General features: G+C 45.3%; 12 protein-coding genes across 28 annotated transcripts; 5 read left to right on the forward strand and 7 right to left on the reverse strand.

Annotated features, from left to right (window-relative positions):
* Window positions 1-46,922: 46,922 nt before the first annotated feature.
* On the forward strand, window positions 46,923-74,371 carry AIF1 (allograft inflammatory factor 1). 2 transcript variants are annotated; one of them, XM_081322015.1, is made up of 6 exons: window positions 46,923-47,126; window positions 51,403-51,464; window positions 58,123-58,189; window positions 60,736-60,777; window positions 70,703-70,865; window positions 73,759-74,371. In XM_081322015.1, the coding sequence occupies exons 1-6, from the start codon at window positions 47,114-47,116 to the stop codon at window positions 73,841-73,843; spliced, it is 432 nt and encodes a 143-aa protein (XP_081178141.1). In that variant the 5' UTR covers window positions 46,923-47,113; the 3' UTR covers window positions 73,844-74,371. The 2 variants fall into 2 exon arrangements, with proteins under 2 accessions (XP_081178141.1, XP_081178140.1); XM_081322014.1 differs by lacking the exon at window positions 46,923-47,126 and adding an exon at window positions 47,555-47,821.
* Window positions 74,372-80,073: 5,702 nt separating this feature from the next.
* Window positions 80,074-138,626, forward strand: PRRC2A (proline rich coiled-coil 2A). Of its 4 annotated transcripts, none has more exons than XM_081321984.1 (33): window positions 80,074-80,254; window positions 99,902-100,068; window positions 100,322-100,499; window positions 100,621-100,720; window positions 105,421-105,493; window positions 105,628-105,771; window positions 105,911-106,047; window positions 106,166-106,245; window positions 107,190-107,329; window positions 107,449-107,539; window positions 110,228-110,456; window positions 112,727-113,141; window positions 116,204-116,427; window positions 117,051-117,417; window positions 118,709-118,919; window positions 119,550-121,635; window positions 122,143-122,204; window positions 123,287-123,537; window positions 125,018-125,145; window positions 125,260-125,389; window positions 125,806-125,891; window positions 126,737-126,982; window positions 129,583-129,771; window positions 130,065-130,139; window positions 131,106-131,289; window positions 131,377-131,429; window positions 131,626-131,714; window positions 131,861-132,119; window positions 134,735-134,833; window positions 134,937-135,167; window positions 135,255-135,343; window positions 137,607-137,700; window positions 137,821-138,626. In XM_081321984.1, the coding sequence occupies exons 2-33, from the start codon at window positions 99,957-99,959 to the stop codon at window positions 137,956-137,958; spliced, it is 6,990 nt and encodes a 2,329-aa protein (XP_081178110.1). In that variant the 5' UTR covers window positions 80,074-80,254; window positions 99,902-99,956; the 3' UTR covers window positions 137,959-138,626. The 4 variants fall into 4 exon arrangements, with proteins under 4 accessions (XP_081178110.1, XP_081178109.1, XP_081178112.1 ...); XM_081321983.1 differs by having other exon boundaries at window positions 137,825-138,626; XM_081321986.1 differs by lacking the exon at window positions 122,143-122,204 and having other exon boundaries at window positions 119,550-121,631.
* A 5,327-nt stretch (window positions 138,627-143,953) lies between these two features.
* On the reverse strand, window positions 143,954-191,557 carry BAG6 (BAG cochaperone 6). Of its 7 annotated transcripts, none has more exons than XM_081321990.1 (26): window positions 191,539-191,557; window positions 183,317-183,412; window positions 180,815-180,932; window positions 179,262-179,485; window positions 176,750-176,803; window positions 174,870-174,944; window positions 174,576-174,751; window positions 174,169-174,298; window positions 173,239-173,436; window positions 172,802-173,069; window positions 171,765-171,851; window positions 171,549-171,656; window positions 170,878-170,990; window positions 170,704-170,788; window positions 167,884-168,233; window positions 165,991-166,336; window positions 160,047-160,216; window positions 159,873-159,926; window positions 156,989-157,091; window positions 156,768-156,892; window positions 152,538-152,684; window positions 150,444-150,503; window positions 147,275-147,418; window positions 146,331-146,438; window positions 145,460-145,606; window positions 143,954-144,316 (listed from the first exon to the last, which is right to left on the reverse strand). In XM_081321990.1, the coding sequence occupies exons 2-26, from the start codon at window positions 183,392-183,394 to the stop codon at window positions 144,218-144,220; spliced, it is 3,567 nt and encodes a 1,188-aa protein (XP_081178116.1). In that variant the 5' UTR covers window positions 183,395-183,412; window positions 191,539-191,557; the 3' UTR covers window positions 143,954-144,217. The 7 variants fall into 7 exon arrangements, with proteins under 7 accessions (XP_081178116.1, XP_081178117.1, XP_081178120.1 ...); XM_081321991.1 differs by lacking the exon at window positions 191,539-191,557 and adding an exon at window positions 191,109-191,210 and having other exon boundaries at window positions 179,295-179,485; XM_081321994.1 differs by lacking the exon at window positions 191,539-191,557 and adding an exon at window positions 191,109-191,210 and having other exon boundaries at window positions 172,802-172,886.
* A 5,116-nt stretch (window positions 191,558-196,673) lies between these two features.
* Window positions 196,674-213,813, forward strand: APOM (apolipoprotein M; the record flags this gene model as incomplete). The annotated part of the gene is made up of 6 exons (XM_081319119.1): window positions 196,674-196,784; window positions 202,039-202,181; window positions 207,904-207,977; window positions 210,801-210,899; window positions 211,475-211,573; window positions 213,788-213,813. 6 exons carry the CDS (start codon window positions 196,674-196,676, stop codon window positions 213,811-213,813), a joined length of 552 nt encoding a protein of 183 aa, XP_081175245.1.
* A 27,875-nt stretch (window positions 213,814-241,688) lies between these two features.
* On the reverse strand, window positions 241,689-257,216 carry DDX39B (DExD-box helicase 39B). Of its 2 annotated transcripts, none has more exons than XM_081318341.1 (11): window positions 257,074-257,216; window positions 253,426-253,659; window positions 253,208-253,335; window positions 252,788-252,880; window positions 251,207-251,390; window positions 250,495-250,613; window positions 248,286-248,417; window positions 245,472-245,581; window positions 244,076-244,220; window positions 243,655-243,802; window positions 241,689-242,591 (listed from the first exon to the last, which is right to left on the reverse strand). In XM_081318341.1, the coding sequence occupies exons 2-11, from the start codon at window positions 253,634-253,636 to the stop codon at window positions 242,575-242,577; spliced, it is 1,287 nt and encodes a 428-aa protein (XP_081174467.1). In that variant the 5' UTR covers window positions 253,637-253,659; window positions 257,074-257,216; the 3' UTR covers window positions 241,689-242,574. The 2 variants fall into 2 exon arrangements, with proteins under 2 accessions (XP_081174467.1, XP_081174468.1); XM_081318342.1 differs by lacking the exon at window positions 257,074-257,216 and adding an exon at window positions 257,012-257,068.
* A 6,075-nt stretch (window positions 257,217-263,291) lies between these two features.
* ATP6V1G2 (ATPase H+ transporting V1 subunit G2) lies at window positions 263,292-269,165 on the reverse strand. The gene is made up of 3 exons (XM_081316805.1): window positions 268,967-269,165; window positions 268,661-268,761; window positions 263,292-263,920 (listed from the first exon to the last, which is right to left on the reverse strand). Exons 1-3 carry the CDS (start codon window positions 269,046-269,048, stop codon window positions 263,747-263,749), a joined length of 357 nt encoding a protein of 118 aa, XP_081172931.1. The 5' UTR covers window positions 269,049-269,165; the 3' UTR covers window positions 263,292-263,746.
* Window positions 269,166-271,460: 2,295 nt separating this feature from the next.
* NEU1 (neuraminidase 1) lies at window positions 271,461-303,179 on the reverse strand. The gene is made up of 6 exons (XM_081321026.1): window positions 302,945-303,179; window positions 289,825-290,017; window positions 287,915-288,177; window positions 281,405-281,590; window positions 276,793-277,012; window positions 271,461-274,351 (listed from the first exon to the last, which is right to left on the reverse strand). Exons 1-6 carry the CDS (start codon window positions 303,083-303,085, stop codon window positions 274,131-274,133), a joined length of 1,224 nt encoding a protein of 407 aa, XP_081177152.1. The 5' UTR covers window positions 303,086-303,179; the 3' UTR covers window positions 271,461-274,130.
* A 10,927-nt stretch (window positions 303,180-314,106) lies between these two features.
* On the reverse strand, window positions 314,107-329,661 carry WHR1 (winged helix repair factor 1). 2 transcript variants are annotated; one of them, XM_081322012.1, is made up of 8 exons: window positions 329,521-329,661; window positions 325,871-325,959; window positions 324,816-324,961; window positions 320,989-321,084; window positions 320,763-320,902; window positions 319,563-319,660; window positions 317,442-317,589; window positions 314,107-314,826 (listed from the first exon to the last, which is right to left on the reverse strand). In XM_081322012.1, the coding sequence occupies exons 2-8, from the start codon at window positions 325,953-325,955 to the stop codon at window positions 314,781-314,783; spliced, it is 759 nt and encodes a 252-aa protein (XP_081178138.1). In that variant the 5' UTR covers window positions 325,956-325,959; window positions 329,521-329,661; the 3' UTR covers window positions 314,107-314,780. The 2 variants fall into 2 exon arrangements, with proteins under 2 accessions (XP_081178138.1, XP_081178139.1); XM_081322013.1 differs by having other exon boundaries at window positions 329,510-329,552.
* Window positions 329,662-332,535: 2,874 nt separating this feature from the next.
* On the forward strand, window positions 332,536-347,247 carry DXO (decapping exoribonuclease). 2 transcript variants are annotated; one of them, XM_081322004.1, is made up of 7 exons: window positions 332,536-332,701; window positions 337,442-337,836; window positions 339,519-339,748; window positions 341,650-341,869; window positions 342,062-342,197; window positions 344,478-344,572; window positions 346,421-347,226. In XM_081322004.1, the coding sequence occupies exons 2-7, from the start codon at window positions 337,454-337,456 to the stop codon at window positions 346,548-346,550; spliced, it is 1,194 nt and encodes a 397-aa protein (XP_081178130.1). In that variant the 5' UTR covers window positions 332,536-332,701; window positions 337,442-337,453; the 3' UTR covers window positions 346,551-347,226. The 2 variants fall into 2 exon arrangements, with proteins under 2 accessions (XP_081178130.1, XP_081178131.1); XM_081322005.1 differs by lacking the exon at window positions 344,478-344,572 and having other exon boundaries at window positions 346,421-347,247.
* A 1,528-nt stretch (window positions 347,248-348,775) lies between these two features.
* SKIC2 (SKI2 subunit of superkiller complex) lies at window positions 348,776-400,689 on the reverse strand. The gene is made up of 29 exons (XM_081321987.1): window positions 400,645-400,689; window positions 397,334-397,452; window positions 394,351-394,460; window positions 392,827-392,944; window positions 390,881-390,995; window positions 390,239-390,313; window positions 389,409-389,462; window positions 388,054-388,277; window positions 386,911-387,060; window positions 385,081-385,226; window positions 382,646-382,792; window positions 380,336-380,420; window positions 378,896-379,002; window positions 376,930-377,076; window positions 375,927-376,026; window positions 375,459-375,671; window positions 373,929-374,039; window positions 371,884-371,995; window positions 370,375-370,493; window positions 364,569-364,706; window positions 362,806-362,943; window positions 361,515-361,619; window positions 359,754-359,916; window positions 358,801-358,927; window positions 356,012-356,222; window positions 353,882-353,992; window positions 353,181-353,399; window positions 351,810-351,950; window positions 348,776-351,000 (listed from the first exon to the last, which is right to left on the reverse strand). Exons 1-29 carry the CDS (start codon window positions 400,661-400,663, stop codon window positions 350,800-350,802), a joined length of 3,825 nt encoding a protein of 1,274 aa, XP_081178113.1. The 5' UTR covers window positions 400,664-400,689; the 3' UTR covers window positions 348,776-350,799.
* Window positions 400,690-401,257: 568 nt separating this feature from the next.
* Window positions 401,258-419,726, forward strand: NELFE (negative elongation factor complex member E). 4 transcript variants are annotated; one of them, XM_081322006.1, is made up of 11 exons: window positions 401,258-401,346; window positions 407,541-407,636; window positions 408,384-408,456; window positions 408,563-408,708; window positions 408,948-409,022; window positions 411,757-411,791; window positions 413,677-413,906; window positions 415,261-415,405; window positions 416,341-416,395; window positions 418,192-418,294; window positions 419,453-419,726. In XM_081322006.1, exons 2-11 carry the CDS (start codon window positions 407,562-407,564, stop codon window positions 419,524-419,526), a joined length of 1,011 nt encoding a protein of 336 aa, XP_081178132.1. In that variant the 5' UTR covers window positions 401,258-401,346; window positions 407,541-407,561; the 3' UTR covers window positions 419,527-419,726. The 4 variants fall into 4 exon arrangements, with proteins under 4 accessions (XP_081178132.1, XP_081178133.1, XP_081178134.1 ...); XM_081322007.1 differs by lacking the exon at window positions 401,258-401,346 and adding an exon at window positions 401,508-401,624; XM_081322008.1 differs by lacking the exon at window positions 401,258-401,346 and adding an exon at window positions 401,728-401,746.
* Window positions 419,727-426,881: 7,155 nt separating this feature from the next.
* Window positions 426,882-470,072, reverse strand: LOC308662976 (complement factor B-like). Its single transcript, XM_081319120.1, has 17 exons — window positions 469,427-470,072; window positions 466,506-466,691; window positions 463,755-463,928; window positions 463,473-463,556; window positions 461,538-461,659; window positions 444,333-444,471; window positions 441,261-441,413; window positions 439,814-439,915; window positions 438,757-438,894; window positions 436,755-436,852; window positions 434,900-435,011; window positions 434,068-434,209; window positions 433,131-433,210; window positions 430,420-430,538; window positions 429,413-429,545; window positions 428,833-428,882; window positions 426,882-428,419 (listed from the first exon to the last, which is right to left on the reverse strand). The coding sequence occupies exons 1-17, from the start codon at window positions 469,809-469,811 to the stop codon at window positions 428,246-428,248; spliced, it is 2,391 nt and encodes a 796-aa protein (XP_081175246.1). The 5' UTR covers window positions 469,812-470,072; the 3' UTR covers window positions 426,882-428,245.
* Between the last annotated feature and the right edge of the window lie 30,205 nt (window positions 470,073-500,277).

A 500,277-nucleotide genomic window follows, 5' to 3' on the forward strand; every position in this document is an offset into this window, starting at 1 on the left:
TTGTGTTAGGTCATAAAATGCTTTATAAAATTTGCCAAATTTCAATTCTATGGGAATCAGGGGTCCCAGACTTTATAGCCCAAAGTATTGACTCCAGTTAGAACAGACATGTCAAACACAAATACAAGGCCCGGGGACCGGATCCGGCCCGTGAAGTGGTTTCATGTGGTCCGCGAAGCCATCCTGGAAACAGTGAGGGAACGGCCCCCACTGCCTTGGCCCTGGCCCAGAGACCCTCCTCCTGCCAGAGACCCTCAGATCTGTCCCACTCCTGCCCAGGCCCCCCATAGGCACCCTTGATGGGAACGATGTAGAGCTGGCCACGCCCACCCAGTAGGCCATACACACTCTAGCCACGCCCACCCAGTAGGCCACACCCACCCAGCCCCCTGAGGGCAACCGCAATGCTGATGCGGCCCTCAGTGAAATTGAGTTTGACATCCCTGAGTTAGAACTATTTGGAACACTGTGTAAATAACAACAGCAATTTTAAAAATAAAACATAAAAAAAATGTCAGCTATGAATCTGGAAGGTGTATCTATCAGGCCCTTAAGGTAAGTCCAGGTTAAGGAATAGATTGCATCAGAAATCCTGGAGCCTACTTTATTGATATAGAGCAATGTTTTTCAACCTCAGCAACTTTAAGGTATGTGGATATCAATTCCCAGAATTCCCCCATGCATCTTAAAGTTGCTGAGGCTGAGCAAAACTAGTGCAGGATATGGTAAGTAAGGAATCTTGAAAGCCTGATGGCATTTTCCCTCTGTGCCTCCCTCCCTCCTGTTTATATCAAAGATAGTTAAGATGGATCCAGGGGACAGTGGGAGAATAACACAAGCAGTGCAACAACATCACAACAAAAGCACTGCTCATTTCCTACGCACTTTGCAATATCACATGGAGAAATGTGTAGATCTATCCGAATAGACTTTGTGAGCTCTCCTAAGGGGAATACAACACAATTTTAAGGGACATCTCCAACCACCTTATAGATTTTGTTTGCTGTAGCGCTGGTCCACCAAGGACAGCGTTACTGAGGACAAAGGATTAAGAGCCCAGAAAGCAATAGATTTTCTTTTGAACAGCTTGTGGCCAATATAAATTCAAGAAATGCATCTTCTCCCATTGGCCCTTCTCGGCACTAGCATTCAAAGTGCACCTGCTGAATTTCAGCCTTATGTTTCTCAATCATAGAAATTTTAAGACCTATGAACTTCAACTCCCGGAATTCCCCAGGTCTACTAATTTTTCAGATACACGTATGGATAAGATTTGAGGAACGGAGATGCTGAAAAATAACTTGCATCTCTCCGGCAGATTCCTTTGTTCACTTTCACTCCAGAAATGATGTACATTGAAGAAATGTCCTGATGCAAAATGGATCTTATTTCTGGTCCCTGGGCTCCCCTTACATTGAGACCATAATCAGCCAAATTGAAGTACTTTTGCCCCATCTCCACGGCTGATCCAAACAAAACTAACCTCAGAAGTAACTATGTCTGTTGAGAGTATGTATGTACGTACGTACGTATGTATGTATGTATTTATTTATTTATAGAAAATCTATACAGTCGTCCATCTTAAACAAGCAACATCTTAAACATTGCACCTTTCAAATGTTCTTTAAAGTCAGCCCCATATAGATTACCTTGCAGTAACCCCAATCAGGAAGTGATAGTGCGTAGAGCAGAAACAGTTACAGCTAGTGCAAAAGATGAATCTGTGCAATGCCCTCTTGACTACATTGGCCACTTTCTTTTTGAGCATCAGCCAGGAGTCCAGGAGGATCCCCAGACTGCACACCAGCTCTGTCTGGGGGGATGTTATCCCATAAAGAGGTAAAGATGAAAAAAAATCACCAGATCCGGGGGACCCAAAGACCCAGTGTTACTTCATCTTGCCAGGGTGAGATGTAACCTGCTCCCTCCCATCCAGACCCTCACAGACTCCAGTTTGAGGGCAAGAATAGCGTTCCATATGTCCTAATGGGAAAATGGTGGCCCATCTTAATACCCATCCAGTATTTGAGAGAGGTTGCCACCAAGAAGAGGGAGTCAATTTATTTTCCAGAGCACCAGAGGGCAGGACAAGAAACAATGGATGGAAACTAATCAAGGAGAGAAGCAACCTGGAATTAAGGAGAACAATTAATCATTGGAATGACTTGCTTCCAGACGTTGTAGGTGCTCCATCACTAGAGATTTTTTAAGAAGAGATTGGCCAGCCATTTGTCTGAAATGGTTTGAGGTTTTCTTCTAGAACAGGGAGATGGACTAAAAACAGACGTCCCCAACCTTTTGGGCACCAGGAACTGGTTCTGTGGAGAAAGGTTTTTCCACGGACCGGAGAGTGTGTGGTTTTGTGTGCTGCCTGTAATCCTACAAATGGGCCTTTGTTTGTTTGTGGCATGCCACGGACCGGTACTGGTCCACGGACTGGGGGTTGGGGACCCCTGGACTAGAAGACCTCCAAGGTCCCTTCCGACTCTGTTATTCTACTATTCTGTTATCAGAAGGCTGCATTGTGCTCTTGTGCCGGAAAAACATAGAAAGTGACAAAGGTCTCTAAAGCACAATGCTTTCAAAGCAAAAACACAGTGAAAGGTTTTTAATGTCAAAGTTGAAGTATGCACATCTTTAAAGTTGCCAAGGTTGCAAAACACTGATCTAAACAAACAGGACTCACATACTCCCCCACTTCAACCCACGGGGCTTCAGCAAATACCAGTCTGGCAACTGGTCAAAAACTCAATTTGTAACGTTCCTCCTTGCAGCTGGAGGGTATGATCCCGATTTCATTAGAAAGGCAATTTCAATATGAAAAAAAACAAGAAGATGAACAATTGGCAAGCAGCTCCTTTTCCCACCCACCACCCACCCCCGTATCACTTCAGCTATTTAACTCCCACAGCCAAGACAGGCAGGCAGAGGTTGTGAGGCAGACCTGGGGGAAAACTGGTTTAGTTTTGTCCTGCCTACCCAAGTCGAGCCGCAAACTATGCTGTTGTCCAGGGAACTTCCTTTGCTTCTCTGCGTGGGACTTGTGAGTGGGTTTTATCGCAACCACGAATTGGAGGGCTTTGCTTCAAGTGACTCCACCGATGCCAATATCACAGAAAAGAGGATGATGCAGGCGATCATGGAGAAAAACCCTTTGCCTGGAAAACAACTCAAGAAAGGTGGAACACTTAAAAAGAAGAATGCCACTGAACCGTTGAAAGCCTGTTTTGAAGGTAACCGGTGGGTGGGAAGGTCTTCCTATGATGTGTCCTGCTTTCCTCCAGGTACAAATAGATCCTCCATTTTTCCTACGGTGAAATCCTGAAAAAACAGGAAGCTTCATATAACCCCCAGAAGGTCCATTCTTTCCATCTGCCATGGTGTGACTCGGTTCTTTTTATGATTGGAGGTGTGGGTTAAGGTTACGAGGATGGTAACCAACATAGGGAACCAAGTTGGTGGATCTTATGGATCTTCTGTACTGTACATAGCAAAACTATTTACAGTGGATATTAACAACAGAATCCTGGCTTCTACAAAGGTCAGGTTTCTTCTTAGGCCTCTCACCGAGAGTCTATTGCCCTCTAACGCTCCTCCTGAATGCTTCATTTCCTCCCCATACTTCACTACATCTTCTTCTCCCATTTCCAGGATTGTGAAGAAAGCGTAGAAGGGGGGAATGTGCTGGATTCACAAATGAATGTGCTCAGCACTGCTCATCTCTTTTCCTTGGATCCCCTTTTGTGTCTTCTCTGTTGGGAGAAGGACCTCTCTTGGGAGTCTTCTGCCAGTTCTTCCCCAGAGACTAGGGCTTTATTAAAGACCTTCTGCCCACAGCCACCTTCTCCCTCTTTCCTCTCTTGGTTGAAGATACCTTTCCAGGACTTTGGTTCTCTCCCTTCAGAGAAGCTACCATAGATTTTTCTTCTCCAACTGAGAAACAGCTGAGAACTTCTTCCAACTCTATTATTCAACTGCTCTTCACACTCATATCAACTTTACTCTCCAGTTTTTCTCCCTTTTCTCTCCAGCTCTTCCCTTCTAAAACAATCTGTGCAGCTCTTATTTTCTTTCCGTGTTTTCCCATCTTTTTCTCTCTTCTCCTCTCTTTCTCCAGTTCTGGGTCAGACCAGCAGCACGTGCTCTACAAAAACAAAAGAAAACATTGCTTAATGATTACGTTTCAGCAGACCGTGCAAGTCACATATAACTAAACCAGTTTTTCTGAGGTAAAAAAGTTCTCCCTCCTAGTTTTTAACTGCTAAATTTCAGCGACATTGTGTTTATTATATTTTTCCTCCAAAAAGTAAGCAAAATCAAAAGGTAGTCAGCCTGTACAAGGCATCAGGGACACATTTTGTTTCATATGGTGCCCATTCAGGGGAATGTCACCAAATTTTCGTTACCAATTTGTCTTCACAAACATGGCTGACTGACAAAAAATCATCATTTTCTTCCCTATTCATGAATAAACAGAACTGAGGCTAGGAACCCTGGGGAAGGCGGGAACGCACATTCCAAGCAAAATATATGAACTTCTGCCAAGTTCTAACTTTTGCCACTTCCGATCAAGACCAAAAGCTAATATTCAGTATTGGGAGTCTCCCCAAAAGTCCCTTCTAGAAAAATCAAAACATTCACATGTAGACCAGCCAGTTAGAGATAGTTCTAAGTCCAGACTGAAGTAGGCATGTTTAGTTCAGCCAGGAACATGTTACCGCAAAAGTGTTTTGGTCAGAGTGAAAAAAGAAAGAAAGAAAGAAAAAAGAGATGGAAATGAGAAGAATTCGATGGGGGTGGTAATTAGCAATTTAATTTAATTTTATTAAATTTATATACCGCCCTTTCCTGAAGGACTCAGGGCGGTTTACAGGGTATTTAAAATCAAACAGTACAAAATACAAAAGTTAAAAAACAATGTAAAAAGATTAAATTATCCCTTAAATAAAAACCCCAGTTAAAAATTCTCAGCCTGGGCCGGAGAGCTCAAAGAGCCAGGTCTTCAGGTCCCGGCGGAATGAACGAAGGTCAGGGGCAGTCCTAAGCTCCACGGGCAGCTGGTTCCAGAGGGCAGGCGCACCCACAGAGAAGGCCCTCCCCCTGGGTGTTATCCGCCGGCAATCTTTTACCGGCGGCACCCTGAGAAGACCCTCCCTGTGTGAGCGCACTGGACGAAGGGAGTTTAATGCTGGCAGGAGGTGTTCCCTCAAATATCCCGGACCCAAGCCATTTAGGGCTTTATAGGTCATCACCAGCACCTTGAATCTCACCCGAAGGGCAACCGGAAGCCAATGCAACTCGCGGAGTAGAGGTGTTACATGGGAGTATCGGGAGGCCCCCATCACAACTCACACGGCCGCATTCTGCACCAGTTGAAGCCTCCGGGTGGTCCTCAAGGGCAGCCCCATGTAGAGAGCGTTGCAGTAGTCTAAACGGGAAGTCACGAGCGCATGAGTGACTGTGCGTAGGGCATCTCGGTCCAGGTAGGGTCGCAACTGGCGCACCAGGCGAACCTGGGCAAAAGCCCCCCTGGTCATGGCAATGGCAGTGATGGAAGTAAAGTGCTGGTAAAGTGGCAAGAGAATAAGTAAGTTGTTTCAATAAAGGAGAATATTTTTTGGCTCTGGCTTGAAATGATGGGTCCTTGGTGCTCTCTGAGCTTGGTTGCTTTCTTGCACACATTTCATTATCCAAACTAGGTAACATCTTCAGTGCTAGTCCATTAGCCCTGATGTTATCTAATTTGGATAATGAAACACCTCCAAGAAAGCAACTGAGCTCAGGTAAGATGTTTAGACCTGTCACAGGTGCCTTGCGCTTCCACCCTTGAATGCAGGGAGGGCACATCCAAGGGGCCAATCTGCCCTACTGTTGATCTTCCAGCATCTTCCTTTCCATACCTCTCTCTAGCCAACATAGCTATGATTAAGTGAGATTGGGGAATAGATGGATGGGTGGTGTCAGGATTCCGAATGACAAACCCAACCAAGTAAACACCTTCGAGGCTTTCTGAACTCTTAATGTAAAACTTTACTGAGTAAAGTTTTTTCAGCATGCATTTGCAAAAAGCATACAATTCCCCCTCCTCCTCCTTGGTCAGGTCATGTTGCCCAATTAGGTGGAAAGATATTGGTATGAGAAAGTGTCTCTGGGTCTGGCCAGACACCTGGTGAATTGTCCTTGGGTCTCATGGTCTGCTTTCTTCATCTTTTGAAGTCTGCATTTCAATCCCTTTCCCTCCCCCTAAGTTCGTTGGCAAGCTAAGAAGCAATAATTGTCAGACCAGCAACAATGCGCTCAGGACTTGACAGGTGGTTGGCTGTGTTATATAAGTAGTCCTCGACTTACAGCCATTCATTTAGCGACTGTTCGAAGTTACAATGGCACTGAAAAAAATGACTTATGACCATTTTTCACTTATGACCGTTGCAACATCTCCCATGGTCGTGTGATCAAAATTCAGACTCTTGACAATGGACTCAAATGTATGACAATTGCAGGGTCACGTGATAACTTTTTGCAAAGTCAGTTGGGAAGCCAGATTCTCTTAACAACCATGTTACTAACTTAACAACTGCAGTGATTCACTTAACAATGGTGGCAAGAAAGGTTGCGGCATGGGGGCAAATCTCACTTAGCAAATATCTTAACAACCCAACTTTTGCACTCCTTTGTAGTTGTGAGTTGAGAACTACTGTACCTGACTTAGAATGCAGTGACAGCATTTAGATCAATGTTTCTCAACTTTGGCAACTTGAAGAGAGGTGCATTTCAGCTCCCAAAATTCCCCAGTAACACATCTTGAAATTGCCAAGATCACAAAATGCTAGTTTAGAGGAAACTGAGGTATCTTCAGAGTTGAGATTTCATGATACGCTTCTGTGTTAAGGGAAAGCATAAGGTTTGCCCTTATTGGTCAGGGATTTAAGATTTTCTACAGCTTCTGGGTTGCTGGGATTTAAATGTCTCTTAGCAACAGCTATTTCAGCTGCAATATTTGAAGTTCTTTTGTCTGTAATATCTGGCCAGGAACAATGGCGGCTTTATGACCATTTACTTGGTCTATAATTTTTTGTTCCCTTTGCCTCCATGGCAATCATCTGCTCACAAACATTCTCTGGAGCTGCACCTCTAGAAAAAGAAATCAGTAATTTTTCATTGTTTTTGTCAGGACCCACCTCAATCCACATCTTAGGAAATAAGAACTCTTGGATGCAAGTTTAGTCCAAAAGGAAAATGTTTACTAGGATGGAATCGATTGTGGGAATACAAGACGGAATCTGACAAAAGTTACACTTCAATCCTATATAAACCATTCCCATTTCAGCCCCTCCCCTCATCCATTTGGTCAGGCTGTCGTCAGTTGCTAGGTGTCAGGTCCTTCCATGGGAAAGGGAACTCTCCTTGGTTTTATGGTTATTGCTTTCCTTTTCAGTTGTAAATGAAGATGCAATCCAGACCTGTCTGTCCCCCTCCCTTCCCCAGAAAAACATCCCCTGTTGTTTGAAAATCGCTTTAGTAACCAACCTCTCCCCCCCCTCGGAGAGATGGCAGAATCCCCAGAAATAGCACGTTGTTCTACCTATACAATTATGAAATGTGATATAAATGGATTCTGACAGTTTTTGAGACTTGATGTACACATTTGATGTACATTTTGGCTAGAGAACATAAAGCAGTGCTTTCTGTTTGTAACCAACTCAAAGAAGATCTGCTGTCTACATGCCTTCTATTGATCCTAGGATCTCAGCCAGGCTAAGAATAATTCAAAACATTAATAAGAATATATTAACTTACATGCCACCTGATTCTCAACAATTCCAGGCAGATTGCAACAATCAAACAAAGAAATGAAACATTAAAAAAAAAATGAAGTAAAAATATGGTAAGCGCAAACATGTGAGGGATCCATTTCTTTGTTTTTCTACATTCATGACAACTTTAACAGAGATATTGATGCACTGGCTGCTAAAACAAAGCAAACAGGAGACAGGAGACAGGAAAGCCTGTAATTGTGAGTCTGTCTGGCAAGAACAAAGAATGCTTATTCACACGTATAAAGCTTATGCACGTGTAAAAGCTTGTAACAATTCTGGGTTGTAAGAAATCTGATAAATGTAACAAAGAATTAGGCAGTGCTTTTTTCGTAAAAGAAAAAGGTGCCGGAACTCACACATGTCATACAACCCGCCTTGCCTACCCTACAAGGTTCCATCCAAAAAAGGTGCCGGAACTCCATTCTGAGCGTTCTATGAGAAAAAAGCCATCTATCTATCTATCTATCTATCTATCTATCTATCTATCTATCTATCTATCTATCTATCTATCTATCTATCTATCCAGTGCTTTTTTTGTAAAAGAAAAAGGTGCCGGAACTCACACATGTCATACAACCCGCCTTGCCTACCCTACAAGGTTCCATCCAAAAAAGGTGCCGGAACTCCGTTCTGAGCGTTCTATGAGAAAAAAGCCATCTATCTATCTATCTATCTATCTATCTATCTATCTATCTATCTATCTATCTATCTATCCAGTGCTTTTTTCGTAAAAGAAAAAGGTGCCGGAACTCACACACGTCATACAACCCGCCTTGCCTACCCTACAAGGTTCCATCCAAAAAAGGTGCCGGAACTCCGTTCTGAGCGTTCTATGAGAAAAAAAGCCCTGGAGTTAGGCATCTTGCATAGCTCAGCAAGAAGCTAGGAATAGGGATGGCCTGGAGCAAAATAGAACGTGTATTAGATAACTCCTGAAGCATTCATTAACCAAGGTTTGGAATAATTGTTAGATCATTATCAAAATGTTTATTAGACGATATTTAGTTTTACAATACATTTTGAATACAGAAAGCCCCCTCCTCCCCCTCCCCTCTCCCCAACCCCCCCCAACCCTCCCCTCCCCTCCCCTCTCCCCGACTTCCCAGAGCTGAATACAGGGTATAATAATACAAACAAGCATAATCTAAAATAAGCTAACAACAATAATAAAACATTAAATTCTATCACACTTTAACTCTCCATAGTCAAAATATTAATAAAGTAACTACTAACTACTTATACGTCATAAAAATCCGCTACTTATTCAAATGCTAAATGATACTTTTTAGTCCCATATTTATTCTGGATATATTCAATCCATCTTCTCCATTCCACAATGTATCTCTGTTGGGATTGATCTTTCAAATATGCTGAAATCTTTGCCATTTCCGCCAAGTTAGAAACTTTCAAAGTCCACTCTTCTATAGTCGGCAGTTCTTCCTTCTTCCAGTATTGCCCTACTAAACGTCTCGCTGCCGTAATTAAATTCAAGATCAACTTAGTGTCCACAACAGTAGTATCCGTAATAATGCCCAGTAAAAACAGTTGCGGACAAAACTTTATCCTTTTCTTAAATATCTTTTGCATATTCCACCAAATTTTAATCCAAAAAGCTTTAACCTTTTTACAAGTCCACCATATATGAAAATACGTTGCATCCTCACAGCCACACCTCCAACATTTGGGCTGGCAGTTCGGATACATACTTGCTAATTTTTTAGGGTCTAGATGCCACCTATAAAACATTTTATAAAAATTCTCTCTTAAGTTTTGGGCCTGTGTAAATTTCACATTTCTAGATATTTCTTATCTATCCCACCTTATCCCCTCCTTCTGCTTTAGTGAAAATGTATAAACCTTTCTTAATTCTATGGTTCAGGGTTCCTAGGCATTTTCTGACCAGGGCCCCTTTTCTTGGAGCGCTTCAATTAAAGGAAACAAAACCTGCACCTCATGCCTGTTGTTCTTCATCGGCTTTGGCACCAGGTTCAGACCTGAATTGGGGACAACAATGTAGAGAGTACTAAGGGACGCGGTGGCTCAGTGGGTTAGGACGCTGAGCTTGTCGATCAGAAGGTCGGCAGTTTGGCGGGTCGAATCCCGAGTGCCGCGTAGCAGAGTGAGCGCCTGTTACTCGTCCCAGCTTCTGCCAACCTAGCAGTTCGAAAGCACGTAAAAAATGCAAGTAGGAAAATAGGGACCACTACGGTGGGAAGGTAACAGCGTTCCGTGTGCCTTTGGCGTCTAGTCATGCCGGCCACATGACCACGGAGACGTCCTCAGACAAACGCTGGCTCTTCGGCTTTGAAACGGAGATGAGCACTGGCCCCTAGAGTTGGAAACGACTAGCACGCATGTGCGGGGGAACCTTTACCTTTACCTTTACCTATGTAGAGAGTAAAAAAGATGACTTTGAGGGAGATACACAAACTCCATTATCAAAAAGAAGAGGGGGAAAAATATCTCAAGTCCACAATAGACAGATAACATTCAGCAGAGGCCCAGACAGACACCTCCCTGAGTACATAAGAGAGGAGAATGGTACAGATCAATGAGGCTTGCAAGACACTATTATTATACTCAATCTCAATAAAAAAATAATTTTAGCCTTCCTCTGGAGTTGATTTCCTGATCTGGTCTACCAGCTGTGCTAACAGCACTGGAATATCTCTATATAGAAAGTTTGTCCTGTTAGGGAAAAGTGAGACAGTTTTCCAAATTAAAAGAATCTAAATAATTTGAATAGTTGTACTGTTTGAAAAGTTTAAACTCTCAACCAAGTCTCCAGAATTATAAGAAAAGTACGTAATTTGTAGAATTGAATGTAATGGGTTACAGGATGCCGTAACCAGTTGTAACTGCAGCCACATGACTGCAGGAGTGAAGCTGTATGGTCATAAGTGCAAGGACAAGTCATAAATCACTTTTTCTGAGGCTGTCGTAACTTGAGGACTACCTGTATCTGTAATGATTTGGGAGAAGGCAGCTAAGTAAAAAAGCAGTTATTCCCAAAACGTGACCTGTGATTGACTTGATACTAATTCAACAGCACTTGAATTCTGATCACGTGACCAGGGGGATGCTGCAATGGTTGTAAGTATGAAAAACGGTCATAAGTCACCTTTTCCAGTGCCGTTGTAACTTCGATGGGTCGCTAAATGAAATGTTGTGAGTCGAGGACTACCCGTAATTTTAAGTGTCTTTTAATTTTTGATTGGGAGCCAATGGAATTGGTTGAAAGATGGATGCCTCCGTAAGTATTTTAAAAAGTAAAAAAAAAAACAGCCACCGCAACTACGCAGTCAAAACCCTCCCCTTTTTTAATGTGCATTTTTATTATGGGTTTTTTTCCCATGCAGACAAATGTGGACACGGTGGGAAATATGAGGTGACCCAAGACCCCTCCGCTCCTGGGGGAAACAATAAAGAGGCGACTGATGCCCTGCTCTCCTCTCACTCCTATTTGCACAAGGAAGCTCCTGAAATGGCCACTGAAGCCGCAAAGAAAATTTTTGTACGAGATGGTAAGACACAATCCCTGGGGATCTGAAACATCCTGAAGAAAAGCCTTGCTATCTTTCTGATATCTATGGTCACTGAAGAAAACCACGCTAACAGCCATGAGTATTAGTGGGGAGAAGCAGGAAGGGCAAACGTGGAAGGGCGCATCATGAGGTCAAGATTCAAACTCCGCCCCTTTTATACCTCATTGGATGGTGCTGAGGGCATGGCGCCCTGAGTGACATTTCCATGGGCTCTCAGGAAGATGCAGATGTCCCCAGCCACAGGCGTATTTCATTGATCAGGGAACCGTATACAAGTAGTCCTCAACTTAAAACCACAATTGAGCCCAAAATTTTCTGTTGTTAAATGGGACAGTTGTTAAGTGAATGTTGACCCCTTTTACAATCTCTCAGGCCATAGTTGTTGTTTTTTTTTTATTGAAAAGTTTTAAAATACAGTTTTCCTTTAAAAAACCCCCCTTCCCCCTCCCTGCTCCCCCCCTACCTCCCCCCAACCTCCCTCCCTCCCCCCCTCCCTCCACCCCCCCCTCCCCCCCGACTTCCCAGAGCTAAATACAAGGTATATATATATAAAAAGGCAATCATAAACAACCATATACTAACAACTATAAATTCTAAAATCCATCACTCTCTAGCTTATATAGGATAAGACACACCTTAACAATATTAAATATATATAAAAAACTAGAATAGAAAAAGAAAAAAACAACGAAAGAAGACTTATTCGAATGCTACATAAAACTTCTTAACCCTATACTTGTTCTGGATAAACTCAATCCATTTTCTCCATTCCATAATATAACGTTCTTGCGAATGATCTTTCAAATAGGCCGAAATCTTCGCCATCTCTGCCAGGTCGGAAACCTTTAAAGTCCACTCTTCTATGGTTGGCAGTTCCTCTTTCTTCCAATATTGGCTTATCAAAAGTCTTGCCGCCGTAATTAAGTTCAACATCAGCTTGGTGTCCACAACTGTAGCGTCTGCAATTATTCCCAACAAAAAAAGTTGCGGACAAAACTTTATCCTCTGTTTAAAAATCTTCTGCATATTCCACCAGACTTTTATCCAAAAAGCCTTAACCTTCTTGCATGTCCACCATATGTGAAAATATGTTGCATCTTCATCACCACACCTCCAACATTTAGGCTGATAATTCGGATACATACTTGCAAGCTTTTTAGGATCTAGATGCCATCTATAAAACATTTTGTAAAAGTTCTCTCTTAGATTTTGAGCTTGAGTAAATTTTACGTTCCTCACCCAAATCTTTTCCCACGTGTCCATTGTAATAACTTCCTGGATATTTTGGGCCCATTTTATCATACAATCCTTAACAAGCTCTGTTTCCGAGTCAATCTCTATCAATGCAAGATATATCCGTTTAATATGTGCTGATCCCTGATTTCTAATCTGCTTTATCAAATTTCCATCAGTCATTGTAAATCCATTTTTCTGGTCTTCTTTCCACCTGGCCCATAATTGGATATATTGAAACCAAGTTTGAACAACCTTCTCTTCTCGCAAGAGGCTATATGATTTCAAACACCAAACATTCCTTTCCAGGCTTAAAATTTCCTTGTAGGTAGTCACATCATGTTTGAAACCAGCATGTATATTTTCTATTGCGTGTTTTGGAATTGCCCACAATGGTATCTTGCTGCTTAGCTTATGTCTATACTTCTTCCAAACTCTCAGCAATGCCTGTCTTAAAATATGCATCCTAAACACAGTATCTACCTTCTTATCATACAACAAATCAGGCCAGAGTTGTTAAGAGAACCACTACAGTGGTTAAGTTAGTAACAATGTTTTGTTAAGTGAATCTGGCTTCCTCACTGACTTTGCTTGTCAGAAGGTTGCAAAAGGGGATCACATGGCCCCGGGACACTGCAACTGTCATAAATATGAGTCAGTTGCCAAACATCTGAATTTGGACACGTGATGTTGCAATGGTCGTAAATGTGAAAAATGGCCATAAGTCACTTTTTTCAGTGCCATTGTAACTTTGAACCATCACTAAATGAACGGTTGTAAGTCGAGGACTATCTGTATAAAAAGAGGTACGTCTTCTGAGAAGGACAGGAGAGATGGGGATGATGCATTGCAGTGAGGTCACCAGAAGGACAGGCTGAGATATGTTTTTGGAGGAGGCTCAAGTAGTGTTTCTCAACCTTGATAACTTGAAGAGGGATGGACTTCAACTCCCAGAATTCACCAGCCAGCAAAGTTCAAATTCTGGGACTAGAAGTTCCCGTCTCTTCCAATTCCCAAGGTAAAGAAATATTGTGTTTAGAAAAAGAAATCTGTTGACATTGTTTGAGTTCAAAAACTAAGTAAAGTTGGGCTTAGATATTATTTAGATGGGAGACAACTATGGAATTCCAGGACTATAAACTACATTTTGGAGGCCGTCACAGAGGCCAGTGGGATAGCCAGGTTTTAACCACTTTCTGGAAAAATGGTTAGAGTGAAATCCAGATCTCAGAGGGAGCTTAGTCCAGAGGGCTGAGGAAGCGATGGAGGTACATTGCTTCTGGACCTCAGCTCATTTTATTTCCCATGTTGAAGGTACCCAAAGCATATCCTTCTAGACCAGGGGTCTTCAAACTTGGCCCTTTTATGACGTGGACTTCAACTCCCAGAATTCCTCAGCCAGGATGCCTGGCTGAGGAATTCTGGGAGTTGAAGTCCACAAGTCATAAAAGGGCCAAGTTTGATGACCCCTGTTCTAGACAGAATGAGCAGGCCAGCTGAAATTTGTTTATTAATTCATTAATTCATTAATTGTGTTTCTAGGCTGCCAATCTCCCTCATTTCACCCTGGGCAGTGAAATCTGCTTACAAAAAATGGTTCTATGGGCCTTCCTTCCTTCCTTCCTTCCTTCCTTCCTTCCTTCCTTCCCTCCCTCCCTCCCTCCCTCCCTCCCTTCCTTCCTTCTTTCTTTCCAAATTCAGATGCTTGGCTTATATTCATGATGGTTTGCAGTGTCCCAAGATCTTGTGATTGCCTTCCTTTTATGACCACCTGACAAGCAACTTCAGTGGGGAAGCCAGATTCCTTTAACAACAGTGTTAGTAACTTAGCAGCTGCAGGGATTCATTTACATGTGGCAAGAAGGGTTGTAAAAATGGGGCAAAACTTACTCAATAACGGTCTCGCTTAGAGTCGGCTTCAGCTAGCATGTCATATAAGCCCTGGTCCCAATGTATAAAACCACATTCAATAAAAATGATAAATAGCAGGTGCAGGTAATCCTCGATTTACAACAGTGAACATTCAAAGTTACAACGGCACTGAAAAAAAGTGAGTTATGATTGTTTTCCACACTTATGACCACTGCAGAATCCCTATGGTCATGTGATCAAAATTCAGAGGCTTGACAACTGGTTCATATTTATGACGGTTGCAGTGTCCCGGGGATCCCCTTTTGTGACTTTCTGACAAGCAAAGTCAATGGGGAAACCAGATTCACTTAACAACCGTGTTACTAATTTAACAACTGCAGCGATTCACTTCATAACTGTGGCAGGAAAAGTCGTAAAAGGGGGCCAAACTCCCTTAACAAATTTCTCCCTTAGCAACATAAATTCTGGGCTCAATTGTGGTCGTAAGTCAAGGACTACCTTTAGAGCAGGGCTTTTGAACCAGTGGTACGGGTACCACCTGTGGTACATTGGCATCTGGCAGGTGGTACACGACCATCCTAGAAAAGTAGTAGCAGGGGAGGAGAATGAGCTGAACTGGTGGCAGCACCGCACAAGCCTGAGCGAGAGACAGCTGGAGCTGCAGGGCTGTCAGGGCTCAGCGGAAGCACCAGGATCAGCGCCAGGCTCCAGCTGGAGCTCGGTGCTGATCCTGGCGCTTCTGAGCCCAGAAGAAGTGCTGATCAGCTGGAATGTTGCAGCATCTCCAGGGTCTTGTGATTTACATTCAGATGCTTGGCAACTGATTCATATTTATGACGGTCACAGTGTCCCAGGGTCATGTGAAGTGACCCAAACCTGCTGCAACCACTCAGCAGATGGGGGGAATAAAAACCAAACACCCCACCCCCCCAACCAACCCTGCTGCCAATCCTCAACAGAAATGCTCACAACAATGAAAACCTCGGACAGGAGGAAGAGCGCCACCGGGCGGGCAGGCAGGTGTCTTGCTCAGCTGTGGCTTGGGGGGGGGACTTTTTTCAGTGCCATTGTAACTTCGAACAGTCACTAAGCAAACTGTTGTAGGTCGAGGATTACCTGTACTTCATCATTTTTTCCTTTTTTGGGGGGGGTCATCAAGTTTTTAACACCTTGCTAGGCGACTGGTGGTACTCGGATGTTGCCATATCCTAAAAGTGGCACAATGGGTGAAAAGGCTGAAAAGCCCTGCTTTAGAGGGACAAAAGGGCACTTTCCTAAAACCATGTGCCTCTCTTTGGTAAACTCTGGAGGAGCCCCTTGAAGGAAGAAATGTGTTTTTAATTTTGGCAGAGCCTGTTAAGAGGAAACCTAGAGCCTCTCAAAGAGCTTACGGCAACGTCTATGAAGAATTGGCATCCTTTTCTGGTGGCTACTCTGTAAACGTGAAGAAAAAAAAACTTTCTAAGGCTCTTGGCCTACTGGAAATGTCCCTGAATGCCGCTCCGGTTAAAATAGCCCATAATCGTGTGGATGGATCTCAGTTCTCCTTCCCTGTGGATGAATCTCTCTCCGAAATATCAGTCTCAGTCAAGACTTTAAGGCATGAGAGGTTCAACTTTAATGTCTTGCAACCTTCAGGTAATTGAAGAGAGGAGAAATGTGAGTATACAAAAGGTCACAAAGGGCTGCAAGCTGTGCAAGCAAACACTTTCCCTTGTCTGCTGTGGGACGCATGTAAAAAAAAAGGGGGCGGGGCTTCAATTGCACGATCACGGATGCCCTGACTTGGAGGAAGCCATAATACTGGGCATTTTAACCTCTGTGAGTACAGGTAGTCCTCGACTCACAACAGTTCGTTTAGTGACCATTCAAAGCTACGACATCACTAAAAAAGTGACTCAGGGCGGTTTTTAACACTTACGGCCATTGCAGCCTCCCCACGGTCACATGATCAAAATTCAGACACTTGGCAGCCGACTCACATTTATGACGGTTGCATAAATGTCATGTCCAGGGCTTTTTTTTGTCATAGAACGCTCAGAACGGAGTTCCGGCACCTTTTTTGGATGGAACCTTGTAGGGTAGGCAAGGTGGGTTGTATGGCATGTGTGAGTTCTGGCACCTTTTTCTTTTTTACAAAAAAAGCACTGGTCATGTCATTCCCCTTTCGTGACCTTCTGAACAAGCAAAGTCAGTGGGGACACCACTGACTGACAGTGGGACTGACTGACTTCCCTTAAAGACCGTGTTACTAATTTACCAACTGCAGTGATTCACTTAACAACTGTGGCAAGAAAAGTCATAAAACAGGGCAAAAGTCACTTAGCAAATGTTTCACTTAGCAACAGAAATGGTGGAGTCGATTGTGGTCGTAAGGCGAGGACCCCCTGTAACGCAATTCATTCCTTTTTGTGACATTCCGCAATAGGTGACCCATTCACAAAACCTCGAATGTTGATTGACACAAGCAATCACAAAGTCGTGAAGATATCTCCTATCCCTCAGCAAGGTCGGTGGGCCGTCTCTGTGACTCCCAGGGGCTCTTACGAGGTAGAGATTAGAGGCAAGAGTTTGCTTGACTTTACCTACCGGATAATGGAAAAGCAGAATGGCTACATGCTTCCAATCCAAGGACAGCCTACGAAAGGTAAGTTTTCAGTGTGCAGCAGCAGCCAAAACAGCTAATGCAATCCTGGTTGTATAAACAGAGGCATAGAATCAAGATCATGTGAAGTATTAGTACCACTTTATAAAACCCTAGTGAGACCAAACCTTGGAATACTGCAACCAATTTTGGTCACCATACTAGAAAAAAGATGTTGAGACCTTGGAAAAAGTTCAGAGGAGAGCAACTAAGATGATCCAAGGCCTGGAGACTAAAACATATGAAGAACGGTTGCAGGACTTGGGTTTGGCTAGTCTAAAGAAAAAAAGAAACAGGGGCGAATTGATAGCAGTATTCCAGTATTGGAGGGGCTGCCACAAGAAGAAGTGTCAAACTATTCTCCAAAGCACCAGAAGGCAAGACAAGAAATAATGGCTGGAAACTAATCAAAAAGAGAAGCAACCTGGAATTAAGGAGAAACTTCCTAACAGAGAGGACAATTAACCGGTGGAACAATTTGCCTTCAGAAATTGTGGGCATTCCATCAAGGGAGATTTTTAAAAAGAGACAAGACAGTCACGTATCTGAAATGGTATAGGGGGCTGGACTAGAAGACCTCCAAGGTCCCTTCCAGCTCTATTCTATTCTAGTCAATTGTCAATAGAATTCTTTATTGGAACAAGTGTGATTGGACACAAGGAATTTGTCTCCAGTGCATAAGCTCTCAGTATACATACAAACAACCAGGTGATAGGTCTGTATCTGCGAGTGTCTGTCACTGATAACAAAACAGAAGTTTATTTCCGAATTGCCCTCATACATCCATATATAAGTACCTACACTCATACATACACACACACACACAGACAGACACAGAGACATAGACACAGACACACAGAGACACACAGAGACACAGACAGACAGACAGACAGACAGACACACACACACACACACACACAGTATTAATCACTGTCCATTTGAATACATACAGTAGTGGAAAGAGGAAGCTTGAGAGTTCACAAGGTTGATGCTATATGGAACAAAATTGTGACAGAATCTGGATGTTCTGCTGCAGATACCTTTGTATCTAGTTGTTTTGGCATGCAATGCCCTATAGCGGCATCCTGAGGGGTGAGGTTGAAACACTTTGTCCAGCATGTGTTGTTGTTGTTAGCTGCAAAGTCGTGTCCGACCCATCGCGACCCTATGGACAACGTTCCTCCAGGCCTTCCTGTCCTCTACCATCTTCCGGAGTCCATTTAAGCTCACGCCTCCTGCTTCAGTGACTCCATCCAGCCACCTCATTCTCTGTCGTCCCCTTCTTCTATTGCCCTCAACCTTTCCCAGCATTAGGCTCTTCTCCAGTGAGTCCTTCCTCCTCATTAGGTGGCCAAAGTATTTGAGTTTTAGCTTCAGGATCTGGCCTTCTAAAGAGCAGTCAGGGTTGATGTCCTCTAGGACTGACCGGTTTGATCGCCTTGCAGTCCGAGGGACTCGCAGGAGTCTTCTCCAGCACCACAGTTCAAAGGCCTCAATTCTAAAATGGGGCTTGTGAGGAGCCTGTAAATATTTTCTCAGCCCTCTTTCTGATTCGCGCAGTATAAAAGTCCTCAATGGAAAGCAGGCTGGTTGCAATGGTTTTTTTCTGCAGTCCAAACTATCGGTTGAAATCTGTACCTGTCCTGTTTGGTTGCCGTGCCAAACCCGACAGTTCCTGAGATACAAATGACAGACTCAACCATTCCTCTGTAGAACTGTATCAGCAGATCCTCGGGCAATCCCAGCTTTCTGAGTTGATGAAGGAAGAACATTCTTTGTTGTGCCTTTTTAAGGATGGTTCTAATATTAATGGGTCCTGGAAGATAATAGACACTGAAGGTCTCTACTGTTGATACTGTGTTGTCTAATAATAATAATAATAATAATAATAATAATAATAATAATAATAATAATAATAATAATAATAATAATAATAATAATAAGAAGAAGAAGAAGAAGAAGAAGAAGAAGAAGAAGAAGAAGAAGAAGAAGAAGAAGAAGAAGAAGAAGAAGAAGAAGAAGAAGAAGAAGAAGAAGAAGAAGAAGAAGAAGAAGAAGAAGAAGAAGAAGAAGAAGAAGTTGGAAGGGACCTTGGAGGTCATCTAGTCCAAACCCCTGCTCAGGCAGGAAACCCTATACCATTTCAGGCAAATGGCTGTCCAGTCTCTTCTTAAAAACTTCCAGTGTTGGAGCATTCACCACTTCTGGAGGCAGGTTGTTCCACTGGTTAGTTGTTCTAACTGTCAGGAAGTTTCTCCTTAGTTCTAGGTTGCTTCTCTCCTTGACTAGTTTCCATCCATTGTAAGAGGTGGTGGAATATCCTGTTGCAACCCTGGGGTTAAATCCCCCATTACCAACATCCGTGCTAAAAAAAAAAGTCAGGAAAGGGTTTTAAGTGCCAAGAAAAATCCATTTCAGAAGAAAGGAGTATTGAGGATGAGAGAGGATTCTGGAGGAGTGCTCTGCTAACTTTCTTCATCTTTCTCAGGATCAAACTATACCATCTCTTTAAAGATGCTGGGGCCAGTCGGAGGTGCCCAGATGCAGCGTCTGATCATTTCTGATGGACTAGAAGGTCCTATTCACTCCATCGTTTTAAACCAAACTTCTGACGCCCTTGGCAATAGCTTGGCCCTTGCTCCGATTCATCTGGATTCATTGGTATGAACCACGGTTATTTTTTTGATCTGACTCCAAGTTGCATGGTTGGTTACAACTCCCATGGTAACCAGGAGAATGTTCTTTCTAATGCCTATATATATTAACCCTATAATGTGACTGTAATATTCGTATTTATCCTTCTTATTATCATCTTTACTTCCCTCTTTTATGGGTACAAGTAGTCCTTGATTTACAACAATTCCTTTAGTGACACTGATAAAAATGACTTACGACCGATTTTCCACCCTTACGATCCCCCTTGTCACATGATCAAAATTTAGATGTTTGGCAATTGACTCATATTTAAGATGGGCTGTGGTGTTTTGCGAATTTCTGACAAGCAAAGTTAATGGGGAAGGCAGATTCACTTAACAACCGCAGGGATTCGCTTAGCAAACATAGCAAGAAAGGTTGTAAAATGGGGCAAAACTCACTTAGCAACATAAATTTGGGGCTCTGTTGGGGTTGTAAATCGAGGACTACCTGTATTGCTATTATTCTCTGTTGCTTTGCGTGTACAGAAGACTGCTTCTGTACCAAAGACAAATTCTTTGTGTGTCTAATCAGACTTAGCCAAGTAAGGTATTCAGTTCAGTTCAATCCAAATCTGCAAGCTTCTCAGTGGGAGCCATTTTGGACATCCACAGCTTGTTCCGCAAATGCCAAACATACCCACTGAACCGTAAAGTGAGCTTAGCGTTCAATGTCTAGCTTTATCAAGTTAAAGGAATCCTACTTTTGAAGATCTAATTGCTCAGTCACTCAGCTGCTCTTCACAGCCAATCTGGGGAGTCACAGAGTAGGAAAACCTTTTGGTCTGTACCTCAAGTTCATCCAGAGGAAGAGGGTGCCGATATTCAGGGCTTTTTTTGTCACAGAACACCCAGAATGGAGTTCCGGCACCTTTTTTGGATGGAGCCTTGTAGGATAGGCAAGGCGGGTTGTATGACATGTGTGAGTTCCGGCACCTTTTTAAAAAAAAAAGAAAAAGAGAAGCACTGCCAATATTTATTAATATCCTCATTTCTACTAGCCTTTACCAGCTTTCCATTGAAAGTAATGCCCAAATGGGGTACAATAAATCAAAACCAGCAGAACTATACAGGTGGTCCTTGACTTATTCATATAGTGACCGTTCAAAGTTACAACAGCACTAGAAAAAAGTGACTTATGACTGTTTTTCAGACTTACAACCATTGCAGCATCCCCGTGGTCATGTGATCAAAATTTGGACTCTTGGCAACATGGCTCATATTTATGACGGTTGCAGTGTCCCGGGGTCATGTGATCCCTTTTTGCGACTTTCTGACAAGCAAAGTCAATAGGGGAGCCAGATTCATTGAACAACCATATTACTAACTTAGCAACTGCAGCAATTCGCTTAACAACTGCGGCAAGAATTGTCACAAAATGGGGCAAAACTCATTTAACAAGTGTCTCGCTTAGCAACAGAAATTTTGGGCTCAATTGCGATCATAGGTCGAGGACTTCCTGTATCTGTACTAAGTTACAAACTTTACAAGCATCAGATTGGACCTAAAGTATCAAAAAGGACCAAATTACCTTTAACATGAGTATAATAAATAAGAAGCCATTCCTGATTATCATAATATCCTTTAATAATTAATAATAATAATAATAATAATAATAATAATAATAATAATAATAATAATAATCTAATTTGTATACCGCCCTTCGCCTGAAGGACTCAGGGCGGTGAACAGGGCAATAAATACTAAAATACAAAGATACAAAAATTAAGAAAAGATTAAACATAATGCCCTATGCAATACAACAATAAATTACAATACATTAAAAACAATAATAAAACTCAAACCCATCAGACCAGGCCGGCTTGTTCAAACAGATAGGTCTTTAGATCACGTCGGAAGGAGCGGAGGTCGGGAGCCATCCGGAGCTCAACCGGTAAACAGTTCCACAAATCCGGCGCACCCACAGAGAAGGCCCTCCCCTTGGGGGTCACCAGTCGGCATTCTCTGACCGGTGGCACCCTGAGGAGGCCCTCTCTGTGGGAGCACACTGGGCAGAGGGAAGTTGATGCCGCCCACAGGTGCTCCCTAAGGTACTCCGGACCCATGCCATGTAGGGCTTTAAAGGTCATTACCAGCACCTTGAATCTCACCCGGAAGACAACTGGAAGCCAATGCAGCTCACGGAGCAAAGGTGTAACATGGGAGTATTGGGAGACTCCCAACATGACTCTCACGGCTGCATTCTGCACCAGTTGGAGCCTCCGAGTGGTCCTCAAGGGCAGCCCCATGTAGAGAGCGTTGCAGTAGTCCAACCGAGAGGTCACGAGCGCATGAGTGACTGTACGCAAGGCATCCCGGCCTAGATAGGGCCGCAACTGGTGCACCAGGCGAACCTGGGTGAAGGCCCCCCTAGTCACAGTTACTAAATGATCTTCTAAAGAAAGCTGTGAGTCTAGGAGGACTCCCAAGTTGCAGGCCCTATCTACGGGGGGTAATGACTCACCCCCCATAGAAAGAGATGGAATACTCTGGGTTTCCCGAGATGCCGGTATGCACAGCCACTCAGTCTTGTCAGGGTTGAGCCGAAGCCTGTTCCTCCCCATCCAGACCCGAACCGCCTCCAGGCAATGGGACATCACGTCAAGGGCATCACTGGGGTGGTTTGGGGTCAAAATAAAATGATGACACCCAACTCCAAAACCACGAATGATCTCACCCAGCGGCTTCATGTAGATGTTGAACAGGAGAGGCAAGAGGACCGACCCCTGAGGAACTCCGCAAACGAGAGGCCTCGAGGCCGATCTCTGCCCCCCTGCCAACTCCGACTGCGAACGTCCCAGGAGATAGGAGGAGAACCACTGAAGAACCGTGCCTCCCACTCCCAATCCCCTGAGACGCCGCAGCAGGATACCATGGTCGATGGTATCAAAAGCCGCTGAGAGGTCTAATAGGACTAGGACAGAAGAATATCCCCTGTCCTGAGCCCTCCAGAGATCATTCACCAGAGCAACCAATGCCGTCTCCGTGCTGTACCCGGGCCTGAAACCCGATTGGTACGGGTCTAGATAATCAGCTTCATCCAGGACCAGAGGGAGCTGATGTGCCACCACGCTCTCAACAAGTGTCCATATCAATGTTAACATTTCTTATTTTAATATTGTAATGTTATCCTGTTGTTTTTACTGGGTTACAAGCCATCTTGACGAGATGGGTGGCATATAAATTTAATAAATAAATAAATACTGTAACATATTGGGACTTTCACTTGAACTGTTTTCACGTGTCTTTGAATGCTGCTTGAGATTGCTTAATCAGGGGGTCTGTGTAACGGTCGCTGGCTGCCCAGACATGCAGTCTCCAGGAGGATCATTGGTTGGCTCTGGGGCGGGAATGGGTTCCTTTAAACCTATTGGCCACTGCCTAGTGGCCAACTGTATAAGTAGCTGCGTAGAAGCCTCTGTTCTCAGTTCTGTTCCTGTTACTACAATAAAGCAGTGTTCCTGTTTGAACCCTCTCGTCTTGCCTCCTGCTTCCAAGAAACCCACTACACAACAAATACCTCCTGTGTTATGAGAATATGAGCTGGTATAGCGCAGTGGTGCTCAACTAGAAGCCGAGGGAACCCAGGTTATAGTCCCCTTTCACAAAAATTCCCCTGGGCAAGGGAGTTAAACATAATAAATACATAATCAACCAAAGAAATGCAATCACAGTATAAAACAGCAGCATTAAAAACAAAATCCAGATTGCTCCAGTTAGAACTATTCATACAAAGGATTAAGACAAATACCCAAAGCGAAAAGAAAAGAACAAAAAAGCAGAGTCAAGGTTTTCTTCTGTAGCCAGCTATTACTGTTACTGCAAAAATGACGATAGCTATAATTTCTTAAGCTTTTAAGAACTTTGCTCATCTTTATTTAAAAGGCACCTTCTCGGCATCTAAGTACAGTAGCTGCCCGGAACAGCAGATAGATTGGAATAATCTCTTCTCTATTCAAGATGCAAGAGACAGACAATGTAAAATCCATTAATTCCCTTTTTACCTTCCAGTCTCCGATGCTGAAATTAGAAGGTCTGTCTCCCGGCAACCTGCCCTTCTCACGTCTCAACATCAATCCTATCCATGTGGCGTCAGTGAGGATTCTACCCCTGGCAGACCAAGATGGTAAGTCCCTGGCAGCGGTGTGAAAACTTCCTTTGCCATTTTGATCCATCTAAGACAGCAGTCCCCAACCCCCGGTCCGTGGACCGGTACCAGGCTACGGCATGCCAACAACCGGTCCGCACAAACAAGCAAAGCCCCATCTGTGGGATGCAAGCAGCACACAAAACCACACACTGTCCGGTCTGTGGGGAAAAAAACCTTTCTCAACAGAACCAGTCCTTGGTGCCCAAAAGGTTGGGACCTCTGATCTAAGACTACCAGATCTGTGAGCAAAAAAGCAAATGTCCACCTGATGGCAGCAAAGGGACAGAGAAACCAATATATAAGAGTTTGCTGCCACTTACTGGTCATTTGAATTTTTGCAAGTCAGATCTAGTAGACCCAAAGGTGGGTTTTCCAAAAGACAACTTTCTTGATTTTATCCTTAACATTTTGCTTCTCATCCAAGAAGCTTCTTCAGTTGTTCTTCACTTCAGAACTGAAGTCCCAAAGATGCTTTTTCACGAGGCAACAGGAAACTTCTCATCCAAGAAGCTTCTTCAGCTCTGACTGTATGGTGGGAAATGAATCCAGACAGAGCTGAAGAAGCTTCTTGGATGAGAAGTGAAACATCTTCAAAGGAAAAAACAAGAAATCCAGTTGCCTCATGAAAAAGCATCTTTGGGACAAGTATGACCTGGATGACTAAGAATCTCCATAGGGGTGTCAAACTCAATTTCACTGAGGGCCGCATCAGCATTGCGGTTGCCCTCAGGGGGCCAGGTGGGTATGGCCAGGGTGGGTGTGGCCTACTGGGTGGGCGTGGCTAGAGTGCGTATGGCCTACTGGGTGGGTGTGGCCAGCTCTCCATCGTTCACATCAAGGGTGCCTATGGGGGCCTGGGCAGGAGTGGGACAGATCTGAGGGTCTCTGGCAGAAGGAGGGTCTCTGGGCCAGGGCCAAGGCAGTGGGGGCCGTTCCCTCACTGTTTCCAGGATGGCTTCGCGGGCCGCATGAAACCACTTCGCGGGCCGGATCTGGCCCCCGGGCCTTGTGTTTGACATGTCTGCCATAGATATTCAGAACTGAAGAAGCTTCTTGGATGAGAAGCAAAACATTAAGGAAAAAATCCAAGAAAGTCCAGTTGTCTTTTGGAAAAAGCAGCTTTGGGACAACCATGATCTAGACCAGGGGTAGGCAACCTCGGCTCTTTTATGACTCGTGGACTTCAACTCCCAGAATTCCTGAACCAGCTATGCTATGCTGGCTCAGGAATTCTGGAAGTTGAAGTCCACGAGTCATAAAAGAGCCGAGGTTGCCTACCCCTGATCTAGACGATTAAGAATCTCTATAGACAGATCTAACGGACCTATACAGTAACTACCTATGGAACCCTTGGTTCTCTCTGAACTTGGTTGTTTGCTGGCAGACATTTTTTTCCCAGTTAGATAAGAGATGTTACAACTAAGTAATTAGATCTTACTTAATCAGGGACCAAAACTTCTGCAAGCAAACAACCAAGCACAGAAAGCTTCAAGGACTCCACAATTCAACCCATAAGCTACATAGATTCTCTTCTCTTAGTACTACATCTACCTAACTTCCCTTCAGAATCCATAGATACCACTAAGAAGAACGTTGAAAGTCTACGGAGATTCTCAGTCATCCAGGTCATGGTTGTCCCAAAAGTGATTTTTCAAAAGGCAATTGGACTTTCTTTGTTATTGCTTGAAGATGTTTTACTTCTCATCCAAGAGGCTTCTTCAGTTCTAACTGAATGGTGCAGAATGGAAAGATTTTTATTCTCTTTGCAGTCATCTGCTCGTTAGCACTCTCTCTGAGAGGCGTTGAAGCCGCTTGGAGGTTTATCAGTTCTGACTTCAGTCAGAACCGAAGAAGCTTCTTGGATGAGAAGCAAAACATCTTCAAGCAAAACAAAGGAAGTCGAGTTGCCTTTTGAAAAAGCACCTTTGGGACATGAATGTTGAAAGAAACTGTAGAACCACATTTTTCAAACTTTAAGACATGTGGACTTCAACCCCCAGAATTCCCTATCCAGCCACCCCTGAAGATTCCCATTAATTCTCATCCCAGAAAAAAAAATGGAGTAGTCTTTAAACAATATTTTTTTAAAAAAAAAACCAGGAATATTCTCCATTTTACTATTCAAAGCAGGCAAAACTGCTAATATAAATGCAGTGCCTGAAGACACCTGGACATCCACATCTGTTTGCTATTCAGGAACCAAAAAGCTCGCTTTCTTTTTCCTTTTCCTTTCTTAGCAGTTATTGAAACAGAACGAAAAAGGAAGTCAGCATGCTGTAAAACATGTTCCCAGCCTCTAATATCTGCTTTGTTTCCGACAGTATTTCAGCTCCATGAAAACCTGCAAGTCAGTCTTAGAAAATAAAATATTATGAATGCCGGGTAAAATGTGACCCGTCTTCTCAGAAAAACAAAAAAAAAGTACAGTAATCCTTGACTTATGACTGAAAATGGAACCTGGAACTGCAGGTGTAAGTCGTGGTGGTTGTTAAGCAGGCCACCACGTGACTATGCCTGATTTCACAACCTTTTTTATTTATTTATTTATTTTATTTTATTTCCATTTATATCCCGCCCTTCTCCGAAGACTCAGGGCGGCTTACAAGCTTAGCAGTAGCCTTCATTCTATGTATATGCCTGCTTATTAGGGCTTTCACACACACCCCAAGCGGCATTATTACAAAGTCAGCTTATTGCCCCCAACAATCTGGGTCCTCATTTTACCTACCTGGGAAGGATGGAAGGCTGAGTCAACCTTGAGCCTGGTGGGACTCGAACCTGCACTAATTGCAGGCAGCTGGTGTTACTTAAGTAGGCATTAGCCCACTGCTCCACCAAGGCTCTTTTTTTTTGTAGCGGTCGATAAGCAAACACGGCAATCATTAAACAAGCCCATTTCTCAAATGGGCACTTTTTTTTGCTGGAAACCAGAAATGCTGGAAACTGCCCCCCAAAAAGCTGCCAAAAAAACACGGTCATGTGACTGCAGGATGCTGCAAATGGCCATAAACGTGAGCTGGTTGGCAAGTGCCGCAAATGTGATCATATGACTATCCCGGGGGGGGGGGGGGGGCAGCCATTGGAACTTCAAAATCAGGTCAAAAGCCCTCTGTGGAGATCCATTGTAATATCAAATGGTCACTAAGCAACAGGTTGTTAAGTGAGGACTATAGGCAGTCCTCGACTTACAACCATTCATTTACAATGTTACAATGGCACTGAAAAAAAATGACTTATGACCGCTTTTCACAGTTACGACCTTTGCAGCACCCCCATAATCACGTGATCAAAATTCAGACGCTTGGCAACTGGTTCATACTTATGACCATTGCTGTGTCCCAAGGTCATGTGATCTTCTTTTGCGACCTTCTGACAAAGTCAATGAGGAAAGGGAGTCAAGCTATTCTCCAAAGCCCCTGAAGGCAGGAGAAGAAGCAACGGATGGAAACTAGTCAAGGAGAGAAGCAACCTAGAACTAAGGAGAAACTTCCTGACAGTTAGAACAATTAACCAGTGGAACAACCTGCCTCCAGAAGTGGTGAATGCTCCAACACTGGAAGTTTTTAAGAAGAGACTGGACAGCCATTTGCCTGAAATGGTATAGGGTTTCCTGCCTGAGCAGGGGGTTGGACTAGATGACCTCCAAGGTCGCTTCCAACTTTACTATTATGATTATTATGAAACCAGATTAGCCATGTAACTAAGTTAACCACTGTAATGATTCACTTAACAACTGTGGCAAGAAAGGTCATAAAATGGGGAAAAACTCACTTAACCTATGTCTCACTTAACAATAGAAATTTTGGGCTCCTTTGTGGTCATAAGTCAAGGACCACCTGTCCCTTCTTGGGAAGGCAAACTTTCCCAAGTTCTTCATCCTTTCAGGATTCTCTCCATCCTACCTGTCCTCTGTAAGGGACAGAAGGATGGAGAGAAATCTGAAAGGATGAAGAACTCGGGAAGGGTTGCCTTCTAATAAATGAATCTGGCTTTCAACACATGCCATCCGATAAATGGTAGTTTTGAGACTGATCACTCATTCCCATAGCAGTCATTTGGGTCTAAGGTTATTCTTCCCCCATGATAACCATCGTCTTTCAGCACCTGTAACAGCTCCTCAGGGATGCGGTGGCTCAGTGGGTTAGGACACTGAGCTTGTCGATCAGAAGGTCGGCAGTTTGGCGGGTTGAATCCCGAGTGCCGCGTAACAGAGTGAGTGCCTGTTACTCGTCCCAGCTTCTGCCAACCTAGCAGTTCGAAAGCACATAAAAATGCAGGTAGAAAAATAGGGACCACTACGGTGGGAAGGTAACAGCGTTCCGTGTGCCTTTGGCATCTAGTCATGCCGGCCACATGACCACGGAGACGTCCTCGGACAAGCGTTGGCTCTTCGGCTTTGAAACGGAGATGAGTACCGGCCCCTAGAGTCGGAAACGACTAGCACACATGTGCGGGGGAACCTTTACCTTTTACCTTTAACAGCTCCTCAGCGAGTTCAGCGGAGCCATCGGGACCAAACGGTGGGGACCTCCATTACGTGACAGCTCAAAGTCACCTTTCATTGCAAGTTATCCCCATCTTCAGTGTGCCCTGTTGTATTTCCAAGGTACCTTGTTGCCCGGTGGGAGCACAGAGTTCTCTGTCCAGGTGGTGAATGATGGATCTGCTGCAACATTCACCTTTAATGTCCGCGATGACCTGGGTTTCACACAGACCTTTAGACCTACACAAGGTTTCCTGAGGAAAGGAGAGAGCACCATTCTCACAGCAACTTTTGTGGCACCTGCCAAGAGCTCCAACTTTGCCTCAAGGTAGGATAGCAATGCTAACGTTTTAGAAATCGTGTGTCAGGTCTGCCATCTTCAGCGTCTTCGCTTTGCTGGCATCCTTGCCATAAACTGCAAGGGAGGGGGAGGGGGAATTTGCGGCAGTAATATGTGGGCTTGGGATTGAGAAGACAAACAGGGGGAGGGGTGACATGTTGATGAGAGGTGCCAAACCGGAATAAACCAGCCTCCAAGGAACCTGGCCTGGGAACCAAATGCAAAACTGCAGTGAGAGGCGCCAAAACATCCAAAAGGCATCTTATTGGACACTGATGGACTGGTCAAGTGGGGAGGGCCAGGAAAAGGAGTGAAAGTGTAACCTTTGCATGGGAATATTCAGATCTAGCTTTGCTTTCACTGCAACCACTTAACTTTAGTAAAAGAACCTATCACTTCAATCAAATGGAGTCAAGGGCCTTTTTTTCCTAAATGTCTAAGCTGGAGCAGGTTTGACATCGCATTGCTAACTTAACAACTGCGGTGATTCACTTAACAACTGTGGCAGGAAATGGGGCAAAATTCGCTTAACTGTCTCTCTTAGCAACAGAAAGGTTGGGCTCAATTGTGGTCATAAGTCAAGGACTACCAGTATCGGTATAAAAGTAGCTTTCCCCTCCTTCTACTGAATCCAGTTTGTCTGGGTTTGGGCAGCACACGAAGCCAAAAGCCAAGCAATGGCGTTTTGGTTTAGTGCAATATACAAACCCAGTTGTTAGAAAACCACTTCCTGACTCAAATCATTCATGCCATCTTTAAGCAACCTTCTATTGTACATTTATCTACAACTTTGCTTGGATTAAAAGGAAGGATTCCTTAGAAGGAATCTCAAAGCAGATAGGATTGCAGTTCCAGGACTTAATCTTGGAGAGAGAGAGATAGTCTGAAAGCCACGGTTTGTAATTTTCTAACTTCTTTCAATTACTGTAAATTTGAAATTGGGTCAGAGCCAGTCCTGAATAGTAATGTGAGCACTGGATTGTCTGAAATGTGGGAGGCTTTTCATATCACCTTTCCAAAGAGGAATGGGTCAACTTACCACGGCCAACACGCCGTAGAGCAATTCGCCATGGCTGACTCACCAAGCGGCAACCTGCTGCGGGACAATTCAATAATTTAATTTAATTATTTACAATACTTTAAAAAATATTTTAATTTTTGTCATTGCATTTCATTTTGTCCCTCCTTTGGCGTCCTTTCTTTAATGATTCTATTCCACAAATTTCTCTGATGTTATGTAATTCTTCTCCCACAGCGAGTTGTCCTGCGGCTAGTTGGCCATGGCAAGTTGTCCCAGGGTGAGTTGGCCACAGCAAGTTGGCATAGACCCCTTCCAAAGATATGCCTGCATTATTAACAATCATCATTAACTTCTTTTTCAGTCTTGCAACATTTACAGCAAAAACCAGTTTGTTGCAAAATTACCTGACTCTGCCCGTCACTGTCATTCCCAAAACAGCCTGGGTGAGTCTCATTTACTCAGACGGTTCCCAAATTATTGCTAAACTTCTGAAAATTTGTTCATGTGTTCTATAGTGCAGTCTTTCTCAACCTTAGCAACGTTAAGATATGCGGACTTCAATTCCCAGAATTCCTCAGCCAAGGAGAACATCATAATCTGCAATCTTGTTGTTTGTTTTTCTTGGTTTTGCAGCACCAGTTTTGGTTCTCTGCCTTCTCACGATCCAGACCAATATCTGAGGTGAAACAGCTCTTGCTCCTCCAAAAAACAAGAGAAGATACAAGCACAGACTTAAATGGAGCCACTTTGTTTTTAAGTTAGCTAAATTTAAATCAAAAGATTGGGGTGAAGGCTTCTCAACTTGCAGACAATAGCTCACGGTCCAGGAGCATATTCCTGCTACTTTTGGTTTACTTGATTTAAGGGAAAAGCAGTAAGAGAGCCTTTCTCTAGCCCAGTGTTTCTCAAACTAGGTAACTAGGATGTTTGAACTTCGACTCCCAGAATTCCCCAGCCAACATGGACATCCCCATTTCATTTTTCTTGGCAACAGTGCAGAAGTAACTAGCCCTCACCCTTTTCCAAGATGGGGTTTCAACTTCCAAGTCTAATCACGGTCCTCAGATATCTGGTTGCCTTCACATCTATCTTTGATTTGCTTATTGAGCTCAGCTATATGGGATTAGAATCAGAATCACAATAACAGAGCTGAAAGGGACCTTGTAGGTCAGGCATCTCAAACTGCCTGCCCACGGACCGGATGCGTCATGCTGAAACCGTGTCCACCCCATTGCCAGCAATAGGGAAAAAGTCCCGATATGTTGCGCAATGTCACATGACGTCACAAGCTTGACATGCCTGTTGTAGGTCATCTAGTCCAACCCCCCCCCCCGCCCAAGCAGGAGTCCCTACACCATTTCTGACAAATGGCAGTCCAGTTTTTTCTTGAAAGCTTCCAGTGATGAAACTCCCACAACATCTAAAGGCAAACTATTCCATTGGTTGATTGTTCTCACTGTCAGAAAATTTCTCCTTATTTCTAGGTTGAATCTCTCCTTGCTCAGTTTCCATCCGTTATTCCTTGTCTGGCCTTCAAGTGCTTTGGAAAACAGGTTGACCCCTCCTCTCTGTGACAGCCCCTCAAATATTGGAAGACTGCTATCATGTCATCCCTGGTCCTTCTCTTCACTAGACTAGCCACACCCAGTTCCTGTAACCGTTCTTCATATGTTTTAGTCTCCAGTCCCCTAATCATCTTTGTTGTTCTTCTCTGCACTTTTTCTAGAGTCTCAACATCTTTTTATAGTCTGGAGACCAAAACTGGTTGCAGTATTCTAGGTGTGGTCTTACTAAGGCTTTATAGAGTGGTATTAGTACCCTCACACGATCTTGACTGAATCCCTCTGTTAATGCAACTTAGGATTGCATTAGCTTTTTTGGCTGCTGCCACACACTATTGGCTCATATTTAATTGATTGTCCATTAAGACTCCAAAATCCCTCTCACAGTTGCTGCTATTAAGCCTACTTTCAATCTATATGTGTACTTTTGGTTTTTCTTGCCTAAGTGTAAGACTTTACTTTTCTCTACATTGAATTTCATTTTGTTAGATAGGGCCTGTTGTGTAGTGAGTTCTTTGGAGGCAGGAAGCAAGACGAGAGGTTTCAAACAGGAACATTTCTTTATTGAGGCAAACAGGAACAGAACTGAATCAGAGGCTTCTGCGCAGCTACTTATACGGTTGGCCACTAGGCGGCCAAAAGGTTTAAAGGAACCCATTCCCGCCCCAAATCATCCAATGATCTTCTTGGAGACTGCATGTCTGGCTAGTCAGCGACCGTTACACAGACACCTCAATTGAGCAACCTTAAGCAGCATTCAAAAGACACGTGAACACAGTTCAGGTAAAATCCCAATACATTACAGGGCCCAGTGTTCAAGTCTGTCAAGATCCATCTGGATTAGTGTTGCTATTCAGTCAGGCACAAATGTCTACTCCAGGGGTTCCCAACTGAGGGTGCTCGCACCCCCTGGGGGTGCAAGATGATATTCCAGGAGGTGCGAAAACTTGGGCTTTCAAAATTATAGTGTATATGCATAATTCATTGCCATTATTTTGAACTTTTGTAAGGGGTGCGAGAATATATCAGAAGCATTCCAGGGGCACGGGGTAATGAAAAGGTTGGGAGCCGCTGGTCTACTCACCAGGAGGGTTAATAAATATGTGCTCTTCCTTCAGGAAACTGAAGAAAACCAACCAGTCTATCACCTTCTCCATTTCTACATGCCTTGTGGAGCTGACAACCAGCACAGACCCAACTGCTCTGAACACATCTGGAACATGACATTTTCTGCTGAGGATGCTGAAACTGCTGTTAGTGTCCAGATCAGCCCGGATCCCCGTGCTTTATCTTGTCATTCAGAAGAGGAGGGCAGTGATAAGAAGCTTATCTGTGATTACAAGTTTGTACCTCTGTTTTCTAAACATCTGTGTTACAGAATGTACAGTCATTAACCTGCTGCTCTCCAGATGTACTTGAGCAATATTTATTTTATTTATTTATTTAGAACATTTAGCTCACTCACAGTGACTAGGCCAGGGCTTTTCAACTAGTGGTACGGGTACCACCTGTGGTACATTGGCACCTGGCTGGTGGTACACGACCATCCTAGAAAAGTGGCAGCGGGGGAGGGGAATGAGCTGAACTGGTGGCAGCACTGCACAAGCATGAGCGAGAGATGGCTGGAGATGCAGGGCTGTCAGGGCTCAGTGGAAGCGCCAGGATCAGCGCCAGGCTCCAGCTGGAGCTTGGCGCTGATCCTGGCGCTTCTGCTGAGCCCAGAAGAAGCGCCGATCAGCTGGAATGTTGCAGCATCTCCAGGGTCTTGTGATTTACATTCAGATGCTTGGCAACTGATTCATATTTATGACGGTCACAGTGTCCCAGGGTCATGTGAAGTGACCAAAACCTGCTGCAACCACCCAGCAGAGGGGGGGAAATAAAAACCAAACACCCCCCCCCACCCCAGCCCTGCTGCCAATTCTCAACAGAAATGCTCACAACAATGAAAACCTTGGACAGGAGGAAGAGCGCCACCGGGAGGGCAGGCAGGTGTCTTCCTCGGCTGTAGCTTGGGGGGCACTTTTTTCAGTGCCATTGTAACTTCGGACAGTCACTAAGCGAACTGTTGTAAGTCGAGGACTACCTGTATTTCATCACTTTTTTCCTTTTTTTTTTTGGTCATCAGGTTTTTGACACCTTGCTAGGCGACTGGTGGTACTCGGATGTTGCCATATCCTAAAAGTGGTACAATGGGTGAAAAGGTTGAAAAGCCCTGCTCTAGGCGGCCTACAAACAGTAAAAAAAACACAAAGTAGAAAAAAAATTAAAAAGATAAAAAACAATAATCCACCATCCACACACCCACCCCCAGCCACAGTACACAATTAAATAAGCCATCTGATGGGCTCACTGGCACTCTTGGATCCTCAGGCCGGCTGGCAAAACCACATCTTCAGGGCCTTCTGAAAGACTGCCAAAGTGGAAGCCAGTCTAATTCCTTCATGGATAACGTTCCAGAGAGAGGGAGCCACCACAGAGAAGGCCCTTTTTCTGGGTCCCGACAGATGTATCTCCTTAGGGCAGGGGTCAGCAACCTGAAACAGTGAAAGAGCCACTCGGAACCAGTTCCCTCACAAAAGGAAAAACTGGGAGCTGCAAAAAATGTGTGCGCATGTGCGTACATGCGCACATGCGCAGAACAGGGTTTGACTGAAGAGTGGCGCCAAGGCGAGATATGCACCTACCCTGCATATTTGAATTGATTGGTTGAACTTTTTTACTCCCACTTTTTTTTGGGGGGGGACTGCACGTGGCAGAGGACTGGGAGCCGCAGGAGACGGCTGAAAGAGCCGCATGCGGCCCCGGAGCCGCGGGTTACAGACCTGTGCCTTAGGGGATGGGACCCACAATTTGGTGGGGCAGTGGTTAGAATGCACCAGCTTGCTCTAGTGCTGCATTTTTCAAACTTAGCAACTTTAAATCACCTGGATTTCAACTCCCAGAATGCCCTAGCCCGCATGCTTGTCTTAAACTTGCCAACTTTGAGAAACACCGGTCTAGTGCAGGGGTAGGCAACCTTGGCTCTTTTATGGAATTCAACTCCCAGAATGGCTGGCTCGGGAATTCTGGAAGTTGAAGTCCATGAGTCATAAAAGAGCCAAGGTTGCCTACCCCTGGTCTAGTGAGATGAACATTTTTCAGACAAAGGCTGAAACACATCAATTGCCTGTGAATGGAAACTAATCAAGGAGAAAAGCAACCTAGAACTAAGGAGAAATTTCCCGACAGAACAATAAATCAGTAGAACAACTTGCCTCCAGTAGTTGTGGGTGCTCCAACACTAAGGCTTTTAAGAAGAGGTTGTGCAGCCATCTGTCTGAAATTGTATAAGGTTTTCTCCCTGAGCAGGGGATTGGACTAGAAGACCTCCAAGGTCCCTTCCAACAGAATATTCTGTTATTCTGTCTTGGAGGTAATTTTGAGTTTTATATGCTATTGGTAGAGAGTTGTGAAACTACCGTATTTTCCAGCGTATAAGACGACTTTTTAACCCATGAAAATCATCTCAAAAGTTGGGGGGTCGTCTTATACGCCCAGTCGTCTTATACGCCGGAAATACGGTATTATGGCGGAAGATCCCAGACAGGAGTATTCACCTTTTTTTCCTCTCTTTTTGAAATGTTTCTTTTTCTCTTCCCTGCCCATTCTTCTTCTGCTTCTCCCTTTCCCTTTCCATCCCTTGCTTGAGTTCAAGTTGTTTGCAGAGATCTTCCAAAATTAGATCGAGGGTTGCTGTTTGAATCACCTTGTCATTTACTGTGGCCGTTGTATGGTTTGAAATAAGGGTCTTTCCCAGCTACCTAGATAATGAGATACTAGGGATTTGAGTGGGGAACCTCTGCATGCAACTCCACTGAGCAACATTCTTTCTCTACACTACTACATGAGACCTGCATGGGAGTTCCCTTGAAGACTAGCTGAAAGCTGCAACTGATCCAGTTTGTGGGGACATGAGCAGTTTATGGACACATCACATTATGTTTGTGTTTCACACTCTTTCTGCAAGTTTCACTGGCTTCCATATGCTTCTGGGTGGAATTAAGGTGCTACCACCTTCATGGCGTGGGGCCAATATATCTGAAGGACCATGTTTCTCCACTTGCTTCTGTGTGCTTCATCAGGTCCAACAGGAGGAACAGACTCCAATTCCCAGAATATCAGCTAGGAGGACCCAGAAAAGGAGTTTTTTGGATCACGCTTCTGTGCTTTGGAACACCATGACCCCCTTGTTGTCCCCCAGATGGGTCCTCACCGCCTGGTGCCAAAGCCAATAAAGACCACCAGACATGAGGAATGGCATTTCTTTTATTGGAGTATTCCAGCAAAAGGTTCTCAGCAGCTAAAGGAGCCAAGATCTTGAACAATGCACAAGCCCAAATTTTGTATACTTATGATTAAGGAAGTCAAGCTCCTAAGAATCACTCATTGGTTCCTTGACACATGTTTCTTTTGATTGGATTCTTCTACTTTACCCTCCTTCTTCATACATCGCATGTCTGCATTAATAATCTTTCTTATCAAAAGAGGTGTGTCTTTTACTACCTGTATTTCCCCGAAAATAAGATCGGGTCTTATATTAATTTTTTTTTATTGAAAAGTTTTATAAAAGTTACAATATTATCCCATCCCCAACCCACCCCTAAACCCCCCTCCCCCTCCCCCACTTCCCAAAGCTGATTACAGGGTTACAAATACAAAATAATCATAATCTAACTAACATTAACCAACTATATAAATAACCAAATACATAATGCACTTTAACCCGCCTATAACATAATTACAATCTAAAAGTATCCAACTTACACTAATACAATAATAATACCGTATAATATATATATTATTATAACTAATAATAAAAAAGAAAAAAGAAAAATTTCCAGTATAATAAATTATAACAATCTAAAATTTACTCATAAGCTAAATGGAACTTTTTAGTCCCATATTTTTTCTGAATATAATCTATCCATCTTCTCCAAACCGAAATGTATCTTTCTTGTGAATGATCCTTCAAATAAGCAGAAATCTTGGCCATTTCTGCTAGATTTGACACTTTAAGCGTCCATTCCTCTATAGTAGGCAGGCAATCCTTCTTCCAATATTGCCCTACCAATAACCTTGCAGCTGTTATCAAATTCAACATCAAGTTAATTTCTTTAGTATCACAATCTGTAATAACACCCAATGGGTCTTATATTAATTTTTGTTCCAAAAGACACGTTAGGGCTTATTTTCCAATTAGGTCTTATTTTCAGGGAAATACGGTACTCAATGCATCCCTCTGGCTGACAATCTTAACTGGGGCTTATTTTGGGGGGTGGGGCTTATATGACGAGCATCCTGAAAAATCACGCTAAGGCTTATTTTCAGGTTGGATCTTATTTGCAGGGAAACAGGGGTATTATAATAAGCTAGAGGTTGCCAAGATGTATATATATAAATATCTACATGCCTTAGCTAGCATCCTTCTAGTATGAACTTCTGACTTGTAACTTTCTTGTTGCTAAGCAGCTGTGTCCCCACCAGTTGTTGGGCTCATCGCAGCTGCAACTTTCTGCCTCAGCGATTCCATTAACAAACTTTCCTAATTCCAGCTTCAAGTCCTTCACTCTGACTTTGCCAGTCTTTCGGAAAGCTCTTTTTCTGTTTCCCAGGCCCCTTAACCGTCTCCTGTTTAGCCCTCTCCTTTGTTTATCTCCTCTCTAGGTCAAGCTGCTGTTCTCCTTTAGCCGAGATCCTGATCAGTGATGAGAATGGCAACATGAACTATTTCACCGTGGATTACAACACACAGCCTCCCGCCCCAGCCTTGTGAGTTCTGACACACTTGAGTTTCTTTCTTTTCTTTTTTTTTTCCTACCGCATGTTTTATTAGTTTATCACAATGTGAAATACAAAGAGAAATTCAAAAAAAGTAATAAAAATCTAGGAGGAGGGGGATGCAAAAGGGGGGGGGGGAAACACGATGTAAAGAGGGAAAAGGCACCAACTTCCAATTCTCTTTAGCACAGCAGAAGATAACATTATAACCTCAACTATTTACTTTTACCCAGCTGTATGTACTAGCCATTTCTATAACAACAAATTTATCTAATTAGCAAAGACAACATCAAAGTTTCATGGTTTGTTTGTTTTTTTCATTGCGAGCTCAAAATCCGGAAGCAATTTCCAAAGAGAAACAAAGTATAAACATATGCTCTTCTTTGGATAAAAGACTTGAATTTCTGAAGGTGCCATATTTGGAATAACTGAAGATGCTTAAGGTAGCCTTCACCTGGCACCTTCCAAAATAATTGGGATAAAAGATCCTAAAATTCCCAACCAGCACCAGAAGGTAGGTTGCAGAAGACTGCATTAAAAACTTATCAGTTTTTTTTCTATATCACAACAATTAACAATATGGGATCTGCGGATATCAGGGCATCCACAGCAAACTCCCCCAATTCTTTAATTTAAAAATTAAAAAGGCTCAGAGCCCTAGTCCTCATGCTGTAACACACAGGAAAGATCCTCAACTTTTAGTGTCATCTTTCCTCAAAGCTGAGCATCGCTAGCAACTCCCATTCCCCCTTCTTAAGATTTGGATTCCAGGACCCATCATCCTGTTCCCACGGCCATGAGATCCAAGCTGCAAATGTCTAACCCTCTTACGACACCCTGTGTTCCTCCAGATGTTTGCAGGTAGTCCTCAATTGAAAACAGGTCACTTGGCATTTGGAGTTATGACGGAGTCCCCCCTCCCCACAAAAAGTACTTACCTCCCAGATCTGATGTTCCCATCAGTTGAAGTCCACAAGTCTTAAAGTTGCTAAGGATGGAGACCCCTGCTATAGTAGTTAGGCACCTTTATGTATAAGATGTAAAATTCTGGGTTATCTAGAAAAGATCACTGATAAAACCCAGAATAATTAATTTATCTATTTATTAAATTTATATGTCACCTATCTCACTGTCCAAACTGACTCTGGGCAGCTTACAATGTTAAATATATATAAATAAATATATACATTCCTTCCTTTGGAAAACATTGTTCTAGATATACACTTTAAAATGTTGGTTCCTTGTGGTCGGAATTAACAAAATGGCTGCCATTTTGCCTTATAAACCAGAGCTTTGGATTACTGAGGCAAAACAGCTTGCAGTGGAATTCCCTGGGTTTATTAGTTCAGATGATCACAACCTGCTTGATATTCATTTTCTTATTCTCTGCTGACATTACTGAGTGCCTAATATATTACAGTAACTAGCATATGGTCAATACTGGAGTTATTTATAATTTGGTATTTCAACCATCTGTACTGAAATGTGATCTCTGTTACATTAACTGTGTGGTTTTAGATTAGGGCGAGAAATTAAGATTTGAGTAAAAATTCTGCATCTGGTCTACTCAAGTGTCAAGTTTCTTTGGCATTTTGGAACCACTTTTTATCTCCTTCACGCTACGATTCCCTACCACCCTCTGACAAAAAGACACAAAACTTTGATTAAAGGATATTTCAGGCATGGTGATTTAGCTCCCAAGAATTTGGGAACCATATCTTATTTTGCCCATATTATGGATGCTTTTATATTTTAATGCTGTAAACTGCCCAGAGTCACTCTGGAAGAGAAATGGGAAAGAAAGAAGAAAGAAAGAAAGAAAGAAAGAAAGAAAGAAAGAAAGAAAGAAAGAAAGAAAGAAAGAAAGAAAGAAAGAAAGAAAGAAAGAAAGAAAGAAAGAAAGGAAGGAAGGAAGGAAGGAAGGAAGGAAGGAAGGAAGGAAGGAAGGAAGGAAGGAAGGAAGGAAGGAAGGAAGGAAGGCAGATAGATAGATAGATAGATAGATAGATAGATAGATAGATAGATAGATAGATAGATAGATAGATAGATAGATAGATAGATAGATGAGAGACAGACAGACCGGTCCTTGGTGCTTTCTGAACTTGGTTGTTTTCTTGGCAAACATTTCATTACCCAAAATTAGGCAACATCAGTGCTTGATGGGGTTTGCACTCAATTTATATTGTAGTGGATTGCTCTAATGGCAGAAAGTGAAGAAGAACTAAAGAGCCTCTTGTTGCAGGTGAAGAAGGAGAGTGCAAAACCTGGGTTGAAACTTAACATTAAGAAAACCAAGATCATGGCATCTGGTGCTTTCAATTCCTGGCAAATAGATGGGGGGGAAATGGAGGTAGTGACCGATTTTATTTTCCTGGGCTCCAAGATCACTGCAGATGGAGACTGTAGCCAAGAAATTAAAAGACGCTTGCTCCTGGGGAGGAAAGCCATGGCAAATCTAGACAGCACACTAAAAAGCAGAGACATCACCCTGCCAACAAAAGTGTGTATAGTCAAGGCTATGGTCTTCCCAGTTGCAATGTATGGCAGTGAAAGCTGGACCATAAGAAAGGCTGAGCGCCAAAGAAATGAGGCCTTTGAACTATGGTGCTGGAGAAGACTCCTGCGAGTCCCTTAGACTGCAAGGCAATCAAATTGGTCAGTCCTAGAGGAGATCAACCCGGACTGTTCTTTAGAAGGCCAGATCCTGAAGTTGAAACTCAAATACTTTGGCCACCTAATTAAAGTGGAAACATAATGAGAAGGAAGGACTGACCGGAGAAGAGTCTAATGCTGGGAAAGGTTGAGGGCAAAAGAAGAAGGGGACGACAGAGAATGAGGTGGCTGGATGGAGTCACTGAAGCAGTAGGCGTGAGCTTAAATGGACTCCAGAAGATGGTAGAGGACAGGAAGGCCTGGAGGAACGTTGTCCATGGGGTCGCGATGGGTCAGACACGACTTCTCAACTAACAACAACAGATTGCCCTAGTCTTAGAATGGTCTTAGAGGCTCTTTGGCTGGGCTGTTTCCTGTTAGCTCGTTTGACAATTCCTTGATTAATCAAGGCGAATATTTGAAGCTCAGGGTTGGAATGAGGGGGTCCTTGGTGCTCTCTGACCTTGCTTGTTTTCTTGCAGACATTTCATTACCCAGACTAGGTAACATCGTCAGGGCTAGTAAGGAGTGCAGTTTGCTGTCAGTTTATATTCTCTAGTGGCTTGTTCCTGTCGATGTTGGTGGGGGTGGTCCTGGAGGTTCTTTGGCTGGGCTGTTTGCTGTTGGCTTCTTTGGTTCCTTGATTGGGATATTGTTTATTTCTTGATTGTTGATCTGACATTCATTTATGCTTCTGTGGATGTTGATTGTTGGTGCGAGGTGTTTTGGAATGAGGTGTTCCCCCAAACCCCTCCCCACCAGCAATGAATGGATAGATGGATGGAATAGATCAGACATGTCAAACACAAGGCCCGGGAGCCGGAGCCGGCCTGCGAAGTGGCTTCATGTGGCCCGCGAAGCCATCCTGGAAACAGTGAGGGAACGGCCCCCACTGCCTTGGCCCCGGCCCAGAGACCCTCCTCCTGCCAGAGACCCTCAGATCTGTCCCACTCCTGCCCAGGCCCCCATAGGCACCCTTGATGCGAACGATGTAGAGCTGGCCATGCCCACCCAGTAGGCCATATGCACTCTAGCCACGCCCACCCAGTAGGCCACACCCACCCAGACCACACCCACCCGGCCCCCTGAGGGCAACTGCAATGCTGATGCGGCCCTCAATGAAATTAAGTTTAACACCCCTGGAATAGATAAATAGATACAGATAGATAGGTAGATAGATAGATAGATAGATAGATAGATAGATAGATAGATAGATAGATAGATAGATAGATAGATAGATAGATAGACAGACAGACAGACAGACAGACAGACAGACAGACAGACAGACAGACAGACCAGGGGTACTGTAATGTATTGGGCTTGCTTTGTTAAGAGAACACCACATGGTAATTGCTGGAAGGCTGTTTGAGCAGGGAAGCTAGCTAACGGCTCCCAGCTCCTCAGACAACCCGTCTCCAGTGCTGCTATTGGTTCCCCTTAGGGTGGCAATAGGTTGCTTCAAACCTATTGGCAGCCGCCTAGGGGCCAGGGGTATAAATTACTGCATCTGCAGCCCTGTTCTCCAGTTCAGATCCTGCAAGCAATAAACCATGATCTTTGCTGAACTCACTCTCCTCGTCTTCATTCCTGCGCAACGAACCCAGTACGAAACAGGTACCTTGGCTCTTTTATGACTCGTGGACTTCAGCTCCCAGAATTCTTGAGCCAGGCTAGCTCAGGAATTCTGGGAGTTGAAATCCACGAGTCATAAAAGAGCCAAGGTTGCCTACCCCTGAGATAGACAGACAGACAGACAGACACATTTCTCTTGAATGATTTTCTACATTATAGAATTAGTTCTGTCTTCACACTAAAATTAATCAGGGTTATTCCTGCTTTCTCCATATAATATTAAGTTTCATCAACCTTTTTTTTTCCATTTCATGCTTCCTTTCACGATCCCACTGCAATTCTACCAGCCACTAGATGTCCAGAAGGCTGAATGCATCATGAGCACCATCGGTACTCTGAGAGAACTTCCGATCTTCTTCAATAGCACTTTGAATACTATCCAACCTGAGGGCTGAGACATCCATCCAGCACTATGCCAATAATCGCTTTATCTTGTCTATCCATCTGGTTTTCTTAGTAGACAACGGGAGCAGTTTTATCAGTCCTTCTCCTGAGCGGTGTCAGAGGGTGTCTTTGCCCATTCTCGCACAGGTGATCATCTGCCTCCGGCATCTTCTTATATTGCTGCTGCTGACCTGGAGGTGCCTGCTTACTTTCACTGGACAGCTGAAGTGACCTTCACACCTTACTCTTCGCATCCACCCTCAGGGTTCTTTGCTCATCCTTCCCATCTCCACTCTGCCAGAGTGAAGCAGCATAGCAGGATCTGAGGAGGTTGGGAAATGGCTTTTTTTATCATGCAGAGATGTCTCTGCCCTTTTCTTTCCCTCTCCCCTGGCAATCCTGCTGAACCACGAGTAGATCCCGAAATATGGGGGGGGGTTTCCCCTAGGTTCTTCATACTATTGATTCTAAGAAGATAGTATTGTCCAGAGGCCAAAGGCCTGGATGTAAATACTCTGACCACATAAGCTATTTTTTTACACCCAGAGCCCAATAAAAGAAATGTCAACATATGCATGTTGATAACAGATCTGATAGTAGTATAAATTGATCTGCACATCAGTCGATTCAATGAGCAGAACTCAACCAGTGTTGAGGAACCTAAACTGCTTCAGAAGGGACAGTCTAGCCCCGTGGTGGCAAACCTATGGCACGCGTGCCACAAGTGGCATGCAGAGCCCTCTCTGTGGGCACGCGCGCCATTGCCCCAGTCCTAGGCCTTCAGCTGGGTTTTATAAAACCTTTTTGCTTTAGGCCTCCGACACTGTGTGAAAAAAAAGGTTCAATCAGTCAATTTTAACTTCTCGCAGGGGAAAAAAATGATCTCGCAAAGTTGGAATTGATTGATTGAACTTTTTAGTCCCACCCAGTCTGCCGTTAGCACCGCAGCCACGCCCACCCAATGGGCCACGCCTACCCAATGGGCCACACCCACCCGGCACCCAATGATACATAAGTGGGTTTGGGGTTGCAGTTTGGGCACTCGGTCTCTAAAAGGTTCACCATCACTGGTCTAGCCTATTCCTCCAGAAACTGACGCCAACTTTTAAGTTCTAAAAGTGTGCAGAAATATTTTCAGATATGTGGGTAGTATTTAATTGCTTTACAGTAATTTTAATTTAATTAAATTTCAAATTAAATCAATGATCGTTCTTCTCCTCCTCCTTCTTCTTCTTCCTTCTCCTCCTCTTCTTTCTCATTCTCCTTCCTTTTTCTTCTCCTTCCCCTCCTCCTCCTTCCCCCCGCCTCCTCCCGCTCTTTCTTCATCCCTATTTGTGGGGAAACAACCCTTCTCCATCCATCCAAAGTGCCCAGGTGAACAAAAAAAAATATTTTTATCTTTCTCCTATAGAGAGGAGGCAGCTGTCTCAAGCAAATCTGGTAGAATCAGGCAAATCCCAGAGGACCCCACCCTGCAACATGATGACCAAAGCTCCCACTATAGTTGAAACAACAGAGTTCGGTGACAGTGTTTTCCAAATGGAATTTCTTACCGACTCGGCCTATTTATAATTATTAGCATCAGCGTGCTCTCCACACTGAAGCCATCTCAAATCTATAGAAACATAGAAGTTTCACTTTGCAGGGTTCTTCCTGAATGGAGCCACTATTAAACTCCTGGTAGATGAAAAAGGACGCGGTGGCTCAGATGAAAAAGGACGCTGAGCTTGTCGATCAGAAGGTTGGCAGTTTGGCGGGTCGAATCCCGAGTGCCGCGTAGCAGAGTGAGTGCCTGTTACGTGTCCCAGCTTCTGCCAACCTAGCAGTACGAAAGCACGTAAAAATGCAAGTAGAAAAATAGGGACCACTACGGTGGGAAGGTAACAGCGTTCCGTGCGCCTTATTTATTTATTTATTTATTTAATCCCATTTATATCCCGCCCTTCTCCGAAGACTCAGGGCAGCTTACAATCTAAGAAGCACAAATCAATGTGCTTAGCAATAGCCTTCATTCTATGTATATGCCTGCTTATTAGGGCTTTCGCCCCCCCCCCAAGCGGCATTGTTACAAAGTCAGCTTCTTGCCCCCAACAATCTGGGTCCTCATTTTACCTACCTCGGAAGGATGGAAGGCTGAGTCAACCTTGAGCCTGGTGGGACTCAAACCTGCACTAATTGCAGGCAGCTGGTGTTACTTAAGGAGGCATTAGCCCACTGCTCCACCAAGGCCTTTGGCATCTAGTCATGCCGGCCACATGACCACGGAGATGTCCTCGGACAAACGCTGGCTCTTCGGCTTTGAAACGGAGATGAGCACTGGCCCCTAGAGTTGGAAACGACTAGCACGCATGTGCAGGGGAACCTTTACCTTTACCTTTACCTTCAGATGAAATACAACAGAGACAATTTACCCTAATCTTATCCCTTAGGAAAGAAAAGCCTTCAACTCCATTTGGTTAAAGCAAAGGGTTCTTTTACTCAGGATGTTGGTTGCAGTAAAGCCAAGCCAGCTCTGAAATCTACCACGCTCACTAGATACAAAAAGTAAGGTGTAGGGATCAAGTTCTAGTCCAACCTTCGGCCAGCTGGGTGACCTTGGGCCAATCAGGAGTAAACTGCTTCCAAACTCATCCCAAGAAAACTGCAGGGACTTTTCCAGGCAAGTCACCCAGAGTCAAGACAGCCTCAAAGGCACCAAAAACAGACAAAGCACAGCTGTGCTGCCCAACCTTTAAGCTGAGAACATGTGTTAGTACCCACATACTAACATACTGGGTAACAGCTGCAGATGGGATTACCTCTCCACAGCAGAGGTCAGGGAAGGGGTGGGAATCCCTATGAGAGTTTACAGTTTGTTTACATGTGTGAACTACATTAAGAACAGATTCCCTTCTGCTTCCTGGATGCTGCTGGAAAGGCTATCGCCATCATTAAAGGTAAAGTTTGGCAACAGCAAATGTGGAGCCTTGATTTCTGTAAGCTAGAAATGTAACAAAAGTCCATGGTCCCTAGACAGAGGGCAAAAGTCCACCACACACCCATGGGTCAAAACCTCACTCCCAAGTCTTGAGCTGTGTCAGGCTGTATCCAAATACAGCTAATTCTAGGACAATTTAGTAAGCATACCAAAAATGCCCGGTGTAAAGCTTCATGAGTATCTTGGAGGCCTTTGGAATGGCTTTCAAAATGATTTTTTTAAAAAATCCAATTCTTTTTATTTCTTTTATTGGGCTTCTAAGCTGCTCCAATCAATGCCCACTCTGAGCAGTGTAGACACATATTGCAATAAAACAGTAGCGACCGCGGTTCATAAAAATAACAATACATATAGAAGCATGTAACACTGGGACTCAAATCCATTCAATGGCTACAAAGCCAAAACAACCATCAAGGGAACCGGTCAAATGCTTCCACTCACAAGTCTTGATGAATCAGCCATACTTCGACGGACTTATCAAAACCAGGTCCAGATGCTTGGATAAACACTGTACTGCATGCAACAGCAGGTCTGCTGGGATTCAAATGAGCCTTATCCCTATTTTTGTATTGCTATAATGTTGTTGTTGTTGTTGTTGTGTGTGTGCATGTCTGTGTGTCCCAAAGGGTTGTTTTCTTCATTCCAGCCAAATAAGCAGGAGGAGCCTGCTGACCTCCATGGCTGGTCTTGTTACAAAGGGAGAAATCAAAAAATATATGACTGGATGCTAATAATATGGTTGGTTGTTTAGTTGGTTGGTTGGTTATATGCCAAGTCAGTATTAACTTATAAAAGGTAAAGGTTAAGGTTCCCCCGCACATGCGTGCTAGTCGTTTCCAACTCTAGGGGCCGGTGCTCATCTCCGTTTCAAAGCCGAAGAGCCAGCGTTTGTCCGAGGACGTCTCCATGGTCATGTGGCTGGCATGACTACACGCCAAAGGTGCACGGAATGCTGTTACCTTCCCACCGTAGTGGTCCCTATTTTTCTACTTGCCTTTTTACGTGCTTTCGCACTGCTAGGTTGGCAGAAGCTGGGACAAGTAACAGGCGCTCACTCTGTTACGCGGCACTCGGGATTCGACCCGCCAAACTGCTGATCTTCTGATCGACAAGCTCAGCGCCCTAACCCACTGAGCCACTGCGTCCCTTTAAGGGTGGGGAAGCGAGCAAACTTATAGCTTAACTTATACCTACCCCATAATATAGGTAGTCCTCAACTTACAATTGATCCCAAAATTTCTGTTCCTAAGCAAGACAGTTGCTAAGTGAATTTTGCCCCATTTTACAACCTTTCATGCCACAGTTGTAAACGTGAATCACTGCAGTTGTTAAGTTAGTAACACGGTTGTTGAGTTGAATCTGGCTTGCCCATTGACTTTGCTTGTCAGAAGGTTGGAAAAGGTGATCACATGACCCCGGGACACTGCGCTCATCGTAAATATGAACTCATTGCCAAACGTCCGAATTTTGATCATGTGACCATGGGGATGCTGTCATAAGTGTGAAAACTGTTCACAAGTCACTTTTTTCAGTGCTGTTGTAACTTTGAACAGTCACTAAAGGGACTGTTGTAAGTCGGGGATGACCTGAATCTTGCCACAGTGAGGCCTTAGGCTCCCATTCCCATACTTAGAACTATTCCAACCCACCTTAAAGTGAGTGAAACTCGGAACAGCTGAAAACGCGTCAATTTGTCATCATGTTTTGGCAGTGCCTTGTAGGGCTCCCTGGGCCATGTGGGGTGGGGTGGGGTGAGTGACTGTACTCTTACTTTAAAACATGCAATGCAGTTCTCCCCACACCAAAACAGTGAGTAAGAATGAGCTAATACATATTTCAACAGCACAATAACTTGAGATGCTGCAAATCTGAAAATATCTGTTAAGCTTTGCAGCTGCTAGGAACGTTGCCCCCCCATCCCTCCCTCAACCCTCCTTCACCCCAGCCTTGCCTCGAGTTTCCACCTGCTCCTTCTGCACAAAGGGTGGGCCTGTCATTTCCAGCCTCCTCCCCCCCACACACACACACGGTTCCCTGCAGCACGAGGCTTCCCGAAACATTAAGCCTACTTCTACCCATGCAACGGATGCACGCCAATGAACTGTGGTTTCTCTGAGCAGAAAAAAAGGAAGTGGCCACTTCACACATACATGCATGCAGACCGTGCTGTCTATCCAAAGAGGACAATCGACTAGGAGACAGCAGAGCGGAGTGGCAGTGCTGAGCAGAGCCGTGTGTGGGAATCCAGGGGACCCTTTGGAAGACAAGGCAAAGACACAAGTGAGCCGATGAATCCGCAAGGTAACAGCTGTTTGGGAATGTGTCTGTTTCAACTTAAAAGTTGAGAAAGAGACTAGCGTTGGGAAATTATTAACAGCAAGAGAACCAGAGGGACCAAGGGGAAAGGGAAGGAGTGTAAGACACCGTAAACGGGGCAGAAAGAGGATTTGGATAGGCTTTGCCAGGTAGAACCACGGGAGAAAACAACTTTGGGTTGTGAAAGGAGACTAACAGAATACCCTAAGGGCTGAGGAGGGCAACCAGCTGGCCCGCAGAACTTTAGCTGAGCAAGGGCTGGAGTTTCTTATCAACTCCTTGATCTGATGAACGGATATTTTTGCAAGCATGGGCTTACAAGTTGAAGAGCGGTTGCAAGATTTGGGTATGGCTACTCTCAGGGCTTTTTTTCTCTTAGAACGCTCAGAACGGAGTTCCGGCACCTTTTTTGGATGGAACCTTGTAGGGTAGGCAAGGCAGGTTGTATGACATGTGTGAGTTCTGGCACCTTTTTCTTTTACAAAAAAAGCACTGGCTACTCTAGAGAAAAGAAGGACTAGGAGTGACATGGTAGCAGTGTTCCTGTACTTGAGGGGCTGCCACAAAGAAGAGGGAGCGTCAACTTATTTTCCAAAGCACCAGAGGGCAAGACAAGAAACAATGGATGAAAATTCATCATGGAGAGAAGCAACCTAGAACTGAAGAGAAACTTCCTAACAGTGAGAACAATCATCTAGTGGAAGGGCTTGCCTCCAGAAGTTGTGGGTGCTCCATCAATGGAGGTTTTTAAGAGACTGGACAGCCCCTTATCTCAAATTATATAGGGTCTATTGCTTGAGCAGGGGGTTTGACTAGAAGCCCTCCCTTCCAGGTTTATTATAAATCTTTGGATCTTTCCTGGGAACTCAGCTGATAAGCTGGCAGTGACATCCTCCTAGAAAAATCTACAGCTTGAAGCTTCCCGACTGAGGCACAGCGACAGTTCCAGCTTGAAAAGCAGGAAGCAGGGGGATCTGCAGGATGTGGTCAAAAAAGTCAACATGTCAGTCGACAGAACTTCAATGGCACTGTTGCGGCTGTCAACTTGACTTTTTTGGGTAGTCTTGGAAACAGGAAGCCTTACAATCAGGGGGCTCAAGTATTCCAGCACTGTCTGTTGGGTGGCAGGCCAGCAAGCATGCTCTATCAAAAGGAGAAGGTGGGTCAAGGAGAGGAATGAAGCTTAATTTTGCACATATTGACTTATTTTTAGATATCTTGATTGGGTTGCTCTTTACCGTATTTTCCGGCGTATAAGACGACTTTTTAACCCATGAAAATCACCTCAAAAGTTGGGGGGTCGTCTTATACGCCCAGTCGTCTTATACGCCGGAAAATACGGTATGTGTTTAATCATATCCCACAGAAAGTACAAAATGATAAGGTCTGGCATTGTCCAAAGGAGACACCCCACAACTTTCAGTAGTTACCTGCAGCTTGGAGACTCTGTAATTTCTGTTTCTGCCTTAGCGCAAAACTCTTGTTTCTGACTTCCTAGCTTTTGCCTTCTCTCATTTATTGTTTATATGGGGTGGATAGCCAAGCCATCACCCTAAAGAGGTCGTGGTTTTTTTTCCCCCAAGTTTCCTTCTGGAGGCTCAAAGTTTCCTTTGAACGTATCACCAAATTTCAGTGGGGCAATTGCTGAAAATGAATGTCCTGCCCTAAAGCAGGTGATGATCTGAAATGGGTTTGACACAGTGAAAAGGGAAAAAAAATAACAGCAGTGGCCCCGCTGATGTCACGTGCATCCACAGGTCATCATGCAGATCACACAAACTTGAATTTAAATCATTTTGAATCTAAATGATATTGAGCTAAACTAAAAATAAAACAAATAATCCAATGGTCAGCATTTAAGTTCACATTCAAGTTATAAACCATCAAAGTCAGCACTTCCATAATTTGCTCAGGATGACTTGACATGAGATTACCCTTCCTTGAAGAAGTCCATGCAGAGGGCCTCAGTGGAATGGAGTGGAGTGGAGTGGAGTGGAGTGGAGTGGAGTGGAGTGGAGTGGAGAGGAAGGAAGGAAGGAAGGAAGGAAGGAAGGAAGGAAGGAAGGAAGGAAGGAAGGAAGGAAGGAAGGGCCTCTTTTATTTTGCTTTTCAGCATATCATCTCAAGCCAGGAGTGATAGGTATCGGTAGTCCTTGACATTTGACCACAGTTGAGCCCAAAATTTCTGTTGCTACATGAGACGCTTGCTTAGCAAGTTTTGCACCATTTTATGACTTTTCTGGCCACAGTTGTTAAGTGAATCACTGCAGGTGTTAAGATAGTAACACGGTTGTTAAGTGAACCTGGCTTCCCCATTGACTCTGCTTAACAGAAGGTCAAAGAAGAAGAAGAAGAAGAAGAAGAAGAAGAAGAAGAAGAAGAAGAAGAAGAAGAAGAAGAAGAAGAAGAAGAAGAAGAAGAAGAAGAAGAAGAAGAAGAAGAAGAAGAAGAAGAAGAAGAAGAAGAAGAAGAAGAAGAAGAAGTAGTGCAGACTAGGCAGCAATCAGATAAGAGGCAGCTGAGCCCAGAGAAGCAGCATGGGTGTGGCAAACATTTCAGAAGAGTTCTAGGACAACTCATCACAGCCAACTTGCTATGGCCAACTCGTCTGCAGCCAACTCGTCATAGGACAACTTGCCTTGAGACAACTCAAGAGCCTTGGTGGAGCAGTGGGCTAATGCCTCCTTAAGTAACACCAGCTGCCTGCAATTAGTGCAGGTTCGCATCCCACCAGGCTCAAGGTTGACTCAGCCTTCCATCCTTCTGAGGTAGGTAAAATGAGGACCCAGATTGTTGGGGGCAATAAGCTGACTTTGTAATAATGCCGCTTGGGGGGCGCAAAAGCCCTATTAAGCAGGCATGTACATAGAATGAAGGCTATTGCTAAGCACAATGATTTGTGCTTTAAATTGTAAGCCGCCCTGAGTCTTTGGAGAAGGGCGGGATATGAATGGGATTTTAAAAAAAAACTCACCGCAGGACAAGAGTTACAAAAAAAACTCACCGCAGGACAAGAGTTACACTGATAATGAAGAAATGGTGGAATAGAATAATTAAAGAAAGGATGCAAAAGGAAGGACAAAATTAAATGTGAATGACAGAAGTTAAAATAATTTTTAAAATAATTTTAAATGATTAAGTTGAATTGTCCCACGGCGAATTGTCCTGTGTAGAGTTGGCTGCAGCGAGTTGTCCCATTCTGTTTCAGAAGAAGACTTTCCTTCGTCTCTTGGATTATAAAGATAAAGGGGAAGAAGATGTACTTTCAAACTGGCAAGATTCTGTTAATCTAATCTCACAACGAAGGTAGTGTGAGCACTCACGGTTGGTGCTTCTCCTCTGGGCTACCTCTAAGGACTGACAGACATGCCAGTCACCACTACCTCCTTTCTTATTATGGGCAGATATTTCAAAACAACACAAATTACTTGTGAATGTGGAAGTCTGCCATTCTTACCACACACAAAAAGTCTTTAAGCTGATACATTATTTTTTTGCAAGACCTGAATACCCATCTTTCCTTCCCTGGCCAACTTTGCAATGTCAGATTTCCACCGTAGCCATAGTCTTTTATAGGTAATCCTTGACTTACAACAGCTCGTTTAGTGACCATTCAAAGTTACCATGGCACTGAATAAAGTGACTTATGACTATTTTTCACAGTTAGAACCTTTGCAGCAACCCCATGGTTACGTGATCAAAATTCAGATGCTTGGCAACCGGTTCATATGTATGACGCTTGCTGTGTCCCGGGGTCATGTGATCCCCTTTTGCGATCTTCTGACAAGCAAAGTCAAGGGGGAAGCCAGGTTCACTTAACAACCGAGTTACTAAGAACTACGGTGATTCACTTAACAGCTGTGGCAAGAAATGTCATAAAGTGTGGCAAAACTCACATGACAAATGTCTCCCTTAACAACAAAAGATTTGGGGCTAAATTGTGTTCGTACGTCGAGGACTACCAGTAGCTGCTTTTCATCTTTCGCTTTTCCTCTTTGCCATGGGGGGGGGTGAGGGGGTGGAGAAGAGCGACAGAAAAACACAGAGTCAGAATATTTGGTTTAGTTCCTCTTTTGATTGCCCAAGATTTACAGCAAACCAAAACCCAAGCAAAGGAACTTCTCATCTCCTTTCTCATCAAGAAACTGCAACTAAAAGAGGAACTGTAAATACTGGACAAAGTACAGAGGAACATGAGGGAAGGAAAGGAGAGACACACGGACAACTTTGCATGGCTGTTAATATTTTCTCCCTCCCTTAGGAGGAAAGGCCTTTAGGGCGTTGAAGGTCCAGCAGGAGGAACTGTTAGATTCCATCAACAAGGTAAGACTCAGAGCTGTGTTAACACCACACACTGTCGACCAATCTGTAATGTAGTGGGCCCGACGCAAGGAAGAGACGCCAGCCGGAGTACGTGTTCAGCTCTTTATTGGGGGGGGGGGAAACGTACTTGAGAACAAGGGCTACCTGGCCTCCTTATATACCTGGCCTCCTTATATACCTGGCCAGGTAGGCGGCTAGCCAATGGGGTCGGCCCTAGGTTTCCCGCTGAAACTGGGTTTCCCGCCAAAACCATCCAGGCCAACGCCCCCTGGTGGCTGCTGCTATGCAGATGCCTGCACCTGGATACATAACAAATCATTTTTGAGCAGTGTTTCTCAACCTTGACAACTTTATGATGTGTGGACTTCAACTCCCGGAATTCCTCAGCCAGTATGCCCACACATCTTAAAGGTGCCAAGGTTGAGAAACACCATTTTTGAGCCTCGTGAGAGATGCTTACCTGTATGTGAACCTAGGAAACAAAGTTAACTGAGGAATAGCCTTGGTTAAAGGGATGCAGTGGCTCACTGGGTTAGGACGCTGAGCTCGTCGATCAGAAGGTCGGCAGTTTGGCGTGTTGAGTGCCACGTAGCAGAGTGAGCGCCTGTTACTCGTCCCAGCTTCTGCCAACCTAGCAGTTCGAAAGCACGTAAAAATGCAAGTAGAAAAATAGGGACCACTACGGTGGGAAGGTAACAGCGTTCCATGCGCCTTTGGCATCTAATCATGCCGGCCACATGACCACGGAGACGTCCTTGGACAAGCGCTGGCTCTTCGGTTTTGAAACGGAGATGAGCTCTGGCCCCTAGAGTCGGAAACGACTAGCACGCATGTGCGGGGGAACCTTTACTTTTTACCTTTATCCTTGATTAACAAAGGCTTCAAGTCTATCCTTAGTCATGAAAGTGATTCTTGGCCTGAGACAGGGGACTGGCCCAAGGTCTAGTGGTGAAGGTGTTGAACTAGGAGTAAAAAGACCTGGGTTCTAATCCCCTCAGCCAGCCACTCAAGCTGCCTGGAAGACTTTGGCCCAGTCCAAACAGATTCTGATCTCCAAATAAATACGTATCAGTCTTGATGCAAAATTCATTTTTATTACATTAGTTCTTCCCCACAAATTTAAGATTATTTTCATCTATCTTTTAACACTCTGTTTTATCCAGGTGATACATATTGAACTGTTCTTATCCACTAAACAGGATGATAATTAAGAAGTTCCAATCAATAAACAAAGATTAGTTTTTTGCCTACATCTACCAGTATCAAAAGCTTTTTGCCAATCGGCACTCTATTTGACTTACTCCAATTTATTGTATATCTGAATATTTACCATAAAGCTATATCGCTTCAGCAACCTCAGGTACAGATTCTCATCTCTGTTCTATATTCATTTATTGGCACACAGTCACACATAATATAATCTGGAGATAACCTATTTTCTAAATTTTAGCAAACCAGAGGCTGTGGATTCCATCCAGTTATCTTATGCCAAAAGTTGCAGCATTGGATTAAAACATAGGGGAAACGAAGGTCATCCTTAGGTCTCATGTTGCATTTCAATTACTGGTGAAATAATCCCATTAGTAAATACATGAGCAGAGAGATTCAAATAACAGATTACCAACCAAGAAACTCTGTTGCCAAGGTCTCAATTTCTGCAAACCACAATGATCAGCATATAAAGATCTTTATCATCAACCATCATGTCATTACCCAATTTCATTTTACAGTATGAATACGACTGAAGATTTTCTGTAAGGTTAACAACATTGTAGGAGAAGAGCTGTGTTACAGTAGTCTGTGGGAGCTGAGAATCAGGAGAAATCTGACAACAGCTTTTACAACAAGTCAGAACGATGGAGGATTTAAACTGGGATAAGATGGCGAATAACAAGTTGGTTTTGCCTGTGGAGATTCTCAGTCATCCAGAACGTGGTTGTCCCAAAGGCGATTTTTCAAAAGGCAACTGGACTTTGTTTTTTCCTGGAAGACATTTCGCTTCTCATCCGAGAAGCTTCTTCAGTTCTGACTGAAGCTTCTTGGATGAGAAGCGAAATGTCTTCCAGGAAAAACAAAGTCCAGCTGCCTTTTGAAAAATCATCTTTGGGACAAAGTTGGTTTTGCAGCTACAAATGAGACTAGAGCAGGGGTGTCAAACTCGCAACGTCATGTGACGTGTTGCGACGTATGGCGACTTTTTTCCCCATCACTGGCAATGGGGTGGGTGCAGTTTCACTAAGAGGCATCCAGCCTGCGGGCCAGCAGTTTGGCACCCCTGGACTAGAGCTAACAGATATCTGAACAGGCAAAGGAGGATATGGACAATTGGACAGGAAGACATAGGAGGGAAAGACAGACATACTGTTTAACTTTTTTGGTGACAAAGATTAGAGTGAAAACCTGCAAAAAAAGATGTATTTAGGCCTAGGTGTCTATGAGATGTCTTTCTCCAGCATTAGAAAGACTGGCTCTTCAACTGCAACATTTTTCCATAAAATAAATAAGTAAATTTTTATTTTCGAGGATATATGATAGCAATAAAACCAAATCTCACCACAGAAAGGTATAAGCAATCATGTGAGGCTAGATTGAAGGTGATTGGTGGAGTCAGGAAATAAATTAAATAATGTAATGTAATGTAAATCTAGGTGGTTTTGTCTATTGATCGATGTCTAAGATGGTTATTTTCTGTCTTCCATTCCCACATGAATCTAGTCGCTCCATGTCACCAGGTGAAATGAGTTGTAGATCACAAAAGCTTGCCTTGCAATAAAATTTGTTAGCTGGAAAACTATGAAACTCAGAATAACAGAGTTGGAAGGGATCTTGAAGGTCACCTAATCTAGTCCAACCCCCTGCTCAACCAGGAGACCCTACACCATTTCTGAAAAAATCTCATCTCTTCTTAAAAACCTCCAGTGTTGGAGCGCCCACAACTTCTTTTTCATTAAACTAGACATACTCAATTCCTGCAACCATTCTTAGTGTGTTTTAATCTTCAGTCTCCTAGTCATCTTTGTTGCTCTCCTCTGCAGTCTTTCTAGAATCTCAATGTTTTTTATGTTGTGGCGACCAAAAATGGATGCAATGTTTCAAGTGTGGTCTTACCGAGGCATTATAAAGTGGTACTAACACTTCACATGATCTTGGTTTTATGACTCTGTTAACTCCTCCTGATTGTATAAGGGAGGCAGTTGAGTCTCCCGCTGTACATCTGAATTTTCTGGAAGATATGTTACATTTTTAAAAAGCAGGCTGGGTTTCTTCACCTCAAAGTTGTTATATAAACCATAACTGTATTGTGAAAGCAACCAGCCAACACTGTTGAAATTCTCGTTTGTGTCTGGTCCAAAATACTACCTAACCCTATAGTTTAGCTGCCCCCTACTGGCTAAATTAGATTACATTATCAGACAACCCGTGAGCGGTTGGGTCATCATTTCAGAGAGATTGTCTTATTAGATTCTTTGCTACCTTCAATACTGACAGAACTTCTAATGCAGGGCTTTTCAACCTTTTCACCCATTGTACCACTTTTAGGATATGGCAACATCCGAGTACCACCAGTCGCCTAGCAAGGTGTCTAAAACTTGATGACCCCCCCCACCCCCAAAAAAGGAAAAAAGTGATGAAGTACAGGCAGTCCTCGACTTACAACAGTTCGCTTAGTGACTGTTCGAAGTTACAACGACACTGAAAAAAGTGCCCCCCAAGCCACAGCTGAGCAAAACACTTGCCTGCCCGCCCAGCAGCACTCTTCCTCCTGTCTGAGGTTTTCATTGTTGTGAGCATTTCTGTTGAGGATTGACAGTGGGTGTGGGGTGGGGGGTGTTTGGTTTTTATTCCCCCCATCTGCTGGGTGGTTGCAGCAGGTTTTGGTCATTTCACATGATCCTGGGACACTGTGACCGTCATAAATATGAATCAGTTGCCAAGCATCTGGATGTTAATCACAAGACCCTGGAGATGCTGCAACAATCCAGCTGATCGGCGCTTCTTCTGGGCTCAGAAGCGCCAGGATCAGCGCCAAGCTCCAGCTGGAGCCTGGCGCTGATCCTGGCGCTTCCGCTGAGCCCTGACAGCCCTGCAGCTCCAGCCCTCTCTCGCTCAGGCTTGTGCGGTGCTGCCACCAGTTCAGCTTATTCCCCTCCCCCGCTACCACTTTTCTAGGATGGTTGCGTACCACTGGTTGAAAAGCCCTGTTCTAATGTACTGCCTTCACTGGATGGATGGATGGATGGATGGATGGACGGACAGATGGACAGATGAACAGACAGATAGATAAGAGAAAGAGAGAGAGAGAGATTAAAGTTAAAATACAGTAGAGCAAGATACATCTCAATGTATGTAATAAAGCAATTTTATATTCAAAGGAGTCAAAAATTTAAGATGGCAGCTGTGACCCTGTGATTCAAGCCCCAAGGCTTTCATTATAAGATCACACTGACCATCTTTACTTTTTTGTCCCCAGAGTGGGACAACTTGCTACGGGATAACTCACCGTGGCCAACTCACCGTGGGATAGCATATCTTGAGACAGTTCAAGAATTCAATTCAATTATTTAAAGTAATTAAAAAAATATTTTCACCTTTGTCATTCACATCTCATTTTATCCTTCCTTTCGCATCCTTTTTTTAGCGATTTTATTCCACCATTTCTTCAATATTAGTGTAACTCTTATCCCCTGGTGAGTTGGCCACAGCGAGTTGTCCTACACACACACACATCCCTGTCCCAGATGACCCTCCCCTATACATTTAAACACGACCAAGACCTTTCTTAACACAGTCAGTAATTTCAGCTGCTGGCAATGCAGCTAGCTGCATTTTAATATCAACAATGTTTTATTTTTTATTTTATTTTTATTTTAATTCCATTTATATCCCGCCCTTCTCCGAAGACTCAGGGCGGCTTACAAGCTTAGCAGTAGCCTTCATTCTATGTATATGCCTGCTTATTAGGGCTTTCACACACACCCCAAGCGGCATTATTACAAAGTCAGCTTAATTGCCCCCAACAATCTGGGTCCTCATTTTACCTACCTCGGAAGGATGGAAGGCTGAGTCAACCTTGAGCCTGGTGGGATGCGAACCTGCACTAATTGCAGGCAGCTGGTGTTACTTAAGGAGGCATTAACCCACTGCTCCACCAAGGCTCTTAAATTTAATTTAATTTAATTAATTTTAATTGGACAGATTGCGATTGACAATTTTTAGGCAATCTAAATTCTTTCTGAAGCCTCGCAAAACTTCAAAAGAATTTTTAATGACCAGTTGACTTAAATATTAATTCTTTTTACTGCCTAGGTTCTAACTGAAAAGTCTTTTATCTGCCATTCTTAAATTACTGTACTCACAAAGGATTGGGGTTCTCGTGGGAACCAGGATCAAATTTAAGCCTTAACCCCAAAGTCTTTCCAATATATCTTGCTGCAATTAAATCAAGAAAAGTAACTGATTGAAATTAGAACCAGGCACTTGCTGTATTTTCAACTGAGTCAAATAATAGCTTTCCTAGTTAAAATGTAGTCAAAATGATCCCATTCTGCTTAAAAATAAAATTAAAAATAAAATACATACACCCGATATCATGGAAAATTCGGAAAGTGAATCTTTCTTCTTCATATGAAAGGCTTCAATCTAATGGAAACTTTGATGGGGAGACCATCACTCGGCCTTAATCTGAGTAAAATGAATCTACACCATTTTGAAGCAGAAAAACACATTTAAACCCTCAGGTTACAACTCTACAACCCTCAGCCATGTTCCATTTTTGCTCAGTATTTATTCAACTTCATTCAGAATGCAAAAAGGGTGGTCGTGCCTAAGAAACATAGCCAACCCACCAGCATTTCTCAGTCTTCACAGCTTTAAGCTTTGTGGACATCAGCTCCCAGAATTCTCCCAGCCAGCGTGCTGGGAGTTGAAGTCCGCACAGCTTAAAGCTAGCAAGGTTGGGGAACACTGAATCAGAGTACTATTCAGAGCTCAATCAAAATGACTCCCAACTAAGTATGAATGGAATTGGGTCTTAATGGTCCTAACAGGTTCGATCAATCAGAATAGAGCTGGAAGGGTTCTTGGAGGTCTTCTAATCCAACCCCTGGAGAAAGCAGGAGAACCCATACCATTTCAGACAGGTGGCTGTCTAGGCCAGGGGTATGCAACCTTGGCTCTTTCATGACTCCTGGACTTCAACTCCCAGAATTCCTGAGCCAGCATGGCTGGCTCAGGAATTCTGGGAGTTGAAGTCCACAAGTCATAAAAGAGCCGAGGTTGCCTACCCCTGGTCTAGGCTCTTCTTAAAAACCTCCAGTGATGAAGCACCCACAACATTTGAAGGCAAAGCTTTTTCCACTGGTTAATTGACTTCACTTAGGAAATTTCTCCTTAATTCCAGGTTGCTTCTCTCCTTGATTGGTTTCCATACATTGTTTCTTGCCCTGCCCTCTGGTGCTCTGGAAAATAAGTTGATGATCCCCTCCTCTTTGTGGTGGCCCCTCAAATACTGGATGGGTCTTAAGATGGGCCACCATTTTTCCATTAGGACATTTGGAATGCTATTCTCACCCTCAAACTGCCTGTTTACTTTCTGTTGGGATGTAATCCTTGCTTTTCCCACTCTGAACTCCTCCCCCGTTCCCCCCCCCTTCTACAGGAATTCTTGGAGAGCCCAAAATACAGCACAGATGAAGACCTCGCTGAAAAACTAGAACTATTTAAAAGTGAGTGACCTTGGTGACGGACTTGAAATAATGGAAAGGGTGGAATGGGGCATTGCAGTTTAACAGAGTAGAACAGATCTACTCCAAATTTCTTAAAGTAGGGGTGGCCCTTCAGACCTGGCCCTTTTATGACTTGTGGACTTCAACTCCCAGAATTCCTCAGCCAGGTTGAAGGCCCCTGTCTTAAATGATGAGAGGATTAGAAAGAGGGGTCAAACTACATTTACTTGTGAGACCACCTGCTGCCAATGTCAACCTCCCATCGCCCGGTTCGCTCCCACAGAGTCGGCCTCCTCAGGGTGCTGTCGGCTAGGCAATGCCGGCTGGCAACCCCCAGAGGGAGAGCCTTCTCTGTGGGCGCGCCGACCCTCTGGAATGAACTGCCTCCGGAGCTGCGGACAGCCCCTGACCTTCGGTCCTTCCACCGTGACCTGAAGACCTGGTTGTTCTAACAAGCGGGCCTGGACTGATCATGGTTTTTAAATTTGGTTTTTATTGGTTTAAATTGTCCTTTATTTCCTTATTTATTGTTTAATTCTTTTTTAATCTTTGTATTCTATGTTTTTTAATTTTTTATTGTTGTGAGCCGCCCTGAGTCCTCAGGGAGAAGGGCAGCATATAAATTTAATAAATAATAATAATAATTTATCCATGGTTAGCTACTCCCAAGCCTTAACAGTAATGAATGGCCTACTGCCACTTCCAACCATGCCAATCTCAGCCTTCATTGTTCTGCTTCTTTGCCTGCTTCCTTCTTCCACTGCCAACTGTCTGCCAGGTAGATCCTTCTCTCTTTCTCTGCCCATTATCTCTGGGCTTTTGGAGAACATAGCTTCTCTCATGCAAGGACAACAGCTCCACAATCCTCGTTCTAGAGATAAAATAAGAGGAACCTATGGGGAACCGCAATTTTCAGGCCAGTGTAGCTTCCCTGCCAAAACAGAGGAGGAAATTACCAGGATCTTATCCATATTCAGCCCTGCTGGCTTTGCCCGGCCTTCGGAGGGGGAGATGAAAAGCTGGCAAGCCGACCTGCCCATTAAAGGACCTGCCAGCGCAGCTGATGCTCAGGAACTAGGTTATTTCGAGGGAGAAATGGCCCATCTCCAACTCCCCAGCCTTTCTTCCTCAACCCAGAAGCAATTCCTGGCATCTGATCCTGAAATAAAGCAGCTCAGGTGCTGAAATAATAATAATAAATAATAATCAGGAATGTCAAGCCAATCCAGGTGTTGCATAAACAACTTGAATGGAGATTGTTGCATTCCAACAAGCAGCACTCCATGTCCTGAAAGTTTTTTCAATCTCCATTTGCCTAATTTAGGAGGTGAGGAGAGAACGGTTTTATTTTCTTCATTTGAGGGATTTGGGGGGGAAAGAGGATAATCCCAAGGACCTTTAGTTGTCTGATTTGCACACTGAGTAACAACAAGTACAGGTAGTCCTCAACTTACAACTTTTCTTTTGGTGACCATTCAAAGTTACAGCGGCACTGAAAAAAAGTGATTTATGACCTTTTTTCAACACTTACGACCATTGATCTTGGTCACGTGATCAAAATTCAGACATTTGGCAACTGACTCATAGTTATGACCGTTGCGGTGTCCTGGGGCCATGTTCCCCTGAGAAGCAAAGTCAATGGGAAAGCCAGATTTTATTTATTTATTTATTTATTTATTTATTTAATTAATTTGTATACCGCCCTTCTCCCGAAGGACTCAGGGCGGTGAACAGGGCAATACATATTAAAAAACAAGATACAAAAATTAAAAGCGATTAAACAACAATGCCCATGAATAAGTTAGTACACATTAAAAAAGTTAAAACAAATTTATAAAACCCAACCCCATCCCATCAGGCCAGGCCAGCTTGTTCAAAAAGATAGGTTTTGAGATCGCGCCGGATTCACTTAACAACCGTGCCACTATCTTAACAAAACTGCAGCGATCCACTTAACCAGTGTGGCAAGAAAAGTTGTAAAATGGGGCAAGACCACCTAACAAACGTCTCACTTAGCAACAAAAAATTTGGATTCAATTGTGGTCATAAGTCAAGGACTACCTGTATGCGGTGCATGATTCATATCTGGATGCATTTTTAAAAAGCATCTTTAAGTTAATCAGGAATTCTCAAATCAATTATACGGGTTGTTCCCCTTTTTGTTTGGTATATCAATGGATCTCTTTCCTTATCCTTTACGGCTACTCCTTTCTTTTAACCCTACATCTTCATATAACGCCAAAGTTCCATTTATTCAATATCATGCTGCTGTATTATGGTATTAAGAGGAGTTAAATCATAGATAGAAAGATGGCTGATAGATAGGTAGGATTACATTGATTCGTGATCCCTCTTCCTAGCGCATCCAAACACAGAAGAGTCAAATTAGCACGAGAGAGGATTAAATCTCTAAATATATGTGCGGGTATACAACTAAATCTGAAGACTGGATCTCGGCTTCAGAGGATCATCTGAGCAGTTGCTGTTGGAACTTATGGTGGATTCGATAAACTTAAAATGTTCTGCTAACCTGCTTTCTTTTGCAGAGAAGTACATGGAATTTGATCTCAACGCACAAGGTGATATAGGTAAGTGTTATTGGTAGATGAGATTCCCACAAATGGGCGCAGAAATATTTTTCTATTTTGTTGTTGTTGTTAGTTGCGGTCATGTCCAACCCATTGTGACCCCATGGACAACGTTCCCCCAAGCTTTCCTGTCCAATACCATCTTCTGGAGTCCATTTAAGCTCACGCCTACTGCTTCAGTGACTCCATCCAGCCACCTCATTCTCTGTCGTCCCCTTCTTCTCTTGCCCTCAATCTTTCCCAGCATTAGGCTCTGCTCCTAAGCATCCATAATCTTTCTGCTCCGACAATAATACAGACCATAAATAATCACACAGAAATATGCTAAGATTGTTTTACCTCCTACACTCCCAACAACTCCTCCAGCTCTCAGCCAACATATTTAAAGTTAATCACAGTTTTTAAAATGAAATTGACACATTATCCATAAAAATATGGATTTAGAATTTAGTGTAAAAACGAACTGGTCAATCTTTGCAATTTCCATTCGATATTATTTCTGCATCAATCTGCTGTTTTGTAAAAACAGCCCTTGCATCTTCAGTTTAGAATATTTAAAGCCAAATATATGTGCTCTCAAAGTAAACATTTCTAAGCTCATTAAAAATATACATATGAATAGGCATGTTGGTCTGCTATTTGAATGAGGCCCTTGGTTACTAAATCTGGAGGTGTACAATTAGAAAGGAAACTGTATTCTAATCCAAATCTTTATTCAGGAAATATGGGTTGGATGAAATCCATTTCTATCACAATTTTAAAAGAATGGGTTCTTATATTTATACTTATCTGCTGAAAAAAAATTGAAAGTCATTTTTTTATAATTTTTCCTTTCTTTCATTACTGCATTCTTGTCTTTATTCTTTTTCTTTTTTTCCTCTATTTTCATTCTAAATATTACTTCTTGTTAGTTTTTATTGTTTTCACACTTCCAATAAAGTTTATTTAAAAAATTTAAAAGAATAAAATCATCAATTATCCTGCTTTATTGATTGTTCCAATTACTAATAAAATACCACAGTAAAATAATGCTTCCTCCGTGTGAAGCTTGATTCCTAATACCTTCCATGTTTGTATTCATGACAATTTTTTCTAGCAATATTATACACATTATACACACACACACACACACACACACACGGAGAGTCTGCGAGCATCATACAATTAAAAATAATATCATTCAAGAGAAAAAAACTAAAGAAACAAAACATCTTGCTTTCAAAAGCCAAATTGTTTAAACTACAAAAGTCTGCAAGACAAGTATACAAATGTAACAAAATAAAAGCCAAAGAATTAAAATCAGTAAAAAAAATAATCATATCAGAAGTTAAGACTATTAAGATTAACAAGGCAAAAAAATGGAAAGGCCTGAAAGAAAAATACCATGTCAAAATATTAAGTGTTCATAAATTTGTGCATGAGTGCAGTGCAGTGCAGTGCAGTGCAGTGCTTAAAATGCTGGTTTAAGACTGAGGAGACCCAGATTTAAATCCACCGTCTGTCACCCATGGAAAATTGAATGATTTTGGAGCTAATTTCACAGAGCCATTATTAGAGGGCTAAAATGAAAGGAACACCTCCTATAAGCCCCTTGTAACTTCTGAAGAAAAGGTGAGATTAACAGATTTATCTGAAGTGGAATAATATAGCTATACAAACCAGTTATACGTAGCTATTTGTAGAGAGGCCATTTTTAAAGGACAAGACACAGTGTCACAGATATAATAATAATAATAATAATAATAATAATAATAATAATAATAATAATAATAATAATAATAATAATAATAATAATAATAATAATGTCATCTTGGAGGTCATCTAGTCCAACCCCCTGCTCAGGCAGGAAACCCTATACCATTTCGGACAAATGGCTGTCCTGTCTCTTCTTAAAAACTTCCAGTGTTGGAGCATTCACCGCTTCTGGAGGCAGGTTGTTCCACTGGTTAGTTGTTCTAACTGTCAGGAAGTTTCTCCTTAGTTCTAGGTTGCTTCTCTCCTTGACTAGTTTCCATCCGTTGCTTCTTGTCTTGCCTTCAGGTGCTTTGGAGAATAGGTTGACCTCCTCTTCTTTGTGGCAGCCCCTGAGATATTGGAGCACTGCTATCATGTCACCCCTCACTCTTCTCTTCATTAAACTACACGTACCCAATTCCAGCAACCGTTCCCTATATGTTTTAGCCTCCAGCCCCATAATCATCTTTGTTGCTCTTCTCTGTACCCTTTCTAGAGTCTCGACATCTTTTTTACATCGTGGTGACCAAAACTGGATGCAGTAGTCTAGAAACATACATTCATATCCCTATGTACACACACATACACAGAGAGAGAGAGAGAGAGAGGGAGGGAGAGGGAGAGGGAGAGGGAGAGAGAGAGAGAGAGAGAGAAAGAGGGGGGGGCATGGGGCATTCCTCATGCAGCTATATTTATTTTATTTTATATTATTTTATTATATTATTTTATTATTTTATTTTATTTTATTATTTTATTATATTTATTTTATTTATTTTATTTTATTTTATTTTATTTTATTTTATTTTATTTTATTTTATTTTATTTTATTTTATTTTATTTTATTATTTTATTTTATTTTATTATTTTATTTTATTTTATTTTATTTTATTTTATTTTATTTGCCACCCTTCTCATATCCAACGACTCTGGCCAGGTGTAGAAACAAAGCGAAAGAGCAGCCAGGAATCTACCATATCAACCAATATTATTATGCCATTTTATCATTATAAAAGTCAGAGGGTTACAGGGGGTGACCCTGGGACACTGCAACCATCAGAGGTGCAGGCCAGTTGCCGAATGTTTTAATTTTGATCACGCGAACCCTGGGGATGCTGCAATGGCCGTTAAGTGTGAAAACCAGTCATAAGTCCCTTTTTTCCCCCCAGTGTCATTGTAACTATGGCCACTAAACAAATATATGTTCATTTCACTGACTTCATTCTCCAGTGTGTACTGAATAAATAGCTTCCCTAGTAAGTGTTCACCACCCCGGAAATTAACTAAAGCAGTTCTTCCTTGCCTTCTGGTCTAGTCACCCTTTACCGATTCGTGAGAGTTGAAGCTTAATTTGCCATTTTTTTAAAAAAGATCTCATTTGGATGAAAACGTTTGAAAACACAAGCTGTGCTGGGAAACCAGAGGGCTGCCTTTTGGACTCAATTCATCTAGGTCAGGGGTGTCAAACTCGCCGTGTCCGGCGATGTGTCGTGATGTATCGCGACTTTTTCCCCTTGCCGGAGCTAGGAAGGAGGGGTGGACGCAGCTTCCGTGTGATGTATCTAGCCTATGGGCCAGCAGTTTGACACCCCTGATCTAGGTGGAGCTTGTATATTAGTTCAACCAATTCTTGTAACCTTTACAGGTAATCCTCAGCTAGTTATGACCTAACTGAGCCCAGAATTACAGTGTGAATGAATGTATGTATGAATGAATGAATGAATGAATGAATGAATGAATGAATGAACGAACGAACCTTGTCAAAGTACAACATGTATGCATTGAGATCGGCTGAGCCTCCCTTCCTGCCCACCATCACCCCAACCCACAGTGACAACAAACCCGCCATCTTGTTACACCATGTGAGCTAATTGCACACAACACACCAGCCTCGCAAGTCAATCATACATAAAGTTGTTTCCCATTCAGGAGCCTGAAAGCCCATGGATAAAAGCTGTTGTTATATATTCAGACACAAACAACCCCTCACATTCATAAGGAATCCCCGGCAGCCGTTTGACAGCCGTCAAATGGCTGCCGCGGCATTCCCCCACACACACACACGCGGGGAGCGGCCGATTCTGACAGCTGTCAAACTGCCGCGCATGCGCAGTGCAATGACAGCTGTCAAACCGGCCGAATCTGACAGCTGTCAAACTACCGCGCATGCGCAGTACACTGACAGCTGTCAAACTCAACAGAGCCGCGCATGCGCAGTTCGGCCGGATCTGTCAAAACTGCCAGCTGGCCCCGGCAACAAGCCGCCTCAGCCGCAGCCGGCCCCCTGCTTATTGGGCGTCCTATTCTGGCGGGAGATTCTTGCCTGTTTATTGGTTTTGAGAGTTATTGTTGCCATTCCAGTTTACTATAAATAAGAGAGATTCCCGGCATTGTTTCGCCCGGGACCTCTGCCCAAATAAACGCTGTTGGTTTGAACCTGCCTGCTGTCTCGCTGTCGTCTCTCAAGATAGTACACCTGGCGACGAGGATGGGATACGGGTCTGCTTGTTAGCTGAAGTCACTAGCAGAAGCCACAAGTGAAGGAGGGAAGCCGTCCCACCAGCCGACACCGCTGAAGTCACTTGCTGGTCGGGAGAGCCCTCCACGCACTCCGTCCCAAGCAGACCCGTGGACCTGACAGCATGTCAAACCTGGGGCACGTCCGAGAATTTGATGTCTCCCAGCCCGAGGGCTGGGAATCACATCTCGGGCAAGTGGAGGGGTACCTCCTCGTCAACAACATTGTCGAGGATCGCCCCAAAGCCGCGGCACTCCTTTGCCTCAGCGGCCCGGCGGTCTACGATGTCGCCGTAGGGCTCTGCGACCCTGCTCCGGTGGCTTCTGTGCCCTATGCCGAACTGGTCGACCGCCTTAACCCCCATTTCGCTCCGAGACGGTCCGAGCTGTACTGGCGTTTGTACTTCGCCCGCCAGTATCAGCGACCAGGCGAGTCGGCCAAGGCGTTCATAGCCACGGTCCAACAAGCGGCTCGACGTTGTCGGTTCCCGGCCCTCGAGGACCGCATAAGGGACCAGGTCATCGTCGGTCTGAGGAACCTGAAGCTCCAGAAAAAGCTCGTCACAAAGCCGACGATGGACCTGGCCGAACTAACCATAGAAATTATGGCTTACGAAGACAGCCATCGGGAAGACGCACTGCCACCTGGTAATCCCTTCACGGGGTCAGTCCACCACGACTGCCCTAGAAGTACAGACCTAGAAACAACCGAGCAGAAGACTGATGTGGACGCCATCCGTCCGAGACCCTCCAACCTCCAAACTCGTCGGGAGGGAGAAAAAGGGCCAGACCGTCCGGCCGGAGGCCAAAGGCAGACCACCAACCGCTCCAAGTGTGCCAGCTGCGGTGGCAATCATGCCAGGGCATCTTGCAAGTTTCGTAACACCAAGTGCCATGGCGGTGGCAAAACTGGCCACATTCGCTCCGCCTGCCGCAGCACCGGCCGCGAGACCCTTCACGACCTGGAGGCGGCCCAGGAAGGTAATATGACCTCCCCCAAATTGCCAGGGAAGGCCCTCCGGTCATCCATCATGACCACCAATACGACCCAGGGGACCCTGACTACCAGCTTCATCCGCCCTAAAATTAAAATCCAGGTCCGGATCCAAGGGATCCCCTGCGAAATGGAGGTGGACTCTGGCTCCTCAGTCTCCATTTTGTCCTGGGACACCCTGCAAGGGATCGCACGCCAATGCAGGCGCCGTTTCCCTATTACCCCCTCAAAAATTCTCTTAGCTGACTTCCAGGGCGCCCCTATCAAACTAAAAGGGGAAACAACGCTCTCTATTAGTTATCAGCATTTCCAGGGGGAATTAGCCCAAATTGCAACAGGGAAACGAGCCAGTCTCATTGGGCTCGACTGGTTCGAGCCCCTAGGGATAAAAATTTCGGGCATAAACCACTTCCAACCTCGCCATTTACAGGCCGTCTGCCAACAATTCGCAGACATGTTTGACGGGTCGCTGGGAAAATTCAACGGCCCCCCCATTGATTTAAAATTAAATCCTGAAGTCCTGCCCATTAGGATTAAGGCTAGGAAAGTTCCCTTTGCCCTCAAACCCAAAATTGACGCAGAATTAGACAGACTAATCGGGCTAGGGGTCATAGAACCAACAGACGGGGGCACTTGGGAAACCCCCATAGTCACCCCCGTCAAGCCAAATGGGGAGGTCCGCCTCTGCGCGGACTATAAAGCCACCCTGAATCGGGCTTTAAACCCCCACGCATACCCAGTCCCAGCTGTCAGGGACGTGCTTTCCTCCATTCAGGCAGGAACTATATTTGCCAAACTGGACCTGGCCCATGCATTCTTGCAGCTGCCAGTCTCAGATCAAACCGCCATTGCCCAAACCATAGTCACCCACCGCGGAGCGTTCAAAGTGAACCGCCTGCAGTTCGGAATAGCTGTAGCACCTGGAATATTCCAGGAAACCATGGAGTGGACTCTTAAGGGAATCCCGGGGGTTTGCCCCTATTTCGATGACGTGCTCATCGCAGGGGAATCGGAAGACATACTAGCTGACAGGCTGCGAGAGGTGCTTCAAAGATTTCGCACCGCCGGCCTCAAACTAAAAAAAGAAAAGTGCTCCATCGGAGTTCCTTCTACGGAATTCCTGGGGTACAAAATTGATGCTAATGGAATCCACCCCACGGATTCCAAGGTCAAGGCTATCAGGGCAGCACCACCCCCCAAAAATAAGGCTGAATTACAAGCCTTTTTGGGATTAATAAATTTCTATCATGCTTTCCTCCCCCACAAAGCCTCCATAGCAGAGCTGCTCCACAGGCTCTTAGACAAAGGAGCCCAGTGGCTCTGGACTCAAGCCCACGAAGATAGTTTCAATAAATTAAAACAACTTCTTTCTAGCAAGTCCACCGTCACTCATTACAAAGACAAAATGCCTCTCTGTGTCGCCTGCGACGCTTCCCCCTATGGCATAGGCGCTGTCCTCAGCCATCTCCACAGTGATGGGACTCAGTCGCCCATCGCATATTATTCCAGGACCCTGTCCAAAGCCGAGCGCAATTACGCGCAAATCGACAAGGAAGCCCTAGCACTGGTGGCGAGCGTGAAGAAATTTCACATTACTTATACGGCCGCCACTTTACAATCTTCACGGACCACAAACCCCTGCTAGGGCTCTTCACCTGGGAAAAATTGACCCCACAAATTCTATCCCCTAGAATGCTCCGCTGGACAACATTCCTAGCAGCATACTCCTTCAAAATTGAGCATAAACCAGGCAAGGAAATGGGCCACGCAGACGGCCTCAGCAGGCTGCCCCTGCCCATCCTCGACCCAGACCCTGCACCCGCCGGCCGAATCATGGCCATCCAAGAATTGCCTGACCATCCTATTTCAGCCAAAGAGATAGCTGCAGCAACTTCTAAGGACAAAATCCTAGGCAGGGTTCTGTCCTGGGTCCAAAGCGGCTGGCAATCCACATCCCCAGGGCCAGAATTTCAGCCTTTTTTCCAGAGGCGCCTGGAACTGTCAGCCCACCTCGGCTGCATCCTTTGGGGTAGCAGGGTCATTGTACCCGCCCCACACAGGCAACAAGTCCTAGCCTCCCTTCACGAAGGCCACCCAGGGGTGGTCAAGATGAAATCCCTCGCCCGCAGCTACTTGTGGTGGCCAGGGCTCGATGCAGACATCGAACACTTTGTCGCAACCTGCAACATGTGCCAACAGACCAGGCCACCGCTCCCTCACGCCCCTGTCCATAAGTGGGAGGTGACAAAAAACCCCTGGTCCCGAATACATGTCGATTACGCCGGCCCCTTCCAGGGACAAAATTTCCTAATAATTGTAGATAGTTTTTCAAAATGGCTCGAGGTCATCCCGGTCGCCAGCACAACCTCAGCAGCCACAATTAAGGGTTTGAGGAGGGTATTTGCCACCCACGGGTTGCCTGATGTCATCATATCTGACAACGGCCCCCAATTCACTTCCACTGACTTCCAGGTTTTCATCAAGGCCAACTTGATTAGGCACGCCACCTCCGCGCCTTTTCACCCCTCCTCGAACGGCCTCGCAGAGGCCATGGTAAAGGCGACCAAAGATGCCTTAAGAAAAATCATCTCCGGCGACTGGCACTGCAGACTGGCAAAATACCTCCTGGCCCAGCACTCCACACCTTGTACCACCACCGGCAAGTCTCCGGCAGAACTCCGTTGGGGGCGCCGCCTAGTCACAAAATTGGACCGATTACATCCCGACAGGGCAGCCGCCGAACAACCCATTGCACCGTCCACAAAGGTCTTCCCTCCCGGCCAGCCCATCTGGGCAAAGAACTTCGGGGTCGGCGACAAGTGGCTGCAAGGTGTGATCTCCGACCAAACTGGCCCAGTCTCCTACCTCGTCGACCTAGGAGATGGAAGGCTCATCCGGAGACACGCTGACCAACTGAGGAACCGCACACCGCAGAACCACAGTTCCCGAGCCCAACCGGGCACTTCACTTTTTCCACCGGCACCACCAACGCCACCCAGCCCATCGCCGCCCATCCCTGACGCCGCCGACGACCCCCAGCCTACTGACTCCGAAATTCCCCCCACCGGGGAAAGGGAAGACCAGCCCTGCACAAGTCAGCCCAGCCCAAACCTCCGTCGCTCCACCAGAACACGAAAGGCTCCCTTGTACCTGGCGGACTATGAATGGGCCGGCAGCAGGACTAAAGGAACTGACCCCACATAAACTTCCAGGGGCAAGGGGGGAAGGGGTGTTATATATTCAGACACAAACAACCCCTCACATTCATAAGGAATCCCCGGCAGCCGTTTGACAGCCGTCAAACGGCTGCCGCGGCATTCCCCCCACACACACACACGCGGCGAGCGGCCGATTCTGACAGCTGTCAAACTGCCGCGCATGCGCAGTGCAATGACAGCTGTCAAACCGGCCAAATCTGACAGCTGTCAAACTACCGCGCATGCGCAGTACACTGACAGCTGTCAAACTCAACAGAGCCGCGCATGCGCAGTTCGGCCGGATCTGTCAAAACTGCCAGCTGGCCCCGGCAACAAGCCGCCTCAGCCGCAGCCGGCCCCCTGCTTATTGGGCGTCCTATTCTGGCGGGAGATTCTTGCCTGTTTATTGGTTTTGAGAGTTATTGTTGCCATTCCAGTTTACTATAAATAAGAGAGATTCCCGGCATTGTTTCGCCCGGGACCTCTGCCCAAATAAACGCTGTTGGTTTGAACCTGCCTGCTGTCTCGCTGTCGTCTCTCAAGATAGTACAGCTGTTCTTCAGCCTGTTGGTACAGCTGGCTATACTCCTGTATCTCCTACCTGATGGTAGGAGAGTAAAAAGGTACCGACCAGGGTGTGAGTCATCCCTGGGAATTTTCCTCACCCTTCCAAGTCTTGCTGATGGTTAAGTGGATTGTCACATGTCTGACCCAATTTTATGACTTTCTTTGCTGTGGCCATTAGGTGGATCACCATAGTCATGGACATACTGTAAACCATAGTCCTAGACATAAATTATTTTAACTCCTTCCCTCGGGACACTGCTATATTGCATCCCAAAACAACCAGACACAAGAATAGTTTTTTTTCCCTCTCATGCCCTCACTCTGATGAACACCTAATCCCCACAGTACCGTCTTATGGCTAACTATATTCACCCATGTTGTATGGCTGTAGTATTATTATTATTATTATCCTTTTCATCTTCTCTACTATCTCCTTATTGGTGTCATTGATTATTATTTTTACTCTGTTGCTTTGTATGTACATTGAGAGCTTCTGCACTGGAGAAGTTCCTTGTATGTCTAATCATACTTGGCCAAATAAATTGTACCCTACCCTACCGTACCCTTCCCTTCCCTGCCCTTCCCTTCCCTATCCTCCCCTAATCCTATCCTATCCTACCCAATCCTTCCCTAATACTATCCTACCCTATCCTATCCTAATCGTATCCTAACCTATTCTACCCTACCCTATCCTACCCTAATCCTATCCTATCCTATCCTACCCTAATCCTATCCTCCCCTATCCTATTCTAATCCTATCCTATCCTAACCTATTCTACCCTACCCTATCCCACCCTAATCCTATCCTATCCTACCCTACCCTACCCCTTATCCTATATTCTTAGAAGCTGGTGCATTTTGTATGCCTTTTATCTTTCTTTTTATCGTGGTTCATTCTTGTTCCTCCTGTTCCCTCAAGATATCATGGCTCTGAAGCGGATGTTGGAAAAGTTGGGTGCAGCCAAGACCCACCTAGAACTGAAAAAAATGATCACTGATGCCACAGGAGGGATGAGAGAAACCATCAATTACCGTGACTTTGTCGCTGTGATGCTGGGAAAGCGATCGGCTATCCTTAAAATGCAAGTATTTATTTATTAAATGCATTAACCACTCATTTTATCATAAGGTAACTCTCGGCGATTCACAATATGACATAGGTGAAGCAGAGAAGTGCTGTGGACATAGTGTACTTGGATTTCAGAAAGGAATTTGACAAGGTGGACTGCAAACTTACTTCTTACTAAGTTAGAAAAATGTGAGATAGACAGCATCACCACCAGATGCATTCGTAACTGGCTGACAAACTGAACTCAATGTGTAGTCCTTAATGAACCTACATCAACACAGAGGGAAGTTGTTCTGTACCAGCCTGCTACCGGCCCTGCAGAAAAGGCAGGGACAACCCCTTTTACAAGAAGGCAAGAGGCTGGAACTAAGCCTGCCAAATTTATTAACATAAAAACATAAACAGAGCAAAGAGAGCAAACACAAACCATGAAACAGGAGCTATTCAAACGGTTGCCTTCAGCAAACCAGCCCTCCCACGCATTCCCCTTTTAAACAGTTCAGGGCGTGGCTTCTCTCTGCCTCCTTCCGAGGTGCCCCATTGCCTTCCTCTGTTTACTCCTGATTGACTGCCTCCTGCGTCGGGGGTCCTTGAACAGGGCCAGCTGTGGGTCATCTTCATCCACGCTGTCAGGCTCACACAGCTGGGTCTACGTCGTAACCAGGTGGGAGGGGCCTGGCTGAGGGCTCTCATCAGCAAGCTCTCCAACACCCTCAGCAACCTCTCCAACACCCCCCTCCTCCTCCTCTGAATCGTCCGACCCAACTGCCAAACCCACAGGCTGACCCTGAATCACAACAGAAGTAAGCAGTGGAGTACCCCAATGTTCTGTTTTAGACCGACTACATAAACTATTTAGATGAGAAACTCATCAAATTTGCAGAGCTAGTAGGAATAGCCAACATCCTAGAAGATAGGCTCAAGATCCAGAAGGACCTTGACAGACTTGAATACTGGGTCCTACTCTAACAAAATGAAATTCAGTGGTAAGAAAAGTTAAAGTTCACACTTAGGCAAGAAAAACCAAATGCACAGGTATAGAATAGGTGGTACCTGGCTCAATAGCAGTAACTGTGAGAGGGATCTTGGAATCCTAGTGAAGTCCTTCGGGAGAGGGGCGGTATATAAATCCAAATAATAAACAAATAATAAATAAATATGAGCCAGCAGTGTGCTGCAGCTGCCAAAAAAGCCAACACAATCTTAGGCTGCACTAACAGAGGGACAGAATCAAGATCACATGCAATGTTAATACCGCTCTATAATGCCTTCATAAGGCCACACTTGGAATACTGCATCTACTTTTGATTACCACAATATAAAAAAAATATGTTGGGACTCTGGAAAGAGTACAAAGAGCAACAAAGATTGTGAGGGGGCTAAAACATATAAAGAACAGTTGCAGAAACTGGGTATGATCAGTCTGGTGAAAAGAAGGACTAAGGGTGACATGATAGAAGTGTTCCAATATTTGAGGGGCTGCCACAAAAAATAAGTTATCAACCTATTCTCCAAAGGACCTGAAGGCAGGACAAGAAGCAAGGGATGGAAATCATCAAGGAAAGAAGCAACTTAGAATTAAGGAGAAATTTCCTGACAGTGAGAACAATTAACCAGTGGAACGGCTTGCCTTCATAAGTTGTGGGTGCTACATCACTGAAGGTTTTTACGAAGAGATTAGACATCTATTTGTTTGAAATGGTGTAGGGACTCCTGCTTGAGCAGGGAGTTATACTAGAAGATCTCTAATGTCCCAACGCTGTTATATATATATATATATTGTTAACTATTTAGATTACCTTGCTAGGCCCCAAACATGTGACAAATCTTTATTTCCTGTTTCAGCCTAACCGAAGGCCATTGACAGGCAGTAGTCACAACAGTGACAGCTCATATTTGTGTAAATTTTTTTTTTAGATTGCTAACAAAGAATTATATATATAAAGGTAAAGGTTCCCCCGCACATGCGTGCTAGTCGTTTCCGACTCTAGGGGCCGGTGCTCATCTCCGTTTCAAAGCCGAAGAGCCAGCGCTTGTCCGAGGATGTCTCCATGGTCACGTGGCCGGCATGACTAGACGCCAAAGGCGCACGGAACGCTGTTACCTTCCCACCGTAGTGGTCCCTATTTTTCTACTTGCATTTTTACGTGCTTTCAAACTGCTAGGTTGGCAGAAGCTGGGACGAGTAACAGGGGCTCACTCTGTTATGCGGCACTCGGTATTCGACCCGCCAAACTGCCGACCTTCTGATCGACAAGCTCAGCGTCCTAAACCCACTGAGCCACCACGTTCCTTTACATATATTCATATTCATATACATATACATATACGTATACGTTGGGACATAGAGATCTTGTAGTATACCTCCTCTCCCTCCCTCCCCCCCCTCTCTCTCTCTTTCTCTCTCTCTCTCTCTCTCACACACACACACACACACATTCTCCACACCATGTTGCAAACTTTTCCTAATCCTCTTATATTAGGCCTGAATAAGAATAACCTAGGGATTTCAATTTTTTGTTAAACTACAACTCGCTGCGGATCATGATGGCTAGGACTGATGGGAGTTGTAGTCCAGCAACCTCTAGAGAGACCCAGACCTTTCTCAAGCTGTCCTGATTTTTTACCAGGCTAAGCATTTGGACTGGCAAAAAAAAAGTAGAGCAAGTTTAAAAACAAGTCTCTGCAGAAGTTAGAAATCTGCGTATAGATCTCCAAGTTGAACAGGGTAGCAAGGATTCTCTGATTCTAGCTATTTAACATACACACACACACACACACACCCCAATATTATTCCTTTTGTAATAAAGTTGTAACAACCAGGTTTCGAAGAGGAAAAGACATTAACTCGGGGAAAATGAAGAGGATCTTCTGTAAATTCTTTTTTTTTTCCTGCCTCGCTGCAGAATTCTAATGTACGAGAAAATGAGAGAGAAGGAAGAGCTTCCAACTGGTCCTGCTCCAAAGAAAACAGTGGGAGAGCTTCCTTAACCATCCCCCAAGAAGAGAAGAAAGAAGACTCACATACTATCACACTCACACCCGCACACACACAAGACTATACAGGTAGTCCTTGTCTTCCAACTGTTCATTTAGTGACTGTTCGAAGTTACAATGGCACTGAATGAAACAAGTGGCCTAGGATCGTTTTTCACACTTAACAACAGTTGCAGAATCCCCACGGTCACGTGATCAAAATTCAGAGGCTTGGCAACTGACTCGTATTTATGACGGTTGCAGCGTCCCGGGGTCACGCGATCTCCTTTTGTGACCTTCCGACGAGCAAAGTCAACGGGGAAGCCAGATTCACTTAACAACTATGTTACTAACTGACCAACTGCAGGGATTCAACTGTAAAATGGGGCCAAATTTGCTTAACAAATGTCTCGCATAGCAACAGAAATTTGGGGCTCAGTTGTGGTCATTAAGTTAAGGACTGCCTGTACCAGCAAAGGCCTGGAAGTGGGGGGCGGGGTGTGGAGGCAAATGCAATTATTGCACATTTTAAAAAATAAATAATGTCTCTGACATTGTCTTTTTATTCTCTTCCGCCAAAGCAAAGCTTTGTTCCTTTCTCTCCTAGGAGTCTGATGTTTTCTCTTTTTATTGGGCTAAGTTCCCCATTCGGATGCCAGGGGAATAAACTTTTACTTCCTGGCTAATTCATCAGAGTCTTTCCCAGCCTGGTACCTGTGACACATTTGTTAAACTTTTATTTTCCCCACCCCCCAACACACCGGCAAGTTCCAAGTCCACGTAGACCTTGATTTACGACCAGTTCAAAATTACACCGGACATCTATGGAGACATCTGGATCATGGAGAGAATCAACCTAAAACTAAGGCGACATTTCCTGTCAGTGAGAATAATTAATTGGTGGAACCTCACAAATTTGTGGGTGCTCCTCTGGAGGTTTTTAAGAAGAGATTGGACAGCCACTTTGTCTGGAAGGGTACAGGGCAGCGGCCCCCAACCTTTGGGGACACCAGGGACTGGTTCCGTGGACAGAGGTTTTCCCGTGGACTGGAAGGAAGTGCGGTTTTGCATGCTGCCTGCACCCTGTGGATGGGGCTTCGCTTGTTTGTGTGGCTTGGTTTCTGGCATGCCACAGCCCGCTGCCGGTCCACGGACCCGGGATTGGGGACCCCTGGTATAGGGTTTCCCGACTGAGCAAAGTTTGGAGTAGAAGACCTCTAAGGTCCCTTCCAGCTGTGTTATTCTGTTAGATTCTCAATCACTCAGGTCGTGGCTGTCCCAAAGGTGCTTTTTCCAAAAGACAACTGGACTTTCTTGGTTTTTTTCCTTGAAAACATTTCACTTCTCAGTGGCTTAGTGACTCCGTGGGGACTTGTTTAAAATGGTCATAAAATCAAGTCAGGTCATACGGTGACCTGCTTAAGACACTGGATATGCTGCGCTCGCTTAACGAGCACACAGTTCACTTGGCACCATGTGAATTGCTTAATGACCATGGTGATTTGCTAAAAATGGTCATAAAATCAAGTCAGGTCACCCAGTGACCCACTTAATAATGTCAACAACTTATGGCCAAATTTCAGGTTCAATTGTGGTGGTGGTGGTGGTGGTGGTGGTGGTGGTGGTAATAATAAGAATAAGAATAATAAGAATAATAAGAATAAGAATAATAAGAATAAGAATAAGAATAAGAATAAGAATACCGTAATAATAATAATAATAATAATAATAATAATAATAATAATAATAATAATAATAATAATAATAATAAGAAGAAGAAGAAGAAGAAGAAGAAGAAGAAGAAGAAGAAGAAGAAGAAGAAGAAGAAGAAGAAGAAGAAGAAGAAGAAGAAGTAGTTGTTGGAAGGGACCTTGGAGGTCATCAAGTCTAACCACCTGCTCAGGCAGGAAACCCTATACCATTTCAGACAAATGGCTGTCCAGTCTCTTCTTAAAAACCTCCAATGTTGGAACATTCACCGCTTCTGGAGGCAGGTTGTTCCACTGGTTAATTGTTCTAACTGTCAGGAAATTTCTCCGACTGTAAATCACGGAGTCCCTGTTGTCATGCACCAGGAAAATCCAAAAATCCAGGCAGTTCAAATGCATAAAAGGATTTATTGCAAGCTTAAGCTCCCTACAAGATCCTGAACTACGAAGTGTCAAAGCAAATCGGCAGTAGATAAGAGCCAATGGAATTCAAGGTGGGCTGGACTTGGGGGGCATGAAGGGATTCGAGACTGATGACGCATTTTGACCCCTCCCTCGGGCTCAGCCTGACCATCTCCTACATCTGTATCGAAAGCTAAGACATTGGAGGATGCCAATGCTAAATTCAACAAGAATGCAAAGCACACTATGCCCAGTCCAGTTAATCTATTCCTATTAAATGCACCACTGACCAACCCAATTAACTTTTTGAATTTGCACAATACACCTAGTAACCATGTGGCTGGCTATCAATCAATCAGAATACAGCTGGAAGGGACCTTGGAGGTCTTCTAGTCCAACCCCCTGCTCATGCAGGAGACTAGATGGTTGCCCAGTCTTTTCTTAAAAACCTCTGGTGATGAAGCACCTTACAACTTCTCAAGGCAAAGCTGTTCCACTGATTAATTGCTAGTAAGTTTCTCTTTAATTTCAGGTTGCTTCTCTCCTTAATTAGTTTCCATCCATTGTTTCTTGTCTTGCCTTTTGGTGCTTTGGAAAATAAGTTGACCACCCACCCCCACACCCACCCCGCCGGTCTTCTTTGTGGCAGCCCCTCAAATACTGGAACACTATCACTAGTCGTTTCCTCTAAACTGGCTAGTATGCACTGTGCATAAATACAGCCCAGGTCCTCTAAAAATTGACAGCCAGGAGCATTAGTTGGGGTTCACACATAAAGCAAATCGAGGATTTTAAACTTGGCTCGCACCGAGAAAAAAAGTCACGCTCTACTATGATTTCCAACCATCTTCTCTTCACTTGAGACAACACCGTAACATCTTTATTCAGAATTCAGGGCTTATTGCTGAAGCAACTTGGCAGCAAAATATCCACTTGAGCCCCTTCCACTACCACGGCAGGAGCTGGGCCTGAGCAAACAGAGTTATTGTTGACATTGTTGTCAACATTGCCCAGTGAATAGAAATATATTGGAAACCAAATTATTGAAACACCTCCTTGGGTTGAATATTAACCGTGGAGTCCTTGGTGCTGTCGGAGCTTGCTTGTTTGCTTGTAGAGATGTCTGATTCCTTTCACTGCTTTGGAAGAAACATATTAAGGCGGTGGCTCAGTGGGTTAGGACGCTGAGCTTGTCGATCAGAAGGTCGGCAGTTTGGCGGGTTGAATCCCGAGTGCCGCGTAACAGAGTGAGCGCCTGTTACTTGTCCCAGCTTCTGCCAACCTAGCAGTTCGAAAGCAGGTAAAAATGCAAGTAGAAAAATAGGGACCACTACGGTGGGAAGGTAACAGCGTTCCGTGCGCCTTTGGCGTCTAGTCATGCGGGCCACATGACCACGGAGACGTCCTCAGACAAGCGCTGGCTCTTCGGCTTTGAAACGGAGATGAGCACCGGCCCCTAGAGTCAGAAACGACTAGCACGCATGTGTGGGGGAACCTTTACCTTTACCTTTAACCATTTCAAATATCTAACCATGCCTCGGATGGCCCAAGTCGGATAGGATAGGCTAGGATAGAATAACAACTTTATTGTCACTTTGAATGTACACTAATCGGCATACATTAAAATGAAATTTCATTGTATACGGTTGTCAAAGGGTCACCACCTTTGATATACACTATATATAAATATGACAAAAATAAATAATTGGGCTGCTGCTTTGTTCTCCAAGCTTAGCAATTTGGCTGCAAACATTTTGTCTCTGTTTGGGGGGGGGGATCGTCAGACCACTTTGAATTGTGTCACAATTCAAAGTGCACTGAAAGTGTCCCCGCCAAACAGAGACGAAACGTTTGCAGCCAAATCACCAAGCTCGGAGATCAAACCAACAGCCCAATTGCCATCCAAATATGGGCCAATTGTCATCCCAATAATATTCAAATACATTTCAATCAATCAATCAATCAGTAAAGTTATGCCTATACCCACATATATTATATGACACAGAGAAACAATACCTTTTAGTCTGGATTATGTATACATGTGCATGGCGAGAAAAACGAATCTTGTGAGTTTAGCAGATGGATGGCATAGGGAACAAAGTTGTTACAGGAGGGATCCCCAACCCCCGGTCCATGGACCGGCACTGGGCTACGGCATGCCAGAAACCAGTCTGCGCAAACAAGCAAAGCTCCATCTGTGGGATGCAGGCAATACATGAAACCAAGCCCACTCCAATCTGCAGAAAAAACTCTCTCCACGGAACCGGTCCCTGGTGCTCAAAAGGTTGGGGACCTCTGTGTTACAGAATTGGGTAGTCAGTCCTGCTAGAAATACTTCAAAACCTCCTCCTAGAGGGGGACCAACAGAAACAGACCGTAAAGTGGGTGGGTGTGGGGTCTCTAACAATGCTTTGAGCTCCAAGCACGTAGCACTTAGAAGCATGAAAATACACTTCTTTTAGCATGCAATACACTATTGGCTCAGTGGGTTAGGACGCTGAGCTTGTCGATCAGAAGGTCGGCAGTTTGGCGGGTTGAATCCCGAGTGCCGCATAACAAAGCGAGCGCCTGTTACTCGTCCCAGCTTCTGCCAACCTAGCAGTTTGAAAGCACGTAAAATTGCAAGTAGAAAAATAGGGACCACTACGGTGAGAAGGTAACAGCGTTCCGTGCCCCTTTGGCGTCTAGTCATGCCGGCCACATGACCAACGGAGACGTCCTCGGACAAGCACTGGCTCTTCAGCTTTGAAACGGAGATGAGCACCGGCCCCTAGAGTCGGAAATGACTAGCACGCATGTGCGGGGGAACCTTTACCTTTATCTTTACACTATTAGAAAGTAAGTCCTTCATGAATAAACAAGAGAACATTTTTTTTTGTAAAGGGAATGCTTCCTTGCAGAGTAAATAGTCAGCTCCATATCAAGCGTTAATCATGCTGGAATTGAAGCCATCTCCTGTTAGGTAAAAAAAATCAGGAGTCTGGTAGCAACTTCTCCAACTAACGCCTTCGATTAAAAGACAAGCTTTGGAGAGATGATAAATTTCTACCTTTCAATCAAGTGGTTTACTATACAGGTAGTCCTCAACTTGGCAGTTCATTTAATGACCGTTCAAAATTACAAAAGCCCTGAAAAGTGTGACTTATGACAGTTTTTCACACGACCATTGCAGCATCCCCATGGTCCTGTGATCAAAATTCAGACACTTGGCAACTGGCGGTTGCAGTGTCCTGGGGTCATGTGATCACCTTTTGCACATCTGACCGGCAAAGTCAATTGGGAAGCCAGATTCACTTAGCAACCACGTGACTAAACAACTGCAGCGATTCGCTTTACAACCGTAGCAAGAAAGCTCAGAAAACGGGGCAAAATTCACTTAAGAACTGTCTCACTAAGCAACAGAAATTTTGGGTTCAGTTGTGGTCGCAAGTCAAGGACTAACTTGTTGTTGTTGTTAATTGCGAAGTCGTGTCCGACCCATCGCGACCCTATGGACAACGTTCCTCCAGGCCTTCCTGTCCTCTACCATCTTCTGGAGTCCATTTAAGCTCACGCCTACTGCTTCGGTGACTCCATCCAGCCACCTCATTCTCTGTCGTCCCCTTCTTCTATTGCCCTCAATCTTTCCCAGCATGAGGCTCTTCTCCAGTGAGTCCTTCCTTCTCATTAGGTGGCCAAAGTATTTGAGTTTTAGCTTCAGGATCTGGCCTTCTAAAGAGCAGTCAGGGTTGATCTCCTCTAGGACTGACCGGTTTGATCGCCTTGCAGTACAAGGGACTCGCAGGAGTCTTCTCCAGCACCAGAGTTCAAAGGCTTCAATTCTTTGGCGCTCAGCCTTTCTTATGGTCCAACTTTCACTGCCATACATTGCAACTGGGAAGATGACTAACTTGTAGTAAAAAAAAAAGGTGCTTCTGGATTTCACTCCTGAGCAGTCAAGAAGGAAAAGAACCCTCCGTGCGCCGCAGGCTGTTACGTTCTGACACGGATCCTGCCACGCCATTAACCCACGTCCACGACTTAAAGGCAAACTCCACAATCCGCTTCTCTAATCCATTCCTCCGGGTTTTCTCCCCGTAGCCCCTCCTCTGACACAGCGTAGAGGGGCGTGGCTTCGCGCTGCCGCCGGGGCCTGAGACCCGGATGGCCGTTTAGTCGGTGCTTAGACGCCGAGGCTGCCACATCGGGCCTTGGACAAATTACAAAGCCGGGGGGAGGGGGTTAGCATAATCGGCCTCCATCCTCCGCTTTGGACTCCCTTCCGCCCCCGGGAAGCTCGTATCCGGAAAGAGCGGACCGAGCCCGATCCGACGAGGTGGGTATTTTGGCCTGGTTGGTTCTCAGCAAGCCTGTTTCCCAGTTCCTAGAAAGCGGGACCGGTTGCGAGATGGGAGAATAGGTCAGCTTTGAGCCGGTAGAACGTTCAGGCCTCCGCCATCTTGTCCCCTGCTTCGTATCCCTTCTCGAGAAACTCTTCACCAAACTTGAATCCGCAGCCATCCGCCTCTCGGCCCCGCTCTCTTTTCTCCTGAACCGGCCTTGCCCTTCCCGGAGCTTTGGCCCTTGTTGCTGCGGGTGGGTATTTGGCCTCTCGGAGGGCAGCTGGGCGCGGACTTGGCTCTCCCTAGCGGAGCAGCCTCCTTAAAGGGAGAAGGAAGAAAGGATGCTCGCCAAACCAAACCAAACCAAACCACAACAAAAAAAGGTCTTCTTCCCAACCCCTGAAACGGTCCCCCCCCCTCCCTCCCTCCCTCTGGCGAAAATCCGCGGGTGGGCGCGGGCGTCGCTCAGAAAGGCCGACCGCGGGGCCTTTGACCAGCTTCAGCCTTCGAGGTAGAGAGAGAGGTCGGTTACGACCCGCTTTTAAGACACCCCCCCTCCCCACACACACACCGTGCTCCATTTTACCACACGCCAGGTAATTCGGGGCGGGTGCGGGGGGGGGGCTTTGAAGGGACTTGAGGGGAGGGTGAGAAGGGCCCAGGGGTCTCTTTCCCCGGGGCGGCTGTTGGCGGGGGGGGGACGACCACAGAGGACTGCCTACTCCTCCTTTAATCGTCCAGTTATTTAGTTATTTATTTATTTTAATCCCATTTATATCCCGCCCTTCTCCGAAGACTCAGTTAGCCGTCGTTGTGGGGTCCTGAGGGGCTTCGTTTGGGGGGGGCGGGGCGTGTGTGTGGGGCTGTGGGGAGAAAAAACGACAAGGTCGGCCTGTGGAATCGAGACGGCCGCAGCCCCTTGGCTTGGTTTTAGTTGACCAAAAAAAAAAAGGCTCCTCCTGGCCCTATTAAAAAAAAAAGCCCTGAGAAACCGAGCTTGGCTTTTATTTATTTTTATTTTATTTTTATTTTATTTTTTATTACCTTTATATCCCGCCCTTCTCCGAAGACGGAGGGCTTTAAAAAAAAACGAAAAAGAAAAAAAAACGGGGGGGGGGGTTGGTGTGTTTGGGAGAGAAAAAGAGATAGGGGGGGGGAAAGAAGAAAAAAAGGGGGAAAAAAGGCTTTGCTTTATTTATTTATTTTTTCTTTTGCCTTGCCTTGCTGTTATTTCTCGAGGAAGCAGCCCCCTGGAAGGAAGGAAGGAAGGAAGGAAGGAAGGAAGGAAGGGGGAAATCTGTGCTGCTGGCGGTGGAGGATGATGTGCTTGGGGGCTCCCTTTTGTAACCTTTATTTCCACAACCCTTTTGCAGGGGAGAGTGGGGGGGGGGAAGAAAAAGGGAAAAAAAGGGTGGATTCTTGAAGTCCAAAATGCCGCTGGGGGGGATCCAAAGGAGAGGAATCGCTTCTTATACAACACACCTCTCTCTTCTCTCTCTCTCTCTCTCTCTCCCCTTCCAAAAAAAAGAAAAAGGCATATCTTCAGTGACATTCAGGAGCTGAGATGCTGCTGTAACAGGAGATTGGGATCGGCCGGGGGCCTTTTGCCTGTTTTCTTAAAGAAGCCAAAAAAATAATAAAAAATCAGAAGCTGCTAGAAAATCTAAGACAACCGAATGGGAAGGATAGCTGGATTCGTTTGTTTGTTTTTTGTTTTTAAAAAAACTCCCTTGATTTTTATTTTATTTTATTTTATTTTTAAAAAAAAAAGCTTGATCGTTGCTGTTCCTCTGCAAGGGATGCAGGCTAAATCGTTTTATTATTTTGAATCTTGATATTTCAGATATCTCTACCGTTTAAAATATGGAGGAATGGAAAGGAGGAGGAGGAGGAGGTGTGGCAGGTGTTTTAATAATTATTTAGGCAGGGCTAATATTTGAAGAAGATCAACCGGCCAGCTTTTCCATTGCCTGCTTTAATATCGCTGTAAATAGTGTGTGGGGGGGGAAGGGGGGGGAATGGTGCCTTTTAGTTTGTTCAGAGCCGGTCCCCTTAATTGAAGATAGTCTTGAGATAATCGTGAAGTTACAGCCATGTTAATTGTGAGATGGGCTGCTGGGTTTACATAAAAGCCTGTTTTATTGCAGTTAAAAAATCTGAATGTTTTAAAACCTGGTGCTACAATTCTTCATGCTGTACTGGGGTGACACTAAACAACTGCGTGTTAGTATTGGAATGCAAGTATACATTTCCTTAAATCTATTTAATGAAGAATCTGTTTAAGGAGGATATATATATTACTTTGGGGGTGGGGGGGAGAACTTAAAATGAGGGGTGTGCCTTTGGGGAAAGAGTGGCTAGTTAATCTAAGTCTTCCATTTTTTATTGCATTCTAAACACAAAATCAATTGTTTGAGGGGGAGAATTCCCTTGTCATCTGTGGTTAGTAAATATTAATGGGTCCTTGTGGTATGTGTATTCCATTTGGAGGGTATTTTTTTAGTGCCACAGCCAGAATTAATTTAGCTTAAATGCTAAATTTGAATTTCCCATCAGTGTGGCTAGAGGGGTGGGTGATGGTAATTTGAGGGTGTATTCTGACACAAAAAGAGCTAATATGGCTTCCTTACATTTTTGAACTGTGATTCTCTGAGTGAGGTGTTTTCCAAAATAAAGGGTGTGTTTGTGAAGCAAGCGTGTCTCCAAAATATTGGATCATGGTTAAGCCTAACAGTAGCTTTTTGATTAATGTCTTGACAATCCTTGTTAAGCTTACTGTGCTCAGAAAATTAAAATACATGATTTCAGTGAAATATTTGAAAATGTGAAACATACAAATCTTGTATTTCAGGGCAACTGGGATTTGATATTATTTGCATGTCTGAATTTCAAATCCTTTTAATGCAAATTTTCAAACAGTTTCTCATGCTAAGTTGTGAGGAAGAGTAAGATTGTGGTCGGTTTCTCCCTCCCCTTCCCCCCCCCCCCATAGTCTTGAATTTCAGTATTTACATATTATGTTTTGGAATTAAATGCAAAGGAAGGGTTTAAGATGAGGCGGTGGCTATTTGTTTCTCCTCCGTTTGGTTCATAAGCAAAATGGTTGTTGCAGAAAGACATTTTTATCCAATGCTTTTCTGTTCTGGAAATGGAATTTAGATTATTCCTTCTTTTGTTGAAATTGCATCTACTTTCAGATCAGGGTTTTTTTTTTATTTATTTGTTGTAGAGGAAGGGTACTAATTAAGTATTATTTATCATGATGCTAGTAGTGAATGGTTTCTTTAAAACATATTCCTCTAGTGCAGTTTTGAGATTCTGCAGATAAATTGAATATATTAATAATTAATGATAGCTGATTCGGTATCAGGGTGCCTTTGAAACAATGTTTTTTCTCCTTCCAACAGACAGTTAAACTATTATTAATTTGGGTTTTTATCACTTGAATTATTAAATGTCCAGAATTATAAACTTATCTAAACATGTAGTTTTCTAATAAATGAATATCCAGCTGATTTATGATACATGACTAGCCAATATTCAAAATAACCTTGAATAAAGTTAAATAGTATGGGAATGGATAAAAATTATCAGCTGCTACTAGTAGGAGTGCTATTTTTAAATCTCCATTGGCTTGTTTTCACTCAGGTGCCATTATTATATATCTGGTTGTGCAGTGCTGGGGGAATTGAACATCTTAGCTATGCATTATGTAGTGAAAACACAATGAGGGCTGTGGTGTTAGATATCCTTTCAGAAGATTAAGCAGCATGACACAATCTTGTTGAAACATAAATGTAATATTACCATTAGAATCTGCTAAAAGAAGAAACAATACTTAAATACTTAGTTCATATGGCTGAAATGTAAAATTGTGCTCTTTTGGCATAAAGTAGTGTCTGAAATAATTTCCAGGAGATGCATTTCTTAGTACAAATATTGGGTACTTTGCATAGTGAGTTAATATAATATTAATCTGCATGTTAAATCATTTGCAGATACTTGCCCTGATAGTTTTTGTGCGTATCCCTACAGTCCAGTAGCTGCTCTGCAGCACTTCAAGGTTTAATCCAACTGTGGATAGATATTAGCAATAATGATGATCAATTATATCTCAGGAGGGCTGGCTTTAGATTCCTTTTTTCCCTTTAAATAAGTGCTGTTGACAATTACTTGAGTGCATGATAAAAACTTTGAAGTAACAGAAAATACAGTCTTACATTTTCTGCAGCATTAAATAAGGTAAATGATATTAAACATATGAGTAGAGAGAAATAGACCACCCTTTAAAGCATTTCATTCAACATTTTATCTGTTTTAATATTTGGCTATCATTTTGTTTAGATCTATTTTTCTTGAAGAGCCATGTCTCAAAGTATCTTAAAGTCCTAAATAATATTCATTAATCAATGTGAATGTTGATGACCTAGAGTAGACTATACCACTGGTAACTGACAGTGCTTAGAATGTATCTTGGTCATATAGTATTCTTTAGCTTTAGTTATCACTATAGCAACACTTTAGAAGTATGCTTAAATATATAATTGGGATTTAGATGTTATAGGCCTTGATTGGAACATGTGCCTGATATTGGATTAATCACCACTGAAATATTCTGCTATAAATTAACAAAATGAAATATTTTGTTCTTTTTCTCTCTTCCATCTCACTTTCCAATAATTTAATATTTTCAAGGTTGGCATTTGTAGGGGTGAAATGTATGAAAAATACACTGCCAAATTTCTACCCTGTGAATTTTGATTGAGGAACACATTTCATGTAGTTTACTGTTGCACAGGAAGATGTTATAGGCTGCAGTTTGGATGTTGAAACAATTTGTCAATGATGCCACCAGCATAGTTCATTTTTTGGCAGTAGCTTAGATATATGATGGCCAGTGAAGCTCAGTGTGTGGTCCCATTTAGCTAGCTTTCAATACCTTGCTGCGTGGGAACTCCTTTTGTTTAGTACTGATAAGAAGTACTATACATAATTTTATAGTGCTGCCACATGCAAATTTACATCTTTTTTTCTCCCTGAAGTAGTAGAATTTTCTTTGTGCCTGATTTTGTGTGAAAGACCTATGCAATTGATGTATTTTCTTCTATACTTTGAGTGTTTTTGTACACTGGATACACTTCTACACAAGCAGAGATTCTATCAAAAATCAGATGTTTTTTTTTATTGAAAAGTTTTACAATACATTTTATCTTTAACAATCCCCCCCTCCCTCCACCCACCCCTACCTAACCCTCCCTATCCCTCCCCCCCATTCCCCCCTCCCCCCCACTTCCCAGAGCTAAGTACAAGGTATAAAAACAAAGAACAATCATAAACATCCATATGCTAACAACAATAAACTATTAAGTCTATCGCACTCTAGCTCATATGAAATGACTACAAGCAATACTAATATTACATATAAAAGGAAAGAAAAAAAGAGAAGAAAACTTATTCAAATGCTAAGTGAAACTTTTTAGTCCCATATTTGTTCTGGATATAATCAATCCACTTTTTCCACTCCATAATATAACGTTCTTGCGAATGATCTTTCAAATAAGCCGAAATCTTTGCCATTTCCGCCAGGTCAGAAAAAATCAGATGTTTTATGCCAGCTTCTTAGCCACTCAGAGGCACCTCAAACCACAAGATGGGGGGCAAATAAATTTAATAATACTAATGAAAACTTGGCTAAAATAAATTGATCCAGCAATATAAAAGTTCAGCATTCTTATATTTTGATTCTATGACCAAAACAGAAGTTTTGAAATGTGAGATAAAAATGTGAGTGATTTATATTCATTTTACCTCAGCATCATTTTTAAAAAAAAAGTAGTATGGCACACAAACGCAAACTAGTTGGTACAAAATACAGCAGCAGAATGATTAGCAATGGATGATAAAATGTTATGCCATTGTTTTATGATCTGCAGTGACTTGAGTTTAATTCAGTGGTCTGCACTATGCTGTAATTTAATTTTGCTGTTTTTTAATTGAGAGAAAAAATGCTATTTCTCATTCTGCTAAAAAATCAGTATGCGAGCTTTGAGAATTGATGGGACAGCAATACAGATAGCCCTCATTTAGTGACTGTCTCATTTAACAGCCATTATAGTTACAACAGTGATGAAAAAGCAGCTTTATGACCAATCCTTACATGTAAAACTTGCAGGTCTGGTGGCTCAGTGGGTTAGGACGCTGAGCTTGTCGATCAGAAGGTCCGCAGTTTGGTGGGTCAAATCCCGAGTGCCGCGTAACAGAGTGAGCGCCTGTTACTCGTTCCAGCTTCTGCCAACCTAGCAGTTCGAAAGCACGTAAAAATGCAAGTAGAAAAATAGGGACCACTACGGTGGGAAGGTAACAGCGTTCCGTGCGCCTTTGGTGTCTAGTCGTGCCGGCCACATGACCACGGAGACGTCCTCGGACAAGCGCTGGCTCTTCGGCTTTGAAACGGAGATGAGGACCGGCCCCTAGAGTCGGAAACGACTAGCACGCATGTGCGTGGGAACCTTTACCTTTACCTTTAAAGCAAAGGAAAGCTGAAATAAGACCATAAGCACAGTTGTGTTTTCACTTAGGGACTGTTTCAGTTAATGGCTGAGTTACCATTCCCAGTTGTGTGATTACTAAATGAGGATGAGCTATATCGCAAAGAGCCCCATTTTCCTTAATATAAAGCAGGGGTGTCAAACTGCCGGGCCCATGGGCCGGACGCGTCATCAGGAAACCGCGCCCACCCCATTGCTGGCAATGGAGAAAAAGCTCTGATACGTCGCACGACGTCACATGTCGTTGCGAGTTTGACATATCTGATATAAAGAAAAACCAGACTAGATATAGATGCTTATTCTGTAAGCAATTTATCTTGGCTTTGCTTTTATAAAAAAATTTCGCAGTATTCAGTTATGTAGGACTACGCTTTGGCCTTGGCTTGTGGAGAGACTAGATTAAAAATAAAAACCTGAAGTTTGCTAAATTCTGGCAAGATTTTGCAAACTGAGATTGGAAGTCTCCACTCTCCTTCATTGCTAAGCTTGTAAGCCGCCCTGAGTCTTCGGAGAAGGGCGGGATATAAATGGAATTAAAATAAAAATAAATAAATAAAATTGCATATTAGAGGAGTGCAACATTAGGGAAGTCTTAACTCAGCAGAAACTGAAAGCAAAGGAATGAATGGAGGGGAGTCGTTTTAAGTTTTTAAAAAAAAAATGCTAGCAGATTTATACCTTCAGTATATTTTTTCTGTGGCTTAGGTTCAGTCTGGGATGAGTGTAGGTACATGTTTTCAATTAAAATTTAAAATCTTTAAAGTTTTGATTTAAGAGGTAAAATTAGTAATAATATAAACTATGATTAGAAAATTACATATTCTGTGAAACATTGTACCGGTAATTTTTCCATCTTTCTGGATTGAGTCTAGTTTATATGTTGATGTGTAACCGAACATTGGTACAATTACCTCACCATAATTAAATGTGATTTCCTAGGAAATTATCACATAGGCTGGGTGATCTAGGAAGCGCAGCTTTCAAAATGGTTCTGATAAAGAGTCCCTCACGTGTCTCCTATAAACTCAGCAGATGAAAAACAAAAAGGTGTTTTCTTATGAGCCAGTAATTAGTCAAGGAGGTATAGTCCTTGGCCACCACTGAGCCCAGGTTTTCTGTTGCTAAGCGAGACATTTGTTCAGTGAGTTTTGCCCCATTTTTACAACCTCTCTTGCCACGGTTGTTAAGTGAATCACTGCACTTGTTAAATTAGTGACATGGTTGTTAAGTGAATCTGGCCTCCAATGACATTGCTTATCAAAAGATTGCAAAGGGTGAGTGATCACATGATGACCCCAGGATACTCCAGTTGTCATAAATATGAACCATTTGCCAGGCATCTGAATTTTAATCACATGACCATGGGGATGTGGCAACAGTTGTAAGTGTGAAAACTGGTCATATCTCTTTTTTTCAGTTGCTATTGTAACTTCGAAAGGTCACTAAATGAACAGTTGTCAGTCAAGAACTACCTGTAGAACTAAATAACCAGTTCTTGCAAAGGACTGAGACAAGATGTCTCAAGGAGAGACATTTGTTGAAAACACCAAATAATTCTAGATGGATGGAACCAAACAGATGTGTAATTTTTTTACATTTCTAATTTTCTGTCACCTTTATGAAGAGGTCTATAAATTTTGTTGTGAGAAAAAAATAGATTAAATAAAATAATACAATCTCTGAAATGATAGCTTTAGTTCAGGGGTGTCAAACTCAATTTCATTGAGGGCCGCATCAGCATTGCGGTTGCCCTCAAGGGGCCGGGTGGGTATGGCCTGGGTGGGCGTGGCTAGAGTGGGTATGGCCTATTGGGTGGGCGTGGCCAGCTCTACATCGTTCGCATCAAGGGTGCCTATGGGGGCCTGGGCAGGAATGGGACAGATCTGAGGGTCTCTGGCAGAAGGAGGGTCTCTGGGCTGGGTCCAAGGCAGTGGGGGCCGTTCCCTCACTGTTTCCAGGATGGTTTCACGGGCCACATGAAACCACTTTGCGGGCCAGATGTGGCCCCCGTGCCTTGTGTTTGACATGTCTGCTTTAGTTCAACAAAAGCAAAAGTAAAATACACATTTCTACGCCCCCTCAAAAATCTTTAATGCAGATAATTCTGAAAGGAATCTAAGCTAGCATAGACTGCCTAGGAAGGGAAAGTATTGAAGTTATGACAGATGTCTAGATTGGAAAATAATTAAAGGTATGTGGTGGTTAGGAGAAAAACAAGTTCCAAAATAAAAAGCCTCCAGAAAACAAATGGCAAATAAAGCTGCCAAAGTAATAATGCTTTCAGAGGAAGTAATGGGTACAAGCAAACATAGCTTGAATATTGAAAATAGTACTGATGTCATATCTTAGACAGGATATTATTGAGTTGGGAAAAAATATACTGGGTAGTCCTCAGGTTATGATGACCATTGAACCCAAAATGTATGTTGCTAAGTGAGAAATTTGTTAAGTGAGTTTTCCCTATTTTACGATTTTTCTTGCCACATTTCTTAAGTGAATCACTGCAATTGTTAAATTAGTAACATTGTTAAGTGAATCTGGCTTTCCCATTGACTTTGCTCGTCAGAAGGTCACAAGTGACCCCAAGACACTGCAATTGTCATAAATCAGGGTGGATAAGAATCAATGATTTTTTTTAAAAAAATGTGGATTTTTTTTAATTTAAATCAGATTTTTTTATTTTATCAAATTTATTTTAATAAAATGCTTTTGGAGTAAAAATCTGTCTAAATATAGTTTTCTATTTAAGATACATTAATAATTTAGTTTATTCGGCATGAAATGGAGCTTATGTTATGTGGCATGAGGCTGTATATTCTGCAATATTTACATTTTTGGTAAACTCATTCAATGAATCCAAGCTCTGCAAGCTGAGATAACATGCACTGCGTTGATGCATTCACACAATTTCACAGTAACCATGAGATAAATCATAAAACAAGGTTCAGGAATATTCTTTTATCCCATTGTTTTGCAAATCTATGTACACTACAAACTGTATGATTGCTTGAAGAGAAATGCATCTGTACCAGGCTCTAAGTGTTTTAATTTTTTAAAAAAAGAATTTGAGTAGTTCTCCAACTATGTGTGATTAACCTATTAACCTGAAATCGGTTCTGATATCGCTGTTTTACTAACCTGACAGCTTATTATTCTAATTAGGAAACCTTCATTTTGTTCGCAAATAATATTAAAGATTCTGACCACCAGCAAGAAAGTCCTTACATTGAAAGAGCACCTGTCATTTCAGATTCATCATGGAAGTGCCTGTTAGTGGGCATCCACTCACCTGCTGCCCGCCACGTTCCTCACCTTGTTGTGTCACTGCCGCATCACCAGCCGTCCCATTAATGTGAATGGGACTGTCGGTGAGTCAACAGTGGGTCAGAGGAGGAGCCGCTACGGGACAGAGATGACAGTTGCTTTTTAAAAATTATGATTTAAATCAAGTTGATTTAAATCAAATCCACTGTGTCATAAATATGAACCAGTTGTCAGGCACCCGAATGTAAATCACATGACCATGGGGAATGCTGCAATGATTATGTGACAAATGGTCATAAGTCACTTTTTTAGTGCCATTGTAACTTTGGACGGTCACTAAACAAACTCTTGTAAGTCAAGGACTACTGTATTCTAGAACAGACGTCCCCAACCTTTTGGGCACCAGGGATCAGTTCAGTGGAGAGAGGTTTTTTCCGTGGACCGGAGGGTGCATGGTTTTGTGTGCTGCCTGCATCCCACAGATGGGGCTTTGCTTGTTTGTGCGGACCGGTTGCTGGCATGCCACGGCCCGGGGGTTGGGGACCCCTGCTCTAGAAACCTGGGTCATCCCATGGGGGTAATTGGTAGGAGATTTGGAACAGATGAAAAGGAAGAATTGCTTTCTACATGGTCATAGGAAGAATGAGGGCCACCAACTTGGATAGTTTTCAAAGGGTTATTAAGCAAGATCCTTGAAACTTAACATTAAGAAAACCAAGATCATGGCATCCGGCCCTCTCAATTCCTGGCAAATAGATGGGGAAGAAATGGAGGTAGTGACAGATTTTATTTTCCTGGGCTCCAAGATCACTGCAGATGGGGACTGTAGCCAAGAAATTAAAAGACGCTTGCTCCTGGGGAGGAAAGCCATGGCAAATCTAGACAGCACACTAAAAAGCAGAGACGTCACCCTGTCAACAAAAGTGCTTATAGTCAAGGCTATGGTCTTCCCAGTTGCAATGTATGGCAGTGAAAGCTGGACCATAAGAAAGGCTGAGCGCCAAAGAATTGAAGCCTTTGAACTCTGGGGCTGGAGAAGACTCCTGCGAGTCCCTTAGACTGCAAGGCGATCAAACCAGTCAGTCCTAGAGGAGATCAACCCTGACTGCTCTTTAGAAGGCCAGATCCTGAAGCTGAAACTCAAATACTTTGGCCACCTAATGAGAAGGAAGGACTCACTGGAGAAGAGCCAAATGCTGGGAAAGGTTGAGGGCAAGAGAAGAAGGGGACGACAGAGAATGAGGTGGCTGGATGGAGTCACTGAAGCAGTAGGCGTGAGCTTAAATGGACTCAGAAGATGGTAGAGGACAGGAAGGCCTGGAGGAACATCGATGGGATTGTGATGGGTCGGACATGACTTCGCAGCTAACAACAACAAAGCAAGATCCAGAATGATTGGGCTACAGGTGGTGTTTTTGTACTATCTCCAGTATAAAAAGCAATACAAATCCCATTTAAGTTGCCATAGAGCACGTGAATATTCTTGCACTATTGTGACTGGAGGGCAGTACCAAAACAAATGCTGGATTATATCTAGTTTTCAGTTTTATTCTGATCCAACAGGGCTATGCTTTCATGCTTGTGATGTTCGAATGACAATTAGAAACCCTAGTATTTGAGATGCCATGTAAGAACGTTAAATTATTTTGCTTCCTCTGCCCACCCACACTTATATTTTTCACAGTTGTGCACCTTCAAAACAGTAATCTCATTATACCAGTCACCTATGCTTTTATCTTTCCATTTTTTTTGCAGCAGTGCTTTGCAATATGCTGCCTTTTTTCCCCTAATTCATTTATAACATCATTTTTATTTGCAGAAGATAAGCTAACCCCATCACCACCAAATTAGCAGACGGTAGAAGAATAAAAAGTTAATTTGTGCTATTTACAGGATGCAGTCGTGAGAATTAACATTTCAAACATACACAGTTTGCTTACTATGTAGAATACTTGAGTAAGCCGCCCTGAGTCTTCGGAGAAGGGCGGGATATAAATGGAATAAAAATAAAAAAATAAATAAAAAAAATAAATAAAAATAGAGCAATTTAAAAGAGAATGTAAAGGATCTTGAAAAAGAAGGGAGCTTTGTGAAGCTGGTCATTATTTTCAAATTGTCAAATCACCACGAGTGCTAAGAAGTTACTTAGGTAATGAAGCTTCAGCATTTGGAGAAATCCAGTTTTTAACATGGGAAACCAAAGAGGAAAGATACTCAGCTACAGCAAGAACAATGGCTCTTCTTGAGTTTTATTTGCACTCATGGCAGCTGCCATTCTGTGCGAAATCCTTTGTATCTATCTGCTCAAACCAGAAATTCATAGTCCATAAATGTAAAGCTGAAAATCTAGTTAGAATAGCTGCCGTGGCTAATTTGTCTTGTGACTGCCAAGTGTAGCTGCTAATGTGAGGAGGCTTTCATGTCGATGAACAGTGTATTTCCTTTAGGGGGTAGTTTTGTTTATTTTGCTTTCAGTTGCAAAAATAGAATACGGTCCAATCTTATCAGGTTACATTCCTCTTAAATTTGAAGGAGGTATGTAACTTGATATCGTTTGGAACTGTGTCGGTTGGTCAACTGATTTGGGTCCTACCAACTCTCCCTTGCGTTGTTGCCCCCTTCCTGGTACCCTGGCCTTCTGAAGCGCTCTCCCTCCCCTCATCATCCTTGCAGAAATAGGATAACAGCTCTTAAGAGAAAGAACCTGTCTACCTACCGGTGATCCCTAGTTCAGTCCTAGCTTATCTAAGTAGAGATTTGTAAGCTGAAATAACCTGCCTTTGAGCAGCTTCCGTGGACAGTAATCATCCCTGGGCTAGGGAACTGGTTGCATTCCCCCCCCCCCGCAAAACAATACCTTACATTAGGATTGAAATCCACATGCAGGTAGTCCCCAACTTACAACGGTTCACTTAGTGACCATTCAAAGTTACAACGGCACTGGGGAAAAAGTGACTTACGACCGCATTTCACAGTTTTGACCTTTGCAGCATCCCCATGGTCATGCGGTCCAAATTCAGCCGCTTGGCAACTGGTTCGTACTTACGACCGTTGCTGTGTCCCAAGGTCAGGTGATCACCTATTGCAGCTTTCTGATGAGCAGAAGTCGCTGGGGAAACCAGATTCACTTAACAACCAGGTTACTAACTTATCAACTACAGTGATTCACTGCCACAAGGAAGGTGGTAAAATGGGGCGAAACTCACTTAACAAATATCTCATTTAACGACAGAAATTTTGGTCGTAAGTCGAAGACTACCTGCAGCAAGTTGGAAGGGCCACTGTGAGTTGTATTACTAGTAGTCCTTGTCTTGTGACCACAATTGAGCCCAAAGTTTATGTTGCTAAGCGAGACATTTGTTAAGTGAGTTTTGCCCCATTTTGTGAATTTTCTTGCCAGAGTTGTTAAGTGAATCACTGCACTTGTTAAATTAGTAATATGGTTGTTAAGTGAATCTCGCTTCCTCATTGACTTTGCTTGTCAGAAGATTGCAAAAGGTGATCACATGACCCCAGGACACTGCAAAACCGTCATAAATATGAGTCAGTTGCCAAGCATCTGAGTTTTGATTACATGACCATGGGGATGCTGTAATGGTTGTAAGTGTGAAAAACAATCATAGGTCACTTTTTTCGGTGCCGTTGTAACTTTGAACAGTCACTAAACAAACTTGTATGTCAAGGATTATCTGTAGTTGAATTTCACCAGCTAGATCATCTGACTCTACATAAGCCAGTGTAATACTAGTAAGTCCTCAATTTATGACCAAAATTATGATGGAATTTTTAAAAGCTACTTGCAATCAGTCCTCAAAGTTACGATTGACTCCCCATAGCCATGTGGTTGCATATCAGACAGTTGGCACCTGGCTCACATTTGTAACTGGTTGCGACATTCTACAGTCATGGTTTTTGCCAGTTTCCGGGGGGTGGGGAGAAACCCCATCAATTTGGAAGGATAGATTTATGAAAATGGTTGTAAAATCAAGTCTGATCACATAGTGCCTCAATTTACAACCGAAATTCCAGACTCCATTGTGTTCATAAGTCAAGGACTACCTGAAGGCCAATTATCCCTACCCTTTCTTTCTCACTGAGATTGTTATTGTCCATGCTGAATTTACTGCTGAGTAGTATTGTTGCTGTTGAACTTGTTTTATTGCTGCTTCCTGCCAAGTGAAAGTTCAAATGTTTTGGGTGTCCTGGACAGGCTCCTCTGTCCTTCTCTGCCCTCAAGTCCAGCACCTGTCACTGAGTTCTTCCGCATCAATTCATGTCAAGTCTGCTGATCTTGACTTCAGAGAACTAACCAAGGGTTGCGCCATTAAAATGTGCCACCAAGCAACTTAAGAGATACTTGGACTCAGCTACCTCAAATGCTGTTGGATAGGGTTAGGATAAGTGCAAGTCAGTATTGTTTGTGGGTTGTTTTTTTTTCTTAAATTATGTTTGCATGCAATTGTACAGCACCAATTTAGCTTTGTTGTTAAAAATGAAGATTTGGAATTTGTACAGGTTAATAAAATAGATGTGCCAAATTCTCGGCTGATTTATGATGATGGAGGAGGAAATCATTTGAGGAAATGCAGTATAAATGTCATTGATTCCAGTTTTTTTTCCTTTTTTCCCCCATTTATATTATTGTCCAAAAAAGGAACTGAGCAGCATATAATTTGCAGAAAAATAAATAGTTTTGTGATTCTCAACAGAAATCTAGAATTAAATGAATTTTACAAGGGGATGTATGTACGGATGCAATGCAGACATTGTATAAAGTATACAATTAATCATACATTTTGCCTGTAAGGCAAATTACCTTTATTATAATAAGACAAACTATAGAAAGAGAGATGGATTTAGATATTGTGCTAAACCACTGTGTTATGTAGCATTGTAGGCACAGCAGTGCCTAAGATATTTTCCAATCAAATATGGTATAGAATTTTTACTTGATTGCTTCTCAATTGCTAGATTCTGTGGAATTGATGGGTTGCATGTTTTGTTAAAATTTAATTTTAGATTTTAAAGGTTTAATAATAAATCTAAATGCAAATTTAAATAATTTTGATTGCTTGTAAGTAGAGTTGTTTGTAAAAGCCAGGATTCGCATAACTGGTTTAAAATGAAGAATGAGATTGAGAATATTCTGTGTTAAAAAACTTTATATGTATGAGATGGTAATATTTAATTAGTTACTAAATGTGATATCAATCCTTTCTGTCATATTTTTAGCAATTTGAATTTACATGCATGGAACATGGAACTTCACTTGAATACCGAACCATTGTCTAGTTGGAGAAATACTGATAATTACAATGACCATACAAATGCTATCATATATGATTTGCTGTCTCTCTCATTCAAGAAATTAGATTCTCTGAATATTTTGTGTAAAGGCACCATTGTTAACATGACAGTGTTAAAAGAGGTTTACAGAATGAGAATGTATGGTTTGCAGCCAGGAAAACTGGTTTTGAAATGGCCTTGGGATGCCAGTCAAAGTTTATTTACAAGCTCCTAATCGCTTTAATTAGTTATTAACAAATATTAGCAAATCTAACAATCGCACAGCTGAATATTTCATATTCTTAGGAACTTCCACCATAATGAAAAATATTGTAATAAAATATCAGAAGGCAAGAATGTTACTAGGTGTAATAAACCGTTTAACTTATAAATCATTATTGTTCTTATCTGAATAAAGTAGCTATTTTGAGTAGTAAATGAGCAAATGAACAAAGTTTTATCTGCATATGCATGGGATCTATCTAGGTAGCGTGCAAAACCACCTCTGGTGGTTTTTCCTCTGGTGGAACAATTTTTCCACAGAAATGGTTCCTGATGCCCAAAAGCTTGGGGACCAGTGGCCTATGGAAAAGAGTCCAATGTGGAATGCAAGATAAGGTAATTGGTTAGTTTGCAAACTGGTTTTTCCCACAGAGGTAAATAGAAGTTTCCAATCATGTTCATAGAATACCTTCCAGGCTCCTGTGTAGCCTGTACACATAGGAAAAAATGATGGGTTTGTAGCATTGACAGGTTTGGATTAGATGACTTCCAAAATCAGTTTCAGGTCTGAATCTTCTCAAGAGTTTTATGAGCCAAGTGTCACAGTGGTGCTGAACCGAAAAGGTCTGAATCCATTGCCTTTGTTTGATTAGTGTAGTTCAGGAAAACAGCTAAATAATTAGGTAATAGGTGTTTTGGGAAAAATCGATTCCGTTCATTTCAAACGAGATGGGCAATCCATTGGCTGAATGCAGTCATCTGGCATCCCACAATGATACCACTGAAGTTTTACAGTAAAATGACACATTTTTAGACCCGTTTGTTTGACAGTGGTTTGAAAGCCACAATAGAATGGTTTGTCTTTTGGAGTGAGCCCATTCTCATTGGTATCCTAATCTCAGCCAAAAATATTGGCTGAAGAAATATGTGGTGCCCTTCTTAGTGGCATCACAGCATCACTGGTGGGCTGAGTTGCAGCCCCTAGCTCTTATACCGTGTTTCTCCGAAAACAGGACCTAGCCCGAAAATAAGCCCTAGCCCAATTTTCACACCAGTGCCAATATAAGCCCTACCTCAAAAGTAAGCCCTACTTAAGAGTCTGTGCAGCTGGCCGCCCGCCCACCCATTCTTTCTGCTTCCTGCTGACATGAGGTGGAGGGGGGTTTGAGGATGAAGTGAGGCAGGGGAGTGCGGTGCTGCCCCACACGCCCTGGACCGGCTGACAGAGGGCCCTGCATCAACATGCCGACAACTTCCTGGCCTTGCCACGGCGTCTCCAGCAGCCCAATGCAGGATCACCAGCTCGCTTCTCCTTACCACCGCAACAAAGCAGGACGCTGAGCAGTGCGCCTGTGCCGCGGCCACTAAGCGAGGTGGTGGGGAGGTGGAGGACGAAGCTGATTCTCCTCCTTACTTGCCGTCGCAACAAAGCAGGAGGCTGAGCGATGCACCCATGCTGCGGCCACTAAGTGAGGCTTAGTGTGTTTGGGGGGAATGGAGGACAAAGCCCCAACAGTATCCTTGGCCGCCCGGCCGGAGCAGCCCCTTCCCCATCTCTCCTCGCTTCCCCAAAGAATCCCTTCACCAACCTGCTTTCCGGCTCATTCTCTGCCACTGCATGCAGGGCAGCAACACAAGCCCGTGGGACTACCGGTAAAAAAAAAAAAAGTTCAATCTGACCTTCCAACTTTGAGAGATATTTTTTTTTCACGAGAAGTTGGAAGGTTGGATTGGTTTGGTTTGGTTTGGTTTTAGTCCCACAAACTTCTTTTTGTTGCCCTGCATGCGGAGAACGGAGCCAGAAAGGAGATTAGTGAAGGAATGTGGTTGCCCTGGGGTGGGGTGGGGTTTAGGATTTGGCCACACAACAATGCTTATTTTATTCTTTTAAGTGAAATTTTCTTGACTAGAATTTTCTTTGATAAGGCACATAGGTGGAGGAATGGGATACCAAAGAAATTACCGGTGGTTCCAGGATCTAATCTGGGTCGGTCACCGTGACTGGAAGTTTTGTCTTCCGAGCTTTCGGACTCGTGCTAGAGCCCCCATCCTCAGGGAACATGCCTCTAGCAGAGTGTGTGCCATTCTGTGTGTGGGATTTATACGGTGCCTGTTGAAGTAGTGTGTGCTAGAGGGAAGCTCCCCGAGGATGGGGGCTCCAGCACGAGTCCGAAAGCTCAGAAGACAAAAACTCTCGTCCCAGTGACAGACCCAGATTGGATCTTGCAACCTCGTCCTGGGACATGTCTATTTGCCTTTGTTCATTGACCAGGAAGTGCTGGGGAAGCCAACAGGGAAGGTCACTTGAGCTAAGCCTCCCCTACCCGCATATCCTTCCCCTGCCTCTGCACTTGCACTGGCCATTCACACACACTCCGCACGCACACACACCCGAGGCTCCTCCGACACACCATCCCTCAACCTTGCCAGGCACCCTTGCACTTTCCTTGCCTGGCAGCAGCCTCTTGCCTGCCTGCCTGCCATCCTCTTTCCAAACCACTTGACACAACTTACTACCAGCTTCCCCACTAACATGGTTGTGGGAAGCTGGCAGGAAGTTGCCCCACATGATGACTGTGCTAACAGCAACTGGGACTGCAAGGATTGCCGTCAGTTAAGTAATATGGTCACACTCTATGACTCTGTTGCTTAGTGATGGAAATTCTGGTTCTAATCGACGTTGTACGTTGAGGACTACCTGTGTCTTTCTAGACTTGTGACTCCTGCTCAAGGAGTAGGTGGCAATTCTGACGTTAGGTTGTGTGCCAGTTTTACTCTTTCCTGGACCATGGGGTTCTGCTCACAGTCACTCGCACCCTAGTCACCTCCAAAGTGGATTGCTATAATGCAAACTATTGTGTTTCCCCGAAAATAAGGCCTACACTAACAGTAAGCCCTAGCTTGATTTGGGGGGGGGGGCTAATATAAGCCCTGTCCCAAAAATAAGCCCTAGTTTTGGGGCAAGGCACACACCTAAAAATCAAGCTGGAGTGGGGGTGTGGAGCTGCCCCACCCACCCCACACCCACTTACCTTGCAGCCAGGCCTCTCCTTGCCGGCCCACTTCTTCTGAGGCCTCTTCTGCAGCCAGGCCTGCATTTCTCAGTCACAGGGCTTTCCGAAAGGCCTGTGCAACCAAAAACCGAGGTATGCATTGAATCCATATCTCGGTTCTGCAAGACCTCAGCAGCTGAGCACCAAGCTATGGATTGAATCCATAGCTCGGTACTCGGGTGCTTAGGCTTTCTGGAAAGGCCTGACTGCAAAATGCAGAGCCGAATGCAGCTGCAGAACTTCGGCCCCAGAAGAAGTGGCCCAGCTACGTGAGGCTGTCTGTGCCGGAGGTGAGGTAAGGCCTACCCCAAAAATAAGACCTGGTGCCTCTTTTGGAGGCAAATAATAATAATTTAAGACCCGGTCTTATTTTCAGAGAAACACGATACATGTGGCTGCCATTGAAGAGTATTCAGGAGCTTCAACTGGTACAGAATGTGGCTGCACACTTGTATGCCTTTAGAGACAGCACAAGTCACACCTACGTTCTGTGAGCTACATCGGCTGCCAATATGCTGCTAGGTGCAATTCAAGATGCTGGTTCTGACCTACAGGTCCTCATTACTTAAAGGACCAGCGATCACATCTCCCTGCCTCATCCTCATCAAGTGGAGCAGGAAGAATTTGTTGTGATTCTTGTCTGCTAAGGAGTTCCATCTGGCAAGGCGAGACAATGTACTTTTATTGCTGTGGTTCCCACCTCTCCCTCCCAGGATGAGTTAACCCCATCCCTTTTAGCTTCTCAGATGGCCCTCACAATGTGATTCTTCCAGCAGCCTTGGGGATCCCTTGGGGAACCTACATGACGGCTGTATTGGATCTTCTCCCACCGTCTTGTTTACTTTTGAAGCGTTCCGATAGTTGTGACGTTGTTTTAATTGTTAAATTATATACCACCGAGTCATGTTCAGTGAGATGGGCAATCACGTAAAAGTGTTTTAGTTATATTTCCCTCAAAGGGATATCAAAAATTGGACATTGTAGTGACAAGCCTCAGCGTTGGGTAAGGGAAAGCCTCGTGTCAAGTGCCAGTTCAAGGGATGGTTCTGCCTTTTAGAATGATTTCAGAAGGAAGGGCAGCATTGGTGTCCTTTTTTAAGCTTTGGTGTCCTCAGCCTTTTTTTTTTAATTTGGCCTTAGCCTAAAGCTGGCACTGCTTGTGCCAACCGGCTACTAAATTTAATAGCCGCTGGTTGATGGGGAAAGGTAAAAGCAACCTTGCTGCGTTTTCTTCCTCTCAGTCTCCTTTCTTCCTGGTCCAACCTAGGCACGTTTCGCGGGGAGCCAGGAGGAACCATCGTACTCAATGACCTTACAGCGCAATGTCAGATCGTTTGGGGCAAACAGCAAAGGGGAAGGATGGAAAAAAGTATTCGTCGCTCAACCTGTTTGATACGTACAAGGGCAAGTCCTTAGAGATCCAGAAACCCACAGGTAAAACGGCCAGGGTGTATCTTCTTCCCAGTCCTGCTCTCAACGGAGGAGGCAGCTGCCATGATGAACTTGGTCTTATCTCTGATGCTCTGATGTGGTACTCGCAGCGCCCTGAGCAGCTGTCCCTTACCGTAACCAGTTAACTCTGGGGGATTGACCAAAGTCCGGTTGACAATCGGCGTGAATCAGGACAGTCGGCTGCTCAAAGATGTCTCGGGGCTGCCTTTAACCTTTGAAATCCTCTTCCCTGCAGTAACCCCCCGCCATGGCTTGCAGAGTCTCGGTAAGGTTGCCATTGCCCGACGCATGCCACCCCCTGCGAATCTTCCGAGCTTAAAAGCGGAGAACAAAGGCAATGACCCCAACGTCTCACTAGTACCGAAAGACGGGACAGGATGGGCAAGCAAGCAGGAACAGCCAGACCCAAAGAGGTAAGACAAGACACAAGCCGTTGGGGCGTCTGTACCCATTTTCAAGCTTACACCATTTTAACTTTTTTATTATTATTTGTTTCTGGGCCTCTCTTTTTTTTTAATTTTTCCCCCCCTCTAGTACCGATGCCTCGACAGCTCAGCCGCCGGAATCGCAGTCGCCGCCGGCTACACAGACGTCTGCCTCAAACCAACCGAAACGACCCCCAACAACCCCCGAGGTAAATTTGGGGCAAGAATGGGAGGTTGGAAGCACTCAGCCAGATTCTTTTTTTTTTCCTGGACTGTTATGTCTATCTAAGGTAAAGGTAAAGGTTCCTCCGCACATGCGTGCTAGTCGTTTCCGACTCTAGGGGCCGGTGCTCATCTCCGTTTCAAAGCCGAAGAGCCAGCGCTTGTCCGAGGACGTCTCCGTGGTCATGTGGCCGGCATGACTAGACGCCAAAGGCGCACGGAACGCTGTTACCTTCCCACCGTAGTGGTCCCTATTTTTCTACTTGCATTTTTTACGTGCTTTCGAACTGCTAGGTTGGCAGGAGCTGGGACGAGTAACAGGCGCTCACTCTGCTACATGGCACTTAGGATGTCTGTCGTAAGTTGTAACCTATATTTGGCAAAAAAAAAAAACGGATTTCTAGCTGTAGCCTCTCCTCTCTTACTCATTATTCCTCCCTCTGTCCATCTTTGATATATCCGCTCTCCCTCTTTTTATCGTTCGCTGGTCCACCATGTAAACTACTTTTCCCTTCCTCCCTTGGGTAGCAGTTATTTGTCAGGAAAAAAAAAGACTTGGGCCAAGACTCGATTGAAAACAGTTCCTGCAATTTCTGCCTCCCTAAAGACTGAATATAAATTTGAACAGGCGTGCACATCCACGCTCTACCTAGGTGATCATTTTACACCAGCTCTCTCTTGGGCGTCAATTCTCAGCCAGCCCTCGGGGCCTATAGAAGATTTAGATAGGGGTTAGGTCTTTTTTGTCTCAGAAAACTGGGTCTGCTATAACTGACCGGAGAGGTAATGCAACGCAAGGAATGTGCCAAATTGACCGGTTTAGGAACCTAACCTGGAAAATTAAGATTTCTCCAATATTTGTTTTCCTCCCCTATGGCCTGTGTGATCTCCTCCAGATTATGCTATTCTCTGTGGTGGTGGGGGGGAGGGGAATTTCTGGAAGTAAATTGTCTAAAGTGGAAGCAACTGCTGATCCAACTGACAGGCTTGTTCCCTTCTGAGCACAGTATCAAGCACACCTCAAACTGTATCCAGTTTGAGAGATACTTTTTAGAGCTGCACGGTATTGCTTAGCCCAGAGAGGCAACAGAATGTTCTGGAGTTCTTCTCAACATGTGTTGTTCCCAGTCAGTGAGTTTCCATGTTGCCATGCAGGGGCTATTGCAGGGGTCAGCATCCTGAAACAGTGAAAGAGCCACTTGGAACCGGTTCCCTCACAAAAGGAAAAACTGGGAGCCGCAAAAAATGCGTGCGCATGCATGTACATGCGTGCATGTGCAAAACAGGGTTTGAGTGGAGACAAGGCGAGATATACAACTACCCTGCATATTTGAATTGATTGGTTGAACTTTTTTAGTCCCACTTTTTTTTTTTTTTGGACTGCACATGCAGAGGACTGGGAGCCGCAGAAGACGGCTGAAAGAGCCGCATGTGGCTACGGAGCCGCGGATTGCAGACCTGTGGGCTATTGGAACAATTCATTGTCATTATATGTGTGAACTTAAGAGATCATTTCTTCCCTTGCTCATGGTGCAATTGCAAGGAAGATCAGGGTTGTGTTTTTTTTGTTTTTTGTTTTTTGTTACTTCAATTTTTTTTATTTATTTATTTTTTGCCTCGAGAGGTGCTTTCTCCTCTGTTTTTTACCTGCCAAAAGGTTAAAGGAATCTGGGGAGCTTTGAATGTGAAGGGAATACCTAAAAGTTACTCCAATTTTTGCAAAGAATGTAGCATTCCTAATAAAGCAGCAGGAGCAGAGGTGGAGAAAATTGGCAATTGAAAAAAAAAGTTGGATCAGTAGATTTGCATTTCTTTACCGATGACTAGAATCCCGCAGAACAAGTAGATAGAAAGTCCAGCTGGTCTTGGAAAGCATTTTCCAGGTGTGACTACTACTACTACTACTACTAAGAGGAATAGCAGAGTGCAGGCAGCATAGATTTTGCACTTCTTTTCATGGCCATTATGTATTGGAGCCTAATGCTGGGAAAGGTTGAGGGCAAGAGAAGAACGGGACGACAGAGAATGAGGTGGCTGGATGGAGTCACTGAAGCAGTAGGCGTGAGCTTAGATGGACTCCAGAAGATGGTAGAGGACAGGAAGGCCTGGAGGAACGTTGTCCATGGGGTCGCGATGGGTCGGACACGACTTCGCAACTAACAACGACAAAACGTATTGGAGCTTGATAGAAGGTGGCAATCTTTCAGCAGGACTTCTTTATTGCACCCTGCTCTGATTACAGTGAAAATGTAAGCAAGGCAGGCTGTTCTTCGCTCCATTTGAACTGTACAGGTTGCTTTCTGTGCAGGCTTATTCTTGAATAAATAATTGTATTTAGACTTCAGTGTAGCAGGCAGAATAAACCACCCAATTTTGGGATTTTATGAAAGGGCATTTTATTTATTTTTAATTTGAGGGTGCTGGAACTGTTTTCAGTTGTTACAGGCATCATTTTCAGTTCATTCAAGGGGAGTTTTGAAGGATTGAAAGTCTGATAGAAACTATGATCGTATCAGTTTAAAATTGCTTATTTTCGAGCCTTATTAATTGCAGTAAGGATAACATTAAGTGTGGCTTGGCTTGGCATAGTATAGCATAGCATATTCACCAACACACACATTGTGAATTGCAATATATGGCTATGGCTTAGCGTTGTTCACGAGTCACACTACTACATCAAACTCTTTTTTGAAATAAATGATGGTTTAACTCTGTTTCAAAAAGACAGACAAGGAAAGAGCAGGTAGTAGAGGGTAAGTGAGGGAAGTGACTAATGCTGAAGTTCTTGATTTTAACTGAAGCTAAAGCTATTCCAAAATGTATTCCAAATTTCAGAAAAGTGGGATTTTAATAAATCCAGAGCAATGGTAAGGGGGACTGTGTAGTTTTATGTGCGAAAAGAATCTCGAGATGGGTAAAAATAAACCCTCTTTCCAAAGAACCTTGGCTTCTGGTGACTACATGAATAAGTCCATGTAATTGCTCGGCAGCAATGCAAAAACAGTGGCCACTTAACTCCTGGGAGGCTGTTTTGTGAAGATGATCTTCTCTATGAAGAGAGATGTTTAAAAATGAGAAAGTTTTGCTTTGAACAGACAGGTGAAAAGGGTGTCTAGAGAGTACATTTCAAATACCTGAATGGTATCATGCAGCAAGAAGGTCCATGCTGTTTTCCATTAAGGTCATCAGTTCACGGATTAGTGTTAAATTCATAATCCAAACAACATCATCGTTGTGGTCATGCACACAATAAACAGAGTTAACCCCTCAAAGCTGTCTGAGCTAGCTACGTTACAGCAGCTGTCCAAAAGGTCAGAAGCAAAGGCACTACCTGGGCAGAGATATTTTCCCACAGCCTCTTTCTCTCTCTTGATTCCCAAATCTCCCGCAGGGCATGTACGTAAGCCTCCTGTAAGCTGTAAAATCAAAATCAGTACTTTGGCTTGGGCCTGGAAGCCGGTCGGCAACCAGTAGAGAGAACTGCAGTCCCACTTGGGGTGCATGTAGCAAGTGTTACCTGCCAAAAGATGAGCTGCACCATTTAGTCCCCAACTGCAGCTGCTGAGTACGCTTCAGAGGCAGCCCCACGTAGAACACGTTTCAGTAATTTATACAGGGGGGGCGGGTGTGCGGGGTGACGTGGACAAACCGTAGCAACCTGATTCACCCTGTGTAGTAGTGAGCAATAATGAGCCGGTTTGCACCTCATACAATCAAAAAACATTTTAGTGCCTGGTTGTATATAAACGCATGCCTAGGATTTGCTAAACCAAGGCTTCTGATCTGTGTGTGCCCCAAAGCGCGAGGACTTGCTCATGAGCCTGAATCTTTTGTTAAAGTGAACATAGTTTAGTGTTGTGTCTAAACCACATTCATTCCTCTGAGTTTCTCAGTAGCCATTGCAAGATGCAAGAATGCTTGAGTAATAACTCCTGGACAATTCTAACCTTCACCCTTCTGCTTTCTAAGAACATTTTTTTTAGCACATCAGTTTTACGCTTAACCCTGATGTTAGAAAATTTATTCTCTTGAAGGAAGCAGTGTGATCTACTAGATCAGTCTTTCCCAACCAAATAAATCCTGAACTCTCGAAATCCCATGCTAGCTCCTGTATGTCCATCATTAAATTGACATTTTAATGGAGCAGCGAGCATGCACGCACGCAAGCACGCTGCTAGTGCAAATGGAGCTGCGGGTGTACACAGGCTTGCTGACAGCTCGCTCGGAACCAACCCCTCTTCTTCCCCCCCCCCTCCTTCCGCTAGTTCGCAAAGCCAGAAAGGTTGAGGAACTGATCTACACCCTGGGATTTTTAAAAAAAAATTTAATTCCATTTATATCCCGCCCTTCTCTGAAGACTCAGGGCAGCTTACAAGCTTAGCAGTAGCCTTCATTCTATGTATATGCCTGCTTATTAGGGCTTTCACACACACCCCAAACGGCATTATTACAAAGTCAGCTTAATTGCCCCCAACAATCTGGGTCCTCATTTTACCTACCTGGGAAGGATGGAAGGCTGAGTCAACCTTGAGCCTGGTGGGATGCGAACCTGCACTGATTGCAGGCAGCTGGTGTTACTTAAGGAGGCATCAGCCCACTGCTCTACACTGTTAAGACCCCTGGATAATTGGAAGCCATCAAGATTTTGCTTTCAGTTTGTGTTTCTCATCCTGTCCCCTTCTTTCAGAATTCCCCTACTGTAGCAAGCGGGGTAAAGTCCTGGGCACAGGCCAGCGTTACCCATGGAGCACAAGGCGATGGTAAGTCACGCTCCGACTCATACAAGTAAAGCGTGCACACACACACCCTCCTCCCCCCCCCCCCCGTTTTTTGTGGGATGGAGCTATTTCGCCAAGAGTGTCTCTTACCATCTTTTTCTTTCCCTGGTGTCAAGGTGGAAAGGGATCAAGCCTACTGTCGCGATTCTCTCGCGAGGAATTTCCGACCCTGCAGGCGGCTGGCGACCAGGACAAACCTGGCAAAGAAAAGGACACTACCGATGCGTCGTATGGGCCCGGACCAAACCTCCGCCCCCAGAGTAAGTGACAGCGGCTTCTGAGGTCTGGAGCAAAGGCATCTACTTCCGGGTAAACCCATTGAAAAGGGCTCTTTCTCCCCCCCCCTCCCCCCCCCCGTTCTTCCCATTTACTTCCCCTCCTCTGATAAATCTCTTGCAGATGCAACCAGCTGGCGGGATGGAGGTGGGCGGGGCACCGACGGGGAGCTGGTGCCTGAGGATGGACGGGCTGGTGTCAGCATGCAGCCCAGCATCCCGCCTCAATTCCCTCCCTATCGGGGGATGATGCCGCCATTTGTAAGTATATTGTGGAAGATGAGCCTTTTTGCTTCCATTAGAAAGATTTTTTATTTTTGGGGGGGGGGGTTGTTTGAGGAATTTTCCAGTAATGAATTCCTTCTTTACCCAATTGCAGATGTATCCCCCATATCTCCCGTTCCCAACTCCATATGGGCCACAGGGACCTTACCGCTACCCCACAGCAGAGGCACAGAGGTAAATCAGGGATGTTGGGAGGGTTATGTGTAAAGGGAATTTGGAATGTGGCTTGAAGGGGGACATTTGCTCTCTGGCAGAAGCAAAAGCGAGATGCTTGAAATCTTCGTGGCGTAACCTTACGGTCTAATAAAGGGGGACTCTGAAACTGTTCGGACCATTTGATCAAAGTACTTGTTTTAAATTTCCAGACTAGTTAAGGCAGATGAAGATACTCCGAGAAAGGTTGTATCGTTTAAACAGAAGAAAGCCAGATTGGGTTGTTTAACAGAGAAGTGAAAGGGGTGTGCAGCTATTGAGAGCTGCAATGAAAAGGGGGGGGGCGTTTCAGAGGGCCCCCCCCCCCGAGGCCACTTGTTCGATCTGTGGATGCTTTCTTAAATGAGCTGCCCCTTTTGTGGGCTCATGCGGCAGCCACATAGTTCTAGGAAAAGACATGATTGAGTTAAGGAAACACACTTCTCTAATTGCTTACTTTGCTCCCAGTATTCAGATAAAAGAATTACACAGCTGATTGAGCAACACTTAAATGGGTATCGCAGGTAAATTCTAAATTGGTCGAATTCACAGGTCTATTCACAGTCTGGCTTGAAACGTGAGCTACAATGTGGGGGGGTGGCTCAGGCACTAGCGATAAATAAGGTTGCCTCTCCGCTACATGGGCGGGGAGAACATCTGATACTCAAGATGGTTTTGGACAGGGGTAAGCAACCTCGGCTCTTTTACGACTCGTGGACTTCAACTCCCAGAATTCCTGAGCCAGCCGGGCTGGCTCAGGAATTCTGGGAGTTGAAGTCCACGAGTCGTAAAAGAGCCGAGGTTGCCTACCCCTCCTTTTGGATAACCATCGACTCTTTTGATCTTTCTCCTGGGTTTCAAATGTCTTTTGCTAGCAGAAAGCAGAAGCGGCGCTTAAATTCTCGTGCGGTTTCTTCCCTTCTCAGGTTCCAGCGGCTCCCAGGGCCTCGCCCCGCACAACCTCCGTCGCGTACCCCGGAACCTGTAAACCGGCCCCCCGTCCTCAAGCAGGATGACCTAAAAGAATTTGATGAGTTGGACCAGGAAAACGATGAGGGCTGGGCAGGTAAACTGGAGGGAAGGATCACATAATGGTTGCTGGATTAGGCCTTTTTTTTTGTTTCCAACCCTCCAGGGGCGCGCTGGCATTTCGGTCTCATTCTCTCTCCCCTCCTCTCTCGCCAGGAGCCCACGAAGAAGTGGACTACACTGAGAAGCTAAAATTCAGTGACGAAGAAGACGGGAAAGAGTCCGATGAAGAAATTACTGAAAGCCGGTAAAAATTGGGCAGTGCGGTAACCGATGGCATGGGTTTCCCCATGAACCGGTCCCCTGGGCCATCAGTTCTGTAGGAAAGAAGGTGGTGGCTTGTCTTTTTTTAAGTACCTCTACTCATATTTGACACTGGAGATGCAGCCCTCGGCCGTGTGAGATCCAAGGAAAATCGGTCCAAGGTGGCTGCATCTGAAGATTTACTTGAGTCAAAACTCTTCTTGTATTTATTTATTTATTTATTTATTTATTTTATTATATTTATATACCGCCCTTTCCCGAAGGACTCAGGGCGGTTTACAGGGTGGTTAAAACAAAAAATACAAAAGTTAAAAACAGATTAAAAAAATTATATCCGTCCCTGAACAAATAAAACCCCAGTATAAATTAAAATTAAAATTAAAATTCTCAGCCTGGGCCAGAGAGCTCGAAGAGCCAGGTCTTCAGGTCCCGGCGGAACGAACGGAGGTCAGGGGCAGTCCTAAGCTCCACTGGCAGCTGGTTCCAAAGGGCGGGCGCACCCACTGAGAAGGCCCTATCCCTGGGTGTTGTCCGCCGGCAGTCTCTTACCGGCGGTACCCTGAGAAGACCCTCCCTGTGGGAGCGCACTGGACGAAGGGAGCTTGATGCCAGCAGCAGGTGTTCCCTCAGATAACCCGGACCCAAGCCATTTAGGGCTTTATAGGTCATCACCAGCACCTGGTTGCCCCAGCTGCAAAGAGAATAACAGAATAACGAGAGTGGGGAGGGACCTTGGAGGTCTTCTAGTCCAACCCTCTGCTCAAGCAGGAAACCCTACACCAGTGATGGCGAACCTTTTAGAGACCGAGTGCAACCCAAAACCCTCTTATGTATCGTCAGGTGCCGGGTGGGAGTGGCCCGTTGTGTGGCCCATTGGGTGGACGTGGCTGCGGGGTAATGGCAGACTGGGTGGGACTAAAAAGTTCAATCAATTCCAACTTTGCGAGATCTTTTTTTTTCCCCACGAGAAGTTAAAATTGATTGAACTTTTTTTTTGCACACAGCAGCAGAGGCCTAAAGCGAAAACGTTTTATAAAACCCAGCTGAAGGCCTAGGGGCGCGTGCCCAGAGAGAGGGCTCTGCATGCCACAGGTTTGCCACCATCGCCCTATACCACAGGTCTGCAACCCGTGGCTCCGGAGCCGCATGTGGCTCTTTCAGCTGTCTCCTGCAGCTCCCAGTCCTCTGCCATGTGCAGTCCAAAAAAAAAAGTGGGACTAAAAAAGTTCAACCAATCAATTCAAATATGCAGGGTAGGTGCATATCTCGCCTTGGCTCCACTCTTCAGTCAAACCCTGTTCTGCGCATGTACGCGCATGTGCACACATTTTTTGCGGCTCCCAGTTTTTCCTTTTGTGAGGGAACCGGTTCCGAGTGGCTCTTTCACTGTTTCAGGTTGCTGACCCCTGCCCTATACCAAGGGTCGGAAACCTTAAATACTCAAACCTTAAATACCCACTTGGACCCATGTCTCAGAGGGGGGGGGAACACTGGGAGCCGCAGAACTCACGCGCCCGCACGCGAGGGGGGAAACTTAATTGAAGAGTTTAATTAAAAATAAATAGAGGCTGCTGTGCATGAGTTCTCTCCCTCCCTCTCTTTCTCTTCCCCCTCTCTGCGATCTTCTGCTCACCTGGCAAGCTGGCTTCCCGCTGTTCTCGGACAAGCTGAGACACATTCTTATTGGGCTGGCTCTCCTGCCTTGCTTTCTGCTGCTTCCTGTGGAGACGCAGCAAAGGCAGGAGCCCCACCCAATAACTTGTCAGCTTCTCGGAGAACGGTGTGAGTTAAACACAGAGAGAGAGAGAAGGGAAGTGTAAGCACCCCTCTGTCTCTGCAAATGGCTGGGAGCCACAGGAGAGGACTGAAAGAGCCGCATGTGGCTCCAGAGCTGCAGGTTGCCAACCCGTGCCCTATACAAATTTCAGACAAGTGGTTGTCCAGTCTCTTTTAAAAACCTCCAGTGATGGAGCACCCACAGCTTCTGAAGGCAGGCCATTCCACTGATGAATTGTCCTCACTGTCAGAAAATTTCTCCTCATACAGGCAGTCCTCGTCTTATGACCACAATTGAGCCCAAAATGTACGTTGCTGCGTGAGAAATTGGTTGAGCGTTGCCCCAGCTTACGGCTTTTCTTGCCACATTTTGTTAAGTGAATGACTGCAGCTGCTAAAATTAGTAAAAGACGGTTGTTAAGTGAATCCGGTCAGAAAAGGGGATCACAGGACACCCCCCCCCCCCGGGACACTGCAACCGTCATAAATATGAGTCGGTTGTCAAGCATTTGAATTTTGGATCACGTGACCCTGGGGATGCTGCCACCGGTCGTAAGTGTGAAAAAATGGGTCATACGCCACTTTTTCCAGTGCCGTTTTAACTTCAAATGGTCACTGAGTGCAGTGTTGTAAATCGAGGACTACCTGTATCTAGGTTGTTCCTCTCCTTGATTAGTTTCCCTCCAGTGCTTCTTGTCCTGCCTTCGGACGCTTTGGAGAATAGATCGACAACACCCCCCCCCCCAATTCTTTGCGGCAGCCTCCCGGATATGAACACTGCCATCCCGTCGTGCCCCCCCCCTCCCCTTGCTCCTTCTTTTCACTAAACTGGGCATGCCCGGTGTGCACACCATCTCCAGAGCTCTGTTTTACTGTTCCCTCTATCTCTTTGTAGTCATGATGAAACTTCTGGTCCTGAAACCCAGTCCTCGGGCGCCGAGGCAAAGAAAGCTGGAACTCCAAAAGAGGATCAACCTGTTGTGAAAACAGCCTGGACTGAAAACACGCGTCCTGCGGAGGGCGCCAAAGACTTGCCGCCCCCTTCCCCTGCCGTCCGTCCACCGCCTCCTCCGCCCCCTCCACCCCCAAACAGGGGCAGCTGGGGGCAGCCCAACGATTTCCCGGTGAGTCAGTGGAGGGTCGGCCATTGCCTCTCCAGGGATTAAGAACGTAGACCGGATTGTGCTTCTGTCTTAAACCGAAGGGTGTAATGTGTGGGGGAAGGACTGAGGAGACGAAGCTCTACACCACGGGTGTCAAACTCACCACATCACGTGACGTGCCGCGACTCTTTTTTGCATTGCCGGCAATGGGGCGAGCGCGGCTACGGTATGACGAAACCGGCCCGCGGGCTGGCAGTTGTGACACCCCTTGCTCTACATCAGACATGTCAAACACAAGGCCCGGGGGTCAGATCCGGCCCGCAAAGTGGTTTCATGTGGCCCGTGAAGCCATCCTGGAAACAGTGAGGGAACGGCCCCCACTGCCTTGGCTCCAGCCCAGGCCGGCCAGGAGCCAATGTACAATTTTGTGGTGGTCATCTATGCTGAAACACATTCAGTCTTAGCTCCACAAGGCCATCTGGAAACAGTGAGGGACCGGCCCCTACTGCATCGGCCCCGCCCCCTGGGAGCACGCTGGGGAGGGATCACCCTTTGTGAGGAATGAAGAAATGCACCATCGCCTGGAAGTGGCCAGCACATGGCCCTGCCTACTTCGGGCAGGCTAGGGGCTGGGCAGCGTTGTGCTTCTCTTCAGGCTTGTGCCACTGGCTCAGCCCCTCGGTGCTGTGAGGAGAGGGTCATGTGCTGGCCACTTCCAGGCAATGGTGTATTTCTTCATTCCTCATGAAGGATGACACTTCCCCAGCTGCGTTTCTTTCCTGTTTTTCTCCCTCATCTCAAATATTTTCGCATCACTGTTCTTAGGAAGGAAGGAAGGAGAGGGAAGGTCTGAGGGAAGTCCTGCCTTAGTCCTTCCCTGCTGCCCTTTCACCATCCCCTTGCCCCCTCCTCCTGGCCTAACCTGGGTGGTCTCTCATCCTATTGCTAAGGAAGCTTTGGATACAAAGCCAGGTCTCCTCACATGGAGAGGACCCATCATGAGCAACCTGACTAAGGAGAGCAAGCACAGCAGCTGGGCACCCTCTTGGGGAGGTGGGGGTGGGCTTAGTGCTGCGGGTGCTTGAGGGCTAGGCTGGGCATTTGACCTCCGCATCACCGTCCAGCCTCTCCCCCCCCCCCCCCCGCATGGCCTGAGAGGATCAGTGAGGCTCCTCCAGTGGACCATGCCTCGGCACTTGCCCCAGTCCCATCTCCTTCTGCCAGAGATCCTCAGATCTGTCCCACTCCTGCCCAGCCCCCATAGGCACCCTTGACGCGAACAATGTAGAGCTGGCCATGCCCAACCAGTAGGCCACGCCCACCCTGGCCCCTCAAGGGTAACTGCAATGCTGATGCGGCCCTCAATGAAATTGAGTTTGACACCCCTGCTCTACATAGTCCTCGATTTACAACTGTAATTGAGCCTAGAATTATGCTATTAAGTCGTGCCGTTATTAGGTGTGGTTATCACGTGATCACACCCAATTTTAGAACTTCTTTATCATTAAGTGAACACAATTGTAAAGCAAACCTATTGTTCACAATGGACTTTTTTTTTTTTTGGCTGAAAACTGGATGTAAACCTGTTTCCACCAAACCCCGTAAATTGCAGCCTGATGACCGCAGGATGACTGTTTTCTGAGCACCCAAAATGCAGTCACGTGACCAGAGGGGGGGGCAGCCATCAGAAATTCGAATCCGAGTTTTTGGGGATGCATCATAATTTCAGTCACTAAGTAACCAGGGTCATAGCTGTAGTTTGTTGCTGCTTTATTGTGCAACAAGGCAAGGGCTGCTTTGTCATAAACAGAGGCACAAGGGGCTTAAAGCAGGGCTTTTCAACCTTTTCACCCATTGTGCCAGTTTTAGGATATGGCAACATCCGAGTAGCACCAGTTGCCTAGCAAGGTGTCAAAAACTTGATGACCAAAAAAAAAGGAAAAAAGTGATGAAGTACAGGTAGTCCTCGACTTACAACTGTTTGATTAGTGACTGCTCAGGCTTGTGCGGTGCTGCTGCCGGTTCAGCTCGTTCCCCTCCCCTGCTACCACTTTTCTAGGATGGTCGCGTACCATCTGCCAGGTGCCAATGTACCACATGTACCCGTACCACTGGTTGAAAAGCCGTGGCTTAAGGGACCTGCGCGTCAAAACCTCTCATTTGAATTTCCACTGCGGTGCTTAATCGGGAATGATCCCTTTCCTTCCCCACCCCCCAAACCCCCCCCCCACACACACACAGTTTAATTGAGGGAGCAGCTTTTGAGTCTTAAGGTAGTTTCTTCCCTCCAGGACCGCCCACTGCGGCCGCTTCCTCCTGAGGATGAAGACGAAGCTTGGCGCCAGCGCCGAAAGCAGTCCTCGACGGAGATTTCTGCCGCGGTGGAGCGTGCCCGACGTCGGAGGGAGGAGGAGGAACGGCGCATGCAAGAGGAACGGCGAGCAGCCTGTGCCGAGAAGCTCAAGCGCCTGGATGAGAAATTTGGCACTCCCGACAAGCGTCTGAAGCCGGAGCCTCCCAAAGAGTCTCCTGCTCCTCCGCCCCCTCCCACCCCGGTGCCCCCCAGTCCGCTGGCTGCCCCAGTCTCCCCGGAAGAAAAAAAAGAGGAGCTGGTTCTGGCTAACAAGCCTCACAACGCTGCTGCCGGTTTCAGCGACGGGGCCAGCAACAGCAGCAATGGGATCAACTTGGACTCGGCTGCCCTTGGTAACCTTTTTCTTCCTGTCAGTGTTAGAAAAGCATATCTGAGAGGCTAGGCCAGGGGTCGGCAGCCTTAAACACTCAAAGAGCCACTTGGACCCGTTTCCCACAGGAAGAAAAAAAAACACTGGGAGCCGCAAAGCCCTCTTTCTCTCCCTCCCTCCCTCTCTCTCCCCCCTCCTCCTCTCTGATCTTCTGCTCACCTGGCAAGCTGACACACATTCTTATTGGGCTGGCTCTCTTGCCCTGCTTTCTGCTGCTTCCTGTAGAGACGCAGCAAAGGCAGGAGCCCCACCCAGTAAACTTGTCAGCTTCTCCAAGAACAGCGTGAGGCAACTCTTTTTTACACACACAGAGAGGGAAGGGAAGCGCAAGTTTCTCTCTCTCTCTTTCTCTCTCTCTCTCCCCATGCAAATGGCAGAGGAGGACTGGGAGCCGCAGGGAAAAGGCTGAAAGAGCCGCATGTGGCTCCAGAGCTGAGGGTTGCCGACCTGTGGGCTAGGCCAGGGTTAGGCAACCTTGCCTCTTTTACGACTCGTGGACTTCAACTCCCAGAATTCCTGAGCCAGCATGGCTCAGCTTGGAAACCTCTTCCTTTCCCCTCAGCATGGCTGGCTCAGGAATTCTGGGAGTTGAAGTCCACGAGTCATAAAAGAGCCAAGGTTGCCTACCCCTGGGCTAGGCAAAGGGTCAGTGGAATTGCCATCAAGATGTATACAGTGTGTGGCAAAATGGGGGGGGGGGGGAAGTGATAACAGGGTTTTGGAATTTCTACCCCGTCTTTCTCTTATCACTGTTCACAATTTTTATTGCTTTTATATTTTTTATGTAACAATCTTTGTTATTATTGGGGTTTTTTTCCTGTTAACCACTTAATTAATAATATAGTTTATAGGCTATAACAGATTGTAAATTGTAGATTTAGTAGTTTTAACTGTTTAAAAGTATTTTTGGCCTGTCTGGCAAGGGGTGGGAAAACCAACATGGCTGTATTATACTAATAAGCATTCAACTAGGGAGGATGTTATGTGTATATGTGTTAGGTTTTTTTTTAAAAAAAATACACTTTTGTTTTGTTAATGTCTTTCAGGGGGGGATCATTTTTTAACATATTTTGGTGTTTTGTATTTTAATCTTTGGAGTGGGGGGAAGTGTTCTTTTTTTCCAAATTGGAAACAAGGATCATATTCCAGCAGTCCTGGTTTGAATCAGTAGAAATAAAATTTGGAATATTTGGCTTGTTATAAATTTCAGATTAAGTAAAATCCGGGCAGAGTGAGTAGAGCAGACATGTCAAATACAAGGCCCGGGGGCCGGATCCGGCCCGCGAAGTAGTTTCATGTGGCCCACGAAGCCATCCTGGAAGCAGTGAGGGAACGGCCCCCACTGCCTTGGCCCTGGCACAGAGACCCTCCTTCTGCCAGAGACCCTCAGATCTGTCCCACTCCTGCCCGGGCCCCCATAGGCACCCTTGATGCGAACGATGTAGAGCTGGCCACGCCCACCCAGTAGGCCATATGCACTCTAGCCACGCCCACCCAGTAGGCCACACCCACCCTGGCCATACCCACCCGGCCCCCTGAGGGCAACCGCAATGCTGATGCGGCCCTCAATGAAATTGAGTTTGACACCCCTAGAGTAGAACAAGGATCATTCTCCTTCCTCCTCCTTCAGGGGTTTTCTTTCGCCCCCTTAGTTGCCCACCAATATCGCAGGATCTCGTTGCCTCCCTGACCCCCTTCTTCCCAGCAGCTCCCACTCTTGCCGGAGAGCATTGGCAACAAGCATTTTCCAGAGCAGCCATTCACAAAGTGGCATCTTTTAGTGTGTTAAGACTACAATTCTCCTTCGTTCCCAGCTAGTAAGACTCTGCTTTTGGTTTTTAAATGCGCATAGAGGTTGGCTAAGACTGCTTGTAGAAGAAACCCTCAGAATCTTTTGCAATGCAATGGAGATGCTAGTTAGTAAAGGACATGACAGAAGGCATTATCAATCAGTCTTTTAGTTTTGTGCTCAGAAGCAGAGAAAAGAAATAGGAAAGGTCTCTCAGATTTTGATAGTCGATGCATAGCTGATTTGAGGAGCAAGGTCTTGCTTTTTCTTCCTAATACTCTCACTGACTGCATATGAATTCTCTCCAAAAAATTTTTAAAAAAGACCTCTCCCAAATCCAATGTATGACCTGTTTCTGGCAACGCTGGGCTGGTTCCCTGGTCTGAGGGAACAGGATTATATTTTACTTAGTTTGGACATTTTACTCAATTGGGATATCTCACGAGCCATCCTGCATCACGAGGTTTTGAATTTAAAAAAAGTAACATGAAACGACCAGTTTGCAAACCTCTCGATAATGATCAAGAAAGATTTAAATGAATAACAATGCAGGAGTAGGAAAGCTCACCTTAATACCAATACAGGGGGAAAAATCTTATTTTATTTATTTTTTAACAAGTGAGAAACTTATGTTGAAAAGTTAAGGACCTTATGGATCAGTGGCATTGATTGGAAACATGCGGAAGAGGCCATCATCTTGCAGTGGATAGACTATGGCTAAGATGATGATGATGATGATGATAAATCAGTGACGATGAACCTTTTGAGCTCAGCAATCAAAAACTCAGAAAATGCTTAACTTGAGTCCGCTGGTGTGTCACACACACACACACACCATAAGAGAGCACCAATTCATAACAGAATAGCAACTTGGAATTAAATTATTTAAATTTATTAAATAAATTCTTACATAGCTGTAAAAAAAATTTTTTCAAAATGCCTGTCTAAGGCGTCAGGAGGCCTGGAAGCTGGAGAATGCTGTTGAGTTGACCTTGTAACTCCAAAAGAAGCAGGAAAGCACTTTTTTTGGGGGGGGGGCTCCAGAGGCCACTCAAGAGCAGGGCCCTCTTGCATGGCTTCCAAAGAATCCAGAGGCATGGGTCGTGTCGCCCAAAACGACACGGCGTGATCATCCATGACGCGAGTCATACATTCCCCATCACCAGTTACAGGTCGGTGTGTGTGGGACTCTGCAACCGACTTCTTCCTGTCTTTCCCATCTTGTCCCACCACAGCTGAGCCCCCTGTGACTCCACCCCCTCCTCCCAAGGAAGTTCCAGAAGTGAGGGAAGAGCAGCCAGCCTTACCTGGACCTGTCCTTCCAGCAGTGCCCATTGCTGCCAAGGTGGAGCCCAAGGGAGAGGCGGTTCTCCCAGCGCGCCAGCCCATCCCGGCCCAGACCCTCGGCTACTCGAAATATCAGAAGTCCTTGCCACCTCGATTCCAGCGCCAACAGCAGGTAGAGTGTGAGATGCCGGAGAAGAAACAGCCAGCAGAGCTTGTTAGGTGGAGCTCTGATTAAGGATCTGGTGCCTGCTGATGTCCTCACAGCTACTAGCAGTTGCTTGTCCAAGTAGGAGCTCTATCAGACCTGTCCCAACATGGGCATTTAGGAAGGGGGAAAAAAGAAACCTCACCTCCACTTGTAGCCGAAGATATACTTTTACCAAAGCTGAGCGGTTACAGCCTAGCGAAGCCAGACCTAAAGGAAATCCAGCATAAACCCGGTGATTTTCACTTCTCCCAGGTCCACCACCCCCTCCTCTGCCCCCCCCCCCCGCCCTGGTCATCTTGGTGGTACCCAGTAAAGTTCAGACTAGGTGTTTTGGTAACAATTCCACATTTTGGCACCTCTTTCATGGGCGTTCACATGCCTTTCCCAGGCTGGCATCCTTGGTGTGTCTGGTTGGCACCTCGGGCTCCTGTCATTCCCCCTTCCTGTATCCTCCCAACTCTCCCCACAGTTTATGGGAGACTGCCATCAAAGTGAAGCGAAGCAGTTTGACGGCAGGTCTGACAGGCTCTGGTTAGGAGCAGCTGTTGAGGGCCGTGTATTAAAAGATGCTTTCATTACCCTCCCAGGAGCAGTTGCTGAAACAGCAGCAGCAGTGGCAGCAGCAGCAGCAGCAACAGCAAAGCCAGGTCCAGCCTCCATTGTCTTCCTCTACCCAGCAGCAGGCATCAGGTGTTCCTCTGGCCCCTATGGGCCCCTCGGGCAACGTTCATCCTCAGGCGGGGCCACCTGGACAGCAGCAGCAGCCATCGGCACCCCCTCAGGCACAGCAGGCTCCACCCAAAGGCATCTACCCAGGCTCCATTGGACGGCCTCCGCCAATGCCTCAGATAAACTTTGACCCTCGCTGGATGATGATCCCGCCTTACATGGACCCACGCATGATGCAGGGCCGTCCCCCTATGGATTTTTATCCTCCTGGTGTACACCCCTCTGGTACGTACCAGTGCGACCAAAGTTGATTTGTGGGTAAGCTAAATCCGATGGAAGATAGCACTTATCCTTATATACCGCTTCACAGTGCTTTACGGCCCTCTTTAAGCGGTTTACAGAGTCAGCTTATCGCCCCTCAGCATCCTGGGTCCTCATTTTACCCACCACGGAAGGATGGAAGGCTGAGTCAACCCTGAGCCGGTGAGAATCGGAACTGCCAAGCTGCAGTCAGCCGGCAGTCAGCCGAAGTAGCCCACAGTACTGCATTCTAACCACTGCGCCACACGGATCGTGGTGCAGTGATTGGATTTAAAACGGGGGGGTCCCCAACCCCCAGGCTGCAGCTCGCTATCGGGCTACAGAAGCAACGGGTACGTATACGTACACGTCCACTTGCACATATAGCAGGTGTTCTGTTCCCCCTCCCTCAAGGTACAAACAGACAAGATTCACAAGGGTTAATTATTTATAATACAATATAATTGCTATCCGATAAAGCCTTGGCAGCAAGATACCCATTCAGCCAAAAATAAGCTAGTTATCTCAAACGTTCGCTGAAATTAGATAACTGCCAAACAATTAATCCAAGGAAGTCCAGGCAAGCAAACCAAAAGCAGAAGTGAATAAGCGTTGTCACGAATCCAGACCAGGGTTGCACACAGGTAGAAAAATCCAACTTGAGTTTCAAAGACGTGACCAGAAGCTGTTTGAATTATTGTTTGTCACAAAGTTCTGAGAGCAACCACACACCCTTTTGTACCTTGTGGGGTGTGGCTCAGTGACTCAGCTAATCCCTGGCCCTCCTACTCTTCCTACGCTGCTGTAAACACTTGGCCCTGCGTCTTTCTCGGGGGTCTAGCCATGATTCATCTTCGCTAGTCTGTATCTGCTGCAGCTGTTCGGGCTCATTCCCAGCCTGGCTAATTACAGGCTGCTCCTGTCGGCCTTCAGATGGAGACGGAGGCCTTGCCAGAGAGGAGGGCCCTGGAGAGGGAGGCCTTGCCAGTTCCTCCCCATCATCCTCAGAGTCCTCTTCCTCAGTTAGGACAGGTTCAGGGGTCGGGGCCACAACAGCAGGTGAGCATGCGCACGGGGCTCCATTTGCGTGAGCTGCAGGCACAGGTGCCCGCCACTTGCACAAAAGGAGGTGCACGAGCTCAACCCACCACCCACGTGGAATCCCCCCCGCCCACCAGCTGTCAAAGCCGGAAAGGTTGGAGACCGCTGATTTAGAAGACTACACGGGGAATTAGATCTGACTTGTGTACAGCTGCTGCCCTTTCTCTCCCCTCAGGTCTTCTGCCCCGTGAGCGATCAGACAGCGGGGGCTCCAACTCAGAGCAGTTTGACCGCCATCCTCCCATCCTTCGCGAGCGTGGAACGCCACCTGTTGATCCCAAACTAGCCTGGGCTGGAGATGTCTTCACCAATGCCCCTCCTAGCGTCGACTCACGGTCTCCGGCAGGATCGCTTCGACAACAGGATGAAGAGGAGAAAGGGTTAAGGTGAGGAACCTTGAGAAGATTTTTTTGAGGGGGGCTGCTTGGATGCAGGAATGAGGGAGGCAGATAAATTAATAATCCTGCCTTGTACAGTAACTTCATTTTTTTTTGTTATTGGAACCACATCGGGAAATGAAGGAAATTCACACTTGTATGCCTCATCCCCAAAGACATCAGTTTTTGAATCTCCATTCCTGTTCCTTACACCTCTTGCATGAAACAGGAGAGTTGATGAGGAGACAGAGGAAGGCAGATGGCCCGGCTTGAGGCTGCTCCTTTTTAAAAAAAAAAATTATTTGTCAAAACAGAAATTATAAATTTGAACAAACAAAATAAGAAATTCAAAACGTGACAGAGACAAGAGGCACACTAGTGCGTTTATACACGCCTCCTAAACCTGGAGTGAGGTCCGCAGAAATTAAGCTATAATTGAAACTCTGGAAGTAAATGGCTGGGAAAGCTGACTCAGGCAAGACATTCCAGACTTTGACAATTCAGTGACAAAAAATTGAGTTTTTTTACAATCGAGCTTAGAGCAGTTTCTCGTGTACTACTGAATATACTGCTTTTATTACAGAAATCAACCACTTAATTGACTTCTGTAATAGAACATGTACTTGATGACTTTTTCAGGAGTGAGACACCGCCTGTTCGCCTCCGTGATGCTGTCACCCCTCAGCCATACATGGGGAACTACCAGGGTTTCTCAGAAAATGGCAACCCTACACCATTGCATCGCTTCCCCATGGACGAGTCCCCACGGCCAGGAGGGCCCTGGCAAGCTAGCATGCCTCTGGCATCACCGGCAGAAGTGAACAGAAATGGACGCCCAGAGCCCCAAATCCAGACGCCTCGCAAAAGTGAAGACGAACCACAGTTGCTCCATCGTGACCTCCCAGAAGAGGTCAAATCGGTGGAGCCTCTGGTCATTCGTCCCATAGTAGCAAAAAAGCCTCCTTCTGAACAGCCAAAAGAGGAGACCCCGGTCAAAGAGGAAATCATACGGCGGGTTGAAAGGACCCCGCGGCAGCAGCATGAATTCCATAAGCAGCCACGGCGTGAGCCCAAAACAGAGACACGTTGGGGTCCTCGTCCTGGCAGCAGCCGGAAAATTGAAGACATTTCTGGAGACAAGACTCCACGCCGAGCTGGACCCATTAAGAAACCGCCACCCCCTAAGGAGATAAAAGATGAAGCTGACGATGCGCGTACTGGAGGAAAGGCCAAGGAGAGTGGAGAGGCAGTGAGTAGTAAGCCAGAACCATCTAAAGAGTCTCCAAAACCGGGCAAGGAGAACAAAGCCAAGCCAGTGGTCAACGGTGGAACAGTGATGCCCCCCAAAGAGCAGCAACAGCAGCAGCAACAGGGCACACTGTCGCCAAACCGCCGGCGGCGAGAAGGCCCTTACGAGCGTGGTGGCTATGCTGGCCGTGGCCGGGCAAGGGGGCGAGGAGAGTATTTTGCCCGAGGACGGGGCTTCCGAGGTGCTTACAGTGGCCGTGGTCGAGGCGGCCGGGGAAGAAGCCGAGAGTTTCGTAGCTACCGTGAGCCCTTCTATCGACTTGATGATGGGCCTGGTAAATCTACGGGGCCCGGCTCCAATTTCCGTCCTCGCAACACCAGCGAGACGCGGAGTGAAGGATCTGAATATGAAGAGATCCCGAAACGGCGACGTCAACGGGGGTCTGAGACAGGAAGTGAGACACACGAGAGTGCCAGCGATGTGGCCCATTCAGACAAGGAGATGACCAAAGAACCAGCCCCTAGCCAGCGTAACCGAGGCCCGCCAATGACGCCAACGGCAGCGCCCCCTTCCCAGCCCCCCGGTTTGCCTCGATTTCATGACAAGATGCCCCCACGCCTCTCAGATCCCGGAGCCCGTAGTGGGCGTGTCTTCACTCCTCGGGGCGTACCTTCTCGTCGTGGCCGAGGAGGCGGCCGGGCTCCCCCTGGTGGATGGAGCCCCCCATCTAAGCCCCAACCCAACAAGAAATCAGAAAAGCAACAAGAAGCGGCTCTGGAATCTTCAGTGAAGGAAAAAGCACCCTCGGGACCACCCCCGATGACCCCGGAAGATACCGGCAGCTTTCAAGCCTCCCCTAAACAAACTCCCCTGGGCCCCAACTCCGATCGTGGCTTTGACCGACCACCTCGGCGACGGCGCCACGGCCGTTCTCAGCAACAGGACAAGCCACCTCGATTCCGGAGGCTGAAACAGGAACGGGAGAACGCGGCCCGACTCAACGGTGAGCAGAGGGCGGGTCAGCCTTTCTCCCCGGCACCTTCCGTCTCCGTCCCAGAGGAAACGACTGCCCGTAGAGCGGCTGGCACAAAGTCTCCGGATTTGTCCAACCAGAACTCTGACCAGGCCAATGAGGAGTGGGAGACGGCTTCGGAGAGCAGTGATTTCACAGAGCGCCGTGGCGGCGGGGAGAAAGAGCCGGCGCCCGGCGGGCCTCCCCCCACGGCCTTCCTGAAAGGGGGTTGCTCCACCATGCCTTCCGTCGGGGGGCGTCCCTCTACCAATGAGCTCAGCTTAGCCCAGAAGAAGGAAATGTCCAAACGCAGCTTCTCCAGCCAACGGCCTGGCATGGACCGACAGAACCGGCGCGCCAACCCTGGCCCGGGAGGAGGAGGCAAAGCTGGCCGTGGAGGGAGCGGCAGCGGTCGCAGCGGAGGGGATAAAAGAAGCTGGCCCTCTCCCAAGAATCGCAGGCAAGTCCTGGAGAGGGGGTGGGGGTGGGGTGGTAAAACCTTGTGAGAAGGGTGGGTGGGAGATGAATCCTACATTAGGTGAGGCGGGTGAGAGGAGAGCCCACAGCAAAGCGTGGAATTCAAGTGGGATGTTGTGATTTGAAAGGTTCAGGTTGTCTTAAGGCAGCATAGCCTCCGCCACCATTTCCAGCTAAGCCGCTGTCCTAAAAGCTTTGTTGGGCTACATTTCCCATTCCAGTGGTACCTCAGTACTCATCATTAATTGGTTCCAGGAGGCGCAACGACAACCAAAAACGATGAGTACCGGACAGATTTATTTATTTTTTTCCCCCATAAAAGAATAATGTAGTGAGTCACAAGGCAGCCGACAACAACGAATTCTAGCTTGCGCGTCGAGTATCAAAACGAGCAGTATCGGGACAGAAATTTTGCGTCCAAATTACGTTGGGTACCAAATGTGATGGAGTTTCAAAGCAGTTGAGTACTAAGGTACCATTGTATTTCCAGGCAGCCTGGTTGTCCTGGCCAGGAACGATGGGAGTTGCAGTCCAACCTTACCTGGCTGGTTATCAGGTTGGTGAAAGGATTATCGGCAGCGATCGGTAGTGTGACGCACACTCAGTTAAGCTGCAGTTGCAGTTTTTGTTTGTACTGTTTTTATCTTTCAAAAAATGTTATAGCGTGTAGAAGCATTAAAAACGTTTAAGGCGTAACAAATGTCAGTGCAAAGAAATTAAAAATCAGCAAGGTTGCCACGCTTGGAGAAAGCGTCTCCTCCTATTAGGAGCAAAAAAAAAAAAAAAGAGCGTTCAGATACACGCTCTTCCTCTCACTATTCCACCTGTCTCCCCTAGTCCCACAATAAAATATAAATGTATTCTTCGGTAGACGGCCTTAGTTGCCAGGCCTGGTTATGCCTAGTGACTAAAATACCGCACACCCAATTCACGTCCAGTTCAAGTAGCCACGTTTGAAAGCCTCGGCTCTTGTTTAGGGAATGCTTTGATGGAGGACGGTCCACAATCCTTTTTCCGTATTGATTAAACTCCAGTATAATCTCCTTGACAAAAGCCAGGGCTTTTTTTTCTCATAGAACGCTCAGAACGGAGTTCCGGCACCTTTTTTGGATGGAACCTTGTAGGGTAGGCAAGGCGGGTTGTATGACGTGTGAGTTCCGGCACCTTTTTCTTTTACAAAAAAAGTACTGACAAAAGCTAACTGTAACCAGCTAGTCCTCACCTCATCAGTGCCTTCAACATAAGCACCAAAATGTCTTGTGCTTGAATGTCCCCCTTTCCCCCCCCCCACAAATAAGCCACCCTGAGGCTATCCACTCCCCTTTCAAGGAATTTATCCTAAAATCCGTAGCCGTTTGCCAGTTTGTCATCCTATTTTTGGTGTTCAGAAAAATCCTTTGGCTGACAGGCTCTGGATCAAGAACAAGTCCCTTTCTTGAGAGAAGACCCACGGAGGGAGAAATTGAGAAAGGGGGGGCTCGTCCATCACAGGCATAGAGGGGGGAAAAAAAGTCTTTGGCCCCAAATGGAAGGGAGGATGTTTTGAAGTTGGAGGGTGGCCTAGTGTGGACACTCCTTCCTTTTCTGCCTTCTGTTTTGTAATGTTTCCATCAATCACCATTTTGCTCCCCTCTCTAGCCGAAACACGGACGATCACTCGCCTGGCTTGAGCCTTCCTCCTGCTCCTACTACCAGCACAGTGTATCGTTTGGATCGCGTCATTCACAGCGACCCAGCTGGCATCCAGCAGGCTCTAGCCGAACTGGGCAGCCGCCACACAAAACCCGCCTCCCCTGGCCCGGCTCAGCCATCCTTCCTCGGATCCGGAAGTGGGAGCGCTTCAGGCCTCCCGTTGGGCTGCTTTGAGAATAGGAGTGGTGGCAGCACAGGTAACGTGGGACCCTCTTAAGCCGAAGCTCGGAAAAAGAGGAAGAAAAAAAATCTATAATTTGCTAAATGCCTATGGAGATTCTCAAGTCGTCCCAAAGGTGCTTTTTTCCAAAAGGCAACTGGATTTTCTTGGTTGTTTCCCCCCCCCCCCTTGAAATCGTTTCGCTTCTCATCCAAGAATCTTCTTCAGTGAACTGAAGAAGCTTCTTGGATGAGAAGAAAAGAAATCGAGAAAGTCCAGTTGCCTTTTGGAAAGCTCCTTTGGGACTATATCATTTCCCAGTTGGCAAGAATACCAGTTTGCCCAGGAATTGTGTGCTCAGGCCACGGGATGCGGAGGAAAAGCATTTTCTTTGTTTGCTAGCGTTTCCTGATTATCGTTTTAATAATCCCATTGTAATCGATGAGATTACACCGTGGGGGAAAAACAAACTCGGGATGCTCGTGGTAGCTGTTAAAATTAAGTTCAAAGGTTGCTAATTTTTATTTTATTTTTTTTATTTTATTTTAATTCCATTTATATCCCGCCCTTCTCCGAAGACTCAGGGCGGCTTACAAGCTTAGCAGTAGCCTTCATTCTATGTATATGCCTGCTTATTAGGGCTTTCACACACACACACCCAAGCGGCATTATTACAAAGTCAGCTTAATTGCCCCCAACAATCTGGGTCCTCATTTTACCTACCTGGGAAGGATGGAAGGCTGAGTCAACCTTGAGCCTAGTGGGATGCGAACCTGCACTAATTGCAGGCAGCTGGTGTTACTTAAGGAGGCATTAGCCCACTGCTCCACCAAGCTTTCAAATGGAAGTTGCCAGGAAAACGATAATATTCTGGAGCTCCCATCTCTTTTCCTCTTTTGACAGTACATTTTTTAAAAGCTCATATGGTTTTTTATTTTTAATGGCAGACCTGGTTTCCCCAAGGCACAGAGCAAGCTTGGTTTTGCAGATTACTAATAATGGACGCTAGAATGGCTCATTGCCCTCTGTCTGCTGCCTCAACCACCAAAGTACTTCCATTCTTGGAGAAGTAAAATCTTATCAGCTTCCAGAGAGGGACAGAATTTGTATAAAATTTAAGACATTTCCAGACAATTAGAACAATTAATCGGTGCTCCCGACACTGGAGGTTTTCAAGAAAAGATTAGACAGCCATTTTTCCCAGAATGGTATAGGGCAGGGGTAGGCAACCTCGGCTCTTTTATGACTCATGGACTTCAACTCCCAGAATTCCTGAGTCAGCATAGCTGACTCAGGAATTCTGGGTGTTGAAGTCCATGAGTCATAAAAGAGCCGAGGTTGCCTACCCCTGGTATAGGGTCTCCTGCTTGGGCAAGGGGTTGGACTAGGAAGATCTCCAAGGTCCCTGCCAATTCTGGTGGTTTTAACCACCATCGTCTTTAATGTTGTTGCCTGATTCTCTCAGGTTTTGATTGGAATCCCTGTCTCCCCCCTCCTCCTCCTCCTCCTCCGTTCAGATTCCTGCTTCCTGGACAAGAACCAGCTTCTCCGTTCCGGCGGTGCTTCTCTGAAGGAACCTGGCACGGGAAGTGGCTTTGGTGCAAAACGCCGTGACCGGCCTCGCAAGCAAGATCTTTTGCAGCAGGCAAGCAGGTTTTTCTCACCCTAGCCTAGGACAAAATTGAGGAAGAGAGAGAGAGAGAAGCATTCGGCTTAGACACTTAGGGATAACTCTGATACCATTCCCCACCTCTCACAGGAGCCCCTGAGCTTTCCCAGTGGGCCAGGTTTCGCCCCCTCCAAAGAAGAGACGCCAGGGGAGCCTCTCGGCAGGAGCGTGCCAGTGTCAGAAGGCCTAGCCCCACAGATCTGGAACCGTCTGAATTCTAGTAAGTTCATTTGTTTGGAGGAGAGGATAGGGGAGGATTGAGGTTGGAGCGATGTCTTGGTGGCCAGCGTATACAGGCAGCTCTAGCAGTGATGGACCATCCTTTGGACCAGAACAAACCTGATCATACCAGTTAGAGGTGTGTCTGTATAGGTATGTTGTTGTTGTTGTTTTAAGTCTATTTTGTCAGCTGTTCTTTGGGCAGTCTGGATAGGTATTTGGCAAGGAACAGGCAAGGAGTGTCTATGGCCCTTGGGCATCAGATGTATGGCAACGTTCACGTGGGTTGAAAATAAAACGCTTCTTATGAGCCGGAACAAGTCTGTTAAGTTTGGATAAGGTGAGCCTTCTTGAAGGCTTCTTAAAAGTTGTAGAGAAGCTCCACACACCAATTGCCCTTGTACTTCATTCAATCAGACACTCCCCGGAAAAGCTACCGTCCTGCCTCTGTAGAACCATGGATTGACCCACTGAACGCCTTTGAAGAGGCTGCTAGTACAGAGGTGAGAGCTGGTCTATCTCTGCTGAAGGGGTGGGGAGGCATGTGCATGAGAGAGCAGAACCGATGTTAAGATTAGATTAGATTAGATTAGACTAGATAGAGATAGATAGATAGATAACCTTTATTGCCATTTTTTTTACTGTGGGCACAATGGCACACGTTAAAAAATGAAATTTAGTTGCCCGCTCTCAAAGTGTACACATACATAACACATTTAAACACACTATATACAACATATGTATAGACTTACACAGTGCTTTTTTTTGTAAAAGAAAAAGGTGCCGGAACACACACATGTCATACAACCCGCCTTGTCTACCCTACAAGGTTCCATCCAAAAAAGGTGCCGGAACTCCCGTTCTGAGCGTTCTATGAGAAAAAAAAGCCCTGGACCTACTACACCCTTAGATATAAGTAACATATAAATATTAATCACTGTCCCACCTTGAATACATAACGGAAGGAGGAAGCTTGAGAGTTCACAAGGTTAATGGTGTATAGCACAAAACTGTGACTGAATCTGGATGTTCTGCTTCGGATACCACGGAGCCTCCTCCTCCCGGAAGGTAACAAGGAAAACAGGTCGTGAAGAGGATGCGTCGCGTCCCAGACAATCTTGCAGACCCTGCTCAAGCAACGCTTCTGGGCTATGTCCTGGATGGGAGGGAGGGAACCGCCAATGATCTTTTCGGCCATCCTCACCACTCTGCACCGGCCTTCCTGACTGAAGCAGTGATGCTTCCAAACCAGACTGTGATGCAGTACGACAGGCAGAGTTTGTTCTCGGCTTCCGTTTTAATCCTTAAACCCTCCTATCCCCTCCTGAATCCCATTGGCCTCTTTTAGATGAGCCTGTCTGACAGCGGTGTGGACCTTAGTAGTGACTCACAGGTCTCCTCGGCCACCTGCAGCCAACGCAGCTCTCCGGATGGGGGCCTGAAAGCCACACCGGATGCCGCCACCAAGCAGGGTGGAGCCGTTGGCAAAAGTAAGGATGACACCTTGGCCACTGATCCAGAAGGAACGGACGCAAAGGAACAAAGGAGGAGGCCACCGCCAGCCAGAGACTCCAGTTTGCTCAAGGACAAGAAGGTACAACGTTCATTCTTGGGTAGCTGGGAATTTTTTTTTTGATACTTGACCCTTCGTTCTGCCTCTGCCACAAGGGTGACCTTGATGGCTTCCGACAAGAGTTATATTTGTAAACATTCTGCCATCTAGGTCTTAATTTGTGTTGTTCTTCTGACACGATTAGTTAAGCTATGCTTATTGGACGTGGAAGACACACCCTGCCTCTATTTTTACTCTGTTCTAGTTAACCCCAGGGACGCAGTGGCTCAGTGGGTTAGGACGCTGAGCTTGTTGATCAGAAGGTCGGCAGTTTGGTGGGTCGAATCCTGAGTGCCGCGTAACAGAGTGAGCGCCTGTTACTCGTCCCAGCTTCTGCCAACCTAGCAGTTCGAAAGCACGTAAAAATGCAAGTAGAAAAATAGGGACCACTACGGTGGGAAGGTAACAGCGTTCCGTGCGCCTTTGGCGTCCAGTCATGCTGGCCACATGACCACGGAGATGTCCTCGGACAAGCGCTGGCTCTTCGGCTTTGAAACGGAGATGAGCACTGGCCCCTAGAGTCGGAAACAACTAGCACACATGTGCGGGGGAACCTTTACCTTTTTTTTTTTAGTTAACGCCAGTTAGGCTCAGTCTTTAAGAGTCAGATGTTCTACCTTTGCTGCTTCAGGCACTGTGATAAGACAAGTTGGCCTTGCAACTACCGAGATCCCAAGCTATGTAGGTCCAAGCCAGCACTTTGAATTGCAGCCAGAAACCTCTTTTGATAAACAATACAAGGCCTGAAGCAAGAAGTATCATCAGGCTGCTGCGTTTTTCAGCCATTACGTTATCGGGGGTAGCTTCATTGCAGTAGTCTAGTCAAGTAATGAGGAGACAGTTCATTGCTCGGAGGCCCTTGCAGTCCAGCTAACTAGGACCTTTAACTATGTTGCATCGGCCCCACGCATCCCTCTACCTTCCTCCTAGGAACTATTTTTTTCTAGTTTTGCAAATTGCTGGACATCACCTCGCACCCCTTTGTGCTTGTCTTTGCATCCTCAAGTGTAGAAATATCTCTCTAAATAAAATTCAGTGACCATGATGCTTGGCGTATAGTGGTGGAGGCAGAGCTGTTGCTTTTGCAAAATATTTGCAGCCCTGAAGTAAGATGTCAGATTTACTTGCGGTAAGCATTTCCAAGGGTTACCGTGTTACGTCTGACTCTGAAGCCTGCCACCTCTCCCCTTTTAAGATTCTCCCTTTCTGGGGCTTCAAGAAAGACGATCTTACGAAGCTGGTCTGCCAGAGACAGAGGTGTGATAACTTCTCTGAGCATCAGAAATTTCATGGGATATTCTGAACTTGATCTGGTTGAAGCCAGTTTGCCTCTCCGTCATTTTTTCCAGTGGAGGTGGAGTGGAGATCAGGGTACCTTCATCAGAACTTGTGAGGGGTAGCTGGGTGTGTCTTGGGTAACTTGTGAGGTGAATACAGGTAGTCCTCGAGTTGCAACAGCTCATTGAGTGACCGTTTGAAGTTACGGTGGCATTGGGAAAAAGTGACTTGTGACCCTTTTTCACCCTTAATGACTGTAGCATTCCCCCTGGTCACATGACCAAAATTTGGATGCTTGGCAACTGACTCCTATTTCTATGATGGTTGAAGTGTCCCAGGGTCACGCGATCCCCTTTTGCGACCACCTGACTAAGCAAAGTCAAATTCACTTAACAATCTTGTTACTAACTTAACTACCGTATACTTACTTTCTGTTCCAGCCTGTGACTGGCCCTGTTTGTGTGTCAGGGACAACCCCTTTTTCCTTTTTACAGTCAATAGGCTAGAAAAAACCCAAATTTATTTACAGTTCAAACAAAAAAGCAACAGAATATTTCCTTCAAAAAAATGAATCAAGAGTCAACAAACAAGAGTTAAACAGAAGTAGCAAGAACAGACCAGGATTCCCTTAGAATGTCTCCAAATGGTTGCCTTCAGCAAACAGCCCTGCCCACACCTTCCCCTTTTATCATCAGTCCCAAGGCATGGCTTCTCACTGCCTTCTCCTCCTCTCACTGAGTTGCCTCATTGATTTTTTCTGCTCTGCTGGATTGCCTTCTGCTTCTAGCGTCTCTGAACAGATTCAGTTGTGACTCTTCTGAGTCCGACACCTCGTACTCACACAGCTGAGCCTCATGAGGAACATGACTGGAGGGGCCAGGCTGAGAGTCCTGCAGTGTGTCAGAGCCTCCCTCTGACACTGAAAGCTCTCCAAACCCCTCCTCCTCAGATTCATTGGACTCAGCTGCTGGGAGCACAGGCTGACACTGAAGCACAACAACTTAAGAACTGTGGCAAGGAAGGTCGTAAAATGGGCAAAATTCACAAGTGTCTCTTAGCAAGAGAAATGTTGGGCTCAATAGTGGTCCTAAATCGAGGACTACCTCTACTGGAGCCTTTGTCCAAATTGCAAGCGATTCTCTCCCCCCCCCCATTCAGCGAACAGGTGATGTTTCCAAGCTGCCTAGGTAGCTCTGTGGCGGCTTGAAAACATCAGCTATTCGCCGAACAAGGGGCTAGCTTGCAGTTCGCCTGCCTGCTAAGGTTAGTAAAGGTTTGCCTCATGGCTTTCCTCACTGCAACAGGTGAGCGGCTCCCCCGATCCTGTGCCCCGAGACCACCCTCCCCCTGGCGCTATTGGCACCGAGCGCTCCCAGCGGGCAGAGAAGGTCAAGGAGAGTACAGAGGGCCTGGGTGTTCTGAAGCCTGAACAGAGCCCCCAACTGGAGTCCCCAGGAGCCTGCCCACCCATCCAGTTTGGTGCCAGCGATAAGGTAGGTGTGAAAAGGGGGAGTGCCCGTGTTACCTGCATCCCAAGATTTCCTGTAGGCCAGGGGTCCCCGACCTTTTGGACAGCAAGGATGGGTCCCGTCAAGAGAGGGGGGTTGTTTTTCCCGCAGACCAGAGGGGGCGTGGTTTCACATACAGATGGGGCTTCGCTTGCTGGCGAGGCCCGGTTTCTGCTATGCTGCGGCCCGGTGCTGGTCCACGGCCATAGGCTATTGTTTGAAAACTCTGAGCAAAGAGTCCTTTGCTCAGACCTCAGCTGGGGACTTTGGCCTTTCAGGATGCCGATCTTCGCTTCATTGTGAGTGAAGTCCCGAAAACAGGTGAAGAGCTGCACCAGGCACTCGCCGAAGGGGTAAGTGGGGGTTAGCAGCATACGCTGCAGTCAGGAATAAAGAGGAGAGCTCCACGTGGCTTTCAAGCAGCGGGTACTCCCCGATGCACACAGCTTGAATTTGATTGCTAAAGGTTTGTGTAGACCAGTGGTGGCGAACCTATGGCATGGGTGCCAGAGCCGGCACTCAGAGTCCTCTCCGTGGGCACCCACGCCCTGCTCCAGAGGTGGCAACTGTCCCTCTTCAACCAGCCGCCTGCTAATTTGCCGAGGTCCCACGTGGCTGAATGCATCCCGGCGTGGCTGGTTTCCCTCCCCCCACACCCTGTCCCTCCTGGCCTCGCATGCTCTCCTTTTCCCAGGCACGACCCACTGCATCACCTCCTCAGCTGTTGGCCGACCATCCATCTCGGAGGCGTCTTCTTTGAACTGCTGGCAATGGGCTGCGGAGCCCCAGAGTGAGCCTGTCGAGGGGCTGGCAGGCTGCGGCTACTGACGGACACCGTTGGCCCCCATGCGCTCGCTGGCCTCTGTGTGCGGAGGTCGATGGTGTCAGGCAGCAGCTGCCCTGGCCCTTGCCTTGCCCCATGGCAGACACCCCCACCCTGCCTCGCCTCACCCCACAGGATGAGCCTCCTGCCTACCGCCCCACCTGCCAGAGACCACCTGGAGCTCCCTCGACCCTGCCCACCCCCGACAGGTGTCCCTCCCCATGATCAACATTGAGGTGGCCACACCCACCCAATCTTCCATGACCACCACAGCCACACCCACCCAGTGGGCCATGCCCACCTGGCAGCCAGCAATAAGTGGGTTTTGGGTTGCAGTTTGGGCACTCGGTCTCTAAAAGGTTCGCCACCACTGGTGTAGACATAGCAGTGGAATAAAAAATAAAGGGTGCAGTTGGGTTTGGATCGGAGGGAAGTGGAGAACTCGGCGATGACTCATCCTGTCTCCCAACGGCTTCCCTGTCTGCTCTCTCCACAGCTGGCCTCCGCTCCCCGAGAGTGGGAGCTGCTTCCCCCAGCCCCTCCTGTCCACAGGGCATCCCCCGAGATGCCTCCCAGTCGTTCCTTTGAGCCTCGGTCTTTCCCAGGAGCTCCAGCTGCCGCCACCGCCGCCGCCTCTTCCTGTTTGCACAGCTTCCCAGCAGACGCTCCCATCTTCTCAGGTAGGGGGGAGGGATGGGCTTGAGGACGCCAGGGACCCTCCAGGGGCCTGAATGCAGACTGGCTCCTGATGGTGTTTCTCTCCGCAGGTGAGAGGGGCCAGGGGCCACGTCTCTACCCGGAGCTGTTTTATGGGAACCAGGTAGCTACCTTGGCAGGTGGGGAGGCAGGATAGGAGGGAAGAATGCTTTCCTGGAAGGGAAGTGGGGATTGCGCACTGAGCGCAGACCAGTTAAAATAAAATATAAACCCACGCTGCTGGGGATGGGGGGGGGCATCTGTGCCGGCATCCGGTATCCTTGCCCTCTGACGGCATTTTATTCATCCTCTGGCTACAGCTCCCCAACGCCCAGCTCGAGTCCCAGCTACACAGCGCAAGTGGTGGCAGCAACTTCCGTCCAAGCACCCCGTCTGTGCACTCGTACAGGTACAGGCCGGCGGGAGGGTGGAGGGATAGGTGGATCCGGGGTGGGGATGGAGCAACGGATCCCTCCCGGTCGAGGGCCTGGAGGGTCAGGCCACAAATACGTAGTAGCTCTTTGTGCCAACTGAACCCAGATTCTTGCTCCCTAGGTCTCAGCACCTGTATCTCCAGCCCAGCCCAGCTCCTACTTCTCCAGCCCAGACGGCAGCGGGCGCAGTGCTTCCGAGCTCAGCCTTGCTCTCAGGAGTGGCCTTGAAGGGACAGTATGTGGAAATCGCCGCTCTGCAGGCAGCTGACCTGCCCAAACTTCCGGCTACAGGCTTGTTGTACCAGGCACCGCCTCCCTCCTTTATCTACAGCTCAGCCTTCTGCGGAAGCCAGTTGGCTCCTGAACAGGCCTTGCTTCAGGTAAATGGGGAAGTCATGCGAGACAACGAGCTACAGGTAGCCCTCAACTTAGGACTACAATGGGGATTTGGGGGGGGGGGAAACGGTTGCGAAGTGAGGCATCATGTGACTGCACCCGGTTTTACGACGTTTTTGCTAGGGTTGTTAAGCAAGACATCGCAGGACCAGGACTGCCGTCTCTTCCCTGCCAGCTTCCCCTTTGACTTTTCTTGTCAGAAGCTGGCCGGGAAGGTTGCAAATGGCGATCACGTGACTGCGGAACATAAATGTGCAGCGGTTGCCAAGCACTCGAATTATAAGCATGTGCGCTCTGATTATAACTGCAAGGATTGGATGTAAGTCGCCTACCGCTATGCTAACGTCAAGCTACAAGTTTCTAGAATTATTTTTTTTTAATCCCATTTATATCCCGCCCTTCTCCGAAGACTCAGGGCGGCTTACAATCTAAGAAGCACAAATCAATGTGCTTAGCAATAGCCTTCATTCTATATATATGCCTGCTTATTAGGGCTTTCGGGGGCCCCCAAGCGGCATTTTTACAAAATCAGCTTATTGCCCCCAACAATCTGGGTCCTCGTTTTACCTACCTGGGAAGGATGGAAGGCTGAGTCAACCTTGAGCCTGGTGGGATGCGAACCTGCACTAATTGCAGGCAGCTGGTGTTACTTAAGGAGGCATTAGCCCACTGCTCCACCAAGGCTCTAAAACTAAACAAAATGATTGTAAGTTGAGGACCACCGGTAATGGCAGAGTGGGCAGGAAACGGGGAAGAGCAGTCGTGAAGTTACTGAAGAAAGAGAGTTTACAGTGAGCTAGAATTCCAAACAGGAGACAGATTGGGACAGCGTAGCACTCATAAAACCAAGCAGACCTTTGAGTCACAGGAGAGTTTTGGCCAGCGCTTTCTCAGTGATGTGGTGCTCCTCAAATAACAGTGTCTACAAATGTAGCTTGCCCATTTCTCTTGATCTGAACTTGGTTTTATTTATACATTTAGCCCAACGGTCCCCAACCTTTGTGGGTTGCTGGACTTGCAGGGGGAGGGAGAGGAGATCCCGGCTGCGCGAGTACGGGGGGGGGCAGCGCACAGGTGCATGCACACGCAGCTCGACTCACCATGAGTCCACTTACATGCTTCCTACCCACAAGGAATCTGGGCGGCTTAACAGAAAAGCACTCGGGATAACACTGCAGTGAAGCAGAAATCAGCATTTGAAAGCGCCGTTCCCTGCTTTATAGCTCTGGTGTGAAAATGATTTCCTTTCCAGTCCTGCAGTCAAAGAAAAAGATCCAGCAAACAAAACTTCCAGGAGTTGCAGTCTGATTTTCCTGCTTGCTTTTGCCCCAAAGGGTGCCAATCTTAGTAGGACGACATTGGAGTGATTACTATGTCTTACCAGCATGTTGCCACATTTACCAGAGGAAGAGCTTTCCTTCAGTGGCTGAAAAGATTCCTTTGCCAAGTTTTTGACAACTGCATTTGGGATTCATATCTCGGCCCCCGCCGCCTCCTCCCCCCATTATCTTTTCAAAAGCAATCAGTAATAGGAGACCGGGCAGCACAAGAAATTGAAAGAGGAATTAAATCCTCTGGAAAATATATTGCTCGCTTTTTTTACTGAAGATGTGCAAAAGATTCTGTGCATAAAGCAGGGGTGTCAAATTCAATTTCATTGAGGGCCGCATCAGCATTGAGGCTGCCCTCAGGGGGCCGGGTGGGTGTGGCGTGGCCTACTGGGTGGGCGTGGCTAAAGTGCGTATGGCCTACTGGGTGGGCGTGGCCAGCTCTATATTGTTTGCATCAAGGGCGCCTATGGGGGCCTGGGCAGGAGTGGGACAGATCTGAGAGTCTCTGGCAGGAGGAGGGTCTCTGGGCCAGGGCCAAGACAGTGGGGGCCGTTCCCTCACTGTTTCCAGGATGGCTTCGCGGACCGCATGAAACCACTTGGCGGGGCGCCCCCGGGCCTTGTGTTTGACATGTCTGGCATAAAGCCTTACACATCTGAAATAACCACCTTCAAGTCCATGAATAGACATTTTGGTCCTTGTAAGGCAGCAGCCCCCAACCTTTTGGGCACCAGGGACCAGTTCCATGGAGAGCTTCTCTGTGTGTGTGTTTGTGTGTGTGTGTGTGTGTGTGTGTGGTTTCACGTGCTGCCTCCATCCTGTGGATGGAATTTCACTTGTTTGCGCAGCCCAGTTTCTGGCATGCTACGGAACAGGGCTAGTCTACGGACCGGGGGTTGGGGACTCCTAGCGTAAGGGGTTAAAATGACCCGATTCTTATTGCATGGTATAAAAAATCTTGACTCCATCAACTCTCCCATTTTCTATAGTCTCTCTCTCTCTCTCTCTTCCCCCCCCCCCCGATTCCAACGGGATTCAGTTTCCTGAAACTTGAAGGCCATTTTTATCTGTCCCTCTGAGGTAGAGCTGTGCTTGCTCAGCAGCCCATCATCTCGGTAAGGTTGTGGTCCCGCAAGGCAGTGGTCCCCACACCCAGTTTGGGTGCTTGCCCCAGCACCACTCCAGAAGAGTCTTTCCAAGTCCAGGTTTCTGTGATCTCGCCACCCGAGAAGCAGATGCCCCCTGACCTGCTCTTCTTTTTTCCACAGGTGCGCCAGGAACTCGCCTCCCCCTCCGAGTTCTACCCAGCCACACTGGGGCAAGGCAGCCAGAGCAATTTCCTGACGGCCCCAGGGCCTGCCCAACAGGTGAGGAGGGTGAGCTTTCTCTCGTGGAGATTCCCCCCCCCCCGACTCCCCGGGAAGGGCGTGAATGCAGCCTCCGCCTCTTCTCTTTCTGCTTCCGCCCCAGGTGCTCTTGCCAGTGGTGGAGCCCCCCCAGTTACCACCGGTGGTGAACTTTGGCTCTTTGCAACAAGCGCCCCCAGCTGCCGCTGCACCCCAGCCGCCGCCCCCACCGCCGCCTCCAATGCCTCTGGTTCCTGTGGCTGCCCAGGCACTCCGGCCACCGGGACAGCTGGCTGGGCGACTGGTGTCTCCAGCCATCCGAGCCTTTCCTCCCGGCGGAGTAGGACGGAATGAGGTAACAGGAGGGTTGTCCAAACGGGGCCTGTTGGGAAGGAAGGGATGCCTCCCACTCCCAGCTTCTAACAAGGCTCGTTTTCTTCAGCTTCACGCTCTGGAAATGAAATCGCTGGCAGATTACCGGAAACTTAACGGCCTGGGGTCTGTAGGTGCCCGACCCCCTTCTGGGAACAGGCAAGTACTATCTGTGTGTGTGTGTGTGAAATGATCTGTAGTTGAAGTGATCTGAATTCCCAAGACCACAAACGTATTTGTTCTTCCAGCTGGGTGAAGTTTTGAAAATGTATTGGGATTCCTCTGTCATTGTTCAGTTCCAGCCTACGACCGGCCCTGTTGGAATGTCAGGGACAACCCCCTTTTATAAACAATAGGCTGAAACTAATCCAACCAAATTTATTTGCAAAAGCTAAACGAAAAAGTTCAAACAAAAGTTTAAACAAATACAGACCAAGACTTTATCAGAAGCTCTTCAAACGGTTACCTTCAGCAACCAGCACCTCCCACACATTTCCCTTTTAAACAGCAGACTCAAGGCGTGGCTTCTCATTGCCTTCTCCTGAGTTGCCTCATTGCTTTCCTCTGCTCAGTTCTGCTAGATTGCCTCCTGCTCCTAGCATCCGTGAACAGAGCCAGCTGTGGATCGTCTTCTTCCAATCCTTCATGCTCACACAGCTGAGTCTGAGGAGGAACAAGAAGGAAGGGGCCTGGCTGAGAGTTCTGCAGTGCATCAGAACCTTCCTCTGACACCAAAGGCTCTCCAAACCCCTCCTCCTCCTCCTCCTCTTCAGAATTGTCCGACTCAGCTGCCGAATCCACAGGCTGACACTGAATCACAACAGTCATATCCCTTACTGGCCCAAGAGCCCTCCTGATCAAGGTCTGTTAGCTCTCAAGCGTGGGGGATGATGATGGTGGAAAAGGAGAATTTCAAACAGTAACTGAAGGAAGAAGTGTCACTGCGACTTCTTGCCTCGTTAGTTTTTCCCTGTATTACATCTGGGTGTAGCACAGATGGTTACCGGCGGGGGAATCCCAGTTCACCTGTGCAAATCCTTGCTTTGAAATGGATTGAAAAAGGGGTTCCTGCAAGAGGAGAGGAGCGTTTCTTCCATTAGTTTGAATGAATCCATGTTTCCCAACCTGGCAATTTTAAGAGGTGTGGGCTTCAACTCCCAGAATTCTTCAGCCAGTCACTTCCTCCCACCGCTCTTAGCACGAACAATGCCTGTTGGATTTGGGAGGCGTTATTGTAAAAAAAAAAAAAGATGATGTTTAAGGAAGTTTTCGTGGTAGCATTTCAGTTTTTCATTTACCCATTTTAAATAAAGCATCTACAAGAAGACAGAACATGAGGAAAGAGGCTGTCCTGGACACGGCACCTCTTGACAGCCTCAAGTTTACCTCACAAGCTTCTGAAGGCTAATTTGTGGAGGGATAACTTAGTACAGGTAGTCCTCGACGTACGGCCACAATTGAGCCTACAATTTCTGTTGTCAAGGGAGAGATTGGTTAAGTGAGCTTTGTCCCACTGTACAACCTTTCTTGCCACCGCTGTTAAGTGAATCGCTGCAGTTGTTAACGTTAGTAACCCGGTTCTTAAGTGAATTCGGCTTCCCCGTTGACTTCGCTTGTCAAAAGGTTGCAAAAGCGGGTCACCTGTCCTTGGGATGCGGCAACGGTCCTAAATATGAACCAGTTTCCAGGCGTCTGAATTTTGATCACATACGTGATCACGGGGATGCTGCAAAAGGTCATTAGCGTGAAAAAACGGTCACAGGTCACATTTTTTTCAGTGCCGTTGCAACTTTGAACAATCACTCAACCAAACGTGCAAGTCCAGGATTGTGTGTAAGCTGCTGGGAGCTTCTTGAAGGAAAGATGGGAATCTTAAATTTTAACAATAAGTCCCAATTTTACAAGGGAAGCATTCCAAAGAAGGTTTTAAAGACTTGGCCTAGGCCAGGGGTAGGCAACCTTGGCTCTTTTATGACTCGTGGACTTCAACTCCCAGAATTCCTCAGCCAGCCATGCTCACGGCTGGCTCAGGAATTCTGGGAGTTGAAGTCCACGAGTCATAAAAGAGCCAAGGTTGCCTACCCCTGGCCTAATAAACTATCATTAATGCTTTTGCTTCTCCCTGTAGATAATTTTATTATTATTATTATTATTCTTTTGGAAGAGCAGAACATAAATCCGTTCTTCTTTTTACAACAACCAAACACCTGGCTTTTAGGATTTTCTGTTTAGAAAGAGAAACGGGATGTAAATGTTTTTTTTAAAAAAAATTCCCTGGGGAGGGGAAGGAGGGGAAACACACACAAGAGTTCAAACTGTTTTTCCTTAGAAGCGGAATCCTCAGAGCCCCACCGAGAGCCCAAGGCAAGGCTTGTCTGGGCTGCTTTTCCAAGGCTGAGAGTCTTTTTCCCTTGTCCTGCAGGCCTTTCTCTGGAGGCTTCAGTGCCAGGCTCAAATCTCCCGGGTCTGGCTACAGCGGCCTCTTCCGCGCCCAGCGCTTTGAGGTCTACCAGCAGGTGAGGCCGGCTCCTGGGGGCTAACCGAATGGCAGACGATGGATAAGCTGGCGGGGCCAGACTTTAAAGCCCCCCTCGTTCTCTTTTCCTTCCACTCCTCACCTTGCTCTCCTCTCTCAGCCAGATGTCCTTCGGTGGAACCCCCGCTGCTGGGAACGGGCAGCTCAACCCCGGGATGGAGCTCCCACCCGCCGCCTCGAGCCGGACACCCGTTCCCACACCGACAAGCAAGACCCCAATCTCTCCGGACACCACTAACCCAGAATACTCCTCCCTCCCCTTTGGATTTGGTTGACATCCTCTCCTCAGAATGATATATATATATATTTCTTTCTGTGTGGGTGGGGGTTGGGAGGGCTCTTTGCTGGGGCTCCTCCTTCCTCTCGGTTGATGTATCCTAAAGATGGGGTGGGGGTGTCTCCTTAACTCCTTTTCTGTTTATGTGGGGAGGGGGCACGCGGAATCTGTCCCCTCTGTTTAGGGGTGTTTAGGCTCTTAGTGGGATACTCGGAGTGTAATTTGGCGGGGGGCGGGGGGGGCAAGGATCAGGACTTGAGGAGGCTCCCAGCTGAATGTATTTTTGCTTAATTTCCTTTGGTTTCACCTGAGTTTATTTTTATTTTTTTTCCTGGGAGGGGCCGCGTTGCCTCTTGATCCGAGCGGGGGGGGGGGGAGCTGCTCTAAAGCGTGGAGTGTAAATATATATAAATATGAACATGTGAGGTCTTGCCTCTCCCCTCTTCTATTTATGGGAGTAGGGGGAGGCGTGCCTGGGAGCCTGCCTCCTCTCCTGTCTTATCTGCTCCCCTGAGTTCGAAATAGGAAGCGTTGAGTTTTTAAAAGGTGGTCGAGCTGGTTTGTTTAAATAAATAAAACCAAAAAAAAAGTTGTTTAAAAAAAACCAATAAAATAAAAAGATCAATCTGTTTGAGTTCCCCGGTCGTCAAATGTTTACTGATAAAAGACCCGAGTTTCATTTTTTAAAACCCATTAAGAGCCACCCCCTCTGGTTCAAAGTTCTGCATGATAATGACCTGAGAGGTTTACTCGAGAGTATTGCCTGAAACCAGCCTGACATGCAGTATATTGAGTAGTAAGTAGTCTTAGCGGGTTTGGAGCTGTGATCAGCAGCAATAGCACTTGAGGCTTAAATACCACTTCATGGTGCTTTACAGCCTTCTCTAAGCGATTTACAGAGCCAGCATATTGTGTGTGTCTCTCTCTCTCCCCCCCCCCCTTTCACCGGGAACAATCGGCCTGAGTCGATCTTGAGCCCGTCAGGATTGAACTGCTGGCAGTCAGCAGAATTAGCCTGCAATACTGTATTCTAATGTGGGACACGATGGCTCAGTGGGTTAGGACGCTGAGCTTGTCGATCAGAAGGTCGGCAGTTTGGCAGGTCGAATCCCGAGTGCCGCGTAGCAGAGTGAGCGCCTGTTACTCGTCCCAGCTTCTGCCAACCTAGCAGTCCGAAAGCACGTAAAAAATGCAAGTAGAAAAATAGGGACCACTACAGTGGGAAGGTAACAGCGTTCCGTGCGCCTTTGGCGTCTAGTCACGCCGGCCACATGACCACGGAGACGTCCTCGGACAAGCGCTGGCTCTTCGGCTTTGAAACGGAGATGAGCACCGGCCCCTAGAGTCGGAAACGACTAGCATGCATGTGCGGGGGAACCTTTACTGTATTCTAACCACTGCGCTATTAGCCACTTGTTCAATAAAATTATGACGATGCCTTAGAACAAGTAGGAAGGAAACCTCATAGCAAGTGTTAAGATCTATCCAAGAATCTGAGGGCAGAGTGTCACGTGGCATTTTCCTCCTGTGTGGTCCACAGAAGCTCTCGGGTGGGGCAGGGAGAGAGGACTACAGATGAATGACTAGTGATAGAAAAGGTTTTCTTCGACCGTTCTAAGCTAACTAAACCTTAGGCTGCTGGTGTGAGATTTGTGCACCACCGAAGGAAATGGCAATATTGAAATCAGACCTCTTTAAATTGTGCCATCAACCACACAGATTTTCTTCAGAATTAACCTGTCCCCAGGTTTTCTACTTGGGTTTCTTCAAATTCCAGGTTTGTTTGTTGGTTGGTTTGTTTTCTTCCATACTGTCAGATGGAAAACTATTGCCTGCACCATTATGAATGACATGAGTAGGTGCTGACGCATCAAAAGCCCTTGGAATATATTTTTCTACAACGTGTTTCCGTATTGCTTGTTGACAAGTTGGTTCTAAAAGGCAGAAGCTGTCAATTCCAAGTTTGGTTGCTGTACCCGATATCATTAATTTGGCCTCCTTTATATTTAAGTGGTCCAATTTAACAATAATAAATGCAGACCGACACCCGAGTCCCAGAAATTCTGCAATTCGCAAGTTAAAAATATTTTTTAAATAGCAACACAAGAAGCACAAACAAACATGGCAGAGAAAAGAACCAGGAAAGAAAGAAAGGAAAGAAAAAGAAAGAAAGAAAGAAAGAAGGAAGGAAGGAAAGAAAAAGAAAGGAAAGGAAAGAAAGAAAGAAGGCCTCAATCATCCTTGCCAAAAGGCTGGGCAAAAAGCCACATCCTCGGGGTCCTGCAAAACTCCAGTAGAGTGGAAGCTGTTTTGGGTGGGCGAGAGAATGCTTCATTCCAGAGAGCAGATGCTGCTAACGTGGGTGTACTTTTATTTTATTTTTTTATTTTAATTCCATTTATATCCCGCCCTTCTCCGAAGACTCAGGGCAGCTTACAAGCTTATCAGTAGCCTTCATTCTATGTATATGCCTGCTTATTAGGGCTTTCACACACACACCCAAGCGGCATTATTACAAAGTCAGCTTATTGCCCCCAACAATCTGGGTCCTCATTTTACCTACCTCGGAAGGATGGAAGGCTGAGTCAACCTTGAGCCTGGTGGGATGCGAACCTACTTTGTGGCCCCCACAGATGAAATTGCTCAATCAATGGAACCCAGGGTATACCAACCCTGCCAGGTGAAAAAAATGGCTGGGCTGAAACAATGGGAGACAAGCGATCCCTCTTTGTAGGGTAGTGACCAGCGCTTCGAATCACACCTAAAAGCAAACTGGCAATCACTGCAGCTTGTGATGAGGGCATACTGAGGCGCACCCATAATTGTAAAGTGCCCACTGCATTCTACATTAGCTGAAGCTTCTGAATGGTCTTCAAGAGCAACCCCGTGTAGAGTTCATTTCAGTAGTCAAGCCATGAAGTGATGGGCAGGCCAAGCTCTAGGGGCCTGGGGCCTAAAACATGAAGAACGGTTACAGGAACTGGGCACGGCTAGTCTAGTGAAGAGAAAGACCAGGGGAGACATGATAGCAGACTTCCAATATTTGAGGGGCTGTCACAGGGAGGAGGGGGGGTCAACCTATTTTCCAAGGCACCTGAAGGCCAGACAAGGAATGACGGATGGAAACTGATCCAAGGAGAGATTCAACTTGGAAATAAGGAGAAATTTCCTGACAGAACAATCAACCATTGGAACAGACTGCCTTCAGATTTTGTTGGTGTTTCATCACTGGAGGCTTTCAAGAAGAGACTGGACTGCCGTCTGTCAAATGGTGTAGGGACTCCTGCTTGGGCAGGGGGTTGGACTAGATGACCTACACGGACCCTTCCAAATCCTATTCTATTTGAGGTTGAGATGGAGAAAATTCTCCATACAACGGTCTAATCAAGGAACTACTAAGAACACTCCCACCAACACTGACAGGGGAAGCCATTTCTATATAAACAACAAACCACTCCTAGCGGTGATGTTACCCAGATGGGTAATGAAACGTCTGCAAGAAAAGCACCAAGCTCAGAAAGCAGCAAGGACCTCAAACGTTCCTACGTTTCAGCAGTTTTGCAGACCAACTACAAGTAATCCCCAAGTTACGAGCATTCCCTGGCCTAAGCCAACATTCGAAGTTACGCGATAAGCGCCCCCTAGTGTTTACAAAAGTCCCAAAATTACACATGTTGCCGCACCAAAGCAGTCGTTCATCCTTACGGAACACCGCAGTGGCACTGCAACATTCACCCTGACTATTCCCCCACCCGCCCCCCGGGTCTCCCTGGCCTAGGCACTAGGCCTATGGATACTCACTTTGCAAAGATCGAGAGATCCTTCGCTTTCTTAGTTGTTTCGCTGCTTCCTGCGGTGCATTCACAGAGAATAGAGGCCTAAAGTAATGCAAGATGACGCGAGATCAATGGCACAAGATCTCACACTACTGATCTTGCATGATCTCACAATAGTTTAGGCCTCTGTTCCATGCAACAGAGAATGGAACAAAAGCTGGGGGAGAATGGACCTCCGGAAGCACATGCCTGCTGTCCACAGCCTGTTCTGGGCCTCGGAGGCCCAGAACGGGCCTTCCAAGCCCCACTAAAGCATCCCCTGGCATCATTTCCAGGCGGCAGCAGCCCAGAAAAGGCCTCCGACACCCGGAAATGACACCAGGGGATGCTTCAGCTGGATTCTGAAGGGTTGATCTGGACGTCAGAGGCCTTTTCCAGGTTGCTGCCACCAGGAAATGATGCTGGGGGATGCTTCAGTGGGGCTCCAAAGGTCTGCTCTGGGCCTCGGAGGCCTCCTCTAAACCAGGGCTTTTCAACCTTTTCACCCATTGTACCACTTTTAGGATATGGCAACATCCAAGTACCACCAGTCGCCTAGCAAGGTGTCAAAAACTTGATGACCAAAAAAAGGAAAAAAGTGATGTACAGGTAGTCCTCAACTTACAACAGTTCGCTTGGTGACTGTTTTGAAGTTACAACGGCACTGAAAAAAGTGGCCCACAAGCCACAGCCGAGCAAGACACCTGCCTGCCCGCCTGGTGGCGCTCTTCCTCCTGTCCGAGGATTTCATTGTTGTGAGCATTTCTGTTGAGGATTGGCAGCGGGATTGGGGTGGGGGTATGTTTGGTTTTTATTCCCCCCTCCCATCTGCTGGGTGGTTGCAGCAGGTTCGGGTCACTTCACATGACCCTGGGCCACTGTGACCGTCATAAATATGAATCAGTTGCCAAGCATCTGAATGTAAATCACAAGACCCTGGGGATGCTGCAACATTCCAGCTGATCGGCGCTTCTTTTGGGCGCAGCAGAAGCGCCAGGATCAGCGCCGAGCTCCAGCTGGAGCCTGGCACTGATCCTGGCGCTTCCGCTGAGCCCTGACAGCCGTGCAGCTCCAGCCGTCTGTCGCTCAGGCTTGTGCGGTGCTGCCACTGGTTCAGCTCATTCTCCTCCCCCGCTACCACTTTTCTAGGATAGTTGCGTACCACCTGCCAAGTGCCAATGTACCACAGGTGGTACCCTTACCACTGGTTGAATAGCCCTGCTCTAGGCCTCCAAGGCCCAGAACGGAGACCGTGGGCGGTGACCGTGCTTCCAGAGGTCCATTCTGGGCCTCGGAGACCACCCTCTGCTCTTGCCAGGAGCAGGGAGAGGCTGGAGACAGATCTTCACAAGGTGAGTATCTCGCCACGGCAGGATGGGGGGAGGGGAGCAATTGTGGGCCCCCAGGTGAGGAAGCCTGAGGTATTTCAGTGGGTCAGGGCAGGCCTTGGGTGGTCTGAAGATGGCCTGTTCCATCACTATCCTCACCCCCCATGGCCTTCCCCAACGAGATACTTCATGTTCACTTAACAAGCCGCGCATTCGCCCACGCATTAAACTAGCAAGCGCCTGAGCGAAAGTTGGGAGTGAATCACGTTCAAGGGACGAGATTCACGCCTACGAATCTCCCGAGTTACGAATGGAACGGGCAGCCTTTACATTCGTAACTCGAGGACTATCTGTACGGTGAAAACCTAAGTCCCAAATCCACCTGTTTAGTCAGCTTCTTACTTAAATTCAGTGTCCGAAAACTGAGATTCCCCCGCTCTCCACGTGGAGTCTGTGAAAGCTGCTTCTTGATCTCAGTACACCTTGCATTGTTAAGATGTCTATGGAGATTCTCAAGTCATCCAGGTCATGGTTGTCTCAAGAGATGCTTTTTCAAAAAAAGAACCGGTGAAGCTTCTTGGGTGAGAAGCGAAACCTCTTCTTCCTCAAGGTAAAAACACAGTCCAGTTGCCTTTGGGAGAACACACCATTGAGACGCCTTGCACTGTTAATGCTGCACAGTGTACAATGACTAAACTAAAGCTGAAGCCCGTGTGGTTCCTTTTACGCCTCCCTTCTGGCTGTGTGAGCCAGAAACGACATCAGCTTGGCAAAAATAACTCCAGACAATGAAAGGCGCTACAAAGCATAAAATCCGCAATAGATTTTTATTTTTTTGAGGGGGAGGAAGAAAAAAAACCCCACAACAACTGGATCTAGACATGTGGTTTTATTTATTGATTTTGGCAGCAGCTTGGGGATTGGGGGAGGGGAATAGTCACTGCAACCATGGGGGAAAATAAATGGAATTTAAATATTTGGCCTGAGAAAGGAGTGGGTGTCTGCATCAATCACATATGGAGTGAGGCCAGCCTTGAGGAACAGGCCCTGGCCTCAGGCGCTTCCGGCCAGCCCCTCTTAGGAGTCCTCAGCCACAAAGGCCTGCTGGGCACTGGGAAAGCGCTGAGGATTGAAGCTGGGATCAGCCTGAAGTTTTTCCTGCAGATCAGATTTCAACTGGGGGGGAAAAAGTGGGGGGGAGGAGAAAGCAGAGCATCGATTAGCCAAAGCAATAGCACTTAGAATTATATACCGCTGCATAGTGCTTTAGAGCAGGGCTTTTCAACCTTTTCACCCATTGTACCACTTTTAGGATATGGCAACGTCGCCTAGCAAGGTGTCAAAAACTTGATGACCCCCACAAAAAAGGAAAAAAGTGATGAAGTACAGGTAGTCCTCGACTTACAACAGTTCGCTTAGTGACTGTTCGAAGTTACAATGGCACTGAAAAATGTACCCCCCTCCCCGCAAGCCACAGCCGAGCAAGACACCTGCCAGTCTGCCCGGTGGTGCTCTTCCTCTTGTCCGAGGTTTTCATTGTTGTGAGCGTTTCTGTTGAGGATTGGCAGCGGGGGTGGGGTGGAGTTTGGTTTTTATTCCCTCCCCCCCCCTCTGCTGGGTGGTTGCAGCAGGTTTTGGTCACTTCACGACCCTGGGACACAATGAATCAGTTGCGAAGCATCTGAATGTTAATCACAAGACCCTGGAGATGCTGCAACAATCCAGCTGATCGGCGCTTCTTCTGGGCTCAGCAGAAGCACCAGGATTGGAGATGCTGCAACAATCCAGCTGATCGGCGCTTCTTCTGGGCTCAGCAGAAGCACCAGGATCAGCGCCAAGCTCCAACTGGAGCCTGGCGCTGATCCTGGCGCTTCCGCTGAGCCCTGACAGCCCTGCAGCTCCAGCCATCTTTCGCTCAGGCTTCTGCGGTGCTGCCACCGCTTCAGCTCATTCCCTTCCCCCGCTACCACTTTTCTGCCGGGTGCCAATGTACCACAGGTGGTACCCGTACCACTGGTTGAAAAGCCCTGCTTTAGAGTCCTCTCTAAGTGGTTTACAGAGTCAGCATATTGTCCTCCCACCACCCGCTCCTCTCACCCCATCCCGCCACAATCATTTTGCCCACCTTGAAAGGCCGAGTCAACCTTGAGCCGGTCAAGATTGAACTCCTGGCTGTGAAGCTGAGTCAGCTTGCAATACTGCATTCCAACCACTGCACCACCAGGGCCCTTTATGGCAACTGCCCCTTTCTATTAAGGAAGCCTCTGGGACCTGCCATTGTGCCCTCTGTGTGACCCACAGCCAAGGAACACATCCCACCTGCTGCTGGTAGCCATCTTGCAATGCCGGATCAGCAAGGTCTCGGTTCAGGCTCTCGGCGCTCGTCAAAGGTTTTGCTCCGACTGCTCTCGCAGCTTTGTTGACGGCCTCTGACAGGAGCAATGAGGGGCCATCACCCTGCATTGTCTGCAAAAAAATTTTTTTTAAAAAAAATCTAAGCATCAGTGAAATTTTATACCGCATTTCCCTGAAAGTTAGGCCTACACCAAAACTAAGCCCGACCTTGATTTTTGGGGGTGGGCCTAATATAATCCCTATCCCAAAAATAAGCCCGTTTGGGGACAAGGCACACACCTAAAAATCAAGTTAGGGCAGGGCTGGGGGTGTGGAGCTGCCCCATCCGACCCGCACCCACTTACCATGCAGCCAGGCCTCTTCTTGCCGGCCCACTTCTGAGGCCTCTTCTGCAGCCAGGCCTGCATTTCCCAGTCACAGGGCTTTCTCGGCTGCTGAGGCCTGGAAAGGCCTGACTGCAAAATGCAGGCCCAAATACAGCTGCAGAACTTCAGCCCCAGAAGAAGTGGACTGGCTGGGTGGGGCTGTCAGTGCCGAAGGTGAGGTAAGGCCTAACCTGAAAATAAGACCTGGAGCCTTTTTCGGAGGGAGAAGGAAAAAAAAAGGACCCAGTCTCATTTTCAGGGAGGCAACGTACATAAACGGGGTTTCTCTGAAAATAAGACTGGGTCTTCTAGTCTTTTAGTCCAACCCCCGTTCAAGCAGAAAACCTCATACCATTCTAAACAAATGGCCATCCAATCTCTTCTTTAAAACCACCTTTTTAAAAAAAAAAAACACAACACTCCAGGCAAATGAGTGTTCTTGCCCACCTTGCAAGAGGGCCCGGTCTCACCTTGCGCCGCTTAGCTGGCATGCCACTCAGATAAGCGTCACTGAGGGGAGGCTGTTGCTTGAGCTTGCGCTGGCTCTGGATGTCCTCCCGGATGATGGGCACCCACTCCTGGCAGAGGAGAAGGGGAGAGGAGAGATTCCGGGAACTGGTTAACGCCCTTGGTGCTCTCTGAGCCTGCTTGTTTTCTTACATATGTTTCATTATCCAAACTAGGTAACATCATCATCAGCGCTAGCATCTCAGTGATGATATTAGCAATAGCAATAGCACTTAGACTGATATACCGCTTCATGGTGCTTTCCACCCTTCTATAAGCCAGGGCTCCCGAGCCCTCAGGCCGTGGCCTGTTTGAAACCGCACCACGGGAGAAATGGGCAAGCATGCGCCTGCGAAGCTCCAGTCACATGAGCGGCAGGCACTTTTGTGCAAAGCTCCATTCATGCAAGCAAAGGGGGCTTGTGCTCGCGACGCTCCATTCACGTGAGTGGAGCGTGCGCACGCGTCTCTCAAATAGAGCTGCGCATGCGCACCTGTCACTCACATGACACACACAAGCCCCTTACACATACACCAGGCCGGGCCACCAAGCTGGAAAAGTTGGGGACCGCTGCTCTAAGCGGTTTACAGAATCAGCATATTGCCCCCCCCCCGCCAACAATCTGGCTCCTCATTTTCCGACCTATGATGGAAATCTGAGTCAACCTTGAGCCAGTGAGACTCGAACGGCCAAACTGCTGGGCAGTCAGTAGAATTAGCCTGTAATACTGTACTCTAACCACTGCGCCACCACAGTTCTGTTATCTAGTTTAGGTAATGAAACGTCTGCAAGCAAGCAAACTCAAGAGAGCGCCAAGGACCCCCTCACCCCCCACAATGTGCTCTGCACTAGGCGGGGGTCCTCCTTCCCCCCCCCCCGTCCCTTTTTTCCATCCAAGGGAACTCACAGGGGGCACAGCAGCAGCCCAGGGCTCCACGTCGGAGGCAGGAGGCTCCCCCTGCTGCAATTCCTCACGTTCCGGCTCCCCTCGCTGCTGGGGCATGGCTTCTTCCGCCGTCGTAGCTGGGGCCGGGGAGGCCGCCGTCTCTCGCTGCAAAAGAGAGGAAAGAGCAGGGATGCACTGAGGAGCCTCACAAAGCCAGACCGAGCCGTCACAACATGGTGTCCACGCTGCTAACATCCGTTATTGCTTGGCGAGATGAAGAAGTAGCCGTTTCATATGTTAAACCTGTGTATTGTTTTAAAAGATTAGTTTAAGGTTGGGAGGAGGGATGAGTAGGAATGCACTTTCAAGGCCATCTAACTAAAGAAGATAAGGCCTTGGCGGGTCTTCTAACAGAAGGGAAACTTGATTCTTTAAATTAATTGGAGAATGTGATTAATGACAAAATTAGAAAGGTGGAGAATTGTGTTTTAATATATTGTGCAAGGGGCGGAGATTTCAGATTCCAGCTTCCTTCGAGCAAGCATTTGCCGGTGTATTAGGCTGAATAAAGGACTTTTAAGGTAAACAATGCCTCAGAGTCACTTGAAAAGCCCATACGTCGGACACTTGACACATGGTCTACGGTTGGCTTTGCCTTGAACTCTACTCAGGAGCTGCAGCTGTCCGGAATGTGCTGGCATGGGCAGTCGAGATACCTTGGTATCATCAGCTGCGTTGCCCGACGGTGGGTTTCTGGACGCAATTCAAGGTGCCACTGATCAACCATAAAGCCCTATCCCTCCATATTGGTAGTCCTCAGCCATGGGGGGAGGGGGTCGTGATTGGCGTTGTTACGCAATCGTGGTTGTAAATGCAAAGTCACGTGACCGCAAGATCTATGGATTGGTCAGCAGGAGGCCAGGCACCAAGCGAAGGGAAAGAAGCCGGAGGGACTTTGCAATTTTTCTCCGCTGGTTTCTTCACTGACTTTCCGGGAGGTGAGATGACCAGGAACTCTTTTAAGGACTGGTTGTTCAGCGCCACTGCAACTCTGAACGGTCATAAAGCAAGTGGTCGGCAAACAAGGACTCCACGTAGCTTCTACCCATCTCAGTCTGAGACAGTTGGCATGCTCTGTTTAAATAATGTCATCCAGGGAGACCCAGCAAGCTGACTTTTTTCCCTGTCACCCTGGTGACCGCCCTCTAAAACAGCTTTTCTTTGTTCCATGCTATCCCACCTTGGCTCCGTTTGAACCTGGTTCTATCGCCAAACCTGGATTAGAATGAACCCATCACGGCCGGCTCGTTGTGAACTTTGCAGCCAGACAACAGAAACCAGGGAGGGAGGGAGGAAGGGAGGGGGAGGATTGGAATGTACAAGCGGCTGGGCGGGAACTGAGGAATTTGTGCGTACCCTCTGTGGCCTGAGGAATTTGTGAGTACTGTCTGAGGCCTGGGAGAATCTCGACACCTCAAGGTCGAACGGTGAGAGCATGTGAGCCGAGCAGACTGTTTCCCAAAACAAAGAGATTGCACTGGATTGGTGGAAACTGGACAGTGGGCGGTAGGGGGAGGGGAGGCGGGATTTTAACTATGCAGCTTTTCGCACAAAAAACGTCAGAACTGGCTTTGCTTCTACTGTGCCTATGTGGATCCATCAGTAACGCTATACTCTTGGTAAAATAATGTCCCAGGATTTTCTTTTGCTGCATATGTCAATGGGACGGTTGATACCCTAGGCCAGGGGTCGGCAACCTCAGCTCTTTTATGACTCGTGGACTTCAACTCCCAGAATTCCTGAGCCAGCTATGCTGGGAGTTGAAGTCCACGAGTCATAAAAGAGCCGAGGTTGCCGACCCCTGCCCTAGGCCAAGGGCTCTTTTATGACTCGTGGACTTCAACTCCCAGAATTCCTCAGCCACAGGCCAAGGGTAGGCAACCTTGGCTCTTTTATGACTCGTGGACTTCAACTCCCAGAATTCCTGAGCCAGCCGTGAGCATGGCTGGCTGAGGAATTCTGGGAGTTGAAGTCCACTAGTCATAAAAGAACCAAGGTTGCCTAATCCTGGCCTAGGTTATTGTTTCTCACCCTTGGCAACTTTTAAGATGTATGGATTTCAACTCCCAAAATTCCTCAGCCAGCCATGTTGAAGTGGTCAAGGTTAAGATGTACTACTCTAGGTGATGCTCTGGGGTTGTTGTTGCTGTTTAATGATTGTTGTTGCTTTTTCCAGACTTTTTTGGATTGTCGAGTCTATGTTCTTACTGGTTAACTAAAGGTCAGGTTAACTAAATGGCGAGGGTCCGGGATATTTGAGGGAACACCTGCTGCCAGCATCAAGCTCCCTTCGTCCAGTGCGCTCCCACAGGGAGGGTCTTCTCAGGGTGCCACCGGTTAAAGATTGCCGGCGGGTAACACCCATGGGTAGGGCCTTCTCAGTGGGTGCGCCTGCCCTGTGGAACCAGCTGCCTGCGGAGCTTAGGACTGCCCCCGACCTCCGTTCATTCTGCCGGGACCTGAAGACCTGGCTCTTCGAGCTCTCTGGCCCAGGCTGAGAATTTTTTAATTTTAATTTTAACTGGGTTTTTTATTTTTCTCAGGGTTTTATTTAATCTTTTTTAATTTGTTTTAATGTTTGTATTGACTTTAAACCGCCCTGAGTCCTTCGGGAAAGGGCGGTATATAAATCTAAATAAATAAATAAATAGACCAAGAAGACTGACTGAAAAGTCCTGTTCCTTTTCTTTAATGCAGGATCCAATCTGGGCCAGTCACTGGGACCCGAGATTTTGTCTTGCTGGAGCCCATCCACAAGGAACATCCCCCTAGCAGTGTGTGTGCCTGTTCTGTGTGTGGGATTTATATAATGCCTCTGGTATGTGGCTCTTTAAGATGCTGATTGAGGTTGGTGGTAAATCAGCACTCCTGCCGACTGACAAGAGGCCTTTTATTTAATGTTCCAGAGGAGAAAATTTCATTCTGCATGGTAGAAGCAGCAGCTCACAGCAAGGATCCCCGATCTCGTAATGCGCCCCACATTTGAAGGGAAAAAAAACTGAAGATCTCAACAGACGCAAATCATCACCTACAGCCTCCAAGCACTACAATTACCTCACACTTGTCCATCACAGTCTGCCCGGAAGTGTGCTAAAAAACAAAACAAAAAAACACACCTCCCACTCCATACCTGCATGGTCTCTGGAGCCTGTTCTGCAATCTGGACGTCCATGGGCTCTTCAGGAGCGGGCTGAGAAGGTGGAAGGAAAAAAAGGTATCAAAGCCACGGCAGTGCACTCTGGGTTTTCCACTGCCATCTTTCCTCTTCTGGACCCTGCTCTGCTCACACCCAAAATCTTGGAGGCAAAGCAACACTATAAAGCAGGACGACACTAAATCTTAAACCAGCTTGTAAAGGGTGTATGTGGAAAAGTTGAAAGCTGGTTGTTTAAAAAAAAAGGTAAAAAAGATGCTAATATTTACAGTGATCTCATATCCTTTCACTGTAAATATTAGCATCTTTTTTACCTTTAAAAAAAAACGTGGTGGCTCAGTGGGTTAGGACGCTGAGCTTGTCGATCAGGTCGGCAGTTTGGCGGGTCGAATCTCAAGTGCCGCATAGCAGAGTGAGTGCCTGTTACGCGTCCCAGCTTCTGCCAACCTAGCAGTTCGAAAGCATGTGAAAAATGCAAGTAGAAAAACATGGGCCACTACGGTGGGAAGGTAACAGCGTTCTGTGCGCCTTTGGCATCTAGTCATGCCGGCCACATGACCACGGAGACGTCCTCGGACAAGCGCTGGCTCTTCGGCTTTGAAACGGAGATGAGCACCGGCCCCTAGTCGAAAACGACTAGCACACACGTGCGGGGGAACCTTTACCTTTACCTTCTACATATCCTTTATTATAAAGGACAGTCCCTTATTTCCGAAAGCTATCCTATAGATTTTTATTTTTTAAAAAAAAACCTCACCTTTGATCTTTATTTAGGTCATTCTTAAAATAAATCAACAGATACAGTTTGATTTTAGATATTTTCACTAGAATGTTACTTCTTGTAAAAGTTTTTCGTGGTTTTGCTCTCGATTTTTCCTTTGCAAAGCTAGGTTATAAACAAAAACCCATTAACATTTCTTTATCCTTATCAGCCTCCTTCAAATCTGTCCCTTTTCTGGGTTTGTTCTTTATTTTTATTTTTTTCCCAATAGTCACCCTAGCACTACGCACTAACCACACCTGACCACACATGCCCCATTATCACAACACTCATGCTACTACTGGCTTGCTTACTAATTAGATTTGTATCCCGCCACAATCACAGAAGACCCTTGATTAGTTCACAATCATAAACATAACCATAATAAATCTTATAACTACCTTAAAACATACCAAAGCAGAGACCGCCCCCCTCTGTCAGCTGCCACCTTATGCTTACTTGTGCTTCACTGCTTTGCAGTGATAAGACTGCCTTGAACTGGGGGAGAGGGGAAAGGAAGGGGGGAATGTTTGGGAATACGAAAGTTAGTGCTGTAGCTCCTCGAGATGCTGCCTCAAGGTCACCCAGCTAAGGAGGAGGAGGGAGCCACATACCAAAGTACGCCTGGACCCATCATTATGAAAACATCTTGCCGGAACCTGATTGGACACACCCGAGTGGACAATGTGAGAGAGCGAAGGGAGGGAAAAGTAGAACTTAGGGATTTTGAAAAGAGATTCTCAGTTCTGGCTTTGCAATACTGCAATTTACTTGATCTCTAATAAACGATGCCTTTCTCAATAAATAGAGCCAAGGATCCTTTCTAACTAGAGGTTTAAGTTGTGGCAGGTCTGACACCCTGAAAAAAACCCAAAAACCCCCGGAAAAGCTATTTTCAATTTTTTTTCTGGAAGGAAGGTCATTTGTGTATGTGCTTATTTATTTAGTTACTTAAGTTACAACTCTGGAGAGCTCGCAATTCAATGTCGGAAACGCATGGACCTCCAATGGGAGACTATTCCAAAGGGCCCATCACATCGCCGAAAAAGACTTCCCGGCATTGTCCATCCCAACCTCCCCGCAAATGAAGCACCACCAGCCACTTCCTCTTGCACAGTTGACGTTCTTAGGCCAATTCCAGGGTGGAGATTACCAAAGGACTTGACTGGGTAGTCACCTCTGAGCCCTGAGCTTTATCCTGCCAGCTGAAAACTAGGCTCTGCTTTGGCCACAGCTGCCGGTCCCCACCCAAGCTCTAGGAATTTCCTTTCCCTCCTCTTTTGACCCATTGATTTCACAATGCCCCTTACCTGTGGGAGGTCTCCCACCCTGCGGACATACTGCAGGATCTGTTCCTCTGTGACTGGCATGTGCTCCAGGATGACCTGCAGACGCATGCTCATCATAGTGGTGAGCCAGCTCACCAAGGACGGGTTCATATCTGCTGACATCCGCCTCTGGTGAGAGGAGAGAGGAGAGGAGAGGAAAGGAGAGGGGAGGGGAGGGGAGATGGAGGACGAGGAGAGGGGAGATAGAGGAAGAGAAGGAGGAAGAGGGAAGGAGAGGAGAGGAAGGGAGAGGAGAGAAAAGGAGGAAGAGGGGAGGGGATAGGAGAGAAAGAAGAAGAGGGGAGGGGAGTGGAAAGGAAAGGAAAGGAGGAAGAGGGGAGGAGAGGAAGAGGAGGAAGAGGGGAGGGGAGGGGAAAGGAGGGGAAAGGAAAGGAGGAAGAGAGGAGGAAAGAGGAGAGGAGAGGAAGAGGAGGAAGAAGGGAGGGGAAAGGAAAGGAAAGGAGGAAGAGGAAGAGGGGAGGAAAGAGGAGAGGAGAGGAAGAAGAGGAAGAGGGGAGGGGAAAGGAGGGGAAAGGAGGAAGAGGAAGAGGGGAGGAAAGAGGAGAGGAGAGTAAGAGGAGGAAGAGGGGAGGGGAAAGGAAAGGAAAGGAGGAAGAGGAGGAGGAAGAGGAAAGAAGAGGAGAGGGGAGGGGAGGAGAGAAAAGGAGGAAGAGGGGAGGGGAGGGGAGTGGGGAGGGGAGATGGAGGACGAGGAGAGGGGAGATGGAGGAAGAGGAAGAGGAAGAAGAGGAGGAAGAGGGGAGGGGAAAGGAGGGGAAAGGAAAGGAGGAAGAGGAAGAGGGGAGGAAAGAGAGGAGAGGAAGAAGAGGAAGAGGGGAGGGGAAAGGAAAGGAAAGGAGGAAGAGGAGGAAGAGGGAAGAAGAGGAGAGGGGAGGGGAGGAGAGAAAAGGAGGAAGAGGGGAGGGGAGGGGGGAGATGGAGGACGAGGAGAGGGGAGATGGAGGAAGAGGAAGAGGAAGAAGATGAGGAAGAGGGGAGGGGAAAGGAGGGGAAAGGAAAGGAGGAAGAGGAAGAGGGGAGGAAAGAGGAGAGGAGAGGAAGAAGAGGAAGAGTGGAGGGGAAAGGAAAGGAAAGGAGGAAGAGGAGGAAGAGGGAAGAAGAGGAGGGGAGGGGAGGAGAGAAAAGGAGGAAGAGGGGAGGGGAGGGGAGTGGGGAGATGGAGGACGAGGAGAGGGGAGATGGAGGAAGAGGAAGAGGAAGAAGAGGAGGAAGAGGGGAGGGGAAAGGAAAGGAAAGGAGGAAGAGGAAGAGGGGAGGAAAGAGGAGAGGAGAGGAAGAAGAGGAAGAGGGGAGGGGAAAGGAGGGAAAAGGAAAGGAAAGGAGGAAGAGGAAGAGGGGAGGAAAGAGGAGAGGAGAGGAAGAAGAGGAAGAGGGGAGGGGAAAGGAAAGGAAAGGAGGAAGAGGAGGAAGAGGGAAGAAGAGGAGAGGGGAGGGGAGGAGAGAAAAGGAGGAAGAGGGGAGGGGAGTGGGGAGGGGAGATGGAGGACGAGAGAGGGGAGATGGAGGAAGAGGAAGAGGAAGAAGAGGAGGAAGAGGGGAGGGGAAAGGAAAGGAGGAAGAGGAAGAGGGGAGGAAAGAGGAGAGGAGAGGAAGAAGAGGAAGAGGGGAGGGGAAAGGAAAGGAAAGGAGGAAGAGGAGGAAGAGGAAGAAGAGGAGGAAGAGGGGAGGGGAAAGGAGGGGAAAGGAAAGGAAAGGAGGAAGAGGAAGAGGGGAGGAAAGAGGAGAGGAGAGGAAGAAGAGGAAGAGGGAGGGGAAAGGAGGGGAAAGGAAAGGAAAGGAGGAAGAGGAAGAGGGGAGGAAAGAGGAAAGGAGAGGAAGAAGAGGAAGAAGAGGAAGAGGGGAGGGGAAAGGAGGGGAAAGGAAAGGAGGAAGAGGAAGAGGGGAGGAAAGAGGAGAGGAGAGGATGAAGAGGAAGAGGGGAGGGGAAAGGAGGGGAAAGGAAAGGAAAGGAAAGGAGGAAGAGGAAGAGGGGAGAAAGAGGAAAGGAGAGGAAGAAGAGGAAGAAGAGGAAGAGGGGAGGGGAAAGGAGGGGAAAGGAAAGGAAAGGAGGAAGAGGAAGAGGGGAGGAAAGAGGAGGAAGAGGGGAGGGGAAAGAAAAGGAAAGGAGGAAGAGGAGGAAGAGGGAAGAAGAGGAGAGGGGAGGGGAGGAGAGAAAAGGAGGAAGAGGGGAGGGGAGGGGAGATGGAGGACGAGGAGAGGGGAGATGGAGGAAGAGGAAGAAGAAGAAGAGGAGGAAGAGGGGAGGGGAAAGGAGGGGAAAGGAAAGGAAAGGAGGAAGAGGAAGAGGGGAGGAAAGAGGAGAGGAGAGTAAGAGGAGGAAGAGGGGAGGGGAAAGGAAAGGAAAGGAGGAAGAGGAGGAGGAAGAGGGAAGAAAAGGAGGAAGAGGGGAGGGGAGAGGAGTGGGGAGGGGAGATGCAGGACGAGGAGAGGGGAGATAGAGGAAGAGGAAGAAGAGGAGGAAGAGGGGAGGGGAAAGGAAAGGAAAGGAGGAAGAGGAAGAGGGGAGGAAAGAGGAGAGGAGAGGATGAAGAGGAAGAGGGGAGGGGAAAGGAGGGGAAAGGAAAGGAAAGGAAAGGAGGAAGAGGAAGAGGGGAGGAAAGAGGAAAGGAGAGGAAGAAGAGGAAGAAGAGGAAGAGGGGAGGGGAAAGGAGGGAAAGGAAAGAAAAGGAAAGGAGGAAGAGGAGGAAGAGGGAAGAAGAGGAGAGGGGAGGGGAGGAGAGAAAAGGAGGAAGAGGGGAGGGGAGGGGAGATGGAGGGACGAGGAGAGGGGAGATGGAGGAAGAGGAAGAAGAAGAAGAGGAGGAAGAGGGGAGGGGAAAGGAGGGGAAAGGAAAGGAAAGGAGGAAGAGGAAGAGGGGAGGAAAGAGGAGAGGAGAGTAAGAGGAGGAAGAGGGGAGGGGAAAGGAAAGGAAAGGAGGAAGAGGAGGAGGAAGAGGGAAGAAAAGGAGGAAGAGGGGAGGGGAGAGGAGTGGGGAGGGGAGATGCAGGACGAGGAGAGGGGAGATAGAGGAAGAGGAAGAAGAGGAGGAAGGGAGGGGAGGGAAAGGAAAGGAGGAAGAGGGGAGGAAAGAGGAGAGGAGGAAGAAGAGAAAGGGAAAAAGGTCTCTGTCCGTTCTCAGACAAGTGAGCAAACAGGCAGGCGGTTCTGAGCAAACGATCCAGACCTTACAGAGAACCCCATGCCTGTGACTTGTACCGAACAGCCAGTTTCCTGGCTCATAAAATATTTTCAAACCTGGTGCTATCGGAAAGCTTCTTCGAATTACCAGAATCAGGGACCAAAACTAAGAAACCTATACAGGTAATCCTGGGCTTAAAATCGAGCCCAGATTTTGGCCATAAGTCAAGCTGCCATGTAACCAACCAGACTCCATTTTGTAATTGTTAAGCAAATCGTGTGGCCATTAAGGGAATCGGATGATCTTAAGTCTGAATCCACTCTGGGTTTTGGTGGGGTTTTGTGTTTTTTTTTGCCAGAAACCAACAAAAAAGTCGCAAAACATGATCACAGGACCACAGGATGCTAACTGATCATAAATGCAGATTAGACGCCAAGCGCCTTAAATGCAATCACAGGACCTCAGTGATGCTACTACTGCAGTGGTGACTTTAAGGATGGTTTGTAAATAATTTTTTCCAACTCCATCGTAACTTCAAGCACTCATCAAGGGGACTCTCTACCTGTAGTGGCGATGGCGATATGCGGGTCGTCTCAAATTACGACCCCCTAATGAGCCCAAGATTTCTGTCACTAAGCGAGGCACTCGTTAAATGGGCTGTGCCCCATTTTATGATCTTTCTTGCCACAGTTGTTAAGTGAATCACTCAGACTGTTAAGTTACTACCAAGGTTGGTCCGTGAATCTGGCTTCCCCGTTGACTTCTGAGTGTCAGAAGGTCGCAAAAGGGGATCGCGTCACACACACACACACACACACACACACACACCGGGACGCCGGGACGGTCATAAATATGAACCAGTTGCCAAGCATCCAAATTTCGATCACGTGACCGTGAGGATACTGCAACGGTTGTTAAGTGTGAAAAGCTGTCATAGGTCACTTTTTCCACTGCTGTTGTTAACTTCGAACGGTCACTAAGGCAACTCCATCTCCAGGTTACACCAAAAAAAAGTTCTCAGATCTTCAAGAGGTCCTCCTCCCTCAAAAGAGGCCAACTGTCTGTCACTCACAATCCGGTCGTTGATGACTGTGGTGAGGGCCGCCTGTTCCCCTCGTAAGCAGTAAAGATTCAGCGCCAAGCACTCAAAGAGGCCCTGGTTGCACAGCTCAAGCAGTCGGTATCCAAAGGTGTGATCTAGAAGAAGAAAAAGTGGCAAACGTCAGCAAGGCCAGCTTAACGGGTTTTCTCCCGCAAACCTTCCTTCAAGGCTGCGTCTCGCCTTCTTCTTACCGGTGCAGTGCAAGATATGCGTGGCGATTCGGTTGAACTGCTCCTGCAGGAACTCCAGATTGGTGCGGGTAATGTCAACCCCATCTTGGACTTGGACAGAGGCCTGGTGGGGGGGGAGGTAGGTAGGGAGGAATCCCCCCCAAAAAACAAACAAAGTAACAGACCCAAAAGCCCAGAGCCTTGGTGGAGCAGTGGGCTAATGCCTCCTTAAGTAACACCAGCTGCCTGCAATTAGTGCAGGTTCGAGTCCCACCAGGCTCAAGGTTGACTCAGCCTTCCATCCTTCCCAGGTAGGTAAAATGAGGACCCAGATTGTTGGGGGCAATTAAGCTGACTTTGTAATAATGCCGCTTGGGGTGTGTGTGAAAGCCCTAATAAGCAGGCATATACATAGAATGAAGGCTACTGCTAAGCTTGTAAGCCGCCCTGAGTCTTCGGAGAAGGGCGGGATATAAATGCAATTAAAATAAAAATAAATAAAATAAATAAAAGGAATTCTGGATTATTGCCCTGAAATAGGAGTGAACGGACCCGGGTGCAGGTTTATGAGTGCTTATCCGGAGCGTTGTGATTGCTGTTTGGGACCTCCCAAAAACATAGCACACCTGGAAAATTAGGGCAAGTTTTCATTTGTAGGGAATTGCCAAGCCGCTGCTTTTCAGAGCTGGCCAGGTGTGCAGAATTAAGTGAGGAGGGTGGTGGTGTGGGACTGCACTGAACAGCACTATTTTCTTTTTACAAATGAAAAAAAAAAACCCAACTTCCCTTCGGAACAGAACCTCTGCCTTTTAAAGAGTAAAGGAACCCAGCACGTAGGTCTGAAGCCTGGCTGAGGAATTCTGGGAGATGAAGTCCACAAGTCATAAAAGGGCCACGTTTGAAGACCCCTCCAAAGGTAGTTGTCCCAAAGGTGCTTTTTTTTTTCTTCAGGAGGCAACCAGACTTCCTTGGTTTTTCTTTGAAGGCGTTTCGCTTCTCATCCAAGAAGCTTCTTCGGCTCTGACTGGAGGGTGGGAAGTGGACGGATTCATAAGTCCTTGCAGACAGGCTGGTCATTTGCCTTCTTTTAGAGCAGGGGTGTCAAACTCAATTTCATTGAGGGCCGCATCAGCATTGCGGTTGCCCTCAGGGGGCCGGGTGGGTATGGTCAGGGTGGGCGTGGCCTACTGGGTGGGCGTGGCTAGAGTGTGTATGGCCTACTGGGTGGGCGTGGCCAGCTCTACATCGTTCGCATCAAGGGTGCCTATGGGGGCCTGGGCAGGAGTGGGACAGATCTGGGGGTCTCTGGCAGAAGGAGGGTCTCTGGGCCAGGGCCAAGGCAGTGGGGGCCGTTCCCTCACTGTTTCCAGGATGGCTTCGCGGGCCGCATGAAACCACTTCGCGGGCCGGATCCGGCCCCCGGGCCTTGTGTTTCACATGTCTGTTTTAGAGTGTCATTGAGTTCACCTGGGGGTTTTTGTCTTGTGTCCTCGGGGGGGGGGGAGGTGTCACCCGAGTAGTGCAAACTTTCAGCAGTTCCAAGAAGGCTCCACACCCATTTGCACTTACTCGGGTGACCTTGAGGATACAGTTAAATCTCCAAGTGGCCTCAACGACTCTCTAAAAAAAATGCAAGTGACCAGCTGTCTGCAAGGAGTATAAATCCTTCCATTCCCCACTATCCAGTCAGAGCTGAAGGATGAGATGAGAAATGTCTTCAAAGAAAAAAACACAAAAAAACCCCAAGGCAGTCCACTTGTCTCTTGAAAAAGCACCTTTCGTACAACAATGACCTGGATGACTTGAGAATCTCCACAGGCTTTATAAGTAGTCCTTGACATACAACCGTCATGGAACCTGCCCCTTATGGTCGTATGTCCGGCTGGTCACACGACAAAACCCAATTTTACCACCTTTTCGTGGCAGTTAAGTGAATCACCAGTCTTCAGTCAATCTGCCACCAAACACATAGCACGGTTGTTAAATCACCCAATGGCTTGTTTATTGACGTGGCTTTGCTAAAAACTGAAAGTGCCAGCGTCCAGCAAAAAACCATGGTATGGGACACAGTCACGTAACGTGGGGCGCTGCAAAAGGGCTGTAAACGTTGCCGAGGGTCCGAAGTTCAATCAGCCGACTACGGAGAGGGCCCGGCTGTCAGAACTCTGAATCTGGGTCACAGGTCCCTTTTTCAGGTCAGTCGTAACTATGAATGGTGACTTAGTGACCGGTTGTACGTCAAGCATTCTGCGTACATGCAAAAGGTGATCCAAAGATGTCCCAACAGTCCCAGAGGTCAGAGAGAGAGAGAGCTCTGAAGCGGCCTGCATCCATCTAAACCAGATGTGGGTATTTTACGGCCCTTGGGCAGTGGCCTGCAGCAGTGGCAACAAGGGGCGGAGCAACGGCAGTGTCAGGGGCGGGGTAATGGTGCACATGGAAGTGGCATCGGTGAAGGGCGGGGCAGGGGCAGCGTCAGGGGTGAGGCGGCAGTGCCAGGGGGTGGAGCAAGAGCAGTCCCAGTTTCTCATAGGGCCCCTTGGGAAAAATTAATTGCCCACCCCTGATTTAAAGCCACCGGCCTCACAGTTCAAAGACTGATATTATAGTATGCTGGGTTTTGTTCGGGTGCAACTGACAAGCTGGATGCCAAATTGTGATTGTATATATTTAAATTTTATTTGTTACTTATTATTTTACTCTAGAATTTTTAGATGGATACTCCTTCGAGCGCTTCTACCTTGCTCTGGTCTTTTGACTGTGATGATAAGACACTGACTTGGCTCGACCCAACCCACTGACGCCTTCATCTCCACAAGCTGAGGGGCCAGTTGCGGTTCCCGTTCGCCAGCCCAAACCACACAGCTCCATCAAAGCAGAGAAAGGAAAGCGGACTCAGACTTACAAAACTCTCCTGGACGTATTCCTCCAAGCCATTAATTAAACTGTAGGTGGCCATCTGAAAGAACCCAAAGAGAAGGCTGTGATTAGCCTGTGAAGGCAAAGAGCAGCAAGGGGAAAAAAAAGAAAAAGAAAAAATGGAGAAGGAACATCCAGGGTCAAGAGAGAGTCATCTCACCCGGACGTTGCGGTCGGTGGGCTCCTGACCGTGCAGGTACTCTTCCCGGAAAAAATGGCTGAGCTGGGGCTGAATCCGCTGCAGGGGCTGGAACTGGCCGTGAAGCAGCATCACCATGTCAACCATGGAGAAGTTCTGGCAGATCAAAGATAGCAGGTCTCCAAAGAAGCCTGGAAAAAAAAACCAAGACAGGAGTATAAATAAATAAATAAATAAACAAGGGGTTGTCACCGGTCCCTCAAAAGTCCTGGTCCAGACCAGCAGGACCAATAGGTAAAGGTCAAGGTTCCCCCGCACATGCATGCTAGTTGTTTCCGACTCTAGGGACCGGTGCTCATCTCCGTTTCAAAGCCGAAGAGCGACTTCCGGTGGCGACGCGACACCGAAGACAGCCGTTTTCGGGCTGCCCGCTCCGCAGCTGTGTTTTTCCATCGTAAACAGCGCCGATCAGCTGTTTAGATGGATTTGAAGCCCCCTCCTCGGGAGAAGAGGAGGGGGTGAGGCCCCAGGTAGGGGTTGAGCTCTCCGGGGCCGCCTGAGCTGAGAGTTTGGGCGGCTGAAGGATTGAGCAGCCCCCGAAGCCTGGGTTGCTCCGAGCTGCGCAGCGCCCCTGCTCCGGGATTTATGGAGCAGAGCCAGGCGTTAGCAACCACCCCTGCCAAAAGGAAATACCTTTGATTATCAAGATGCAGGCAGAGCGGTACAGGAGGTCAAGGTGATGTGGACTCTTATCTTTACTCTCTAGCTCAATGGATTTTATAGCTTCAAAGTGAAAGTGCGCAATAAGTGAAAGTGGGGGAAGATGGCGGCTAAAACTTCTAAAGCTCTTCGGAGTGCGGGGTCTTCCCTGGTGCAACAGACCTCATTGCAAGCTTTGCTTCCTCCTGCACCTCCTCCGGCATTGACGCTTAAGGATTTACAAGATGCTCTTGGAAAGCATTCACAATTGATGTCTGACATGATGGATGAAAAGCTGAAAAAGTTGGAGGAGAAACTGGAGAAGAAGATGGAAGAGAAGTTTAGAGCAATGAGGGTGGACATGTTGTCTATGATTGAATCTGTAGCTGAATGTGTGCAACAGCTGGATGAAAAAGTGAAGGATCTCAGTTAAAAGAACTCTATATTAGAAGCAAAAGTATCAGAAAATGAAAATATAAGGGATAAAATGGACGGAGAATTGAGCCTTGCTCAGTATCATCAGATGCAGTATGCTATTAGAATCAGGGGTTTAAAGGAGAACTGTAAAGAAGATTTAAAGCAGCTGATTTCTGAGGCTCTGGAAGAGGTATTGGGCCAGCCAGCATCTGAAATTGAGGGAAATATGGACAAAATTTTTCGTGTAAATTCATGGATTGCAAGACAAAGGAAGTTACCCAGAGATGTGGTGGTCTATTTTACAAAGAGAGTAATTAGAGATGAAGTTATTCAAGCTGCCTATGATACTAAACTGGTAGTGGCTGAGCAAGAAGTCTTGGTTTTAAAAGAGATTCCTCCGAAGATTTTAAGGAGAAGGAAAGATTTTGCATTTTTAGTACAGGAACTTAAGAAATGTGATATTAAGTTTAGATGGGAGATTCCAGTTGGACTGGTGGTGACGCATGAAGGTAAAAGACATCGTCTGGTTACTGTGGCCCAGGCACGTGATTTTTATAGCAATGTGTTAAAAGCAACCCCCCTATCATTTTTGGAAGCTGTTAAGGGATACGGCGAGGGAAAGCTTCAAGATGTTGCAGACAGACAGATAGAGGACAATGGTGTTGGAGGGGATCAAGATACAGTTTCATTGGATGTTGCAGGAGGCCAGAGGAAGACGCATGCCGCCTTAAGAAGAGCGAGACGAGAGCAAGAGCAAGACCAGCAGATAGTTATGGAATCTCCAAAGTGTATTTACAGTGAAGATGTGGGAGGGGCGCGGTCCAAAGAAGTTTTGGGGGTCATGACAGACGTGCTCCAAAAGTTTTGGGGCGTTAAGATTGCTGATTAAATTTTTAAATTAGTATCTTAATGGATTAAATTTATCATAGAGGAGAAAGAAAGTTTTTTTTTAATATGTAACACAATTTAAGATGGATGTTATTTGCTTGTTAGAAAAGTATATTAGGGTTATGGACTAAAAGTGTGTGTTGAACTAAGAATGGGTATGCAAGCTCCTAATTAACAATAAGTTGTCTTACAGACTGCTTAACCCTTTTTTCTTTTTACTCTTTTTATTTGAACTCAAGGATGACTTGGAACGAGACATTTGGTGTGATACATGCAAGAATTATTTTTGATTATGGTTTAGTTTGGTTGGAGATTATTAAGGTTAATAGATAGGCGCTTTTGGCGCGTAACTGAGAATTTGTTTATTTTTTTTTCTTTGAAATTAATATGAATAAGGACTGGGATTAAGAAAATCTATTCTGAGTAAAGCTTTTTTTTTGTTTTTCTCTTTTTCTTTTTTTACTTTATTTGTAATATTAATATTGTTTGTATTCATTTTACATGAGCTAGAGGGAGATAGAACTAATAGTTTATTGCTGATAACATAGGGGTGCTTATGTTTGTTTTTTTGATTTTATACCCTGTATTTAGCTCTGGGAAGTCGGGGGGGGGGAGGAGGGAATGGGGGGAAGGGATAGGGAGGGTTGGGTGGGGGTGGGGGAGGGGGGGATTAAAGTTAAAATGTATTGTAAAACTTTTTAAATAAAAAAAAAAAGCCGAAGAGCCAGCGCTTGTCCGAGGACGTCTCCGTGGTCATGTGGCCGGCATGACTAGACGCCCAAGGCGCACGGAACGCTGTTACCTTCCCACCGTAGTGGTCCCTATTTTTCTACTTGCATTTTTTACGTGCTTTCCAACTGCTAGGTTGGCAGAAGCTGGGACGAGTAACAGGCGCTCAGTCTGTTACGCGGCACTCGGGATTCGACCCACCAAAATGCCGACCTTCTGATCGACAAGCTCAGCGTCCTAATCCACTGAGCCACCCCGTCCCACATTAGAATACAGTATTGCAGGCTAATTCTGCTGACTGCCAGCAGTTCGATCCTGATGGGCTCAAGATCGACTCAGGCCGATTGTTCCCGGTGAAAGGGGGGGGGAGAGAGAGACACACACACACAATATGCTGGCTCTGTAAATCGCTTAGAGAAGGCTGTAAAGCACCATGAAGTGGTATTTAAGCCTCAAGTGCTATCGCTGCTGTTGATCACTGCTCCAAACCCGCTAAGACTACTTACTACTCAATATACTGCATGTCAGGCTGGTTTCAGGCAATACTCTCGAGTAAACCTCTCAGGTCATTATCACGCAGAACTTTTAACCAGAGGGGGTGGCTCTTAATGGGTTTTAAAAAATGAAACTCGGGTCTTTTATCAGTAAACATGAGCCACCGTGTCCCGTTCGCAGGACCAATAGCGCTTTACAAATCCTTAGTAAGACCACACCCGGAATCCTACATCCAGTTTACATTACAAGAAAGGCGTTGAGACTTTGGGGGAAAGTGCAAAGAAGAGCAACCAAGAAGATTAAAGGGCTGGAGACTAAAACACACGAAGAAAGGTGGCAGGATTTGGATTTGGCCAGTCTAGGGGGGGGAAGGGCTAGTGGGGACGTGGCAGCACTATTCCAGTGTTTGGGGGGGATTGTCACAAAGAAGAGGGGGTTGACTTGTTTTGCAAAGCACCAGAGGGGGCAAGACAAGAAAAAAACAGATGGAAACTAAACCAAGGAGAAAAACAACCTGGAATTCCTGGGAATACCTTGGGGAGCACCTGCTGCCGGCGTCAACTTCCCTCCGCCCAGTACGCTCCCACAGAGAGGGCCTCCTCAGGGTGCCACCGGTCAAAGAATGCCGACTGGTGGCCCCCAGGGGGAGGGCGTTCTCTGTGGGTGCGCCGGATTTATGGAACCATCTTCCGGTCGAGCTCCGGATGGCGCCTGATTTCCGCTCCTTCCGGCGCGATCTTAAACCCTACCTTTTTGAACAAGCTGGCCTGGCCTGATGGGATGGGGTTGGGTTTTATAAATTGATTTTAACTTTTTAATCTGTACTAATTTATTACGGGCATTGCTGTTTAATTACTTTTTAATTTTTGTATCTTGTTTTTTATTATGTATTGCCCTGTTCACCGGCCTGAGTCCTTCGGGAGAAGGGCGGTATACAAATTGAATTTAAAAAAAAAATTAAAAGAGAAACTTCCTAACAGCGAGAACAATTAACCAAAGTTGCGGGTGCTCCATCGCTGCAGTTTTTTAAGAAGAGACTGGGCAGTCACTTGTCTGAAATGATAAAGAGGATTGGACTAGAAGACCTTCCAAGGTCCCTCCCAGCTCTATTCTGACGGATTAATTGACCGCTGGATAGATTTAACAGCGGGAGCACAAAGGAAGGAAGGTCGCAAGGGGAAGAGCAACAGGGGAGTCTCTGGAAGAGCCAGTGAAGTAGCTAAACAGGACTATTTTGAATTCCATCTCAGCCCCAGATGAGATGAGATGAGATGAGATGAGATGAGATGCCGGTGGATGAAAATTAACTCTAAACATTAGCTCCTCAACTGCAATACAAAATACGCCTGCACTGGAGGGCTAGAACGGCACGGCGGCAAGCCAAATATTCTGAATATTCAAAAGCAAAACCTTTCTTCCTTTTTCTTTCTTTCTTTTTCTTTTTTTTTCATTTTGGACTACTCAACAAGGTTTTGAGATTGAGGCCACAAGGAGAAAGAAGATAAAGGAAGACACCGGGTCCCGCAGTCAAAGAATGGCCTTGCGCTTAAGCACAAATGGCAAATTAAATCAAATCAACCTTTATTACGGGGGGGGGGGGGGGAAACAGCCCAAGGAGTGGGGAATGAGGACTTTTAAAAGTCGGGGGGGGGGGGGGGAATGCAAAGAAAAATTTGCCATGCTTTTTTTAATGTCCATTTATTGTTTTTTTATTATTATTATTATTATTATTATACCTTAGGGAACACCTGCTGCCGGCATCAACTTCCCTCCGCCCTGTGCGTTCCCACAGAGAGGGCCTCCTCAGGGTGCCACCGGTCAGAGAATGTAGATTGGTGGCCCCCAGGGGGAGGTCCTTCTCTGTGGGCGCCCCAGAATTATGGAACCAGCTACCAGTTGAGCTCCGGACGGCGCCCGATCTCCGCTCCTTCCGCCGCGACCTAAAAACATACTTGTTCGAACAAGCCGGCCTGGCCTGAGGGGGGATTGGGGGGGTTATTATTATTTTATTGGGGTTATTTATTATGTATTAATTGTTCTTTTAACGGGCATATATTTAATTACTTTTAACTTTTGTAATTTTGTATTTTACTCTTGCCCTGTACACCGCCCTGAGTCCTTCGGGAGAAGGGCGGTATAGAAATATTAATAAATTAAATTAAATTAAATTAAATTAAATTAAATTAAATTATTATTATTATTATTATTATTATTTATTAATTATTATTATATTATTATATTATATTATTATTATTATTATTATTATTATTATTATTATTATTATTATTATTATTAATTATCATCTTTAGAATTTTCACATTATTTTAGCTTTTTAGGTCATCTTATTTTTGTATGTTTTTTTTCCCCTGCTTTTAAATTCTTTGCGCCCGTCCTCCTTATGCTGGCCTTTGACCATAATAAAAGATCGGTTTGATTTAAGCACAAAGCGGCAACTGGGCCACCCCAAATAAATCAGCCTGTTTTCCCCTTTGTCGGCATAAAATCACAGACTCCTGAAGAAAGGAAAAAAAAGACCCGAATTGTGAAATCAGCCCCTCTTACACCACAAGCCTCTCCTTTAAAATTCTTCAATGAAGGACCCATTAAGATACGAGGAATCAAGAAGGCAAGTATCGCAGAACTCCAAATGCCTGGTCAAATCCTTCGGACCAGAAATCCAAGTTTTAATCCCACTTCGATCGCTCCCCAAGTGCCGGAGCGGCCGCCTGCGCCTTACCCAGCGCGCCTTCCGTGCCCGGCTCAAAGATGTTGCTGGTGCCGCTGAGGCGCTGGATGAAGTCAGCGATGCTCTCCGTGCTGCCCTGCTGGGCACTGAGGGAACCCATCATGGAGGACAGCACCCCTTGGACCACGCTGGTGAAGAACTCGGGAGGCAAAGGGTCCGCTGAGGGGCCCCCACGACCGCCATGGCCGCCGCTGCCCAGGCCAGCCGAGAACCCTTCCGGTCCTCCTTGGGGGGCCGAGGGAGGAGGAGGAGGAGGAGGCGAAGGAGAGGCTGCTGGCTGCGGAGGCGGCGCCGTCTGCTCGGGAGGGTGTGGAGGGCCTCCTCCCATTTGCGTCGCCTGGGAGAAAAAGAAGGGAAGCGAGAGAGGGGATGCTTGGAAAGAGCGGCAATAATTTTGGGAAGCCTTAAGGCCCGCTGCTTTTTTCCACTTCAAAAGAGCGAGGAAAGACCGAACGAGTAAGGAGTCGTGACAGCACAACTGGGGGATCTGGAGAATTTGGCACTAAGATTTCTAAGGATAGGGTTACCCATGAAGGGATTTCTCTCACAAAGCTGGATCCAGCCCTAGCATCTTCAGACCAATAATGATTTGAAGGCAGAGAAGTGGAAGCAACAAGACACCCCACCCCCCCCAAAAAAGCAGCAATGCCAGATTTGGGATGCCAAATGCAGGCGGCTTTGTAGGCTTAGGGCTGGCTCAGGGATTCTGTTCTGGCTTGGGGCTGATCTAGCAGGCCAGATGGGCTGCTGTCATTCGGACGGTCCTTGTTGAAATGTTTCCTTCTCTAAATTAAAACAAGGAGAGGTGACTATTTGGGAGAGAAGAAGAAAGAGAGAGGGAGAGGGAGAACAAATGAAGGAAAAAGAGAAGGAGAAAGATTGAGAAAGAGAGAAAAAAAGAGAATGAAAAGAGGAGAAAGAGCAGAGAGAGAAAGGAAGAGGGGAGGGGAGGGGAAGGGAAGAGGAGAGGAGAGAGGAAAGCAGAGGAGAAGAGAGAGAAGAGGAGAGGAGAGGAAGAGGGAGAGGAAAGGAGAGGGAGAGGAGAGGGAGAGGAGAGGGGAGAGGAGAGGAAGGGAAAGGAGAGGGAGGGGAGAGGAGAGGAGAAGGGAGAGGAGAGGAGAGGAGAGGAGAGGAGAGGAAGGGAAAGGAGAGGGAGAGGAGAGGAGAAGGGAGAGGAAGAGGGGAGGAGAGGAGAGGAAGAGGGAGAGAGGAGAGGAGAGGAGAGGAGAGGAGAGGAGAGGAGAGGAGAGGAGAGGAGAGGAGAGGAGAGGAGAGGAGAGGAGAGGAGAGGAGAGGAGAGGAAGAGGACAGGAGAGGAGAGGAAGAGGGAGAGAGGAGAGGGGAGGGGAGGGGAGGGGAGGGGAGAGGAGAGGAGAGGAAGAGGGAGAGGAGAGGAGAGGAGAGGAAGGGAAAGGAGAGGGAGAGGAGAGGAGAGGGGAGAGGAAGAGGGGAGGAGAGGAGAGGAAGAGGGAGAGAGGAGAGGAGAGGAGAGGAAGAGGACAGGAGAGGAGAGGAAGAGGGAGAGAGGAGAGGGGAGGGGAGAGGGGAGGGGAGAGGAAGAGGAGAGAGAGGAGAGGAGAGGAGGGAGAGGAGAGGGAGAGGGAGAGGAGAGGGGAGGGGAGAGGAGAGGAGAGGGGAGGGGAGAGGAGAGGAAGAGGAGGGAGAGGAGAGGAAGAGGGAGAGAGGAGAGGAAGAGGGAGACAGGGGAGAGGAGAGGAGAGGAGAGGAGAGGAAGAGGAGAGGAGAGGGGAGGGGAGGGGAAAAGTGAGGAAGAGGAGAGGAAGAGGAGAGAGAGAAGAGAGGAGAGGGAGAGGAGAGGGAGAGGAAGAGGAGAGAGGAGAGGGAGAGAAAGAGGAGAGGAGAGAGGAAGAGGAGAGGACTCACCTGAAGGAAGTCTGTCATGCCTTGCAGAAAAGCAGGCACGCCGGGCATGGCCACAGTGATGGTGGGAGACCCCACCCCGGCCACCCCCGCCATGCTGGAGCCTGCCGCCCCAAGGATGTTCCCCAGCAGTTGAGAGAACTGGAGTTCGGTGGAGGCTGCGGGAGGCTGGCCTGAGGGGATGGGCCCACCTGGGGCCCCAGCCGAGCTGCCCCCCGCGGCGGTCGTGGCCGTGTTGGTGGTGCCGGCGCTGGCTGAGGCTGTGGGAGGGGAGGCGGAGGTGGTGCTGCTGCTGAAAGTGGCTTGGCCGCTGACGGAGGAAGAGGCCGAGGAGGAAGCTCCGCCACCCTGAGCTGGAAAGGCAAGAGGAGAGAGGGCTGCTGGATCGAGCAGAGGTGGCGGGCGACGCTCGGCCCACCCTCCAGCCTTTCAAGATCCCTCCTCCCTTAACTCCGGGGGGGACGTTGCTCTCAACTCCCTTCCCTTCCCTTCCCAAGGGGGGGGGGGAATCAATCTCTAGGTCAGGCCCAGACCCTGTAACTTCCTGTTCCTTTTCTCCCAACCCTCAACGTCCTCCATTCAGAGTAAATCTCTAGGTCGAGAAAATCCGCCCATTTTCGGGTCCAACACAGGTAAGTCCTCGGCTGACGACAGTTCACATAGTGACCATTCGAAGTTACGACAACACTGAAAGTGACATGTTTTTCACACTTTTGACCCTCGTAGCATCCCTGTGGGTCACGGGATGAAAGTTCAGATGCTGGGCCACCGACTCATATTTATGACGGTTTTGCAGCATCCCGGGGGGTCGCAGCATCCGCTTTTGCGACCTTCTGACGAGCAAAGTCAAGGGGGGGGAGGAAGCCAGATTCACTACACAGCCGTTGTCACCCACTTAACAACTGCAGTGATTCACTTAACGACTGTGGCGAGAAAGGTCGTGAAATGGGGCAAAATTTGCTTAACAGAGATTTCACTTAGCAACAAATATTTTGAGCTCCGTTGTGGCCATCAGCGTTTCAGGTCAGTGTTTTTCAACTTGGGCAACTCCCCCTCCTAAAATTCTCAACGGTAGCTGTGCTAGCTGGAGAACCATGGGAGTTGAAGTCCACACATATGAAAATTGCCACAGTCAAGCGACATGGAACTGGACACGCTATTTATTACAGGGAGGCTGCGACTTACAAGCATTCGTTTAGTCACCGTTTGACGTCTTACAACGGCCCTGAAAAAGGAGGCTTACGACTGTTTTTTCACACTTACACAACTGTTACAACATCCCCCCACATGGTCACAGGTTCAAAATTCGGATGCTTGGCAACTGGCTCATATTTATGACGGCTGCAGTGTCCCGGGGTCATGTGATCCCCTTTTGTGAACTTCTGACAAGCAAAGTCAACGGAGAAGCCAGATTCACTTCACTTCCTCAACTTACACCTGTGTTAACAGCCCTGTCTATGGAGGTTCTCAGTCATCCAGGCCATGGTTGTCCCAAAGGTGCTTTTTCAAGAGGCAACTGGAAATTCTTGTTTTTCTCTGAAGACGTTTCGCTTCTCATCCAAGAAGCTTCTTCAGCTCTGACTGGATGGTGGTGGAATGGCAGGATTTATATTCCTTGCAGACAGCTGGTCATTTGCATTCATTAGAGAGTAAAGTGACTAGCTAATACACCTTGTAATGCGGGGGTCCCCAACCCCCCTCCCCAAGTCCATGGACCGGTACAGGGCCGCAGCATGCCAGCAACCGATCCGCACAAAGTGTTGTGATTCAGCATCAACCTGTGATACCAGCAGCTGAGTGATGATTCTGAAGAGGAGGAGGAGGAGGGGTTTGGAGAGCCTTTGGTGTCAGAGGGAGTCTCTGATGCACTGCAGGACTCTCAGCCTGGCCCCTCCAGTCATGTTCCTCATCAGACTCAGCCGTGTGAGCACGAGGTATTGGATGTAGATGATTCACAGCTCTATCTATTCAGGGACGCTAGGAGCAGGAGGCAATCCAGCAGAGCAGAACAGAGAAAGGCCATGAGGCAACTCGGTGAGAGGAGAAGAAGGTAATGAGAAGCCACACCTTGGGACTGCTGATAAAAGGGGAAGGTGTGGGAGGTGCTGGTTGCTGAAGGCAACCGTTTGAAGATCTTCTGCTAGATTCCTGGTCTGTTATTCCAGTTTAACTCTTGTTTGAACTTTTGGTTTAACTCTTGTTTGAACTTTTGATTTATTTGTAAATAAATTTGGTTGGGTTTTTCCAGCCTGTTGACTATAAAAAGGGGTTGTCCCTGACATTCAAACAGGGCTGGTCGTAGGCTGGAACAGAAGCAAAACCCCATCTGCAGGATGCGGGCAGCACACAAAACCACGCCCTCTCCGGTCCGTGGAAAAACCTCTCTCCACGGTGCCCAAAAGGTTGGGGACCTCTGCTCTAATTAATGCAAATGACCGGCTGTCTGCAAGGAATATTAATCCTTCCATTTTCCCACCATCCAGTCAAAAGCTGAAGAAGCTTCTTGGATGAGAAGCAAAATGTCTTCAAAGAAAACCAAGCAAGTCCGGTTGCCTCCTGGAAAAAAAAGCACCTTTTGAGTTAACAACTTAACAACGGCAGGGATTCCCTTAACAGAAAAGTCATAAAGTGGGGCACAACTCACTTAGCAACAGAAAACGTGGGGCTTCACGGTGGTCCTAAGCCGAGGACCACCTGCAGTTTTAAGCTGCCTTTCAACCACTCCTATCTGAAAACGAGTTTCAAATAAACCCAACTCCTACATCTCGAGATCCTCAGGCCGCAACGCTCAGAGACACCCACGCTTCCCGCCTGGTCACTTACCCACGATCACAGGTTGCATGAGAAGCTGTCCCACCAATCCGCTGATCATCTGGGCTAAGGAAGCGTTCCCACCCATGCCTGGGCCCTGGCGTGGAAAGAAGGCAGTTTTTCAAGACAGAAAGCGCCGCACAGACACACCATCACCCCGATCTCCGGTCGTCTTGGCCCTCTCACCCCTTGTCCTGACGGCTGGGGGGACCCAGCGTGGGCGGGCCGCACGGAAGGAGCGGAAGGCCTGGCAATCACGACACGTGTTGGAGCCGACGGGAAGCTGGGGACCTGCTGGCCTAGAACACACAAAAAAAGGAGAGAGAATATTAATGATGGGGGCCTTTGGCGCCCCTAGGAGGCGGCTTAGCTCTTGGGGACCTCGCAGCTCCTCCCTGCTCCCAGTTCCAAAGAGAAACTCCCTTGCTGCGGGTGGTCCTCCACTTACAGCTGCAATTCAGCCCAACATCTCTGTTGCTAAGCAAGACAGTCGTTCAGTGACGTTTTGCCCCATTTTACGACTTTTCTTGCCAGAGTTGTTCAAGCGAACCACTGCAGTTGTTTAGTAACACTGTAGTTACGCGAATCTGGCTTCCCCCACTGTCTTTGCTGGTCAGGAGGCCGCCCAGGGCGATCGCATGACCCTGGGCTATCGCAACCGTCATAAACAGGAGCCAGTGGCCAAGCGTCCGAATTTGGATCACATGATCCTGGGGAATGCTGCAACGGTCGCCAAGTGTGGAGAACGGTCCTAAATCACTTTGTTCAGTGCCACTGTCATTCCGAACGGTCACTACGTGAACTTTTGCTAAGTCGAGGACTGCCTAGATGCATCCCCTCTCCTCCTTTGGTGCTACCTGTAGCCGCCGAGGCTGCCGCCGCCATGGCTTGTTGCGTTATCTGATGGGCCACGGCCTGCATGAACTCTGGCGGGAGGCTGGGAAGAGGCATGTGGGCACCGCTACCTGGAGACAAGCAACAGAACCCAGGGTGAAATCAACGAGGCAGGAAATGAGCAACCCACACCCAAAGCGGGTTGGCTGCCCCGGATGAGGGGGAGCCCTTTTCCTTACCCGTCCCTTGGGGGTGTCCGGTTGGACCAGCTGGTCCCATCGATGGCACTCCGCCAGAACTACCGCCGCCCAACTGGGAGCTGGAGTCTAAAGACGGAGAAAAAGCAAGTAGGCCTCAGAAAAGAGAGGCCCTCCATTTTGTGGGACAATTTCTGCCTTGCCCTTGGTTTCTCTGGATCAGCTGGATTTCATTTTGCATAACCACAAACTCCCCCCCTCCCCCCAAGTAAGACGGCTTTTAACCCAGACACTGAGAAGTGAGGGGGGGCAGAGAATATTATTCTAGTCCAGGGGTGGGGAACCTTGGCTCTTTTATGACCCGTGGACTTCAACTCCCAGAATTCCTGAGCCAGCCATGCTGAGGGGAAAGGGAAAGGTTTCCAAGCTGAGCCATGTTGGCTCAGGAATTCTGGGAGTTGAAGTCTACAAGTCATAAAAGAGCCAAGGTTGCCTACCCCTGTTCTAGTCCCCTCTTCTTCCCCTCACCGCATCCCGTAATGACTTCCACATTTTGGGAGTCAATTGAAATTATTTTGGGAGGGAAAAATACTAAAATAATACCGGGCGGGACATTTTAACTGAATTGGCTAAGGAAGGCTCTCGATCAGTCTGATCACTTTAAACACTGAATCAAAAATTATGTAACTTGGGTCCCACTTTCACTCCTGGGGATTCCAGCACTTGATCCCCACTCGATCCTCCCAACAACCTGCACCCAAGTGGTCAGCAGAATTCGGTCAGGGATGACCTTCGAGGGACACAGTAGTTCAAACATAATTTTTTGAGGCACACTACACATGAATGCTGACGAGGCAAGGCGCTGCACATAAACAAGAGACCCAATGCCACTCCCTTCTGGCACTGATGACGTTACCTAGATGGGTATTGAAACATCTGCGGGAATCACCCCCAAGCTCAGAGACCCACCCACCTACCCAAACCCCACAGTTCAACCCTGAGCCACAAAAATCTTCTCTTCTGCGAGTATAACCTTCAGAAACAGCCCTGATGTCTTATCGGGTCTCCCCCAAACTCACCCTGTATATTCATGTGCATCATAACCACGGGCTCCACCGTCTGATGTGAAATCCGGATGACTCGGGGGTGCCCCGTCTGAGTGGCCTGCGGCGGGATAGGGGTGACCCCCGGGGAGAGAGAAGGAGGCGAACCTTCAGAGGGCTGGGTTGACTCCACAGGGCTGGATGTGCGAGGCTGGGCCGTGGGAGTGGCCTGGGCGGCAGCAGAGCCTTCCAGGTTGGTGCGACCCCCGTTGCCCGTCATGGTGACGGTAGTCCCGACGTTAATCTGAGGCAAGAACGTGGAGGAAGAAGCGGAGCGCCTCTGGGTTCTCCTTTGCTGAACCCTCTCACCCAGCCTCGGGAAGCGGAGCTGGGGGCCTGAGCCATTTCCGGCTGGAAGGGAAAGACACCCCCCCCACCCCCAAACCCGGCTTCTTCCTAGGCCAAGGCCTCACCTGGATGGGAATGGCCGCTTGCTGCAGGACCATGGGAGCTGTGTAGTGGGACATCGGCCGCACCACGTGCAGGTGGCGGGGGGCGCTGCAGGAGAGGTTGCAGCGCAGGTCCGAGAGGGCTACAAAGGTGTTGCCCAGAAGGCGCAGCGACTCCCCCACCAGGTTGATAATGCGCTGGTCCTCTTCACGCCCCTCCGTCTGGCAAAGAAATCGAAAGAAATGAAGCAGGTTTGTTTGTCCCTTACAAAGTCTAAAAAGCAAAGCCTTGCTGGGTCAGATCAAAGAACTACTCAGCCCAAAGGCTCACGTGGTTAGGACGCTGGGTCGGAGGCTGGCAAGGCCGTGTTTGAGACCCGACTGATGCTGAATGTCGGGGTGAGCTCCCGTCATTTGCTCCAGCTCCTTGATGGGGACATGAAAAGAGCCCCCCGTGGACGTTCCCCCCCCCCGGGCAGCGGTGATGTCACCGGCTAATCCTTTCAACCCAGAAGCGCTTTCATTAAACACTGGCTCCGACACAAACGGAATGGGGAACTGAGCCCAGAACCAAGGCCTCTGAAAGCCTACGTCAGGGGGGGGGGGGTCTTCCAACGTGGCCCTTTTACGACTTGTGGACTCCAACTCCCAGAATTCCTCAGCCAGCCTGCCTGGCTGAGGAATTCTGGGCGTTGAAGTCCACTAGTCGTAAAAGGGCCACGTTGGAAGACACAAACACACCCGGCCTACGACTTCAAGCTGAGGGGCTGAAGGCCAGAGCGTAGAAAGAATACTTCTAACGATACACCAAATGCTTCAGATGTTAAAAAAAAAGACACTGCGCAAACTTCAAATACCCAGCAAATGCAGAAATAAGCGAAAGGGTGAAAAGGTAAGCTTCCCAGCTTAGAAATCAGTTTTCGATTTTTTTTTTTAGAACCAGACATCGCTTACGTTGTTGTTGTAGTCGGCGGTGCCAGCAGTTCCCAGGACCTCCTCGTATCTCTGCAGGAAAGGTTGGAGTCTGCTTTCCAACCCACGAAGCTCGCCCAGAACCTCCACATACTCCCCAGGTGATGGGTGGCTATGGTGGACAGAGAAGGAGCCTCGTCGTCTTGCTCAGATGGACTGGCCCGTCTCCTCTGGCAAACAGCCAGTATCCCTCCAGCTCCTCCAGGCTGCCCCTCTACACTTTGGTCCATCCCGCCTCTATGGTTCCCACCCACAGATTCCCACCCACCCTGGTCTGTCAGCAGCACCTGGCTGGTTTTCCTTTTGAAAAGGGGGGGGAGGGGGAGAAGGCCTCCACGCAGCCTGCCCGAGAGAGCTCTTGCTATCTCTTTGGTGGGCAGCCTCCTTACTTGGCGGCGGCTGCTTCAGCCCCGGGGGGCGGCTCGCTCCCCGAGGGTGGCGTTTCCTCCGCTGGCGTGGGCTCCTGGGGAGGCTCAGATTCGGTGCCTGTCATCGGCTCCCTTTCAGTGGGGCTGGCAGACGGCGTATCCTCGGGTCCCGCAGCAGCATGCTCACTGGTGTTGCCCTGAAGGAAAGGGATACGTAACTCCCAAGGCCCGGAAGGGGTTTCCGGGCACCGTTTCTACGTTCCCGCTTCATGGCCCCCCCCCGGGGGAGCGGGGGTGTGTTGGGAATTCGCTCACCTCTAGTCGGTTCAGGATACCTTGAATGTCCCGTAACATATGCTGGGCCATAACAAGACGGACACGAGGTTCACTCTGCAAGGAGGGAAGAAACCCGTCGTTAGCGGAAGGCCTGAGACGACTTCCTTCTTCCCTGCGGGAGAATTCCTCCAGTCCGACAGACCCCCACCCCACCCACCCTCCTTGGGTAAAACCGACTCTTCCCACTTCTTGATTTCCTTAAGGCCTTTCAGTCCTCTCCGAGTGGAATCCACTCACCCCACGCCCACTTTCCAAACCCGTGGTCATCCCACCTACCTTTTAGGTCTTGACCTCACGCTTTTCAACTTACTTGCCCCCCCCCTCGAGCCAAGGTTTGGCTTCCTGTAGCCGTGACGGCTCTTGCTAAGACCTCGGGCAGGAAGAAGCCAATGTGCTCCTAACGCAAAACCTCCATGTCTAACCGAAGAGGCACTTGTGGGGGAGCTCAGATCCTTTAAGTAAGGAGGCCTCAAGCTTTCTAGACCACAGCTTCTCCCATCGAAGGTCCCCCCCAGTGAAGTTCCTCCTTGAAGCTCTTTAGGATGCGAAGAAAAAAAGACTTGGTTTACATCCCTGAAGAAATGCAAATGTTCTCCGCGTCGAGAGTCTTGGTGACTTTGGGTTCCTCTCTCTTTATTTCTCACGCTGAGATTCAGGCACAGGACCCTTCCAGCCTTTGGCTGATATCTGACTGGCTCCGTAGTACACACACTCCATGAAACATCTCCCCCAAGTATGAACACTTCAGAGGAGCTGGACAACAGCCCGCTATCACGTCCATTCAGCGTCGGGTCTGGATGGAGTTCACAGAAGCTGCGTTGGGAGGACACCAGCCTGGAGAAGGCTGGTATCAATAGCCCTCAACTCCCTTTCTTTTAAAAATAAAAATACACTGAAGTTTCTTTGGCATTCTTTCTAAGGAACGGAGAAGACATCCAATGCAAGGACCCCGAATCTGGCACCCGTAGAGTACAATGCTTCGGAATGGTGGCTAAAGAAATGAAACTAGGATTGGAAAGAACTATTTTCTTCATCAAATAGCAGCTGCTGATAAAAAATTGCCTCTGGATAGAATGTTGGGATTGGTTACATTCAGGTGCTTTGGAAAATGGGTTGACCCTGCCCCCTCTTCTTTGTGGCAACCCGAGACATTGGAAGACTGCTGTCACCCTAGTCCTTCTTTTCATTAAATTAAAAAGGTAAAGGTTCCCCCGCACATGCGTGCTAGTTGTTTCTGACTCTAGGGGCTGGTGCTCATCTCCGTTTCAAAGCCGAAGAGCCAGCGCTTGTCCGAGGACGTCTCCGTGGTCATGTGGCCGGCATGACTAGACACCAAAGGCGCACGGAACGCTGTTACCTTCCCACCGGAGTGGTCCCTATTTTTCTACTTGCATTTTTACGTGCTTTCGAACTGCTAGGTTGGCAGAAGCTGGGACGCGTAACAGGCGCTCACTCTGCTACGCGGCACTCGGGATTTGACCCGCCAAACTGCCGACCTTCTGATTGACAAGCTCAGCATCGTAACCCACTGAGCCACCGCCTCCCATTTCATTAAATTAGATATACCCAATTCCAGCAACCATTCTTCGTTCTTCAGGCCCTTAATCATCTTTGTTGCTCTTCTCTGTACTTTCTAGAATCTCAACATCTTTTTTATATGGTGGTGACCAAAACATTTCAATAAACTTTGTAAAAAAAAAAGGGGGGGAGGTTTCTAGAAGTCAAATAACAATCTAAGCAGCCTCTCAATCAACCAGATCTCCTTACATCATGCTACAGTCAAGTCTTGATTATGCCCAGATATTAAATAAATCCTTCAATTTTAACATTCAATTCTAGCCTTCCCAACCCACTTGTACCTGAATAGGAGCCTGGTCCATATTTATATGAACATCCACAGACGATCCATCGTTCTTTGGAAAGCGGGGAGTGAGAAATAGACAGAGAAAAAATTAAAAGGACCAAAAACAAAAAAAAGAGGTGGATGTGCAGGAGAAAAGAACAAAACAGCACAGAAAAGAAGATTTAAAAAAAAACACCCCAGTAGATCAAATTGCCACATCATCCATGCCTGCTCCCCACCCAGTGTGGTAGATTCTTGAAATTACACATCACTTGAAAGATACTTTCTTGAAATAATACCAAATAAAGTTTATTTCTCATGACTTTCTCTCTCGCACAGAACGCGACTACACATCGTTCAAATGTGAGCGCGCACTCTTCGGAACTTGTTTCTGCTCCTGTGAATTCATATGGCCGTATCTCACAATTTCAATGACCTCCCAAATCATACAGGTGTAGGAATAAAAAAAGAAGCAGCAATAACTAAAAAGAAACAAATAATGACTTCCAGGGAGGCATTCTAGAATTCTTCAGCCAATTTTTGTTTCGGGGTTTTATTTATATATATATATATATATATATATATATATATATATATATATATATATATATATATATATATATATATATATATATATATATATATATATATATATATATATATATATATACATTTTATTCCATGCGCACCATAAACTAATAATTTGAAAAGCTGGTGCAGAATTCTTCGGCTGAAATCCAGACACCCTTAATGGAGTGTCTGTGGAGGTTCTCAAGTCGCGCAGGTCGTGGTTTTCCCAAAGGTGCTTTTTCAGGAAGCAACTGGACTTACTTGTTTTTCCTTTTAGACCTTTTGCTTCTCATCCAGGAAGCCTCTTCGGCTCTGACTGGATGGCGGGAAAAGAGCCTTGGTGGATCAGTGGGCTAATGCCTCCTTAAGTAACACCAGCTGCCTGCAATTAGTGCAGGTTCGCATCCCACCAGGCTCAGGGTTGACTCAGCCTTCCATCCTTCCGAGGTAGGTAAAATGAGGACCCAGATTGTTGGGGGCAATAAGCTGACTTTGTAAAAATGCCGCTTGGGGGGCCCCCCGAAAGCCCTAATAAGCAGGCATATACATAGAATGAAGGCTATTGCTAAGCACATTGATTTGTGCTTTAAATTGTAAGCCGCCCTGAGTCTTCGGAGAAGGGCGGGATATAAATGGGATTTTTTTAAAAAAAAATGGAGCTGAAGAAGCTTCTTGGATGAGAAGTGAAAGGTCTTCAAAGGAAAAACAAGAAGGTCCAGCTGCCTCCTTAAAAAAAATGCACCTTTGGGACCCTTATTGGAGGTAAACCGTACCGGACTTCAGAGGGGCTGAATTTTGCACACTCAGAAACGTAAATCCTCAAGTATGTAGCTGATACGATAAACGTCCCTAAGCTTTATTACTCAAAGCATATTTGCAAGCCTGTGTAACTTCAGAAAGGGCTCTCGCAATACCTCCTCGGTTCCTGCTTTGCTGCCACTCTGTTTGCAAATATAAGCCCTCTGCCCAAACTTTGCTTAAGATGATACAGGCTACACCTGGGCGATCGTCAGGTCAGGAATACAGACAAAGATGAGAGAGAGAGAGAGAGAGAGAGAGAGAGAGGAGAGAGGGGGGGGGTTGTTCCCGACCAGCCCCAGGAGGTCCAGCCCCAGAATTGTCATTTCTTAGTCTGGACAAAGACAGGTAGCCCACGACTTACAACGGTTCATTTCGTGACTGTTCAAAATTACAACGGCACTGGGGGAAAAAATAACTATGACCGTTTTTCACACTTAGGACCGTCCCAGCATCCCAATGATCAGAGGATCAAAATTCAGAGGCTTAAAAACTCGTTATTCGTGACGGTCACGGCGTCCCCGGGGGCCACACCATCCTCCTTTGGTGACCTTCCGGCAAGCAAAGTCAAGGGAGAAGCCAGATTCGCTTAACGGCCGTGCGACTAGTTTAACCCCTGCAGCGATTCGCTTAGCAACTGTGGCGGGAAAAAGCCCATAAAACGGGGCAAAGCTCCCTTAGCAAACGTCTCGCCGAGTTGGGCTCCGTCGTGGTGGTAAAGCCGAGGAACCCCCCTGTACGCTTTTAGATCTGCCGAGCGACGGGGAAGAAGTTCACGTGGTGGGATTCAAACCCTCTTCCTCTCTGTCCGTATCGGCTGCACTGCATGCAGGAACCACAAAGAGGGGGAAGCAGAGGGACAGCCAGTCTAGGCTCTGTTCTGGTTGTACCGTGTTGTTCACAACACAATTCCCCCGACGCAGAAATGACAGTTCAGGAACAGCTGGCCTATGGACTCCGCTCCGTGCACAGGTAGAAGGGAGGAAGCCAAAACTGCTAAAAACACCCCACCACCCCCAGCAGCTCCCACTACAAAGCCATAGCCTACAAGCAAGTTCCTCCTCGTTTCTATAATTAACGGGAAGGTGGGCTAAAGCATTAGGGGTGAGCCCGATACTTCCCCTTGCCCCGCAGCGGAGCACTCTCTGGCTAAAACTCACTTGTGTGGGTGGCTGTGGGTCCATAATGCTTACTGGTAAGTTGAAGGTTCCCACCATCACGTAACTGTTGGCGTTGCGGTCATGGACAGTGGAACCCGACCCCCGGGGTCCCGTGTTGTTGTGAGGGGCAGAAGACAAGCCTGCTCCTGACGGTCCCCCCGAGGAGGGCGACTGGGTCTGGGGAGGGGCGCGTTCCACCAGGTGGATGACCTTGCCTCCAACATCTGCCACAAAAAAAAAAACAACACAAAACACACACACACACACACACCAGGATATATGATCAGATTTCCTCAAAGGAGTTTTCATTCCAAGTCTAGCTGCCTTGAAGCCCATCTTAAGAACTGGAAGTTTTTTAAGCAGAGATTGGTCAGCCATTTGTCTGAAACAGTACGGGTGGTCCTTGACTTACAATAGTTTGTTTAGTGACAGGTCGAAGTTACGACGGCACTGAGAAAAGTGACTTGTGACTGCTTTTTCACATTTATGACCGTTGTAGCGTCTCGATAGGCACGTGATTTGCGTTCGGACGCTTGGCACATCTGAGTCATATTTATGACGGTTGCAGTGTCCCCGGAATCATGTGGTCCCCTTTCGCGACCTTCTGACGAGCAAAGTCATCGGGGAAGCCAGATTCACTTTAACAACCGCGTTACCCACTTAACAACTGTGGCGAGAAAGGCTGTAAAATGGGGCTAAGCTCATTTAACAAATGTCACACTTAAAAGTTTGGTCTCAATCGTGGACTACCTTTACGGATATGTACAATATAATGTACATTGTTAACACGTAACATATATTACTATTATTATTATATAGTATATATGTACATTGTACAAGATGTACATAATGTCCAAACGTGGACGTGTGTACATCGAGTAGGAAAAGAATTGGTAGGGGAAAAAAGGCCACCACTTTAGGTCTCAAATCAATTTCAAAGTTTTATTTCAACAATTTTGCACTCCACCAGCGGTTATCAGCCTCTACCAAAAGAACTCAGGAGGAAGCACCTCCTGCAAAATAGGAATTTCATTCTGGGAGTGAAATTATGGAAGCAAAACAGTAACATTTTGGAGGGCTTTTCCCAGCGTGAACTTCCTCCAGGGCTGTTCCCCGGGGTCAGAACCCCTCCCCGTCTCCCGAACCCCACCCCGTCTCCCGAAACCCTCCCCGTCTCCCGAAGCCCTCCCCGTCTCCCGAAACCCTCCCCGTCTCCCGAAACCCTCCCCGTCGCCCGAAACCCTCCCCATCTCCCAAACCCCACCCCGTCTCCCGAAACCCTCCCCGTCTCCCGAAGCCCTCCCCGTCTCCTGAAACCCTCCCCGTATCCCGAAACCCTCCCCGTCTCCCGAAACCCTCCCCGTCTCCCGAACCCCACCCCATCTCCCGAACCGCACCCCGTCTCCCGAACCCCGCCCCGTCTCCCGAACCCCACCCCGTCTCCCGAACCTCTTGTCTCCCGAAACCGGCCCCGTCTCCTGAAGCCCTCCCCGTCTCCTAAAGCCCTCCTCTGTTTACTTCAACCCACAACCTTCTCTTGCTTCCCAACTCACTGTATTCTTTTAACTTCTTGTCATCTTGTAAGACTCTCCCTTGATAGATGAGGCGCTGCTTTTCGGAGGGAATGTTGACTGAGCCTGCTATGTGCTCCTTGAACTCTTTCACTGTGATCTACGGAGCAGAAAGAAAATGGTGGGGGGAAAACCCACGCCAGGAGGTGTTCCTCCTCCTCCTCCTCCTCCCACTATTCCTTCCAACAGAACCTGGCCTCTCTATGGCAGCTGCTGCCTAGGAAAGCCCAAACAAGGAAGGAAGCTCCTCACTGGCTCAAGGTTGACCCATCCTTCCGAGGTCGGCCAAATGAGGACCCAGATTGCTGGGAGGGTCAATATGCTGGTTCTGTAAACCGCTTAGAGAGGGGCTGTAAAGCTCTATGAAGTGGTATATCAGTCTAAGTGCTATTGCTATGTCTGTCTATGTATCTATCTAAAATTTATTGGCCACTCATCTTACTATAAGGTAACTGTCAGAATCCATTTCTATCATATTCATAAATGTATGTTTAAAACGTCGTTCCTGGATTCTGCCATCTCCCGAGGAGGAAGGAACGAATGTGTACTGAGCCTGTATTAGGCATTTCAAAGGAAAAGAGAAGACTTTTGAACTGGGGGAGCAAAAGGGAGGGCTAGGATAGGTAGCATCTGGCTTGTGTCAAGGAAGAGAGCAATAAATACAAAAGATCCTAAGTTCCTTTTCCCCCCCAGAGGGATGATACGAGGTAAATGATGGGGGGCTGACCAAATGGGATTAAGGGGGGGGTTGAACTGGGAACTCTTTATAAGGTTTTAGTTTGTAGAACAATATTAAGTCCTGTCTTGTATTCCTACAACCAAGCATGTCATAGTAAAGATTCCTTTTGGACTAGATTTGGCTCCAAGAGTTTTGTCTTCCTAAGACGTGGTTTGGGGTGGGTTCTGACAGTAACACTGGGCAGCTTACAGTTACATATACAGTTAAAACATAAAAAGTTAAAATCAAGAGATTAAAACCAAGGACACACGGTGAGGGCGGGGGGAGCCCCCGGAGGTGGTAGAATCTGTTATTACTCAATCAGTCACCTCCATTGCGTTATTCCCCCACTGGAGCCCAAAGCCGACTGGCAAAGCCAGGTCTTTAGGCCCTTATGAAAAGACAGGAAGGTTGGGGCCAATTTCACATTGGGGAAGGGGAGAGATGTTCCAGAGGGCAGGAACAACAGCAAAGAAGGCACTCCTCCTGGACCCCACCAGCCGGAATAATCGGACCAACGGGACCCAGAGCACGCCTCTTCTGCCGGCACGAGTGGGAAGGGCCAATCCCAGCAGGGTGAGTTGGTCCCTCAAGAAATCTAAGCCCATCTGGGCATTAGTCCCAGAAATCGGGATGGCATCATACTGCCCCTCCCTTAAAGACTTGATTCGCGGTAAGGGAATCCTCCAGGAATTTTGGCTGCTGCTTCCAATAAAAACCAAGTCATCAGCAACTTGAGACCAGGCCACTTCCAAGAATATGTCTTCTTATTCACCACTCTGCACAAAGGGCATGTTCCTGCCGGCGTTCTTCTGCTTGCCCTGTGAAATTTAACTTGCCTCTGGGACACACAGGGGGGCTCTCCCCCTCCAGTAATCTCAGCTCTTTCAACAGAAATAATAAATTAAAATGTATACGCCACCCGACTCTCAGCAACTTATTGTAAATACTGCATTAGTTTAGTAGTTTTTGAGATTTAGATAAAATGAGCTGAACAGGTAACTTTTCAAAGATGAACAGGTAAGATAAAAATGGCTTGATTTTATTCCATATCCTATGCCGGATGCCAAAAGAAGGGCACGTGGTCCTCCACTTACAACGATTCGTTTAGCGACCAAAGTTAGCAATGGCACCGAAAAAGTGACTTATGACCAGTTTTCACGCTTACAACTGTGGCGACAGCCCCATGGTCAGATCAAAATTTGGACCCTTGGCAACTGTTTCATATTTATGATGGTTGCAGTGTCTTTGGGATCGCCATTTGTGACCTTCCCGGCCATTTTCCCACAAGCGAAGTTAATTTTTTTTTTGGGGGGGAAACAACCAGATTTGCTTAATAACCGCAATATTCACTTAATGGCTGCATAACTGTGGCCAAAAAAGGTCAGAAAAATGGGGCAAAACTCACTTGGCCATTGCTTTGCTTAACAACAGAAATATGGGGCTCAGTTGCAGTCGTAAGTCGAGGACTACCTGTACTATCAGTTCCTCCTGGAGGAATTAAATATTTAACTGCTCCCTTCAGACTTTAGCCTGCAGCTTATTGCATTTGTTCCTCAAACCGGCCCCCTCCTGAATTCTCTTTATTTCTTCCTGACCAGCAAAAAGGCCCAGGGATCTTCTGCTCATAATTCTTGAAATTATTAAAGCAGGTTAAGTGTAAGTTCTGCAAAGCGACACCAATGCGCTGTTGAGATACACCAGGCGTAAAACAGCAACAGTCCTCTCTGCTTGACAGCTGTAATCCAAATTTAGGGGATTTTTACCTCTCCTTCCACCGTGAAGGTTCTTGTCTGAGAGTCCAAGGTCTTGATCATCACCTCAAGGTTCTCCAGCTCCGCCATGGTAACCTACAGATTTTTCTGTAAGAAACAAGAAAATCGGTAAGTTTCATTCACGGAGACTGTAATTCACAAGTTTAGCATTTCCAGAAAAATGGAAGCAATACCTAAGAAAGAAGAGAGCCAATTTTCCAAATGACTCCTTAAGTCTGCATTTTAGGGAAGTTGTTATATAAAACCCACCCATTCACTGTAGGGTATATGAAGGTTTAAAAAAAGTACCATTTCTTCTGTCTAGCATACTGCAAAACATAATACAACATGAATCAGAAAACATTTTACAGACTTTGAATTGTTTCTTTGGAGAAAAATCTATTCGCAACAATCAGGTGTTACCCAGGTTCTCCAGTTGCAGCCCTATCTGGACCGAGATGCCCTACGCACAGTCACTCATGCGCTCGTGACCTCCCGGTTAGACTACTGCAATGCCCTCTACATGGGGCTGCCCTTGAGGACCACTCGGAGGCTTCAACTGGTGCAGAATGCAGCCGCACAAGTTGTGATGGGAGCTTCCCGATACTCCCGTGTAACACCTCTTCTCCGCGAGCTGCATTGGCTTCCGGTTGCCCTCCGGGTGAGATTCAAGGTGCTAAAGCCCTAAATGGCTTGGGTCCGGACTATCTAAGGCAGGGGTCTTCAAACTTGGCCCTTTTATGACTTGTGGACTTCAACTCCCAGAATTCCTCAGCCAGGCACGCTGGCTGAGGAATTCTGGGAGTTGAAGTCCACAAGTCATAAAAGGGCCAAGTTTGAAGACCCCTGATCTAAGGGAACACCTGCTGCCGGCATCACCTTCCCATCGTCCTGTGCGCTCCCACAGGGAGGGCCTTCTCAGGGTACCGACGGTTAATGAATGCCAACGGGTTATTCCCAGGGGAAGGGCATTCTCTGTGGGTGCGCCTGCCCTATGGAACCAACTACCTACGGAACTTAGGACTGCCCCCGACCTTCGCTCATTTTGCCGGGACCTGAAAACTTGGCTCTTCAAGCTGTTTGCCCCAGACTGAGGGGTTTTTAATTTTAATGGGTTTTAGATTTATTTTTGGGGCTTGAATTTAATTAATTGTTTTAATTGATTTTAATTTTTGTATTTCATGGTTTTAACTGCCCTGTAAACCGCCCTGAGTCCTACGGGAATAGGGCGGTATACAAATTAAATAAATAAATAAATAAATAAATAAATAAATAATAAATAAATAAATAAATAAATAAATAAATAAATAAATAAATAAATAAATAAATAAATAAATAAATAATAAAAATCTAGATATCCCAGCAGTATAATTCACTACTGCCAGAAATTTGAATTACTATTATGACAAACCTCTATAACTCTTGACAAAAATCAGCAATGGAGACTTCCTCTTTTCTAGAAAAGAAACACTAGTGCCAATAACCACACAGTGAAAGAAAGACTGCTAGAATTTCTTAAAAACACATTTGTTGAAAAATTCTAAGATTCGAACTTGACTTCCTTAGTTACAATTCATTCCATCTTCTGATGGCCTCATGCCCTTACCAGTAGTATTTATTTTCGTTTATTTGTATTCTGCCATTACTTTTACAAGTTATTCAAGGCAGTGAACACATCCAACACACCAAGGGTCTTCAAACGTGGCCCTTTTATCACTTGTGGACTTCAACTCCCAGCATTCCTCAGCCAGGCAAGCTGGCTGAGGAATTCTGGGAGTTAAAGTCCACAAGTCATAAAAGGGCCGAGTTTGAAGACCCTAGCAATACACCTTCCTCCTATTTTCCCTACAACAATCACCCTTTGAGGTGGGTTGGGTTGAGGGAGAGTGACTGGTCTGAAGTCACCCAGCAGGCTTTCATGTCTAAATCAGGAGTTGAACTCACTGCTTTTTAGCCGGGTGCCTTAACCACTAGACCAAACTGGCTCTGTAAACTGCTTTTAACTTGTTATCTGTTTTGCTTCATGGTGGGGGGAAAAAACAAACCCCATCATCAAAATCCGGCCCATTTCATTTTATACATATTTCCTTAACAGAATTAATCATTATAAAGAAAAGTTATAAAAAAGAGCCTTGCAATATTTCCATACCAGGCATTAATCTCTATCCTTCCCATGTACTTTTTGGTGCTATAGAGAAAACTCACAGATCGTACATCTTGCATTTTACCTCCTTTAGCTTTATGCCCACCTGCAGTGTATGCATCTCTGCTGTTCAAAGAAAATGGGCTTCTACCCACAAAACCTTGTCATAATAAATCGGTTCCTTTTTTTTCTTCCTTTTATTGTTCTGTCCGAACCGCTCCCACTAGTCTACTATAATTAGAGCCTTGGTGGAGCAGTGGGCTAATGCCTCCTTAAGTAACACCAGCTGCCTGCAATCAGTGCAGGTTCACATCCCACCAGGCTCAAGGTTGACTCAGCCTTCCATCCTTCCCAGGTAGGTAAAATGAGGACCCAGATTGTTGGGGGCAATTAAGCTGACTTTGTAATAATGCCGCTTGGGGTGTGTGTGAAAGCCCTAATAAGCAGGCATATACATAGAATGAAGGCTACTGCTAAGCTTGTAAGCCGCCCTGAGTCTTCGGAGAAGGGCGGGATATAAATGGAATTAAAATAAAATAAATAAATAATTACTACATGCAGATAGTCCTCGACTTGCAAGAGCTCATTTAGCGACCGTTCAAAATTCAGATGCTTGCCAACTGGTTCATACTTAATGACCGTTGCTGTGTCCCAGGGGTCACTGGGATTACCTTTTGTGATTTTCTGACAAACAAAGTCAGTGGGGGAAAAGTGATTCACTTTAACAACCGTTAACTTATCAATTGCAGTGATACGCTCAACTGCGGCAAGGTAAGCGTAGTAAATGGAATAAAACTCACTTAATAGACATCTCACTTAACAACAGCTATTTCAGGCTCAATTGTGGTTGTAAGTCAAGGACTACCTGTACTGTATTTCTTGAGCACTGAACACATACTGTGCTTGTTTTTGCCTACAGATTTGCCTACAGCTGGAGTCTGATGCCACAACAGCCATCACAAACATTAGTAAAGGCACACACCTTGAGAGGTTTGAAATGAATGCGGTAGTGCAAACTCTTCTATTATGAGTTCTAAAATTCTATTCAGCCTGGAGACTGAGTCCTAATGAACACTGTAAGGCCTGATAAACAAGATTTGACTAAGCAGACAGTTTCCCTTCTTCAGGGCGGAAAGCCAGTAACTCCGCAAAACTGTCCAGCCACCAGCCTATATACCGTATATACTTGAGTATAAGCCGACTCGAGTATAAGCCGAGACCCCTAATTTTACCCAAAAAAACTGGGAAAAGTTATTGACTCCAGTATAAGCCGAGGCTGGGAAATGCAGCAGCTCACGGTAAATTTCAAAAATAAAAATACAGGTAGATAACAATAAAATTGCTTTAATTGAGGCATGTGGAAAAGAGGGTCAACAAAAACAATATATTATCAGTATATTCTCGTCTCTCTCTCTCTCTTCCTTCCTCCCTCCCTCGGTCTCCCCCTCCCCCTTTTCCGGCTCAGCCCCACGTCACCAGGACACCAAAACGGGGACATCATGGCAGAGCGGAGGAGACACAGGAAGCGGATCCAGGTACCGGGCTGGCTTATCTCCTCCCTCTTTTCGCAACCGCTCTGCGGGATGAGTTTCCCTTTTCCTTCTGGCTCACCCCCCCCTCCCCGCCCGGTCACCCTTCCCTCCCTCCTCCCCCTCCGCCTCCTCCGAGGCCGCCGCCAGTCAGCATCTCTCCTACCGTTTTTGCGGCTTTTCCATCGCCCCCGCCGCCGCTCCCCCTTCCCCGCGGAGCCGGCCGCATCCAGCGCCTTCTTCCTCTGGAGGGAAGCACCGAAGCCTCGGCCACGCGCAAGTCCTCGGTAAATTTTTTTTGTTCACTGGAGTATAAGCCGAAGTGGATTTTTTCAGCCCAAAAAGTGGGCTGAAAAATTCGGCTTATACTCAAGTATATACGGTATGTTTAGGTTAATATTATTTGCGGCCCAAAAGAAAGGTGAAATCAAGTTATACATTGCTTTCATGGGTCTGGGGAAAATTCTAACTGACTTCCAACGACCCGACCAGCAGCAATTTAAAAGATGGTCTAGAAGAACAAGAGGGGGGGGGGGACAGATTATTAACAATATTCATTTGAAGAAAGAAAAAAAAAGGTATTTCTGCAATCCTATTCCTTGGAAGAAAGTCAGTTTTAATAAACGCCCAGCTATCAATAAATAGCGTGAGTAAAGTACCCTTCAGCTTTATAAATAAGACCACAATTAACTATTCGCTTAGCAGCAAAAATACAATTATTAGTAAGGAACCATGGCTAGGATTAGAGCTGTTGAACCTCGTTTCACCCAGCCTAGCACCGATTACAACCTCACATTCCCTTGCAACCATTACTGCCCTTTCCAGAAGGGGTCAGGTTCAAATCCCTTCCCTACCATGCAGCACCCCAGACGGTCCCTCCCATTAAGTCTTCGTGTAGTTTGACCTAGAGCCCACTCTATTCTTTAAAAGCACATTGCAATTTTTTTTAATCAACTTTTTTTTTCTCCAGGGCAAGGAGTTGATTAAGTAAGCCATTAAAGAACTCTAGGATTTCAGTCCATATTAATGTTTCTTAAGTCAGGCATGTCCAACCCGCGGTGTCCACAACCCACGTGGCCCTGGACAGCTAATAATGCGGCCCCACAAGATTGTAAGCTTTTTCACATTATTATGTGTATACCTTAACTATATTACGCATTTTATATGGGGCCCAAGACGTCTTCACTCAGTATGGCCCAGGTAAGCGCAAAGGTTTCACACACCTGATCTAAGCAGTATTTGATCAAGAGAAAATCTAAAAAGAATTCGGAAGGGATTCAACCCATCTCTCCCAAACCGTATGGGACAAGAATAAAACGTACTGGAGGAACTGCCTACTATAGAAGAGTGGACTTTAAAAGTTTCAAACCTGGCGGAAATGGCAAAGATTTCAGCATATTTGAAAGAACAATCGTAACAGAGCCTTGGTTGAGCAGTGGGCTAATGCCTCCTTAAGTAACACCAGCTGCCTGCAATTAGTGCAGGTTCGCATCCCACCAGGCTCAAGGTTGACTCAGCCTTCCATCCTTCCCAGGTAGGTAAAATGAGGACCCAGATTGTTGGGGGCAATTAAGCTGACTTTGTAATAATGCCGCTTGGGGTGTGTGTGAAAGCCCTAATAAGCAGGCATATACATAGAATGAAGGCTACTGCTAAGCTTGTAAGCCGCCCTGAGTCTTCAGAGAAGGGCGGGATATAAATGGAATTAAAATTTAAAAAAAACAACAGAGATATATTTTAGAATGGAGAAGATGGATCGATTATATCCAGAATAAATATGGGACTAAAAAGTTTCATTTAGCATATGAGTGAGCATTAGCATTATATGATGTGTTATTATTATTATTTAGTTATTTAGTTATTTTTAAGGGGAGTTAAAAGTGCGATGAGAATTTAAAGTGTTTTTTTTAGTCAGTTAGCATATTTTAGCTTACGTTTGTAGAAGTTAATACCCTGTATTCAGCTCTGGGAAGTCGGGGGGGGGGAGGGGGAGGGAGGGAGTTTATGTTTTTAAAATGTATTTTAAAGCTTTTCAATAAAAATATATAAAAAAAGAATAAAACGTTCTGTAAACCAAGCAGCAGAATTAGCCCATTGTCTTTTTTCAGTTCAAAACGGGTTTCACCTCTCCAATGTTGTGTGTCATCAGCAGAAATACTATAATGACCTACCTAAAAAGCACATCCCTAAGACTCTCACAGAACGACCCTTTGTCGCTACTGACAAAAAGAAAGAGTATCACCAGACTGTCCCAAAGGTGCTTTTTCCAAAAGGCGACTGGACTTTCTTGATTATTATTTTTTTTTCCCCACTTTGAAAACGTTTCACTTCTCAACCCAGAAGCTGGAATGCATTTTCTGAATTTTTCAGTTCAGAACAACTTTCTCCGCTCCAACTTCTGGTACACCATCAGCAGTAATACTCTTAAGGTCCTACCTAAAACGCACATCTCTTAAGGCTCCTAAAGAACCACCCTTGTGTCACAACTGACCAAAAAAAAAAAAAGAATATCACCAGAATATCCGAAAGGCGTGTGTGGGGTTTTTTTCCCCCACCCCCAAGAAAAGGCAACTGGACTTTGATTTTTTTTCCCCCTTTTGAAAGCAATTTTGCTTCTCATCCAAGAAACTTCTTTAGCTTCTTCTTCCTGGATGAGAAGCAAAATTTTTCATAGGGCCAAAAAATAATAACCTAGAAAGTCCAGTTGCCTTTTTTTGGGGGGTGGGGGGGGGGGAAAAGCACCTTCAGGATAATCAGAACCTGGATGACTTGAGAATCTCAGTAAGGTATCACCAAACTCCCATCCAGCCACTGGAACCTTCTGCGTAGGGGAGATTTTGGGAAACCACCAATTGTCTCCAAATCAGGGCTAATAAGCAAGTCTCATCCTGAATGAGGGCTCAAGTCTCAATAAGCCTCTACCCCAAGTGTGATTTCCCCATCCAAGGATGATGGGACTTGTTCCCCCAACAACATCTGGAGGACTAATCCTTCAGTCCACCCTGCTCTAAAGGCAAAGATTAACACCTGGTGAGCGGGGCAAGCCTTTCTTTCTTTTTTCTTCCATCCCCGGATAACTTTAAATTTTAATTTTTTTTAAATCCCATTTATATCCCGCCCTTCTCCGAAGACTCAGGGCGGCTTACAATCTAAAGCACAATGTGCTTAGCAATAGCCTTCATTCTATGTATATGCCTGCTTATTAGGGCTTTCGCCCCCCCCCCAAGCGGCATTATTACAAAAATCAGCTTAATTGCCCCCAACAATCTGGGTCCTCATTTTACCTACCTGGGAAGGATGGAAGGCTGAGTCAACCTTGAGCCTGGTGGGACTCGAACCTGCACTAATTGCAGGCAGCTGGTGTTACTTAAGGAGGCATTAGCCCACTGCTGCACCAAGGCTCTCGTCTGTTTTAATTGTGGGCTAGTCTTAATTTAATTCTATTTCAATTGCATTGATTTGTATGGTTTTAATTCGCCCTGGAAACCGCCCTGAGTCCTTCGGGAATAGGGCTGGATATAAAATAATAAAATAAAAAAATAAAATAAAATAATAAAATAAAATAATAAATAAAATAAAATAAAATAAAATAAAATAAAATAAAATAAAAAAATAAAATAAGATAAAATAAAATAAAATAATAAAATAAAATTAAAAAAAAATAAAATAAAATAAAATAAAATAAAATAATAAAATAATAAAATAAAATAAATAAAATAATAAAATAAAATAAAATAAAATAAAATAATAAAATAAAATAAATAAAATAATAAAATAATATAATAAAATAAAATAATAAAATAAAATAAAATAATAAATAAAATAAAATAAAAAAATAAAATAAAATAAAATAAATAAAATAAATAAAATAATAAAATAAAATAAAATAAAATCAATCAATCAATCAATCAATAATCAATCATCTTCGCCCCATATACCCACCCACCCACCCGACAATGCTACGATCCCACGCCGTCCTCCCTCTTCTACACCCTACACGTATTTCCCAGGAGGCGATCGTGAGAAGGCAAAGCGATGGGGGCGTTTAGAGCACAAGACGAAACCGCCCCCCCCTTTTTCTTTCTCCTCCACTCCTTTCCCCCCCCCGGATCCCCCCCAGGCAATTTGTTACCCTGAACCCCCCGCGTCCTTTTCACTTCCCGTCCAACAGGAATCGATTTCCAGCACGAAGCTTCTCCTTCCGCTTGCAGAAAAACTTCCTGCCGAAAGAGGGGGAGGGGGGGGCGTTTTAAAAAAAAAATATATATCACACACACAGAAGGGGGGGGGAACCCTCGCTCCATAGAGTTAGCGAACGACAAGAAAACGGGACACACCTCCGGGTTCCCTTCTCAGGCCGAACGTTACACCCAAAGAGGGGTAACGTTATTGTGTGTCTTCGTATCTTAGTTAAGTTACACAGCTTTCCTAGGCGGCCAACCGGACCCTTATGGCGGACTTGAAAAGAAGCGACGACGATCTTTCCACCCGGGATTATAAACGCGAACGTTTTCGATGCCGGAAGTATCGGCCCCGCTTCGTTTTCTGCCCCACTTCTTTACCTCTCTGACCTTACGCTTGCGTCGAAGCGATTCTCCGGACGCTCCAAAATGGCGGTACTTCCGCTTCCCTCCGCGGCCGCGGGGAAAAGGAGAGCCTCCGATTGCCGAATTCTCCCACCGCAGGTCCTTTCCACACGAAATCCTGCTCCGAAACGGAGATCGGGGCTAAACAGCCGCTGGCCTCGCGGCTGGAGCGGCTCCTGCCTCCCGAAGCGCCGCGTTCCCGGGCGTTCGGTCACTACGCATGCGCCTGGAGCCCGCTAAGCCCCTTTACTTGCGACTGTTTCGTTTCCCATTAGTTGTCTAAAGGACTGCCCGACGCTTCTCAATTACAAATTTCGGCAGGAAAAGGGGGAGGAAAAAAATCCCGGGTGCTGATAATAGTTTCCTCGGCTTTGTTTAAAAAAAAATTCTCAGTTCATATACTATTTAAAATAATTCTAAGCATCTGAACTAAGCTAGTACGTCTAAAGGAATGCCTTAGCCGAGCCTCGGACGCGGTGGGTGGGGCCAAATAGCTTTGCCGCTAGAAGACAGTATTTGTAGCTTTACGTCCGCGCGCTATTGAGATGACGTATTACGTATTTCTATGACGTAAGAGGGGCCGTTTAGAAAAAGCGGATTGATGGAACCTTTGTGGTCGCCATGTTATTTAAAATTAGGAGATTATCCGCCTCTGATTTGTTCCCCTCCCCCTCTAATATGAAGACACGGGAGGAGGAGGAGTTATATCAGTCTGTGGTAGAAGCCATCGTTTCGCCGCCATCTTTATTTTCGCTCGTCGCTTAGCAACACTTGGCCAATGGCGCCAGCTGCAAAAGCCTGAACCTCTTGGCATTTAGTTTTCGGATAATTAAATCAGTGTAATTAAGGAAGTTCCAAATAGGGATAGGAAGTATTTGCTTCCAGCCTAACTTCCTTGAGCGACGACTTTTATTTTATGGTGGTTTATAATTCACATTTCCAAAACCACCCGCTTTCTCAGCCTGCAAACCAAAGAATTAGAAAACACGTGTTTGTCAAACTTGGCAATCTGAAGATGCGTGGACTTTTAATTCTTCCAGGACTTCCAGGATATACTCCATATTGTTTAAGTGCAGAAAAGTTTAATGCTTGCATAGCAAAAGAAGAAATGTCTTTGATTAAAAGGAAAACATGATTTCCTGAACTTCATAAAGAGATATGGATACCATGCTAAAATGCTAATATTGTTACCTGGAATTTTAAGCTTTGTTATTAGCATTTTAAAAGGTGATATTAGCATTTTGAACATGGCAATCTAAGCGTCTTTTTTTGACTTCCAGGGGAAACATGTTTTTTTTTCTCTTCGCCAAGGCCATTTCTTTTGGTATGCGAGAACTTGTCACTTCAGTACTAAATAGAGAGTGTATTTTGAAAGTCACTTTCAATACACTTGTATTCAAAGTAAATACATTTGGAAGTTTAAAAAGAAACAAACCCACCTGGGAAGGAGTCATGTAATCCATAAATTTGCCATTATCTAGAAGAATGCTTTCCATTGCTCAAATGTTACATGTAACCAATGTTTTTTTCTTGTCTGATCACTTCATTTTCTGACATATCACATACACCTAATGTATAATTTGATTCTGTACCTTACAAACAGACTTGATCCACCTAATAAATGCTTTTTGCTTTGCCTGCATTCCTTGGTGAATGTTATTTTTGGGTGGGCAACCTATCTCTAGGTTCCCTTCCTGGCCTGGTCTGATGGGTTTAGGGGTATTTTAACGTTTTGTAATCTATTGAATTGGGCTATTGTATTTAATATTTTTTAATTTTTATATATTGTATTTTATTGTATTGCCCTGTACACCGCCCTGAGTCCTTCGGGAGAAGGGCGATATAAAAATTAAATTAAATAAATAAATAAATAAATAAATAAATCTCAAGGAACAATCCATTTTTGCCTCCAGCTCACATTCTTTAGCAATCACTAACATTCAGCTCACAACAGGTGCCATCTTTAAGTTATTCATAGTCAATAAATGATTCCATAGTTTTAACTATGTCTTAACGACTTAACTGATACAGTAATACAAAAAAATAATTTCACTACTCCCTTTCAACAGCTTTCTGGAAGGCTATCACTCAACAGGTAAGAATGTCCAGAAACGAGCAAAAAATAAAGTATCTTCCCCAGAGAGTGTGAGTATAACAGCTATCGTCTCCATATCGTTATTTTGAGAGTCAGTTTGATTTGGTGGTGAAGGCACTAGGTTAGAAAGCAAAAGACAGTGAATACTAGCCATGAAAGCTACCTGGGTGACTTTAGGACAGTCATTCTCTTTCAACCCAACCTGCCTCGCAGGGTTGTTGTGAAGAAAAGAGGAAGAAGAAGGTGGGATATAAATAAATTATTTTGCATAGCACACAAAGGATTGTGTCTTGAACAGCTAGAATTTGTACTGCCTCAAACGAGAAGTTTACAACTGATTTGTTGTAGGAGATGAGCTGGTTGAGCTCGAGGGAAGAATCAAATTCGTCATGAGTCACAAATCCCTGGGCACCTGCAAGAGATTCAAGTCCAACCCACTTTGAATGCCTTATCTCCCAGTCATTTTTGTTGACTGTTAGTTGGTCAGATTCCTGTAGAGAGCTTAAGTTTGCAATAAATCTTTACACTCATTTGAACTGCCTGAATCTTCTGATTTCCTCTGTGATTGACACTTGTTTCTTATTTCAAGCCAGCTTTGGCAGAACACAACCATCCGTCTACTCCTCTTTACCTCAGATCGCCAGGAATAAATTGGAAGCTTCTCCCTCTTGCACATTTTCCTCCTTGCTCTACCTCTCCAGTATTTTTCCTGATAAAGAGATCTTCAAGTTAAAAAGCTTGCAAAAATGTGATAATGCTTCAATCACTTTAATACTGTGCATATTTGAAAGAATTAAAAGTTGATTAGTTCACAGCTCTTCTAAGAGCTCTAGGCAACTTGTAAATATAAAATGAACATGAAAAACATGATAGGCATGAAGCCTACAATAAATATATCTGGATAGCTGGGTTTCGCAGCACAAGTACCAACCTTTGCTCTCTGGATATTTCAGAAAGGCAAAGTATAGCAAATTGTCTTTGAGATGTTCAAACCAATGCTGCTCTGAAAGTCTGAAATGTAAATACAGTAAATACTGTACTGTACTGAAATGTAAATACATTTACATTTACATATGTTGCATATAATGCAACAAAATCAACTTCTCGACCACCTTAACGTCTCCAAGAATGGAACTTTTACAGGCAGAAAAGGTCTTCGTGTTCATTTATCTGCCACAATTTAATCTGAGTGGGTAGCCTTTAGACAGGCCATGATCACTCCTGACATTGCTGGCTGGCACAAAGCCATGAGTTAGACCAGTGACATCACCCATGCCAGTCCAATAGATGTTTGGAAGAAGTCTTGAAGATGCTCTTGGGGGCGGGAGGTGGGGGGAGAGTGGGTTCAGATACAATCTACCCACTTTAGAGCTGATGTTACAGATTGGATCTTTTTCCCCACCAAATAAACAAGAAGCTGTACTTTGGTTAACGGTCAGCAACCATGATCAGGAGATCATCTCTGAGCCACAGAAATGGGACATGTAGTCCACTATCTTGCAATTGGCTGACATGAAGACTGTGATATGGTAGTTAACCACAACAGAAGGGTCTAAAGCAGATATCTTATGTATTAGCTTTCTATCTAGAAAGTAGTTCCAATTAAGGCAGTGCACTATACCTTGAAAAAACATTGGGATTCCAATGTTATGAGATTCTTATAAAACCTTGTTGTTAATCTTGTTGTTATTGCTGTTATTCAGTCACTAAATCCTTTCTCACTCCAGAACCCCATGGACCATAACATGCCAAACCTGCCTGTCCTCCGTTGTCTCCCACAAATTGCCCAAATTCATGCTCATTGTGTCGATGACACTATCTAACCATCTCATCCTCTGCCGTCCCTTTCTCCTTTTGCCTTCAGTCTTTCCCAGCATCAGGGTCTTCTCCAAGAAGTCCTCTCTTCTCATTGGGTGGCTTCAGCTTCACTTTCTGTCCTTCCCAAAATCAGTCAGGGTTGATTTCCTTTAGGATGGACTGATTTGATCCCCTCATGAGCCTTCTCCAACACCACAATTCAAAAGTATCAGTTCTTTGGCGCTCAGCCTTCCTTATAACTTTATAAAACCATACAGTCCCTCCACCGCTGGTAATACAGGTAGTCCTGGACGTATGACAGCAATTGAGCTCAAAATTTCTGTTGTTAAGTGAGACAATTGTTAAGTGAGTTTTTGGCCCATTTTATGACCCTTCTAGCCAGTTGTTCAGTGAATCAGTTGTTAAGCTAGTAACATGGTTGTTCAGTAAATCCGGCTTCCCCGTTGACTTTGCTCCTCAGAAGGTCGCAAAAGGTCATGACATGACCCCTGCACACGGCAACCGTCACAAATGTGAGTCAGTTGCCAAGCCTATGAATATTGATTACGTGACCAATGGGGTTGCAGCAGTGGTCGTAAGTGTGAGAAACTGTTATAAGTGGCTTTTCGCAGTGCCGTGGTAACTTTGAACAGTCACTAAACAAACCGCTGTAAGTTGAGGCGTACCTCTAAATGTCTGCGCAATTTCGTTTGGGAGACGTTATGGGGGATTGGTGCACAGGAGAGATGAACAAAAAGGGGGGGGAAAAACTGACCAAAGGGACGAAAAACTTTAGGAATGGGAAATGGTACGTATTGCTTTAAATTAGTCAATTGCTTGCGGGGGGGGGGGTTGTTTGTTTGTTTTTAATCCTATGACCCAGGAGAAAACCAACATAAAAAAGAGCAAAGCTCGACAAAACCACTTCAGAGGAAAATCCCTTTCTAACCAAATATTACCTTCCTACCTATAAGAGAACATTATAGAATTACAAATGCACCTCCTCGGCTTGTCTGCTTTCCAGTCCCTTCCCCCCCCCCCCCCGGCCTTGCTTGCTAGGATCCTTCTGGATTTCATTTTCCCTCATAGTCTAAAACACACAGCAATGGACTCTAGACCCTGGAGGGCTTAAACATTTAACAAGCTGAGGGCAAAGGTGAACTGAACAAGATGTACCTCCAGATCTGGTTCTCAAAGCAAGCCACCAATAGCGCCAGCAATGGCGGGACTCTGGACTTACCTTCTCTACCTCTATGGACTCTTTGTGGATGCCGTATTCCCATGTGAGAATCTAGTGAAGCTGCACGCTAATGAACTGAACCGGGACCAGGTAACCAAAAATCAAACCAAATCTGGGCAGGTTGCCAGGGTTAATTAACTGCTGTTGTTGAGGAAAAGCACCTAGATCCAACTATTTCCAAATTTCAGGTACATCTGGTTGAGCTCAGGCAGGTAAAGAGATGGAGAAAAAGCATATGAAAATGTACGGTGTGTTATGGTTGTTATTCTTTTTATTACACTTCTATTTTCACCTTTCCTGCAGGTGCTCAAGGCTTATATAGCACTTTCTTCCCCAGCTTTTCCCCCCCACAACAGATCAATGGGGTATATTGGGATGAGAAGAAATAGCTGGCCCACATCACCCTCTAAACTTCCAAGGATAAGAAAAGTCTCAAACCGGAACCTCCCTTTACCAGATTTAACCACCATAGTTGGGTGAACCTAAATTTTATAAATCTCAGTGTTCAAACTAACTAATTCTATGATGAGATCTGCTAATATGTACTGTTTATTTATACAATTGATCTGCTACCTCAGTCCTCAATCCTGAAAATAATCGGGTTGGAAATGCATAGCTTTTGTGGTGGGGGGGAGGAAAGCCCACTTTTTGAGTCCGGTTTCAACCTTGGTTAAAAAAATCCCTTGCAAATGCAATCTAGTATTTTTTTTTATTGAAAAGTTTTACAATGCATTTTTTAAAAAGACAAAACCCCTCCCAACCCCCTCCCCTCTCCCCAACCCTCCCCAACACCTCCCTCCCCTCCCCCCTCCCCGACTTCCCAGAGCTCAATACAGGGTATAAATATACAAACAATCATAGTCTACCTTATGCAAACAACAATAAAATATTAAATCTATCGCACTTTAACTCTTATAAAATAACTACAAGCAATTTAAATATCACATCAATACTTATTCAAATGCTAGATGAAACTTTTTAGTCCCATATTTATTCTGGATATAATCAATCCATCTTCTCCACTCCACAATATATCTCTGTTGCGACTGGTCTTTCAAGTACGCTGAGATCTTTGCCATTTCTGCCAGATTGGAAACTTTTAAAGTCCATTCTTCTATAGTCGGCAGTTCTTCCTTCTTCCAATATTGCGCTACTAAAAGTCTCGCTGCCGTAATTAAGTTCAAAATCAGCTTAGTGTCCACAACAGTAGTATCAGTAATAATGCCCAGTAAAAACAGTTGCGGACAAAACTTTATCCTTTTCTTGAATATCTTTTGCATGTTCCACCAAATTTTAATCCAAAAAGCTTTAACCTTTTTACAGGTCCACCATATATGAAAATACGTTGCATCTTCACTGCCACACCTCCAACATTTGGGCTGACAGTTCGGATACATACTTGTTAATTTTTTAGGATCTAAGTGCCACCTATAAAACATTTTATAAAAGTTCTCTCTTAAGCAAATGCGATCTAGTATTGATATGATTTACATAAAATGTCAAGGGTGGTGTTTCTGGAAAGAGGCAGGGGGAAAAAAAGTTCCCAATTAAAAGCAGTTTTAACTGAAGCAAGAGCAGTCAAGACCGAGATATCTGGCTGCCTGAGGTCAGCATTGCAAATACTGCAGGCTTTTCTACTAACTAACGCGGACCATAATTTATAGGAAAGTTCTTTTGTCATCTGTCTTATTGAAAATAATATGGCCTCAGGCTTTCAGGGGCGGGGGGGAAGGAGACAACCAGAAGTATGTTTTTGCTTTCAGAGTTGCTACGAGAAAAGCAATGAACAAACCAGAGTTTATCCTGAGTTCCACTTCTGGAACCTGGGAACTCCTGTCCATGATTGGAAAGCTTATTTAATCATTCACAGTTTATGGTTTGGTCCAGAAATATCTAGATTCAATCTGGTCACCCCAGACACATTGAGTTTAGTTCGAATTCTCAACTGAGCCATCACATCTAGAAAGCAGAGCTGAATACGGAAATACAGAGAAGAATTCCTTGGGTGTCTAATCACACTCGGCCAAATAAAGTATTCAATTCAATTCAAGCAACAGTTTGGGAAGTTTCTTTAAGTCACAATGAGCGAAGATGGTTTGTGGTTTTGTGTCCACCTCCATTTAAAAAAAAATCAATAGCTGGATTAATCTGTGGGGAGAAAGTTTTAATCAATGGAAGACTGCAGGGGCTTTCAGTTCTTCTGAAGATTTTTGTCAGACAAAAATATTTTTTTAAAAAAACACAAAACAAAAGATAGCAAAACATTTTAAAGAGGGCAACTAGCCGATCGAAGAGGTGGATTGGGAGTGACATGATAGCTGTCTTCCCGTACTTGAGGGGCTGTTGCACAGAAGAGAGAATCAACTTATTCTCTAAAGCAACAAAGAGCAGGGCAAGAAGTAATGGGTGGAAGCTTTATTAAAGACAGATCCAACGTAGAAGTAAGGAGAAATTTTCTGACATTGAGAACAATTCGTCAATACTTTGCCTCCTGAGGTTCTGGGTGCTCCATTGCTGGAGGTTTTCAAGAACAGTGCCCCAGGGCTCTGTTCTGGGCCCAGTGCTCTTCAACATCTTCATCAACGATTTGGATGAGGGGATAGATGGGGAACTCATCAAATTTGCAGATGACACCAAGCTGGCAGGAATAGCCAATATTCCAGAAAATAGGCTTAAAATACAGGAGGATCTGGACAGACTCGAACACTGGGCGCTATCTAACAAAATGAAATTCAGTGGTGAAAAAAGTAAGGTTCTACATTTAGGCAGGAAAAATCAAATGCATAGGTATAGTATAGGTGGTACCTTGCTCAATAGTAGTAACTGTGAGAGGGATCTCGGAGTCCTAGTAGACAATCACTTCAATATGAGCCAGCAGTGTGCTGCAGCTGCCAAAAAAGCCAACACAGTGCTAGGCTGCATTAACAGAGGGATAGAATCAAGATCAAGTGAAGTACTAATACCACTTTACAATGCTTTGGTAAGGCCACACCTGGAATACTGCATCCAGTTTTGGTCACCGTGATATAAAAAAGATGTCGAGACTCTAGAAAGAGTACAGAGAAGAGCAACAAAGATGATTGGGGGACTGGAGGCTAAAACATATAGGGAACGGTTGCTGGAATTGGGTATGTCTAATGAAGAGAAGGACGACGGGGGACATGATAGCCGTGTTCCAATATCTCAGGGGCTGCCACAAAGAAGAGGGAGTCAAGCTATTCTCCAAAGCACCTGAAGGCAGGACAAGAAGCAACAGATGGAAACTAGTCAAGGAGAGAAGCAACCTAGAACTAAGGAGAAACTTCCTGACAGTTAGAACAACTAACCAGTGGAACAACCTGCCTCCAGAAGTGGTGAATGCTCCAACACTGGAAGTTTTTAAGAAGAGACTGGCCAGCCATTTGTCTGAAATGGTACAGGGTTTCCTGCCTGAGCAGGGGGTTGGACAAGATGACCTCCAAGGTCCCTTCCAACTTCTTCTTCTTCTTCTTCTTCTTCTTCTTCTTCTTATTATTATTATTATTATTATTATTATTATTATTATTATTATTATTATTATTATTATTATTATTATTATTATTATTATTATTATTATTATTATTATTATCAGACTTGACCGAGATGGTATATGATCTCCTGTCTTGAGGAAGTGGTTGGACTAGATGACTTCTGATGTCCCTTCCCGCCCTATATTATTCTATCTTCTATGTTCTCTAATACATGCTTGATGTTTATGTATGCTGTGAAGCTACTGTATAACCATGACATTACTAGACAGGAATCTCTTTTAATGACTCCTTCTATATATTCGGTGCATGGGGGAATATCTATTTAAAATAATTGCCCAAGGAGTGAATCTGTAATTAGCAGGTACAGAAGGCCAAACAGGTCATTTTTCCTTGGTAAAGACTATTTTGCTTATTTCTTTCTGTTTCATTGACATGCCATCATTCAATTTGCCAAATTACACGGAAATCTACTTTTAGTAACGAGAAAGCTGTTGAAATGCTTAGTTCTTTACTCACCCACTCTTCTGTTTTTCACTTCCAACCCTGAACTGACAATATTTTGTATTCTGGGGGTTGAAAATGTGTCAGAAGACATGACTGCTGGAGAAAGAACTGTCCTTCTCTAAATACAGGTAGTCCTCGACTTACGACCACAACTGAGCCCAAAATTTATGCCACTAAGAAAGTCATTTGTTAAGTGAGTTTTACCCCATTTTACGACCTTTCCTGCCACGGTTGTTAAGTGAATCATGGCAGTTGTTAAATTAGCTGCTGCACGGTTGTTAAATGAATCTGGTTTACCCTTGTCAGAAGATTGCGGGAGGTGATCACATGATCCTGGGACACTTCAACTAACAGTTGTTAGTTGGCAAGTGTCTGAATTTTGATCATGTGACCCTGTGGATGGTGCAATGGTTGCAAGTGAGAAAAATGGTCATAGGTCACTTTTTTCAGTGATGCAGCTTCAGGCGGACACTAAATGAACTGTTGTAAGTCGAGGACTTACACGGCTCAGTTTAGAAAACCACATAGGTGCCGTGGCCAGGGGAGCTTTTGCCCACGTTCGCCTGGTGCGCCAGTTGCGGCCCTATCTGCACCGAGATGCCCTACGCACAGTCACTCATGCGCTCGTGACCTCTCGGTTAGACTACTGCAACGCTCTCTACATGGGGCTGCCCTTGAAGACCACTCGGAGGCTTCAGCTGGTGCAGAATGCAGCCGCGCGAGTTGTGATGGGAGTCTCCCGATACTCCCGATACTCCCGTGTAATGCCTCTTCTCCGCGAGCTGCATTGGCTTCCAGTTGCCCTCCGGGTGAGATTCAAGGTGCTGGTGATGACCTATAAAGCCCTACATGGCATGGGTCCGGATTATCTTAGGGAGCACCTGCTGCCAGCATCAACCTCCCATCGTCCTGTGCGCTCCCATAGACAGGCCCTCCTTAGGGTGCCGCCGGTTAGGGAGTGCCGGCGGGTGATCCCCAGAGGGAGGGCATTCTCTGTGGGCGCGCCCCCGATCTGCGTTCATTTCGCCGGGACCTGAAAACCTGGCTTTTCGATTTATCAGGCCTGGACTGAAGGGGTTTTAGCTTTTTAAATATTGTTTTAATTGTTGGGCTTAATTAATTTAATTTATTTTAATTTTATATTATCTTTTATATTGTATTTTATGCTGCCCTGTAAACCGCCCTGAGTCCTTCGGGAATAGGGTGGTATAGAAATCTAATAAAATAAATAAAATAAATAAATAATGATTTTGCCTAAGCTTGGGGATTTAGAATCATACTTGCATGTTCTCTTAATTTGACCTGAAGTGACCAAATTCTCATCTTTGTAGTATCTTGGCAGGTGGCTCTTCATTGCGGCTGCAGCATCTTCCTCGTCTTCACTGGAGACATTTGCCTATGTTGACAGCACCCTGTTTAGTATGAATCAGAGCGAGAGCCCAGAACGGTTGCAACTATGGGCTGCCATCCGACTGTGAGTTCAGGCTTCCAATATTTTACATACATAGCCATTTTTCACCCAGGATCTAATCCTTAAGTCTCCAGGATATCTCTCCAGCATCTATACCAGGAGTGGGGAACAGTGGCTCCTTTATGACTTGTGGACTTCAACTCCCAGAATTTGTGAGCCAGCAACCTTTCTCAACCTTGGCCGCTTTAAGATGTATGGACTAACTCCCGAGAATTCCCCAGCATGGCTGGCTGAGGAATTCTGGGAATTGAAGTCCACAAGTCATAAAGCATTCACCGCTCCACTTTCACCACTTCTGGAGGCAGGTTGTTCCACTGGTTAATTGTTCTAACTGTCAGGAAGTTTCTCCTTAGTTCTAGGTTGCTTCTCTCTTGGGTTAGTTTCCATCTGTTGCTTCTTGTCCTGCCTTCAGGTGCTTTGAAGAATAGCTTGACTCCCTCTTCTTTGTGGCAGCCCCTGAGATATTGGAACACTGCTATCATGTCACCCCTCACCCTTCTCTTCGTTAAACTACACATACCCAATTCCAGCAACCGTTACGTATATGTTTTAGCCTCCAGTCCCCCAATCATCTTTGTTGCCCTTCTCTGTACTCTTTCTAGAGGGTACCATCATTCCCCACCTCTAATCTATACTTTATCCAGTGGCGTAGCGTGGGGGGTGCAGGGGGGGCCGGCCGCACCGGGCGCAACATCTGGGGCGGGCGCGCTCGCACTCGCAGCTCTCTGCCCCTGCCTGGCTCCTGCGAATCCGATCCGAGCCGCCGGGTCGCCGCCCACTGTGGAGGAGGGGGGGTGCCAGGCGTGCAGTGCGGTGCGGAGAGAGAGAGAGCTAAAATCCACGGGTTAGGGGGCGCAAATTACTTGCCTTGCCCCGGGTGCTGACAACCCACGCTACGTTACTGACTTTATCCCAGGATAAGGTCTGAACCAAGAATCTCTAGAATATGGATTGCATTATTAATGAAGATATGTGCACAGTGCTTATGTGCACAGTATGCACAGAGCAGTGTTTTTCAGCCTTAGCAACTTTAAGACGTGTGGACTTCAACTCCCAAAATTCCCCATGCTGGGGAATTCTCCATGCTCGGGAATTCTCGGAGTTGAAGTCCATACATCCTAAAGTTGCCAAGGTTGAGAAACACTAGTGTAGAGACTCAATAATTTTGCTATGCAAATCTGTGTCAGTATCTTGAAAGTTTAACTGGTGTTGAGGTAGGATACAGGCAGGATTTTATAGTAATGGTGATGCTCTGTCCTTATGCACCACCTATTCACTCTACAGGTAGTCCTTGACTTACAACAATTTGTTTAGTAACCATTCAAAGTTACAACGGCACTGAAAAAAGGGGACTTGTGACCATTTTTCTCACTTTAAACTGTTGCACCATCCCTAGGGTCACTGGTTCAAAATCTGGATGCTTGGCAACTGACTCACATTTATGACAGTTGCAATGTCCTGGGGTCATGCGATCTGCTTTTCTGACCTTCTGACAAGCAAGGTCAATGGAAAAGCCCGATTCACACTTAACAACCGTGTTACTAACTGGACAATTGGAACGATTCACTTAACAACTGTGGCAAGAAAGGTCATAAAATGGGGCAAAACTCACTTAACAAGTGTTTTGCTCAGCAACAGAAATTTTGGACTCAGTTTTTGATAAGCTGAGGACTACCTATATTAAATTCAGTGAGGCCCCAAGACAGAACGAATATAAACATTGCCGTTGTGCTTAAATGAAACAAAAGGGTGTAGTCACAAGCCCCAAATAGCTAGGATTCCTTCCATGCAGCCCAAGGTCTAATAGGAAGTAAGAAATTAAGTTGCTTTCATTCACAATCTCAGGATGAAAAGGGCATTTGTCGGTGACAGCTTTATTATAGAACTGGGACTTGGGTTTGGCTAGTCTAAAGAAAAGAAGAAATAGGAGTGACTTGATAGCAGTGTTTCAGTATTTGAGGGGCTGCCACAAAGAAGAGGGGGTCAAATTATTCTCCAAAGCACCAGAGAGCAGAACAAGAAACAATGGTTGAAAACTGATCAAAGAGAGAAGCAACCTAGAACTAAGGAGAAATTTCCTGACAGTGAGGAGAATCAACCAGAGGAACAGCTTTGCCTTCAGAATTTGTGGGTGTCCCATCTCTAGAAGCTTTTAAGAAGAGATTGGACAGTCACTTGTCTGAAATGGTATAAGGTCTCCTGCTTGAGTGGGGGGCTGGACTAGAAGATCTCCAAGGACTATATATAAATGGTAAAAACAGGAAGGGATTCTTAAGACATCTGGTCCAACCCACCACCTGAGACAGGAACAAAAAAGAGAGCATCTCCCAAAAGAGGGAAGTTGGTCTTTGCCAACAGAAGAGAATATCTGTAGCTCAGGGTTGAATTGTAGGGTCCCTGGCACTCTCTAAGCTTGGTGGTTTTTCCTGGCAGACATTTCATTACCAAACTAGGTAACATCATCAGTGCTAGGCTTGGTCTTAGCTTTTGAGACCTCCAATGAAGGGGAGAGATCTCCACATTCCCTGGTAATTAGTTGCACTGTCAAATAGATCCTATATTAGGATGGTTTTCCTAGCATTCAGCTGGCTTTGTCCTGGCATAAATATAAATCACTGAAGGTAATAAAAAAGAAACCATTTTTTTTAAAGAAAAACAAAGAAAAGTGTCACTTGAACCAAAGGAAGCTGGGTCTGAGCACATGGAAAAACTCAAATCCCATCAACACAAGGACTTGGGGAGATATAAGAGATCCTGAAGCCAGTCCACTCCAGGATCCTAGATCCAAAATTGGCAGCTTCCATCCTTCTAGCTAGTGCCTGGTAGCCTAGTTTAGGTCTTAAGTCTGGATAAATGTGTGCATGTGCATGTGAGAAAGAGCAAATGTACCTTGTAATCAGCAAAGTTTTGCTGCTACTTCCAATTCACATATTCTCCATGTATTTGGGGGGGAAAAACGGATGTGTCTCGATGTTCGGTTGAAAGTGATTTACGTTTGTGTGACCCTGTTTATTTCTGGGTGGTTGACCAGGAGCTGTGTGTCATGTCTATTCTAGGCACACCTATCTGGAATGAGGTAGAAAAATAGGGAAGTCTACACGATCTGCATGCCTCAACAGGGTGTGTGTGAGTGAGTGACCATAAAAGAACCTGGGAGTGCCTGTAACAATGCTTGCAAGCATTTATCCCGTGAAATATACCTGCCTCGGGGATAAATCATAACAACATCGTTCAATTCTTCATGCTGCTGCTGTTTTCCTCAAAGCAACATGTGTCCTGTGACTTATTATATCATAGGTCTTTTAGGAAGTTACAGTTTGCCAAATTCACTGCTGCATCATAATCAGTTTTGTGTCTTGAACCCTGACAGAGAAAAGTGCGCACTGTAGGTAGTCCTCAATTTATGACCACAACTGAGCCCCAAATGTCTGTTGCTATGCAAAATGGTTGCTAAGTGAGTTTCACCTCATTTTACGACCTTTCCTGCCACAGTTAAGTGATTCACTGCAGTTGTTAATGCAGTGTATGCCTCTCAGCATACACAATGAACAACACAGCAGGAGGCTGATGAGCAGCTCAGCAGGAGGCTGGACAGCTCCGGGCTATAACCGCTCACGCGGGAAAAACCTGAATGGCTCAAGCTGTTGACAGCCCCAGGCATGGTCAGCCCTGGCGGGAAGCCAGCGTTTAAATCCATTGGCCACCTGCACTGGCGGAAAGCCCAGGTTTGAATCGATTGGTTGTGATTCACCTGGGCAGGTATAAATAGACGCCAGGTATTCCCTTTTGCCCCAGCTTCGTTCTGTTCCTGAATAAACGCATCGTTACCCAGCTCTGTGTCCGTCTCTCTGTGAAGCACGCGACTTTACAGTTAAGTTAGTAACATCGTTGTAAAACAGACATGTCAAACACAAAAAAGATTCCCAATACACTGAACTATATGGCGTGGCTACCATGACAGAGAGACAGACAGACAGACAGACAGACAGACAGACAGACAGATAGATATAGAGATATACATACACACACATATACACACAAACACATATACATACACACACACACACGTATAAAACCTTAAGGAAAGTTAAAACTAAGCAAACTAGAATATGCTGCAGTTGTGGTTCCTGGTTTTTTAACTGACCTGGTTTAGTGTGAAATCCACTACTGCAGACATGTCAAACACAAGGCCTGGAGGCCGGATCCAGCCCGCGAAGTGGTTTCATGCGGCCCGCGAAGCCATCCTGGAAACAGTGAGGGAACGGCCCCCATTGCCTTGGCCCTGGCCCAGAGTCCCTCCTTCTGCCAGAGACCCTCAGATCTGTCCCACTCCTGCCCAGGTCCCCATAGGCACCCTTGATGCGAACAATGTAGAGCTGGCCACGCCCACCCAGTAGGCCATGCCCACCCGGCCCCTTGAGGGCAACTGCAATGCTGATGCGGCCCTCAATGAAATTGAGTTTGACACCCCTGTTGTAAAGGGAAGTCGGCTTCCCCATTGACGTTGCTTGCCAGAAGGTCACAAAAGGGGATCACGTGACCCTAAGACACTGCAACCGTCATAAATATAAGTCAGTTGCCAAGCATCTGAATTTTGATCATGCGACCATAGAGATGCTGCAAAGGTTGCTAAGTGTGAAAACAATCATTAGTCATTTTTTTCCCCAGTAGTGTTATAACTTCAAACAATCACTAAATGAATGCTTATAAGTCAAGAATGCCTGCACTTCTATAAGCAGGGAGGGAATTCAATCCAGGTCAGGATTGTGAAATTGAATGGGAAATTTTGAAATGGATTAAACGAGGTTCTTTGATGAGATTAAATGGTGAAATTGTCTACTGAACCAAGAAAGTACAGGCAGTCCTAGACTTACAACAGTTTAGTGACCATTTGAAGTGAGTTAAGTTGAGGTCTACCTGTATCAAGAGAAGGATGAAAGAAGGAGTTGCTTGTTCTCTGCTTCTTTTAAGACCGGGGTCCCCAACCCCCAGTCCGTGGACCAGTACTGGGCCGCGGCATGCCAGCAACCGGTCCGCACAAACAAGCAAAGTCCCATCCATGAGATGCATGCAGCACACAAAACCACATAACCTCCGGTCCGCAGAAAAACGTCTCTCCACGGATCCGGTCCCTGGTGCCCAAAAGGTTGGGGACCTCTGTTTTAAGACATTGGTGCTCAAGAAAAGACTGATTTTTTTTTTAAAAAAAGCCCACTTCCGATATCTAAAAATAGAGGAGCTACAGATCTGTGAACAAATATTAGAATACAATAAAGCAGCCCAATAGAAAAGCAGTTGGATTGCACAACAGCGGTGCTTTCGGTCCCCAGAAACATATATATATAAATATATGTTGAATCTCCTGTATATTTACTCAGCACCTATTGTATTTTTGGAGACAGCGCCATATGTATCAAAATCCCCATCCTACCATTGTTTACAGTCATGGTTTCTAAGTTTAGAATTTCACTTTGTGATTTCTATCACCATCGCACCCTTCTGCTTTGCCACAACCTCAGGGATGCACCCCTCCTACAATAACTAATTTTTTTTAAAAAAGGCAGGAGTCGTTTTAAAAAAGAAACGCATTTTACGCATCAAGTTTCTTCCCCCAACTATCTCAAGTCATAATGATTCTTTCAAACCACATTTGAAACTTGTCTGTCCTTCTGCCCATTTATAGCTAACCCGATTTTTTTTCTTCTCCTGCCTCTTTTCTTTCTAGGAAAACAGGCCAATGCATTCCCAAATCATGGAATTATTTGCTTAAAGAAGAAAGTGCTGATCTGGCTACGGAAGGTAAGGCTTCCGTGTTTCTTTCCTGCCAGCTTTGCTGATTATGTTATCTTCCAAGCTGATCTTAAAAGCAATATATGTCGTATGACCAGATTAAGATCCTGAAGCATAGATGAAAGGAATAATTGCCTGGCAAGGTCAAGAGGAATTCATGGCTTTGGCAGAGCTATCAGTTAATTTCCTATTGAAATCAGTCAGACACGTTTATCTATACTAATATGTCTCATTGGCGTCTGTGGGAACTGAAGAGCTCACCTATAAATTGCATTTTATCTAGTATAGGCAGTTCTCGACTTATGACAATAATTGAGCCAGCATGATGACTGCTAAGTAAGTCTTTCCATGACAGTGACTAATTTTACAAACTTTTTTGTGTACCTGTTAAGCAAACACCATGGTCATTACGCAAACCTATCATTTAATATGGGGATTTTTTTTTTACCGGAAACCAGAAATGCAGAAATGTTGTAAATTGGGGTCACATGACTGCAGAATAACAAAATCAGAGTTGGAAGGGACCTTGGAGGTCATCTAGTCCAACCCCCTGCTCAGGCAGGAAACCCTATACCATTTCGGACAAATGGCTGTCCAATCTCTTCTTAAAAACTTCCAATGTTGGAGCATTCACCACTTCTGGAGGCAGGTTGTTCCACTGATTAATTGTTCTAACTGTCAGGATTTTTTTTCTAGGTTGGTTCTCTTTTTGGTTAGTGTGCTGTAAATAAAGGCACCCAAAATGTGGTCTTATGGCTACGTTGGAGGGCCCAAGTGTCAGAACTTCAGGTTTGGGTCATAAGTACCTTTTCGTGGGGGTGGGGGTGGGTGGGACAGGGTTGTCTAACTTTGAACGGTTGCTAAGCAACAGATCATAACTAGAAGACTACCTGCATTTTGATAACTTCCTTATTTGCTCAATAAAAAGCCCATGTTTGATCCTGCCCTTTTTTTAATTTCTGCTGGCAGCAAAGGATTTGACAAGTGTTTGAAGGTAGAATGTCTGCAGGCTTTTTGCATTATAAGCTATTGCAATGATATATATTAACAGCTGTGGGAAACCATAGAATTAAAAAAAAATATTAGCATTTCTGCAGAGTTGCACTTGCAGAATCTTGCCTTAGGCTGAATCCTTTCCAGCCTCTGGGAAAATCTGGTGCTCTAGAGGTTAAAAAAGCTTAATTCAAAGATAGCAACCAACCAAGAATATTTATTTATTTATTTATTTTTATTTTTTTATTACATTTATATCCTGCCCTTCTCCGAAGACTCAGGGCGGCTTACAAGCTTAGCAATATAAAACCCGGGTGCTGCATCTGTTAGTCCAATATATATATATGGCTCAACAATCACTCCTGCATCGACATAGACCAATTTTTAATAAAAAGATAACAATTTAATTGGCCAGCCATTGTCATTTCAAACATATATTTACGTCACTGATATTTTTCTGGAAGCGCAGAAGACGCAACACAACTACTTGCTCACAGCTATAGCGGATTTTTTTTTTAATGTAAAAGTATTTTAGTTTTAGTAAGTTTTCGACTTACGACCACAATTGAGTCCAAAATGTCTGTTGCTAAGTGAAACAGTTGATGAGTGAACATTGTCCCATTTTACGACCTTGCCGCAGATGTTAAATAAATCACTGTGGATGTTAAGTTAGTAACAGGGTTGTTAAGTGAAACCCATTGAGATTGCTTTCAGAAGGTCTAAAAAGTGGGTCACGTGATCTTGGGACACTGCAACCGTCATAAATACGAGTCAGTTGTACGAGTCAGTTGTCAAGTGTCTGAATTTCAATCACATGACCTTGGGGGATGCTACAAAGGTCGTAAGTCTGAAAAACAGTCATAGGTCACTTTTCCCAGTGCCGTTGTAACTTTGAATGGTCACTAAATGAACTGCTGTAAGTCAAGGAATACTTTACTGTATTCTTCTGTTTCTCTATCAGCTTCATTAAACAAGGAATTGGATTAGAGGTTCTGGATGTTAATGTATACAGGTAGTCCTCAACGTACCACCACAATGGAGCCCAAAATGTCTGTTGTTAAGTGAGACAGTTGTTAAGTGAGTTTTGCCCCCATTTTACAAGCTTTCTTGCTTTCAGTTGTTAAGTGAAACACTCTAGTTGTTACGTTAGTAACCCGGTTGTTAAGTGAATCCGGCTCCCCCATCAATTTCGCTTGTCAGAAGGTTGCAAAAAGGGGATCATATGATCTTGGGACACAGTGATGGTCATAAGTATGAACCAGTGACCAAAGCATCTGAATTTGGATCACAGGATCATGGGGATGCTGCAAAGGCCGTCACTGTGAAAAATGGTCATAAGACACGTTTTTTTTTAGTGCCGCCGTAACTTTGAATGGTCACTAAACGAACTGTTGCAAGTCAAGGACTATCTGTACTGAATTCATCTCTGCATTTAGTTACAGATTCTCGCCTGGTAGCTAATACGGTTTACGTGTGAACCTCACAGACTGAAATGAGGGCGCACTCTGATCGACTAGCTTTCTACCTGCAGGGATGTGTTTTTCTACAGAAAAAAAACCCACTGGGAGGGGTGATTCTCTCACTCACCTTCTGAAGCTGTGCCTATCAAGCACTTTGTTGTCCAGTATTGTTCTCCTCAGTGCTTTTTTTGTAAAAGAAAAAGGTGCCGGAACTCACACATGTCATACAACCTGCCTTGCCTACCCTACAAGGTTCCATCCAAAAAAGGTGCTGGAAATCCGTTCTGAGCGTTCTATGAGAAAAAAAGCCCTGGTTCTCCTGAATATGCATGCCAATCTTCTCTCTGTTGTTCCCCCCCCTCTGGATTCCCTGCCACAGGCCGGCCTCACATGAGGACGGAATTGTTTTCCGCCAATTGTCCAAACACCATCGTTGTCCAGGAGACAGATCAGGATTATCAAAGGATTCTTTTCTACTGTAAGTCTTTTGTTCTGATCCCTAAATCCAGTATTTTTCCTTCTTCTTAGAGTTAAGGCTGTGCAGTCCTCTCCAACTTCATGACATATCTCCAACCGGAGACGTTCACCACAAAACCCTCCTCCTTGCTGAGACAATAGGGTTCTCCTATGCATATGCAGAGGGACGCGGTGGCTCAGTGGGTTAGGACACTGAGCTTGTTGATCAGAAGGTCGGCAGTTTGGCGGGTCGAATCCCGAGGGCCGCGTAACAGAGTGAGCGTCTGTTATGCGTCCCAGCTTCTGCCAACCTAGCAGTTCGAAAGCACGTAAAAAATGCAAGTAGAAAAATAGAGACCACTACGGTGGGAAGGTAACAGCGTTCCGTGCGCCTTTGGCGTCTGGTCATGCCGGCCACATGACCACGGAGACGTCCTCGGACAAGCGCTGGCTCTTCGGCTTTGAAACGGAGATGAGCACCGGCCCCTAGAGTCGGAAACGACTAGCACGCATGTGTGGGGGAACCTTTACCTTTATGCATAGGTTGAGATCCAGATTCTTTCTTGGTCTTGAACTGCTTTTTCCTTCTCTCTCCAGCCCGGATCCTCCATCCTGAAGAACACTGCCTTGCTGATTTCTGGAACAAAGCTTCTTGCCTTGATATGAATGAATACCTCCTTATACCCAGAACTCAAGGTAGTCTCTCTCTATGGACTAGCTTGTCCTCTGTGAGCGTTGTATCCCAGCAGTACTGTAAGACAGTTCCTTTGCCTCCCAGAAGGTTCCCTGACTTGGCATCAATTTAATGAAAACAAAAGTTCAACTTAAGGAAAGTTAGTTTGGCCTAGTGGTTAAGACTTCAGGATACAAACTAGGAGACTGAGAGTTCTAGTTCCATCTTAGTCATGAAAGCTGGCTGGAAGACTTTTGGCCAGTCCGTCTCCCTTAGCCCATGACTTCAGGCTTGGGCAAAAAAACTGGTTAATCAATTCCAGTTGCAACCAGTGAAAATGTCCTGTAGATGACCAGGCTGAGCCGAGGGAAGGGTCAAACACATCATCAGTCTTGAGTCCCATCGTGCCCACAAGAGATCTAAGTCCAACCCACCTTGAATTCCATTTACTCTCAACAGCCACCAATTTGCTTTGACGGTTAGTAGTTCAGATTTTTGTAGATTAAACCTTTAGTCATTTGAACTGTCTGGGCTCCTGAGTTGCTGTGCTTGACACAACCAAATCTTGCACTTGCAGGAAAACACTAGGAAGAAACTGACATATGACAGGACCCGACGCCAATCTCTAGCACTATATTTATTCACAGCAGCAGTTGTAGGCCTCACATAGATCAAAAAAAAATATCTAAAATGGGGAGAGAACTGAAGCCTAGTTTTCCATGTGAAAGAATGCCCCATATCCAGGAAATTAGAGAGAAATAAGATGGTACCTAAGGAAGCATCTTGGACAGTTAGAGAAGGCAGTAGAGAAAAATCTTTTGGTTAAATGTCTGCTTTAATACTAGCTGTATCCACACTAAGGCAGCCATTTTTTGCAAGAGTGCCATTTCCACCATTCCAGATGTATACCTGCTTCCCCAACGGAAGTACTTGCTTGTGCTGGAAGACAATCATTCAAAGTTCTCCAAGCTCTTCCAGAGTACTTTCCCTCTTTCCAACAATGATGGTTGGATACGGCTTAGCTGAACTGGTTGTAATGTATTGGGCTTTGTTTTACTGAGTGTATCACGTGGGTTTGATTGCTGGAAGGTTGCTTAAGCAGGGAGCTGGCTAACGGCTCCCAGCTCCTCAGACAATCCATCTCCAGCGCCGCCATTGGCTGCTTCTAGGGTGGCAATAGGTTGCTTTAAGCCTATTGGCAGCCACCTAGAGGCCAGGGTATAAATAGGTGCAGTTGCAGCCCTGTTCCCCAGTTTGATTTCTGCAAGCAAATAAAGAATGTTCCTGACTGAACTCACTCGCCTTGTCTCTTCTCTCAAACAACGAACCCAGTACACAACACCGGTCTTCTAGGACCTCTTCCCAAAGTACGGCTGATTTCAGTACTAAGGGAACCCTGGGGTCTTCCCTAATACACCATTTTGAAGTCCCACAAAAATAATAATAATGTTCCTTAATAAAACAAAAGCACAATTTTAAGGTCCAAATCATGCTACATTGGATGTATTATGGAGAATTAAAATGGTAGATTCAGTCATGATGTACACAGGTTAGGCAGGAGAGGTAAGGGGTTCTAGGGATCCCATCTGTTGTTGACTTGTCAGGATGATCGAGGGACCCTGGAGCCGATGGTGGCTTTGACCCTCTCTGAAAGCAATAACCCCACCTCACAGTTGTACCCAAAACAACAAGGCACCTCATACTGTGTCGGAAATCTTTCTTGTGGCATTATTTTTGATCTCATGTAATCCAGCAACGGCGGTTGTTCATTTTTACCAGGAATATATTTTCTGCATCAGACGCTATTAATGTTTTCATCCAGTTCTGCACAAATGGTTTAGGACCACCTTAAATTCTATCCTTCGGCCCCAAAGATTAAACCCCAGCACCGTTTATTGTTTGTTAAAGAGGAGTCACTCCTTGTGAATAACTAGATATAGGTAAAAGCTTGCCACAGTATGAACAATTTTAATCACTTCTGGCAATGTAACTGCATTACTGAAAACATACTTCTGGATTCCAAAGGTTAGAATCACAGCTAACAGGAAGGAAGGAAGGAAGGAAGGAAGGAAGGAAGGAAGGAAGGAAGGAAGGAAGGAAGGAAGGAAGGAAGGAAGGAAGGAAGGAAGGAAGGAAGGAAGGAGGGAGGGAGGGAGGGAGGGAGGGAGGGAGGGAAGGGAGGGAGGGAGGGAGACTTTTGTGCAATAGTAACCATTTCTTTCTGTTCTTTGTCTTAGATGCCTGTGAATTGCAGGAAACCTGACCTCTCAGTCTCAGGTAAGATAAATCACCCCATACCACACTCTACTATCCCAGAAAGGAGAATATTTGTAACTCGAGGTTCAAATGAGGGATCCTTGGTGCTCTCTGAGCTTGGTTGTTTTTCTGCAGAAGTTTCATTACCCAAACTACGGTAGGTAACATTATCAGGCCCACTCTATTATCCACCCCAAAGTCAAGCTCACGTCTTGATGATTTGTGACTTTTATCTTCCACATTTACGACAAGGACCCTTCTTTCTACCGTCAACCGGATTTCATGCAGCTTGAAGTTCTTTTTTTTTTTTTTTGGTCTTGTTTTAAGAATTTTGTCTTTTTTTTGTTTTTGCATTTAGTTATTTTTTTAAAAAAATGTTTACAAATTATTCCAGCAAAAGGGGATGGGGTGGGGGTGGGGGGAAGAGATAGATGGTTGGAGTGACAGAAAGAGAAAGCAGATGGGACAGAAAGCAAGCTGGAGTGAGCAACAGGGAGAATGATAAAAGGAGGAGATGAGAGAGAAACACACTAGCACAAAGAGAAAAAAAATATGGTGTAATGGGAGTAAAGTGAATCCTCTGTTCAGCATCATATTTCCACGTACAATGAATCTCATGTTAAGTCTTTGCACATTGCCATCCATATCCCGTTGTACCCCTGGCCCCTGGTGACACATCCTGTGCTTCTGGGAGGGGAAGAAGCACAGTGAACTGGTCACAAAAAAGGGTATTGTCTGAGTGAGAAAGATTGATGAGAACACAGTCAGAGAAATAGGAAAACTCATGCCTGGCTCTGGCCACTCCCAGCTTTTGGAGCCTATAGCCCTGGATAATAATTTTTTTAAAAAAAGTGAGAATTAAAAATATTTAATTTAATTTAATATTTAATTTAATTTATTATCATTTCTATACCGCCCTTCTCCCGAAGGACTCAGGGCGGTGTACAGGGCAAGAATAAAACACAGAAATTTACAAAAATTAAAAGATAATTAAATGCATGCCCGATTAAAATACAATTGATACATAATAAAAACCCCAATAAGAATGATAAAAAACCCCACCAATCCCCCCTCAGGCCAGGCCGGCTTGCTCGAACAAGTATGTTTTCAGATCGCGGCGAAAGGAGCGCAGATCGGGCGCCGTCCGGAGCTCAACCGGTAACTGGTTCCATAGCTCCGGGGCGCCCACAGAGAAGGATCTCCCCCTGGGGGCCACCAATCGACATTCTCTGACCGGTGGCACCCTGAGGAGGCCCTCTCTGTGGGAACGCACAGGGCGCAGGGAGCTTGATGCCGGCAGCAGATGTTCCCTGAGGTACTCCGGCCCCATGCCATGGAGGGCTTTGAACACCATTACTAGCAAAAATATGGCGCAGAAAATAAAGCACCTTCTCAATAGTTCTGCAGGGGGGGAAAAAAGGCCATTTTCTAGCAAGCACGTGAACTCCTCGAAGGATTGAGAACGGCTGCCATGGATGCAATGCACAGGGGAGACACAGGCAAACCTTGACTCTCCTTGGTGTTTGTTGGCTGAGAATACTGCTGAAGGCTAGAAATTTGCCAGTACTTATAACCTGGTTGTCAGAATCCATTTATATCACATTTCATAAATGTATAGGTAGAACAATGTGCTTATTCTGGGGATTCTGCCATCTCTCTGAAGGGGGGGGGGGGGAGAGGATAGACTTATTTATTTATTTATTTTATTACATTTATATACCGCCCTTTCCCGAAGGACTCAGGGCGGTTTACAGGGTAATTAAAAAACCAAGATACAAAAGTTAAAAACAAATTTTAATTGAAGATTTCTGGAATAAAGCTAGTCCCCGATTTACAGCAGTTCGTTTAGAGCAGGGCTTTTCAACCGGTGGTACGCATACCACTGGTGGTACACGAGCACGTGGCTGGTGGTACACGGCGTCGCCTTCCTCCCCCCGCCTCCCCCCTCATGGCGGACGACTCAGCCTTCCTTCCTTCTGAGGTCGGTAAAATGAGGACCCAAGTTGTTGGGGACATTAGGCCGACTCTATAAACCGCTTAGAGAGGGCTGTAAAAGCTCTGTAAAGCGGTAGATAAGGCGAAGGGCTATTGGGATTTGGCGTTCACAGTTACAGTGGCACTGAAAAAGGGAGTCGCGACTGTTTGGTGATCTTTAATTTAATTTAATTTAATTTAATAACATTTATATACCGCCCTTCTCCCTGAGGACTCAGGGCGGTTCACAGGGCAGAATAAAATAGCCCTGTGAAATAAAATCTTCTAACAACAGGGAACATTTGAACTGGGGGAGGGAGGGGGAGAGACAGATCTGGATTGCATCTTCATTTACAACTAAAAAGGAAAGCAATAACCATAAAACCAAGGAGAGTTCCCTTTCCCACGGAAGGGCCTGACCAAATGGATGAGGGGAGGGGCTGAAATGGGAATGCTTTATATAGGATTGAAATGTAACTTTGTTAGATTCCGTCTTGTATTGCCACAATCGATCCCATCCTAGTAAACATTTTCCTTTTGGATTAAACTTGCATCCAAGAGTTCTTATTTCCTAAGATGTGGATTGAGGTGGGTCCTGACAACCTGGTTTGTTTTAAAAGCATTTTCTAGCCCTTAAGGCTTCAAAGCTAAGACTGAGCACGCACAGCAGAGATTGACGAGATCTGAAAAATGAGTTGGGAGCACGTGATTAGCTGCTGTTCTCTTTTTCCTTCATCAGAAATAATTAGGCAAGCTATGCAAAAACTGTACATTTGCGTGTTATATAAATGAACGTATCTCTAAAGGCATTTCTAGATACCGAATATGAGTTCCTTGAGTGTATTTCTGTACTTGCCAAATGTACATAATCCTGAACTTGGTTTCTATAATCCTTTATACACATAGACCTTGTTTACAGTCACAGTAGGCTGAAACCAGCCATGGTTTCTAATAGATTTACTTACCTCCGTCATAGTTTGCCCAGAATTTGAATTTAAATGGTGAAGTATGGGTAGTCCTCTACTTACAACAGTTCATTTAGTGACCATTCAAAGTTATAACAGTATTCAAAAAAGTGACCTATTACAATTTTTCACACTTATGACTGTTGCAGCATCCCTATGGTTACATGATTTACATATGGATGGCAATAGCAATAGCCCTTAAGACTTATATACCGCTTCACAGTGCTTTACAGCCTTCTGTAAGCAGTTTAGAGCATCAGCATATTGCACCCCCAACAATCTAGGTCCTCATTTTACCGACCTTGGAAGGATGGAAGGCTGAGTCCACCTTGAGCCGGTCAGGATCGAACTTCTGGAGTGAGCAGTGAGTTAGCCTGCAGTACTGCATTCTAACCACTGCGCCACCACAGATGCTTGACCATTGACTCACATTTATGATGCAATCCCCCAGGGGTGGGGGGGGTCACGTGATCCTCTTTTGTGACTTTCTGACAAGCAAAGTCAATCGGGAAACCAGATTCGCTTTACAAACATGTTACTAATTTAAGAACTGCAGTGATTCACTTAACACATGTAGCGAGAAAAGTTGTAACGTGGGGCAAAACTCACTTAAGAAATTTCTCACTTAGCAACATAAATTTTGGGCTCAGTTGTGGTCGTAAGTTGAGGACTACCACGTTTTTCTTCCACACTCTAGACATGAAACCAAGAGAAAGGAGCAGATCCCTGGGAAAGGGACTGAAATTGGGCACAAGGAGTAAAAGAAAAAAGATCCATTTTTATTTTATTTTATTTTATTAATCAAATTTATGTAGCCACCCGATTTTTGACATTCTTTGCAAATTTCGGACATTTACTTCTGATTTCCAGCAAAAAACACCCATTGGATATAATGATTTTGCTTAACAACTATGTCATCCACTTAACAACTGCCACAAAAAATATCCTAAATATCCAGTCACGGATAACAAGCAAAATGACTTATGATTGTAATTCTGGAGTCACTTACACTCATAAGTCGAGGACTATCTGTATATAAGGTGTTGACGGAAGCAAGGGTAGTGAATATCAAAGAAAGAAAGAAAGAGGCAAAATGAACATTTGAACAAACCCAGTGTCTCCAAGCTTGGCATTCTACTTTGCCGCTCAGGGACAATTCTAGGGGTACGGGGGAACCCACCTCACAGGGTTGTTGTTATGAGGAAAATAGGAGGAAGGAACATAAGATAAGTTTGCCACCTTAAGTTTATAAAAATAATAAAAGGCAGGATAAAAATAAACAGTCAAAGAGGTCATGAAGGACCTTATCAAGCAGTCCCAGTTGCCACTTTTGATTTTTCTGACACCCCCATGGTGTCTCCATCATTTACAAATTCCAGAGTTTCCAGTTCTCCTCAACTCCCTCCTGATGTCTTCTTTTATTTTTTATTATTGTTCTTTTTCTCCTTCAGCTTCACACCCAGGACACGCAGGAATGGATCACCCCTCGAAGATGATTTGCCTCATCTGCTTGGAGAAGCAATTGCTTGTAGTTTTAAATAAAATTTATTTTCTAATGAGAAAACATTTGCTCTTCCTGATTTAAAAGCAAAGCAACGCCATGAAACTACAGGCAGTCCTCAACTTACAACAGTTCCTTTAAGTGACGGTTCAAAGTTACAACGGCACTGAAAAAAGTGACTTATGACCGTTTTTCACACTTATGACCATTGCAGCATCCCCACGGTCATGTGATCAAAATTCAGATGCTTGGCAACTGACTCATATTTTTATGACCGTTGCAGTGTCCTGGGCTCATATGATTCGCTTTGTGACCTTCTGACAAGCAAAGTCGATGGGGAAGCCAGATTCACTTAACAGCCGTGTTACTACCTTAATAAGTGCAGTGATTTACTTAACTGTGGCAGGAAAGGTCGTAAAATGGAGCAAAACTCATTTAACAAATGTCTCACTTAGCAAAATAAATTTTGGGCTCAATGGTGTTCGTAAGTCAAGGACTACCTGTATAATGTGAAGATCTGAACCACATCTGAAGCCAGGAAAAGTGATCTGAGGCAAGGATGAAAGAGATGGGACATTTGAAAAAAACTTGGTATTTGCAAATTCCAGCATGAAGTGATTAATCCACCCATCTCAGAGGAATGTGCAGATAACAGCTGAGCCCTCTGCTATGTTTCTCCAACTCTTGCAAGGGTGTTGTTCTGGGTGCTTCAATCACCTCAAAATAGGCATTTAAGCATTTTTAAGTGTTTCTTTATAAGGGACGCGGTGGCTCAGTGGGTTAGGACGCTGAGCTTGTCGATCAGAAGGTCGGCAGTTTGGCGGGTCGAATCCCGAGTGCCGCGTAGCAGAGTGAGCGCCTGTTACTCGTCCCAGCTTCTGCCAACCTAGCAGTCCGAAAACACGTAAAAAATGCAAGTAGAAAAATAGGGACCACTATGGTGGGAAGGTAACAGCGTTCCGTGCGCCTTTGGCGTCTAGTCATGCCGGCCACATGACGACGGAGACGTCCTCGGACAAGCGCTGGCTCTTCGGCTATGAAACGGAGATGAGCACCGGCCCCTAGAGTCGGAAACGACTAGCACGCATGTGCGGGGGAACCTTTACCTTTACCTTTACCTAAGTGTTTCTTTAAATGTCACAGAAAAGGGTAGAAACAGACCTCAACAGGAAGTCTTCAACTTACAACCATTTCTTTAACAATGATTCAAAGTTACAACAGCACTGAAAAAAGTGACTTGCAACTAGTCCTTGCATTTATCACCGTTGCAGCATTCTCACGGTCACGGGATCAAATGTTAAGTGCCTGACATCCGAAGTGTATTTATGATGGTTGCAGCTTCATATGATCGCTATTTGTGACCTTCCTAGCCAGCTTTTGACAAAGTCAATGGAGGAAGCCAGATTCGTGTAATGCTCACACGATTCAGAATAAGAGTTGGAAGGGACCTTGGAGGTCTTCTAGTCCAACCCCGTTCAGGCAGGAAACCTATACCATTTCAGACGAATGGCTGTCCACTCTCTTCTTAAAAACCTCCAGTGTTGTAGCATTTACAACTTCTGGAGGCAAATCATCCCACTGATTAATTGTTCTAACTGTCAGGAAATTTCTTCTTAGTTTTAGGTTGCTTCTCTCCTTGATTAGTTTCCAACCGTTGCTTCTTGTCCTGCTTTCTGGTGCTTTGAAGAATAGCTTGACTCCCTCTTCTTTGTGGCAGCCCCTGAGATATTGGAACACTGCTATCATGTCACCCCTCGCCCTTCTCTTCATTAAACTACTAGACAGATCCAATTCCAGCAGCCGTTATTTATATATTTTGGCCTCCAGACCTCTAATCATCTTTGTTGCTCTTCTCTGTACTCTTTCTAGAGTCTCAACATCTTTTTTACATTGTGGTGACCAAAACTGGATGCAGTATTCCAAGTGTGGCCTTACCAAGGCATTGTAAAGTGGTATCAACACTTCACGTGATTTTTTTTTATTGAAAAGTTTTTGTTTTCAATTGTGATTGTTAAAGATAAAATGTACTGTAAAACACTTCACGTGATCTTGATTCTGTCCCTGTTAATGCAGCCTAGCACTGTGTTGGCTTTTTTGGCAGCTGCAGCACACGGCTGGCTCACTGATTCACTTAACAGTTGTAGGGATTCCCTTAACAACTGTGGCAATAAAGGTTGTAATATCGTTAGCAACTCACTTAACAACCACCTTCCTTAGGAATGGAAATTCTGGCCCCTGTTGTGTTCATAAGACGAGGACTACCCATAGCTTGAATGTGGCACCAAAGGCGAGATTCCAAGATCAGCTTCGTAGCAATAAGCTAAAACCAGTCCTTAAAATTGAGCCAGGTGGTGTTTTAAACACTGCCTCAAAAACCTGTCATCCACACTACACCCAGATAATCAGAAAGGCATCATGTTGGGGAAAGTGGTGTAAACAACATCGGACTTGCTGGGCCAGCATTGCAGATTTTGTTACTGGGTTCTCATATTAATCCATAGTTTTTCACTGTGGTTTGGGAAAAAAGAAACCCTCACACATTTGGTTGGATTCAAATTGCCCACTCTATCACAATTCTTCATATATAAACTACAATAGCTGATAACATGGTAGGACAAAAACAGGCCACAGGCTGACTTACATCTGACTTAGATGTATGATTTTAGTCAGTACAGGTCATCCTCGAGTTACAACTATTCATTTAGTCAACATTCAAAGTTACAACAGCACTGAAAAAAGTGACTTACGACCATTTTTCACAATTACAGCCCTTGTAGCATCCCCATGATTATATGATCCAAATTCAGATGCTTGGCAACTGGTTCATACTTATGGCCGTTGCTGGGGCTCAAGGTCATCTGATCATCTTTTGCAACTTTCTGACAAGCAAAGTCAATGGGGAAGCCAGATTCACTTAACTAGATTACTAACTTATCAACTGCAGTGATTCACTCAACAACTGTGGCAAGAAAGATAGTAAAATGGGGCAAAATTCACTTAACAAATGTCTCACTTGACCACCAAAATTTTGGGCCGAATTATGGTTGTAAAGCAAGGACCATCTGTATTGTTAGCTCTGTAACTAGGGCTGGAATTAAGAAGTGAGCACAGAAATATACGGAAAGGACCCTATTATTGTCATTATCTCTTGGTCTTCAAGGAGACCCTGAAACATTGGGGGGGGGGCTTTCCAGGGCAAAACCCAAAGGCAATTAAAAGTTTTCTTTCATTTGCCAATTCTGCACTGCAAAAGCCTCACCTCCCATCTCAACTCTCCTAAAATAATTTGCTTTTCCCAGCTCAAAAGAAATTAAGTCCAAATGGGAGTGAAAATTACCAGGGGGCATTGTGCAAGAGAGAACCAGCAAGAAATCAGAAATTAAATATCACCTTCCTTCTCCCTCAGTTTCTGGAACAATAACAAGACAGATCTTAAGAATTTACACATTTCAACCCCAACAATGAAGGCAGAGATCCTGGCTGCTGAAACCTCCATTCAAATATTTAATAATAATAAGTTGGAAGGGACCTTGGAGGTCATCTAGTCCAACCCCCTGCTCAGGCAGGAAACCCTATACCATTTCAGACAAGTGGCTGGCCAGTCTCTTCTTAAAAACTTCCAGTTATGTTAGAAAGACAATTTAAGCTGTCCATGTGCCAAAGCCTTTATCCAACGGCCACGAGGACTGGCCGCACAGAGTTCATTTATTCATCTGGCTGTAATTAGATATAACTGAATGTGTGCTACTGTACTCATTAAAATTTTCCTTTTATTTAAATATACAGATATATTTTAACATACTGCAAAACATATAACCAGATCCAGAACAGTAGCATTTAATGACAAACAGGGCTTGGAACATACACAGGTTGGTTCATGTACCTCTCTCATCCACACACCTTTATTCCATGCAATTCTTCCCTATTCGTCAAACTTTTCTCCTAAAAAAGCCATTTGTCCCATACCCCGTAAACAATGTTCTCTCTCCAAAAACACCCCATAGAGAACACCTAGACTCCTAGAGTGGTGCAAAAAAAATATTATTATGAACCAGGAAGAGGCATAGTTCAGCTCTGAGTGTATAGAGGTGGCAGATTGGAGGGAACTGGAAGAAAGATTCCCTTTTATCACATGTATTATTTTCCCCCTTTTGCACTTCCACAATTGGCAAACGCTTTTTCACAGTTTTGTTAATAATTGAGCCAGGATTTTATGCGTATAATCCTACTAGCCCATCAATGGTGAGTATAACAGTACAGAGCTGCAAGAGATCTGATACAATGGTATGTTTTGGTGTGAACATCACAGTACCTATTGGCTAATGCCTGGCAAGTCACAAAAAATTGTAACAGCTTCAACACACGCCGTTTGGAGGTGTACCTTATATAAATTTTAAAAAATATGTACTCGGGAGCTTGGCAAAGAGTGAGGATATCATTGTTTTCCCATGTAAATACTCCTATAATTCTATAAAAAAAGATAATTTTTTTAAAAAATATATACTATGTACAGAGGGAGTAATCAAGATAGAAAATAATCTTGTAATTTCCTTCTACAGGTGTGAAATTATGACAAATGTAAGAGAGAATCAGAAGGGCGGGAAAAACAAGTTCCAATTTCTTTTTAACAGGGCTTTGTTTGGGGGGGAGCAATTAATTCTGCTGCTTGAGGGGAACAGTGGGAGAAAGGTGCAAATCTTCTCTCCACCTGCCATCAACACAGGTCACTTCAAATGCCTCTCCAGAAGAGATGGTCTTGGATTGTCTTCATTTAAAAATTGGGGGTGGGGGGTGGGCGGGGAGAGTTTTTTTCCCCAGCCAAAGGAGAAGAGGTTATAGGAAGGAGAGAAAAAAACACACACCAGTAAAAGCCATTTGAACTCTTACGATAAATCTTGCTTAATTCTCTTCCTTCCTTCTTCTAGCTTGACCTGTCGTTGGATTACGAGACCAAGGACCTGCAAACTTGGCAACTTTTAAGATTGGTTGACTTTTAACTCCCCAAATTCCTCAGCCAGCATAGCTGAGGAATTCTGGGAGTTGACACTCACAAGTTTTAAACCAGGGGTAGGCAACCTCGGCTCTTTTATGACTCGTGGACTTCAACTCCCAGAATTCCTGAGCCAGCATAGCTCAGCATGGAAGCCTCTCCCTTTCCCCTCAGCATGGCTGGCTCAGGAATTCTGGGAGTTGAAGTCCACGAGTCATAAAAGAGCCAAGGTTGCCTACCCCTGTCTTAAACGTTGCCAACTTTGGAGACCCCTGGACAACATCCCAGCCATCAGCACATCAAAGGGAGTGATGGAATTGTAGTCCCACTATTTCTGGAGGGGGACTTGGTTGGGGCTGGGAGATGAAACCTTTGTGCTCAACAAAGGAGGAAGATGCTGGTGATTTCGCCCCAGATCCGTAAATACAGTTCCACCCATGCTTCAGTTTGGCTATTTGGGAAAGGAGCTAAGACGTGCTGGTTGAGTGGCTGCCCTGGATTCCAGATGAGCATTGTGGAAGAAAAAGAAAGAGGGAGACGTGAAAGGCTCTTTTGTATTGCACAGTATTGCAAAAGGGATCTTTTTTTTTTTGAGTCATCTGAAGGCATGGCACCAGAGGCTGTATGGATACGACTGTTCTGGCAACCCAATGGGAACAGCCAGCTGTCAAAGCCGGGAGACTGGGAAGTGAGTTTGCTTACTTGTTTTTTCCCCAAGGTTAGCTGACGTGTCAGGTGGCCTCCTCCTCGCTCCCAGCTCTTGCATGCCAAATTTAGTTTGGAAACGGCACACTGTCAGCCGCCACACTCCATGAGGCATCACTGCACTTGAAATAATATCCCCCAGATTCTCGTGGCTTCCCCAGCTGATGTCCTCTGGGGATGCTGCACATGGTAACTGAAGGTTTACACTGAGAAAGACTGGATTCCATTTGCAGAAGGAAGTGGGGAATGATGCCTCTGGGAAAATGAATTTATGAGCATTGCTCAAACGGCACGTTCATTGGAGTCAAGACATTATAGCATCTGGGACTGTGGAAGTGACACATCATGTATCATAAAAAGGATTCGCAGTGGGCTAAGCAAAATTTTCTCTTGGGATGGTTTGCTGATAGAAAAGGAATGCCGAATCCGGACAGCCCTCAGGAATGCCAGGTAACGTGGGCCATGATGAGAATTGTAGTTTATCATCCCCTGGGAGGCCACAAGTTGCCCATCCTGTTTATATAAATCAGGGTCTCCAAGCTTAGCAGCTTTAAGGCTTGTGGACTTCAACTCCCAGAATTCCTCAGCCAGTCATGCTGTCTGAGGAATTCTGAAAGTTGAAGTCTATAAGTCTTAAAAGTTGCCAACTTTGGAGACCCCTGTTCTAGACGAAGGCATGGATTTTGTGCTAGAATCTGGATCAGAAAACCTAATGCCCTCCATCTTGTTTTTTTTCTGGATTTCAAATCCCGTGGAGATCACGGTCATAAATATCTAGGAGGGTTTCCTGTTGTAGGAAGTGAAACATGCCAGCCTTAATTGAAGAACAAACCTCTGCAATTAGGAATCTACACACTTTTACCAGAATCAGCTTCCTTACCATTCTTCCTCAAAACAAAAACACCCCCCCCCACCACCACCACATTCAGATTTTCCCCTAACTTCTCTGTTGGCATCTACCTCCTGCAGCGTCCAACGTCTACTTCCTATTCTTCCCGCTTCTAAGGACAAACTCAGCATGGATAGTTGAAATGATCTATGTGGTAGGGTGACTTGCTTGGAGATAAGGTTAATTCAAGACAGAGGTCTTCAAACTCGGCCCTTTTATGACTCATGGACTTCAACTCCCAGAATTTCTCAGCCAGGCATGCTGGTTGAGGAATTCTGGGAGTTGAAGTCCATGAGTCATAAAAGGGCCGAGTTTGAAGACCCCTGATTCAAGACATCAAAAACAAATCACATTACAAAAACATATCAGTGAGGGTGGACTTTGGTTATCCTGGAGACAGTTTAGCTGTCATTCACTATTTTGTATGCTCGGTGAGACCACCAAAAAACAAAACAAAGGGAAATTACAAGCAAGCCATTGATTTTGCGTGCCCACAAGGACAAGATAAAAATAAAACATCGAGTCTTTGGCTCACAACAGCTCTTTTCCAAAAGGGGGTGTGGACCCTGGTTCAGTGATCTAAATATTGCCAAAGAGAGAGAAAGGAGTCGAGAGAAGGAGGAGAGGAGTCAAGAGTTTGCCAAAACTGGGTGAAAATTTGGTTGCTAGTGAAAGGGGAGCCCTGGGCAATTAGGGGCATTGAAACTGTAGGCTCAGAACTGCTTCTCCCTGAGATATGGAGTGGAAGAAACCGGGAGTATTATTCTAACTATCCCCACCCATCAACATTTCTACTAGAATTAGCTGGGGAAGGCCAACTCGGCCCACAGAAAAAGCAGGAATGGGTCCAGCTCAGGAATGATTTCAGGGTTTTTTTGTTTTTGTTTTTAAACTTCTGCTGGTTGTCTTGCCAAGGGTTGCCCGACATTTCATCTTCCTGGATTCCGTTGCCCACAGATTAGGACCCATGTAGATCGTCTACTCTTCTGCACTAACCGCACTAGCGCCATCTCTCTTTCGGATGTCCGCTTCTCAATCCTCTGGAAGTTAGACCTCTCCTCCCCATCTTCTGGGCTACTTATCTTATATGGCTCAGAGATGGGTAGAACGCTTGTGCCTGCCTTCTCTTACTTCTCCCTGGCAGAAGAGGGCAGATGCTTGGGTAAACTGGATTTTATGCCCAGAAGATTCAACTACTGGCTTTCCCTAGGTTTTTATGGGACCCATGGTTTTCAGTCCTTTCAACCTGTTAAAAGGTATCTGTTTGTTCTTACTGGCTAGACCAGGGGTAGGCAACCTTGGCTCTTTTATGACTTGTGGACTTCAACTCCCAGAATTCCTGAGCCAGCCATGCTGAGGGGAAAGGGAGAGGTTTCCAAGCTGAGCCATGCTGGCTCAGGAATTCTGGGAGTTGAAGTTCACGAGTCATAAAAGAGCCAAGGTTGCCTACCCCTGGGCTAGACCAAGGATCTCTAAATTTGGCAACTTTTAAGACTTGTGGACTTCAACTCCCAAAATTCCTCAGCCAGCCATGGACTTCTGTAGTCCACAAGCCTTAACACTGCCAAGTTTGGTGGCCTCCTGGGCTAGACCATAAACATAGGAACAATACTACTCTTTATTTTCAGCTGCCTTTTCTTGATGGTCTTCACCAGAAAGCAGTAAGAGACCAAACCAGGGAAAAATCATAGGCCAGGGGTAGGCAAACTTGGGTCTTTTATGACTCATGGACTTCAACTCCCAGAATTCCTGAGTCAGCTATGCTGACTCAGGAATTCTGGGAGTTGAAGTCCATGAGTCATAAAAGAGCCGAAGCTGCCTACCCCTGTCATAGGCCCTTGTAAATATGCAGGAGCTGGCTATACTCTGGATGCTTATTTGCTTTCTTTTGAAAATATATTTTACATGGGCACTGCAGCTTTAAACCAGAGGTAAAGATGACTCGCAACAAGGAACCCAAGAAGGGATTTCATAATTGCTGCCTCCCGGTCCCTTCAAAAACTACACTTCCCAGAATCCTCTAGGGGTAGCCATAACACCCAAAGCAGGCTCAGATTGGTTTATGTCTTTAAGGTAGATGAATCTCACTTCTTCCCTCTATGATTTTTGCTGAGCTCCACTAGATGATGATGATAATTCTGGATGGATTACACATCCCATCTGTTAAGTTTCTTTCCTTTCAGCCACTGAAAACTGGAATTTGGAACAACCTATATGGGAAAGTTCTGTGAATATAGTGCTTATTTTGAGTCATTGCTCGTTTTGAGAAATACTGTTTCTCCTTTTTTTTTCCTTCCAATTTCTGTCCAGCCATTTTAAATATAAGATACAAGTTACACCTTTTGATCCTCCAGGGCCTATTTCAGTCAATCTCTTGGGCTTCAATATCCACCTTGACACAAAAGGTGGATCAACACAATCTTCCTCCTCATAGTGGTGATTCTTGTTGATGACTGTTCTTCTGTTCTTCTTCTCGATCTGTATCAAGTCCATCAGCTTGTTTGACCTCTTGAGACACTGAAGATCCAGCCTGGATGCTGACCCACAAAACCAGGGTCTGTAAAAATCCATAAAGACAGGCAAATTGCAACAGATACTCCTGGACTAGCCAAAGAACCAAGTACATCCCATAGGCGCTGACCAAGAAACAGGCAAAACCGTGGAGCCAAACCTTCAAGGGTCCTCCAAATCCCAAGATATCCATAACCAACCGGAAAGCCGGAGAAGATGCACAGAGCAGCGTCACCACGCACAAATCAAAGAGGTGTCGGGTGAAGTTGAAGCAAATTTGGAAGTGCTCTGGAGACTCCACCGATGGCTTGTGAGGAGCAACATGTTGAGGTATTCCAGCAAACAGCGAGTGCCCTCCAGCAGCTGAACTTTGGCCCCATCCAATAATTTCCAAAAGACGGCGGCCACTCCACCATCTTGCCTTGGGAGGCAACATGCATTTCACAGAAACCTCCGGTTTTTCCTTCAAAACCTCCTCCTGGTTGAAGTCCTGTTTTTGTCTCCACCAGGACAGTCTAGGGAGCCACGACTTGGCTCGGCTTAAGAACATTGCACAAATCCTGCTTCTCTCCAAGGAAGGCCTCCAGACCAGGTTGGGTATTTTACCAGCAATGTAGAAAATGAGGACCAAGAGTCAATTTGGCTGAAAATGTTCCCCAAAAAGGACTCCCACTGCAAAGAATGCTGATTATCTTGGTGGCCTTCTCTGTGTCTACTTTCAGTTTGATTTGTCGTATTTCAAATCTTGAGGTTGCTGACTCATTCTTCAACTAAATCACAACTGAGCTGGTCCATAAATTAAGGGTCCTCCAGGCTTACCGTTGTTCCGGACATTGGCGCTCAGGAATATAATTTTCTCTGTTCAGGAAAAATAGAGATGGTGGGTAGCACTTTACTTAAAGGCAAGCAGAACAGATTGCCACATCACACAACTTCTTCTAGCATTTCGCACAAACTGGACAAAACAGGAGACAGTAATTTCTCCTCTGTGTTTTTACAATAAAGAACATTGTTGCTTCAATAGGAAAAAAAACAACCCACAGTATCTCCATCATTCGGGAGCTCCAAAATATCACTCCATGCTAATTCCAGTCAAAAGTGGGCCTTTGACTCCTTCTAACATCAAGAAGGCAGTTTTAAATTGATGAACTAATTGCCTAAAAGAGAACAAGCAAGGGAGGAAGAATTGGGGTGTGGCAAGGACTAAATAACTGTTTCTCAATCTTGGCAACTTGAAAATGGGTGGACTTTGACTCCCAGAATTCAACAACCAGCCCATACTAGCTGGGGAATTCTGGGGGTTGAAGTCCAGCCATTTTTTACGTTTGCCAAGGTTGAGAACCACTGGACTTGACTTTAAGAAACATATAAGAGAAAGCCTTAAATGGGTTTTTGTCATTTTAAAAGTGATAGGATAGTGGGCACAACTGGTTCTCTGAAAGCAGTTAGTGAAAATACAAACATTCACTTAAATTATTGCGACCTATTATTTTACTTTGGGCTAGAACAAGGGGTATAATAATGACTTACTCCAAAAAGTTTGATGTGAGGGCAAATATATTTTATAATATTTTCTATATTGAAAATCAATCCATACATTTTTCACTCATCCCATATCAATTCTTTTCTATCCATATTTATTCAGTCAGCTTTCCATTTTATCTAGTGTTCCCTGAGATGTGTTACAGAATGCAGGTTATGAGTTGAATTTATGAATTCACTGAGATACAGAAAAAGAGACAGGAACACAGACCTTGTAATTCTATAATTATTTAGCCTAATCTCTGAGTAGTAGAAACATTGGGAACGGGGAAGAATGTTCAAATATTCCCACACTTATTCCGCCCCCCCCCCAAAAAAATGAAATTACATTTTCCCTTTACAGAAAAAGGGGAGATTAGGCTAAGTCTGGAATTAAGAATTTGTCTTCCTGCCTTTTTTCTGTATCTTAATGTATTCAGAATTTAACCATTGATTTGCTGATTTTGCATATTTCTTCTCCTTTCCCACTGAATCCTAATGTGATCTCTTGATTTTGATTTAACATAGCCTGTAAATCCATCTATTTTGATTTAGCATTAGAAGCAAATTTGGCTACTATGATTTGCTCAAGAAATTATAGTTTAACAATCCCAATTTAGCCACCTGTGGGAACTCAGCACCAGTTCTAAGTTGTTCCAAAATTGTAGAAACTATTTTATGTCTGCAAAATTTTTCTTCCTTATAATTAAAGGCTGAATTTGGGACAGAATAACTTTTTTGGAATGGCATGAACTCAAAATATGACATGAACATAGAGAGCTAAAAGATTGACGGCACAAAGGAGTATCTCACAGCATAAGAAATCAAGTCAAAACCTGTTTTTTTTAATCTTAGGCATTATCTATCTTGCTGTGCATCACTGGATTGCCACAACCATTGCTTCAATCCTCAAAATACAAGAATGCCATTACCAAAGAGTAGCAACATCTGCTTGTGAAATTTTGAGTGCTCATCATTATTCAAAAGTAACTCCCACTGAGATAAATAGAATTTGCCCTAAAGAAAGCAGTTGTATATTTTAGCTAGCTCTAATTTGGTGGTAGTGAAGAGGAGGAAAATGCATGAAAAGATAATAACAAATGCAGTATTTCTAAGCCAGGGCTTCTTAAGTCTCTGTGGATTTCAATTCCTCAGCCAGTCAGTCAATTTCCCAGAATTCTGAGAGTTGAAGTGTTTAAGTTGGATCTTAAAGTTACCAAAGTTGAGAAACACTGTTCTAAACAGATGCACATTCTTTTCTCCTTCCCAGGGAGAACCTGCAAGTGCATCCTTACGTTAAAATTAGGGGAAAGACTCTTTGGGGTCTCACTGCAAATATTCCCTAAACCAGTGGTTCTCAAATCTTGGCAAGTTTAAGATATGTGGACTTCAACTCCCAAAATTCCCAAGTCAGCATGATGACCGCAGAATTCTGGAGGTTGAAGTGCACACTGGCTAGGGAATTCCGGGAGTTGAAGTCCAAATCTTAAAGTTGCCAAGACTGAGTAATGCTGCCTTAAATATTTATCCAAAGGGACACCTCACATTCATAGAACTCTCTGCTCACATTGAACTCTTTCACTGAGTTTTTGGCTCACCATTTTATAGGTTTTCATACCTATCTCTCTACAAATAGCCACCTCAAAACATCACTTCAATTATCAGATAGCACCGGCATGTTTTGAGAGCCAAGCTAACAAGAGTGATGGCTCTCTGAACTTTGGTCTCTTCCATCTCAGCTCTTTTGGCCAATTTCAGCTGTTCATTTGAGCTTTCCACTTCCTTAACAACAGGGGAAAAGCTTTGCTAGAGCAACCTCACATAGAAAGGAATTTTAGAGCCACTTCAGAGAGAAAGGAATTTCGAAGAGGCCAAATTGGAGAGTTGCTTAGGAGAGCGAGGCAGCTATGTAAATTAAAATAAATAAACTTGAGCGGCAATGCTTTATCATTTTAACATTACCTGAAGGTGCACAAGAGCTGGTCAATGAGATCTGTTCCAAAGCACTCCTTATTTATTTCTATTGTGAGCCTTTCACAAGGAGGGGGGGGGGAAATATCTAGTCTGCAGCAATTGTCTATATATGTCTGTGTTGGATATGCCCAGCTAGGCAACCATCCCTGCAGATTTCTGCAAAGCATTTATTATTATTATTATTATTATTATTATTATTATTATTATTATTATTATTATTATTATTATTATTATTATTATTATTATAAACCGTACCTGCAATTTGCATACCGAACTTCAAGTGCAGAAAATGTTTCAGACAGGCATCCAGCTCAGCAATGAATGAAAAAGGGGGTGGGGGTGGGGGCCGCTGGCGGATTGATTTTATATGGTCTATTTATAGCATCCTGCGCTTGCTGGAACTGCCTTTTCAGGCCTGAATTGCCCATCCCGAGCGAGCTTTGGCGGAGGGGCCGTTTCTGGCCTGCCCTCTCCAATTCCCCCCCCCTTCCCTCTCCCCGCAATTCAAACCTGGAAGGAAAACAGCTTCCCTTTCCCGGTCCACGAATATCGAATCAAACGATCAAGACTCCCGAAGCACCCTCGATCACGTCCACCCACCCCAAATAGGCCGAAAACCCGCCCTCCCAATCCACTACACCAGGGGTCTTCAAACTCGGCCCTTTTATGACTCATGGACTTCAACTCCCAGAATTCCTCAGCCAGGCACACTGGCTGAGGAATTCTGGGAGTTGAAGTCCATGAGTCATAAAAGGGCCGAGTTTGAAGACCCCCTGCACTACACCCACACACGCACACACCCTTACCTAGAAGAGGCCGCACCGTATTGTGACCCACCTGATCGCCACACACAAACACTCACACCCGGGGCCGGAGAGCGCGCACTTGCGCGCAAAGGCTTTCCCCGAGTAACTTTTCTCCTTCGGATCCTGCGTTCGCGGGCGCGCCGGGCTTACTCTGCTTCTCAAGGGGGACGAGGCGTCTCCTCCTCCTCTTTCTTCTCCTCCTCCTCCTCCTTTCTTTCTTTCTTTCTTTCTTTCTAAACTGAGGGTGGGGGAGGAAGCTTTGCAATTTGCAACCTCGTCTCCTTCTCGCCGCTTCCTGGCGCGCCCAGTCGCAGCAGCAGCAGCAAAAACCAAGGGGAAAGCCGGGGAGCCAGTCCCAGGGAATCTTGGGATCCGCCGAAGCCGGGAAGGAAGGCGAGAAAGAGGGAGAGAAAGGAAAGGACAGAAGGCGGCCCAGCCCTCGACGCAGAGGGGGGGTGGGGTGGGGAAGGCGCGAGGAGGAGAGGAAGACGAGAGCTCCCTCCCTCCTTGTTTGGCTTTTCTAGCCGGACCGGATTGGGAGAGGCGCCACCCGAAGAGGGGGAGGTTTTGGGAAGGGCGGGGGGGGGGAGAGAGGCTCTGGGATCTGGCCGGCGCAGGAAGCGGAGAGATCGGGAATCTGGCAGGGCGGGGATCGCAGGTTTCCGACCCAGCGCAGGAGGTCGAAGACACACACACACACTCTCACTCTCTCTCTCTCTCTCTCTCTCTCTCGATTCGGAGAGGCGCAAGAGCCTTTTTTACACACAAACACACACACACACACACACAAAGTCAAAGAGGGAAAGCCCGGGAACGGGAATCTCTGGATTCGGAGAGGCGCAAGAGCCTTTCCCCCCCCCCCACACACACACACACAAACACACACACACAGAGTCAAAGAGGGAAAGCCCGGGAACGGGAATCTCTGGATTCGGAGAGGCGCAAGAGCCTTTTCCACACACACACACACACACACACACACACAGAGTCAAACACACACACACACACACACACACACACACACAGAGTCAAAGAGGGAAAGCCCGGGAACGGGAATCTCTGGATTCGGAGAGCCTTTTACACACACACACACACACACACACACAACCGGGTGATCTCCAAGCGGCTTGCGGATTCCCCTCGCTTGCAGTTGCTTGCAGTTTGGGAAGGCTGCGAAGCCAGAGGCGGGGACGCCCCGGGTGGCCGGCAGGCCGGAGGGAAGGAACAAGCCGGCTGGAATGAGCGGAGGAGGGGATTTTGTGTGTTTGTGGGTTGCGGTAGGAGATTATAGGAATATAGCCAGCCGTACCAACAGGCTGAAAAATAGCTTTTATCCGTGGGCTGTTAGGCTTTTAAATGGGACATAATCTTATGCAGAATTGACTTGGGAGGCCGGTGTGTGGTGTAGTTGGTTCACATAGTGTGGTGGGATGGAGGGTTTGTTGTCACTGTGTGTTGGGGGGAGAGAGCACGGGGGGGGGGAGGCTCAGCTAATCTCAATGTACACATGTTGTACTTTGACAATAAAGGTTTATTAGTATTATTGACGGAGATGCACGATGTACTTCTGCACGATGTATCTACTTCCGAATAGCAAGAACGGAGCATCGCTCTTTTCCGATCCTCTTGCTTTCTCCCTACCCCCCCCCCCCACACCCCTAGCAGGGCTCTCCTTTCGAGGCGGCCTGGGGAAAAATAAAAATTCTGACCCAGCCGAACTTTTCGAGAGTAGCAGAAAAAGATCCTCTTAACCGCCAAACCAATCAAAGGGAGGAGGGAACGAGCGTGGGATCCCCAAGGAAGGGGGAGTTTCTCTCAAGGGTGGAGATGAAAGTGCGTTGTCAAAACAGTTGGAATTGCTTTTCTTTTTTTTTAGGATCAACCCCCCCCTCTCCCCCCCCGTGGTTGCCAAAGTTTCAAATATAGAAGTTGGAAAAAAACTAAAAAAAAAAGCCACGGGCACGTGTTAACTATGAATGATAGCTATCGCTTGCGTAGATTAATAATGCAAATGCAAAGAATGAACAAAAAAAAAGATTAGTTTCTGAGAGAAAAGAGCGAGTGTTTTTCAAACCTGGCGACTTTAAGCTGGGTGGACTTCAACTCCCAGAATTCTCCACCCAACTGGGAAATTCTGAGTTCGGAATCTCAGTTTAAAGTTGCCCAAGTTCGGGAAAAACAATGTTGTCAAAAACTTGGTGACTTTTTAAGCTGGGTCAGGGGTAGGCAATGGCTCTTTTATGACTCATGGACTTCAACTCCCAGAATTCCCGAGTCAGCTATCAACTCCCAGAATTCTCCAGCCAACTGGGGAATTCTGAGTTTGGAATCTCAGTTTAAAGTTGCCCAAGTTTGAAAAACAATGTTGTCAAAGGGCTTCCATCACAGCTGCTGCATGAATGGCTCTCATGTGCAAGAAAACCTTGGAAGTTTACAGTATCTCCAAATGCAAGCAAGTATGGTAACCTGCTTACCAGGCTGAAGTATCTGGTTACCGGATCGGACTCAGACTTTAAAGTATCAATAGGGATGAGAATCAAGTTACATTAGCCTTCTCAACGCCTCTCTGGAGCTCGTCCCCAAGCCCTTAAAAGGGAAAAAAAGCTCTGAAACGTGAACTGCATCAGTTAGAATAGATTGTATGTTTGGGACACAAAAATAATGTACGCTTGTCTATCAGGGATGGATGGGGATGTATATGTGGTGGTTTTCTTCACCGATAAGCTTTATTTCAGCTGGGTGATGATTAATTGCATAATTGTTTCCGTCAGGATGATCCAGGTGAGGCCGGGACATAAATTTTATCCTCATGTGATGGCAGGAAGTGATTTCATTCTCAACAATGACGATCATTTGAGATTTTTTTCCACTCTTAAATGGAGGGGGATTTGCTTCATTAACAAGACAGACTTGTTTTTCTTAAGTCCGTCTCTCCCCTAAGCTTATAAATATGCAAGGAAGCTGGTAGCTAACATAGCAAGGCCGCGTCCTAAGGATTTGCAGATTCCCAGTTTGTTCACTCTTAATTGCAGACTTCCAACTAAGCGTGGCAACATATCAGATTAATAACTTTAGAGCGGTTTAAAGCACCGAGGGAACTTGCAGGCAACTACAAACAAGGGCCTGCATTACAAGGTAGTTACACTTACAACCAACAAGTTCATTTAGTTATAACAGGACTGAAAAACGTGAGGGCAGTTATGACCTTTGTAGCATCTCCATGATCATGTGATCAAAATTCAGATGTTTAGCCACTGGTTCGTATTTATGATCGGTGCCACGTCCCAAGGTCATGCGATCACTTTTTTGTGACCTTCTGGCAAGCAAAGCCAGTGGGGAAGCCAGAGTCAGTTAACTGGGTTACTAACCTATCAACTACAGCGATTCACTTAACAACTGTGGCAGCTCAGGCTGATCTATTTAAATCTATTTAAATGCCAGGTCTGTTGTGAATAAAGCTCCCCTCATCCATGATTTGATCGAGGAGGAAGACACAGACCTGGCATGCATCACGGAAACTTGGTTGGGCCCGGAGGGAGGGGTCCCTCTGATTGATCTATGCCCTCCAGGTTTCCGTGTGCTGCATCAACCTTGGGCTCAGGGTAGGGGAGGTGGCGTGGCGGTCGTTATTAGAGAGACCCTCCGTCCACGGGAGGCCACTGCCCGTCAGATAGACGGATGTGAGTCTCTCCTCTTAAGGTGGGGTCCTGGTGGTCAGTTGGGCCTGCTGCTTGCATACCTCTCTCCAAGCTGCGTAGCAACGGCTCTACCTAGGCTAATTGATGCCCTCTTGGGATTGGTGGTTGAATTTCCCACACTTATGGTTCTGGGAGATTTTAATCTGCCTTCCCTGGGCGGTGCATCGGAGGTGGCCCGAGAGTTCATGGCTTCCATGATGGCCATGGACTTGACCCAAATTATTCAGGACCCGACTCATGAGGGGGGAAACACGCCTGATCTTATTTTTATCTCTGGGCAGTGGCTTAATAGTCTGGGGGGGGGGTTACTCCAACATCTCAACCCCTTTCATGGACAGACCATTATCTCCTGCGGTTGGGCCTCCGTCACGTCACCCCCCGCTGTCAGGAGGCGGAACCGACTAGATGGTTCCGCCCCAGGCGCCTGATGGACCCAGATAAGTTCCAGATGGCGCTTGGATTGATTCCTACCTCCCTCTCCCACAGCCCGGTCGAGTCCTTAGTTAATGCCTGGCAACAGGCTGCTTCGGAGGCTCTCGACCGCGTTGTGCCTTTGCGGCCTCTGACCCGGCGCAGGTCCCGGCTCACTCCTTGGTTCTCCAAGGACCTGCGGGAGATGAAACGCCGGAGAAGGAGCCTAGAGAGCATTTGGAGAACCAGTCGGTCCGAGTCTGACCGAACACAGTTAAGATCCTTTTCTAGATCTTATCTTGTGGCAATGGAGGTGGCAAAACGTGCTTACTTCACCACCCTCATTGCGTCCGCAGATAACTGCCCGGCCGCCCTGTTTAGGGTGGCCCGCTCCCTTTTAAATCAAGGGACGGGAGACTTCCAGATGGCAAGGCGTCGCTGGAGGCAGCCATTCTTAGGCTGTCAGCCCCGCGGCTCCGTAGAGCCGCCGAAAACAGCGCCAATCAGCTGTTTTGGCGGTTCGGAAGCCCCCTCCTTGGGAGAAGAGGAGGGGGTGAGCGCCCAGGTAGGGGTAGAGCTCTCCGGGGCCGCCAGGACTTAAAGTTTTGGCGGCTGAAGGATTGAGCCCCCCCGAAGCCTGGGTATGCTCCGGGCTGCGAGGCGCTTCTGCTCCTGGTTTTTTGGAGCAGAACAAGGCGTCTGCAACCATCCCTGCTAGCAAGAAAGAATTTTGGAGAACTTGGACGCAGGCAGAGCGATGCAGGAGATCCAGGTGAAAGTGGACTTTTGATCTTTAACTCAATGGATTTTGCTGAGCTTGAAAGTGAAAGTGCATAGCAGACAATAGTGGGTGAAAATGGCGGCTACATCTTTTAAAGTTTCTAGAAGTGCTGGGGTTTCTCTGGTGCAGCAGTCTTCGTTGCAAGCTTTATTGCCCCCTGCACCCGTACCTGCAACAGCCCTTACAGTTAAAGATTTGCAGATTGTGATGCAAGAGATTATGGAAAAGCAATTGCAACAATTAGCTGAGATAATGGATGAAAAGTTGGATGAGAAGTTAACAGAAAAACTAGCTGAGGTTATGGATGAAAAGATCACAGAGAAATTCACAGAAATAAGGGCAGACATCTGCCTTTCAAGGCATGGCTATATGTATTGAGCGTTTGGATGAAAGAGTGGAAGATCTCAGTCAAAATAATACTAGATTAGAAGTAAAAATGACAGAAACCAAAAATGTGGTGGAGAAAATTGATTGTGATTTGACCTTGGTACAGTATCATCAGATGGAGTTTGCCATGAGAATCAGAGGCTTAAAAGAAGATCCTAAAGAAAATCTGAAGAAAATAGTTTCTGAGGCTTTGGAAGGGGTGCTGGGGCGATCAGCAGATGAAATAATGGAAGATATAGATAAAATTTTCCGTGTTAATTCGTGGATTGCAAGACAAAGGAAATTACCCAGAGATGTGGTGGTTTATTTTACAAAGAGAGCGATTAGAAATGAGGTTATTCAAGCCTCCTACAATACTGAATTTGCAATTGCTGAGCAAGAAGTCTTGATTTTAAAAGAGATCCCTCCAAGAATTTTAAGTAGAAGGAAGAAATTTGCTTTTTTGGCACAAGAACTAAGACGATGTGATATCAAGTACAGATGGGAGATACCAGTGGGTATGGTGGTGACCTATGAAGGTATGAGACATCGTCTTACTACGGAGATTCAGGCACGTGATTTTTACAGTAATGTTTTAAAAGCAGTCCCCATACCACTTTTGGAATCTACAAAGAAGAAAGGTGAGGGAGAGTCTCAGCGACACAGAGAGAATTTACAAGGTGCTGAAGGAACAATGCAGACAGATGAGAAAGTTACAGGAGTGGATCAAGTTTCAGTATCATTGGAGGCCAGAAATTGGAGGAGGCGTGCTGCTTCTAGACGGATGAGACGAGCTTGAAGACTTAGTTGTAGAACTGAAGGAGATAATAATGTAATAAAGATCATAAAAGGCGGTTTTAGAAGAGTAAACGGGAATTGAAATTGTTAAAAGGGTTAAATATTTGGGGATATATTTTTCACCCTCAAATGTAGAGTTATATAAAATAATTATGTTTTGTAATATTTTATGTTGTTTTAATTTTAAAATAATTATGAAAACTTAATTGGGAAGAATTGTAGTAGTGCTTACTGAAATTTTGAAGGTCATGATTTGTTATTTGGTTGGTATGTATATCTATTGTGTGATAAGAAGGTGGATAATGTGTTTAAGGTATATATTTTAAGACATGCTCTGTTGCGAGTTTGGGAAAAAGCATAGATGCAAGTTAACTTGTAAGCTACTTTCATGGGCAATAATGAAACACGTAATAGAAAATATAAAAATGATGTGATTACATATAAGAAAATTTTAAGTTTGGAAAGGAATGTATGGTATTTGAAGCTGTATAATATCTTAAGAGAAGGAAAGATTGTATAAACTTGGTTTTAGTATGGAAAATTACAGACCAGGTGGAAAGAAGATTAGAAAATTGATTTTTTAATGATTGATGTAAATTTGTTTTGTCTGTAATTGTTCTTATTGGGTATTTTTATTGACACTACTGTCATGGATATCCGGATGGTGAATTTGACTACGGCAGTAAGACTTTTAGTAGGGCAATATGGGAAGAAGGAAGAACTGCCGATTATAGAAGAATGGATTGTAAAAGTTCCCAACTTGGAGGATATGACAAAGATTTTAGCGTATTTGAAAGACTATTTGCAACAGAGAAATACTGTGGAGTAAATATGGGACTAAAGAGTGTTATCCAGCATTTGAATAATTATTGATGTGATATTTATACTGTTTGGAGTTAATTTATAAGAGTTAAAGTACGATAGTTTTAATAGTTTATGATTGTTTGCATAAGGTAGACTATGATTGTTTGTATTCTTATACCCTGTACTTAGCTCTGGGAAGTCGGGGAGGGGGGAGGGGGGAAGGAGGGGTTGGGGAGGGTTGGGGAGTGGGAAGGGGGTGGGGTAGGGTTGTTTTGTTTGTTAAAAATAAAATGTATTGTAAAACTCTTTAATAAAAAAAAATCAAGGGACGGGAGAGGACCCCTTACGAGGACGGGCCGAGGAATTTAGTAAATATCTGGTGGACAAAATTGCTCAGATTCGGGCTGGTCTGGACTCTGACTGGGCAGTATCTGATGAGAGGAAAACGATGAGTTTGGCTGAGAACATTTGGGAAGAGTTTGATCCTGTGACTCCGGATGAAGTGGACAGGATCATGGGGAAATTAAGTGCCGCCACGTGTTTGTTGGACCCGTGTCCCTCCTGGCTGGTCTATGCGTCTCGGGAGGTTACACGAGGCTGGCTCCTAGCAGTTATCAATGCCTCACTGAGTGAAGGGTACTTCCCTGCCGCCTTGAAAGAGGCGGTGGTAAGGCCCCTCCTTAAGAAACCTGCCTTGGATCCAGCTATTTTAAATAACTTCCGTCCTGTCTCCAACCTTCGCTTTCTTGCGAAGGTCGTTGAGAGCGTGGTGGCACGGCAGCTCCCTTTGGTTCTGGAGGAAACTGAGTATCTGGATCCGTACCAATCGGGTTTCAGGCCCGGGTATAGCACGGGGACGGCATTGGTCACGCTGGTGAATGATCTCTGACGGGCCCAAGATAGGGGCTATTCCTCTATCCTGGTCCTATTAGATCTCTCAGCAGCTTTTGATACCATCGACCACGGTATCTTGCTGCGTTGTCTTGAGGAGTTGGGAGTGGGAGGCACCGTTCTGCGGTGGTTCTCCTACCTCTCGGGCCGTTCGCAGACGGTGTTGGCAGGAGGGCAGAGGTCAACCCCCTAGGCCCCTTAGTTGTGAGGTACCTCAGGGGTCGGTACTCTCGCCTCTCCTGTTCAACATCTATATGAAGCCACTGGGAGATCATCCGTGGCTTCGGGGTGAGGTATCATCCATATGCTGATGATACCCAGCTTTTCATCTCCACCCCGAACCAACCCAGTGATGCCCTCGATGTGATGTCCCGTTGCCTGGAAGCGGTACAGATTTGGATGGGAAAGAACAGGCTCCGGCTCAACCCGGCCAAGACTGAGTGGCTTTACGTACCGGCATCTCGTTTAGTCCAAGAGGTTCCATCTTTGGTTATAGGAGGAGAGATGTTACCTCCCGTTGATAGAGCACGCAATCTAGGCATCCTCCTGGATTCACGACTCAGTTTTGAAGATCATATTGGAGTCGTGGCTAGGGGAGCATTTGCCCAGATTCGCCTAGTACGCCAGTTACGCCCCTTTCTGGACCGAGATGCCCTACGTACAGTCACCCACGCACTCGTTACCTCCCGTATAGATTACTGCAATGCTCTCTACATGGGGCTGCCCTTGAAGACCACCCGGAGGCTTCAGCTGGTGCAGAGTGCGGCTGCACGGGTAGTGATGGGAGCACCCCGATACTCCCATATTACACCCCTCCTGCATGAGCTGCATTGGTTACCGGTTGCCCTCCGGGTGAGATTTAAGGTGCTGGTACTTACCTTTATAAAGCCCTACATGGCTTAGGCCCGGGATACTTGCAGGACCATCTGCTGCCGGGAACGAATTCCCATCACCCAGTACGCTCACAGAGAGAAGGCCTCTTCAGGGTACCGTCGGCTAGACAATGTCAGCTGGTGACCCCCAGGGGGAGGGCCTTCTCTGTGGGAGCGCCAGCCCTGTGGAACTAGCTCCCCAGAGCTTCAGATGGCCCCGGATCTCCAGTTCTTTCGCCACAGCCTCAAAACACTCCTTTTCCACCTGGCTGACCTGGACTGACAGGGATTTAATTATGTTTTTAACTTTTTAACTCTAATTTTTAATTTATTTTAATTTTAATTTATTGTACAGGGGCCTTTTTTAATTTTATCTTAACTTCTGTATTTATTGTATGTTATTGTTGTTAGCCGCCCTGAGTCCTTCGGGAGATAGGGCGGCATATAAGTCCCAATAATAAATAAATAAATAATAAACTGGGACAAAGCTTAAACCAATGTCTCACTTAACAGTCAACTGTGGTCACTGACGACTCTAATTGAGCTGCTGTACCGGCACAAAATATTATAGGGAGAAGACACAGTTGTTGCTATTGCAGCTTTCTTCCTGCCTTTTGCAACACTGTGGTGTCTTTCGTTAATCTTTAACTGTACACCAGAATGTTCAACAAAAGGTAGTTCTTAAATGTGGTAGACAAGCTTCAACTGGAAGAGGATCAAGGGTCACCTTTATTAAGATGTTCTCAGCAGAGACAAAGTCCTATCCTGGAAAGAATATTGTAGAGAAGTACCAAATAAAATTGGTCATTCACAAATTCCATTACATTTGGCCTCTCTACAGGGAGTTGATTTATGACTGGTTACTGGAAGTTACAACCACCTACCTTGGGGCTACTTACGACTCAAGTTTTCACAACTGCCCTTCCCCCCCCTGGTCACGTGAACAGATTTCAGGCACTCTGCAACATGGTCATATTTATAATTTCTAGTGTCCTGTGTAGTCCCATGACTATACTTCATGAATGTTTTATTGAAAACTGGCACTTCCAGGTCTTGGTCAAATTGCATCCATAGCAAGCCATTGATTAATGACCCCAGTGTTCATTTAATAACCGGGTTGATTTGCTTAATGACTACTGTAAATACAACCTGTGAAAAACAGGCTCCAATTAAGGTCGTAAGTCAAAGGCTACCTGTACATGGCCCAGATGAATCATGCCATCCAGTCACATCGTCCCATAGCTGTTATTAATCAAGTATTTACCATTACAAGGCCAGTTATAACCCCTCAAGCTTTAGTGTACAAGACCACCCAATTTTGAACTTAAGTCCTCTGTCTTACTACTGGTTTTACATCGACCTGAATAAATACTTCACAGGTACAGTGGAGCACAATCCTAAAAAAAAAAATGACATCAGCAAAAGGTTTATTCACAAGACTAGTTTAATCGGTCACCCTTAAGAGCTGGGCTCCTTTCATTACCAAAAATAATAATAAGAGGGTCTCAAAGGGCGGGAGAGTGAAAGAGAAGAGAGAGAGAACAAGCCACAGCTAAAACATGACTAACTTCACTACTAGTTTACCCGCCAGAAGACACCAGCAGGGATGGAAGTAATGTTAACATGCAGACAAAAGTGGAAAGCCATGAGGAATACGCAGAGGAAGAAGAAGAAGGAAAAAAAAGTGGATTTTAAAATGGTATGAGTGTGTGTACAAAAGGAAGCTTGTTTTAAGTTTCTCCCATTCCGGGAAGTCACCCCATTTGAAACGAAACACAATTTTTGAAGGCCAGACATTTATAAGAGCAACCCCCACCTCAGCTCCCTCCCCCATTTTCCTTTGTGCTTCCTGTCAGAGCAGTGGGGAAGATGAGGTGCTGAGTGGAGAACAACAGAGTGGAGCAATGCAACATGAGGAAATCCCCACCCCCACCCCCCCAAAAAAAACTTGCTGGTAGGCAGGCAGTGAACATCCGTCTGAAAATCGGTCTCTTGTAAAAGCATCATAAAACAGGAGGCTGCTCCTTCCATCTTGGTGCCGGTCAAGCAATGAGACTTTCCACCCCAAGGTGTCTCTCTCTCTCCCCCGATGAGCAATGGAGGCTTGCTGAGATCAGCCTCATTTCCACTACACGGAGTTAAAAGTGACAGATGGTCTTCTGTCCCTGCCGCGGGGACTGGGGTGGGTTTGTATTCCAAGACAGTCAGTCACTTCTTTCTCCATCAGGTGAAATTAAATGTGAAGTTTCAGGAAAGTGGCAGAGGTCAGGAATTAAAACCAAGGTCAACGTGGAGAGAGGCAAGCCCCTTTTTATCGGGTCTGTTCAACTGAAAAGGAAAAAAAGAGAGAGAGAGAGAGAAGAGGCGTCAGGCAGAACGGGGCAAGGGACTGGCTCTTGACTAAATGAAAAAAGGCCCATCATTACAGCAAAGCAAATCCAACTCCCGCTTTCCTACGCCCACTCATTTCGCCATGTCTCCCCCCTTAAAGACATCTCAACTTCCTTGTGTTCACTCAAAACCAAATGCCATTCTGTTGCCCCAGTTTATAAAGTGGATAAAAGCCATAGAAGAACTGTGTTTCTCTGAAGTAGTAACTTGGGTTTTATTTAGTAAATTTACACATCACCCAACCTATCAATCAACTCTGAGAGGCATAATATAAAACATTAAAATAACAAAACATTAAAGATTAAAATTAATAAAAATCGGCTAAAGGAGAACTAACATACAACAGGGCGTCCACCAATCACAGTATTAAACTACTAGAATGTAAGTAAGCCTTACAATTAAACCAAGGTTTGAAGAGACTACGGGTGGTCCTTGACTTTCAAGTTTGTTTAGGGAGCAAAGTTACAACAGCCCCGAAAAAAGTGACTTATGATTATTTTTCACATTTATGACTGTTGAAGCATCCCTACGGTCACATACTCAAAATGCAGACGCTTGGCAACTGACTCATATTTCTGATGGTTGCAGTGTCCCAGAGACACATGTGGTCATCTTTTACGACCTTCTGACAAGCAAAGTCAATGGGGAAGGCAGATTCACTTAACAACCACTGCAATGATTCACTTCACTGTGACAAGATTGTAAAATGAGGCAGAATTCACTTAACTGTCTCACTTAGCAACATACATTTTGCCCTCAATTGTGGTCATAAGTCAAGGACTATCTGAAGGTGGCTCTTCTATATAGACAATGTGGGAATATTTATATTGTATGTATGAACATCAACTTTCCATTTTCATCTGGAAAACATAAAAGTTCCACTCTGCAAAATGTTTAGCAGGCAATACAAATTATTCATCAGCCACATCCTCTTTTGGGCATACTTATTTTTGTGAGGATGGGGTGGGCTGAGCTAAAAAGCACGATAAAGCACACTCACTGTAGGAGGAGATATCAATTTCATCAGGCAGTTCACTGATGTTCACTTCGAAGCGGTCCTGCACTTCATTTAGGATCTTAGCATCATTCTCATCTGACACGAAAGTGATTGCCAGGCCCTTTGTGCCAAAGCGACCAGCACGAGCCACCTGGAATCCAGAAATGGGAAGATGGGTCTGGATTATTGCACAGGAACCCCCAAATAGGATTTCAAACCCTCAAAGGACAGCAGAGGACTTAAAAACAAAGGGCTTTCAACCAAGGGCACTTACTCAGGGCTTGAAGAGACATCAGAAAAAGTCAGAGACTCTAGTCTGAGCAATTCATCATTGCAACTACACCTTGGACTTTTGTCTTCATCCCAATTTGGGCACCCAGTCCTAGGAAATTGGGAGGTTGCATTTTTGTATTGTTCGGCTTACCCGGTGCAAATAGGTGTCTGAATCCTCTGGCATATCATAGTTGAAAGCAATGTTGACCCGCTCAATATCCATGCCACGACCGAACAAATTGGTGGCTACCAAGATACGACGCTGGAAATCCTTGAACTGCTGGTACCGTGATAATCTGCGAGACAGCAAATACATGGTAATGTTCACCACCATGAAACGTCACCCACAGAACGGAGACAGAGGACTTCTGTTGTTGTTGTTTTTAATTTTAATTTTATTCATCAAATTACTTTGAAAGCTATGTTGGTCTCTGGGAGACATTCCAAAGCCTAAGCTGAAAAAGCAAGTGGAACCAGGAGCCTAATTTGATTCACCAGATCTTTTATAAGACGAAATGTTATCTATAACCTCCAGAAGAAAACTATTGGCCTTCTACGCTTCTCCCAACTAAAAAATTAAAATAGGACTTTTTTTGGCCCATCTATTCAACAGCAATAGCAATAGCACTTAAGACTTCTATACCGCTTCACAGCCCCTCTCTAAGCGGTTTACAGAATCAACATATTGCCCACTCCAGCAATCTGGGTCCTCATTTTACTGACCTCGGAAGGATGGAAGGCTGAGTCAACACTGAGCCAGCGAGACTCAAACTGCTGAACTGCTGGCAGATGGCAGTCAGCAGAAGTAGCCTGCAGTACTGCATTCTGGTGATATTGGTGATCTTTCATCCACAGGTTATACTTTTTAAACCCTTGCTTCATAAGATACTCAACTCCCATTACTGTGATCTAACCCACGGAGACTTTTTTTTCTTTCTATACACAGGCAAAATGCAGGGTGTGTAAAAGTCATTAATTTTGAGAGTGGACTATCTCAAATCTCCTCTGGAAAGCTTCAGTATTTAGGAATGTTCTGGAGGTGATCTTCCCAGATATGGCATTCCACACAAAACCCTCGTTTCAGGAGCAGGCTACCTGTGGAACACATCCATCTGCTTCTGGTTCAGGGAATCTCCTTCTGGAAATCATCAAAACCGCCTCCCAAAAAGCGGAAAAATACAACATTCCAGACTTCTCAAAAATGTGGGTTCCAAACCCTGAACGTTCAGGATTTAACACCGCTCGTCTGAACGGCGCACGTGTGAAAAGCAACGTGTCTAAAAAACAGCAAGCTTTCTCTAAACATTTCAGATGAGAAATTGCTTTTCTTTCCCGGGATGCCCATTTCTTTCTCAAAACGTCTCCTCTCGTACAAATCAACTTTTTTGGGCAAGAGAATTTGCAACAGCTTCCGCAGGGGCCATTGCTCAGGGCTTAAAAGCATCGTCACTGAAGAAGTCAGAGACTCTAGTCTGAGCAAAATCATCACAGCAAAAGAACCCCCGGCAAGGAGCTGCGCTCACAACCCCTTCCCGCCACAACCTCACCTCTCTTCCTGGGGCATGCCTCTGTGGATGGCAATGGCTGGGAAGTTCTGCTCCACTAAGAGCTGGGCCAGAGCTATGCAACGCTGCACAGACTTCACAAAGATGACCACCTAGGCAGAGGAAGAGGAAAGTCAACCCCACCAGTCTATAGGGAACAACAGTGAACCTTGCTCAGTTATATGTTGTGGAAGCCCCTCTGACAACTCCGGAGTTTGTCAAAAGTGCCATTTAGCTTTTATTCTTCGGAGCGATATAAGCCAACTTCCTGTCTGACAAGGCTACCTTTTTTTTGCCCAAAATTTTAGCTGCAACAGTTGTAGCAGAAATCAGCCAACTCCCAGTGTTCGATTAAGGTAAAGGTTCCCCCGCACATGTGTGCTAGTCGTTTCCGACTCTAGGGGCCGGTGCTCATCTCCGTTTCAAAGCCGAAGAGCCAGCGCTTGTCCGAGGATGTCTCCGTGGTCATGTGGCCGGCATGACTAGACGCCAAAGGCACACGGAACGCTGTTACCTTCCCACCGTAGTGGTCCCTATTTTTCTACTTGCATTTTTACGTGCTTTCGAACTGCTAGGTTGGCAGAAGCTGGGACGAGTAACAGGCGCTCACTCTGCTACGCGACACTCGGGATTCGACCCGCCAAACTGCCGACCTTCTGATCGACAAGCTCAGCGTCCTAACCCACTGAGCCACCTCAAAATGTCTTTCTTTCAAGATGAACAGAAATTCTTGACTTTTATGACAACCGGGATCAGAACTTTCCTTGCTTAGCAGAACGGCTGTTAAATGAATCAAACCCGCTTTTATGAGCTGTGCCTTGCTTAAACAAATCACTGCCGTTGTTAAGTGAATCATGCCACTGTTCAAGCTACTCCGGTTTCCCCAACTAATTTTGGCTTGTTGGATGCAGGCTGGGAAGTTGACGAATGGATCACACGATACAGGCAATGGTCGCAAATACAGGCAGTCCTTGACTTTCAACAATTAAGCCCAAAGTTTCAATTTTCTAAGTCAGAGGTCCTCAAACATGGCCACTTTTAAGACTTGTGGACTTCAGCTCCCAGAATCCCCCAGCCAGCCTGTGGGCTGAAGTCCACAAGTCTTAAAGCGGCCAAGTTTGAGGACCCCTGTTCTAAGTGAAACATTTAAGTGAATTTCACCTCATTTTACAACCTTTCTTGCTGTAGTTGTTAAGCGAACCACTGCAGTTGTTAAAATTAATAACGCAGTTAAGTGAACCTGGCTTCCCTATGGGCTTTGTCAGAAGGTCGCAAAAGCCGATCACATGGCCCGTGGGAGGCTGCTATCGTCATAAATACGAGTCAGTTGCCAAGAGGGCACATTTTGATCAAGTGACCCTGGGCAACACCACAATGCGTGCAAAGTGCGAAAATAATAATAATCATGTGTCACTTTCTTCGGTGCCGTTTTAACTTTGGACAATCACTAAATGAACTGTCGTTAAGTCGACTACCTGGACAGACTGATTGCCAAGTGCCCGAGTTTTGATCACATGACCGTGGGGATACTGTAATGGTCGTTAAGCATGAGGACCAGATGACAGATGAACGAGAGCTGGAAGGGACCATGGAGGTCTTCTAGTCCAGCCCCCTGCTCAAGCAGGGGAACCTATACCATCAAAGACAGGTGAATGCCTAGTCCAGGGGTAGGCAACCTCGGCTCGTTTATGACTCATGGACTTCAACCCCCAGAATTCCTAAGTCAGCATAATTCCTGACTCAGGAATTCTGGGAGTTGAAGTTGAAGTTCTGAAATGAATCACAGCAGTTAAGTTACTAATGTGGTTGTTAAGTGAATCTGGCTTCCCCATTGATTTTGCTTGTCAGAAGGTTGCAAAACGTGATGACCACATGACCCCAGGACACTGCAAACCGCCATAAATATCAGTCAGTTGCCAAGTGTCTGGATTTTGATCACTCGACCATGGGGATGCTGCAACGGTTTCTAAGTGTGAAAAATGGTCATAAGTCACTTTTTTCAGTGGCTCGGTAACTTCAAGTAGTCACTAGAATAGAATAGAATAGAGCTGGAAGGGACCTTGGAGGTCTTCTAGTCCAGCCCCCTGCTCAAGCAGGGAAACCTATACTGTCACAGACAGGTGAATGTCGTAGTCCAGGGGTAGGCAACCTTGGCTCTTTCGACTTATTACAGTTCCCATGGTGTAATAAGATGGAGGTTTGTTGTCACTGTGAGTTGGGGGGTGGAAGCACGAAGGGAGGCTCAGCTAATCTCAATGTATACATGGTTGTACTTTGACAAGGCTGCCTACCCCTGGGTCTAGTCCAGGGGTGTCAAACTCAATTTCATTGAGGGCCGCATCAGCATTGCGGTTGCCCTCAGGGGGCCGGGTGGGTGTGGCCAGGGTGGGCGTGGCCTACTGGGTGGGCGTGGCTAGAGTGCGTATGGCCTACTGGGTGGGCGTGGCCAGCTCTACATCGTTCGCATCAAGGGTGTCTGTGGGGGCCTGGGCAGGAGTGGGACAGATCTGAGGGTCTCTGGCAGGAGGAGGGTCTCTGGGCCAGGGCCAAGGCAGTGGGGGCCTTTCCCTCACTGTTTCCAGGATGGCTTCACGGGCCATATGAAACCACTTCGCGGGCCGGATCCGGCCCCCGGGCCTTGTGTTTGACATGTCTGGTAGTCTCTTCTTAAAAATCTCCAGTGATGGAACGGCCACAATTTCTGGAGGTAAGCTGTTCCTACAGGGCCACCTGCACTGGATTTAGCCAGCTCTGGTCTCTTCCGCATCTATCACTCCCCCCACCCCCCCCACCACAGGCTCTATTTCCAGAAAGCACCTGGTTGAACTCCAGCACATCAAGCAGGTCAAACAGCTTGCGGTTCTTCTCGTTGTCTTTCAGTTTGACATAATACTGCTGCAGACCGTGCAGCGTCAGCTTGGTCTCGTCATCCACGAAGATCTCCATAGGCTGAGAAGCAAATCCAGGGCCAGTTAGACCAAGGGTAAGACGGACCTGGGCTTGGAGGGGAGGGTGAGGGGGGGGGGAAGGACAAGAAGCGCAGATCTGCACAGGAGCAACTTTTCCCCCTACCACAAAGATGATGGGTCCTGCCCCTTAGAACAGGTCCAGGAAACAAACCCTGGCTAACTCCTTCCAACAAGAACATTCAAAAAAAAAAGCCCAAAAGCATCTAAGCAATGCACACTGGGAAGCAGCATTCTCCTCTCTCAACCAAGCATTTATTATCCTGCAAAACATTCTTTCATATATATATATATATATATAGGCGACATTTCGACGAGGTCCCACTCGTCATCTTCAGGCTGGTGTCTTCGGCTTCGCGCACGAAGGCGAAGATACCAGCCTGAAGATGACGAGTGGGACCTCGTCGAAATGTCGCCAAGACACTATCAATCTTACATGGGAAAAGACCTGAATACACCAAGACCTGCATACCTGTACCCGTGAAAATCTATGTGTGTGTGTGTATACACACACACACACACACACACACACACTCTATGTATACTAATATTGTTGCCCTAAAAGAATTTTTGAGTCAAACTCTGCAGTTTCTTAGTTACGTTTCCCCTTTTCACTACCTGAAATTAAAAAAAAAGGGGGAGAATACCCACGTGTAGGGGGAAAAAGGGATTTACTTACGTACTCCAGCTACCTTAACTAACATGACTACCAATCACTTTCCCAGGACATTTAACCATGCAGAAGCTTAGATCTTAAGTTCCCTGCCATTCTCAAAACCTAACGGGGTAACAAGATCTGGGCAACAAAAGAAAAGGAAGGTGCCATTCCTTTCCTTCCATATAAGAGCAGAAGACATCAATCATTTCTGATCTGCTCGTTATCAAGACCAGCCAATCGCCTGACTTTGAACACAAAGGTCCCTGGCCAACTCATTCCAGAGTTAACTAACATTCTTATTAACAACACTCTAAAAAGCCGAAGTGCGGGTGAAACTATGGCCCTTTTATGTCTTGTGGATTTCAACTCCCAGAATTCCTCAGCTAGAGTTGAAGTCCACAAGTCACAAAAGGGCCAACAGTTCCTCACCCCTTGGCTCTAAAGAGTAACTTTTCTGCCTCGTAATCGGGGAAAATGTCTGAATTATTTGCCCTCCCACTGTGAAGGCTCTCAAAACAAACCCCTTTTCCACATGGCACCGGGGGGGGGGGGAGGAGGAGAATAGAGGGTAACAGAAAATAAAACGGCACAACGCTTTTTTTTTGCCAGTTCCAAAAAAAGGATAAAACTTCTCCTCCGGGTCACCAGGCGTCCGCTCCATTGGGCTGCCTCCGACGGTTCAGATCCCTCGGGGAGTCCTTCGCCGCAGGTCTCCAGAATGCGTGGGCAGGGAGGGGCAGGGCAAGAAGGGCGGGAACAGGAACGTACAGGCCGCGGTTGTGTCTTTGTGTGTAATGTGTGGATCAGGTTAATGCAGGGGGGCAAGGGGGAAGAAGAAAAAAAGAGAGGCTACCACTTGCCTGGGTGTGTGTGGGCCAGGATCTTCTGAACGTGGGTGTGTGTGTGGGCCAGGATCTTCTGCCACGCGGTGGCTGACACAAGCAGGCAAATTCCACGCAGAGGGAGGGAACTAGGACAGCAAGGGAGCGCTGCCAAATGTTGCGCCGCTTGCCAGGTGGGAAAGCATAAAAGAGGATCCTTCCGGGATGGATCCGCCCTGAATAAAATGTAGATGATCTCTAAGACAAGTGTGCCAGAGGGGGCAAAAACAAGAATCATAGCAGAAGTGCTGGTTTTGACCCTAGTGGGAGAAGTGCTGTTGCTCTTGTGTGCAAAGAGGCTCTTAAGAGTAACCCGAATGATCTTCCGGCAAGTATGTCTCCTACAGATGCCTTAGCAGAACTGGCTAGCTGAGGGGCAGCAAGGGTGCAGCCCAGTGAACTGTAGGCAGTGGTCGTGTTCTCCGTGCCGGCCCCCTTCTCCTTCCCTGGACGGGGAGAGGGAGGGAGAGAGGTAGGCTGACCGGCCAGGTGGATAAAGAAGGTAGAAGGGTTTTAATTACGTCTTGCATGAATTTGCGGCACACGGGGCGGATTTCCTTGCCGAGAGTAGCACTGAACATCATGACCTGCTTTTCATGCAGGGTCATGCGGAAGATCTCCTGGACATCTCGACGCATATCTGGGGGGGGGGGAGAGGGATGGGGGGGAGAGGAGGAGAAGGACAAACAGGTTAACAATAGTTACTTGGGTTAAACGTACCGCACATCTCAAAAGCCTCGGGGGGGGGGGGGGAGGAGCTGTGGTGGCACAATGGGTGGAATGCAGTATTGCAGGCTAACTCTGCCCAATGCCGGGAGTTCGATCCTGACCGGCTCAAGGTCGACTCAGCCTTCCATCCTTTAGAGGTCGGTAAAATGAGGACCCAGATTGTTTGGGGGAGGGGACGATATGTTGACTCGGTAAACCACTCAGATTGTTTGTAAAGCATTATGAAACAGTCTACGTCTAATAAGCGCTGCTTGCTATTAAGAATGTATGTTTTAGTTTCTCTACAGATCATATTGACAGTTACAGAATTACCTCAATTTTGAAAGAGAAACAGCCAAAGTCAGAAAATATCCCCATTAAGGGCTAATGGGCTGACAAGAAGGGAGAATCTTCCTACTTCTTCCTTGCCTTCGTACAAACTCAGTCTAGAAAGGGCACAATGTAGATTTTCGGCTCCTATAAAGCTCTATCTTTTTTCTATTCCAGAATACCCACGACACTCACCAAGCTGCTCAAGCATTTTGTCACATTCGTCCAGGATGAAATGCTTGATATGTTTGAGGTTAAGGCTCTTGTTGCGGGCCAAAGCCAGGATGCGGCCCGGGGTCCCCACCACAATATGGGGGCAGTTCTTCTTCAGAACCTCTTCATCCTTCTTGATGGACAGGCCCCCAAAGAACACTGCCACCTATGGGAGGGAAGAATGAAGGAATGTTGTCTGGCATGGTTGCTAGATTTCACTTATCAAACACCTGAGTTTTCAGGGGTGGCAAGCAGCAGAATATCATGCTAAATCTGACACAGCCCAAAGAAACTTTTTCAGTCCTTTCCTACTTGTATATATCTGCTCCAGGCCAAGAAAGAGATGTTTGGTCTTGCCCCGGTGCCTAAAGTAGTGGTTCTCAAACTTTTCTTTACCATAGACCTCTTTTGAATACGTTTTGTGGCTATGGTCCCCCAAAACGTAACTCAATTTAAATAATATTTATTCAAGCCTTTGGAAACCACTTGCGACAACATTGCATCTCCCCCCCCCAAAAAAAAAAACACCCCAGGGCTCCAAAGACAAAAAGTTGAAAACCACTGGCCTAGAGGACAGAGATGGAACAGAGGATGGATCAGAGCAAGAGGGAGGGGTTTATTTAGAATCCATCGGCTTCCAGAATGCTTCTTCAACTCTGGATAGGCTAATACTACCGTTGGAATAGGAGGTTAACAATTTGGGTCCTTTAGGACTTAAGTATTCTGGTGGAACAGCACACGGTAGTTGTGCTAACGGCTTTTTCTAGACCGGGTGAATATGTAACAGCAATGTGTCCTTAATGTGCACTTGGATACCGCAATCTGTTCTGCTGAGGGCTGCTCTTGAAGTCAATCCAGAAGTTACAATAGTTGAGTACAGCTGCTCCCTTGCTGCAGTCAACACCGTATAGAGCAGGGGTAGGCAACCTTGGCTCTTTTATGACTCATGGACTTCAACTCCCAGAATTCCTGAGCCAGCATGGCTGGCTCAGGAATTCTGGGAGTTGAAGTCCATGAGTCATAAAAGAGCCAAGGTTGCCTACCCCTGGTATAGAGTATCATTGGCTTTGCAGGAACTGCACTGACCCAGCTTCAGGCCCAATCTACTATCACCCATTCCTTTTATGGTTCGTGTTTTTTTAATTATCAAACTTCTATACCACCCATCTCACTGAGGCAAGTTTGTTACCTTTTCACCCAGATAAATTCTGCCCTCCTACTCAATGATGGCAAAAGTCCCTAGACTATGAGAAATTAAAAAGGAAGATGCTTCAAAATAAGCCTTTTTAAGAGCAGCCCGAAGCTCAGGTTAGAGGTTAGAATGGCTCTTTCCCCGTTATATTTTTGGAAAGCAGTTAAGGTCACATCACTGTTATTGTTTTTTTTTTAAATTTTTAAGCATATAATAAAATCATGCCGCGTGGCTTTTGTGAGCTGCCTAGGGTCACCTGGGCTGGCATACAAATATACACAAAGAAATAATCCTCTAGACTTCGGTTCTCTCCCATGATGGTAAGAGCATTCTTGATGATTCAAAACAGAAACAGCTTCCTGAACTCTCACCTTGACGCTGGGCATGTACTTGGAGAACCGTTCGTATTCCTTACTAATCTGGAAGGCCAGCTCACGGGTGTGACACATCACCAGCACAGACACCTGTGAAAGAGGGCAAAATAATTTGTAATTTCTCCCATCACCCCTGCTTATTCTTAGCTCACTTGTGTGATCAGGTTTCAAGCATCCATGCCCATCTATCATCTAGGGCAGGGGTAGGCAACCTTGTCTCTTTTATGACTTGTGGACTTCAACTCCCCGAATTCCTGAGCCAGCCATGCTGAGGGGAAAGGGAGAGGTTTCCAAGCTAAGCCATGCTGGCTCAGGAATTCTGGGAGTTGAAGTCCACGAGTCATACAAGAGCCAAGGTTGCCTACCCCTGATCTAAGGGGGGGGGGGGAAGAAAAAGTCTGGATTTCAGTCACATACCTGTCCTGTTATTGGCTCCAACTGCTGAAGTGTAGCAAGAACGAAGACAGCAGTCTTGCCCATGCCCGATTTGGCCTGGCACAGGACATCCATGCCCAAGATTGCTTGTGGAATGCACTCGTGTTGCACTGCATTGAGAATAAGGACAGAATTAACACCTGGTGCCGCGGAGATCGCACAAGCCCAAGCTCTCCACGGGACAAGTCATCTTGACTCACCTTCTGAAGGGTGCTCAAAGCCACAATCAACAATGGCACGCAAGAGTTCTGGTTTTAATAGGAAATCACGGAAGCCAGAACTGTGGATGGAGACATAGGATCCCTTGACGTCTTTTTTAGATGGGACATCCACCCCTTCTCCAGCTGCTTGGTTTTCCACCTCATCATCTTCATAATCCAGCAGCTCGTTGTCAACGTCATTCTCGGTCATGGTGATGTCTCCCTCTCTAAAAACTGAGATAAAGGTTTAAGTGAGCCAAAGCATTTTAGAAAGAAAATCCCCAACACTATCAGTGTACTGCAGAGCACAGACAAACAAAGCATTACAAGCCACAGTGACCTCTAACCCTTCAAAGACAGCAGTCATGTTATATGACCATACAACGAGGCATCTGCAAAACGTAAGACATCTACATTCATAACTTAGTCCAAGTCCCTTTCTATTGCATGGTATTATAACTCTACTCCAAGTTATTATGCCACAAGATTTAAGTTCATTTCACAAGGATTGGGAGCACATTTGGGGCTTCGAGAGCATGTGGTAAGCATACTCACACAACGGCTGTCACAAGAGGCTTGCCTCTTCACAAAATGGCTACCACAGTAAGCCATTCTACCACAAAAATAAATTTAGCCCAAGATGTACCATTGCACAGAGCTTTATTCTGCAAATAAATAATTTTGGCGATTTCAGCAAATGCTGCCATCGTTGCATTATTATAAGAATCTCTTAAAAAGCCAGGTGAGATACAGAATATAGTATCTGAGGGCATAGTAGCCCACCTCAGGAATCCGCCCAATATCCTTGGTTGCAGGAAGTTATATATAGTGGCTCTTACCATTATGTGTAAACATGATATGTCCATCATCTCACAAAGTAGAAAAAAATTCTAGTAGAATTTAATTCATTCTTTAAAAATTCTCTTGAAAAGTCTTCTGGTAAATAATGGTTTATTTTAGGTCAAAGTGTCCTGGAGACACTTTATCAGAATATATATTCTAGCTAATTAAATAGGACAAATACAACAACTCTTACCTTTAATTGAATTTATGCAAACAAGGATTCAATTACATTCTTGCTATTTTGATTTTAATAATTTTCAACAATTTTGAAGAATCCTGATTTAAGTGTAAATAGTACCCGTAAGTTGGAAAACTAGGTCTTGGCTGTAAAAATCGAGCCAGCCACCACAAGGAAGTGAAATCCAGTTTAATTTTACTGCCATCCAGTGACTATCTGACACTCACAATGAAGTCAATATAAAATGCTACAGGTTATCAACCATCCATTTTTATTATGCCAAATGACTGTGTTAGCATAGGTACTACTACTGTACACAGACTTACAGCCATTCATTTAGCTGTTGTCCAGTGTTACAATGGCACTGGGAAAAAAATGACTTATGATCTGTCCTCACGCTTATATGACTGTCACATTATCCCCACAGTCACATGATCAAAATCTGGGCACCTGGCAAATAGCATACGGTTGCAGCTTCCTAGGGTCATGTGATTGCCGAATGCAATCTTTCAGCCTGCTTCCAACAAGCTAAATCACAGGGGGCAAGCCAGATTCACTCAACTGCAGTTATTTGCTTAAAAACAACCAAGTTATTTGCTTAACAACCACTATGGAAAGAAGACTGCAAAGCTGGGCATAACTCACCCAACAATCAACTCAACAATCACCTTGCTTAGCAATGGAAATCTTGGGTCTTAATTAGAGTTATAAGACAATGACTACCTGCATGTTGCTTTGTAGGAAACATCAAAGTGGTCAAATGCATATGAAAATGTAAACTCTGCCCACATAAGATTTAAGCAATGATCGATGCCTGAAGACAGGGATAACCAATAAGTAAACTTTGCCAGTCTAAGAACTACTGAACTGCCAGTATTTGCAGAGAAAGCATGACAAACGAGGAAGATCTTTGGAAGCACAGGTGCTCCTCCACTTACAACAGCTCATTTAGTGACTGTTCAAAGTCACACCACCACTGAAAAAGGTGACTCAGGACCATTTTTTCACACTTTAGGACCCGTTGCAGCACCCCCATGGTCACGTGATCAAAATTCAGATGCTTGGCAACTCGTTCATGCAGCGTGTGTGTGTGTGTGGGGGGGGGTGTCACGTGATCTCCTTTTGCGACCCTTCTGACAAGCAAGGGCAATGGGGAAGCCAAATTCACTTAACCACCTTTTAACAAATGCAGCGATTCTTTAACAAATGCAGCGATTCTTTAACAAACGCAGCGATTCGCTTACCACCCGTGGCAAGAAAAGTCGTAACATGGGGGCAAACTCACTTAGCAAATGAGTTTCATTTAGCAACATAAACTTTGGGACTCAATTGTAACTCCAGGACTACCTGTACCACAGTTCAGCAGCGTCCATCTTTCCCTGAAACAGGCAGATTCAACAACAGCAATCTGCAAATCCCCCCCTTAAACCTCCCTCATTGGTGCTGAAATCAGCTATCAAACCATGATCAGTACGGGGAAAACCCGATCATGCCTTTTCTGCCCACTTCCTGGAGTCGGGAAGAAATCTTGGGAGAAAAGAGAACTTGTGTATTTTACCATTGTGAATTTCTCAGGGAATTTCCAACGGAATTAAGCTCCTTATATCCATTTAACTCTGGGCCACACCAGCATGCATTATTCGCATGATTCCGTTGTTCAGCAGGGCAACACAATTTGATGCACCAGATGATTTCTTTAATCCAACAATAGCGCCTCCAAATAAACAGGAAGCCTACACAGCATGCTGAAGACTAGCAGCCATTTGCCTGAAATGGTATAAGGCAAAGGGGTCTTCAAACGTGGCCCTTTTATGACTTGTGGACTTCAACTCCCAGAATTCCTCAGCCAGGCACGCTGGCTGAGGAATTCTGGGAGTTGAAGTCCACAAGTCATAAAAGGGCCAAGTTTTGAAGACCCCTGGTATAAGGTTTCCTGCCTGAGCAGGGGGTTGGACTAAATGACCTCCAAGGTCCCTTCCAACTTTTTTATTATTATTATTATTATTATTATTATTATTATTATTATTATTATTATATTATTATTATAAAGTAATTCTTAATTACTACAGTAAAAATACGTAATCAAGTATTGCAAAGCCACTTGTGGAGGGGGGGAAAAAAGCAGAAATCATTGCCTTCGCCTCTAAGACAATATAGACCACACTCTAGATTTTTTTTTCTCCTTTACAGATAAGGCCCCATTAAAAAATGGAGGAGGGGGGGGTGTTACAAAAAAAGCATTAGTACATTAGCTGTTAAGACTAGTTTGTCGACTAATTCCTGGCTGGGGTGAAGCCCAAGAGATCTCTCGATCTAACGAGCCAGGCCTAAAAGACGAGAGTCGTAGCGGGTGGCCGATGTTTCTCGATTACGATCGGCCCAAGAAACGAAAACAAGGCTGAAGGAAAGGCGCCATCTTTAATTCCAGGCTTTTACTACAATGACGGGGGAGTACGTCGCACGCTCCCGCTCGCTTCCAGCTATAAATTTGGGCCCGGGGATGAAAAAATGACCAGCCAAAAGAAAAGAATCGGAAAGGCAAATGGCCGAAGAAACTGTACCCACCTCGATATACGACGGATGACTAACCGGAGCGCCGATAAAAGGGCGATTATCAAAGAGCTTACCTTACACCGAAGGGAGGGGGCTCGACGAAGTAACGTCGAGACGCGATCACGACGGAAAGAAAGCAACTTCCGTTAGGTGATGGGCGTAAGCGGAAGCTACTGGAGGGACCTGCGACGAAGACCCCGCGCGGTTTTTTTTTTTTTGCGGCTTTTGTCTAACTGAGTGCCCGATAAATGTAACAAACTTAAAAATCACGATTACATCTATAATGTTTTAAAATAATTTGTAAATGATACCATTCTTCGTGAGTTTTCGTTCAATCCTATTTTAATACAGGATACTTGGATTAGATTTTTGCAGGCGTCTTCCCAATGGGAGTAAATTTGTGCTGGCTCACAATTGGTCAGTAAACCCACGTGGTTGTTCAGCTTTAAATCAATTGCATTTATTTCATTTGAAAAAGGTAGGTTAGGTTGTTCTGGCTCGTTCCCAGAAGGGAATTATAGCTAGTCCTCGATTTACAACAGTTCATTTAGTGACCAAAGTTGCAACATCACTGAAAAAAGTGACATTTTTCACACAACCATTGCAGCATTCCCTTAGTCATGTGATCAAAATTCAGATGCTTCAGTACCTTTTTTAATAATAATAATAATAATAATAATAATAATAATAATAATAATAATAATAATATAATAATAATAATAATAATATAATAGTAGTAGTAATAATAGTAATAGTAATAGTAATAATAATTAATAATAATAATATAATAGTAGTAGTAATAATAGTAATAGTAATAATTAATAATAATAATAATAATAATAATAATAATAATAATAATAATAATAATAATAATAGTTGGAAGGGACCTTGGAGGTCATCCAGTCCAACCCCCTGCTCAGGCAGGAAAGCCTATATCAGGCATTTCAAACTCGTGAGGTCGTGCAATGTATCAAATTTTTCCCCCCATTGCCGGCAATGGGGTCGGCGCGGTTTCAATGTGACATATCTGGCCCACGGGCCAGCAGCTTGTCATGCCTGGCCTATACCATTTCAGACAAATGGTTACAATTTTGGGAATTTTGCAAGCTGGAAGAAAGCAGAGTTTATTGATGATGCTTAATATGTTAATTGGCTGTTCCATTAGGTAGCTGCATGGCACCAAGGCGGCAGTGGAGTTGGCAGAACCAGTTCTTAAACATTTATCAGCACACACAGTAGTAACAAGCATGCCCAATTGCATTTTTATTCCCCTCTTTCTCATAATCCAAGAAATCAGGAAGGTGCTGACCTAGTACTTTTTCTTCTCCTGGGTTCAAGGCATGTTTCTCTGAATTGTGTTTTTCTAATGGTTTCTGAACAAAAGGTTCATCAAGGCCATCTCCATGACTCCCTACCAGAGAGCGCTGAGTTGAGGGAGGTTTTGTTTAAATTAACCATCTGTTATCTATCTCTTCCCATTAATTTGCAGGTGTGTATTTCATCTCATCTCTTAGCAACAAAATCTATTTCTTTCCACCTTTTGTTTTTTTATGTCCTTCCTTCTACCTGACCACACCATCCCAATATTGCCTGCAAATTCTTAAATTCAGCTCATAATTCAGCTGCAAATACACACAAATGTATATCTTGTAGGAATTGGGTATGTCTAGTCTAATGAAAAGAAGGACTAGGGGGTGACACGATAGCAGTGTTCCAATATCTCAGAGACTGCCCCAAAGAAGATTCTCCAAAGCACCTGAAGGTAGGGCAAGAAGCAATAGATGGAAACTAACCAAGGAGAGAAGCAACCTAGAACTAAGGAGAAATGTCCTGACACTGAGAACAATCAGTCAGTGGAACAATTTGCTTCCAGAAGTTGTGGGTTCTGCAACACTGGAGGTTTTTAAGAAGAGATATAATAATAATAATAATAATAATAATAATAATAATAATAATAATAATAATAATAATAATAATAATAATAATAATAATAATAATAATTAGTAGTAGTAGTAGTAGTTGGAAGGGACCTTGGAGGTCATCTAGTCCAACCCCCTGCTCAGGCAGGAAACCCTATACCAGGGGTGTCAAACTCAATTTCATTGAGGGCCGCATCAGCATTGCAGTTGCCCTCAGGGGGCCAGGTGGGTGTGGCCTGGGTGGGCGTGGCCTACTGGGTGGGCATGGCTAGAGTGCGTATGGCCTACTGGGTGGGCGTGGCCACCTCTACATCGTTCGCATCAAGGGTGCCTATGGGGGCCTGGGCAGGAGTGGGACAGATCTGAGGGTCTCTGGCAGGAGGAGGGTCTCTGGGCCAGGGCCAAGGCAGTGGGGGCCGTTCCCTCACTGTTTCCAGGATGGCTTCGCGGGCCGCATGAAACCACTTCGCGGGCCGGATCTGGCCCCCGGGCCTTGTGTTTGACATGTCTGCCCTATACCATTTCAGACAAATGGCTGTCCAGTCTCTTCTTAAAAACTTCCAGTGTTGGAGCATTCACCACTTCTGGAGGCAGGTTGTTCCACTGGTTAGTTGTTCTAACTGTCAGGAAGTTCCTCCTTAGTTCTAGGTTGCTTCTCTCCTTGACTAGTTTCCATCCGTTGCTTCTTGTCCTGCTTTCAGGTGCTTTGGAGAATAGCTTGGCTCCCTCTTCTTTGTGGCAGCCCCTGAGATATTGGAACACTGCTATCATATCACCCCTCACCCTTCTCTTCATTAAACTACACATACCCAATTCCAGCAACCGTTCCCTATATGTTTTAGCCTCCAGTCCCCCAATCATCTTTGTTGCTCTTCTCTGTACTCTTTCTAGAGTCTCGACATCTTTTTTACATCGTGGTGACCAAAACTGGATGCAGTATTCCAGGTGTGGCCTTACCAAGGCATTGTAAAGTGGTATTAGCACTTCACGTGATCTTGATTCTATCCCTCTGTTAATGCAGCCTAGCACTGTGTTGGCTTTTTTGGCAGCTGCAGCACACTGCTGGCTCATATTTAAGTGATTGTCCACTAGGACTCCGAGATCTCTCTCACAGTTACTACTATCGAGCAAGGTACCACCTATACTATACCTGTGCATTTGGTTTTTCCTGCCTAAATGTAGAACCTTACTTTTTTCACAATTGAATTTCATTTTGTTAGATAGTGCCCAGTGTTCGAGTCTGTCCAGATCCTCCTGTATTTTAAGCCTATCTTCTGGAGTATTGGCTATTCCTGCCAGCTTGGTGTCATCTGCAAATTTGATGAGTTCCCCATCTATCCCCTCATCCAAATCGTTGATGAAGATGTTGAAGAGCACTGGGCCCAGAACAGAGCCCTGGGGCACCCCACTACACGCTTCCTGCCATGTAGATGCAGTTCCATTGAGGACCACACGCTGAGTACGGCCTGTCAGCCAGCTACGAATCCATCTGGTGGTGATGCTATCTAACCCACATTTTTCTATCTTATCAAGTAGTAGGTTGTGATCTACTTTATCAAATGCCTTACTGAAGTCCAAGTAAATTATATCTACAGCATTCCTCTGGTCCACTAGCTTTGTCACTTGGACAAAGAATGCAATAAGGTTTGTCTGGCATGATCTGTTTTTGACAAACCCATGTTGGCTTTTAGTGATAACTTTGTTCGCATCAAGGTGTTCGCTGATTTGTTGTTTGATTATCTTTTCCAGAATCTTCCCAGGTATTGAGGTCAGGCTGATAGGTCTGTAGTTTCCTGGATCTATTTTTTTCCCTTTTTTGAAGATGGGAACTGCATCAACTCTCTTCCAGTCCTCTGGTAGTTCCCCAGTGCTCCAGGATCTGAGATCACATCTGCCAGTTCCTTGAGAACTTTGGGGTGTAATCCGTCTGGTCCTGGTGATTTGAACTCATCTAGGCTGGACAGATGCTCACTTACCATTTTCTTGCCTATCTTAACTTGCATTTCTATTCTGTTTTTTATGGCACTGTTTTTGGTAGGTTGGACTGTTTTTTCCCTTTGTGTAAAGACAGATGCAAAAAACAAGTTAAATAGTTCTGCTTTCTCCCTGTTGCTTGTCACCTTCTTGCCACTTTTCCCCACTAATGGACCAATCATTTCCTTAACCTTTTTCTTATTTCTTATATGTTGAAATAAGCTTTTTTGTTATTTTTGACTTTGGTCGCAAGCCTTAGTTCATAGATTAGATTAGACAACCATTCATCTGAAATGGTTTCTTGCTTGAGCAGGGGGTTAGACTAGAAACCTCCAAGGTCCCTTTTAACTCTGTTATTCTGTTATTCTTCCATCCCAGGTGTCTTTCCCTCCTTCTCCAGGATTTCGTTCTATCTGAAGGATTCCTACTAGGCTGAATCATTTTGTGTGTATTAAAAAATCCTGCGTTGTTGTAAGTTCTGGATTGTTTTCTCTGTATTTGGATATGTTGAACCTTTTTTTTCTTTTTCATTTGTCTTATATGGGTTTAAAATCTTTTTAATTGCTTAAAATGTTTTTGCCAGATTTCCCTAATCTAGTGCCCCAAATTGCATTGCCCAGAGAGCAGTCTATACTAGTGGGAGACATTGGGAGATGAATTGCAAAATGTTTGCAAGATGCCCGATTAAGAAAGAGAAATCTTGTTATGTTGGAAGGAGCAGCCAGTTCACACGGTTTAAACTAACAAGACAAATGTCCCTCCTACTGCAGAGCTGGCATGAAAAAAAACCCACCACATTTTTTTTTCCTGGTTTAACTGCCTGCCACTTTTATTGAACTGTTCAGTTACGGATGAACAGGATTTTTGAGATCATAGGAAGGAAACAAATTAATCAGGGTACAACAGAGCAGAAATGGTATCTCTCAGCCTCAGCACACAAATACACGTAGCAGGTAACAACACAATGGTAATCTTGAAACCTTCACATTTCTAGACATACCCTTTCATGCCACAGGGGAGTGCAATATGGAAGGAAAGATTCAGCAATGGGTTGTGAAAGAAAGTGGACCTTTTTTGGCAGATCAGCTCTTCCGACTGTACAGCCCCTTTAAAAATGAAAACTAAGCCAAAAACAAACTACAGGCAGTCCTCTACTTATGTAAAAGGTAAAGGTAAAGGTTCCCCCGCACATGCGTGCTAGTCGTTTCCGACTCTAGGGGCCGGTGCTCATCTCCGTTTCAAAGCCGAAGAGCCAGCGCTTGTCCGAGGATGTCTCCGTGGTCATGTGACTGGCATGACTAGACGCCAAAGGCGCACGGAACGCTGTTACCTTCCCACCGTAGTGGTCCCTATTTTTCTACTTGCATTTTTACGTGCTTTCGAACTGCTAGGTTGGCAGAAGCTGGGACGGGTAACAGGCACTCACTCTGTTACACGTCACTCGGGATTCGACCCGCCAAACTGCCGACCTTCTGATCGACAAGCTCAGCATCCTAAACCACTGAGCTACCACGTCCCTTCCTCTACTTATGACCAGATGCTAAATGACTACTCAAAGTTCCGACTGACCCTGGAAAAGTGACAATCTGGATTCAAAGTTCTGATGGGTGCATAGCAATAGCACTTAGACTTATGTACCATTCTGTAGAGCTTTACAGAACTCTCTGGGCAAATTGTCAGCATATTCCCTCCCCCGCTTCAACAATTTGAGTCCTCATTTTACTGACCTCAGAAGGGTGGCAGGCTAAGTCAACCTTGAGCCATTCAGAATCGAGCTCCAGGCTATGGGCAGAATTAGCCTGCCATTCTGCATTCTAACCATTGTGCCACCAGGGCATATACAGGCACCTGTGGCCATATGATCACATTTTGGGTGCTTGTGACAATTGGCCTGCTAATAGTTTGCAGCAGCATCCTGCAGACATGTAACCGTGAGTTACACCATTTTTGTTGGAAACCAGGGTTTACTTCTAGCAAAAATGGCCACAGCAAACAATAGGTTCACTTTATGACCCATTTGGCATTTGCTTAATGACCATCACAAAAAAAATCATAAAATCAGAAGCGGTTGCATGATGACCATCACATCCTATGATCGTAAATCGAGGACTACCTGCAATCCTGGAGAATACAGAATAATTTATAGATGTTCTTTGAAAATGTCTGCGTGTCTTTCTATGAAGAGTGTCCAGAACAAATGGAAAGGCGATTGCTTTCTTTGGCCCTCTGTTGGGCAGACTAATTATTTTAATACTTAAATAATAATTCAAGGCGACAAACCGTACCTAATACTCCTTCTTCTTGTGAAGTGCAATTCACAGCCTTGATTCAAGATACAATAGAATAGATAATGAATGGGAAGCTTCTGGGAAAAGAAAGATTCAATGAGGCTATAGAATATAGAATATTCTTTATTGGCCGAATGTGATTGGACACACCAGGAATTTATCTCCGGTGCATAAGCTCTCAGTGTACATACAAATGACAAAATAATACAATCACGTGATACCAATAGGAGAAGGCAGGACGGAAGAATGAGAAGGATAATAGTAATATAGCCCTACTACATGGGTAAATATCCTTAGGCGTAAGACAGTGCTGCGGGAATTAGGGGGAAACAGGGAAATCGGCCGCTTGGGGATCTAAAACGTATAGAGTAAGGAGTACATCAGAAGTCTCCCAGACAACTGCCGGCAGGGGCACTAGGCCAGGGGTAGGCAACCTCGGTTCTTTTATGACTCATGGACTTTAACTCCCAGAATTCCTGAGTCAGCTATGCTGACTCAGGAATTCTGGGAGTTGAAGTCCATGAGTCATAAAAGAGCCGAGGTTGCCTACCCCTGCACTAGGCTCTTTAGACAGCCAGACGGAAATTAGGGTGAATTTGAGGCTGCACATTCCACACAGTGGTGAGAAGGTGACGCAAAACCTGGTCCTTGCCACGAGCCTGCCCTCCATGCATAGCTTGCAGCTTTTTGCGAGTCTGAGCTTCCACCTCCGCGGAAAGATTCCCCTGTGAGCCCAGCGCCTGGAGAAGAAGAAGAAAAAAAATCAAGGTTGTTCCAAAATAATGAGAAATGAAGCACTAAGACAGGTAGTCCTCAAATAACAACAGTTCATTTAGTGACCAGTCAAAGTTACAACGGCACTGAAAAAAAAGTGGCATGACCGACTTTCACAGATGAGACCTTTGCAGCATCCCCTTGACCGGGTGATCACAATTCAGACGCTCGGCAACTGGTTCATATATATGACGGTTGCTGCGTCTTGGGGGGGTGGGGTGTGTGTCACATGATCCCCTTTTGCGACCTCCTGACAAGCAAAGTCAAGGAGGAAACCAGATGTCACTTAACAGCCGGGCTTCTAACTTATCAACTGCAGCGATTCACTTGATAACTGTGGCAAGAAAGGTCGCAAAACGGGGCAAAACTCACTTAACAAACGTCTCGCTTAATAACAACAGAAACTTTGGGCTCGATTCTGGCCGTAAGTCCAGGACTACCTGTCAAGGGAAAAGCTCAAATAAGGAATTTTAATCTGAAATGAATCCAGTACTCCAAATAACAACTGAATACGTATCTTCCCTTTCACCTGGATAGGAGAGGTCAGCATGTTCAGACAGGAAACTGTAGAAATTCTCGGCAATTTAATATGGAACAGCGACACAATTTCCCGCTACAAAATCAAAAGTATAGTCAATTCAGCTTCCAATAGGCTTGGTATGCTTATTCTGAAATGGAATGAGCCTAAAAGAATGTCTGAAATTACAGACCTGGCCCTCCGTGGCTTCCTTGTCCTGTTTCCTACAATTCGTGGCTGCCCAATAATAAAGAAAGGTACCAATAAAGGAGCATATTTGTTGAAGTGTGGGGTCCTGGGTGCTCTCTGAGCTTGGTTGTTTTCTTGCAGACGTCTCGGTACCCAACTAGGTAATGTCATCAGTGCTAGTGTGTGCTGTCTAAAGCATTTGAGGCCCATATGTGGTACTAATAAAGGAGCACATTTGTACCTCAGGGTTGACGTGAGGGCTCCTTGGTGCTCTCTGAGCTTGGTTGTTTTCTTGCAGACGTCTCGGTACCCAACTAGGTAATGTCATCAGTGCTAGTGTGTGCTGTCTGAAGCATTTGAGGCCCATATGTGGTACTAATAAAGGAGCACATTTGTACCTCAGGGTTGACGTGAAGGCTCCTTGGTGCTCTCTGAGCTTGGTTGTTTTCTTGCAGACGTCTCGGTACCCAACTAGGTAATGTCATCAGTGCTAGTGTGTGCTGTCTGAAGCATTTGAGGCCCATATGTGGTACTAATAAAGGAGCACATTTGTACCTCAGGGTTGACGTGAAGGCTCCTTGGTGCTCTCTGAGGTTGGTTGTTTTCTTGCAGACGTCTCGGTACCCAACTAGGTAATGTCATCAGTGCTAGTGCGTGCTGTCTGAAGCATTTGAGGCCCATATGTGGTACTAATAAAGGAGCATATTTGTACCTCAGGGTTGAACTGTGGGGTCCTGGGTGCTCTCTGAGCTTGGTTGTTTTCTTGCAGATGTCTCGGTACCCAACTAGGTAATGTCATCAGTGCTAGTGCGTGCTGTCTGAAGCATTTGAGGCCCATATGTGGTACTAATAAAGGAGCATATTTGTACCTCAGGGTTGAAGTGTGGGGTCCTGGGTGCTCTCTGAGCTTGGTTGTTTTCTTGCAGATGTCTCGGTACCCAACTAGGTAATGTCATCAGTGCTAGTGCGTGCTGTCTGAAGCATTTGAGGCCCATATGTGGTACTAATAAAGGAGCATATTTGTACCTCAGGGTTGAACTGTGGGGTCCTGGGTGCTCTCTGAGCTTGGTTGTTTTCTTGCAGACATCTCGGTACCCAACTAGGTAATGTCATCAGTGCTAGTGTGTGCTGTCTGAAGCATTTGAGGCCCATATGTGGTACTAATAAAGGAGCACATTTGTACCTCAGGGTTGACGTGAGGGCTCCTTGGTGCTCTCTGAGCTTGGTTGTTTTCTTGCAGACGTCTCGGTACCCAACTAGGTAATGTCATCAGTGCTAGTGCGTGCTGTCTGAAGCATTTGAGGCCCATATGTGGTACTAATAAAGGAGCATATTTGTACCTCAGGGTTGACATGAGGGCTCCTTGGTGCTCTCTGAGGTTAGTTGTTTTCTTGCAGACGTTTCGGTACCCAACTAGGTAATATCATCAGTGCTAGTGCGTGCTGTCTGAAGCATTTGAGGCCCATATGTGGTACTAATAAAGGAGCACATTTGTACCTCAGGGTTGAAGTGTGGGGTCCTGGGTGCTCTCTGAGCTTGGTTGTTTTCTTGCAGACGTCTCGGTACCCAACTAGGTAATGTCATCAGTGTTAGTGCGTGCTGTCTGAAGCATTTGAGGCCCATATGTGGTACTAATAAAGGAGCATATTTGTACCTCAGGGTTGACATGAGGGCTCCTGGGTGCTCTCTGAGCTTCGTTGTTTTCTTGCAGACATTTCGGTACCCAACTAGGTAATGTCATCAGTGCTAGTGCGTGCTGTCTGAAGCATTTGAGGCCCATATGTGGTACTAATAAAGGAGCACATTTTTACCTCAGGGTTGACGTGAGGGCTCCTTGGTGCTCTCTGAGCTTGGTTGTTTTCTTGCAGACGTTTCGGTACCCAACTAGGTAACGTCATCAGTGCTAGTGCGTGCTGTCTGAAACATTTGAGGCCCATATATGGTACTAATAAAGGAGCATATTTGTAGCTCAGGTTTGAAGTGTGGGGTCCTGGGTTCTCTCTGAGCTTGGTTGTTTTCTTGCAGACGTTTCGGTACCCAACTAGGTAACGTCATCAGTGCTAGTGCGTGCTGTCTAAAGCATTTGAGGCCCATATGTGGTACTAATAAAGGAGCATATTTGTACCTCAGGGTTGAAGTGTGGGGTCCTGGGTGCTCTCTGAGCTTGGTTGTTTTCCTGCAGACGTCTCGGTACCCAACTAGGTAATGTCATCAGTGTTAGTGCGTGCTGTCTGAAGCATTTGAGGCCCATATGTGGTACTAATAAAGGAGCATATTTGTACCTCAGGGTTGAAGTGTGGGGTCCTGGGTGCTCTCTGAGCTTGGTTGTTTTCCTGCAGATGTCTCGGTACCCAACTAGGTAATGTCATCAGTGCTAGTGCGTGCTGTCTGAAGCATTTGAGGCCCATATGTGGTACTAATAAAGGAGCATATTTGTACCTCAGGGTTGATGTGAGGGCTCCTTGGTGCTCTCTGAGCTTGGTTGTTTTCTTGCAGACGTCTCGGTACCCAACTAGGTAATGTCATCAGTGCTAGTGTGTGCTGTCTGAAGCGTTTGAGGCCCATATGTGGTACTAATAAAGGAGCACATTTGTACCTCAGGGTTGACATGAGGGCTCCTTGGTGCTCTCTGAGCTTGTTTTCTTGCAGACGTCTCGGTACCCAACTAGGTAATGTTCATCAGTGCTAGTGCGTGCTGTCTGAAGCGTTTGAGGCCCATATGTGGTACTAATAAAGGAGCATATTTGTACCTCAGGGTTGACATGAGGGCTCCTTGGTGCTCTCTGAGCTTGGTTGTTTTCCTGCAGATCTTTCCTTACTCAAACTAGATAACATCATCAGTGCTAGTAGTCCGACTATCTCGCACCACGACTACTAGCACTGATGATGTTACTTAGTTTGAGTAATGAAACATCTGCAAAAAAAAAACAAGCTCAGAGAGCACGAAACAGCCTTCAAAAAATGTACCCTCTCCTGCCCTTGCTTCCACCGAGTACGCCCAACTGTGAGCTCACACGTGTACCATTAGTCCTCAACTTACAACAGTTCACTTAGTGACCGTTCAAAGTTACAACGGCACCGGAAAAACTGACATGACCATTTTTCACACTTATGACCGTTGCAGCATCCCCACGGTCACGTGATTTACATTCAGATGCTTGGCGACTGGTTCATATTTATGACGGTTGCAGTGTCCCGGAGTCATGTGATCATCTTTTGCGAGCGTCTGACAAGCAAAGTCAAGGGGGAAGACTGATTCACTTAACAACTGTGTTACTAGTTTAACAACTACAGCGTTTCGCTTAACAAATGTGGCAAGAAAAGTCGTAAAAAGGGGACAAAATTCACTTAACAAATTTCTCACTTAGCAACATAAATTCTGGAGGACTACCTGTTATACACTTGGGATCAGAATTTCAGTTATAAGTTATTGTGGTGATAAGTCGAGGTACCCTGTGTGACATGACTCGATTTTATAATTTTTACCATGGTTGCTAAACAAGTCGTCATGATTGTTAAGCAAACCAGGTGGTGATTAACCAAACCAGATGGTTGTAAGGTCACCCACACATTCCATTCCATCTTTAGATGCCTTTCTATTTGGGAAATTATTTGTATTTTGTTTTTGAAATAGCCAGATTAACGGTCTTATGTACCTTGACCTCAGTGGGAAGCAAAACATTTGGGGCTCACCCAAGAGGTCTTAAATCAGAAAGCTTGATCTTGATGCAAAACTCCCTATGCTAAATTGCAATGAAATTTGTAAAGGCTGCCCCAACTCCAGGCTTCCTCTACCCAGACCTCTGTACCCCACCCCCCACCAATTCTCTCTTGCTCCTCGCCTAATTCCCATAATGCATCCTTAGAAGCTCCGACTCCACCATCCCTATCCCCTTCTCATCTTTTATTCTCCTCCCCAGGTCACCCTTTCTCTGTTTTCCATCATCAGTTTTTCATTACTCCAGGGCTAAAAGTAAACCCCCAACCCCTTTTATCTCACCGCCTGTTGTTTTTGCTGGAATTCTCTCTCACGCTCCAAGCGATACTGTTCAATTTCAGCCTGGGCTTCTTCCTTGGCCTGCTTCAGCCGCCTGGCCTTTCCTGGGATGGAGAAAAAGAGGTCCAAGGACAAGGCAGAAATGACCTTTCAAGGCCTGGGATTCTTCAAAAGATCCCTGCCGTTCCTCTCCAGGAGAAGCTGAAAGATGCTGCCGTTCTCCACCTGAGAATGTGAGTACTTTGCTTGTCAGCCTCCACCCCACTTCTCAACCAGCACCTTCCCTAACAACCAGGAGCTCCAACTCACGTTTTCGAGCCTCAGCCACCTTCTCTGCAGCCCTCTTCTCTGCCTGCAGCAGCTGCTGGATTCCTTGAGTCTGGCTGGCCATATTTCTGTGGCAATAGATGCGCAGCAACGATGCTCCAAGCGGCTCTGATGATGCCTTCTGCTTCCAGCAGAGCGGGGACCAATTCTGAGCAAAGTGCTTCAAGGTCCTAGCGCCCAACCTCTTCAGCGTTTCTGCTGCTTAATAGTTGGCAAGGTACAGGCAGTCCTCGACTTATGAACATAATTGCGCCCAAAATTTCTCTTGTCAAGTGAGACATTTGTTAAGTGACTTTTTGCCCCATTTTGCGACCCATTTCTTTTTTGACACAGTTGTTAAGTGAATCACTGCACGGAGCCAGATTCACTTAACAACCGGTTGTTAAGTGAATCTGGCTCCTTCATTGATTTTGCTTGTCGAAAGGTCATACAATGTGATCACACGATCTCGGGACACAGCAACGATCGTTAGTATGAACCAGTTACCAAAGCATCTGAATTTGGATCACGTGATCATGGGGCTGCTGCAAAGGTCTTAAGTGTGAAAAAATGGTCATAAGTCACTTTTTTCCGTGCCGTTGTAACTTTGAACAGTCACTAAATGAACTGTTGTAAGTCGGGGACAGGTTTGCTTTTCTCTAGGGCTTTGAATACTTGTCCTTAGTGTAGCTGTCATCTATTCTCGATAGCAAACAAAGCCAGTTGGGTTAGGACAGGGGTAGGCAACCTCGGCTCTTTTATGACTCATGGACTTCAACTCCCAGAATTCCTGAGCATGGCTGACTCAGGAATTCTGGGAGTTGAAGTCCATGAGTCATAAAAGAGCCGAGGTTGCCTACCCCTGGGTTAGGAGGACATGAGGATGAAAAAAGCAGTGTTACCCTGCTTAAAAGCCAAAGACAACATCATGGTGCTTGGCATTAGTGATGTGGTTATTTTTCTCCTACCATCTTCCAAGAAGCTCAGGATGGCAAGATCCTTCTTTTGTTTCACAACCAACCTGTGAAGTAGTTTAGACAGAAAGATGACACCTGGCCCAAGGTTACATAAGGACTTTAAAGGGGCAGTGGGATTTGATAAGACTCACAGCTTCTAGACCAGAATGTCCTAACCTTGACCATTTTAAGATGTGTGGACTTCAACTCCCAGAGTTCCACAGCCAGCATGCTGGGTAGGGTATTCTGAGAGCTGAAGGCCACAATCTTAAAATTGTTGATGTTGAGAAACTGGTCTAGACCAAATGTTACACTGCATCTCTCCTGGAAAAAGCAAAATGGTCCTATCCTCATAGGAACTAACATGCCTCAGTTCCTATAATCACCATGACTATAAAGAGCTAAGATTATGGGAGGTGCAATCTGAAATATATTGGGAAGAAAAGAGTTCTTGAAAAGTTTGCCAGACCATCTTAACAACTGTATTTAACATTGTTATTAAATAAAATAAATGCAGGGAGACATTTTTTCATAGCCTTCTCATACTTGGAAGCCTTTATCAGTTCTAAAATGTCTATAGAAAATAGGTGGACACATTGCACTTACTAGAGATAAATCACTGGATTAGAAACCTTCGTTGTCAGATTTACTTTCAGACAAACCTGAGTCCTCTCAATTCCTGGCAAATAGATGGGGAAGAAATGGAGGTAGTGATAGATTTTATTTTCCTGGGATCCAAGATCACCGCAGATGAGGACTGCAGCCAAGAAATTAAAAGACGCTTGCTCCTGGGGAGGAAAGCCATGGCAAATCTAGACAGCCCACTAAAAAGCAGAGACATCACCCTGCCAACAAAAGTGCGTATAGTCAAGGCTATGGTTGACAGTTGCAATGTATGGCTGTGAAAGTTGGACCGTAAGAAAGGCTGAGCGCCAAAGAATTGAGGCCTTTGAACTATGGTACTGGCGAAGACTCCTGCGAGTCCCTTAGACTGCAAGGCAATCAGACCGGTCAGTCCTAGAGGAGATCAACCCTGACTGCTCTTTAGAAGGCCAGATCCTGAAGCTGAAACTCAAATACTTTGGCCACCTAATGAGAAGGAAAGACTCACTGGAGAAGAGCCTAATGCTGGGAAAGGTTGAGGGCAAGAGAAGAAGGGGACGAGAGAGAATGAGGTGGCTGGATGGAGTCACTGAAGCAGTAGGCGTGAGCTTAAATGGACTCCAGAAGATGGTAGAGGACAGGAAGGCCTGAAGGAACGTTGTCCATGGGGTCGCAATGGGTCGGACATGACTTAGCAGCTAACAACAACAATAGAGAAAAACCCAAAAGAAAGAAAGGAAGGAAGGAAGGAAGGAAGGAAGGAAGGAAGGAAGGAAGGAAGGAAGGAAGGAAGAAAGAACGAAAGAAAGAAAGAAAGAAAGAAAGAAAGAAAGAAAGAAAGAAAGAAAGAAAGAAAGAAAGAAAGAAAGAAAGAAAGAAACCTCCCAAGTTTCCTTACAATTATTAAGTACACATACAAAATTATCTCATACTTCATGGTTAGAAAAACAAACTTTATTTTTTTCTATTATCTATTTTTCCTAATCATCCAAACCATATAAGGCATGTTCCTTTGTTCCCATTTCACCCAAAAGTCTATAAAGGCCACCCAGTCAGCAATAGAACAATTTTTAAAAAAACACCAAGCCTTTTCCTTAATTTCTCCAAAGGGGTGGGGAAGTGTATATACAGATATATACAATATAAGTTATGGTCCAAGAAGCTGAAGTCTGAGATAAACCTCTGCTGATTGAACAAAAGGAATCACATTTCATTCATTTCATTAACAAGTTTAATATCTTCCAGTAACTGAAGAGGGTTTACTTCCAATGTCTGGATAAAGGCACTCCTCATAAAACTGAAGATTAAAAATGCAAACCACGTAAACATCAAGATTAAAATAAATAAAACTATCACGACAGAAATAATGGTTCCCTCCCCTCTTCCTTTTGAGTTTTCCTTGTTTAGACAATTACGTCTTGTAGTTTCATGGGAGGACATTTTGCAAAGGTTTGCTTTCAATTGGCTGTGGCTCAAGCCCTCCTGAGATCTGGTGGTGTAAGAAGCAGAGCCCATAAATAAATAAAGGTTAGCACCCCTTGATCAAAATAAAGCCATTCCCACCATGTAACTAGCAGCCTTTCAGCACCCTTGCTTAAAATTGTCATGCTCAAAATGGGGGGGGGAAAAAGTCCTCGCTCAATTTATCAATTACTAAAGCTTTTTATTCCATGACGCTTCTGATCAGCCTATGTAAATCTATAGCTTACGTCATGTCCTTGAGCCCAGATATCTTCCAAAAACTAGGTTCATGACATCAATTATGCTACCTGACTGTTGCCTGGAGCTCAAGGTGAATTTGGTGGCTTTATTAACTGTATCCACTCTTGTATGGGTGGTTTTGGTGTCAGAAATTACCATCTTATCGGTTTTTAAACGATGAAAAGAATTTTGGGGAGTGGAATTAAGCTGGCCACCCGCCAGGGTGTTAACATTGTTTGACTCATTGACTGATTATCTGCTATCCAGTTGTTTTCCATTCCTAACGCCCACATCAAAAACTTTGATGGTTTATAACCAATCAATTAATAAAAAAAAATGTTGAAAATAACATGACTATCCCAGTAATTAAAAAAAAATCAATTTCCCAAAACTTGGCCCATCAAATAAGATTGCACATTAAAGGAAACGGGGAAAAATAATTGCCTGGAGGACTAAACTGATTCACACAGCCACGGTATGGACTTCATAGAGGACGTAACTGGAGGACTAAGTTCTCAGTATCGACTCACAAAGAGATGTGCGAATGAAAAGCAAAATGTGTGTAGATTATCCTCTAGCTAGCCCAAAGTGGCCACGACTTTATGGCATAAAGAAACACATCCATGAAGATTCATCATTAAAATATAAGTCAAGGGTAAGCATTCCAACTGGTTAGAGCAGCATTTCTCAAACTTAACAGTTTTAGGTTGGTAAACTTGGAATGTTTAGGGTAGAAAAGGGAACAATATCTATGAGGTACAAACCACTGACAATCCATCCTTAAAAGACAGGCCACCAAAATGCAGCCATTTTGTTGATGTTGAGGTTCTGGAGGAGTAAAAACTAAGGTTTTTTTTATTTTGGAGGTGGGGCCATGGATTTTTCATTCCTGCAATCCATCGGCAGAGAAATAGTAGATGCAAACAGCTCATTTCAGTGAAGAATATTTTTACAACCCAAAGATGCTTGGTCAAAGATGCTAACTGGACTTCAGCCAGAACTGAAGAATCTTCTTGGGTGAGAAGCAAAACGTCTTCAAAGGAAAACAAAACAAGTCTGGCTGCCTCTTGAAAAAGAACCTTGGGGACAAGCACGATCTGGATGACTGAGAATCTCCACAAATATTTTTTACAAATGTACTTCAAAACGGTCACCTCTTTGTTTGCTTCCCTGCCTGCCCCCCCCCCCCACTTTTTTGTGCTCTAAAATTCACGACCTGCCCCATCGGGATAAATGGGGAAACAGGTTTTAAATACATTCATTTGAAATCACAGAAGTCGGCAACGCTGAAGAAAAAACTGATTTTCTTCTCCTGCACACTCTTGCTTCCAAACCCTCAGGCACGTTGATGTAGATTTTAGTGGGTGTGTATGTGTGTGTGTGTGTGGGGGGGGGGGAGTTGGCCGAGCAAGTAACACCTTCTGCTCCCGATTCCATTTTATTTTTTGGAGAAAGTCAGTAGAAAGTGGCATAAATTTAGTCCTCGCAAATCTGATCCGAGTCTGCCTTTTTGTTTCCTTCCGGGGAGCTGCCCATCCCTACCCGATCTACCCACAATTTCTGTAAATCTACACACGTTCGTCAGTGTGAGAAAAGCACAGGAAAACAGGTGCTTCCTCAGGACGCCGGGAAAGAAATAAGAGAGATTCCAGGGGTGTGTTGCTCATTAGGCAGGCACCAAGAGAAGTGCAGGGCACGACTTGAGAATAAATAGGTGGTCTTCTGTCGTCGCTCCGACTTCTGCTGGGACATGCCCAAGTTCTACCCACGTCCTTCAGTTGCATTCTTTAAGACTCCCCCCCCCACCCAACAGCAGTTCGTTTGGTTTCTGCCCAGTCTCAGCACAGATTTTCCTTTCCCTGCAATGACAAGCTTTTGAAAATGTTTTCAATGCCCAGGAAGGATGATCAGAGCTGCCCGTTGAGGCTAATCTTGGCCACGGAGATGCTTTCTGTGTATTCGACCTCACCCTTCTCGTAAATGATAAAGAGACAGTGATCGTCCGGCAGAGAATTACCCTCCAGGGTTGTCATGGAGGAATAGCCGCTGGAGCCTCTCCAGATCAGCAAGGGCTCTTTCCACCAAGAAGACCCGTTGGTGAAGCTCCAGCGTAGAGTCAGGTTGACCCCTGCAATGGAAAGGAAAGCATCCATAAAGCGGTTTACTTCAAAGAGTCTTGGTGGAGCAGTGGGCTAATGCCTCCTTAAGTAACACCAGCTGCCTGCAATTAAGTGCAGGTTCGAGTCCCACCAGGCTCAAGGTTGACTCAGCCTTCCATCCTTCCCAGGTAGGTAAAATGAGGACCCAGATTGTTGGGGGCAATTAAGCTGACTTTGTAATAATGCCGCTTGGGTGTGTGTGTGAAAGCCCTAATAAGCAGGCATATACATAGAATGAAGGCTATTGCTAAGCACATTGATTTGTGCTTTAAATTGTAAGCCGCCCTGAGTCTTTGGAGAAGGGCGGGATATAAATGGGATTTTTTTTTAAAAAAAGGTCACTAAGTGAACGGCTGCAAGTTGAGGACTACCTGTATTTCTCAGCGTTGCCAACGTTCAGGTCTGTGGACGTCAACTCCCAGAATTCCCCAGCCAGCGGGCTGGGAGTTGAAGTCCCCATATCTTAACAGTTGCCAGGGTTGAGAAACACTGGTTTAGCGATATCTGCATATATTAACAAGAGGTTCAATGGGTTAAATATTTCAGGGTCTCATAATTCTCAGGTGTCTCCCCACACCCACTGTTATTCTACATTCCTCTTGAAAAGTCTTCACCGGGATCCAGTCATTTCCAAGAATTTCAGGATCTGTTTACAGATAAAACTGTGAAAGTCAAAAAAACCCTGTCTTCTGATAGCTAATCTGTCCTTGGGGTTTTAAGGTTATTCCTAGACAATTGCCTGAGCTTTTTTTTCTCCAGGTTTCCCTTAAAAATCCTATGACTTGTATCAATTTTGAAATAGTATTCTTACCACCTCATTTTTTCCCATCGAAATAATGATAACATTTTATCATCAAAATAACTCTATACCTTTCTCTATTTTTCTTATCTAATTTATCCAACATATCTACCACCACCACATCTTTATTAAAATGTTTGTTTTCCTTTAGAGAGGAAGACAAATCTGGGCTGGCAATACCAAGGATACCATCATCAAACTTTTCCTTTAACACGGCTCCCAACCCCAGAAGCATTCAGACGTAAAACCAAAGGCAGGTTAAAATTTGACCTGTTTCAGCCAGGTTGACCACATAAAACAGCTTTTAACTCCTGAAAAATGTGTTGAGACCAGCAAACTTTATTACAGTAGGCTCTTTCTTATTTAAGTCCGCAAAAGTGTTTGCTTTGATGAAAAAGCAAAGTGTAAAACAACCAACCCCAATATCCAAGGAAAAATCACACTCTCTGGAACAGCTAATACCTTCTTTTCTTCTGGCTTAATTTCTTGGTGATCAAGGTAATCTAGTTCAGAAAATGCTAGGTGACACCTGGCTGGCTGGCTTGTTAAGCTTGCTGTTTTACGACTGGAAAAATCTTTTAACTGCTGCAGACTGTGCTGTATTTAATGCAGTAGTGTTATAAATAATAATATCACCCAGACAATTTCACAGTACCTCCTAGTTGGATACAATAAATTCTTATCTATCTTTAGATGTTAGTGATATAGTTGATTTCATGTTTTACCTTAGCTATATTTAGTTATCTTCCCGTATTATGCTGCAGATTTACAGAATCTTCTGTTATTATTCTACAGTTTTACCTAAGTTACCGTATTTAAATCTCTATTCACCTTTGCCATTAACAGGCTAATCTTACAATTTTAGTGGTACTGGTAATGATTTTACACGCAGCGCTAGTGACCTGAATTTTAGTCGATTTTTAGAGTTTACAAGTTAAATTATACCCATAATTGGACAGCTGTAATTTTATTCTTCAGTATTAGGTTGTCCATGATGATTTCTTACCTGCCATTTTGGATGTACTGTGATTAATATTATTGTTATGTAATGAACCTTTTTGTTCAGAAGCTCTTTATTATAATGCTCTGACTAAATGTACTATCTTCTGGCATAATTTCACATCTCTGTACTGTGTTTAGTTATAAGTACACAACAAACAAAACTATTACAGCTATTACAGCTATGAAAATTGGTTCTTGACAGTTGCAGACCTTTCATCGTGTATGGGGGAATCAGCAAAAACATTTCCCACCCCACCAGTTTGAGTGAATTTGGCTAATTGTGGTTTAATACACTAAGGCAGCCCCCCCGCCCCCGGGCCGTGGACCAGTACTGGGCTGAGGCATACCAGCAACCGGTCCGCACAAACAAGCAAAGCCCCATTCACGGGATGCAGGCAGGACATGAAACCACGCCCCCTGAGGTCCACGGAAAAACCTCTTTCCACAGAACCGGTCCCTGGTGCCCAAAAGGTTGGGGACCTCTGCATTAAGGTCAAGCACTTGTACACCCAGGTGCAAATACATAAACACAGAGAGAGAGAGAGAGAGAGAGAGAGAGAGAGGGACAATCCCAATATTTAGATCTTTTTTCTTTTTTTTTTTACTCACGTAACTGACGATGGGCTGGATTTGTGAAGAAAACCAGACCAGATTTGACAAGAGCCCCCGCAGCCACTGCAGGATCCACTAAACGCTCGTCAAATCTCACGTTCTCCAGCGGAAGGGTGTCACAGCCATCGTAACTGCGAACCACGATGCGACATCTGCAGTGGTAGAAATTCTCATTTCTGGCGTTCACCACCACGGAGCCATCCGGTAGCTCATAGGGCTGTTAGGAAAGGAGACCGGTGAAGCTGAGAAGATTTGGGATAAGCGATAACGTTCTCTCTTTCCTGTAAATTTGGGGAGAGTCTCACACTTTCTACTGCCACGCTTTGTGAGTCGCAGTGACTAGGCTCACGTTTTTTAAAGCTAAATGATTACTACACAGAACACATGAGCCTGCCAATGAAATAAAGATGATTTGGGATAAAACACCAGTACTCTTTCTCTCCTCATTTGGGTAAGATCTCACACTTTGCGTTGCCAGTTTGTTTAAACCAACCAAGGTCATGCTCCAGAAATCTTAATTGTAATTTAATTACCCAAATGAGCTGCCAAGAGGCGGCCTTGACAAGATGGCCGACATGTAAGTTTAACAAACAAACAAACAAATCTGTCTGGATTACAGGTAGTCCTTGATTTACAACCACAATTTACACGACATGTCTGTTGCTAAGCAAGACAGCTCTTAAGTGAATTTTGCCCCATTTTACAACCTTTCTTTGCCACAGTTGTTAAATGAATCATCGCCGTTGTTAAGTTAGTGACAGGGCTGTAAACTGAATCTGGCTTCCCCATTGACTTCACTTGCACAAAAAGCAAAGTCACATGACCCCAAGAACACTGCAACCGTCATGAATACAGGCCAGTTGGTTAGTCTGAATTTTGATCACATGACCATGGGTATACCGCTAGGTCGTAAGTGTGAAAAACAGCCGTAAGTCATTTTTTTCAGTGCTGAACGGTCACTAAAAAATGATTGTAAGTCGAGGACTACCTGTACATAGGATTCTGGGATGTCTGTGGCTAAAGTTATAAAATACAGTACAGGTAGTCCTCAACATATGACCACAGAAAGCAAAAATTCTGTTGCGAAGTGAGAAATTTGTTAAGTGAGTTTTGCTCCATTTTGCAACTTTCCTTGCCACATTTGTTAAGTGAATCGCTGTGGTTGTTAAATTAGTAACGGGGTTGTAAAGTGAATCTGGCTTCCCCATTGACTTTGCTTGCACAAAAAAATGGTCACATGAACCCAAGGACACTGCAACCGTCATAAATATGAACATCCGAATTTTGCAAGCATCTGAATTTTGATCACATGACCATGGGGATGCTGCAATGGTCTTAAGTGTGAAAAATGGTCATGAGTCACTTTTTTCAATGCTGCTGTAGCTTCGAATGGTCACTAAATGAACGTTGAAAGTCATGGAATACCTGTAGATAGAAAAATTGGCACATGCTGTCAACATGTGTCACTATAGTATTGGCAAGGTCATTAGGACTGAGTCCACGTCTCCAGAGCCATTTGGAAAAAGAAGAGATGCCCGTGTATCAGTCCCATGAAACAGCTGAGGCATCACATCACATCACATCAAAATAAAATAAAATAAAATAAAATAAAATAAAATAAAATAAAATAAAATAAAATAATAAATAAAATAAAATAAAATAAAATAAAATAATAATAATAATAATAATAATAATAATAATAATAATAATAATAATAATAATAATAATAATAATAATGGAAAATGTGCTATATTATCCATGCAATGAGGAAAAATGGGAAAAATAGAAGGAATAGAACTGGGAAATGGAAGTATTATGAAAGCACTACCAAAGGATACCTAGGCATATTGGAAGCAGATAACATCTTGAATGGAAAAGTCAAAGAGTCAACACAAAAGGAATATATCAGAAGAGTCCGCAAAATACTAAAATCAAAGCTGAATGGTGGAAATATAATTAAAGCCATTAATACATGGGCAGTCCCAGTGATACGCTACCCAGCTGGAATTATCAACTGGACATTGGCCGAATTGGAACACCTAGACCGGAAAACGCGTAAACTTTTGAACATGCACCACGCTGTACATCCACGAAGTGACATTGACAGATTGTACCTGCCAAGAAGAATAGGGGGCAGAGGGCTACTGCAAATCCACCAAACTGTAGAAGAAGAAAAACGAAGTTTGAATGACTATGTGAATCAAAGTACAGAATAATTGCTGCAGGCTGTGAAAACAGAGAACATTATCAAAATAACAGAAACAAGGGCAGAATATAAGGAAAAACGGCTGGATGACAGATTAAATAGATGGAAAACCAAAGCTTTGCATGGACAACATTTGTAAAACATTGAAGGAAAATGTGATAACAACTTGACATGGGCATGGCTTAAGATGGGAACCATCAAGAAAGAAACGGAAGGCTTAATACTGGCTGCTCAAGAACAAGCACTACAAACTAATGCCATGAAAGCAAAGATACAAAAATCTACTGACAATCCAAATTGCCGACTTTGCAACAACAAAGTTGAAACTGTTTCACATTTAATATGTGAGTTCAGCAAAATCACGCAAACTGATTACAAAGCTAGACATGACCGAGTTGCTAAACTAATCCACTGGGCATTGTGTAAAAAATACGACTTGCCTGTGTCCGAAAAGTCGTGGGAACATAGGGTGGAAAAAGTTGTCGAGAATGAGAGGGTGAAGATCTTGTGGGACTTCCGAATACAGACAGATCGCCATTTGGAACACAACATGCCAGATATCACAGTTGTAGAGAACCAAAGCATACAGTTGATTGATATCGCTGTACCAGGAGATGCCAGAGTCGAAGAAAAAGAACTGGAAAATATTACGAAATACTGCGCCCTGGCCATCGAAAATGTGCGATTATGGATGAAACGTGTAACAGTGATGATACCCATTGTCATCGGGGCACTGGGAACTATGTCCAAAAACTTGGCAAAACACATCAAGAAATTGCAGCTTCCTGCAATAACTCCAGCAAAGCTACAAAAAACTGCGCTACTTGGAACATCTTACATTTTAAGGAGATACCTGGTTGATACCTAGGATGCTGGCAGCAACCTGTGTCAACCATTAGTGCCAGTCAATGTTTTATGAATAAAAGTTTTATAATAATAATAATAAAGTTGGAAGAGACTTTGGAGGTCATCTAGTCCAACCCCCTGCTGAGGCAGGAAACCCTATACCATTTCAGGCAAATGGCTGTCCAGTCTCTTCTTAAAAACTTCCAGTGTTGGAGCATTCACAGCTTCTGGAGACAAGTCGCTCCACTGATTAATTGTTCTAAGTGTCAGGAAGTTTCTCCTTAGTTCTAGGTTGCTTCTCTCCTTGATTAGTTTCCATCCGTTGCTTCTTGTCTTGCCTTCGGGAGCTTTGGAGAATAACTTGACTCCCTCTTCTTTGTGGCAGCCCCTGAGATATTAGTAGTGCATATGCACTCCACGATTTGGCCTAAGTCCCCAGCCTGCCAAATTCTAGGGACTCTCTTACAGTAATCTCCAATCTATCCTCGTATGGCATCCTTTCTGAGTCCTCCTAAACTCGCTGGGATGAAATTCTGAATGAATTTATACAGGATTACGTTGCCTGGGTTTCATGCTCCTTTTCTGGAAATATGAAGAAGGCTAGTGTCCAGTTTCTCTCTCTCTTTTAAATCCATTTAAAATGTAGAGAACTTACTAACTTTCCATTTAACGGGAATCCTCAGGAATCCTACAACTACAGTATAACCTGAGATAATCTTGTGCAATATTTAGAATACTGCAATTCTAAAAGGAATGTAGAACTGACCCTGGGAAAATGTAAAAGTGCTGATCAGAAAGGAAGGGATTGAGCTGGGAAGGAAGGAAGGAAGGAAGGAAGGAAGGAAGGAAGGAAGGAAGGAAGGAATAACAATAGCACTTAGACATATACCGCTTCACAGTGCTTTACAGCACTCTCTAAGCGATTATATAATACATAGCACCACATAGGAGGAGGGAGGGCGGGAGGGAAGGAAGGAAGGAAGGAAGGAAGGAAGGAAGGAAGGAAGGAAGGAAGGAAGGGATGACACAGTCCACAGATTGAAGGAAGTGTGAGGCAGAAACTCAAAACAACTCACCTTGATTTTATTTCCTAAGAGGGGACACAGAGACATTTGTTTAGGGCTTTCAAGATTACTGACGTATTCCTCACAACAATAAAATAGCATTTCTGAAATTCCTGCAATATCTGTTTCTCGACTAGGGCCTAGCTTGAAGAGCTGAAAACAATCCTGAAAACCTGTCCCAAAGTCTTTGTCCTGTCCCTCCTTATAGCAAGCTTGAAGAACAAGTTATGCAGGTCAGAGTCTGAAGAAAATCACGAGAAACAAACACTAACCCAGCCTTGATTAATGTTTCTGTCACATGATTTTCTTCAATCTCTAATCTGGTAATTTGTTCTCCAAGTTCTTCCTTAATAGCTTGCTCAGTGGTTCTCTCATATTTTCCCCAAAGTTGTGTATAAATGTCCACCATCTACAAATAATGTTCTAAACCAGTGCCGCCTTCTTGAGACATCATACCCAATAGCCAAGTTTCGACCGTCACAGTTATACTGACCTGGCATTCATCAGGATTAAAGTCACTGTAATTCTTCTGCATTCCGTAAGGGATGCCATGCAAGGGCTGTCTCCCGTAATACCAGGTCATGCCGTGGTCATCACTGAGGAGGCAGGAGATCCCGTCCAGCTTTAAAGTCCCATGACCACAAACGATCAAGCGTCCCTTCTTGGGCTCGTAGCGTTTCTGCAAACCAGGACAGATTGGTTAATGGGGTGGAATATAGCGGACTGGATCCCCAAAGTGGGAAGAGGTGCATTTTCAGAGGAATAACAGACAGTCCAGACACGTTGTGTGAGAGAAAAGGGTGAAGAAATCAACTCTCTAACTCTCAGGCATGAACAACCAGATCCACACGTGAGTTCAGTTAGCTACTTTATTGCTCTTCCCTGTAACCCAGGACTCTTCTCTGGATAAGGTTCAACGGCATTCAGGGGGAGAGTCTGACCTTGCCCACTTGTGCCTATGTAGAAATTCCAGACTAATTCCCCACTTGATGCCTTCCCCCTGGCTCAGCCAGTCTCTCTCTCTGACACTAATATTCTCAGAGTAGATGCTTGATGTAGATAGGGGAGTGGTTCAGTTTGACAAGATTCTCTGGGTAGGTATGGAGCAATAAAGAACTCTGCTTGGAAGCAACACCGTCTGTCTTCTCTGGTTTACTGGGCACGACAGCTAGGAATGTGAGCACTTAATTGCTATTTCCTTTAGCACCGCACTGCACTGCACTGCTTCTCCCCTTTCTCAAAAGAGAAAGGGAAGGGCGCACCTCATTCTTTTTTTTTTATTTAAAAAGTTTTACAATACATTTTGACTTTAATCCCCCCCTCCCCCAACCCCACCCAACCCTCCCTATCCCTTCCCCCCATTCCCTCCTCCCCCCCCCGACTTCCCAGAGCTAAATACAGGGTATAAAATCAAAAAAACAAACATAAGCACCCCTATGTTATCAGCAATAAACTATTAGTTCTATCTCCCTCTAGCTCATGTAAAATGAATACAAACAATATTAATATTACAAATAAAGTAAAAAAGAAAAAGAGAAAAACAGAAAGGAGCTTTACTCAGAATAGATTTTCTTAATCCCAGTCCTTATTCATATTAATTTCAAAGAAAAAAAAAACAAATTCTCAGTTACGCGCCAAAAGCGCCTATCTATTAGCCTTAATAATCTCCAACCAAACTAAACCATAATCAAAAATAATTCTTGCATGTATCGCACCAAATGTCTCGCAGTTCCAAGTCATCCTTGAGTTCAAATAAAAAGAGTAAAAAAAAAAAGGGTTTAAGCAGTCTGTAAGACAACTTCTTGTTAATTAGGAGCTTGCATACCCATTCTTAGTTCAACACATACTTTTAGTCAATAACCCTAATATACTTTTCTAACAAGCAAATAACATCCATCTTAAATTGTGTTAAATATTAAAAAAAAACTTTCTTTCTCCTCTATGATAAATTTAATCCATTAAGATACTAATTTAAAATTTTAATCAGCAATCTTAACGCCCCAAAACTTTTGGAGCACGTCTGTCATGACCCCCAAAACTTCTTTGGACCGCGCCCCTCCCACATCTTCACTGTAAATACACTTTGGAGATTCCATAACTATCTGCTGGTCTTGCTCTTGCTCTCGTCTCGCTCCTCTTAGGGCGGCACGCGTCTTCCTCTGGCCTCCTGCAACATCCAATGAAACTGTATCTTGATCCCCTCCAACACCATTGTCCTCTATCTGTCTGTCTGCAACATCTTGAAGCTTTCCCTCACCGTATCCCTTAACAGCTTCCAAAAATGATAGGGGGGTTGCTTTTAACACATTGCTATAAAAATCACGTGCCTGGGCCACAGTAACCAGACGATGTCTTTTACCTTCATGCGTCACCACCAACTGGAATCTCCCATCTAAACTTAATATCACATTTCTTAAGTTCCTGTACTAAAAATGCAAAATCTTTCCTTCTCCTTAAAATCTTCGGAGGAATCTCTTTTAAAACCAAGACTTCTTGCTCAGCCACTACCAGTTTAGTATCATAAGCAGCTTGAATAACTTCATCTCTAATTACTCTCTTTGTAAAATAGACCACCACATCTCTGGGTAACTTCCTTTGTCTTGCAATCCATGAATTTACACGAAAAATTTTGTCCATATTTCCCTCAATTTCAGATGCTGGCTGGCCCAAAACCCCTTCCAGAGCCTCAGAAATCAGCTGCTTTAAATCTTCTTTACAGTTCTCCTTTAAACCCCTGATTCTAATAGCATACTGCATCTGATGACACTGAGCAAGGCTCAATTCTCCGTCCATTTTATCCCTTATATTTTCATTTTCTAATACCTTTGCTTCTAATATAGAGTTCTTTTGACTGAGATCCTTCACTTTTTCATCCAGCTGTTGCACACATTCAGCTACAGATTCAATCATAGACAACATGTCCACCCTCATTGCTCTAAACTTCTCTTCCATCTTCTTCTCCAGTTTCTCCTCCAACTTTTTCAGCTTTTCATCCATCATGTCAGACATCAATTGTGAATGCTTTCCAAAAGCGTCTTGTAAATCCTTAAGCGTCAATGCCAGAGGAGGTGCAGGAGGAAGCAAAGCTTGCAATGAGGTCTGTTGCACCAGGGAAGACCCCGCACTCCGAAGAGCTTTAGAAGTTTTAGCCGCCATCTTCCCCCACTTTCACTTATTGCGCACTTTCACTTTAAAGCTATAAAATCCATTGAGCTAGAGAGTAAAGATAAGAGTCCACATCACCTTGACCTCCTGTACCGCTCTGCCTGCATCTTGATAATCAAAAGTATTTCCTTTTGGCAGGGGTGGTTGCTAACGCCTGGCTCTGCTCCATAAATCCCGGAGCAGGGGCGCTGCGCAGCTCGGAGCAACCCAGGCTTCGGGGGGGGCTCAATCCTTCAGCCGCCCAAACTCTCAGCTCAGGCGGCCCCGGAGAGCTCAACCCCTACCTGGGGCCTCACCCCCTCCTCTTCTCCCGAGGAGGGGGCTTCAAATCCATCTAAACAGCTGATCGGCGCTGTTTACGATGGAAAAACACAGCTGCGGAGCGGGCAGCCCGAAAACGGCTGTCTTCGGCGTCGCGTCGCCACCGGAAGCCCTCGCGCACCTCATTCTTCCATGAAAATGCTGCCTCTGCTTAAGATTGGGGGAAGGCTTTTTTCAACCGCTGATCTGGGATGGCCTTTCCCCCCCCCCACTCCATTGCAACAGATTCTACTTAACTCCAGCTGTTCCTTTGGCAGAAGTTTAACACGGTGCAACTTACTACCAGAGAGTGTTTTTATGTGACATTTTAAAAATATGCCCTTCACCCAGTGAGCTGCGCATTGCAATGGTCTTACAATCACTTTGACAGGTTCTTCTTAGGAATGAAACAGGCCACAGACAAGAAGTAAACTTTATTTTCTTTTTGCTGCAAGGGAGCTTTCGTTGCTCTGCAAAGCAAACTGAAGGTTTATCTCTTTACTTCTAGATTTCTGTAACTGGGCTTCATTTCTTATTTCTACATTATCTCCGGTTTTCCAGCTTTTTAAAATTTCTATACTTGCAGCTTATTTTATTTTTTTTGTATGCTTAATCTATTTAATGCAACATCTGTACCTTATTTCTATAAACTCTCTCTGTGTGTGTGTGTGTGTGTGTGTGTGTGTGTGTGTGTGAGAGAGAGAGAGAGAGAGAGAGGGGTGTATACATATATGAAGGAATAAATCTTATTTCTACATAAATTATACATCAGTGCCTGATTTCTGTAGATGCTCGTGTCCATATCTTATATCTGGAGACTTCTATGGATTCTGTTATCACGCCCACATTTCTTATGAGTATCTTTTTCTCCTCTCCTCCAACAATTAGAACTGGATTATCTATGCCTTATTAATGATTAGTCTTCTTGGAATATGGTTAAACATATTCCGGATATGGATGGATAGCTTTCTACCAGGTATAACATAGTAGTTGGTGCTGGAGAAGACTCTTGAGCAGACATGTCAAACACAAGGCCCAGAGGCCAGATTCAGCCCGCAAAGTGGTTTCATGCGGCCCGCGAAGCCATCCTGGAAACAGTGAGGGAACGGCCCCCGCTGCCTTGGCCCTGGCCCAGAGACCCTCCTTCTGCCAGAGACCCTCAGATCTGTCCCACTCCTGCCCAGGCCCCCATAGGCACCCTTGATGCGAACGATGTAGAGCTGGCCACGCCCACCCAGTAGGCCATACACACTCCAGCCACGCCCACCCAGTAGGCCACGCCCACCCAGGCCACACCCACCCGGCCCCCTGAGGGCAACCGCAATGCTGATGTGGCCCTCAATGAAATTGAGCTTGACACCCCTGCTCTTGAGAGTCCCTTGTACTGTAAGGAGATCAAATCAGTAAATCCTAATGGAAATTAACCCTGACTGTCCTTTGGAAGGACAGCTGCTGAATCTCAAATACTTTGGCCACCAAGTTAGAAGAGAGGACTCACTGGAAAAGACCCTGATGTTAAGAAAGATGGAAGACAAAAGGGGGAGGGGACAGCAGAGGATGAGACGGTTAGAGAGTGTCATTGATGCAATGAACATGAATCTGGACAAGCTCTAGGAGACAGTGGAGGACAGTGGAGCCTCGCATACAATGGTCCATGGGGTTGTGAGCAGTCAGACACAACTTAGCGACTGAACAAAAATAACATAGGGTAGCAGTAGCTTTTCACAGTAGACAAAGCATTAGACTAGCCAGTTTCCAAGACCCTTTCCAAAATGACATTCTACGATTCGTGATTCTATGAGTTCAAGAAATTACGTAATTGACAGACATTTCCATAATATAGATCCGGGATGCCCAACCGGTGGGCTATGGCCCACTATTAGACTGTGAGGGGTTTGCAACCAAGCCACAGAAACGCACGCACATCCTCAATTGCACAAGCAGCGGCTGAGTGCGCATGCGCTTCATTTTAAGTGAAGGGTTGTCCCGCGTGCATGGGGCTTGCGCAAATGGAGCTGCATGAACATGTGTGCGCTTGCCAGCCACTTGCACGAAACCATCCCCTCTGCCTCCCCAGTCTGCAAAGACGGAAATGCTGGAGAACTCTCATATAGATGGCCATGAAGTTAAGCGTTTACTTTTAATCACAGGAGGGGATTAACCCAAGTATTAACTCTGTGTTTTAGAGTTAAGATCAAGCCTGGGTTAAATAAAGAAGATGGAAGTTGTACAGAGTCCTGACAATCCACCCAAACACCCATCCCCAGGCCTGTGTGCTTTTCCATATTGCAACCTGAGGATGGCGTGTGGGGATGACCTTGGGGAAAAATGGGAGGGAGCGCTGCCTAGGAAACAATCGGACAAGAGTGGCCGGGAGCCTCAGTGGCTTAATGGTCAGAGGAAGAAACTTAGCAAGGACCCCCCCTCCCCCAATGAATCAAGCAGTTAAAAATAGTAACGGAAAGTTGATACTTTCAAACTTGAGAGATTTCGCTCATGTAGCCTTACATCCCCTTTTCATTCTTCCCTCTCCTTTTAACCTGAGAATTCCTTGGCCTGGGGCCACGTTTCATGCAGCCGAAGCACTCCCCGAAAGGATGGGTGATGCTTCCTACCACAAACCTGGTAGAATTCAGGTTTCTAGGAGTCCTCCAAGCCAGATTCAGGGAAACACCCTAAGAGTGAAGGAATAAGGTCATGTCTGAGTCTATAAACCAGCCAGAATTGATCTCCTTTTATCTAGAAATCTATTCTTGATTTTCCCTCAGATGTTCTTTTTCAGCAACCTGGTTTAGAAAGGGAAAGCAGCTTAGTTGTTGCTATTAAATGAATGTCAGGAATCCTTGCTAATCTACTGTAGATGTCCCAGAGGTATTTATCTTGATTATGCCCATCGTATCTTACAAAGTATGGGACGCAGTGGCTCAGTGGGTTAGGACGCTGAGCTTGTCGATCAGAAGGTCAGTAGTTTGGCGGGTCGAATCCCGAGTGCCGCGTAACAGAGTGAGCGCCTGTTACTCGTCCCAGCTTCTGCCAACCTAGCAGTTCGAAAGCACGTAAAACTGTAAGTAGAAAAATAGGGACTACTACGGTGGGAAGGTAACAGCGCTCCGTGCGCCTTTGGCATCTAGTCATGCCAGCCACATGACCACGGAGACGTCCTCGGACAAGCGCTGGCTCTTTGGCTTTGAAACAGAGATGACCACCGGCCCCTAGAGTTGGAAACGACTAGCACGCATGTGCGGGGGAACCTTAACCTTCACCTTCAGCCTTACACAATGAAGCAGAGTTAGTTCATCTAGTCCTGTTTGCTCTCTGGTTTACCTGGGGTGGTAGTGGGGTGGTGGTGGTGGCAGAAATTTGTTCTTTTGTAAAATGGCAGTTGATACGGGTCAATCTCAGCACTGATCCCAATGCTACAGGAACTGTTCTGTTCCAGTCCTACACCATCACTGTAACATGCATAAAAAGGGGGTAAGGAAAACAGTGAATAATTCAGCACGTTCTTACCACCTCTGTGTTCGATGTGTAGCCTCACCTGGATGCCATAGCCTGGTCCGGGGGCAAACATGGTAGTGCCAACTTCCTCAGAGAGGTTCCGGGGACGACTCCACGTGATCCCATCATCCAAGCTGCGGATTATCATGACGCTGGCGGTGGAGCATCCGTGGTAGTGTGCACAGAGAGTATATATCAAGAACACCGTGTCCTTTTCCCAATCTACAACCACAGCTCCAAGGTTGAGACCGTCTATGAGGGAACCATCATCAACTATGAATGAAGTTGGACTCCAATTGGCACCTGGAAGGACAGGCAGATCATGGATTACATTTCTCTGCTATACACAGGCCAGGATTTTTCAATCTGATACCGTCTTCCTCTTAGGATTGCAGGTATCCTCGAATTACAACCATTCGTCTAGTCACTGTTCAGAGTTACAATGGAACTGAAGTGACTTATGACCGCATTTCACACTTACAACCATTGCAGCATCTCCCTGGTCACATGATCAGAATTTGGATGCTTGGCAACTGGCATGTATTTATGACGGTTGCAGAGTCCAGGGGTCATGTGATCACCTTTTGTGACCTTCAGACAAACAAAGTCAATGGAGAAGCCAGATTCACTAAACAACCATGTGACTACCTTAAGAACTGTGGTGACTTGCCTTGAGAACTGTGGCAAGAAAGCTTGTAAAATGAGGCAAAACTCACTTAACACCTCTCTTGCTTGGCAATGGAAATTCTGGGCTTATTTGCAGTCATAAGTCGATGATTACCTATATCTACTCAGGGTCTGAATTATACTGGAAAGAGGAACTGGGGGATGGGGGAAAGGGAAGAAATGTTGAACAGACAAATAAGCTCCACCCCAACACCCTACAATTTTATTCAAGTCAAAGTCAGAATAGTTTAATATAATTATAGACAGTCCTTGACTTACAACCATTTGTTTAGCACAGGGGTCTTCAAACTTGGCCCTTTTATGACTTGTGGACTTCAACTCCCAGAATTCCTTAGCCAGCGTGCCTGGCTGAGGAATTCTGGGAGTTGAAGTCCACAAGTCATAAAAGGGCCAAGTTTGAAGACCCCTGATTTGGCAACTAAAAAAGGTTTATGACTTATGACTTAATATAACTATTAAGGCGATCTTCCCAATTTATACCCAGGCTTCTTCCAATAGAGCCACCCAGCTTTAGTAATAATGGGGAGGTGGATGTAACAGGGAGATGTAGTTCTACAACAGTGATGGCGAACATTTTAGAGACCGAGTGCCCAAATTGCAACCCAAAACCCACTTATTTATTGCAAAGTGCCAGGGGTGAATCAGCATTGTGGTGCCCGCGGGGGGGGGAATGTGGTCCACTGGGTGGCCATGGCTGCAGTGGTCACAGCAGACTGGGCGTGGCTGGGGTGGGCGTGGCCACCTCTGGGTGGCGACAGCCTAATGGACCTGTGCGAGCTCCTGGCGGTGATGCGTGTGCCCCCAGAGAGGGGTCTGAGTGCCGCCTGTGGCATGCGTACCATAGGTTTGCCACCACTGTTCTACAACATTCGGAGGCTCCCACATTATGGACTCACGACTGAAAAGTTGGGTTGTAAATTCCATAAACACAGAACATGGTTGGAAACTATGTACGCCAGCATTTCCCAACCTTGTCAGCTTTTAGCTTTCTGGCTGGGAAATACTGGCAGTTGAAGTCCACACAGCTTAAAGTTGACAAGGTTGAGAAACACTGTTTTAAACAAAGCAGGGGGTTGGACCAGAAGACATCCAAGGTCCCTTCCAGCCCTGTGATTCTATGATTCTATATGAAATCAGAATCATCCCAAAGAATTACACCTCTAGTTGCTTCTCTGCAGGCATCTGCCAACACCCCTAGACTTCTACCACCGAGACACAGACCACAGTCTATTCCGTTCCCTCCTGCTTCTTAGCCTCACAAACCTTTGTCTATCGATCTGCGAAGGGCTATGAATTTAGCTCCACTGTCAGAAGCAGAAGTCTTCCTGGCTTCTGAAAAGGCCAACAGGGTGCCGTAAGGCGTCGCAGTGATGAGGGGGATCCTGAACGTGTCCACTTCCCCGATTGCACCACCGTTGACCCAGAGCAATTGCTCCATGACGATGCGGGGTTTCACCTGCCAAGATAAACCAGGGAAGATCATCAGGTCTGGGCTGCAAGGAAGTGGTGGAGAAACAATAAGCACATCTGTTATCTCTGAACCCTGCTCTCCACATAGAATCCCTGCACTTTTTTTAACGGCAGGATGAAATAGAAATCTTTCTAGATGTGAGATCGAATCTGGGTGGGTCACCGAGACCCGTTTCCCAGGCCCCTTGTCGGTGGACAGGAGTGCTGAATTACCAACAGCTTATCAAATACTTAGGAGCCGAAGGCTCGGCAGCACAAGGAAACGACGGCCAATCACCAGCGATCAACACACCAATCAGCCAATAGGAAGGCACCATGTAAACACGACTCGTTGTTGTTGTTGTTAGTTGCGAAGTCATGTCAGACCCATCGCGACCCCATGGACAATGTCCCTCCAGGCCTTCCTGTCCTCTGCCATTTTCTGGAGTCCATTTAAGCTCCCGCCTACTGCTTCAGTGACTCCATCCAGCCACCTCATTCTCTGTTGTCCCCTTCTTCTCTTGCCCTCAACCTTTCCCAGAACGACTCATAGAACAACCCAAAGCACATATTCCAGTACAGAGAAATTCCTTGAATCTCTGGTCCCAGTGACCGACTCAAATTTGATCTCGCATCATTATCCGGGGACACATATATTTGCCTTCGTTCGTGAGAAATGTTTCTGTTCCTGGGATTCATATTCCCCACAGAAAGTACTAACTCCCTGTCTGAAGAGAGAACCAGGATTGGGCCAAGTACTGTTTTTCAATCAAACGTTAATTAAGCAGATACAAGAGACCGAGGCTCCTTTATCTTTAACAGAAGGATTTAGGATAGGATAGGGATAGGAATAGGAATAGAACAGAGTTGGAAGGGACCTTGGAGGTCATCTAGTCCAACCCCCTGCTCAGGCAGGAAACCCTATACCATTGCAGACAAATGGCTGTCCACTCTCTTCTTAAAAACTTCCAATGTTGGAGCATTCACCACTTCTGGAGGCAGGTTGTTCCAATGATTAATTGTTCTAACTGTCAGGAAATTTCTCCTAGTTTGCTTCTCTCTTTGGTCAGTTTCCATATGTTGTTTCTTGTCCTGCCTTCAGGCGCTTTGGAGAATAGCTTGACTCCCTCTTCTTTGTGGCAGCCCCTGAGATATTGGAACACTGCTATCATGTCACCCCTCGTCCTTCTCTTCATTAAATTAGACATACCTAATTCCAGCAACTTTTCTTTATATTTTTTAACTAGTGGTGGGATTCAAATAATTTAACAACCAGTACTCTGCCCCAATGACCGTTCTAAGTATAAAAAAATGATATACCAAAAGGTAGCTTATTGCTTCAGGCATTTAATACTTAAATAAGAACAATAAATGCAGTATTCCAAGTGTGGCCTTACCAAGGCATTATAAAATGGCACTAACACTTCACAATCTTGATTCTATCCCTCTGTTAATGCAGCCTAGCACTGTGTTGGCTTTTTTGGCTCCTGTTGCACACTGCTGGCTCATATTTAAGTGATTGTCCACTAGGACTCCAAGATCCCTCTCACAGTTACTACTATTGAGCAAGGTACCACCTATACCACCTTGCAACCACCTAGTTGCAAGAAAAAGTATGTGAACCCTTTGGGATTACATGGAGTTTTGCATGAATTGGCCATAAAATGCGCTCTAAACGTCATGTAAGTCACAACAATAGAAAAACACAGTCTGCTTAAAATAATACTACACAAACATTAGCTGTTGTCATGTTTTAATTGAACATAAGGTGGAAACATTCACAGTGCAGGGTGGAAAAAGTATGTGAACCTTTGGACTTAATAACTGGTTGACCCGCCTTTGGCAGCAATAACCTCAACCAAACGTTTCCTGTAGTTGCAGATCAGACTTGCACAACGATCTGGAGTAATTTTGGACCACTCCTCTTCACAAAACTGTTTCAGTGTAGCAATATTCTTGGGATATTCTTTTGGACAAAAATTATAAAGTTAGAGTGGTAACAGCCAACTTCTTAACTATTGCTACAAAAATAATCCCTTAGCTAATACTGGTACTTTAATACGTTTTAGTTTTGAAATATTTTACATAATACCTATCAATGTATGTTATCTATTCAATTGTTTTATGCTTAGCCTCTTAGTGTCATGATTCTGACTAATGAAACTTGTTAGGCATATGGTGTTAGCCTACAATGTTGGGTTGAAAATATATTAACCATAATGCTATGTCTTTAAGTTGTTAATTGGCCAATGGGTGTGTAAGTGTTCTCATGGCCATAAGAGGAAGCTAGGAACGTAGCTTCTCTCTCTCTCTGAATTCACTGATCTCTACTGTTACTGTTTTTGCTCTGCTGTTGGTTTACTACTGTTGTAAACCTGAACTGTGTATTGACCTCTGGACCGGTAAGAAGACTTTGTAGTTTGGATTACTCCTTGGACTGTTGCTATTGTGTATGACTTGGACTGTTTATTTTTGACTGTGCATTTTTGTTTTTACACCACCTCAAAGTAAAATACTTTTTGCTTTTAGAACTCAGTGTATTTCTGTGTGTGATTTTTACTGCTCTCAGTGCCCTTCCTTGTCTGTGCAACTCTTTGGTAGCACAAGGAGACCTCTGCACAATAAATTCCATAACAAAACTAATTATAGCTGGACTTTGCTGTTCATATCATTATACAAGAAAGAAAGAAATTAAATGTCAATCATAATGCTGTTGCTTTGACTTGGGGTAAATCCAGGCATTGTGGCTTGTAATTCTGAACTTATAGCTTGTTCAACCACATCAAGCCAACCACAAGTTATCACAACAGATAAATCTGTGGAAAGATTTCCATTACCCAAGTGCCAGTGAATAAAGCCTTTGTCCAAAAGATGGACTACACACCTACACCTTTGCACACCTAATCCCTGATGACTTTGTATTCATATAGACAGCAATATGGGTACAGTTGCAAGAAAAAGTATGTGAACCCTTTGGGATTACGTGGAGTTTTGCATGAATTGGCCATAAAATGCGCTCTAAACGTCATGTAAGTCACAACAATAGAAAAACACAGTCTGCTTAAAATAATACTACACAAACATTAGCTGTTGTCATGTTTTAATTGAACATAAGGTGGAAACATTCACAGTGCAGGGTGGAAAAAGTATGTGAACCTTTGGACTTAATAACTGGTTGACCCTCCTTTGGCAGCAATAACCTCAACCAAACGTTTCCTGTAGTTGCAGATCAGACTTGCACAACGATCTGGAGTAATTTTGGACCACTCCTCTTCACAAAACTGTTTCAGTGTAGCAATATTCTTGGGATGTCTGGTGTGAATCGCTCTCTTAAGGTCATGCCACAGCATTTCAATCGGGTTGAGGTCAGGACTCTGACTGGACCACTCCAGAAGGCGTATTCTGTTCTGTTGAAGCCATTGTTTTGTTGAATTACTCGTATGCTTTGGGTCATTATCCTGTTGCATCACCCATCCTCTGCGGAGCTTCAGTTGGCGGACAGATGGTCGTACATTTTCCTGCAAAATGTCCTGATAAACTCTGGAATTCATTTTCCCATCAATGACAACAATCCATCCAGGCCCTGAGGCAGCAAAGCAGCCCCAAACCATGATGCTCCCTCCGCCATGTTTTACAGTGGGGATGAGGTTTTGATGTTGGTGTGCTGTGCCTTTTTACTCCACACATAGTGTTGTGTGCTTTTCCCAAACAACTCAATTTTGGTTTCATCTGTCCACAGTATATTTTTCCATTAGTGCTGTGAAACATCCAGGTGCTCTTTTGCAAACTTCAAACGTGCTGCAATATTTTTTTTGGACAGCAATGGCTTCCTCCGTGGTGTCCTCCCATGTACTCCATTCTTGTTTAATGTTTTCCTTATTGTAGATGTGTCAACAAAAATGTTAGCATGTGCCAGAGATTTCTGTAGGTCTTTAGCTGACACTCTAGGATTCTTCTTTACCTCATTAAGCATTATGTGCTGTGCTCTTGCAGTCATTTTTACAGGATGACCACACCTAGGGAGAGTAGCAACAGTGCTAAACTTTCTCCATTTGTAGACAGTCTGTCTTACCGTGGACACATGAACATCAAGGCTTTTGGAGATACTTTTGTAACCCTTTCCAGCTTCATGCAAGTCAACAATTCTTGATCGTAGGTCTTCTGAGAGCTCTTTTCTGCGAGGCATGGTTCACATCAGACAGTGCTTCTTGAGACCAGTAAACCCAAAACAGGTGTGTGTTTTTAAAGGGCAGGACGGCTGTCAGCAACACATCCAATATCATCACACTGATTGGAGTCAAGGTTGGCTCACTCCTGGCTCCAATTAGCTCTTGGAGAAGTCATTAAGCTAGGGGTTCACATACTTTTTCCACCCTGCACTGTGAATGTTGCCATCTTATGTTCAATTAAAACATGACAACAGCTAATGTTTGTATTATTTTAAGCAGACTGTGTTTTTCTATTGTTGTGATTTACATGACGTTTAGAGCACATTTTATGGCCAATTCATGCAAAACTCCATGTAATCCCAAAGGGTTCACATACTTTTTCTTGCAACTGTACCTGTGCATTTGGTTTTTCTTACCTAAATGTAGAACCTCACTTTTTTCACCATTGAATTTCATTTTGTTAGATAGCACCCAATGTTCAAGTCTGTCAAAATCTTCCTGTACCTTAAGCCTATTTTCTGGGGTGTTGGCTACTCCTGCCAGCTTGGTGTTGTCTGCAAATTTGATAAGTTCCCCATCTATTCCCTCATCCAAATCATTGATGAAGATATTGAAGAGTACTGGGCCTAAAACAGAGCCTTTGGGTACCCCACTGCATACTTTCCTCTATACAGATGTAGTTCCATTGAAGACTACACGTTGAGTGCAGTTGGTCAGTCAGTTACAAATCCATTTGGTGGTGATGCTGTCTAACCCACATTCTTCTATCTTATCAAGTAGTAGGTTGTGGTCTATTTTATCAAATGCCTTATTGAAGTCCAGGTAAATTATATACACAGCATTCCTCTGGTCCACTAATTTTGTTACCTTGTCAAAGAATGCAATAAGATTTGTCTGGCATGATCTGTTTTTGACAAACTCATGTTGGCTTTTGGTTATGACTTTGTTTGCCTCTAGGTGTTTGCTGATTCATTGCTTATCTTTTCCAGAATCTTCCCAGGTATTGAAGTCAGGCTGATAGGTCTGTAGTTTCCTGGATCCATTCCCCCCCCCTTTTTTTTGAAGATGGGAATTACATCAGTTCTTTTCCTGTCCTCTGGTAGTTCCCTGGTGCTCCAGGATCTTTGAAAGATATAGTTCAATGGTTCTGACATGACATCTGCCAGTTCCTTCAGAACCTTGGGGTGCAATCCATCTGGTCCTGGTGATTTGAACTCATGTAGGGTGGACAGGTGCTCACCATTTTCTTGCCTATCTTAACTTGTGTTTCTAATCTGTTTTTTTACAGTACTGTTTTTGATAGGTTTGACTGTTTTTTCCCTTTGTGTATATGCATAAAACGAGTTTTGCTTTCTCCCTGTTGCTTGTCACCTTCTTGCCACTTTCTCCTACTAATGGACTAATCCTTTGCACCAAATTAAGTCTGTTCACCTTTGGACCCAAATCCTGAAACACAATAAAAACAGGTGAGAAAGAAGCTAACACTCTTCAACTGCATAGCTGTATTCTTAGGGTTATAGTGTGGTTGAATGCAATGAGACTTCCTTAAGAGTGAAAAAGGGATGCGGTGGCTCAGTGGGTTAGGACGCTGAGCTTGTCGATCAGAAGGTCGGCAGTTTGGCGGGTCAGATCCCGAGTGCCGCGTAACAGAGTGAGCGTCTGTTACTTGTCCCAGCTTCTGCCAACCTAGCAGTTCGAAAGCACGTAAAAAATGCAAGTAAAAAAATATTGACCACTATGGTGGGAAGGTAACAGCGTTCCGTGTGCCTTTGGCGTCTAGTCATGCCGGCCACATGACCACAGAGACGTCCTCGGACAAGCGCTGGCTCTTCGGCCTTGAAACGGAGATGAGCACCGGCCCCTAGAGTCGGAAACGACTAGCACGCGTGTGCGAGGGAACCTTTACCTTTACCTTTAAGAGTGAAAAATGGGATAAAAACAGAACGGAAATAGAAACACTGAACACCAAGAGGGAAGTAGTTGTCAGAATCTTGAAGTTGAGGGAACAACTTCACAAAAAATGTGAGAGTAACAACTTAGCCACAAGACAAAAAAAAACCTCCAATAAATGTAATTTTTATTAAGGATTTTAGTTACAATAGTCAAATCTAATACAAATAAGAAGAAAGTAAAAGTGAAAATGCAAAGATATAGAAAAAAGGGGGAAAAAGGAAAAAAAGCGCAGAAAATGAAAAAAAAGAAAGAAAAGCAAAAATATAATTAAGGGAAAGAAAACGCATAAATTACTTCCAACCTTCCTCATAACAAATATAAAAGGTTTTTGTAATGCTTCACCGTCTTTTCTTTAATCTGACCCATTTTTATGTATAGACAAATCGATAACGTATCATCTTTTCAGTTCTAGCAGAAAGTCCAAATAAGGCTAGCCAGAAATGGCAACATATCTTAATTTAAACTTGATCAAAGAAACCAATGTTATATTCCTTCCTTTTGCTTTTAACCGTCTTAATCTTTAGTCCATTCAAACGATGCTATAGAATTTAATTTCTTTTCTTGATTCTTCTCACAAGATTCTAAATTATTTTTTAACAAGCCTCTTTTGTAAATCCAATGAAAAAAAAATATCCAGGTCACTCTTTTGGTTTATTATGTGTATTTCTCTTTTGATTTTTAAAGCATCAGCCAGTTTCTTCAGCTAGTAGGTAGAGAGTCATCCTTTTTCATGTCATTCTTGCAGTTATTTGCAGCTTCACTTTTGATGCCGTCTCTGTCTTGCCAAATAAAAACTTGTTCCTCATTTGCCGTTTTTTTTGTAACATTTTTTGGACCATGTCTAAGCATAGAAGCAAACATTGATATTGACATTGTACTAACTTCTGGATCTATTTCTCCAAATGTCCTTTGGTGTTTTCAATGTTCAAACAGTTTGTGTCATTTTTATATTCCCAGTTAATTAGAGTGTATTTTTAGGTCTCCAATGTCTTAAAAATAGTTAACAAGCAATTTCTAAACGTGATTAAAAAGGGAGGTTCGTGAACATAATGTTGTTGTGATTCAGGGTCAGCCTGTGGGTTCGGCAGTTGGGTCGGATGACTCAGAGGAGGAGGAGGAGGGGGGTGTTGAAGAACTTGCTGATGGCTTTGAGGCTCCGCAGAGCCCCCAGCCAGGCCCCTCCCACCTGGTGGAGACCCAGCTGTGTGAGCCTGACAGCGTGGATGAAGATGACCCACAGCTGGCCCTGTTCAAGGACGCCCGACGCAGGAGGCAGTCAATTAGGAGTAAACAGAGGAAGGCAATGGGGCTCCTCGGAAGGAGGCACAGAGAAGCCACGCCCTGAACTCTATATAAGGGGAATGTGTGGGAGGGCTGGTTTGCTGAAGGCAACTGCTTGGATTGTTCCTGCTTCTTAGCTCGTGTTTTATGGTTGGTGTCTTGTCTTGCTCTGTTTTATGTGAATAAATTTGGCAGGCTTTATTCCAGCCTCTTGCCGTTTGTAAAGGGGTCGTCCCTGCTTTTGCTGCAGGGCCGGTAGCAGGCTGGTACAGAACAAATGTCTTTTAAAAGGTGCCATTGTGGTTGTGAGCAAGACGGTTATTTCCGTTATTTCCCAGTACTCAAAACCCAGTAGGGACAACTGTCTTGTGTAAGCAACAACTGGCTCTTTATTATTCAACACAATCGTTAGTTCTGCTTTTCAGTCTCCCATCTTTTCCTCCGAAAGCCCCAAGGAAAAAAAAAATCCCCATCAGAACTAAGCATATTTAGAAATCACAAAAAAGAAAGAAAAAGAAAGAAAGAAAGAAAGAAAGAAAGAAAGAAAGAAAGAAAGAAAGAAAGAAAGAAAGAAAGAAAGAAAGAAAGAAAGAAACTACTCAAGGTAGTGGAACAGTATATATAACAAAGCAAATCCAATATTCTGATAATTTCAGGTTTCATAAACGAAAAGGGGAATTAAATGCTGAGTTCCGTTGAGAAAAAGCGTGATATGGAATATTATAAAGCTGACAAAACCATCAAACAAATTTCCATTGCTTCTTACATACCCGTGACATTTCCTGTTATCTGCCGGGCATGTGGTCAGAAGCGTAGATGAATCATTTTGCAAACAGCAGAATGTTTCTTGACTCCTTACAGACTCACTGTGACATTAAATCTCATCTAGTTCTACCATGAGTTTGAAGTTAAAAATATAGATTTTTATACACCTCCCCAAACAAACATTAACTATGTGTTTTTTTTAAAGTAAGCTGGGGTGTACGTGGCCTCCGAGGATATTATGCCCTCCAAAGTTTTAGGGGCAGGCAGCAGCTCCTACAAAGTAATAATCAATTTATAACTGTTATTATTAATAGAAGGGAAAATGATTAAATATGTAAATTACAAGTAATCCTTGACTTCCGAACCAGTTGCCTAAAGACCAGTTACAATGGACTCAAAAACAAGTTACTTATGACCTGTCCTTACAGTTATGACTGCCATACCGTCCCTACAGTCATATCATCACATTTCCAGCGCTTGGCAATCTGCTCACATTTACAACAGGTTGTAGAATCTTGAGGTCACATGATCGCATAGAACAGAACAGAACAGAACAGAATAGAATAGTAGGTGTGAGCCTAAATGGACTCCAGAAGATGGTAGAGGACAGGAAGGCCTGGAGGAACGTTGTCCATGGGGTCACAATGGATCGGACATGACTTCGCAGCTAACAACAACAACAGAATAGAATAGAATAGAATAGAATAGAATAGAATAGAATAGAATAGAATAGAATAGAATAGAATAGAATAGAATAGAATAGAATAGAATAGAATAGAATAGAATAGAATAGAATAGAATAGAATAGGAAGGGACCTTGGAGGTCTTCTAGCCCAGCCCTCTGCTCAAGCAGGAGAACCTGTACCATCTCAGACAAGTGACTATCCAGTCTCTTCTTGAAAATTTTCAGTGATTGAGCATCCACAATTTCTGGAGGCAAAGCTGTTCCACTGGTTAATTTTCCTCACTGTCAGGAAGTTTCTCCTTTAATTCCAGGTTGCTTCTCTCTTTGATCAGTTTCCAGCCATTGGTGGAATAATATAATTAGATAAATTATAAATATATAATTAGCTTTCGACAACTCCTTAGATTTTTATCTTACCTTTTCATATACAACCAAAGGTGGCAAACATACTGATATTCCTTCCTCTCCTCTTTTCCCCACAAGAATCCGGTAAGGTGAGTTGGGCTGAATATGTGGGGCAGACCAAAGTCACCCAGCCATTTTCATGTATAGGATGAAATAAAACTCAGAGTTTCCTGGTTTCTGGGCCAGTACGTTAAACACTAAACTGGTTGTTTTAGTATTTTAGCCTAGCTTTCATCTTGAATACGCCACCACTCAAAGACAAGAGGCAGCCCTCTGCCTTAAAACTATCCCATGTGACTATACTTTAATAAAATTATGGTTTACAAAAGAGAGTGATACATGGAGTTGTAAACTTAATTAAACAAATCGCATCTTGGATTAGCACAATCCATGAATCCTATCTTTTCCCATATTATCTAGGCTGAGATCACACTCCCTTTGGCACAAAAGCTGGCTGGGGGACCTTAAGCCAATCCCTCTCTCTCACCAAGATAAAAATCTCACAACATTATTTAAAATTGTCCCTGAATAGTACTACACCCATACCAAAAGGAGGCCTACTATCAGCTGACAGTCAAACTCCCTTTGTAAGCATCCATGCAAGATCTTCACACAAAACCAGTTTTTGGCTGTCTTATTTTCCCCCCCATCTGTTCTATTGTGTCTGATTCTCGGAGACTGCCTAGACCAGGGGTAGGCAACCTTGGCTCTTTTATGACTCCTGGACTTCAACTCCCAGAATTCCTGAGCCAGGAATTCTGGGAGTTGAAGTCCAGGAGTCATAAAAGAGCCAAGGTTGCCTACCCCTGGCCTAGACAAAGCCCTGCAGTTTTCTTGGCAAGGATTTTCAGAATTGGTTTGCCCTTGCCTTCTTTCTAGGGCTCAGAGAGAGGGACTGGCCCAAGGTAAAACCACTGGCTAAATGCCCAAGGCAGACTAGAACTCACAGTCTCCCCACTTTCAGCCTGATGCCTTAACCTACTATATCAAACCGATTCTATTCTGGTGTTACTGGTTCTCCTCCCCCCACTTCTTCTCCCATTAAGAGATAAGATGTTAATGTACAAACACTACATATTACAGTGTCTCATTGATATAATCAGGGTTGAGATCTGATCTCAACCCTGGTATTTTTAAGCCTTAGTGATTGTGCCCCTTTCCTTTGGGCTGTAAGCGTCACTATTCAAAACTATTTTTGGAAGCGGGAGAGTTGAGTTATTTCAAAAAGGGCTCTTCTCCTTCACTTTATCCTGTGTCAAAACTGTGACAGCAGCAGCATCCCAGACAAACCAGGGCCTGATAAAGAGACAGGGAAAAGTATGCCGGTTTATTTTTCTGCCCACCCAAGGATGGGAAACAGGGGCAAAAGGTAGAGAGAACAGAACACAGGGCAAGAAGGAACTTACCAATGAGTAAAAAAAAATTATGGTGGCAAAATAAACAAGCCCAGCAGGAGTTGCAAGGCACAGCACAGGAAAAAAAATAAAAGTAAAATGTTTTGCAAATTACATATAAGCCTAGTCTGGTGAGCTCGAAAAGGGATGTCACTCAGGTAGTTCTTGACTTACGATTTACAATTGCCTCCATAATTTCTGTTGCTAAGCGAGACAGATATGGCCCATTTTATGACCTTTCTGGTCATAGTTGTTAAGTGAATCATCTGGCTTCCCCATTGACTCTGCCTATCAGAAGCCCGCAAAAGGGGATCACATGACTCCAGGACACTGCAACCGTCATAAATATGAGTCAGTTGCCAAGCGGCTGAATTTTGATCGCATGACCATGGGGATGCTGCAGTCACCTAGATGTGTTGGGACTGTAATGTTCATAATTTATTTATTTTTTGAATTGATTTGCCAGTGAAACTTTGCTTTATAATCCTTAACCCTAATAATTCTGAGCATGGCACTCCATCACAAGCTCAGCAGCTGTCAGTCTGAGAACTTCCTGAAACTGTTCTTATACAGGTAAACCCTAGTTATACCCAAAGAGAGTAGGATAGGGCAATAGATAAACACAAGCAAGCACCAGCTCCCTCAGCTACCATCAGCACAGTCTGTACTCATTAGCTTTATTAGTCATTTACAATAGCCTGAGGAAAGAGAGTTGTCTCAAGTCTACAATAGGGGGTTGGGAAACAACAACCCAGAAGGAATCTGATAGGATCTCTTCCTTGAATGCAATTTGTCTCAGATGTAACCAACTTCAGTTCCTTTTATTTCAGGGAGTTGTATTGCTAACCATTTTGAAATGCGAATCTGGGAGCTAGCACCATTTAAAACAATAAAAACAATATTGTTGGTTTTGAAGACCCAGTTTGGCATAGTGGCGAAGGAGCTGGTTTTAGAAACCAGAAGACTTTTTAGTCCCAGATCTTTTTGGTAGGAAAGTCAGCTGGGGAACTTTGAGCCAACCCACCTCACAGGGTTATTGTGGGGAAAACAACAGGCAGGAGTAGTAGATATGCTCACTACCTTGAGTTATATGTAAAAAAAAAATCAGAAAAAAACATCAAATAATCCCTGAATAGTACTACACACATACTCAAAGGAGTCCTGATAATCAGGGTCCCTTTGTAAGCAGCTGAGCACAAAACCACTCTGCTATTCTGGTATCTGATGGGATGGGGTTGGGTTTTATTAATGTGTTTTAACCTACTTTTTTAATGTATTTTAACTTATTGTAAGAAATAATCAGTGGACGTGACATGATAGCAGTGTTCCAGTATTTTGAGGGGCTGCCACAAAGAAAAGGTGTGTGTGTGTTTCAACCTATTTTTCCAAAGCGCCAGAAGGCAAAGACAAGAAACAATGGATGGAAACGTGACCAAGGAGAGAAGCAGCCTAGATGCTAAGGAGAAATTTCCTGGCAGCGAGAACAGTCAACCAGGGGGAACGGCTTGCCTTTCCAAAGCTGTGGGCTCGCCAACATTGCAGTCACATCAGAAGAAGAAGTAGGAGAAGAAGAAGAAGAAGAAGAAGAAGAAGAAGAAGAAGAAGTAGAAGTAGAAGTAGAAGTAGAAGTAGAAGTAGAAGTAGAAGTAGAAGTAGAAGAAGAAGAAGAAGAAGAAGAAGAAGAAGAAGAAGAAGAAGAAGAAGAAGAAGAAGAAGAAGAAGAAGAAGAAGAAGAAGAAGAAGAAGAAGTTGTTGTTGGAAGTCCAACCCCCTGCTAAGGCAGGAAGTGTCCGAAATGAGACGGAGTCTCCCTTCTTGAGCAGGGGTTGGACTAGAAGACCTCCAGGGTCCCTTCCAACTCCGATGAGGTTCTCCCTTCTCAAGTTGCTCCTCCGCCGGTTGGGATGAACACCGGGTCCCGAAGAGAGAGGGGGGGGCGCGTGTGGGCGAACCAACAATCCGAGCAGCGAAGGCAGCCCCGCTGCTGCGAACAGCCTGCTATTGTGAGTTATCATCCGAGTCGTGGGAATCGCTACCCGGGCGACCTCCCAAGACTCCTCCGGCCCGTTTGCAGCTTAGCCAGCAAAGCTACCCGGCTTCTGTGCTCCTCCAGGCAGCCCCTCTCCCCGGTCAGCTCCCGCTGATTCTCCCCGACCCAGGAGGCATCCGGGAAGCGGCTGAAGGAAGACCCTCGCCAGGGGCGTCTTCCTACAGCTGACTCCGGCGGGTGCTCCGGGCGAGAGGAGGCAAGTTGTCCCCGTTAGAACGACTGCCGGCGTTACCTGGTCCGGAGTGGCCATTCCGGAGACCTGCCAGCACCAGAGCCCGAGGCAGAGCAGCGGCCAAAGGAAGAGGCTCCTCCGGGCGGAGCCCGAAGCGTCCCGCGGAAGCGATCCCGGCGCGAAGCCGCGGCCGGCCTTCATCGCCCCTGTGTATCGGGCGGAAGTGACGCCGTGGGAGGGAGCTGCTGCTGCTGCTGCTGTTGCTGCTGTTGTTGTTGTTGTTGCCGTCGTCGCCTCCGCTTCCACTTTGCCCAGTCCTTGCAAGCTGTCGGGAGGTTAAGTGGGTGGACGAGTGCCCGCCCCTTTTTCTGGTTTCCTCTTCATTTCCAATCGCTTTGGTGAATTTGATTGATGCAGGATTGACTTGGGAGGCCGGTGGGTGGTGTAGTTGGTTCACGTGGTGTCCGTTGTTGTTAGCTGCGAAGTCGTGTCCGGCTCATCGCGACCCTATGGACAAGGTTCCTCCTGGCCTTCCTGTCCTCTTACCATCTTCCGGAGTCTGCTTCGGTGACTCCATCCAGCCACCTCATTCTCTGTCGTCCCCTTTTGCCCTCCATCTTTCCCAGCATAAGGCTCTTCTCCAGTGAGTCCTTCCTTCTCATTAGGTGGCCAAAGTATTTGAGTTTTAGCTTCAGGATCTTTAATAATAATAATAATAATAATAATAATAATAATAATAATAATAATAATAATAATAATAATAATAATAATAATAATAATAATAATAATAATAATAATAATAATAATAATAAATAATAATGTTGGAAGGGACCTTGGAGGTCATCTAGTCCAACCCCCTGCTCAGGCAGGAAACCTTATACCATTTCAGGCAAATGGCTGTCCAGTCTCTTCTTAAAAACTTCCAGTGTTGGAGCATTCACCACCTCTGGAGGCAGGTTGTTCCACTGGTTAATTGTTCTAACTGTCAGGAAGTTTCTCCTTAGTTCTAGGTTGCTTCTCTCCTTGACTAGTTTCCATCCATTGCTTCTTGTCCTGCTTTCAGGTGCTTTGGAGAATAGCTTGACTCCCTCTTCTTTGTGGCAGCCCCTGAGATATTGGAACACTGCTATCATGTCACCCCTCACCCTTCTCTTCATTAAACTACACATACCCAATTCCAGCAACCGTTCCCTATATGTTTTAGCCTCCAGCCCCCTAATCATCTTTGTTGCTCTTCTCTGTACCCTTTCTAGAGTCTTGACATCTTTTTTACATCGTGGTGACCAAAACTGGATGCAGTATTCCAGGTGTGGCCTTACCAAAGCATTGTAAAGTGGTATTAGTACTTCACTTGATCTTGATTCTATCCCTCTGTTAATGCAGCCTAGCACTGTGTTGGCTTTTTTGGCAGCTGCAGCACACTGCTGGCTCATATTGAAGTGATTGTCTACTAAGACTCCGAGATCCCTCTCACAGTTACTACTATTGAGCAAGGTACCACCTATACTATACCTATGCATTTGATTTTTCCTGCCTAAATGTAGAACCTTACTTTTTTCACCATTGAATTTCATTTTGTTAGATAGCGCCCAGTGCTCAAGTCTGTCCAGATCCTTCTGTATCTTAAGCCTATCTTCTGGAGTATTGGCTATTCCTGCCAGCTTGGTGTCCTCTGCAAATTTGATGAGTTCCCCATCTATCCCCTCATCCAAATCATTAATGAAGATATTGAAGAGCACTGGGCCCAGAACAGAGCCCTGGGGCACCCCACTACACACTTCCTTCCATGTAGATGCGGTTCCATTGAGGACCACACGCTGAGTACGGCCTGTCAGCCAGCTACGAATCCATCTGGTGGTAATGCTATCTAACCCACATTTTTCTATCTTATCAAGTAGTAGGTTGTGATCTACTTTATCAAATGCCTTACTGAAGTCCAAGTAAATTATATCTACAGCATTCCTCTGGTCCACTAGTTTTGTCACTTGGTCAAAGAATGTAATAAGATTTGTCTGGCATGATCTGTTTTTGACAAACCCATGTTGACTTTTAGTGATGACTTTGTTTGCATCAAGGTGTTCACTGATTTGTTGTTTGATTATCTTTTCCAGAATCTTCCCAGGTATTGAGGTCAGGCTGATAGGTCTGTAGTTTCCGGGATCTATTTTTTTCCCTTTTTTGAAGATGGGAACTACATCAGCTCTCTTCCAGTCCTCTGGTAGTTCCCCAGTGCTCCAGGATCTTTGAAAAATATAGTTCAGTGGTTCTGAGATCGCGTCTGGCAGTTCCTTGAGAACCTTGGGGTGTAATCCATCTGGTCCTGGTGATTTGAACTCGTCTAGGCTGGACAGGTGCTCACTTACCATTTTCTTGCCTATCTTAACTTGCGTTTCTATTCTGTTTTTTATGGCACTGGTTTGGGTAGGTTGGACTGTTTTTTCCCTTTGTGTAAAGACAGATGCAAAAAACGAATTAAATAGTTCTGCTTTCTCCCTATTGCTTGTCACCTTCTTGCCACTTTCCCCCACTAATGGACCAATCATTTCCTTAACTTTTTTCTTGTTTTTTATATGTTGAAAGATGGCCTTCTTCTGGCCTTTTAAAGAGCAGTCAGGGTTGATCTCCTCCAGGACTGACCGGTTTGATCGCCTTGCAGTCCAAGGGACTCGCAGGAGTCTTCTCCAGCACCATAGTTCAAAGGCCTCAATTCTTCAGTGCTCAGCCTTTTTTATGGTCCAGCTTTCACTGCCTTACATTGAAACTGGGAAGACCATAGGCTTGATTATACGCACTTTTGTTGACAGGGTGATGTCTCTGCTTTTTAGTGTGCTGTCTAGATTTGCCATGGCTTTTCTCCCGAGGAGCAGGCGTCTTTTAATTTCTTGGCTACAGTCCCCATCTGCAGTGATCTTGGAGCCCAGGAAAATAAAATCTGTCACTACCTCCATTTCTTCCCCATCTATTTGCCAGGAATTGAGAGGGCCAGATGCCATGATCTTGGTTTTCTTAATGTTAAGTTTCAACCCAAATTTTGCACTCTCCTTCACCCGCAACAAGAGGCTCTTTAGTTCCTCTTCACTTTCTGCCATTATCACATGGTGTAGTAAAAAAAAAAATCTTTATTGTCAAAGTACAACATGTGTGCATTGAGATTAGCTGAGCCTCTCCCCCCCCGTGATCTCTCCCCCCAACATACAGTGACAACAAACCCTCCATTCTACCACACCATGTGAACCAACTACACCACACACCGGCCTCCCAAGTCAATTCTGCATAAGTTCACAGAGATTATGTCCCATTTAAAAGCCTAACAGCCCACGGATAAAAGCTGTTCTTCAGCCTGTTGGTACGGCTGGCTATATTCCTATATCTCCTACCGGATGGTAGGAGAGTAAAGAGATACCGTCCAGGGTGTGAGTCATCCCTGAGAATCTTCCTCACTCTTCCAAGGCAACGAGCCCTGGCGATGTCATCCAGTGGTGTCAGGGAACAGCCCACAATGTCTTGTGCTGTGCTCACTACCCTCTGTAATACTTTCCTGGCTGCGGCTGTCAGACCAGCATACCAAACCACAATACCATATTGTTGTGATTCAGGGTCAGCCTGTGGGTTCGGCAGTTGGGTCGGACGACTCAGAGGAGGAGGAGGGGGGTGTTGAAGAGCTTGCTGAGGGGATTGGACAGCTTGATGAGAGCCCCCAGCCAGGCCCCTCTCATCTGGTCACGACGCAGACCCAGCTGTGTGAGCCTGACAGCGTGGATGAAGATGACCCACAGCTGGCCCTGTTCAAGGACGCCCGACGCAGGAGGCAGTCAATCAGGAGTAAACAGAGGAAGGCAGTGGGGCTCCTCGGAAGGAGGCAGAGAGAAGCCACGCCCTGAACTGTATTTAAGGGGGAATGCGTGGGAGGGCTGGTTTGCTGAAGGCAACCGCTTGAAAAGCTCCTGTTTCTTGGTTTGTGTCTTGTTCTATTTGTTTTTGTAGCAATAAATTTGGCAGGCGTAATTCCAGCCTCTTGCCTTCTTGTAAAAGGGGTTGTCCCTGCCTTTTCTGCAGGGCCGGTAGCAGGCTGGTACAGAACACATACGATAGGACGCTCTCTATAGTAGACCGGTAAAAGAGGGTCATTAGCCGTTGTTCTACCCTGTTCTTCTGCAAGACCCTAAGAAAGTGAAGCCTCTGTTGGGCCTTTCTAGCCACCTGGGTTGTGTTAACTTTCCAGCTCAGATCTTCACAGAGGAAGAGGAAACTCTCTCTACACAGTCCTCCCCGATGTAAAGTGGGGCAGTGTGTTTGGGGGCGAGGGGGCGTGGGAGCACAAAGGGAGGCTCAGCCAATCTCAATGTGCACGTAGTTGCACTTTGACAATAAAGGTTCATTTCAAATCATTTCAGAACACAGGGGGTCCCTCCACTTACCACGGTTCGTTTAGTGACCATGCAAAGTTACAAACGGCATGGAAACATGTGACCGACGACCACTGCTTTTCACACTTACTGCCTTTGCTGCGTCCCCGTGGTCGCGGGATCAAAATTCAGAAGCTGCGCAGCTGGCTCCTATTTATGACTGTTGCTGTGCGCCGAGGTCACGTGATCCTCATTTGCAACCTTCTGACAAGCAAAGTGTGTGTGTGTGTGAAAAGCCAGATTCACTTAACAGCTGTGTTATTAGCTTATCGACCGCAGTGATTCACTTAAGAGCCATGGCAAGAAAGATCGTATGATGCAGCAAAATTCACTTAGCAAATGTCTCACTTAACAGCAGAAATTTTAGGCTCAGTTATGCTCGCAAGTTGAGGACTGCCTGTATCAGAGGTGAAAGGGACCTTGGAGGTCTTCTAGCCGAACCCCCTGCTCAAGCAAGAAACCCTATACCAATTCAGACAAATGGTTGTCCAATCTCTTCTTTAAAAACTCCAGTGTTGCAACAGTCACAACTTCTGGAAGCAAATCTTTCACTAATTAATTGTGTCAGGAAATTTCTCCTTAGTTCTAGTTTGCTTCTCTCCTTGGACAGTTGTCATCCATTGCTTCTTGTTTTACCTTCAAGTGCTCTGGAGAATAACTTGACTCCCCCATTATGACAACCTCTTAGATCAGGGCTTTTCAACCTTTTCACCCATTGTACCACTTTTAGGATATGGCAACATCCGAGTACCACCAGTCGCCTAGCAAGGTGTCCAAAACCTGATGACCAAAAAAAAAAAAGGAAAAAAGTGATGAAGTACACGTAGTCCTCCATTTACAACAATTTGTTTAGTGACTGTTCGAAGTTAAAATGGATGGCACTAAAAAAAATGCCCCCCAAGCCACAGCCGAGCAAGACACCTGCCTGCCCGCCCAGCGCCGCTCTTTCTCCTGTCCGAGGTTTTCATTGTGAGCATTTCTGTTGAGGATTGGCAGTGGGGGTGGGGTGGGGGGGGGTTGGTTTTTATCCCCCCTGTCTGCTGGGTGGTTGCAGCAGGGTTTGGTCACTTCACATGACCCTGGGACACTGTGACCGTCGTAAATATGAATCAGTTGCCAAGCATCTGAATGTAAATCACAAGACCCTGGAGATACTGCAACTTTCCAGCTGATCGGCGCTTCTTCTGGGTTCAGAAGCGCCAGGATCAGTGCCGAGCTCCAGCTGGAGCCTGGTGCTGATCCTGGTGCTTCCGCTGAGCCCTGACAGCCCTGTAGCTCCAACCGTCTCTCGCTCAGGCTTGTGCGGTGCTGCTACCGGTTCAGCTCATTGCCTTCCCCCTCTACCTCTTTTCTTGGATGGTCGCATACCACCTGCCAGGTGCCAATGTACCACAGGTGGTACCCGTACCACTGGTTGAAAAGCCCTGTCTTAGATAATGGAACACTGCTATCATAAATGAATGGAGATAACTGAGTCTATAATCACTGGAAGGGCTTTGCCTCCAAAAATAGTGGGTGCTCCATCACTGGAGGTTTTTAAGAAGAGATTGGACAACCATTTGTCTGAAATGGTATAGGGTTTTACGCCTGAGCAGGGGGGTTGGACTAGAAAACCTCCAAAGTCCCTTGTTCCAAAGATGCTTTTTCACGAGGCAATTGGGCTTTTGTGTTTTTCTTTGAAGACGTTTCGCTTCTCGTCCAAGAAGCAAAACGTTTTCAAAGGACAATAACGAAGTCCAGTTGTCTCATGAAAAAGCATCTTTGGGACAAGGGACTTTGGAGGTTTTCTAGTCCAACCCCCCTAACCCTAACCCTAACCCCCTAACCCTAACCCCTTAACCCTAACCCTCTAACCCCCTAACCCCAACCCTAACCCTAACTGAGAATGGACTCCAAGATTCCTTCCAACTGTTATTCTGTTATAGTCATTTAAGTTTTGTCGTAGCTAAAACATGACTTTGTTTTTTGTTTTTTAATTTGTTTGTGAAATCCCAAAGGAAATTCTTGTTAGTTGTGTAGTCAGGGTGGTGGTAGTTATATTCTCAAAGATTTCAAAGAATCTTTCTTTTAGTCTTCCTGTTTGCCTCCTTGAGGATATAGCTAATAATTAATAACAGTCTGATTAGGCAACAAACATACAGTATATCTCATTTGGGATTACGCTAACAAGTACCCAATAGCATTCTTCTCTCCCAACACTTGAGTACAAGAAAATCCACAAACACACACAGATGAAAGCAAGAAAAAAAGAGACTCATTTGTTAAGCACTATAGCAAATGTCAAATCGAGCCACAACTATTTGTTTTATTTATTTATTTTATTTATAAACTTCTATGCCACCTATCTCACCGAGACAACTCTGGGCACCTTACAACAAAATGCCACGAAAACACTTAAAACAATAAATAAAAACATAAATTTAAAATGTCATTGAAATTCAGTTAAGCAAAAGGGAAGGAGGGAGCAAAGGGCATATGGGGAGGAGGTGGAATGTGTCTCTAATCCATTAACCACCTCCAAGTTGTGGCTCCCCCATTTGGACCCCAAGCCAGCTGGCAGAGTCAGCTCTTTCAAGCCCTTTTGGAAGTCCCAGAAGGATCTCACTTAGAGAGAGGCATGATGTTCCAGAGGGTGGGTGTCAAGGCAGAAAATACCTGTCCCCTGGACCGCACCAGCTGAAATTCCTTGAACAATGGGGTCTACAGCATGCCTCTTCTGGCCTGGGTGGGGCAGGCTAATCCCAGTGGGATGAGATGGTTTGTTGTGATTCAGGGTCAGCCTGTGGGTTCGGCAGTTGGGTCGGACGACTCAGAGGAGGAGGAGGGGGGTGTTGAAGACCTTGCTGAGGGGGTTGAAGATCTTGCTGATGAGAGCCCTCAGCCAGGCCCCTCCCACTTGGTCACCACGGAGACCCAGCTGTGTGAGCCTGACAGCGTGGATGAAGATGACCCACAGCTGGCCCTGTTCAAGGACCCCCGACGCAGGAGGCAGTCAATTAGGAGTAAACAGAGGAAGGCAATGGGGCTTCTCGGAAGGAGGCAGAGAGAAGCCACGCCCTGAACTCTATATAAGGGGAATGTGTGGGGAGGGCTGGTTTGCTGAAGGCAACCGCTGGGATAGTTCATGTTTCTTAAAGCTCCTGTTTCTTGGTTTGTCTTGTTCCGTTTGTTTTTGTTGCAATAAATTTGGTAGGCGTAATTCCAGCCTCTTGCCTTTTTGAAAAAGGGGTTGTCCCTGCCTTTTCTGCAGGGCCGGTAGCAGGCTGGTACAGAACATGGTTTCTCAAATAATGCCATGCTATCAAGTGCTTCAGAATTGATCAACAAAACTGAATTGAACCTGGAAGCAAACTGGCAACCAGTGCAGCTCACGGAGCAGAGCAGAATAACAGAGTTGGAAAGGGACCTTGGAGGTCTTCTAGTCTAACTCTCTGCTCAGGGACCATTTCGGACAAATGGTTGTCCAATCTCTACTTAAAAACTTCCAGTGTTGGAGCATTCACAACTTCGGGAGGCAAGTTGTTCCACTGATTCATTGTTCTGTCAGGAAATTTCTCCTTAGTTCTAGGTTGCTTCTCTCCTTGATTAGTTTCCATCCATTGCATGCGGAATGGCAGTGTAACATGGGCCACCATCGGGGCCTCAAGAATTGCCCACACGGCTGCGTTCTGTACCAGCTGAAGCTTCTGGATAATTCTACAAGGGTAGCCCTGTGCAGAACACATAGTAGTCCAACTGGAGATGACCAGGACTTGAATGAATGAGGTCAGGGACTCCTGATCCAGGAAAGAGCACAACGTGGCACACAACACAAAATTGCACAAAGGCTCTCCTAGCCATTCATTGAGCAGGAGTCACAAGTCCAGACACCCTATTCCACCCCAAGTTGCATACCTGATACATCTGGGGTAGTGCACTCCCATTCATCACTAAAGATGTTAAAAGTCCTGAAACCTGGAGCTCCACATACCCAAAATATGCTCGGTGGCCCCAAAATAAAACATTAAAATATATGGCAGGAACCTCCTACTATTTAAGAGATTTAGAGACCTGTGTGATTTTGGTCAACTATACTGCAAAGGCGGTTTGGTGAGCTCCATTTAGGTGTTTTGAAATGTCTGTAGTCCTGCAGATTGTGCGATACTGAATCCCTATTAGTTAATATGATTAATATGATTCCCTTGGTATTGTTTGTATACCTGGAGTTAGATAATTTTTTAAGTCAATAGGCTGACCCCTGCAGCATTAAAAAGAACTTGCAAGGAAAATAATAATTAACAAAAGGGCTTTTTTGGCTGTCAGTACTAAAAGTTAGGGACGCGGTGGCTCAGTGGGTTAGGACGCTGAGCTTGTCGATCAGAAGGTCGGCAGTTTAGCGGGTCGAATCCCGAGTGCCGCGTAACAGAGTGAGCGCCTGTTACTCGTCCCAGCTTCTGCCAACCTAGCAGTTCGAGAGCACGTAAAAATGCAAGTAGAAAAATAGGGACCACTACGGTGGGAAGGTAACAGCGTTCCGTGTGCCTTTGGCGTCCAGTCATGCCAGCCACATGACCACGGAGACGTCCTCGGACAAGCGCTGGCTCTTCAGCTTTGAAACGGAGATGAGCACCGGCCCCTAGAGTTGGAAACGACTAGCACGCATGTGCGGGGGAACCTTTACCTTTTTTACCTTACTATAAGTTAGGTGGAGGAAGGGGTGGTTCAGCTATTTGGAGAAGGTGGCATGATGGTTATACATGGGCCGAAGGCAGATCCTCTTTTGTGATATTAATATCCTCTTTTGAGAAACACAGATATGTTTGATCAGCATGCAGATTCAAGATAAATTATCTGACTTATGTACGTGGGGATATATCAATAATGAAACTTAGCAGTCCAGCGTATAGACAAAGGTTCCCCCTTATAGTTCACTGAGATTAAAGAGTAAACAATAACACAGCATTAAATAGCAACTTTTAAAGAGTCCTTCCCAAAGGTCTTTCTAAAAAGTGTCATTTTCTAACTATTTCATAAAAACACGGGCTAGGAATTTGCAAAGAGGGTTAAATTTCTAGACTGTAGTAAATCGCTGAGGGTGGGGACAGCTTAAAAACGGCAAAGATTGTTCAAAATGATCTCTCCAGATGGGAAAAAAATGAACATCAACATAATACATGTGACTCAGTGGAAGCACCCATGAAGTGATGGAACAAATGAGCACTAGCAATAACGGTAATTCTTAATTTCGCGCTGATAAAAAGAGAAGAACAAGCATTTACCCTTTAGTGTCTAATATAAGGCAGTTTCCTGTATCACAAAGGGCAAATAAGTGCTTAGATCCTTTTAGAAAGGGAGAATAATCATACTAGAATGGAATGGAATAGAAGCAGGAAGGGACCTTGGAGGTCTTCTAGTCCAGCCCCCTGCTCAAGCAGGAGAACCGTCCTATACCATCTCAAAGAAGTAATTGTCCAGTCTCTTCTTGAAAATCAGCGGAGATGGAGCGCCCACAATTTCTGGAGGCAAGCTGTTCCACTGGTTAATTGTCCTCACTGTTAGGAAGTTATTATTTATTATTATTTATTATTTAAATTTATATACTGTCCTATTCCCGTAGGACTCAGGGCGGTTTACAGGGAGAATTAAAATACATAGCATACAAAAATTAAAACAGTTAAAAATTATGATTAAATTACAGTCCCTGAAGTTAACTAAAACCCAATTAAATTAAATTAGTTGAAACTAATTAGTTAAATTAGTTTCTCCTTAAGAAGCAGAGGGATAGAATCAAGATCACGTGAATTATTAATACTTTATAATGTCTTGGTAAGGCCACACTTGGAATACTGCATCTAGTTTTGGTCACCACGATGTAAAAAAGATGTTGAGACTCTAGTAATAGTACAGAGTAGAGCAATAAAGATGATTGGGGGACTGGAGGCTAAAACATATAAGGAACGGTTGCTGGAATTGGGTATGTGTAGTTTAATGAAGAGAAGGGTGAGGGGAGACATGATAGCAGTGTTTCAATATCTCAGGGGCTGCCACAAAGAAGAGGGAGTCAAGCTATTCTCCAAAGCACCTGAAAGCAGGACAAGAAGCAACGGATGGAAACTAACCAAAGAGAGAAGCAACCTAGAACTAAGGAGGAATTTCCTGACAGTTAGAACAATTAACCAGTGGAACAACCTGCCTCCAGAAGTGGTGAATGCTCCAACACTGGAAGTTTTTAAGAAGAGACTGGACAGCCATTTATCTGAAATGGTATAGGGTTTCCTGCCTCAGCAGAGGGTTGGACTAGATGACCTCCAAGGTCCCTTCCAACTTTACTATTATGATTATGATTATGATTATAAGCTAGAACCAAAGTGCACAGGTAATGCTCGACTTACGACTACAACTGAAGCCCAAATTTTTAGTGAGATAGTTGTTTGGTGAATTTTGCCCCATTTTACGACTTTCCTTGCCATAGTTGTTAAGTGAATCACTGCACTTGTTAAGTTAGTGAATCTGGCTTCCCCATTAACTTTGCTCATCGGGAGGTCACACAAGGGGATCACATGAACTTGGCACACGGCAACGATCATAAATACAATCTGTTTGCCAGGCATCCAAATTTTGACCACGTGACCATGGGGATGTTGCAATGGTCGTGAAGTCACTTTTTTTTCAGCGATGTTGCAACTTTGAACAGTCACTAAATGAACAGTTGTAAGTCGACGATTACCTGTAATCTGAAATGCATCTCTGAATTGGGAAAAAACACCCCCTCCATAAAAATAATCATCCTAAAAAATGAGCGTGAAGGGAACAAAGGACAAGCGCGCACTTTGGGGTTTTAATTCCATTGAAATACACTTTCCAAATTTATTTTTCTATTTTTTTTTGCAACAAGTAACAAAATTCATACCTAGTGCAATTCTCAAGGTATACAGAATAAATACTTGGCACCGTACTCAAGGAATAAATCGACTAGGGCAGAGGTGGGGAACCTTGGCTCTTTTATGACTTGTGGACTTCAACTCCCAGAATTCCTGAGCTAACATGGCTCAGCTGGGAAACCTCTCCCTTTCCCCTCAGCATGGCTGGCTCAGGAATTCTGGGAGTTGAAGTCCACGGGTCATAAAAGAGCCGAGGTTCCCCACCCCTGGACTAGGGAGCATATCTACAGTAGTTATGAGTATTTTCAGCTTTTACTTCAGCCTCTGCAATTTATGGACAAAGACTGTGTCATTTTATTTTACTCTCAGCTCAGTCCCACGCTGGGGACCATTAATTTGGGTATTCCAGATCCATCCGAGATGGTTCTCTACAAGGAGCTCCTATATTAAGTGCAATTTCTAGATCAATTAAGGTTATTTTGCTAGGCAAAAGTTTCTTCTGGTCCCATGAATGTTGGTGTCTCAGGCAGAAGACCCTCAGTCCCAAGGTGAGAAAAAACCAAGGCAGATTTTGGTCTATTTAGTCTATTTGGGGCACAGTTCTCTTCTTGATGGTGAAATGGAACATTTTTAGTCATCTGCTAGTCGCAGGAGGGTCCCGGACGTTGTTGGCACGCTAGAGAGAACAAGAAAGAGCTCATCAAAATTAAAAGCGGGGGGAAAAAAAACATAGCCAAGCTGCATGAAACGGTATGAAAAGAAATGCTGGTAGTCCTCGACTTACGACCACAAAAATGTACGTTGCCAAGTGAGAAATTTGTTAAGTGAGTTTTGCTCTATTTTACGACCTTTTTCCCCCACAGATGGTGAGGGAATCACTGCAGTCAGTAAGTTAAGTGAATCTGGCTTCCCCATGGACTCTTGCTTGTCAGAAGGTTGCGAAAAGTGATCACGTGACCCCGGGGCACTGCAACTGTCATAAATATGAACCATTTGCCAAGCATCCGAATGTACGTCATGTGACCATGGGGATGCTGCACCGGTTGTTGTGTGTGAAAAATGGTCATTAGCCACTTTTTTTTCAGTGCCGTTGTAACATGGAACACTCACTAAACGAACCGTTGCAAATTAACACTTCTGCATACATATTTTCTGCTTCTCAGTATCTACCATTCACCAGGGCTAACCCACAGGCAAGACTTTGGCCTTCGATGGAACAAGGCAATTATTTAATCTTTAAAGCTCTATGGTGAAGTAGTATAATTCCTCTTCCACTCACCCCCACCACCCCCACCCCCAGTACAGTCAGGAAACTGAGGAGTGGTTTGCAACAATGCTCTTCCGTACATAGCAAAGCAACATTTGAAAAGTGAGGCTTCCTAGCTGAAATCTCCACACTTAGGTTACACTGCAACTCTCTAGAACTGAGCTAATTCAACTCTCAGAATTTCTCCATGAGATGATAAGATGGGTGAGTGCTATTTCAAAATTGGTGGAAGACACAGGATATTTAAAGTCAACCTGGTAGGCCAACATCTAGGAGTAATCTTAAGGGCCCAAGGACAGATTAGATATCAGAAGCTGGGGCTTCTGAATTTCACAGCTTTATCTGTAAAGACATTCTCAAATTCTTGGAAAAGACTTTTCAAGAGGAATGTAGAGTAACAATGGTAGAGAGACACGTGAGTGGGCTTTTGAGACTCTGGAATGATTAAGCCATTGATCCTCTTGTTAAAACGTGCAGATATCTCTAAACCAGTATTTCTCAGCCTTGGCAACTTTCAACATATAAGGCTGCTGGAATTGAGTATGCCTAGTTTAACGAAAAGAAGGACTAAGGGGGGACATGATAGCAGTGTTCCAGTATCTCACGGGCTGCCACAAAAGAAGAGGGAGTCAAGCTATTCTCCAAAGCGCTTGAGGGCAGGACAAGAAGCAACGGATGGAAACTAATCAAGGAGAGAAGCAACCTAGAACTAAGGAGAAACATCCTGACAGTGAGAACAACTAATCAGTGGAACAACCTGCCTCCAGAAGCTCTGAATGCTCCAACACTGGTAGTTTTTAAGAAGAGACTGGACAGCCATTTGTCTGAAATGGGGGTTGGACTAGATGACCTCCAAGGTCCCTTCCAACATCACCATCATCATCATTATCTAGACAGCACACTAAAAAGCAGAGACATCACCCTGTCAACAAAAGTGCGTACAGTCAAGGCTATGGTGTTCCCAGTTGCAATGTATGGATGTGAAAGTTGGACCATAAGAAAGGCCGAGCGCCAAAGAATTGAGGCCTTTGAACTATGGTGCTGGAGAAGACTCCTGCGAGTCCCTTGGACTGCAAGGCGATCAAACCGGTCAGTCCTAGAGGAGATCAACCCTGACTGCTCTTTAGAAGGCCAGATCCTGAAGTTGAAACTCAAATACTTTGGCCACCTAATGAGAAGGAAGGACTCACTGGAAAAGAGCCTAATGCTGGGAAAGGTTGAGGGCAAGAGAAGAAGGGGACAACAGAGAATGAGGTGGCTGGATGGAGTCACTGAAGCAGTAGCATGAGCCTAAATGGACTGCAGAAGATGGTAGAGGACAGGAAGGCCTGGAGGAACATTGTCCATGGGGTCGCAATGGGTCGGACACGACTTCGCAGCTAACAACAACAATATGTAGATTTCAACTCCCAGCATGCTGCCTGGGCAATTCTGGGAGCTGAAATCCACACCTCTGAACAAGACCAAGAACACCGTTATACTGGATCAGTATTCCCATTTGGGCTCTTTGGAAGGGAAAGAAGAAACCATTTTAACTGGTTTCTGGGAAGATCAAAAATCCAAAGTGTGTATGTTCCTGGAAGCAGTACAGGTAGTCAATTTACAACAGTTCATTTAGTGACTATTCAAAGTTATGACGGCACTGGACAAAAGTGACTTCTGATTGTTTTTCACACTTACGGCTTTGCAGCATCCCCCTGGTCAATTCAGACGCTTGGCAAACTGACTCATCTTGATGACGGTGGCAGTGTCCTAGGGTCATGCGATCCCCCTTTTGCAACTTACTGACAAGAAAAGTCAATGGGGAAGGCGGTTTCACTTAACAACCGTGCTATTAACTAAACAGCTGCACTGATTCACTTAAGCAACCGGGGCAAGAAAGGTGGTAACATGAGGCAAATGTCTTGAGACTTAACAAATGTCTCACTTTAACAATACCAATTTTGGGCTCAGTGGTGGTCGCAAGTCGAGGACCACCTGTACACATCAGGGAATGGAGACAAGAGAAGAAACAGGGATCTTACCAGTCAACCAGCTGGGCTCCGATGATATCATGAATATGGTAGGGAAGGCCCAGTTTCACAGCACTGGGGGCTTGACGGCTCTGCAAATCGGACAGTAGCACTTCCTTGTATTTGGATTTCTGGATCATACCCAAGACAGCTTTCCTTCCTGGGAAGAAAAGAAAGCTCTTTTTAGAAACACTCCAGTGTTAAGGTTGGAATTTAGCACTGGACATTCTGCACTGCACAAGATAGTGGAGAACAAGGTTTGGGGTTTTGTTTTTCATGGCAGAGTTCATTCCGTTTGCAAAACCTGACCCCGAAATGAAAGAGGTACTCTAAATTATAATGGTCCCTTGTGGCGGCCCCTGAGATATTGGAACACTGCTATCATGTCACCCCTCACCCTTCTCTTCATTAAACTACACATACCCAATTCCAGCAACCGTTCCCTATATGTTTTAGCCTCCAGTCCCCCAATCATCTTTATTGCTCTACTCTGTACTATTACTAGAGTCTCAACATCTTTTTTACATCGTGGTGACCAAAACTAGATGCAGTATTCCAGGTGTGGTATATGTATGTATGTGTGTCTTGAGTGTTTTGAGCACCTCGTCGCCCCAAATATGGGCGAAATCTTTTGCCTGTATCAGCCCAAACTAGGGCCATCCACAGGCGGCAGTTGCAACTGCGACAATTGTTTGTATTAAATAAATCTGGATTGCTGACAAAGAATTAAAGGGAGACTGATATAGCTATTTCAAGCTTCTTTGCTCTCATTAGTCAGCCACACCCTTGTGAGATTAGAACCTGGGCTGCTAGTTTGGGCTGATACAGGCAAAAGATTTCGCCCATATTTGGGGCGACGAGGTGCTCAAAACACTCAAGACATATCTCCTCCCCTCGTCTCTTCCCTCCCTAATGCAGCTGAGAAAGTGAGAAAGAGCCTGTGGCCTAGAGGTTAAAACAAATGCCTAACATGCAAAGCAGCCCAGGTTCGAATCTCAGAAGGGTGTGGCTGACTGATGAGAGCAAAGAAGCTTGAAATAGCTATATCAGTCTCCCTTTAATTCTTTGTCAGCAATCCAAATTTATTTAGAGTGTGTGTGTGTGTGTGTGTGTGTGTGCGTGCGCGCGCGCGCACGCACGCACACAGAGAGAGAGAGAGAGAGAGAGAGAGAGAGAGAGAGAGAGAGAGAGAGAATTGAAGCCTTTGAACTATGGTGCTGGAGAAGATTCCTGTGAGTCTTCTGCAAGGCGATCAAACCGGTCAGTCCTAGAGGAGATCAACCCTGACTGCTCTTTAGAAGGCCAGATCCTGAAGTTGAAACTCAAATATTTATTAATAAACTATTAATAAACTAAATACTTTGGCCACCTAATTATTATTATTATTATTATTATTATTATTATTATTATTATTATTATTATTATTATTATTATTATTATTATTAAAGATCCTGAAGCTAAAACTCAAATACTTTGGCCACCTAATGAGAAGGAAGGACTCACTGGAGAAGAGCCTTATGCTGGGAAAGATGGAGGGCAAGAGAAGAAGGGGACGACAGAGAATGAGGTGGCTGGATGGAGTCACTGAAGCAGTAGCATGAGCCTAAATGGACTGCAGAAGATGGTAGAGGACAGGAAGGCCTGGAGGAACATTGTCCATGGGGTCGCAATGGGTCGGACACGACTTCGCAGCTAACAACAACAACATCAACATATATATATAATTGCTTGGGACTGGGGATGCAAATTCAGGATAGCAATAGCACACAGACTTATATGCCGCCTCACAATGTTTGACAGCAGGGGTCTTCAAACTTGGCCCTTTTATGACTTGTGGACTTCAACTCCCAGAATTCCTTAGCCAGCTTGGCTGAGGGATTCTGGGAGTTGAAGTCCACAAATCATAAAAGGGCCAAGTTTGAAGATCCCTGGTTTACAGAGTCAGCATACTGCACCCCTGACAAATCTGGGTCCCAAATTAAGAATTCGCTTAATCTAGTGAAATCCTGCAGGTTTCAAGAGACACAGGCTCGGAGTGATAATGTGATTGATTCATTTGCCTCTGAGCATCACGTCGGAGTCTACCCAACACGCTACGACTATAGCTTAGCACAATCTGTGAAATGAACGCACCTTTGATGAAGCATTTGATGAAGCGGCCTGCTCCAGGCACGGCCAGCCACCAGCTCCCGGCATCACGAACAGTCAAGACTCCGGCATTCACCAGCTGCCTGGAGAAAAAGAAAAAGGAAAGGCCCATTGGGATTTAACCCATTCCATACAGCTGATTTGTGGACTTAAAAGCTTTCTGTTTTTTCCAGACAAGCAAAGTCAAGGAGGGGGGAGATGGGGGGGGGGGGGAGAAAGCCAGGTTCACTTAGCAACCCTGTTACTAACTTAACAATGCAGCCATCCACTTAACAACTGTAGCAAGAAAGGTTGTAAAATGGGACAAAACTCAATAATTTAGTAACTGTCTGCCTTAGTGTTAGAAATTCTGGGCTCAGTTGTGGCCATTAAATCAAGTCCCTGTGCAGAAGATTACTGTCCTTGTTTGAGTTGTCAACGGGCATCCCAAGGTGTCTAGTGGGAGACAAGACTATGACCTGATGATGATGATAAATTTATTGTCACTTTGAATGTACACCAATCGGCATACATCAAAATGAAATTTCGTTGCATACAGCTCTCAAAGGGTCACCACCTCCGATATATACTCCTTGTTCGGAGCCCGCTCAAATTTCACATTGTCCATTTTAGTCTCTAGGGAGTGAACGATGGCAAACAGGACAGTTGGAAATGGGGATCCATGTGGATTAGCCCTCAAATTCGCTTGTATTCCGACAACCTCGCCTTCTTTCCTTTTTCTGATGCTGACTCTTCCACCCTTTCCTTAAAGAGGCCTTGCTTCTTTTCACCCCTGGAGCACGCTGCTGCCGCCGCCACCAACTCCTCCAAAAGCCTCTCTCTCTTCCTCTGGGCCTGCCGACAGCCTCATCCAGTTCCTTCGCTCCATGATCCCGGGAGATTTACGTTCTTTCAGAGGGTGCCCGTTGTAGCACGCGCGTGCATTCTCAGAAAGCAGGGAGGCTTTACCTGTCTTTAAATCACAAGCAAAACCCAGGTATAGCCGCGTTTCTTAAGCTGGGGAACTTTTAAGATGTGTGGACTTCAACTCCCAAAACTCCCCAGCCAACGAACACACAATTAATGAGTGAGCTTAATTGGGAGAGAAAGCCGGCAGAGCAAACAGTGAAAGGAGGAGGAGGGGGAAAAAAATAGTTATGGGCCAGCAGGCAAACCGGCAGCCCCGGGGACTCCTTGTCCGCTTACGTGATTTCTGTGTCACTGAAGCCAAAGTCTCTCAACATCTTCTTCTTGTCAAAACTGATGTCAGGGCAGGTGGTAAGGACCGAATCTAAAAACTTCCTCACTGTCCTGGCGAAATCCTTCCCCGTTATAAACTGCTGCACCTGAGACAACAAAAATAAATAAATAAATAAATGCTGGCCCTTCTGTTCCTTTGCTCGGTCCACACATCTCTTTGGCGGAAGCCAACCTTAGATATGTAGCTGTCCATAAACGCCACCACAAAAAAATCTGCCTCAAAGCTGTGCTGAAACATTCGGATCCGGCCTTCATTTTTCAGCTGGCTCTAGAGACAGAGAGAGAGAGAGAGAAGTGTTTCTTCAATTCATTTCCAGAAGCAGATACGGCGTGTAAATTTTGAGGAAGAGGCAAAACGGAACGTCAAACGTGTTTTTACAAGAACCCCCTGCGTCGGCTAGCATGGCAGGGAGAAATAGCCATGATTTATATAGTCATCAAAAAGGGACGCGGTGGCTCAGTGGGTTAGGACGCTGAGTTTGTCGATCAGAAGGTTGGCAGTTTGGCAGGTCGAATCCCGAGTGCCGCGTAACAGAGTGAGCGCCTGTTACTCGTCCCAGCTTCTGCCAACCTAGCAGTTCGAAAGCACGTAAAAAATGCAAGTAGAAAAATAGGGACCACGACGGTGGGAAGGTAACAGCGTTCCGTGCGCCTTTGGCATCTAGTCATGCCGGCCACATGACCACGGAGACGTCCTCGGACAAGCGCTGGCTCTTCAGCTTTGAAACGGAGATGAGCACCGGCCCCTAGAGTTGGAAACGACTAGCACACATGTGCGGGGGAACCTTTACCTTTTAATAGTCATCAGAAACTAAATCAAACTAAACCTGTCTTCTAGGGGAGTTCACACAACAAACATGTTGAGTTCTTCCCTTTTTTTAAAAAAAAGATTCCCAATACACTGAACTATATGGCGTGGCTACCATGACAGACAGACAGACAGATAGATAGAGATATACATACACACACATATACACACAAACACATATATACATACACACACACACACACACGTATAAAACCTTAAGGAAAGTTAAAACTAAGCAAACTAGAATATGCTGCAGTTGTGGTTCCTGGTTTTTTAACTGACCTGGTTTAGTGTGAAATCCACTACTGCAGACATGTCAAACACAAGGCCTGGAGGCCGGATCCGGCCCGCGAAGTGGTTTCATGTGGCCCGCGAAGCCATCCTGGAAACAGTGAGGGAACGGCCCCCGCTGCCTTGGCCCTGGCCCAGAGACCCTCCTTCTGCCAGAGACCCTCAGATCTGTCCCACTCCTGCCCAGGCCCCCATAGGCACCCTGGATGCGAACGATGTAGAGCTGGCCACGCCCACCCAGTAGGCCATACGCACTTTAGCCACGCCCACTCAGTAGGCCACGCCCACCCGGGCCATACCCACCCGGCCCCCTGAGGGCAACCGTAATGCTGATGCGGCCCTCAATGAAATTGAGTTTGACACCCTTGCACTACTGTGATAGAAATAGTTTGTGTATCTTTCCTTTTCCTGGAAGAAATAGGCCCCTTCTTGAAGACAAATATCTTCAAAGCTTTATTTCACTGGGATACTGAAAGTGAGTGAGGGAAAGGGCAACTGTCAATTAAAATTAATTTTCCTTCACTATACTAGAAAGCTAAGAACTGCTTATATATATTCAGCCCTGGCTACCCTTTCGATGTAAGTGACCCCCAGATCTTGCAATCAGATATAGCTGAATGAATATTATGACACTGAAACTGAATCTGGATAAGGATTTACTCATTGCAAGGGACAATGGTCAGGGCTTTTTTTCCTCATAGAACGCTCAGAACGGAGTTCCGGCACCTTTTTTGGATGGAACCTTATAGGCTAAGCAAGGCAGGTTGTATAACATGTGTGAGTTCCGGCACCTTTTTCTTTTACAAAAAAAGCACTGACAATGGTAATTCCAGAACTGCCTATCTCGAATGAGATTACACTCTTACAAAACTTTACGTGCAATTTGGATGTAAATCTCTCTGGTCTTATCAGGCTCCCAGTATCAGAACAGACATATTGAGATTTTTTCAAGATCTTTTTATTGTTCCTCACCTAAAGATAAAATATTTCAAAACTAAAATGGGCTACTACCCCCATAAAGTCTGGAAACTACAGGTAGTCCCTGATTTACAACCACAACTGAGCTCCAAAAATTTCTCTGGGTAAGCAAGACAGTTGTTAAGTAAGCCGTGCTCCATTTTACGACCTTTCTTGCTGTGGTTGTCAAGTGAATCACTGCAGCTGTTAAGATGATGATGATGATGATGATGATGATGATGATGATGATGATGATACAGTTGGAAGGGACCTTGGAGGACTTCTAGTCCAACCCCCTGCTCAGGCAGGAAACCCTATACAATTTCAGACAAATGCCTGTCCAATCACTTCTTAAAAAGTGTTACAAGCATTCACAATTTCTGGAGGCAGGTTGCTCTACTGATTAACTGTTCTAACTGTCAGGAAGTTTCTCCTTATTCTAGGTTGCTTCTCTCCTTGACTAGTTTCCATCCGTTGCTTCTTGTCCTGCTTTCAGGTGCTTTGGAGAATAGCTTGACTCCCTCTTCTTTGTGGCGGCCCCTGAGATATTGGAACACTGCTATCGTGTCACCCCTCACCCTTCTCTTCGTTAAACTACACATACCCAATTCCAGCAACCGTTCCTTATATGTTTTAGCCTCCAGTCCCCCAATCATCTTTGTTGCTCTTCTCTGTACTCTTTCTAGAGTCTCGATATCTCTTTTACATCGTGGTGACCAAAACTGGATGCAGTATTCCAAGTGTGGCCTTACGAAGGCTTTGTAAAGTGGTATTAACACTTCATGTGATCTTGATTCTGTCCCTCTGTTAATGCAGCCTAGCACTGTCTTGGCTTTTTTGGCAGCTGCAGCACACTGCTGGCTCACATTGAAGTGATTGTCCACTGGGATTCCGAGATCCCTCTCACAGTTCCTAGTTAACAGTTACATAGTAACACGGTAGTTAAGTGAAATCTGGCTTCTCCATTGACTTTGCTTATTAAAAGAGCGCAAACCTTTTGACCCCGGGAAACTCCAACTGTCCTAAATATGAACCACTTGCCAAACATTGAATTTTGATCATTGGGGGGGGGGGGGGGAGAAACGCAACAGTGGCAAGTGTGAAAAATGGTAAGTCACTTTTTTCAACTTTGAATGGTCATTAAAACGAATGGCTGTAAGTCGAGGACTGCCTATTAGGGAGGAGCCGTCTTCACCCTCTTTCTCTCACACCAACTATCTGAACTGTGTTGTCTCTTGCTTCTCTGGAATGCACTCCCTCCCTCCCTCTTGGGATTCCAGACGCCATTCCATCAGAGATTTCCCCTTACTGAGGTAACTTCTAGAAGCAGGACCACTCAATAACTTTTTAACCGTTTCTATGACTATGGAGGGTTGGAACTGCAGCTGCAGCTAGGCCGAAGTGCTTCCCACCCCCACTTCCCTCATGCATTCATACACCCGGTCGCACCTTTACTCACAAGCGTCCAAACCGGTGTTGCAGCTGCCTGTGCTAATTGAGCCACGCCTTGGTATTTTTCTTTTTAATCCCATTTACTGTATATCCCGCCCTTCTCTGAAGACTCAGGGCGGCTTACAATCTAAGAAGCACAAATCAACGTGCTTAGCAATAGCCTTCATTCTATGTATGTGCCTGCTTATTAGGGCTTTCGCCCCCCCCAAGCGCCATTATTACAAAATCAGCTTATTGCCCCCAACAATCTGGGTCCTCATTTTACCTACCTGGGAAGGATGGAAGGCTGAGTCAACCTTGAGCCTGGTGGGAGGCGAACCTGCACTAATTGCAGGCAGCTGGTGTTACTTAAGGAGGCATTAGCCCACTGCTCCACCAAGGCTCCACCAAGTTGCAGCAATGCAATCAAAATCTCATCACTTTTGTACGTGCATGTGATAGCTACCATCTGCTGATGTTGCTGTATCCCAGAAGGGGACAAGTTTACTTACCAGATACCTATCCACAACCGTACGATCTTTGACAAGACTGTAGATCTGATGCTTCAGAATTAAAGGCGGCAGGGAATCTTCAAATACCTTTCGAGGGAAGAGAGATGCCAAATTCTGAAGAGCGGTTTCGACTGCCGCAGGGCCCTCTATAAGAAAAGGAACCGCAGATAAGAACGGAGAAGTCCCACCGCTTAGCCCAAAGATGCTTTTTTTCACGAGGCAACTGGACTTTCTTGTTTTTCTTTGACGAGGTTTCGCTTCTCATCCAAGAAGCTTCGTCAGCTCTGATTGGGTGGTGGGGAAGGGAAAGATTTATATTCCTGCAGACAGTTGTTTCATTTGCATTCTTTTAGCGAGCTGTTAAAGCTACCTGGAGGCTTATCTGTGTCTCCAGGGTCACCTGAGTAGTGCAAACGGATGTGGAGCCATCTTGGAACTGTTGAAATCCAGTCAGAGCTGAAGAAGCTTCTTGGATGAGAAGCGAAACCTATTCAAAGAAAAACAAGAAAGTCCAGTTGCCTCGTGAAAAAAAGCATCTTTGGGATAACTATGACCTGGATGACTGAGAATCCCTACAGACATCCCGCTGCTTAGCATTTCCATAAAGCAGGGGTGTCAAACTCAATTTCACTGAGGGCCGCATCAGCATTGCGGTTGCCCTCAGGGGGCCGGGTGGGTGTGGCCTGGGTGGGCGTGGCCTACTGTGTGGGCGTGGCTAGAGTGCGTATGGCCTACTGGGTGGGCGTGGCCAGCTCTACATCGTTGGCATCAAGGGTGCCTATGGGGGCCTGGGCAGGAGTGGGACAGATCTGGGGGTCTCTGGCAGAAGGAGGGTCTCTGGGCCAGGGCCAAGGCAGTGGGGGTCGTTCCCTCACTGTTTCCAGGATGGCTTCGCGGGCCACGTGAAACCACTTCACGGGCCGGATCCAGCCCCCGGGCCTTGTGTTTGACATGTCCGCCATAAAGACTCCCTCTGACTCCATTTAGAAACTCCACCCTTTTTCATTAAACTGCCCCATCAGGTGTTTTGTGCAAAGCATTTCACTCTTTCTCACCCTGTTCTGAAGACTCGGATCCGAGAGCCAGCTGTCGCTTCTTGGCCTTGAAAGTATCAGAGAGGAGCTGGTGCTTCCGCTTCATAGGGCTGGAGAGAAAGGATGGAGGCTGTATAAGGCTTAAGGTCGAGTACGTATATAACCGCTCTATTGACTTTTGCTCATTGAGCTAGACTTACAACAGTTTGTTTAGTGACTGTCCAAAGTTACAATGGCACTTGCAGCATCCCCATGCTCACGTGTTCAAAATCCAGATGCTTGGCAACTGACTCATATTGATGATGGTTGCAGTGCCCGGGATCATGTGATCACTCTTTGCAACCTTCTGATGAGCAAAGTCAATGGGGAAGCCGGATTCACTTAACAACCAGGTTATTACCTTAACTGCAGCGGTTCACTTAACAAGTGTGGCAAGAAAGGTCATAAAATGGGGCAAAGCTCACTTTACCACTGTCTCACTTAGCAGCAGAAATTTTGAGCTCAATAGTGGTCGTAACTCGAGGACTACCTCTAATGTTCCCCAAATGTTTTCTTGGTTATTCCCCATTCATTCTATATCATCTCCCCTTTTCAGATTTTTCCTTTTAACTTGTTGCTTTTCTTCCATGAAAACTCTGTGGCTTCTCACAAACTGTATTCCCTCTAATAACACCATCAAAATGGTTCCTTGATTCTCATTCCAGCAACCACTCTGTCATATTTTTTTATATTTAAAATAATCTCTGGTAAATCTTTGGTATTACAAACCCTCATGATTTCCCCATTTGTTTGGCATATTTTTAAAACTGCTGGATTTTATATAATGTCAGATCGCCATGCAGCAATTAAGCAAAGTACTTCTTCCCTTAACTTCACTATCACATCAGGAACAATGTAAGTTCCTTCTTTTCGATTTGTCTCTATTGCAACACATGCAAATATAAGAAAGCTAATACACTGAATTATACTACTGCCCATTTTTTCACATTTATTTGACAGCACTGTATAATATGCTTTATTTTTGGTTCATCTTTTGGCTTTCTATTAAACTGTATACTGCCTTCCCCCATGCCATTTTTGTAAAGCAAAGCCTCAAGAGCAAGAAATTGGAAGACAGGTGGTCTTGGCCGTTAGCAGAATGCAAGGAATGTATGGATCAGTCCACATACAAGATTTGAATTTAATAAAATGTACATTTTAATCTGGGTAGGAAATCCTTATAAAATCCAATAAAGGGAACAAAGTGTTTTTAAAAATTAGCTATATATTTTTATAGCTATATTAAAGCTATATATGCTTTAATAAATATCAGCTTTTTTCTGCATAGGGCCCCGAACCATGGAGACATGTTTCTATGTGCTGCAAACTCTCAGGGTGCAGTCATGAGCCAAGTGGATACAATAGTTCTTTGGGGTCAAATATTTTGGGTGGCAGTCCAAATGTCATCTGGAGGTTGCTAACTCCTGCTTTAAAGTATCACAGCTGCAATTTACTCAGGCTCAAAATTTAAGAGAAATTTTTTATAAAATGTTTTATAGATGGCATTTGGATCCCAAAAAGTTGTCTAACATGTATCCTAACCTACAGTCTAAATGCTGGAGATGTGGTATTTTAGATGCCACCTACTTTCATATGTGGTGGACTTGTAGAAATATAAAAGCTTTTTGGATTAAAATTTGGTGGAACATTCAAAAGATTTTTAAGAGAAAGATAAAGTTTTCTCCACAATTGTTTTTATTGGGTATTGTTGTAGATTGTGATACTAAAGAAACCAATCTGATGTTGAATTTGATAACAGCAGCACGGTTACTGGTGGGACAATACTGGAAGAAGGATAGTTTGCCTACTATAGAAGAATGGGTACTTAAAGTATCGAATCTTGCAGAAATGTCTAAGATTTCTGCTTATTTGAAGGATCATTCACAAGAAAGATATATTTCAGTTTGGAGAAGATGGATAGATTATATTCAGAATAAATATGGGACTAAAAAGTTCCACTTAGCTTATGAGTAGATTTTAGAGGGATATTGTTATTAATTTTAGTTTTAGTATTGATTATATTTTTGTTTAAGTTATTATTATTATGTTTTTAATAATTTGAATGTATCTATGTTAAAGGGGAGTTAAAGCACATTATGAATTTGGTTAATTTTATAATGGATAATTTTAGTTAGAATATGATTATTATATCTATAACCCTGTATTCAGCTCTGGGAAGTGGGGGGGATGGGGGGTGGTTTGGGGTGGTTGGGTTTTGGGGATATGTATTGTAAAAAAATTTTTAAAACTCTTTAATGAAAAAAAAAGTATCACAGCTGCACTTCTACTAATTCAGCAGCCTGTTTACATGTAAAGCAAAGCAAACTGCTAAGCTTGTAAGCCGCCCTGGGTCTTCGGAGAAGGGCGGGATATAAATGGAATTAAAATTAAAAAAAAAATTAAAAAAAACTCTAAACTTAGAACAAAAGCGATATCCTAATGAAGGGAATGGAATTTTCCTCCACACCTTCCTTTCTGAATGTATAGAAACAAGCAAATGTATACAGGTAGTCCTCAACTTACGACCACAATTGAGCCCAAAATTTCTGTTGCTAAGTAAAACATTTTAAAGTGAATTTTGCCCCATTTTATGACCTTTCTAGCCACAGTTATTAAGTGAAACACTGCGGTTACTAAATTAGTAACATGGTTATTAAATGAATCTGGCTTCCCCATTGACTTTGTCAGAAGGTCACAAAAAGTGATCCCATGACCCCAGGACACTGCCACTGTCACACATATGAACTAGATGCCAGACATCTGAATTTTGAACATGTGACCATGGGGATGCTGCAATGGTTGTAAATGTGAAAAACAGTCATAGGTCACTTTTTCAGTGCCGTTGTAGCTTTGGTCACTAAATAAACTCTGGTAAGTCAACAACTACCTGTAGAAGGAAATCAGGCAAGGGAAGATTTGCCCCTCTCCTCTTAAGATTTTACCCCACCTCCTTTGAAGCAATGCAGCAAAACATCACACCATGACTTATTCAAACTGATGATACCAACTCCTCACGAGTAAGCCGCCCTGAGTCTTCGGAGAAGGGCGGGATATAAATGGAATAAAAATAAAATAAAATAAATAATACATTTTACTTCTTTCAGACTCTCCCCAGCTCCCTCATGTGACTCAGCTCCAAAAGGGTTTCTCCAGCAAAAGCTTTTACAGGTAAAATCAGGAATCCTCTCTCTCTCTCTTTTTCTTCCTGGCTGCTACCTGCATTTATTTATTTATTTATTTTTATTTTATTTATTTAATCCCATTTATATCCCGCCCTTCTCCGAAGACTCAGGGCGGCTTACAGTTTAAAGCACAAATCAATGTGCTTAGCAATAGCCTTCATTCTATGTATATGCCTGCTTATTAGGGCTTTCACACACACCCCCAAGTGGCATTATTACAAAGTCAGCTTATTGCCCCCAACAATCTGGGTCCTCATTTTATCTACCTCGGAAGGATGGAAGGCTGAGTCAACCTTATCCACCTTTCACCTCCGAGCTCCTTTCCGTCCTCTACTTACACATTTTTCCTCCCTGAATAATAACCTTCAGATACCCAGAGACTCCCCCCCCTTCCCTCCCCTCCCCCAATCGATTTCGCTTCGAATTGAGACTTCATTACGCCTTTCCTACCCCTCTCAGTCCTCACTCGCGTCGTCTCGCTTGCTGGTCGTCGGCAAAGGATGACGACACGTCGTTTGAAGATCTTGCGGAGGGCCGCCCTTCGTCTTTAGAGTAGGCGGGAGAAAGGTAGCTTGACTGGCAGTAGGGAAGGCCAATGGCTTCCTTGTGCGGCTAAGCGGCCCTCTTTAATGGAAGACAGGTGGTCTTGGCCGTTATCTAGACCAGCGTTTCCCAACCTTAGGAACTTGAAGATGCGTGGACTTCAACTCCCAGAATTCCCCAGCCAGCTATGCTGGCTGGGGAATTCTGGGAGTTGAAGTCCACGCATCTTCAAGTTCCTAAGGTTGGGAAACGCTGATCTAGACCAGTGTTTCTTGAACGTTTGACTCTCAGAGCCCGAATTTATAATTTTTAAAAATGATGGAAGAAACCCCCCCCCAAAGACTTTCTGATTATATGGGTTATGTTTATTGATATTTGCCGCATTAAAATCTGTATTTATTTAATCATGTAAAATAGCGTCATTAAACCTATTTGATATTAATATACCTATTTTCCATGAAAACTCCCCTATGATTTTCAGCAGATAGAAATAACGAGTGAGACTGTTTGAAATTTTTGCAAATGTCTTCCAATATCTGGCAAATATTTTGAATTTTGCAAACCCCTGAGAGACTCCTAAGGTCCTTGGAGAAGACTTTTAAGAGACACCAATTTAGATCAGGGTTTTTCAACCTTGGCAACTTTAAGCTACTGGTTGAGGAATTCTGGGAGTTGAAGTCCATCCATTTTAAAGCTGTCAAGGTTGAAAAAATAATAATTTTAGACTATGGGAAAGACAGACTCTGCTCTGGAAAGATATGGATGGCCCCGAGGTGGGGGCCACATTTGCTCCCTTGTGGAAGTTACGCAGATTTCTGAAGTCCAAATCTGGTATAATTATATAATTAATATAATTCCCTGGTGATTAGGGTTGTTTTTTTCATGACCAGAGTTGCTTGGATGATAGTAACATCTCACTGATGTTGGAACAAGTCTTAAACAGAAAATTTACACTATGTGCACATTGACCTTTTCCTTTGGTAAAAATAATTTTCTAGCTGATTTATGTTTCTGAATTGTTAGATTACACCTTCTTTCTATGTCCTTGGTCTTGAAATGTCTAGCCAGTAAAGAAGTGGTTTTGTTTTCCCCTGATACTTCACTTTTGCTTTCCACCCTAGAGAGACCTCAATGCTACGCAACGCTGCTTAAATGGGTTTCCAGTGGCAGCAGCCTAATGCTGCTTAGTATCAGCAGATGACTTCTTCTGAGCAGCCTTGACCAACAATCTTGCAGGCTGGAGGTGACAACATCTGAAATGGGAGAAAGTTGTTTTTTTCCATTCCACAAGTGCCTGACTTTGAAAAGCACAGACAGCCACCGCTTTCTTCTATTTTGATGCATTTCTCTGTTTTTGACCAAAACATTCATGTGAAGTCTAGGTTTATTGTGTATAAAAAAACCCAGCTAGTTCAGATTGATTTCTTGCAGGTAGCCTTCAATTTACAATATTTTGTTTAGCAACCATTCGAAGTTACACCACCACTGAAAAAAATCCATTTTTTCCACACTTACGACCGTTGCATCATCATCATAGACACATGATCAAAATTCAGATGCTTGACAACTGGCTCATATTTATCACAGCTGTAGTGTCTTGTGGTCATGTGATCCCCTTTAGCGACCTTTTGACTGGCAAAGTCAATGGGGAAGCCAGATTCATGTTACTAACAATTACAGTGATTCATTTAACAACTGTGGCAAGAAATATAAATGGGGCAAGACTCAGTTAACAATTGTCTCACTTAGCGACAGAAATTTGAGGTTCAATTGTGACCATAAATTGAGGACTACCTGTATTGTATTCATTGCTATAATGAGAACTTGTTAAATAAATACAAGGGAAACTCATTCTGGTCCTCCTTAACACTGTAATTCTACTCAAAGTCCAGTTTTATTTAATTCAATATGTCCTATATTCAGGAACCTGGGGAATACTGGATCCCAAGCTAAATGTAATGAACAGTTTTAGAAGGGAACTTTAGAAGGGTATACACAGACAACTTTGGTTCATTCCTTTAAAATATTCTTAAATACAGACTTAGAGAAAAATATGTATATCATGTTTAGAATATACAGAAAAGACGCTTCAATTCTAATGGATTAGGCATCAGTCTAGAAACCAAGAAACTAAGTTCGGGTCCTGTTTTCGGCATAAAAGCTGGCTGGATAACTTTGGGCCAGTCACTCTCTCTCAGCCTAACCCACCTCAGAATGTTGCTCTGGTGGGGAAAACAGGAGGAAAAACATTTTATTGTTCTTAACATTTGTATTTATTGTTTTTTACCTTGGGCATTATGTTTAATTCCTTTTAACTTTTGTATTTTTTGTATTTTATACATTTGCCCTGTTCACTGCCCTGAGTCCTTCGGGAGAAGGGCAGTATATAAATAAAATTATTATTATTATTATTATTATTATTATTATTATTATTATTATTATTATTATTATTATTATTATTATTATTATTATTATTATTATTATTATTATTATTATTATTATTATGTATATTTGACACCCTGATAAAAGAGAAATAAAGAAGAAATTTCCTAACAGTGAGAGCAATCAACCATTGGAATAGGTTGTCTTCAGATGTTGTTGTGGGTGCTCCACAATACCTTCCCCGTGTCCTCCAAAGGTCTCACGCTACAATTCCCATTAGGCTGGGACTGCAAAAGCCACCAAATTAGGAAGGTCTTAACTAGTGTTTTTCAACCTTGCCCCCTTAAGAGGTGTAAACTACAACTCTCAGAATTCAACTCCCCACGACTGGGAAATTCTAGGTGTTCCACACATCTTAAAGGGGCCGAGGTTAAAAAAAAACACTGCTTAACATAAAGCCGCCTAAAGAAGGCTTCGACTGCTATCTAGTGGCTATAAATTTAAATTACACGACCCTGAAAGGAAAACGCAGGGCTTCCTCTGCTAACTGGCGTGCTTTGATGATGCAACTTAGAGCAAAGAAACGAAACTGGGCTTTGTTTTGATCAGAAAACCAACCGCTCCGACTCGGCTTGGATGGTGGTGTAACGTTAGGCGTGCGACTCCTACGAGGCTGCAGGTATTCCCGGCAGTGAAGTCACGGCAGGTAAGCATGGAATTCGGAAAAGGGAACAAGGAAGGTTCTTTAGGGACTTCATTAGTGGGGGAAAGTGGCAAGAAGGTGACAAGCAATAGGGAGAAAGCAGAACTACTTAACTCGTTTTTTGCATCTGTCTTTACACAAAGGGAAAAAACAGTCCAACCTACCAAAACCAGTGCCATAAAAAACAGAATAGAAACGCAAGTTAAGATAGGCAAAAAAATGCTAAGTGAACACCTGTCCAGCCTAGACGAGTTCAAATCACCAGGACCAGGTGGATTACATCCCAAAGTTCTCAAGGAACTGGCAGACGTGATCTCAGAACCACTGAACTATATTTTTCATAGATCCTGGAGCACCGGGGAACTACAGAGGACTGGAAGAGAGCTGATGTAGTTCCCATCTTCAAAAAAGGGAAAAAAATAGATCCCGGAAACTACAGACCTATAAGCCTGACCTCAATACCTGGGAAGATTCTGGAAAAGATAATCAAACAACAAATCAGCGAACACCTTGATGCAAACAAAGTCATCACTAAAAGTCAACATGGGTTTGTCAAAAACAGATCGTGCCAGACAAACCTTATCACATTCTTTGACCAAGTGACAAAACTAGTGGACCAGAGGAATGCTGTAGATATAATTTACTTGGACTTCAGTAAAGCATTTGATAAAGTAGATCACAACCTACTACTTGATAAGATAGAAAAATGTGGGTTAGACAGCATCACCACCAGATGGATTCGTAGCTGGCTGACAGGCCGTACTCAGCGTGTGGTCCTCAATGGAACTGCATCTACATGGAAGGAAGTGTGTAGTGGGGTGCCCCAGGGCTCTGTTCTGGGCCCAGTGCTGTTCAACATCTTCATTAACGACTTGGATGAGGGGATAGATGGGGAACTCATCAAATTTGCAGACGACACCAAGCTGGCAGGAATAGCCAATACTCCAGAAGATAGGCTTAAGATACAGAAGGATCTGGACAGACTCGAACACTGGGCACTATCTAACAAAATGAAATTCAATGGTGAAAAAAGTAAGGTTCTACATTTAGGCAGGAAAAATCAAATGCACAGGTATGGTATAGGTGGTACCTTGCTCAATAGTAGTAACTGTGAGAGGGATGTTGGAGTCCTAGTACACAATCACTTAAATATGAGCCAGCAGTGTGCTGCAGCTGCCAAAAAAGCCAACACAGTGCTAGGCTGCATTAACAGAGGGATAGAATCAAGATCAACTGAAGTACTAATACCACTTTACAATACTTTGGTAAGGCCACACCTGGAATACTGCATCCAGTTTTGGTCACCATGATGTAAAAAAGATGTCGAGACTCTAGAAAGGGTACAGAGAAGAGCAACCAAGATGATTAGGGGGCTGGAGGCCAAAACATATAGAGAACGGTTGCTGGAAATGGGTATGTGTAGTTTAACGAAGAGAAGAGTGAGGGGTGACATGATAGCAGGGGCTACCACAAAGAAGAGGGAGTCAAGCTATTCTCCAAAGCACCTGAAAGCAGGACAAGAAGCAACGGATGGAAACTAGTCAAGGAGAGAAGCAACCTAGAACTAAGGAGAAACTTCCTGACAGAACAATTAACCAGTGGAACAACCTGCCTCCAGAGGTGGTGAATGCTCCAACACTGGAGGTTTTTAAGAAGAGACTGGACAGCCATTTGCCTGAAATGGTATAAGGTTTCCTGCCTGAGCAGGGGGTTGGACTAGATGACCTCCAAGGTCCCTTCTAACTTCTTCTTCTTCTTCTTCTTCTTCTTCTTCTTCTTCTTCTTCTTCTTCTTCTTCTTCTTCTTCTTCTTCTTCTTCTTCTTCTTCTTATTATTATTATTATTATTATTATTATTATTATTATTATTATTATTATTATTCTCTGTCTCTGATGATCGTTATAGGAATCCAAGGCCAGGGCAGAGGGCAAAGGGCAGAGGTCAGCCCCTAAGCTGTCCCGGGGAATTCGGAGCCAGGAGTTTGGGGTTCTTTGTTTTATACAGATGGAAAAAGAAATCAAATCACCGTCTAATTTAGTACTAGACAGAGAATGGGGAAACAAAGGAGAGTAAATATTTATAGCGGTAGCAAACCATGCTTAGTTCCCACGTCATGCTAAGCCATAATGTAGATTAGTACTCCTATAACTTGCTAAACATGGCAGTGAAAGTTGGACCATAAGAAAGGCTGAGCGCCCAAGAATTGCGGCCTTTGAACTCTGGTGCTGGAGAAGACTCCTGCGAGTCCCTTGGACTGCAAGGCAATCAAACCAGTCAGTCCTAGAGGAGATCAACCCTGACTGCTCTTTAGAAGGCCAGATCCTGAAGCTAAAACTCAAATACTTTGGCCAGCTAATGAGAAGGAAGGACTCACTGGAGAAGAGCCTAATGCTAGGAAAGATTGAGGGCAATAGAAGAAGGGGACGACAGAGAACGAGGTGGCTGGATGGAGTCACTGAAGCAGTAGGCGTGAGCTTAAATGGACTCCAGAAGATGGTAGAGGACAGGAAGGCCTGGAGGAACGTTGTCCATAGGGTCGCGACTTCGCAGCTAACAACAACAACTTGCTAAACGAATTGCTTCAGTATCCAATTGTGCTGAACCAAAACCTAGCTATGTTGGGTGAATATCAAAGTGTTGGGCTAAAGTGAGATTGTATCTCAGCAAATGTATTGGGGGACTAATATTGTGAGATTTGATGTTAGTAATTCTGTTTTATGTTTTATAACGGTTGCTGTGAAGCACCCAGGGTTATTTGGGGATAAGATGGGCAATGGATGGAAGGAAGGAAGGAGAGTTTCATAGAGAAAGTGACTGTTGAGAGGGAAAGAATTCAATTATTGTGCTTACTGCTGATTAAAAGGGTCTGCTCCTAATTTAATACTGAAGATATTTGAAGAAAGAATGAGCCTGAATGGAAAAGGACAGGCTGGACAGAGACTGTTATTTGATTTGTACCCAGCTATGTTTGCTTCTGTATTGATTCGATTTATATAGTCACCTATCTCACATACAGGACTCCGGGGGAGGGATTACAGAATTAAAATACAAAAAAAAATTATTTAAAATTACCAAAATCATAACAACAACAAAACCATTCAAACAATAAAAACTGTTACAAAGCCACACACAAAAAAACACCCATAATCTGCAAGAGACTTTAAGGATAAGCAACAAGAATTAGCCAAGAATTGTGGACCAGTGACAAAGCGGCTATATTCACATTATGCTCATAAACTGGCTATCTATACTATACTCTAGCTTGTTCAATATACCAAACAAGAAGGTAACTAAATGATCTGTTTTAATCTAATATACTAAGCCACAAAAATCTAACCAAGCGAATCCTAACCAAGGTCAGGAAGTTGTGTCAGTGTATATACTGGGTCTTTTATCTAACTTGTTTAAGTGTCATGTGAATACAGCCAGGGTGTCCTTTGGGGACACTTAATCCCCAAAATTAGCAAATCAGGCTGAGAAGAGCCTCTGTTAAAAACCCCAAGGAACTGTTTGGTCTTTAGGAACTGTGCTGCTTAGGTTGACTTAAGAGTCTAATTCATATTTTAGATACCACATGGAGGTTACTGTAAAAGGACAGCTATCCTGGTACAAAACTTGGCTGACCAAATGATCCTCACTTTCTAATTAAAGACTGGCCCTTGAAAACACCCCAATCTTAGACTCATGTTAATAACTAATAAAGTAGCTGAAAATGAATTTGATCCTGGGGATTTGGATGTCCAGATGATAATTCTTTGTCTTGTCTCTTTGCCTATAATGTAAGACCAGCAATACTGGTCAATCTTACAGAATTGTCAGAAGGTTGACACAGAGAAAACGCATGAAGCACAAAGCAAAACAATGAACTTTGTAAATTGGATACTAAAGGTTCTTGTATTATTATCAATAATGCAGATAGTCCTCAACCTACGAGCACAATTGAGCCCAATGTTTCTGAGATATTTGTTAAGTGAGTTTTGCCCCATTTTATGAGCTTTCTCGCCATGTTTTTTTTTAAGTGAACTACTGCGGTTAAGTGAGTAACATGGTTGCTAAATGAGTCTGGCTTTCCCATTGACTTTACTTGTCAGATTGTGACAAAAGGTGACCCTGGGACACTGCAACCATCTTATTTATTTATTTAATTTATTTTTATTTTAATCCCATTTATATCCCGCCCTTCTCCGAAGACTCAGGGCGGCTTACAATCAACGTGCTTAGCAATAGCCTTCATTCTATGTATATGCCTGCTTATTAGGGCTTTCGCCCCCCCCCAGCGGCATTATTACAAAGTCAGCTTAATTGCCCCCAACAATCTGGGTCCTCATTTTACCTACCTGGGAAGGATGGAAGGCTGAGTCAACCTTGAGCCTGGTGGGACTCGAACCTGCACTAATTGCAGGCAGCTGGTGTTACTTAAGGAGGCATTAGCCCACTGCTCCACCAAGGCTCTGAGTTAGGAATCAGTTGCCAAGCGCCTGAATTTTGATCATATGACCATGGGGATGCCACAGTGGTGAAAGCGGTCGTGTCACTTTTTTCAGTGCCATTGTAATTTTGAATGGTCACTAAATGAACTGTTATAAGTTGAGGACTGCTTGTAATGTCAGATTTTGGATTGGACTGAGTCTTAAAGGTTCGTTTTGACCTTTGCCTCAGACCCAGAGGAGCACTGAGTGAGAACAGTTTCTCAGGTGCCTATTCTGAAGGCAGACGTTTCACGCTCATTCTTTTTGTTATTAGACACAAACACTTATGAAGCCCACAGCCAGTTCCAAGTCTTTCAGCCATGAGGATCATGAGGATGAATGCAAAGCCAAGCAACCAAGGAAGGATTTCAAGGCACCCCTTACTTTGCCGGTTACTCCCCCTCTGTACGATGCCCCTTTTCCCTTTTACCGGCGGCCAGCTGAAGTGGGATGCTTTTCCCTAGATGCCAAGCGGTGCTTCCATGGAGATGCTCGTCAGCTGCGCTACTACGCCCCACCCCCTTCCGAAGGCCCCTCCCCTGGATTTGACTTGCGTGATGGCTACCGTGACCGCTACGTGCGGCGGGATGACAGCATCCGTGAAGGCCTGGAGCACCTGCTGAAATGGATTGTGGAGAACCGGAAGCAGTTACAGACGGAGGACAAAGGGTGAGAAAGAGTTAGAGCAGGGGTCCCCAATCTGTGGGCCGCTGCCTGGTAGTGGCAGACTGGCCAATGCATGTGTGTGTGCGCGCACGCCCCCTCACTTGCACTAGCGCCATGGCTGCGGGGCACAAAAACAGGACGCTGCACCACGGGGCGCAAAAACGGGCTGCCGCTGAGTTTTGCATGAAAATGGGACAATACCATGCCCCGAGGTGTGAAAACGGGATGCCACCGCCGTGCCGCTGGATTCTAACACAATAGCAACAGCACTTAGACTTATATACCGCTTCACAGTGCTTTACATCCCTCTCTAAGAGGTTTACAGAGTTGGCATATTGCCCCCAACGATCGTCCTCATTTTACTGACCTTGGACGAATGGAACGTTGAGTCAACTTTGAGCCAGTCAGGATCAAACTGCTGGTAGTTGGCAAAATTAGCCTGCAATACTGCATTCTGTGCCACCATGACTCGTACCCATGTTTCCCCGAAAATAAGACCGGGTCTTATATTAATTTTTTTCTCCAAAAGACGCAATAGAGCTTATTTTCTCATTAGGTCTTATTTTTGGAGAAGTAAGGTAATAAAAAAACCTTACTTCTCCAAAAAAAACACAGCGTTCCGTGCGTCTTTGGCATCTAGTCATGCCGGCCACATGACCACGGAGACGTCCTCAGACAAGCGCTGGCTCTTCGGCTTTGAAACGGAGATGAGCACCGGCCCCTAGAGTCGGAAACGACTAGCACACATGTGCGGGGGAACCTTTACCTTTACCTTAAGGTAATAAATGCATCCGTCTGGCTAACAATCTTAACTGGGGCTTATTTTGGGGGTGGGGCTTATATTATGAGCATCCTGAAAAATCATGCTTGGGCTTATTTTCTGGTTAGGTCTTATTTTCGGGGACACAGGATGTTAGACATCTGGCAATGACATTGCTGGTTGTCAGGTGTCTACTGCCCATCTGTTCTAATGGTTAAGGTAAGGTAAAGGTTCCCCCGCACATGCGTGCTAGTCGTTTCCGACTCTAGGGGCCGGTGCTCATCTCCGTTTCAAAGCCGAAGAGCCAGCGCTTGTCCGTGGATGTCTCCGTGGTCATGTGGCCGGCATGACTAGATGCCAGAGGCGCACGGAACGCTGTTACCTTCCCACCGTAGTGCTCCCTATTTTTCTACTTGCATTTTTACGTGCTTTCGAACTGCTAGGTTGGCAGAAGCTGGGACGAGTAACAGGCGCTCACTCTGCTACGCGGCACCTTCTGATCGACAAGCTCAGCATCCTAACCCACTGAGCCACCGCATCCCTTATGGTTAAGATACCAGGCTGGAAACCAGGAAACTCGGAGTTCTAGTCTTCCTTTAGGCATGAAGCCAGCTAAATCGCCTTGGGCCAGTCCTCTCTCTCTCTCTCTCTCTGTCCTATGAAGAAGAAGGAAGCCAGGGCAACCTACTTTTAAAATCTTGCCAAGAAAATTGTAGAGACTAGTCTTAAAGCAATCACTAGAGGTGAACACTGACTCGAATGCATACTCCAAAATAGTTCCCTTGCCTTGGCTCTACTGGGATTTAGACAGACCTAGTTTCTTATCTTAAAATGGTTGGTTATTCATTTTTTTTTCTCTTTTTCTTCCTTTCTTTCTCTCTCCCCTTTCTCTCTTTCTCTCTCTCTCCCTCTCCCCCCCTCGCAGAAAGCTCCTGAATGCTGACTTTGTCACTTGGCGGGGGCATCTCACCAAAGTGCTGACCACCCCATACGAGACCCGAGACGGATGGTTGCTGGCTGTCACTCTCTTCCGAGGGACTTTGTACATTAGCGAGTTTGAAACAGAGGCTGCCCGCAAGGAGCGGGAGCAGCGCTCAGAAATGCTGAAGGAGCTCACGTACATGGGATATAAATTTGAGCAATATATGTGTGCTGGTAAGGTTTCTGGAGAGCTCCCAGCTCTTGATTTGAAAGCCAGGTCTTAGGGGCAATGCTCTTTTTTTTTCCTTTTTCCTTCCCCCCCCCTTCCCTAAGTTCCTGAACTGAAGCTGGTGGCTGCTCTCTTTTTCAGAGTGTTTGAATGATTAGGAATGATGCAGACAAAGTAGAAGGAGAGGGTTCTGTTCCAGCCTACTACCGGCCCTGCAGAAAAGCCAGGGACAACCCCTTTACAAAAGGGAACAGGCTGGAAGTACGCCCGCCAAATTTATTTACACAAAACAGATCCAAAACAGAGCAAACTGAGCAAAACAAAATACGAACCACTAAAACAGAAGCTGCTCAAACGGTTACCTTCAGCAACCAGCCCTCCCACACATTCCCCTTTTAAACAGTTCAAGGCGTGGCTTCTCTCTGCCTCCTTCCGAGGTGCCCCATTGCCTTCCTCTGTTTACTCCTGATTGACTGCCTCCTGCGTCAGGCATCCTTGAACAGGGCCAGCTGTGGGTCATCTTCATCCACGCTGTCAGGCTCACACAGCTGGGTCTGAGTAGTAACCAGATGGGAGGGGCCTGGCTGAGAGCTCTGCGAAGCCTCAGAACTGTCCTCTGCAGGCTCTCCAAACCCCTTCTTCTTCTGCTCCTCCTCCTCCTCCTCTGAATTGTCCGACCCAACTGCCGAACCCACAGGCTGACCCTGAATCACAACAGAGAGCCGTGTTTGTCTGTGGTAGCCAAAATCACAAAATCAGAAAAAATCTGGAAGAACCAGTGAGACACTTGGGGAAATGGATATTAATCAGTTAGTCCAGCTAATGATTGACTGGCTGCAATGCTACTTTTATTTTTGTTGACACTACAGGTAGTCCTTGATTCATGTGTCGAGGTTCCGACAGATGAGCTCTTCAAAGGACTCTGAGGCATTGTTTACCTTCAAAGTCTTTTATTAGAGCCCTAAAACATCGGCAATCCTTGCTAGGAGAAGCTGGAATCTGAATTCCCCTCCCTTTAGCACAATATGTTAAACACAATTCTCCTCCTTTTCATTGCTGTCATAAATCACATTCTCCAATTAGTTTGAAGGGTCAGTTTTCCCTTCTGTTAGACAACCCGCCAAATTCTTATTTTCTCTTATTTCGAGACAGCCTTGAGACACGTTCTTCCTCCCCCCTCCCCCAGCAGTAACTGGTTATAGCTCTTAAAGTAACACATAAGTTTAAATATGAAATAGCTGCTTCTTCATCTTTTGTCAAAGCAAGAACATTCGATGTTAGCAGCGTTGACAACCTGACCTTTAATTTAGTGACTGTTCAAAATTAAATCACTGCTGAAAAAAAATCCGGTCCTCGCACTTATAATTGGTCCTTGCACTTACGGCTGTCCTACTAACCCCATGTTCACATGATTTCAATTTGGGCGTCTGGCCTCCAGCTCACATTTATGGCTGACTGTGATGTCTTGTGGTGGTGGTGATCCTGATTTGCAACTTTTTTTGCAAATTTCCAGCCAAAAATATCCAAAAGAATAGGTTTGCACTTATGACCATGGGATTCATTTCATGACCATGGTAATTCGCTTAACAACCATCATAAAAATGGTTCTAAAATCATGTCTGATTCATGACAGAAATTCCAGGCCCAATTGTGGTAGTAAGTTGAAGACTGTCTATACCGGGGGTAGGCAACCTTGGCTCTTTTATCACTCGTGGACTTCAACTCCCAGAATTCCTGAGCCAGCATGTTTCAGCTTGGAAACCTCTCCCTTTCCCCTCAGCATAGCTGGCTCAGGAATTCTGGGAGTTGAAGTCCATGAGTCACAGAAGAGCCAAGGTTGCCTACCCCTGGTCTATATAGTTACTTGAACTTCCAGGAAGTGCCCAAATTTCTCATTCTTCTCCAGATGCTCCGGATGGGATTCCTGATCCAACTGGAGTAGTGAACACAAATGAAGCTTTCTGCACCGTGATTCGGTCCCGCCTGGGAAGTCACTCCCTTCTCTTCTCGGGAGAGGTAGATTGCACTGATCCCCGAAGCCCTTCTCCGCAGCCCCCTACTTGCTACGTGGAGCTGAAGACTAGCAAAGTCATGCACAGCCCTGCTCAGAGGAGAAGTTTTTACAGGTGAGGAAGGAGCAGTCGAAATTGTGTTGGCACTGGCTGAGGAATTCTGGGATTTGAAGTCCACAAGTCTTGAAGTTGCCAGGTTTGAAGACCCCTGTCCTAAAGAAACAAAGCACTTTCCAGCTTACCGGGTGGGTTTTCCTTAAATGCAGGTTTGCATTCGTTACAGTCATCTGCCTTTTTTCTTTTCAGGCACAAGCTGATCAAGTGGTGGGCCCAGTCTTTTCTTCCAGGGGTATCCCGGATTGTGGCAGGGTATCGGGGGCTGGATGGCTCAGTTGTAGGGCTGGAAACTTTTGAGACTATGAAAATATTCAAACTCATTCGGGTAAGTTTAACTATGGAAAAAGGCCGGGCCCTTTAGCGTCGCGTCAGGGAACATCCTCGACAGGATCCAAAATGCCAAAATGGCGGCTGCAGCCGCACAGTTGAAACCTGGCCACTTTTTTAAAATATGTCTTGCACAACCCTGAATTGCAAGTTGCCTGATGCAAAGCTTACACAGGTAGTCCTCGACTTACCACTGTTCATTTAGTGACTGTTCGAAGTTACAATAGCACTGAAAAAAGTGACCGATGATCTTTTTTCACACTTATGACCGTTGCAGCATCCCCACGGTCACGTGGTTTCCATTTGGACGCTTGGCAACTGGTTCATATTTATGACGGTTGCAGTGTCCCGGGGTCATGTGATCCCCTTTTGCGACCTGATAGGCAAAGTTTAGTGGGGAAGCCAGTTTTACTTAACAACTGTGTTACTAATTTAACAACTGCAGCGATTCACTTAACAAAGGTGGCAAGGAAGGTGGTCAAATGGGGTAAAACTGACTTAACAAATATCTCACTCAGCAACATAAATTCTGGGCTCAATTGTGGGCGTAATTCGAGGACTACCTGTAGGCTTCTCTGATGGCAGCTGACATCGATTCTGCTAAACATCTTCTTTGGGGTTTTGCCGTGTTGTGTTCTTATCGGATATTGTTCCTTCTCACTCCTTTTTCCCCTTGTTGATTTATTATTATTGTTAAATTTATTTGCTGCCTTCTTTGCCCTGGGGCTACTCTATGCGGCTTACAATAATAAAAAGGAAGAAAAATGAAAAGGCGCGTGAAAAGAAGCGACATATTAGAACAATAAATTAAGCAATGACAAAGGAACACAACAAGAATAAATACAGGATAACCAAAAAGATGGAAAGATGGAAAGCAGAGAGCAAAGGAGAAGAAGGAGGGGGAGTCTGTTATAAATCTAGCAATGACCTCCAGTGTGGAATTCCCCCATTTGGTCCATTTTATATAATAATAATAATAATAATAATAATAATAATAATAATAATAATAATAATAATAATAATAATAATAATAATAATAATAATAATTATTATTATTATTATTATTATTATTATTATTATTATTATTTTATTTATATACCGCCCTTCTCCCGAAGGACTCAGGGCGGTGAACAGGGCAGATATATAAAAAATACAAAAATACAAAAGTTAAAAGAAAATTAAACATATGCCCAACTAAAAACAGTAAATACATATATTAAAATGACAATAAAAACCCGACCCATCCCCCATCAGGCCAGGCCGGCTTGTTCAAATAAGAGTGTCTTCAGATCGCGACGGAAGGAGCGAAGGTCGGGCGCCATCCGGAGCTCAATCGGCAACCGATTCCATAGCTCCGGAGCGCCCACAGAGAAGGATCTCCCCCTGGGGGCCACCAATCGACATTCTCTGATCGGTGGCACCCTGAGGAGACCCTCTCTGTGGGAGCGCACAGGGCGGAGGGAAGTTGATGCCGGCAGCAGGTGCTCCCTAAGGTACTCCGGACCCATGCCATGTAGGGCCTTAAACACCATTACCAGTACCTTTATTCATGTCCCATCTTTATTTTTTTTTATAAATAACGTTTCTTCCTCCAATTTTCCCCATAACAACAACCCTGTGAGGTGGGTTGGGCTGAGGAGAGAGAGGGACTGACCCACATTCCCACAGCCAGCTTTTATACCTAAGGCAGGACGATAACTTAGGGTTTCTTCAATACTTATCCTTTGAGGCTGTCCTTTTCATTCTCCAATTTTATCCACAGATCTAAGAGTTGGCGTGTCTCTCTTTCTTATGAAATAGATTACTTGAAACGTCCTTGATGGTCTAAGCCAGTTTTTCTCAATCTTGGCGACTTTAAAATGTGTGGACTTTCAACTCCCAGAATTCCCTAGCTAACCACGACACAAGACAGTTATAAGCTAGAGTAGGACAAGAAAATCCTGCTGGTGATGTTACCTAGTTTGGTAACGAAACGTTCAGAAATGATATTGAAACAAGCTTAGAGAGCAAACCACAGTTAAAAGAGAGACCCTCTTTAACTCTTAGATCTACGGATCTTTCAGAGAAACGCTGGTCTAAACAGAAACTATCATTGCTCTCCTGACCAAGGAAAGATCATTAATTCATAGAACAGATGAATCTTGGATACCAGCAAGACTATTTCTTTTAAGGGCTGGAAATGAAAAGATATATACTGTACTTGGTTGTGTATATACCTCAAAACAGAAGCCCCGGCTGGATTTATTTGTAAGTTACAATTTCTTCACTACTCCGACAGGATGATCCAGGCTGTTGGAAGCCAGCGGTGTGTATGAATTTCTGTGCTGCTTTTCTAGCCTTTTTGAAGACAGTGGTGACGGAAGACAATCCAAAGTGAGTAGTTGTAATTTTGACACACCTGGCAGAAAGCCATGATCATTCAATAGGTGACTAGACCAAGACATGAAGCCTGAGGATCTCTGGAAGTTGCTAAATGGTAACTCCTAAGCAGCCATAGCTGGTGTGGCCAACAACTAGAAATGCTAGAAGTTGGACTTCAGCAACATCTGGAAGGTGAAAGGTTCTCCATCCTTGCACGGCTTAGGAGAGAGATGTCTCCTCTTTGGTTCCCAAGCATTGGCAACAGTGAAGTGTCACAAGCTAATCATTAAAAGAGAGACAGACCAGCAATCCTAGGTTCTGCAATGATGGTGATGGACAATTGGAATTATTTCTGAGGAAACTGAACATTTGCTGCCCTGATCTCAAACGTTCACTTTCATTTGTCTGAAATGGTACAGGGTTTCCTGCCTGAGCAGGGGGTTGGACTAGATGACCTCCAAGGTCCCTTCCATCATCATCACCATCATCATCATTATTACTATGTGTACGGTCACTCATGCGCTCGTGACCTCTCGCCTTGACTACTGTAATGCTCTCTACATGGGGCTTCCCTTGAAGACCACTCGGAGGCTCCAACTGGTACAGAATGCGGCCGCGAGAGTTGTCTTGGGAGTTTCCCGGTACTCCCATGTTACACCTTTGCTCCGCGAGCTGCATTGGTTACCAGTTGTCTTTCGGGTGAGGTTCAAGGTTTTGGTTACGATCTTTAAGTCCCTACATGGCATGGGTCCGGGATACCTCAGGGACCACCTGCTGCCGGCATCAACTCCCCTCCGCCCTGTGCGTTCCCACAGAGAGGGCCTCCTCAGGGTGCCGCCAGTCAAGGAATGCCGACTGGTGGCCCCCAGGGGGAGGGCCTTCTCTGTGGGCGCTCCGGCATTATGGAACCAACTGCCGGTAGAGCTCCGGACGGCATCAGACCTCCGAACTTTCCGTCGTGGCCTGAAGACCCACCTATTTGAAATGGCTGGTCTGGCCTGACGGGGGATTATGGGTTTTAATTTGTTGTTTTAGATTTGTATTACTGTTTTAATTGGGCATGGGTTTAATCTTTTTTAATTTTTGTATTGTCTTTTTTATATATGCCCTGTGAACCGCCCTGAGTCCCTACCAAGGAGAAGGGCGGTATACAAATTAAATAAAACTTAAACTTAAACTTAAACTATTACTACTGTTACTATTATTAAATGTAAAAAAGATGTTGAGACTCTAGAAAGAGTACAGAGAAGAGCAACAAAGATGATCAGGGGACTGGAGGCTAAAACCTATTAGGGTCAGTTGCTGGAATTGGGTACGCCTAGTTTAATGAAGAGAAGGGTGAGGGGTGACATGATAGCAGTGTTCCAATATCTCAGGGGCTGCCACAAAGAGGAGGGAGTCAAGCTATTCTCCAAAGTGCCCGAAGGCAGGACAAGAAGCAATGGATGGAAACTAATCAAGGAGAGAAGCAGCCTAGAACTAAGGAGAAACTTCCTGACAGTTACGATTAATGAGTGGAACAATTTGCCTTCAAAAGTAGTGAGTGCTCTTAGACTGGAAGTTTTTAAGAAGAGACTGGACAGCCATTTGTCTGAAATGGTATAGGGATTCCTGCCTGAGCAGGGGGTTGGACTAGATGACCTCCAAGGTCCCTTCCCATTATTATTGTTGTTGTTGTTATTGATCATTGCAGTCAGCCAGATGTTCAGACTGGATTTGGCATTCTTGTCTACCTGTCGAGTCCTTACCAAGGACCTGGGATAGGCAGATGTGGATGTTTGATGGTATTATAGATATTGTCACAGGATACTATAATTATTATATTATTATTATTATTATTTCTTCCTTCCTCTCTTCCAGATTGGTTCATCTCTTTGCCTGGAACCCAAGGCACCCGGTTTCCTTCACAGTGCATCAGGATTCTGAATACCGTTTCCTGCCTGACTGGTACGTGGAGGCTCTGAGTGCGGAGAAGCCCCCCACATCATGACTCTCAGATTGGTGCACTGGAAGTTGAGCTGGTTTTGGGTCGAGGAGCTGCTGGGTGGTGGAGAGAAACAGGCACCAAGAAGTCAGTTACCTGCTACTTGGAGAACGGGAAGTCGGCACGATGGCACTGCTGTGACAACAGAGGAAGGTGAAACCAACTGCCAGTGCAATTGTCTTCTGTTGGTGCTTCTGCAGCATGTTCTTTCTCATGTCATCTGTGGTTTGCAAACAATAAAGGAGGGAGCAAAAGTATAACGATGAACGAAAAGTGTCCTCTTGTTGATTGAAGCCTAGTTGAAGTCAAGTAAGATGGTTTGAGCTCTGCATGTGTCTCAGCCAGTTGTGGGTAATTTGGGGCACACATTATCTTTAGCGTAATATCCATAATTGGAACATATTTTTATTTTTTATTTATTTTTATTTTTATTCCATTTATATCCCGCCCTTCTCCGAAGACCCAGGGCGGCTTACAAGCTTAGCAGTAGCCTTCATTCTATGTATATGCCTGCTTATTAGGGCTTTCACACACACACCCCAAGCGGCATTATTACAAAGTCAGCTTAATTGCCCCCAACAATCTGGGTCCTCATTTTACCTACCTCGGAAGGATGGAAGGCTGAGTCAACCTTGAGCTTGGTGGGATGCGAACCTGCACTAATTGCAGGCAGCTGGTGTTACTTAAGGAGGTATTATTTATTTATTTTGCAGATGATACCACTCTAATGGCAGAAAGTGAAGAGGAACTAAAGAGCCTCTTGTTGCGAGTGAAGAAGGAGAGTGCAAAATGTGGGTTGAAACTAAACATTAAGAAAACCAAGATCATGGCATCTGGCCCTCTCAATTCCTGGCAAATAGATGGGGAAGAAATGGAGGTAGTGACAGATTTTATTTTCCTGGGCTCCAAGATCACTGCAGATGGGGACTGTAGCCAAGAAATTAAAAGACGCTTGCTCCTGGGGAGGAAAGCCATGGCAAATCTAGACAGCACACTAAAAAGCAGAGACATCACCCTGTCAACAAAAGTACGTATAGTCAAGGCTATGGTCTTCCCAGTTGCAATGTATGGCAGTGAAAGCTGGACCATAAGAAAGGCTGAGCGCCAAAGAATTGAGGCCTTTGAGCTATGGTGCTGGAGAAGAGTCCCTTGGACTGCAAGGCGATCAAACCGGTCAGTCCTAGAGGAGATCAACCCTGACTGCTCTTTAGAAGGCCAGATCCTGAAGCTAAAACTCAAATACTTTGGCCACCTAATGAGAAGGAAGGCTCACTGGAGAAGAGCCTAATGCTGGGAAAGATTGAGGGCAATAGAAGAAGGGGACGACAGAGAATGAGGTGGCTGGATGGAGTCCCTGAAGCAGTAGGCGTGAGCTTAAATGGACTCCAGAAGATGGTAGAGGACAGGAAGGCCTGGAGGAACATTGTCCATAGGGTCGCGATGGGTCGGACACGACTTCGCAACTAACAACAACATTTATTTATTTATTTATTTATTTATTTTATTATATTTGTATACCGCCCTTCTCCCGAAGGACTCAGGGCGGAACAGGGCAATACATGTTAAAAAACATTAGCCCACTGCTCCACCAAGGCTCCATATTTAATATGATGTATCAATTGGATCAGCCTTCAACAGACACACAGACATAAACTACATTTACGTCCATTCAAAAGATAGAACAAAAAGCTGAGAAGGAAACAAAAAGACCAGAACACATCCTCTCTAGCAGTCAGTACAAAGATAAGCATGATGGGGTGAGCTCCTGTTTTTGCTCCACCTAGCAGTTTGAAAGCGTGCAAATGCGAGCAGAAATGTCTTTGGACAATGCTGGCTCCCTCAGCTAAGAAACAGAGATGAGTATCGTCCCCTAGAGGCGATACTGGACAGGGGAAACCTTATAATAATAATAAAGTTGGAAGGGACCTTGGAGGTCATCTAGTCCAACCCCCTGCTCAGGCAGGAAACCCTATACCAGGGGTGTCAAACTCAATTTCATTGAGGGCTGCATCAGCATTGCGGTTGCCCTCAAGGGGCCGGGTGGGTATGGCCAGGGTGGGCGTGGCCTACTGGGTGGGCGTGGCTAGAGTGCATATGGCCTACTGGGTGGGCATGGCCAGCTCTACATCGTTCGCATCAAGGGTGCCTATGGGGGCCTGGGCAGGAGTGGGACAGATCTGAGGGTCTCTGGCAGAAGGAGGGTCTCTGGGCCAGGGCCAAGGCAGTGGGGGCCGTTCCCTCACTGTTTCCAGGATGGCTTCGTGGGCCACATGAAACCACTTCGCGGGCCGGATCTGGCCCCTGGGCCTTCTGTTTGACATGTCTGCCCTATACCATTTCATACAAATGGCTGTCCAGTCTCTTCTTAAAAGCTTCCAGTGTTGGAGCATTCACCACTTACAGAAGCAGGTTGTTCCACTGGTTAATTGTTCTAACTGTCAGGAAGTTTCTCCTTAGTTCTAGGTTGCTTCTCTCCTTGACTAGTTTCCATCTGTTGCTTCTTGTCCTGCCTTCTGGTGCTTTGGAGAATAGCTTGACTCCCTCTTCTTTGTGGCTGCCCCTGAGATATTGGAACACTGGTATCAATACCTTTACTTTTTATTTATTTTATTTTATTTATTTTAATTCCATTTATATCCCGCCCTTCTCCGAAGACTCAGGGCGGCTTACAAGCTTAGCAGTAGCCTTCATTCTATGTATATGCCTGCTTATTAGGGCTTTCACACACACCCCAAGCGGCATTATTACAAAGTCAGCTTAATTGCCCCCAACAATCTGGGTACCCATTTTACCATTTTGCTGTAAGCTGGCTGGGGAATTCTGGGAGTCGAAGTCCACATGTCTTAAAAGTTGCTAAGTTTGAGAAATATTGGATTAGATCAGGGGTCCCCAACCTATGGGCTGTGACCCACTACTGCACAGTGGCCTACTGGCCACCGGGCCATTGGACAGGCTGGCCGATAACGCGCACTCACCCGCACTCACGCTAGCACCTGCGGACCCATTTGCGCCTGCGCGCGGAGCTAGTGGTGGCTAGCACCTGCGCGCCAACACAAATGGGGCCAGTAGCGCACCCAGGTTGCACAGCCCGTTTGCACCTGTGCACGGGCTAGCAGGGGTGGGGGGCTAGAGCCTGTGTGCATGTGCAAACGGGGGCCGTTAGCCCCATGCGGATTTTGCGGCCCATTTGCGCATGCACACGGGGGCTAGCAGCAGCGGTTAGCCCCTGCACACCTACGCAAATGGGGCCGCTAGCACCGTGTTGGTGCGCACAGCTGTTTGCGCACACGCGCGTGTGCGCACGCAAGTTTCCCAGCTGCTCCCTTTCCCTCCAGGCCGCCAGCATGAAAAGGTTGGTGACTTCTGGATTAGACGATCTTCAGATCATTCTGGGACTCCAGTGAATCTCAATTTAAGCCAGTATTAGAATGCTTGGTTAAATCCTCAGATTGGTTCTGAAGGAGATTGTGGGAAGGGGGCAATAAATTAAAAGCCCCCTACCCAAATACAACTTCTCGGGGGGGAAAACATCAATTCTGCTATATGGTGTCAGATTGGGCTGATAATTACAAATATGCTTTCTAGCAAGAGAAATTAGAGGACTGCCAGAGTTGGTCCTCCAGACTTCAGTTCTCCAGGCTAACCACTGCAGCGCATTTTCAAAAGTTCAGAAACACTCAGCAATTTAGGCTTAGGCCTTAGAATACGGAATTCTTTTAATACATCTCTGAACTCTTATTAGCTTTGTTTTCTGCTCTTTGGCAGCAATAAAGTTAGCTCACGTTCTGCCTGGGATCATCTAAAATTTCGGTCCTTTCTCGCAGGTAATTTTGTTAAGCCAGATCCCCTCTTCCTGCTTCCCCCCTTCTATAGTTGTGTATGTGATGTTTTGTCTCGGTGCAGAACTATGGGATGTTTTTGGCCCTGTTGCTATGGAAGAAAAAAACAAAACAAAACCCCAGCAAAGTAGCAGCTTTGGGCCAAACACAGAATCCAATGCGATCAGCAAAAAGAGGCCAGCAAATTGGAGAGAAGATGGAATATCTTTCCTACCAACAAAGGAGGCGTCAACCTGTTTGGGCCACATCTTTTACTACATGAAGACAGCCCCCCCCCCCCGCCGGTTTGGCACAAGGATGCAATTTTTATTGTTTTACATCTGCAGATGCATTGCAGAACCTCTCAGAGGTCAGAGTAAGGGAGGGAGCAACTTCCCAGGGCGGCAAAAAGGGTCCCGTCCAGCTAGCGTCTCCCCTCACTGGGTGTAGAGGCTGGCGGCAAAGACAATGTCTCTCTTGATCATGTTGGAGGCGGCTTCCATCTTTGCGTGCAGGGTCGGCTCGCCCGTCACCCGGGCGGCGTTGCGCATCTCGCGACAGGTTTCATCCAGGCGCTGAATGCAGCGGACGATGATGCCTTCCTGCACGTCTGTCAGGTGGGCGATCTCGGCGAAGGGCTAGAGGAGGACAAGAGAGGAAAATGGAAGACCTTGGATCTCGGGACTGAAGCGCACCTTATTTGTCAGAACGGCCCGCCTCACACCTTGACTAGTTTCCATCCGTTGGCTTCTTGCCCCGCCTTCAGGCGCTTTGGAGAATAGCTTGGCTTGTGGTAAGTCGAGGGCTACCTGTATTAAGCACCCCCACCCCCAACTTAAACCCCCAGATGTATTCGATTACAATGCCCATCGCTCCCCATCAGCAAGATTTAGGCTGCCTGGAAAACACGGGCTCGGAAATGTACGACAATTTTTGGTTCTGTTTGAGTAACGGAAGCACAATTCGAATGTAGCTGTTCGGTTTGCTGTTTTCGTGGCCGGGGTCTATTTTAACAGGTTAGGATAAAATGGAGCTTGTCTATGATCCAAATGAGTAAGTAGATCCCAGCCCTCTGGGTGACTTTAGTAGACCATGACTGTTCAACCATGACAACCCACTGGAGGCTTCTAAAAAGTCACTGGACAGCTACTTGTTTGAAATGGTATAGGGTCTCCTGCTTGAGCAGGGGGTTGGACTAGATGACCTCCAAGGTCCCTTCTGACTCTGTCATTCTATTGTTCTGTTAAATAAATTCAAGGGCTAATGGGCTGTGCAAACCCAGTTTGCAAGTTAGATCATTGCTGCCCGCAGTTTGCAACCAGGGAGAGCAAAGTCTGAGTGACAGGTCTTGCTTAATGACTTTGTAGGGAAGGGACCTATCAACCACCACTTTCTGATCTTCAGGAAAGCGAATTGGGAAGGGAAGGGGTGGAGCCTTCATCCTTACCATGCCACGGGCCCACTCGTAAACCACCTCCACCAGCCCGAATTTGTACTGCTCCACAAAATCCTCGACCGATTCTTGCAGGCCGCACTTGCGTTGCAGCAGGGCAATCTGTTCGGCTACGGAACGGATGTGCTCTATGCCCTGAAGGATGAAGAGGGAGAGAAGCTGGGGGGGGGGATCCATTGTTCTGTTCCAGCCTACGACCGGTCCTGTTTGTGCGTCAGGGACAACCTGTTGTGATTCAGGGTCAGCCTGTGGGTTCGGCAGTTGGGTCGGACGACTCAGAGGAGGAGGGGGGTGTTGAAGAGCTTGCTGAGGGGGTTGAAGATCTTGCGGATGATAGCCCTCAGGCAGGCCCCTCCCACTTGGTCACGACGGAGACCCAGCTGTGTGAGCCTGACAGCGTGGATGAAGATGACCCACAGCTGGTCCTGTTCAAGGACGCCCGACACAGGAGGCAGTCAATCAGGAGTAAACAGAGGAAGGCAATGGGGCACCTCGGAAGGAGGCAGAGAGAAGCCATGCCCTGAACTGTATAAAAGGGGAATGCGTGGGAGGGCTGGTTTGCTGAAGGCAACCGCTTGAATTGGTCCTGTTTCATAGGTCCTGTTTCATGGTTGGTGTATTGTTTAGCTCTGTTTTATGTTAATAAATTTGGCAGGCTTAATTCCAGCCTCTTGCCGTTTGTAAAGTGGTTGTCCCTGCCTTTTCTGCAGGGCCGGTAGCAGGCTGGTACAGAACACAACCCCTTTTTCCTTTTTACAGTCAATAGGCTGGAAAAACCCAACCCAAATTTATTTACAGTTCAGTCAAACAAGCAACAGAATATTTCCTTCAATAAATGAATCAAAATATCAAACAAGAGTCAACAAACAAGAGTTAAACAGAAGTAGCAAGAACAGACCAGGATTCTCTTAGAATGTCTCCAAACGGTTGCCTTCAGCAACCAGCCCCGCCCACACCTTCCCCTTTTATTATCAGTCCCAAGGCGTGGCTTCACACTGCCTTCTCCTCCTCTCACTGAGTTGCCTCATTGATTTTCTCTGCTTTGCTCTGCTGGATTGCCTTCTGCTTCTAGCATCTCTGAACAGATTCAGTTGTGACTCTTCTGAGTCCAGCACCTCGTACACACAAAGCTGAGCCTCATGAGGAACATGACTGGAGGGGCCAGGCTGAGAGTCCTGCAGTGTATCAGAGCCTCCCTCTGACACCAAAGGCTCTCCAAACCCCTCCTCCTCCTCAGATTCATCAGACTCAACTACTGGGAGCACAGGCTGAATCACAACATCCATCGAGGAGACACTGACCTAAATGGCAGCTCAAGTCCACCCCTATGTCCCACTTCCCTCCCATCTTCCACTACCTACTCACCTTTTTAAGAACAGAGGGCAGCTGGGGCTCCACCTGGGTGCGGACCTGGCACACCGTGCAGCTCAGCAAGGCCACAATCTCCTCAGGTCGCAGGTCAGTCAGGGCATTGTCCAGAAGCAGCTGTGTCAGGAGCAGCTCATGGTTGCTGATCTGACGGGCCACGCTGCCCTTGAGCTCCACGGCTCCTCCTTCGTTGATGTAGCCCAGGGAACGCAAGACCTGAGGTGACCAGAAGTGGAGACTAAAAAAAAAAAGCCCAACCAGCTCTACCTCTGGCCAGGGAACAAAGGAGAACATTCTCCCTTGGATGATTCCATGAAATTGACAAGACTTCACCCTAGGGACATGCTGTAGTAGAAATAGCACTAACACTCAAGATTTATATACCGCTCCACAGCCCTCTCTAAGCGGTTTTACAGAGTAAGTATATTGCCCCCCCACCCGCCCAACAATCTGGGTCCTCATTTTACCAATGTCGGAAGGATGAAAAGCCGAGTCAACCTTAAGCCGGTCAGGATCGAACTAGTGGAAGTCGGCAGAGTTAGCCTGCAATGCTGCATTCCAACCACCACACCGCCACGGCTCGACTTCAACTTCTAAGCCGAAGTTGAAGTTGAATGCTGTACCAGCATCAATAGCCATTTCCGCTTCTCATTAAGTCCCTGGCCATCGGACCGCTCCAACCGCAGAGTGGCACTCACTTCGACCCGCTGGTGATACTCGGGCAGTAAGAGAAGGGACTGGTCCGACAGCAGGAAACGCAGCTGCTCCAGTTCGTCCAACACCCTTTGGCGCTCTCGGAAGCGTACAAACTAGAGAGGGAGGAAGGAGATCCGGAAGGTGAGAGAAAGGATGCAAGTAAATCGGAAAGCCTCTTGGGAAGGAAGGGACCACATCCCCCAGCGACCACGGGGTGGAGGAAGGAATGCTTTTCAACGCAACCAAAAGAGGCCAGGCTGGGCAAGCCTGTCTGAATATTTGTTAAATCTTTCTGGAAAAGAGAGTCATCTCTTAAGTTCTACGGCTGCGACTCCTCATTCAAAGGAAACCGGTACCGAGCTGCTGCTTGTTAAAGAACATGATGAATGAAAAGGACGTGATGTGATAGCAGTGTTCCAATATCTCAGGGGCTGCCCCAAAGAAGAGGGAGTCAAGCTATTCTTCCAAAGCGCCCGAAGGCAGGACAAGAAGCAATGGATGGAAAACTAACCAAGGAGAGAAGCAACCTTGAACTAAGGAGAAACTTCCTGACAGTTAGAACAATTAACCAGTGGAACAACCTGCCTCCAGAAGCGGTGAATGCTCCAACGCTGGAAGTTTTTAAGAAGAGACTGGACAACCATTTGTCTGAAATGGTGTAGGGTTTCCTGCTTCAGCAGGGGTTGGAGTAGAACAGGGGGCCCCAACCCCCCCGGCCCGTCGACCAGTACCGGGCCGCAGCATGCCAGCAAACGGGCCGCACAAACAAGCAAAGCCCCATCCGTGGGATGCAGGCAGCACACAAAACCACGCACCCTCCGATCCGCGGAAAAATCTTTCTCCATGCAACTGGTCCTTGGTGCCCAAAGGTTTGGGGACCTCTGGACTAGAAGACCTCCAAGGTCTCTTCCAACTCTTGTTATTCTGACTCTTGTTTCCAACTTTTGCCTCGGAGATCACCCAAGCTTCTGGGATAGGAGGGGGAAAGACCAGCTGAATCAGAGAATAATAGGGTTGGCAGGGACCTTGGAGGTCTTCTAGTCCAATCCCCTGGCCAAGGCAGGAATCCTTATACCATCCTGAAGAAATGGTTGTCCAATCTTTTCTTGAAAACACTCAAGAATTCTGCAATTGGCCTACTGCGACTATTCTACAGAAAAAAATTGAGATAGACAGAGCTAGAGCCAGCCAGCCAGGCAGACAGAATTAAAATTGAAATTAATATGCGTGAGCGCGTCGTCTTTGTATTTGCTAGATGTGAGAAGTGAAAATGCGGACAACGTGCTACCTGCCTTCCACCAAATCCTCAATTTATTTCTACCCTGCCGTTCAGAGGTCGGAACAGCTGACAAGGCCAAAAAAAACCCGAAAACCCAATACATCAACCATCCCAACAGGATCAACGGGGCTTGAAAAAAAGAACAAAAAAAGAACAAAAACAAACTGAAAACAAGAAAGAGGCAAACTTAAAGGCTGGAATAGCTGCTAACTAATAATTTCCTGGTAGGTGCGGTTTCCTGATGTTTTTTTTTTAAAGAGATGGCGAGGAAGGGAAGGCAACATCAGGAGAGAGTTCGGTGGAGGCTGGCAATTGTAACGAACTCTGGATCACAGTTGACACTCCTCGCTCCCGTTCCTTCCGAACTGTACCAAGGGGGTTGGACTAGAGCAGACATGTCAAACACAAGGCCCGGGGGCCGGATCTGGCCCACAAAGTGGTTTCATGTGGCCCGTGAAGCCACCCTGGAAACAGTGAGGGAACGGCCCCCACTGCCTTGGCCCTGCCCCAGAGACCCTCCTTCTGCCAGAGACCCTCAGATCTGTCCCACTCCTGCCCAGGCCCCCCATAGGCACCCTTGATGGGAACGATGTAGAGCTGGCCACGCCCACCCAGTAGGCCATACGCACTCTAGCCACACCCACCCAGTAGGCCACGCCCACCCTGGCCATACCCACCCGGCCCCCTGAGGGCAACCACAATGCTGATGCGGCCCTCAATGAAATTGAGTTTGACACCCCTGGACTAGAGGATCTCCCAGGTCCCTTCAACTCTGTTGTTATTCTGAAGGTGGTCCCCTCTTGTCCTGCCTCCTTACCAAACCTGGGCCACAAAAGGTCAGCCCTTAACTGACCTCTATGTGGAAGAGGGGGCTGTGCACACACTGGAACTCTGGCAAACGTTCCTCCAGATTACGAGCCCGGATCATGTTCTCGACGGCCTCCAGATCCTTCAGCTGAAGGTCGTTTACGGGATCCAGAAGGGGGAGGCCTTCCGGAGAGCCTTCAGCTAAACGCAGCAACTCCTGGGTTGCGGTGGCCGCTGATGGCCCAGGCGGGTCATTCCTGAAGAGGGTGAGAGAGGGAAAGAAGGAGGCCACAGTAGGTTTTTAATGCCCGACCCTTGAAAATCAGTGTCCCCAGTAACTGGGTGCCCTCAATCCTTTCAAATCCTCCCTTGTGTTCCAAGTCACCTTAAGTTAAGGGATCACGAGCCTGGTGCCTCTCAAATAGAAGAGGTAGATAAATCTTTTTTTTTTATTGAAAAGTTTTACAAATTTTTTTACAAAACATCCCCAAAACCCACCCACCCCCAAAAAACCCTCCCCCCACTTCCCAGAGCTGAATACAGGGTCATAAATATAATAATCATATTCTAACTAAAATTATCCATTATAAAATTAACCAAATTCATAATGTGCTTTAACTCCCCTTTAACACTGATACATTCAAATTATTAAAAACATAATAATAACTTAAACAAAAATATAATCAATACTAATATAATAATAACTTAAACAGAAATATAATCAATACTAATACTAAAGTTAATAAAAATCTAAAATCTACTCATAAGCTAAATGGAACTTTTTAGTCCCATATTTATTCTGAATATAATCTATCCATCTCCTCCAAACTGAAATATATCTTTCTTGCGAATGATCCTTCAAATAAGCAGAAATCTTAGACATTTCTGCAAAGATTCGATACCTTAATTACCCATTCTTCTATAGAAGGCAAACTATCCTTCTTCCAATATTGTCCCACCAGTAACCGTGCTGCTGTTATCAAGTTCAACATCAGATTAGTTTCTTTAGTATCACAATCTACAACAATACCCAGTAAAAACAATTGTGGAGAAAGGTAGATAAATCTTTAAGCCAGGTCTAAATTACTGCGAGACCGCCAACTTTCATGTAGTTTTACAGGCAGTCCTCAACTTACGATTGTCACTGACCTCAGGGCTACAGTTGTTAAGTTGTGGTGCTAATTAAGCAGGCCGCCACAGGACCGCACCCAATTTGGCGAGCTTTTCCTGTGGTGCTTAACGCCACAGTTGTTAAACAAATGCCTCAGCAATCAAGAAAAATGTTTTCCCACCAGAAACTGGAAGTAAACACTGGAAACCAGCAAAAACCAGTGACCCTGCAAAAGGCCATAAATTTAGGCCCGTTGCCAAGCACCAAAATGCAATCACATGACCATTCAGGGGTGAGTGTTGGTGTTAGTGCGGCCATCCAAAGTTTGAAATCAGTTCATAAATAGCTCTGGGAGTGGGGGGGTGGGTTTCCATCACAACTTTGAACGGTCGCTAAGTAAGGATTACCTGGACGAGCCTTCCCTGATACAAATTTCAAGATTTTGACTCTTTAAAAAGAAGCTTGGGCGCGCAACTTGGGGGTCCTTCTAGATTCACAGCTCTCTTTAGAAGAGCATATCGGAGCTGTGACTAGGGGGGCCTTCGCCCAGGTTCGCCTGGTGCGCCAGTTGCGACCCTATCTGGACCGGGATGCCTTGCGTACAGTCACTCATGCGCTCGTGACTTCTCGTCTGGACTACTGTAATGCTCTCTACATGGGGCTGCCCTTGAAGTCCACTCGGAGGCTCCAACTGGTGCAAAATGCAGCCGCGCGAGTTGTGCTGGGGGTTTCCCGATACTCCCATGCTACACCTTTGCTCCGCGAGCTGCATTGGCTGCCGGTTGCCCTCCGGGTGAGATTCAAGGTGTTAGTAATGACTTACAAAGCCCTACATGGCATGGGTCCGGATTACCTACGGCAACACCCGCGGCCGGCGTCAACTTCCCTCCGTCCAGTGCGCTCCCACAGGGAGGGCCTCCTCAGGGTGCCTCCGATCAAAGAATGTCGATTGGTGGCCCCTAGGGGGAGGGCGTTCTCTGTGGGCTCTCCAGACCTATGGAACCGCTTGCCGGTTGAGCTCCGGATGGCCCCCGACGTTCGCTCCTTCCGGCGTGATCTAAAAACGTATCTATTTGAGCAGTCTGACCTGGTCTGATGGGTTAGGATTGGGGTTTTAATATGTTTTTAATACTGTTTTAAACTTGGGCTAAATATTTAATCGTTTTTTAACTTTTGTATTCCGTTTTTTATATTTATTGCCCTGTACACCGCCCTGAGTCCTTCGGGAGAAGGGCGGTATAAAAATATAATAATAATAATAATAATAATGGGGCCTGTTTTCCTACGTTACTATGTTGAGAGACGACCCATAGGAAAGAGAGGATCGACTCCAAACATCTGGCAACCAGCTTCAAAGAAGAAACTGAGAAAAACCGAGAGAAACCGAGAGGAGAAAAAAAACACACACACACACAAAACCCACGGATGTGTGTCTGCCCAATCGACTAGTTAGCACTTTAAAAATAATAATAATAAAAAAAATGCAAGAACTCAGCTCCAGATTGCTGGAATACAAAAGCGAGGAATGCTGGGCTTACACGTAAACATCATTTCCCAGGCAGGTTTATTTATTTATTTGACTCATAAGGCCACCCCATCTCAAATGAATCATTCCGGGCAATTAAACAATGCCGCTAAAGGAATCTGACGCGTGGACCCTCTCGCCAGATCGGAGGGTGGGGAGAGGAGGAGTAGAAACGGCGAGTTTCGCTTCTCCGGCTCACCTGAACCTGGGCATTTGTCGTTTCTTGAAATCCTCCAGGATACGCTCGGCATTGACGCGGAGGGTTTTCGTCGTGACGCCCAGAATATCTGCTGGGCCCAGCTTCTTTATGGTGTGCCCACAGGGGCCTGTGAGGGAGAGGAGAAAGAGTCTGGGTGTCAGAGCCGCTCAATGAATTCTGCCCCCCCCTCCCCAACCTTTATCTTTATCTTTATTAGACTTATATACCGCCCTTCTCCCGTAGGACTCAAGGCGGTTCACAAGGTTTTTTAAAATAACAATACAACAATTACAAAAATTAAGAACAGTTAAAAGAATTACATTTAAACCTTGAATCAATATAAAACCCCAATTAAAATCCGATTTAAAACCCCAGTTAATACTCTCAGTCCGGGCCAGAAAGCTCAAAGAGCCAAGTCTTCAGGTCCCGGCGGAATGAGCGAAGGTCAGGGGCAGTCCTAAGCTCTACGGGCAGCTGGTTCCAAAGGGCAGGCGCACCTACAGAGAAGGCCCTCCCCCTGGGTATTATCCGCCGGCAATCTTTTACCGGCGGTACCCTGAGAAGACCCTCCCTGTGGGAGCGCACAGGACGAAGGGAGCTTGATGCCGGCAGCAGGTGTTCCCTCAGATATCCCGGACCCAAGCCATTTAGGGCTTTATAGGTCATCACCAGCACCTTGAATCTCACCCGGAGGGCAACCGGAAGCCAATGCAGCTCGAGGAGCAGAGGTGTTACGTGGGAGTATCGGGAAACCCCCATCACAACCCGCGCGGCTGCATTCTGCACCAGCTGAAGCCTCCCAGTGGTCCTCAAGGGCAGCCCCATGTAGAGAGCGTTGCAGTAGTCCAATTGGGAGCTCACGAGTGCATGAGTGACTGTGCGCAGGGCAACCTCCTGCCCACCCACCCCCTCCGCCCCCAAACGACTCCTCTTCTGAGTCCCCATCGTTTTACCTTCGGGAAGGAAAAGCTTCGTGTGCAGAAGATCCTCGGGCAGAGGCACTTCAGCGGAGGGAGCGGGATTCCATTCTTGGCCCTCGGTCAAGCCTCGCTCCACAGAGCTCTTCTCACACATCACTAAAGTGCTGAAGGCCCGACTGGCTGAGTCTGAAGAAACCTGGAGGACGGGGTGTGTGGCGTGTCAAGATCTTCGTTTTCAAAATGGCACCCGGGAGCCACCAGGCCCAACTTTCACACGAAGAAAACTAGTTTTCCACCCTCGAGCCCAATTATGGGAGGGAGGCAACTGCGTCACAAGATTGGGGTGCTGCGAGCTACAAGACCGAGAACTGTGGATCATTATTTAATATCATCTCAATTTTGGCTATCTCATAGATACAGTGTGTGTGTGGGGGGTGGGGGCGGGTGGGTGGATTATTTGATTCCCCTGCTGGTTTTTTACATTTGCCCACTGACAAAGAAATGATCAGTCTGCATTTTTTTTGTTACTCTGTCTCTCACTGTTAAAATAAACCTACTATTAAAATTATAGACTGATCATTTCTTTTTCAGTGGGCAAACGTACAAAATAGATAGATAGACAGACAGACAGACAGACAGACAGACAGACAGACAGATAGAGCGAGCTAGATATAGAGACAGACAGACAAATGATGATAAGATAGATAGATAGATAGATAGATAGATAGATAGATAGATAGATAGATAGATAGATATAGACAGACAGACAGACAGACCGATCAGGGGTCTTCAAGCTTGGCCCTTTTATGACTTGTGCCTGGCTGAGGAATTCTGGGAGTTGAAGTCCACAAATCATAAAAGGGCCAAGTTTGAAGACCCCTGAGGTAGATAGATAGATATAGATATACAGACTAGATAGATAGATAGATAGATAGATAGATAGATAGATAGATAGATAGATATAAATAAATACCACTCTGGCCTGATTAGTATTTGGATGAGAGACTTGAGAATCCTGGCACTACAGGCTAATTGGGATAACTCTCAGCTTTCCTTTGCTTTACAGCTCTGCAAAGGAGATCGTAAATGAGAGGATTGGTCGCAAAGTTATTTTTTCGCCACCATTGTAACAACGAATGGTCGTTAAATGATGTAATTGTTAAATCAGCACTCCTTACTGAATAAGGCCTTTTTAACAGCATGGCTGGCTCAGGAATTCTGGGAGTTGAAGTCCGCAGGTTGTAAAGAAGCCATATTTGTCCAACCTTGGCACAAATAGTTCCATTCCATTTGTAAAGCACCAGTCTGGGGCAGTGCGGAAACAATGGGACCTATTGTCAACCATACCATTTGGCACATCCAAAAAAAAAAAAAAAAGAAACTCGGCAGATAGGAACTACCAAGAGTTAATCTTTACTGAAAGATCCATTTAGGCACAGCAAAAGCAAAGTCAGCTCTGAGGTTTTCCCCGGCAAAAACCCACATAGGTTAAAAAAACCAACAACCCTTTTCACCCCTGGGCTGCCCACAGTTCGTTATCCACCAATTACACTCAGTACTTTTGTCTTGGGAAAACATTCTGCGCTGGCTGGTAGCTCCGAGAATTTAGCCTTGGTGGGTAACTCCTCGGGGGGGGGGAGCAGAAGAGTCTCATACCTTCCATAGCCTCCCCCCCGCCCTAGGATTTTACCACCCCACCCCTACCACCCATTTGTGTTTGGCAAAACTGCGAGCTGGGAGTTGATGCAGGCAACGAAGAAAGCGAAAGCAAGCGAATCAGCTTTTGACACCTACTTGCAAGATGACTCCCAGGGCATTCTTGTGCTCTTGGTTGTTTACCACGATCACTCGTCCCACAGAAAGGGCTTTCAATCCATTCACAGATTCCATTACTCGCCTCTGAAAGGGAGAAACCCATAGGGCAGGGGTAGGCAACCTCGGCTCTTTTATGACTCGTGGACTTCAACTCCCAGAATTCCTGAGTCAGCTATGCTGACTCAGGAATTCTGGGAGTTCAAGTCCACGAGTCATAAAAGAGCCGGGGTTGCCTACCCCTGCCATAGGGCAAGGCAACAGATGCATCTTCCCACCCATAAGTGGACTTCAAAGAAGAAGGATTCATCGTTCCAGTTTCGATCTTTCTTTTGGCCTTGATCTTTCCAAGCAGATTTAACCAGAAGGTCCCCAACCTCTGGGCCGTGGCGCACTATCGGGCCGTGGCCGCTTGGGCAGTACACACACGCGCGTGCATGCTCACCCCAATCCTCATGCCACCATTGCTGCAATGGACACACCATAGTGGCATTGCCATGAACTTTGTGCAGGTGACGGCAGTGCTGCAAGTGGCAGGTGGGCCGCAGCGCAAGCCTCACACGGGGTGTGTGTGTGTGGCCCGATCCTTGCGCCAGCGGTAGCATTGCTGTGAACCTGGCGGCGGTGCTACCACAAGCCTCACACATGCTCGCAGCCCGCACATTCACGCTTGCGCATGTGCGTGTAAGGCACCTGCCCGTCCCTCTCCCACCGGGCCGCCAACCCCAAAAGGGGTTGGGGACCCCAGGATTAAACCACAATTCTCCTCAATCCCAAACAGCAGGGTTAATGGAGATGGTGGTTGAATATGACTTAAATTCGAAAGGACGAGATTGGAGAAAACTGGAATGGAACGTTCCTTTCCATCCCATCTGAGTAAGAGGGATGATTGATCTGTGCAAGATGGGACGCATCCCGACAGCGGTGTCTCAAGGGGAAGGAAATTTTGCGAGACCTACTCAGAGTTGCCTCCTCCCCTTGAAATAAGGGCGGACATCTTGGCTCGGGGGTCACACCTCTCACGTGCCAAAGCTGAATCCAAGGCAAGGTAGTTTAGACAGACTCACCCAAAAATGCCTTCTAAAGGCATCTTCCTCAACTTGTATTAGGAGCACGACTCCTACAATAAGTAGCTCCGCAGCCCCAATTCAACAGCAGGATACCAGACTCGGGGGTGGAAGACTATCTTAGATTGACGCTTGTCTGGGATCTGAGGTACGACAGTACCATGAGGTGAAAAAGAACCTTTTGCCCCAGTTCTTCCGGTCACTACCTGAACGCGCTCCCGGATCTCTTGCAGTTCTCTGACTACTGAATAATACTCTTGTAAGTCACCAAGCTGCCTTGAGGTGTCTGGGATTTCCATGTTGGCTAACATACTGCTCAGCTGGGCGATTCTGTGTTCATAGACCTGGAGAGGAGACACAGATGGTGAAGCAGCGCCATACAGCGCTCCACTCCTTGCCTTCCCCTTCCCACCCAGTTCCAACCGTTTTAACATAAAGAAGCTGAGTTCACAAGACAGGCTAGGTCAGGGTTAGGGCACCTTGGCTCTTTTATGACTTGTGGACTTCAACTCCCAGAATTCCTCAGTTGGCATGTCTGGTTCAGGAATTCTGGGTATTGAAGTCCATAAGGCATAAAAGAGCCAAGGATCCCTAATAATGACCTAGCCTGTTTTGTGAACTCAGCTTCTTCATGTTAAACTATTCCAAATTCCAAATTCAGTCCTTGATACCAAATGAGAACAAGTCTTTACTATATCAGAATCAGCTGGAAGGGACCTTGGAGGTCGTCTAGTCCAGCCCCCTGCTCAAGCCAGAGTTCCTATACATTTCAAATACCATATCTTTTATATTTATACACACACACACACACACACACACACACACACACACACACACGTATACATATACACACATATATATATACATATACACACACACATAAAAATAAATATGCGAGGGCAATTCGGAAATAAACCTCCATTTGTGCATGCGCGAGGAATAGGTGGGGATAGTGACACCCGTGCTATGGCACCTTGCGCAGCAGTTCAGTAGGCAGTGAGGAGTGGAAGGAGACGGTTGCGTTGCAGTTGACTCGTCCGCCAGATCAATTGAAAATGAACCAGTTCTTTAAATGAAACAGTCGGTTGCGTCGCACCGCTTCGACGATGACAATGTGCTTCACGATGCTGTTACAGGGTGCCTTCAATCCCAGGCGGGAGATTTTTTTTGGCAGAAGGAATTTCAGACCTTGTAAGACGTTATGACAAGTGCCTCAATTTGAATGGCGATTATGTCGAAAAGTAATGTAACGTTGTAGTTTTCTAATGTGTATAATACGAGTTCTGTATCTGCGAGTGTCCGTCACTGAAAACCCAAAGGAGGTTTATTTCCAAATTGCCCTCGTAGATACCATATCTATATTCCAAGGATATACGACAGGGGTCTTCAAACTTGGCCCTTTTATGAATTGTGGACTTCAATTCCCAGAATTCCTCAGCCAGGCATGCTGGCTGGGAGCTGAAGTCCACAAGTTATAAAAGGGCCAAGTCCGAAGACCCCTGATATACTATATCCTTGGAAAACCACTGCTAGCTGGAGGGACTCAATCATCTATAGCAGCTTAGGCTTCATCTTCTTGACCAAGGGTCTCCAAACTCGGCAACTTTAAGTCTTGTGGACTTCCAACTCCCAAAATTCCCCAACCAGCCTGGTTGGCTAGGGAATTCTGGCAGTTGAAGTCCCCAATTTTTAAAGTTGTCAAGTTTGGAGACTGTTGTTCTTGACTTGAAGAGATGGACTTCCAACCAACAGTTAGCTACATTTCCTGATCTATATCTCCTTATGCAGCCTCCATTTTCTTCCAGGCCTACTCCTGTCTTAAAAAGGAGAGTCCTTCTAACGCATGTTATCCTACCCCCATCTCAAACTGTTGTATCCCAGAAAACTTTAGGATGCTGCTCTGGATTCCTCTGGAGCATCTTTGAGTCTTTCCAGGAGCTATTTCAACTCCCCCCCCCATCCATCACACCTTGCTGTCTTTCCGGGTGTGGAACTCGGAGAAGCTTCTCCTCATCATGTCTTCCACTCGGAGTGCCTCCACTCTCAACAGGTTTAGGATCATGGTGTAAGTCAGGCGGAACTGGGACTGCAAGCGAGTGGGTTTACCCTAAAGAGAAGAGCAACAAAGATGATTGGGGGACTGGAGGCTAAAACATATAGGGAACGGTTGCTGGAATTGGATATGTCTAATGAAGAGAAGGACGAGGGGTGACATGATAGCAGTGTTCCAATATCTCAGGGGCTGCCACAAAGAGGAGGGACTTAAGCTATTCTCCAAAGCGCCCGAAGGCAGGACAAGAAGCAATGGATGGAAACTAATCAAGGAGAGAAGCAACCTAGAACTAAGGAGAAACTTCCTGACAGTTAGAACAATTAATCAGTGGGACAACCTGCCTCCAGAAGTGGTGAATGCTCCAACACTGGAAGTTTTTAAGAAGAGACTGGACAGCCATTTGCCTGAAATGGTATAGGGTTTCCTGCCTGAGCAGGGGGTTGGACTAGATGACCTCCAAGGTCCCTTCCAACTTACTATTATTATTAAAGGAAGCAGCCTAAGGTTAGACAAGGAGAGGGCGAAGCAGATTTTCCTAGAAGGCGCTACAAGAGATGATGAGCTGGCAGTTCAATAGGCAAGGATACACGTGGGCTTGAATCCTTTGGAAAAAGAACAATGGTCCCCGGATTTAACTTCCTAAGAGCTTGAAACCAACCGGGTTTCTACTCCTTATATCCATGGAAAAAGTTTTGCATGTGTAGTGTCAGTCTTCTAAAACCGCCCAGGGATTGTTACATAGTACAGCCAGTCCTCACTACCACAAACGGAGCCCAAAATTTCTGTTGTTAAGTGAGACACTTGTTAAGTGAGTTTTGCCCCATTTTTAGGAACCTTTCTTGCCACAGCTAGTAAGTTAATCCCTGCAGCTGACAAGTTAGTAATCCGGTTGTTTAAGTGAATCTGGGTTCCTGTTGTGATTCAGGGTCAGCCTAGTGTTGTGATTCAGGGTCAGCCTGTGGGTTCGGCAGTTGGGTCGGACGACGACTCAGAGGAGGAGGGGGGTGTTGAAGATCTTGCTGATGATAGCCCTCAGGCAGGCCCCTCCCACTTGGTCACCATGGAGACCCAGCTGTGTGAGCCTGACAGTGTGGATGAAGATGACCCACAGCTGGCCCTCCGCCCGACGCAGGAGGCAGTCAAGTAGGAGCAAACAGAGGAAGGCTGTGGGGCTTCTCGGAAGGAGGCAGAGAGAGGCCACGCCCTGAACTCTTTATAAAGGGAATGTTTGGGGAGGGCTGGTTTGCTGAAAGCAACAGCTCAGATAGTGTTTCAAAGCTCCTGTATCTTGGTACGTGTCTTGTTTGTTTTTTGTAGTAATAAATTTGGCAGACGTCATTCCAGCCTCTTGCCGTTTATAAAGGGGTTGCCTTTCTGCAGGGCCGGTAGCAGGCTGGTACAGAACAGTTCCCCATTGACTTTGCTTGTCAGAAGTTCACAAAAGGGGATCACATGAACCCCCCCCCCGATGCTGCAACGGTCATAAACTATGACCCAGTTGCCAAGCGTCTGGATTTTGATCACCTGATCTCCATCGGGGTGCTGCAAAGGTTGTAACTGTGAAAAGCAGTCCTAAGTCACATATATTTCAATGCCATTGTAACTTTGAACGGTCGCCAAATGAACTGTTGTAAGTCGAGGACTACCTGTAAGAGTGGCAGCCTGGTACTTAACAGCATTGAAGCTCGTCATATTTGGTACGCCACACATTTTGACGTGAAAATTTTGTCCCGGTCGACTCATTGTTCATTTGGTACTCCATGGCCAAGCTAGAACTTGTTAGTGTCGGCTGCCTTGTGACTCGTTACATTATTCCTTATGGGGAAAAAAAATTGTTTGGTACTCATCGTTTCTGACACTCATCGCACCTCCCAAAATCAATTAACGATGAGTACCAAGGTACCACTGTACTGGCAGTCCTCGACTTACAGCTATTATTTTAGGGACCATTTGAAGTTACAACAGAACTGTAAAAAGTGACTATGACCATTACAGTATTCTCGTGGTCACATGATCAAAGTTCAGATGCTTGATGACTGACTTTATTTATTTATTTATTTATTTATTTATTTATTTATTTATTTATTTATTTATTTATTTATTTATGGGATTTATATCCCGCCCTATCTCCCGAGGGACTCAGGGCGGCTAACAACAACAAAACTTAAAGGTCTCTGTACAGTAAATTAAAAATAAAATTTGAAATAAATTAAAATAAATTAAAGAATAGAGTTAGAATTGTAAATATAATTAAAATCCCTGTCAGTCTAGGTCAGCCAGGTGGAAAAGGAGTGTTTTGAGGCTGCGGCGAAAGGACTGGAGATCTTGGGCCATCCGAAGCTCAGGGGGGAGCTGGTTCCACAGGGCTGGCGCTCCCACAGAGAAGGCCCTTCCCCTGGGGGTCGCAAGCCGACATTGTCTAGCCGACGGTACCCTGAGGAGGCCTTGTCTGTGTGAGCGTACTGGGCGATGGGAATTCGTTCCCGGCAGCAGATGGTCCTGCAAGTATCCTGGGCCTAAGCCATGTAGGGCTTTAAAGGTAAGAACCAGCACCTTAAATCTCACCCGGAGGGCAACCGGTAGCCAATGCAGCTCACGCAGGAGGGGTGTAATATGGGAGAATCGGGGTGCTCCCATCACTACCCATGCAGCTGCACTCTGCACCAGTTGAAGCCTCCGGGTGGTCTTCAAGGGCAGCCCCATGTAGAGAGCATTACAGTAGTCTATACGGGAGGTAACGAGTGCGTGGGTGACTGTACGTAGGGCATCTCGGTCTAGAAAGGGGCGCAACTGGTGTACCAGGCGAATCTGGGCAAATGCCCCCCTAGCCATGACTCCAATATGATCTTCAAAACTGAGTCGTGACGGTTAGTGTCCCGGGGTCATGTGATCAGCTTTGTTGTTAACTCAACAACCACTTAAGAACCAGGTTACCAGCTCAACAACTGCAGTGTGTCAATGTAAACATCCGATGACACAGTGATTGACTCAACAACCATGGCCGGAAAGGTTGTACAATGGGGCAAAACTCATTTGACTATGGTCTTGCTTAGGAACAGAGATGTGGGGTTCAATTGTGGTCGTAGGTCGAGGTCTACCTGTACTTCCAATGCAGTAGGTGTATACCTTTGGAGCCTCTTAGAGCCCCGTGCTTCACTTCATAGCCACCCAACCGTACTAAACCAAGAAATTTAAAAGATCAGCCAAATTTATTTAATATTCAGACAAGCTCTTATCTAAAGAATTAGATCAAAACATCCATTGATCAGCTAAGTCAGGGCTTTTCAACCTTTTCACCCATTGTGCCACTTTTAGGATATGGCAACATCCAAGTACCACCAGTCACCTAGCAAGGTGTCAAAAACTTGATGACCAAAAAAAAAAAAGGAAAAAAGTGATGAAGTACAGGTAGTCCTCGACTTACAACAGTTTGCTTAGTGACTGTTCGAAATTACAATGGCCCTGAAAAAAGTGTCCCCCCAAGCCACAGCCGAGCAAGACACCTGCCTGCATGCCCAGCGGCGCTCTTCCTCCTGTCTGAGGTTTTCATTGTTGTGAGCATTTCTGTTGAGGATTGGCAGTGGGGGTGGGGTGGGGTATTTGGTTTTCATTACCCCCCCCCTCTGCTGGGTGGTTGCAGCAGGGTTTGGTCACATCACATGACCCTGGGACACTGTGACCGTCATAAATATGAATCAGTTGCCAAGCATCTGAATGTAAATCACAAGACCCTGGAGATGCTGCAGTATTCCAGCTGATCGGTGCTTCTTCCTGGCTCAGAAGCACCACGATCAGCACCACGCTCCAGCTGGAGCCTGGTGCTGATCCTGGTGCTTCCGCTGAGCGCTGACAGCCCTGCAGCTCCAGCCATCTCTCGCTCAGGCTTGTGCGGTGCTGCCACCGGTTCAGCTCATCCCCCTCCCCCACTACCACTTTTCTAGGATGGCCGCGTACCACCTGCCAGGTGCCAATGTACCACAGGTGGTACCCGTACCACTAGTTGAAAAGCCCTGAGCTAAGTCATACAGGAAGTCCTCGACTTACGACCTGTCACCTAGCAACCATTTGAAGTTAGTACATACCTCTGCAGCATTACTTACGATCCAGTTTTGAAGTTCCAGTGACTGTTCCCTCACAGTTGCTTGACCACGATTTATGTTTTTTGCCGTAAACCAATGTTTACTCCCAGTTTCTGGCAAAAATCACCCACTGATTTGCTTAACAACTGCTACATTACCTTAATGACTGCAGTATTTGCTTAACAACTACAGCAAAAAGATCATAAAATTGAGGACAGTCACATGGCAATCTGTTTAATGACCACCACAAATTATGACTGTAATTCTGGGTTCAATTATTACTCAGTTATCTGGTTCAAAAACAACTAGACACAAGGACAATTCCTCCAGCCCCTACCCCAGGCCATCACTCTGCTAAACACCTAATTCCCACAACGTTGTCTTATGCCCCTGGGACGTCAAACCACCTAGTAGGGACATATTACTATTATCCTTCTCATCTTTCCAATGATCTATTTCCTTAGCTTTTTAGGACTATCACTTTGTTGTTTGTATCCTAGAATTTATGTTGATTGCTTTTATTTATTATGACTTATGTTGATTATTTAGTTTCCCATGACTATCACTGAGTGTTGTATCTTATGACTTATGACGATTGTGTTTTATAATTGTGATCATGATTTATCACTTGTATGTACGTAGTGAGAGCTTATGCGACAAGAGACAAATTCCTTGGGTGTCCAATCGCACTTTGCCCCCCCCCCCAAAAAAAGAATTTTATTCTATTTTATAAGTCAAGTATTAGGTGTAAGGGGAAAAAATTTCTGGGAGTCTACCTCTGTGAAGATCTGACCTGGAAAGTTAACACAACCCAGGTGGCTAGAAAGGCCCAACAGAGGCTTCACTTTCTTAGGGTCTTGCGGAAGAACAGGGTAGAACAACGGCTAATGACCCTCTTTTACCAGTCTACTATAGAGAGCGTCCTCTTGTATGGTATTGTGGTTTGGTATGCTGGTCTGACAGCCGTGGACAGGAAAGCATTACAGAGGGTGGTGAGCACAGCACAAGATATTGTGGGCTGTTCCCTGACACCACTGGATGACATCGCCAGGGCTCGTTGCCTTGGAAGAGTGAGGAAGATTCTCAGGGATGACTCACACCCTGGACGGTATCTCTTTACTCTCCTACCATCTGGTAGGAGATATAGGAATATAGCCAGCCGTACCAACAGGCTGAAAAATAGCTTTTATCCGTGGGCTGTTAGGCTTTTAAATGGGACATAATCTCTGTGAATTTATGCACAATTGACTTGGGAGGCCGGTGTGTGGTGTAGTTTGGCTCACATGGTGTGGTAGAATGGAGGGTTTGTTGTCACTGTGTGTTGGGGGGAGAGAGCATGGGGGGGGAGGCTCAGCTAATCTCAATGTACACATGTTGTACTTTGACAATAAAGGTTTATTATTATTATTAAATGTCCAAGCGGAAGCCTGCAAGCATCTGATTTTTGGACCCAGAAGGGGTTTTGGTTATCCTTTGTTCTTATTGAGGTTTCCAATAAACTTTAATCCTCAGCCAGGAGGAGGATATTCATTACTGGCTGTAATTTCAACCCAAATATCTCAAGGCGGGTTCTTTTACAGCTTAAGCAACTGCAGTTGCGTCATTTGCAGCTTAAGCCAGACAAGCACACAACAATCGCTCACCAGCATCATCCGATGAAGGTCGGCCATTTCAGGCACTTGATTTTTGCACAGGATAATCACCATCCCGGTGGTGTCGAGACCTCGACGCCCAGCCCGGCCGGCCATCTGGATGTATTCGGCTATTAGGATGTGGAAGAAAGAGAGATAATCCTACGTGGTGTGGTATAACCGATGTTGCCATCGAGCGAGAGAGAGAAGAAGGAACAACAACACAAGCTTCACTCTTGCCTCAGCCAGACTGAGAAACGGAAACTCATCTCTGTATATAGGTAGTCCTCAACTTACGACAGTTCAGTTAGTGACCATTCAAAGTTAAAACGGCACTGAAAAAACTGAGTTACGACCATTTTTCTTACTTACGACCGTGGCAGCCTCCGCGTGGTCATGTGATCAAAATTCAGGGGCTTGGCAGCTGACTCTTATTTAGGACGGATGCAGCGTCCCAGAGAGTCATATGATCCCCTTTTGCGACCTGCTGACAAGCAGAGTCAGTGGGGAAGCCAGATTCACACTTAACAACCGTGTCTCTAACTTAACACCTGCAGTGATTCACTTAACAACTGTGGCAAGAAAGGTCGTAAAATGGGACAAAATTCACTTAACAAATGTCTCGCTTAGCCACACAGATTTGGGGCTCCGTTATGGTGATAAGTTAAGGACTACCTGTACTTTAATGCTGTTACCTTCCCACCGTAGTGGTCCCTATTTTTCTACTTGCATTTTTTACGTGCTTTCGAACTGCTAGGTTGGCAGAAGCTGGGACGCGTAACAGGCGCTCACTCTGCTACGCGGCACTCGGGATTCGACCCGCCAAACTGCCGACCATTTGATCGACAAGCTCAGCATCCTAACCCACTGAGCCACTGTTCCGTGCACCTTTGGCATGTGCGGGGGAACCTTTACCTTTACCTTACCTGTACTTTGTTAGAATTTTATCCTTTCAGCCCAGTATTTCTCATCCTTGACCACTTTAAGATGCTCAGACGTTAACTGCCAGAATTTTGGCATGCTGGCTAGGGAATTCTGGGAGTTGAAGTCCAGGCATCTTAAAGTGGTCAAGGCTGAGAAACACTGCTTTAGCCTTTTGACGTACAGGGGTCCACAGATTTAAAAAAGGCTATTTTTGTTTTCCTTTGGGGAAGAAACCAGCATAACTCTGCTGTGGTCGCTCTATATATGTTCCCAGTCTCAAAGTGATCCCAGAATACCCTAAACAGTTGAGATAAATTGGCTTGCTGGCTTTTGGCCTACAAAAAAAAATCCCAATAGCTCTAGGGTACGTCTCTGGGATGTGCCATCTTTAAAGGTTTCGGGGCAGCCAGCAGGAACAGTGACAAGAGGAACAGCTAGCAAAGAGAAAAAGCTGAAGGTAGGAAGTGGGAGATGATGTGCAAGAGAAGGGCAGGCAAATGTGTTGGTCTGTGTGGAACATCTGGCCATTCTACTTATAAACACACACACACACACTCATAAAAAAGGGCACCATGAAACGTATTCCTCTGCTCCTACCTGGTACCAAGTCCCGGAAATTCGCGCCGTCATGTTTACGAACTGAATTGAAAACCACAGTCCTTGCTGGCATGTTCACTCCCATGGCGAAAGTCTCTGTGGCAAAGAGGATCTAAAACCAAGAAGGGAAGGAGAAAGAATGAATGAACTTTTATTGTCGAAGTACAACCGTGTATACGTTGAGATTCCACCTCTTTTTCTTGGCCAAAAACCCAGAATGGCTTTTAGCAGCTTTCCTCCGCCTGATGCTTTCCAGAGAATTACATTTCATCCCCTATAGCAGTGATGGCAAACCTTTTAGAGACCGAGTGCCCGAATTGCAACCCAAACCCCACTTATGTATCATCGGGTGCCGAGTGGGCGTGGCCCATTGGGTGGGTGTGGCTGCGGTGGTAACAGCAGACGGGGGGGGGGGGGCTAAAAAGTTCAATCCATCAATTCCAACTTTGCGAGATCTTTTTTTTCCCCATAAGAAATTGAAATTGATTGATTGAACCTTTTTTTTTTTGCACACGGTAAGGTAAAGGTAAAGGTTCCCCCACACATGCGTGCTAGTCGTTTCCGACTCTAGGGGCCGGTGCTCATCTCCGTTTCAAAGCCGAAGAGCCAGCGCTTGTCCGAGGATGTCTCCGTGGTCATGTGGCCGGCATGACTAGACGCCAAAGGTGCACGGAACGCTGTTAGCTTCCCACCGTAGTGGTCCCTATTTTTCTACTTGCATTTTTACGTGCTTTTGAACTGCTAGGTTGGCAGAAGCTGGGATGAGTAACAGGCGCTCACTCTGTTACGCGGCACTCGGGATTCGACCCGCCAAACTGCCGACCTTCTGATCGACAAGCTCAGCGTCCTAACCCACTGAGCCACCACGTCCCTTTGCACACGGTAGCAGAGGCCTAAAGCGAAAAGATTTTCTAAAACCCAGCTGAAGACCTAGGACTGGGGCGACGGTCTGCGTGCCCACAGAGAGGGCTCTGCGTGCCACCTGTGGCCCGCGTGCCACAGGTTCGCCACCACGGACCTATCACCCTCCAGCCCAATGACTGGGGGAGGCGGGGGTGGGGGCTGGGGTTCTAGAACATCTCGCCACAGCCCACTCGCCACAGGACAATTCACCAAGGCCAACTTGCTTCAGGACAAAAATTACATAATATTGAAGAAATAGTGCAACAGAACCATTAAAGAAAGGATGCTAGTGGAGGGACAGAGTGAAATGTGGATGACCAGAATTATGCAATATTTTTTTTTATTTGTTTGAAATCACGAAATAAAATTGTCGAACTGTCCTGCAGCGAGTTTCCCTTTAGCTAATTGGCTGAGGCAGTGGTGAGTTGGCTGCGGCAAATTGGCCGTTTCGAGTTATGACATTCCAGACCAGGGGATGATGGGAGGCATCCAACCATCTGGAGGCACAAGATTGGAGAAGTCTGGTCCATGGGACATTCTGTCAGCTGCAAGAAATCGGGAGCCAGGATGGGGTTCAAAAAGTATTACAAGTTTATTCCATGCTACCTGTACAGATAGTCCTCAACTTACAACAGTTCGTTTAGGGACAGTTTGAAGTCACAAGAGCCCTGAAAAGAGCGACTTATCACCGTTTTTCACACTGAGGACCACTGCAGCATCCCCATGGTCACGTGATCAAAATTCAGACACTTAGCAACTGACTCATAGTTATGACGGTTGCAGCGTCCAGGGGTGATCGATCGCCTTTTGAACCCTCTGACAGACAAAGTCAATAGGGAAGCCAGAGTCACTTAACCATGTTACTAACTTAACAACTGTAGCAATTCACTTAACAAATGGGGCAAAACTCTCTGAACAAGTATCTCACTTAGCAATAGAAATTTTGGGCTCAGTTGCGGTTGTAAGTCGAGGACTACCTGTACACAAGAATCTGATCTACTAACTGTCAAAGATAAAGAGTCCAGAGACTTCAAGGGAGAGCCAGACGTAAGCCTCTTATGGGGGCACAGAGACTCCAACCTCATGATGCATTTGACCCCACCCCCACCCTTAGGCTCACCCTGGCCATCTCTTACACATACCTTGACAAGGCCTTTGCTGAAAAGCATCTCCACAACCTCCTTGAGGATGGGCAGAATGCCACTGTGGTGCACCCCAATTCCACGTTTCAAAAGGTCGACCATGTGAAGAACCTGAGAGAAAAAAATCCCATAGGCTAGTTTTTTAAGTAACCAAATCATCCAACTTCCAATTTAATTAAATTTAATTTTATGTTGAAATCCAGGACTAGAGAAGATTTCATACATTTTCCATTAGTCTGTATCTATATCTATATCTATATCTATATCTATATCCATATCCATACCTATACCTATACCGATATCTATATAAAGGTAAAGGTAAAGGCTCCCCCGCACATGTGTGCTAGTCGTTTCCAACTCTAGGGGCTGGTGCTCATCTCCATTTCAAAGCCAAAGAGCCAGCACTTGTCCAAGGACGTCTCCGTGGTCATGTGGCCGGCATGACTAGACGCCAAAGGCGCACAGAACGCTGTTACCTTCCCACCGTAGTGGCCTCTATTTTTCTACTTGCATTTTTATGTGCTTTCGAACTGCTAGGTTGGCAGAAGCTGGGACGAGTAACAGGCACTCACTGTTACACGGCACTCGGGATTCGACCCGCCAAACTGCCGTCCTTCTGATCGACAAGCTCAGCGTCCTACCCCACTGAGCCACCGCGTCCCTCATCTATATCTATATCTATATATCTATATCTATGTTGTTGTTGTTAGTTGCGAAGTCGTGTCTGACCCATCGCGACCCCACGGACAACGTTCCTCCAGGCCTTCCTGTCCTCTACCATCTTCTGGAGTCCATTTAGGCTCACACCTACTGCTTCAGTGACTGCATCCAGCCACCTATATAGATATAGGTGGCTATACCTATTTTTATATCTCAGGGTTCTTCAAACTTGGCCCTTTTATGATTTGTGGACTTCAACTCCCAGAATTCCTCAGCCAGCGTGCCTGGGAGTTGAAGTCCACAAGTCATAAAAGTACCAAGCTTGAAGACCCCTGATCTATCTATGTATCTTCCATGTCTATATCTCTATCAATCATCTAATATCTATCTATCTATCTATCTATCTATCTATCTATCTATCTATCTATCTATCTATCTATCTATCTATCTATCTATCTATCATCTATCTATCTATCTATCTATCTAACTATCATCTATCTATCTATCTATCTATCTATCTATCTATCTATCATCTATCTATCTATCTTTCTACCTACCTACCTACCTACCTAATTTTTTTTGACACTTATCTCACTGCAAGGCAACTCTGGGCAGCTTACAAGGTTAAAAGCCATAAAACTACACATACACAAATATTCTAGTAACAAAAATACGGATGATTAAAATTATGGTAAAAAATGCTCTAAAGGTGAGGGAGGGAGGAAACAGGATGCGCAGTGGGTGAGGTTGCTCCCTCCACACCTCCAGTGTGCTACACCACGGTTTGGAGCCCTTAACTTCCATTCCTCTTCCTCTTGGCAACCATGGCTACAGAGATGACCTTCTAGTCATCCGTTCGTTGTCTCTCACCTGAGGCAGCTGCCGATCGGCGCCCTTCAGTCGGGAGATGCACTTCTGGAAGAAGACATGGATCTCGCTTTTCTCGGTCGTCGTGGTCAGATCGATGGTGGTCAGCATGGAGGCGTTTTCGTCGCAGCGGTTGCGAGAGAAGGTGAAGGCCACCACCGGCAGTTGGTCCTTCTTGCGCAGCATGTCAATGAGGGAGAGCCAGATGTTCTTGTCCTGCGGAAATTCCAGATGTTTGCTCCAGGACTAGATCCTCCCACCAACCTTCTTCTCTTTCGATGTAATGCTCCCTTCTTTCCTCCCCACAAAGGAGAGCATCCAAACATCTGGATACATCTCATGGGGTGTTATTTTAACTGATGGGTTTTTTTTGTTTTTTTTTAGCGCCGGGAAAGGGAAAGATTAACCCATTTACTCATATTTTGTCCACACACACAAAGCCCTACTCAAAGCTAACGTAATTCAGCCCACCTGGCCTGGCCCAGCTCCTGCATGCATTGGCTGCTTGGCCCCAAAGGTCTGGGAGTGCTTGCTAGTTCGCTCCTTTTTGGCTTCTACAGCGTCATAATACCTGAAAGGATATAAGAGGAAGACAATAAGGGATGTTATTACATTATAAGACAGAGCGCCCAGGTGGCATATGTTTTCCTAGGCTGCAAAAAAATATTTTTTTAAAAAAAAATCTTGGCCCGATGACCTTGAATTCCTCGCGGCCGATTCAACCAGATGTAAAAAAGGATCCAACCTGGGTCGGTCACTGGGACCCGAGGTTTCGTTTCCCAAGCTTCCATTTTCATGCTGGAGCCCGTCCTCAGGGAACTTCTCTCTCACCAGAATGTGAGCTATGGACTATTCTATGCCTAGTATTTATGTGGTGCCTGTTTGTGTGTGTGTGTGTGTGTGTGTGTGTGTGTGTGTGTATTTAGTTGCTCATTGAGGTGTTGATGGCTAGTTATTAAGCCACTGACTGTTGGAAGGGCTCCAGCACAAGTCCAAAAACCTCCAGAGATTAAACCTCTGGTCCCAGTGACCAACCCAGGTTGAATCCTGCAACATTATTATCCTGGGATGTGCATATTTGTCTTCATTCACGAGATTAGAAAGAGATTCCGGGGCTATTACCTGCTGTGGGAAAGGATGAACCGGAGCACTGTTTGAGGCAGGTTGTTATAAACCTATGATTAAAACTCGGCGAGGTTTTCACCATTTCGCCGTGGCATTTTTAAAAAATTCATTAACGAAGACAGCTTTAATTCTGGTGGAAGTAGGGAAGGAGTAGTTGGCCTGGAAGGTATTGTTATTATTATAAGGGATCATCTGTCAATCTTGAGCAGGGGTCTTCAAACCTGGCAACTTTAAGACTTGTGGACTTCAACTCCCAGAATTCCTCAGCCAACTGGCTGAGGAATTTTGGGAGTTGAAGTCCACAAGTCTTAAAGTTGCCAGGTTTGAAGACCCCCGATCTTGAGCTTACCCCTTTGTAAGGAACGTCCCACGGGCGTCCACCAGGAGGAAGAGCTCGTTCTGCGTCTTCTGGCTATTTCCCGTGTACAGATAATGCTCCAGCGGAACAGGGCGCTTCAGGGTGCTGATCACATAAATCTTCTTCCGCTTGATTCTCCTGTCAGAAGCAGGAATCCCACAAAACGGGGTTATTTGGGGGAGCTCTTCCCTCCCCTCCCCTCCCCTCCCCAAAGCTTTGCTTTTTCGGAGAGCATACGGGTAGTTCTCAACTTAGGACCACCACGGAGCCCCAAATTTCTGCTGCTAAGCGAGACAGTTGTAAAAGTGAGTTTTGCCCCATTTTACGACCTTCCTGGCCTCAGTGGTTCAGTGAATCACTGCAGTTGTTAAGGCAGTAACACAGCTGTCTAGTGAATCTGGCTTCCCCCACTGACTTTGTCGGGGGAGGGGGTCGCAAAAGGAGATCACGTGACCCTGGGACACGGCAACCGTCCTAAATATGAACCAGTGGCCAAGCATCTGAATTTTGATCACGTAATCACAGGGAGGCTGCAAAAGTCGTAACTGTGAAAAACGGTCATAAATCACTATTTTTCAGTGGCCTTGTAATTTTGAACGGTCCCTAAATGAACTGTTGTAGGTCAAGGACCACCTGTATATTGCTGTTCTGTACCAGCCTGCTACCGGCCCTGCAGAAAAGGCAGGGACAACCCCTTTTACAAGAAGGCAAGAGGCTGGAATTACGCCTGCCAAATTTATTACCACAAAAACAAACGGAACAAGACAAACCAAGAAACCGGAGCTTTAAGAAACATGAACTATCCGAGCGGTTGCCTTCAGCAAACCAGCCCTCCCCACACATTCCCCTTATATAGAGTTCAGGGCGTGGCTTCTCTCTGCCTCCTTCCGAGAAGCCCCATTGCCTTCCTCTGTTTACTCCTAATTGACTGCCTCCTGCGTCGGGCGTCCTTGAACAGGGCCAGCTGTGGGTCATCTTCATCCATGCTGTCAGGCTCACACAGCTGGGTCTCCGTGTTGACCAAGTGGGAGGGGCCTGGCTGAGGGCTCTCATCAGCAAGATCTTCAACCCCCTCAGCAAGGTCTTCAACGCCCCCCTCCTCCTCCTCTGAGTCGTCCGACCCAACTGCCGAACCCACAGGCTGACCCTGAATCACAACAATTGCCAATCTCTGGCTCAGTTGCCTTCTAAAGGGGACTAGACAACTGCTAGAGCACTGATGGCAAACCTTTTAGAGACCCGAATGTCCAAACCGCAACCCAAAACCCACTTATTTACCGCAAAGTGCCAGGGCTGCATCAGCATTGTGGTGCCCTCAGGTGGGGCAGGGAGGCACCTCTGAGTGTTGCTTCTGGCATGCAAAAACTGGGAGCGCAAAAATGGGCCACTGTGTTGCAAGGCGCAAAAACGGCTGCCGCCCCCCCGCCATACAAGGCACTGCACCATGCAAGAACGGGGCAGGGCTAGTATCACGCAGGCACTAGCCCCGCCCCATTTGCAGCGTGTGTGTGCTCGCGGCCCCGTGCGCTTATGCACGCATGTAAAATGCTTCCCCCTCCCTTTTCTTCCAATCCACCAATCGACAATAGTTGGGGAATCTCTGCTCTACCACCTCTACTCGAGCTTGCTAATCGGCCGCTTCGCCTCCTTTGTGCTGGGCGGGGCTCCTGCTCCAGGCGGCGGTGGCAGCCTGATGGATCTGCTGCTGGCGGTGGTGGCGCGCGTGCCAACAGAGAGGGCTCTGAGCGCCACTTCTGGCACGCGTGTGCCATAGGTTCGCCATCACGGTGCTAGAGCAAAGGCCACCAGGAGCTACATTATTGCTTCTAGATGTTCTCATTCCATAATCGAAAGCTATAGGAGAGGAAGGTCGGCCTGGGCATCACAGGAACATCGGAAAAACATGTCTGGGGCTTTAGATGAGCTGCCAGACCCTCGAGAGTAACTTTCTGCTCACCCAATCCAGTCAGCAAACTCCAGGGTGTTGGGGACGGTGGCACTCAGCAAAATTATGTTTACGTGGTCTGGCAACATGATGAGAACCTCTTCCCAAACCACACCACGCTGAGGAGGAGAAAAAAAAAAAGACAAGAACAGAGGCTTCACTTTCTTAGGGTCTTGCGGAAGAACAGGGTAGAACAATGGCTAATGACCCTCTTTTACCAGTCTACTATAGAGAGCATCCTCTCGTATGGTATTGTGGTTTGGTATGCTGGTCTGACAGCCGCGGATAGGAAAGCATTACAGAGGGTGGTGAGCACAGCACAAGACATTGTGGGCTGTCCCCTGACACCGCTGGATGACCTCGCCAGGGCTCACTGCCTTGGAAGAGTGAGGAAAATTCTCAGGGATGACTCACACCCTGGACAGTATCTCTTTACTCTCCTACCATCGGGTAGGAGATATAGGAATATAGTCAGCCGCACCAACAGGCTGAAGAACAGCTTTTATCCATGGGCTGTCAGGCTCCTGAACGGGAAACAACTTTATGTATGATTGACTTGCGAGGCCGGTGCGTTGTGCAATTAGTTCACATGGTGTAATAAGATGGAGGGTTTGTGTCACTGTGAGTTGGGGGTGGGGGCACTGACTTTCCACTGTGATCCAATAAAAGGAAGGAAGGGACAATGCAAAGTCCTGACCAAGGAGCACTTAGACACTGTCCTTCCTTAAATAAGGGAATTGGCTTTTGACCCATACATTCTCTTCTCACTTTTATGACAGAGCAATGAAGGACCCAAGTATTTCCCCTCTTATACTGAGAAGCAAGCAGACATCACCCTGTCAACAAAAGTGCGTATAGTCAAGGCTATGGTCTTCCCAGTTGCAATGTATGGCTGTGAAAGTTGGACCGTAAGAAAGGCTGAGCGCCAAAGAATTGAGGCCTTTGAACTATGGTGCTGGAGAAGACTCCTGCGAGTCCCTTGGACTGCAAGGCAATCAAACCGGTCAGTCCTAGAGGAGATCAACCCTGACTGCTCTTTAGAAGGCCAGATCCTGAAGCTAAAACTCAAATACTTTGGCCACCTAATGAGAAGGAAGGACTCACTGGAGAAGAGCCTAATGCTGGGAAAGGTTGAGGGCAAGAGAAGAAGGGGACGACAGAGAATGAGGTGGCTGGATGGAATCACTGAAGCAGTAGGCGTGAGCTTAAATGGACTCCAGAAGATGGTAGAGGACAGGAAGGCCTGGAGGAATGTTGTCCATAGGGTCGTGATGGGTCGGACACGACTTCGCAGCTAACAACAACTGAGAAACAGGAAGAGGGCGCTCGGTTGAAGACCATCTCCAGAACATTCAAGAAGCCAATGAATTTCCCCCAATCCAAACGAAATATCCCTGATTTGCTCAGGTCCCAATTTCTTTTCCGTGTTTTCGTCCTTGGTTCTCTTCTTACCTCGGAGTCATTAATGTAATGTACTTCATCAAAGATCACCCACTCTAGGTCTCTGAGGACATCGGAGCCGTTATACAGCATAGACCTTTGGAAAGAATTAAAAAGAAAATGGCATTCTAGGACAGCACTATTTTTTCTAAGCAAAACAAACAAGCAGACAACTTAACAGATTTGGGCTATCAGTTTGGCCCGGCTTAATTATTAAAGTAGGGACGTGGTGGCTCAGTGGGTTAGGACGCTGAGCTTGTCGATCAGAAGGTCGGCAGTTTGGCGGGTCGAATCCCGAGTGCCGCGTAACAGAGTGAGCGCCTATTACGCGTCCCAGCTTCTGCCAACCTAGCAGTTCGAAAGCACGTAAAAAAAATGCAAGTAGAAAAATAGGGACCACTACGGTGGGAAGGTAACAGCGTTCCGTGCGCCTTTGGCGTCTAGTCATGCCGGCCACATGACCACGGAGACGTCCTCGGACAAGCGCTGGCTCTTCGGCTTTGAAACGGAGATGAGCACCGGCCCCTAGAGTCGGAAACGACTAGCACGCATGTGCGGGGGAACCTTTACCTTTTACCTAATTATTAAAGTATGAAGGAATTTCAAGTTGAGAAAGGAGTCTGAATCAGAAAAGGTCAGTTCTTGACTGATACATGCATTGCCTTCAAAGGAAAAAAGGCATGTATGCAAAACCAGCAGTTACAGATGGTGTACATTTCGTATTTTGTATGTATATGTGTATTTATATTTTTGTGGCATTCTACTGATACACAGTCCTCGAGGTACGACCACGACTGAGCCCAAAATTAAGTGAGGCAGTTGTTAAGTGAACTTTGTCCCATTTTACAACTTTTCTTGCCTCAGTTGTTAAGTGAATCACTGCACTTGGTAAGATAGTAACCCGGTGGTTAAATGATTCTGGCTTCCCCATTGACTTCGCTTGTCCGAGGGTCCCAAAAGGGGATCACGTGATCTTGGGACACAGCAGCAATCCTAAACATGAACCAGTGGCCAAGCACCTGAATTACGTTCACAGGATCATGGGGATGCTGGAAAAGTCGTAACTGTGAAAAACGTTCATAAGTCACTTTTTTGCAGTGCCGTTGTTAAGTCGAGGACTACCTGTAGTTTTATCTTTCAATATTGTAAGCTGCCCAGAGTTACCCTGTGGTAAGATGGCTGGCCAATAAATTAAATGCATACATACACGCAGGCATGCATACATACATGTGATGAAACAGATGCTGGATTAGAACATATTTTCTGGAGCTCTCCTACTGCATGAGTCTATTACTCTGGAATTTCACTGGTAACTGATTCAACATTCAGAATTTGATGCAGACACATCCGCAGGGCAGAGCCTTTGATCAAGGCTCTTGAAACTTCTTATATGATAACCCTAATTGTCACTTTTCTGCATACACAACGGCACACGTGAAATATATATATATATATATTTTAATCCCATTTACATCCCGACTCAGGGCGGCTTACAATCTAAGAAGCACAAATCAATGTGCTTAGCAATAGCCTTCATTCTATGTATATGCCTGCTTATTAGGGCTTTCGGGGGGCCCCCCAAGCTGCATTATTACAAAGTCAGCTTATTGCCCCCAACAATCTGGGTCCTCATTTTACCTACCTGGGAAGGATGGAAGGCTGAGTCAACCTTGAGCCTGGTGGGACTCGAACCTGCACTAATTGCAGGCAGCTGGTGTTACTTAAGGAGGCATTAGCCCACTGCTCCACCAAGGCTCTTCAATTTTGCCATGTGCTCTTGTTATTTATTTTGTTCCTAACTGCTCATATGGTATTTTATCGTGGTTACATTCAAATGAATTGCTGGACAAGCCGCAGTAGCCTAAAACCACACGCAATGCTGAGCCCTCAAGGATAAGCTAACACTCACTGTGTAAGGGGCAGTGTTTGCACATTACATTAAGCCCAAATCAAATAATCCCGAAGGACCCTGAATCTCATCCCAGAATTCACAGCCTCTGAAGTGTCATTAAACAAACTGTCGTTAAGTCAAGGACTATCCGTATTCAGCTTTTACTAACCTTCAGATGTATTGAACAGCTATAGAAATACACGTTCACTGAGGATTGGGAGAATCCCATCCCAGCTTCTGAATCTTTACCATACCGATTCTGACATTTGGAATCGTAAGTGTAGAACCCTGCTTTCTTAAAATATCTGAATCTACTTAGACGAGACATCTGAAACTCACAAATTCACTCAGACCTCATCGTGCCTTCCGGCCATTCCACCCCACCACTTTGCCTGAGAGAGACAGCCTTCTCTCTTCCACCTAGCCCTCACCTAAGGATCTCGGTTGTCATGATGAGGCAGGAGGCATCTGGATGCAGCTGCACGTCTCCTGTCAACAAGCCAACATCGCCAAAGGTGTTCTTGAAATCCCGAAACTTCTGGTTGGAAAGCGCTTTGATTGGGGAGGTGTAGATGGTGCTGCAAAAGGAGACAAGAGGGGAAAGAATTGAGATTTATTGCGAAGGTCGTGGACTCTAGAATAATCTGAAGAGCCGTCTCCTTTTTTTTTTTTAATGAGGACAGCGTTTCTCAACCTTGGCAACTTGAAGACAAATGGACTTCAACTCCCAGAATTCTTGGAGATGAACTCCACACATCTTCAGGTTGGTAAGGTTGAGAAACACTGCATTAGGAACATTTATAGTATATGCAGGAGGGATAGGTAGATAGGTAGACAGGAAGATAGGTAGACAGACAAGACTGAATAACTTTATTCTCCCTCTTTAGATGTACGCTAACCAGCGTACTTTAAAATGAAATTTTGTTGCATTCAGCTCTCAAAGGGTAACCATCCCCGATATACACGACATAAACAAGACAAAAAAAAACCCCTATGCATACACGTATATGACACAGAGAAACAACACAGTCTGGTTCGGAGGTACACATATACGTGGCGAGAAAAAAGAATCCTGCGAATTTACAAGACGGATGGCATAAGGAACAAAGCTGTTGCAGAATCCAGCAGTCTTGCTAGAAATACTTCGGAACCAGAGGGGAGCGACCGAAACAGACCGTGAATCTTCTAAGTACAGATACTTCTCGACTTATGACTGTCTTTTGAGGCAGGAATTATGGTCTTGTTACTTGGGAAGTGGGTCACCACCTGACCACAGCTGATTTTATGAGCCTTTTTGTGGTGGTTGTTAAGTGCCTCTAGTCGTTAAGCAAACCTATTTTCACCGGTGGATGTTTTCAGCCCAAAACTGGAATTAAATGATGTGGAAAGTGGCAAAGACCCAGGGGTAGGGCCTTCTCAGTGGGTGCGCCTGCCCTTTGGAACCAGCTGCCCGCGGAGCTTAGGACTGCCCCCGACCTCCGTTCATTCCACCGGGACCTGAAGACCTGGCTCTTCGAGCTCTCTGGCCCAGGCTGAGAATTCTAATTTTAATTTTAACTGGGGTTTTATTTGTTCAGGGATGGATATAATTTTTTTAACTGTTTTTAACTTTTGTATTTTTTGTTTTAATCACCCTGTAAACCGCCCTGAGTCCTTCGGGAAAGGGCGGTATATAAATATAATAAAATAAAATAAATAAATAAAAACAGCTGAAAATTGTGGTCATTTGACTGTGGGACGCTGCAAACAGCTGTCAATGTGAGCTGATTGCCAAGTGTTCAAAATGTGATCGTGTGACTTGGGGGGGGGGGCGGGTTTTCCGATTGTTGGAACTTTGGAATTGGGTGGTAAATAGTACTGGGAAGGTCCATCCTAATGCTGAACGGTTGCTAAGCAACCAGTTGTTAAGGAAGGATTACCTGTACAGGTAGTCCTCGACTTACAACCGTTCATTTAGGGACCGTTCAAAGTTACAATGGCGCTGAAAATAAGTGAGCTATGACCATTTTTCTTACTTATGACCATTCACAGTTCCAAGCTCTGGAGCAACCCCAGGATCACGTGATCAAAATTCAGACCCTTGGCAACTGGTTCACAATTATGACCGTTGCTGGGTCCCAAGGTCATGTGATCCCCTTTTGCCACCTTTTGACAAGCAAAGCCAATGGGGAAGCCAGATTCAGTTAACAACCGGGTTACTAACTTATCAGCTTCAGGGATTCACTTAACAACGGTGGCAAGAAAAGTCATAAAATGGGGTAAAAACTCACTTAAGAAATTTTTCACTCAGCAACATAAACTTCAGGCTCAGCTGTGGTCGTAAGTTGAGGACTACCTTATCTTTGTTGTTAATTGCTATTGGAAGAAGGTTACGTTACTCTTCACTTGATACTTAAGACACTGGCAGCTTACATTCGTAAATTTGCAACGTTCCCATTATGGTGCCTGTGAGTTCTAGTCCCACCTTGAGCACAAAAGCAGGCTGGGTGAGTTTGGGCCAATTAGTACCTCCTAGCCCAGGGGTAGGCAACCTCGGCTCTTTTATGACTCGTGGACTTCAACTCCCAGAATTCCTGAGCCAGCATAGCTGACTCAGGAATTCTGGGAGTTGAAGTCCACGAGTCATAAAAGAGCCGAGGTTGCCTACCCCTGTCCTAGCCCATGACGTCAGTGACAAACTGGTTAGTCAACTCCTATTGCAACCAAATGGACCAAGCTTGGTTGACCTGGAAAAAAAAATGGAGCCTAGCTTGTGGGCCAACTGCTAAGACCAAAAAAAAAAACAAAAAAGAAAAGTGTATTTGGATCTAGAAGTTGATTGGAAAGCATAACACAAAACCCACCCAGGAAACAAGGACATTCTCACCGTGTCATGTGCTTCTGCGACAGAGCAATGGCGTACTCGGCCACGACAGTCTTTCCTGCAGAGGTGTGGGCGGCGACAAAGACGGAATCATGTTTCTCCAAGTGGAGAATTGCCTGTTTCTGGAAAACATCGGGCTCAAAAGGCCACTGGAAAGGTGAGGGAGGGAGGGAGGGGAAAGAGGGAATTTAGTTTATCGACAGCCAGCTTTCCACTCCAGGCAGCCCAACAGAACTGGTGTCGAAGCTGATTCGGATTCCATCCCTGCCTGCCAATTTTGCTCCCACCTTGACAACAGAAACGGAAGAGAGGGAGGGGTGTTAAAATCCTGGGGGGAGGAAATTGGGAGGGGCTGAGGAATCAAGCGAGCCAGCTGGGCCCTGTGAAAGTCCCTTCACTTCAAGGACACGTTATGGGAACTCTTTGAAATGAGTAGAATGGAATAAGAGTTGGAAGGGACCTTGGAGGCCATCTAGTCCAACCTCCTGCTCAGGAAGGAAGCCCTATACCATTTCAGACAAATGGTCGTCCAATCGCTTCTTAAAAACTTCCAGAGTTGGAGCACCCACAACTTCTGGAGGCAAGTTGTTCCACTGATTAATTGTTCGAACTGTCAGGACATTTCTCCTTAGTTCTAGGTTGCTTCTCTCCTTTGATTAGTTTCCATCTGTTGCTTCTTATCCTGCCTTCAGGTGCTTTGGAGAATAGCTTGACTCCCCCTTCTTTGGGACATCCCCTGAGATATTGGAACACTGCTATCATGTCCCCCACTCACCCTTCTCTTCATTAAACTAGACATTCCCAATTCCAGCAACCGTTCCCTATATGTTTTAGCCTCCAATCCCTTGATCATCTTTGTTGCTCTTCTCTGCACTTTTTCTAGAGCCTCAATATCGTTTTTTACCTCGTGGCGACCAGAACTGGATGCACTAATCAAGACATGTCAAACTCGCGACGTCACGTGATGTCGCGCAACTTCTCGGGACGATTTTGCCATTGCCGGCAACGGGGTGGGCGCGGCTTCCAGATGACGCGTCCGGCCCACGGGCCGGCAGTTTGACACCCCTGCACTAGTCCAAGTGTGGCCTTACCAAGGAATTATAAAGTGGACCTAATACTTCATGTAGATCTTGATTCTATCCCTCTGTTAATGCAGCCTTGAACTGTGTTGGCTGTTTTGGCAGGTGCAGCTCACGGCTGGCTCATATTTAAGTGATTGTCATAGGCACAAACTGTTTTCCAAAACAGAAATGGCAGACAATGGACAGTGGGAGTTCTAAAGGGGAAAAGGGGAACTTGACCTATGGAACTCTCTGTGGCGACCTTTAGAATTGGCTTTCCTTCGTCTGTACCTATATGGATCGATCAGTAAAGTTATAAAAGGTAAAGGTAAAGGTTCCCCCGCACATGCGTGCTAGTTGTTTCCAACTCTAGGGGCTGGTGCTCATCTCTGTTTCAAAGCCAAAGAGCCAGCGCTTGTCCGAGAACATCTCTGTGGTCATGTGGCCGGCATGACTAGATGCCAAAGGAGTACGGAACGCTGTTACCTTCCCACCGTAGTGGTCCCTATTTTTCTACTTGCATTTTTACGTGCTTTCGAACTGCTAGGTTGGCAGAAGCTGGGACGAGTAACAGGCGCTCACTCTGTTACGCGGCACTTGGGATTCGACCCGCCAAACTGCCGACCATCTGATCGACAAGCTCAGCGACCTAACCCACTGAGCCACCGCGTCCCTTTTATCAGTAAAGTTATACTCTTGGTAAAATTATGTCCCAGGAGGTATTTTTCCCCCCTGCATATGCTAATAGGACAGTTGGCAAATAGTAGTTTACCTTGAAGGCTGGATCAGGAATTAGCTTGTAGAAATCGTCCACAGGGGAGCTTACATCAACCAGGATAGCCCACTGTTCTTTAGGAGGCACTGCAGAAGAGGCAGGCGCAGGCGGAGCCTCTGGGGCTGATTTGGGGATGGATGTCACCTCCTGAGAACAAGGCAGACAGACCAAGGACAGGCGAAAACAGTTAATATGGAATCCTCCCAAGCTGCTTTCTAGAGCGAACACACAGCGTTTCCCAAACTATGTAGGTTTATAGCGAAGTTCGAAAAATGGAAAAATTTTTAAATGCCTTGTCTTTGCTTCTACCCATCAAACGTTTCCTAGCTCATACAGCTAGCTTGTTTCCGAAGAATTTCAAGACAAACTGGAACCATAATTAGTTATGAGATATGGGCCACAGACTAAAGTCCAGGCAGAATAAAACCGCATAAATAAAATAATCTCCTCACAACTGAGAGGCTGGGCAGAGGAGAAGTAAGAGAAAAGGCACCGTCTCTTCATAACGGCAATGATTTATCTTGATATTTGAAGACAACCGATAAATCTCCAACCACTGGCTGCAATAGTTTTACTTCTGAGCAACGCCTCCTTTCTTGGCCATCCCAGTCCAGAAAAACCAACCGGTCCCAATACCCACGATCCCAGTTTCACTTTTCCCATTTCTCTAGAATAGGATCTCCAAACATGACGACTTTTAAGACTTGTGGACTTCAACTCCCAGAATTCCTCAGCCAGCGTGCCTGGCTGAGGAATTCTGGGAGTTGAAGTCCACCAGTCATAAATGTCCAAGTTTGAAGACCCCTGCTCTAGAGCAGACATGTCAAACCTGTGACGTTACGCAACGTATCGGGACGGTTTTGCCATTGCCGGCAAATGGGGTGCGTGGGGCTTCCGCACGACGCGTCTGGCCCGCAGGTCGGCAATTTGACACCCCTACTCTAGAGCTTTCCAGATCTTGCTGGAGCAAAGCTGGAGGATGCTGGGAGCTGCAGGTCACCTATATCTGAGCCCCAGTTTCTCTATTCTGTAGCTTGATATAACCTACCTTTGTTTCCTGCTTGCTTCTGAAATTGGGCTCCTACTTCTCGTATCACCATGCACACACCAGGACAAGCCTGAATGCAGATACAGCCTTACCTTAAGCACCAGTTCCTCCAAACTGTTCACTCTGTGCAGTGGTGCTGGTTCTGCTGGAGGGATCTCTTCTTCCTTTGCTCCCTTATTCTTCCCTTTCTTCCTCCTCTTCTCCACTTCCTCTGTCTTCTCTTTGCCTTCTTCATCGCTGGAGGCCTCCAGCTCAAAGGTGTCCAGTGCACCCAGCAAATTGGTCAAGTTCAGCAATCCTGGGGAGGCCATGATCTCTGAAGAAGCAAAAGGAACAAAATCTGAACCCTTTTTTAAAAAAAAAAATAGGAGGGGAAACTTCTTTAGGTAGGTAAAAGGTAAAGGTTCCCCGGCACGTGCGTGCTAGTCGTTTCCGACTCTAGGGGCCGGTGCTCATCTCCGTTTCAAAGCCGAAGAGCCAGCGCTTGTCCGAGGACGTCTCCGTGGTCATGTGGCCGGCATGACTAAAGGCCAAAGGCTCACGGAACGCTGTTACCTTCCCACCGTAGTGGTCCCTATTTTTCTACTTGCATTTTTTTACGTGCTTTCGAACTGCTAGGTTGGCAGAAGCTGGGATGAGTAACAGGCGCTCACTTTGCTACGCGGCACTCAGGATTTGACCCGCCAAACTGCCGACCTTCTGATCGACAAGCTCAGCGTCCTAACCCACTGAGCCACCGCGTCCCTTTAGGTAGGACCTACTTATAAATTCCAAGTTGCTTTTGCCCTGATGTACGCTATACGCGGTGGCTCAGTGGGTTAGGACGCTGAGCTTGTCGATCAGAAGGTCGGCAGTTTGGCGGGTCGAATCCCGAGTGCCGCGTAACAGAGTGAGCGCCTGTTACTCGTCCCAGCTTCTGCCCACCTAGCAGTTCAAAAGCACGTAAAAATGCAAGTAGAAAAATAGGGACCACTACAGTGGGAAGGTAACAGCGTTCCGTGCGCCTTTGGCGTCTAGTCATGCCGGCCACATGACCACGGAGACGTCCTCGGACAAGCGCTGGCTCTTCGGCTATGAAACGGAGATGAGCACCGGCCCCTAGAGTCGGAAACGACTGGCACGCATGTGCGGGGGAACCTTTACCTTTACCTTTTTACGCTATATGAGCTAAATGTATTTTTCCAGCTAAAAGGTCCCTAATATTTTTGGGTTGGTCACACTTGTAATAATACTGGGGGGGAAAAAATGTTATGAATATGACATTCTGATGTGATCAGAAGCACTCTGTGCTTGAAACCGATCCAATGGTCAAATGAAGATCAAGTCAGAAAGTGTCAAGAACACTTCTGGCAAAAAAAAAATCTTTCAACTTTGAGATGGTTTGCCCTCTCTTTGTTGTAGCACTCAACATTTTCATTTTACCACTGACACTTTAATTTTGCCATACCTTGTTTGGTGAATTCCACCCCTTTCTTCCACCCGGGTGGCACTGTCAGCAAATCTGAGGGGCCAAGAGAAAAACATGAAGCAGCTGCCAAGAAGACACCATGTCTTCAACATCAAACTTGCAGTCAATGATCGTCTAGTTTATTAATGGATCTAAGCCAGTGTTTCCCAACCTTCACCGTTGGCAGATGTGTAAACTTCAAATCCCAGAATTCCACAGCCAGCATAGCTAATGTTGGAATTCTAGGAACAATAGCACTAATGATGTTACCTAGTTTGGGTAATGAAACATCTGCGAGAAAACATCCAAGCTCAGAGAGCACCAAGGATGCCACAGTTTAACCCTGAGCTACAAATATTCTATCAGTATTCTGGGAACTGTAGTCCATATACCTGAAGGTTGGGGAACACTGATCTAAACCATTCCAGGAATCTTTCAGATGGATTACAATGCTATCAATAAAACTACCATGAAACGCACTTTGTTCTTTCACACATTAGTTTTACCAGTGTGATTTGAAGGGCTATCAAAAAAAAGAGCCTCTAGCCAATTATTTCAGTTTTATTTCCATCTGAGTCTTGCCCATATCATTCTTTGTCAATAAAATCATAAAGTACGCAGGTAACAGAGAACGCAAATAAATCCCATGGCACAGCTCTTCTGTGCCAGACCCCATTTTCCTATCGTCCCTGTCTCTGAGTACCGTAAATAGAATAAACTACATTTTTTGAATCTTGTCAAGCAGAGGGCAGAAGGCATTTAAAAAGGGAAGTCAGGATTTAAACAAAGGCATATTAATAGAGCCGTCGGCTGGAATACGCTTCCATTACCTTTCTCAAAATCAATGTCCTCTTCCATCTCTTCTTGAGCCTGAATCAGTTCTAGGCTAGGCTCATCTATCCCACCTGGGGAGATTGTGTTACAAGAGAAGATTATTAGAGATTAGTGATCAGGAGCTTTAGTTACCCAAAGGGCAAAATTCTGCAAAAGGAAGATGCACATTCTATAACCAAATCAGACAGACAGGGGAAGAACAGAAAAGCCCATTAATTGTGAAAGCAATATAAAAATAAGTGATCGACAAGAGGGGTCCCCAACCCCAGGGCCGCACTCATTATCAGGACACGGCCTATTCAGAACCGGGCCGCACAAGCGGCGGCAGGCTGGTCTGCACGCAGCTTGACTTGCCTGAGCTGGTGCATTTGCACATGCACGCACAGCTCGACTTGTGCGAGTCAAGCTGTGCGTGCACGCGTGGCCCGGTTCCACCCCCCCTCTCTTTCCCCCCCCCCGCCCCGACGGGCCGCTAAGCCACAAAAGTTCAGGGCTGCTGATCTACAACCCATAAAAAGCTTCCGGAGGCCAACGCTGGATGAAACGCTCTTCTTTGATCTGAAATTTGTTGCTGCTTGTGGCTCTGCATTCGAAGTTATAAACTGGTGACTCGTTTAACAGAAACGGGAGACCCACACCTGGCCAGAAGGGGTAGTTGGTGGCACTGCCTCGCAGAGACTCAGATGGAGGACCAGGTGCTCGCTGGAAGGAAAGAGAATTCTTGGCTGATAATCCCATGTTGTCCACAAGTGCCTAGAATTGAAGTCAAAAGAGGGAGAGTTTGACCTCTCTTTTTACACAGGCACACAGAGAGAACACTACTCTCTTCTGATAGCCGGCATCAGGGCTTTTTTTCTCATTGAACGCTCAGAACCGAGTTCCGGCACCTTTTTTGGATGGAACCTTGTAGGGTAGGCAAGGCGGGTTGCATGACATGTGTGAGTTCTGGCACCTTTTTCTTTTACAAAAAAAGCACTGGCCGGCATTATTGTGAAGTAACTAATATAGGTATTTGATAGATATGCCCGGACTATAAGTTAGTGGCCTGGGATCTTGGGTGCTATACAGATAGTCCTTGACTTACCAATGGTTGCTTAGCAACTGTAGGAAGTTATGATGGACCTCCCTGTTATAGTCCCCCCCCACCTGCAGTCGGGTGAGATTCAAGGTGCTGGTGATGACCTATAAAGCCCTAAATGGCTTGGGTCCGGGATATCTGAGGGAACACCTGCTGCCGGCATCAAGCTCCCTTCGTCCTGTGTGCTCCCACGGGGAGGGTCTTCTCAGGGTGCCGGCGGTGAAAGATTGCCGGCGGACAATACCCAGGGGGAGGGCCTTCTCTGTGGGTGCACCGGCCCTTTGGAACCAGCTGCCTGCAGAGCTTAGGACTGCCCCTGACCTCTGCTCATTCCGCCGGGACCTGAAGACCTGGCTCTTCGAGCTTTCTGGCCTGGACTGAGAGTATTAACCAGGGTTTTAATTGTATTTTAATTGTAATTGGGGTTTTTAGTTCAAGGTTAGTGTAATCATTTTAATTGTTTTTAATTTTTGTAATTTGTTGTATTGTTTTTAAAAAAACCTTGTGAACCGCCCTGAGTCCTACGGGAGAAGGGCGGTATATAAGTCTAATAAAATAAAATAAATAAAATAAAATAAAATAAAATAAATGTGACTGCATTTCAAGCACTTGACAACTGACCCGCATTCATGGCCGTTTCCAGTATCCAGTGGACACACGACAGCATTTTTGCTAAAAACTGGCAACTTCGGGTTTTTGGCAAAACTGGCCCATACTGACTCATCGGTTAGTAACACGGTTAAGGGAAATCTGGCTCCCCCGTTCACTCTGCTTGTCAGAAGGTCGCAAAAGGGAATCCTGGTACGGCAGCCAGACTTTTAGTAGGGCAATACTGGAAGAAGGAAGAACTGCCGACTATAGAAGAATGGACTCTAAAAGTTTCCAACCTGGCGGAAATGGCAACGATCTCGGCGTATTTGAAAGACCATTCGCAACAGAGATATATTGTGGAGTGGAAAAAATGGATTGATTACATCCAGAATAAATATGGGACTAAAAAGTTTCATTTAGCATTTGAATAAGTATCGATGTGACATTTATATTGCTTGTAGTCGTTTTATAAGAGTTAAAGTGCGATAGACTTAATAGCTTATTGTTGTTTGCATATGGTAGATTATGATTGTTTTTACTTTTATACCTTGTATTGAGCTCTGGGAAGTCGGGGAGGGGGGAAGGAGAGGGAGGAAGGTGTTGGGGTGGGTTGGGAAGAGGGGAGGGGGTTGGGAGGGGTTTTGTTTTGTTAAAGATAAAATGTACTGAAAAACTTTTCAATTAAAAAAAAGGGAATCCTGGGACATTGCAACTGTCATGCATATGAGTCATGCCAGGAAACCGCGCATCCAGCGTCCAAATGGAGTCAGAAACGCTGACACGAAACAGTTTTACATAAATATATCTACAGCAAATAAGAGAGGCCAACAGGAGCATGCTCGGGCACATCAACACAGCAGGAACTCATTACTCAAAGGGTTATTTGGGGCTGCCGGAGAAGAAAGCATCTCTCACCTCTTTAAAACCCAGCAGCTCCCCAGTGGTGGGATTGCGCTGGGCCCGGAGAGTGGAGTGTACAGGCGTGACCTCTAGTGCGAAGAGTGACTGGATGTCTCTCTCTCGGGGCCAGAACCTGTCTCAGGATAAGAGGTGGAGTTAAACTATTTTGACTTCATGACCCTCCTTCTGCTACAGATGATCCCATTACTCACCTTACCCAGAGCAGAATGGAGTGGAGTGGAGTGGAGTAGGAGTAGGAGTAGAGTGGAGTGGAATGCAACGGAATAAAATGGAATGGAACGGAATAAAGTGGAATTGAAAATCGAATAGAAGACAGAATAAAAGAGAATAGAATAGAATGGATAGAAGTGAAAATAGAACAGAAGATAATAGAAGATAATAGAAGATAATAGAAGATAATAGAAGATAATAGAAGATAATAGAATAGAATAGAATAGAATAGAATAGAATAGAATAGAATAGAATAGAATAGAATAGAATAGAATAGAATGGAATAGAATGGAATGGAATAGAACAGAATGTAATGAAATGGAATGGATTTGAAAATAGAATTGAAAATAGAACAGAAGATAGAATCAAATAGAATAGAATATAACAGAATACAATAAAATGGAATGGATTTGAAAATAGAATTGAAAATAGAACAGAAGATAATAGAATAGAATAGAACAGAATAGAACAGAACAGAGTAGAAGATATAAAATAAAATAGAACAGAATAGAATGAAATGGAATGGAATTGAAAATAGAATAGATAGAAGATAGAATAGAGAATAGAACAGAACAGAATGAAATGGATTTGAAAATAGAAGATAGAATAGAGAATAGAGGATAAAAGATGAATAGAATAGAATAGAATAGAATAGAATAGAATAGAATAGAATAGAATAGAATAGAATAGAAGATATAAAACAGAATACAACAGAACAGAATAGAATGAAATGGAACAGAGTAAAAAATAGAAGATGATAGAAGATTAGAAGAGAATAGAATGGAATAGAAAATAGAACAGAACAGAATAGAATGAAATGGAATAGAATAGACGATAAAAGATAGAAGATATAAAATAATAGAATAGAAAGGAATAGAAAATAGATTTATAGTCACTTTAAGTGTACATTAATCAGCATACATTAAAATGAGATTTCGATGCATACAGCTCTCAAAGGGTAACCACCTCCAATATACACTGCATAAACATGACAAAAAATAATTATGCATATGCCTACATACACAAACATATATGACCCAGAGAAACAACACAGTCTGGTTCAGATGTGTACATATACATGCCGAGAAAAACAAATCTTGCGAGTTTACCAGATGGATGGCATAGGGAAAAAAGCTGTTACAGAATCTGGTAGTCCTGCTAGAAATACATTGAAACCTCCTCCCAGAGGGAAGCAACAGAAACACACCCATGAAGTGTGTGTGTGGGGATGTGTGTGTGTCTCTAACAATGCTTTTTCTCACTCCTTTTGCATTTTGCAAGCAACCACGCCAGCTACCAGGGGCTCACCTGTGAGACCTTTCAAAGTCATGGATGGGAAGCCATTCCGGGCTGTTGAGATAATGCTGCTCCAATTCCGAGGACAGATCCTCAGCGTACGGGGGCAGCCCATGTGGCAACTGAGAAGGTAGGCAAAAATGAGGGAAGATGTATCATTTCTTATTAACACCATCCGCAAATCGTATTTGCTACAGCTCAGAAACTAAGCAGTACTTCTTCAGTAAGAGACTACCAGAGATTTCCAGAGCTATAGGTTTCACTGGGAAGCTGAAAAATATTCTGGGGGGGAAAAAAACAACAACAACAGGGGCAAACCACTTTTGTACTGTTGCCAAAGAAACATCATTAGATTTGTTAGAATAACAACTTAATCTCTAGGGACTCAAGATAGCACAGGCTGCACACTTTCCTCCTAATTCTTCCCACATCCACCATTTGAGATAGCAAATGTGGTGGAGAATGACTGATCCCAACCTTCCAGAGAGTCTCCATGGTTCAGGGTGGACTAGAACTGAGAATTTGTATTTTTAGAGTGTTTTGTTCTTATTTTAGATATGTTTTTGTACTGTTTTATTCTTTTTGAATAAAAGGGACGTGGTGGCTCAGTGGGTTAGGACGCTGAGCTTGTCGATCAGAAGGACGGCAGTTTGGCGGGTCGAATCCCGAGTGCCGCGTAGCAGAGTGAGCACCTGTTACTCGTCCCAGCTTCTGCCAACCTAGCACTTCGAAAGCACGCAAAAAATGCAAGTAGAAAAATAGGGACCACTATGGTGGGAAGGTAACAGCGTTCCGTGTGCCTTTGGCGTCTAGTCATGCCGGCCACATGACCACGGAGACGTCCTCGGACAAGCGCTGGCTCTTCGGCTTTGAAATGGAGATGAGCACCGGCCCTTAGAGTTGGAAACGACTAGCACGCATGCGCGGGGGAACCTTTACCTTTACCTTATTCTTTTTGACATTGTAAGCTGCCCAGGGTTATCTTATGGGTGACATGGGTGTGCGAATAAATTCAATAAATTTAATAAAGTTAATTGGGGTTTCCCCATTCATAACCCAGCACTTTTTCCATTACAGGTGGTCCTCGACTTGTGGCCACAGCTGAGCCCAATATTTCTGTTGCTCAGCAAGACATTTGTTAAGTGAATTGTGCCCCATTTTACAACTTTTCTTTCCACAGTTGTTAAGGGAATCACTGCAGTTGTTAAGTGAATGACATGCATGTTAAGCAAATCTGGCTTCCTTATTGATTTTGCTGGTCAGAAACTCGCAAAAAGGTCATCACATGACCCCGAGACCCTGCAACCATCATAAATATGAATCCGTTGCCAAGCGTCTGAATTTCGATCATGTGACCATGGGGATGCTTTGCAAAGGTGGAAAATGGTCATAAGTCACTTTTTGCAGTGCCGTTTGAACAACTTTGAACAGTGCCGTTTTAACAACTTTGAACAGTCGTTAAATGAACTGCTGTAAGGTGAAGTGTTGTTTAAAATATAAATTATCGCAGCCTTTTTCTTTCTTCTTTGTGTGATAACACAGGAGCATAAACATCTGACAGCGGTTTGTTAAAAGAATTGTGGTTTAATATACAATATGAAACAACAACATTCAAGGAGCATACAGAATACAAGGTAGTCAGTTACATTCAAAGGGTTCAAGTGAGATTTGTTGTTGTTGTTAGTTGCGAAGTAGTGTCCGACCCATTGCAACCCTATGGACAACGTTCCTCCAGGCCTTCCTGTCCTCTACCATCTTCTGGAGTCCATTTAAGCTCATCAAGTGAGATAAAGATTCCAATTGCCATTCTCCTCAGGCACAGTCTCTTAAAGAGATACTACCCCAAAATACTCTGCTGACTCATTCTCTATATATCATTTCCACCGGTCAGCCACTAAATTATAATGACCTTGACACGAGGACTGTCTATACCAGGGGCTTTTCAACCTTTTCACCCATTGTACCACTTTTAGGATATGGCAACATCTGAGTACCACCAGTCGCCTAGCAAGGTGTCAAAAACTTGACAAAAAAAAGGAAAAAAGTGATAAAGTGCAGGTAGTCCTCGACTTACAACAGTTCGCTTAGTGACTGTTCGAAGTTACAATGGCACTGAAAAAAGTGCCCCCGAAGCCACAGCCGAGCAAGACGCCTGCCTGCCCGGTCGGCCGGCAGCGCTCTTCCTCCTGTCCGAGGTTTTCATTGTTGTGAGCATTTCTGTTGAGGATTGGCAGCGGGGGTGGGTGTTTGGTTTTTATTCCCCCCCCCCACTCTGCTGGGTGGTTGCAGCAGGTTTTGGTCACTTCACATGACCCTGGGACCGTCATAAATATGAATCAGTTGCCAAGCATCTGAATGTAAATCGCAAGACCCTGGAGATGCTGCAGCATTCCAGCTGATCGGTGCTTCTTCTGGGCTCAGCAGAAGCACCAGGATCAGCACCAAGCTGCAGCTGGAGCCTGGTGCTGATCCTGGCGCTTCCATTGAGCCCTGACAGCCCCGAAGAAGCGCCGATCAGCTGGAAAGCGGCACTGATCCTGGCGCTTCTGCTGAGCCCTGACAGCCCTGCAGCTCCAGCCATCTCCCACTCAGGCTTGTGCGGTGCTGCCACCGGTTCAGCTCATTCCCCTCCCCCGCTCCCACTTCTCTAGGATGGTCGCGTACCACCTGCCAGGTGCCAATGTACCACAGGTGGTACCCGTACCACTGGTTGAAAAGCCCTGGTCTATACTTCACACTGGCTGTCGGCATAGAGAAAGGGACTGGCCCCAAATCCCACAGAGAGCTTCTGTGGCTGATGGAGGACGAGAACAGGAGTCTCCCCAAGCTTAACTCAAAATCTTTTTATCTGGCTAAAAAAAGATTATTATTTTAGGTTTCCTACGGATTACCAATTGCAGTGGCTGACTTTGCACAACCTCCTAAGTCAAAATCCAAATGAGCCACATTGTGGTTTTGCCTCTCCTTTCAGGACAGGAAGGGCTACTGTACTCACTGTGGTCAGTGGAAATCCTTCTTTGGTGGGTTCCTCTTGGGTGATGAGCTCAAAACGACCAGCACATCCAACCTCCAAAATGGAGAGAGGCAACTCTAAAGGTCCTCGGGGAGGGAGGACTCGAAGAAGACAATGAAGCAAAGATAGGTTAAGACAATCTATCGCTACCCTTCAGTCAGAACTCTGCACCCGTTGCTTTAAAATAATACACTCTGAGACTACTGTGTGAGACAACAGGTGAGGATCAACATTTGCAAAATGGCAATATCTGTGAAGGAAGGGGTTAAGGCCATGATCATGCTGATTTTTATGCCTCCTCTCCCTATGGATACTCCTGATTATGGAACTGGAACAGACAATTTAAATGACTGAACCCAATTTTTACCCAGGACAAGAATTCACAACTGAACCATTGTCAAGATCTCCTATAACCAAGAAAACACAGCACAGCACAAAACGTCGTGGGCTGTCCCCTGACACCGCTGGATGACCTCGCCAGGGCCCGCTGCCTTGGAAGAGTGAGGAAAATTCTCAGGGACGCCTCACACCCTGGTCGGTTCCTCTTCACTCTCCTACCATCGAGTAGGAGATACAGGAGTATAGCCAGCCGCACCAACAGGCTGAAGAACAGCTTCTATCCGTGGGCTGTCAGGCTCCTGAACCGGAAATAACTCTTGTGTATGACTGACTTGCGAGGCTGGTGTGTTGTGCAATTAGCTCACATGGTGTAACAAGATGGTGGGTTTGTTGTCACTGTGAGTTGTGGAGGGGGGGGCACGAAGGGAGGCTCAGCCAATCTCACTGTTATACAAGTACTTTGATAATAAAGGTTCATTCATTCACACATGGTCTATCAAAAAAAAAAATCTTGATCCCATCTTAAATGTAAGAGATCACCCAGCTGCTCTCCCAAGATTTCTTGTTTCTCCACCTATACAACTCTCTGAATTTTGCTTCACTTCATGTGCCCACAGAAGTACATGGCTTTGGAAGAAATTTGATGTTTAATTTTGACTCATGCTGAAGCTCTTCAAAAAAAAAAGGAAAAAAAAAGATGCGTATATACCAGCATAACTACAAGAACTGAGACATCCAAAAGATTTTTTTAAAAAAATCGTAATACATTCCTAGCTGAAATAAACCATCTCTCCCACACAGAAGCCCCTATCTTTACAGGACTCAGTGGTGAATTCAACTGTGAGAGAAGGACAAGTCCTTTAGTAAATTAAAACAGGTTTTTCAAAGTTTTTCGGGCCATGAATCTGTAAAAAAAAAAATCCTGGAACTTCTACTTAAGAAGCAAAGCTCTACTGGCCAAAAGTCGGTTGTGTTGGAGTTAACTCTTTCCCCATCCCCAGTTTCTATTGGAACTTTATGAACATTTCACGGAACCCTAGGGTTTGGCGGAATAAATACAGTCTGAACCGCCTGATTTAACATATTGATTACAATATGAGATTCAAGGTGCTGGTGATGACCTATAAAGCCCTAAATGGCTTGGGTCCGGATTATCTGAGGGAGCATCTGCTGCCGGCATCAACTTCCCATCATCCTGTGCGCTCCCACAGAGAGGGCCTTCTTAGGGTACCGCCGGTGAAAGATTGCCGGAGGGTGACTCCCAGAGAGAGGGCCGCCTCTGTGGGTGCGCCTGCCCTTTGGAACCAACTTCCAATGGAACTTAGGACTGCCTCCGACCTCCGCTCATTCCGCTGGGACCTGAAAACTTGGCTCTTTGAGCTGTCGGGCCTAGACTGAGGGGTTTTAATTGGGTTTTAAATGTTTTAATTTTTAAACTTTGGGCTTTACATTTAATTAATTGTTTTAATTTTTTTTAAAAAACTTTTGTACGGTATGATTTTAATTGCCCTGTAAACCGCCCTGAGTCCTACGGGAATAGGGCGGTATATAAGTCGAAAAAATAAACAAATAAATAAATACAGCATCAGAGTCTATAGGCAAGAATTACGTTGGTTAGACACATCGTAAGTGAAGGAGTCCCTCCTGAAAGCCCACATAGCTTCTACTTCAGGAAAGGTTTTAAGACATGGCTCTTTCATCAGGTCTAGAGGCAAGGGGCTTTGTGATCTTGGGGTTCACTGCTCGGTTCTTGGAGTTTCCTTCCTCAAAACTGCAATATAACTTTTTTTGTGGCTCTTGTCATTTTACAGTAATACATTACTATTGATGCAGTGTTTCTCAACCTTTGCAACTTTCAGATGAGTAGACTTCAGTTCCCCGAATTTCCTGCCCAGCATGTATACTGGCTGAGGAATTCTGGAAGTTTAAGTCCACTCATCTTAAAAAGTTTTCAAGGTTGAGGATCACAATATTTGTATTTTCACATCTTGTACTACACCTACCTTTGCTTGGACGACTGAGATTACTTAAACATTTAGCAAAGAAACAAATAGCATGTAAATAAAACTATTACTTATTTATTTGCTAGACAATTGATTTCTCTAACCTGCTGCAGATTCAATTATCCTCTCATTGCATTCATGAAAAAAAAGCTGCACTGCTGACATTTTTACCTCTGTTTAGAATACAAAATAATACAGAATGATAGAATTGGAAGGGAACTTGGAGGTCTTCTAGTCCAACCTGCTGCTCAGGCAGGAAAAAACTATACCATTTCAGACAAATCCCTTCTTAAAATCCTCCAGTTTTTTGGAGCAACCACAACTTCTTATAGGCAAGCCATATCACTGATTAATTGTTCTCACTTTCAGGACATTTCTCCTTAGTTCTAGGTAGAATTTTTTTTATTAGTTTCCATCCATGCTTTGGAGAATGGGTTGATCTTCCTCTTTGTGGCAGCCCCTCAAATATTGGAACACTGCTATCATGTCTCCCCTAGTCTCCCCTTCTTTTCACTAGAGTATACTCAATTCCTGCAACCTCCAACCCCCTAATCATCTTTGTGGCTCTTCTCTGCATTTTTTCTAGAGTCCCAACATCTTGCACATGCAGAAGCTGTGAATGCTCCAACCTTGGAAGTTTTTAAGAAGAGACTGGACAGCCATTTTTCTGAAATGGTATAGGGCAGGGGTAGGCAACCTCGGCTCTTTTATGACTCATGGACTTCAACTCCCAGAATTCCTGAGCCAGCTATGCTGACTCAGGAATTCTGGGAATTGAAGTCCATGAGTCATAAAAGAGCCGAGGTTGCCTACCCCTGGTATAGGGTTTCCTGCCTGAGCAGGGGGTTGGACTAGATGGTCTCCAAGGTCCCTTCCAACTTATTATAGATTTTAAAAGGCTCCATTATATTAGTTCAGTCAGACGCAGGAGGGTGTCTAGCCCGTCCTCACCTATCCTCTCCAGATCCATCTCAGCTGCCACGGTTCGCTCAAGGACTGACCCGGAAACTCTCCCTCCGGGCTGTCATACTGAGGGCGGAACCTTCCATCTTCAAAAAGGGCAGTTGAAGGTACACCCGGTCAATCCCTGTTTCTCAAGGTGGCGGTAAAGATTGTCGTCACACGTCAGTAAGCGGAAGTGAAACGGGGTTGGTCAATCGAAGGAAGGGCGGAAGTCTGGTTGGAAAAAAAAATGACTTTCGCTTCGAACGAAGGACGGATTGGTTAAACGAGCAACAGCAGCTGCCCAATGGCGGGGCGGTATGCAAATCGAAGGTGCTTTGTTCCGCCCAAACCCCAAAGCCAGCCAATGAGCGGTTGGATATTCAAATCGTGTTCAAAAACTGTTTGGTTTCGGATCATCCCGTGCTTCGAACGTCACCGCTGTACGTGGTTCAAGCCAATCAGAGCCTAGTATGCAAATCGAGAAGGCCCTCTCTTGTTTTCCTTGCCTATTTTTCCGCTCTCGTGCCTCCAGAAGAGGCGGGCTCCCCTATTCTCCAGCCAATAGCTTTCGCGTCTCTCAGCGGTTTACGCAAGTCCCGCCTCCTCCCTCCTCTTCTTCCTCCTCCTGCTCCTGCTCCTCCTCCTCCTCCTCCATCTTGGGAAGGATTCTAGACTGAAAGGCAAACCATAAAAAAAAAGAAACAACCGGTGAGTGGGGGGCGGGGGGGGGGAAAAATCAAAGCAAGGGTGCCGAACCGTCGTTACGCTCTGCGTTGTCCTGAGCCGCAATGCATCTTGGGACGGCTCGGCGCCAGTTTTGCGGGGAAAGCTGGGGTGGTGGTGGTGGGGGGGGGCGCGAGGGCTGGCTCCCGGTGCATTGTGGGAGGGTCCGGTGTGAAACGTTACGTTGCTCCGGAGGTTCCTAGGCGGCGGCCAGATCGAGTTTGCGGCTTCCCCCCCCCCCCCCCAATTTGGAGCCTTTGCAGGTAAGAAGTCCCTGACACGCCCACAAATCCACTATTAGGGGATCTCCCCAGCTGGGGCGGAGGGAAAGCCCTGCGATTAGACGGAGTCTGAAACTGCAGCCCAATCCAGAGAGATCGTACAGGTAGTCCTCGACTTACGACGGTTTCTTTTACTGACCGTTTGAAGTTACAGCACTGGGGGGGAAAGGAACAGGGGAGGAACGGGCTTGGCTCAACCCTGATAAGACTGAGTGGCTGTTCGTGCCGGCATCCCGGGAAATTCCGATTATCCCATCTTTGGCCATGGGGGGTGAGCTATTACCCCCCTGTAGATAGGTCGCGCAACTTGGGGGTCCTTCTAGACCAGGGGTAGGCAACCTCGGCTCTTTTATGACTCATGGACTTCAACTCCCAGAATTCCTGAGCCAGCTTGGCTGGCTCAGGAATTCTGGGAGTTGAAGTCCATGAGTCATAAAAGAGCCGAGGTTGCCTACCCCTGCTCTATACGGTGTTGACTGCAGCAAGGGAGCAGCTGTATTCAACTATTGTAACTTCTGGATTGACTTCAAGAGCAGCCCTCAGCAGAACATGGCTGGCTCAAGAATTCTGGGAGTTGAAGTCCATGAGTCATAAAAGAGCCGAGGTTGCCTACCCCTGGTCTAGACTCACAGCTCTCTTTAGAAGAGCATATTGGAGCTGTGACTAGGGGGGGGGGCTTTGCCCAGGTTCGCCTGGTGCGCCAGTTGCGACCCTATCTGGACCGGGATGCCTTGCGTACAGTCACTCATGCGCTCGTGACCTCTCGTCTAGACTACTGTAATGCTCTCTACGTGGGGCTGCCCTTGAAGTCCACTCGGAGGCTCCCAACTGGTGCAGAATGCAGGTGCGCGAGTTGTGCTGGGAGTTTCCCGATACTCCCATGTTACACCTCTGCTCCGTGAGCTGCATTGGCTGCCGGTTGTCCTCCGGGTGAGATTCAAGGTGTTGGTAATGACTTACAAAGCCCTACATGGCATGGGTCCGGATTACCTACGGCAACACCCGCGGCCGGCGTCAACTTCCCTCCGTCCAGTGCGCTCCCACAGAGAGGGCCTCCTCAGGGTGCCTCCGATCAGAGAATGTCGATTGGTGGCCCCCAGGGGGAGGGCGTTCTCTGTGGGCGCGCCAGACCTTTGGAACCGCTTGCCGGTTGAGCTCCGGATGGCCCCCGACCTTCGCTCCTTCCGGCGCGATCTAAAAACGTATTTATTTGAGCAATCTGACCTGGTTTGATGGGTTAGGGTTGGGGTTTTAATATGACTTTTAATTACTGTTTTAAACTTGGGCATAATATTTAATCGTTTTTTAACTTTTGTATTCTGTTTTTATATTTATTGCCCTGTACACCGCCCTGAGTCCTTCGGGAGAAGGGCGGTATAAAAATATAATAAATAAATAAATAAAATAAAAAAAGTGACCAATGACCGTTTTTCATACTTACGACGGTTGCAGCACCCCCCCCCCCCCCGTGGTCATGCGATCAGAATTCAGATGCGTGGCAACTGGCTCATATTTAGCAACCATTGTAGCGTCCCCCCAGGTGTCCTGCCATCCCCTTCCGACGAGCAAAGTCAAGGGGGAAAAACCAGATTCACTTAACCACCTTGTTGCTAAACAACTGCAGGGTGAGTCACTTGACAGCTGTGGCAAGAAATGTAAAAAAAGGGGTCGGAACTGACTTAATGACTCAAAACTCTCATTTAGCAACATAAAGGTTGTGCTCGGTGGTGGTGGTAAGTCGAGTACCTGTAATAGGTTTGCTTTAATAAAAAAAAATTAGAAACTGCAGTGCTGTACAGTAGTGGCTAAAAATTGTGGAAACCTTTTGGGAAAAGGGTACAGTAGAAATCCCACCTTTGTGTTAAGTTACCACAAGGTAAGATCTAGAAAAAAGATCTGAACTGTGTTTGGTCAGATTCGGACCGACTGGACCTCCAAATGCTCTCTAGGCCCCTCCTCCGGCTCTTCATCTCCCGCAGGTCCACGGAAAACCAAGGGGCCAACCGGGACCTGCGCCGGGTCAGAGGCCGCAAAGGCACAACGTGGTCGAGAGCCTCCGAAGCAGCCCGTTGCCAGGCGTCAATTAAGGTCTCGACCGGGCTGTGGGAAAGGGAGGCAGGAATCAGTCTAAGCGCCGTCTGGAACCTATCCGGGTCCATCAGGCGCCTGGGGCGGAACCACCTGGTCGGTTCTGCCTCCCAGCAGCGGGAGGTAGCATAACGGAGGCCCAGCCGCAGGAGATAATGGTCTGTCCATGAAAGGGGTTGAGAGATTGGAGAAACCCCACCCAGACCATTAAGCCACTGCCCAGAGATAAAAATAAGGTCGGGCGTGATTCCCCCCTCGTGAGTCGGACCCTGAATAATCTGGGTCAGGTCCATGGCCGTCATGGAAGCCATGAACTCTCGGGCCACCCCCGACGCACCCCCCCCCCAGGGAGGGCAGGTTAAAATCCCCCAGAACCATAAGTCTGGGAAACTCAATCGCCAGCCCCGAGAGAGCGTCGAGCAGCTCGGGCAGGGCCGTTGCCACGCAGCTGGGAGAAAGATACGCAAGCAACAGGCCCAACTGACCCCCAGGGCCCCACCTCAGGAGGAGGGACTCACATCCGCCTATCTGAGGGGCAGTGGCCTCCCGCGGACATAGGGCCTCCTTAATAACAACTGCCACCTCACCGCCCCTACCCTAAGCCCGAGGCTGGTGAAGCACACGGAAACCTGGTGGGCATAACTCAATCAAAGGGACTCCTCCCTCTGGACCCAATCAAGTTTCCGTAATGCATGCCGGGTCTGCGCCTTCCTCCTCGATCAGATAACAGACCTGGCTTTCAAATAGACCAGCCTGAGCTCAGGTACCTGTCCTCCCCCTCCTCCGGAAAAGCAGGATGAAACCAGAGGGTCGGAGCGCGCCACCGCTGGAAGACAGCGGGGGCGCGATCCCAGATTTCGATATGGCCCTCTGCTCATTCGTCTGCCGCCATTCCCAATCACCGTGGGGATCGCTGTCCCCACCCCATCCCCTCGGGCCCCAAGACCCGCCCCCCCCCCCGGTCGCCGCGACCGTCTACCAACCTGGACTGAGGAAGGTCCGGCAAAATCCCCCCATCTTTCTGCCGGGCCTTACGTCCCTCCCCCCTTCCTAACCCATTAAAATGTTTAAGAAGAAAACCCTTAAGCCTCCTTTTTGTGCCATGCGCGCTCACTTCACCGCCCTCATTGCGTCCGCAGATAATCACCCGGCCGCCCTGTTTAGGGTGACCTGTTCCGTTTTAAATCAGGGGATGGGGGAGGACCCCTTGCGGGGACGGGCCGAGGAGTTGAGTCAGCATCTGCTGGATAAAATCGCTCAGATTCAGGCTGGTCTGGACTCTGACTGGGCAGTATCTGACGAGGAGGAAGTGATGGGTTTGGCCGATAATATTTGGGAGGAGTTTGATCCTGTGACTCCGGATGAAGTGGACAGGATCATGGGGAGATTAAGTGCTGCCACGTGTTTGTTGGACCCGTGTCCCTCCTGGCTGGTTTATGCGGCTCGGGAGGTGACACGAGGCTGGCTCCTGGCAGTTATCAATGCTTCCTTGAGTGAGGGGTGCTTCCCTGCCACCTTGAAGGAGGCGGTGGTGAGGCCCTTCCTCAAGAAACCTGCCTTGGATCCAGCTATTTTAAATAACTTTCATCCTGTCTCCAACCTTCGCTTTCTTGCAAAGGTCGTTGAGAGCGTGGTGGCACGGCAGCTCCCTTTGGACCTGGAGGAAACTGAGTATCTGGATCCGTACCAATCGGGTTTCAGGCCCAGGTACAGCACGGAGACAGCATTGGTCGCCCTGGTGGATGGTCTCTGGCGGGCCCGGGATAGGGGTTATTCCTCTGTCCTGGTCCTATTAGATCTCTTAGCGGCTTTTGATACCATCGACCATGGTATCTTGCTGCGACGTCTTGGGGGCTTGAGAGTGGGAGGCACCGTTTTATGGTGGTTCTCCTCCTACCTCTCGGGCCGTTCGCAGACGGTGTTGACAGGAGGGCAGAGGTCAACCCCGAGGCCCCTTAGTTGTGGGGTGCCCCAGGGGTCGGTCCTCTCTCCCCTCCTGTTCAACATCTATATGAAGCCACTGGGTGAGATCATCCATGGTTTCGGGGTGAGGTATCATCAATATGCTGATGATACCCAGCTTTTCATCTCCACCCCGAACCGATCTAGTGATGCTCTCGACGTGATGTCCCGTTGCCTGGAAGCGGTGCGAATCTGGATGGAGAAGAACAGGCTCCAGCTCAACCCGGCCAAGACTGAGTGGCTCTACGTACTGGCCTCTCGTTTAGTCCAAGAGGTTCCGTCTTTGGTTATGGGAGGAGAGGTGTTACCTCCCGTTGATAGGGCGCGCAACTTAGGCGTCCTCCTGGATACACGACTCAGTTTTGAAGATCATATAGGAGTTGTGGCCAGGAGGGCATTCGCCCAGGTTCGCTTGGTGTGCCAGTTGCGCCCCTATCTGGACTGAGATGCTGTACGTACGGTCACTCACGCACTCGTTACCTCCCGTATAGATTACTGCAATGCTCTCTACATGGGGCTGCCCTTGACCACCCGGAGGCTCCAGCTGGTGTAGAATGCGGCTGCGTGGGTTGTGATGGGAGCATCCCGATACTCCCATATTACACCCCTCCTGCGTGAGCTGCATTGGTTACCGGTTGTCCTCCGGGTGAGATTTAAGGTGCTGGTTCTTACCTATAAAGCCCTACATGGCTTAGGCCCGGGATATTTGCAGGACCATCTGCTGCCAGGAACGACTGCCCATCGCCCAGTGCACTCACACAGGGAAGGCCTCCTCAGGATGCCGTGGGCTAGACAATGTCGGCTGGCGACCCCCAGGGGGAGGGCCTTCTCTGTGGGAGCGCCGGCCCTGTGGAATCAACTTCCCCTTGAGCTCCGGATGGCCCCGGATCTCCGGTCCTTTCGTCGTGGTCTTAAAACATTTCTCTTCCATCAGGCTGACCTGAACTGACGATAGGGATTTTTAAATAGAATATTTTTAATTTTAGCATTGGGGCTTGTTAGTTTAATCTTTTTTAACATTTGTATTATTGTCTTTTATTGTTGTTAGCCGCCCTGAGTCCTTCGGGAGATAGGGCGGCATATAAGTCCCAAAAATAAAATAAATAATAATAAGTTTCCACCAATTTTTCTTCTGATTTCTTTATAACTTTAGCCTTGTTCACTTAATAATACTATTTTACATCACTTTCTGGGCAACCAGTCAACTCTTTGCACCATTTCTTTAATTTTATTACATTTCACAAGCTCAGTAAATGAAAGAACACAAAAAACCCCAAGCAAATTGACAGCGATCACATAACACACTGACAAATATCCTCCTCTCAGCTTCAATACATGACATCAATAACTGAATCCTACTGTGATCTGATTGGCTCATTGCCAAAACGAGATGACACCTGATTGGCTCTCTAAACCATGCTCATTGGCTACAATCAGATGAGGGAAAGCTACCTGATACAAATCTAAGCAAGTTGTGCTTCCTTTTTCTGGTTATTTGGCTACCACTTTTCATAGAATGCAGTACAGATACAGTAATTGAATAAACTTTGTGGCATTACATTCTTCATTAAATTATCTTGCCATTGATATATAATTTTATGGTACTACCAAATTTTATGGTTATTAGCCATCAAACCTCAAAAATACACTTTTTCCCAAAATACACTTTCCACAATTTTGGCCACCACTGTACATTCTAAGAAAAATGCATCAATAAAATACATGAATGTTAAATGAAAAGTAAAATATGTTAATGTGTATTTGCCAATTCTGAGGGTGCCCTGCCTGCATCAGTAATCAAACACCAAGCTTTACCTGACTGATTCCTTCCTTGGCTTCCAATTCTAGCCAGCACTGTACTGTTCCATCATGATTGTTTTGCCACCTGGGTTGACAGAAGATGAGGAAGCGCTGCAGAAGAAATTTGCCAAACTCAAGAAAAAGGTCAGCTTGTTCAGCTTGAGGGTGAAATTATTCTTACAAATACAGGTAGTCTTTGACTTGGCAACTGACTCGTATTTACGACAGTTGCCGTGTCTCGGGATCGTGTGATCACCTTTTGTGACCTGACAAAGTCACTGGGGGTACCAGATTCACTTAACCGTGTTACTAACTAAACAACTAAACAAGAGCCTTGGTGGAGCAGTGGGCTAATGCCTCCTTAAGTAACACCAGCTGCCTGCAATTAGTGCAGGTTCGCATCCCACCAGGCTCAAGGTTGACTCAGCCTTCCATCCTTCCGAGGTAGGTAAAATGAGGACCCAGATTGTTGGGGGCAATTAAGCTGACTTTGTAATAATGCCGCTTGGGGTGTGTGTGAAAGCCCTAATAAGCAGGCATATACATAGAATGAAGGCTATTGCTAAGCACATTTGATTTGTGCTTTAAATTGTAAGCCGCCCTGAGTCTTCGAAGAAGGGCGGGATACAAATGGGATTAAAAAAAACCTGTAGTGATTCATTTAACAACTGTGGCCAGAAAGGTTGTAAAATAGATCAAAACTCACTTAACAGCTGTCTCAGTGACATAAATTTTGAGCTCGATTGTGGCTGTAGGTCAAGGATGTAAACGTCAGCCAGATGTTTTCATACAATAGGAAATAAAGAGACTAGTTCTTTTTGGGGAAGGGAGGGAAGTTAGACTGTGTCTATCTTGTACTGACTTTATTTTTTCCTTCTTCTTCCCATCCAGAAAAAGGCCCTCATGGCCTTAAAAAAGCAACAGGGTTCAACCAGTCAGGCTGTCCAGGGAGGAATTAAGCGATGTAAGTCGGACTTTTGTGAAAACGTGGGCTGCTATGAGTGAAGTGCTCTCTTGCCAATGTTGGCCATTTGGGGACAGCAGTTTTTTCCTTTCTTCCCTGTTTCCAGCCATCTCAGATCAGCCGGTAGTCGACACCGCCACAGCCACAGAACAAGCCAAAATGCTGGTGAAGACGGGGGCCATCAGTGCTATAAAAGTTGAGAACAAGAACTCGGGATTCAAACGCTCTTGGACTCGGAAGGTGAAGCCGAAAGTAAGCTGGGTTAATGCAAGGAGGTGTCGAAGAAATATTCTATTGCTGGAGTGTCCAAACTTGGCAACTTTGAAGACCTGTGGGCTTCCATTCCCAGAATCCCCTAGCCAGGATGGCTGGCTAGGGAAATTCTGGGAATGGAAGTCCACAGGTCTTTAAAAGTTGTCAAGGTTGGACAGCCCTGGTCTAGTGGGTTGGGGTTGCTTTTAGCTTGCTTTTAATGCCTGTCTGTCTTTTAGGAGACCAAGAAGGGATCTGCCCCAACTTACCAGCCCTTTCAGCGCAGTGTCTCAGCAGATGATGATTCCCGAGAGGTAACTAAGATAACAATTCCCCAATCAGGGTGGGAAATTGGTTAGGTCAGTGGTTGCGTGGTTCTCCCTTCAGCGGTTCAAAATAGACGTTCAACAGTACAGAATATCCGTTCAGTCACTCAAGTTCAGGTCATCTCCCGTTTGGACTACTGCAATGTGCCCTGGGGCTACTCTTGAAAACTATCCGGAAGCTTCACCTGGTTCATAGTTCGGCCATATGAGTTATACTGGGTGCCCAAAGGGAAGACACATGTAAGAGCTCTGCTCCGCAAAGTGCATTGGGTGCCAGTTTGCTTCTGTGTCCAATTGAAGATGTTAGTTATATTTATAAAGCCCTACATGGCATAGGGCAGGGGTAGGCAACCTCGGCTCTTTTATGACTCGTGGACTTCAACTCCCAGAATTCTGACTCAGGAATTCTGGGAGTTGAAGTCCACGAATCATAAAAGAGCCGAGGTTGCCTACCCCTGGCATAGGGCCAGGTTACTTTTGAAAGTGGCTACGACCCATCAGACAGGCAGGGAAGATAGGTTGCTCCCTTTGCCTTTGTCAACCATTTTTTACAAGGTTAATTATTCTTGCCTCCTTAAAAAAAAGTTATAATTTTAAACATTTTTAACTGAACATACACACACACATATATGTATGTATGTGTGTGTGTGTGTGTGTGTGTGTGTGTGTATAATATGTATGTATATGTATGTAAGGGACGCAGTGGCCGATCAGAAGGTTGGCAGTTTGGCGGGTCGAATCCCGAGTGCTGCGTAGCAGAGTGAGCGCCTGTTACGCATCCCAGCTTCTGCCAACCTAGCAGTTCGAAAGCACGTAAAACTGCAAGAAAAATAGGGACCACTACGGTGGGAAGGTAACAGCGTTCCGTGCACCTTTGGCGTCTAGTCATGCCGGCCACATGACCACGGAGACGTCCTCGGACAAACGCTGTCTCTTCGGTTTTGAAACGGAGATGAGCACCGGCCCCTTAGAGTCGGAAACGAGTAGCACACATGTGCGGGGGAACCTTTACCTTACTATATGTATGTATCTATGTACGTATGAAATGTGAAATATAAAAGATTAGCAGATGTGGCATATAGAACATAAGGTGCCAAATGTGACCCTTCGATGGATCTCTGCCATCTTTCATAGCATTAGCACTTATATACCGCTTCACAGTGCTTTACAGCCCTCTGTAAGTGGTTGTACAGAGTAAGCATATTGCCCCCAACAATCTGGCTCCTCCTTTTACCCACCTCAGAAGGATGGGAGAGTGAGTCAACCTTGAAGTTTATTAAATTAAGGTTTATTAAATTTATATGCCGCCCTTCTCCCTGAGGACTCAGAGCCCAGACAGGATTGAACTCCTGGCAGTGAGCAGTGAGTTAGCCTGCAGTACTGCATTCTAACCACTGCGCCTCCAGGGCTCGTGAAGAACTAACAACATTGGTTCACCTTGTGAGGAATCTGTGAGAGCTTTTAGTCATTTCACCAATTCTTTATCCTGGGATAGATTAGTAGGGTGGTAATAGAGTGGAATGCATTGTGAAAAGCAACCAAAAGTAAAAAAAAAACACTCCTCAGTTTTCACCTGGCCACAATTCCTCCATCCCCTTCCTCATGTTTAGATCTCATGGTGACTTTTCTCACAGCCCAAAGCTATTAGGATTTTTTAAATTAGATTTACATTCGGCTTTGCTTTAAACCAGGGCTCTCCAACCTTTCTGGGTTGGCAACCTGGTGGAAAAGGGAGGGGTAGGTGCCTTACATGCGCAAACGCGAATATGGCCACACGTGCGTGCATGCACACAAACAGGCTGCAAGCTTGTGCCTCATGCAAACGGCTGCGAGCATGCGAGCGAGGCTCTCAGCGACATCGTTAGCTGTGTGAGGTGTATGGTGCCGCCGCCAGGCTTGCAGCAATGCTACCACCAGCACGACAATCATACCACCGCTCCCACATGAGGTTTGTGCTGCGGCCTGCTTGCGGTGCTGCTGCCACCCACACAAGGTTCATGACACCACCCCTGCACGATACTAGCGGCAACCTTTGCACAATGGTGGCACGAGGGGGAGTGAGCACACGCATACGCACGTGTGCACTGCCCAATTACTCATGCGGCCCGGCCGCAGCCCATAGGTTAGGGACCTCTGCTTTAAACAATTCAAAGCAGTGCATCTACAGGTGCAGGTAGTCCTCAGCTTACAACGCTTCATTTAATGACCGTTCAAAGTTACAACAGCACTGAAAAATGTGACATGACCCTTTTTCACACTTATGACTGTTGCCATGGTCACGTGAGCAAAAGTCACACTTGGCAACTGGCTCATATTTATGGTGGTTGCAGTGTCCCTGGGGTCATGCGATCACCCTTTGCGACCGTCCGACAGGCAAAGTTGATGGGGAAGCCAGATTCACTTAACAGCCATGTTAGTAACTGAACAACTGCAGCGATTCACTTGACACCTGTGGCAAGAAAGGCCATACAATGGGGTAAAACTGACTTTATTGTCCCACTTAGCAACAGAGATTTTGGGCTCCATGGTGGTCATAAGTTGAGGACTATCTGCATTCCTCAATTGCAAATCGTGATCGGTACCATCATGGTTGGTAAGGTACCAAGTCTTTTGCTAAGCGCTGTGGTCACTTAGCGAAAAATCACATGACTGCACCAGACTTTACAACGTTAACTTGTAATTTCACACTTAATAAGCCTTTTTTTTAAATATTTCATTTTAGGCCCGGCGCCCCCAAAGGAAGTATCTGTATGAGAGGTTGGTTGCATTCATTCATGCCATCATTTATTTTTTATTCTTTTATTTATGAAATAAATTTATATGTCACCCATCTTATGGTAACTATCAGGATAATTCCCCCCCACACACACACACATTGATGCCAGCTTTGGCAAGCAGAATCAGTTCAGTCATTGGAGAAATCCAAATGATAATGGGTTACCGTATTTTTCGGACCATAAGACGCACCCAGTTTTTAGAGCAGGAAAACAAGAAAAAAAATTCTTTCTCCTTCTCTCTCTCTCCCTCTCTTTCTCTCTCTCTTTCTCTCCCTCCCTCTCCCATTGTCCTTTCCTTCCTTCCTTCCTTCCTTCCTTCCTTCCTTCCTTCCTTCCTTCCTTCCTTCCTTCCTTCCTTCTTCCCTTCCCTCTTTGTCCTTCCCTCTCTGCATTAGAGCAGTACCCGTGGAGGCGGCCCTGCGGCCTGGCTTTCTCTTTCAGAAAGCAAGCTGAAACGGAGTGAGGGAGATTGCCAGAAATGCGAATCGGCTGATCTCGCGCTCCTGCAAACTCCCTCGCTCGGTTTCAGCTTCCCTTGCTACAAGAGAAAGCAGGCTGAAACGAGGCAGATTGCAGCAGCGCGAGATCAGCCGATGCGCATTCCTGGCAATCTCCCTCGCTCCGTTTCAGCCTGCTTTCTCTTGTAGCAAGGGAAGCTGAAACTGAGCGAGGGAGAGTGCAGGAGCGTGAGATCGGCGTTTCTCAGCACATGCCGATTCGTGCTCCTGGCAATCTCCCTTGCTTTCCACTTGCGGAGGTTGGGGCTGGCCATACGAATCACCTTCGGACCATAAGACGCACCCTCGTTCCCCCCCCCCCACTTTTGGGGGAAAAAAGTGCGTCTTATGGTCCGAAAAATACGGTAAGTGTTTTTGCCCTGAGGTACCACTGTCGTTGTTTAGTGTAACTTTCTCATTTTGTTGGATTTAGTTCGAACTAAATAAATTGTCAGGTTCCTTGATGTGAAAAAAAAAATGCACCTAGAATTAAGGAATGGGGAGCCTAAGAATTGATTCTGAAAATGAGAATTCGTTATTTTATTTTTTTTGGGTACTTGTAACACTAATTTTGGAAGAGGAGAATTCTTTTATTGACGCTCTTTGCTAATAACCCAAGATTCAGATTTCATTCAGACCATTCAGGAGTCAACAGATCAGGATATTTGCTGGGCTGTAGTTCAGAAGTGCAAAGTATCATTCTGTGTGTAGGTGAAGAACTGCCCTATAATTATTATTTTACAAATGACAGTCCTTGAAAACAGTGGTCTCCAACTTTTCTGGCTCTGCGGGGTGTTGGAGGCGGTGGCGGCGGGGTGGTGGAAGGGATGGTCGCACAAGCACGCCGCTTTCATAAATGCAGCTATGTGTACACACTCGCCCACCACTTCCGTGGCCCGGCTCCAAATGGGCTATGGCCTGGCACTGGGCCACGGACGGAGGTTGGGAACTGGGGCTCTTTTAAAAAAAGAGCCCCAGTAGAGTCTTGTAAGACTGTGAGGGGTATCATGTTTATTATGGCAATAGGGTTATCCCGAGGGATGGAGAGAGATCAGACAGAGGTCATTTGCGAAGCGTTTGGGGAAATGATAATGTAGACATTAAAAACTGAAAACTGAAAACTAAAAATTGGCCTGTAAGTAAAATGAGAAGAAAGAAAAAGGCAAGCGATACGATACTCGCAGACTGAAAGCAAGCCACGAACGCAAGTGTGTCAGGGTTGATTGTTCTTTCGCCTGCGAGGCCAGGTGTTCTGTTTCGTGCCAGTTATCTCCTCCTGTGCCCTGTGCTTCCGATTTGAGGAACTAAGCCCCGAGTGGCCGGCAACCTCTGGTGAATCAATTTTCTCCTTTTCGTGCTCTCTCCTAGCTTTGTGAGCCCCAGCGATTGCCTGCGAGACCCAGAGAAAGAGCCAGAGGAAGGCAGAGATCCAGACAAAGAATCCGACCAGAGTGAAAGTCTGCATGGATATGAGAGGGACGACGAGCGGGATCGTAGCCGGGACAGGAGCAGGGACAGGGACCGAGATCGAGACAGAGACAGAGACTGGGACCGAGATCGAGGGCGTGAACGAGAACGGGACAGAGAAGGCTTCCGCCGTAAGGAATACTTGGTCCTTTGGGAGGGCAAAGTTGTTGGGCTGAGTTACTTGAGAAGCAATTTCCTAGCTTCTCCGCTACAGTCAGAAATCTTAACCAGACTATAGCAAACTACTCGCCTCATTAAAGATATACAGATAGTCCTCGATTTAAAACCACAGTTGAGCTCAAAATTTCCGTTGCTAAGCAAGACAGTTGTTAGGTGCCTCATTGTACAGTCTTGCCACGGTTGTTAAGTGAGTCACTGTAGTTGTTAAAGTAACAGGGTTGTTTAAAGTGGCTTTCCCTGTTTGACTTTGCTTGTCGGAAGGTCGCAAAAGGTGATTACATGACCTCGGGACACTGCAACCGTCGTAAATAGGAACCGGTTACCGTATAAGACAATTTCAGGTGCCAGGATACACCCCAGAAATTGGGTTTGGCTTATCTATGAGTAAATAACCCAAAACGAACGCATGATCCATAGATTAGCCTATTGTGAAATTTAAAGCAGGGCTTTTCAACCAGTGGTACGGGTACTAACTGTGGTACATTGGCACCTGGCAGGTGGTACGCGACCATCCTAGAAAAGTGGTAGCGGGGGAGGGGAATGAGCTGAACCGGCGGCAGCACCGCAGAAGCCTAAGCGAGAGACGGCTGGAGCTAGGCGACGGGTGGTACTCGGATGTTGCCATATCCTAAAAGTGGTACAATGAATGAAAAGGTTGAAAAGCCCTGATTTAAAGCATACAGGAATGTCAAGGGTCAGCTTATCCATGGGTGGCCCATTTTTTCAGAGTATTTGGTTAAAAACTGAAGCACTGGCTTATCCACAGATGGGTTTATACACAAGTATATATGAAATAAAGGGACGCGGTGGCTCAGTGGGTTAGGACGCTGAGCTTGTCAATCAGAAGGTCGGCAGTTTGGCGGGTCGAATCCCAAGTGCCGCGTAGCAGAGCGGGCGCCTGTTACTCGTCCCAGCTTCTGCCAACCTAGCAGTTCGAAAGCACGTAAAAATGCAAGTAGAAAAATAGGGACCACTCCGGTGGGAAGGTAACAATGTTCTGTGCGCCTTTGGCGTCCAGTCATGCCGGCCACATGACCATGGAGACATCCTCGGACAAGTGCTGGCTCTTCGGCTTTGAAACGGAGATGAGCACCGTCCCCTAGAGTAGGAAACGACTAGCACACATGTGCGAGGGAACCTTTACCCTTTTTATATATGGAATATTGATTCTGCAGGAAAAAAGAGGAGAAGAAATTATGTGTGGTTTGCAAGACTTTGGCAGAACCAAAAGCCACTAATTGTTTCTCAACTGGGTTTTTTTCCTCTCCCTCCCTCTCCCCCTCCCTCCCTCCCTTTGTTATCCAGGATCAGATTCTAACCCTGAGGGGCGTCTCCCCCGCAAAGGGAACACGGTGTATGTGTGTGGGACAAATATGAACGAAGCCATGTTGACCACGGCTTTTTCGGCCTTCGGGAAGATCATTGACCTCTCTGTAGACAGCGTCCGGAAGTGAGTGGCGGGAGGAACCTGGGAATTGATATTTCTCTCTTCACCGTTCCCCTTCCCCCGCCAATATGCTGGCTGGGAAATTTTGGGGAGTTGATGTCCACACATCTTAAAAGCGGTGGCTGAAAAACACTGCTATGTGCCAGCAGTTGCATACAATAGCACAAGTAATAGATAGGAATTTCGATTAAATTTTGAGTACGCAAAACATCTTTAAAAAAAAAGTGGGTGGAGGGTATAGGAATGATTACACATGTGCAAATAATCCTACCTTATGTGCTGAAAAATGTGAATTCCCAGGTTGTTAAGAGGCCAAAATTTCGGGAGGGTATATTTACCGATGACCCAAATCAGTGGTTGTTGCTAGAAGCAACCACAGTGAGGTCAGAGATTCGTTTCCTTCCCCTTCCCTTCCTCTGCTTCTTTTTCCATTAAGATTAGAGACACAGATTTGTAATTTCGACCCACATTGACTGTGGTTCCTCGGTAAATGGTGCCTTGTGCCACTAAGGCAGACATGTCAAACACAAGGCCCGGGGGCCAGATCCGGCCCGCGAAGTGGTTTCATGTGGCCCGCGAAGCCATCCTGGAAAGAGTGAGGGAACGGCCCCCACTGCCTTGGCCCTGGCCCAGAGACCCTCCTTCTGCCAGAGACCCTCAGACCTGTCCCACTCCTGCCCAGGCCCCCATAGGCACCCTTGATGCGAACGATGTAGAGCTGGCCACGCCCACCCAGTAGGCCATATGCACTCTAGCCACGCCCACCCAGTAGGCCACGCCCGCCCTGGCCATACCCACCCGGCCCCCTGAGGGCAACCGCAATGCTGATGCGGCCCTCAATGAAATTGGGTTTGACACCTCTGCACTAAGCATTTAGCCACCTGGGACCTTTTCCATCCCCCCCCCACTAATTGCTCTTTTTTTTCCCCCACCCTCAGCTGTGCTTTTGTGACCTATGACAAACTCGAATCAGCAGATCAAGCTGTTGCTCAGGTATTGGAGAGGGGATTTTCTTATAGGTGGCGGAAGTAAAATGAGAGCCTTATCTGGTTTAAAGGAGCAGGAAGACCTGGAGGAACATTGTCCATGGGGTCGCGATGGGTCGGGCACGACTTCGCAGCTAACAACAACAACAACAATGATCTAATGCAGTGGGGGCGAACCTGTGGGACGCGTGCCAGAGGCGGCACTCAGAGCCCTTTGTGTGGGCACCATTTTTATTTTATTTTATTTTAATCCCATTTATATCCCGCCCTTCTCCGAAGACTCAGGGCGGCTTACAATCTAAAAAGCACAAATCAACGTGCTTAGCAATAGCCTTCATTCTATGTATATGCCTGCTTATTAGGGCTTTCGCCCCTCCCCCCAAGCGGCATTGTTACAAAGCTTATTGCCCCCAACAATCTGGGTCCTCATTTTACCTACCTCGGAAGGATGGAAGGCTGAGTCAACCTTGAGCCTGGTGGGACTCGAACCTGCACTAATTGCAGGCAGCTGGTGTTACCTAAGGAGGCATTAGCCCACTGCTCCACCAAGGCTCTACCATGCCCCGGAGATGGCAACTGTCCCTCTTCAACCAGCTGCCTGCTAACTCGCTGAGGCCCCATGTGGCTGGATGCATCCCGGCATGGCTGATTTCCTCCCCCCGTCCCATCCCTCCTGGCCGACCCAGCTGTTCAGCCGGCCATCCAGCTCAGAGGCGGCTTCTTTGAACTGCTGGCGGCAGGCTGCGCAGCCCCAGAGTGCGCCGGTCGAGGGGCCAGCAGGCTGTGGCTGCTGACGGACACCGTAGGCCCCCATGCGCTTGCTGGCCTCTGTGTGCGGGGGCCGATGGTGTCAGGCAGCAGCCGCCCCAGCCCTTGCCTTGCCCCATGGCAACGGCACCCCTGCCCTGCCTCACCTCACCCCACAGGAGGAGCCTCCTGCCTACCGCCCCACCTGCTAGAGACCCCCTGGATCTCCCCCAACTTTGCCCCCCCCCGGCGTTCCTCCCCACGAGCAACATTGAGGTGACCACACCCACCTTGGCCACACCCACCCCATCTGCCATGACCACCACAGCCACGCCCACCCAGCACCCGGTCTCTAAAAAGGTTCGCCATCACTGGTCTAATGGTTAAGGTACCAGGCTAGAAAGCCGGAAACCATGAATTCAAGTCCCACTTTAGCCATTCAAAGTCAGCTTGGTGATCTTGGGCCAGTCATTCTCTCTCAATCCAACCCACCTCACAGGGTTGTTGTGAGGAAAATAGGAGGAGGACGGTGTGTTGGGTATGTTTGCTGCCTTAAGTTATTTGTAAAAATTAGAAAGGCAGTGAATGAATGATGGAGGTGGCCTGTGCTGGGAGTGTCTGAGAAGACCTCCACCCCCGTGTCTCCCTTCCTCTTGGTTTTTAGTCTTTATTTAATTTCTCTTCATTTTAATGGTTTCTAGTCTTGATTTAACCTCCTTTAATTTTAATGGTTTTATATATATATTTTTAATCGCTTTGTAAGCCAGCCAGAGTTGCTTCAACAGTAAGATGAGTGCCATATACATTTAATCAATCAGGAAGAATAGTGCTGGAGCACCAGTTCCCTCCATCATTTTCTATTCAGCAATTGTCTGGGCAGCCTGTATTATAGCTGGAACCAGCCCCCTTCCCCCCCTTTTTTTCCTCATGGATCAAGATAGGATGATGGATCTTGGCATGGTGAAGTCTTATTGGCCTTTACCAGACATGGAAGTTTCTTGCTTTCTCAAAGTTGGTCTGGGCTCTTGAGTGATTGGGTGTCTTGTTTCCTCCCAGCTCAACGGTACCGTCGTAGAAGATGTGAAGTTGACGGTCAGCATCGCTCGCAAGCAGCCCATGCTGGATGTGGCCATTGGCAATTCCTTGTGGGGAACTTTGGGTGAGGAGAGGGATGTAGACAGAAGCACGGGAGGGGTCAAGAATAGGGTGCAAAGCCTCTGAGGGCAGATGAGTTATGACCAAACAAGGTCCCCAGGCCATTTTTAATCTATCTGTTGAAAGCAGCCTAAATAATCTTTTCTGCTTGTGCAATTTTATTTATTTATTTATTTATTTATTTTATTGGATTTATATACCGCCCTTTCCCGAAGGACTCAGGGCGGTTTACAGGGTATTTAAAACAAAGATCGATACAAAAGTTAAAAACAATTTAAAAAGATTAAATCAATCCCTGAAAAAAATTAAAACCCCAATTAAAATTAAAATTCTCAGCCTGGGCTGGAGAGCTCGAAGAGCCAGGTCTTCAGGTCCCGGCGAAATGAACAAAGGTCGGGGGCAGTCCTAAGCTCCACGGGCAGCTGGTTCCAGAGGGCAGGCGCGCCCACTGAGAAGACCCTCCCCCTGGGTGTTATCTTCCGGCAATCTTTTACCGGCGGCACCCTGAGAAGACCCTCCCTGTGGGAGCGCACTGGACGAAGGGAACTTGATGCCGGCAGCAGGTGTTCCCTCAGATATCCCGGACCCAGGGTTCCATCTAAGTGCCATTTTACATTGTGCCTGCTTGTGCTTGACAATCTAAGATGAGAATGGACTAAATCAGACATGCCTAGGTCTCGTCAGTCACTAGGATTTGGCATCGGAGGTCACAAAATTTACCTGTGGAACTCCAGACTGCCCCCCGACCTACGCTCATTTCGCCGGGACCTGAAAACCTGGCTTTTCGATCTATTTGCCCTGGACTGAGGGGGTTTTTAGTTTCAAGTTTTTAACATTGTTTTATTGTTGGGCTATTAATTAATTTAATTCTTTTTAATTCTATTTTTTATCTTAATTTTATATTGTCTTTTAAATATTGCCCTGTAATATTCCCTGAGTCCTTCGGGAATAGGGCGGTATAGAAAACTAATTAAATAAATAATAAATAAATAAGATTTAAGTCCCTCCCAAAATATTTCTGCATCCCAAATTGGGGTGGGGGAAAGGGCCACAGGCTTTGTATGTTTTCTCTTTTGGGGAGGTAAAGCCAGAAGTGGGAGAAGCCAAAATCTATTTTATCTTTTGCTAGGAATCCTTATGTGTATCGTTTTCCTTTTTTCAGCTGTGAAAAACCCCATCAATGGTTCTCATCAGGACAAACGATCCCAGGTCATCTACAAAGAAGAGAACTTCTGAAGCAGCATAGGAACACCCCCCCTCCCCTTCCTCTCTTTGCCTTTTCACTTAAAAGATTCAAATAAATATTAGCTTTTAAAGACCGTTTGAACCACGCTAATTCCAGTTTAGGAGTGAGGCTTTGGAAAGTACTGTGTCCTTTTCGGTGTCTTTTAAACACAAGTTTGAATCTCAAGGCTTTTCCAACTTGGAAGACAGGTTGATTCTGTAAATATAAGGGGTGGGGTTAGGGTGGGATCCGAAAGAAAATATAGATGAAATGTAGATACTCAGATTTTTCTAAATGTGGTTTAGTCACAGAAAATGAAGTGATTGTTTTCATCAGACGTTTTGCAACTGAAAGAAAGTTGAGGCAACCAAGCTAAAAAGAACACTTAGTGTGATAACAAAAAGCAATGTATTAGCTCCAGAATTAGCCAAGCATCCAGCAAAGTTAATCTGGAAATAATACGATGAGCATCTGGATAGAAAAAAACAGTTTACTTGGATCCTGTGATTTAAGCTTAAGTCACAAGAGGAGTGCGAAAAGAGAAAGTAAAGAGTCCTGAATGAAAAGTAAACTCCCAACCAAATAAATGAGAAGTGGCTGTAAAAATGGATACAAGTAGTCCTGGACTTACAACCATTTGTTTAGTGACCGTTTGAAGTTACAAAAGCATAGAAAAAAGTGACTTACGACTATTGCAGCATCACGTGTCCAAATTCAGACGTTTGGCAACCGACTCATATTTATGACAGTGTGTCCCGGGGCTGACGTGATCCCCTTTTGTGACTTTCTTGCAAGCAAAAAAACAGTGGGGAAGCCAGATTCACTTCACAACCCTGCCACTAACCTTTTAACAACTGCAGTGATTCACTTAGCAACCGTGGCAAGAAAGGTCGTAAAAAGGGGCAAGACTCACTTAACCGTCTTAGCAGCCCTCTGAGCGGTTGCTTAGGAGTAGAAATTTGGGGCTCGGTTGTGATTGTAAGTCGAGGACTACCTACATAATTGGAATTTGCTTGGAACGGAGGCAGAAGCATTGTGCTACAGAAGGACGCAGAAGTGTATGGAGTTACGTGAATGGGAGTGCAGGAAAAGATGGCTCAGCGGAGGGACGAGATAGAACAGACTGAGGAGGAAACTTAAAAACAACATATCGAAAAGGGGAAACGAAACAAAGGTTAAATATGTTTACGCCGAAGAAAAATGGATGGAAAGGAAACAATAGGTCCTGTTAACGAAGGTCGAAAAGTGTTGCGGTGACGTAGCTGGAGAAATGTTATATGGATGCAATTTTTTGCTTGTGGGGGGGCTACAGGACCGCATGTGACGATGGGAAGAATCCTATTGTTCCCGAGACAAAGACAGTGGGCAATGAGAGAAAAGGGCAGAGGGCAGGGCCTTGAGTCTCTACCACTGTAAGGGATAGGAGGATCAGGAAATAAATGAGGAAAGGTCTCGGCCGAGCCCCTTGCAACTTCTCACGAAGGTAAAGGTGAGGGGAGAGGGAGGTACTTTCAGACTTGCAAGATTTTATTTGTTTAACACGTTTCAATAAACATTTCTTATCCTTGTTGTTGTTGTTGTTAGCTGCGAAGTCGTGTCCGACCCATCGCGACCCTATGGACAACATTCCTCCAGGCCTTCCTGTCCTCTACCATCTTCTGGAGTCCATTTAAGCTCACGCCTACTGCTTCAGTGACTCCATCCAGCCACCTCATTCTCTGTCGTCCCCTTCTTCTATTGCCCTCGATCTTTCCCAGCATTAGGCTTTTCTCCAGCGAGTCCTTCCTTCTCATTAGGTGGCCAAAGTATTTGAGTTTTAGCTTCAGGATCTGGCCTTCTAAAGAGCAGTCAGGATTGATCTCCTCTAGGACTGACCGGTTTGATCGCCTTGCAATCCAAGGGACTCGCAGGAGTCTTCTCCAGCACCATAGTTCAAAGGCCTCAATTCTTTGGCGCTCAGCCTTTCTTATGGTCCAACTTTCACTGCCATACATTGCAACTGGGAAGACCATAGCCTTGACTATACGCACTTTTGTTGACAGGGTGATGTCTCTGCTTTTTAGTGTGCTGTCTAGATTTGCCATGGCTTTCCTCCCCAGGAGCAAGCGTCTTTTAATTTCTTGGCTACAGTCCCCATCTGCAGTGATCTTGGAGCCCAGGAAAATAAAATCTGTCACTACCTCCATTTCTTCCCCATCTATTTGCCAGGAATTGAGAGGGCCAGATGCCATGATCTTGGTTTTCTTAATGTTAAGTTTCAACCCAAGTTTTGCACTCTCCTTCTTCACCCGCAACAAGAGGCTCTTTAGTTCTTCTTCACTTTCTGCCATTAGAGTGGTATCATCTGCGTATCTTAGGTTGTTGATATTTCTTCCGGCAATCTTAATTCCAACTTTTGATTCATCTAGCCCTGCCTTTCTCATGATGTGCTCTGCATATAAGTTAAATAGGCAGGGCGACAGTATACAGCCTTGCCGGACTCCTTTCCCAATTTTGAACCAATCAGTGGTTCCGTGTCCAGTTCTCACTGTTGCTTCTTGACCCGCATATAGGTTTCTCAAGAGACAAATAAGATGGTCTGGTACTCCCATCTCTTTAAGAACTTGCCACAGTTTGTTATGATCCACACAATCAAAGGCTTTAGCATAGTCAATGAAGCAGAAGTAGATGTTTTTCTGGAACTCCCTAGCTTTCTCCATGATCCAGCGTATGTTGGCAATTTGATCTCTAGTTCCTCTGCCTCTTCGAAATCCTGCCTGTACTTCTGATAGTTCTCGATCCACATACTGCTGAAGTCTAGCTTGTAGGATTTTAAGCATGACTTTACTAGCATGAGAAATGAGTGCAATGGTGCGATAGTTTGAACATTCTTTGGCACTGCCTTTCTTTGGAATTGGAATGTAAACTGATCTTTTCCAATCCTGTGGCCACTGTTGAGTTTTCCAAATTTGCTGGCAAATTGAGTGTAGCACTTTTACTGCACTGTCTTTTAAGATTTTGAATAGCTCAGCTGGAATACTGTCACCTCCACTAGCTTTGTTGTTGCTCAGCTTTTCTAAGGCCCACTTCACTTCACATTCTAGGATGTCTGGCTCGAGGTCAGTGACCACCTCATTGTGATTATCAGGGACATTAAGCTCATTCTTGTATAGTTCTTCTGTGTAATTTTGCCACCTCTTCTTAATCTCTTCTGCCTCTGTTAGGTCCCTGCCATTTTGGTCCTTTATCATGCCTATTTTTGCATTAAACGTTCCCTTCATCTCTCCAATTTTCTTGAAAAGATCTCTGGTCCTCCCTATTCTATTGTTTTCTTCTATTTCTTTGCACTGTTCATTTAAGAAGGCATTCTTATCTCTTCTAGCTATTCTCTGGAATTCTGCATTCAATTGGGCATATCTATGTTTTTCTCCCTTGCCTTTCGCTTCCCTCCTTTCCTTAGCTATTTGCAAAGCTTCCTCAGACAGCCATTTTGCTTTCTTGCATTTCTTTTTCTTTGGGATGGTTTTGGTTGCTACCTGTTGTACAATGTCGCGAACCTCTGTCCATAGTTCTTCAGGCACTCTGTCTATCAGATCTAATTCCTTAAATCTATTTGTCACCTCTACTGTATATTCAACAGGGATATGATTTAATTCATACCTGAGTGGCCTAGTGCTTTTCCCTACTTTCTTCAGTTTAAGCTTAAACTTTGCAAGGAGAAGCTCATGGTCTGAGCCACAGTCAGCTCCTGGTCTTGTTTTTACCGACTGTATAGAGCTTCTCCATCTTTGGCTGCAGAGCATATAGTCAATCTGATTTCTGTGATGACCGTCTGGTGATGTCCATGTGTAGAGCCGTCTCTTGGGTTGTTGGAAAAGAGTGTTTGCTATGACCATCGTATTCTCTTGACAAAATTCTATCAGCCTGTGCCCTGCTTCATTTTGTACTCCAAGGCCAAACTTGCCTGTTATTCCAGTTATCTTTTGGCTTCCTACTTTAGCATTCCAATCCCCCATGATGATAAGGACATCATTTTTGGGTGTTAGTTCTATAAGGTGCTGTAGGGCTTCATAGAACCGGTCAATTTCATCCTCTTCAGCACTGGTGGTTGGGGCATAGACTTGGACTACTGTGATATTGAATGGTTTGCCTTGGATTCGAACTGAGATCATTCTGTCATTTTGAGGATTGTATCCCAGTATTGCTTTTCCTACTCTTTTATTGACTATGAAGGCTACTCCATTTCTTCTGAGGGATTCTTGCCCGCAGTAGTATACCTGATGGTCATCTGAATTAAATTCACCCATTCCTGTCCATTTTAGTTCGCTGATACCTAAGATGTCGATGTTCAGTCTTGTCATCTCTTGTTTGACCACGTCCAGCTTTCCTTGATTCATGGATCTTACATTCCAGGTTCCTATGGAGAAAAAATCTTTACAGCATCGGACTTTCCTTTCACCACCAGACACATCCACAGCTGAGCGTCCTTTCGGCTTTGGCCCAGTCGCTTCATTCTTTCTGGCGCTACTAGTACTAGCCCTCTGCTCTTCCCCAGTAGCATATTGGACGCCTTCCGACCTGAGGGGCTCATCTTCCAGCGTCATATCGTTTTGCCTTTTGGTACTGTCCATAGGGTTTTCATGGCAAAGATACTGGAGTGGTTTGCCATTTCCTTCTCCAGTGGATCACGTTTTGTCAGAACTCTCGGCTATGACCTGTCCGTCTTGGGTGGCCCTGCACGGCATAGCTCATAGCTTCATTGAATTACGCAAGCCCCTTCGCCACGACAAGGCAGTAATCCATGAAGGGGTTTCTTATCCTATGTGGTGGTTATTATTATTTTTTTTAGTTTGCTCTACCTTGTTGGGCTGACAGTTGCTGAGAAATTTCACGAACGTTACAAATATTTAGTTTGGCTTCTTGATAGGGAAAAAGTGCATTGGTAAAGCAAATACATGAGTTTATGGGAAGTTTCTGCAAACCCAGAAGTGACTGTTGAGTTGAAGTCCACCTTAGGCGTGAAAGCCAGCTGGCTAACCTTGGGCCAGTCACTCTCTCAGCCCAACTCACCTCACAGAGTTGTGGGGAAAATGGAAGGAGGAAGATGCATTAAATATGTTTGCCACCTTGAGTTATTTGTAAAAAGGCAAGAGATGAGCGAGAGAGAGAGATACCATGTTTTCTCAAAAATAAGATGGTCTTAGTTTTTGCTCCAAAAGACACATTAGGGATTATTGTTGTTATATTTTCCAGTTAGGACTTATATTCGGGGAAATATGGTACTAAATGCATCTGTGGATGAAGATCTTAACTGCAGCTTATTTTGGGGGTGGGTCTTATTTTGGGGGAAACACGGTAGATATAGATGAGAGAGAGAGGTAAATGTTGATTGCAATAAGACCAGGATACAGTAAAAACAAATGTGTCTGAAGCAATTGAATGCTTAGAAAAAGGTTCAACACTGAACAGGAAGTAAGACAAAGAGGTGTGATGTTCTTTGGTTGTTTAATGTACTTGTGGAAAAATAGGTAAGAAACGCTTGTGATCAGTAGATTTGTGTTGTTTGGGAACTTGAATGTGCAGTTATTATTCTGTGCTCAGAAGGAACATACTGGCTGAGAATTCCAATTCTAAATAGTCCTTGATTAATGACCGATCATTCAGTGACCACTCAAATTGAACGGCACTGAATGAGTGGTATGTACAAGCAGTGCTTGTACTTGCGACCCATCTGGCATTCTCATGGCCATGTGATTGTGATTTGGGCGTTCAGTGATTGGTCTGCATTCCAGCCCCTGCAGGGTCACACGGTCACATGATTGCCATTTATCAGTTTCTCACAAGCAAAGTCAATGGGGAAGGCAGCAGGAAGTCAAAAATCACAATTATTTATTTTTTATTATTTTTGGGACTTATATGCCGCCCTATCTCCCGAAGGACTCAGGGCGGCTAACAACAATAAAAGACAATAATACAAATGTTAAAAAAATATTAAACTAACAAGCCCCAATGCTAAAATTAAAAATATTCTATTTAAAAATCCCTATCGTCAGTTCACGTCAGCCTGATGGAAGAGAAATGTTTTAAGACCACGACGAAAGGACCAGAGATCCGGGGCCATCCGGAGCTCAAGGGGAAGTTGATTCCACAGGGCCGGCGCTCCCACAGAGAAGGCCCTCCCCCTGGGGGTCGCCAGCCGACATTGTCTAGCCCACGGCACCCTGAGGAGGCCCTCCCTGTGTGAGCGCACCAGGCGATGGGAAGTCGTTCCTGGCAGCAGATGGTCCTGCAAATATCCCGGGCCTAAGCCATTTAGGGCTTTATAGGTAAGAACCAGCACCTTAAATCTCACCCGGAGGACAACCGGTAACCAATGCAGCTCACGCAGGAGGGGTATAATATGGGAGTATCGGGATGCTCCCATCACAACCCGCGCGGCCGCATTCTGCACCAGCTGGAGCCTCCGGGTGGTCAAGGGCAGCCCCATGTAGAGAGCATTGCAGTAATCTATACGGGAGGTAACGAGTGCGTGAGTGACCGTACGTAGAGCATCTCAGTCCAGATAGGGGTGCAACTGGCACACCAGGCGAACCTGGGCGAATGTCCTCCTGGCCACAACTCCTATATGATCTTCAAAACTGAGTCGTGTATCCAGGAGGACGCCTAAGTTGCGTGCCCTATCAACGGGAGGTAACACCTCCCATAACCAAAGACAGAACCTCTTGGACTAAACGAGATGCCGGTACGTAGAGCCACTCAGTCTTGGCCGGGTTGAGCTGGAGCCTGTTCTTCCCCATCCAGATTCGTACCGCTTCCAGGCAACGGGACATCACGTCGAGGGCATCGCTAGATCGGTTCGGAGTGGATCATATGAAGTCTTCACTTAGTGCCCAAGGTGGAAATGCTGGCATAAAGTGGCATCATGTGTCTTGTACTCAGTGACCGAACAGCTTGTTGATAGAATTTCCAGTTGCAATTAACATGGTTAAGTGAGGATTCCTTGTATTTGCAGTGAACATTAGATAGACTCTACGATGCCATGATAAATATCAGTTTGAACATTTATGTATCAGAAGCCAAGATTGCTTATGTTTCTTTATCATATTTAAATCCTAGCACAATTTGAAGATACTTGGTGGCTTCCTAGATGAGAAAGAAATCCTCTACAGTACAATTCAGCTTAAAAAAAATTACCTCCATGATCACCCCATAAATCAATACAACAATCACACATGCACAAAAGGCACATGAGAGAGAAATGGAATGAATAATGGCAAGTTATACACAGAAGGCAAAAAACTAGATCAAGAACGTAAGTCTTAGTAGAATTTTTATTAAAGGGAGATGTCCGTGGAGAAGCAAATTTTGATAGTTTGTGATCTGTTGCTAAAAGAATGTGGAAAAATTGAACACATCTGTAGGAGAGCATGCTATATAAAAGTTAAGAACAGTGAGAAATATAAGAAGGATGCAGTGGAAATGGGGTGCTTAAATCTGTGTTTTCACACAAACTGGCAGAATGAATGCCTACTGAAGGTGGAATGAAGGCAAAAACGAGTGACTAATATGAAAGAAAGATGTTAAAATGATTTGACAGAGATAATGAGGATCAAATAGCAAAATAAACATTTATTTAAGAGATTTTTATAGCCGCCCATCTTTCAACCAACTCTGGGCAGTTCCCAAGCAAAAACGAAAAGACGTACAAAATCACAATAAAAGTACAACGCTAGACCCATTAAAACTTTAAAAACAATATCAACAACAGACACGAAGCCCAGGGTGATGTGGCCAGATGACATTGATGAGATCTTCAAGAGGAAAAAGATAAGTGTGAAAACCAAAAGGTAATGTGTGAATCTACTGGGGGAAGGGATGATGGTTTGCAAGGATATGGGAAATTTTGTAGAAGTTTTAATTGCATTTTCTCTTATTTCATGCTTTCCATTTCCTTGGCTTACTAGTTCTTCCTTACTTTCTGTGTGGTATGTAATGTTACAACCATGATGGACAGGCTCCATTATGGTCGTGACTTGTCAAGTATCCGCATAACCAGAGTTGAAGGCTTAGCATCTCATCAGAACCTGGAATGGTGTTAACTGTGGTTTTATAGGAGTCAAAAATTGAATGCAAATTCTGGTTGCGTAAATGGCAAGACGGGGCGCGGTGGTTCAGCGGTTAAAGACCCTGATCCCAGGTTTGAGATCTGAGTGCCATGAGATAGGGTGAGCTCCCGTTACTTACTCCAGCTCCTGCCCACCTAGCAGTTTGAAAGCATGCAAATGTGAATAGATTAATAGGTAGGTACCAAGCATTTGATGAGCCTCAGTGTATAGTCACGCTGACCACATGAATATGGCAATGTCTTTGGACAATGCTGGCTCACTCAGCTAGGAAACAGAGATGAGTGCTGCCCCCTAGAGTTGGAAATGACTGGGTAGGGGAAACTTTTACCTTTAAATGCAAGATGGTGGCTGTTTACCATGACATTTTGAGATTTGCCGTCCAAGTATAACAATATGGCAATAGGATGGATTCCTTAGGCTTCACCAATAATAGGGGTTGGAGCAGACATAATTTAACCAGGTTCCTGGCTTAAGATGTCACACAATTAGGGCCAACACAACTCACCTGTGTGCACCTCCCTTCCTGCCTGACATTTAATAAACAATTAATAATATTGCATTCAGTTTCAAGGATGCAGAAATACTTGATCCGTTTATTCAAAACAAAGCAGCGAGAAAAGGAAATTTATAGGAACTCCACTTCTGTCCTCAATTGCTCCTTGAGCCAAGGTAGAATTTTGAAGATGTTGGTGTGGAAATCCCTGGCATGGGAGGAGAGCTCATTTACAGGCTTCGAGCCGCACAACAATGATCTATCGCCTTTGCAAGTGTCAACCACGCTCCAGCTGATCACACCCAGCTACAGAAGGAGAGACAAGATGGAGAAAGAACAATGGCTGTAAAGCTTGATAGACTCCAGTGCAGTGTTTTCCAAACTTGGCAACCTCTTGGTGTGAAAACCTCAACTCCCAGAAATCTGGGAGCACTGGCTGGGGGAGATTCTGGGAGTTGAAGTCCACACATCTTGAAGTTGCCAAGTTTGAAAAACACTGCTCCAGTGAGGAGAAGGCAGAGCTAAGTAGGACATACATATCATTTTGGTTCATCCACCAATATGGCTGCCCATTGTTCTCTCGGGACCCAAAATAATAAAACTGTAAGATGTGTCTTCCCCCTTAACGAATGGTTTTAGGAAATGAGCTTCCAGTTTATATTGGAAGGTTGGTCTGTATGGCTGAGAAGAGGCTGGGTTTGGCTCAAGTAACCACAAACCTGGATGTAACGTAGTCTTCTCTGAATGAGGAGAGGTCCACCAGCGTCACCTGCAACCAAGAGAAGAAAGAAGCTTAGCCAGGGAATTAATTGGCTAGGCCAGGGGTAAACAACCTTGGCTCTTTTATGACTCATGGACTTCAACTCCCAGAATTCCTGAGCCAGCCATGCTGAGGGAAAAGGGAGAGGTTTCCAAGCTGAGCCATGCTGGCTCAAGAATTCTGGGAGTCCACGAGTCATAAAAGAGGCAAGGTTGCCTACCCCTGGGCTAGGCGCAGTCAAGCTCTAAACCTGAATGGTGTACTAGAAGCCGGATCCCCAAACATTTCAGGCATGAAGTAATGAATGAGGAGGGATGGAATGGTTAATGTTCTTCGTCTGATTCCCCACCCCCCACCCCCGGCAAGATTTTATTATAGCCAATCTCAATTAAAGTAGCTTTAGCTTCCTGTGGAATTAATATTTTAGTCGAATCTACCTAATGGGGCTACCGCTCGGCCAAGTCACTTGCTGCTTTGGAAGTTCATATACTTCCTAGAGCTAAAGAGAAGGAATAAGATTTAGGGCCAATTCTCCTTACGTGAACAAACGTTGGGCTCCACTTGCGGATCAGTGCCTCCTGTGCAAAGGAAGTGCTCATTCAACACCTCTAAGATATTTGTAACGTTCTCGTATCGTCTGGCTTTCTCCGCATCCACGTAGCAGTCTATTTTCTGAAGAGAGAGAAATGGAGATGCAGATTTAAGGAAACATCAGACGCATCTTCAGGACCTGAGCCATGTTGGTTGTTGGGAAGCTCTGATAGTTGTAACGGCATCACATCTTGAGGGAGGCAGACTGTGGAAAGATGGCCTGGAGACAGGTTTGCTACTTATGTGACACTGATAGCAGGACTTTGCAATATAGATAGTCCTCGACTTATGTTCACAATTGGGGCTAATAGCAATAGCACTTAAACGTACATACCGTTTCACAGTGTTTTACAGCCCTCTCTAAGCAGTTTACAGAGTCAGCATATTTCCCCACCCCACCCCCAACAATCTGGGTCCTCATTTTACCGACCTCGGAAGGATGGAAGGCTGAATCAACCTTGAGCTGGTCAGGATCGAACAGCCAAACTGCTGGCAGCCAGCAGTCAGCTGAAGTAGCCTACAGTACTGCATTCTAAATCGAACCACCTCAACTAAGGGAGGCAATCATTGATTCATGCCTGATTTTGCAACCTATTTTGCCATGGTCATTAAGCGAATCATGTGGCTGTTAAGTGAATCGGGATTTCCCCATTGATTTCGATGGTTGGAAACCAGCCAGGATGGTCATAAATGGCGATCACGTGGTCCTGGGATGCTGCAAATATCATAAATACATGTCAACTGACAAGTGCTCAGATATTGATCACATGACCAGGGGAATCAGCAGTGGTTTTGTGAGGATTGGTCTGTTTTTTTCAGTGCTGTTGTAACTTTGAATGGTTGTTAAAGGAATGGTCGTAAGTCGAGGACGACCTGTATATGATAAACCTATTATTGGTGCTGAACTGCTAATGATGTAAGTAGCCTCCACTCCAAGTTAGTCCCCTGTTAGCACCTTTTCTCCATTCTTGATCAACACATCTCTCTGGACCAATCCAGTTTTCTGGCCATTGCTATTTTTACAGGTGGTGATGAAAAGAGACGGAATATTTCCAGCATACAGGAGTTCTTTCTCTAGGGAAAAAAAAAACAAGAAACGTAAAGCAGGGTTGAATATTAGTGAGGTATTAATCTATAAAGAAGGGCTGGAGATGGAGAGCTAGGTTTTCAATGGACAAATATGGAATTGGACATGTCTATTTTATCGAAGAGAAGGGTGAGGGGTGACATGATAGCAATGTTCCAATATCTCAGCGGCTGCCACAAAGAAGAGGGAGTCAAGCTATTCTCCAAAGCACCCAAAAGCAGGACAAGAAGCAACGGATGGAAACTAACCAAGGAGAGAACCAGCATAGAACTAGGGAGAAATTTCCTAATAGTGAGACCAATTAATAAGTGGACAACTTGCCTCCAGAAGTTGTGAATCCTTCAACTGGAAGTTTTTAAGAAGAGATTGGGCAACCATTTGTCTGAAATGATATAGGGCAGGGGTAGGCAACCTTGGCTCTTTTATGACTATGCTGACTCAGGAATTCTGGGAGTTGAAGTCCATGAGTCATAAAAGAGCCAAGGTTGCCTACCCCTGGTATAGGGTTTCCTGCCTGAGCAAGGGGTTGGACTAGAAGATCTCCAAGGTCCCTTCCAACTCTGTTATTCTATTAGATATGGTACAAGTCCAATGTCGATGTATTTGAGTTGGCATTCCAGTGTTTCTCAAACTTGGCAACTTTCAGATGTGTGGGCTTCAACTCTCAGGATTCCTCAGTCAGTAAAGCTGGCTAGGGAATTCTGGGAGTTGAAGTCCGCACATCTGAAAAGTTGCCAAGGCTGAAAAACACTACATTAAACCTTCATCCTGCTTCCTCTCGTGTTCCCAAGATGTTACCTAATCAGTAAATCTGGGGGGGGGGGGAAACCCAGCAATGAGCAGCAAAACAGGAGTGTAGTCTCGAATCTAGGTACATAGTTCCACAGGCAGTAAAATTAATTTAATGCACCTCATTGTAGCAAACCTTGGATTTAATGGACATACTAGAGCAGTGGGCCCCCAACCTTTTGGGCACCAGGGACCAGTTCATGGAGTGAGGACTAGAAGAAATATGGTTTCGTACAGTGCCTGCATCTTTTGGATGAGGCTTCACTTGTTTGTCTGGCCTGGTTTCAGGCGTGCTGGGGACCGGTGCCAGTCTATGGACTAGGGGGGTTGGGAACCTCTATACTAGAGCACAATGGACATCACTGGTGGCTGGAGGAAGTCAAGTGAGAGAAGGCACTGGGAAAATGGCAGAGAGGGGAAGGCTGATGGGATATATTGCATTGGATCAATGGCAATGATGACAGCTGTGAGAAGAGGGAATAAAGGAGGGAGAGGGAGAGAGGGAGAGGGAGAAACAGAGAGGGAGGGAGAAACGGAGAGGGAGGGAGAGGGAGAGAGAGAGGGAGGGAGAGAGAGGGAGGGGGAGAGGGAGGGAGAGAGAGAGGTAGGGAGAGAGAGGGAGAGACAGAGGGAGAGACAGAGGGAGAGACAGAGAGGGAGGGAGAGGGAGAGGGAGAGGGAGAGGGAGAGGGAGAGAGGGAGGGAAAGGGAGAGGGAGGGAGAGAGAGAGGGAGGGAGAAGGAGGGAGAGAGAAAGGGAGAGAGAGGAAGAGAGAGGGAGAGGGAGGGAGAGGGAGAGAGGGAGGGAGAGGGAGGAAGAGAGAGAGGGAGGGAGAGGGAGGGAGAGAGGGAGAGGGAGGGAGAGAGAGAGGGAGAGACAGAGAGGGAGGGAGAAGGAGAGGGAGGGAGGGAGAGAGAGAGGGGGGGATAAAACACCCCAGGCTTACTCTATTCATTCTTCCTGTTATTAAACACTACATTTAAAAGACATTCGGTTTTAATGGACACTAGTCCATTAAATCAAGAGTTATAATTCATAACTAGGAATGGCTAAGGGAGAGACAGTTTGATCTAGCACCAGGCTAGAAACCAGGAGACCATGAATTCTAGTCCCACCTTAAGCAGGAAATCTGGCTAGGTGACTTTGGGCCAATCACCAGGAGATTGTGAATTCTAGTTCCGCCTTAGGCATGAAAGACATCTGGGTGATTTTGGGCCAGACCCGCTGTTACTGTACAGTGTTTTCCCCCAAAATAAGACCCAACCGGGAAATAAACCCTAGCATGAATTTTCAGGACGCTTGTAATATAAGCCCCACCCCAAAAATAGACCCCAGTTAAGATCATCAGCTAGACCAGGGGTAGGCAACCTCGGCTCTTTTATGACTTGTGGACTTCAACTCCCAGAATTCCTGAGCCAGCATGGAGTTGAAGTCCATGAGTCATAAAAGAGCCAAGGTTGCTTACCCCTGAGCCAGACAGACGCATTTAATAGCATATTTCCCAGAATACAAGCCCTAACCGGAGAATAAGTCCTAATGCATCTTTTGGAATAAAAATTAATATAAGACCTGGTCTTATTTTCAGGGAAACACAGATAGTTAGGTTCAGGCAACAAACCGGTTGATCAATTCCTGTTGCAACCAATGGATCAACATTTAGTTGATCCTTCCCCCAACAAAATGGCAGAGCCTCGTGGGGAAAAACAAAAGGAAGTTGGGGCAGGGGCAGAAGCAACATTAAAAATGTTTGTTGTGCCTACTGAGAATTGAACACTTAGCTTTCTTCTTACCATGATCCTTACACGTGGTTTGTGGATGTGGCTTTCTCAGAATCCGAGTGGTTTCTAATGTACATGGAAGGCAGACCGGCCTATAGGAAGGGGTTATCAAAAAGGGCAGTGATCGTTATAATATCATCTTATAATCAGGGATATGCACAAAACAGAAAAAAAATCTTTTGCTTCAAGTCACTTTTTTCAATGCCGTGGTAACTGTGCTGGACCAAATTGTAGCCTGTTTAGAATTAAGAACTGTGTTAGAGTATTTAGCATTTACAGGGTTAATACAGCACCCTTAGTAGCATTGTATGTAAGAACATGTAGCATTTACAGGTTAAACGTTATTTCCTCAAGAGATGCCTTATGGGAATTGTAGTCTAGCTGTTTAGTGAATACCATGCTTACTAGTTAAGTGGGTGAAGTTTAGAGATTTTTATGGCAGAACTTCTGGGCTTTTGTCTTTGTTCTACATCTCTTCACAAAAGCAAGCAAGGTCCGAAACAACATGGGTAAATTTACCTTCAATCTTTTACACTGCCAGGAGGGACAGATATGCTTATGATTGGATGAGCTTATCAGCAAACATAAGTCTGCCTAGGATTTCTGATCAATAAAAGTCTGTTTAAAACCATTCTGCAGAGTTTATGCTACTTGGATCATTAATTATAAAGTATTTTAATTCATGTTCCACGATAGTACCTTTGAATGGTACTATAGTACCTTTGAAAAGTTGTAAGTCGAGGACTATCTGTATTGAAGATTGCCAAGAAGTTAAAGAGAGCAAGGACAGATGCATTGCCCCTAGCATAGGCCATTCTGAGTGCTGTCTACCACCTTCCCTACAGAAATTCAGGTAGTCCTCAACAAACCACACTTCATTTAGTGACCATTCAAAGTTACAACGGCACTGAAAAAAAGTGACACTGACCCTCATCTCCTTTCAACTCACCTTGCAAAAGATGGAAGGTCCCTTTTGAGTTTGACCAGGGCAGCATCAAAATCATACATCTCTGGGGTATCCTTATTTTGTACATTCTGACTATTGTAATCTGGGTGGTGTCGGATTTCAGCTACTGCAAAGTTGGTTGTTCCTAAAGAAGAGACAGAGACAATGAGAACTTCCTGGAAGCCTTCACAGATGATGGAGGCTATTGTAATAACGGAACCATGGTAAATGTTAAACCAATGGTCCCAAAACTTTCTGGCTCTGTGGACCGGCAATGGTGGAGAGAGACGGGATAGTTTTGAGCGCATGCGTGCTGCTTGCACAAATGCAGATTTGCACATTCACGCACTCACTTGCAGCTTTTGTGCCCCAGTTCCTAATGGTCCATAGACTGATACCAGGCCACAGACCAGGGTTGGGGACTCCTGTGTTAAACCATCATGACCTACCGTTAATGGCACAAGAACAAAGCAGTCAAGTCTTTTTTTACCAGTTAATAATCTACTTCTTCTGCTTTTTAGAAGGCCAGATCCTGAAGTTGAAACCAAAATACTCTGGCCATCTAATGAGAAGGAAGGACTCACTGGAGAAGCCTAACGCTGGGAAAGGTTGAGGGCAAGAGAAGAAGGGGACGACAGAGAATGAGGTGGCTGGATGGAGTCACTGAAGCAGTAGGCGTGAGCTTAAATAGACTCCAGAAGATGGTAGAGGACAGGAAGGCCTGGAGGAACGTTGTCCATGGGGTCAAGATGGGTCGGACACGACTTCGCAGCTAACAACAAAAATCTACTTCTTCTTCTTTCTATCTTCATGCCCCTGTTAGAATTTGGCTTACCAAGGATGACACTGATATCTTCGATTCCATTAACCCTGGCCAAACAGTGGGCAGCTGTCAAGATGTATCGGTCAGAGACAATGACTCCCTTGCAAATTTCTTGCTGTGTTTCCTAAAAGTTAGACGTGAAAATTCATCCTGTGATCATGGAGAGCAGCAGCTGCCTTACCTTCAAACAGTGCTTCTCAATGTAAGCAACTTGAAGATGTGTGGACTTCAACTCCCAGAATCCCCCAACCAGCGTCTTCAAGTTGCCAAATTTAAGAAACGCAGAGTTGGACCTTAGAACCAACCCACAATCACAGAAAGTAACAAAGTCAGTTAAGGAAAACAAATCAGATCCCATAAAACTTTGCTATCTGGATGGCATTTTTACTAATGGGCTCCTTCTTGGGCGTGCCACAATATTATCTTGTGTTGGTGAAGCATGAACAAAGTGCCTTCTGCCAGACATTCCGTTGCTATGCCGTTATCGGCAAAATTCTGCATTTGAAATATTGGAATAAGGGGTTCTTGGTGTTCTCTGAGCAATGTTTCATTACCCTAACTAGGTAATATCATCAGTGCCAGTAGTCTTACTGTCTACCACCACGATTACTAGCACTGATGATATTACCAAGTTAGGGTAATGAAACATCTGCAAACAAACAACCAAACTCAGACAGCATCAAGGACCCTTCATTTCACCCTTGAGCTATAAATATTCTCCTTGTTGCTGGAATTGGGTATGTCTAATTTAAATTGCTGGAATTGGGTATGTCTTGTCTAATGAAAAGGGACGCGGTGGCTCAGTGGGTTAGGATGCTAAGCTTGTTGATCAGAAGGTCGGCAGTTTGACGGGTCGAATCCCGAGTGCCGCATAACAGAGTGAGCACCTGTTACTCGTCCCAGCTTCTGCCAACCTAGCAGTTCGAAAGCACGTAAAAATGCAAGTAGAAAAATAGGGACCGCTACAGTGGGAAGGTAACAGCGTTCCGTGCGCCTTTGGCATCTAGTCACGGCCACGTGACCACGGAGACGTCCTCGGACAAGTGCTGGCTCTTCGGCTTTGAAATGGAGTTGAGCACCGGCCCCTAGAGTTGGAAACGACTAGCCCGCATGTGTGGGGGAACCTTTACCTTTAGTCTAATGAAAAGAAGTATTAGGGGTGACATGATAGCAGTGTTCCAATATCTCAGGGGCTGCCACAAAGAAGAGGGAGTCAAGCTATTCTCCAAAGCACCCGAAAGCAGGACAAGAAGCAACAGATGGAAACTACTCAAGGAGAGAAGCAACCTAGAACTAAGGAGAAACTTCCTGACAGAACAATTAACCAGTGGAACAACCTGCCTTCAGAAGCTGTGAATGCTCCAACACTGGAAGTTTTTAAGAAGAGATTGGACAGTCATTTGTCTGAAATGGTATAGGGATTCCTGCCTGAGCAGGGGGTTGGACTAGAATACCACTAAGATCCCTTCCAACTCTGTTATTCTGTATTCCTTTATTGGAATTATGGAATATTTCATTTTGGTCAACCACTAAAAAAATGAAATGGTTTTGGAAACTTGTCACATTCTATGCTCGGAATGCAGATTTCTCTTTTGGTATATTGTCTGGTCACATTTTATTGATTCTCTTTACTTCAGGGGTGTCAAACTCACAACGTCATGTGACGTGTCGTGACATATCCCAACTTTTTTGCCATTGCCGGCAATAAGGTGAGCGTGGTTTCCCTATGATTCATCCGGCCTGCAGGCCGGCAGTTTGACACCCCTGCTTTACTTGATTGGCTTTGATTTTGGTTAAAAATGCTTTTTGTACTGGTCCTATGCCCATAATTAAAGTGTCTATCTATCCCAGTGCTAGTCAGTCTTACATTGATGACGATTCTTGCAAACCAGGGATTCTTTTCATAGTCATCTGCTGCTGCTTCTCCAGGGGAGAAACCACACACAGGCATAGATTCACCATCATCTGAGAATAGAAAGACATGTTTTTGGAAGGTAGAACTTTCTAGAAAAAAAGCAGGAGGGAACAAACAGGTTGGAAGGGGAACAGGGAGGTGGGACTTCTGGATTCTTAGGAAAGAAATGGAAACAAGTGACCTTCATAGTCTGGGAAGAGAGTGATGGGAACACACCAAAGTGGATGGATAGTTCCTATAAGGCAGAGATCCCAAACTTTGTTGTGATTCAGGGTCAGCCTGTGGGTTCGGCAGTTGGGTCGGACGACTCAGAGGAGGAGGAGGGGGGTGTTGAAGACCTTGCTGAGGGGGTTGAAGATCTTGCTGATGAGAGCCCTCAGCCAGGCCCCTCCCACTTGGTCACCACGGAGACCCAGCTGTGTGAGCCTGACAGCGTCGATGAAGATGACCCACAGCTGGCTCTGTTCAAGGACGCCCAACGCAGGAGGCAGTCAATTAGGAGTAAACAGAGGAAGGCAATGGGGCTTCTCGGAAGGAGGCAGAGAGAAGCCACGCCCTGAACTCTATATAAGGGGAATGTCTGGGAGGGCTGGTTTGCTGAAGGCAACCGCTCGGATAGTTCCTGTTTCTTAAAGCTCCTGTTTCTTGGTTTGTCTTGTTCCGTTTGTTTTTGTAGTAATAAATTTGGCAGGTGTAATTCCAGCCTCTTGCCTTCTTGTAAAAGGGGTTGTCCCTGCCTTTTCTGCAGGGCCGGTAGCAGGCTGGTACAGAACAAACTTTTTTAGCACCAGGGACCAGTTCCGTAGAGAGAGGGTTTTCTGCGGACCAGAGGCAGCGTGGTTTCATGTACTGCCTGCATCCCGCAGATGGAGCTTTGCTTGTTTGCGTGGACCAGTTTCTGGCATGCCACGGATCGGTGCCGGTCCACAGACCTGGGGTTGGGGACCCTTGCTATGAGTTCCTCGAACTTTATTGTTCAACCACTACCACAGAAAAGTTTCAAAGTGGGCTTGGCAACCTGGTACTCATGGATGGATCCCCACAGATTCACCAAACTTCAAGAGGATGCCTACTGAATCCACAAATTAAACATTTACTATGAAAAAGTGTAAAACATACTAAATTCTTTTGAGATTATCAAATCTCTTAAAGGTAATAGTGTTCTTCTGAGATTTCAGGTGAAAATGCAAGCGATCTAATAATAACCGAGTCATCGTCAATGATTATCAATAGATCTATGGTACCACACAAAGTTGTAAGAAGATGATACCCACATACCGGAACGTTTGCTGATCCCAGATTCCCAGCCATTTCTCTGCTGATGTCCATCAAATCTTTTATTTTGTTTGGGCTTTAAAGCCACCTCACCTATTGTCATTCTGGTGTGGATGGTATAACTGGAGAAAAATTTTTATTGTTGTTTTTTATTTGTATATTAAATTTATATGCTATCCAGAGGGACTTTGGGCTGCTAACAGTGCAATAAAAATAGAAGTCTAAAAACAAATGTGAATGTAGGAAGTATTAAAATTACAAAAATTAAATGGACTAAAAAACCTGAGAGCTCACGCAAAGCAGGGGTGATGCCTTCTCATGTTAAAATACATGAAGGATTTACAGGTAGTCCTTGACTTAATACCATTCATTGAGTGACCGTCTGGAAGTTACAACGGCACTGAAAAAAGCGACTTATGACCATTTTCACACAACCGTTGCTGCATTCCCATGGTCATGAGATCAAAATTTGGATGCTTGGCAACAGGTTCATATTTGGTCATAAGTCACTGTCATTGTAACTTTGAACAGTCACTAAATGTATGGTTGTAAGTCGAGGAAAAAGCTCTGTGCGTATATGGGAAAGGGAGAAACTTCCAACTGCCTTCTTTTCTGAGAAACAAAATGTTGAGACCAAGTTGATTAGTCAGGAAATCAGTGAAAAAAAAATTCAGATTACCCAAGCTCTCCTGGAAGATCTCTTTCAGTTCAGCCAAGTCCTTCAGAATGAAGCTGTGTCTCTCACTGGGTTTGTGAGAAGCCAGTTCATTAATAACTTCTATGTTGATGTTCTGGCCATTACCAAAGACATAAATATCTAAGATAAATGTGGACAGAAGTATCATTTAAGGAGAGGAATAGCACAGTGAAAGGAGTAATTAGTTTCTTCCCAGTAAGTTATTAAAACTGCATTACAGAAAAATCCTTTTAAACAACACATTGAAAAACTTTGCTGAATAATGCATAGGTCCCAGACAATAATATTAATATTATTTGCACAAGCAGCAGATGTGCACACTTGCGTACAAAGTTCCATTTGCACTGAACCATCCTGTCTTCGGCTTTGGCTGCTGACTGCCAACCCTGACTGCTCTTTAGAAGGCCAGATCATGTAGCTAAAACTCAAATACTTTGGCCACCTAATGAGGAGGAAGGACTCACTGGAGAAGAGCCTAATGCTGGGAAAGATTGAGGGCTATAGAAGAAGGGAACGACAGAGAATGAGGTGGCTGGATGGAGTCACTGAAGCAGTAGGCGTGAGCTTAAATGGACTCCAGAAGATGGTAGAGGACAGGAAGGCCTGGAGGAACGTTGCCCAGGGGTCGCGATGGGTTGGACACGACTTCGCAGCTAACAACAATCCCGTCTTTCACCCCCCCCCACGTGTCGCCGCCGGTGGTCCGTAGAGCCGGCAAGGTGGGGGCCACTGCTCTAAAAGACTCTTCCTCAAACAACAAAACAAGAGCACCCAAAGGAACTCAAGAATTTGCATTTTCCTCCTGAACCGCTTGCCATCGGTGAGGAGGATAACGACACATCGAAAAACTTTGCTGACTGATGCACTCTTTTTGCCCAATTAAAGGTTCCAGACAAAAAGCACACAAAGGAGTTTTAATAGTATATTGATGAATAAGCAAAGCAATTCGTGGAAATGAAATAAAACAATCCCTGCCCCCAACTGGCTGCGACGGTGAAATGCAAAAAGAAGGTGAAATGAAGTTGGATCGTCGCCTTACCCAAACGATCGTCATGAGGCTTTGGGGAACGTCTCCCAATGTTAAGAAACTCCTTTATTGGTGTGATAAAAACAGATGGGGAGCCCCCCAAGTTGTAGTTTCCTAGAAAAAGAAATGATTATTGCAAAGAGCCATTCTGACCTGTCATGCTGTCCTTTGGGGATAAGGGGAAGGAAGGAATGGAAAATTAAATTAATTATGGAAAATTTTAAAAAAATGATCCTGGATTCTACTTCCAACATATTCCAAAAGTGCTTTGGCACACTAACACTTTTCATTGCCCTTTGGTCCTTTCTCTGCCCCTTCCTTCCTTCCTTCCCTTTCCCTCCATCCCTCCTTTCCTTCTTTTCTTCCTCTCTTCTTTTCCCCCTTTCTTCCTCCCTCCTTCCCTTCCTAGTTTCCTCTCTTCCTCCTTTCCTCCATTTCCCTTCCTCTTTTTCCCTCCTTCCTTCCTTCCTCCCTCCTTTTCTCCCTCATTTCCTCCCTCCCTCCTTTGTTCCTTCCTTCCTTCCTCTTTACCTTTCCCTCCCTCCCTCCCTTCCTTCTTTTCTTCTTCTCTTCTTTTCTCCCTTCTTTTCTTCCTCCTTTCCTCCCTTTCCCTCCCTCCCTTTCCCTCTCTCCTTTTCTCCCTTCCTCCTTTGTTCCTTCCTTTCTCTTTTCCTCCCTTCCACCCTTTCCTGCCCTCCCTCCTTTCCCCTTTCCCTCTCTTCCTCCCTCTTTTCCTTTCCCCTTCCCCTTCTTTCCCTCCCTCTCTCCCTTTCCCTCCCTTTCCTGCCTTCCCTCCTTTCCTTCCTCCCTCCCTCTTCCTCCCCTTCCCTTTCCACCCTTCCTCTCTCCCTCCCTCCCTCCCTCCCTCCCTTCCTTCCCAGACCAGCACTTGTGTAAAATGGTGCTTAATGCTTGAAATGACTAATGGCTCCTGTTGTGTAGCGGGTTCTTTGGTGCAGGAATGAAGACAAGGCAAGTGAGTACAGGAAAGCTCATGGTTTATTGCAAGGGTCTTCAAACTCGGCCCTTTTATGACTCATGGACTTCAACTCCCAGAATTCCTCAGACAATGTGCTTGGCTGAAGAATTCTGGGAGTTGAAGTCCATGAGTCATAAAAGGGCCGAGTTTGAAGACCCCTAGTTTATTGCTTGCAAGATCTGAACTGAGAATTGGGCTGTAACTAGCCGCAATATATAGTCTAGCCCCTAGGTGGCAGCCAATAGGTTTGAAGCAACCATTGCCGCCTAGGGACAGCCAATAGCAGCACTGGAGACTTGTAGTCTGGGTTGCTGGAGAGCCGTTAGCTGCTCCAGCAACCCACATTACCATTGAGCCCAATACATAACAGCTCCTCTTATAATCTTTTTATAAGGTAGTCTAAAAGATTCTTTCTCAAACAACAAAACAAGAGCCACCGAAGGAACTCAAGAGTTTGCATTTTCCTCTTGATCTGCTCACCATCAGTTAGGAGGATAATGACATGATGGACTGTGGTGGAGACAGGAGTGGGGTTCAGCCCCCGTCGCTTCTCTTCCAAGTCCTGTGTAATCATAATTTCATAGACTGCTTGAAAGCCACTCTTGATGTTGCTTCCAGGCTTCAGCTCATGCACTGGAAAATCAAAATTCAAAGTTGAATCGTCCACTACTGAGTCCCAGTAAGCCTAACAGAGGGAACGTGAGATGAAGGGAGCTTGGTGCTCTCTGAGTTTGGTTGTTTTCCTGCAGATGTTTCATTACCCAATCTGGGTAACATCATCAGTGCTAGTAAGGAATGGAATTTGCTCTCAGTTTATATTCTAGTGGCTTGCCCTGTCAGTATTGGTGGGGATGATATTGGAGGTTCTTTGGTTAGGCTGTTTAATGTTGGCTTGTTTGGTAGTTCCTTGATTGAGGTGTTGTTTACTTCTTGATTGTTGGTCTGATGTTAAGCTTGGAGTTCATCTATGCTCATCTGGGCAATCAGGCTCAGAGGGCACTAAGGACCCTTCATTTCAACCCTGAACCATGAATATTTTCATTTATTGGAACATGAGATAAAAAAAACCCATCTGTACAGCTAACATGTATTCAACCCTGATGAGTACATTACAGAATGTCGTGAGATTTATAGCCACTCCTCATTTAGCAACTATCTGGATTAGTGGTCTGTGGAGATTCTCAATCATCCAAGTCATGATTGTCCCAAAGATGCTTTTTTTTCAAAAGGAAGGCAACTGGACTTTGCTTTTCCTTGAAAACATTTCTCTACTCATCCAAGAAACTTCTTCAGTTCTGACCGAAGGGGGGAGAATGGAAGGATTTATATTCCTTGCAGTCATCTGGTCATTAGCACTCTCTCTGAGAGTCACTGAGGTCACTTGGAGGTTTATCTGTGCCCTCGTGGTTACCTGAATAGTGCAAATAGGTGTAGAAACTTCTTAGAACTGCTGAAATCTCCTGTTTACTGTTCTGTACCAGCCTGCTACCGGCCCTGCAGAAAAGGCAGGGACAACCCCTTTTACAAGAAGGCAAGAGGCTGGAATTACGCCTGCCAAATTTATTGCTACAAAAACAAACGGAACAAGACACAAACCAAGAAACAGGAGCTTTACAAGCGGTTGCCTTCAGCAAACCAGCCCTCCCACGCATTCCCCCTTAAATACAGTTCAGGGCGTGGCTTCTCTCTGCCTCCTTCCGAAGAGCCCCATTGCCTTCCTCTGTTTACTCCTGATTGACTGCCTCCTGCATCGGGCGTCCTTGAACAGGGCCAGCTGTGGGTCATCTTCATCCACGCTGTCAGGCTCACACAGCTGGGTCTGCGTCGTGACCAAATGAGAGTGGCCTGGCTGAGGACTCTCATCAAGCTCTTCAACACCCCCCTCCTCCTCCTCCTCTGAGTCATCCGACCCAACTGCCGAACCCACAGGCTGACCCTGAATCACAACACTTAGAATCCTTTTAGCAGTTCCAAAAAGGTTCCACACCTATTTGCACTATTCAGGTGACCCTGAGGGCACATTAAACCTCCAGGTGGTCTTGATGACTCTCAGAAAAAGTGCTAACAACCAGGTGACTGCAAGGAATATAAATCCTTCCATCCTCCACCGTTCAGTCAGAACTGAAGAAGCTTCTTGGAAAAACAAAGGCCAGTTGCCTTTTGATCAAAAAAAGCACCCTTGGGACTATCTTGGTTAGTGACCATCTGCTTAATTACCGTGATAATAAATGACATTCATTTTCCAACCAATTGCAGGCATTTACAAGGAAATTTCATGTGTCTGAGCACAGAGGCCTTCAGGGTGAAATTGATTAAAATAAATACATAAAGTATTTTTTTCTGCCCCCATACATGAAAGAAAAGGCTTGCCTACCACTGCACAAATATACAGATAGTCCTCAATTTACAGCATTCGTTTAGTGACCATTGAAGATACAACAGCAATGAAAAAAGTGACTTATGACCATTTTTCACACGACCGTTGCAGCATCCCCAGGGTCATGTGATGCAAAAGGAAACGCTTGGCAATGGATTCATATCTGTGACGGTCGCAGTGTCCCGGGATCATGTGATCACATTTTGTGACCTTCTGATAAGCAGAGTCAATGGGGAAGCCAGATTGACTTAACAACTAGTTTATTAACTGAAGAACTTAAGATTCACATTAACAACTGTGACAAGCAAATTCATAAAATGGGGCAGAACCTACAACAAATGTCTTACTTAGCAACAGACATTTGGGGCTCAATTTAATTTAATTTAATTTAATTTAATTTTAATTATTTAATTTTTATACCGCCCTTCTCCCGAAGGACTCAGGGCGGTGTACAGGGCAATACAATAAAATACAATGTATAAAAATTAAAAAAATATTAAATACTACAGCCCAATTCAATAAATTAATACAATAGTGTTAAAATACCCCTAAACCCATCAGACCAGGCCGGCTTGTTCAAATAAATATGTTTTTAGGTCACGTCGGAAGGAGCGAAGGTCGGGAGCCGTCCGGAGCTCCACCGGTAAACAGTTCCAAAGGTCTGGCGCGCCCACAGAGAACGCCTTCCCCCTGGGGGCCGCCACTCGACACTCTTTGACCGACGGCACCCTAAGGAGGCCCTCTCTGTGGGAGCGCACTGGACGAAGGGAAGTTGATGCCGGCCGCAGGTGCTCCCGTAAGTAACCCGGACCCATGCCATTTAGGGCTTTATAGGTCATAACCAGCACCTTGAATCTTACCCAGAGGGCAACCGGAAGCCAATGCAGCTCACAGAGTAGAGGTGTTACATGGGAGTATCGGGAAGCCCCCACCACCACTCGCGCAGCTGCATTCTGCACCAGTTGGAGCCTCCGAGTGGTCCTCAAGGGCAGCCCCATGTAGAGAGCATTGCAGTAGTCCAAACGGGAGGTCACGAGTGGATGAGTGACTGTGCGCAAGGCATCCCGGTCTAGATAGGGCCGCAACCAGGCGAATTGCGGTCGTAAGTTCAGAACTACCTGTATTTACATTTCTTTTTTTTTCTTTTCTCTTTTTTTTTAACCCAACATGCTCACCATCGGTGCTAATTGTGCTCAGCAAGTGAGACACCCAGTCAGCATCGCTACTCTGTGGATCAGTTGTTCCCAGAACTATTCTGCTATCAGCGGCAAAAGTCACAATGCCGTAATTGGGAAGGAAGTCATAGCTGGAGATCTGAAACAAAAAACAAAAAAAGCCAAGGGGTTAAGAGAATTCACATTCAACCTCTTCTGATAAATTTTGCTTTACGTTGCCAAAAAGCAAATGATAAACAGACTTAACCATAGTTTCGATTGGGAAAATGTGACCATTCTAGACAAAGCCAAATCCAAAAAATGCCAGGGAATTTCTGGAAGCCTGCCACTCTGACAAATTAGCCATCAATAGAGACATAGACATTAACAACAACTATAGACTATGCAAAAGAGACTATCACCCAGCCAAAAAAGGGAACAAAAAGACCCAAGGATCTCTCCACCAGCACCCAGATCAGCATAGATTAGCTGCAAGATTACCATCAGACCTGCAATCAAGTAGAGCCTTGGTGGAGCAGTGGGCTAATGCCTCCTTAAGTAACACCAGCTGCCTGCAATTAGTGCAGGTTCGCATCCCACCAGGCTCAAGGTTGACTCAGCCTTCCATCCTTCCGAGGTAGGTAAAATGAGGACCCAGATTGTTGGGGGCAATTAAGCTGACTTTGTAATAATGCCGCTTGGGGGTGTGTGTGAAAGCCCTAATAAGCAGGCATATACATAGAATGAAGGCTACTGCTAAGCTTGTAAGCCGCCCTGAGTCTTCGGAGAAGGGCGGGATATAAATGGAATTAAAATAAAATAAATAAATAAAATAAACAATACCCCAATCAACAAACTGCCAAAGATGCCAACAGTAAACAGCCTAACCAAAGAAGCTCTAAGACAGGGGTCTTCAAACTTGGCTCTTTTATGAATTGTGGACTGCAACTCCCAGAATTCCTCAGCCAGCGTGCCTGGAATTCTGGGAGTTGAAGTCCACAAGTCATAAAAGGGCCACGTTTGAAGACCCCTGCTCTAAGACCACTCCCACCAGCACTGATAGGGCAAGGCACTAGAACACGGGTGTCAAACCCAATCGCGTCACGTGACATATCGCAACATTTTTTGCCTTTGCAGAGCTGGAGTGGACATGGCCTGCACGTGAATATAAACTACCCCTGCACTAGAATATAAATTGAGAGCAAATTCCAGCCTTACTAGCACTGATGACGTTACCTAGTTTGGTAATGAAATGTCTGCAAGAAAACAAGCAAGTTCAGAGAGCCGCAAAGACCAATCAAACTATCTAAGCAAAAAGCAAACTATCTGAGACAGGAGTCCCAGGCCCACAATCCGTGGACCATGGACCGGTCTGTGGCATACCTGCAACTGGACCATGCAAACAAGTGAAGCTCCATCCACAGAATGCAGGCAGCATGCAAAACCATGTCCCCTCCAGTCTGCGGGAAAGCCTTTCTCTGTGGAACCGGTCCCAGGTGCCCAAACGGTTGAGGACCACTGATCTAAGATATTTTGACTTATAAACTCCTGGGTTCAGTTTGCAAGGTGATTGAAATGAGACTTGAAAGAACCGGTTCAGGATAGAGGACCAAGGAGGAAATCCTTCTGTGTGGTCACTAGGAATCAGAAATGACTCAATGCCTCGTCCTCTTCCTCCTCCTCTGAAAAACCAGAGGTCTCAGCAGATGCCCTTCAAGGCAGGCAAGATCAATAAGGAGGAACTAATTGGATTTCTGGAAGGATCTTATGCTGGGGCAGGGGTCTCCGAATTTGGCAACTTTGTGGACTTCAACTCCCAGAATTCCTCAGTCAGCATAGTTGATAGAGGAAAGAAGGATTTCAAAGCCATTGAGATGGCTGCTACATACAGTAACTTTCTGGTGTTCCATCTCAATGCACATCCCAAAACTAGGTAATCCTTGATTTACGACCATAATTAACCCTAACATTTCTGTGGCTAAGCGAGACAGTTGTTAAATGAGTTTGGCCTTAGAATTTGTACGGTTTTGTTATGTCGGGTTCATGGAAAGATGAGACACGAACATGAGGAGTGTAAGGAGTCTTTATTAGATGACAGCGTGATCCGAACTGAGGAAGAAAGGTTACCTGGCTTGCTTTATACCAGTCCAGGTGAATGCCTGGCCAATAAATTTAAACTTAGGTTTCCCGCCGGCGGGGCGGCCAATCCCTTCAAATCCGGCTTTCCCACCGAATGCTGTTCCTGCACGGAGCTGTCCAGCTCCGCACTTCCTTATTTGGCTGCTCCACGTGTATGCTAGCCCAGCATACACTACACCCCTTCCCCCATAAGAATAGACAACGCCCTTGTGTTACAATTCCCAATTCCCCCCCCATAACTATATACAATTAACCTCCCTCACAGACTTCCCATGTCCTCTCCTCAAGTCTGCACATAATCCGAGAGGTAAGCAGGAGGCCTGTGGGATCGGCCAGAACGCTTCAGGGGTTCCCCCCCTTCAGGCAAAGTGTTGCCACGTGTGTTGTTAGGCCTGAGGTTGTGGCGTGCCCCAGGTACCGGTGATGATGTTTCAGGTGTGGTGTTGTGACTGCCCACAATGGACCTGGAGTTATGAGGGCTCCCTGGTACTGTGGAAGATGTCATAGGCCCGTTATTATTGTCCAGGTGTTGATGGGGTAGGAATTGTCCAAAAGACCAAGATTTGGAAAACACTTCCCTTTCCCCTGTGTCCCCTTAGTCATTTTGCGTGAGTTCAGGTCCGGGAAGGTTTTCCTGGTTGTTACTGGCTGGAACTTTTTCAGGAACCCGACGCCTGAGCTGGTCAACATGTCTCCTCCATTGGAGACCCCCTCCACCCTTACGATGTATGACAATGGGCCTGTTCTCTCAACCACTTCCCCCTGCACCCATGCCTCACCAGAGCTGTAGTTCTTTGCCCAAATGGAGTCTCCCTTAGAGAATTCTCTGGGGGATTTTGGGTGTTCAGCATCTGCTGCCACCCTGTCCGGGTGTAATCTGTCAAGAGTGGTTATGAGACACCTGCCCCAACGAAGTTCAGCTGGGCTCTTTCTGGTAGAGGTGCAGGGTGTGGTGTGTTGGTGCAGTAAGAACTTGGCCAACTGTTGTTTCCAGTCCCCTTGGATGGTGTGCTCCAATGCGTCCTTTGTGGTGCGCACCATGCGTTCAGCCAAGCCATTAGTCGAAGGGTGGAAGGGAGCAGAGGTGGCATGTCTAATTCCATTGGTCTTCAGAAACGCCTGGAATTCCGAGGAAGTAAACTGTGAACCGTTATCAAAGACCAATACATCAGGAAGGCCATGTGTGGCAAAGAGTCCCATGAGCACCTGGACAGTCCATGTTGTGGTCATACTACTCACAGGTACCACCTCCAACCATTTGGAGTGGCTGTCCACCACTACCAAGAATGTTTGGTTGTGAAAGGGACCAGTGTAGTCAATGTGGAATCGGGACCAGGGTGTGTGCATTTCCTCCCACTTGTGGACTGGGGCGTGAGGCTGTGCTGGCTGAGATCTTTGGCAGGTGTAGCAGCCAGCTACACCTGTTCCTCAATGTCCTTGTCAAGGCCTGGCCACCACAGATAACTTCTTGCCAACGCCTTCATTCGTACCACCCCTGGGTGACCCTCGTGTAGTGAGTGAATGACCCTGTCTCTCAATTTTTGTGGTATGATAACCTGACATCCCCACAACAGGCAGCCCTTGTGTGAGGACAACTCGTGCCTCCTGGTGAAGAATGCCATGAATTCAGGCCCTGGGGATTTGTCTTTCCACCCCATGTTCACCCACATCTGAACCCTACTCAAAATCTTGTCTGTTGGTGACTTCTGGGTGGCGCTTCAGTGGCGTGGACGGTCGGGATCGACCGCCAGCCCTCTGATTTCGTAAAGCCGCGGGACAGCCGACGATCAGCTCTTCCGCAGCTTGGAAACTCTTCACCTCGGGTGAATAGCGGAGGGGGAGTTTCTGGGTAGGGGTAGAGCTCCCCTAGAGCCCCAGAATGTTTATTCTGTGGCTTAAAGGGTGAGAGCTCCCCTGGAGCCCGGGAATACTCCGGATCGGAGGACTTCTCTGCTTTCAAGCAGAACAAGACGCTGAATCCACTCCTGCTCGTATTGATTGTTATTTTGAGAAATTGTAGCAGGCAGAGCGGAAGTGGGAGCTGTATAAATAGCAAGTATAAGACTTTAACTCTGGTATTTTAACTTTTTTCCTGTTTCAACGATCATTTTTTAAAGAGAAGGGGAAGATGGCGTCTGAGTATTTTTTTTTCTTGTAACAAGATCTGAAAGTGTCTGGGTTGTGTCTTTTTTTTTCTTTCTTCAAAGTGAAAGTGACTGTTTGGATATTGAGGTGGAATATACAAGTGGATTTTCAAATTTGATAAGATTCTCTTAAATTTTGGAGTTGTTTAAAAGTGTTAAACTACAATAGCAAGTGGGACGGAAAAGTGAAAGTGCGTATTTAAAGTCAATTAAAATGGCCTCCAAACCGCCTAGAATTCCTGTCTCTAAAAGTCTGGGAACATTGCCTGTTTTGCAATCTGGAATTTAATCTTTGACAGTACCTCCTGCAGCTGCTGCACCTGCACTGACTTTAAAAGACCTACAAGATTCCTTAAAAGATGCTTTGAAAGATCAGTCAGAAAAAATATCAGAGCAGGTGGCAGAACTTATTGAAAAGAAGAATAAGGAAATACGGGAGGATATTCTGCTGGCATTTCAGGGGCTCTCATGTTGTATTGAGAGCCTAGATGAACGTGTGGAAGAAGTGAAACAAAATAATCTGATCTTGGAGGCTAAAATGTGTGAAGTTGAAAAAAAGATGGATAAGATTGATGATGAAGTTGTGATGACACAATATAGAGACATGGAATTTGCTTTGAGGATAAGAGGTTTAAAGGAAAATCCACAGGAAAACCTGGAGGAGATGTTGGTGGATGTTTTGGCTCCTATTTTGGGAATTCAACCTGAAGATTTTTTTGTGGAGATAGATAAAGCATTTCGTGTCAATTTGTGGATTGCTAGGCAAAGGAAGTTGCCAAGTCATGTGGTTGTTTATTTTACAAAGAGAAAGATCAGAAATGAGATCATTCAAGCTTTTTATAATAATAGATTTAAAGTGGCTAACCAAGAGGTTTTGATTCTGAAAGAAATTCCTCCAAGAATTTTGCGAAAAAGGAAAGATTTTGCCTTTCTGGCAGATGAATTGAAAAAACAACAGCTTCAGTTCAGATGGGAGATACCAACAGGGACTGTGGTGAATTATGCTGGAGTTAGATACCGTCTTAATACAGTCCTGAAGGCTCGTGATTTTTATTCTAATGTATTGAAAGCAGCTCCACCACCATCTTCAGAAGATAGAAGTGGAAAAGAAGCAGGAGAGCGACAGTTACAAGAAACAGCAAATGTTGGAAGCTGCGCAACCCTTGGTCTTAGTAGAAGAATCTAAGACTCAAAGAGTGACACGGGCTGCATCTAGACCTAAGGAACAACAGGAACAACAACAACAACAACAGAAACAGTCTTCTATAACTATAAGTCAGGAATCTACTTCTAGTGAAGCAGTGGGAGGAGCTAGGCCAAAGAGGCAGATGCTTGCGGCTTTGCAAGAAACGCTCCAAAAGCTTCAAGTCGCAAAAGATGGCGACAAAGTTTCTAACTTGGAATGTTAATGGATTAAATTCACCACAAAAGAGGAAGAAAGTATTTCACTATTTGAAACAGTTCAAAAATGATGTTATGTTTGCAAGAAACGCATATTCGTGCATCTGACCAAAAATATTTGATAAACTCTAGATTAGGTATACAATTTATTGCACCTGCTCCAGAGAAGAAAAATGGTGTAGTTATTTATATAAAGAAAGATTTAACAGCTAACTTAATTGAAGCGGATAAACAAGGAAGATATATTATAATTGAACTATTACTAGAAGGGAAGAAAACACTTTTAATTGGAGTATATGCACCTAATCAACAGCAAGGAGAATTTTACAAACTGTTACATAACAAAATAACTCAATGGGATTACAAATTGGGTATTTTTATGGGAGATTGGAATGGAGTATTGGATACTAAGAAAGACAAAAAAGGTTTTTTTAAAAATACCCCAAGCCACGCTAGACTGCCTAAATCTTTTTTTGATTTGAAAGATGATTTGGAATTGAGAGATGTCTGGAGAGAACAAAATTTGGAAGAAAAGGATTTTACTTTTTTTTCTGATAGACATCAATCTTTTTCTGGGATTGATTTTGTATTAACTACTAATGGTTTTTTTTCTAGGATTAAGAAGATTAAAATATGCCCACGAAATCTATCAGATCATAATCCAGTTTGGATGGAACTGGATAAGGGCATGGGGGATAGAAGATCATGGAGATTAAATGAAAATTTGTTTAGATATGAAGAAAATGTGGTAGAATGTATAAAGTATATGCGAGAATTTTTTAGTATGAATATGCATAAGGGTACTTCCATTGAGATGGTTTGGGATGCAAGTAAAGCTTATATGCGAGGAGTGTTAATATATATGAATAATAAATATAGATATAGATTGGAACATAAGCACAAAGAAATAGAGGAGTAAATAAAGTTGAAAGAGAAAGCTCTTATTTTGAACCCATCCGATGAGGTTGAAAGAAGCAATTAATTTGCTAAGAGGACAGTTTGATATGTTAATGGCAGATCAAGTAGCAACTAATTTACGATATGCTAAACATAATACTTTTAACAATGCTAATAAGCCGGGTAGGTGGTTAGCTTATTTACTAAGAAAAAAACAAAGATTCCGTAATATTGATAAGATACAATATAAGGGTAAAGAGGTGTTTCAGCAAAATCTTATTAAAAAAGCCTTTGTTGAATTTTATTCTAAACTATATGCTAGGGACACAAAGCAAGGTTTAGATATGGATAGTTATTTACAAGATGTGAATATTTCAATACTTACACAAGAGCAACAGGAGGGGATGAATCAATTGATAACTTCTGAAGAAATTATGTTAGCAATTAAACAACTAAAAGTGGGTAAGGCACCCGGTACAGATGGTTTAACAGCTATTTATTATAAAAATTTACAATTAGAAATGGTGGAGCCTTTAAAAGAATTATTTAGAACAATTCAATCTGGAGGAGAAGTGCCTCCATCATGGAAAACAGCATTTATAACTTTGATCCTGAAGGAAGATCAAGATCCTACTCAACTTAAAAATTATAGGCCTATATCACTTTTAAATAATGATTATAAAATATTTGCAAAGATCTTAGCAAATAGGTTAATGGGGGTTATGCAGCAAATGATTTATTCTGATCAAACTGGATTCATAAGTGGTCGGCAAATGAAAAATAATGTGAGACATATTGTAAACTTATTAGAATATTTGGAAAGGAATAATCAAGTCCCTGCTTTTTTGGATGCTGAAAAAGCCTTTGATCAATTGAATTGGCAATTTTTATTTAAGGTTTTGGAGAAAATGGAGTTTGATGATAGGTTTTTACAACCTGTTAGGGCTATATATCAAAAACAAACAGCTCAAATAATAATTAATGGTAGTTTAACAGAAACTTGTAAAATTGAAAAGGGTACAAGACAAGGTTGTCCGCTGTCACCATTATTGTTTGTTTTAACATTGGAGATTTTGTTGATTAAGATACGGTGATTCAAAGAAAATAAAGGGAGTCAAAATTAAAGGTCAAGATTATAGATTGAAAGTGTTTGCGGATGACTTGGTTATTACACTAACTCAACCAACTCAATCGGTTATAGATTTAATGGAAATAATTTTACAATATGGACAAGTTTCTGGATTTAAGGTAAATAGGCAAAAAACTAAAATATTGTCAAAAAATATGACTAAAGAACAAAAGGAGGTTTTAGGAAAATTAACGGGATTTGAAATAGTTAAGAAGATTAAATACTTGGGAGTATATCTTTCAACCTCAAATGCGAAATTATATAAAAATAATTATGAATTGTTATGGTTAAAAATACAAAAAGAATTAGATAGCTGGAAAAAACTACAACTGTCCTTATTGAGAAGAACTGCGGCTGTGAAAATGAATGTTTTACCTAAGTTTCTATTCTTGTTTCAAATGATACCTATACTTAAAAAAGATTCAAATTTGGAGGAATGGCAGAAAGGTATTAATAAATTTATTTGGGCAGGGAAGAGACCGAGAGTTAAACTTAAGATAATGCAAGATGTACATGAAAGAGGTGGTCTTAAAATGCCCAATTTTAAATTATATTATGAGGCTGAGGCATTATCGTTAATTAGTAATTGGTTTAATTTAACACATGGGAGATTATTGAATATTGAAGGATATGACTTGTTATATGGGTGTCATGCTTATTTATTTTATAATAAAAAATGGATAATGTTTTTAAGACACATATATTAAGGTATGCTTTGTTGAGAGTTTGGAAAAAATATCCTTATAAGTTGAATTTTAAAATTCCAATTTGGGCAGTACCTAAACATGCGATAGAAAACATAAATGTGGGTTTTAAGCATGATGTGACTACATATAAAGGAATTCTTAGATTGGAAAGAAATGCTTGGCAATTAAAGCCATTTAATATTTTAAAAGAAGAAAAGATAGTACAAACTTGGTTTCAATATGGGCAGTTACAAGCCAGATGGAAACAGGATCAGAAAATTGGTATCTCTATAGTAGATGAAAATCTGGTTAAACAAATTAGAGATCAAGGTCCGGCACATATAAGGAGGATATATAATGCATTGATAGAAATAGATTCAGAAACGGAACTTGTTAAAGATTGTATGATAAAATGGGCCCAGAATATTCAAGAACCAATAACGATGGATACTTGGGAAATAATCTGGGTCAGAAATGTAAAATTTACACAGGCACAAAATTTAAGAGAAAATTTTTATAAGATGTTTTATAGATGGCATTTAGATCCTAAGAAATTGGCATGTATGTATCCAAATTATCAGCCTAAATGCTGGAGATGTGGTTTGGACGATGCAACGTATTATCATATTTATTTATTTATTTATTTATTAGTTTTTATAAACCGCCCTTCTCCCGAGGGACTCGGGGCGGTGTACAGAGGAAGGAATGTATACACATTGAACAATAAAAATAATAAGAAACAATAGTGAAAACAAACTGGGACCCCAATTAACGCTATCATGCCAGGCCGGACTGCTGGAACAGGAAAGTTTTTAAGTCGCGTCGGAAGGTACGGAGGTCGGGGGCCATCCGGATTTCGGTTGGTAAGCTGTTCCAGAGGGCTGGCGCACCCACTGAGAATGCCCTCCCCCTGGGGGCCACCAGCCGACATTCCTTGAGCGGTGGCACCCTGAGGAGGCCCTCTCTGTGGGAGCGCACAGGACGGTGGGGTGCTGACATTGGCAGGAGGTGCTCCCGTAGGTAGTCCGGACCCATGCCATGTAGGGCTTTGTATGTCATTGTTAGCACCTTGAACTTCCCACGGAAGGCAACCGGAAGCCAGTGCAGCGCACGGAGGAGAGGTGTGATATGGGAGTATCGGGAGGCTCCCAAGAGTGTCCGTGCCGCCGCACTTTGCACCAGTTGAAGCTTCCGAGTGGATCTCAAGGGCAGCCCCATGTAGAGAGCGTTACAATAGTCTAGGCGAGAGGTCACAAGGGCATGGGTGACTGTACGTAAGGAATCCAGGTCCAGATAAGGCCGTAGTTGGCGAACTAGTCGAACCCGGGAGAAGGCCCCCTTGGTCACAGCTCCTATGTGGTCTTCCAGGGAGAGCTGCGAGTCTAGGAGGACACCCAGGTTGCGGGCCCTATCAACAGGGGGTAGTAACTTGTCCCCAATGTTAAGCAATGGGACGTTCTGAATATCCTGGCTTGCCGGTACGTACAGCCATTCAGTCTTGTCCGGGTTCAGTTGAAGCCTGTTTCTCCCCATCCATTCCCGGACCGCTTTCAGGCAGCGGGACATCACGTCTAGGGCATCACTGATATTGTTTGGAGTTGAGATAAAAAGCTGGGTGTCATCAGCATACTAATGGTACCCTACTCCAAAACTGCGAATGATCTCACCCAGCGGTTTCATGTAGATGTTGAACAGGAGAGGCGAGAGGACCGACCCCTGAGGGACTCCGCAAGCGAGAGGCCTCGGGGTCGACCTCTGTCCCCCTGTCAGCACCGACTGCGAGCGACCCTGGAGAAAGGAGGAGAACCAACGCAGAACCGTGCCTCCCACTCCCAGTCCCCTGAGGCGTCGCAGCAAGATACCATGGTTGATGGTATCGAAAGCCGCCGAGAGGTCTAATAAGACTAGGACAGAGGAATGGCCCCTGTCCCGGGCTCTCCAGAGATCATTCATCAGAGCGACCAATGCCGTCTCCGTGCTGTAGCGCGGCCTGAAACCCGATTGGTACGGGTCTAGATAAACCGCTTCATCCAGGATCTGAGGAAGTTGGTGCGCCACCACGCTCTCAACAACCTTCGCAAGGAAGCGAAGATTGGAGACTGGACAAAAGTTATTCAAAGAGGATGGGTCCAAGGTGGGCTTCTTGAGGAGAGGTCTCACCACCGCCTCCTTCAAGGCGGTGGGGAAGTGACCCTCACTCAGAGAAGCAGAGATGACCGCTAGGAACCAGCCTCGTGTCCCCTCTCGAGCTGCATAGGCCAGCCAGGAAGGGCACGGGTCCAGTAAGCATGTGGAGGAGCTCAACCTTCTCATAATCCTGTCCACTTCCTTAGGAGTTACAGGATCAAATTCTTCCCAGATGACGTCGACAAGACTGTCCACGTCTTGTTCTTCCATCTCAGCCCAGTTGGAGTCCAGGCCAGTTCGAATCCGAGCAATTTTATCCAGCAGATATTGACCAAATTCCTCGGCTCGACCCTGCAAGGGTTCCTCCCTCACCTCTTGGTTTAATAGGGAGCGAGTCACCCTGAACAAGGCAGCCGGGCGATTATCTGCGGACGCGATGAGGGTGGAAAAATAGTTGGATTTTGCCACCCTTATCGCAGCGAGATAAGACCTGGTGAGGATTCTTAGTCGCAATCGGTCGGATTCGGATCAACTGGATCTCCAACGGCTCTCTAGGCCCCGTCTCCGACGCTTCATCTCCCGGAGCTCCTCGGTGAACCATGGGGCTCGCTGGGATCTGCGCCGGGTCAGAGGCCGCAAGGGTACAACTCGGTCCAGAGCCTCCGTGGCTGCCTTTTCCCAGGCTTCCACTAAGGCATCCGCCGAGCTGTGAGCAGGGGGTGCATGCGTGTCCCTAAGCGCTGTCTGGAACTTATCAGGGTCCATTAGGCGCCTAGGGCGGTACCATCTGACTGGCACCGTGCACCCACGGTGGGGGGTGGCAAGGGGGAAGTCTAGCCGCAGGAGGTGGTGATCGGTCCATGACAGGGGCGTAACAGTTGTGGCACCCCCACCGATATCATCACGCCACCGTCCAGACAAGAACACCAAGTCTGGGTTGTGGCCTCTCTCATGAGTCGGTCCAGAAATTATTTGCAACAGGTCCATGGCCGCCATGGAAGCCATGAACTCCCGAGCCAGTTCGGACGATCCTCCCAGGGACGGTAGATTAAAGTCGCCCAAGACCATGAGTCTTGGGAATTCAACCACCAACCCTGAGAGGGCATCGAGTAGCTCGGGCAGGGCCGCCGCTGCACGATTAGGTGGTAGGTACGCCAGCAGCAGGCCCAACTGCGCCCCTGGGCCGTATCTCAGTAGGAGAGACTCACACCCGACCATCTGAGGGACGGTGGTCTCTCTCGGGCTAAGGGATTCCCTGATGATAACTGCCACTCCCCCGCCCCTCCCATGAGCCCGGGGCTGGTGCAGCACCTGGAAACCTGGCGGGCAGAGGTCAACCAGAGGAACACCCCCCTCTGGGCCCAGCCAGGTTTCCGTGATGCAGGCCAGGTCCGCATGCTCACTCTCCACTAGGTCACGAATGAGGTGAGCTTTGTTAGCTACGGACCTTGCATTCAGGTAGACCAGCCTTAGCATTGGAGGGTGCGCACCTTTGCTCCCGGGTCCTCCGGGGGAGAACAGAGGGTCGGAGCGTCTCACCGCTTGTACAGAGCGGAGATGACACTCCCGGTGACGATACGGCCCTCTGTCTGTGCACCTTCTGCCATTCCCCACCATCCTAGGGATGGGATGTTTGTCAGTACGCCACTGGGTGTTATCGGCGACTGGTCCTCGTTGTACGCCGTCGCGAACGGTCGTGGGCCTGGCATGCGTTATGGTGGCTGGAAGGCGTGCCTTTCCCGCGCAACCATAGTCTTCTCCCTCCCCCCTCCCTAACCCCACAATGGACTTGTAAAAAAGTTAAAGCTTTTTGGATTAAAATTTGGTGGAATATGCAGAAGATATTTAAGAAAAAGATAAAATTTTCTCCACAATTATTTTTGCTGGGTATTACTATAGATTGTACTGTTACAGAAACCAAACTGATGTTGAACTTAACAACGGCAGCAATATTGGAAGAAGGAGGAATTGCCTACTATAGAAGAATGGACTTTAAAAGTTTCGAACCTGGCAGAAATGGCAAAAATTTCAGCATATTTGAAAGACTATTCGCAACAAAGATATATCATGGAATGGAGAAAATGGATTGACTACAATCAGAACAAATATGGGACTAAAAAGTTTCATTTAGCGTTTGAATAAGTATTAGATTTATAAGATTTATTATTATTTAGCTATTTTTAAGGAGAGTTAAATTGCGATAGGATTTAGAGTGTTATTGTAGTTAGTTAGCATATTATAGCTTAAGATTGTTAGGGTCAATACCCTGTATTCAGCTCTGGGAGGTCAGGGGGGGAGGGGGGAGGGGAAGCTGGGGGGAGGGGGAGGGAAGGAGTTTATGTTTATGTTTAAAATGTACCGTAAAACTTTTCAATTAAAAAAAAATCTTGTCTGTTGGTGTTTCCGCTGCAATGTCCCTGGCACTGAGAGGACATTCTGGCAGATCTTGAATGGCCAATATTTGGGCTGCCGGTGCTGGATCTGGTTCAGCGTTGTTTAAAGGGAGTCTGCTTAGCCCGTCAGCATGGCCCATTTCCTTGCCCGGCTTGTGTATTAATTTACACGAGTAAGCCGAAAGGAAAATGGACCATCGGAGCATTCGGGGTGACATGATTTGTGGGGTCTGCTTGTCTGTGGTAAACAGACCTAGTAAGGGTTTATGGTCTGTGAAAATAGTGAAATCCCTACCATACAAATAATCATGGAATTTCTTTACTCCAGCAACTGTTGCCAGGGCTTCCTTATCTATCTGAGCATAGTTCTGCTCAGCCGCTGACAATGTCCTGGAGTAATATGCAATGGGGACTTGTCTGCCATCATCCTCTAGGTGGCTTAACACAGCCCCCACCCCATAAGGGGATGCATCACATGCAATGCAAATTGGTTTGTTTTCTATAAAATGAGTAATTGTGGCATTGCTTGCTAAAAGATTTTTTTAGGGACTGGAAACTGGTGTCATGTGTCTTGGTCAAGTTCCATGTGGTGTGCTTGTCCAATAATCTGTGCAATGGTTCAGCAATGGATGCTTTGTGGGGTAGAAAGGCGTGATAAAAATTAAGTAACCGCAGGAAAGCTTGCAACTCCGCCTTGTTTTTGGATGTGGGAGCCTCCTCGATTGCTTGCACCTTGGATGCTGCAGGGTGAACCCCCTGAGCATCAATTCTAAACCCCAAAAATTCCATTTCTGGCACCCCAATGCTGCACTTATCTCTTTTAAGCTTGAGGCCAGCAGCGCAAAATCTCCCCAAAACAGCCTGCAGTCGTTCTGCCAAAATCTCCTCTGAGTCCCCTGCGATGAGAACATCATCGAAGTATGGGCATACCCCCGGTATACCCTTTAGCATTCACTCCATCACCTCCTGGAAGATGCCTGGAGCTACACTAACTCCGAACTGCAACCGGTCTACCCGGAACGCCCCCTTGTGGGTGACTATAGTCTGTGCAGTGGCAGTCTCTGGGTTGACCGGGAGTTGCAAATAAGCCTGAGCAAGATTCAGTTTGGTGAAGATAGTGCCGCTCTGGAGTGATGCGAGGATCCTGCTGACTGTTGGCACAGGGTAAGCATGTGGGTTTAACGCTCTATTGATTGTGCATTTATAATCAGCGCAGATCCTGACATCGCCATTTGCTTTGAGTGGGGTCACAATGGGGGTTTCCCACTCAGCTTCCTTGACCGGATGCAAAACTCCCTGCACAACTAGCTTGTCGAGTTCCCGTTCTATTTTTTGTTTTAACGTGAACGGTACCCTCTGGGGTTTGATTTTGATGGGGTGTACGTTGGGGTTTAATTTGAATGCAATTGGTGGTCCTGTGTATTTTCCCAGCATTTCATCGAACACGTCTGTGAATGCCTTACAGACGGATTCGATGCTGAAGACCTGGGTCTGGTGAATTCCGATAATGCGAATTCCCAGTGCTTGGAACCAATTTAACCCTAGCAGACTGGTCCTCTGTCCCTTGACCACTAGGACATCCAAGGGCCCGTGGAACTCTGTACCGTATGACAAGAGTAGCCTCCCCCCGGACCTGTATTGGGGTGTTCTGAAAATCGGTGAGGGTGATACTAGATGACCTCAAGAGAACCCGCTGGCTGCTCCTGTTGCAAATTAACTTATAAGTCTCGTGAGAAATGACTGAGACTGAGGAGCCAGAGTCCAGCTCCATTTTACAGGGAACCCCCTGAAGTGCACATCTAGCTTGATTTTGGGGGTGAGCAATTGACGAGCTCCCATGTTACAAACCGCCCATCTGCTCTCTGTGTAGCTGATAGGCACGATGCACTTCAGAGCCCCAGTACCTGACAGCAGGTGAACTTCAGCATCCACCTCGTGCAGAGTGTCTCGGCTCTGGCTCCGGCAAATGGATGCGATGTGCCCCATCTTGCCACACGCTTGGCATTTGGCTGTCTTGAATTTGCAGGAGGATCGGTGATGATTCCCTCCACACCCAGCGCATTTCAGTTTAGTCGCGCAGCACTTGCACCCGGAGCATTTCTTGTCCTGGCTGTTGGCTGCGTCGGTTGACCGTTGACCCCTTGGGCTATCACACTGCCCCAACAGATGGCTTGCTCTAAGGTGTAGTGCGTCCACCTCTGCTTCAAGCCTGTCCTCGCTGCTTCCTCTGGCCCCGTGCGACTGATAAATGGAGGTGCTTCCCAGGCTGTTGCGGCTGGCTTCGTTTGGCTCTGGTCTCTCTGCTAACTCCCAGGCCAGTACTGCTTCCTGTACTTCTTTGAGGGTCAGACCAGGTTTTGCAAACAGTTTCTGCCTCAATTTTCGGTCCCGGAGACCGAAGACGATTCAGTCTCTCAGCCTCTTTTCCAAGTTCTCAAAATTACAAAGGCGAGCCGCCTGCCGGACTGTGGCCATGAACGCTGATACCGATTCACCTGGCAGCTGGTCTCTCTTTACAAACTGGTACCTCCACACCAGTTCGGACATGTGCGGGTTGAAGTGCTGATTCAGTTTAGCGATGAGATCGTCAAACTTCACCTCGCCTATGGCCGTGGGCGAACATAGACCCACCACCAGTTTGTAAATGTCCTTACCGCATGTGCTGAGTAGGGCAGCAACTTTCATGCCATCCTCCATAATGCGGCTCACCTTCAAATAAAATTCCAGCTGCCCCACGAATGCTTCCTATTCCTCTGGCTGGGCGCTATTAAAAACGGGAGCCTGACCAACCTGAGCCATCGTGTCTGAATTCAACCGATCTTGCTTCGACTTCAGCCGGTTGCCTGGCAGATGCTACCTCTGTGGGGGTCTTACTGCCACTCGAAGCAGGATCCCACCTTTGTCGCCAATTGTTTTGTCGGGTTCATGGAAAGATGAGACGCGAACATGAGGAGTGTAAGGAGTCTTTATTAGATGACAGCGGGATCCGAACTGAGGAACAAAAGTTACCTGGCTTGCTTTATACCTGTCCAGGTGAATGCCTGGCCAATAAGTTTAAACTCAGGTTTCCCACCAGCGGGGCGGCCAATCCCTTTAAATCTGGCTTTCCCGCCAAACGCTGTTCCTGCACGGAGCTGTCCAGCTCTGCGCTTCCTTATTTGGCTGCTCCACGTGTATGCTAGCCCAGCATACACTACAGGTTTTTATTTGTTTCTTTGTTTGTTTGTTTGTTTGTTTGTTAGAAGTCATACCGGTAGTCCTCAACGTACGAACACATCTGGGGACTGGAACTTCCATCGCTAAGTGATGCAGTCGTTAGGTGAGTTGTGCCACTTGTATGACCTTTTTTGCTCATTAAGCAAATCACTTGGTCATTAAGCAAATCCAGTTTCTCCCCCTTAATTTTGCTTGTTGGAAGCCTCCCGGGAAGGTTCCAAATTGTGATCATGTGACCCCAGGATGCCGAAACAGTCATAAATACACGCCAAGTTACCAAGTGCACAGATTTCGGGTTGGGGACACTGCCATAGTGGCGAAGTGGGAGAACCGGTTGCAAATAATATTTTTCAGCATAATTGTAATTTTTGAACAGTATTTACAGGAATGGTCGTAAATTTATTACCTGTATCACGTTTCAGAATAGATAGAATATGTGTGTGTGTGTGTGTGTGTTCCTCCAGGCCTTCCTGTCCTCTACCATCTTCTGGAGTCCATTTAAGCTCATGCCTACTGCTTCAGTGACTCCATCCAGCCACCTCATTCTCTGTCGTCCCCTTCTTCTCTTGCCTTCAACCTTTCCCAGCATTTGAGTTTCGTGTGTGTGTGTGTATGTGTGTGTGTGTGTGTGTGTATTTGTGTGTGTGTGTATGTATGTATTTGTGTACACACACACACACACACACACACACACACACACACTCTATGCTTGTTGCCTACTTCAGCACCTTTTGAGCACCAGGGACCAGTTCCGCAGACCAGAGAGGGTGTGGTTTTTGCCTGCTGTCTGCATCCTATGGATGGGGCTTCACTTGTTTGTGTGGATGGTTTCTGGCATGCTGTGGACTGGTGCTGGTGTCAGTCCATGGCCCGGGGATTGGCAACCCCTGGCCTACTTAACAATTTCTGTAATTTGGACAGTGCTCAAAAATGACCCTATCCCCATTTTTCCAAAAGCTATCTGCCCTTCCTCCATGAGCCATTAGAGCTTTCTAAGAATATTATCAACCCTGGAGGATAGGTCTTGTAATTCAAGCTGCTTTCAGTTCTGTTGAAACAAACCAGGTCAAGGAAGCTTTCACAATGAAACCTACCTTCTCGATTAACTTGACCAAAGCTTCCTTAGCTTTTGTGAATCTTGTTCGGCCAAAGCTTTCTGAAGCATCAAGGACAAAGTAGATATTAAGTTGGTCACTTTTGTTGTTAGCTGATGCTCCTGATAGGAAAAATAATAACAATTTAAGCCTAATGTTAAAAAAAAAACACAGGCCAGGGAACATGCGTGCTAGTCGTTTCCGACTCTAGGGGCCGGCGCTCATCTCTGTTTCAAAGCCAAAGAGCCAGCGCTTGTCCGAGGATGTCTCCATGGTCATGTGGCCGGCATGACTAGATGCCAAAGGCGCACGGAAAGCTGTTACCTTCCCACCGTAGTGGTCCCTATTTTTCTACTTGCATTTTTATGTGCTTTCCTAGACTAGAAATACCCAAATTCCTGCAACTGTTCTTCCTATGTTTTAGCCTCCAGCCCCGTAACCATTCTTGCCTCAACATCTTTTTTAACCTTATGGCGACCAAAACTGCATGCAATATTCCAAGTGTGGTCTTACCAAGGCATTGTAAAGTGGAACTAACACTTCACGTGATCTTGATTCTATCCCTCTGTTAATGCAACCTAGGAATGTACTGGCTTTTTTGGCTTCTGTGCTGCATACTGGTGGCTCATATTTAAGTGATTGTCTACTAGGACTCCAAGATCTCTCTCGCAATTATTGCTATTGAGCCAGGTTGCACCTAATCTGTACCCCTACATTTGATTTTTCTTGCCTATATATAAAACCTTACTTTTCTCTACATTAAATTTCATTTTGTTAGATAGGACCTAGTGTTCAAGTCTGTTGAGATCCATCTGGATCTTGAGCCTGTCTTTTGGAGTGTTGGCTCTTCCTCCAAACATGGCAATTTTAAGGCTTGTGAATTTCATGCTGGCTGGGGAATTCTGGGAGTTGAAGTCCACAAGTCTTACAGTTGGCAAGTTTGGAGACCCTGATATAAGCCATGAGCTCTGCAGCATGACATTACTGTGCTCTTTTTCTCCTCCTAAAGATGCCCAAGGCACATCTCCCCACAGCTTGATTCTGCTTGGCTTAAGATGGGATGGAAGGAAATTCTGGCAACCTCTCAAGATCCTTTTTCAGTTGGCTTCCTGACCTGGCCCACCTCGCAAGGCTGGCAGCCAATCAGAAGTGTATTGTATTAGAATCTTCAACAAGTAGTCTGTTGTGACCCCGGCCTTGGAGGGTGCTTTATCTTCGCATGCTGACTCGGAGGATGACTCGGAGGATGATATGGAAGAGGAGGAAGCTGACAAGAGCAACATGCCAGAGGGGCTGACTCTCCTGGTGAGTCAGCAAGAACTGACTGTGGCTGACGTGCCTATGGACCCCACCCAAACAGAGGAGGAAACAAAACAGAAAGCAGAGGCTGGCAGCAGCGAGGGGGAGCCCCTATTGGATGCAAGAGAAAGACGTAGGATACGTCGTCAGCAGCAGCAACTATTGCAACGTCCCAAGAGGCGTGGCCGGCAGATGTAGGGCCACACCCTACAGAGTATAAAAGGGGTGTGGCTGCACAGGAAAGGCGTGGTGAACAATTTGTTGGCGTTTTGAGTACCGTGTAATTACAAACTGTTCTTGAAATTTGTAACGTGTCTGCCTGTCTACATCTGGACTTTGAAGCTGCTGGCCGTCTGCCAAAGACCTTGGAACATCATCTGGTAATTACAAAAGTGCTATATGATTCAAACCTTGTGAAAGAGTTAACTGTTAAAAGACCAGCTTCCGTTTATTCACCCTGCGTTTGCTTCTGCTGGACCTTTGAGCCTCTTTAAGGCTACTCATTGGTAGGGGACAGAACATAGTCCTTCTACCAAGGATGATAGAAAATGATATCATTCCAATTAAAGAACAGTATAAAGTGATGTTCCAGTCTCCTAGCCTACTGCAATTACAAAAATTTAAGGGTATCACTACCTTGACTGGCAGACAAAGCAACTTCAGCGAGGGATGGAAGGAACTTGGTCTTGATTTCTTCTTTAGAATCAAAGGTGAATGGGCCTGGGAAAGAAAAGAAGGAGACAGTGAATTTGTTTCCCAGTATTGTTTTGTGTGTGCCTGTGTGTGTGTGTGTGTGAAGTAGAAAAAAATAATAATAATACAGTAGTTCCATAATGGCAAAAAAGAGAGAAAACAATAGCAGTTCTAGATTCACCTTTTCAGACGCTAAACCCATCTTTTCCCACCCTGTTTACTCACTTCGACATTCTGGTTCCGATCCACTCCAAGTTCTTGATATTTGGCAAACTCTTTCCTTAGATCCAATAAGAGACAACCCTCTCAAACACTGGTAGCGGACCTTTCTCTCTGCTTGGTACTCTGTGCCGAATTTTAGGGCACCAATTGGAATTCCTGGATTAGGACAATGGCTGGCTGAAAATGAAAGGGGGAGGAAATTACACACCGATTGATTGATTTATCTGCAAATTCAATTTTTGCACCACCACATTCCCCAGGACTCCAGGGGGCAAACAGTTAAACCAAACATCAAACGAGACAGTGCATCATCAACGTATGATAAAAATTCCTTGAGAAAACATTGGTTTTGAATTCTGTCTTTCTAGACCAGCGTTTCTCACCCTTGGCAACGTGAAAATGTGTAGACTTCAAGAATGTTAAGAATTAACAGAATCACAGAGTAGGAAGGGACCTTGGAGGTCTTCTAGTCCAACCCACTGCTTGAGCAGAAGAACTTATACCATTCCAGACAAATGGCTATCCAATCGCTTCTCAAAAGCCTCCAGTGATAGAGCACCCACAACTTCTGGAGCCAAGTCGTTCCCCTGATTGTCGGGACATTTCTTCTTATTTCTAAATTGCTTCTCTCCTTGATTAGTTTCCATCCATTGCTTCTTGTCCTTCTTTCAGGTCCTTTGCAGAATGGTTGACTCCCTCTTCTTTGTGGCAGCTCCTTAGATAATGTGTGTTGAAGACCACATATCTTAGAGTTGCCAAAGTTGAGAAACAAATATTTGAGCTATGATTGGATTATGCTATTTCTTTGACATTATACTTTCTGTGAGCATTGTTGGGGAGCATTGTTGAGTTCTTGATGCTTGTCACCTTGCTCTTCTTCGCCTGTAAATGTTACTTGAATGTCTATACTAGATAAACATCAGCTCACCCCTCTAACTGTCTGCTATTTTTGAGTCCAGATATTCCTCAATTTACAACTGGTTGCTTAAGGATCATTCACACTTAAGATGTAGCCTCCCAAAACCCATTTAAGATCTGTTTTCAAAGTTACAGTGGTCTTCATTGTGTCCCTGTCACATGATCATATTTTGGGTGCTTGGCAACCAACTCACCTTTGTGGCTGTTTGTAGCATCCTGTGGTTATGTAGCTGCAATTGGGACTGTTTTTTTGCCAGTTTCAGCATTTACTTCCAATTTCTGGCAAAAAAATACCCATTGGGGAACAAAGTGAGGAAGAAATGCTTATCTGCATAGACCTCTGAGGATAAGGTCAAGATGGCGGACAGTGATACAAGTCCTGACCCGCTGGCTTATCCAGTAGCAAAAAAAGTCTGTTAGAATCTGCCAAGAAGGATGCAGCAGTCAGAGGAAAATTATGTTCAGATCATGAATACATTCCCCAAAGGTGCTTTTCCAAAAGGCAATGAACTTTCTTGGCTTTTTTTTATACAATAACAGAGTTGGAAGGGATCTTGTAGGTCATCTAGTCCAACCCCTTGCCTAAGCAGGAGTCCCTACACCATTTCTGACAAATGGCAGTCCAGTCTTTTCTTGAAAACTTCCAGTGATGAAAGTCCCACAACATCTAAAGGCCAGCTGTTCCATTGATTGATTGTTCTCACTGTCAGAAAATTCCTCCTTATTTCCAGGTTGAATCTCTCCTTGCTCAGTTTCCATCTGCTATTCCTTGTCTGGCCTTCAAGTGCTTTGCAAAATAGGCTGACCCCTCCTCTCTGAGACAGCCCCTCAAATATTGGAACACTGCTATCATGTGTCTCCTGGTTCTTCTCTTCACTAGACTAGCCACGCCCAGTTCCTGCAAACGGTCTTCATAGGTCAGTGGTCGTGAACCTATGGCACATGTGCCAGAGGTGGCACTCAGAGCCTTCTCTGTTGGCACACACGTTACTGCAACCAGCAGCAGGTCCATCAGGCTGCCACTGCCGCCTGGAGCAGGAGCCCCAGCCAGCACAAAGGAGGCGAAGCGGCTGATTAGCAAGCTCGAGTAGAGGTGGTAGAGCAGAGATTCCCCAACCATTGTCGATTGGTGGATTGGAAGAAAAGGGAGGGGGAAGCATTTTATATCCGTGCATAAGTGCACGGGGCTGCGAGCAGCCACATGCTGCAAATGGGGCGGGGCTAGTGCCTGCGTGATACTCACTAGCCCTGCCCCATTCTTGCATGGTGCAGTGTCTTGTATTTGCACCCTGCGGTGGGGCGGCGGCGGCCATTTTGCGCCTTGCAGTACGGTAGCCCATTTTTGCACCTCCAGTTTTTGCATGCCAGAGGCGGCACTCAGAGGTGCCTCCCTGCCCCCCCCCTGAGGGCACCACAATGCTTATGCGGCCCTGGCACTTTGCAATAAATAAGTGGGTTTTGGGTTGCGGTTTGGGCACTCGATCTCTAAAACGTTTGCCATCACTGTCATAGGTTTTAGTCTCCAGTCTCCTAATTGTTTTTGTTGCTCTTCTCTGCACTTTTTCTAGAGTCTCAACATCTTTTTTTATAGAGTGGAGACCAAAACTGGTTGCAGTATTCTAGATGTGGTCTTACTAAGGCTTTATAGAGTGGTATTAGTACCTCATGATTTTCTTTGGAAACATTTCGCTTCTCATCCAAGACGCTTCTTTAGTTCCGTTCAGAAGCACTTTTGGTACAACCATGACCTGGATGATTGAGAATTTACATTTAGATAGCCATTTCCCCAAAGGGAAGAAACGGTAGACCTTGATCACAAATGATTGTCAGACTCACTTCCATCATCACACATGGCTGTTTCTCCACTCCATTTCCCGTTGGGGAGACAGGTACGAATCTGGGAGCCCCGCAGAGTGTATCCATTATAGCAAGTGAACCTCAGCTCCTGGTTTATGTCGTAAAATTTCTGTAAGTTCTCGACAGCGCCATTCTCAAATTCTACAGGCTTGACACATCGGACGGCTGGATGGAAGAGAAAATATCAGTAAATTTTTCTCCATATCTTATCCAATCCCAGCTCCCTCTCCTTCCAGTTCCACCATTCACAATCATTCTGGCCTTGCTTATCTGAGACACTGAAGCCACAATTAATTCCATAGACTATGACATGCCTAGAAGCAACAGTGAAGGAAGTAATGAGAGGAGGGAACAAATATCACTACAGGTTATCCTCAACTTACAACCATTTGTTTAGAGAGCTGTGGTGGTGCAGTGGTTAGAATACTGTCAACGCTGCTAACCTTGTATGTTCCCGCTTTGACAACTGATGAAAATGCAGCCATTTTCTCTACTCCTTTAACATGCTTTTTCTTGCTTTAGAAATTAGGTGCAGCAGAGAGGTTGGAATGTAAGCTCAGGTAGCCATAACATAATGCTGTGGTGGGAACCCAAGGACAAGCTGATAACGTTTTGGCGGGCTGTGGAGCTAAGGAGAAATCCCGTGCTTTAAGCTAATTGGGGAATGTGATTTATGACAGTTTATTGGGGGGTGGGAATTGCACTTTGTTATTTTGTATCGGGGGAAAGGGAATTTAGTTTTGGGGTTCAACTATGTAGTGCCGATACTTTGTTTCCCGAATAAAAGATTCTTTAAGGAAAACAATGCCTTGAAGTTCTTTTGAAGGATTTCCTCTATTGGAACCATAACAAATACAGTATTGCAGGCAAACTCTGCCCACTGCCAGAAGTTTGATCCTGTCCAGCTCAAGATTGACTCAGCCATTCATCCTTCTGAGGTCAGTAAAACAAGAACCCAGATTTGTGGAGGTCAATATGCTGACTCTATAAACCGCTTACAGAGTGCCACAAAGCACTATGAAGTGGTATATAAATCTAAGTGCTATTGCTAGAGATTGTTCAAAGTTACAACGCCACTGAAGTGACTTATCACCATTTTTCACACTTATGACCATTGAGGCATCCCCAGGGTCATGTGATCAAAATTCAAATGCTTGGCAACTGACTCATATTTATGACGGTTGTAGTGTCCCAAGGTCAGGTGACCACTTTTGCAACTTTCTGACAAAAAAAGGAAAGCCAGATGCACTTAACAACTGTGTTAGCAACTTAACAACCGCAGAGATTCACTTAAGAACTATGGCAAGAATGGTTGTCAAATGGAACAAAACTCACTTAACAAATATCTCGCTTAGCAACAGACGTTTTGGGCTCAGTTGTGGTTGTAAGTCAAGGACTACTTGTATTGCCAACTTGTAGGTCTTTGGAAGCATGACTTTCCCCTGACCTGCAGAACACCCTACCCATCTCGGGGAAATTGGGACAGGGTGAAGTCAAGCGATGATGATAACATGGGTGCAGCAGAGAAGTGTGACTCTAGCAATAACAATAGCAATAGCATTTAGACCAGGAGTCTTCAAACGTGGCCCTTTTATGACTTGTGGACTTCAACTCCCAGAATTCCTCAGCCAAGCTGAGGAATTCTGGGAGTTGAAGTCCACAAGTCATAAAAGGGCCACGTTTGAAGACCCCTGATTTAGACTTATATACTGCCCCCTACATAGCACTCTCTGGGTGGTTTACGATGCAACCCTTATTTGCATAATGCCCCCAACAATCCAGCTCCTCATTTTGCTGACCTCAAAAGGATGGAAATCTGCATCGACCTCACGTTTGTCAGGATCGAACTCCAGACTGTAGGCAGAGTTTGTCTACAACACTGCATTTAACCACTGTGCCAACCAGACTTCTTTTCATTCATTTATCAAACATAGATACTGCCCCTCTCACTCTTAGAGTGACTCTGGGCGATTCACAAATAAAAGCATGACAACCACATAAAAACACAATACATGTGAAGTTGAGGGAAATGGGAGCCAAATAAAAACACAGATAGAATAAGTTAAAAATTAAATGGTGGTGGGAGTGCTTCAGGGTTATTTATTTATTTTATTTTATTACATTTATATACCGCCCTTTCCCGAAGGACTCAGGGCGGTTTACAGGGGATTGCAGGCTGCTTTCCCGTTATTGCTGTTCCTTTTATTCTGTCCTATATTGTTTTATCGGTTATAAGCCTCCCAGAGTTGTTTTTAAGACAGGCGGCTTTATAAACTGTTTTCAATAGACGCGGTGGCTCAGTGGGTTAGGACGCTGAGCTTGTCGATCAGATGGTCGGCAGTTTGGCGGGTCGAATCCCGAGTGCCGCGTAGCAGAGTGAGCGCCTGTTACTCGTCCCAGCTTCTGCCAACCTAGCAGTTCGAAAGCATGTAAAAATGCAAGTAGAAAAATAGGGACCACTACGGTGGGAAGGGAACAGCGTTCCGTGCGCCTTTGGCGTCTAGTCATGCCGGCCACATGACCATGGAGACGTCCTCGGACAAGCGCTGGCTCTTCGGCTTTGAAACGGAGATGAGCACCGGCCCCTAGAGTCGGAAACGACTAGCACGCATGTGCGGGGGAACCTTTACCTTTACCTTTATATTGTTTTATCGGTTATAAGCCTCCCAGAGTTGTTTTTAAGACAGGCGGCTTTATAAACTGTTTTCAATAGATAAAAGAAAAGTAAAGATACTTTCGCACTTTGAATAAGCCTTGAGCTGCTAGTGACTCCCACAGTTTTTTATACAATTAGAAGAGGCCTTCGGTGAGAAACCCAGGACTTGGTTGGCATAGCGTACAAGCGGAAGAGGGGAGATGTCATACCATGCCTCCCTGTTGAGAAATGAACCAACGTGTACCTTGACACACAGCCTGCTCGACAATCCCGCTGTCCCTGCCCTTCAAGGGGCTCCAATGGTTGTCATCCTTACAAAACCGGAATTGCGTCGGATGTGGATACTGTCCCTGAGGACACTCATAGATCAATGTGGTTCCATCTTCCAGTAGAGTAGAATTGCCTCCTATGATCTCAGCAGCTTTAGGATCACATGAACCAGCAACTGTATCTAGAGAAGGAAGCGGAGTGGAAAGTTGGGAGGGGAGCACAACGGTGAAGAAGCTAGATTGGTCCTGATAAAAGCCAGATTCAGCTCCACCCTTGACCATGGAGCTCTTTGTGACATAGGTAGTCCTCAACCTATGACCAAAATTATGACCAAAAATTTCTGTTGCTAAGCGAGGCATTTATTTTTTATTTTATTTTTATTTTAATTCCATTTATATCCTGCCCTTCTCCGAAGACTCAGGGCGGCTTACAAGCTTAGCAGTAGCCTTCATTCTATGTATATGCCTGCTTATTAGGGCTTTCACACACACCCCAAGCGGCATTATTACAAAGTCAGCTTAATTGCCCCCAACAATCTGGGTCCTCATTTTACCTACCTGGGAAGGATGGAAGGCTGAGTCAACCTTGAGCCTGGTGGGACTCGAACCTGCACTAATTGCAGGCAGCTGGTGTTACTTAAAGAGGCATTAGCCCACTGCTCCACCATTTTACAAACTTTCTTGCCATCGCTGTTAAGTGAATCACTGCAATTTGGTTACAGAGTTGTTAAGTGAATCTGGCTTCCCCATTGACTTTGCTTGTAAGAAGGTTGCAAAAGGTGATCACATGATCTCGGGATATGAGCCAGTTTCAATATGAGCCAGTTGCCAAGCATCTGAATTTTGATCACGTGACCATGGGGATACTGCAATGGATGTAAGTGTGAAACACAGTCCTAAGTCCCTTTTTTCAGTGCCATTGTAACTTTGAACAGTCACTAAATGAACTGTTGTAAGTCGAGGACTCCTTGTGTTTACTTTTTTATACGCAACGAAGAACCAATACAGAAACCAGAAATAATGGAGACAATGCCTCTGAATTTGTGCTGAATTTGCAGTGTGCTGCAGCTGCCAAAAAAGCCAACACAGTTCTAGGCTGCATTAACAGAGGGACAGAATCAAGATTACATAAAGTGTTCATACCACTTTACAATGCCTTGGTAAGGCCACACTTGGAATACTGCATCCAATTTTGGTCACCATGATGTAGAAAAGATGTTGAGAGACTAGAAAGGGTACAGAGAAGAGCAACAAAGATGATCAGGGGATTGGAGGCTAAAACATATAAAGAACGGTTGCTGGAATTGGGTATGTGTAGTTTAATGAAGAGAAGGACTAGTGGGGACATGATAGCAGTGTTCCAATATCTCAGGGGCTGCCACAAAGAAGAGGGAGTCAAGCTATTCTGCAAAACACAGGAAGACAAGAAGCAATGGATGAAAATTAATCAAGGAAAGAAGCAATCTAGAACTAAGAAGAAATTACCAGATAGTTCGAACAATCAATCAGTGGAGCAACTTGCCTCCAGAAGTTGTGAATGGTCAACATTGGAAGTTTTTAAGAAGAGACTGGACAACCATTTGTCTGAAATGGTATAGGGTTTCCTACCTGAGCAGGGGGTTGGATTAGATGACCTCCAAGGTCCCTTCCAACTATTCTATTCTATTCTATTCTATTCTATTCTATTCTATTCTATTCTATTCTATTCTATTCTATTCTATTCTATTCTATTCTATTCTATTCTATTCTATTCTATTCTATTCTATTCTATTCTATTCTATTCTATTCTATTCAGAATTCTAGTCCTGGAAGAATATTGGGAATCTTGCCTTTTATTTAATTTTATTACATTTTAAGTGTTGTTATGATCGTGATATTGTTTTGATTGTTGTTATATGCTCCCCAGAAGCCCATTTTTGCCTCCTGGCTTTCTTGGCACCCCATTCAGCAACCAGACACAGTTCCTAGGCACACATTCCGTTAAAGGGAAGAGTTGTTTTCGTAAATCCCAACAACAAGGCCATCGAAGTAGCAGAGAGAAAGGTAACAGGAAGAAAACAAGCAGTTAACCATAGATAAGAACTTTAGAGGTGAATTCTGGTCAAGAAGTACAAAGTCAAGCCAAAGAATTCCAAGGAAGAGACAAGGTCTTAGTTGGTTTACGATCCTTGGGATTATAAATAATTGGATTCAAAACAAGAGTCATAGTCCCTGTAATGTATTGGGATTTACTTGAACTGCTTTCACGTGTCTTTTGAATGCTGCTTAAGGTTGCTCAATTGGTGTGTCTGTGTAATGGTCACTGTCTTGCCAGACAAGCTGTCTCCAAGAAGATCATTGGAGGATTTGGGGTGGGAATGGGTTCCTTTCAACCCGTGGTGGCGAACCTGTTGTGTATTGGGTTCGTTGCACAGGAATGAAGACGAGGCGAGTGAGTTCAGCAAAGAGCATGGTTTATTTCTTGCAGGATCTGAACTAGAGAACAGGGCTGCAGCTGCAGCAATTTATACCCTGGCCCCTAGGCGGAGGCCAATAGGTTTGAAGCAACCTATTGCTGCCTAGGGGCAACCAATAGCAGCGCTGGAGACGGGTTGTCTGAGATGCTGGGAGCGGTTAACTAGCTCCTTGCTCTCGCAACCTACCAGCCGTTACCACATGGTGTTAACAAGCAAGCCCAATAAAGCAACCCCATTAACGCTCCTGGAAGCTGGAAAGGGATCTGGAGAAGAAGAACAACAAGAGGAGGAAACAGAGGAAAATGGTGCTGGAGGAGATCAAGCTACAATCTCTTTGGATGATCCTAGAGAGCAAAGAGTGACGCGTGCTGCTTTAAAACGAGCAAAGAAAATAAAAGAACAAGATCAGCAAAAGTCTTCAGATTCTTCACATCGCATTCATAGCCAAGCTGTGGGAGGAGCACGGCCTAAAGTAACCAGTCCTATCAAAGCTGTGGTCCAAGAGCTTCTCGAGGATATACATGGCAACTAAATTTTTAACCTGGAATGTTAATGGACTAAACTCACCGCAGAAGAGGAAGAAAGTTTTTCAATATTTAAAACAATTTAAGATAGATGTTATATGCCTGCAAGAAACGCATATTAGAGTTTTGGATCAAAAGTATTTATTGAACTCGAGGCTGGGTACGCAATTTGTTGCTTCTGCAGAGAATAAGAAAAATGGAGTGGTTGTTTATGTTAAAAGTGCCTTAACAGCGGACGTAATTGAAGCAGATAAGCATGGAAGATATGTTATGATTGAGCTGTTGTTTGAAGGTAAAAAGACGCTTTTAGTTGGATTATATGCTCCAAATCAACAACAAGCTGACTTTTTTAGTTTACTTCATACAAAGCTTACCCAGTTGGATTATAAATCCTTTATTTTTATGGGGGACTGGAATGGAGTTATGGATGTACAGTTGGATAAGGCTGGAGCCTTTAAACGCATTCCAAGTCACGCTAGACTGCCTAAATCTTTTTTTGAAATGAAGGATGACCTGGAATTGCGAGATATTTGGCGTGAGAGACATTTGCGGGAGAAGGATTATACATTTTATTCTGATAGACACCAATCTTTTTCAAGGATTGATTTTATTTTGTTGACTAATGATCTTCTTTTGAGAACTAAAAAGGTGAAAATCTGCGCAAGAATTATCTCTGATCACAGTCCAGTGTGGTTGGAGATTGATAAGGAAAGAGGAGATAGACGCTCATGGCGCGTAAATGAGAATTTGTTTAGAAATCAGAGAAATGTGGAAGAATGCAAACAGCGGATGAAGGATTTTTTTGAGATGAATATGAATAAGGGTACCTCTATGGATATGGTTTGGGATGCTAGCAAGGCCTATATGAGAGGGGTGTTGATATATATGAATAATAGACATAGACGTGCAGTGGAAACTAGAAGGAAAGAACTGGAGAATGAAATAAAGGAAAAAGAAAAGGCTTTGATTTTGAACCCAGAGGAGGTGAAGATCAAGGAGGCTATTAGACTGTTACGAGGACAATTTGATAAATTAATGGCTGATCAAGTGGCGACCAATCTGCGGTTTGCTAGGCATAATACTTTTTGCAATGCTAATAAGCCAGGCAGATGGTTGGCTTATAGACTGAGGAAAAAACAAAGGGCATCTAATATAGATAAGATTGAGCATAAAGGAAGGGTTGTGTATCAACAGAATCTTATTAAGGATGCCTTTGTGGATTTTTATTCGAAATTATATACTAAAGAGGACATTAATGCAAAAGATATTGATACGTATTTGGAGAAGGCTAGCATCCCGGTTCTTACGCAAGTACAAAAAGAGGGGATTAACCAACTGATTACAGAAGAAGAAATTTTTACAGCTATTAAGGAACTGAAGGTGGATAAAGCACCAGGCACTGATGGCTTGACTGCGGCCTATTATAAAAACTTACAATTAGAGATGATAAAACCGTTAAAGGAACTGTTCCAGACAATCCAGAGGGGGGGAAAGGTGCCCCCGTCTTGGAGAACAGCTTTTATCTCTTTGATTCCGAAGGAAGACCAGGATGCTACTTTAGTTAAAAATTACAGACCGATATCGCTTTTAAATACAGATTATAAGATATTTGCTAAGGTTTTGGCTAATAGACTGATGAGGGTTCTGCAACAGGTGATTCATGGGGACCAAACGGGGTTTATTAGTGGAAGACAAATGAAAACCAATGTGAGACATATAGTTGATGTGTTAGAGTTTTTGGAAAGGCACAACCAGATCTCTGCTGCGCTAATCTTTTTAGATGCTGAAAAGGCTTTTGATCAATTGAACTGGCAATTTTTGTTGAAAGTTTTAGACAAAATGGATTTTGGGGGAAAATTTTTACAACCGATTAGGGCATTATACCAAAAACAAACTGCCCGAATTATAGTTAACAATAGTTTGACAACAGTATGTAATATTGAGAAGGGCACAAGGCAAGGCTGTCCGCTATCGCCCTTGTTATTTATATTAACATTAGAGATATTATTGGTTAAGATTCGGAATTCGGAAAAAATTAAGGGGATACAAGTTGGAGATCAGGATTACAGATTGAGAGCATTTGCAGATGATCTGGTTGTTACAGTGACCCAGCCAGAGAACTCTGTTGTGGACCTGATGGAGATAATAACACAATATGGGAAGGTTTCTGGATTTAAAGTAAATATACAGAAAACTAAAATTTTGGCTAGAAATATGACAGTTTCGCAGAAGGCTCTCCTAGAAGGATTAACTGGATTTGAGATTGTTAAAAGGGTTAAATATTTGGGGGTGATTTTGTCGCCCTCTAATACAAAGCTATATAAAAATAATTATGAAAAGTTATGGGGGAAAATTCAAAAAGAACTGGAGAGTTGGGAAAAATTGCAATTGTCTTTGTTGGGACGGATTGCAGCAGTGAAAATGAATGTCCTGCCCAAATTTTTATTCTTATTTCAAATGATACCGATTCTTAAGAAAGACTCTAACTTGGAGGAATGGCAGCGTGGTATCAATAAATTTGTGTGGGCAGGGAAAAAGCCACGAGTTAAACTTAAGATTATGCAGGATACTCGTGAGAGAGGTGGCCTTAAAATGCCTAATTTTAAATTATATTATGAAGCTGCTGCACTAGTAGGAATAAGTGATTGGATTAATTTGACACAATCGAGGTTATTAAATCTTGAGGGCCATGATCTGTTGTTTGGCTGGCATGCATATTTGTTGTATGATAAGAAGGTAGATACTGTGTTTAGGGTGCATATTTTAAGACAGGCATTGCTGAGAGTTTGGAAGAAGTATAGACATAAGTTAAGCAGCAAGATACCATTGTGGGCAATCCCAAAACACGCAATAGAAAATATACATGCTGGTTTCAAACATGATGAGACTACTTACAAGGAAATTTTAAGTTTGGAAAGGAATATTTGGTGCTTGAAATCATATAGTTTCTTGCGAGAAGAGAAGGTTGTTCAGACTTGGTTTCAATATCTTCAGTTACAGGCCAGGTGGAAAGAAGATCAAAAAAATGGATTTGCAACGACTGATGAAAATTTGATAAAGCAAATTAGAAATCAAGGACCAGCACATATTAAACGGATATATCTTGCATTGATAGAGATCGATTCAGAAACAGAGCTTGTTAAGGATTGTATGATAAAATGGGCCCAAAACATTCAGGAAGTTATTACAATGGACACGTGGGAAAAGATCTGGGTGAGGAATGTAAAATTCACTCAAGCTCAAAGTTTAAGAGAGAACTTTTACAAAATGTTTTATAGATGGCATCTAGATCCTAAAAAGCTTGCAAGTATGTATCCGAATTATCAGCCTAAATGTTGGAGGTGTGGTGATGAAGAGGCAACATATTTTCACATATGGTGGACATGTAAAAAGGTCAAGGCTTTTTGGATAAAAGTCTGGTGGAATATGCAGAAGATTTTTAAACGGAGGATAAAGTTTTGTCCGCAATTTTTTTTGTTGGGAATAATTGTTGACGCTACAGTTGTGGACTCTAAGTTGATGTTGAATTTAGTTACGGCAGCAAGACTTTTGATAGGTCAATATTGGAAGAAAGAGGAACTGCCGACTATACAAGAGTGGATTTTAAAGGTTTCCGACTTGGCAGAGATGGCGAAGATTTCGGCCTATTTGAAAGATTACTCGCAAGAACATTATATTATGGAATGGAGAAAATGGATTGAGTTTATCCAGAATAAGTATAGGGTCAAGAAGTTTTATCTAGCATTTGAATAAGTCTTCTTTCGTTTTCTTTTTTCTTTTTTTATTTTGTCTTCTATATATATTTAATAATGCTAAGTTTTGTTTGATCCTATATAAGTTAGAGAGTGATGGATTTTAGAATTTATAGTTGTTAGTATATGGTTGTTTATGATTGCTTTTTTATATATATATACCTTGTATTTAGCTCTGGGAAGTCCGGGGGGGGAGGGGGGTTAGGGGGAGGTGGGGGGGGAGGAGGGAGGGGGGGAGGGGGGGGAAGGGGGGAGGTAGGGAGGGGAGGAGGGAGGGGGAAGGGGGTTTTTTAAAGGAAAACTGTATTTTTAAAACTTTTCAATAAAAAAAAAAAAAAACAAGCAAGCCCAATACATTACACCCCTCCCCCCCTTAGAACGAACAACACTATAGCAACAATAGTAATTACAGCAATACACTTTACAAAGACTTAACAATGGTATGAATAGGTTCCACTTAGCAGCACAATAAAGTACTTACAACATTGTAGCTCCATTGTCCATTGCAATCTTGTCAGCATTAAGTACAAGGTACATACAACATTATAGTTTTATTATTACAGACCAAAATCTTTCAGATAAGGAGGAAGTTTGCGTGGCCTTGTGGAATGCCTGGGGGACCCAGGAACGTCCTGGCCTACCAGCTTGCCTGTCGGGCTGGGTAGACCAGTGTCTCTTAGTTCAAGTGATTCTGAGTGGCTTGGTGCTCTCTGGCTGGCCTTTCCAGGTTGGCCCACCCCAGAGTCAGTTTGTTCAGCAGAGTTAGCACAGCGGCTGTAGCCATCAGGTTGGCTTTCTCCATCAGGGGACCCATGTTGCACTTCCGGGCTCCCCTCCTCTACGGCCAACTCCTCGTTGCTTGGGCTGTGTGAGCTTTCACACATAAACATACCGAGAGAATGCTTACTTTAGTACACAACATAAAATGCACGATCTGCCTACAGCAGGCTTCAGCTGGTGCAGAATGCGGCTGCTCGAGTTGTGATGGGGGTCTCCCGATACTCCCATGTAACACCTCTTCTCTGTGAGCTGCATTGGCTTCCAGTTGCCCTCCGGGTGAGATTCAAGGTGCTGGTGATTACCTATAAAGCCCTAAATGGCATGGGTCCGTATTACTTATGGGAGCACCTGCTGCCGGCATCATCTTCCCTTCGTCCTGTGCACTCCCACAGAGAGGGCCTCCTCAGGGTGCCATTGGTCAGAGAGTGTTGGATTGCAGCCCCCAGGGGGAGAGCATTTTCTGTGGGCGCACCAGCCCTTTGGAATCAATTACCGGTTGAGCTCCGGATGGCTCCCAACCTTCGCTCTTTCCGCTGTGATCTGAAAACCTATTTATTTGAACACGCTGGCCTGGTTTAAGGGTTTGGGGTATTTTTAATTATTTATTGTTAGGGCTTAATTAATTTAATTTTACTTTTAACTTTTGTAAACTTTTGTAGTGTTTTTATTGCCCTGTACACCGCCCTGAGTCCTTTGGGAGAAGGGCGGTATAGAAATTAAATTATAGAAATTATAGAAATAGCTATAAAGCTGATAAAGAGAGGAGAAGGAATCCCCACAATCTCTCTTCAATATTTTCATTTTCCCCTCCCCCCACCAAAAAAAAATACTGATAAAAGTTTGGGTTCCCACCCTTTTCAGCCCCTTCATGGATTACTGCCTTGTTGTGGCGAAGGTGCTTGCGTAATTCAATGAAGCTATGAGCTATGCCATGCAGGGCCACCCAAGACGGAAAGGTCATAGCAGAGAGTTCTGACAAAACGTGATTCACTGGAGAAGGAAATGGCAAACCACTCCAGTATCTTTGCCATGAAAACCCTATGGACAGTACCAAAAGGCAAAATGATATGACGCTGGAAGATGAGCCCCTCAGGTCGGAAGGCATCGAATATGCTACTGGGGAAGAGCAGAGGGCTAGTACTAGTAGCGCCAGAAAGAATGAAGCGACTGGGCCAAAGCCGAAAGGACACTCAGCTGTGGATTTGTCTGGTGGTAAAAGGAAAGTCTGATGCTGTAAAGACTTTTTCTCCATAGGAACCTGGAATGTAAGATCCATGAATCAAGGCAAGCTGGACGTGGTCAAACAAGAGATGATAAGACTGAACATCGACATCTTAGGTATCAGCGAACTAAAATGGACAGGAATGGGTGAATTTAATTCAGATGACCATCAGGTATACTACTGCGGGCAAGAATCCCTAAGAAGAAATGGAGTAGCCTTCATAGTCAATAAAAGAGTAGGAAAAGCAATACTGGGATACAATCCTCAAAATGACAGAATGATCTCAGTTCGAATCCAAGACAAACCATTCAATATCACAGTAGTCCAAGTCTATGCCCCAACCACCAGTGCTGAAGAGGATGAAACTGACCAGTTCTATGAAGCCCTACAGCAACCTATAGAACTAACACCAAAAAATGATGTCCTTATCATCATGGGGGATTGGAATGCTAAAGTAGGAAGCCAAAAGATAACCGGAATAACAGGCAAGTTTGGCCTTGGAGTACAAAATGAAGCAGGGCACAGGCTGATAGAATTTTTTCAAGAGAATACAATGGTCATAGCAAACACTCTTTTCCAACAACACAAGAGACGGCTTTACACATGGACATCACCAGACGGTCAACACATAAATCAGATTGACTATATGCTCTGCAGCCAAAGATGGAGAAGCTCTATACAGTCAGTAAAAACAAGACCAGGAGCTGATTGTGGCTCAGACCATGAGCTTCTAATTGCAAAGTTTAGGCTTAAACTGAAGAAAGTAGGGAAAAGCACTAGGCCACTCTGGTATAAATTAAATCATATCCATGTTGAATATACAGTAGAGGTGACAAATAGATTTAAGGAATTAGATCTGATAGATAGAGTGCCTGAAGAACTATGGACAGAGGTTCGCAACATTGTACAAGAGGTAGCAACTAAAACCATCCCAAAGAAAAAGAAATGCAAGAAAGCAAAATGGCTGTCTGAGGAAGCTTTGCAAATAGCTGAGGGAAGGAGGGAAGCGAAAGGCAAGGGAGAAAAAGAAAGATACACCCAATTGAATGCAGAATTCCAGAGAATAGCTAGAAGAGATAAGAATGCCTTCTTAAATGAACAGTGCAAAGAAATAGAAGAAAACAATAGAATAGGGAGGACCAGAGATCTTTTCAAGAAAATTGGAGAGATGAAGGGAACGTTTCATGAAAAAATGGGCATGATAAAGGACCAAAATGGCAGGGACCTAACAGAGGCAGAAGAGATTAAGAAGAGATGGCAAAATTACACAGAAGAACTATACAAGAAGAACTATACAAGAACTATACAAGAATGAGCTTAACGTCCCTGATAATCATAATGAGGTGGTCACTGACCTCGAGCCAGACATCCAAGAATGTGAAGTGAAGTGGGCCTTAGAAAAGCTGAGCAACAACAAAGCTCATGGAGGTGACAGTATTCCAGCTGAGCTATTCAAAATCTTAAAAGATGATGCAGTAAAAGTGCTACACTCAATTTGTCAGCAAATTTGGAAAACTCAACAGTGGCCACAGGATTGGAAAGATCAGTTTACATTCCAATTCCAAAGAAAGGCAGTGCGAAAGAATGTTCAAACTATCGCACCATTGCACTCATTTCTCATGCTAGTAAAGTTATGCTTAAAATCCTACAAGCTAGACTCCAGCAGTATGTGGATCGAGAACTACCAGAAGTACAGGCAGGATTTCGAAGAGGCAGAGGAACTAGAGATCAAATTGCCAACATACGCTGGATCATGGAGAAAGCTAGAGAGTTCCAGAAAAACATCTACTTCTGCTTCATTGACTATGCTAAAGCCTTTGATTGTGTGGATCATAACAAACTGTGGCAAGTTCTTAAAGAGATGGGCGTACCAGACCATCTTATTTGTCTGTTGAGAAACCTATATGCGGGCCAAGAAGCAACAGTGAGAACTGGACACGGAACCACTGACTGGTTCAAAATTGGGAAAGGAGTCCAGCAAGGCTGTATACTGTCGCCTTGCCTATTTAACTTATATGCAGAGCACATCATGAGAAATGCAGGGCTAGATGAATCAAAAGTTGGAATTAAGATTGCCGGAAGAAACATCAACAACCTAAGATATGCAGATGATACCACTCTAATGGCAGAAAGTGAAGAAGAACTAAAGAGCAACTAAAGTTGCGAGTGAAGAAGGAGAGTGCAAAACTTGGGTTGAAACTTAACATTAAGTTCATGGCATCCGGCCCTCTCAATTCCTGGCAAATAGATGAGGAAGAAATGGAGGTAGTGACAGATTTTATGTTCCTGGGCTCCAAGATCATTGCAGATGGGGACTGTAGCCAAGAAATTAAAAGATGCTTGCTCCTGGGGAGGAAAACAATGGCAAATCTAGACAGCACACTAAAAAGCAGAGACATCACCCTGTCAACAAAAGTGCGTATAATCAAGGCTATAGTCTTTCCAGTTGCAATGTATAGCAGTGAAAGTTGGACCATAAGAAAGGCTGAGCGCCAAAGAATTGAGGCCTTTGAACTATGGTGCTGGAGAAGACTCCTGCGAGTCCCTTGGCCTGCAAGGCGATCAAACTGGTCAGTCCTAGAGGAGATCAACCCTGACTGCTCTTTAGAAGGCCAGATCCTGAAGTTGAAACTCCAATACTTTGGCCACCTAATGAGAAGGAAGGACTCACTGGAGAAGAGCCTAATGCTGGGAAAGATTGAGGACAAGAGAAGAAGGGGACGACAGAGAATGAAATGGCTGGATGGAGTCATTGAAGCAGTATGCGTGAGCCTAAATGGATTCCAGAAGATGGTAGAGGACAGGAAGGCCTGGAGGAACGTTGTCCATGGGATCGTGATGGGTTGGACACGACTTCACAACTAACAACAACATAATTTTGCTAAATAAATAAACAAAATACAGGTAGTCCTTGATTTATAATAGTTCGTTCAGTGACCATTCAAAGTTATGGCAGCACTGAAAAAGGGACTTATGACCATTTGTCACACGTGTGATCATTGTAGCATCTCCATGGTCGTGTGATCAATATTCAGAGGCTTGGCAACTGACTCATATTTATGATGGTTGCAGTGTCCCGGGGTCATGTGATCCCCTTTTGCGACCTTCTGACAAGCAAAGTCAGTGGGGAATCCAGATTCACTTAACAACCGTGTTACTAACTTAACAATTGCAGTGATTCTTTTAACAGTTGTGGCACGCAAGGTCATCAAATCGGGGCAAAACTCACTTAATGAATGTCTTGTTAACAGAAATTTTGGGTTCAAGCGTGGTCGTAAGTCGAGGACTTAACCTGTATCAAACAAAGCATGATTCAGAATTGGAAAAGACTGGGAGAATTTGTACTGATCCTGAATCAAGCTGCACACTAAAGCTTTGGAATCTGATGGTTTATCAGGAACTATGGATTGTACGGCTATCAATGTATGGATCATTTGTTTGGTGATCAAAGTTATGACAGGACTGAACGAAAGGTGGTTACAACCAGTCTGTCAGGACCCACCTCAATCCACATCTTAGGAAATAAGAACTCTTGGATGCAAGTTTGTCCAAAAGGAAAAGTTTACTAGGATGAGATCGATTGTGGCAATACAAGACGGGATCTAACAGAGTTACATTTCAATCCTATATAAAGCATTCCCATTTCAGCCCCCTCCCCTCATCCATTTGGTCAGGCTCACATCATTTACTTAGGTGTCAGGCCTTTTCCTGGGAAAGGGAACTCTCCTTGTGTTTATTGTTATTGCTTCTTCCTTTTCAGCTGCAAATGGAGATGCAATCCAAATCTCTCTCTCTCTCCCCCTTTCCCCCCCAGATCAAAAGCTTCCCTGGTCTTTGAAGACAGCCTATACAATCTGAGTAACCATCCTCTCCCCCCCCTCGGAGAGATGGCAGAATCCCCAGAATAAGCACAATATTCTACCCATACATTTATGAAATGTGATATAAATGGATTCTGACACAGTCCTTGGTATTCTGGTCAATTGTTTGGCAGCCATGTGATCACCTGATTGTTATTTGGGCACTTGGCAACTGGTTTACAATGATGACCTGTTGCAGTGCCCCACAATTACGTGATTGGTGCTTGCAAGCTTCACTGCCAGCTTCCTCCGCAAGTCAAGGGGGGGAGTTGTGGGATGGAGTTAAATGACAGCAGATGGGACTGGAGGGATTGCTGTCATTAAGCAAGGCAGGAGTGCTTTACGACCACATACCTTAGAAAATCTTAACCCCGTTGCCATCGTTAAGCTGAGGATCACCTGTCTGGAGCAGAGGAGATGGCTAGACACAGGGCTTTTTTTCTCATAGAACACTCAGAACGGAGTTCCGGCACCTTTTTTTGGATGGAACCTTGTAGGGTAGGCAAGGCAGGTTGTATGACATGTGTGAGTTCCGGCACCTTTTTTTCTTTTACAAAAAAAGCACTTGCTAAAAGAATCGTATTGAAAAGTTGGAAAAACGATATTATTTCAGAAATCGAGAAACCATTGTCAGAAATGAACGACCTCTTTGTTTGGGAAAAGGGCAGACTTTCTGTTTGATCAAAAGATGCAGCAACGTGTGTTCCTGTAGCAGAGATGGGATGGTAGTTTACAATAATATTTAGCACTGTTCATATTACAGGGATGAATTCATTAATAAACAGGTGGCTATTGATAAGTATAAAATGTAATGAATCTGGCTTTGCTTGTCAGAAGGTGGCAAAAGGGGATTGTGTGACCACCTGGGACACCGCAACCATCAAGTGTTCTAATTTTGATCATGTGACCATGGGAGGCTGCAACAGTTGCAAGTGTGAAAAACGGTCATAAATCTGTTGTAACTTCAAACAGTTACTAAACAAATGGCTGTAAGTTGAGGACCAACTGTAAAAAAAAAGAAGGAAAAAAGAGATTGTATGGATCAAATCATATCTGATTACATAGCAAATGTTTTAAAACAAGCCACCCAATCCAAGCTGGCAGCTCTTTCTTCTTGGGCAGGTACTGACTTGTCTCACACTTCTCTGCCAGGACAAAGGTCACAATGTTGACATAATTTTCAGATGGGGAAATTCCCCAACCAGAGAGAGATAATCAGTTATTAAGGTCAGGGTCCTTTATTTTCAGTCAACTTTTAATCTAGACCAGTGTTTCTCAACCTCGGCCACTTCAAGATCTGTGGACTTCAACGCCCAGAATTCAGGGTGTTCAAATCCACGCATCTTAAAGCAGGGGTCTTCAAACTTGGCCCTTTTATGACTTGCGGACTTCAACTCCCAGAATTCCTCAGCCAGGCATGGCTTGGGTTGAAACTTAACATTAAGAAAACCAAGATCATGGCATCCGGCCCTCTCAATTCCTGGCAAATAGATGAGGAAGAAATGGAGGTAGTGACAGATTTTATTTTCCTGGGCTCCAAGATCACTGCAGATGGGGACTGTAGCCAAGAAATTAAAAGATGCTTGATCCTCGGGAGGAAAGCCATGGCAAATCTAGACAGCACACTAAAAAGCAGAGACATCACTCTGTCAACAAAAGTGGATATAGTCAAGGCTATGGTCTTCCCAGTTGCAATGTATGGCAATGAAAGTTGGACCATAAAAAAGGCTGAGCGCCAAAGAATTGAGGCCTTTGAACTATGGTGCTGGAGAAGACTCCTGCGAGTCCCTTGGCCTGCAAGGCGATCAAACCAGTCAGTCCTAGAGGAGATCAACCCTGACTGCTCTTTAGAAGACCAGATCATGTAGCTAAAACTCAAATACTTTGGCCACCTAATGAGGAGGAAGGACTCACTGGAGAAGAGCCTAATGCTGGGAAAGATTGAGGGCTATAGAAGAAGGGAACGACAGAGAATGAGGTGGCTGGATGGAGTCACTGAAGCAGTAGGCGTGAGCTTAAATGGACTCCAGAAGATGGTAGAGGACAGGAAGGCCTGGAGGAACGTTGTCCATAGGGTCGCGATCGGTTGGAGATGACTTCGCAGCTAACAACAACAACAACAACCCTTTTCAGATCATTGCATGTCAAAACTGTCTCTCTACTCCAGGAACAGGGCAAACTCAAAGCAGAGCAATCTTTGGATACAACATTCCTTAAGACATCTCTGAAATATTGTAGTAGAACTGCTACTTCTACTGGAGAGAGTTCCCAGCTTTAGGTCTTATCTGAAATACTGTAGGTATGTTATAGATGCTCTTTCCAAATGACTTCCACAGTGGGTATATAGTAGTCAATTCCCAAACCATTTACTAGAAAGTCAAACAAACTCACTGTTTTGTTTTTGAAGAATGGAGGTCTACATGAGGCTTCCAAGCATTATTCAAATTACAGTTTATGCTGGGGAGGGGGGTCGAGTGCTTGAAGAGTAGGTTCCTTCCTATTCATTTTTTTAAATTAAAACAATGTAATAAAATTAGGAAGGGCAGGGAATTGTGTTGACATGTCCACAGTTACTTGTGGTCGTCTTCTTCTTCTTCTTCTTCTTCTTCTTCTTCTTCTTCTTCTTCTTCTTCTTCTTCTTCTTCTTCTTCTTCTTCTTCTTCTTCTTCTTCTTCTTCTTCTTCTTCTTCTTCTTCTTCTCCTCCTTCTCCTCCTCCTCCTCCTCCTCCTCTTTCTTTTCCTCCATCTCCTCCTCCTCCTTCTTCTCCTCCATCTCCTCCATCTCTTCCATTTCCTCCTCCTCCTCCTCTGTCTCCTCTATCTCCTTCTCCTTCTTCCTTCTTCCTCCTCCTCCTCCTTCCTCCCCCTCCTTCCTTCTTCCTCTCCTCCTCTTTTCCTTTCTTTCAGTAGCATACAGTAACTTCTCTGTACCTTTCTCTTCACCTTATTCCCGGAAAACAACCCCGCAAGGTAGGCTGGGCTGAAAGAATACCTCAGCTCGACATGTCTGAATGAGTCTCCCCAACTGAAGTAGACTCTGTTTTCCCCCAGTCCTTGACCCACAACCCTACCTTACTGCCACGCAACCAAATAGAAACCTCTGTTGCTTCCTCCCCACGAGATACCAAACAATGGCCAAAGGGGAATATAACAAGAATACGGAATTTTGTAGAAGGGGAAATTCACTTCTGGGACCTTTTGCATTGCCTTTCTTTTTTTTTTAAAAAAAAACCTGGTGAAAGCAAACCATTTCAGTATGCAACAACCCATTTAAGGAGGCTAGAAGTGAAACCTTTGCTCTTTTAGCCCAAAAGCTTAGCAGTCTATAAGCAGGGGGAATAGTATAAAGTTTTGGCGCAACTTTGCAATCAAAGTCTGGAATATCACACCCTACCTGCAGAGAATGCAGGAATATCACACCCTACCTGCAGAGAATGCCACCAGGAAGAGGAGAAGGTGGGCAAATGAGCCGAGACACTGCATTCCTGCTCTTTTTTCTTTTTACTTTCCACTCCTGCTTTCGTTATGGCAGGTGGACAGCGGTTCTTATAAAAGTTTTTGGCCTTCTTCCCATCACGTGATGGACTGGCCCCTCCCTGAGAAAGCAGCCGTGGGAAATGGTAAAATAAATCCATTGATACTCATCTCAGGTGACAAAGGGTCAGCCAAGAGCTGAAATCTTGCTTGTTTTAAATTGTTTGAAATTCTAGTTAGATGGGCCAAAGGCTGACATTTTCACCGTTTTAAACCCACAAACCTCTCCTTTCATTGGCCTTGCAGTTCTGCCAGACTAGGCAAACCTCACTGGCACTATCCCGTACTCAAATCTGGTTGTTAACGCTCCTACAATATTTTGCTACAGTAGGTTTCCTTTGTGCGATGGCCCGGCTCAAAGGCAGGGGGGCTTGCCACTATTTTTTGTGCAATTGTTGTTGTTTTTTAATTATAAAACACAAAGATGGTTACAAATTACTTCGATCAAAAGTAAGGAATGTTGTCTTTCTTCTCTTGTGTACAGGTGACGCTCGACATGCAGCCACAATTGGGACCAGATTTTCCATTGTTAAGCAAGGCAGTCGTTAAGTGAATCGTGCCCAATTTTATGATCTTTTTTTTTGCCACGGCTGTTAAGTGAATCGCTGTGGTTGTTCAGTGAATCGTGTAGTCATTAAATGAAACCACCTCACCGCATTGTAAATACGTGCTGGTTGCCAACCACCCAAATCTGAACGTTGGAATGTTGTGACAGTTTTAAGTGTGAAGATCGGTTATAAGTCACCTTTTTCAGGGTTGTTGTAACCTCAAATGGTCACTTAACGAACGGTTGTAAGTTAAGGACTACCTGTACTAGTAGTCCTCACAACACAACTAAGCCCAACATTTGTTCACTGAGTTTTGCCCCATTTTACAACCTTTTCTTGCCACAGTAGTTAAGTGAATCACTGCAGTTGTTAAGTTAGTGACACAGTTGTGAAGGGAATCTGGCTTCCCCATGGACTTTGCTTGTCAGAAGGTCACAAAAGGGCATCACATGACCCCGGGACACTGCAACCGTCATAAATATGAGTCAGTCCCTTCCTGTATTGGAAGGGACCTTGCAGGTCTTCTAGTCCAACCCTCTGCTCAAGCAGGAGACCCTATATTGTTTTAAACAAAAGGTTGTCCAGTCTCTTCTCAAAAGTCTCCAGTAATGGAGCACCTACAACTTCTGAAGGCAAGGCGTCCCACTGGTTGATTATTCTTACTGTCAGGAAGTTTCTCCTTAATTCCAGGTTGCTTCTCTCCAGTGCTTTTTTTGTAAAAGAAAAAGGTGCCGGAACTCACACATGTCATACAACCCGCCTGGCCTACCCTACAAGGTTCCATCCAAAAAAGGTGCCGGAACTCCGTTCTGAGCGTTCTATGACAAAAAAAGCCCTGCTTCTCTCCTTGATTAGTTTCCATTCATTGCTTCTTGTCTTGCCTTCTGGCACTCTGGAGAATAAGTTGTCTCCCTCTTCTTTGTGGCAGCCACTCAGATATTCGACCACTGTTATCATGTCACCGCTAGTCCTCCTTTTCACTAGACTGGAGCCCCTTTACTCTTCCAAGTCCTCATTAGTTTGATATTGGCAGCAACCACACTCAAGTTAGGGTTTGCCAAAGAATTCTATTACCAAATCTTTCCATTGGAAATCTTTGTGCAAACAAGAACCAGTCGTTTCTTGTTATCAACTGCAATGGTAACAATCCTATGAAACAGACTTCCAACCAAACAGATGAAGAAAGAAAGAAAGAAAGAAAGAAAGAAAGAAAGAAAGAAAGAAAGAAAGAAAGGAAGGAAGGAAGGAAGGAAGGAAGGAAGGAAGGAAGGAAGGAAGGAAGGAAGGAAGGAAGGAAGGAAGGAAGGAAGGAAGGAAGGAAGGACAGGGAAAAGGGGGGAAAAATAGAAAAGAACAACTTCTGACTTCCTTCAGCACAGATACAAATATAAAATACAGTAACCCTTCACACTCTGAAATTAATCCTTAACTTTGGGATTTGATGATTTTATAATTATATAATTATAAATAATTGTAATTGTCAAATCCCAAGTTTAAAATCTGATTTCTTTCAGTTTCAAGCAAAATATTCTAAAGTGGTTTGCAAATAGAAACTAAGTTGTCTTTTTTTTTTATCAAAGCCGTCAGTTATGGCAAAATTCACTATCCATTCTTCTGCTGTAGCAATGTGTAAACCCTTTCATCTCTGTGCATACAAGAGTCATGCTGCTGTTATCATAAATAAAAAGAAATGCCCATATTTTATTCTAGCTTGTTTGTCCATCAAGCCTAAAAGGAAAACGTCTGGTTATCCTGGAGCACTGGGGAACTACCAGAGGACTGGAAGAGAGCTGATGTAGTTCCCATCTTCAAAAAAGGGGAAAAAATAGATCCTGGAAACTACAGACCTATCAGCCTGACCTCAATACCTGGGAAGATTCTGGAAAAGATAATCAAACAACAAATCAGCAAACACCTTGATGCAAACAAAGTTATCACTAAAAGCCAACATGGGTTTGTCAAAAACAATTCATGCCAGACAAATCTTATTGCATTCTTTGACCAAGTGACAAAATTAGTGGACCAGAGGAATGCTGTAGATATAATTTACTTGGACTTCAGTAAGGCATTTGATAAAGTAGATCACAACCTACTACTTGATAAGATAGAAAAATGTGGGTTAGACAGCATCACCACCAGATGGATTCGTAGCTGGCTGACAGGCCGTACTCAGCGTGTGGTCCTCAATGGAACTGCATCTACATGGAAGGAAGTGTGTAGTGGGGTGCCCCAGGGCTCTGTTCTGGGCCCAGTGCTCTTCAATATCTGTTCTGTACCAGCCTGCTACCGGCCCTGCAGAAAAGGCAGGGACAACCCCTTTTACAAGAAGGCAAGAGGCTGGAATTAAGCCTGCCAAATTTATTGCTACAAAAACAAACGGAACAAGACAAACCAAGAAACAGGAGCTTTAAGAAACAGGAACTATCCAAGCGGTTGCCTTCAGCAAACCAGCCCTCCCACACATTCCCCTTATATAGAGTTCAGGGCGTGGCTTCTCTCTGCCTCCTTCCGAGGAGCCCCATTGCCTTCCTCTGTTTACTCCTAATTGACTGCCTCCTGCGTCGGGCGTCCTTGAACAGGGCCAGCTGTGGGTCATCTTCATCCATGCTGTCAGGCTCACACAGCTGGGTCTCCGTGGTGACAAAGTGGGAGGGGCCTGGCTGAGGGCTCTCATCAGCAAGATCTTCAACCCCCTCAGCAAGGACTTCAACACCCCCTCCTCCTCCTCTGAGTCGTCCGACCCAACTGCCGAACCCACAGGCTGACCCTGAATCACAACAATATCTTCATTAATGATTTGGATGAGGGGATAGATGGGGAACTCATCAAATTTGCAGACGACACCAAGCTGGCAGGAATAGCCAATACTCCAGAAGATAGGCTTAAAATACAGGAGGATCTGGACAGACTCGAACACTGGGCACTATCTAACAAAATGAAATTCAATGGTGAAAAAAGTAAGGTTCTACATTTAGGAAGGAAAAATCAAATGCACAGGTATAGTAAAGGTGGTACCTTGCTCAATAGTAGTAACTGTGAGAGGGCCCTCGGAGTCCTAGTAGACAATCACTTCAATATGAGCCAGCAGTGTGCTGCAGCTGCCAAAAAAGCCAACACAGTGCTAGGCGGCATTAACAGAGGGATAGAATCAAGATCACATGAAGTACTAATACCACTTTACAATGCCTTGGTAAGGCCACACCTGGAATACTGCATCCAGTTTTGGTCACCACAATGTAAAAAAGATAGAAAGGGTATAGAGAAGAGCAACAAAGATGATTGGGGGACTGGAGGCTAAAACATATCAGGAATGGTTGCTGGAATTGGGTATGTGTAGTTTAACGAAGAGAAGGGTGAGGGGTGACATGATAGCAGTGTTCCAATATTTCAGGGGCTGCCACAAAGAAGAGGTAGTCAAGCTATTCTCCAAAGCACCAGAAAGCAGGACAAGAAGAGAAGCAACCTAGAACTAAGGAGAAACTTCCGGACAGTTAGAACAATTAACCAGTGGAACAACCTGCCTCCAGAAGTGGTGAATGCTCCAACACTGGAGGTTTTTAAGAAGAGACTGGACAGCCATTTGCCTGAAATGGTATAGGCTTTCCTGCCTGAGCAGGGGGTTGGACTAGATGACCTCCAAGGTCCCTTCCAACTTCTTCTTCTTCTTCTTCTTCTTCTTCTTCTTCTTCTTCTTCTTCTTCTTCTTCTTCTTCTTCTTCTTCTTCTTCTTCTTCTTCTTCTTCTTCTTCTTATTATTATTATTATTATTATTATTATTATTATTATTATTATTATTATTATTATTATTATTATTATTATTATTATTATTATTATTATTATACATAAGTCCCAAAAATAAATAATAAATTATTATTATTATTATTATTATTATTATTATTATTATTATTATTATTATTATTATTATTATTATTATTATTATTATTATTATTATTATTATTATTTAATTGTAAGATTATTTTAAGAATTCCCTGAATTCAAGGAGACAATATATCTGGCCCAAATCAAATACTTCTTTCAACTACTTTTTTCTTCTTTTTAGTGCTTCTTTCAACCAAATCTATTCAGTTTTGAATAGATTGGCAAATACTTATTTTATTTGCTAGCAGGTATAGGTGCAAGGAAATGATTGGGTTAGAAGTTGCTTAGAAACATATCACTCACATTTTTTTGCAGCTACCAAGTTGAAGCTGGGCCAAGTCTGTGCTTTGGATATGCAATATTTTTTTCAAAATAAGTGAAAGAAAAGTTTTGGGAATAAGGAAACAAAAGCAGGGGTTGGCTTCACTTTTGAAATTTTTGCAATAAAATAAAATTATACCTTTAATGAAATCATTCTCAGGAACAAAGCATAACAATTTAATGAAATTCATATCCAGGTTTTTGAATTCTAGAAAAAAAAACCTTTACACTTGTAGATATAGCAAGTAAACAGACAGATGCTTTTTAAAATCTAAATTTAAAATTTCAGATGTATACTTAGGTGAGCTGGCTGGCAGAAATAACTGGATGAGATATTTATGATACTGATATTATGAAATCTGAAATGGTCCCTGGAAAAGGTGGAACAAATATAGAATGGTATTTAAAAATGGAGAAAATAGATTCTTTTTAACTCCTGGAAATATTCAGATATCTGATAAAAATAAAGCCTTGCCTGCTTATCAGAGGAGGAGGAGATTGTTCAGCATAATCATACTTGCTAGGTTCTATTATTATTGGTATCTATGATTTAGCACGTTGTTGTATCTTATGATTAATGATTGTAAGTATGATTTATGATATATGACTTATCACCTTGTGGTTTGTATGTATAAGGTAAAGGTTCCCCCGCACATGCGTGCTAGTCGTTTCTGACTCTAGGGGCCGGTGCTCATCTCCATTTCAAAGCCGAAGAGCCAGCGCTTGTCCGAGGACATCTCCGTGGTCATGTGGCCGGCATGACTAGACGCCAAAGGCGCACGGAACGCTGTTACCTTCCCACTGGAGTGGTCCCTATTTTTCTACTTGCATTTTTACGTGCTTTCGATCTGCTAGGTTGGTAGAAGCTGGGACGAGTAACAAGTGCTCACTCGGGATTCGACCCGCCAAAATGCCGACCTTCTGATTGACAGGCTCAGTGTCCTAACCCACTGAGCCACCGCGTCCCTTGCTTTGTATATTGAAAGCTTATGTCTTGGAGACAAATTCCGTGTGTGTCTAATCACAGTTGGCCAATAAAGAATTCTACTCTACTCTACTCTACTCTACTCTACTCCACTCCACTCCACTCCACTCCACTCCATTCTACTCCACTCCATTACCATTCTAGCCAGTCTCAATAAATTACTGTAATTTTAACCTTCCTGTGGAATTGATTTCTTGGTCTGGTCTATCTATCAGGACTGATGCTAGGGCAGTGAATGACTGTTTGGAGGCTCTCCCAACGTAGAAACAGGAACTGGTTCGCTAGGTGGCTGCCCCTCCTCTACAAACGGGAACTGTGAGTGCAAGAAATCCCCTGCTTGTGCACTATGAATACAGTGCGTAAACACTACCCCGTCTAAGTCTAGTGTTGGAAAGTCCCTCTGGCTGGGAGGCTCAAAAACACAGAGACACTCAGTTTTGTCGGGACTCAGCCCGAGTATTTTTCTTCCACTCCCACAATCTTTTTTGACCATGTCCAATAGAAATCCCAGAGGTTGTGTGAATTGGCCAATGCTTTGAAGTTTCTAATTTTATTTTTTTTTTAATTTTAATTCCATTTATATCCCGCCCTTCTCCGAAGACTCAGGGCGGCTTACAAGCTTAGCAGTAGCCTTCATTCTATGTATATGCCTGCTTATTAGGGCTTTCACACACACCCCAAGCGGCATTATTACAAAGTCAGCTTAATTGCCCCCAACAATCTGGGTCCTAATTTTACCTACCTCGGAAGGATGGAAGGCTGACTCAACCTTGAGCCTGGTGGGACGCGAACCTGCACTAATTGCAGGCAGCTGGTGTTACTTAAGGAGGCATTAGCCCACTGCTCCACCAAGGCTAACTAACATGAAACTAACATGTAAAAATTAAGCTTATGTTTTGTTCCGTACTCATCCCACAGGGTGAACTAAAACGAGACCAGATAAACATCGACACGAGACTTTAAGAAGAGCACAAAAAGGGAAGAGGAAAGAATAGCCCAGAAAGCCCTTTTCTATAACAACAGCATTTTTGTTTTTCTATGACTTTCCCGTCTGTTGCAAGCATGGCCAGAATCCCACAGATTCAGGAAACAGGTGTGTGTATTTAAGAATGCAAACAAGTTTCACTGAGGTACAAGAATGAAACTATGAAAACGATGCTTAGCTGAGGTAAACCTTTCTTTATCAGAAGTTTGCACTGTTCAGATTTTTTTTAAAAAAAAATTGATGGGTGATGTGCCAAGGCAATATAACAATGCAATACAATATAGGTAGTCCTCAACTTGCAACAGCTCATTTAGTGGCCATTCGAAGTTACAACAGCACTGGAAAAAGTGACTTATGACTGTTTTTCACACTTATGAACACTGCAGCATCCCCGTGGTCATGTGATCAAAATTCAAATAATAATAATAATAATAATAATAATAATAATAATAATAATAATAATAATAATAATAATAATAATAATAAAGTTGGAAGGGACCTTGGAGCTCATCTAGTCCAACCCCCTGCTCAGGCAGGAATCCTATACCATTTTAGACAAATGTCTGTCCAGTCTCTTCTTAAAAACTTCCAGTGTTGGAGCATTCACCACTTCTGGAGGCAGATGCTTGGCAACTGACTCATATTTATGATGGTTGCAGTGTCCCAGGGTCATGTGATCATCTTTTGCAACCTTTTGACAAGCCAAGTCAATGGAGAAGCTAGATTCACACTGTCAAGGTTCCGACTGACGACCTCAAGCGAGCAAACACCTTTGAGATTTTCTGATCTCTTCATGCAAAACTTTATTGAGTACATCATTTTGGCACATGTGAAAGTAAAACCAGCTCTGGCCAAACCCTACCCAAGCCCCATATAGTAAAAGAGTAGAATTCTCTCTCCTCCCTCTGGATCAGGTCACATTGTCCAATCAAATGGATAAATATTATGAGAAAATGTTTCTGGGTCTGGCCAGACATCTGTGAACTGTCCTTGGGTCTCATGGTCTTCTCAGTCTTTGAAGTCTGCATTCCAATCCTTTTCCTCCCCCCCCCCATTCGCACCCCGGGAGTTCATTGGCAAGCTGAGGAGCAATAATTCAAAGCAGCAAAACCCTGCTTTGAAACGTGACACACACTTAACAACTGTGTTGCTAACTTTACAACTGCAGTGATTCACTTAACCACTGGGGCAAGAAAGGTCGTAAAATGGGGCCAAACTCACTAAAGAAATGTCTCACTTAGCAACAGGAATTTGGGGCTCAATTGTGGTTGTAAGTTGAGGACCACCTGTTTAACAATGAAATAAAATAATGCAACGGTGGTGATGATGATGACAGCCATATCAAGATATAACGAGGGGCAAATTAAGAGGCAAAATTGCACCTTTTTTACACCAGGCTGAACTAATCTTTTAACCAACTAATCTCCTAACCAAGCTAAAACCTCTTTGCAGGGTTGAGAATCTTCCCTATCTCAAACCCCAAAGCACAAATCTCTTCATGTATTCATTTTAGTTTAATTTGGACTGACAGCTTTTGACTCCCAATGACCACATAAATAGATTTTCTCCATGATGATCTATCCCTAACTTGTTCCTTCAAATCTCCCAGCACGGTATTCACTGCTACTATAACTGAGTCCGCTTTTTTGCGGGTGGCCCTCATCTTCTCACCCTCCGGGTGAGATTCAAGGTGCTGGTAATGACCTAGGTAAAGGTAAAGGTTCCCCCGCACGTGTGTGCTAGTCGTTTCCAACTCTAGGGGCCGGTGCTCATCTCCGTTTCAAAGCCGAAGAGCCAGCGCTTGTCCGAGGACATCTCCGTGGTCATGTGGCCGGCATGACTAGACGCCAAAGGTGCACGGAACGCTGTTACCTTCCCACTGTAGTGGTCCCTATTTTTCTACTTGCATTTTTACGTGCTTTGGAACTGCTAGGTTGGCAGAAGCTAGGACGAGTAGCAGGCGCTCTCTCTGCTACGCGGCACTCGGGATTCGACCCGCCAAACTGCCGACCTTCTGATCGACAAGCTCAGCGTAATGACCTATGAAGCCCTAAATGGCTTGGGTCCGGATTATCTAAGGGAACACCTGCTGCCGGCATCAACTTCCCATCGTCCTGTGCGCTCCCACAGGGAGGGCCTTCTCAGGGTACCGCCGGTTAAGGAATGCCGGCGGGTTATTCCCAGGGGAAGGGCGTTCTCTGTGGGCGCGCTGGCCCTATGGAACCAACTTCCCACGGAACTCAGGACTGCCCCCGACCTTCGCTCATTTCGCCGGGACTTGAAAACTTGGCTCTTCGAGCTGTTTGGCCCAGACTGAGGGGTTTTAATTTAATTTAATTTAATTGGGTTTTAGTTTTAATTTCAGGGACTGGAATTTAATTAATAGTTTTAACTGATTTTAATTTTTGTATGCTATGTTTTTTTAATTTTCCCTGTAAACCGCCCTGAGTCCTACGGGAATAGGGCGGTATATAAATTTAAATAATAAATAAATAAATAAATAATTTGCACTTTTTCCCAGAATAAGAGTCTTTTCTAGAGAGCTGGGTCTTCACAGGATGTGTCCAAATTAGAGTAATTTGAACCTGGTCATTTGTGCCTCAAGGAAGAACTTCTGGGTTTATTTTTTTGATAATCCATTGGTCTGTTTCTTGGCTGTCCACGCTATTCTTGGGGGTCTTCTCCAACGCCATAGCTCAAAAGCATCCATGTTCTTCCTCCCCTGCTTTTTCAAAGTCCAGCTTTCAAAGTGTCATGAGGAATACCATGGCCTTGGATCCTTGTAGATGTACAGATAGTCCTCGACTTACAACTACAATGAGCCTGAAATTATAGTTATGTGACCGCCTTGCTCAAGTTGGCAATCCCAGCTCTTCCCATTGCAGTCATTAAATGACTGTGTGGGTCATAAGTGGGGCACAGAGTGCCTCAGGGGATCAAAGAGGCCTGGAAGACACTGGGAAGGCCCAGGTCCAGATTGCAGGCCTTTTCCAGCTCACACATAGCCTGGACTGGGCCTCCCTGCTCAGAAGAGCTAATCATTTATTTAGTGACTGTTCGAGGTTACAATGGTATTGAAGAAAGTGACTTCTGACTGGTTCTCACACTTACAACCATTACAGCATCCCCATGGTCACATGATCAAAATCTGGACGCTTGGCAACTGGCATGTATTTATGATCATGTGATCACCATTTGTAACTTTCCCAGATGGCTTCTGACAAACAAAGTCAATAGAGGAAGCCAGATTCACTTCACAATTGCATGCTTCATTTTACAACTGCAGTATTTTGCTTAACTGTCTGCAAAAGGTCATAAAATGGGACAAAACTCACTTAACCACTGCCTTACTTAACAACAGAAATTTTGGGCTCAGTTGTGGTGGTAAGTTGAGGACAAGCTGTAAATGTAGATGTCTGCTATTGTTTGGATGGATACAAGGGGTAACAATCTTGAGTTATTCAGAAGTGGAGACCTTTCAAATCATTGGGTTGGTCCTGTTTGTCTTGGCTGGCTGAAAGAAGGACTGATTGGGGCTTGTCAGCTCAGCTCGCACATATTCAGGCTATAATTGCTTAATTGCTGCAATTCAAGAAAACAGTGGCTTGTTATGAAAGCCTGCTGCCTTGGTTACTGGGTCTGAGGTGTCTCAAGAACTTTAAGGGGCATCTGGTGTTGCAATTAAAAACAAAACCTAACTTGTGACCAAAGTTATGTGACCAAAGCTAGGTAAAAGGTAAAGGTTCCCCTGCACATGCGTGCTAGTTGTTTCCAACTCTAGGGACCGGTGCTCATCTCTGTTTCAAAGCCAAAGAGGACGTCCGAGGACGTCTCCGTGTTTATGTGGCCGGCATGACTAGACGCCAAAGGCGCACAGAATGCTGTTACCTTCCCACCGTAGTGGTCCCTACTTGCATTTTTACGTGCTTTCGAACTGCTAGGTTGGCAGAAGCTGGGATGAGTAACAGGCGCTCACTCTGTTACGCAGCACTCGGGATTCAACCCACCAAACTGCCGACCTTCTGATCGTCCTAACCCACTGAGCCACCGCCTCCCTGACCAAAGCTACGACCCTTTTCATAATTCATGTGAAAAAGGGCAGGGCCTTAACTGCTCAGGTGCAGTCACCATGTTGACTTTTTTGACCCTATCACCCTTGACATTCCATCTTGTATACCAGGCATTCTCTTTGGTTTGGTTTCTAGATGTTCCATTTCTGGTTTTCCCCCCTCATTATCTCTTCCCATCTGACACCTCTCTTCCTCATTGTTCTAGTAGTTTTTGAAGATTTTAAATATGAATAGTTTACAATTGCCTTCGTTCAGAATATAGAATAACAGAACTGGAAGGGACCTTGGAGGTCTTCTCATCTGAACCCCTGCTTAAGCAGGAGACCCTGTACTATTCTGGACAAATGGATGTCCTCTTAAAAACTTCCAGTGATGGAGCACCCAAAACATCTGGAGGGGCTGCCACAAAGAAGAGGGGGTCAACTTATTTTTCAAAGCCCTAGAAGGCAAGACAAGAAACAATGGATGGAAACTACTCGAGGACAGAAGCCACCTTGAATTAAGGAGCAACTCTCTAACAGTGAGGACAATTAAACAGTGGAACAGCTTTGCCTTCAGAAGTTCTGGATGCTCCATCACTGGAGGTTTTTATGAAGAAACTGGAGAGCCACCTGCCTGAAATGGTATAGGGTCTCCTGCTTGAGCAGGGGGTTGGACTAGAGGACCTCTAAGGTCCCTTCCAGCTCTAACTCTGATTAAGATGTTAACCGACTCACTTTACATCTCTTCCTCACACACTGGCCTCAACAGAGATTCTAAGTCTAGGTCAGGCTTTTCATAAATATCACCCTTGTCTCTAACCTGAAGTGGTGCTCTCCAGAATTTAGTCTTTGGCAAAACCGAAATCCTATGGACCTACAAAATGAACACCCCCTTGTAGGCATCTCATAGAAACCTTGGTGGAGCCTTGGTGGAGCAGTGGGCTAATGCCTCCTTAAGTAACACCAGCTGCCTGCAATTAGTGCAGGTTCGCATCCCACCAGGCTCAAGGTTGACTCAGCCTTCCAATCCTTCCCAGGTAGGTAAAATGAGGACCCAGATTGTTGGGGGCAATAAGCTGACTTTGTAATAATGCCGCTTAGGGGTGTGTGTGAAAGCCCTAATAAGCAGGCATATACATAGAATGAAGGCTACTGCTAAGCTTGTAAGCCGCCCTGAGTCTTCGGAGAAGGGCGGGATATAAATGGGATTAAAATAAAAATAAAATAAATAAACTGGTGAAATGATGAAACTCCTGGCATTTGTTGCAAATCGCTTCACCGCAATGAACATTTCCCCATTTGTCTCCCCGGTTATCAACCACCTCCTCTCATCTCTTTCCATGAAATGAACTGTAATACTGAGATTAACTTCAAATTGGGCAATTCTTACATCCTGGCAAGGACTCAGTGGTGACAGTGACCCGACAGATTCGTGTAGTTGGATAATGATTTATCCAATCTCAGCTTATTGCAACGTTTCCTGATATTCTCAGGACAACAGTTTTGAAATCCCCTCCTCCCCAGTGCTGAGATATTATTCTGACTCTGGAGAAACTGTAATAGCAAAAATGTGAACAGTTATGTCATTACCATGTCATTACAGGTGGTCCTCGGCTTACGACCTCAGTTGAGCCCAGTTTTTTTTGTTGCTGAGACAGTTGTTAAGTAGATTTTGCCCCAATTTACCGCCTTTCTTGCCACGGTTGTTAAGGGAATGGCTGCAGTTGTTAAGCTAGTGACACAGTTGTTAAGTGAATCTGGCTTCCTCATTGACTTTGAGTGTCAGAAGGTCGCAAAAGGGGATCACTGTGACCCCGGGACACTGCGACTGTCATAAATATGAGTCAGTTGCCAAGCATCCGATTTTCGATCACGAGACCCTGGGGATGCCACAACGGTCGCAAGTGTGGGAAAAGGTCATGGGTCCCTTTTTTTCAATGCCGTTGTAACTTTGAATGGTCACTAAACGAATAAGTCGAGGACCACCTGTATATGCAGAAGAGACTATATGCCTGTATGCTTGCACAGAGACACTGACATGGATTACCGGATAGTGCTTCGTTTGGTTCTCTATACCCCCCTGCTTATATTTATTGGGAGCTATCATGTAATACGAAGGGACGCAGTGGCTCAGTGGGTTAGGACGCTGAGCTTGTCGATCAGAAGGTCGGCAGTTTGCCGGGTCGAATCCCGAGTGCCGCGTAACAGAGTGAGCACCTGTTACTCGTCCCAGCTTCTGCCAACCTAGCAGTTCGAAAGCACGTAAAAATGCAAGTAGAAAAATAGGGACCACTACGGTGGGAAGGTAAAAGCGTTCCATGCGCCTTTGGCATCTAGTCATGCCGGCCACATGACCACGGAGACATCCTCGGACAAGCGCTGGCTCTTCGGCTTTGAAACGGAGATGAGCACCGGCCCCTAGAGTTGGAAACGACTAGCATGCATGTGCGGGGGAACCTTTACCTTTACCTACCTTTATCATGTAATACAGGTAGTCCTCGATTTACAACAGTTCATTTAGTGACCGTTCAAAGTTACAACGGCATTGAAAAAAGTGACTTATGAGCGTTTTTCACACTTGTGACCTTTGCATCATCCTCATGGTCACTTTATCAAAATTCAGACGCTTGGCTACTGACTCATATTTATGACGGTTGCAGTGCTCCAGGGTCATGTGATCCCCTTTTGCAAACTTCTGACAGGCAAAGTCAATAGGGAGGCCAGATTCACTTAACAACTGTGTTACTAATTTAACAACTGCAGTGATTCACTTAACAATTGTGGTTAGTAACAAAGATCATAAAACTCAGTTAACTAATGTCTCACTTCACAACAGAAATTTTGGGCTTAGTTGATGTCAGATGGTGAGAAATAGAATATATTTAAATAGATAAGATATGTATTCTGAATATTAGATTTTGTGATGATTTGTGATAAAAGGAATTGTGGTCATTTTAAACTTGTAAATTATAAATATTAAATGTTAAACTTAAATATTAAATACTAAACTAAAAATTGGGAACAACTAATTAGGACATTGATTGTTTATAGAGATTGAATGTTAAAATAACCAGGATATGTATAAGCTAAAAATTATTGATAAATGTAAGAAAGTTATTTTTATTTAATTGATATAATAAGAATTGTATTAGTTTAAACATGAGACAGTAAATACTAAGGGGAAAAGAGAGGAAATACTTAATATATGTAGTAGTTTGAGACTTGTACTAAAGATACTTGTATGTTCTTGAATTATCAATTAACTCAGCCGCCACGTTGCTTTTTAAATATTTAAATGTAAAATTAGAAAATCAATAAAAACATTTTTTTTTTAAAAAAAAGAAAGAAATTTTGGGCTCAACTGTAGTCGTTAGTCAAAAACTACCCGTATTATTGTTAGACTGTCAGTTGTGTGACCTTCTTAGGTTACTGGAATATGAATTGCAAATTGTCCTATTTCCTCCTGGGCTGTAATGTATACGTTGTGAATGGAACTACTAAGTTTATAGTTAAGGCCAGTGCTTTTTTTGTAACAGAAAAAGGTGCCGGAACTCACACATGTCATACAACCCGCCTTGCCTACCCTACAAGGTTCCATCCAAAAAAGGTGCCGGAACTCCGTTCTGAGCGTTCTATGAGAAAAAAAGCCCTGGTTAAGGCACTTGAGCTGTGAATCCATTATATAGAACAGATTAAGGGTTCCTGTATCTCAATGCTGATTCTTCTATATTGTTACAGATAGTCCTCAACTTACAACAGTTCATTTAGCGCCCGTTCGAAGCTACCGTGGCATTAAAAAAACCCTGACCTGTAACAGGTTTTCACGCTTACAACTGTTGCACCATCCCCATGGTCATGTGATCAAAATTCAAACACTTGTCAAATGATTCATATTTATGACGGTTGCAGTGTCCCATGGTCCTGTGATC

This window comes from Vipera berus, assembly GCF_964194415.1.
Source record: "Vipera berus genome assembly, chromosome: 2".
NCBI lineage: Eukaryota > Metazoa > Chordata > Lepidosauria > Squamata > Viperidae > Vipera > Vipera berus.

Excerpts from the sequence above, each read along its gene's own strand:
- AIF1 (XM_081322014.1), top strand. The coding sequence starts at position 47,767 with ATGAAAATTCATCATGGAGAGAAGCAACCTAGAACTGAAGAGAAACTT. Across the intron at positions 47,822-51,402 it reads TGAAGAGAAACTTCCTAACA|GAGGAAAGGCCTTTAGGGCG; the intron begins GTGAGAACAATC and ends TCCCTCCCTTAG. Across the intron at positions 51,465-58,122 it reads TGTTAGATTCCATCAACAAG|GAATTCTTGGAGAGCCCAAA; the intron begins GTAAGACTCAGA and ends CCCCTTCTACAG.
- BAG6 (XM_081321990.1), bottom strand. The coding sequence starts at position 183,394 with ATGGCGGAGCTGGAGAACCTTGAGGTGATGATCAAGACCTTGGACTCT. Across the intron at positions 166,337-167,883 it reads GCATGACAGACTTCCTTCAG|GCGACGCAAATGGGAGGAGG; the intron begins GTGAGTCCTCTC and ends TTTTTCTCCCAG. Across the intron at positions 159,927-160,046 it reads CCACCGACCGCAACGTCCGG|ATGGCCACCTACAGTTTAAT; the intron begins GTGAGATGACTC and ends GGGTTCTTTCAG.
- DDX39B (XM_081318341.1), bottom strand. The coding sequence starts at position 253,636 with ATGACCGAGAATGACGTTGACAACGAGCTGCTGGATTATGAAGATGAT. Across the intron at positions 248,418-250,494 it reads GCCGCAAATTCATGCAAGAC|CCTATGGAGATCTTCGTGGA; the intron begins GTAATTAAAACC and ends TTTGCTTCTCAG. Across the intron at positions 244,221-245,471 it reads GGCATGCCCCAGGAAGAGAG|ATTATCACGGTACCAGCAGT; the intron begins GTGAGGTTGTGG and ends GCTGTCTCGCAG.
- DXO (XM_081322004.1), top strand. The coding sequence starts at position 337,454 with ATGAAGCCCACAGCCAGTTCCAAGTCTTTCAGCCATGAGGATCATGAG. Across the intron at positions 339,749-341,649 it reads TGAGCAATATATGTGTGCTG|ATGCTCCGGATGGGATTCCT; the intron begins GTAAGGTTTCTG and ends ATTCTTCTCCAG. Across the intron at positions 344,573-346,420 it reads GTGACGGAAGACAATCCAAA|ATTGGTTCATCTCTTTGCCT; the intron begins GTGAGTAGTTGT and ends CCTCTCTTCCAG.
- NELFE (XM_081322006.1), top strand. The coding sequence starts at position 407,562 with ATGATTGTTTTGCCACCTGGGTTGACAGAAGATGAGGAAGCGCTGCAG. Across the intron at positions 411,792-413,676 it reads AGGAAGTATCTGTATGAGAG|CTTTGTGAGCCCCAGCGATT; the intron begins GTTGGTTGCATT and ends GCTCTCTCCTAG. Across the intron at positions 416,396-418,191 it reads CAGATCAAGCTGTTGCTCAG|CTCAACGGTACCGTCGTAGA; the intron begins GTATTGGAGAGG and ends GTTTCCTCCCAG.
- ATP6V1G2 (XM_081316805.1), bottom strand. The coding sequence starts at position 269,048 with ATGGCCAGCCAGACTCAAGGAATCCAGCAGCTGCTGCAGGCAGAGAAG. Across the intron at positions 268,762-268,966 it reads GGTGGCTGAGGCTCGAAAAC|GAAAGGCCAGGCGGCTGAAG; the intron begins GTGAGTTGGAGC and ends TCTCCATCCCAG. Across the intron at positions 263,921-268,660 it reads TCCAGCAAAAACAACAGGCG|GCGCTGGGCTCACAGGGGAA; the intron begins GTGAGATAAAAG and ends CTTCTTCTCCAG.
- WHR1 (XM_081322012.1), bottom strand. The coding sequence starts at position 325,955 with ATGAAGCGGAAGCACCAGCTCCTCTCTGATACTTTCAAGGCCAAGAAG. Across the intron at positions 317,590-319,562 it reads CATCAAATGCTTCATCAAAG|GAAGGAAAGCTGTCTTGGGT; the intron begins GTGCGTTCATTT and ends TTTTCTTCCCAG. Across the intron at positions 314,827-317,441 it reads GGAGCCCAGCTGGTTGACTG|CGTGCCAACAACGTCCGGGA; the intron begins GTAAGATCCCTG and ends TGTTCTCTCTAG.
- PRRC2A (XM_081321983.1), top strand. The coding sequence starts at position 99,957 with ATGTCAGATCGTTTGGGGCAAACAGCAAAGGGGAAGGATGGAAAAAAG. Across the intron at positions 131,430-131,625 it reads AGCTGTTTTATGGGAACCAG|CTCCCCAACGCCCAGCTCGA; the intron begins GTAGCTACCTTG and ends CTCTGGCTACAG. Across the intron at positions 132,120-134,734 it reads CTGAACAGGCCTTGCTTCAG|GTGCGCCAGGAACTCGCCTC; the intron begins GTAAATGGGGAA and ends TTTTTTCCACAG.
- NEU1 (XM_081321026.1), bottom strand. The coding sequence starts at position 303,085 with ATGAAGGCCGGCCGCGGCTTCGCGCCGGGATCGCTTCCGCGGGACGCT. Across the intron at positions 290,018-302,944 it reads GAATGGCCACTCCGGACCAG|GTGAAACCCCGCATCGTCAT; the intron begins GTAACGCCGGCA and ends TTATCTTGGCAG. Across the intron at positions 274,352-276,792 it reads TCCAGCCCATCGTCAGTTAC|GGGTCAACCTGACTCTACGC; the intron begins GTGAGTAAAAAA and ends TTTCCATTGCAG.
- SKIC2 (XM_081321987.1), bottom strand. Across the intron at positions 392,945-394,350 it reads GACTTTGAAAGGTCTCACAG|GTTCTGGCCCCGAGAGAGAG; the intron begins GTGAGCCCCTGG and ends ATCCTGAGACAG. Across the intron at positions 387,061-388,053 it reads TGGAGGAACTGGTGCTTAAG|GAGGTGACATCCATCCCCAA; the intron begins GTAAGGCTGTAT and ends CCTTGTTCTCAG.
- LOC308662976 (XM_081319120.1), bottom strand. The coding sequence starts at position 469,811 with ATGCCTCGCTTAGCAACAGAAATTTTTGGTCATAATTTTGGTCATAGG. Across the intron at positions 436,853-438,756 it reads GATCTTCCAGGAGAGCTTGG|ATGATGGTGAATCTATGCCT; the intron begins GTAATCTGAATT and ends TTCTATTCTCAG. Across the intron at positions 435,012-436,754 it reads TTGCAAGAATCGTCATCAAT|GAAACACAGCAAGAAATTTG; the intron begins GTAAGACTGACT and ends TCTAACTTTTAG.